This window comes from Pseudophryne corroboree, chromosome 5 (genome assembly GCF_028390025.1).
Source record: "Pseudophryne corroboree isolate aPseCor3 chromosome 5, aPseCor3.hap2, whole genome shotgun sequence".
In the NCBI taxonomy this organism is placed as follows: Eukaryota; Metazoa; Chordata; class Amphibia; order Anura; family Myobatrachidae; genus Pseudophryne; species Pseudophryne corroboree.
The window spans coordinates 104,668,256-105,244,971 of NC_086448.1; the positions used below are offsets into that span (position 1 = coordinate 104,668,256).

Here is a 576,716-nt window from a genome sequence, read left to right on the forward strand (position 1 = left end):
TGGAGACATTCACCAGCAGCAATTGCCTCCACAAAGTACCTGAGATGGTGGATTCCAGTGGGGACGAATTAATAATCTGTGAGGAGGGGGATGTACACAGTGAAAGGGGTGAGGAATCGGAGGATGATGATGAGGTGGACATCTTGCCTCTGTAGAGCCAGTTTGTGCAAGGAGAGATTGATTGCTTCTTTTTTTGGTGGGGGCCCAAACCAACCAGTCATTTCAGTCACAGTCATGTGGCAGACCCTGTCGCTGAAATGATGGGTTCGTTAAAGTGTGCATGTCCTGTTTATACAACATAAGGGTGGGTGGGAGGGCCCAAGGACAATTCCATCTTACACCTCTTTTTTCTTTCATTTTTCTTTGCATCATGTGCTGTTTGGGGACTATTTTTTTGAAGTGCCATCCTGCCTGACACTGCAGTGCCACTCCTAGATGGGCCAGGTGTTTGTGTTGGCCACTTGTGTCGCTTAGCTTAGTCACACAGCGACCTTGGTTTGCCTCTTTTTTTCTTTGCATCATGTGCTGTTTGGGGACTATTTTTTTGAAGTGCCATCCTGCCTGACACTGCAGTGCCACTCCTAGATGGGCCAGGTGTTTGTGTCGGCCACTTGTGTCGCTTAGCTTAGCCATCCAGCGACCTCGGTGCAAAATTTAGGACTAAAAATAATATTGTGAGGTGTGAGGTGTTCAGAATAGACTGGAAATGAGTGGAAATTATGGTTATTGAGGTTAATAAAACTATGGGATCAAAATGACCCCCAAATTCTATGATTTAAGCTGTTTTTTAGGATTTTTTGTAAAAAACACCCGAATCCAAAACACACCCGAATCCGACAAAAAATTTTCGGTGAGGTTTTGCCAAAACGCGTCCGAATCCAAAACACGGCCGCGGAACCGAATCCAAAACCAAAACACAAAACCCGAAAAATGTCCGGTGCACATCACTAATCACAACCTGCTTTTCTATATCCATGCTAGGTATGTTCATGCAGACCCTGTCATGCTATGGGCGGTATCCTATTAGTCCAAATGGGATTTGGCCAATCAAAATGGCCAGATATTGCAATTAATGACCGATGGTCATTATTGCAGTATCCAATTAAAGGCTATTTTGATCGTTCGAAATTGGACCCGCGATCGCATGAAAATACATGCGATTGGGGATAAATCCCTGATTTCATGTGATATCACGGCTCCAGCAGCCCCTTATCATGGATTATTCTAATTTATAATTATTATATATATTATATATAGATGATATATTTCAGAACCTCTGGTGTAGAGGAAACACCAAAATAGCTATCGGGAGTAGTGACTTCTTACAGGATGACTGGCACTTGATTTATTCCTTATTTTTGCTGTTTATTATCATACTGCCTGTTGGCTTGTTCAGTCTCCTGTTTAAGCTGTTTGGTTTTTATGGAATATGCACAATTTGCACAATATATAAAGCAGAGGGTCTCAAACGGTCCAGGAATTAAGTTTGTCCATGCTTGGTCACAGGTGACTTAGGGGTCTATTTACTAAGCCTTGGATGGAGATAAAGTCTCTGGAGATAAAATACCAGCCAATCGGCTCCTAACTGTCATTTTTAAAACACAGCCTGTGGCATGTCAGTTAGGAGCCGATTGGCTGGTACTTTATCTCCAAAGACTTTATCTCCATCCAAGTCTTAGTAAATAGACCCCTTAATTAGTACCTCAGTCAATTTGATTTAACCATCTGTGCTGAGCCATGGATATACCTAAAACCTGGACCATTGGGGTGCCTTGAGGACAACGTTTGAGAACCTCTGATATAAAGAATATTTTTCATTTTTGCATTTGATTTTGGTGGCTGTTTATTTTCTCTTTCACTGTCTGTCTGTCTGTCTCTCATATATATATATATATATATATATATATATATATATATATATATAGAAGTGTTAAGAGTTTATATTTATCAATTAACAAAATGCAAAATGAATAAGCAGAAAGGAACTTGGCAGGGAGGTTGTTCCAAACATCTTGGAGAACTAACCACAGATCTTTGGGGATGTAGGCTTGCTCAAAATACCAGAAAGACTCGATGATGTTGAGATAAATGATGATGTGGGGGCCATAGAATCACTTACAAGACTCCTTGTTCTTCTTTATGCTGAAGATAGTTTTAATGACATTGGCTGTATGTTTGGGGTCATTCTCCTGCTGCAGAATAAATTTGGAGCATGCAGTGTGAGCAGTAGGGCCAGTGGCACCAAGAGGAGGACAGGGGGCAGGGGAGCGGGTACTCTTTACCTCGGCCTGTTGGAGGGGCCTGGGTCCCACTGCTCCCCCTTCCCCCTTGTAGACAGCGCCTACACTGCACTTATGTATGGGGAGAGAGAGAAGTGTTTGCCTCTGCAGTCTTAATCAGTGTGTGTGCTGGGGAGGGAGGCAATCACTCTTCTCTCTCCCTGCGTGATATGCTGAGGGGTTGAACGATTGTGACCATCGCCAGAAGCTTCACGGCTGCACAAATACAATTTTTACCAAATTTACTAAGGAGGGAGGCTGGCCACACTTCCCTGCATTGGCCATGCCCCCTTCCATTACATGGGCCCTGCACAGCTGTCAGCGCCCCTGAGTAGGGGCGCAGTGAGCTGTAAAGGGAGTAATGTGAGGAGTAGGAGGGAAGTGAGGGGTGGGGAGCAGCTATGTTGTCAATGAGGTGTTATGATATAGTGAGCTGGGAGGACCAGCGAGGAGAGTAGTGTGAGCTATGGCAGGGGGATGAGAACAGGAGAGAGCTATAAAAGGGCTAAGATATGGAGGCGGTAACAGTAAGAGACATTTTTTTTTAATGGGGGGTGGACGATAATGTTGTGCCTAGGGGTGGTCTGAGCCCTAAATCTGCCTCTGGATACAATACATTGAACTCCATGTTGGCATAGCTGCCAGAGATCAGAGTTGGCAACTCTGCAATTGAAAAAAAACTGTGAATACCTAGTTTATCAGGAACTGGGCGCACTTTGGGCAAATATGGGTGCAGGTAGATCAGACAGGGCAGATGCTTTTTTGTACCAAAACTTTGAACAGGTGATGTTCCTGTCAGCCCAACATAAAGAAAACATGTGTGCGGGTGGGGTTGGTGTGGGGGGGAGTTTGTAACAAGCACACATCTTGAGGAAAATATAGTATAGTATAGTAATAGTAACTATTTATTATTTAGATTCCCTCTCACAGACACACATCATGGCCAATTTTTAAATAAGCCAATGACACAACATGTATGTGTAAAACCCCCTTGGTACTAGGTAAGGCAAAATATGCCTGCATTGTCACAGTTAATATACAGTATTTCACACTTACTCTGCTCCGGCTGGTCATGGGTGAGGCATAGGTACCAGTGGGTCCCCTGAATACTGAGTTTAATTACATGCCCGTTGTGGTAGTGGACTACAATGTCAGTGCAGCACAGAAAGAATTGGGCGCCAGGCCATCTCATCAAAAACAGTATAGACAGTTTATTTAAAATACAAACAGGGTAATAACAGGGATAACATTTGAATACTTGCTCCTCTCCTGCAGCACAACAGTCATATTGGTTACATCAGACTGTATTAGTACAGCACTACCTTGCAGCAGCATAAATGACAAACAGCGGTACATACCAGTATATCCTGGTATCAGTAGTGCTACAGCAGCAAACTGGGACTCTCTTCTGTGTGTTTCCACCCTGTTCGCTGGGGATTCTCACAGCCTATATAAATGGTGATATAACTAGAGATGAGCGGGTTCGGTTTCTCTGAATCCGAACCCGCCCGAACTTCATGTTTTTTTTCACGGGTCCGAGCGACTCGGATCTTCCCGCCTTGCTCGGTTAACCCGAGCGCGCCCGAACGTCATCATGACGCTGTCGGATTCTCGCGAGGCTCGGATTCTATCGCGAGACTCGGATTCTATATAAGGAGCCGCGCGTCGCCGCCATTTTCACACGTGCATTGAGATTGATAGGGAGAGGACGTGGCTGGCGTCCTCTCCATTTAGATTAGGGTTGAGAGAGAGAGAGAGAGATTGACCTGAGGCTGTGATACTGTAGAAGAGAGTGCAGAGTTTAGTGACTGACGACCACAGTGACCACCAGACAGTGCAGTTGTTTGTTTTATTTAATATATCCGTTCTCTGCCTGAAAAAAACGATACACACAGTGACTCAGTCACATACCATATCTGTGTGCACTGCTCAGCCCAGTGTGCTGCATCAATGTATATATATATCTGACTGTGCTCAGCTCACACAGCTTATAATTGTGGGGGAGACTGGGGAGCACTGCAGTGCCAGTTATAGGTTATAGCAGGAGCCAGGAGTACATAATATTATATTAAAATTAAACAGTGCACACTTTTGCTGCAGGAGTGCCACTGCCAGTGTGACTAGTGACCAGTGACCTGACCACCAGTATATATAATATTAGTAGTATACTATCTCTTTATCAACCAGTCTATATTAGCAGCAGACACAGTACAGTGCGGTAGTTCACGGCTGTGGCTACCTCTGTGTCGGCACTCGGCAGCCCGTCCATAATTGTATATACCACCTAACCGTGGTTTTTTTTTCTTTCTTTATAGTCATACTAGTTACGAGTATACTATCTCTTTATCAACCAGTCTATATTAGCAGCAGACACAGTACAGTGCGGTAGTTCACGGCTGTGGCTACCTCTGTGTCGGCACTCGGCAGCCCGTCCATAATTGTATATACCACCTAACCGTGGTTTTTTTTTCTTTCTTTATACATACATACTAGTTACGAGTATACTATCTCTTTATCAACCAGTCTATATATTAGCAGCAGACACAGTACAGTGCGGTAGTTCACGGCTGTGGCTACCTCTGTGTCGGCACTCGGCAGCCCGTCCATAATTGTATATACCACCTAACCGTGGTTTTTTTTTCTTTCTTTATACATACATACTAGTTACGAGTATACTATCTCTTTATCAACCAGTCTATATATTAGCAGCAGACACAGTACAGTGCGGTAGTTCACGGCTGTGGCTACCTCTGTGTCGGCACTCGGCAGCCCGTCCATAATTGTATATACCACCTAACCGTGGTTTTTTTTTCTTTCTTTATACATACATACTAGTTACGAGTATACTATCTCTTTATCAACCAGTCTATATATTAGCAGCAGACACAGTACAGTGCGGTAGTTCACGGCTGTGGCTACCTCTGTGTCGGCACTCGGCAGCCCGTCCATAATTGTATATACCACCTAACCGTGGTTTTTTTTTCTTTCTTTATACATACATACTAGTTACGAGTATACTATCTCTTTATCAACCAGTCTATATATTAGCAGCAGACACAGTACAGTGCGGTAGTTCACGGCTGTGGCTACCTCTGTGTCGGCACTCGGCAGCCCGTCCATAATTGTATATACCACCTAACCGTGGTTTTTTTTTCTTTCTTTATACATACATACTAGTTACGAGTATACTATCTCTTTATCAACCAGTCTATATATTAGCAGCAGACACAGTACAGTGCGGTAGTTCACGGCTGTGGCTACCTCTGTGTCGGCACTCGGCAGCCCGTCCATAATTGTATATACCACCTAACCGTGGTTTTTTTTTCTTTCTTTATACATACATACTAGTTACGAGTATACTATCTCTTTATCAACCAGTCTATATATTAGCAGCAGACACAGTACAGTGCGGTAGTTCACGGCTGTGGCTACCTCTGTGTCGGCACTCGGCAGCCCGTCCATAATTGTATATACCACCTAACCGTGGTTTTTTTTTCTTTCTTTATACATACATACTAGTTACGAGTATACTATCTCTTTATCAACCAGTCTATATTAGCAGCAGACACAGTACAGTGCGGTAGTTCACGGCTGTGGCTACCTCTGTGTCGGCACTCGGCAGCCCGTCCATAATTGTATACCACCTAACCTTTTTCTTTGCATCATGTGCTGATTGGGGAGGGTTTTTTGGAAGGGACATCCTGCGTGACACTGCAGTGCCACTCCTAAATGGGCCCGGTGTTTGTGTCGGCCACTAGGGTCGCTAATCTTACTCACACAGTCAGCTACCTCATTGCGCCTCTTTTTTTCTTTGCGTCATGTGCTGTTTGGGGAGGGTTTTTTGGAAGGGACATCCTGCGTGACACTGCAGTGCCACTCCTAGATGGGCCCGGTGTTTGTGTCGGCCACTAGGGTCGCTAATCTTACTCACACAGCTACCTCATTGCGCCTCTTTTTTTCTTTGCGTCATGTGCTGTTTGGGGAGGGTTTTTTGGAAGGGACATCCTGCGTGACACTGCAGTGCCACTCCTAGATGGGCCCGGTGTTTGTGACGGCCACTAGGGTCGCTAATCTTACTCACACAGCTACCTCATTGCGCCTCTTTTTTTCTTTGCGTCATGTGCTGTTTGGGGAGGGTTTTTTGGAAGGGACATCCTGCGTGACACTGCAGTGCCACTCCTAGATGGGCCCGGTGTTTGTGTCGGCCACTAGGGTCGCTAATCTTACTCACACAGCTACCTCATTGCGCCTCTTTTTTTCTTTGCGTCATGTGCTGTTTGGGGAGGGTTTTTTGGAAGGGCCATCCTGCGTGACACTGCAGTGCCACTCCTAGATGGGCCCGGTGTTTGTGTCGGCCACTAGGGTCGCTAATCTTACTCACACAGCTACCTCATTGCGCCTCTTTTTTTCTTTGCGTCATGTGCTGTTTGGGGAGGGTTTTTTGGAAGGGACATCCTGCGTGACACTGCAGTGCCACTCCTAGATGGGCCCGGTGTTTGTGTCGGCCACTAGGGTCGCTTATCTTACTCACACAGCGACCTCGGTGCAAATTTTAGGACTAAAAATAATATTGTGAGGTGTGAGGTATTCAGAATAGACTGAAAATGAGTGTAAATTATGGTTTTTGAGGTTAATAATACTTTGGGATCAAAATGACCCCCAAATTCTATGATTTAAGCTGTTTTTTAGTGTTTTTTGAAAAAAACACCCGAATCCAAAACACACCCGAATCCGACAAAAAAAATTCGGTGAGGTTTTGCCAAAACGCGTTCGAACCCAAAACACGGCCGCAGAACCGAACCCAAAACCAAAACACAAAACCCGAAAAATTTCAGGCGCTCATCTCTAGATATAACAAGGACTCTAGTCAATGCGGGGCCTTTAAATGTGCCGCGTGGCTTACAATCACTCACCCAGATACATCCTCTCCCGAGACTCACACCTGACATCATTCTTCTAGGGTACCCCTAAAGGTCAGGGTACCCCTTGTTCCTTCCACTGGACTCTGCATACTTCTGCTCTCACACTGCGGTCTCTCTCTCTCACTGAAGTAGGGATGGCCATCAGTGTGTTCGCCACTGATGGTTGCCATCAATGGCAAAACTGTGAGTTGCCATTGATGGTCACTAGTTATGCTATGGGAGACCATCGATGGTTTCACTCATCGATGGCCATCCCTGTTATTTCTGTGAATGACCCGTGGGACAATCACAGCCCAGAAGCGGGGCTTCATGGGTGTCAGGGCGGAGCTATGCTCCGTGTCCTGGCATCTTGTAAAACAAATGGGTTAGGCTAAGCCATCGATGGAGGGAAGCCATCTTGTTCTCTCCCATCGATGGCAAAATGATCAGGAATCATTGATGGTTGATGGCCATCCCTACACTGAAACTGCATGCTCCCATATTACACTGCAGATATGGGCTCTCCCTCTCCTCATAGCAACACCCACATGCTGCTCTTCTCTCTCCTCCATAATACCAGGGACCATGCAATCCATTTTCGCCTGTCGAGGTTCCCTGCACTGCATTTCTCCTAGACACTAGCCTGTGCCCTCCAGCTCAATCAAGCACACTGCTCATCTGCCCTGTCCTTTGTTTATCTTACTTCCTACCCTCCCCCTACATGTGGAAAGAAAACTGTCTGAGACCAGAAACTCCCCCACTCAGTGATAAGACCAGGAATGTTTCTAGACAATTTTGCTCTCAGTGCAAGATTTTAAAATGTGCCCCCCAATTGACATAAAAAAACGTGCCCCCATAGATATTAAAAAATACAAATTTAATTTACGCTCAAGCACCCAGGGTTGGGGGCGTGGCCTCACTAACATGGGCGTGGTCTCACTAAAATGGGTGTGACCTGCAGGAAAATACTACCTTACACTCCAGTTTTTGACACTGCACCAACAGACCTTGGCCACCACAGGGAAAAATATAAATTCCACTATATTAAGCCCCACACAGTAATGCCCCTTGCACCATATTATGCCACACACCGCAATGCCCGTGATACATTATGCCCTACAGTAAATCTAGTTACTTTTAAATTACCTGCTTATGCCAAGGGTTTCATGTGCCGGATGTCATGCTCATTGCCAGGGGTTTCATGCACTGAGTGTTATGCTCATTGCCAGGGGTTTCATGGCTGGGTGTCTTGCTCGTTGGCAGGAGTATCATGCTCTGGGATCGGTGTCATGCTCATTGCCAGGGGTAATACTCGTAGCCAGGGGTGTGTAGTACTAGTTGTCAGCGGTAATGCTCATTGCCAGGAATGTGTAATGCTAGTTGCCAGGGGTGTGTAATGCTAGTTGCCAGGGGTAATGCTAGTTGCTATGTGTGTGTAATGCTAGTGGAAAGGGGTAATGCTCATTGTCAGGTGTGTGTACAGCCAGTCACAGGGGTTGTACAGCACTGAGAAGGGCAGGTATGGAGCCAGGAGACAGGTGTACACTCCTGGCAACTAGCCAGCTCCCACCTGCCCAACCGCCCTGCCCACTCGCTCCTCCTCCTTCCTGTCATAGTACTCTGCTCAGGGGCTGGAGTTTCGCAAAATGATGTATTGCGTCATGATGTCACAAAGTAAACACAAAACTCTGCCACCCGAGCCGAGTACAATGACAGGGAGGAGGGGAAGCTGTCGGGACAAGGGAAAAGTGCTGCGGCGGGTGCCCCGTGCAGTCGCACGGCTCGCCTGCTGCTAGAAACATTGCGTTGCGACAAGGGCTAAGACTCTGGCGTGGTGTCTAGGGCAAAGAATCTGGGGGGTGGAGGCTAGGGCTAAGACTTGGGAGGTGGCAGCTACGGCTAATCCCTCCCTCTAGTGCCAAACCCTAACCCCCCCAGGCCCTAACCCTAACAGTGACCCCTATACTTACCTTCAGAATTCCAAGTGGTGTTAGAATTCCGGCGTCGGTCACATGACTGCTGGCATCCCAACTGCCAAACAATCCCAACTGCCAATTCATCCCAACTTTGAATACTTCGGTAGAAATTCATTAGCATTGGTAGGATCAAAGCTCTGACAACGTGAAACCCAGTTGTATACTGTATCTGTGTTTCTGCAGCCTATGCTGGATTCTGTATTTGGCGCCCCTGACACTCACAAAAATGCTTCACTATATAGACAACAAATGACAGGTGTTCCAATGAATCATATTTTTGTTTCCAGAAAAAGGAAGGATGTAACGACTGCGTTTCAGAACATGTTTACAAGTGGTCTTTTTTTCTCCACCCAGGATATCCTGTTTTTTAATTTCATTCTTTTATAGAAATATTTGGAAAATCAGCCTAAACCAACTTCTCCATTGCAACATAAAATGGCAATAAACAGATTCAACAGAAATTGTGCAATAGATTCCAAAAAATCATTCAACGTACTGGTCATGAGGAAAATGCCGTATCAGCAGAAATGCAGGCTCGTCTATTGAGCCAGTAAGAGAGGACAACAGAATTTAGCTTATGAAAGCATGTGACAGGATACTTCTTTATCATTTAGAGGCCACAACTTTCCCTGGATGTTGCACTCTGTGAAAAGCCAAGGATCAGTATGGGGCTTCATCAGTTTTAACTGAAGACTCCTAGGACTGAAGCCTTTACATCTGCACCATTTCTTAGACACTTGGCAGAGTATATAATGAGATTACAATGACTGCCTCCATCATTCTCATACTTCTGTACTTTATCCGCCCATCGCTTCAGCTGGGTGAGTTACCTCCTACCTACCTTTACTGCTGTGATGTGTTGTAGTTTTTGTTGTGTTTACAGGTAGGAATGTGCACAATGGCAGAGTCTTATATAACCACTGCTAGGAACAACACAAAGCACATAAATGAACACAAGGTGGATACTATTATAAATGTGCACTATACAGGGGTGTTTTAACAGAGGAGGGGGCTTGTGTGCAGACTACATGCAGGCCCTCCCCTATCCACAGTGCAAAAAGCTCCCGCATTGTGCTGGAGTCTACCGTGCATGGGCAGGTCTCCAGAAACATGATGCCTGCCATATTCTGCAGTATAATTTCACTACTGCGCATGCGCAGAGGCCATTTTGGCTGTGAGTTTTGCCCTGGTTGCAGTGCCCGAAGCGGGACTCTGGAAAGTAAGTATTAAAACATTGGCACGGTGTGGGCCCCCCTGGACCAAGGGGCCCATGTGCACCACACACATTGCACCCATTATAACGCCAGTAGCACTATAGAAGTAATCTTGCATTCTGCTTACTGTATTATTCTGCAGTATTTTTCTAGTAGTCAGGTACAGAGCAATTGTACAGAGTAAAATTAAGGGACTAATTATACTGTACAACAACAAAGGACACATATGCATCAACTGCTACATATACAACAATGGAGATTTATATACTGTATATGATGAAAACCAGAGTCGGTTGAAACAGCTGTCGGGCTATGGGCCTAATTCTGAGTTGATCGCAGCAGGAAAATTGTTAGCAGTTTGTCAAAACCATGTGCACTGCAGGGGAGGAAGATATAACATGTGCAGAGAGAGTAAGATTTGGGTGTGGTGTTTTCAAACTGAAATCTAAATTGCAGTGTAAAAATAAAGCAGCCAGTATTTACCCTGCACAGAATCAAAATAACCCACCCACATCTAACTCTCTCTGCAAATGTTATATCTGCCCCCCCTGCAGTGCACATGGTTTTGCCCAATTGCTAACAAACTTGCTGCTGCGATCAACTCAGAATTACCCCCAATGACTGGGAGGCTGTGGTTATCATGCATTTTGCCCTTCTTCGTTCATCCAATTGTGCGTGCTGGTATTTTTGCTTTTTCTTTAGTACTGAGAAAAGTGAGTGTGACCATTACCATTGTTTACCTTGTACCACCTTCTTTGTCATTTTTTTAAGTCTGCTTTGAGTGCTGTCTTTACCCACATTTTTGCATTTACCCAAATTTATAATATATAATCAGTGTTGGACTGGGGCATGTAGGGCCCACCGGGGGAATGCAGTCCATAGTTCTGTGCACTGTAAGGTAACATATGTATAATAAACAGAGATGAGCGGGTTCGGATCCTTGAGATCCGAACTCTACCGATCCTCCCTACCCGAGTCCGGATCCGAGTCAGGCTCGGGTTTTCCCGCTTGACTCGGAAACCAGAACGAGGCAAACCGTCATCATCCTGCTGTCGGATTCTCGCGGGGTTAGGATTCCATATAAGGAACCGCGCGTTGCCGCCATTTACACTCCAGTCTCGGAGAGTATAGTGCGAGAACGTGTCTTTGTCCTAAGTGTCTGTGTGGGCGGGAAAGTGGGGTGGCGATTCCAGTGCTGTCTTGTGCTGCTGAGTCCAGTGTAGTGTCTTATGCTGCATTAGTCCAGCCAGTCACAGTGGTGGTGTCCTCTGCTGCTATATGTACCCAGTGCTGCTGTATAAGTCCCTTTCAGTGGTGCTGTGTTGTCCTGCATTAGACCAGGGGAAGTGTCTTGTGCAGCATCAGTCCAGTGACCAGTCACAGTGGTTGTGTCCTCTGTTGCCATATATCCAGTGTAGCTGTATAAGTCCCTTTCAGTGGTGCTGTGTTGTCCTGCATTAGACCAGGGGAAGTGTCTTGTGTAGCATCAGTCCAGTGACCAGTCACAGTGGTGGTGTCCTCTGCTGCCATATATCCAGTGTTACTGCCGTATAATTCCTGTGATACTGACGTATAATTCCTGTGATACTGGCATATAATACCTGTGATACTGCCGTATAATTCCAGTGATATTGCCGTATAATTCCTGTGATACTGGCGTATAATTCCCTTGATACTGCCGTATAATTCCCGTGATACTGGCGTATAATTCCTGTGATACTGGCGTATAATTCCCGTGATACTGCCGTATAATTCCAGTGATACTGACGTATAATTCCCGTGATACTGCTGTATATTTCCAGTGATACTGCCGTATAATTCCTGTGATACTGCCGTATAATTCCTGTGATACTGCCGTATAATTCCCGTGATACTTACCGTACAATTCCTGTGATACTGCCATATAATTCCTGTGATACTGCCGTATAATTCCCGTGATACTGCTATATAATTCCAGTGATATTACCATATAATTCCTGTGATACTGCCGCATAATTCCCGTGATACTGCCGTATAATTCCCGTGATCCTGCTGTATAATTCCAGTGATCCTGCCATATAATTCAAGTGATCCTGCCGTATAATTCCTGTGATACTGACGTATAATTCCCGTGATACTGCCGTATAATTCCCGTGATACTGCCATATAATTCCTGTGATACTGGTGTATAATTCCCATGATACTGCTGTATAATTTCAGTTATACTGCCGTATAATTCCTGTGGTACCGTCATATAATTCCCGTGATAATGCCGTATAATTCCTGTGATACTGCTGTTTAATTCCCGTGATACTGCCATATAATTCCAGTGGTACTGGCGTATAAGTACAGTCCAGTGATACTGCCGTATATGTCCAGTGATTCTGCCGTATATGTCCATTGATACTGCTGTATATGTCCAGTGATACTGCCGCATATGTCCATTGATGCTTCCGTATATGTCCAACGGTAATGCCGTATAAATCCAGTGATCCTGCCGTATAAATCCAGTGATTTTACCGTATAATTCCAGTGGTACTGGCGTATAAATGCAGTCCAGTGATACTGCTGTATATGTCCAGTGATACTGCTGTATATTTCCATTGATACTTCCGTATATATCCAGTGGTACTGACAAATAATTCCAGTGATCCTGCCGTATAATTCCAGGGGTACTGGCGTATAAGTCCAGTGATCCTGCCTTACAATTCCAGGGGTACTGGCATATAAATCCAGTCCAGTGATACTGCCGTATATGTCCAGGGATACTGCCACATATGCCCATTGATACTGCCGTATATGTCCAGTGAGACTGCCGTATATGTCCAGCGGTACTGCCGTATAAATCCAGTGATCCTGCCGTATAAGTCCAGTGATCCTGCCATATAATTACAGTGGTACTGGCGTATATGTCCAGTCCATGGATACTGCTGCATATGTCTATTGATACTGCCATATATATCCAGCAGTACTGCCGTATAATTCTAATGATCCTGCCGTATAATTCCAAGGGTACTGGCATATAAATCCAGTCCAGTGATCCTGCCGTATATGTCCCGTGATCCTGCGTATAATTACAGTTGATCCTGCTGTATATGTCCAGTAGTACTGCCATATAATTCCAGTGATACTGCCGTATATGTATGTATATATATATATATATATATATACCCTGTTGCAAAGCGGATTACTGAGGCCATAACAACTATGCTGACGTTAGACGTGTGTCCGGTATCCGCCATTAGTGCAGTGGGACTGCAGTGCCAACTCTAGATGGGCCACATGTTTGTGCCGCACACTTGTGTCGCTTAGCTTAGTCATACTGCTACCTCATTGCCCTGTTTTACCTCTTGGCATGGTGTGCTGTTTGGGTACTATTTTTTTTTAAGTGCCATCCTGTCTGACACTGCAATGCCACTCCTAGGTGGGCCAATTGTTTGTGTCGCTTAGCTTAGTCATACAGCTACCTCATTGCACCTCTTTTTCATCTTTGCATGATGTGCTGTTTGGGGCCTTTTTTTGTATCTGCCCTCCTGCCTGACATTGCAGTGCCACTCCTAGATGGGCCAATTGTTTGTGTCACTTAGCTTAGTCATACAGCTACCTCATTGCACCTCTTTTATATCTTTGCATGAGTTGCTGTTTGGGGCCTTTTTTATATATGGCCTCCTGTCTCACACTGCAGTGCCACTCCTAGATGGGCCAGGTGTTTGTGTTGCACACTTGTGTCGCATACAGCAACCTTGGTGCACCTCTTTTTCATCTTTACATCATGTGCTGTTTGAGGCATGGTTTTTTAACGTGCCATCCTGTCTGACACTGCCGTATACGTCCAGGGGTACTGCTGTATTAGTCCAGGGATACTGACGTATAAGTCCACCAATTGCAGAATTTTTGAAAATGACAGGGGCGTGCAGGAGATGCTTTCAGTGGACTGAAAAATTGCGGCCCACTTTTCGACATTCAGCCACTGCATGCCACTACTAGATGGGCCAGGTGGTTGTGTCGCTTAGCTTAGTCATACAGCAACCTCGGTGCACTTATTTCTCTTCTTTGCATCATGTGCTGTTTGGGCCTATTTTTTAAATTTGCAATCCTGTCTGACACTGCAGTGCCACTCCTAGATGGGCCAGGTGTTTGTGCCGCACACTTGTGTCGTTTAGCTTAGTCATACAGCCACCTCGCAACCTTTTGGCCTAAAAACAATATTGTGAGGTGTGAGGTGTTCAGAATAGACTGGAAATGAGTGGAAATGAATGTTATTGAGGTTAATAATAATACAGTAGGGTCAAAATTACCCCCAGATTCTGTGATTTTAGCTGTTTTTATGTAATTTAAAAATAATCATCCAGATCCAAAACCAAAACCAAAACCTGAAAGGGTGGTTTTGGCAAAACTAACCCAAAACCAAAACACGAGCGGGGAATCTGGGAATTAGAACCAAAACAAAAACACAAAACACGAAAAGTGCCCGCCGCACATTTCAATATACTGTTTACTGTAATTCAATTGCACAGTTTGGAACCTGATCTGTAGAGGAGGAGGAGGAGGAGGAGGAGGAGGTGGGTCCCCCCCCTCCCCTCCTCCTCCCCAGGCAATGGGGCCCTCCGGGGGTTTCTCCTGTACCGCTGTGGGCCAGTCCAACCCTGTATACAGTTGATAAATACATATATTTTACTACATATACTATACTACAACTGTTATACAGTATATACAATTGCTACGTATATACAAGAGATGAGCAGCCACAGCTTAATATACATACACGTATTGTGACGTGGCATGCCGTACCCCAATTCATACCAGTATTGTGACTCTGCAGGGCGCACCACAAATTCATACAAGTATTGTGACGCTGCAGGTCGTACCACAGCTTTTATATTCATACAAGCATTGTGACGCTGCAGGCCGTAACCTAATTTCATACAAATAATGTGATGCTGCAGGTCATACCACAGCTTAATATTCATCCAATACATGTATTGTGAGGCTGTAGGCCAGACCGCAGTGTAATATTCATACAATTATTGCAACACTGCAGACCGTACCCAAATTCATACAAGTATTGTGAAGCTTCAGAACGTACCATAGCTTAATATTCATAAATGTATTGTGACGCTGTAGGCCAGACCACAGTGTCATATTGATACAAGTATTGTTACGCTGCAGACCATACCCCAATTTCATACAAGTACTGTGACACTGCCAGTCATACAGCAGCTTATGGAGGTCATTCCGAGTCGTTCGCTCTGTAAATTTCTTCGCATCGCAGCGATTTTCCGCTTAGTGCGCATGCGCAATGTCCGCACTGCGACTGCGCCAAGTAAATTTGCTAAGAAGTTAGTTATTTTACTCACGGCTTTTTCATCGCTCAGGCGATCGTAGTGTGATTGACAGGAAGTAAGTGTTTCTGGGCGGAAACAGGCCGTTTTAAGGGCGTGTGGGAAAAAACGCTACCGTTTCTGGGAAAAACGCGGGAGTGGCCGGAGAAACGGAGGAGTGTCTGGGCGAACGCTGGGTGTGTTTGTGACGTCAAACCAGGAACGACAAGCACTGAACTGATCGCAGATGCCGAGTAAGTCTGGAGCTACTCTGAAACTGCTAAGAGGTGTGTAATCGCAATTTTGAGAATCCTTCGTTCGCAATTTTAAGAAGCTAAGATTCACTCCCAGTAGGCGGCGGCTTAGCGTGTGCAATGCTGCTAAAATCGCCTTGCGAGCGAACAACTCGGAATGAGGGCCAATATTCATACACATATTGTGACGCTGTAGGTCATACCCCAGTGCATTTACATAAGTGGTGTGACTCCGCAGTGTCATTTGTGAAAAACTATTTTTGTACAAATTGTAGTGTGTACTGTGGGCCTAATTCATATCTGATTGCAGCAGCAAATTTGTTGGCAAGGACAAAACCATGTGCACTGCATGTGGGGCAGATATAACATGTGCAGAGAGAGTTAGATTTGGGTGGGGTGTGTTCAAACGGAAATCTAAATTGCAGTGTAAAATAAAGCAGCCATTATTTACCCTGCACAGAAACAATATAACACACCCAAATATAACTCTCTCTGCAAATGTTATCCCAGGAGTGCGCATGGTTTTGCCAATTAGCTAACAAATTTGCTGCTGCGATCAGATCTGAATTACACCCTATATCCCACTTCATTTGTGTTTGTTGATATGGAGTATAATCAATTGATAGGAGAGCAGGAAACAAATACTAGTGCTGCAGCTGCTGCCACCAGTCATGACGATACAAGTCCGTCAACGTCATCTACTAAGGCTAATGCCCAAGGGCATGGAGGACTTTAGTCTGGGCATGCAAAATCAAAGAAGCAATAGAATTTTACAGTGGTAAAGAATTAAATATCAAAAGGAAAGGTACAGAAACATAAAATTGACAACATGCCATTCACCACACAAAGTGGCAAGGAAAGACTCAGGCCTTGACTTTTATTTATAAATGGTGGTTCAGCAACTGTCATCTTCTTCTGCCTCTCATGACGATGCAAAAACTTTTCACTCACAGTCTAGAAGAGGTGTCAAAAATAATGAAAACCATTAAGGCAGTAGAACAAATTGTGTGTTCACGACCATCACATTTTCCCGAGGAACATTTAGGGCTGTCCACATTAGCTGTGTGTGAGTCTAACATTTCTCCCACTGGGGCATTTCCACAATGTTTGAGGACTGCGGACTCCTGCGATCTCTTCTCAAAAATATGAATGCCTCTGCCTGCATTTGCAGGCAGGGGTGGCTGGCATTCAGGAAAACGGGGGCATGTCACTCCTGTTCTCCGGGAGTGGCGAGGTCAAGGACTGGGGCCAGATGGGATACATCCAAGGATACTAAAAGAACTTAAAGAGGTGCTGGTAGCACCATTGACAGAATTATTCAACCAGTCATTAGCTACAGGAGTAATTCCAGGGGACTGGAAAAGAGCAAAGGTAGTCCCACTGCACAAAAGTGGAAGCAAGGAAGAGGCAAACAACTACAGACCAGTGAGTCTTACATCAGTAGTAGGGAAATTGATGGAAACACTCTTAAAAGAAAGAGTTGTAGATTATCTCAAATCCGGCAATTTACTGGATACCAAACAGCATGGATTCACTGGGGGGAGATCATGTCAAACAAATCTTATAGACTTTTTTTATTGTGTGACTAAAGTGATGGATAAAGGTGGAGCCATGGATATAGCTTATCTAGACTTTAGTAAGGCTTTTGACACAGTTCCACATCGCAGACTGCTAAATAAACTTGAAAGTTTGGGATTGGATATTAGGATTATTGAATGGATAAGATCTTGGTTGAAGGATAGAAAACAGAGAGTTGTGGTAAATGGAGTGCATTCACAGGAGGGAAATGTTACCAGTGGAGTACCCCAGGGATCTGTACTTGGACCAGTGCTTTTTAATATCTTTATTGGTGACATTGCAAATGGCATTAAAGGGAAAGTATGCCTTTTTGCAGATGACACAAAGGCATGCAACAGGGTAGACACACCAGGTGGGGTAAAACAAATGATTGAGGATCTAGGTAGACTAGAGGAATGGTCAAGAGTCTGGCAATTACAGTTTAATGCCAAAAAATGCAAAATCATGCACTTGGGTCTCAAAAATCCTAAAGCTAAATACAGTATTAATGGCACTATACTGGAAACTACTGAGGAGGAAAGGGATCTAGGAGTCACTATTTCAGATGACTTAAAGGCAGGTAAGCAATGTAACAAGGCAATGAGGAAGGCTAGTCAGATGCTTGGCTGCATTGAGAGAGGAATCAGCAGCAGAAAGAAAGAAGTAATAATGCCACTGTATAGGTCATTGGTACGGCCTCATCTAGAATACTGTATTCAGTTCTGGAGGCCATATCTTCAAAAGGATATTAATACATTATAAACTGTACATAGGAGGGCAACTAAAATGGTGCATGGCCTACATCACAAAACATACCCAGAAAGACTAAGAAATCTCAATATGTATAGTTTGGAGCAGAGAAGGGAAAGGGGGGACATGATAGAAACTTTCAAATATATCAAGGGTTTTAACAAAGTCCAGGAGGGAAACATTCTCCAAATGAAGAGAAGCAATAGGACACGAGGACATGCACTGAGACTGGAGGGGGTGAGGTTCAGGGAAAATTTGCGGAAAAATTATTTCACAGAAAGGGTAGTGGACAAGTGGAATAGCCTCCCATCAGAGGTGGTAGAGGCTAAGACAGTAGAGCAATTTAAACATGCATTGGATAGACATAAGGATATCCTTACAAATAAATAAGGATCAAATAAGGTTAGAGATAAAAAATAATATGTAAAAAAAAAAGGGGCAGACTAGATGGGCCAAGTGGTTCTTATCTGCCGACAAATTCTATGTTTCTATGTATCACTAGACACAGTTTCCTTGGCCCCACAAGCCGCACTGTGAAGACAAGGCTGAGTAAACTGAAGCCCACTCAGCCTACCGGCACAGATGAACATCGCAGGTGATGGTTGAAGACTCTGAGTGCTCTGTATGTGCATACCCTTTAACATGACCTATTACATTAGGTACTGTACAATGAAAGGGACCCCCCTGTCCATTAGGTTCCTGGACTTCCTTGCCAGTAGCAGTTGCAGAGGTGGGGCTGCAGCACCGTCCCATATTCAGATAGGGGAGCCACACCAACTGGCAGTGAGTCCCGGCTGGCAATGATTGGCAGTATTTGGGGTGGCAGTTGGTGTGGCTCCCCCTTTTGAATTTTGGATTGCTCTGCAAATCCACCTCTACAACTGCCACTGGCAAGGAAGTCCAGGAACCGAGCATTCTGTACCTAATGGAAAAGGTCATGCTGAAGGGTATACGTTACCTCGCAGTTCTGTCATTGAAAAGGATTGCTGCTGCGTCACTATTGCAAATCTGAACCAGGCCCTACATGTATAAGGTGTATATGAAACATTAATTAATTTTGTGTGTGGACTTGGGTACCATCTTTAAGATCAGGGCTACCATCGGGGGGGGGGGGGGGGGGCTGTTGGTACAGCAGTTCCAGGCCCAGACACTATGACAGAGAAGGGGGCCCAGCCCTCTCCTACCAGTGGCGGATTTAGCGGGGGGCGATTGGGCCAACGCCCCCCCTACACATACCGGCACCGGGATGGATGGCCGGGTCCCGCCAAGGTGCCGGACTGGAGAGCGGTGCAGCGCGACGGGAAAAGGGGAGACAAAGAGAGACAGTGTAGGCGTGCGCACGGGGGTTGCCTGGTGCACACAGGCATCCCCCCCCTGCACACACGCCTGCTGCTGCCGCTGATTCCCGTCTCCTTGACGCTGAAGCGCCTCTCCTGCCTACTGTGTCCCCGTCTCCGGCGTCCATTTTAATTGTCTGTGGCTGTCATCCAATCAGAGCTCACGGACCGGCTCTTGATTGGCTTTGACTGGCTCATAAGCCGGCGCTATATTTCAAATGGCCGCCGGAGACATGGACTCAGTGAGGGGAAGCGCAGAAGAGAAATGCGGTGCGCTCGCTCCCCCTCAGCATCAGAGATGGGAATCGGCGGCAGTGGCACTGGCAGCAGGAGGGTAAGCACCACTGGGGGCATTTGCATTCTGGCACCACTGGGGGCATTTGTATTCCGGCACCACGTGGGGCATTTATATTCTGGCACCACTGGGGGCATTTGTGTATCTGGCTCCACTGGGGGCATTTGTGTATCTGGCACCGCTGGGGTCATGTGTATCTGGCTATTTCATGAACCCCCATGTGCTAAGGACATCCAGCGTGCGCGTAGAGTAGTGGCGCCTTTACAGGATGGAATATGCTTAATCAATAACTACAATGTGAGCCCAGTGGAACCGCTCTTTGGTGGTTACAAGAGGTCTGGATTTGGACGTGAAAACGGACAAATGGCCATGGAGTATTATTCGCAACTCAAGACCGTTTGTGTCGAGATGGGAAATGTTGAGTCTGTATTTTAAATGTCCGTTAAATTTCCATCTATCTTGTATTTCTTACTGCATTCTGCTATGAAGGAAAACAGAAGTGTTGTAGTATTGCACTTCTATATGCTATATCAGTGTTTTTCAACCACTGTGCCGTGGCACACTAGTGTGCCGTTAGCAGTCTCCAGGTGTGCCGCCATAGTAGCAGAGCCAGGCCCGTCAGTGTTTTGCTGCTACTGAGGCCCTGGAACGATCAATACTGGTGGGTTTAGTGGTTGCAGAGCCAGTTCTAATTTTGGGCCCTGGCAGTGTTGGGCTCTTCTGGCTTTCTCAGATGTGGCTCAGGCGTTATCTATGGAGAAGCTGCGACATGACATCCTAGGACACGCAACTGCACCATGCATCGCCATTATATTTGAGTGTGCCATGCAGTGGCGTAAGTTCGTCCCAGTCGCCCCCGGAGGCATGATAAATGTTGGTGCCCCCCTACATATACACCATATATACCATATGTAGCTATCCGGCACTAAGGGTGAACAGTAGCAGTGTGCTCAGGTACCTTTCCCAATAGTAATATAGAAACATATAGAAAGTGGACGCACACCAAGTCAGTCATTACAATAAAACAGATATCAGAATACCTTTCTAGTACACCTACAGTGCTCCCTCACCCGCCAGCGGGTCTCGATGGAGATGCTTTGGCGCAGCGGTGTGCCGATATAACTAGTGTTCACTCTAGGATTTTTTTAGGGCAGGGTGCTGATCACGGGAAGGGCACATTTTTTCCATTCGGGAGGGCACATTTTTAAGTTCGATGGGCAAACTTAGGTACATACTATAATGCTTGGTGCTCCCATTCCTACAGGCCAAAACACGGACAGTGCGCGCCAAAGCGCACAGCAAAAATCTAGGGGCGTTGTTTTGTGGGGAAGGGGCGTGGCCACATAATAGTGGCAATTCACATTACACCACACGGTAGTGCACCTAATACACATTGCACCAGGTAGAACCTCCTATACACACTGCACCAGGTAGAGCACGTTATACATATTGCGCCAGATAGAGCACATTATACACACTGCACCAGGTAGAGCACATTATACACACTGCACCAGGTAGAGCACATTATACACACTGCACCAGGTAGAGAGCACTGAGGCACACTGCACCAGGTAGAGAGCACTGAGGCACACTGCACCAGGTAGAGAGCACTGAGGCACACTTCACCAGGTAGAGAGCACTGAGATTGAAGTTTACAGCTGCAAAATACTTACAAGGTTAATTTAGCCCAGGAGGACTCTCATGTGCTTACCGGGTCCGGCGGCGCACGGCTGGGTCCAGCAGCGTGGCGGGGACCGGCAGGCAGCAAACGGCAGGGCGCACAAAAACGGGCAGGGCGGGATTCAGCTGTCTAAGGGGCAGGGCGCAGCGCCCTGTGAAAGACACCTAGGGGTATATTTACTAACATTCGTAATTTTCGGAAAAAGGTCAAAGTTCAATCACGAATGACATCGACAGTGTAAAATTGCAACTTTTTGAATTTATTACGACTAATTTACTAAGCTGCCGTATTTTGCCTTTTCGGGTTCTCCGATGTCGATGTGATTCGTTTTTTTTTTCTGTTTTTTACGGCAGTGATTAGCAAAACACTGCCGACTTTTTAAAAATGAATCTCGGCCGGATCTGTGTGATCCGTGCTGGGGTTCATTTTTTTTTTTTTTTTTTTAAATAAACATTGTAAAACTTTTAAAAAAATTGCGTGGGGTCCCCCCTCCTAAGCATAACCAGCCTCGGGCTCTTTGAGCCGATCCTGGTTGCAGAAATATGGGTAAAAAATTGACAGGGGTTCCCCCATATTTAAGCAACCAGCATCGGGCTCTGCGCCTGGTCCTGGTTCCAAAAATACGGGGGACAAAAAGAGTAGCGGTCCCCCGTATTTCTAAAACCAGCACCGGGCTCCACTAGCTGGACAGATAATGCCACAGCCAGGGGTCACTTTTATATAGTGCCCTGCGGCCGTGGCATCAAAAATCCAACTAGTCACCCCTGGCCGGGGTACCCTGGGGGAGTGGGGACCCCTTCAATCAAGGGGTCCCCCCCCCAGCCACCCAAGGGCCAGGGGTGAAGCCCGAGGCTGTCCCGCCCATCCAATTGGCTGCGGATGGGGGGCTGATAGCCTTTTGTGAAAATGAAAAGATATTGTTTTTAGTAGCAGTACTACAAGGCCCAGCAAGCCTCCCCCGCATGCTGGTACTTGGAGAACCACAAGTACCAGCATGCGGCGGAAAAACGGGCCCGCTGGTACCTGTAGTACTACTACTAAAAAAATATCCAAAAAAAGACAAGACACACACACCTTGAAAGTAAAGATTTATTACATACATCCACACAAACATATACACATACTTACCTTATGTTCACACGCAGGTCGGTCCTCTTGTCCAGTAGAATCCATGGGTACCTGTTGAAAAAATTATACTCACAAAATCCAGTGTAAATCGGTCCTCTTCAAATCCATTTGTAATCCACGTACTTGAGAAAATAAAAAAACGGAGTCCCGACCACGAACTGAAAGGGGCCCCATGTTTTCACATGGGACCCCTTTCCCCGAATGCCAGAAACCCACTCTGACTTCTGTCTAAGTGGGTTTCTTCAGCCAATCAGGGAGCGCCACGTTGTGGCACCCTCCTGATCGGCTGTGTGCTCCTGTACTGTATGACAGGCAGCACGCGGCAGTGTTACAATGTAGTGCCTATGCGCTCCATTGTAACCAATGGTGGGAACTTTCTGCCCTGCGGTTGACCGAAAGTGACCTCACCGCTGAGCAGAAAGTTCCCACCATTGGTTACAATGGAGCGCATAGGCGCTACATTGTAACACTGCCGTGTGCCGCCTGTCAGTCAGTACAGGAGCACACAGCTGATCAGGAGGGTGCTACAACGTGGCGCTCCCTGATTGGCTGAAGAAACCCACTTAGACAGAAGTCAGAGTGGGTTTCTGGCATTCGGGGAAAGGGGTCCCATGTGAAAACATGGGGCCCCTTTCAGTTCGTGGTCGGGACTCCGTTTTTTTATTTTCTCAAGTACGTGGATTACAAATGGATTTGAAGAGGACCGATCTACACTGGATTTTGTGAGTATAATTTTTTCAACAGGTACCCCATGGATTCTACTGGACAAGAGGACCGACCTGCGTGTGAACATAAGGTAAGTATGTGTATATGTTTGTGTGGATGTATGTAATAAATCTTTACTTTCAAGGTGTGTGTGTCTTGTCTTTTTTTGGGTATTTTTTTAGTAGTAGTACTACAGGTACCAGCGGGCCCGTTTTTCCGCCGCATGCTGGTACTTGTGGTTCTCCAAGTACCAGCATGCGGGGGAGGCTTGCTGGGCCTTGTAGTACTGCTACTAAAAACAATATCTTTTCATTTTCACAAAAGGCTATCAGCCCTCCATCCGCAGCCAATTGGATGGGGGGGACAGTCTCGGGCTTCACCCCTGGCCCTTGGGTGGCTGGGGGGGGGGACCCCTTGATTGAAGGGGTCCCCACTCCCCCAGGGTACCCCGGCCAGGGGTGACTAGTTGGATTTTTGATGCCACGGCCGCAGGGCACTATATAAAAGTGACCCCCGGCTGTGGCATTATCTGTCCAGCTAGTGGAGCCCGGTGCTGGTTTTAGAAATACGGGGGACCCCTACTCTTTTTGTCCCCCGTATTTTTGGAACCAGGACCAGGCGCAGAGCCCGATGCTGGTTGCTTAAATATGGGGGAACCCCTGTCAATTTTTTCCCCATATTTCTGCAACCAGGATCGGCTCAAAGAGCCCGAGGCTGGTTATGCTTAGGAGGGGGGACCCCACGCAATTTTTTTAAAGAAAATAACCACTTTCCCACCCCTTCCCACTGATATACATGCACGGATCTCATGGATCCCTGCATGCCTATACAATCACGGATTAAAAAAGCAGGTCTGTTTTTTTTTAGCACTTTTTTACGAGTTGTAATTTTTCACGGCAGTGTTTGATTTTTTTTAGCTTTGCACTTCTTAGTAAATGACCGAGATTCATACTTAAACAGCCGCGTTTTGACCGATGGTGTATTCATTCGTGATTTTTTCCTAGGACTTCCAAAATATTACGAATGCCCTCATCACTGCCGTGATTATTGCTTAGTAAATTACCGAGATGACACTTTGATGAAAAAACGGCATCTCGGTCAAAATCGGGACCTTAGTAAATATACCCCCTAGCGTGAACACTAGATATATATAAAAAAACACACAAACGCCTCATTCACTTAAACACACACACGTCTCTTTCACTTAAACACACACGCCGCTTTCACACACCTCCTTTACTTAAAAAAACACACGCCGCTTTCACTTAAACACCCACACATGCCTTTCACTTACACACACACACACACACACACACACACCTCACGCACGTGCCTCTCACTTACACACACATGCCTCTCACACACACATGCCTCTCACTTACACATGTCTCTCACTTACATACACACATGCCTCTCACTTACACACACATGCCTCTCACTTACACACACATGCCTCTCACTTACACATGTCTCTCACTTACATACACACATGCCTCTCACTTACATACACACATGCCTCTCGCTTACACACACACATGCCTCTCACTTACACACACATGCCTCCCACTTACACACACATACATGCCTGTCACTTACACACACACACACATGCCTCTCACTTACACACACATGCCTCCCACTTACACACACATACATGCCTGTCACTTACACACACATACATGCCTCTCACTTACACACACATACATGCCTCTCACACACATGCCACTCACATCACTCACTCACACACATTCCTTTTTTACTTGAATGCACAACTTTCCTTAAAAACACACACACACACCTCACTTAAAAACAAGCACACACAAAACACAGTGCTTCCCCCCAAATCCACCTCTCCCCCACCCCCCACACAGTGCCTACCTTTGTCTATCATCAGGCTCACGGAGCACGGAGGAGTAGAGAGCTTCCCTCGGCTGGCTTACTTAACTAGAAGGGCCCGAGAGGAGCTGTGCTCTGGAGCTCCCCCTAGCTGCAGCCAGTGCCATCTCTCTGTAAATACAGGAGGCAGCTTCCGTGTCACTGACACAGCAGCTCCTCCGTAGGCAATAGCAGCACGGTCCTAAGGCAGCGGGAGACAGTGGAGGAGATGTGCCCCCTTGCGGTCAGGAGCACGGCGGCAGCCGACTACACTGCCTCCCACAGTTCCGCAACTGGTGCCATGGCAAAATGTAAATCTTGTTCAGTGTGCCGCGAGTTGTAAAAGGTTGGAAAATCTCTGTGCTATATTGTTGGAAGAACATTAACTGCAAGGCTGTAGCCCCCTATAACCTATGCACTTACCAGGAGAAGCATTTCTATGCGAACATTAGTACAGTAAAGTAATCCCTTCTGAATTTGCAACACTTTTGAAAATAAACACTACTGCTATGAACCAAAAAAAAAAAAAAAAGAGCTACAGTAGATCAGTTAAACACTAAACTAAAGAGTCCAAAGTTGACAAAAAAAGAAAGGGAGTCGATGTGGGTCGATTTTGATTTGGGCTGTTTAGTTGATTTTTGATCGATTTTGTGTTTTAGAGTCTAAGGGGTATATTCAATTAGGGTTGGATCCATTCCGACATGCATTTGTCGGAATGGATTCGACAACCCCTATTCAATCCTATCTCAATTCGACTTTAAAAAACGTTGAATTGAGATGAGACCTGTGAGCGGAGGAGAGGGGGGAGACCAGCGGGGAGAGCCACGGGCAGACGGAGGAGAGCAGCACTACAGCAGCGCTGCAGAAGGATGTCTCACAGCCGCCAGACCTCACGGCAGTGTTCACCCGGATCCAGTAAGCGTGACCTCACTTGCTGGAGCCGGGTGGACGCTGCCGTGAGCGGCGCGGCTGTGACACATCCTCCTGCACCGCTGTGCTGTTGCCCTGCTCTCCCCTGTCTGCCCGCGGCTCTCCCCCCTCTCCTCCTCTCAGGTCCCACATCTCAGTCCGACATTTTATTATGTCGAACTGAGATGGTCGGAAACGGGGCCAAATCCTGTCGAATTTGGCCCCGTTTCACTTTAAAAGTACGTGAATCGGCAGCTATACCGCGACTTGTCGAATAAAAACAGCTGGGATTGAATAGGTTGAATCCCAATTCGACCTTAAAAAAGTCGGAAACTGCCGGCTTTTCGACAGACGGCAGCTTTCGACCCTAATTGAATATACCCCTAAATCACACATTTACTAACAGATGACTTTTGACAGTGATTAAAAAAATATGTCAAAATCATATTTTAGTAAATGTGTGATTTAGGGGTATATTCAATTCAAAATCGATCAAAAATCAACTAAGCAGAGACCAAAAATTTTGTTCCTGAAACACAATATTGGTAAAAAAATTGATGAAACATCGACCAAAAATTATCAAAATTTACCCAAATCGACTTTTAGTAAATATACCCCCTGGCTTCTAATCCTCATATAGTGATTAAGAATGTAGATAAAGGAAGGGGGGGGGTGGGTCTAGTGGTAATGGACAGCACATACTATGAGCAAAATCAGAGCCATTTTTGGCGGGGCGCCTGCCGCGACACCTGCTGGCTAATATTAGCAGCTTCCCCTCCTCCTATCTGCAGTACTCTGCTCAGGTGCGGAGTTTCATTAAATGACGCAGTTGCATCGTGACATCATGACGCAACCGCGTCATATAGCAAAACTCTGTTTAGCAAGCAGAGTGCTATGGGCGGGAGGAGGAGAAGCTGCTAATAGCAGTAGGGATGCAGGCCATCGTTATGTACCTATATGTTCCTATATATCCTATATTGTGTATTTATATGTACACTTGAAAGCATGAGGCCCCGCTTAGGGTCCCACACCAAAGACTTGAACCCTATGGGTGTGTACACACCGTGAGATCCCTGCTATATTCGATTTTGACTATGCAATTTCCCTTGAACTCCCGAAGAGCCCAGATAGCACAGATTGTACAGATTTTGACTATCTGTGCTTGAGATTTTGTCTATGTACGATTTTGACTAAGTGCCAATTTTGACTATACTTTGTACTAGATTGTACAGTTGATAGTCAAGATTGACTTGCCTGCACAGTCTATCTAGCCTTACGATACCGACCTGCCTAGCACCATGAGATATGCACTAACTTTTCATAAGATTTGGACTATTTAGTCAAAATCTCACAGATTCATCTCACCGTGTGTACACACCCTTTTAGAATGTTAGGGACTTACTAGATAATGAGGTTACCTGGATGTGGTGGGGAAGCCCACACTTTGGGCCAAAATGATGCAAAGCAACTCTATTTAAGTGCAAAATGTATTACAATTCTAATAAGTAATGTGTTTGAATAGTACACCTGCATATTTTTTCTTTGTGTATGACACTATAGGTCTCAGTAAGGTATTATTATTATTACTAGGAGCTTCATCGCGCCCTACGGGCGCTCTTCACACCGTCGCAAGGGGCCACAATGTACAGAATGTAGCGGGTGCGGGGGGTACTGCGGATGGTGTCTGTAGATGCTGCGGATGGAGGGGGGGGCGGAAGTGGGGGTGGGGCCCGGACGGGGAAGGGTTGGGAGGTGCTGCGGGTGGGGGAGGGGCAGAGGAGTGGGGGAGGCAGAAGGGGGAGGGGTCCGGAGGCACTGCAGGTGGGGGAGGGGCAGGGTTGCCATGGGTGGGGGAGGGGCACGTGTAGGGATGTTGCAGATAGGTGAAGAGTTCCGGAGGTGCTGTGGGATGGGAAGGGGCATTAGTGCCGCTGGTGGGGTAGGGGTCCGCAGGCGCCATGGGTAGGGGAGGGGCAGGTACGGGTGTTGCGGCGGATGGGGAAGGAAGTCCGGAGGTGCTGCAGGTGGTGGAGGGGCAGGTGCGGGGGTGCCATTGGTGGGGGAGGGGTGGGTGAGGGGGGGATCGCGGATGGAGGAGGGTGTCTGCAGATGTTGCAGGTTGAGGGGGCAGGTGTGGGGGAGACATATAAGGGGGGTGAATGGTGGAGGGGGCCTGGAGATTGCTGGGGGTGGTGAAGGGGCAGAGGAGTGGGAGCCGCGGTTGGTGTAGGGGGTCTGGAGGCACAGCATGTGGGGGAGGGTTGGAGTGCCGCATGTGGTGGAGGGGAAGGTGCGGAGGTGTGGTGCATTGGGGAGAGGTCTGGAGGTGCTGCGGGTACTGTACCTGCCAAAAAGGTAGTTGGAGGGTATGCAGTAACAGGGCCAGGACAGGGGTGACAGGGTCAGAACAGGGTTGACTGGGCCAGGACAGGGGTGACAGGGTCAGAACAGGGGTGACGGGGCCAGGACAGGGGTGACGGGGCCAGGACAGGGGTGACAGGGCCAGGACACGGGCGACGGGGCCAGGACAGAAATGACAGGGACAGGATAGGGGTGACAGGGTCAGTGTAGGGGCGGCAGGACCAGGACAGGGGTGACAGGGCCAGTATAGGGTTGACAGGGCAAGCACAGGGGTGACGGGGCCAGGATAGGAGTAGCAGGGCCAGCATAAGGGTGACAGGGCCAGGATAAGGGTGGCAGGTCAAGGCCAGGGGTGACAGGGACATGACAGAACACAGGGCACGGGAGAGATTGGTATTAGGGACAGAACAGTGGTGACAGACAGATGTGTCTTACCGGAGTCACTGCTGCTGGCTGCTGCTGTTCCACTCCAACCTGTTGGGATCTGCTGCTGGTGGAGACTTGGCATGGCTGACTCTCTTAGGCTGTAGTCCTGCTTCCTCTGCCCGTCCGCATCACTCCCCCCCCTCCTCAGTCACACACCGCAGACCTCGCGCAGCTGCCGGGCACTGTGGTAAGGTGAGACTGGGAGTGACTGGTTAGCCCCCAGGAGATGCTGCGGCTGGAGGGAGGAGGGGGTCATAGCATGCACGTGGCGCGGACCTCACGGCTGCTGGGCACTGTGGTAAGGGGAGACTGGGAGTGACTGGTTAGCTCCCAGGAGACGCTGCTGCTGGAGGGAGGAGGGGGTCAGAGCCTGCAAGCAGCGCGGACTTCTGCAGCGCTACCCGCCGGCTAAAGTGTGTGAAGGAGCTGGGCGCACCTCACTGCGGGTGGCAGCGCTGCAGCTAGCGGTGTGGTTGCCGGGGCTGGAGATAACAGAGGCAGTACGGAAAGTGCACAGCGGCTGGTGACCCACAAAACTGCAGCTAAGAAGCGCGGAGTGTGCTAGAAAGTGACGCTCCTCCGCGCCAGAGAGACCCTGCTGAGTATGCTGATGTGGGGGTCAAGTATGGCATACCCCCTCACACACCCCCATACCTTACAAATGTCCCAATTTTCGCGGGACAGTCCCATTTTTTGGGGTCTGTCCCGCTGTCCCACCCGCGGGTCGCAGTGTCCTGCGGTGGGGGGACGGGGGGGGGCAGTTGGAAAGCTCCTGTACTCGCTGTTCTGCTTAGCAGAGCAGCGGTGAATAGTGGAGACAGAGGGAGAGGGGGCATCAGGGGGTACGGATTAAGGGGGGGTTCCAGCAGCAGAGCCGGATTAAGGGGGGGGGGGGGGCGGCAGGCGGTACGTACCGTTGGCCCCACACTTTTAGGGGTCCCCACAGCTCGAGTAGCTCTGTCCCAGCTCAGAAGCTCCCCCAGCAACAACGGCAGCATTGTGCTACAGTCAGCACACGCTGCTGCATATTGGCAGGTCTGTGGTGTTGCAGGGAGGCAGCAGTCTCCCTGCTTTCTTCTGCCTGTGCGGGTGTGTAGGGGGAGCGACCACCTCCTCTGGATGTAGCCCTAGCTGAGGGGCCAAAATTCCATTTAAAACAAAAAATATTTTTTAAAAATTCCCGGAATTTGCATACGGGGGCGTGGCCTCGCGGGCGCTATTAGGCCACGCCCCCAACCCCACAGCAGGCACAGCAATGAGATAGGGCTTCCCTGTCTCAAGTACCCTGTGCCCCCCCGGACTCATAATCAGACCCTGGGGGCATGCCAGCAGCTCACAGAGCGCTGGGCATGCCCCCTCAGTGACGAAAACGGGGACCCTCCCATGAAGCCACGCCCCCTTTTCGCCATATGTGTGTGTGTGTGTGTGTGTGTGTGTGTGTGTGTGTGTGTGTGTGTGTGTGTGTCCCTCCTTCTGCCTGAAGAAAGCTTATGAAGAAAGCTGGGAGGTATGCACCCCTGCCTGTGCCATGTCCATACTATCTGCTTCTGCAGCTGCTCCTAGTGTCCTATAGATTTGGCCAGATCTGTGACTCATTTGACTAACTCCGCCCACTGTTGTGACTCCGCCCAGCGTTAGCAAATGAATCACAAAATCACAGATCTGGGCTATTATATAGGAGATTATTATTATTATTATTATTAACAGTTTCTTATATAGCGCAGTAAATTCCGTTGCGCTTTACAACTGGACACAATGATAGGACAAAACTGGGTAATAACACACAGTCATAGAGGTAGTTGCTTGCAAGCTTACAATCTATGGGAATCTAGGTAGCACCTCTCATTGCTTGCAAAAGAGTGTGCAGTGGGGGTCATTCCGAGTTGTTCGCTCGCTAGCAGATTTTAGCAGCATTGCACACGCTAGGCCGCCGCCCTCTGGGAGTGTATCTTAGCAGAATTGTGAACGAAAGATTAGCAGAATTGCGAATAGAAAATTCTTAGCAGTTTCTGAGTAGCTCGAGACTTACTCCTACACTGCGATCAGCTCAGCCCGTTTCGTTCCTTCCTGGTTTGACGTCACAAACACGCTCCAGACACTCCCGCGTTTTATCCTGGCAGTGTGGCACGCCTGTGTTTTTCCCGCACACTCCCAGATAACGGCCAGTTTCCGCCCAGAAACACCCCCTTCCTGTCAATCACACTCCGATCACTTCAACGATGGAAATTCTTCGGTCGGACATAAGTAAATCTACTAAGTTTTGAGCTAAAATACTTAGCGCATGCGCACTGCGTACCATACGCATGCGCATTTTTGCCTTAATTGCTCTGTTGCAAAAATCATCAACGAGCGAACAACTCGGAATGACCCCCAGTATAGGGTATATTCCTATCCATTCCAGGTCCACTAAATAGGTTGAGACCAGGGTTAATTCTGTGTCTGACCTGGGTAGGCTTTAGTGTGAACAGTGCAACACGTGATGTACGTCCCGGTACGCACTGAAAGGCTTCTGATTAGTAGACACGGGTGTGCTAAACAGGCACACCCAGGTAATTTAGAGCAACATAATTTATTTGCACTCATGTGCCTAGATCAGTCGACCAGTGTACACCAGGGTATACGCATACATCTAGCCAAAAATATCTGGTGCAAAACTGTGTATCTCAAAAATACATTCACTTACCACCTCTTTACATTACACTTTTACATGTTTAACTCTATACTATTGCTCAGTGGTATCCGGTCTCTAGGTCGACCACACTTAGGTCAACAGTCATTAGGTTGACCACGATTGGTCGACATGCATTAGGTTGACATGGTCACTAGGTCGACATGTACTAGGTTGACATGACAAAAGGTCGACATGAGTTTTTCACAATTGTTTTAATTTTTTAAACTTTTTCATACTTTACAATCCACGTGGACTACGATTGCGAATGGTAACCTGTGCCGAGCGCAGCGAGCAACCACGGTGCACTAATTGGGGTTCCCGGTCACTCTACGAAGAAAATGACACAAATAACCCCCTCATGTCGACCTTTTGTCAACAACCTTGCTCATGTCGACCTAATGCTTGTGTCGACCTATTTTGGGTGTCGACTTAGTCACTATAGACCAATAGTGGTCGACCTAGACACTGTCGACCTAAGTGTGGTCGACCCCATGAACCACACTCTGCTCGATATAGCTTCATTTATGGCTTCAATTAATCAGCAGAATGATAGGAATATCGTGTGTCTGAAGCTTTGTTTGGTAATGAGCAAATTGTGTTAATTGGTGTGATAATTGTTCAAGTGCAATGACAACAGCAAGACAATGCGGCAACTACAGTAGTTACAGAGAGGATAGGGGAAATATATACAAAACAGACACTATAATCCTAAATTAGAGTTGCACATGAATATGAACCAGTGCCTGCTCCCCCCCTCCCCCCTCCACCGATAGTCACAAACAGCGGCACCTGCATACCATCCCCCATCACCATGTTCACAGCAACAGCCTCTGCACCCTGGTGGTCACAAAGCAGCAGCATCCGCACCGATACATCCCCCCCTAGTTACGGCACCAGTGCGTGTCCCCAATAGTCAGAGAACACAGGCACCCTTCCTCAGCCCCCAATGGTCAGAGCCCACTGGTGCCTGCTCACACCTCCACCCCCGATGATAACAGCACTGGCACCAAACCCCGAACCCATTTACCGGCTGCTGCAGTGCAGAAGCTGCTTCTCCCACGAGGACACTAGCGAAGGTCATTTGGATAACCTGGCCCATCCTGGTGATGAGATGGACAGCTGACCTTCGTATGATCAGCGGGTCGGCCATACACACAGCATGCATGATGCACTAATATATCTAAAGAAATATACAGATATAGATATATATCTACAGATATATTGGTCATTGGCTGTGCAGCATGTTAGAATATGGTGCACTCTGTGTCTGTCTCCTTCTGTGTACCAGTCTATGGGAGCATCACCTAGTGTTAGACCTCTAGTGCCAGGAATCACTCGGAGACAGAGTTATATGATGTAGTTCCTGTTCCTCCATCTCAGAGAGAGTGAGGAGAGTGTGACCCACAGAGAAACTGAGAGACAGAGTCATGGGGGTATATTTACTAAGGTCCCGATTTTGACCGAGATGCCGTTTTTTCTTCAAAGTGTCATCTCGGTCATTTACTAAACTCAAATCACGGCAGTAATGAGGGCATTAGTATTTTTTTGGAAGTCCAGAAAAAAAAATACGAATGAATACACCATCGGTCAAATACGCCAGCAAATTAGTAGAACTCGGTCATTTACTAAAAAGTGCAAATCTCAAAATAGGCAAACACTGCCGTGAAAAATTACAAATCGTAAAAAAGTGCAAAAAAACCCCAGACCTGCTTTTTTGAGCCGTGATTGGATAGGCATGCACGAATCCATGAGATCCGTGCATGTATATCAGTGGGAAGGGGTGGGAAAGTGTTAATTTTCCCCAAAAAAATTGCGTGGGGTGACTAGTTGGATATTTGATGCCACGGCCGCAGGGCACTGTATAAAAGTGACCCCCGGCTGTGGCATTATCTGTCCAGCTAGTGGAGCCCGGTGCTGGTTTCAAAAATACGGGGGACCCCTACGCTTTTTGTCCCCCGTATTTTTGGAACCAGGACCAGGCGCAGAGCCCGATGCTGGTTGCTTAAATATGGGGGAACCCCTGTCCATTTTTTCCCCATATTTCTGCAACCAGGATCGTCTCAAAGAGCCCGAGGCTGGTTTGCCTTAGGAGGGGGGGACCCCACGCAATTTTTTTATAACATTTAAACTATTTTTATTTTTTTTACAAGGTGCACAATGAAGCCCAGCACGGATCTCTCAGATCCGGCCGAGATTCATTGTATTAAAGTCGGCAGTGTTTTACAATTCACTCACGTAAAACACTGCCAAAAAAAACGAATGACATTGACATCGGAAAACCCGAAAATGCAGAATACGGCAGCTTAGTAAATTAGTCGTAATCAATTCAAAAAGTTGCAATTTTACACTTTCGATGTCATTCGAGATTGAACTTTGACCTCTTTCGGAAAATTATGAATGTTAGTAAATATACCCCATGGTGTGCAAGTGTGCAGAGCTGAGATTGAGAGCAGATCTCCGCTACAGAGACTCACAGTGTTCCAGTGCATGCATCATCTTCTCTACAGTGGGAGTCAGACTGCATGGCTATTCAGTCCTCCTTGCTTCACCACCACAGACATCTCCTGATAAGTACCACTACCTAATGCTGTTACCTTGTGTGATATATGGGCTCCTGCTTACCACTATCAGTGTTACATCTGAGTCACCTGTGTTCACTAAATAAACCTGCATTACCGTTTAAGTTACTAAGTGTGTGGACTGACGTCACTGCACCAGATAGCCCAGAGCACTCTGCCAACAGGTTATGGGCCCGGTCCCATGCCCAGACCAGTATGCACTTGAAGATTAACCCCCTAAGTGCTGTTGAATAATCACAGTGACACAGTTTAAAGTGACATTTTATACAAGTACAGAAAGGATGTATAATACAGGACACAGCATGAACTTTGCCAAGCGGAAAGGGTCAGAGAACTGTTCTACATGGAAGTTTGCCATGGAGATGCAGCTTAAGCGGGAAAAGTTGTGGAAGGTTACTATAGACATGGGAGCAGGACCAAACCCAGATGATGTAGACAGAGCCATCGGGACGCTAGGTTTAGCTGTGGAGCAGCATGTCTATTTAGTAGTCAATGGGAAAGTGTCAGCTAAGGAAGGACATGTGGACAGCCCTGCAAAATGCATACGAAGATAAAGGTCTTATGAGAAGGATAAGTTTAAGATGCATGCTATATGGAATGAAACAGTGCCTGCAAGGACATGAATGATTACATTGATAAGTTATTGTCAATAGCACAGCAGTTGGTATCTGTGGGGGCACAGGTGGATGAGGAAGAAGTCGCAATGGCTATGTTATAGAACAGCGGTGGCCAACCTGTGGCTCTTGAGCCTCATGTGGCTCTTTCTTTATTCAAATGTGGCTCCTGACACTCGAAGTCATGTGACCACAACAGATCCAGAAACTGCTGCACTCCAGCCAGACAGACAGGCAGCAGCAGCACTACGGAGACTGAGAACTGAGAGAGCCAGATACTAGAGATGAGACACCCACTGGCAAACAGAGGACACATAAGGGGCTGCTCAATGGCACGAGGTGTATTTTCGGAGGGGCTGTAGTGACACATGAGGGTCCTGCAGGAGTGACACAGGAGAGTGCTGGCAGGAGTGACTCATGGGGGAGCTGGCTGTAGTGACATACTGTAGTAATGTTCTAGCAGGAGTGACACATAAGGTAGCTGGCTGAAGTGACACAGTAGGGTATGTGGAAGTGGCTTTTTAAATGTATTTTATGTGGATCTGGCTTTTTAAATGTATTTTATACCAGAGGCGTGGCCTAGCAGGCACAAGGCCACACCCCATTTGTGCATGTGCGCCTGTGGCTTGATGTCGGCTCTTTGACGTGCCTAACAAGATTTTTTGGCTCTTTGTTTCTGACTGGTTGGCCACCCCTGTTATAGAATCTCACGCCAACATTTGATTTTTTTTGGTGGTTTGCGTTAGAGTCAAATGACACTAAACTTGCAACGGAGATTGTAAGAGTCAAGTTGATGCAGTTCAAAGAACGTATTCCTGTCGAGACCATAGCTGAGGGTTCTGCCTTGATCACAAAGGGCACAAAGTTCAAAAAGCACAAATTCAAGTGTTTTTTATGTCACAAGATAGGACATAAAGCTCCAGATTGCAAGATGAGAAATTCCAGTGGTGCACAGAAGCAGCGTGACAAGCCAAATGAGTCAGAATTGAATGTAGCAGACAGTCACAGGAAGGATTGCTGGTACATGGACTCGGGGACCACTAGACATTTCTGTTGCAATAAGCATTGGTTCAATTCTTTAACACTGTGTGTTCCCACTATAGTTACAGGGATTGAAAATAAGGCCCTCACTGCATTACAAGCTGGGACAATCACAGTACGTTTAAGAATTGGAGGTGAGACTGTTGTTACAGATTTAAGATGTGTTGTACGTGCCTGATTTAGGAAGTAATCTTATTGCTATCAGCATCCTAGAAAAAAAGGCTGCAAAGTCCAATTTCAGAAGGACAAGTGTTTGGTGCAGAATAAAAGAGGGACTGTTATTGCTTCAGCAGCCCGGTGCAACCAACTACTATATATGTCCTGGACACTGGGGAGTGTACTGCATTGATGGCTACTGAGGAAAAACAGTCAATGGAGCTGTGGCACAAATGCTTGGGTCATCTGGGTTATGAAGTCCAGAAACTGCTAGATGGAATGGGAACAGGGATCACCATGATCAACGCTTAAAGACACATGTGTGAGAGTTGCATAAAAGGCAAGCAAACTTGTAACTCATTTCCACAGTCAGTTAATAGAGCAGAGACACCGTTAGCTAGTGCACACAGACGTGTGTGGTCCAATGGAGGAAGAATCAATCAGTGGCTACAGGTATTTCATGACTCTCATTGATGACGCCACAAGAAAGACACTTGTACTTTCTTAAGGAGAAGAGTGAAATTGTCAACAAAATTGTGGAGCACAAAAATCTGGTGGAGAATCAGACAGGCCTGAAACTAAAGATTCTGAGATCAGACAACAGTGGAGAGTATGATAACAAAGTTTTAGCCGCATTCCTTAGAAAATATAGCATAAAGCATCAGCTAACAATTGCCTTCACACCGGAACAGAATGGCGTGAGTAAGCGGGCAAACCGCACAATTGTTGAGGGAGCACGGACTATGCTAAGTTTTGCTGGCCTGGAAAAGAAGTTCTGGGCAGAAGCAGTATCTACTGCAGTATACCTAAAGAATCAAGCACCCACAGTGGCCGTCTAAGGTAAAACGCCACTGGAGGCGTGGACCAGGAAAAAGACAAGTATCAGTCATCTTCATGTCTTCGGGAGCAAAGCTTTTGCACATATACCAAAGGAGAAAAGGAGAAAGCTAGATTCAAAATCCATAGAATGAATAATGCTTGGATACTGCGATGAAAGCAAAGAATACAGACTTTGGGATGTTACAAGTAAACGTCTTCTTAAATCCAAAGATGTGGTGTTCTACGAGACAGCACCACTAACTGGAGCAGTGGAGCAACAACAATGTATTATTGGATGTACAGGCTGCAGAAACCGTGTCTGAATCTGAGAGTGTCAAAGCAGACAACAAGTCAGGGAAAATAAGTTCCATGAGGAGCAACAAAGGTATTCCAGCCAAGAAATACAGTGGGGAGTATGCTGTGAACCTCAAAACATACAGGAAGCAAAGTCAAGCAGTGATTGGACAAAGTGGAAGTCAGCAATTGATACAGAACTGTCAGCACTAAATTATAACAGTACATGGACTATGGTTCATAGACCATGCGACCGTAAAATGATTAAGAACAAGTGGGTTTTCTGCAAGAAGTTGAACGCAGATGGGACAGTAGCCCGCCTTGTTGCCAAGGGATATACCCAGAAATATGGAATCGATTACGGAGAGATCTACTTACCAGTCGCAGGGTATAGCACCTTAAGGTTAGTGATTGTTGTTGCTACACTACATGATCTACTGTTATATCAACTAGACTTTGAGTTTGCATTCCTAAATGGAGAAATGGTTGAGGAAATTTATATGGAACCACCTGAACATTATGATATGGACATATTCCAGACTGGGAAAATTTGTCTCTTAAAGAAGTCGCTATATGGCCTCAAGCAAAGTAGTCTTTGCTGGTATGTAAAGTTGGATGCAGTGTTACTAGAAATTAACTTTGTTAGGTCAGAGACTGATCACTGCCTACACCACAAAACCATCAAAGAAAAAGTTGTTCATCATAGCTGTCTAGGTGGATTATTTACTTTTGGCAGGTCAAGAAGATCACATCATTAATGTCAAGCAGCAGCTTAAACAAAGATTCAAGTTGAAAGATGTAGGCCCTGCAAATCATCTATTAGGTATGAAAATTGTACAAAACCTGCAAGAGGTAACTGACCAACAATTGACAATTGACCAACAAAGTACGAAATGACAGATGCAAAACCAGTAAGTACTTCCATTGATAAAAGTACAAAGATGGTCAAGGCCATGTCACCAAGCCAGTTTGCAAATAATCCTGGGAGACAACACTGGATTGCAGTAAAGATACTAAGGTACCTCAAAGGTACATGTTCACTAAAGCTGAAATTTACAAGCTCATCAGACACCATCTTAAAAGTATTCTGTGATGCCGACTGGGGATCAGATGAGGATTATAGACGTTCTTATACTGGATACCTGTTTACACTAGCAGGCGCAGCTGTAAACTGGGCAAGTAGGAAACAACCCACAATTGCTCTTTCTACAAGAGAGACAGAGTACATGGCGCTCACAGAAACTTCAAAAGAAGCACTTTGGAGAAGAGAGACTTTATGCAAATTAGGTCTTCTTTACCACAGTGAGATCATCAACATAAAGTGTGATAACAAGGGAGCAACTGATCTTTCTTGTAGCACAAAGCATCATGGACGGTCTAAGCACATTGCTATAAGACATCATTTTGTTCGTGAGTTGGTGGAAAACAAGTCAGTCAAAGTGGAATATGTTGCAAGTGAAGAAAATTTTGCCGACATGATGACAAAAGGACTGTCATCACACTTGCTACTTGCATTCCTGATGGGATGTGGACTAGAATATGGTTAATGTTGATTTTCTTCCTACTGTTTTTTGCTTCACGTTATGTTTTTGGTTACAGGAGTGACTATTGATTTGTTTGATAAAATGTTATGTTCTTTAAACTTGTGACTGGAGACAGTCTTGAGCGAGGGGGAGTGTTAGAATATGGTGCACTCTGTGTCTGTCTCCTGTGTACCAGTCTATGGGTGCATCCCCTAGTGTTAGACCTCTAGTGCCAGGAGTCACTCGGAGACGGAGTTATATGATGTAGTTCCTGTTCCTCCATCTCAGAGTGAGGAGAGTTTGACACACAGAAAGACTGAGAGACAGAGTCCTGGTGTGCAAGTGTGCAGAGCTGAGACTGGGAGTAGATCTCAGCTACAGAGACTCACAGTGTTTCAGTGCACGCATCATCTTCTGTACAGTGGGAGTCAGACTGCACGGCTATTCAGTCCTCCTTGCTTTACCACCACAGACATCTCCTGATAAGTAACACTACCTAATGCTGTTACCTTGTGTGATATACAGAAAGAGCCAGCGTTATCTCCCCCTGCCTAGTTGCAGGCGTGCACTCCTGGCGTGACTAGGCGATCCATCCTCCTAGGCGATCCATCCTCCTTCCCATTCAGAGTGTCTCTGTCTGGGCGCGCGGATGGAAACGCTCTCCATTAAAGTCCAGACGGAGATGCTCACAGTGACTAGGTGTGCCCAGGCGGGCGCGCCTAGTCACAGAAGAAGGAAAGATAATGTATGGGCTCCTGATTACAGATATTAGTGTTACATCTGAGTCACCTGTATCCACTAAATAAACCTGCCTTACTGTTTGTCACTAAGTGTGTGGACTGACGTCACTGCACCGGATAGCCCAGAACACTCTGCCAACACAGCACAGCCAAAGTGATATGTGTAAAAATTATGCAGTTCACAGACATATTCTTGGTATCACCTACTGATCATTAACTGATATATTGTCTGTTCAATTGAATGGCTGATATATCGTCCAGCATGTACCCAGCTTTACTTATTAATATCCTCTTTGTAGCCTTTACTGACCCATCTGTTGTTATATTAAAAATCAGTTACCAATGGTGACTGTTCTTCCCTGAGGCCCTTGCAGCAGAGACTATGAACTGGAGTTCTATTACATCAACTATTGCTCTGTTTTATTATAATACAGTATTTTGGCAGCATCCAAACAATTTACAGTTTTAATTTTTCTGCCGTGGTTTATGACATGAACGCTAATATCTCAATGGTTGCTGTAGGTTAGATATCATTTGGGCACATTGTATTATTATTATTATTAAATAAGCTCCTATACGGTATGTAATGGATCCAATCACTTTCATTAACCCCACTGCCAATAGCAAACCGTTTATTAATTAGAAAATGTTCTTTTTTTAGACTCGGACACATTTTTAATCTACAATGAAGAGCACCAGAAGTGTATAGAAGGCGAGAATTCCATCCTATCAGTTGCTACATGTGAAGAGAAGAACAATGCCCAAAAATTCAGATGGATTTCCGAAAACCAGCTTATAAATGTAGGATCTACCCTATGTCTGGCCGCTACAGCGAAGAAAGACATGGCATTAGTGACCTTATACCAATGTGATGGTGCTAGTGAGCTCCAGAAATGGGAATGTCAGAATGATACAATGTTTGGAATCCAGGGAGAAAATCTCCATTTGGACTATGGTAACAAAAAAGTTATTCTGTATAATGGGTCAGGATATTGGAGCCGATGGAAAATCTTTGGAACTCCAGATGACCTATGTGTTAAGACCTATGAAGGTAAGGAGCATATATCTTATATAAGGTATATGGTCACTCTCTTTTGTTGGCTGTAGACTAGGTGTAGTATCAGGAATGTGCATATAACCTGATAGAATGACGGATAGGAATCTATAAAGCAAATAGATAGATTTTAAAATGTTTACAGATGTATTTTAAACAACTTTTGTCAATACTTACAGGGTGAGATGTATTACAGCGAAACAGAAAGCAGTAGCGGTGAGATGTACTAACATCCTGGCTACCGGAGTGGGAGAGTGAAAACCTCCCCCTTCAATGATCCCTGAAAGAGTTCACAGTGCATCAGCCTAGTACTGCTGCGCTGTGTCTCCACCTCCTGGACGGCTCCAGTGGGCATGCACGAGATACTGCAAGCATTGCGAGAACTCCCGTGCAGCCCAGAGCCAGCAGATGCAGCAGCCAGATGCGATGGTTATGAATGGGGTAATGACAACTGTAGCTGTCGACGTCGATAGTTACAGCTGTCAGAAATGTAAGTGCTACTGACCGTTCATATCATACATTGACAGGCACAAGCGCGGTATCTTAAAGATAGCAGCGCCGATAATGACAGAGGCATTTACCAGACCAGGACTGCATTCTACAGAAAACATAGTAAACATCATTTTGATTGGACGATGAGTTGCGAAATCACCCTTTTATAGTTAATTAGTAGTGGACTTATACCTCTTTCACACAGACAGTAAAATTACTGGGTGAAGAAGTTCCACCCAGTAATTTGACTATAAACACGGGGTACTTTTTCTGTGTGAAAGGGTCAACCCGGGTTGACCTTTTCACACTGACGAAATACCCGTGTTGATCCGCAAATTACCGGGAAGAAAGGGGGGTCAGGCATAGACAGGCAAAATGACCTGACATTTTAATGCCTGGTAAAAGCCGGGTAATTCAGACATTTCTGTCTGAAAGTGGTACTAGAGAGGCAAAAGTACAGATTTTTATGGTACTGTAAAAAAAGGAATTCTAGAATAAGTATCCATAATTCTATACTTATGGCTACAACTTTTTAGATGACAAAGGGGCATACTTATCCCAATCCGCATCTCAGATGTGGATGTGATGTGATAAAATCACTCAAATTCAAAATGCTATTTGTGAATACATCACAATGATGTATAAAACATTGCATGCAGGGACAGATCTTGCAAGAAAGCTCTGTCCCTATTAGTGATGTGCACCGGAAATTTTTCGGGTTTTGTGTTTTGGTTTTGTGTTTGGTTCCGCGGCCGTGTTTTGGGTTCGGACGCGTTTTGGCAAAACCTCACCGAAATTTTTTTGTCGGATTCGGGTGTGTTTTGGATTCGGGTGTTTTTTTCAAAAAACCCTAAAAAACATCTTAAATCATAGAATTTGGGGGTCATTTTGATCCCATAGTATTATTAACCTCAATAACCATAATTTCCACTCATTTTCAGTCTATTCTGAACACCTCACATCTCACAATATTATTTTTAGTCCTAAAATTTGCACCGAGGTCGCTGGATGGCTAAGCTAAGCGACCCAAGTGGCCGACACAAACACCTGGCCCATCTAGGATTGGCACTGCAGTGTCAGACAGGATGGCACTTCAAAAAAATACTCCCCAAACAGCACATGACGCAAAGAAAAAAAGAGGCGCAATGAGGTAGCTGTGTGACTAAGCTAAGCGACCCTAGTGGCCGACACAAACACCTGGCCCATCTAGGAGTGGCACTGCAGTGTCACGCAGGATGGCCCTTCAAAAAAATACTCCCCAAACAGCACATGATGCAAAGAAAAAAAGAGGCGCAATGAGGTAGCTGTGTGACTAAGCTAAGCGACCCAAGTGGCCGACACAAACACCTGGCACATCTAGGAGTGGCACTGCAGTGTCAGACAGGATGGCCCTTCAAAAAAATACTCCCCAAACAGCACATGATGCAAAGAAAAAAAGAGGCGCAATGAGGTAGCTGTGTGACTAAGATAAGCGACCCAAGTGGCCGACACAAACATCTGGCCCATCTAGGAGTGTCACTGCAGTGTCACGCAGGATGGCCCTTCAAAAAAATACTCCACAAACAGCACATGATGCAAAGAAAAAAAGAGGCGCAATGAGGTAGCTGTGTGACTAAGCTAAGCGACCCTAGTGGCCGACACAAACACCTGGCCCATCTAGGAGTGGCACTGCAGTGTCACGCAGGATGGCCCTTCAAAAAAAATACTCCCCAAACAGCACATGATGCAAAGAAAAAAAGAGGCGCAATGAGGTAGCTGTGTGACTAAGCTAAGCGACCCAAGTGGCCGACACAAACACCTGGCACATCTAGGAGTGGCACTGCAGTGTCAGACAGGATGGCCCTTCAAAAAAATACTCCCCAAACAGCACATGATGCAAAGAAAAAAAGAGGCGCAATGAGGTAGCTGTGTGACTAAGATAAGCGACCCAAGTGGCCGACACAAACATCTGGCCCATCTAGGAGTGTCACTGCAGTGTCAGGCAGGATGGCCCTTCAAAAAAATACTCCACAAACAGCACATGATGCAAAGAAAAAAAGAGGCGCAATGAGGTAGCTGTGTGACTAAGATAAGCGACCCAAGTGGCCGACACAAACATCTGGCCCATCTAGGAGTGGCACTGCAGTGTCACGCAGGATGGCCCTTCAAAAAAATACTCCCCAAACAGCACATGATGCAAAGAAAAATGAAAGAAAAAAGAGGTGCAAGATGGAATTGTCCTTGGGCCCTCCCACCCACCCTTATGTTGTATAAACAGGACATGCACACTTTAACGAACCCATCATTTCAGTGACAGGGTCTGCCACATGACTGTGACTGAAATGACTGGTTGGTTTGGGCCCCCACCAAAAAAGAAGCAATCAATCTCTCCTTGCACAAACTGGCTCTACAGAGGCAAGATGTCCACCTCCTCCTCATCGTCCAATTCATCACCCCTTTCACTGTGTACATCCCCCTCCTCACAGATTATTAATTCGTCCCCACTGGAATCCACCATCTCAGGTCCCCGTGTACTTTCTGGAGGCAATTGCTGCTGGTGAATGTCTCCACGGAGGAATTGATTATAATTCATTTTAATGAACATCATCTTCTCCACATTTTCTGGAAGTAACCTTGTACGCCGATTGCTGACAAGGTGAGCGGCTGCACTAAACACTCTTTCGGAGTACACACTGGAGGGAGGGCAACTTAGGTAGAATAAAGCCAGTTTCTGCAAGGGCCTCCAAATTGCCTCTTTTTCCTGCCAGTATACGTACGGACTGTCTGACGTGCCTACTTGGATGCTGTCACTCATATAATCCTCCACCATTCTTTCAATGGTGAGAGAATCATATGCAGTGACAGTAGACGACATGTCAGTAATCGTTGGCAGGTCCTTCAGTCCGGACCAGATGTCAGCACTCGCTCCAGACTGCCCTGCATCACCGCCAGCGGGTGGGCTCGGAATTCTTAGCCTTTTCCGCGCACCCCCAGTTGCGGGAGAATGTGAAGGAGGAGCTGTTGACGGGTCACGTTCCGCTTGACTTGACAATTTTCTAACCAGCAGGTCTTTGAACCCCTGCAGACTTGTGTCTGCCGGAAAGAGAGATACAACGTAGGTTTTAAATCTAGGATCGAGCACGGTGGCCAAAATGTAGTGCTCTGATTTCAACAGATTGACCACCCGTGAATCCTGGTTAAGCGAATGAAGGGCTCCATCCACAAATCCCACATGCCTAGCGGAATCGCTCTGTTTTAGCTCCTCCTTCAATGTCTCCAGCTTCTTCTGCAAAAGCCTGATGAGGGGAATGACCTGACTCAGGCTGGCAGTGTCTGAACTGACTTCACGTGTGGCAAGTTCAAAGGGTTGCAGAACCTTGCACAACGTTGAAATCATTCTCCACTGCGCTTGAGACAGGTGCATTCCACCTCCTTTGCCTATATCGTGGCCAGATGTATAGGCTTGAATGGCCTTTTGCTGCTCCTCTATCCTCTGAAGCATATAGAGGGTTGAATTCCACCTCGTTACCACCTCCTGCTTCAGATGATGGCAGGGCAGGTTCAGGTGTGTTTGGTGGTGCTCCAGTCTTCTGTACGCGGTGCCTGAATGCCAAAGGTGGCCCGCAATTCTTCGGGCCACCGAAAGCATCTCTTGCACGCCCCTGTCGTTTTTTTAATAATTCTGCACCACCAAATTCAAGGTATGTGCAAAACATGGGACGTACTGGAATTTGCCCAGATGTAATGCACGCACAATATTGCTGGCGTTGTCCGATGTCACAAATCCCCAGGAGAGTCCAATTGGGGTAAGCCATTCTGCGATGATCTTCCTCAGTTGCCGTAAGAGGTTTTCAGCTGTGTGCGTATTCTGGAAAGCGGTGATAAAAAGCGTAGCCTGCCTAGGAAACGAGTTGGCGTTTGCGAGATGCTGCTACTGGTGCCGCCGCTGCTGTTCTTGCAGCGGGAGGCAATACATCTACCCAGTGGGCTGTCACAGTCATATAGTCCTGAGTCTGCCCTGCTCCACTTGTCCACATGTCCGTGGTTAAGTGGACATTGGGTACAACTGCATTTTTTAGGACACTGGTGACTCTTTTTCTGAGGTCTGTGTACATTTTCGGTATCGCCTGCCTAGAGAAATGGAACCTAGATGGTATTTGGTACCGGGGACACAGTACCTCAATCAAGTCTATAGTTGGCTCTGAATTAACGATGGATACCGGAACCACGTTTCTCACCGCCCAGGCTGCCAAGGCCTCAGTTATCCGCTTTGCAGCAGGATGACTGCTGTGATATTTCATCTTCCTCGCAAAGGACTGTTGAACAGTCAATTGCTTACTGGAAGTAGTACAAGTGGTCTTCCGACTTCCCCTCAGGGATGATGATCGACTCCCAGCAGCAACAACAGCAGCGCCAGCAGCAGTAGGCGTTACACTCAAGGATGCATCGGAGGAATCCCAGGCAGGAGAGGACTCGTCAGACTTGCCAGTGACATGGCCTGCAGGACTATTGGCTTTCCTGGGTAAGGAGGAAATTGACACTGAGGGAGTTGGTGGTGTGGTTTGCAGGAGCTTGGTTACAAGAGGAAGGGATTTACTGGTCAGTGGACTGCTTCCGCTGTCGCCCAAAGTTTTTGAACTTGTCACTGACTTATGATGAATGCGCTGCAGGTGACGTATAAGGGAGGATGTTCCGAGGTGGTTAACGTCCTTACCCCTACTTATTACAGCTTGACAAAGGCAACACACGGCTTGACACCTGTTGTCCGCATTTGTGTTGAAATAATTCCACACCGAAGAGCTGATTTTTTTTGTATTTTGACCAGGCATGTCAATGGCCATATTCCTCCCACGGACAACAGGCGTCTCCCCGGGTGCCTGACTTAAACAAACCACCTCACCATCAGAATTTCCTCCCCAGCGCCAGCAACACCCATATCCTCATCCTGGTGTACTTCAACACTGACATCTTCAATTTGACTATCAGGAACTGGACTGCGGGTGCTCCTTCCAGCACTTGCAGGGGGCGTGCAAATGGTGGAAGGCGCAAGCTCTTCCCGTCCAGTGTTGGGAAGGTCAGGCATCGCAACCGACACAATTGGACTCTCCTTGGGGATTTGTGATTTCGAAGAACGCACAGTTCTTTGCTGTGCTTTTGCCAGCTTAAGTCTTTTCTTTTTTCTAGCGAGAGGATGAGTGCTTCCATCCTCATGTGAAACTGAACCACTAGCCATGAACATAGGCCAGGGCCTCAGCCGTTCCTTGCCACTCCGTGTCGTAAATGGCATATTGGCAAGTTTACGCTTCTCCTCAGACGCTTTTAATTTTGATTTTTGGGTCATTTTACTGATCTTTTGTGTTTTGGATTTTACATGCTCTGTACTATGACATTGGGCATCGGCCTTGGCAGACGACGTTGATGGCATTTCATCGTCTCGGCCATGACTAGTGGCAGCAGCTTCAGCATGAGGTGGAAGTGGATCTTGATCTTTCCCTATTTTTTTAACCTCCACATTTTTGTTCTCCATATTTTAATGCGCACAACTAAAAGGCACCACAGGTATACAATGTAGATGGATGGATACTAGTATACTTATGGACGACGAGTGACGACACAGAGGTAGGTACAGCAGTGGCCTACCGTACTGCTATATACAGTATAATGAACCTGGTGGACACTGTCAGCAGACTGCATTTATACTTAGTATAAAGAAAAAAAGACACCACAGGTATACAATGTAGATGGATGGATACTTAGTATACTTATGGACGACGAGTGACGACACAGAGGTAGGTACAGCAGTGGCCTACCGTACTGCTATATACAGTATAATGGACCTGGTGGACACTGTCAGCAGACTGCGTTTATAGTATAAAGAAAAAAGACACCACAGGTATACAATGTAGATGGATGGATACTTAGTAATATACTTATGGACGACGAGTGACGACACAGAGGTAGGTACAGCAGTGGCCTACCGTACTGCTATATACAGTATAATGGACCTGGTGGACACTGTCAGCAGACTGCGTTTATAGTATAAAGAAAAAAAGACACCACAGGTATACAATGTAGATGGATGGATACTTAGTATACTTATGGACGATGAGTGACGACACAGAGGTAGGTACAGCAGTGGCCTACCGTACTGCTATATACAGTATAATGGACCTGGTGGACACTGTCAGCAGACTGTGTTAATACTTAGTATAAAGAAAAAAAGACACCACAGATATACAATGTAGATGGATGGATACTTATTAATATACTTATGGACGACGAGCGACGACACAGAGGTAGGTACAGCAGTGGCCTACCGTACTGCTATATACAGTATAATGGACCTGGTGGACACTGTCAGCAGACTGCGTTTATACTTAGTATAAAGAAAAAAAGACACCACAGGTATACAATGTAGATGGATGGATACTTAGTAATATACTTATGGACGACGAGTGACGACACAGAGGTAGGTACAGCAGTGGCCTACCGTACTGCTATATACAGTATAATGGACCTGGTGGACACTGTCAGCAGACTGCGTTTATACTTAGTATAAAGAAAAAAAGACACCACAGGTATACAATGTAGATGGATGGATACTTAGTATACTTATGGACGACGAGTGATGACACAGAGGTAGGTACAGCAGTGGCCTACCGTACTGCTATATACAGTATAATGGACCTGGTGGACACTGTCAGCAGACTGCGTTTATACTTAGTATAAAGAAAAAAAGACACCACAGGTATACAATGTAGATGGATGGATACTTAGTATAAAATGGACGACGAGTGACGACACAGAGGTAGGTACAGCAGTGGCCTACCGTACTGCTATATACAGTATAATGGACCTGGTGGACACTGTCAGCAGACTGCGTTTATAGTATAAAGAAAAAAAGACACCACAGGTATACAATGTAGATGGATGGATACTTAGTAATATACTTATGGACGACGAGTGACGACACAGAGGTAGGTACAGCAGTGGCCTACCGTACTGCTATATACAGTATAATGGACCTGGTGGACACTGTCAGCAGACTGCGTTTATAGTATAAAGAAAAAAAGACACCACAGGTATACAATGTAGATGGATGGATACTTAGTATACTTATGGACGACGAGTGATGACACAGAGGTAGGTACAGCAGTGGCCTACCGTACTGCTATATACAGTATAATGGACCCGGTGGACACTGTCAGCAGACTGCGTTTATACTTAGTATAAAGAAAAAAAGACACCACAGGTATACAATGTAGATGGATGGATACTTAGTATACTTATGGATGACGAGTGACGACACAGAGGTAGGTACAGCAGTGGCCTACCGTACTGCTATATACAGTATAATGGACCTGGTGGATACTGTCAGCAGACTGCGTTTATAGTATAAAGAAAAAAAGACACCACAGGTATACAATGTAGATGGATGGATACTTAGTAATATACTTATGGACGATGAGTGATGACACAGAGGTAGGTACAGCAGTGGCCTACCGTACTGCTATATACAGTATAATGGACCTGGTGGACACTGTCAGCAGACTACGTTTATACTTAGTATAAAGAAAAAAAGACACCACAGGTATACAATGTAGATGGATGGATACTTAGTATACTTATGGACGACGAGTGATGACACAGAGGTAGGTACAGCAGTGGCCTACCGTACTGCTATATACAGTATAATGGACCTGGTGGACACTGTCAGCAGACTGCATTTATAGTATAAAGAAAAAAAGACACCACAGGTATACAATGTAGATGGATGGATACTTAGTTAGTATACTTATGGACGACGAGTGACGACACAGAGGTAGGTACAGCAGTGGCCTACCGTACTGCTATATACAGTATAATGGACCTGGTGGACACTGTCAGCAGACTGCGTTTATAGTATAAAGAAAAAAAGACACCACAGGTATACAATGTAGATGGATGGATACTTAGTATACTTATGGACGACGAGTGACGACACAGAGGTAGGTACAGCAGTGGCCTACCGTACTGCTATATACAGTATAATGGACCTGGTGGACACTGTCAGCAGACTGCGTTTATACTTAGTATAAAGAAAAAAAGACACCACAGGTATACAATGTAGATGGATGGATACTTAGTATACTTATGGACGACGAGTGACGACACAGAGGTAGGTACAGCAGTGGCCTACCGTACTGCTATATACAGTATAATGGACCTGGTGGACACTGTCAGCAGACTGCGTTTATACTTAGTATAAAGAAAAAAAGACACCACAGGTATACAATGTAGATGGATGGATACTTAGTATACTTATGGACGACGAGTGACGACACAGAGGTAGGTACAGCAGTGGCCTACCGTACTGCTATATACAGTATAATGGACCTGGTGGACACTGTCAGCAGACTGCGTTTATACTTAGTATAAAGAAAAAAAGACACCACAGGTATACAATGTAGATGGATGGATACTTAGTATACTTATGGACGACGAGTGACGACACAGAGGTAGGTACAGCAGTGGCCTACCATACTGCTATATACAGTATAATGGACCTGGTGGACACTGTCAGCAGACTGCGTTTATACTTAGTATAAAGAAAAAAAGACACCACAGGTATACAATGTAGATGGATGGATACTTAGTATACTTATGGACGACGAGTGACGACACAGAGGTAGGTACAGCAGTGGCCTACCGTACTGCTATATACAGTATAATGGACCTGGTGGACACTGTCAGCAGACTGCGTTTATAGTATAAAGAAAAAAAGACACCACAGGTATACAATGTAGATGGATGGATACTTAGTTAGTATACTTATGGACGACGAGTGACGACACAGAGGTAGGTACAGCAGTGGCCTACCGTACTGCTATATACAGTATAATGGACCTGGTGGACACTGTCAGCAGACTGCGTTTATACTATAGTATAAAAAAAAAAGACACCACACGTATACAATGTAGATTGATGGATACTAGTATACTTATGGACGACGAGTGACGACACAGAGGTATATAAAAAAAAAAAGACACCACAGGAGTGTTTTTCAGGCAGACAAACGTATACTGGTGGTCACTGTCAGCAAAACTGTGCACTGTACTCCTGCTATAGCTGCTCCCCAGTCCCCACGATTAAGCAGTGTGAGCAGTGAGCACTCAGCACAGATATATCATGCAGCACTGCACACTGGCCCTCATTCCGAGTCGTTCGCTCGGTATTTTGCATCGCATCGCAATGAAAATCCGCTTAGTACGCATGCGCAATATTCGCACTGCGACTGCGCCAAGTAATTTAACAATGAAGATAGTATTTTTACTCACGGCTTTTTCATCGCTCCGGCGATCGTAATGTGATTGACAGGAAATGGGTGTTACTGGGCGGAAACACAGCGTTTTATGGGCGTGTGGCTGAAAACGCTACCGTTTCCGGAAAAAACGCAGGAGTGGCCGGAGAAACGGGGGAGTGGTTGGGCGAACGCTGGGTGTGTTTGTGACGTCAAACCAGGAACGACAAGCACTGAACTGATCGCACAGGCAGAGTAAGTGTGGAGCTACTCTAAAACTGCTAAGTAGTTTGTGATCGCAATATTGCGAATACATCGGTCGCAATTTTAAGATGCTAAGATACACTCCCAGTAGGCGGCGGCTTAGCGTGTGTAACTCTGCTAAATTCGCCTTGCGACCGATCAACTCGGAATGAGGGCCACTGAGCACAGATATGGTATGGAGCGTTTTTTTCAGGCAGAGAACGGATAAAAAACTGGTGGTCACTATTAGCAAAACTCTGCACTGTACTCCTCCTAACAGCTGCTCCCCAATCCTCCCCACAATAAGCTAAGCAATCAGATCAACTGTGTACTGTGTAGTATATAACTAGTATATAAAAACGGAGAGGACGCCAGCCACGTCCTCTCCCTATCAATCTCAATGCACGTGTGGAAAATGGCAGCGACGCGCGGCTGCTTATATAGAATCCGAATCTCGCGAGAATCCGACAGCGGGATGATGACGTTCGGGCGCGCTCAGGTTAGCCGAGCAAGGTGGGAGGATCCGAGTCTGCTCGGACCCGTGTAAAAAAGGTAAAGCTCGGGTGGGTTCGGTTTCTCGGAAACCGAACCCGCTCATCACTAGTCCCTATGAATCCTCTCCTCGCACATCTCAGGGTATTTTTTGGAATAAAATACTCTGAGAGTGTGACCGCGCATGCAACGCCAATGGCTACACCTACCCCTGTGACTTGCCCAATCTGCTATTCTTACACTTTACTACTCCTGGTGAAGGCAGCAGTCATCTGATCCTGTGCTCCTGCTGTGACCTCTGGTGCAGTAAAGTGAGATGCCAGCTGAGACTTCTCAGCATCTGAGTTCACTTTACTGCCCAGATGCCTAGGGTTACAGAGCACAGCGATCAGATGACCGGCTGACCTCACCAGATTACTATCACCAGTCCCTGGATGCAGGTAAGTGTTTTTATTCTGACCTTTGTTTTTTTTGTTTTTACAGTGTGATCAGCCCTTGGTCTATCAGACACACATGACTGTTCACAGGTGGCGTCACAGTGTTCTGCTTTCCCTGCCATCCTGGAATGTGATCCCAACTTATTCTGCATTGAATTTGTTAAGTTTCAATGTCCATGTCTACATTTTTTAAATCCTTTGCATGAACTTCCCAGCCAAACGCCTACATACTTTGGGAACCTGTAAGTTAGAAATTGACTCTTTGAGCAGAATGATACAGTAGCTTCATAGTGTGTGTGCAGTGATTTGTGCCAATCACGTATGGGAAAACTTTCTATAATTTATTAGTGTTTGAACCATATTCTTGAACTTCTTCAGCTGTTCTTGTGAGTCCACGTATAAGCAATAAGTATGTTACCAAAACATCTACTTTTTTTATTATCCAATGATATCATGTACGTTTTTGTTGTGGCACCACTGGAATAGTTTGTTTGGTCTTTTCACAATAGACACCAGTAGAATATCTGCAGAAGGCAATGGTGACATGCATCTCTGAAGCAGATTAATACTGTAAGGGGACTGTTCATAAGGTCTGGGCCAGTGAGGAAGGTGCCAGTTACCAGCGCACCTGTAAAATGATGCTTGTTCTTCCTCCTGACTTTCCTATTTAGCTTTTATACAAGATTCATCCACTCCATCTGCATTTCATCAGCAAACTTACTGTTACCTGTAGTTAGCTCCTGATGCAGTGATTTCATGTTCATATCAAGAGCATCTGAGACTTTTTGATGGCCACACCATGACTGCCTTCATCTGGGTTCCACCACACCCCTCAGACAAGCCTGGGCTTAGGCAATTAGTACCACACCCTCTCTGCATCCCTGCCACTATCTACAAAAACTTTGACTCTAACATTCATGATAAGCCCAGATAAGAAAATTAGCTGCGGTGGCTGTGTGACGTCTCACGTAGCCGCTGCGGCCAGCGGCAGCGACGAACAACTCCCGTCCAGTCGCAGGAGCTGCGCTGGCCAGGAGTTACTCCAGAAATACAAAAGCATCGCCGCTGTGCGATGCTTTTGTATTTGTGCAGGGGGAAGGGGGGGGGGACTGACATGCGGGGCGGCCTAGCCATGTGCTGGGCGTCCCCCCGCATGTCAGGGAAGATGATCATAGCTGTGCTAAATTTAGCACAGCTACGATCAACTCGGAATGACCCCCTATATCCACTGTGCTAGTTTCTGACTCCAGGTCAGGCATTCCAAACCTCGGTCCTCAAGTCACACTAACAGTGCAGGGTTTAGTGATATCCAGGCTTCAGATGATTAAATCAAAATAACTGAGGTACTAATTAAGTCACTTGCGCTCAAGCATGGATATCACTAAAACCTGGACTGTTAGTGTGCCTTGAGGACCGAGGTTGAGAATGCCTGCTCCAGGTGATTGGTGAGTGCAGGCACTGTTCTAGCTCCACGTGATTGGGGAGTGCAGGCACTGTTCTAATTCTAAATGATTGGTGAGTGCAGGCACTGTTCTAGTTCCACGTGCTTGGTGAGTGCAGGCACTGTTCTAATTCTACGTGATTGGTGGGTGCAGGCACTGTTTTAGTTCCACGTGCTTGGTGAGTGCAGGCACTGTTCTAGTTCTACATGATTGGTGAGTGCAGGCACTGTTCTAGTTCCACGTGCTTGGTGAGTGCAGGCACTGTTCTAATTCTACGTGATTGGTGAGTGCAGGCACTGTTCTAGTTCCATGTGATTGGTGAGTGCAGGCACTGTTCTAATTCTACGTGATTGGTGAGTGCAGGCACTGTTTTCGTTCCACGTGCTTGGTGAGTGCAGGCACTGTTCTAATTCTACGTGATCGGTGAGTGCAGGCACTGTTCTAGTTCCACGTGACTGGTGAGTGCAGGCACTGTTCTAGTTCTACGTGATTAGTGAGTGCAGGCACTGTTCTAGTTCCACGTGACTGGTGAGTGCAGGCACTGTTCTAGTTCCACGTGACTGGTGAGTGCAGGCACTGTTCTAGTTCCACGTGACTGGTGAGTGCAGGCACTGTTCTAATTTTATGTGATTGGTGAGTGCAGGCACTGTTCTAGTTCTACGTGATTGGTGAGTGCAGGCACTGTTCTAATTCTACGTGATTGGTGAGTGCAGGCACTGTTCTAGTTCCACGTGATTGGTGAGTGCAGGCACTGTTCTAATTCTACGTGATTGATGAGTGCAGGCGCTGTTCTAGTTCCACGTGATTGGTGAGTGCAGGCATTGTTCTAATTCTAAGTGATTGGTGAGTGCAGGCACTATTCTAATTCTATGTGATTGGTGAGTGCAGGCATTGTTCTAGTTCCACGTGATTGGTGAGTGCAGGCACTGTTCTAATTTTACGTGATTGGTGAGTGCAGGCACTGTTCTAGTTCCACGTGATTGGTGAGTGCAGGCACTGTTCTAGTTCCACGTGATTGGTTAGTGCAGGCACTGTTCTAATTTTACGTGATTGGTGAGTGCAGGCACTGTTCTAGTTCCACGTGATTGGTGAGTGCAGGCACTGTTCTAATTTTACGTGATTGGTGAGTGCAGGCACTGTTCTAGTTCCACGTGATTGGTGAGTGCAGGCACTGTTCTAATTCTACGTGATTGGTGAGTGCAGGCACTGTTCTAGTTCCAAGTGATTGGTTAGTGCAAGCACTGTTCTAATTCTACATGATTGGTGAGTGCAGGCACTGTTCTAGTTCCACGTAATTGGTGAGTGCAGGCACTGTTCTAATTCTACGTGATTGGTGAGTGCAGGCACTGTTCTAGTTCCACGTGATTGGTGAGTGCAGGCACTGTTCTAATTCTACGTGATTGGTGAGTGCAGGCACTGTTCTAATTCTACATGATTGATGAGTGCAAGCACTGTTCTAATTCTACATGATTTGTGAGTGCAGGCACTGTTCTAGTTCCACGTGATTGGTGAGTGCAGGCACTGTTCTAATTCTACGTGATTGGTGAGTGCAGGCACTGTTCTAATTTTACGTGATTGGTGAGTGCAGGCACTGTTCTAGTTCCACGTGATTGGTGAGTGCAGGCACTGTTCTAGTTCCACGTGATTGGTGAGTGCAGGCACTGTTCTAATTCTACGTGATTGATGAGTGCAGGCGCTGTTCTAGTTCCACGTGATTGGTGAGTGCAGGCATTGTTCTAATTCTAAGTGATTGGTGAGTGCAGGCACTATTCTAATTCTGTGTGATTGGTGAGTGCAGGCATTGTTCTAGTTCCACGTGATTGGTGAGTGCAGGCACTGTTCTAATTTTACGTGATTGGTGAGTGCAGGCACTGTTCTAGTTCCACGTGATTGGTGAGTGCAGGCACTGTTCTAATTTTACGTGATTGGTGAGTGCAGGCACTGTTCTAGTTCCACGTGATTGGTGAGTGCAGGCACTGTTCTAATTCTACGTGATTGGTGAGTGCAGGCACTGTTCTAGTTCCACGTGATTGGTTAGTGCAGGCACTGTTCTAATTTTACGTGATTGGTGAGTGCAGGCACTGTTCTAGTTCCACGTGATTGGTGAGTGCAGGCACTGTTCTAATTTTACGTGATTGGTGAGTGCAGGCACTGTTCTAGTTCCACGTGATTGGTGAGTGCAGGCACTGTTCTAATTCTACGTGATTGGTGAGTGCAGGCACTGTTCTAGTTCCACGTGATTGGTTAGTGCAAGCACTGTTCTAATTCTACATGATTAGTGAGTGCAGGCACTGTTCTAGTTCCACGTAATTGGTGAGTGCAGGCACTGTTCTAATTCTACGTGATTGGTGAGTGCAGGCACTGTTCTAGTTCCACGTGATTGGTGAGTGCAGGCACTGTTCTAATTCTACGTGATTGGTGAGTGCAGGCACTGTTCTAATTCTACATGATTGATGAGTGCAAGCACTGTTCTAATTCTACATGATTGGTGAGTGCAGGCACTGTTCTAGTTCCACGTGATTGGTGAGTGCAGGCACTGTTCTAATTCTACGTGATTGGTGAGTGCAGGCACTGTTCTAATTCTACGTGATTGGTGAATGCAGGCACTGTTCTAGTTACACGTGATTAGTGAGTGTAGGCACTGTTCTAGTTCCTTACTCCAGGTGATTGATTGATTGACACTGTGCTACGTCCAGGTTGTTTGTCATGGTAAACACTGTGCTAGCTCCTTATAGCCACTGTGCTAGTCCTTGGCTTACACTGATAATTGCAGGTACTATACGTATGATCTGGCAGTTGGTGATTAAAGACACCGGGACAGATGATTATAGGCACTGGCTTAGTTTCAGGCGATTGGTGAGTGCAGGCACTGTGCTAATTCCTTACTGCAGGTGCTTTGTATTTATAGCACTGTGTTAGTTCCGGACTCCACGTGATTGATGATTACAGGCACTGTTCTAGTTCCACGTTATGGTGAGTGAAGGCACTGTTCTAGTTCCACATGATTGATGATAACAGGCACTGTGCTAATTCCTAACTCCAGGTGATTGATGATTGGCACTGAGCTACTTCCAGGTTATTGGAGATTGCAGACACTGTCTTCTAGCCACTGTGCTAGTACTTGGCTTACTCTGATAATTGCAGTGATTAAAGACACTGAGGCAGATGTATTAATCTTACTATAAAGATTGTTATTTGTGGTCTAGCACTACACCGCATTATCGTGGTGATATGTAGTCACAGATCACCAGAGTGTAAGAACCCCCTCCTGCCGCTATAGCGATTCGCTATAACACAGCTCAGGTGATGAAGTCCTCATATCTCCCAATGCACACAGCAGCAATGCCGATAATGATGTATGTGCTAAGCGCATTCCTTAACTTGCTGCTAAGAGCAGGTTCATACATTGTGAAGAGGCGGAAACTGCGGCACATAGCGCCGCTTCATACATTCACCCCACTCTTCTAGTTTCTTTTCTCCAGTATGTTGGTAACTAATACAGTAGCACCAGTTCTTGACTCTGGGCAATTGGAGATTATAAGTCTGGTGCTGCTGTGGTTCCTGATTCAGATCCAGATTGTAGAGCAGAGCCGGCCCTAACCAATATGATGCCCTAGACAAGATTTTGTCTGGTGCCCCCTAGCACCGCCGCTAGTTCTGCAGGAGATGCCTGGCATGAGTCAGATGGCAGCTCTGCTAACGTCGGGCGCCTTTTGGTTATGAAAATGAATCTTATTTGCATTACTATGTGGCTAGGATGCTTAGGGGCACCAGCAGCTTCTGCTGATTAAAATTATATGCAGCATGCCTATATTCTTTGTGAGACTGCGGCTGTATCTGCATACAAAATGCTACATTAGAATGATTTCCAGGAATACACTGCAAAGTAGAATTTCGTATGCAGATACAGCCGCAGTCACACACAGAATATAGGCATGCCGCATATCATTTTAATCAGCAGAAGCTGCTGGTGCCCCTAAGCATACCAAATACCCTAGGCATTTGCCTAGTTTGCCTATGCCTAAGGCCAGCTCTGTTGTAGAGTATACATTATTTTTGTCCAGATACATAATTTCTTTATGGGCACTGCTTGCAGGAATTCCAGATCAAGGTCAATTTTGATCTCCATTTTATATCCCACTCTGCCCAATGATATACCCAAGTGATGCAAACAAATGGCATTAGGTCGTCTTACATAGTTGGTTAAAGTATGGACAGTAAGTCAGATATACACTTAATAGCATTTATCTTATAAAACAGTATAACCATATGTACAGCTCGCTTTAGTCTTTTGAAGATCCAATACAGACAATAATGACTGAAGTATAGAACTAAAATCATCTTTGAGCAGTGAGTAAACTATGCAAAACTGGTCACTGTGAGTGTATATGTCTAAAATAACTTCCATCTATTTAGGAGTTAAATTGTATGGACTGTAAAATTGAAAATTCAAACTTAACCTTTATCTGATCTAACCTCTATTGGCCATATAGAGTATTCTGCATGGTGAGAAAGTAACTGTCAGTTCTTGAGTGGGAATACAGTATATACAGGAGGCTGGCAGTCAGGATGCAGGCAGTCTGACAGAGGCATCCTGATGCTTAGAACCCCAACGGGGTGCGGTAAGTATACTATCCATCTCCCTATCCCCCCCCCCAACCCTAACCCTTCCCTACCCAGTGCCTAAACCTACCCCCCCCCCCCCCCCCCCTCCTCCCTTGCAGCCTAAATCTGACCCGTCCCAAGATACTTATGATCGGGTTGCTGGCAGTCTGGGTTCCGGCGTCTACACTGAGAGCGTCGTTGGTATTCCAGCTCCGGTGCCGTAGCTGCCAGTTGGGATTCTGTCGCAGGGATTTCAAACTGCATCCCCTTGAGTGGGGGAGTCAGCTCTGCATGAACAATACATATCACATAGGTTTTCTCATTGAGGTCACAGAAAACCTTTTTGTTTCCGGTTTCCTCTCCAGGCTGTGTCTCTGTGAGGCAGGTCAGTCGATGACCTGCTTCTTTTGTCAGGAAGGTCTAGATGAGTAGAATGCGGGTTGTGTCACCAAACTGCTCCATTTGTCTTTAAAGATTTCTTTATAAATACTTTTAAGAAATAATGTATCTTCCATTGAAGTGCAAGTACAACATAATCTTTCATTGGGGGTAATTCAGACCTGATCGCTAGGCTGCGTTTTCGTACAGCCTGCGATCAGATCTGAACTGCGCATGCGTATGCACTGCAATGCGCAGGTGTGTTGGTCCGCAGCGCCGGGGAGCGACGGGATGGTGCGAGAAAAGCAATCGCACGGGCGATCGCAAGGTGACTGACCGGAAGAGGCCGTTTGTGGGTGGCAACTGACCGTTTTCAGGGAGTGTCCGGAAAAACGCAGGAGGGACCAGGCGTTTGAAGGGAGGGTTTCTGACATCAGCTTCGGCCCCGATCATCGCACTGGAAGAGTAAGTCCAGGGCTGTGCAGAGACTGCACAAACTTCTGTTTGTGCAGCTCTCTGCACATGCGATCGCACCCCTGCACAGCGAATCCCCCCTCCCCCTGTAGGCAGCGACTACCTGATTGCAGGGATGCATAAAACGCACCCTAGTGATCAGGTCTGAATTAGGCCCATTGTCCTGCGACATTTGTATTTAACCGTGGTACCCTTATCATTGGTGGAACTCTCCTGGCTGGTGTGGGTCATATAACTTTGTTGTACTCTACTGCTAGCTCTCTCAGAAAAAAAGGAATTATCATGGCTGAAAAAAGGATGCATAACCATAGTATAACACAATTCATTTACATTCATTGACATTGCCTGGTGTATACTGTACATGATGCCTACTATCAACAAACCCAAGATGAGTCTTCTTGTGTAGGGCTCCTTGTGAGTGCAAAGCTTGTGTATACAAGCATTTCTCTGTATTCCAATATATGCTGTAGGGAATCCAGATTTTAAATGATATTGATGGGAACATGACCAGACTTTATATACCAATTACTTTCTGTATTTTTTAATGAATGAAAATGCCCAGCTCCTCAAATCCAAACCATGTTGTAATATTATATTCCGCAGAATTATACACTCTAAAGGGAAATGCTAATGGTCAGCCCTGCGTGTTCCCCTTCAAGTTTCAGTCCAAGTGGTATGCGGATTGCACGCTTGCAGGAAGGTCTGATGGAAGGCTTTGGTGCTCTACGACTGCAGAGTATGACAAAGACAAGTTATATGGATTCTGTCCATCTAAAGGTAAGTGTAACCTTCATTCACAGATTCATACCAAGATGATGGGGGATTTTCATGGACATCTTGTGGCAGATGACTGTAGCATTGTATACATGTAGGATGAGACAGATGTGTCCTGCTTGGGACATGTGTAGAAGCCACTTACTGGGCACAGCCACTTCCCATGTCTTTTTTTTCCTTTTAATTACCTGGTGCCAAAGAGTACCCATAATGAAAGCCCAGAGCCAGCTGTCTATGAGATCAAGCTTTGGGTCAGGTGGCAGGAAAATTAAGAGCATTCCTTATAAAAAATGCCAATTATTCTGATGTAAGAGCCTAAATTAATGATACCAAACCCTGATGGTAGATCTAATAATGCTTAAAGGTAACATTTGTTTAAAAGTGAACACCTGTCATTTGCATATGTTCATTATTGTGTCCATAAGGGATGAGAAGAGTGTCAATTCAGGTGCCGCCTTAAGCAGCAGACCGGCTCAGCACACCCTGGCTGAGAAGTACTATTAATGTAAAGAAGCTGAGAGGCAGATGTATTAAGCCTGGAGAAGTGATAAAGCAGTGATAAGTGGATGGTGATCATGCACTAGCCAATCAGCTCCTAACTTACTTTTTTTAAACCCGTAACGATTGGCTGGTGTGTTATCACTTTCCACTTATCACTGCTTTATCACTTCTCCAGGCTTAATACATCTGCCCCTTGGGGTTTCAAGAGGGGCTATGTGGCGCAACTGAAGCAACAGTAAGGAAGGACATATCTGTACAGCTCCGGATTGAGCTGCCAAGATGGCGGGTGATTCCCCACTGGGCCGGTCCCGCATCCCTCTGCCAGACCGGTTTATAGTGCCTGCTGTATGGTAGTTGTTTTTTTTAAAGGGGTGTATATGGGTCCATGATTATGCCACCCCCCATCCCGACTTTCCTGGGCCCGGGTGGTCTGTCTGCGGCCCTCCCTGCTCCTGCATCTGGCTGGCTCCTGAGGTCACTCAGCCTAGAGGTGTAGTGTGTTTGTGTGTGGTTGCTGGAGGGGACAGGGTGTGTGTGTGTGTGTGTGTGTGTGTGTGTGTGTGTGTGTGTGTGTGTGTGTGTGTGTGTGTGTGTGTAGTGACTGGAGGGGGACAGGCTGTGTGTGTGTGTGATGACTGAAGGGAACAAGCTGTGAGTGTGTGTCTTGCACATGGGCCCCTGAGAACTAAGGTGTGTGTGTGTGTGTGTGTGTGTGTGTGTGTGTGTGTGTGTGTGTGTGTGTGTGTGTGGTCCATGTACTCAACTTCAGTATCGTGTGCAGTGTTCTGTGTGCGTGTGATCCATGTGCTGACATTGTATGTAGTGTGATATGTGTGTGTGTGTGTGTGTGTGTGTGTGTGTGTGTGTGTGTGTGTGTGTGCATGTGTCTGTGTGTCCACTCACATTAGTTCCAGCGCTGTGTTTTTCTGAGGATTTGGTGCTTGATCTGCATGTGCAGGGTTGGTGCAGTGTTTTTCGGTGTCGCTGTGCACTTGCACTGCTCCTGGCATGTATGTTTTTGTTTGCGTCCTCAGTGTGGGATCATTGCTGATTGTACCCAGGCTTGTTGGATGTCTGGATGCCTGTGAGAGGTGTAGAGATGGCACTTTTCATTTTTGATGAGGTGGTGAGAAAGTCCCCCTGGAATTGTTGTTGTTGCAACCAGGAATGCGGATATTTCAGTTGCTGTGTCAGTGCATTCACGTTGAGTTTGCCCTGAGGCAGGTGTTAGTTCCCGGGTGGACCCTATGGAGGGTGTGGTGGACCTGTGCTGGTTAGGGGCCTGTGAGTGGTGTTGTGGCTTGTGGGAATAGTGGGATGCCATCCCTTGCAGACGCTGATGGTGATCCCAGGTGGTGCTGCTTTTTGGGCCATGTTTTCCGGATGTGTTCCAGCGGGTTGTGCTGCTCGGTGCAATTTTTGGTGGGTGAGGTGATTTTGGATTTGCTTTGATGAAATCGGATGCAGCTTTTGGGGGCCGCAGGGCTTCAGCTGCCATGAGCTTGGGTGATGTGAGGGGAGTAGGATCCCTGCTGTGTGTGCCATGGATGTGACTGTGTCATGTGGAGCTAATTTCACTTTGCCCAGGGTTTTTTCTTTGCACACTGGCGAATCACGCAGGCCGTTTTTAGATTGGGCGGGTGACACCTGTGGTCTCATCTGCATGTGTGCCTTATGGTGGTGTTGAATCCGGGTCTCTGCAGCCTGTGCAGATTTGCTAGTGTTGTGCAGAGAGTGATTGCAGTTGGGCTAGGATGCCCATGCCTGCAATTGGTTGGTGAATTGAGGAAGGTTGGTGCAGTAATTGGTTGGTGAATTGAGGAAGGTTGGTGCAGTAATTGGTTGGTGAATTGAGGAAGGTTGGTGCAGTAACTCCTAAAATAGCATAATATTAAGAGAAAGTTAGGGGTGGGTGATGGTATTGGGGTAGGGGCATGTGCTGGCACTTTTTTTATGTTATTTTAGGGGATTTCCTCTCTGGGAGATTCCTTGAGAGGAGAAGCAGGTGGGCAAATGGAAGATGCTGCAATTGGAGCATATTTGCAGAAGGGTGGGTCGAACATTATATGATTAGCATAGAATCACTCCATTAGGCCCTGCCCCCTTCGCAGGGACTGCGCATTTACTGTATTTATCTCCCCATTCTGCCCACTTCGCAAGGAAGTTTGCGGAATGTGGGTGGTGGGATGCCCACTCTTCCAGGGGTGCGAGGGACTACCCAGAAAATCAGGTGTCTCCTGCAGGAATCAGCACTGAAACTGAAATGAACTGTAAGGAATTACTGATTACAATTGGTACAGATCTGTTAATTTGCATTATTTGTGTAACTATCAGAGTAAAACATTTTAGGGCGATTCTCCATGATACACAGGACAGCTACACAAATTCAGACTAGATACTTCTCCAAAATACCAAGATTTCAGTGGGTCTTAATTTATAGGGTAAGGCATTGCTACGAAGCAATTAAGGGGTAAATTTACAAAGATGGGAGTTCCATTTAAGATGGGATGTTGCCATAGCAACCAATCAGATTTTACTTCTCATTTATCTAGCACCTTCTAGAATACCTGGAATCTGATTGGTTGCTATGGGCAACTTCCCATCTTAAATAGAACTCCCATTTTAGTAAATATACCCCTAAGTTTTTATATTACAGCAATTTCTAAACAGACCAATTTAAAAGGAAAAACAATTTAAAAGCGTGTGATGCACGGAACTTTATGTTCACTTTCTGGAGAATCACCCTATATAGGCTATAAGAAGGTGTACTGAACTCATATTTACTTGGGTAATATTATTGGTATTATCCTTTATGGCACCACGAGGAGCTTGTAGCGCCTTACAGAGTACATAACAGATACAGTATTAAAAAAACAATAAAAAAGTGACTCAGTACAAAACATAGCAGGTCACGGACAAGGTTTAGAAACATCTCTGCAGCAGTCATAATAAGGTTTGCTGCAGTTTTTGGCAGTAGAGAGGAATTTACAGTATACAGTAGTGAGAGAAGGAAGAGGGCCCTGCTTGTGAGACCCTACAGTCTAAATCACCTGCGAGATACACACAAAGGCACCATTCTGGTGAGTCTGCCTGTATTTTTAAAGCAGCAACATTACTTCAGTCACTTTCATACTTACATTTCATTAGCCATTAGTAACCCCTTTGCTGTGGATTACCAGTGGCAGTGGGGCATATATTTTGTGTGACCTTATGCTCCTACATACCTTCCAACAGAGCAAGGTCTTTGGCGTGTCCAAAATGAGTTGGCATAGCATAGTAGGTAGGAGGTTTGGCCCTGCAGGAAATGCTGCCGCCACGGTGTCACACCATTTTCATTACTGTTGGAGCTTGCCCAGTGCTCGGGTGGTGCAGCTTACCATGGCCCCAGTCCAGAGGCGGTTTAAGAGAGGATGGGGCCTCGGTGCAGGGTCTTATCAGGCCCCCTCCGCTCCGGCGGTGTAGTAGACCCGGGGACATCTGCAAACCACTGGCAAAAGATGGCAGCCACAGCCATTTTCTCAGTGATTTCCACAGTTCTGCAGCCAGCAACGGGCAGAAGGAGCAGTAAGCATAGTTATATGTGGGCAGGGAATGCTGTGTGTGGACCTCCCCGGACCCAGTTGCTCGGGTGCATTGCCACCTTGCACTCATTGTAGATACGTCAGTGCCCCAGTCATTCTCTCCTATAATTAGATGCCATGCACATGCATGGGTAGGACAACAGGACAGTTCCCAAAAAACGGGATGATCGTGCCAAAATCCGGACAGTATGAGGTATGGTCCTATGATTTTCCCAGTGCATGCTGTTATTAGGATATTTGGAATCCTTAGTCTAGCATCCATCAAAGTACTAGTAGTAAAACCAATTTTTTTTCCAGCTATCGCTAACAATTGGTGGACAACAGATTCTGTTACCAGTGTCAATTATCAGATTATGGTGGATTCGGCCATTACTTGGTACCAGGCGCGGAGAAGCTGCCAGCAACAGGATGCCGAGTTACTAAGTATAACTGAGCTACACGAGCAGGCTTACATATCAGGTGAAACTTGGGTGGAAACAGATTTGGTGGGGTCACATCTCATCTTCACAAACAGTTCCCTATCAATTTGCCTTAAAGAAGTGGCATCACTGAGGCATGTGGCTCCAAATGACTCTCATTCTATTGGTTCAGCTCCCAAAATGGCAGATACCATTGTATACACGCAGTCCACAATCTCTCTTCTCTCCCAGCACCTGCAATCTCCACTGCCAATAACACCTTCATCCTCAATATCAGTAATGATTGGAGGCAGTCCTGCCTCCAATTCCCCTATCCAGGATTCCTCAGAAGAATCCTTCAGTGCTAAGCCTGCTGCTGCTGCTGCTGCTGTGGGTGTAGCTTCATCCCAGAAGGGGACCAAGAAGACTAGTATTTAAAAAAAAAATTAAATTAAACATCCTTTGCGAGGAGAGGCAAGTTTTACAGCTGTCACCCAGTTGCACAACGGGTTCCTGACTCCATGATGGCTATGCTAGTATTAGATCTGCGGCCAATATCCAACATTAATACAGTGGGTTGTAGACAGTTAATTGAGGTCCTGTGTCCCTGCTACCAAATTCCATCTCCGTTCCATTTTACTAGACAAGCAATACCTCGCCTGTACCAGGATGTTAAAAATACAACTAATTATTGGCCTACAAAACCATTGTACGCACTGTCCACTTAACCACAGATATGTGGACAAGTGGTAGTGGGCAAACTAAAGATTACATGACTGAGACAGCCCACTGGGTGGGTGAATCGCCTTCAGTAGCAGCAGTATTTAACAAACAATGCAGGCTCATTCAAAGTAGAGATGAGCGGGTTCGGTTTCTCTGAATCCGAACCCGCCCGAACTTCATGTTTTTTTTCACGGGTCCGAGCGACTCGGATCTTCCCGCCTTGCTCGGTTAACCCGAGCGCGCCCGAACGTCATCATGACGCTGTCGGATTCTCGCGAGGCTCGGATTCTATCGCGAGACTCGGATTCTATATAAGGAGCCGCGCGTCGCCGCCATTTTCACACGTGCATTGAGATTGATAGGGAGAGGACGTGGCTGGCGTCCTCTCCATTTAGATTATAAGAGAGAGAGATTTACTGGAGCTTAGGACTAGGAGGAGTACTGTAGAAGTGTAGAGAGTGCAGAGAGTTTACTAGTGAGTGACCACCAGACAGTGCAGTTTATTTAATATATCCGTTCTCTGCCTGAAAAAAGCGATACACACAGTGACTCAGTCACATACCATATCTGTGTGCACTGCTCAGGCTCAGCCCAGTGTGCTGCATCATCTATATATATTATATATCTGTCTGACTGCTCAGCTCACACAGCTTATAATTGTGGGGGAGACTGGGGAGCACTGCAGTGCCAGTTATAGGTTATAGCAGGAGCCAGGAGTACATAATTTCTCTATCGTCCTAGTGGATGCTGGGATTCCTGAAAGGACCATGGGGAATAGCGGCTCCGCAGGAGACAGGGCACAAAAAAGTAAAGCTTTTACCAGATCAGGTGGTGTGCACTGGCTCCTCCCCCTATGACCCTCCTCCAGACTCCAGTTAGATTTTGTGCCCGAACGAGAAGGGTGCAATCTAGGTGGCTCTCCTAAAGAGCTGCTTAGAGAAAGTTTAGCTTAGGTTTTTTACTTTACAGTGAGTCCTGCTGGCAACAGGATCACTGCAACGAGGGACTTAGGGGAGAAGTAGTGAACTCACCTGCGTGCAGAGTGGATTTGCTGCTTGGCTACTGGACACTAGCTCCAGAGGGACGATCACAGGTACAGCCTGGATGGTCACCGGAGCCGCGCCGCCGGCCCCCTTGCAGACGCTGAAGAGAGAAGAGGTCCAAAATCGGCGGCTGAAGACTCCTGAGTCTTCATAAAGGTAGCGCACAGCACTGCAGCTGTGCGCCATTTTCCTCTCAGCACACTTCACACAACAGTCACTGAGGGTGCAGAGCGCTGGGGGGGGCGCTCTGAGAGGCAAATAAAAACCTTATTAGAGGCAAAAAATACCTCACATATAGCCCACAGAGGCTATATGGAGATATTTAACCCCTGCCTAACTTCAAAAATAGCGGGAGACGAGCCCGCCGAAAAAGGGGCGGGGCCTATCTCCTCAGCACACAGCGCCATTTTCTCTCACAGAAAAGCTGGAGAGAAGGCTCCCAGGCTCTCCCCTGCACTGCACTACAGAAACAGGGTTAAAACAGAGAGGGGGGGCACTGATTTTGGCGATATTGTATATATATAAAAGATGCTATAAGGGAGAAACACTTATATAAGGTTGTCCCTATAAAATTATAGCGTTTTTGGTGTGTGCTGGCAGACTCTCCCTCTGTCTCCCCAAAGGGCTAGTGGGTCCTGTCCTCTGTCAGAGCATTCCCGGTGTGTGTGCTGTGTGTCGGTACGTGTGTGTCGACATGTATGAGGACGATGTTGGTGAGGAGGCGGAGAAATTGCCTGTAATGGTGATGTCACTCTCTAGGGAGTCGACACCGGAATGGATGGCTTATTTAGAGAATTACGTGAGAATGTCAACACGCTGCAAGGTCGGTTGACGACATGAGACGGCCGACAATCTATTAGGACCGGTCCAGGCGTCTCAGAAACACCGTCAGGGGTTTTTAAAAACGCCCATTTACCTCAGTCGGTCGACACAGACACAGACACGGACACTGAATACAGTGTCGACGGTGAATAAACAAACGTATTTCTCATTAGGGCCACACGTTAAGGGCAATGAAGGAGGTGTTACGTGTTTCTGATACTACAAGTACCACAAGAAAGGGTATTATGTGGGAGTGAAAAAACTACCTGTAGTTTTTCCTGAATCAGATAAAATAAAATGAAGTGTGTGATGATGCGTAGGGTTACCCCGATAGCAAATATTGGCGTTATACCCTTTCCCGCCAGAAATTAGGGTACGTTGGGAAACACCCCTTAGGGTGATAAGGCGCTCACACGCTTATCAAGTGGCGTTACCGTCTCCAGATACGGCCGCCCTCAAGGAGCCAGCTGATAGGAAGCTGGAAAAATATCCTAAAAAGTATATACACACATACGGTGGTTATACTGCGACCAGCGATCGCCATCAGCCTGGAGATGCAGTGCTGGGTTGGCTTGGTCGGATTCCCTGACTGAAAATATTTTATTCATGTAGAGCATTTAATAGGATGCATTCTATATATATGTATGTGAGATGCACAGAGGGATATTTGCTCTCTGGCATCAAGATAAGTGCGTTGTCCATATCTCCCAGAAGATGTCAGGGACACGACAGTGGTCAGGTGATACAGATCCCATACGGCAGATGGAAGTATTGCTGTATAAAGGGAAGGAGTTATTTGGGGGTCGGTCCATCGGACCTGGGGACCACAGCAACAGCTGGGAAATCCAACCTTTTTTACCCCAAATTACATCTCAGCTAAAAAAGACACCGTCTTTTCAGCCTCAATCTTTCCTTTCCCATGAGGGCATGCAGGCAAAAGGCCAGTCATATCTGCCCAGACATAGAGGTAAGGGAAGTAGACTGCAGCAGGCAGCCCTTTCCCAGGAAAAGAAGCCCTCCACCGCGTCTGCCAAGTCCTCAGCATGACGCTGGGGCCGTGCAAGCGGACTCAAGGTGGGGGGGTAGTCTCAAGAGTCTCAGGGCGCAGTGGGATCACTCGCAAGTTGACCCCTAGATCGTACGAGTATTATCCCAGGGGTAAAGATTGGAGAGTCGAGACATCTTCTCCTCGCAGGTTCCTGAAGTCTGCTTTACCAACGGCTCCCTCCGACAGGGAGGCAGCATTGGAAACAATTCACAAGCTGTATATCCAGCAGGTGATAATCAAAGTACCCCTCCTACGACAAGGAAAAGGGTATTATTTTTCCACACTATATTGTGGTACTGAAGCCAGACGGCTTGGTGACACATAGTCTAAATCTAAAATGTTTTGAACACTTACATAAAAGGTTCAAATCGAGATAAAGTCACTCAGAGCAGTGATAGCGAACCGGAAAAAAGGGGACTATATGGTGTCCCTGGACATCAAGGATTACCTCCATGTCCAAATTTTGTCCTTCTCATCAAGGGTACCTCTGGTTCGTGGTACAGAACTGTCAATATCAGTTTCAGACGATGCCGTTTGAATTATCCACGGCACCCCGGGCCTTTTTACCAAGGTAATGGCCGAAAAGATGTTTCTTCAAAGAAAAAAGGCATCTAAATTATCCCTTACTTGCACGACCTAAAAAGGGCAAGTTCCAGAGAACAGTTGGAGGTCGGAAGAGCACTATCTAAAGTAGTTCTTCGACGGCACGACTGGATTCTAAATATTCCAAGAATCGCAGCTGTTTTCCGACGATACGTCTGCTGTTCCTAGGGATGATTCTGGACACGGTTCAGAAAAAGGTTTTTCTTCCCGAGGAAAAAGCCAAGGAGTTATCCGACCTGTCAGGAACCTCCTAAAACCAGGAAAGGTGTCTGTACATCAATGCACAAGAGTCCTGGGAAAAATGGTGGCTTTTTACGAAGCAATTCCATTCGGCAGATTCCATGCAAGAATTTTCCAAAGGGATCTGTTGGACAAATGGTCAGGGTCGCATCCTCAGATGCACCTGCGAATAACCCTGTCGCCAAGGACAAGGGTATATCTTCTGTGGTGGTTGCAAAAGGCTCATCTATTGGAGGGCCGCAGATTCGGCATACAGGATTTGATCCTGGTGACCACGGACGCCAGCCTGAGAGGTTGGGGAGCAGTCACACAAGGAAGAAACTTCCAGGGGGTATGGACGAACCTGGAAAAGTCTCTTCACATAAACATTCTGGTACTAAGAGCAATCTAAAATGCTCTAAGCCAGGCGGAACCACTCCTGCAAGGAAAACCGGTGTTGATTCAGTCGGACAACATCACGGCGGTCGCCCATGTAAACAGACAGGGCGGCACAAGAAGCAGGAGTGCAATGGCAGAAGCTGCCAAGATTCTTCGCTGGGCGGAGACTCACGTAATAGCACTGTCAGCAGTGTTCTTCCCGGGCGTGGACAACTGGGAAGCAGACTTCCTCAGCAGACACGATATTCACCCGGGAGAGGGGGGTCTTCATCCAGAAGTCTTCCACATGCTAATAAACTGTTGGGAAAGACCAATGGTAGACATGATGGCGTCTCGCCTCAACAAGAAACTGGACAAATATTGCGCCAGGTCAAGAGATCCACAGGCAATAGCTGTGGACGCACTGGTAACACCTTGGGTGTACAAATCAGTATATGTGTTTCCTCCTCTGCCTCTCATACCAAAGGTATTGAAGATTATACGGTGAAGAGGAGTAAGAACAATACTAGTGGCTCCGGATTGGCCAAGAAGGACTTGGTACCCGGAACTTCAAGAGTTGGTCACGGACGACCCGTGCCCTCTACTTCTGAGAAGGGACCTGCTACAACAGGGTCCCTGTCTCTTTCAAGACTTACCGCGGCTGCGTTTGACGGCATGGCGGTTGAACGCCAGATCCTAAAAGGGAAAGGCATTCCAGAAGAAGTCATTCCTACCTTGATTAAGGCAAGGAAGGAAGTCACCGCGAAACATTATCACCGCATTTGGCGAAAATATGTCGCGTGGTGCGAGGATCGGAGTGTTCCGACGGAGGAATTTCAACTGGGTCGTTTCCTACAATTCCTACAATCAGGATTGTCTATGGGTCTCAAATTGAGATCTATTAAGGTTCAAATTTCGGCCCTGTCAATATTCTTCCAAAAAGAATTGGCCTCAGTTCCTGAGGTACAGACTTTTGTTAAAGGAGTACTGCATATACAGCCTCCTGTGGTGCCTCCGGTGGCACCGTGGGATCTAAATGTAGTTTTAGATTTCCTCAAATCCCATTGGTTTGAACCATTGAAAAAGGTGGATTTTAAATATCTCACATGGAAAGTGACTATGTTACTGGCCCTGGCTTCCGCCAGGAAAGTATCTGAATTGGCGGCTTTATCTTATAAAAGCCCTTATCTAATCTTCCATTCGGATAGGGCAGAACTGAGGACTCGTCCGCATTTTCTCCCTAAGGTGGTATCAGCGTTTCACCTGAACCAACCTATTGTGGTGCCTGCGGCCACTGGCGACTTGGAGGACTCCAAGTTGTTGGACGTTGTCAGAGCCTTAAAAATATACATTTTCAAGGACGGCTGAAGTCAGAAAATCTGACTCGCTGTTGATACTATATGCACCCAACAAGTTGGGTGCCCCTGCTTCTAAGCAGACGATTGCTCGTTGGATTTGTAACACAATTCAACTTGCTCATTCTGTGGCAGGCCTGCCACAGCCTAAATCTGTTAAGGCCCATTCCACAAGGAAGGTGGGCTCATCTTGGGCGGCTGCCCGAGGGGTCTCAGCATTACAATTCTGCCGAGCAGCTACGTGGTCGGGGGAAAACACGTTTGTAAAATTCTACAAATTTGATACCCTGGCAAAAGAGGACTTGGAATTCTCTCATTCGGTGCTGCAGAGTCATCCGCACTCTCCCGCCCGTTTGGGAGCTTTGGTATAATCCCCATGGTCCTTTCAGGAACCCCAGCATCCACTAGGACGATAGAGAAAATAAGAATTTACTTACCGATAATTCTATTTCTCGGAGTCCGTAGTGGATGCTGGGCGCCCATCCCAAGTGCGGATTATCTGCAATACTGTACATAGTTATTGTTAACAAATTCGGGTTATATTGTTAAGGAGCCATCTTTAAGAGGCTCTTTCTGTTATCATACTGTTAACTGGGTTTAGATCACAAGTTGTACGGTGTGATTGGTGTGGCTGGTATGAGTCTTACCCGGGATTCAAAATCCTCCCTTATTGTGTACGCTCGTCCGGGCACAGTACCTAACTGGAGTCTGGAGGAGGGTCATAGGGGGAGGAGCCAGTGCACACCACCTGATCTGGTAAAAGCTTTACTTTTTTGTGCCCTGTCTCCTGCGGAGCCGCTATTCCCCATGGTCCTTTCAGGAACCCCAGCATCCACTACGGACTCCGAGAAATAGAATTATCGGTAAGTAAATTCTTATTATTATATAGTGAGTGACCACCAGACAGTGCAGTTTATTTAATATATCCGTTCTCTGCCTGAAAAAAGCGATACACACAGTGACTCAGTCACATACCATATCTGTGTGCACTGCTCAGGCTCAGCCCAGTGTGCTGCATCATCTATATATATTATATATCTGTCTGACTGCTCAGCTCACACAGCTTATAATTGTGGGGGAGACTGGGGAGCACTGCAGTGCCAGTTATAGGTTATAGCAGGAGCCAGGAGTACATAATATTATATTAAAATTAAACAGTGCACACTTTTGCTGCAGGAGTGCCACTGCCAGTGTGACTGACCAGTGACCTGACCACACTGACCACCAGTATAGTTAGTAGTATACTTATATTGTGATTGCCTGAAAAAGTTAAACACTCGTCGTGTGACTTCACTTGTGTGTTGTTGTTTTTTTTATTCTATAAAAATAAAACTCATTCTGCTGACAGACAGTGTCCAGCAGGTCCGTCATTATATAATATATAATATATACCTGTCCGGCTGCAGTAGTGATATATATATATATTTTTTATATCATTTATCATCCAGTCGCAGCAGACACAGTACGGTAGTTCACGGCTGTGGCTACCTCTGTGTCTGCACTCGGCAGGCAGTCCGTCCATAATTGTATACCACCTAACCGTGGTTTTTTTTTCTTCTTTATACATACATACTACTACGACATCTCTTTATCAACCAGTCTATATTAGCAGCAGACACAGTACAGTACGGTAGTTCACGGCTGTGGCTACCTCTGTGTCTGCACTCGGCAGGCAGTCCGTCCATAATTGTATACCACCTAACCGTGGTTTTTTTTTTTTTCTTCTTTATACATACATAGTTACATAGACATCTCTTTATCAACCAGTCTATATTAGCAGCAGACACAGTACAGTACGGTAGTTCACGGCTGTGGCTACCTCTGTGTCTGCACTCGGCAGGCAGTCCGTCCATAATTGTATACCACCTAACCGTGGTTTTTTTTTCTTTCTTCTTTATACATACATAGTTACATAGACATCTCTTTATCAACCAGTCTATATTAGCAGCAGACACAGTACAGTACGGTAGTTCACGGCTGTGGCTACCTCTGTGTCTGCACTCGGCAGGCAGTCCGTCCATAATTGTATACCACCTAACCGTGGTTTTTTTTTCTTTCTTCTTTATACATACATAGTTACATAGACATCTCTTTATCAACCAGTCTATATTAGCAGCAGACACAGTACAGTACGGTAGTTCACGGCTGTGGCTACCTCTGTGTCTGCACTCGGCAGGCAGTCCGTCCATAATTGTATACCACCTAACCGTGGTTTTTTTTTCTTTCTTCTTTATACATACATAGTTACATAGACATCTCTTTATCAACCAGTCTATATTAGCAGCAGACACAGTACAGTACGGTAGTTCACGGCTGTGGCTACCTCTGTGTCTGCACTCGGCAGGCAGTCCGTCCATAATTGTATACCACCTAACCGTGGTTTTTTTTTCTTTCTTCTTTATACATACATACTACTACGACATCTCTTTATCAACCAGTCTATATTATTAGCAGCAGACACAGTACAGTACGGTAGTTCACGGCTGTGGCTACCTCTGTGTCTGCACTCGGCAGGCAGTCCGTCCATAATTGTATACCACCTAACCGTGGTTTTTTTTTTTCTTTCTTCTTTATACATACATAGTTACATAGACATCTCTTTATCAACCAGTCTATATTAGCAGCAGACACAGTACAGTACGGTAGTTCACGGCTGTGGCTACCTCTGTGTCTGCACTCGGCAGGCAGTCCATAATTGTATACTAGTATCCATCTCCATTGTTTACCTGAGGTGCCTTTTAGTTGTGCCTATTAAAATATGGAGAACAAAAATGTTGAGGTTCCAAAATTAGGGAAAGATCAAGATCCACTTCCACCTCGTGCTGAAGCTGCTGCCACTAGTCATGGCCGAGACGATGAAATGCCAGCAACGTCGTCTGCCAAGGCCGATGCCCAATGTCATAGTACAGAGCATGTCAAATCCAAAACACCAAATATCAGTAAAAAAAGGACTCCAAAACCTAAAATAAAATTGTCGGAGGAGAAGCGTAAACTTGCCAATATGCCATTTACCACACGGAGTGGCAAGGAACGGCTGAGGCCCTGGCCTATGTTCATGGCTAGTGGTTCAGCTTCACATGAGGATGGAAGCACTCAGCCTCTCGCTAGAAAACTGAAAAGACTCAAGCTGGCAAAAGCACCGTAAAGAACTGTGCGTTCTTCGAAATCCCAAATCCACAAGGAGAGTCCAATTGTGTCGGTTGCGATGCCTGACCTTCCCAACACTGGACGTGAAGAGCATGCGCCTTCCACCATTTGCACGCCCCCTGCAAGTGCTGGAAGGAGCACCCGCAGTCCAGTTCCTGATAGTCAGATTGAAGATGAAGATGTTGAAGTACACCAGGATGAGGAGGATATGGGTGTTGCTGGCGCTGGGGAGGAAATTGACCAGGAGGATTCTGATGGTGAGGTGGTTTGTTTAAGTCAGGCACCCGGGGAGACACCTGTTGTCCGTGGGAGGAATATGGCCGTTGACATTCCTGGTGAAAATACCAAAAAAATCAGCTCTTCAGTGTGGAGGTATTTCAACAGAAAAGCGGACAACAGGTGTCAAGCCGTGTGTTGCCTTTGTCAAGCTGTAATAAGTAGGGGTAAGGACGTTAACCACCTCAGAACATCCTCCCTTATACGTCACCTGCAGCGCATTCATAATAAGTCAGTGACAAGTTCAAAAACTTTGGGCGACAGCGGAAGCAGTCCACTGACCAGTAAATCCCTTCCTCTTGTAACCAAGCTCACGCAAACCACCCCACCAACTCCCTCAGTGTCAATTTCCTCCTTCCCCAGGAATGCCAATAGTCCTGCAGGCCATGTCACTGGCAATTCTGACGAGTCCTCTCCTGCCTGGGATTCCTCCGATGCATCCTTGCGTGTAACGCCTACTGCTGCTGGCGCTGCTGTTGTTGCTGCTGGGAGTCGATGGTCATCCCAGAGGGGAAGTCGTAAGCCCACTTGTACTACTTCCAGTAAGCAATTGACTGTCCAACAGTCCTTTGCGAGGAAGATGAAATATCACAGCAGTCATCCTGCTGCAAAGCGGATAACTGAGGCCTTGACAACTATGTTGGTGTTAGACGTGCGTCCGGTATCCGCCGTTAGTTCACAGGGAACTAGACAATTTATTGAGGCAGTGTGCCCCCGTTACCAAATACCATCTAGGTTCCACTTCTCTAGGCAGGCGATACCGAGAATGTACACGGACGTCAGAAAAAGACTCACCAGTGTCCTAAAAAATGCAGTTGTACCCAATGTCCACTTAACCACGGACATGTGGACAAGTGGAGCAGGGCAGGGTCAGGACTATATGACTGTGACAGCCCACTGGGTAGATGTATAGACTCCCGCCGCAAGAACAGCAGCGGCGGCACCAGTAGCAGCATCTCGCAAACGCCAACTCTTTCCTAGGCAGGCTACGCTTTGTATCACCGCTTTCCAGAATACGCACACAGCTGAAAACCTCTTACGGCAACTGAGGAAGATCATCGCGGAATGGCTTACCCCAATTGGACTCTCCTGTGGATTTGTGGCATCGGACAACGCCAGCAATATTGTGTGTGCATTAAATATGGGCAAATTCCAGCACGTCCCATGTTTTGCACATACCTTGAATTTGGTGGTGCAGAATTTTTTAAAAAACGACAGGGGCGTGCAAGAGATGCTGTCGGTGGCCAGAAGAATTGCGGGACACTTTCGGCGTACAGGCACCACGTACAGAAGACTGGAGCACCACCAAAAACTACTGAACCTGCCCTGCCATCATCTGAAGCAAGAAGTGGTAACGAGATGGAATTCAACCCTCTATATGCTTCAGAGGTTGGAGGAGCAGCAAAAGGCCATTCAAGCCTATACAATTGAGCACGATATAGTAGGTGGAATGCACCTGTCTCAAGCGCAGTGGAGAATGATTTCAACGTTGTGCAAGGTTCTGATGCCCTTTGAACTTGCCACACGTGAAGTCAGTTCAGACACTGCCAGCCTGAGTCAGGTCATTCCCCTCATCAGGCTTTTGCAGAAGAAGCTGGAGACATTGAAGGAGGAGCTAACACGGAGCGATTCCGCTAGGCATGTGGGACTTGTGGATGGAGCCCTTAATTCGCTTAACAAGGATTCACGGGTGGTCAATCTGTTGAAATCAGAGCACTACATTTTGGCCACCGTGCTCGATCCTAGATTTAAAGCCTACCTTGGATCTCTCTTTCCGGCAGACACAAGTCTGCTGGGGTTGAAAGACCTGCTGGTGACAAAATTGTCAAGTCAAGCGGAACGCGACCTGTCAACATCTCCTCCTTCACATTCTCCCGCAACTGGGGGTGCGAGGAAAAGGCTCAGAATTCCGAGCCCACCCGCTGGCGGTGATGCAGGGCAGTCTGGAGCGACTGCTGATGCTGACATCTGGTCCGGACTGAAGGACCTGACAACGATTACGGACATGTCGTCTACTGTCACTGCATATGATTCTCTCAACATTGATAGAATGGTGGAGGATTATATGAGTGACCGCATCCAAGTAGGCACGTCACACAGTCCGTACTTATACTGGCAGGAAAAAGAGGCAATTTGGAGGCCCTTGCACAAACTGGCTTTATTCTACCTAAGTTGCCCTCCCACAAGTGTGTACTCCGAAAGAGTGTTTAGTGCCGCCGCTCACCTTGTCAGCAATCGGCGTACGAGGTTACATCCAGAAAATGTGGAGAAGATGATGTTCATTAAAATGAATTATAATCAATTCCTCCGCGGAGACACTGACCAGCAGCAATTGCCTCCACAAAGTACACAGGGAGCTGAGATGGTGGATTCCAGTGGGGACGAATTGATAATCTGTGAGGAGGGGGATGTACACGGTGATATATCGGAGGGTGATGATGAGGTGGACATCTTGCCTCTGTAGAGCCAGTTTGTGCAAGGAGAGATTAATTGCTTCTTTTTTGGGGGGGTCCAAACCAACCCGTCATATCAGTCACAGTCGTGTGGCAGACCCTGTCACTGAAATGATGGGTTGGTTAAAGTGTGCATGTCCTGTTTTGTTTATACAACATAAGGGTGGGTGGGAGGGCCCAAGGACAATTCCATCTTGCACCTCTTTTTTCTTTTCTTTTTCTTTGCATCATGTGCTGATTGGGGAGGGTTTTTTGGAAGGGACATCCTGCGTGACACTGCAGTGCCACTCCTAAATGGGCCCGGTGTTTGTGTCGGCCACTAGGGTCGCTAATCTTACTCACACAGCTACCTCATTGCGCCTCTTTTTTTCTTTGCGTCATGTGCTGTTTGGGGAGGGTTTTTTGGAAGGGCCATCCTGCGTGACACTGCAGTGCCACTCCTAGATGGGCCCGGTGTTTGTGTCGGCCACTAGGGTCGCTAATCTTACTCACACAGCTACCTCATTGCGCCTCTTTTTTTCTTTGCGTCATGTGCTGTTTGGGGAGGGTTTTTTGGAAGGGACATCCTGCGTGACACTACAGTGCCACTCCTAGATGGGCCCGGTGTTTGTGTCGGCCACTAGGGTCGCTTATCTTACTCACACAGCGACCTCGGTGCAAATTTTAGGACTAAAAATAATATTGTGAGGTGTGAGGTAGTCAGAATAGACTGAAAATGAGTGTAAATTATGGTTTTTGAGGTTAATAATACTTTGGGATCAAAATGACCCCCAAATTCTATGATTTAAGCTGTTTTTTAGTGTTTTTTGAAAAAAACACCCGAATCCAAAACACACCCGAATCCGACAAAAAAAATTCGGTGAGGTTTTGCCAAAACGCGTTCGAACCCAAAACACGGCCGCGGAACCGAACCCAAAACCAAAACACAAAACCCGAAAAATTTCAGGCGCTCATCTCTAATTCAAAGGCAGGCTACTCTGTGTAGCACCGGCTTCACTAAGAGGCATACCACTGACAACCTACAAGAAAAACTAAGGGATGCCATAGAAAAATGGCTTACCCCGCTTGGACTCTCCTCAGGATTTGTGATTTCTTATAATGCCACAAACACTGTGAAAGCATTACAGAAGGGTGAATTCCAACACGTCCCATGTTTTGTTCACACAATAAACTTGGTGGTACAGGGCTTTTTAAAAAAATGACAGGGGCGTGTAGGATATGCTGTCTGTGTCCTGAAAATTTTTTGCCTCATTTTCGGCACTCAGCAACAGCATGTAGGAGATTGCAGCAGCTCCAAGAACAGTTCAGTTTGTACTGCCATCAACTGAAGCAAGAGGTGGTAACAAGGTGGAATTCCACCCTATATATGCTTCAGCAGATGGAGGAACAGCAAAAAGCCATCCAAACCTACACAACAACCCATGACATTGGGAGAGGAAGGGGAATGTGCCTTTCTGCAGTGCAGTGGAGAAAAAATGGCGTTTTGTGCAAGGGCCTGTCAAAGTCGAAAAATATTCCAGTACATACACCACGTACTAACCACACACACATGCCCGCTGCGCGTGCACTTGTTCCGCCGTGCGTGCACATATCCGCAATTTGCGTATGGTCGCTCCCGCGGTCCTGCGCGTGGTATGGGTATTTACGGCGGTGTTTGTGAGCGCATAGAGGGTTATCAAAACATTACATATTTAACCCAAATAGTGCACATTGTACACATAGCCCCCCCGCACCACATCAGCAAGTATAAACAGTTTAAATGATTCCAGGACTAAGGGATTCGCCTTTGCATGATAGGAAGGGACAGACTAAGGTAATAAGGTGATGTCTAGTATCCAGCTGTAGGGTATTTTAAGGGTAACATTCCGGTGTTGGTTAGAGGAAGATCGCATGTTCCTGCATATAGTTATGTGCAGAAGTAGAATATAGATATAAACTGTATTTACTGTATATTATGTATGCGGCGGGAATCCAGAGGAGACCACCCACAAGAGCAGTTGAGAAAGACATCGCCCACCTTTTCAAATCAACCTATGACCTCTCCTGTAATGTAAAGATGCATCTCTGTGTCCAATGGACAAAGGGATTACAGTATCCATTGTATTGTTTATGGAAGTAGTGTATAAAAAGCCTGTTGCTGCCTGACCGGTCAGAAGACTCTGAACGCTATCTACCTGATGAGCGGAGGACTGGTCCAGGTTGCGCAAGCGAATATTCTCACGTATGTACATTGACTGTAGCCATTTTACTCTGTTGTATTTTGTAGGGTATAAATTGTATTGTTATCCCCTTCCAGATATATACGCTGAGGTTTCGGAGCCCAGTGTTTAACTACAAATCGGTGTTGTGTCCTCTTTTCCCTGCTAGGGTTTAAAGCGTATTACATACCCTAACTGTATAAGGTTTAAAAGTGTATTGATAAGGTGTGTACGCACTGTGGGTACTTTATACCGTCAGCGCTGCTTAAGGTTTAAGGTGTAACATCATTGCAGTGCTTTGCTGCATAAGGTTTAGAGTGTAATAATATCATTGCATTGCATTACGAATAAGGTTTAAAGTTTATCAAGAGTGTGAGCGCGCTGTGTGTTCTTTGTACCCCAGCGCGGTGTTTGTACGCTAAGTCCGTACACGGTATGGGACTCTGTACGCAAATAGCGTACAGAGTGCGTAGCGTGTGTATTAAGTCTAGCGGTCGCAGCGGCTCCATTATAAAAGTGTGTTTAAAGGTATAGCTTTATGGTTTAAGATAATATCGACATCAATTGGGGGCATCGTCCGGTTTTTCCACATACCCGCAACCTAGCAGGTTAAAGCAGACTTTATCTATCAGCAAAGGGCGGACAGGTATCCCACGTAAGCCTTCTCCTGGTTGGTGGATACACTGGTAGACCCTATCTCATTGCTAATAAGATGGCGTCTGCTCTGCATGGTTTGTAGGGATGCTGGTGGGATCCGTAAGGTAAATACGCAAAGCTATTTTAAAAGTCTTTGAATTTCTGTTTGGCGCCAAATGCGCACACAACACAAGCATACACCTGTACTTTGTATACCTGCTCACATTGTTGCCATAAGTATTGATTATTAGATTCATTTCGACCTCTTCTGAGAAATTTGTTGCTATTTAGTTAAAACATAGACTAAATATTAAGGAAGTAAACGTAAAACACAAATACAGTCTGGCCTAGTTAAACAGGTTTATACAGAAAGATACTGTGTTGTGTTAAGTAAACGATTATAGGTAATATCGCTGACATTTATAGAAGTGTGGGATTTGTACTACTGCGGACGTACGGTCTTCGTACACATGTCTCGGACAAAGTAAGGGACTGCGCACGCAACGTAAAGACATACGCACGGTCGCGTGTTTACGCAACGTGCGTAAGGGTACGGCTGCTAAGTACAAATTACACAATAGCATTGTTTAGTTTAGGCGCGGGACGGTAGCCACGCGACAATAGCACAAATTGCTCAGTTTCCAAGATTTAGTTTAAATAAAACCTTTTCTACTGTATTACCTCTGGTACTAAGGCTGTTTATCTGAATGAAAGTTAATTTTTTGTACAGAAAAACCAAAGTGTATTTGAGTGAACGAACGTGAGTGTGCAAACATAATAAAGGTTTTGTGGATCCAGTGAATTCGGGATCCCGTAGAAGTGGTACACCAGGTGAGCGGAGACCTGGTGGCGTGAGAATTAGCTGGCGCACGTTAAATAAATTGAAGTACAAAGGAGCAAGGTAGCAGATACCGCAGGCCAGAAGGTCAGCGAAGGTTTAGAGTACTGCAGACCAAAGGTCAGCGAGGTTTTTGTTTAGAGTACCGCAGCCCAGGGGGTTAGCGAAGATACCCATTTAGTTTTTGATTGATACGCTCCGGCTGAGGTTTCGCAGCCTGAAAAATCGATTCCATTGGTCGTACGGCGGATAAGTAACAGTTACCTATACGCTGTGCGATTGGACCGCGCGTTCGTGGGTGCAATACTTAACGCAACGTGATACCCTTTTTACGAGCTTTGCGTAAAATCGCGGGATCATTAGCGCTGGATATAGCATAAGCAAGCGTGATTTGTGTATAATAAAGGTTAAGGGAGTTTCGCTGGTCACTCAGGAAATCTCCAACAACCAATATTTACTGGAAAGGGTAAGTCACTCCCAGATACTTCCAGTAAATAGAGGTTACATAGGGGCCCTAGGTTGGGTACGTACCTCCGTTAACGACAGTGTTTGGTAGTATTGGCCAACGTGGGGCGGTAAGTGGGTGAAAGCACTCGGAGAACTTTCACCGTTGCCTTATATTGAGTATTTTGTTTTTTTGTAGGATTAGCCGGGACGGCAATACCTGCAAAATATGGGGGCCAGTTGCTCAAGTAAGGGACGTTCAACCAGGGTTCAGGTTGACATTCCGCGGCCCAGGGGGTCGGCGAGGTACATAATGTGTGAGAAGCATGGACCACACGCAGAAATTTTGTGCAATGAATGGGAACGTATGACTGCGGAAGATAGGGAACCATTCCCTAAGGTAGGCAGTTTTGAACCAGAGGTATTGCAGAATTTAAGGGTTAGGTTATGTCTGATAAAATCCCGAAAGCAAAGGATCAGACACACAAACTGTTTAAATTTATGGCAGCAAGAGGGCGATATGCAGAGGGAACTAGCTCACGCAGCAGGTTCCAAACCTAGCAGGAAAATTATGGCAACCGCACCACCACCACCGTATATTGTAGGGGAGAAAGTGGCTACAGACAATGGCATACTGGTATCTGATAAGAGTATAGTTGACAAATGTACTAATGCTAACCCATGCAAGTTGTATCCCATTTTAAACTTTCCTCAGGACTGCGAACAAGAAGATGAGCCCAGCACGATATCGGCACTCTCTCTAGCAGCCACCATACAGAACACTCAGGTGGGCACGGCCCAACCTGTAAGATCAGTTGTAAGGCCCCCTAGCAGAGGGATAAGTGAGGTCGTGTCCACAGGTAAGTACGGTACCATACATTATGCAGAGACAATAGCACCTTAGATTGTGGAGTCAACTCAGAATGATGTAATTGAATTAAATCCTGTCAGGGTGATCGCAGTCCCCAATGGGAAGACTGACGCTCAGGGAGTCACTCCCATCAGGAACATTGCTATGCATTGTCCTTGGTCCCGGACCGAATTAAGGACAATTATGTCTGAATTTCCCGATCCCAGAAAGGATCTAGCCGCATGCCAGAGGTTTATTAAAGAATTAGGTAATGCCACCGAACCCACAAACAAAGATTGGCGAACAGTGCTACGGGCATGTTTACCCTCCAATATTGACCCCGTGAAATTCATTACTGATTGTAAATTAGACGCAGAAGTACCTCGCACTGATGAGTACACTCAGGAGAACGTACGACAGATCAATCTGCAATTAGGAGTATATTTCCCTATTGTTGTCAAATGGAATAAAATCTTTTCCATAAGACAAAAAGAAGGTGAAACGGCATCTGAATATTTCCATCGAGCACTGCAGGAAATGGCTAGATACACTGGGGTCGAGGACATTAAGGAAAATGTACATCACAGGGAGTTAGCTGTGTCAGTATTAATGGACGGGTTAAAAGAGACATTAAGAACAAGGGTACAAACCTCTCTACCTAACTGGAGAGGTATCTCGGTGGCTGCATTAAGAGAGTCCGCTATCGAGCACGATCGGAACATCATTAAGCACAGGGAGTCACAGGGGGATAAGCTGATGACAGTAAGTATAAATGCCCTTACAACGAAGCCGCATCAGTTAAAACCTCAGACCCCTGATGGTAAGTTACATGTAGTGGTATGCTATAACTGTAAGAAGGAAGGACATTATGCACGGAATTGTAGGTATAAGGACACACATAAGGTATACCGACCCCCTAGACCAGGATATGAACCACATTATGATACACGTAATTGGGATCAGGGATCACATAGGAAAAATTATGAGCCACACGCAGGGGAAACAAGGAGGTATCCACCTAGGAGGGACTGGCAGGTCTCCGAAAATTCTCAGTTACCCCCCTCACATATTGTAGCTGCCAGCGCGCTGCGGGAGGATCACAATATACAATAGGGGTTGGGCCACACCTGTAGTCTGCAGCCAGTGAAGTTGATTGCTAGCCTTGGTAGTGAACCCGAGGTCACAGTTGACGTAGCTGGTAGATCATTACCTTTTCTTGTAGATACAGGGGCGGCCAGGTCAGTGTTAAATTCGACGGTAGGTATGAAAACCACGGGTAAAACAATTTCAGCAATGGGAGTAACAGGAATAGTGCAACACTATCCTTTAAGTAGACCAGCGGAGATTACGATAGGGCCTTTGCAGACCAAGCATTCCTTTTTGCTGGCTGCATCGGCTCTGACTAATCTACTTGGGAGAGATTTATTGTGTAAAATGAGGTGTGTCATATATTGTACTCCTGAGGGTGTCTTCTTGGATATACCCGAGAATCACGTTCAGGAAGTGCAGGATATGTTAGACACCCCACAAAGGTTAATGTCACACTCTGCTGTTATAGACAAGTGTCCATCCAGGGTAGAGGCAATGATCTCCCAGATACCGGAATCCCTCTGGACCAAAGATGGACAAGACACTGGATTGATGGCGAATGTAGCTCCTGTAGTAATGCAAGTAAAAGATGGTAGGATAGCTCCAAAAATCCCTCAGTATCCTCTGAAGCCAGAGGTGGAATTAGGAGTGTACCCAGTCATAGAGCGCTTGCTACAACAGGGCATCCTAGTTAGGACGTCCAGCACTGCCAATAGTCCCATCTTCCCTGTGAAAAAGAGTGGGGGGAGGGGTTACAGACTAGTGCAGGATCTAAGGGGGATAAACAAGATAGTTGAGAGCCAATTCCCTATAGTGCCAAATCCAGCTGTCATTCTCATGCAAATTCCCCCTACTGCAAAATTTTTCACTGACATTGACCTCTGTTCTGCTTTCTTTTCTGTCCCTCTGCACCCTGACAGCCAATACCTGTTTGCATTTACATACAGGGGAGTACAGTACACCTGGACTCGTCTACCCCAAGGTTTCATTGACAGCCCAAGTATTTTCTCCCAGGCTTTGCATGACTGTTTACAATCCTTTCAACCTGAGAGCGGATCAGTTTTAATACAGTACGTAGATGACTTACTGCTGTGTTCTGATTCACTCGAATTGTCCTTGAAAGACACGAAACAGCTTCTGTTTCACCTTTCTAATACGGGACACAAGGTTTCAAAGGATAAGTTGCAGTTGTGCCAGACCAAGGTAAAATATTTGGGACATTGCTTGACGCAAGGCCTTAGACACCTTACCGCTGATAGAATACAGGCGATTTGCGACATGACTCTGCCACAAACCCAGCAACAGATCCGCACTTTTCTTTGAATGTGTGGGTACTGCCGAAACTGGATCCCAGGGTTCTCCATACTAGCTTTACCTTTGCAAGAAATGGTCTCTTCAAACAAACCAGATCGGATCTCTCACACAGATGAGTCCGAACTGGCATTTGAGAGACTTAAACAGTGCCTATCACAGGCACCTGCATTAGGTATGCCAGATTATGGGAAACCCTTTGAATTGTACGGTACGGAAAGTGCTGGGTGTGCGGCAGGTGTCCTAACCTAGAGACATGGTAATGCCAGCAGGCCGGTAGCTTACTACAGTGCACAGTTGGACACCGTAGCGCGGTCTTTCCCCACATGCTTGCGAAGTGTTGCAGCAATAGCCTTGCTAGTAAGTAAAAGCAAAGACGTAGTGTTAGGACACAACCTGACAATCCATACACCTCATGCAGTGTCAGCGTTACTGAACTCTGCCCAAACCAGACATGTGTCATCTGCACGGTTTACAAGGTGGGAATTAGCACTAATGGCCCCTGTAAACATCACCATAAAGAGATGCAGCGCACTAAATCCTGCAATTTATCTGCCAGGTGTGCCTGGACAGGCACAAAGGGTGGAGGATGAGAATGATGTTGAAGGAGGATTTAGTACAGACACTGACACACATAGGCCCTCATTCCAAGTTGTTCGCTCGCAAGCTGCTTTTAGCAGCTTTACACACGCTAAGCCGCCGCCTACTGGGAGTGAATCTTAGCATAGTAAAATTGCGAACGAAAGATTCTCAAAATTGCGATTACACACCTCTTAGCAGTTTCTGAGTAACTTCAACCTTACTCGGCATCTGCGATCAGTTCAGTGCTTGTCGTTCCTGGTTTGACGTCATAAACACACCCAGCGTTCGCCCAGACACTCCTCTGTTTCTCCAGCCACTCCCGCGTTTTTCCCAGAAACGGTAGCGTTTTTTCCCACACGCCCATAAAACGGCCTGTTTCCGCCCAGAAACACCCACTTCCTGTCAATCACACTCCGATCGCCTGAACGAAGAAAAAGCCGTGAGTAAAATACCTAACTGTATAGCAAATTTACTTGGCGCAGTCGCAGTGCGAACATTGCGCATGCGCACTAAGCGGAAAATCGCTGCGATGCGACAAAAATTACCGAGCGAACAACTCGGAATGACCCCCATAATTGTATGGAATATCTGAACCAGACTTTCACTGCAAGACCCGACATTAGTGACAACCCACTGGAAGGCGTAGATTTTACTTTTTACATTGACGGTAGTTGCCACAGACAGACGGACTCGGGAGACCTGTATACTGGATACGCAGTCGTAGATGACAAAGGTATCATAGAAGCTGAGCCCCTGGGCCCACCGCACTCAGCACAAGTCGCTGAGCTGGTTGCCCTAACCAGAGCATGTGAATTGGCCAAGGGAAAGTCAGCCAATATATATACAGATTCTAGGTATGCCTTTGGAGTAGTGCATGATTTCGGGGCCCTATGGCGCCTCAGAAATTTCATGACGGCAGCCGGCACACCTGTAGCGCATGCATCCCACATAAAAAGGCTTCTAACAGCGATACAAGAACCAGACAGAGTGGCTGTTATCAAGTGCAAAGCCCACACTTACAGTCAAGACCCAGTGTCACTTGGTAACAGCCGGGCAGACGAAGCTGCTAAATCAGCAGCCAGCACCCCCAAACAGATTTCACATCACTGATGATATTCAACGCAATCAACACACAAAAATTAAGTGAAATGCAAAATTTGTGTTCTCCACAGGAAAAGGCAGTCTGGAGGTCAACGGGGTATGGCCAAGAGTGCTCAGGACTCTGGACAGATGGACAGGGTAAGCCAGTGGCCCCCAGAGCATATCTTCCAAGCTTAGCTGAGGCGGCACACGGTCTGACACATCTGGGTAAAGCGGGTATGTGTAAGCTGGTGAGAGCCTACTGGTGTGCGCCAGGATTCTCTTCTCATGCGGGTAAGAGAGCAATGACATGTCTTATTTGCTTGAGAAAGAATATTGGAAAGTCAATACCAACAGAACCATCCCATATCCCGCCGACAGACGGCCCTTTTCAGGTAATACAGATTGATTTCATACAGTTTCCACCCTGCAGAAATTTTAAATATGTGTTAGTCTGTATTGATGTGTTTTCCAATTGGGTAGAAGCGTTCCCTGCTGCCACAAATACTGCTACATTCACTGCAAAGAAAATTGTGCAGGAATTTGTGTGTAGATATGGTATCCCTAGAATAATTGAAAGCGATAGGGGTACCCATTTTACAGGTGAAGTATCAGGTTATGTGCAAACTGATGGGAATTAATAGCAAGCTGCACACTCCGTATCGCCCACAGGCGAGTGCGAAGGTGGAGAGAGTAAACAGCACTATTGAGAACAAGTTGAGCAAAGTGATGGCTGAAACTGGATTGTTGTGGCCAGAAGCTTTGCCACTAGTACTGTGCAGCATCAGAACCACTCCCAGGTCCCCCCTTAACCTATCACCCTTTGAGATTCTTGTTGGTCGACAGCCCCATGTAATGATAGACCCCCAGGATGATTTGAAATGCAATAACAAAGTGACTGTAAAATATTTGGTTAAGATGAGCCAGCAGCTGAGGAATCAAAACAGAAATCTAAAGCTGGTGATTCCTGACCTACCGAACAGTAATTGTCATGACATTGAACCTGGGGATTATGTAATGATTCAAAATTTTCTATGCTCAGGTTGCCTCATTGACAGGTGGGAAGGACCGTACCAAGTCTTACTAACCAGCACGACAGCATTAAAGGTTGCCGAAAGAGAGACTTGGGTCCACTAGTCCCACTGTAAGAAGGTCGCTGACCCAGAGAAAACCCGTGACAAAGAGCAGAGTGTAGAAAACATCGTATCACTGGGGTGTCTGTTCCGGGAAGGTTGAGAGGCAGGACTGTTGTCACGGCACCTGAGCGCGGAGAACAACAAGACCAAGAGGTGGTTGTCGCACCAGTTTTTCTTTTTTATCATTTTCTCCATCTCCCACTACCCTCCTTCTCTCCTTCCCTTTTCCTCCCCCTTCTTGTTTCCTTTCTCTTCCCTTAACAAGATGGACTTACCCCAAGAGACTGCGTTCCGGGTTTTCCTGTTAACCCTGTTGTTGACCAGAACAGTCTGTTTCGGTGAGAGTACCAGAGAGGTCGAGAAAAGATCTGGAATGGGTTCTGATGGCGAGGACGGATTTGTAGAATTCCAAGAGCAACACATCACTCGAGCAAAGGCGAGTATCAGAAAACGATCTGGTAGTCAGGGAACTAGGAGGCTCTGTGAAGGGTTATTGGCTGAGGAAAATTGCATTTGTAAAAATTGTGAGAACATAGTTGAGGATGGGTGCATCCAGAGATGTCAGTCCAGCCTTAATATCAACATGGACCGTCATCCATTGAGTGACTACCACTCACTAGTGGGTAAGGTCTTAAACCAGACAGAATGCCGGGTGTGTTCACAAGTACCTCAAGGTCAGAGCAAGTCAGGATTAGTACCGTACCCTTTAGCAATAGATGAGGTACTTGAATTATGGGGTGGGAGACCGGTGGACAAGAAATTTAATATTTCTAGGCCCCCTAGTTTGAAGCTCCACCAGTACCATGTAGATAGATCCTTGGTATGCTTCAACATTTCCAATCTCCGAAAACCAGGAAATTGGGAGGTGACATGGAATAATCAAACCATGGCATTTTCGCATAGAGCTGATAGGATACCCATAGACTCTGAACTTGTACGCCAAATAGCCAACAGTGGAAGGTATTTTCGTTATAGGTATACTCAAGGAAGCAAGACCATGCGGGTTGGAGAAGTATCACCAGGATACTGTGCTCATATCATACAGCCTGATACTTGTACTGAACAGATGAGAGAACTAGGGATTGGGTTTTTCACTTGGAAATTTTGTAATATGGTAATGTCATATTCTGTCCCATATGTTCTCCCCGATGATGCCTATTTCATATGTGGGAGGAAGGTGTATAAGTGGCTTGCCCCAAACTCAGAGGGATTGTGTTATGTTGGAAGAGTGTTGCCAGAGGTCATGACCATAACCCATGATAAGATGAAAGACGTTCACCGCAGTGCTCAGGCTCCTTATACTCATACTCACTATGAACACATCGTCAAAAGACACCTCATAGATAGGACAGAGCACGTAGCCTCTGATTTGATCCACTAATCCACCGGGATTCAATTCCTTCTCGCATTAGACATCACCCGTACTGCCAGAGGAATTATAAATTATAGGTATATCCATGCGCTAGCAAACTTGATAGATAATATCACTGAGATGTATGACGACACCTTCAGGTATACGGGTAGGGAGTTGCAAGCTTACAAAACAGAACTGATCCAGCACAGGATGGTCCTTAATTATATCACAGCTGTGACGGGTGGGTACTGTGTCACTTTGGCAACTCAATATGGTGTGAAGTGCTGCACGTATATTACAAATAGCACTGATGACCCAACCGAGATCATCGATCAGAAGATGGACGATATCTTGCAGTTGAAGTGGGAGTTCCGAAGGAGACACAACCTTACCCTGACTGCTGTGAGTAATGAACTGACCGGCTGGGTCTCATGGTTGAACCCACGCAATTGGTTCTCAGGTTTAGGAGAATGGGCTCAAAATGTTATTATGAGTGTAGGAAAGTTTCTCCTTTGTATCCTGGGAGTCGTCATAATTATTGGCTTGATATTTAGGTGTGTTCGAATTTTAACGCGGCGCAAGCACGGCACACAATTGATGAGTTTAAGGAGCGGGGGCATTGTTACAGCAGCAGATTTAATTTACGACCCATCCATAGAGACAATGTTATGATAAGGATTGCAAATGAATTCCATAGCCCGTTTCTTTCACCCGTTTTTCCTTTGTCTCCCCCTTTGCCCAGATACACCGATCCGGGAAAAGACACCAACTACACCCAAGAATGATTACGAAAATGTTATGTGAATGTATTTTAGATATGTGTCTTATCTTCATCTCTACAACCTTCAGTTAGTGACACACATAGTCGACAGGTGATATCCACACATATTAGCACTCACATATGTTCCCCCCTCCATGTATCATCAACTAAATGTGCACCCCATTTGTTGGAACAAGAAGCCGAAAAGAGCTCGGTAGTGTTTGTTGGCCCACTTACAGACCCTTAATACGGGATGAGAAGGATTTAATGTATACTTCGCAATACCTCGAAGCTTATCTAGAACATATACGGCACGATGATACATGCCCCTCAGACATGGATTCATACATACATGCTTTTACTATCTCACTAGGTCATACATTTCCCACCTACACCTCTCCTCCTACCGTCCAATCATCTGTAGATATTGTATTGTATATTTTTGGGTTTAATGTTTAGATAGTGGCAGTTATTGTTGACTGCCAAAGGGTGGACTGTCAAAGTCGAAAAATATTCCAGTACATACACCACGTACTAACCACACACACATGCCCACCGTGCGTGCACATATCCGCAATTTGCGTATGATCGCTCCCGCGGTCCTGCGCGTGGTATGGGTATTTACGGCGGAGTTTGTGAGCGCATATAGGGTTATCAAAACATTACATATTTAACCCAAATAGTGCACATTGTACACATAGCCCCCCCGCACCTCATCAGCAAGTATCAACAGTTTAAATGATTCCAGGACTAAGGGATTCGCCTTTGCATGATAGGAAGGGACAGACTAAGGTTTTAAGGTTATGTCTAGTATCCAGCTGTAGGGTATTTTAAGGGTAACATTCCGGTGTTGGTTAGAGGAAGATCGCATGTTCCTGCGTATAGTTATGTGCAGAAGTAGAATATAGATATAAACTGTATTTACTATATATTATGTATGCGGCGGGAATCCAGAGGAGACCACCCACAAGAGCAGTTGAGAAAGACATCGCCCACCTTTTCAAATCAACCTATGACCTCTCCTGTAATGTAAAGATGCATCTCTGTGTCCAATGGACAAAGGGATTACAGTATCCATTGTATTGTTTATGGAAGTAGTGTATAAAAAGCCTGTTGCTGCCTGACCGGTCAGAAGACTCTGAACGCTATCTACCTGATGAGCAGAGGACTGGTCCAGGTTGCGCAAACGAATATTCTCACGTATGTACATTGACTGTAGCCATGTTGTATTTTGTAGTGTATAAATTGTATTGTTATCCCCTTCCAGATATATACGCTGAGGTTTCGGAGCCCAGTGTTTTACTACAAATCGGTGTTGTGTCCTCTTTTCCCTGCTAGGGTTTAAAGCGTATTACATACCCTAACTGTATAAGGTTTAAGAGTGTATTGATAAGGTGTGTACGCACTGCGGGTACTTTATACCGTCAGCGCTGCTTAAGGTTTAAGGTGTAACATCATTGCAGTGCTTTGCTGCATAAGGTTTAGAGTGTAATAATATCATTGCATTGCATTACGAATAAGGTTTAAAGTTTATCAAGAGTGTGTGCGCGCGCTGTGTGTACTTTGTACCCCCAGCGCGGCGTTTGTACGCTAAGTCCGTACACGGTATGGGACTCTGTATGCAAATAGCGTACAGAGTGCGTAGCGTGTGTATTAAGTCTAGCGGCCGCAGCGGCTCCATTATAAAAGTGTGTTTAAAGGTATAGCTTTATGGTTTAAGATAATATCGACATTATCAGGCCCGAAAGTCTTCGAAGTAGCCATCTGTGAAGTGAATTCAGACACTGCCATCTTGACTCAAGTGATTCACCAAATTAGGCCATTTGAAAAAGCAGCTTGAGAAATTGCAGATTAAATGAATCAATTCCGCTAAGCATGTCAGCCTTGTAGATCAAGTCCTTTATTCTCTCCGTCAGAATCCTAGGATTGTCAAGATCTTGAAATTAAATCCCTACATTTTGGTGGCCATGTTTGATCCTATGTTATACGTAATGTCTTTGTTTCCAACTGACCCAGGGCCTAATTCAGCTTTAGTCGCAGAAGTGTGGAAATTGCTATTTGGCGATTTCTGCACTTCTGCGCATGCGCAAGGACTTAGATTGCGATCACACGTGATCGCAACCTAAGTCCTGGCAGGGGGCATCATCGCAGCATTGGGGGGGGTGCAATCAAGACAACAGAGTCATGTCCGGAGCATTTGCAGGGCGGGACGTGGCAGCTGTGTGATGTCACATGCAGCCGCTGAGACCCAAAACATGGTGGCCCGGCGACTGGGAACTACCCTTAAGATGCGAGCGCATCGCTGTTTAACGTTATGCTCTTATTTCAGTGGGGGAGGAGGGGGCAGGCTTGCCCTGTGCTGGGTGGCCCCCTGCATGCTAGAGAAAGGAGTTGTAATTTTGCGATTACTCGCAAAACTACAACTCATGCTGAATTAGGCCCCCAGATCTTAAGAGATGCAAAGAGCTCCTGGTGAGCAAGTTGTCGGCTCAAGTGGTACATGACATGACAACGTCTCCTCCTTCAGTTTCTCCATCATCAAAATGAACAACAAATTCCAGGAGGAAATTTTTTCTATGTGGAGAGGGGTCTATTAACTAAGCCCTTGACATAGCTAAAGTGGACAGAGATAAAGTACCAGCCAATCAGCTCCTTACTGCCATGTCACAGGCTGTGTTTGAAAAATGACAGTTAGGAGATGAGTGGCTGGTACTTTATCTCCATCCAAGGGGTCAAAGCAATTGGCTACTCCAGAACACTAACTCTCCCCTCCCGTAGCCTAAACGAAACATTCCATGCCGGACCGTGCAGAATGTTGACATTTGCACAATGTAATATAACTATAGACATTGTGATGTTAACATTATGAATATTGGTGGTCATTCCGAGTTGATCGCTCGTTATTTTTTTTTCGCAACGGAGCGATTAGTCGCTAATGCGCATGCGCAATGTCCGCACTGCGCCAAGTAAATTTGCTATGCAGTTAGGTATTTTACTCACGGCATTACAAGGTTTTTTCTTCGTTCTGGTGATCGTAATGTGATTGAGAGGAAGTGGGTGTTTCTGGGCGGAAACTGGCCGTTTTATGGGAGTGTGTGAAAAAACGCTACAGTTTCTGGGAAAAACGCGGGAGTGTCTGAAGAAACGGGGGAGTGTCTGGGCGAACGCTGGGTGTGTTTGTGACGTCAAACCAGGAACGAAACTGACTGAACTGATTGCAATGGCAGAGTAAGTCTCGAGCTACTCAGAAACTGCACAGAGAAGTCTTTTCGCAATTTTGAGAATCTTTCGTTCGCAATTTTGATAAGCTAAGATTCACTCCCAGTAGGCGGCGGCTTAGCGTGTGCAATGCTGCTAAAAGCAGCTTGCGAGCGAACAACTCGGAATGAGGGCCATTGTAAGCATTGCCATCCCCTAATACAGTAATCGGCTTGCACCTGCAGGGAGCTTTCAAATCCTTCCATGAAAAACTAACATCTACTCACCAAAATAAAATGTCAGCTAGGAAAAATATCCAGCGTGTCCTCATCTCAGCAATGTACCGATCCCTTCTACTATATGTACTGTATTTTGTAATGCTTGCATTACTAAACATGAATTGTGCTGTAATGAACACTTCCAATAATGGGGTATTAACACATTGAATTGAATTTGGGAGAGGGGACAGTGTCAAACATGTAATTCCCAGTATTCATAGATTGTAGTATAATGAAATGAAACACATACAAAGATAAGTTCTCTGGGTTCACACTATGGGGCCGATTCAGACCTGACCGCTGCTGTGAGTTTTCGCACAGCGGGTGATCAGACACAAACTGCGCATGCGTATGCACCGCAATGCACAGGCGCGTCACACAGGTACAAAGCGGATTGCCGCTCAGCGATGGGTTTGTGCCATGGACCCATTCGCATGGGCATACGTAAGGAGATTGACAGGAAGAGGGCATTTGTGGGTGTCAACTGACCATTTTCAGGGGGTGGTTGGAAAAACACAGGCGTGTCCATGCGTTTGCAGGGAGGGTGTTTGACGTCAATTCCGGTCCCGGACAGGCTGATGTGATCACAGCGGCTGAGTAAGTTCTGGGCTGCGCACAGACTGCACAAAATTAGTTTGTACAGCTCTGCTACACATGCGTTTGCACACTTGCACAGCTAAAATACACTCCCTCTGTAGGCGGCGACTATCTGATCACAGCAGTGCAAAAATCGCCTGCTAGCGATCGGGTCTGAATTACCTCCTATATATGACCCATCATATAATATTTGCTTTTCTTCCATAGGATTAACCAATGACCTCACAACAGCCTTATGGGTTGGACTCAATAGTCTGGACTATAATGCAGGCTGGCGATGGGACAATGGAAGTCCTTTTCGATATCTGAGGTGGGCTCCAGGTGAATATTAATGTTTATTTTTTTAAGTGTTTCCTAACTTTTTGTTATGTAAAAAAAAGAACCAATTATTATTACAGTTATCTAGTCTTCCTGTTAGTAAATAGGTCAACTCTAAGAGCGCCAATAGTGGGAGCATGTCAAAGACTAACAGCCACGCTCCCAAATTGATGAGACCATGCATACCTCCCAACATGACCCTCTCCAAGAGCCAGGAGGGACAGAATGCTCTGCTCCTGAACGTCCCTCTTAATTCATGATTGCCATCACCTGTGCTGAAACACCTTTCTTATCTACTAACCCAGGCCTGGCCAACCTGTGGCTCTCCAGCTGTTGTAAAACTACAAGTCCCATCATGCCTTGCCACAGTTTTGCTATTAAGGAATGCTAAAACTGTGGCAGGGCATGCTGGGATGTGTAGTTTCACAACATCTGGAGAGCCACAGGTTGGCCAGGCCTGTACTAACCTGTTCAACACAGGTGTTGGCAATAATAAATTAAGAGGAAAGTCTAGGAGCAGAGCATTGTGTCCCTCCCGGAGAGGGTCATGTTGGGAGGTATGGTCACCATGCCCATTTCAGTGGCATGCCTCCACGGCAACATCTACTTATGGGGCCATAGCCAGTGATTCACAATACGCGTTACTATGCATGACCCCACCCCCACACATTCACTTATCATGGCCACACCCACCTTAGCAAACATAAACATACTGAATCAGAGAGCATCAGAAATGTGTAAATATTAGAGAGGATTGGCTGTTCACATGAATTAAAATGTTCCTTTCAAGTTGTCTCCAAGTTGCTCTGTGGTGCAGTTGCAGGCTAAACAAGCTTTGGGGATATTTGCTGCCACCCGATCTGTAACCACAAGTCGCCGCTAGTGCTGAGGAATCAGAAATTAATTAATATGGCACGCTGTAATAAAAATTACATTAAATAATAATGAATTATTTAAATGTAACATATAAAACATTTCAAAGCCCCCAATGTGTATCACCTCTTCTTTAATCTATGGGGTAGATTTACTAAAGCTTCTAAAAAAGGGCAAGTGGTGCTGTTGCCCATAGTAACCAATCAGATTCTAGATATAATTTCCCTTTTGCATTCTAGGAACTAATAGACAGAATCTGATTGGTTGCTGCAGGAAACAGTGCCACTTGTCTGTTTAAGAAGCTTTAGTAAATCCCCTAAGAGCACTATATTATTTTAAAAGTGCTGCATCGCAAAATACCTGTAGCCACTGGCATATCTATAATGGGTGCAAAGTGTGTGGTGCACACGGGCCCCTGGTTCCAGGGAGGGCCCATACACCGCACACCCTGCACCCATTTTCTTATACTCACCTCTCCATCGGCTCAGTGCTAGCTGCACGGCAGCAGAAATTACTCGGGAAATGGCCGCTGCAGCTATTTTCCGGTAACTTGTGCATGCAAAATTGAGCTGTCCCCGGGAACGCAGTGTGGGCGCCATGTTCCCAGAGACCTGCGCATGCGCAGTAGACTCCAGCACAATGCCAGAGACTACTGCGCCACTGGAGAGGAGGGGGACCAGTCGGAGCTTGCACACAGGCCGCTTTCTCTCTTGAAGCACCTCTGTCTGCAGCAACAAAACCCACTAAGACATGAGGATCACGTCGTACAGACCGATATTTAATCATCTATTTCTAAATAAAGTAATTTTATAATTTTCTGTAGGAAATCCATCAAGTGAACCTGGGACAAACTGTGTGGCGCTAAACCCTGGGAAAGACGCCAAGTGGGAAAGCAGGAAGTGCGGTCAGAAGTTGGGATACATTTGTAAGAAAGGCAACAGCACCTCGTCTTACATCCCTCCATCAGGTAGAAGACAAGTGACTTATGACTGTATGCAGAAACATTGCATGATATTATCACTAACCTTTATATAGTGCTAACACTATATGGGGTATATTCAATTGATGTCAGATCCTTTCCGACGGAAAGGATCCGACATTTCAGTGTTCAATTCGCTTATTAAATTTTTTTTAAAGTCAGATTGATATTGTCGGAAACGGGGCTAAAATCTGTAGGATCTGGTCGCGAATCTGACAAAACACCTGGATCCGCGACTAATCCGCCGATCCACGTGCTTTTCCGACGATTCAGATTTTCTGACTAGTCGGATAAACCGGAGTTTGATTGAATATTAAACTCCCGTTTTTCCGACAAGTCGGGAAATCCGACTTGAATTGAATACACCCTATGTAGCACTCTACAGAGTTTTTTTTTATTTTTTTATTTACACATGATTGGCTGTTTGTCCTGTGGGGATACAGTATGAGAGAATGCAGGGGAAAGAAGGGGGAAGGGGGGGAGAACCCAGAGGACACTGGGGAGAGGATGACGGGGGACCTCATGAGAGGATGTGGGGGGAGGATCCAGAGGACACTGGGGAGAGGATGCCAGGGTACGGGACACAGTATGAGAGGATGTGGGTGGAGGACCCAGAGGTCACTGAGGAGAGGATGCCGGGGTACGGGACAAAGCATGAGAGGATACTGGGGGAGGACCCAGAGGACATTGGGGAGAGGATGCCGGGGTACGGGACACAGCATGAGAGGATACTGGGGGAGGACCCAGAGGACACTAGGGAGAGGATGCCGGGGTACGGAACACAGCATGAGAGGATACTGGGGGAGGACCCAGAGGACACTGGGGGAGAGGATGCTGGGGTACGGGACACGGCATGAGAGGATGTGGGTGGAGGACCCAGAGGACACTGAGGAGAGGATGCCGGGGTACGGGACAAAGCATGAGAGGATACTGGGGGAGGACCCAGAGGACATTGGGGAGAGGATGCCGGGGTACGGGACACAGCATGAGAGGATGTGGGTGGAGGACCCAGAGGACACTGAGGAGAGGATGCCGGGGTACAGGACAAAGCATGAGAGGATACTGGGGGAGGACCCAGAGGACACTGGGGAGAGGATGCCGGGGTACGGGACACAGCATGAGAGGATACTGGGGGAGGACCCAGAGGACACTGAGGAGAGGATGCCGGGGTACGGGACAAAGCATGAGAGGATGTGGGGGGAGGATCCAGAGGACACTGGGGAGAGGATGCCAGGGTACGGGACACAGTATGAGAGGATGTGGGTGGAGGACCCAGAGGACACTGGGGAGAGGATGCCGGGGTACGGGACAAAGCATGAGAGGATACTGGGGGAGGACCCAGAGGACATTGGGGAGAGGATGCCGGGGTACGGGACACAGCATGAGAGGATACTGGGGGAGGACCCAGAGGACACTGGGGAGAGGATGCTGGGGTACGGGACACGGCATGAGAGGATGTGGGTGGAGGACCCTGAGGACACTGGGGAGAGGATGCCAGGGTACGGGACACAGTATGAGAGGATGTGGGTGGAGGACCCAGAGGACACTGAGGAGAGGATGCCGGGGTACGGGACAAAGCATGAGAGGATGTGGGGGGAGGATCCAGAGGACACTGGGGAGAGGATGCCAGGGTACGGGACACAGTATGAGAGGATGTGGGTGGAGGACCCAGAGGACACTGGGGAGAGGATGCCGGGGTACGGGACAAAGCATGAGAGGATACTGGGGGAGGACCCAGAGGACATTGGGGAGAGGATGCCGGGGTACGGGACACAGCATGAGAGGATACTGGGGGAGGACCCAGAGGACACTGGGGAGAGGATGCTGGGGTACGGGACACGGCATGAGAGGATGTGGGTGGAGGACCCTGAGGACACTGGGGAGAGGATGCCCTGTACGGGACACAGCATGAGAGGACACTGGGGCGAGGATGCCAGGGGATGGGACACAGCATGAGAGGATGAGGGGGTAAGATCCAGAGGACACTGGGGAGAGGATGTGGGGTATGGGACACAACATGAAAGGATGTGGGGGTAGGACCCAGAGGACACTGGGGAGAGGATGCCGGGGTACGGGACACAGCATGAGAGGATATTCGGGGAGCACCCAGAGGACACTGGGGAGAGGATGCCGGGGTACGGGTCACAGCATGAGAGGATGCTGGGGGAGGACCCAGAGGACACTGGGGAGAGGATGCCGGGTACGGGACACAGCATGAGAGGATGTGGGTGGTGGACCCAGAGGACACTGGGGAGAGGATGCCGGGTACGGGACACAGCATGAGAGGATGCTGGGGGAGGACCCAGAGGACACTGGGGAGAGGATGCCAGGGGATGGGACACAGCATGAGAGGATGAGGGGGTAGGATCCAGAGGACACTGGGGAGAGGATGTCGTGGTACGGGACAAAGCATGAGAGGATGTGGGGTAGGACCCAGAGGACACTGGGTAGAGGATGGCGGGGTACGGGACACAGCATGAGAGAATGTCGATGGTGGGGTGGTTGGAGGGGGGGGGGGGAGACCCAGAGGACACCGGGGGACAGGACACAGCAGCACCGTTGAGAGGATGCAGGGGGAGAGTGCACACAGAAGATATCAGGGAGAGGATGTGGGACACACACACACACACACACACACACACACACCATGGATGAGATGATGCTTGTGGGGGGGTTTACAAACAGCGGCAGGGTAGCAGAGGGGGGCACAAAACTCCATTGACGGCAGGGAAATCCTTAGGGACACCGCAGCTGTACGGGTAAAAGTATCACAATTCCGAAAAGCTGTTATTCTGAAGTGATACTAAGCATGATGAATGCCTCTGAAAGGTTTTTTTTAAATTCGCAGCAAGTTTAAAACATAATTATCATTTGTGATTGATAATTGTGTAAATGATGAATAAGCCCTTAAGTGAGTTGAAACATTGCTTTTCAGATTTTCATAATCAGACAATCCAGATGTAGCCGCTGGTATCACAGGCTGTATGTTACTAATTGTGTTTTAATTCACATCTAATGTATGTGTATGAAGGGAAGTGTGAGGGGGGAACTTGGTGAATACTTTTTTCTAATATTTTGAATGACTCAGTGAAATGTAACTGTAAGTGACGGCTTTAACTCTTGACTGCAAACCACAGGAGAGGATGCATGTATCTAATAAACATAAGGGCCGGGATGTAATGGGTGCCGATAATGCCGCCTGGGAAATTATCGCACCACATCGGTCATTACAAATGTGCGTATATTTCCCTGAACTTAGGCCCTCATTCCGAGTTGTTCGCTCGTTGCCGAATTTCGCTATATTGCGATTAGTCGCTTACTGCGCATGCGCAATGTTCGCAGAGCGCATGCGCTTAGTTATTTTACTCAAAAGTTCGGTATTTTACTCACGGCATTACAAGGATTTTTCTTCGTTCTGGTGATCGGAGTGTGATTGACAGGAAGTGGATGTTTCTGGGCGGAAACTGGCCGTTTTATGGGTGTGTGTGAAAAAACGCTGCTGTTTCTGGGAAAAACGCGGGAGTGGCTGGAGAAACGGGGGAGTGTCTGGGCGAACGCTGGGTGTGTTTGTGACATCATACCAGGAACGAAACTGACTGAACTGATCGCAGATGCCGAGTAAGTCTAGAGCTACTCAGAAACTGCTAAGAAATTTCTATTCACAATTTTGCGAATCTTTCGTTCAAAATTCTGCTAAGCTAAGATTCACTCCCAGAGGGCGGCGGCTTAGTGTGTGCAATGCTGCTAAAAGCAGCTAGCGAGCGAACAACTCGGAATGAGGGCCTTAGCCAGTGTAATGGCATGCGTCTGTTTCCCGGCTTCTTGGTATCGGTAGTTCCGATTTGCATTATTTTGCATCTAAAACGAAACAATGTGAATAGGACACACGAGCATATGCGGCATGCTTATATTCTGTGTGTAATAGTAACTGTATCTGCATACAATATGTTATGTTACAGTGTATTCCAGCCAAACACTGTAACATAATTTGGTATGCTGATACAGTCGCAATTACACACAGGCTATAGCCATGCCACATACTGTATCATTTAAATCAGCATAAGCTGCCTGTACATCCAAGTACATCCCTTTGTGTATCAGATGCATTTTTCTGTGCAAAATGTACCAAAATGACATGTACACTACATGTGGGGTTCACTACGGCTGGCCGGCGGTCGGGCTCCCGGCGACCAGCATCCCGGCGCCGGGAGCCCGACCGCCGGCTTACCGACAGCTTGGCGAGCGCAAATGAGCCCCTTGCGGGCTCGCTGCGCTCGCCACGCTACGGGCACGGTGGCGCGCTACGCGCGCCACACTATTTTATTCTCCCTCTATGGGGGTCGTGGACCCCCACGAGGGAAAATAATTGTCGGTATTCCGGCTGTCGGGCTCCCGGCGCCGGTATACTGAGCGCCGGGAGCCCGACCGCCGGCAAACAGAAGACCACCCTACATGTGTTTAGTGATCAGTTTTTTTTTTGTGTGTGACAAAGTGTATTGAAAAGCTATAGCTGCAAACTTCGGACATTTTGCCGTTATTGGCTCCCATTACATCCCGGCCACTATTTCAATGCAATATTCAAACGTTGTTATATTTTGTCCCAGGGAGTAATGATCCCATCTCCTGCCCACCCCTCTGGATACCCTATTCTGGGTACTGTTATTCTCTGCATAAAGAGGCCAGGATTTGGAAGGACGCAATGTTAGCATGCCGGAAGGAAGAAGGGGATCTCGCAAGTTTGCACAATATTGGGGAAGCAAGCTTTGTTACCTCACAGTTTGAGTATGGTAAGTAGCGTTAAATGAGTGACTAGATGTTAATTAACATTAATGCATTAAAAATTCTTCATTGTACTTCTTACCTACCATAGAGAGTAGCTAGGAAATTATTAGGCAGTGTTTTATAAGAGAAAAGAATTAAGCCTGCGCTAAATTGCATCCCACAGCAACAGCTCATAACAGCTGACCTATGTGCTGCCCCATCCATGAGTGGACAACTTGGTTGGCACTGAGGGGGGCATGGGTGGCATAAATTTGCAGAGCAGGGATGTGGTGATCCCTCTCTACACAGTGCGAATCACATCAATGGCCGCCAGTACCATCCTCTTCACTCGGAAGTGGGAGATCACGGCCAAGTGGTGGTGGCTTCAGGAGACTTGCTCACTCTTCCTGGAGGCCGGGAGTGCCAACCAAGTTTTGGGAGACACTTTACGTTTCTAATCCGGCCTAGTATGCACCAGCTGCATAAATGCATTATATGGGGGAATTCAATTGTTTTATAGTGGCCAACGTTCCCTTCTAAAGTGACAGGAGCTATTCAATTACAGTAGAATAAAGTGACAATAAGAGATTCTAGATACAAGCAGCCTGTGGTTAACTAGGTTCCACACCCAGAACCAGAAAAGTAAAACAAATGCAAAAGTTGTAAGCCACCGTGATGCTAATATCTGGTAAAAAGTAAATACAGGGAAAGAAGAGATAATCTGAACATCATCAGTCTTTCATCTAGATTACAGACCAAGAAACTCTATTCCAAGTAAGGGCTTAACCCACCCCACCTTCCCCCCAGCAAAACAGTCTTCTTTTTTCTTCTTTACCTGTAATGATACCTTTTGACTCTTGGGAGCAAAACCAACTGGGTAATGGTAGGGGCTAAGTCCCAGCAATAAGGAATCCACATGTTGCTTAAATACTGTATATCAATTAATACATAGCTCACTTTAGAAACTAGGGGCGGGATGTATTAAAATACATTGCCTCCCTCCGCAGCAATGCTAATCGCATATGTACTAACACATGCGATTAACATTGCAATGCGATGACAGAGGCCCCCCGCGATACCTGTGAGAAGGTGTGCGGGGGTCTCCGTCACCTCTCAGGGGTCTCTGTCACCTCCCGGCCCCAGGAGGTGACGTCAGCAGTCAGTCCCAGGCTCCTCCTCCTCGTTCCTGCAGCTGGAAGGACCTCCAGTTGGGGGAAGAGGAGTTTGGGTTCCGGGACCACGGGCTACCTTTACACAGGTATGCCGGGCGCGGGGCGGTGAAGGTGGCGGGATGTGGCGGCGGGATGCGGTAAGAAGCCCATAGACTTCTACAGGGTGTCGCCATAAAAAGATGGCGATACCCTCCACATCGTTAAGTGGGTGGATGGGCGTTAGTACATTTGAAAATGTGGTAAAAACCCCCAAAATGGGTGTTTTACCGCATTTTCACTTTAGTACATCCCACCATCAGTCTGTGCAGAATCTCACCTACTCGGCAAGAAAAAAGTAAACACACACAGATAAATTAATATGTACAAAATATGAGTACTCCCCTTAAATGGTAGGGGTCAATGCTTCCATGGTCTGTAATGTACAGGCAGATGAGCACGCCCTGTATACTATGTAGGTGGGGGGTATACCCTTCTTTCATCTCATGCCAATAGTGACATACAGTAAAAGAAGAGAAAATAATCAATGTGTAGTAAATCAGGACACAAGTGTGATAGACACCCTGGATGTGTGTACTATTATTCAAAATATTTATCAAGGCACTTAACTATACCTTGAGTAAAGAGCTTATAGGTTTGAAAAACCTTGGCTTTCAGGAGGGACTTCTTGCATAGACATTAGCTGACTGGGACCATCACCTATTAATGAATACCTTGATATTCTGGCTAGAGATCCAAACTCTTTACCATATTTCCAGGTTTTTACATAAATTACCTTGGGAGGCACACTTAAGTGGTGTATTGCTCTTGGTCCCATTGCTCTGGACATATATTGTGTTTATTTAACTGCTATTTAGTTTAACTACTTATTTTTTATTAATTATTTTAAATTGACTTTTGTCAGTAAATAATTTGCTGTACATGGAAATTTTTATGTTGCTTACAAAGTTTGTGGTGGATACATGAAGTATAAAGAAACCTTTATATATATAATGGCCGCAACTGGGGGGGGGGGGTTTGGGGACATGTGACCCGGGCGCAGGATTTAGAGGGTGCTGAGAGAGACAGTCCTCAGTGAAGGAGACCACGGAGCTGTGCAGCTGTAAGAGGCGGACCCAGGGTGGAGCTGTGACACAGATGCCGGGCTCTCCTTGGAGCACTGGTTGAAGCCGCACCTCCCGAGTCTGCCACTCACCCTTGATGCTCTGCCTGCCAAAGCCGCCTGTCCACGCTGCTCTCTCCCTGCACGCTGTCCCAGCTCTAGGGCAGCGAGCCTGCAGTCACTAGCAGGCAGTCCGGCTGGAGGGGGTGTAGTGTAGTGATATACTGTAGCATGTAGTGCAGTAATGTAGTGCAGCATATAGGGGATATAGTGTAGTAATGTAGTGCAGTGTATAGGAGCATGTAATGTAGTAATGTAGTGCAGCATATAGGGGATATAGTGTAGTAATGTAGTGCAGTGTATAGGAGCATGTAGTGAGTGATGTAGTGCAGTGTATAGGGGGATATAGTGTAGTAATGTAGTGCAGTGTATAGGAGCATGTAATGTAGTAATGTAGTGCAGCATATAGGGGATATAGTGTAGTAATGTAGTGCAGTGTATAGGAGCATGTAGTGAGTGATGTAGTGCAGTATATAGGGGGATATAGTGTAGTAATGTAGTGCAACATATAGGTGCATGTATGTAGTGTAGTGCAGCATATATGGGTATGTTGTTTAGTGGTGTAGTGCAGCGTAAAAGGGCACTTAGTGTAGTGATGTAGTATATTGTGCAGTGATGTGGTGCAATGTGTGGGGACACACATGGGCCATGTGGAGAATACGCTGCTGTGGGTCCATGTTACAGATACTGTGGAGCACACGGGGCGCAATATTGTCCAATGGTATCCCCTTTTTTCTATATTTGATAATATGATAATATTTGGTGTAACGGGGGGTGAGGGTGTGTGTGCGTGTGTGTGTGTACTGTATGTGTGTGTGCGCTCGCGAAATTGCTTCCTTGCCCCGGGTGATGAAAATTGTAGTTTCGGCCCAGTATATATCTCACTGAATTTGTTGCAGAGTGAGTGGTACGCTTATCCACCATATCCTATTGATAATGCTTTGAAGATACCTCTATGTGCATATATCCCTATTATTTGTAAGTTTTGGTATGTTTCTGAAGTCAAGGTCACCTTAACAGAAAGATAAAGGGACCTTTATACACACGATCCATCCACATATATTGTGAGTATGGTACGTCCTTGACTCATTCCTACATAGAGGTGAAGGGAATGCTATACCCAAACACCACTTTCAAGTACTGCACACATCCAGGATGTTAATTGCGTTTGTGTCCTGATTTACTACTCATTGATGTCACCATTTGCTGAGAAGAAAGAAAGGAATACCCCCCACCTACATTGTATACAGGGTGTGCTCATCCATATCTACCTGTTCATCACGGACCGTGGAAGCATTGACCCTTACCATTTAAGGGAAGTATTTTGTACATATTGATTTATCTCTGTGTGTATAACTTTATCCAGATACTAGCGCCACGGTGGCTTACAGCTTTTGCATGTAAAGAGCTTTTCAATAGTTTGTGCCACTGGGTGCGAATGCAGCAGGCTTCTATTACTTATCGTGGAATTATTGGCCAAAGTAGGGCTTTTGGGCATCTTAACCACTTTGGGCACCTTAACTGTGACTGGGCAGGAGAAGCCGCTTTATGGCCTTCATTTTGGGCGAGACTTCTACGATAAGTAGTGGGCAGCAGGGGGCTCAACCCGGCAGCGGCGATAGCACAGATGTCCGCATTCGCAGCACACACTCAATACCCGATACTGTGGGATGAGGCACCCTGCATGCAATTATTGATACATCCATATAATGTAATCACGTTGAGAGTTTGGTCGATTTTATCACCTCTCATCTGCATCTGAGGATACGGACGGTGAAAAATCGGCTCCCAAATGTTTAAGCAGTCATGAAAACAGCTTTGCTTTGTATCTTCACTTTGCTCTAGGTTTATCAACGATAATTTTACTGTTTCAATTCTGTTTTCTAGAAAAAATAGAGTATGCTTGGCTGGGATTAAATGACCTGAAGGTGCAGCTATATTTTGAATGGAGTGACGGGTCTCCAGTAACATATACTGTCTGGCAGAGAGGAGAACCATCTCACCTCAATAACAAAGAAGAGGATTGTGTTGCATTATACACTAAGGTGGGGCACTGTCTCTTTATAAGTCATTACATAATCATATATTACTTTTTTTTTTCTTTTAAACATCTGATTGTTATTAGCTATCCTACTACAGATCATTATCTCCTTTTCAAAATCAGTCTGGAGGGGAACCATAAATATAGCTGCTACATGGTCACAATTATAAACATGTCAGAGGAGAGGAGATAGGATGTCACAGTGAAAACAGCTCAGAATGGTGCTTCAAAGCCTCTCAGCTTACTACATCTTGTGACTGTGGTTTCCATGGTTTGGTACATAATTCTGCAGATTCTACACAGCTATCAAACAATAACAGCAGTTAGAACAAACAAACCTATGGAAAAGGAAATTACCAAAATGCTTCTTATAACCTATTTTTTTATTGAATTGATGCTTTAAAGTGCTCTATAGTCCAAAGCAAATATGTTCATGTATTTTTGTTGTCATTTATTATGTCTACGGAGCTAGATTCACATTTTTGGTTGTTATTCCTTATAACTCCACCAGTATCTGTGATTTTTGATGTGGGATTACAAGTACATGCAAAATGACTCCACCCCAAGCTAAGAACAAATATTGCATGGGAAGCTGGGGGGAAAATTCTGAAATACCAATTTTAGCAGGATAATCCCTGGAAACAGCCTTTTTTGAGGGGTAACTGGAAATATTAAGTATCCCCCAGGTACTATGGGGGGATTGCAGTAGATATCGCCAATATCAGCAAAAGCAGCCCCTTAGTGCATACTTGCCTACTCTCCTAGAACGGAAGAGTGGGCAAGTCTCCCAGCTGGATGCCACCAGTCTGCACCCCTCAACATCTGCCAACAACCCCACTGTCCGACGTTGCGAATCACGCTGATTTGGGTCATCGTGCCCCAACCCCTGCATCACAATGCTGGTAATCTCAGCATTATGTAGCAGGGACAGGCCACGATGAGGTGGTCGCACAGTCACGTCTCTTTTACTGCTCCCTTCTCTTCATCACTTTCCCCCACCACGTCCCCCATGTTGCACCAGGCTCCCCGCTCTACTGACCTGGCTATGATAGCAAATACGCCTTAGGTGTCTTTGCATTCTGAAGCTTGGCCCTGATAGGACGCCATCTCCAGATGGTGTTACCCTATAATAGCCTATGGGCTACTAATTTGCACATTTTTGAGGACAGGTACTGTAGTCTCTCCATTGCTCCCCTGGTGATGTGAGTTTGGACCCTATAGGATAACGCCATCGCCAAATACCATTACCCGTCAGTAACCTAAGGGGTACTAATTAGCAAATTTTTATGAATGAGGAGCCTCTTCATAACCCTCCTGATGCATGCACAGTGTGTGCTAGGGACTCAAACTAGTGACGCCATACATGCGCAGAGTGCGCTAGGGACTCAAACCAATAAGCCGTGTGATCGCTCTTCCCCAATGCAGGCTCTTATCAGAGCCCGTCTTCTGCCAAGAAAACATTGGTAAATTCACATGAAAATATTAGTTGCGAATTTGGGTGAAAACTACTAATCACATCCGCATTAAGAGCCTGATTCTGATTTGTATGCAAAAGCCTACACAGCTGCCCTGGAATGGCTAGACATGCCCACTGGAGCCATTACAACATCTCAACACATTCACAGCATTGGTGCAAATCCGTGAAACATTGACCCCCACTCCCTCTTAGTGAGTGTGTGGTCAAGCAGAATGGGCACGAGAGCTGCATTGCTGGTGCCACGTTTTCTGTGTGCGAGATCGCAGATGTAAGCAGAGACACTCTCCGAAAGTGGTTTTATGACACCTGCGTTTTTGGTCCCACACCCCGTTACCTCACCAAAATGTTCTCTGACTGTCAATGACTCGGAGAATAAATCCTCACTGCTAGTGGCATTGCAAATGTACCTTGGTGCGTGCGCCGCGTGGCCGCAACACATGCACAGTCATCTGAAAATCGCCCAGCTGCCATTGCATAGAAATCAGAATCAGACACTAAAAATACAGAGTGGAATAAAAATGCCCCCAAATGTGGCCAGTGTTAGCCAAACCATTTTACCAGTTGTTTCTGGTAAGATGACTGTAGAGAAGAAACTGCAGCACCACAACTTATAGAGCAAATGGTGGCAAAGCAAATGACATTAAAGCATGGTAATTATATGTTTTCATATAGGCATGCGTATTAACTCAGAGAATCACAGTACGGTATACTACTATACTTCACTAACGATTGCAAATGCAAAGCTGCTTGCGCAATTTAAATAAAAAGACACAACGCTGCACCGCTCGGCATGACACCTTGCACTGTTGGGCATATTGAGGCTTGGTGTATGAGGATGCATTGGTAGCATTGTTATATTTCTCTGACGTCCTAGTGGATGCTGGGAACTCCGTAAGGACCATGGGGAATAGCGGGCTCCGCAGGAGACTGGGCACTCTAAAAGAAAGATTAGGTACTATCTGGTGTGCACTGGCTCCTCCCTCTATGCCCCTCCTCCAGACCTCAGTTAGAATCTGTGCCCGGCCCGAGCTGGTTGCACACTAAGGGCTCTCCTGAGCTCCTAGTAAAGAAAGTATTTGTTAGGTTTTTTATTTTCAGTGAGATCTGCTGGCAACAGACTCACTGCTACGAGGGACTAAGGGGAGAAGAAGCGAACCTACCTGCTTGCAGCTAGCTTGGGCTTCTTAGGCTACTGGACACCATTAGCTCCAGAGGGATCGAACACAGGCCCAGCCTCGGTCGTCTGGTCCCGGAGCCGCGCCGCCGTCCCCCTTACAGAGCCAGAAGCAAGAAGAACGTCCTGGAAATCGGCGGCTGAAGACTTCGGTCTTCATTAAGGTAGCGCACAGCACTGCAGCTGTGCGCCATTGTTCCCTATGCACACCACATACTCCGGTCACTGATGGGTGCAGGGCGCTGGGGGGGGTGGGGGGGGGGCGCCCTGGGCTGCAATTAGAGTACCTTAACTTTGGCAAACAACACATAATATAGCCTAATAAGCTATATATGTGTAAAAATCCCCTGCCATAATACAATTATAAGAGCGGGAGAAGTCTGCCGAAAAAGGGGCGGGGCTATCTCCCTCAGCACACTGGCGCCATTTTCTCTTCACAGTGCAGCTGGAAGACAGCTCCCCAGGCTCTCCCCTGCAGTTTCCAGGCTCAAAGGGTTAAAAAGAGAGGGTGGGGCACTAAATTTAGGCGCAAAACTGTATATAAAAAAGCAGCTATAGGGATAAATCACTTTCTATTAGTGTAAATCCCTGATTAAATAGCGCTGTGGTGTGTGCTGGCATACTCTCTCTTTCTGTCTCCCCAAAGGACTTTGTGGGGTCCTGTCCTCAGTCAGAGCATTCCCTGTGTGTGTGCGGTGTGTCGGTACGGCTGTGTCGATTTGTTTGATGAGGAGGCTTATGTGGAGGCGGAGCAGGTGCCGATAAATGTGATGTCACCCCCTGCGGGGCTGTCAAAGTCGAAAAATATCGTTATTCTCATGCCTTGTACTAACCCCATGCGCTTGCCCGCTGCACGTGCACATTCTGTCCCGTGCGTGCGCATATTCGCAGCTGCGTGATGGCGCCTCCACGGTCGTGCGCTCAGGCGCGTGGTATGTGCATTTACGGTAGAGTTTGTTATATAATTAATCCAAATAGTGTATTTTATAGGTTATGGTCCTCTTAATAATATCAGTGAGTTTGTTTAGTGTAACTGGTTCATGGACAGAGAGATCCCTCTTTACATGATACGAAGGGTCAGACAGGTTTTGAGCAGTTGTGTTTAGTATGCAACGGTAGAGTATATTATTAGAAACATTCCGGTATTGGTTTGAAAGAGATTAATCGCTCCTGCGAATAATTATGTTTATAAGAAGTTTATGGACATTTACTGTATTTGCAGTTCATTATCCATGCGGCGGGAATCCTGAGATTCCCTCCCACCTGAGCAGTATGAAATAGTCACAGCCCACCTGTTCGAATCAACCTATGACCTTTTGTTATAATGTGAAGACAGATTCCTGTGTCCAATGAACAATGAGATTGTAGGCCCCTTTGTAGTGTACTGTATGTAGTGTATATAAGGCAGCCAGTCTGGGCCAGCTCAGTCTACTCTCCACAACGGTTTTCATCATTGACTAACTAGAGAGCTGGTAGCAGGACTGCGCAGCGATCATTCCCCAGTGTGTAAGTTTTTCTCTGTAACCAACTTATTTTCTGTTTGTATTTGCCATACTCTCTCTCTCTCTCTCTCTCTGTTATTGTTACGCTGTTGTATACTGTATATTTTCAGTTATTCTATGTACTGTAGGTGTTTTATGTTAGTGCTGTAGTGTATAAGCTGTAACTGTTTTCCCCTTTTACATACTAAAATCATCTAGATAAAGGTTTTGGAACCTTACAAGGTATTGTGTGTTTTATCATTACATTGCTAAGGGTAATCGGAGTGTCTCAATCGCTCAAGCAACTTTTACATAACGGAGGTTAATCAGCGTTACATTGTGTTGCATACAAGGTTTACTGTGTGTCATCCTGTGAGCGTCTGCGCCGCTCGTGTTCCTCTTGTGGGCACAGCGTCCGCTACGCTAGTAGCGTAGCATTACGGTACTCGGACCGCCTATAGCGTGCTTGATACCCAGCGTAAGCCGTGAGCGAACGTGCTGCTCGTGCGTCTCGACCACGGCCTAGCGTCTGCTACGCTAAGTGCATACCCTTACGGTACCCCGTACGCCCATTGCGTACTGAGTCTCTTACCAGTATATAGTGAATGTTATAAGATAAATATTTAGCTTTGTCAATTGGCGGCTCGTCCATCCTCCACATATCCGCTCTAGCGAATACAAGCAGACTTTATCTGTCAGCAAAGAGCGGGAAGGCGTATCCCTTTGTATCCGTGTTGGTGGTGGGGGATACAGTAGTGCTGACTAGATAAGCGTCTGCATCGCTACGCTGTAGGAGTGCTGGTGGAATCCGGAACCGGAAGGTAAGAACAGTACGCTATTGTCTTTTAAAACTGTTTTATTTCTGTTTTATACACATTGCGTACGCAACACACGCACACACCTGCATTTTCCATTTGTGTAATTTTCACATCTCGCCTTCCTGTTTGCCATTTATCATTGATAACGTGCTGAGAAAGATTTGTTGCTATTGGTAGTTAAAAGTAAAATTAATACGTAAGGAAGTAATTTGTAAAACACACACACGGCTTTGCCTAAGATACAAGGGAAATCTGTGTGGTGTTCAGTAAATGATTACAGTTAAAGATCATTTACATTGCTATAAACGTGTTAGTTGTGTTTCTGTGGACATATCTGGCCTGCGTACACGTGTCTCTAACAAAGGGCGGGACTAGCGTATGCAAGGGCCGACGCACGTAGCGTATATTACGCAATGGAGCGTATGGATACACCCACGTAATACAAATCACACGATAGTATTGTTTTAGTAGGCGATACGGAGGCAACGCGATAATAGCGCAAGTCACTCTCAGTGTCCTAAATTTTAGCGTAAATATTCCTTCTCTAGTTGTAACTCCTTTGGGACTAGACTGTGATACTGAATGAAAGGGATTTCTGCGCAGAAACGAAAGTAAAGAGTATATGAGGTGAAAGAGTGTGTGCATATATATATATATATATATATATATATAAGTTTCTCATTTTTGGGTGGAACCACAGGAAATCGAGTTCTCGTGAGGTACATACGTGAAAGTGACAGCGCGGTGGCTTGGGAGGCATCCCTTGTTAACATATTAAAATAAGAGCATTAGAGTATAACAGACCAGGAGGTCTAGGTACAGCGGACTAGGAAGTCCGCTATAGATAGAGTCAAGAAGCACAACACCAGGAGGGTTGGTGCAATACCCATATAGGCCATTAAGCTCTGGCTGAAGGAATTCGCAGCCACAATTTTCGATTCCACTGGTCGTTCCGCACATAAGATTAGTTGCTTATGTGCAGTACGATTGTACCGCATGTAATTGTGTGCATTCGTTTGTAACTTGACCCAGTACCATTTGCGTACGCTAGAGGGGTCATAAACGCTATTTGTACATTCTAACGTGATTTGTGTAATTTTTTCAGGGGCCCTAGGTTGAGTACGCCAGCGCTAAGGCAGTGTGTGGGCATATTGGTCGACGTGGGCGAGTGAGTGGAGGTACTCGGTAAACTTTCACCGTCAGCCTACCCCGGACATCTTGGTTTTTGTAAGGGTTCGCTGAAGACCCTGATTTGAAGGCCAGAGGTAGTGAAAGCAACACCTGCAAAGATGGGGGCCAGTTGTTCAGGTAGGGGGCGATCAACCCTGGTTCAGGTTGATTTAGTAAACCGACCAATAGGGTCGGCAAGGTATATCATGTGTGAGAAATACGGTTCACACACAGAGGTTTTGTGCGATGAATGGGAAAGAATGACTGTGCATGACGGGGAAAAGTTCCCACGGGTAGGCAGTTTTAGCCCCGAGGTGTTACAAAATCTAAGGAGAAGGATATGTCTCATTAAATCTGCAAAGAGACGGATCAAACATTATGATTATTTACAATTATGGCAACAGGAAGGTGAAATACAAAGAGGATTGGCTCAAGCGGCTGGATCTAACCCTATCAGGAAACTGATAGCCACCGCACCACCACCACCATACATAACAGGAGAGAAAGTGGTTACAGAGAATGGCACACTGGTGTATGATAAACATGCACTTAGTAACTGTATAGATGTTAAGAATAATGTAACTAAGATTGTTGATGCTAATACTAACTCGTGCAAGCTGTACCCTGTTTTAAACTTTCCCCAGGATTGTGACCAAGAGGATGAGCCCACAACAATATCGGCACTCTCTCTAGCAGCCACCATAGCAGAAACAACAGTGGGCACGGCCCAACCAGTAAGAGCAGTATCAAAGGCCCCTAGTGGAGGGACAGGTGAGGTCGTATCAACTGGTAAGTACGGCACTGTACACTATGCTGAAACCATTACACCACATGTTGTAGAATCTACTCAGAATGATGTTATTGAACTTAATCCTGTTAGGGTAATTGCAGTACCAAATGGGAAAACTGACACTTCAGGAGTCACTCCTGTCAGAAACATCGCCATGCACTGCCCCTTTTCCCGAACGGAATTAAGATCAATGGTGTCTGAATTCCCTGATCCTAGGAAAGATCTAGTTGCAAGCCATAAGTACATTAGAGAGCTAGGAAATACTGTGGAGCCCAATAACAAAGATTGGCGGATATTGCTGAGGGCATGTTTACCCTCCAATGTCAACTCAGCGAGATTTATAGCTGACTGTAGACTAGATGAAGAGGTACCCCTTACTGAGGAGTACAATCAAGATAATGTGAAAAGAATTAATTTGCAGCTGGGAGTATATTTCCCAGCTGTTGCTAAATGGAACAAAATTTTCTCCATCAAGCAAAAAGAGGGAGAAATAGCTGCTGATTATTTTCATCGGGCACTGCAGGAAATGGCTAAGTATACAGGGATAGAAGACATTAAGACAAATGTGAATCATAGAGAAGTAGCAGTATCTGTGTTAATGGATGGTTTAAAGGAAGTATTGAGGACGAGGGTACAGACCACCCAACCATGTTGGCGAGGTTTGTCGGTGGCTACTTTGAGAGAGGCCGCTATTGATCATGATCGGAACATCACCAGACAGAGGGAGTCGCAGAGTGATAAGCTGATGGCCGTAAGTATACAGGCCCTTACCACAAGGCCAACTCAGCATAAGTCTCAGACCCCTGTGAGTAAGTCAAATGAGGTAACTTGTTATTACTGTCATAAAGAGGGACATTTTGCACGAGACTGTAGATTGAAAAATGCACAAAAATCATATATCAACCCCCTAGACAACGACATGACACACGAAATTGGGATCAAGGACCGCAGAGACGGAGTTATGAGCCACACGCAGGGGAAACAAAAAGGTATCCCCCAAGAAGAGACTGGCAAGTCTCTGATAGTTCCCAATTACCCCCTTCACAGGTAATAGCTGCCAGCGCAATGCAGGGAGGTCACCACATACAATAGGGGTGGGGCCACACCTGTAGTCTGCAGCCAGTGAAATTAATTGCGAGCCTTGGAAGTGAACCCGAGGTCACAATTGATGTAGCTGGTAAATCTCTAAATTTCCTTGTAGATACGGGGGCGGCCAAGTCAGTGATAAATTCGACCGTGGGCATGAGAACCACTGGTAAAACAATTCCAGCCATGGGAGTAACAGGAGTAGTACAACACTACCCTTTAAGCAAACCTGCAGAGATTACGATAGGGCCTTTGCATACCAAGCATTCTTTTCTGCTGGCTGCATCGGCTCCGACTAATCTCCTAGGGAGAGATTTACTGTGCAAAATGGGATGTGTCATATATTGTACTCCTGAAGGTGTGTTCTTGGACATACCTGAAAACCACGCTCAGGAAGTGCAGGATATGCTAGACTCCCCAACAAGATTAATGTCACACACAGTTATTGTAAATAGGTGTCCGTCCAAGGTAGAGGAAATGATTTCCCAGATACCGGAATCACTTTGGACCAAGGATGGACAAGACACTGGATTAATGGCAAACGTAGCCCCAGTAGTTGTACAAGTAAAAGATGGTAGGATAGCTCCAAAAATCCCACAATACCCTCTGAAGCCAGAGGTGGAGTTAGGAGTTTACCCTGTAATAGAGCGCTTGCTACAACAGGGCATTCTGGTAAGGACGTCCAGCACTGCCAATAGTCCCATCTTCCCTGTTAAAAAGAGTGGGGGGAGGGGTTACAGATTAGTGCAGGATCTAAGAGGGATCAACAAAATAGTTGAGAGTCAATTCCCCGTAGTGCCAAATCCAGCTGTCATCCTTATGCAAATCCCTCCCACTGCCAAATTTTTCACTGTGATTGACCTCTGCTCCGCCTTCTTCTCGGTACCTCTGCACCCTGACAGTCAATACTTATTCGCATTTACATACAGAGGAGTTCAGTACACCTGGACTCGATTACCACAAGGTTTCATTGACAGTCCAAGTATTTTCTCGCAAGCCTTGCATGATTGTTTACAGTCTTTTCAACCTGAGAGTGGATCAATATTAATACAGTACGTAGATTACTTACTGCTGTGTTCAGATTCACTTGAATCGTCCCTGAGAGATACGAAACAACTCCTGTTTCATCTTTCAGACACCGGACACAAGGTTTCCAAAGATAAGTTACAATTATGCCAGACCAAGGTAAAATATTTGGGACACTGTCTGACACAAGGACTGAGACACCTCACCGCTGATAGAATTCAAGCAATTCGTGACATGACCCTGCCACAAACCCAGCAACAGATTAGAACGTTTTTAGGAATGTGTGGGTATTGCCGTAACTGGATCCCAGGTTTTTCCATACTGGCCTTGCCTTTACAGGAGATGGTCTCATCAAACAAACCTGATCGGATTTCGCACACAGACGAGTCTGAGATGGCATTTGAAAGACTTAAACAGTGCCTAACGCAGGCACCAGCATTAGGCATGCCAGATTATGGAAAACCCTTTGAGCTGTACGGAACAGAGAGTGCTGGGTGCGCGGCAGGTGTCTTAACCCAGAAGCATGGTGATGCCAGCAGGCCGGTAGCCTACTATAGCGCTCAGCTAGACACGGTAGCGCGATCCCTCCCCACATGCTTGCGAAGTGTTGCAGCAATCGCATTGCTAGTAAGTAAAAGCGAAGATGTAGTGCTAGGACACAACCTCACAATTCATACACCACATGCAGTGTCAGCTTTACTGAATTCTGCCCAAACCAGACACATCTCATCAGCGCGGTTTACAAGATGGGAATTGGCATTGATGGCCCCCGTAAACATCACCATAAGGAGATGCAGCGCACTAAATCCTGCAACATATCTCCCAGGTGTGCCTGGACAGGCACAAAGGGTGGAGAATGAGAGTGATGGTGAAGGAGGAGTTAGTAAGGAAAATGACACACATGATTGTATGGAATATTTGACCCAAAATTTCACGGCAAGGCCTGACATCAGTGACAACCCACTGGAAGATGTAGATTTTACTTTCTACACTGACGGCAGTTGCCACAGACAGACGTACTCGGGAGACTTGTGTACTGGATACGCAGTCGTAGATGACCAAGGTACCATAGAAGCAGAACCCCTAGGCCCACCACACTCAGCACAAGTTGCTGAACTGGTTGCCCTAACCAGAGCATGCGAATTGGCTAAAGGCAAGTCAGCCAATATCTACACAGATTCTAGGTACGCCTTCGGAGTAGTCCATGATTTCGGGGCCCTATGGCGCCTCAGAAATTTCATGACGGCAGCTGGCACACCCATAGCGCATGCAGCCCACATCAAAAGACTTCTAACAGCGATACAGGAACCCGACAGAGTGGCTGTTATCAAGTGTAAAGCCCACACGTATAGCCAAGACCCGGTATCACTTGGTAACAGCCGAGCAGACGAAGCTGCTAAATCAGCAGCCAGTACCCCCATACAGACAGACAGCACACAACTGATGGTATTTAATACTGTAAACACACAGAAATTGTATGAAATGCAAAATTTGTGTACACCACAAGAAAAGGCAGTTTGGAGGTCAAAAGGATATGGCCAGGAGTCCTCAGGACTCTGGACAGATGGACAGGGTAAGCCAGTGGCACCCAGAACATACCTTCCAAGTCTAGCGGAAGCGGCACATGGGCTGACTCATCTGGGCAAAGAAGGAATGTGTAAGTTGGTAAGAGCTTATTGGTGCGCCCCAGGATTTTCTTCCCATGCGGGTAAAAGAGCGATGACATGTCTCACCTGCTTGAGGAAGAATATCGGAAAAGCAATACCAACAGAGCCATCCCATATCCCTCCTACAGATGGTCCTTTCCAGGTAATACAAATTGATTTCATACAATTGCCACCTTGTAGAAATTTAAAATATGTATTGGTTTGTATTGACGTGTTCTCAAATTGGGTTGAAGCATTTCCCGCGGCCACAAATACCGCTGTGTTTACTGCAAAGAAAATTGTGCAGGAATTTGTGTGTAGGTATGGTATCCCTAGAATCATTGAGAGTGATAGGGGTACCCATTTTACAGGTGAAGTTTTTCAAGCAATGTGTAAGTTGATGGGAATTAATAGTAAGCTGCACACTCCGTACTGCCCCCAGGCGAGTGCGAAAGTGGAAAGAGTAAACAGCACTATTAAAAACAAATGAAGCAAGGTAATGGCTGAAACAGGATTGTTGTGGCCCGAAGCTTTGCCAATCGTATTATACAGCATCAGAACCACTCCCAGGTCCCCTCTTAATCTGTCTCCTTTTGAAATTCTGTTTGGTCGACAACCCCATGTTATGATTAACCCCCAGGATGATTTTAAATGTAACAATGAAGTAACTGTAAAGTATTTGGTCAAGATGAGTAAGCAATTGAGGAATCAGAATGATAATCTAAAGTTGGTGATTCCTGATTTGCCAGACAGTAATTGTCATGACATTGAACCTGGGGATTATGTAATGATACGGAATTTTCTACGCTCAGGTTGCCTTATTGACAGATGGGAAGGACCATATCAAGTCTTATTGACCAGCACGACAGCATTGAAGGTTGCCGAGAGAGAGACTTGGGTCCATTCGTCTCATTGTAAAAAGGTTGCTGACCCAGAGAGGTCCCGTGATAAAGAACAGACGGTAGAGGTTGTATCACTAGAGTGTCTGTTCCGGGAAGGTTAAGACGACACCTGAGCACTGAGAATAATAAGATCGGAGGCGTTTGTCGAGCCAGATTTCTTTTTTCCCTTTTGTTATTTTCTCCAGTTCCCACCTCCCTCCTATTCTCCTCCCCCCTTCTTATTTTTCCCCTTTTCCTCCTATAAGATGGACTGGCCCCAAGAGACTGTGATCCGGATTTTCCTGTTGACCCTGTTGTTGACCAGAGCAGTCTGTTTCGGTGAGAGTAACATGGAGGTCGAGAAAGGATCTGGAATGGGTTCTGATGACCAGGATGGAGGCGTAGTTTTCCAAGAGCAACATAATCACCGAGTAAAGGCGAGTATCAGAAAACGATCTGGTAGCATTGACAATAGAAGGAATTGTGAAGGATTGTTAGCTGAAGAGAACTGCATCTGTAGGCATTGTGACAATATAGTTGAGGATGGGTGCATCAAGAAATGTCAGTCCAGTTTTAATGTCCACATGGACCGGCATCCATTGAGTGACTATCACTCCTTAGTGGGTAGAGTGTTAAACCAGACAGACTGTTGGGTATGCTCTCAAGTACCTCAAGGTCATAGCAAATCAGGACTAGTACCATTCCCTTTAACTGTAGGAGAGGTACTTGAGTTAAGTGGTGGGAAGCCGGTGGACAAGAGGTTTAATATCTCTAGTCCTCCTAGTTTGAAGCTCCACCAATATCATGTAGATAAGTCCTTAGTATGCTTTAACATTTCCAATCCCCGAAAGCCGGGAAATTGGGAAGTGTCATGGAGTAATCAAACCATGACATTTTCATATAGAGCCGATAGAATGCCCATAGACACAGAGCTTATACGCCAGATAGCCAACAGTGGAAGATAATTCCGGTATAGGTACACTCTAGGAAGTAGGACCATGCGAGTTGGAGAAGTATCACCAGGATACTGTGCACATATCGTACAACCGGATACGTGTACTAGACAGATGGGAGAGTTAGGGTTAGGAGATTTCACATGGAAAATTTGTAACATAGTAATGTCATACTCTGTCCCATATGTTCTCCCCGATGATGCATATTTCATATGCGGGAGAAAGGCGTATAAGTGGCTTGCCCCAAACTCAGTGGGGTTGTGTTACATTGGAAAAGTACTGCCTGAAGTAATTACTGTATCCCATTTAAAAATGAAAGACATTCACCGCGGTGCCCAAGCTCCTTATACTCACACTCATTACGAGCACGTCGTTAAAAGGCACCTGATAGAGAGGACAGAGCATCCGGCCTCTGATCTGATCCATGAATCCACCGGGATTCAATTCCTACTCGCGTTAGATATCACTCGTACCGCCAGAGGAGTGATAAATTATAGATATATATCTGCGCTAGCGAACTTGTTAGACAATATCACCGAAATGTATGACGACACATTCAGGTACACTGGGAAAGAGTTACAAGCCTACAAAACAGAGCTGGTTCAGCATAGGATGATTCTCAATTATCTCACAGCAGTGACAGGCGGGTATTGTTTTACCCTAGCAACTCAGTATGGTGTAAAGTGCTGCACGTATATTACAAACAGCACAGAGGACCCGGCCGAGGTCATAGACCAAAAGATGGATGACATTTTGCAATTGAAGTGGGAGTTTCGAAGGAGGCATAACCTCACTCTCGCTGCTGTGAATAATGAGCTGACCAGTTGGGTGTCATGGTTGAACCCACGAAATTGGTTCTCTGGTTTAGGAGAATGGGCCCAAGGCATTATAATGGATGTAGGGAAATTTCTCTTGTGTATCCTGGGAGTCGTCATATTGGTTGGACTGATATTTAGATGCGTTCGGGCTTTAACGAAGTGTAAAGGTAGTACTAGAGTGATGAGTCTGAGGAGCGAGGACACTGTAATAATAACAACAACTAATTTGATTTATGACCCAACGATAGAGACAATGTTATGATGAAAATGTGATTCCACGGTCCGTTTCTTTCACCCGTTTCTCCTTTGTTTTCCTCCAAGGTACAAAGACATCCGCTTGGAAGAAGAATTTGACAACCTCTTTTATACAGACCATCGATGAACTATGCCACAAGCCCCCAATATCCCTAGTGACTTTAACTTTTTACGAAAGCCCAATACTTTAGAGACTGTAATTTTATGGACAATGGAAAAGCTTTTGCTCGCTAATTACAACAAAAGCACCGAGAGACATCAGACAACATGTACATCAAGACAAGACATCAGACAAGACCTCAATCGGCGACTGTTTATTTAAACTCACATAGTTTACAACTGCATTTATAACGAGTGTTTCTTATCTTCATCTCTACAACCTCCAGGTAATATCTCACATAGTCGACAGGTGATTCTCACATATTAGCACTCACATGTTCCCCCCTTCATGTATCATCAACTAAATGTGCTCCCCCATTTGTTGCAACCAAAAGCCGAATAGAGCTCGGTAGAGTTTGACAGCCCATCCACAGACCCTTGATAAGGGATAAGAAGGATTCAAATGTATACTTCGCAATACCTCGAAGCTTGATTTAAAACACGTACGGCACGATGATACATGACCCCTCAAACATGGATTTCATACACACATGCTTTTACTGTCTCACTAGGTCAAATCTTTCTAACCTTCTCCTCTCTTCCCTTACCCAATCATAAAAAGGTGTTTACATGATGACATATATTTTTCTGTTTTGTTTAGGAAGTGGCAGTTATTGGTGACTGCCAAAGGGTGGACTGTCAAATCGAAAAATATTGTTATTCTCATGCCTTGTACTAACCCCATGCGCTTGCCCGCTGCACATGCACATTCTCTCCCGTGCGTGTGCATATTCGCAGTTGCGTGATGGCGCCTCCACGGTCGTGCGCTCAGGCGCGTGGTATTTGCATTTACGGTAGAGTTTGTGTGCGTCTGGCGGGCGACTCGATTCGTTACATAATTAATTCAAATAGTGTATTTTATAGGTTATGGTCCTCTTAATAATATCAGTGAGTTTGTTTGGTGTAACTGGTTCATGGACAGAGAGATCCCTCTTTACATGATACGAAGGGTCAGACAGGTTTTGAGCAGTTGTGTTTAGTATGCAACGGTAGAGTATATTATTAGAAACATTTCGGTATTGGTTTGAAAGAGATTAATCGCTCCTGCGAATAATTATGTTTATAAGAAGTTTATGGACATTTACTGTATTTGCAGTTCATTATCCATGCGGCGGGAATCCTGAGATTCCCTCCCACCTGAGCAGTATGAAATAGTCACAGCCCACCTGTTCGAATCAACCTATGACCTTTTGTTATAATGTGAAGACAGATTCCTGTGTCCAATGAACAATAAGATTGTAGGCCCCTTTGTAGTGTACTGTATGTAGTGTATATAAGGCAGCCAGTCTGGGCCAGCTCAGTCTACTCTCCACAACGGTTTTCATCATTGACTAACTAGAGAGCTGGTAGCAGGACTGCGCAGCGATCATTCCCCAGTGTGTAAGTTTTTCTCTGTAACCAACTTATTCTCTGTTTGTATTTGCCATACTCTCTCTCTCTCTGTTATTGTTACGCTGTTGTATATTGTATATTTTCAGTTATTCTGTGTAGGTGTTTTATGTTAGTGCTGTAGTGTATAAGCTGTAACTGTTTTCCCCTTTTACATACTAAAATCATCTAGATAAAGGTTTTGGAACCTTACAAGGTATTGTGTGTTTTATCATTACATTGCTAAGGGTAATCGGAGTGTCTCAATCGCTCAAGCAACTTTTACATAACGGAGGTTAATCAGCGTTACATTGTGTTGCATACAAGGTTTACTGTGTGTCATCCTGTGAGCGTCTGCGCCGCTCGTGTTCCTCTTGTGGGCACAGCGTCCGCTACGCTAGTAGCGTAGCATTACAGTACTCGGACCGCCTATAGCGTGCTCGATACCCAGCGTAAGCCGTGAGCCAACGTGCTGCTCGTGCGTCTCGACCACGGCCTAGCGTCTGCTACGCTAAGTGCATACCCTTACGGTACCCCGTACGCCCATTGCGTACTGAGTCTCTTACCAGTATATAGTGAATGTTATAAGATAAATATTTAGCTTTGTCAGGGCCGACACCAGAGTGGGTGGATATGTGGAAGGTATTAACCGACAGTGTCAACTCCTTACATAAAAGGCTGGATGACGTAACAGCCATGGGACAGCCGGCTTCTCAGCCCGCGCCTGCCCAGGCGTCTCAAAGGCCATCAGGGGCTCAAAAACGCCCGCTACCTCAGATGGCAGACACAGATGTCGACACGGAGTCTGACTCCAGTGTCGACGAGGTTGAGACATATACAAAATCCATTAGGGGCATCCGTTGTATGATTTCGGCAATAAAAAATGTGTTCCACATTTTTGACATTAACCCAAGTACCACTAAAAAGGGGTTTTATGTTTGGGGAGAAAAAGCAGCCAGTGTTTTGTTCCCCCATCAGATGAATTGAATGAAGTGTGTGAAGAAGCGTGGGTTTCCCCCGATAAGAAACTGGTAATTTCTAAAAAGTTACTGATGGCGTACCCTTTCCCGCCAGCGGATAGGTCACGTTGGGAGATATCCCCTAGGGTGGATAAGGCGCTCACACGTTTGTCAAAAAAGGTGGCACTGCCGTCTCAGGATACGGCCACCTTGAAGGAGCCTGCTGATAGAAAGCAGGAGGAAATCCTGAAGTCTATATATACACACTCAGGTACTATACTGTGACCTGCAATTGCCTCAGCATGGAGGTGTAGTGCTGCTGCAGCGTGGTCTGATACCCTGTCAGATAATAGTGTTACCCTCGACAGGGATACTATTTTGCTAACCATAAAGCATATTAAAGACATCGTCTTATATATGAGGGATGCACAGAGGGATATTTGCCAGCTGGCATCCAGAATTAATGCAATGTCCGTTTCTGCCAGGAGGGTATTATGGACCCGGCAGTGGACAGGTGATGCTGATTCTAAAAGGCACATGGAGATTCTGCCTTATAAGGGTGAGGAATTGTTTGGGGATGGTCTCTCGGACCTCGTATCCACAGCAACAGCTGGGAAGTCAAAATTTTTACCTCAGGTTCCCTCACAGCCTAAGAAAGCACCGTATTATCAGGTACAGTCCTTTCGGCCTCAGAAAAGCAAGCGGGTCAAAGGCGCTTCCTTTCTGCCAGAGGCAAGGGAAGAAGGAAAAAGGCTGCACCAGACAGCCAGTTCCCAGGATCGAAAATCTTCCCCCGCTTCCTCTAAGTCCACCGCATGACGCTGGGGCGCGTCTCCGGACCTTCAGTGACCAGTGGGCTCGCTCACAGATGGATCCCTGGGTTCTGCAAGTAGTATCACAGGGACACAAGCTGGAGTTCGAGGCGACTCCCCCTCGCCGTTACCTCAAATCAGCCTTGCCTGCTGACCTCAGAGAAAGGGAGGTAGTACTGGCGGCAATTCACAAGCTGTATCTTCAGCAGGTGATAATCAAGGTACCCCTCCTTCAACAGGGACGGGGTTACTATTCCACAATGTTGTGGTACAGAAACCAGACGGTTCGGTGAGACCCATTCTAAATTTAGAATCCTTGAACATTTATATAAAAAAGTTCAAGTTCAAAGTACCTCAAGGTTGTGGTACAGGACTGTCATTACCAATTCCAGACGTTGCCGTCTGATCTGTCCACGGCACCGTGGGTATTTACCAAGGTAATGGCCGAAATGATGATGCTCCTCCGAAAGAAGGGAGTCATGATTATTCCGTACTTGGACGATCTCCTTATAAAGGCGAGGTCCAAGGAGCAGTTGCTAGTCGGCGTGGCACTATCTCAGGAAGTGCTGCATCAGCACGGCTGGATTCTGAATATCCCAAAGTCGCAGCTGATTCCTGCGACGCGTCTGCTGTTCTTGGGCATGATTCTGGACACAGAACAGAAGAATTTCTCCCGGAGGAGAAGGCCCAGGAATTATCATCTCTGGTCAGGGACCTCCTGAAACCAAAGCAGGTGTTGGTGCATCACTGCACGCGAGTCCTGGGAAAGATGGTAGCTTCTTACGAAGCAAGTCCCTTCGGCAGATTCCATGCAGGAATCTTCCAGTGGGATCTGTTGGACAAGTGGTTCGGATCGCATCTCCAGATGCATCGTTTAATTACCCTGTCCCCGAGGGCCAGGGTGTCTCTGCTGTGGTGGCTGCAGAGTGCTCATCTGCTCGAAGGCCGCAGATTCGGCATACAGGACTGGGTCCTGGTGACCACGGATGCAAGCCTCCGAAGTTGGGGGGCAGTCACCCAGGGAAGAAACTTCCAAGGACAATGGTCAAGTCAGGAAACTTCCCTACACATAAATATTCTGGAACTAAGGGACATTTACAACGCCCTGAGTCAAGCAGAACCCCTGCTTCAAAAACAACCGGTTCTGATTCAGTCAGACAACATCACAGCGGTTGCCCATGTAAACTGCCAGGGTGGCACAAGAAGCAGGGTAGCAATGGCAGAAGCCACAAGGATTCTTTGATGGCGGGGAATCACGTGATAGCACTGTCAGCAGTGTTCATTCCGGGAGTGGACAACGGGGAAGCAGACTTCCTCAGCAGGCACGACCTCCACCCGGGAGAGTGGGGACTTCATCCAGAAGTCTTCCAGCTGATTGTGAACCGTTGGGAACGGCCACAGGTGGACATGATGGCGTCCCGCCTCACCAAAAAGCTAAAAAGATATTGCGCCAGGTCAAGGGACCCTCAGGCGATAGCTGTGGACGCTCTAGTGACACCGTGGGTGTACCAGTCGGTTTATATGTTTCCCTCCTCTTCCTCTCGTACCCAAGGTACTGAGAATAATAAGAAGGAGAGGAGTAAGAACTATACTCATTGTTCCGGATTGGCCAAGAAGAGCTTGGTACCCAGAACTTCAAGAAATGATCTCAGAGGACCCTTGGCCTCTGCCGCTTAGACAGGACCTGCTACTGCAGGGGCCCTGTCTGTTCCAAGACTTACCGCGGCTGCGTTTGACGGTTGAACACCGGATCCTAAAGGAAAAGGGCATTCCGGAGGAAGTCATTCCTACGCTGATTAAAGCTAGGTAGGATGTGACCGCAAAACATTATCACCGCATATGGCGGAAATATGTTGCTTGGTGTGTGGCCTCGAAGGCCCCAACGGAGGAATTTTAGCTGGGTCGATTTCTGCACTTCCTACAGTCAGGGGTGACTATGGGCCTAAAATTGGGTTCCATTAAGGTCCAGATTTTGGCTCTGTCGATTTTCTTCCAAAAAGAACTGGCTTCACTGCCTGAAGTTCGGACTTTTGTTAAAAGGAGTGCTGCATATTCAGCCCCCTTTTGTGCCTCCAGTGGCACCTTGGTATCTCTCAACGTGGTGTTGGATCTCCTAAAGTCGCATTGGTTGAGCCACTTAAAACCGTGGAGCAAAAATATCTCACGCAGAAAGTGGTCATGCTGTTGGCCTTGGCTTCGGCCAGGCGTGTATCAGAATTGGCGGCTTTCTCATGTAAAAGCCCTTATCTGATTTTTCATATGGATAGGGCGGAATTGAGGACTCGTTCCCAATTTCTTCCTAGGTGGTATCAGCGTTTCATTTGAACCACCCTATTGTGGTGCCTGCGGCTACTCGGGACTTGGAGGATTCCAAGTTGCTGGACGTAGTCAGGGCCCTGAAAATCTATGTTTCCAGGATGGCTAGAGTCAGGAAAACTGACTCGCTATTTATCCTGTATGCACCCAACAAGCTGGGTGCTCCTGCTTCAAAGCAGACTATTGCTCGCTGGATCTATAGCACGATTCAACTTGCACATTCTACGGCTGGACTGCCGCATCCTAAATCAGTAAAAGCCCATTCCACGAGGAAGGTGGGCTCTTCTTGGGCGGCTGCCCGAGGGGTCTCGGCTTTACAGCTTTGCCGAGCTGCTACTTGGTCGGGTTCAAACACATTTGCAAAATTCTACAAGTTTGATACCCTGGCTGAGGAGGACCTTGAGTTTGCTCATTCGGTGCTGCAGAGTCATCCGCACTCTCCCGCCCGTTTGGGAGCTTTGGTATAATCCCCATGGTCCTTACGGAGTTCCCAGCATCCACTAGGACGTCAGAGAAAATAAGAATTTACTCACCGGTAATTCTATTTCTCGTAGTCCGTAGTGGTTGCTGGGCGCCCGTCCCAAGTGCGGATTGTCTGCAATACTTGTATATAGTTATTGCCTAACTAAAGGGTTATTGTTATGAGCCATCTTTTCGTGAGGCTCAGTTGTTATTCATACTGTTAACTGGGTATAGTATCCCGAGTTGTACGGTGTGATTGGTGTGGCTGGTATGAGTCTTACCCGGGATTCCAAATCCTTTCCTTATTGTGTCAGCTCTTCCGGGCACAGTTTCCCTAACTGAGGTCTGGAGGAGGGGCATAGAGGGAGGAGCCAGTGCACACCAGATAGTACCTAATCTTTCTTTTAGAGTGCCCAGTCTCCTGCGGAGCCGGCTATTCCCCATGGTCCTTACGGAGTTCCCAGCATCCACTACGGACTACGAGAAATAGAATTACCGGTGAGTAAATTCTTATTTTAGAAATGTGCGCTGACATCCGTCTTTTGGTTTTGGTTCTAATTAGTCACTGGATTTGGTTTTGGCTCTCTACTGTTTTCAAAAAATGTATAAAAACAGCTAATATCACACACTGTAATTTGGGCCTTTTTTGTTCCTATAGGATTATTAACCTTAATTACTGTACATTAATTACCAGTCATTTCCACTTAATTTTGACCAACTCACAGATCAAAATAATTTTCAGTAATACTGGCCAAAGGCTGACTGGCTAAACTAAGCAAAAAAGCAGCGACACAAACACACGGCAACACATGTTTAAAAATGTTTTGCAAATGAGTAATGCAAAGGGGTGGTCTTCAGTATGCCGACTGTCGGGATCCCGGCCCACAGTATACCGGCGTTGGAATCCCGACAGCCGGCATACCGACACTTTTTCTCCCTCGACCCCCCTGGAGGGAGAATAAAATAGCGTGCACCGTGCCCACAGCGTGGCGAGCGAAGCGTGGCGAGCGCAGCGAGCCCGCAAGGGGCTAAGTTGCGCTCGCCACGCTGTCGGTATGCCGGCGGTCGGACTCCCGGCACCGGTATGCTGGTCGCCGGGAGCCCGGCCGCCAGCATACCATACTACACCCATGCAAAGACCATCCCAAATGCCCCCAAAATCCATTATAACAAAAAAGTGGTGCAAGATGGAGCTGTCCTTCGGCCTTACACCCATTGTTGAATATTAAAAAGGACATGCACAGTTTAACAAACCAAGTACTTCAGTGACAGGGACTGACACTTTTGTGGCTTAAGTGTTGGTTTGTTTGGACCCCCACAAATCAATTTTTATGGAAGAACTACCTCTGAACACTAATGAGGAGGTTGATGAGGGTGTTAATTGCATTATAATTTTGTCAAATGATGTAACATGGAGGAGGTTCCTAGATGGCTAACGTCCCTACGTCTACTAGCTTTGACATCACAAATGGAACGGATGCCTTCACAAACATTGTCAGGATTTTGCTGAAAATAATCCTACACCCAAAAGGTGGCTTTTTGGTCTTTTGCCCAGGTATCACAATGGCTTTCTTTTTATCACGGACGAGAACTGCTGCCATTTGTGGCTGACTTACACAAACAACATAATCAGCATCCTCATTAGCATAAATATCTCCTTCATCCTGTTCCACTTCCATACTAGCATCCTCATTTTCTATTATGTCCTCATCACCATCTTTACTTGTACTGCTCAGCCCAACATGTGCAGATGGTGCAGAAATGGTGAAAGGAGGTGATTTCTGATTATTTCTAATAAATATTTAAAATGCCAGTGTTAATATATGTTGCGGACGCATGGCGCATCTTATTACCATATACGATAAAAGTGCGCTGTAAGTCACAAACACTACATCCCTTAAGAGAAAACAAGCAGTCGCACACATTGTAGGCTGAGGTCCAATGCTCAGAGATATATATATATATACATATATGATATTAAAAGGGTATGCATACAAAATTACATATGTACAATATATCATTCAGTTATAACATATATATATATATATATATATATGGATACAGATAGTTACATAAGGATCAGTTACAGCCAGCATACTTCACCCTGTCCCTCAATGCACAGTCCTCTCCATCTTTGAATCTGCACCAACAGCAACTAACAGCTTCCTGGGTGAGGGGAAATACCTATATACTGTGTATTGGGGGAGGTACATGTCTGGGACTGAGTCTTCTGTTATTGGTCCAGGGGAGGGAGTTCTCTCATTCATGTGTTATTGGTCAGTTCATATGCAAGCAACGTCTAGTTTGATGATGCAATTATAGGGGTTAGCCACTGGTTTCTTTCTGCACACATGCTGTCTTTCGGGAAATCCTTTGTTCACTTTAGAATGTGGCTTCATATTCATATATTTACTCATAACTAATCGTTGCAATGTGCCACAATCTACCCATAGCTATCAAATTAACACACACATTCTCCTGATAATTTTGCCACTAATCATGATATGTTTATCTTGTTTCATTCCAATAATACATATATATCTGATGTTAAACTCTATTATATAATTTAATACAAAATGATGCTAAACATGTTTTGTCTATCTGTTGTATGAATATGTTGTATATGTCTTTGTGGCTTCTCTGTGCGAATGCGTATGCTACCGTATATGCGCAAAACGCACGGACAGAGACCCATCTGTTTGGAGTTTGTATGTGGTGTGTATGTAATATTTTGACTTTGACAGAGGCAAAAGAGGCTTCTCCATAAGGACAGTGTGAAAAATGTCAGACTCACACATAGCAAGCGTGGACACCCCTAGACCCTCCTCAGGCATTTGTGAACACACAGGGGTATATTCAATTGAAGTCGGCGGAATAGGTGCCGGTTTTGGCCCCCTTTTCGACCACTTCAGTCTGACATCAAAATGATGTCGGACTGAGATGCGGACCCAGAGGAGGAGAGGGGGGTGGAAGCTGCCGTGAGGTCGGGCGGCTGAGTGACATCGGGCGGCTGAGTGACATCCAGCTTCAGCGCTACTGTAGCGCTGATCTCCCTGTATGCCCGCCGGCTGTCCCCACGCTGGTCTCCCCGCGGCTCGCCCCCCTTCTCCTCCTCTGCGTCCCATCTAAATTCGACCTGAAAAAGTCGAATTAAGATGGGATTGAATAGGGGTTGTCGGATCCATTCCGACAAATACATGTCGGAATGGATCCGACTTTAATTGAATATACCCCACAGTTTGTTCTTCTGCCTTAGGGGTAAATTTACATTGGTATTTTATTTTTAAATCTGGTAATTTACTAAGCTTCCGTATTGGCTGGAATTGTGTTTTCCAATGGTGTGTGCATTCATGTTTGTCTGCCGGGTTTGCCAGCAGCCAAACATACCCGAACATGAAGCCTGCATGTATCAGTGAGACCCGTGCAGTGCTTCTCTGTGTAAAAGTTAAGAATAAGTTAATCAGCCCTGTCTGTCCCTGGGGGAGTGTGGACCCTCAATAAAGGGGTCCCCCACACTGGGGGCACCCAAGGGCCATGGCTGAAGCCCGGGGCTATGCCCGCCACCCGTGGACTGTGGGTGGTGAGTTCATAGTAAATGAGTGTAAAATTAAGAATATTGAGTTTTACTGGTGGAACTACATGTCCCAGCAAGCCTTCCCCACATGTTGGTACTTGGAAAACCACAAGAACCAGCATGCAGGGCATTAAAGGCAATAAAGACAATATATGGACACTGTACAAAGTAAAACTTTAATAAAACACCATTGCACACTCACACTTGCATACATACACTCACACATACTTACCTGCCATAGCGCTTCGGTCCCATTTTCGGTCCTATGTAGACCAACAGTTTGCAGTAGACCACAAGGTAAATTGAGGTCATTCCTCAATCCTCCTCAATCAGGAGAGTGCTACTACATGGCGCTTCCTGATTGGCTGGTGTGTCTCCAGGTGAGAGAGATCACATGGAGGCCCAACATTTGGGAAAGGGGATCTATGTATATGTACACTTAGGGCGTGTACACACGGTGAGATCCCTGCTATGTTCGATTTTGACTATGCGATTTCCCTTGAACTCCCCCAGAGCCCAGATAGCACAGATAGGACAGATTTTGACTATCTGTGCTTGAGATTTTGTCTATGTACGATTTTGACTAAGTGCCAATTTTGACTATACTTTGTACTAGATAGTACACTAGATAGTCAAGATTGACTTGCCTGCACAGTCTATCTAGCCTTACGATAACGACCCCAAGGGAGCGCGCATCGGGCTCGAATATGTATCGCAAGCTGCCTAGCACCATGAGATATGCACTAACTTTTCATAAGATTTTGACTATATAGTCAAAATGTTACAGATTAATCTCACCGAATTTTTTTTGTCGGATTCGGGTGTTTTTTTTCAAAAAACACTAAAAAACAGCTTAAATCATAGAATTTGGGGGTCATTTTGATCCCAAAGTATTATTAACCTCAAAAACCATAATTTCCACTCATTTTCAGTCTATTCTGAACACCTCACACCTCACAATATTATTTTTAGTCCTAAAATTTGCACCGAGGTCGCTGGATGACTAAGCTAAGCGACCCTAGTGGCCGACACAAACACCTGGCCCATCTAGGAGTGGCACTGCAGTGTCACGCAGGATGGCCCTTCCAAAAAACACTCCCCAAACAGCACATGACGCAAAGAAAAAAAGAGGCGCAATGAGGTAGCTGTGTGAGTAAGCTAAGCGACCCTAGTGGCCGACACAAACACCTGGCCCATCTAGGAGTGGCACTGCAGTGTCACGCAGGATGGCCCTTCCAAAAAACACTCCCCAAACAGCACATGACGCAAAGAAAAAAAGAGGCGCAATGAGGTAGCTGTGTGAGTAAGCTAAGCGACCCTAGTGGCCGACACAAACACCTGGCCCATCTAGGAGTGGCACTGCAGTGTCACGCAGGATGGCCCTTCCAAAAAACACTCCCCAAACAGCACATGACGCAAAGAAAAAAAGAGGCGCAATGAGGTAGCTGTGTGAGTAAGCTAAGCGACCCTAGTGGCCGACACAAACACCTGGCCCATCTAGGAGTGGCACTGCAGTGTCACGCAGGATGGCCCTTCCAAAAAACACTCCCCAAACAGCACATGACGCAAAGAAAAAAAGAGGCGCAATGAGGTAGCTGTGTGAGTAAGCTAAGCGACCCTAGTGGCCGACACAAACACCTGGCCCATCTAGGAGTGGCACTGCAGTGTCACGCAGGATGGCCCTTCCAAAAAACACTCCCCAAACAGCACATGATGCAAAGAAAAAAAGAGGCGCAATGAGGTAGCTGTGTGAGTAAGCTAAGCGACCCTAGTGGCCGACACAAACACCTGGCCCATCTAGGAGTGGCACTGCAGTGTCACGCAGGATGGCCCTTCCAAAAAACACTCCCCAAACAGCACATGACGCAAAGAAAAAAAGAGGCGCAATGAGGTAGCTGTGTGAGTAAGCTAAGCGACCCTAGTGGCCGACACAAACACCTGGCCCATCTAGGAGTGGCACTGCAGTGTCACGCAGGATGGCCCTTCCAAAAAACACTCCCCAAACAGCACATGACGCAAAGAAAAAAAGAGGCGCAATGAGGTAGCTGTGTGAGTAAGCTAAGCGACCCTAGTGGCCGACACAAACACCTGGCCCATCTAGGAGTGGCACTGCAGTGTCACGCAGGATGGCCCTTCCAAAAAACACTCCCCAAACAGCACATGACGCAAAGAAAAAAAGAGGCGCAATGAGGTAGCTGTGTGAGTAAGCTAAGCGACCCTAGTGGCCGACACAAACACCTGGCCCATCTAGGAGTGGCACTGCAGTGTCACGCAGGATGGCCCTTCAAAAAAATACTCCCCAAACAGCACATGACGCAAAGAAAAATGAAAGAAAAAAGAGGTGCAAGGTGGAATTGTCCTTGGGCCCTCCCACCCACCCTTATGTTGTATAAACAGGACATGCACACTTTAACCAACCCATCATTTCAGTGACAGGGTCTGCCACACGACTGTGACTGAAATGACGGGTTGGTTTGGACCCCCACCAAAAAAGAAGCAATTAATCTCTCCTTGCACAAACTGGCTCTACAGAGGCAAGATGTCCACCTCATCATCATCCTCCGATATATCACTGTGTACATCCCCCTCCTCACAGATTATCAATTCGTCTCCACTGGAATCCACCATCTCAGCTCCCTGTGTACTTTGTGGAGGCAATTGCTGCTGGTCAATGTCTCCACGGAGGAATTGATTATAATTCATTTTAATGAACATCATCTTCTCCACATTTTCTGGAAGTAACCTCGTACGCCGATTGCTGACAAGGTGAGCGGCGGCACTAAACACTCTTTCGGAGTACACACTTGTGGGAGGGCAACTTAGGTAGAATAAAGCCAGTTTGTGTAAGGGCCTCCAAATTGCCTCTTTTTCCTGCCAGTATAAGTACGGACTGTCTGACGTGCCTACTTGGATGCGGTCACTCATATAATCCTCCACCATTCTTTCAATGGGGAGAGAATCATATGCAGTGCCAGTAGACGACATGTCCGTATCCGTAATCGTTGGCAGGTCCTTCAGTCCGGACCAGATGTCAACATCAGCAGTCGCTCCAGACTGCCCTGCATCACCGCCAGCGGGTGGGCTCGGAATTCTGAGCCTTTTCCTCGCACCCCCAGTTGCGGGAGAATGTGAAGGAGGAGATGTTGACAGGTCGCGTTCCGCTTGACTTGACAATTTTCTCACCAGCAGGTCTTTGAACCCCAGCAGACTTGTGTCTGCCGGAAAGAGAGATCCAAGGTAGGTTTTAAATCTAGGATCGAGCACGGTGGCCAAAATGTAGTGCTCTGATTTCAACAGATTGACCACCCGTGAATCCTTGTTAAGCGAATTAAGGGCTCCATCCACAAGTCCCACATGCCTAGCGGAATCGCTCTGTGTTAGCTCCTCCTTCAATGTCTCCAGCTTCTTCTGCAAAAGCCTGATGAGGGGAATGACCTGACTCAGGCTGGCAGTGTCTGAACTGACTTCACGTGTGGCAAGTTCAAAGGGCAGCAGAACCTTGCACAACATTGAAATCATTCTCCACTGCGCTTGAGACAGGTGCATTCCACCTCCTATATCGTGCTCAATTGTATAGGCTTGAATGGCCTTTTGCTGCTCCTCCAACCTCTGAAGCATATATAGGGTTGAATTCCACCTCGCTACCACTTCTTGCTTCAGATGATGGCAGGGCAGGTTCAGGCGTTTTTGGTGGTGCTCCAGTCTTCTGTACGTGGTGCCTGTACGCCGAAAGTGTCCCACAATTCTTCTGGCCACCGACAGCATCTCTTGCACGCCCCTCTCGTTTTTCAAATAATTCTGCACCACCAAATTCAAGGTATGTGCAAAACATGGGATGTGCTGGAATTTGCCCATATTTAATGCACACACAATATTGCTGGCGTTGTCCGATGCCACAAATCCACAGGAGAGTCCAATTGGGGTAAGCCATTCCGCGATGATCTTCCTCAGTTGCCGTAAGAGGTTTTCAGCTGTGTGCGTATTCTGGAAACCGGTGATACAAAGCGTAGCCTGCCTAGGAAAGAGTTGGCGTTTTGAGATGCTGCTACTGGTGCCGCCGCTGCTGTTCTTGCGGCGGGAGTCCATACATCTACCCAGTGGGCTGTCACAGTCATATAGTCCTGACCCTGCCCTGCTCCACTTGTCCACATGTCCGTGGTTAAGTGGACATTGGGTACAACTGCATTTTTTAGGACACTGGTGAGTCTTTTTCTGACGTCCGTGTACATTCTCGGTATCGCCTGCCTAGAGAAGTGGAACCTAGATGGTATTTGGTAACGGGGGCACACTACCTCAAGAAATTGTCTAGTTCCCTGTGAATTAACGGCGGATACCGGACGCACGTCTAACACCAACATAGTTGTCAAGGCCTCAGTTATCCGCTTTGCAACAGGATGACTGCTGTGATATTTCATCTTCCTCGCAAAGGACTGTTGGACAGTCAATTGCTTACTGGAAGTAGTACAAGTGGTCTTCCGACTTCCCCTCTGGGATGACCATCGACTCCCAGCAGCAACAACAGCAGCGCCAGCAGCAGTAGGCGTTACACGCAAGGATGCATCGGAGGAATCCCAGGCAGGAGAGGACTCGTCAGAATTGCCAGTGACATGGCCTGCAGGACTATTGGCATTCCTGGGGAAGGAGGAAATTGACACTGAGGGAGTTGGTGGGGTGGTTTGCGTGAGCTTGGTTACAAGAGGAAGGGATTTACTGGTCAGTGGACTGCTTCCGCTGTCGCCCAAAGTTTTTGAACTTGTCACTGACTTATTATGAATGCGCTGCAGGTGACGTATAAGGGAGGATGTTCCGAGGTGGTTAACGTCCTTACCCCTACTTATTACAGCTTGACAAAGGCAACACACGGCTTGACAAATGTTGTCCGCATTTCTGTTGAAATACTTCCACACCAAAGAGCTGATTTTTTTGGTATTTTCACCAGGCATGTCAATGGCCATATTCCTCCCACGGACAACAGGTGTCTCCCCGGGTGCCTGACTTAAACAAACCACCTCACCATCAGAATCCTCCTTGTCAATTTCCTCCCCAGCGCCAGCAACACCCATATCCTCCTCATCCTGGTGTACTTCAACACTGACATCTTCAATCTGACTATCAGGAACTGGACTGCGGGTGCTCCTTCCAGCACTTGCAGGGGGCGTGCAAATGGTGGAAGGCGCATGCTCTTCACGTCCAGTGTTGGGAAGGTCAGGCATCGCAACCGACACAATTGGACTCTCCTTGTGGATTTGGGATTTCGAAGAACGCACAGTTCTTTGCTGTGCTTTTGCCAGCTTGAGTCTTTTCATTTTTCTAGCGAGAGGCTGAGTGCTTCCATCCTCATGTGAAGCTGAACCACTAGCCATGAACATAGGCCAGGGCCTCAGCCGTTCCTTGCCACTCCGTGTGGTAAATGGCATATTGGCAAGTTTACGCTTCTCCTCCGACAATTTTATTTTAGATTTTTGAGTCCTTTTTTTACTGATATTTGGTGTTTTGGATTTTACATGCTCTGTACTATGACATTGGGCATCGGCCTTGGCAGACGACGTTGCTGGCATTTCATCGTCTCGGCCATGACTAGTGGCAGCAGCTTCAGCACGAGGTGGAAGTCGATCTTGATCTTTCCCTATTTTTGGAACCTCAACATTTTTGTTCTCCATATTTTAATAGGCACAACTAAAAGGCGCCTCAGGTAAACAATGGAGATGGATGGATACTAGTATACTTATGGATGACGAGCGACTGCCGACACAGAGGTAGCTACAGCCGTGGACTACCGTACTGTGTCTGCTGCTAATATAGACTGGATGATAATGAGATAAAATTAAAATATATATATATCACACTAGTACTGCAGCCGGACAGGTATATATTATGTAATGACGGACCTGCTGGACACTGTCAGCACTGCAGACTCCTAAAGTAAGCTACTAGTATCAAGAAGATAGAAAAAAAAAAAACCACGGGTAGGTGGTATACAATTATGGATGGACGAGCGACTGCCGACACAGAGGTAGCTACAGCCGTGGACTACCGTACTGTGTCTGCTGCTAATATAGACTGGATGATAATGAGATAAAATTAAAATATATATATATATCACACTAGTACTGCAGCCGGACAGGTATATATTATGTAATGACGGACCTGCTGGACACTGTCTGTCAGCACTGCAGACTCCTAAAGTAAGCTACTAGTATCAAGAAGATAGGAAAAAAAAACCACGGGTAGGTGGTATACAATTATGGATGGACGAGCGACTGCCGACACAGAGGTAGCTACAGCCGTGGACTACCGTACTGTGTCTGCTGCTAATATAGACTGGATGATAATGAGATAAAATTAAAATATATATATATATCACACTAGTACTGCAGCCGGACAGGTATATATTATGTAATGACGGACCTGCTGGACACTGTCTGTCAGCACTGCAGACTCCTAAAGTAAGCTACTAGTATCAAGAAGATAGAAAAAAAAAAAAAACCACGGGTAGGTGGTATACAATTATGGATGGACGAGCGACTGCCGACACAGAGGTAGCTACAGCCGTGGACTACCGTACTGTGTCTGCTGCTAATATAGACTGGATGATAATGAGATAAAATTAAAATATATATATATATCACACTAGTACTGCAGCCGGACAGGTATATATTATGTAATGACGGACCTGCTGGACACTGTCTGTCAGCACTGCAGACTCCTAAAGTAAGCTACTAGTATCAAGAAGATAGAAAAAAAAAAAACACGGGTAGGTGGTATACAATTATGGATGGACGAGCGACTGCCGACACAGAGGTAGCTACAGCCGTGGACTACCGTACTGTGTCTGCTGCTAATATAGACTGGATGATAATGAGATAAAATTAAAATATATATATATCACACTAGTACTGCAGCCGGACAGGTATATATTATGTAATGACGGACCTGCTGGACACTGTCTGCAGAATGCGTTTATAAAAACACCACACGACGAGTGTTTAACTTTTTCAGGCAGACAATCACAATTATACTGGTGGTCAGCAGACAATCACAATACTGGTGGTCAGTGGTCACTGGTCAGTCACACTGGCAGTGGCACTCTGGCAGCAAAAGTGTGCACTGTACTTAAAATATGTACTCCTGCTATAACTGCTCCCCAGTCTCCCCCACAATTAAGCTGTGTGAGCAGTGAGCACTCAGCACAGTCAGATAATGATATACAGTATTACATATGATGCAGCACACTGGGCTGAGCACAGATATGGTATGTGACTGTGTCACACTGTGTATCGTTTTTTATCAGGCAGAGAACGGATTAATTAAACTGGTGGTCACTGGTCACACTATCAGCAGCAAGTAGTACTCCTCCTAATAATATGCTCCCCAAAATTTGTGTCTCTCTCTAGTACTCTAGTCTAAACAGAGAGGACGCCAGCCACGTCCTCTCCCTATCAATCTCAATGCACGTGTGAAAATGGCGGCGACGCGCGGCTCCTTATATAGAATCCGAGTCTCGCGATAGAATCCGAGCCTCGCGAGAATCCGACAGCGGGATGATGACGTTCGGGCGCGCTCGGGTTAGCCGAGCAAGGCGGGAAGATCCGAGTCTGCCTCGGATCCGTGTAAAAAGGCTGATGTTCGGGGGGGTTCGGATTCCGAGGAACCGAACCCGCTCATCACTAGTACACACCCTTAGATCTCCTAAGTCTGCTGGATCTGGTTTTTCATTTATTTATTTTTTAACCCCTGGGATGCCTACATGGACCGAAGAGGACTGATCTACACAGGAAATAAGTGAGTATGTTTTTTTTTTACAGGTTACATGCTGATTACTACTGGAGAAGGGGACGAAGCGCTATCGGGGATGGTAGGTAAGTATGTGGGAGTGTATGTATGTAAGTGTGTGTGTGCAAGGGTGTTTTATTAAAGTTCTACTTAGTATGATCTCCATGTATTGTCTTTATTGTAATATTTAGTTACAGATGGGGCTATAGATACCAGCGGGCCCTTTAATGCCCCACACGCTGGTACTTTTGTTCTACAAGTACCAGTATGCAGGGGAGGCATTCTGGGACCTATAGTTCCAACAGTAAAACAAAACACAATATTCATTTTTCACTCAATTTATGGACCATCCACATCCCGGGGATGCCAGGGATAGCCACGGGGTTCAGCTCTGGCCCTTGGGTGCCTTGGGGGGGGGAAAGCACCTTTATTAGGGGATCTCCACTCCCCCAGTGAACCCCGGCCAGGGCTGACTATTTGGGGGGTAATGCTATGGCTGCAGGGACCAGTATAAACTAGAGATGAGCGGGTTCGGTTTCTCTGAATCCGAACCCGCCAGAACTTCATGTTTTTTTTCACGGGTCCGAGCGACTCGGATCTTCCCGCCTTGCTCGGTTAACCCGAGCGCGCCCGAACGTCATCATGACGCTGTCGGATTCTCGCGAGACTCGGATTCTATATAAGGAGCCGCGCGTCGCCGCCATTTTCACACGTGCATTGAGATTGATAGGGAGAGGACGTGGCTGGCGTCCTCTCCGTTTAGAATTAGAATAGATTAGAGAGACACTTGATTTACTAATTTTGGGGAGCATTAGGAGTACTCAGTAGTGTACAGTGCAGAGTTTTGCTGATAGTGACCAGTGACCACCACTTTTATTTATAATCCGTTCTCTGCCTGAAAAAAGCGATACACAGCACACAGTGACTCAGTCACATACCATATCTGTGTGCACTGCTCAGGCTCAGGCCAGTGTGCTGCATCATCTATATATATTATATATCTGTCTGACTGCTCAGCTCACACAGCTTATAATTGTGGGGGAGACTGGGGAGCACTACTGCAGTGCCAGTTATAGGTTATAGCAGGAGCCAGGAGTACATAATATTATATTAAAATTAAACAGTGCACACTTTTGCTGCAGGAGTGCCACTGCCAGTGTGACTAGTGACCAGTGACCTGACCACCAGTATATAATATTAGTAGTATACTATCTCTTTATCAACCAGTCTATATTAGCAGCAGACACAGTACAGTGCGGTAGTTCACGGCTGTGGCTACCTCTGTGTCGGCACTCGGCAGCCCGTCCATAATTGTATATACCAGTGACCTAACCGTGGTTTTTTTTTCTTTCTTTATACATACATACTAGTTACGAGTATACTATCTCTTTATCAACCAGTCTATATATTAGCAGCAGACACAGTACAGTGCGGTAGTTCACGGCTGTGGCTACCTCTGTGTCAGCACTCGGCAGCCCGTCCATAATTGTATATACCACCTAACCGTGGTTTTTTTTTCTTTCTTTATACATACATACTAGTTACGAGTATACTATCTCTTTATCAACCAGTCTATATATTAGCAGCAGACACAGTACAGTGCGGTAGTTCACGGCTGTGGCTACCTCTGTGTCGGCACTCGGCAGCCCGTCCATAATTGTATATACCACCTAACCGTGGTTTTTCTTTCTTTCTTTATACATACATACTAGTTACGAGTATACTATCTCTTTATCAACCAGTCTATATATTAGCAGCAGACACAGTACAGTGCGGTAGTTCACGGCTGTGGCTACCTCTGTGTCGGCACTCGGCAGCCCGTCCATAATTGTATATACCACCTAACCGTGGTTTTTTTTTCTTTCTTTATACATACATACTAGTTACGAGTATACTATCTCTTTATCAACCAGTCTATATATTAGCAGCAGACACAGTACAGTGCGGTAGTTCACGGCTGTGGCTACCTCTGTGTCGGCACTCGGCAGCCCGTCCATAATTGTATATACCACCTAACCGTGGTTTTTTTTTCTTTCTTTATACATACATACTAGTTACGAGTATACTATCTCTTTATCAACCAGTCTATATATTAGCAGCAGACACAGTACAGTGCGGTAGTTCACGGCTGTGGCTACCTCTGTGTCGGCACTCGGCAGCCCGTCCATAATTGTATATACCACCTAACCGTGGTTTTTTTTTCTTTCTTTATACATACATACTAGTTACGAGTATACTATCTCTTTATCAACCAGTCTATATATTAGCAGCAGACACAGTACAGTGCGGTAGTTCACGGCTGTGGCTACCTCTGTGTCGGCACTCGGCAGCCCGTCCATAATTGTATATACCACCTAACCGTGGTTTTTTTTCTTTCTTTATACATACATACTAGTTACGAGTATACTATCTCTTTATCAACCAGTCTATATATTAGCAGCAGACACAGTACAGTGCGGTAGTTCACGGCTGTGGCTACCTCTGTGTCGGCACTCGGCAACCCGTCCATAATTGTATACTAGTATCCAATCCATCCATCTCCATTGTTTACCTGAGGTGCCTTTTAGTTGTGCCTATTAAAATATGGAGAACAAAAATGTTGAGGTTCCAAAATTAGGGAAAGATCAAGATCCACTTCCACCTCGTGCTGAAGCTGCTGCCACTAGTCATGGCCGAGACGATGAAATGCCAGCAACGTCGTCTGCCAAGGCCGATGCCCAATGGCATAGTACAGAGCATGTCAAAACCAAAACACCAAATATCAGTAAAAAAAGGACTCCAAAACCTAAAATAAAATTGTCGGAGGAGAAGCGTAAACTTGCCAATATGCCATTTACCACACGGAGTGGCAAGGAACGGCTGAGGCCCTGGCCTATGTTCATGGCTAGTGGTTCAGCTTCACATGAGGATGGAAGCACTCAGCCTCTCGCTAGAAAACTGAAAAGACTCAAGCTGGCAAAAGCACCGCAAAGAACTGTGCGTTCTTTGAAATCCCAAATCCACAAGGAGAGTCCAATTGTGTCGGTTGCGATGCCTGACCTTCCCAACACTGGACGTGAAGAGCATGCGCCTTCCACCATTTGCACGCCCCCTGCAAGTGCTGGAAGGAGCACCCGCAGTCCAGTTCCTGATAGTCAGATTGAAGATGTCAGTGTTGAAGTACACCAGGATGAGGAGGATATGGGTGTTGCTGGCGCTGGGGAGGAAATTGACCAGGAGGATTCTGATGGTGAGGTGGTTTGTTTAAGTCAGGCACCCGGGGAGACACCTGTTGTCCGTGGGAGGAATATGGCCGTTGACATGCCAGGTGAAAATACCAAAAAAATCAGCTCTTCGGTGTGGAGGTATTTCACCAGAAATGCGGACAACAGGTGTCAAGCCGTGTGTTCCCTTTGTCAAGCTGTAATAAGTAGGGGTAAGGACGTTAACCACCTCGGAACATCCTCCCTTATACGTCACCTGCAGCGCATTCATAATAAGTCAGTGACAAGTTCAAAAACTTTGGGTGACAGCGGAAGCAGTCCACTGACCAGTAAATCCCTTCCTCTTGTAACCAAGCTCACGCAAACCACCCCACCAACTCCCTCAGTGTCAATTTCCTCCTTCCCCAGGAATGCCAATAGTCCTGCAGGCCATGTCACTGGCAATTCTGACGAGTCCTCTCCTGCCTGGGATTCCTCCGATGCATCCTTGCGTGTAACGCCTACTGCTGCTGGCGCTGCTGTTGTTGCCGCTGGGAGTCGATGGTCATCCCAGAGGGGAAGTCGTAAGCCCACTTGTACTACTTCCAGTAAGCAATTGACTGTTCAACAGTCCTTTGCGAGGAAGATGAAATATCACAGCAGTCATCCTACTGCAAAGCGGATAACTGAGGCCTTGGCATCCTGGGTGGTGAGAAACGTGGTTCCGGTATCCATCATTACTGCAGAGCCAACTAGAGACTTGTTGGAGGTACTGTGTCCCCGGTACCAAATACCATCTAGGTTCCATTTCTCTAGGCAGGCGATACCGAAAATGTACACAGACCTCAGAAAAAGAGTCACCAGTGTCCTAAAAAATGCAGCTGTACCCAATGTCCACTTAACCACGGACATGTGGACAAGTGGAGCAGGGCAGGGTCAGGACTATATGACTGTGACAGCCCACTGGGTAGATGTATGGACTCCCGCCGCAAGAACAGCAGCGGCGGCACCAGTAGCAGCATCTCGCAAACGCCAACTCTTTCCTAGGCAGGCTACGCTTTGTATCACCGCTTTCCAGAATACGCACACAGCTGAAAACCTCTTACGGCAACTGAGGAAGATCATCGCGGAATGGCTTACCCCAATTGGACTCTCCTGTGGATTTGTGGCATCGGACAACGCCAGCAATATTGTGTGTGCATTAAATCTGGGCCAATTCCAGCACGTCCCATGTTTTGCACATACCTTGAATTTGGTGGTGCAGAATTTTTTAAAAAACGACAGGGGCGTGCAAGAGATGCTGTCGGTGGCCAGAAGAATTGCGGGACACTTTCGGCGTACAGGCACCACGTACAGAAAACTGGAGCACCACCAAAAACTACTGAACCTGCCCTGCCATCATCTGAAGCAAGAAGTGGTAACGAGGTGGAATTCAACCCTCTATATGCTTCAGAGGTTGGAGGAGCAGCAAAAGGCCATTCAAGCCTATACAATTGAGCACGATATAGTAGGTGGAATGCACCTGTCTCAAGTGCAGTGGAGAATGATTTCAACGTTGTGCAAGGTTCTGATGCCCTTTGAACTTGCCACACGTGAAGTCAGTTCAGACACTGCCAGCCTGAGTCAGGTCATTCCCCTCATCAGGCTTTTGCAGAAGAAGCTGGAGGCATTGAAGGAGGAGCTAACACGGAGCGATTCCGCTAGGCATGTGGGACTTGTGGATGCAGCCCTTAATTCGCTTAACAAGGATTCACGGGTGGTCAATCTGTTGAAATCAGAGCACTACATTTTGGCCACCGTGCTCGATCCTAGATTTAAAGCCTACCTTGGATCTCTCTTTCCGGCAGACACAGGTCTGCTGGGGTTGAAAGACCTGCTGGTGACAAAATTGTCAAGTCAAGCGGAACGCGACCTGTCAACATCTCCTCCTTCACATTCTCCCGCAACTGGGGGTGCGAGGAAAAGGCTCAGAATTCCGAGCCCACCCGCTGGCGGTGATGCAGGGCAGTCTGGAGCGACTGCTGATGCTGACATCTGGTCCGGACTGAAGGACCTGACAACGATTACGGACATGTCGTCTACTGTCACTGCATATGATTCTCTCAACATTGATAGAATGGTGGAGGATTATATGAGTGACCGCATCCAAGTAGGCACGTCACACAGTCCGTACTTATACTGGCAGGAAAAAGAGGCAATTTGGAGGCCCTTGCACAAACTGGCTTTATTCTACCTAAGTTGCCCTCCCACAAGTGTGTACTCCGAAAGAGTGTTTAGTGCCGCCGCTCACCTTGTCAGCAATCGGCGTACGAGGTTACATCCAGAAAATGTGGAGAAGATGATGTTCATTAAAATGAATTATAATCAATTCCTCCGCGGAGACATTGACCAGCAGCAATTGCCTCCACAAAGTACACAGGGAGCTGAGATGGTGGATTCCAGTGGGGACGAATTGATAATCTGTGAGGAGGGGGATGTACACGGTGATATATCGGAGGGTGAAGATGAGGTGGACATCTTGCCTCTGTAGAGCCAGTTTGTGCAAGGAGAGATTAATTGCTTCTTTTTTGGGGGGGGTCCAAACCAACCCGTCATATCAGTCACAGTCGTGTGGCAGACCCTGTCACTGAAATGATGGGTTGGTTAAAGTGTGCATGTCCTGTTTTGTTTATACAACATAAGGGTGGGTGGGAGGGCCCAAGGACAATTCCATCTTGCACCTCTTTTTTCTTTTCTTTTTCTTTGCATCATGTGCTGATTGGGGAGGGTTTTTTGGAAGGGACATCCTGCGTGACACTGCAGTGCCACTCCTAGATGGGCCCGGTGTTTGTGTCGGCCACTAGGGTCGCTAATCTTACTCACACAGTCAGCTACCTCATTGCGCCTCTTTTTTTCTTTGCGTCATGTGCTGTTTGGGGAGGGTTTTTTGGAAGGGACATCCTGCGTGACACTGCAGTGCCACTCCTAGATGGGCCCGGTGTTTGTGTCGGCCACTAGGGTCGCTAATCTTACTCACACAGCTACCTCATTGCGCCTCTTTTTTTCTTTGCGTCATGTGCTGTTTGGGGAGGGTTTTTTGGAAGGGACATCCTGCGTGACACTGCAGTGCCACTCCTAGATGGGCCCGGTGTTTGTGTCGGCCACTAGGGTCGCTAATCTTACTCACACAGTCAGCTACCTCATTGCGCCTCTTTTTTTCTTTGCGTCATGTGCTGTTTGGGGAGGGTTTTTTGGAAGGGCCATCCTGCGTGACACTGCAGTGCCACTCCTAGATGGGCCCGGTGTTTGTGTCGGCCACTAGGGTCGCTAATCTTACTCACACAGCTACCTCATTGCGCCTCTTTTTTTCTTTGCGTCATGTGCTGTTTGGGGAGGGTTTTTTGGAAGGGCCATCCTGCGTGACACTGCAGTGCCACTCCTAGATGGGCCCGGTGTTTGTGTCGGCCACTAGGGTCGCTAATCTTACTCACACAGCTACCTCATTGCGCCTCTTTTTTTCTTTGCGTCATGTGCTGTTTGGGGAGGGTTTTTTGGAAGGGACATCCTGCGTGACACTGCAGTGCCACTCCTAGATGGGCCCGGTGTTTGTGTCGGCCACTAGGGTCGCTTATCTTACTCACACAGCGACCTCGGTGCAAATTTTAGGACTAAAAATAATATTGTGAGGTGTGAGGTATTCAGAATAGACTGAAAATGAGTGTAAATTATGGTTTTTTGAGGTTAATAATACTTTGGGATCAAAATGACCCCCAAATTCTATGATTTAAGCTGTTTTTTAGTGTTTTTGGAAAAAAACACCCGAATCCAAAACACACCCGAATCCGACAAAAAAAATTCGGTGAGGTTTTGCCAAAACGCGTTCGAACCCAAAACACGGCCGCGGAACCGAACCCAAAACCAAAACACAAAACCCGAAAAATTTCAGGCGCTCATCTCTAGTATAAACGTGTCCCCTGGCTGTGGCATTACCTCTTTGGCTAGTGGAGCCTGGTGCTGGTTTAAAAAATATGGGGGACCAATACATCCTTTCCCACCCTTATTTTTGGACCCAGGACCAGTCCAAGAGCCCAGTGCTGGTTCTTTAAATACAGGGAGACCTCAGTCAATTCTTTACCTTCATTTTTAGAATCCAGGACTTCGCTCATTGAGCCAGGGACTGGTTATGCTTAGGAGGGGGGACCCAACACAGTTTTCTTTTAACATTTTAATTCTTTCTTTAACTTTTACACAGAGAAGCACTGCACAGATCTCACTGATCCATGTGGGCTTCTCTAAACATGCTGCTCAGGGGGACGGCCATTTGAAAAGTACATTTTTATCTGAATTTGCACTATTCATGGGTGTGTTTGCGAAATGATTCTTGGTAAATGTCTGAGTTTCATTGATGTCTATGTGAAATCCACCCGAGTTTGTCTGATGGTGCATTTGAACGTACATGTCTGATCAACCGTATTTTGCAGTTCTATTTGAGCAAACACTCCAGTGTTTTGTGTTTAGTAAATTTTTGAGATGGAGCATACAACCGTGTTTGCAAACTTGAACAAACACGGTGCTTAATAAATTTACCGCTTAGTGTTCTTTTTTTAGGCACTAATTAGTCAGTTTTTAAGGTGACACCTCTACAAATATTTTTTAAATTGTGAAAGATTTGATTTCAGGTGTCCTTTCCAAAGCTTTCTGCCCCCTGGACCACTTTTAGTAGATGTTGTAGTACTATTATGACTGACAGCAGCCATAGTACTACTGTAGTTCTTAGTTGTTGCTCCTGCTTGTCAATTGTGATCCATATAGACTCAGTGCTTATATTTTTGAATGCAGTGGGGCAAGGCATCTATTGAGCTTTATTGAACACACAAGTTGTACAAAAAAATAAAAACACTTTTTTTTTTTTACTTTTTTCACAAATTATTACTCACAATGTGGAGTCACAGTGCTTGTATTTATGTGACTGCAGTGGGGTACAGCACCTACAGCATGCACAAGTTGTACAAATTTTTTTTTTTAACTTTTTTATTGCTTTTTACTAAAACTTTTGTGGGCACCAGTGTGCATTGTGCACCAAAAAAGGATTAATGATGCTGCCCTATATTAGGAGATCTGGGCTACAATGTATACTAGGTGGTGACAAAAAAACAGCAGTGTGCACCAAGGGTTAATGGTCAGCACCAATGTGACACTTAGGGTTACACAGCACCAATGTGACACACTTAGGCAATAGATATAACTTCCAAGTTCCTGCACTTTAAAAAAAGAAAAAAAGATTTTCTGATTACTGATTACTGTATCTAGCCCAGCCAATATTAACACTAAGGAGCCTGAGGGGACTGGAGTGGACAGATATGTCAGTTCAGCAGTCATCAGTCCACCAGCACAGACCATCAGCAGACAGCTTTCCGGCGGTCCTGTGTGAAATGGTGCCCAAATCACCATGGGAGGGACTTGCAGGGCCGGAGCTTCCACTAGGCAGCTTTAGGCAGTTGCCTAGGGGCACCGGGACCTGAGGGGGCGGCCTGCTACAGCTACCTGAAAAAAGTACCATGGTCCTACCTCTTACACCGCCGCAATCCCCCCAGCACTCATCTTACAGTAGCCGCGACTGCCAAGCTCCGCCTTCACCCGCCACAGGCAGTAGCTTTGACATCTCCTTGAGTCCTGGCCAGGGGTTCACTACGATCTGCCGGCGGCCGGCCTCCCGGCGACCAGCATACCGGCGCCGGGAGGCCAGCCGCTGGCTTACCGACAGTGTGGCGAGCGCAAATGAGCCACTTGCGGGCTCGCTGCGCTTGCCACGCTACGGGCACGGTGGTGCGCTTTGCGCGCCACACTATTTTATTCTCCCTCCAGGGGGGTCGTGGACCCCCACGAGGGAGAATAAGTGTCGGTATGCCGGCTGTCGGGCTCCCGGCGCCGGTATGCTGGTCGCCGGGAGCCCGACCGCCGGCATACTGAAGACCACCCCTGGCCAGGGGTGACATACGGTGCTACTCTTCATTCCAGGCTCTTTCACAGACTACTCTGCAATGCAGCCTGCAGGTAAAGGTGGCTGCACTGTGCACTCTCTGAATTTGATAAGGAAAGAGGGGGAGAGCAGCAGTCTGGATGTGTGTGTATGTGTGTGTGTGTGTGTGTGTGTGGGGGGGGGGGGTTAGTTGGGAAGTGAGCAGCAGGCATGCACACAGTCTTAAGGGGATAAGCAGCAGCATGCACACAGATGGTGGGGGATAGAGCAGCAGACATTTAATGGGGGGAGGGGGGGGAGAGCAGCAGGCACCCACAGAGTCTGGGGAGATGGGGAGAAGAGAGCAGCCATGCAACAGACTGGGGGTGGGGGAGAGCAGCAGCATGCCTTTCACCTGAAGGGTGGGTATGGGGAAGAGGCGGTAGGCAAAAGTTTTGCCTAGGGTGCCAAGAAACCTTGCACCGGCCCTGGGGACTTGTAGCGAATCCAAAACATGCAAGATCCGACACAAGATCCCTGGTGGGAAAACCCGAGCCATGGCTCGGAGACCCTTGGATCTTGGAAGTTCGGGTGGGCTTGGTTTTCAGATCTAAGGCTGGGTACAACACACGTTATACCGACTGATGTACTGATATAGCGGTTGATTTGAGCATACTCACTTCCCAAACAGCTGGGTGATGTGTCTGTTCTGAGGTCAGAACTGGGTGGTCATTTGAAGTTGCCCACGCCGCTGGGATGTCATTCATTGCAGCCACTGAATGAGTTGTTCAGCAGGTCGCCCATACACATAGCCAGGCATGCCTAAATACCTGACCTCAAAGTAAAAACATGAAGAACTTTCAGAACCGATTGTCTTAGGAGTGGAATCACTCCTTCACATGTATTTATGTCTCAGTGATGTCACTAGATCCTTCTGAATTGATAGGGTGCACACTCATAAATGTTAGGTCAGGCCAGAAAATGGCTGCCGCCAGGGACGGATTGGGATGGAAACCCAGCCCGGGAAATTTATGGAAGCAGCACTAATGGAGGTGTGGTCTGATGAGGGGGTGGAGCGGGATCCCTCCATATAGGGCCTGATTGTATTCAAATATGGCTTTCTTTGAGTCTTTGCTGTCACTGTATCTGAGGACCAGGGGCGGAATGGGAACTAAATGTGGCCCTGTACTATCGTGTATAATTGGTGCGACATGGGCAGCACAAGAGGTACAGTATAACATACCGTGTAGCCATGGCAGCATCACTGGATGGCAGAGTTGCTGTACTGCAGAGATGGAATAACAGAATGAATGGGGACATTGCAGTGTACTGAGTGTGGTGGGCTGCCTGTCATGTGTGGCTGGGGCCACATGACAAAACACAAAACAGGCCCCACAGACACATCGGCCTACCAGGATTCTTCATGGTGAGCCCTATGGCCAATCCAATCTGGCTGCCCCCACTTTGTGTAGACAAAGGTGCATTTCTGGCTTACACCTGTTTCTAACATAACAATGTATTCTCCCCACCGCAGGATGGACTTTGGGCAGATCAGATGTGTGAGCAGAAATTCCCCTATATGTGTAAGCGAAAGCCATTGCCAGTTGCTCATGATGAAGTTCCTGTAGACGAGGGGTGTGATAAGGTACCGTACATTATTTAAAGGTCATTTTTAGAGTGGTGCTTTAATATTCATGTCCTGTATATCCACATCTGTCATTTAGATCCTCTGCTGACAAATAATGCAGTGGATTAGGTGTTACAGAAGGAATCTCTGTAAGTAGGAAGTGCAGAGAATTTAACATTCTGCACAATATAATAGCACTTTATACTGACACCACATATTATTCATATGCTGTCATCACTATATTTTACCTCCCCATTTAAATAACTGCTCATTTAGCACAACATCATATGTGTACACAAGTCTACTTAAAATATATATACCTAGTGCGGGGTCAACAGCAGCAGCGTAACTACTGCAATTTTCCTGTACCGTAGTAGAAATTTCAGTATGTATTGAGAATGGGACCTCATACAGGTTATCCAACCAATGGCATTTCTGTTGCTGGAAATACACTGATGGTGTATTGGATCAATGGCGGCTGATGCCGATTAGGTGATGGGTGACAGTTGGACAACTAACAGCTGAGTGCACCAGTAGTACTGAAAGGGATATGGGATGTGACAAGGAGGTGCTGTTACAGTGATCTATGGTGGTCATTCCGAGTTGATCGCTCGGTAGCAGTTTTTAGCAGCCGTGCAAACGCTAAGCCGCCGCCCTCTGGGAGTGTATTTTAGCTTAGCAGAAGTGTGAACGATTGCATCGCAGAGTGGCTACAAAAAAAAACTTGTGCAGTTTCTGAGTAGCTTCAGACCTACTCAACGCTTGTGATCACTTCAGCCCATTCAGTTCCGGATTTGACGTTACAAACACGCCCTGCGTTTGGCCAGCTATGCCTGCGTTTTTCCTGGCACGCCTGCGTTTTTTCGAACACTCCCTGAAAACGGTCAGTTGCCACCCAGAAACGTCCACTTCATGTCAATCACTCTGCGGGAACCAGTGCGACTGAAAAGCTTCGCTAGACATTGTGTAAAAGTACATTGGCCGTTGTGAAAGTACGTTGCGCGTGTGCACTGCGCCGCATACGCATGCGCAGAAGTGCCGTTTTTTTTCCTTAATCGCACCACAGCGAACATTTTCAGCTAGCGATCAACTCGGAATGACCCCCTATAGGTAGTTCTGTTGTAGTGACCTAAGGAAAGTTCTGTGGTAGTGTCCTGAGGAGGGTTTTGTTGTAGTAATCAAAAAAAGGGGCGGTTATAGTAATTTAATGTAGATGGCTTTGTTGTTTACTAAGAAAGTTATATATGTAATGATATTATATTTGCCAGCATCATAGTGTTGAACTTAGTATATCCCATTAAGTTTATGACTGAATGAGTTTGTGGTGTTCTCTGGTCACGTAGGAAAGCAGTTCACTATTAAGTAGTGGTATTTATTAAATTTGCCAAAACTTGTTTAAATCAGTGGCATGTACTGTACAGACAGATGTTACTGTACTGTGATTATGCTTTATCATATCATCTTATATGTTGACAGGGCTGGAGAAGGCATGGCTACTACTGCTACTCTATCAGTGAGTCATCTACAACATTTTCAGAAGCGAACAGCACGTGTAATAATAAGGCGGCCTTTCTGACGACTGTTGACGACAGGTACAGTAAAATAAAAACAAAAGCCTGGATTATCCACCAGGCAATATTACTAGGCTAGTAATATGTGGTTAGGAGGACACTCAGGGTCTGGCTGCAGTACTGGGAGGCACTGCTGCCCATGTCTGACACCAGTGATCAGGTCTGGCAATGAAGGGCAACACATTCAAGGATGGAGTTAATGTGCATTAGCATTATATTTATGTTCTACCCATTCTTCGCACAGGAATTTCTGATCTTCACAGTTGTACATACACATGAGTGTTAATAATTAGGTAAAACTATAGAGACGCAACTTTGAGATGTAAGCAAATATTAACCCATGGTTCTTGGCGTTACCCAAGGAGCACCCGTAGCAGATACGGTAAAAGGTGACAGGACCATTTTTATAGTTTACTAAATTCTACACACTGTAGGTACAATCCAAATTTGATCCGATTGTCCATTTGGGCGTTATCGTTCACGCAACGGAAGACACGCATCCGTAATGACATCATTATGTCAACCCCCTGTTCATCCCCTTAGAGGAGGTTTATTAAAAAGGAGATTTATGGTAGACTTACCATTGTTAAATCTGTTTCTGCGAGGTAAACTGGATTCCACAGGGAATAACATCCGGGTGTAGAGTTGGATCTTGATCCGAGGCACCAACAGGCTAAAGCTTTGATTGTTCCCAGGATGCACTACACCGCCTCCTCTATAGCCCCGCCTCCAAGCACTGGAGCTCAGTTTTGTTAACCAGTCTAATGCAGTAGCAGGTAAGAGAGACGGTATATGTTAGTCACATAGAACCACATTCTCACGACAGAAGAAGGGACTAGCGGCTAATGCCATACAAACCCAAAGAAGCTAAGTGCGTCAGGGTGGGCTCCCTGTAGAATCCAGTGTACCTCGCAGAAAGAGATTTAACAATGATAAGTCTACCATAAATCTCCTTTTCTGCAGCGGGGTACAATGGTATTCCACAGGGAATAACATTGGGGATGTCCTAAAGCAGGTCCTCATGGGAGGGGATGCACTGTAGTGGGCACAAGAACCCGGCATCCAAATGAAGCATCCTGGGAGGCGGAAGTATCAAAGGCATAGAACCTGATGAACGTGTTCACTGAGGACCACGTAGCAACCTTGCACAATTGTTCTGCGGACGCGCCCCGGCGGGACGCCCCAGAAGGCCCAACAGACCGGGTAGAATGGGCTTTGATAGCAGCAGGAGCTGGGAGCCCAGCCTGTGCATAAGCTTGTACAGTCACCATTCTAATCCATCTGGCCAAGGTTTGCTTATTCGTAGGTCAGCCACATTTCTGAAAACCAAACTGTACAAAAAGGGAATCTGACCTCCTGATAGAGGCAGTCCTTTCCACATAAATACGGAGAGCCCGTACCACATCCAAAGATCTTTCTTTGGAGGACAAACCAGAAGAGATGAAGGCTGGAACCACAATCTCCTGGTTAAGGTGAAAAGATGATACCACCTTAGGCAAATAACCTGGTCGAGTTCGAAGAACTGCCCGGTCACTGTGAAAAATCAGAAAGGGCGACAGGACAAAGCGCCTAAGTCCGACACCCTCCTAGCAGAGGCAATAGCCAACAGAAATACGACCTTAAGCATAAAGCATTTAAGGTCCACAGACTCAAGAGGTTAAAATGGAGACTCTTGTAGGGCATTCAGAATGACAGACAGATCCCACGGAGCCACAGGAGGGACATAGGGAGGCTGAATCCGTAGAACACCCTGAGTCAAAGTGTGAATGTCAGGAAGAGACACAATTTTTCTCTGAAACCACACCGACAAGGCAGATATATGAACCTTGAGGGAGGCCAGACGAAGGCCCAAGTCTAGGCCTTGTTGTAGAAAAGACAAAAGTCTGGAAGTTTTAAAAGTATATGCATCATAACTCTTAGCAGCATACCATGTGAAGTAAGAATTCCAGACCCTGTAATAAATCCGAGCCGAAGCTGGTTTACGGGCTTCCAACATAGTTTGAATGACCACCTCAGAGAATCCTTTTGCTCTCAGGAGTGATGCGTCAAGAGCCACGCCATCAAAGTCAGTCTGGCCAGGTCTGGGTAGACACAAGGGCCCTGAACGAGGAGACCTGGGCATTGAGGAAGTAGAAGAGAATGCTCTATCGAGAGACCCTGCAGGTCTGAGAACCATTGCCATCTGGGCCACGCTGGAGCGACTAGAAGTAGTATTCCTCCTTCTTGCTTGAACTTCTGTATTACCCTGGGCAGGAGTGACACTGGAGGGAACACTTATGGCAGCCGAAAGTTCCATGGAATTGCCAGTGCGTCCACAAAGGCTGCTTGAGGATCCCTTGTCCTTGCTCCGAAGACCGGAACCTTGTGATTGTGTTAAGATGCCATCAGGTCTACATCTGGTAGGCCCCACTTGTCCACTAGGAGTTGAAATACTTCTGGATGAAGACTCCACTCTCCAGCGTGCACGTCCTGATGACTGAGGAAGGCCACTTCCCAGTTGAGGACTCCCGGAATGAACACTGCCGATATGGCTGGCAGATGACGTTCCGCCCTTTGGAGGATTTTTTACACTTCCATCATTGCCATGCGGCTTCGAGTGCCGCTTTGATGATTTATGTACGCCACCATGGTGGCGTTGTCTGATTGTACTTGAACAGGCCTGTTCTGTACCAGAGGTAGGGCCAGTGTCAACGCATTGAACACTGCCCGCAATTCCAGAATAATAATCGGGAGGAGAGATTCCTCCCTGGTCCACCAACCCTGGAGAGAGTGTTGCTCCAACACCGTATCCCAACCTCGCAGACTGGCATTCATTGTCAGGAGGACCCAGTTGGAAATCCAGAAGGGCTGGCCCCTGCTCAACTGTTGATCCTGTAGCCACTAGCTCAGTGACAAACGAACCTCTGGAGTCATGGAGATCATTTGAGACCTGATCCGATGAGGTAGGCCGTCCCATTTGGAAATGATTAACCTCTGCAGAGGGCGGGAATGAAATTGAGCGTACTCTACCATGTCGAAGCCGACACCATAAGGCCTAGTACTTGCATTGCCGAGTGTATCAACACTCTCTGGCGAGAGAGGAAGTACCTGATCTTGTCCTGAAGTTTCAGGACCTTCTCCGGAGAAAGAAACAGTCTTTGCTGTGTGTGTCCAGCAGCGCCCCCAGGTGCACCATGCTCCGAAATGACCAGCGAGGACTTTTTCCAAATGATGAGCCACTCGTGGGCTTGTAGGAATTGGACCAACATCTCCAGTTGACTGAGGAGGACATCTTGGGAGATGTCTAGAATCAGCAAGTCGTCCAGATATGGCAGGATCCGGATTCCCTGACGACGGAAGAAAGCTGTCTTCATGGCCATGACTTTGGTGAAAATCTGAGGTGCCATGGCCAGTACAAATGGCAGAGCCTGGAATTGAAAATGAAGGTTGCCAATAGCAAACCGCAGATATTGCTGATGCGAAATGGCAACAGGTATGTGTAGGTAAGCATCCTGTATGTCCAGGGATACCATATAGTCCTCGGGTTCCATGTCCAGCACAATAGAGTGCAGGGTATCCATATATAATTTGGACACTCAATGATTTGAGGTTGAGGATAGACCGGAAAGACCCATTTGGTTTCGGAACTAAAAACAGGGTCGAATAGTATCCCCTGCCTCTCTGGGACAGAGGTACTGGCACTACCATTCCTGTTTCCAGAAGGGATTGTACAACCAGGTGTAGAGCTTGCGCTTTCAATGGATCCGAGGGGATAACCGTTGAACAGAACTGGCGAGGGGGACGTCTCTTGAAAGAGATTGTGTACCCGTGAGAGACAACGTCCCACACCCAGGCATCTGAACTGTTCTTTAACCAGGCCTGGGTGAACTGCAGAAGTCGGCCTCCCACCTTGGGGTCCCCCAGGGGGAGGCCCGCCCCATCATGCAGCAGGCTTGTCTTGTTTGGAAGCAGGCTGACAGGCGGCCCAGGATTGTTTAGATTTGGGCTTAGTGGTTTTGGAAGTACGAGCCTGTCTCGGGTACGCCTCACCTTTTGCTTTACCTGGAGGTTGAAAGGAACGAAAAGTTGTACTCTTAGCCTTTGGAGCAGAAGGATTAGTACTTGGGAGAAACGCAGTCTTGGCCATCACCAAGTCAGTCACAATCTTGTTCAGATCCTCCCCAAATAGTATGTCTCCCTTGAAAGGAAGCACCTCCAAGGTCTTTTTAGACTCCAGGTCCACTTCCCAGGACCTCAACAACAGAATCCAGCGAGCCAGGATAGACAAAGTAGATGCCTTGGCCGCCATGACCCCTGCATCAGAGGTCGCCTCCGGAATATAGTGAGAGGCTGTGGTAATATACGACAGATATTGTCTGGCAGTGTCAGAAAAATCCTGAGGCAGCTCATCCTCAATTGCCTGAACCCATGCTTCAATTCCTTTTGCCGCCCAAGAGGCAGCCATAGTGGGTCTATGTACAGCACCAGTAAGAGTGTAAATAGACTTCAGGCATCCCTCCACATGCTTATCTGTCAGTTCCTTCAGTGAGGTGACAGTGGTGACAGGCAGAGTAGATGACACCACAAGACGGGCGACATGAGAATCCACCGGCGGTGGAGTTTCCCACTTGAACCTCAACTCTGCAGGGACAGGATAATGAGCTAGCATCTATTTAGACAGGGAAAACTTCTTTCCTTGAGATGACCAGGATTCCTGATGTATGTCAATAAAAAGGTGGTAAAACTACTTTAGCAACCTTCTGACGTTTGAACTTATCAGGTTTCTTAGACGTAGCAGGGGGCTCAATGTCATCATCAATATGGAGAATCCACTTGATAGCCTCCACAAGGTCAGGAACATCGATCTGGGTTGTAGATTCCTCATCAGAAGCAACTGTATCAGTGTCTGATGGGTCAGTATATTCCCCATCCTCATTGGAAGAATTGTCTGAAATATCAGTGGATTGTGAGGAAGAAATGGCCCGCTTAGATGAGCCCTTGGCCCCAGAGGGGCGCGGGGTGGACTTTTGTCTAACCAAAGACTGATTTAATTGCTGTAACTGGGTAGACAGAGTATCCGCCCATGGTGGATTAACTACAAGGACAATATGTGGCTGTAATGGCACAGGAGGTCCCACAGGGGGCGTAAGACATGTTACAAGCATAGTCAGCATATTTGAAAATGCTGCCCAAGGTGGGTTCTGATTGGCCACAGGTGCCACAAGGAGATGTATGAGACCCAGAGCCTGAACCAGCAGCTAACACTTCCCCCACTGGTGAATCCGTGGCAACAGCACTGCATGATGCAGGAGCATCCGCGGATGTCCCGCCCTGTGTAGCAGACATTGTATGGGATGTAGCCTTAGGGCGTAACAGTACACTATAGCCAGACATACAGAATACCAGCAAATAATCCCCTGTATTATGTGACAGTAAACACGAAGCGCAAACAGAGGATTTAAGCGGTGTGGGGTGACTGAAAAACACAGTGAGAAATACAAAACAGTATACCCTGTGTAATACTATATATTATATGAGACCCTGATGCACCTAGCCCCCAGGGTACAGAATATAGTGATAGCAAAACGTGTGATACACAAGAATGGAATCCACACAGCAGCTATAGGCACACTCAGTCACAGGTACAATTCAGGAATTATTACATATAAACAATAAAACTGCACTGGACTAGTAAATTACATATAGATAATGTATGTATACAGATATAACAATGCACAGTAAACACTGGATGTATATCACAGAATACTTGTACTAAATATTCAGATAGCAGTACACTTGTTCTTAAGTAACACTGTCTAAAATGACATGTAGAATACTTAAGTGTCTGTAAACGCAAAGCGCTGATGATACAGGCGGATTTACAGAGGAGACAGTGCCCGGCAGTCCCGGAGATCAGCCCAGCTATGTAATGGCGCCAAAATCTCTGTCAGGAAGTGAGGGAGAACTGCAGCTCCAGGGTGGGAACACCAGCAGTAGATGGTGCCCGAAGCTGGGGGAGGGGCTACAGGTCAGAGCCTTATCCCCTTTGCTGGACTTTACCACCGGGTACTGTGAAGCCTTTTATAAACGGATTTTAGTAAATCCGACCTGTGCTCATTGCCCTGGTGGATATAGTTGGGTCACCTGTGCGACACAGTGTCCACGCCAGCGGCGCGGTCCATCTCCTGGGACCACGACCGGATCGCGATTTACTGCCGGGTCCCACCTGGCACCCTCTTACCTCCTCCCTGATGTGCAGCCACGGGATCCTGGAGAGCGGCAGCGGTGGTGTGCCTGAAAACCGGTGCGTCTCCGCTGCAAGTACCCAGGAACCAGGCTGCGGGAGTATACTGCGCTACTGAGGGAGGTGATGGAGTTGCAGCACAGCATGTCATAAAGACATAGAAAGTGCTACGGCCCTTGAAGTCTTCTAAAAAGCTCTATTCTGGGCTGCCTAGCGCAGCCCCACCTGTTAGTGACCTTCACTGCAGGCACCAACTTACAAACTGAGCTACAGTGCCTGTAGGCGGGGCTATAGAGGCGGTGCAGTGCATCCTGGGAACAGTCAAAGCTTTAGCCTGTTGGTACCTCGGATCAAGATCCAACTCTACACCCCAATGTTATTCCCTGTAGAATACCAGTGTACCCCGCTGCAGAAATTCTAATTACGTAGTTTTCCTATTTCCCACCTGAAGAATACCTATGTTACATTTCAGTTTCCGAACTTATCAGGAAGTAAAAGAATTAGTGATGAGTCAGTGAGTGAGGGCTTTCGCATTATGGGGGTCATTCCGAGTTGTTCGCTCACAGGCTGCTTTTAGCAGCTTTACACACGCTAAGCCGCCGCCTACTGGGAGTGAATCTTAGCTTCTTAAAATTGCGAGCGAAAGATTCGCAATATAGCGAAAAGACATCTCTGTGCAGTTTCTGAGTAACTCGAGACTTACTCGGCATCTGCGATCAGTTCAGTGCTTGTCGTTCCTGGTTTGACGTCATAAACACACCCAGCGTTCGCCCAGACACTCCTCCGTTTCTCCAGCCACTCCCGCGTTTTTCCCAGAAACGGTAGCGTTTTTTCGCACACACCCATAAAACGGCCAGTTTCCGCCCAGAAACACCCACTTCCTGTCAATCACATTACGATCACCAGAACGAAGAAAAAACCGTGAGTAAAAAACCTAACTGCATAGCAAATTTACTTGGCGCAGTCGCACTGCGGACATTGCGCATGCGCACTAAGCGGAAAATCGCTGCAATGCGAAAAAATTTACCGAGGGAACATCTCGGAATGACCCCCTATATATAGATCTGTTAAATCACTGCAACTGCAGCAGGCTTGCCTACCCTCCCGCATTCAGCGGGAGGCTCCCGATTTTTAAAAGAGCCTCCCGCTGCCCCGCAAACCTTATCAGCCCTCCCGGATATTAAGCCATCCTTGCGCAGGTCCAGAGAGGCCGGGGCCTTCACGGGAGACTTCAGGACAGCCACTGGAGCATTGTGTGCAGCAGCAGCTGTCCTGCTGTGCACACTGAGATGCCGTCTGTAGCAGGGCTTTGCTTCCTGTGGCTGGCCCCTCCCACCACACTCAGCAGCCTGTATCAGCCCAGCAGCAGCAGCAGCAGCTCCTCTGCTCTCTCTGGGTGTTCCCACCCACACTGTCCTCAGGTCAGCTCTATAGCAGGTCAGTACAGATGTAATGGTGGGGGATGTACTGTGGCACTGGGTGTAATATGGGGGGGAGGCTGTGTATAATAATATGTTAGCTGATACAGAGTGTAATATAGGGGAGGGCGGTATGTGTGCTGTGTATAGTGTCATGTGCAGGGTGTAATATGGGGGGGGGTCTGTGTATAATGCATACTTGCCTACCTGACCAGCTGGCAAGTATGGTATAATGTCATGTGCTGGGTGTAATATGGGGGAGTGACTGTGTATAATTTCATGTGCTGGGTGTAATATGGGGGGGTGACTGTGTATAATGTCATGTGCTGGGTGTAATATGGGGGGAGGGGGCTGTGTATAATGTCATGTGCTGGGTGTAATGTGGGGGGGGCTGTGTATAATGTCATGTGCTGGGTGTAATATGGGGGGCTGTGTATAATGTCATGTGCTGGGTGTAATATGGGGGGCTGTGTATAATGTCATGTGCTGGGTGTAATATGGGGGGGACTGTGTATAATGTCGTGCTGGGTGTAATATGGGGGGGCTGTGTATAATGTCATGTGCTGGGTGTAATATGGGGGGGCTGGGTGTAATGTCGTGTGCTGGGTGTAATATCGTGTGTATAATGTCATGTGCTGGGTGTAAAGTCATGTGGGTGTAATATGGGGGGGCTGTGTATAATGTCATGTGCTGGGTATAATATGGGGGGCTGTGTGTAATGTCATGTGCTGGGTGTAATATGGGGGTCGCTGTGTATAATGTCATGTGCTGGGTGTAATGTCGTGTGCTGGGTGTAATATGGGGGTGCTGTGTATAATGTCATGTGCTGGGTGTAATATGGGGGGGGCTGTGTATAATGTCATGTGCTTGGTGTAATATGGGGGGGCTGGGTGTAATGTCGTGTGCTGGGTGTAATATCGTGTGTATAATGTCATGTGCTGTGTATAATGTCATGTGGGTGTAATATGGGGGGGGCTGTGTATAATGTCATGTGCTGGGTGTAATATGGGGGTCGCTGTGTATAATGTCATGTTCTGTGTATAATGTCATGTACTGGGTGTAATGTCGTGTGCTGGGTGTAATATGGGGGGGCTGTGTATAATGTCATGTGTTGGGTGTAATATGGGGGGGGCTGTGTATAATGTCATGTGCTGGGTGTAATATGGGGGGGCTGGGTATAATGTCGTGTGCTGGGTGTAATATCGTGTGTATAATGTCATGTGCTGGGTGTAATATGGGGGGGCTGTGTGTAATGTCATGTGCTGGGTGTAATATGGGGGTCGCTGTGTATAATGTCATGTGCTGTGTATAATGTAATGTACTGGGTGTAATGTCGTGTGCTGGGTGTAATATGGGGGGGCTGTGTATGATGTCATGTGCTGGGTGTAATATGGGGGGCTGTGTGTAATGTCGTGTGCTGGGTGTAATATGGGGGTCGCTGTGTATAATGTCATGTGCTGTGTATAATATGTACTAGGTGTAATATGGGGGGGGCTGTGTATAATGTCATGTGCTGGGTGTAATATGGGGGAAGGGGGGGGCGGCTGTGTATAATGTCATGTGCTGGGTGTAATATGGGGGGTGACTGTGTATAATGTCATGTGCTGGGTGTAATATGGGGGGGGCTGTGTATAATGTCATGTGCTGGGTGTAATGTGGGGGCTGTGTATAATGTCATGTGCTGGGTGTAATATGGGGGTCGCTGTGTATAATGTCATGTGCTGGGTGTAATGTCGTGTGCTGGGTGTAATATGGGGGTGCTGTGTATAATGTCATGTGCTGGGTGTAATATGGGGGGGGGCTGTGTATAATGTCATGTGCTTGGTGTAATATGGGGGGGCTGGGTGTAATGTCGTGTGCTGGGTGTAATATCGTGTGTATAATGTCATGTGCTGTGTATAATGTCATGTGGGTGTAATATGGGGGGGGCTGTGTATAATGTCATGTGCTGGGTGTAATATGGGGGTCGCTGTGTATAATGTCATGTTCTGTGTATAATGTCATGTACTGGGTGTAATGTCGTGTGCTGGGTGTAATATGGGGGGGCTGTGTATAATGTCATGTGTTGGGTGTAATATGGGGGGGGCTGTGTATAATGTCATGTGCTGGGTGTAATATGGGGGGGCTGGGTATAATGTCGTGTGCTGGGTGTAATATCGTGTGTATAATGTCATGTGCTGGGTGTAATATGGGGGGGCTGTGTGTAATGTCATGTGCTGGGTGTAATATGGGGGTCGCTGTGTATAATGTCATGTGCTGTGTATAATGTAATGTACTGGGTGTAATGTCGTGTGCTGGGTGTAATATGGGGGGGCTGTGTATGATGTCATGTGCTGGGTGTAATATGGGGGGCTGTGTGTAATGTCGTGTGCTGGGTGTAATATGGGGGTCGCTGTGTATAATGTCATGTGCTGTGTATAATATGTACTAGGTGTAATATGGGGGGGGCTGTGTATAATGTCATGTGCTGGGTGTAATATGGGGGAAGGGGGGGGGCTGTGTATAATGTCATGTGCTGGGTGTAATATGGGGGAAGGGGGGGGCGGCTGTGTATAATGTCATGTGCTGGGTGTAATATGGGGGGTGACTGTGTATAATGTCATGTGCTGGGTGTAATATGGGGGGGCTGTGTATAATGTCATGTGCTGGGTGTAATGTGGGGGCTGTGTATAATGTCATGTGCTGGGTGTAATATGGGGGGGGGCTGTGTATAATGTCATGTGCTGGGTGTAATATGGGGGCTGTGTATAATGTCATGTGCTGGGTGTAATATGGGGGGGGGCTGTGTATAATGTCATGTGCTGGGTGTAAAGTCATGTGGGTGTAATATGGGGGGGCTGTGTATAATGTCATGTGCTGGGTGTAATATGGGGGGCTGTGTGTAATGTCATGTGCTGGGTGTAATATGGGGGGGGCTGTGTATAATGTCATGTGCTGGGTGTAATATGGGGGGCTGTGTGTAATGTCATGTGCTGGGTGTAATATGGGGGGGGGGGGCTGTGTATAATGTCGTGTGCTGGGTGTAATATGGGGGGGGGCTGTGTATAATGTCATGTGCTGGGTGTAATATGGGGGCTGTGTATAATGTCGTGCTGGGTGTAATATGGGGGGGTGCTGTGTATAATGTCATGTGCTGGGTGTAAAGTCATGTGGGTGTAATATGGGGGGGCTGTGTATAATGTCATGTGCTGGGTGTAATATGGGGGGCTGTGTGTAATGTCATGTGCTGGGTGTAATATGGGGGGGCTGTGTATAATGTCATGTGCTGGGTGTAATATGGGGGGCTGTGTGTAATGTCATGTGCTGGGTGTAATATGGGGGTCGCTGTGTATAATGTCATGTGCTGTGTATAATGTAATGTACTGGGTGTAATGTCGTGTGCTGGGTGTAATATGGGGGGGCTGTGTATAATGTCATGTGCTGGGTGTAATATGGGGGGCTGTGTGTAATGTCGTGTGCTGGGTGTAATATGGGGGTCGCTGTGTATAATGTCATGTGCTGTGTATAATATGTACTAGGTGTAATATGGGGGGGGCTGTGTATAATGTCATGTGCTGGGTGTAATATGGGGGAAGGGGGGGGCGGCTGTGTATAATGTCATGTGCTGGGTGTAATATGGGGGGTGACTGTGTATAATGTCATGTGCTGGGTGTAATATGGGGGGTGGGGCTGTGTATAATGTCATGTGCTGGGTTTAATGTGGGGGCTGTGTATAATGTCATGTGCTGGGTGTAATATGGGGGGGGGGGCTGTGTATAATGTCATGTGCTGGGTGTAATATGGGGGCTGTGTATAATGTCATGTGCTGGGTGTAATATGGGGGGGACTGTGTATAATGTCGTGCTGGGTGTAATATGGGGGGGGGGCTGTGTATAATGTCATGTGCTGGGTGTAAAGTCATGTGGGTTTAATATGGGGGGCTGTGTGTAATGTCATGTGCTGGGTGTAATATGGGGGTCGCTGTGTATAATGTCGTGTGCTGGGTGTAATGTCATGTGCTGGGTGTAATATGGGGGGGCTGTGTATAATGTCATGTGCTGGGTGTAATATGGGTGGCGCAGTGTATAATGTAATGTCGTGTGCTGGGTGTAATATGGGGGGGTTGGGATCGGATGACCGGCGGTTGGGATAACATTGGTCAGCATAATGATGCTGGGATCCCAGACACCAAATTGCCGGCGGCGGGGAGGAGTGCAACAAAGCCCCAGGTAGGCGAGCATGTTATGTCATGTGCTGGGTGTAATATTGGGGGGGGGGGGGGGGGCTGTGTATAATGTCATGTGCTGGGTGTAATATGGGGGGCTGTGTATAATGTCATGTGCTGGGTGTAATATGGGGGGGACTGTGTATAATGTCGTGCTGGGTGTAATATGGGGGGGGGGCTGTGTATAATATCATGTGCTGGGTGTAATATCGTGTGTATAATGTCATGTGCTGGGTGTAAAGTCATGTGGGTGTAATATGGGGGGGCTGTGTGTAATGTCATGTGCTGGGTGTAATATGGGGGGTCGCTGTGTATAATGTCATGTGCTGTGTATAATGTCATGTACTGGGTGTAATGTCGTGTGCTGGGTGTAATATGGGGGGGCTGTGTATAATGTCATGTGCTGGGTGTAATATGGGGGGGCTGTGTGTAATGTCAGGTGCTGGATGTAATATGGGGGTCGCTGTGTATAATGTCATGTGCTGGGTGTAATATGGGGGGGCTGTGTGTAATGTCATGTGCTGGGTGTAATATGGGGGGGCTGTGTGTAATGTCATGTGCTGAGTGTAATATGGGGGGGCTGTGTGTAATGTCATGTGCTGGGTGTAATATGGGGGGGCTGTGTGTAATGTCAGGTGCTGGGTGTAATATGGGGTCGCTGTGTGTAATGTCATGTGCTGGGTGTAATATGGGGGGGCTGTGTGTAATGTCATGTGCTGGGTGTAATATGGGGGGGCTGTGTGTAATGTCAGGTGCTGGGTGTAATATGGGGGGGCTGTGTGTAATGTCAGGTGCTGGATGTAATATGGGGGTCGCTGTGTATAATGTCATCTGCTGGGTGTAATATGGGGGGCTGTGTGTAATGTCATGTGCTGGGTGTAATATGGGGGGGCTGTGTGTAATGTCGTGTGCTGGATGTAATATGGGGGTCGCTGTGTATAATGTCATGTGCTGGGTGTAATATGGGGTCGCTGTGTATAATGTCATCTGCTGGGTGTAATATGGGTGGCGCTGTGTATAATGTCATGTGCTGGGTGTAATATGGGTGGCGCTGTGTATAATGTCGTGCTGGGTGTAATATGGGGTCGCTGTGTATAATGTCATGTGCTGGGTGTAATATGGGGGGGCTGTGTATAATGTCATGTGCTGGGTGTAATATGGGGGGGGCTGTGTATAATGTCGTGCTGTGTATAATGTCGTGTGCTGGGTGTAATATGGGGGGGCTGTGTATAATGTCGTGTGCTGGGTGTAATATGGGGGGGCTGTGTATAATGTCGTGCTGTGTATAATGTCATGTGCTGGGTGTAATATGGGGGGGGTGACTGTGTATAATGTCATGTGCTGGGTGTAATATGGGGTCGCTGTGTGTAATGTCATGTGCTGGGTGTAATATGGGGGGGCTGTGTGTAATGTCATGTGCTGGGTGTAATATGGGGGGGCTGTGTGTAATGTCAGGTGCTGGATGTAATATGGGGGTCGCTGTGTATAATGTCATGTGCTGGGTGTAATATGGGGTCGCTGTGTATAATGTCATCTGGGTGTAATATGGGGGGGCTGTGTGTAATGTCATGTGCTGGGTGTAATATGGGGGGGCTGTGTGTAATGTCATGTGCTGGGTGTATTATGGGGGGGCTGTGTGTAATGTCATGTGCTGGGTGTAATATGGGGGGGCTGTGTGTAATGTCAGGTGCTGGGTGTAATATGGGGTCGCTGTGTGTAATGTCATGTGCTGGGTGTAATATGGGGGGGCTGTGTGTAATGTCATGTGCTGGGTGTAATATGGGGGGGCTGTGTGTAATGTCAGGTGCTGGATGTAATATGGGGGTCGCTGTGTATAATGTCATGTGCTGGGTGTAATATGGGGTCGCTGTGTATAATGTCATCTGCTGGGTGTAATATGGGGGGGCTGTGTGTAATGTCATGTGCTGGGTGTAATATGGGGGGGCTGTGTGTAATGTCATGTGCTGGGTGTAATATGGGGGGGCTGTGTATAATGTCATGTGCTGGGTGTAATATGGGGTCGCTGTGTATAATGTCATCTGCTGGGTGTAATATGGGGGGGCTGTGTGTAATGTCAGGTGCTGGGTGTAATATGGGGGGCTGTGTATAATGTCATGTGCTGGGTGTAATATGGGGGGGGCTGTGTATAATGTCATGTGCTGGGTGTAATATGGGGGGGCTGTGTGTAATGTCAGGTGCTGGTTGTAATATGGGGGGCGCTGTGTACAATGTCATGTGGTGGGTGTAATATGGGGTCGCTGTGTATAATGTCATGTGCTGGGTGTAATATGGGTGGCGCTGTGTATAATGTCATGTGCTGGGTGTAATATTGGGTCGCTGTGTATAATGTCATGTGCTGGGTGTAATATGGGGGGGCTGTGTGTAATACCATGTGCTGGGTGTAATATGGGTGGTGCTGTGTATAATGTCATCTGCTGGGTGTAATATGGGGGGGCTGTGTGTAATGTCAGGTGCTGGGTGTAATATGGGGGGGGGCTGTGTATAATGTAATCTCGTGTGCTGGGTGTAATATGGGGGGGTTGGGATCGGATGACCGGCGGTCGGGATCCCATTGGTCAGCATAATGATGCTGGGATCCCAGACGCCAGATTGTCGGTGGCGGGGAGGAGTGCAAAAAGCCCCTTACAGGCTCACTGCGCTCACCACAGGTTCTATTCCCACTCTATGGGTGTCATGGACACCCATGAGTGGGAATAGTCCCTGTTAGTCAGAATGCCAACTGATGGGATTTCTAGCGGTCGTGATCCTGACCGCCGGTAACATGATTACATCCCATATGGAGGGGCTGTGTATTCTGTGTGTAATGTGGTACTGGGTGTAGGGTGGAGATCCGAACGCAGGCGTGCCCAGGCGTTTGGGGGGTGGATGTATGACGTCAATTCTGGGGCCTTCATCGCTGGATCCATCGCACAGGGTAAGTAACTGCAGGGATTGTCTCTTGTCTTACACAAAACTTTTTTAGCATAGCAGGGCTGCACAAGAGATTGCAGCCCTGCTATGCTAAAATACACTCCCCCATAGGCGGCGTCTAGTTGATCGCACGAGCAGCAAAAAGTTGCTACGTGCGATCAACTCGGAATGACCCCTTACATTCCCTATTCTGTCTATCTTGTCTTGCCTTTCAGCTGATTATACTGCACTCTGTCTTCCTTACCCCCCTCCATCATACCCTGCTATGTAGGACTCACCTTCTCGTACGTGTCTTCCTGCATGGTAACTGGAAACTTCAGCAGCTGTAGATAGAATGTTACAAGATGAAGCATTGTGATGTCACAGGCTAGTGATGTCACAGGCTAGGTGTGTGATGTCACAGTAACCAGCAGCAAAGCTACCAAGTTACAGCTATCTTACATATACATTTTGTACATCAATTATAACTGGATGTACATGAATTTCTAGTTTAAAAAAGAAATGAGATTAGTGTAGAAAATGAAGTTTAAAGGCAATGTTGTACAGAGTGCCTCAATATATAGGTAATGGGAAAATATAAGTGAAAGGAATATCTAGACTAAATCACCACTCATAATTTATAAGGAAATAAAGCTTAGATAATAACAGGCTGAATGAATCATATGTGTATACGTGTGTGTACATATATACCTCCCAACTGTCCCGATTTTTGTGGGGCAGCCCTGTGTTTTTCGGGACTGTCCCACCCGCCGGCCATGGGGGGGCAGTTGGGAGGCTCCTCAATTACTGCTCTGCTGTAGAGCTGTGTGCTCGGCCCACGAAGCATTGGCATTGGCCCTATTTTAGGTATTGATATGGGGGGGGGGGGGGGGGGGGTGCACCAATAATCTTTCTGGCACAGGGCACCAAAATGTCTAGTTACGGCTCTGAGTGCATCACAGATGATGTATGACCCTCACTCTAGGTTTCACAGCAGGGAAATACACATACCAATTGATACTCTACAGAACAAAACTTTGCTTCCATCAGCATCCAAAAAGTGGGTAGTAGTGTTTAGGGAAGGGGAGCCAGTTCATTCTTTGCTTGCATTTTACAGGCCTGGCTCATTAGGCATTTCTTTAATACTACTTTAAAAAAATCACACATAAATTGCATTGATTGACTATGTGTCCATGTTAGTAATTGGAAGGACTACATGTTAGTAGCAGAGGCCAGACTCCAACAAAATGGAATCTCATTCATGAGAAAATATTGCTGGTATTAGAAAAAGAAATAGAAAAACCCTGGAGAGTGCCAATCCTTTTTTTTTTTTTTCCTAAAAGCATTTCCACGTTTCCCTAAATCAGTGGTCAGGAAACACGAGTAAATTACCCCAAATGGGGAAAAAATGAAATTCCGGGGGGTAATGGACGGTTGCGCTGCCGAGACACAGCCCTGTCCAGCACTGGCTGGCTCGCTATGTGACGTGCTGATGTCACACTGCGCTCCCTCCTGCCCGCCCTGCACTGTGCTGTGTTCCTGGCCGCGGTGTGACGTGCTGACGTCACACCGCGCTCCCTCACGCCCGTCCGTCTTGTGCTGTCCTGACCTCCGGCCCGCCAACCCACACACAGAACTTGAAGTGTTCTGTGGCTGACCGCTGACGGAGTTCCGCAGGATCAGACAGTGGCCACATAACAGTTGGAAATTCCCACTGACATTACTGAGGTGAGGATGTGACCATCTGTCTCCTAAAAGTCGTGTGTCCGCCCCCCTTCCCTCATCCATCTTTCTTACAATCATTCTGGTGTTTTGGGGAGAAAGTGTTAAAAAAGAAAATACGATCGCCTCTGCCTGTCAATCAGGCAGAGGCGGTCGCGGGGCGGCAACGCTCCGTTTTCTAGGCGGAAACGGAGCGCTGCGGGGGAGTGCCAGCCCAAACGGTGGGCTGGTAAGCGCGAACGGGGGCGTGTTGGGTGTGCGGCCGCAGCGGCTGCGTGACGTTATACGCAGCCGCTGTGACAGCAGAAATGGCACCGGTACTCCTGCGGCCGCAGCTAAGCTGCGTCAGCAGGAGTCATCCTTAATTTCTGCTAACAAGCAGAAATTGGTTGCTGTTCGCAAGTTCTGCTTGAAGCAGGGGGGGGAAGGGGGGCGCCGGTCAGCATGCTGGGCGGCCCCCAGCATGCGTGCTAATGGTTAGCAAATTCTGCTGATTAGCAGAATTTGCTAACCTTACTGAATTGACCCCTATATGGAGTATTACATGCGTTCCTAGTGTTGTTAGTGGTTAAATATTGCATGACGAAAGGGTGTCCGACGGCGTAGTCCCTTGCAACGGAGGGGGTCGGAAGGTGCTGCGGGTGGGGGAGGGGCAGGAGAGTGGGGGCCATGGTTGGGGGAGGGGGTCCAGAGGCACTGCGGGTGGTGAAGGGGGTGCCGCGGGTAGGGGAGGGGTCGGTGCGGGGCTGTTGTGGATCCGGAGGCGCTGCGGGTGGGGAAGGGGCAGGTTGTGTGGGTGGGGTAGGGGGTCCGGAGGTGCCGGAGGTGCCGTGGGTGCGGGAAGGGCAGGTGCGATGATGGGGAAGGGGCTTCGGAAATGCTCCTGGTTTGACGTCACAAACACACCCAGCGTTCGCCCAGACACTCCCCCGTTTCTCCAGCCACTCCCGCGTTTTTCCCAGAAACGGCAGCGTTTTTTCACACACTCCCATAAAACGGTCAGTTTCCGCCCAGAAACACCCACTTCCTGTCAAACACTCCGATCACCAGAACGAAGAAAAAACCTCGTTATGCCGTAAGTAAAATACCAAACTTCTTAGCATATTTACTTGGCGCAGTCGCAGTGCGCACATTGCGCATGCGCAATTAGCGGAAAATCGCTGCGATGCGAAGAAAATTACCGAGCAAACAACTCGGAATGAGGGCCATGGTTTTGCCCAACTGCTAAAACATTTCCTGCTGCGATCAACTCAGAATTACCCCCCATGTGCACTGCAGGAGGGGCAGATATAACATGTGCAGAGAGAGTTAGATTGGGTGGGGTGTATTCAAACTGAAATATAAATTGCAGTGTAAGAATAAAGCAACCAGTATTTACCCTGCACAGAAACAAAATAACCCACCCAAATCTAACTCTCTCTGCAAATGTTATATCTGCCCCCCCCTGCAGTGCACATGGTTTTGCCCAATTGCTAAGACACCTAGTTATTGGTCTACAAAGTGCCATTTTACCCACTATCCACCGAGCCACAGATATGTGGACAAACGAAACTGGGCAAACTAAAGATTACGTGACTGACAGCCCATTGGGTGGGTGAATCGCCTTCAGCTCCAGCAGCATCTAACAAATCACGCCAGCACATTCAGAGACAGGCTACTCATTATATCAAGAGGCAAACTGCTGACATCCTCTTAGAAAAATAAGGAATGGCTTACCCCACTTGGATTCTCCTCAGGACTTGTGTGGTAGCATTGTATATGCTGGCCCCAATGGCGGATCCAGAGGTGGGCCTGCAGCACAGTTCAAAATTCAAATAGGGGAACAACACCAACTGCCACCCTACACACTGGCATTTGGTGTGACTCCTCTGTTTGAATTTTGGACTGCACTACAGCCCCACCTCTGGAGCCGTCACTAGGTCCAGCCTATACAATGCCACTGGCTGACCCATGGCAAGATGGTTGGTATTCTTTAGCAAATCTTTTGCCACTGTGCCCTGAACTGGCCAATAACGCTTTTTTCACCTGTGTATAAATATAGATACAAAAACTTGACATTATACAGTTTCTTTTTATTACAGGCTTGAACAGGCTTATTTAACAAGCATGATTGGACTTAGACCAGAGAAATATTTCTGGACAGGACTCTCCAATATGGAGGAAAAGGAAACTTTTAAATGGACTAACAGGGAAAGGGTTTTGTACACACACTGGAACGCTGATATGCCGGGTAAGTCACAGACTCTTTTGTGAAAAGGGTGGCAAGGTGGGCAGCAGACCAGGTGCCATGTTCCATGCTCTACACAGAGACTGTTGTCCATGGAAGCAGATTTTGGTGGCAATAAAATATATGGGAATGTGATTGCATTAAAAATATACAAGTTGGGATGGTGTGAATATTTAGAGTAGGCCTCAGGCAGCTGTTATGACAAATATTCACTACCTGCTTTTAAAGAGAACACACAGCAAATAAATAAAACATTTAAACATTAACAACGACCTCTAACCCAAAGTAGTACTACTCGGGTGTAGTATATTTTGTCAACATAGTTATAATGTCAACATGATTGGCATTAACCATGTGGACATGATTAAAATATTAACAAAATTTTACTGGTGGTCCAGTGGTGACTTGGTTCAGCGGTCTGGCGGTTCCAGTGGGGTCTTTCGGGTCCGGTGGTCAACTGATGGTGATTTACAGAGTTCCTGCAGTGGTTTCAGCAGTGATTTAGCGAAACCCTATCCCCTAACGCACCCTAACCTCCCAAACCTTAGAGTAATCCTAACCAACTCCCTACTGCCTAAATCTAAGCTCCCCTCTTGCAGCATAACCATAGCCTTCTCCATAGTGCCTACCCTGACCTGACCTTCCGCTGCATAACCCTAATCCTCCTCTTCTAGTGCTTAATGCTAACCTCCCCTCTCACTGTGTAACCCTAACTACCCCCTAGTGCCTAACGCTAACCTCACCTCCTGCAGCGTATCCCTAACCCTTGCCCAAGCACCTAACTGTAACCTACCCTCCCACAGTATAACACTAACCCCTCCATACTAACTCCTCCAGTGCTAACCCTAACCTCCCCTCCCACAGAGGGACCCTTACCATCCCACTAGTGCCATAACACTAACCTCCCCTGCTGCAGTATAACCCTAACCCTTCCTTGTGCAATGTTATCATATTGAATCAATCAACACACACAAGTCATGCAGTATTTACCCTAGAAAACACTGCAGGATGGCGTGTCTTCAAGTGTCTCTTCACATTTGTAGTGTTTTTTCCAGCCATTTTAGGAGGTAATTCAGACCTGATCACACACAAACTACGCATGCGTATGCACCGCAATATCCGATCGCAGGGCTGCAAAAATCGCTGCCCAGCGATCAGGTCAGAATTACCCCTTTAAATCCACATAGCACTCCATCCTCATTGGATGATACACTGGGGTAAATTTACTAACATTCGTATTTTCCCGTTTCAGGTCAAAGTTCAATCACGAATGACATCGAAAGTGTAAAACTGCAACTTTTTGAATTTGTTACGACGGATTTACTAAGCTGCCGTATTCTGGTTTTTCTTTTGTTCCGATGTCGATGTCATTCGTGTTTTATTTTTTATTTTTACGGCAGTGATTAGCAAAACACTGCCGACTTTTTTACAATGAATCTCGGCCGGATCTGTGTGATCCGTGCTGGGGTTCATTTTTTTTTTTTTTTTTTAAATTAAACACTGTAAATTAAAATCCTTAAAAAAAATTGCGTGGGGTCCCCCCTCCTAAGCATAACCAGCCTCGGGCTCTTTGAGCCGATCCTGGTTGCAGAAATATGGGTAAAAAAATGACAGGGGTTCCCCCATATTTAAGCAACCAGCATCGGGCTCTGCGCCTGGTCCTGGTTCCAAAAATACGGGGGACAAAAAGAGTAGGGGTCCCCCGTATTTTTAAAACCAGCACCGGGCTCCACTAGCTGGACAGATAATGCCACAGCCGGGGGTCACTTTGATATAGTGCCCTGCGGCCGTGGCATCAAAAATCCAACTAGTCACCCCAGGCCGGGGTACCCTGGGGGAGTGGGGACCCCTTCAATCAAGGGGTCCCCCCCCCCCAGCCACCCAAGGGCCAGGGGTGAAGCCCGAGGCTGTCCCCCCCATCCAATGGGCTGCGGATGGGGAGGCTGATTGCCTTTTGTGATAATGAAAAGATATTGTTTGGCTGAAGAAACCCACTTAGACAGAAGTCAGAGTGGGTTTCTGGCATTCGGGGAAAGGAGTCCCATGTGAAAACATGGGGCCCCTTTCAGTTCGTGGCTCGGCTTTCCGTTTTCTTATTTTATGCAAGTACGTGGATTACAAATGGATGCCCCGAGGAGCCTGGGACCCGCGATCTGGTGAGTAGAATTTATTCAACAGGTACCCCTTGGATTCTACTGGAGAAGAGGACCGACCTGCGTGTGAACATAAGGTAAGTATGTATGTATGCATGTATGTAATAAATCTTTACTTTCACGGTGTGTGTGTCTTGTCTTTTTTTGGGTATTTTTTTAGTAGTAGTACTACAGGTACCAGCGGGCCCGTTTTTCCGTCGCATGCTGGTACTTGTGGTTCTCCAAGTACCAGCATGCGGGGGAGGCTTGCTGGGCCTTGTAGTACTGCTACTAAAAACAATATCTTTTCATTATCACAAAAGGCTATCAGCCTCCCCATCCGCAGCCCATTGGATGGGGGGGGACAGCCTCGGGCTTCACCCCTGGCCCTTGGGTGGCTGGGGGGGGGACCCCTTGATTGAAGGGGTCCCCACTCCCCCAGGGTACCCCGGCCAGGGGTGACTAGTTGGATTTTTGATGCCACGGCCGCAGGGCACTATATCAAAGTGACCCCCGGCTGTGGCATTATCTGTCCAGCTAGTGGAGCCCGGTGCTGGTTTTAAAAATACGGGGGACCCCTACTCTTTTTGTCCCCCGTATTTTTGGAACCAGGACCAGGCGCAGAGCCCGATGCTGGTTGCTTAAATATGGGGGAACCCCTGTCAATTTTTCCCCCATATTTCTGCAACCAGGATCGGATCAAAGAGCCCGAGGCTGGTTATGCTTAGGAGGGGGGACCCCACGCAATTTTTTTTAATAAAATAACAACTTTGCCACCCCTTCCCACTGATATACATGCACGGATCTCATGGATCCGTGCATGCCTATCCAATCACGGAAAAAAAAAGCAGGTCTGTTTTTTTTTAGCACTTTTTTACGAGTTGTAATTTTTCACGGCAGTGTTTTTTTTTTTTTTGCTTTGCACTTCTTAGTAAATTACCGAGATTCATACTTAAACAGCCGCGTTTTGACCGATGGTGTATTCATTCGTAATTTTTTTCTTGGACTTGCAAAAAATTACGAATGCCCTCATCACTGCCGTGATTATTGCTTAGTAAATTACCGAGATGACACTTTGATGAAAAAACGGCATCTCGGTCAAAATCGGGAGCTTAGTAAATTTACCCCACTGTGTCTTTCTTTCTGTTTTACAATAACTAAAGTGTGTCCATAAATCATCTCTCAGTGTCCTTTCCACTGAAAGTGCCGCAGCCGCAGGCAAAATTGCAGAACTTGCATCATCATTCAACATTATTTTGTATGTTAAGCTACCACTGATGGTGACCGGGTTGTTCACGTCAGCTAGTCCCAACTTGGCCAACACTCTAAAAAAAAATAAAAAAAATAACATAATAAACATTGCTAAAGGAAATGGTGGGTGATATATGACAAACAAAAGTGTACGTATGTTACTGTCACAATGTACTCAATAACACGAACACATGACAGTAGACACAGAGGATAAGTCCGGGAAGCCGCACTGACGCTCTCCGATGAATTTTACAGGTGTCCGGTCAAAAAACATTAGTATAGCATCTCATATACATCCCGCAACATAGTCAACAGCATAGACAGAACCAGCACACTGCAGATTTGCTGAGCCTTGTATTAACTTTTGATTATGCATATGGAGTAAAAAAATAAATAAAAAAAAGCTCTTTGGAAAATCTGCAGTGTGCTGGCTCTGTCTATGCTGTTGACTATGGGGGTAATTCTGAGTTGATCGCAGCTTCAAGTTTGTTAGCAATTGGGCAAAACCATGGGGGTAATTCCAAGTTGATCGCAGCAGGATTTTTGATAGCAATTGGGCAAAACCATGTGCACTGCAGGGGAGGCAGATATAACATGTGCAGAGAGAGTTAGATTTGGGTGGGGTGTGTTCAATCTGCAATCTAATTTGCAGTGTAAAAATAAAGCAGCCAGTATTTATCCTGCACAGAAATAAAATAACCCACCCAAATCTAACTCTTTCTGCACATGTTATATTTGCCTCCCCTGCACTGCACATGGTTTTGCCCAATTGCTATCAAAAATCCTGCTGCGATCAACTTGGAATTACCCCCCATGTGCACAGCAGGGGAGGCAGATATAACATGTGCAGAGAGAGATTTGGGTGGGGTGTGTTCAATCTGCAATCTAAATTGCAGTGTAAAAATAAAGCAGCCAGTATTTACCCTGCATAGAAACAAAATAACCCACCCAAATCTAACTCTCTCTGCAAATGTTATATCTGCCCCTCCTGCAGTGCACATGGTTTTGCCAAACTGCTAAAAAATTTCCTGCTGCGATCAACTTGGAATTACCCCCTATGTTGCAGGATGGATATGAAATGCTATATATATATATATATATATATATATATATATATATATACATATATATATACATATACAGAGACACACATTTTAAAGTTAATGGGGTTTATTGAAATTGTTTTGTATCCGTATTCTTAGTGCTTAGAGTGTGACGATGACTGCACCTGCATTTCATTCGTTTGTGGCACTACAAGTCTCAGGCTCAGTAAGCTATCCCCTCCACCCAATATAAATGCACGATTTGGAAATACATTAATATAAGCTGGACACACCCAATTCACATTACATGCTACTCTATATAAGCCACACTGTTTGTGCATGCCCCAGTTCACATTATATGCCGCATTGGAATATATGCCTCAGACTATACATGCCCTCAGTTCATATTATATGCCACACTGTATACATACTGTATATATGTATATATACTGTTTATATATGCCACACTGTTCCCCAGTTCACATAATGTGCCACACTGACTGTATATGCCACACTGCCTGTGCATGCCCCACATTATATACCACACGGTATATGCCACAAAGACTGTGCATGCCCTAATTCACTGCACTGCTCACTCAGTATTGCTAAGCTGAGAGTTGTCATCTCCGGTCCACTGACTACTAGTCTCCGCAACCACAAGTCCACACCACGATCCGTATGCCTCTTCATGGCGTCCTGTGTGTGTCACTGTTACAACAGCATGGGTGAGGTGAAAGGTCCTACAGTGCCTCATGGGTATGTTACCCAACGAGATCCTGTGCGCACGATAATCTCACCAGGTGGGGGTAGGCTGAGGGAAACTTGGGAAGAAAAAAGTACAATTTATAAAACAAAAATATTAATAATGAATTTGATTTTGTGGTGACCAAACTAACTAATTATAGGGCAAAGGAGTTTTTTGTAGAAATTATTATCAGTGCAGGACAACTTTAAATCCATTAACCAGACATTGTGAACATGGCAACATTGTGGAGTCAAAATTATGATTCTCGGCATTGTAAATGCCAACATAATGACTGTATCCACTACTCAGCAATGTTGAGTTGTCATAGACAGGTTGGAGTTCTGTCAGTGACGTATCTATGATGGGCCAAGCGGGGCCTGCGACCAGCTGAAGTCTGAACGAGCGACCATTGGCAACATATGGCAAAAGAATATAGTAGATTCCAAAAATGTACAAAAAGAAGTATTGGAATTGTTCCATATACAAGTCACATATTCCATATGGTAAACCGCTTAATATGCACCAGAGGCCTGAGTATCCATCAACCATAGTGGTCTGGGGAGGGATAAATAAGTGAAGGTGGCAGAAGTCACCTAGTGGCACTGGAAGATGCTGCAGTTGTGAGCTTTGTTTTGCTCTTTTCCCTTCCACCACTGTAGTACTCTCCAGTCCTCCGCTTCATGGCCAGGACGGGATAGCGGCGCCTCTCTGCTGACGGGGCTTCTTCTGTGGCTGCCTCCTCCTCCTTCTGTTTTTCAGGAGGTCTTCTTTCCTTTCTCTCTGCTCCTCTCGCATCATAGCACTGCACCCCTCATAGCACTCAGCTAAGCACAGGATCTCTCTCGCTCTTCACAGCACCCCTCACCCATTACAGCACATAACCCATCACATTACCCCTCTCAGCTCCCCTCACAGCACAGCACCCCTCACCTGTTACAGTACACCCTATCTCTTTCATCACAGCACCCCTCACCCATCACAGCACCCCCTCCCATCACATAAGAGCACCCTTCACACATGACAGCACTACACCCCTCTCAACACAGTACCCCTCACCCATTACAGCAAAGCACTCATCACAGCACCCCTCTCAGCTCCCCTCACAACACTGCACCCATTACAACATAACAACCATCTGCCATCACAGCACATCTCACTCATTAAGTCACAGCACTTCTCACCCATTACAGCACAGCACATCTCTCAGCACAGAACCAATCTCCATTCACAGCTCCCATCACAGCACGGCACATAACATAGCATCCCTTTCCACCCCCACAGCACAGCACCCCTCAACCATCAAAGCACTGCTCTTAGCTCCCCTCACAGCACAGCATCCCTCACCCATCACAGCACCATTCTCCCCCCAAAACACAGCACTCTTCACCCATTACAGCACAGCAACCCTCACAACACACATCCCGTCACAGCACAGCACCCCTCTTAACATAGCACACCTTCTCTCACAGCACACCTCACAGCATAGCACCCATCACAGCAAAGCACCCTTCTTAGCATAGCACACCTTTGCTCACAGATAAACTCACCGCACAGCTCCCCTCCCCTCAAAGCACACCTCCCTCCACAGCATAGTGCACCTCCCCTCACAACACAGTGCACCTCCCCTCAGATCACAGCGCATCTCCCCTCACTCATCAAAGCACCCTCTCAGCTACCTTTACAGCACCCCTCATCCATCACAGCACAGCGCTCCTTTTCCTTCACAGCACAGCGCACCTCCCCTCACTGCAAAGCAGCCCTCTTAGCATAGCACACCTTCCCTCACAGCACAGCTCACCTCTCCTCAAAGCACTTCTCCCCTCACAGCATAGCGCACCTCCCCTCACAGCACAGCGCACCTCCCCTCAGATCACAGCGCACCTCCCCTCACTCATCACAGCACCCTCTCAACTCCCTTCACAGCATCCATCGCCCATCACAGCACTCCTCTTCCCTCACAGCACAGTGCACCTTCCGTCACAGCACAGCGCACCTCCCTTCATATCACTGCGCATCTCCCCTCACTCATCACAGCACCCTCTCAGCTCCCTTCACAGCACCCCTCACCCATCACAGCACTCCTCTTCCCTCACAGCACAGTGCACCTCCCGTCACAGCACAGCGCGCCTCCCCTCAGATCACTGCGCATCTCCCCTTACTCATCACAGCACCCTCTCAGCTCCCTTCACAGCACCCGTCACCCATCACAGCACTCCTCTTCCCTCTCAGCACAGCTGGTGTGGGCTCATTTGCGGTGAGACTGTTACTGTATATACAGTTTTTATGTCTTTGTATAGATTGGCAGAGTCACATGTTTTTTTTTATATATATATATATATAGAATTGGAGACCACGGCGCTCGGGTGCAATTTATGTGGTAATTATGCACAGGTTATACAGTGAAAGTATTGTTTAAAAATATGATAAAACGTAGTGGATATAGTAAAGGAAATATGTGAGGTAAGAATCCCTATTTCATATAAAAGCACTTCTCAATAAATTATCAGAGCGGCAGCTTGTAATACATAAAAATATGCTTGGCGTGCATATAAAATTTGTTGCAAGAATTGGGAAAACAAGCGCCCAAGAGTGTGATTATTAGGGTCAGGGAAAATGAAGGTATAGAAAAACGGATGATAAGGATCGATTTAAAACACTTATCTGGTAGGTAGAGACTTGACTCAAGTGGTAGTCTTTTTGTGGATTAATAACATGCGGATAAAACAGAAGAAAACTAACATAGTGTGTACCGTTTATGTTACGTATTATGTTACTGTTTAGTTTTACAGGCCTTATTAGGGAACTAGCTTATTCCCATAGAATATGAATTTATAGCCTGAGCAGTATATATATTAAAAGTACAAAAGATTTAATAACATAATCACATAAAAACACACATAAAAATAGCTGTATAGCATGCGTACAGAATAAAAATTATATCAGGCTTATCTGTCCATAAAAATGACTGAAATGCATGCGTACAGGATTTAAAATAGTTTTAGGCTTATCTGTCCATCAAGAGGAGGTGTCTGCAGGTACTCCCAACGCGTTTCGTCCGTCAGCAACAGGACTCCCCTTGATGAAGTCCCGTTGCTGACGGACGAAACACGTTGGGAGTACCTGCAGACACCTCCTCTTGATGGACAGATAAGCCTAAAACTATTTTAAATCCTGTACGCATGCATTTCAGTCATTTTTATGGACAGATAAGCCTGATATAATTTTTATTCTGTACGCATGCTATACAGCTATTTTTATGTGTGTTTTTATGTGATTATGTTATTAAATCTTTTGTACTTTTAATATATATACTGCTCAGGCTATAAATTCATATTCTATGGGAATAAGCTAGTTCCCTAATAAGGCCTGTAAAACTAAACAGTAACATAATACGTAACATAAACGGTACACACTATGTTAGTTTTCTTCTGTTTTATCCGCATGTTATTAATCCACAAAAAGACTACCACTTGAGTCAAGTCTCTACCTACCAGATAAGTGTTTTAAATCGATCCTTATCATCCGTTTTTCTATACCTTCATTTTCCCTGACCCTAATAATCACACTCTTGGGCGCTTGTTTTCCCAATTCTTGCAATATATATATATATATATATATATATATATATATATTAGTGATGTGCACCGGAAATTTTTCGGGTTTTGGATTCGGTTTCGCGGCCGTGTTTTGGATTCGGACGCGTTTTGGCAAAACCTCCCTGAAAATTTTTTGTCGGATTCGGGTGTGTTTTGGATTCGTTTTTTTTTACAAAAAACCCTCAAAAACAGCTTAAATCATAGAATTTGGGGGTCATTTTGATTCCATAGTATTATTAACCTCAATAACCATAATTTCCACTCATTTCCAGTCTATTCTGAACACCTCACACCTCACAATATTATTTTTAGTCCTAAAATTTGCACCAAGGTCGCTGGATGGCTAAGCTAAGCGACCCAAGTGGCCGACACAAACACCTGGCCCATCTAGGAGTGGCACTGCAGTGTCAGACAGGATGGCCGATTTAAAAAATAGTCCCCAAACAGCACATGATGCAAAGAAAAAAAAGAGGTGCACCAAGGTCGCTGGATGGCTAAGCTAAGCGACCCAAGTGGCCGACACAAACACCTGACCCATCTAGGAGTGGCACTGTAGTGTTAGACAGGATGGCCGATTTAAAAAATAGTCCCCAAACAGCACATGATGCAAATAAAAAAAGAGGCGCACCAAGGTCGCTGGATGGCTAAGCTAAGCGACCCAAGTGGCCGACACAAACACCTGGCCCATCTAGGAGTGGCACTGCAGTGTTAGACAGGATGGCCGATTTAAAAAATAGTCCCCAAACAGCACATGATGCAAAGAAAAAAAGAGGTGCACCAAGGTCGCTGGATGGCTAAGCTAAGCACCCAAGTGGCCGACACAAACACCTGACCCACCTAGGAGTGGCACTGCAGTTTTCTAGCGAGAGTATGAGTGCTTCCATCCTCATGTGAATCTGAACCACTAGCCATGAACATAGGCCAGGGCCTCAGCCGTTCCTTGCCACTCCGTGTCGTAAATGGCATATTGGCAAGTTTACGCTTCTCATCAGATGCTTTTAATTTTGATTTTTGGGTAATTTTACTGAACTTTTGTAGTATACTTGACGACACAGAGGTAGAGCAATGGACTACTGTACCGTACTGCTATATATATACTGGTGGTCAGCAAAATTCTGCACTGTCGTCCTACTATATAATACTGCGCACAACTAAAATGCACCACAGGTATGGATGGATAGTATACTTGACGACACAGAGGTAGGTAGAGCAGTGGCCTACTGTACCGTACTGCTATATATTATATACTGGTGGTCAGCAAAATTCTGCACTGTCCTCCTACTATATATACTGCGCACAACTAAAATGCACCACAGGTATGGATGGATAGTATACATGACGACACAGAGGTAGGTAGAGCAGTGGACTACTGTACCGTACTACTATATAATACTGGTGGTCACTGGTCAGCAAAATTCTGCACTGTCCTCCTATACTACAATGCAGCACAGATATGGAGCGTTTTTCAGGCAGAGAACGTAGATATTTTCAGCACACTGAGCACAGATATTTGCAGCACACTGAGCACAGATATTTGCAGCACACTGAACACAGAAACTGAGAGAACGCTGCACGTCCTCTCCCTATCATCTCCAATGTACGAGTGAAAATGTCGTCGACGCGCGGCTCCTTATATAGAATACGAATCTCGCGAGAATCCGACAGCGGGATGATGACGTTCGGGCGCGCTCGGGTTAACCGAGCAAGGCGGGAGGATCCGAGTCTGCCTCGGAACCGTGTAAAATGGGTGAAGTTCGGTGGGGTTCGGATTCCGAGAAACCGAACCCGCTCATCACTAATATATATTTCTCTGACGTCCTAGTGGATGCTGGGAACTCTGTAAGGACCATGGGGAATAGACGGGCTCCGCAGGAGACTGGGCACTCTAAAAGAAAGATTAGGTACTATCTGGTGTGCACTGGCTCCTCCCTCTATGCCCCTCCTCCAGACCTCAGTTAGATTTCTGTGCCCGGCCGAGCTGGATGCACACTAGGGGCTCTCCTGAGCTCCTAGAAAGAAAGTATATTTTAGTTTTTTTATTTTACAGTGAGACCTGCTGGCAACAGGCTCACTGCAGCGAGGGACTAAGGGGAGAAGAAGCGAACCTACCTAACTGGTGGTAGTTTGGGCTTCTTAGGCTACTGGACACCATTAGCTCCAGAGGGATCGACCGCAGCACCCGACCTTGGTGTTCGTTCCCGGAGCCGCGCCGCCGGCCCCCTTACAGAGCCAGAAGCAAGAAGTGTTCCGGAAAATCGGCGGCAGAAGACTTCTGTCTTCAACAAGGTAGCGCACAGCACTGCAGCTGTGCGCCATTGCTCCTCATGCACACCTCACACTCCGGTCACTGATGGGTGCAGGGCGCTGGGGGGGGGGGGGGGGGGCGCCCTGAGGGCAATATAAACACCTTGGCTGGCAAAATAATCACAATATATAGCCCCAGAGGCTATATATGTGATAAATACCCCTGCCAGAATCCATAAAAAAGCGGGAGAAAAGTCCGCGAAAAAGGGGCGGAGCTATCTCCCTTAGCACACTGGCGCCATTTTATCTTCACAGTGCAGCTGGAAGACAGCTCCCCAGGCTCTCCCCTGTAGTTTTCAGGCTCAAAGGGTTAAAAAGAGAGGGGGGGCACTAAATTTAGGCGCAATATTGTATATACAAGCAGCTATTGTGGAAAATTCACTCAGTTATAGTGTTAATCCCCACATTATATAGCGCTCTGGTGTGTGCTGGCATACTCTCTCTCTGTCTCCCCAAAGGGCTTTGTGGGGTCCTGTCCTCAGTCAGAGCATTCCCTGTGTGTGTGCGGTGTGTCGGTACGGCTGTGTCGACATGTTTTGATGAGGAAGCTTAAGTGGTGACGGAGCAGATGCCGATAAATGTGATGTCGCCCCCTGTGGGGCCGACACCAGAGTGGATGGATAGGTGGAAGGTATTAACCGACAGTGTCAACTCCTTACATAAAAGGCTGGATGACGTAACAGCTATGGGACAGCCGGCTTTTCAGCCCGCGCCTGCCCAGGCGTCTCAAAGGCCATCAGGGGCTCAAAAACGCCCGCTCCCTCAGATGGCAGACACAGATGTCGACACAGAGTCTGACTCCAGTGTCGACGAGGTTGAGACATATACACAATCCACTAGGAACATCCGTGACTTGATCCCGGCAATAAAAAATGTGTTACACATTTCTGACATTAACCCAAGTACCACTAAAAAAGGGTTTTATGTTTGGGGAGAAAAAGCAGCCAGTGTTTTGTTCCCCCATCAAATGAGTGAATGAAGTGTGAAAAAGCGTGGGTTCCCCCGATAAGAAACTGGTAATTTCTAAAAAGTTACTGTTGGCGTACCCTTTCCCGCCAGAGGATAAGTTACGCTGGGAGATATCCCCTAGGGTGGATAAGGCGCTCACACGTTTGTCAAAAAAGGTGGCACTGCCGTCTTAGGATACGGCCACTTTGAAGGTACCTGTTGATAATAAGCAGGAGGCTATCCTGAAGTCTGTATTTACACACTCAGGTACTAGACTGAGACCTGCAGATATTGCTGCTGCAGCGTGGTCTGTGACCCTGTAAAACAGGGATACTAGTTTGCTAACATAAGAGCATATTAAAGACGTCGTCTTATATATGAAGGATGCACAGAGGGATATTTTACCGGCTGGCATCCAGAATTAATGTAATGTCCATTCTGTCAGGAGGGTATTAGAGACCCGACACTGGACAGGTGATGCTGACTTTAAAAGGCACATAGATCTGCCTTATAAGGGTGAGGAATTGTTTGGGGATGGTCTCTGGGACCTCGTATCCACAGCAACAGCTGGGAAGAAAATTTTTTACCTCAGGTTTCCTCACAGCCTAAGAAAGCACTGTATTATCAGGTACAGTCCTTTCGGCTTCAGAAAAGCAAGCGGGTCAAAGGCGCTTCCTTTCTGCACAGAGACAAGGGAAGAGGGAAAAAGCTGCTCCAGTCAGCCAGTTCCCAGAATCAAAATTCTTCCCCCGCTTCCTCTGAGCCCACCGCATGACGCGGGGGCTCCACAGGCGTAGCCAAGTACGGTGGGGGGCCGCCTCAAAAATTTCAGCGATCAGTGGGCTCGCTCACAGGATCCCTGGATCCTTCAAGTAGTATCTCTGGGGTAGAAGCTGGAATTCGAGATGTCTCCCCCCCGCCGTTTTCCTCAAATCTGCCTTGCCGACAACTCCCTCGGGCAGGGAGGCTGTGCTAGAGGCAATTCACAAGCTGTATTCCAAGCAGGTAATAGTCAAGGTGCCCCTACTTCAACAAGGAGGGGGTTACTATTCCACACTGTTTGTGGTACCGAAACCGGACGGTTCGGTGAGACCCATTTTAAATTTGAAATCCTTGAACACATACATAAAAAAATTCAAGTTCAAGATGGAATCGCTCAGGGCGGTTATTGCAAGCCTGGACGAGGGGGATTACATGGTATCCCTGGACATACATGTCCCCATTTACCATCCTCACCAGGAGTACCTCAGATTTGTGGTACAGGATTGCCATTACCAATTCCAGACACTGCCGTTTGGACTGTCCACGGCACCGAGGGTGTTTACCAAGGTAATGGCAGAAATGATGATACTCCTTCGAAAAAAGGGAGTTTTAATTATCCCGTACTTGGACATTCTCCTTATAAGGGCGAGGTCCAAGGAGCAGTTGTTGGTCGGAATAGCACTATCTCGGGAAGTGCTACAACAGCACGGATGGATTCTAAACATTCCACAGCTGGTTCCTTCCGCACGCCTACTGTTCCTGGGGATGGTTCTGGACACAGAACAGAAAAAAGTGTTTCTCCCGCAGGAGAAAGCCAAGGAGCTGTCATCTCTAGTCAGAGACCTCCTGAAACCAAAACAGGTATCGGTTCATCACTGCACACGAATCCTCGGAAAAATGGTAGCTTCATACGAAGCAATTCCATTCGGCAGGTTCCATGCAAGAACCTTTCAGTGGGACCTCTTGGACAAGTGGTCGGGATCGCATCTTCAGATGCATCGGCTGATAACCCTGTCTCCAAGGACCAGGGTGTCTCTGCTGTGGTGGCTGCAGAGTGCTCTTCTTCTAGAGGGCCGCAGATTCGGCATACAGGACTGGGTCCTGGTGACCACGGATGCCAGCCTTCGAGGCTGGGGGGCAGTCACACAGGGAAGAAATTTCCAAGGACTTTGGTCAAGTCAGGAGTCGTCCCTACACATAAATATTCTGGAACTGAGGGCCATTTACAATGCCCTAAGTCAGGCAAGGCCCCTGCTTCAAAACCAGCCGGTACTGATCCAATCAGACAACATCACGGCAGTCGCCCATGTAAACCGACAGGGCGGCACAAGAAGCAGGATGGCGATGGCAGAAGCCACAAGGATTCTCCGATGGGCGGAAAATCACGTCTTAGCACTGTCAGCAGTGTACATTCCGGGAGTGGACAACTGGGAAGCAGACTTCCTCAGCAGACGCGACCTACGCCCGGGAGAGTGGGGACTTCATCCAGAAGTCTTCCAACTGTTGGTAAACCGTTGGGAAAGGCCAAAGGTGCACATGATGGCGTCCCGCCTCAACAAAAAGCTAAAGAGATATTGCGCCAGGTCAAGGGACCCTCAGGCGATAGCTGTGGACGCTCTAGTGACACCGTGGGTGTACCAGTCGGTTTATGTGTTCCCTCCTCTGCCTCTCATACCAAAGGTACTGAGAATAATAAGAAGGCGAGGAGTTCCGGATTGGCCAAGAAGAGCTTGGTACCCAGAACTTCAAGAAATGATATCAGAGGACCCATGGCCTCTACCGCTCAGACAGGATCTGCTACAGCAGGGGCCCTGTCTGTTCCAAGACTTACCGCGGCTGCGTTTGACGGCATGGAGGTTGAATTCCGGATCCTAAAGGAAAAGGGCATTCCGGAGGAAGTCATTCCTACGCTGATAAAAGCCAGGAAAGAAGTAACCGCAAACCATTATCACCGTATTTGGCGAAAATATGTTGCGTGGTGTGAGGCCAGGAAGGCCCCTACAGAGGAATTTCAGCTGGGTCGTTTTTCTGCACTTCCTACAGTCGGGAGTGACTATGGGCCTAAAATTGGGTTCCATTAAGGTCCAGATTTCGGCTCTGTCGATTTTCTTCCAGTAAGAACTGGCTTCAATACCTGAAGTTCAGACATTTGTAAAGGGAGTGCTACATATTCAGCCCCCTTTTGTGCCTCCTGTGGCACCTTGGGATCTCAACGTGGTGTTGAGTTTCCTGAAATCACATTGGGGGTAATTCCAAGTTGATCGCAGCAGGAAATTTTTTAGCAGTTGGGCAAAACCATGTGCACTGCAGGGGGGGCAGATATAACATTTGCAGAGAGACTTAGATTTGGGTGGGTTTTTTTGCTTCTGTGCAGGGTAAATACTGGCTGTTTTATTTTTACACTGCAATTTAGATTGCAGATTGAACACACCACACCCAAATCTATCTCTCTCTGCACATGTTATATCTGCCTCCCCTGCAGTGCACATGGTTTTGCCCAACTGCTAAAAAATGTCCTGCTGCGATCAACTTGGAATTACCCCCCATTGGTTTGAGCCACTTAAAACTGTGGATCTGAATTATCTCACGTGGAAAGTGGTCATGTTATTGGCCTTTGCTTCGGCCAGGAGTGTGTCAGAATTCGCGGCTTTGTCATGTAAAAGCCCTTATCTGATTTTCCATATGGATAAGGCAGAATTGAGGACTCGTCCCCAGTTTCTCCCTAAGGTGGTATCAGCTTTTCACTTGAACCAACCTATTGTAGTGCCTGGGGCTACTAGGGACTTGGAAGATTCCAAGTTACTGGACGTAGTCAGGGCCTTGAAAATTTATGTTTCCAGGACGGCTGGAGTCAGGAAAACTGACTCGCTTTTTATCCTGTATGCACCCAAAAAACTAGGTGCTCCTGCTTCTAAGCAGACTATTGCTCACTGGATTTGTAGCACAATTCAGCTGGCGCATTCTGCGGCTGGATTGCCGCATCCTAAATCAGTAAAAGCCCATTCCACGAGGAAAGTGGGCTCTTCTTGGGCGGCTGCCCGAGGGGTCTCGGCTTTACAACTTTGCCGAGCTGCAACTTGGTCAGGGGCAAACACGTTTGCTAAATTCTACAAATTTGATACCCTGGCTGAGGAGGACCTTGAGTTCTCTCAATCGGTGCTGCAGAGTCATCCGCACTCTCCCGCCCGTTTGGGAGCTTTGGTATAATCCCCATGGTCCTTACGGAGTTCCTAGCATCCACTAGGACGTCAGAGAAAATAAGATTTTACTCACCGGTAAATATATTTCTCGTAGTCCGTAGTGGATGCTGGGCGCCCATCCCAAGTGCGGATTGTCTGCAATACTTGTATATAGTTATTGCCTAACTAAAGGGTTATTGTGAGCCATCTGTTGAGAGGCTCAGTTATATTTCATACTGTTAACTGGGTATAGTATCACGAGTTATACGGTGTGATTGGTGTGGCTGGTATGAGTCTTACCCGGGATTCAAAATCCTTCCTTATTGTGTCAGCTCTTCCGGGCACAGTATCCTAACTGAGGTCTGGAGGAGGGGCATAGAGGGAGGAGCCAGTGCACACCAGATAGTACCTAATCTTTCTTTTAGAGTGCCCAGTCTCCTGCGGAGCCCGTCTATTCCCCATGGTCCTTACGGAGTTCCCAGCATCCACTACGGACTACGAGAAATAGATTTACCGGTGAGTAAAATCTTATTATATATATATATCACCAAACAGTGAATCAGGAGGCGCTAATTTCACTTTCCAGTTATTACCAGCAATTGCATTGACCACATATGATCATAAATAACAATTTATTAAAAGCACATTTACACAAACAGAGATAACCCTTTCATATACACAGTTAAAATTTGTGCCATAAATGAAATGAAGGCACACATAGGACTTCTTCAGAGGGATGGTCAAAGAAGCTGGTAAAAAACACATATTTAAATGAATGTATGAATAAACATACATGATTTTCTCAATCAACATTAAATAAGCAAAATTAATCATACAGATAAGGAGAGATGAGGACATTGAGTAACAATACAATATATCAGGAGATGGACATTCACGAATACTAGCAAAAAAGTGTCTTTGAAGTTCCATATTGATGGTATATACAGTGGTACAATGATGATACAAAACCAGAAATATAAGGCAATACATACCTATACAATCAATTCAGATATTGACAATCTGTGAAATGGTCAGGCTCACCACACCATTTAGAATTCAAATTATTCGCACAGTTCTAAAATACAATTTGATGTGATTATTTTACACAAAAAAAATATAATGGAAAAAATACCAGTATGAACTATCCATATAACTTACTTATAGATCCACTGGACCTCTATTCCCAATATCTATGGGTCTGTGAAAGATGTAAATCCTATTTGAATACCCTAAATGGAGATAGTATCCATTAATTTATTTTTAGGCAAAAAATTAGTATATCAATAAATAAAAAATAAATAATAAAAAATAAAATAAAAATAAAAATGTAAACAAAAATAAAATTAAAATTAAAATAAAAATAAAAACAAAAATAAAAAGTGAAAATTAAAAATAAAATAAAAAATAAATAAAAAAAAGAAGAATATATGTATATAAATATATACATACCTACTATAATAATATTAAATATCCAACCAACGGGAGAATCCACCAAAGAAAGTGGCCTATGATAAATTAAATCAAACTTAACATCAATATCTGATACCCATATCATATTATTAATGTTACAACTCCTACCTAAAGTGAACCTATACTTACACAATCCTGTGTGTTCATTAGTGATCTCCCAATGTGATAGTGACTAGTGAGTGAAAATGTGGGACTATAAATACCCTGGACTATCATTACCTCACTTCCTGTTTTAATTAACCAATGAAGATTGTAATATGAAATTAGCCTTAATTAACCCCTTAAAAATGATTCAAAACAACCCTTGGTTTATATAATGTTTAGAAACTAGTACAAGTGCTATTTTAATAGAAGTAAGTGTGTTTTTAAACAAAAACGGACCTAATTAAGGACCTATATAATACCGGATATGACATCATCTCCGAACTAAACAGGGCCTAAATGTGTTATAGATCACTAAAAAACTATATAATGGGGCCGATGAAATTTATATTGTGTCACACCACTAACTAGGGCGCCCAGCTTATGCTCCATTTAACTGTCTAAACCGCGGCAACCAACTACTGTTGGAATCGCGGAGATCGCCCGTGCGTTCCAGCCACGGCAGCGGTGGAACGCACTTCCTGGTAACCAAACAGGAAGTGACGCGTGCGTTCCATCCGCGACCGCGGCGGAACCTTATGCGTTCCACCCACACTCGCGATGGAGCGCAAATTTACCCTCGCCCTACGGAAAGCCACTACATTAAGGCAGCCATCCTAAAACTTAGAAAGTGACCCAAACGCAGTCCCCCACAACTGATTGTTAACATATATCATGTGCCCTTACTTCATTATTCCCTTAAGTGACCTCATTAATTAATGAGATGTAATGATGACGTATATCCCTATAAATAATAAAAAAGAAAAAAAGAGATAATAGAAAAAAATAAATAAATTAATAAACAAATAAATATATAAATAAATAAAATAAATAAAAATAAAACATTAATGAAACTTCATAGATTGTTTAGTAATTTAACAGTTCATACCGGTATCTTTCCCTTACAGAATCTCATTAACATTTTAAATAAATTCAGTATATTCCAATATATATGCATAGATACCAATTACAAGTTATAAGAAAGAGACAATATCTAATCCTTCATTAAGTCCCTTAGGTGATAACGTATTTAGGGTATATATCCAAAATGTTTCTCTCCGTGATAATGCCAAATCCCTATCACCACCTCTGACATGCGGTTTAATGAGCTCCACTATAGTAAATTTCAAGCTCTTTATGTCTGAATTATGTTTCTCAGAGAAATGTCTAGGAAGATTGAGAGTGGTTACTTTGTTCTTAATACTTCTTAAATGTTCCTGTATTCTTAATTTAGCCTGTCTTTTCGTTTTTCCTATATAAGACAGGCCACACCCACAGTCTATCTTATAGATCACATACTCAGTAGTGCAGGTGACCCTGTCTTTAAGTTTATACAGGTACCCATTGTCCATTTTGACTTGAAACTGGGATCTAACCATATGTTTACAGCATATACAATGCTGACATGGGTAGCATCCCCCCCGACTTGATGATTTTGTACAAGTATCACTAATCGGCTTCAGCCGACTAGGTGCCAATATATTTTTTAAATTATTGGCTTTCCTATAGACCATGTTCGGTTTCTTTGGTAAACTTGACCCCAAAATAGGGTCTTTGAGAAGTAAGCCCCAATGTCTTTCCATAATTCTTCTAATTGTTCCTACATCACGACAATATTGCGTGATGAAAGGTCTAGTGAATTGTTGGGGACGATCTTCAACTTTCACTTTCTCTATAATAAGTTCATCCCTATTGCGACATGCGGCCCGTTCTCTAGCATCATCTATCAAGCCCGGACTGTAACCCCGTTCAATAAATCTTTTCCTTAAGACATTTGTTTGCTTCCAATAATCAACTGTTCTACTACAATTTCTCCTTATCCTTAGAAATTGAGACCAAAAGGTTACAGAACGTTAGACAGATTTTTATTGATGATGAACAGGAAATTATATTTGAGGAGAATGATGAGGATTATTTCGGATATCTAAATTCTATGGAAAGATTGGCTACAAAAGAGCTAAAAGGATGGTATGATATCACCACCCTAGAGAAATATTTGGAGATGGGGAGGGTCCCTAGAGGACTTAGAATTATTAAAAAGCCCACATTCGGAAATAATGTGGATACCTTTATGTCCAATTGGAATACTATTTTAGATGAATGTTCTGCAAAACTTATGGGTTTAATCATTACTGAGAGAAAAAAGGAACTAATTAAGATTGACGAAGAAATTTCTAGATTAGAGTCAGTCATGGAGAAGTTTGTTGTTAGTGAGGAATTTAAAAGGGATGCTAATGATTTGCAACACAAACTTGATACATTAGAACATGATATCATCAATAGCAAACATAAAAAAATCCTTAGGGACAAGAGTGATTATGTTAATGGTAAGGTAAGAGACTGGTCGAACTTTGAGAGGAAAGTAGATATGACCTATAGGGGCAATGATCCTAAGAGATCTGAGTGGCAAGTAGTGAGAAGTAGACAGTGGAACAGATATAAGGGGGATTCTCCCTATGAAGGAAGGTGGGCGAATCGTCCCATTGGCAATCAGAGGAAGGGCTTTGTTTCTGAGAGAAGGGAAAGATTTCCCTCATATGGAGAGGGACGTGATGAAAGGACATATAGATATAATCGATATGCACCATTGAGATCACCCTCCCCATTTAGGAAACAGGGTCATTTTTTAGGGGAACGAAGGGAGCTACACCAGTTTGGAAGGCCTCACATGGAGGAACAGTATGTGAGGATGAACACCCCCCCAAGGTATCAAAAGAGGGTTTCAAGAGGGAGAAGAGGAAGGGGAGGCAGAAGATCAAACCCCAAGAAAAAGGAAAGTACCCCCAGGTCAGGACAAAATACAACAGGGATCATTAACCTTTCAAAGAAGGAACTTTCTACAGCCGAGGTCTCGGTTTTAGAAAAAGGCCTAAAATTCGCCCCAGAAGAAACTGTGAACAAATTTAATTTGTTCATAGATTTGAATAAATTTGTTAGAAAATTAACTGTCCAAAGACATTTTCTAAAGAATTCAGTTCCTAAATTGTCCTATATACCTAAGGAAAAACCTATTGTTTCCCTTCCCTCAAAATTCTACCCTGTCGAATCCAAAGGTAATTACCTGGAAATATTTTACGAATCAGTAAGAGATGACTTTAGAGCTATGAAAGTTTATGACAAAAGGTACAATCATAACCTCAGCTCTCATGAAATTAAGGCTATTAAGGATATTAAAAAGAATCAGAACATAATCATCAAGGCAGCAGATAAGGGGGGCTCGGTCATTCTGCAAGATCGCCAAGCCTATACCGATGAAGCCTATAGGATATTGAATGATACAGATACGTATGTAAAGTTAGATCACAGTCCTTTGGTAGAATTTCAGGAGTCTTTACAGACGCTATTATTTAAGGCTAATAGCTCGAATTTGATCTGTAAGCAAGAACTTGAATATTTAAATAATAAACAGCCTGTAGTTCCTGTTTTTTACCAACTCCCTAAAGTTCATAAGAATAAGGATCACCCACCAGGGCGCCCTATCATTGGAGGGGTTGATTCCTTAACGGCTAATGTCTCTCATTATATAGACATCAAACTACAACCTTATGTGAAAAATTCTAAGTCATATTTGAAAGATTCTGCTAGTGTTCTTAGAACACTTAATAATTATGTATGGACAGAAGGTGATTGTTGGATCACAGTAGATGTATAGGCATTGTATTCTTCTATCCCCCACAAAAAGGGTATGGAAGCTGTTCTTAATGTGCTAAGTAAAGATCCCCTTAAGTCTCCTGAAGAAGTCTCCTTTATCATTGAATGTATTAAATTTATCTTGGAGCATAATTTTTTTGAATTTGAAGGCTCCTGTTATTTACAACAACAAGGTACGGCTATGGGTACCAAATTTGCACCCTCTTACGCTAATATTTTCATGAGTGAATGGGAGGGCAATTTCATCTATGGAACGGCATTTGAGAAAGCACATATAAAATATTACCGGAGATATATTGATGATCTTTTATTTATTTGGCAGGGGGATGATTCAAGTATAATGGATTTCATCTCGCATATAAATACCAATGATGTTAATTTAAAATTTACACATAAGTTCAGTAGGTCCTCTATAGAATATTTGGACCTTGAGTTGAAAGGTTCTGAATCCGGCAAGGTCATCAGCAGTACTTTTTTTAAGGAAGTAGACGCTAATAGTTTTATTCCTATGTCTAGTTGCCATCATCCCGCATGGAAAGAGGGAGTACCGTTCTCTCAATTTCTAAGGATAAGGAGAAATTGTAGTAGAACAGTTGATTATTGGAAGCAAACAAATGTCTTAAGGAAAAGATTTATTGAACGGGGTTACAGTCCGGGCTTGATAGATGATGCTAGAGAACGGGCCGCATGTCGCAATAGGGATGAACTTATTATAGAGAAAGTGAAAGTTGAAGATCGTCCCCAACAATTCACTAGACCTTTCATCACGCAATATTGTCGTGATGTAGGAACAATTAGAAGAATTATGGAAAGACATTGGGGCTTACTTCTCAAAGACCCTATTTTGGGGTCAAGTTTACCAAAGAAACCGAACATGGTCTATAGGAAAGCCAATAATTTTAAAAATATATTGGCACCTAGTCGGCTGAAGCCGATTAGTGATACTTGTACAAAATCATCAAGTCGGGGGGGATGCTACCCATGTCAGCATTGTATATGCTGTAAACATATGGTTAGATCCCAGTTTCAAGTCAAAATGGACAATGGGTACCTGTATAAACTTAAAGACAGGGTCACCTGCACTACTGAGTATGTGATCTATAAGATAGACTGTGGGTGTGGCCTGTCTTATATAGGAAAAACGAAAAGACAGGCTAAATTAAGAATACAGGAACATTTTAAGAAGTATTAAGAACAAAGTAACCACTCACAATCTTCCTAGACATTTCTCTGAGAAACATAATTCAGACATAAAGAGCTTGAAATTTACTATAGTGGAGCTCATTAAACCGCATGTCAGAGGTGGTGATAGGGATTTGGCATTATCACGGAGAGAAACATTTTGGATATATACCCTAAATACGTTATCACCTAAGGGACTTAATGAAGGATTAGATATTGTCTCTTTCTTATAACTTGTAATTGGTATCTATGCATATATATTGGAATATACTGAATTTATTTAAAATGTTAATGAGATTCTGTAAGGGAAAGATACCGGTATGAACTGTTAAATTACTAAACAATCTATGGAGTTTCATTAATGTTTTATTTTTATTTATTTTATTTATTTATATATTTATTTGTTTATTTATTAATATTTTTTTTTCTATTATCACTTTTTTTCTTTTTTATTATTTATAGGGATATACGTCATCATTACATCTCATTAATTAATGAGGTCACTTAAGGGAATAATAAAGTAAGGGCACATGATATATGTTAACAATCAGTTGTGGGGGACTGCGTTTGGGTCACTTTCTAAGTTTTAGGATGGCTGCCTTAATGTAGTGGCTTTCCGTAGGGCGAGGGTAAATTTGCGCTCCATCGCGAGTGTGGGTGGAACGCATAAGGTTCCGCCACGGTTGCGGATGGAACGCACGCGTCACTTCCTGTTTGGTTACCAGGAAGTGCGTTCCACCGCTGCCGTGGCTGGAACGCACGGGCGATCTCCGCAATTCCAACAGTAGTTGGTTGCCGCGGTTTAGACAGTAAAATGGAGCATAAGCTGGGCGCCCTAGTTAGTGGTGTGACACAATATAAATTTCATCGGCCCCATTATATAGTTTTTTAGTGATCTATAACACATTTAGGCCCTGTTTAGTTCGGAGATGATGTCATATCCGGTATTATATAGGTCCTTAATTAGGTCCGTTTTTGTTTAAAAACACACTTACTTCTATTAAAATAGCACTTGTACTAGTTTCTAAACATTATATAAACCAAGGGTTGTTTTGAATCATTTTTAAGGGGTTAATTAAGGCTAATTTCATATTACAATCTTCATTGGTTAATTAAAACAGGAAGTGAGGTAATGATAGTCCAGGGTATTTATAGTCCCACATTTTCACTCACTAGTCACTATCACATTGGGAGATCACTAATGAACACACAGGATTGTGTAAGTATAGGTTCACTTTAGGTAGGAGTTATAACATTAATAATATGATATGGGTATCAGATATTGATGTTAAGTTTGATTTAATTTATCATAGGCCACTTTCTTTGGTGGATTCTCCCGTTGGTTGGATATTTAATATTATTATAGTAGGTATGTATATATTTATATACATATATTCTTCTTTTTTTATTTATTTTTTATTTTATTTTTAATTTTCACTTTTTATTTTTATTTTTGTTTTTATTTTTATTTTTATTTTATTTTTGTTTACATTTTTATTTTTATTTTTATTTTTATTTTTTATTATTTATTTTTTATTTATTGATATACTAATTTTTTGCCTAAAAATAAATTAATGGATACTATCTCCATTTAGGGTATTCAAATAGGATTTACATCTTTCACAGACCCATAGATATTGGGAATAGAGGTCCAGTGGATCTATAAGTAAGTTATATGGATAGTTCATACTGGTATTTTTTCCATTATATTTTTTTGTGTAAAATAATCACATCAAATTGTATTCTAGAACTGTGCGAATAATTTGAATTCTAAATGGTGTGGTGAGCCTGACCATTTCACAGATTGTCAATATCTGAATTGATTGTATAGGTATGTATTGCCTTATATTTCTGGTTTTGTATCATCATTGTACCACTGTATATACCATCAATATGGAACTTCAAAGACACTTTTTTGCTAGTATTTATGAATGTCCATCTCCTGATATATTGTATTGTTACTCAATGTCCTCATCTCTCCTTATCTGTATGATTAATTTTGCTTATTTAATGTTGATTGAGAAAATCATGTATGTTTATTCATACATTCATTTAAATATGTGTTTTTTACCAGCTTCTTTGACCATCCCTCTGAAGAAGTTCTATGTGGACGAAACGCGTCAGGGTTGAAGGGCCTTATACTACCCTTCATTTCATTTATGGCACAAATTTTAACTGTGTATATGAAAGGGTTATCTCTGTTTGTGTAAATGTGCTTTTAATAAATTGTTATTTATGATCATATGTGGTCAATGCAATTGCTGGTAATAACTGGAAAGTGAAACTAGCGCCTCCTGATTCACTGTTTGGTGGTGTGTAGTTTTGGTCCTGACTAACAGAAGGATCGAATTAGGAAAGGCAGCAATTTATCAGCGCAGGATAAGGGTATAACTGTTGTATTATATATATATATATATATATATATATATATATATATATATAAAACTCTTTTGTGTTTAGGCACTTTATTATATAAAAGCATTGTTGTTCCAATGTTAAGCCATATCCTATATATATTTAAGATTTGGGGGAAATGTATCAAGCCTGGGAAATAGAAAAAGTGGCGGTTGTCCAAAGCAACTAATCAGCTTCTGTCACTTATTTAGTACAGTCTATGAAATGACAGAGCTGGATGTTCACTTTGGGCAACTTCTCCATGGCTTGATACATCTCCCTGTTTTACTGTTACTTCTAGTTACATTTTTTCAAATAAAAATACATAACCATCCAAAAAAGTTCAAGAGAGCATTAAACAGCTCTGTATAGACGGTATCCGGTCTCTCGGTCGACCACACTTAGGTCGACAGTGTCTAGGTCGACCACTATTGGTCGACATGCATTAGGTCGACATAAGTTTTTAACTTTTTTCAATTTTTTAACTTTTTCATACTTTACGATCTATAGACACGTGCAGTTTAACAACTCCACATCCACTGCACTTTCTCCCAGTTATGCTATATAATATTTATTTATATGCTATCACAAGGGATATGATAGCTGTATATATGTGAATAGGGCGGGGAAAGCAGAGATTTGTATGGGAGGTGGGAGGCTTGAGTGAAGAGATGAGTCTTAAGGGCATATGAAGGCATTTCAGAGTTTGTTGGTGAAATCCTGCAGCCAAGAGTGGGAGGAAGTGCTTAAATAAGAGGAGAAGATGCAGACATTGGGCGAGTGAAGAGGTGGGCAGGGCCGTAACTAGAGGTGTGCGAGTGGTGCAGTCACACATGGCAACTGTATGTGACTTGCAGGGTGCCTGGAATGGCATCCTGCAGCCAGTGGTGCTATTGTAGTGCCACCCAGAGTGTCCTTAGAATGCAGTGCCCTACAGCGCTGCAGAATATGTGTGCGCTATATAAATAACTGGTAATAATAATAATTAGTGCCGGAGGCCCCACTCCCAAGGCGTGACAGCATGGGTTTAGGGGGGCCAGCACAGGGTGCCCTGCCTTGCTGTTGCGCCACTGGCAGTGGGGGAGGTACAGTAATGTGAGTCAAGATGAGCCCGGAGATGTATGGAGGAGAAAGGTGATTAAGGGCTTTGCAGGTGAGTGAGAGGAGTTTGAATTTGATTCTTTGAGGGATGGGGAGCTAGTGGCAAAAGGTCACTATATATATATATATATATATATATATATATACATACACACAGACAGTTTCTCACCAGGTAGATCAGAGTGACACAGCTGAAGATTTTGCACAAGTAGATTGGTTTGTGAATTTTGGACATGATTGTTGTTGCCACTAGTAACAGTTACAGTACATCCTATTAATATCATAACATTAATATCAACTTTGAAGGAAGAAAACAAGGCTGTGTAGTTATGAGAACTGGAAACAAGGGTGGATTGTGGGACGTTGTCAGCTGTGATGAGAAAGCTAAGTACGTCTGCAAGAAATATGCTTTGGGTGTGACACCACCTCCTGCCCCGACGACAACAGCAGAACCATCATGCGCGGAAGGATGGACAACATCCAACAATTTAAGTGGATGTTACAAGGTAAGTAGACTGCTAGACGTACAACTGATATTACAGGAAGCTGTCACAACTAGCAGCGCACTTAGGATTGCAAGCAGGTGTAATAATCATATAATGTGCAGTGTGCAAAAGTCTGACCTCCTAGAAAACACCAGTTTCACTGAATTAAGCTTGTGCACATACGCAAAACAGGACCTGTGATCGCATTTCAGTAATGCGTTCGCCTCAGGCAGAGGCGTTGGGGGGCGGGGGGGGGGGGGGGGGGGTTGCCAGCATTGCTGAATGGGGGGGGGGGCTGTTGCCCCATTTTCTGGGAGTGGTGAGGCCAAGGACTGCGTCGCGCAGGGCCGGCGCCACCACTAGGCAGCTTTAGGCAGCTGCCTATGGGCGGCGGCACTTGAGGGGCGGCGACGCTGAGTGGAACGAAAAAATGAAGGGTATGACAGCCAGGCCTGTGTTGCGCTCGCCAGAAGGGTATGAAAGCTAGGACTGTGTTGCGCTCGCTGGTAGGGTATGACAGCCAGGACTGTATTGCGCTCGCCGGGTGGGTATGACCGCTAGGACTGTGTTGCGCTCGCCGCTCCATGCTCATCCGATGTCGGATCTGCCGGGTCGGGTGCTGGAGTGGAGCCGCATGTCTGAGTCCTGTCCCCGCCTCCCCCTCCTGCATTGGCGCTCGCTCCGCCCCTTCCCTCCCCGACCCGATGATCCGCCTATGTCTGGACCGCAAGCCACGCAAGTTGTTGCCGAAGAGGAGGTCATGACCTGGAGGTAGCACCTTTAGCTGGGCGGCAAGGGCTTCCCCAACCACAAGCTGCTCTGCCCCCTCTCCCAGCTAGCAGTGACCGGCCGCTTTAGTCACTACATCATGCAGGATTGCATCTTCATTGGTAGCATCCGCTGTCCTCCTTCATACAGACCAACAGCCAGGACAACCAAGGTCAGTGCCTCGCACCTCAGCTGATCGTCATTCATTTGACTGCCATGCCTAAACCGTAATGTGTGAATATATATATATCTACTATATAAAAGCGAAAATCCGTCCTTCTGTCTTTCTATACAAATCCACAGTTTACAAGCGAGGATCGTGAAATTTCACATACAAGCATATTAAAACACTGCTGCAGACACTAAAACACTTTGAAATCCCTAGCATCCCTAGGGGGGGAGACAGCAGCACAGAGTATATCAGGAGACAGCATAAGTCCGGAATTGCTGGAGCAATGTACTCCAAAATGTGTACACATATACCTTACAATCTGGGAACAAACACTGTGGGGGGAAGACACCCCTAGGTGTGGGACAGCAGCACAGAGTATGTCAGCAGAGAGCAAAACTGTGGAAGGCCTGGAGCAATTTACACCAAACTTGGTACACATCTGACTTACAATCTAGGCACAAACTCTGTGGAGGTTAGACACCCCTATCACCCCTAGGGGTGGGACAGCAGCACAGAGTATTTCAGGAGACATCATAACTCCGGAATTGCTGGAGCAATGTACTGAAAAATTGGTACACACATGCCTTACAATCTGGGAACAAACACTGTGAGGGGAAGACACCCCTAGCACCCCTAGGGGTGAGGCAGTAGCACTGAGTATTTCAGCAGACAGCATAACTCTGGAATGCCTGCAGCAATTTACAACAAACTGGGTACACATATGATTTACACTCTGCAAACAAACACTGCGGGGGTCAGACACCCATAGCAACCCTAGGGGTGGGACAGCAGCACAGAGTATGTCAGCAGACAGCAAAACTGTGAAAGGCCTGGAGCAATTTACACCAAACTTGGTACACATCTGACTTACAATCTGAAAACAAACTCTGTGGGGGTTAGACACCCCTAGCACTCCTAGGGGTGGGACAGCAGCCCAGAGTATTTCAGGAGACAGCTTAACTCCCGAATGTCTGGACAAATTTACAACAAACTTAGTACACATATGACTTACAAGCTGGGAACAAACACTGTGGGGGTAAGACACCCCTAGCACCCCTAGGGGTGAGGCAGCAGCACAGAGTTTTTCAGCACACAGCATAACTCTGGAAAGCCTGGAGCAATTTACACCAACCTTGCTACACATATTACTTACACTCTGGGAACAAACACTGTGGGGGGTAACACACCACTAGCACCGCTAGGGGTGGGCCAGCAGCACACACTATATCAGGACATGCATGATATATCAGTGATGACAGGGCTGCATGTGACAGGGCCAGTGACATGATGTGAGGAGGGGAATGCAGGTAGCACGAACCCACACACTGAGAGTTATATAGTGGAAGTAGCACGGTCCCCCAGCAGCACAAAGTATATCAGGAGATACATGATGTGCTGCGCTATATAAGAAACTGTAAAAAAATCGATAATTTCACAGGGGCACTGACATGATGTGAGGAGGGGAATGTAGGCAGCAGGAAGCCACAGACTGAGAGTTGTATAGTGGGAAGAGCAGGGTCCCTTGGGGGACCAAAAAGGGGTTCGGCCACTACACAAAGTGCGTCAGGGAAGCAAGATATGCCTATATACTAGATCTCCAACCAACGTAAATTAACGAACAACTATCATTCTAATTTACCATCCTCATCCCGTAGCAAGCACGGGTATTCAGCTACCTACAATGTTATTTATACTGTGTGTTTAATATTTAAATTTATTTTTGTAAACAGACATTCTTAAAATCCCGGGCAACGCCGGCTACTCCAGCTAGTATATATAGGTTGTGCCGAGTGAAGCGAGCCATGTGAGGGAACACGGTGCACTAAGTGGGGTTCCCCCATCACTTTACGCAGAAAACGACACACAAAAAAACAAAAAAAAATTAATGTCGACCTTTTCCTCTGTCGACCTAGTACATGTCGACCTAACGCCCATGTCGACCTGGTGCCTGTCGACCTAATGCAACTGTCGACCTTCAATGGTCAACCTAATGACTGTTAATAATAGCAATGGTATATAATACGATTACTAGAGCATGAATGCAGCTTAAGGGACAGATCAGAGCTGTTACACGTGCCCAGTGGTAGTAACTTCTTCTACAAAATGTGTTGTGTGTGTGTGGATCTCAATCAGTGCACTGGACCAGACAGTGGCTGTCAGGAAGAAGAGACAGGAGCCTTACCATGAGGTGGGAGAATATGTGCTTAGAAAATGCAGTTCTGTCTTCTACTGGTTCTATTATGTGTGCGTATTTAATTATTATGGTATGTTTAACCTTTTCCTGACCACTTATTTTTATTATTTAAATTTGTTTGATACAGCCTATACTATAGACAATCTATAGCGTTAAATATTAATACTGTATTCAATTTAGTATCCAGTATATAAATAGGTTAATGTTTACATTAATGCCCAGAGTCATTACTAGGTTCTTCTGCCACTCCCCCAGACTCCCACACTTGCTCCAATGTTCCTCAGAGTGTACTGCATTTGGAAACCCCCATCTAGAAATCCTGCGTTTGCCACTGCATGCCCCCATTTTCCTTCACTGTGGGGGCATGTACAGTGCTCTATGAGCTGCTGGTATGGGATCGTTATGTGATCCCCCCCGCACAGGATGCTTAATGTCAGTACACTGACACCGGCATACCATGCGGCAGAATGCCGGCAGGGGGGCAAGTGCAATGAAGCCCCTTGCGGGCTCGCTGTGCTTGCCATGCTGCGGGCTCGGTGGCACAGGTTCTGTTCTCCCTCTATGGGTGTCGTGGACACCCGTAGGGGGGGATCACCTACCTCGCCGGTATTGCGGTGGTCGGTATTAAGACAGCCGGGATCCCGACGAGATGCCCCAGTCCCTCTGTCTCCCATGAATAGCGTCTTTTGCGTGACAGGAGCCTCCCAACTGCTCCAACCCTACCACGGGACACTGAAGCCCGAGGGTGGGACAGCGGGACAGTCCCGAAAAACAGGACTGGCCTGTGAAAATTGGGACAGTTGGGAGGTATGCAGTACACATCTTGACAGAATACAGTATCCCAACAGTGCCATACTTTCCTGCACACCACTATGGGATGCAAGAGAAAAATAAGAATTTACTTACCGATAATTCTATTTCTCGTAGTCCGTAGTGGATGCTGGGGACTCCGTAAGGACCATGGGAATAGCGGCTCCGCAGGAGACTGGGCACATCTAAAGAAAGCTTTAGGACTATCTGGTGTGCACTGGCTCCTCTCCCCATGACCCTCCTCCAAGCCTCAGTTAGGATACTGTGCCCGGACGAGCGTACACAATAAGGAAGGATTTTGAATCCCGGGTAAGACTCATACCAGCCACACCAATCACACTGTACAACTTGTGATCTGAACCCAGTTAACAGCATGATAACAGAGGAGCCTCTAGAAAAGATGGCTCACTACAGCAATAACCCGATTTTTTGGTAACAATAACTATGTACCAGTATTGCAGACAATCCGCACTTGGGATGGGCGCCCAGCATCCACTACAGACTACGAGAAATAGAATTATCGGTAAGTAAATTCTTATTTTCTCTAACGTCCTAAGTGGATGCTGGGGACTCCGTAAGGACCGTGGGGATTATACCAAAGCTCCCAAACGGGCGGGAGAGTGCGGATGACTCTGCAGCACCAATGAGAGAACTCCAGGTCCTCCTCAGCCAGGGTATCAATTTTGTAGAATTTTACAAACGTATTTGCTCCTGACCAAGTAGCTGCTCGGCAAAGTTGTAAAGCCGAGACCCCTCGGGCAGCCGCCCAAGATGAGCCCCCTTCCTTGTGGAGTGGGCATTTACAGATTTTTGGCTGTGGCAGGCCTGCCACAGAATGTGCAAGCTGAATTGTACTACAAATCCAACGAGCAATAGTCTGCTTAGAAGCAGGAGCACCCAGCTTGTTGGGTGCATACAGGATAAACAGCGAGTCAGATTTCCTGACTCCAGCCGTCCTGGAAACATATATTTTCAGGGCCCTGACAACGTCTAGCAACTTGGAGTCCTCCAAGTCCCTAGTAGCCGCAGGCACCACAATAGGTTGGTTCAGGTGAAACGCTGAAACCACCTTAGGGAGAAACTGAGGACGAGTCCTCAATTCCGCCCTTGCGAATGGAAAATCAGATAAGGGCTTTTACAGGATAAAGCCGCCAATTCTGACACGCGCCTGGCCCAGGCCAGGGCCAACAGCATGACCACTTTCCATGTGAGATATTTTAACTCCACAGATTTAAGTGGTTCAACCAATGTGACTTTTGGAACCCAAAAACTACATTGAGATCCCAAAGTGCCACTGGAGGCACAAAAGGAGGCTGTATATGCAGTACCCCTTTTACAAACGTCTGAACTTCAGGAACTGAAGCTAGTTCTTTTTGGAAGAAAATTGACAGGGCCGAAATTTGAACCTTAATGGACCCCAATTTCAGGCCCATAGACACTCCTGTGTCACGATCTGGGTATCTGGACGCCATTACTTACCCTTCAGATGCCTCCTGAGGCTGGCTCAGCGTTCCAGGACCGGATCCCATCCGTTACACTGATGTCCACATTCCTGCCTCCTCTCCTGTCACTCTGAGACGCGGTCACCGCGGCGCCATGTTACATCTGGAATGGCGTTCCCCGCGGCCTCCACCGCTGTCCCTGAGTTCCTGCATGCAGAGTGTCAGAGTGGCGATTACGTCAGCCGCGGCCTCTGCTGTGCCCGCGTGGTTTAGATGTGCAATCATCAGTCTGGCGTCTCCTGTCTCCTGTGGCCGGCGCCGCCATTGCTGTTTCAATTCTCACATGGATTACAAACCAAACTTCCCTCCAAGTGTCTGCATGGGCGCAGCCATCTTGGATTTTGTCATCTGATCATTTCCACCAATCTGCTGTCTGTATTGTTAATCTGCATAATTGCCTAGCCAACCCCTTCCTTGCTGCAGGTATAAATATGCTGTGCCTGAGCAAGGAAGGCGTCAGTGCTTTGGTTGTCAAACCTAGTTCCAGTTTGTCTCTCTCCTGTGGTTGTTTTCCAGGTTCCAGTTCCTATCTCCAAACCTCCACTAAAGAGACCCGCACCAGCATTCCACCTGCGGTGTAGCCTGACTCTCCTATCCTCATTGGATTCATCTGCTTCCAGCTACAGAACCACCTACTTTCTGCATCCAGCTTCCAGCAGAGGTCAGCTCTTCTTAAAGTGCCGGTACCCTTTTCTGCATATTATCATTTATCACCGGCATTATAATTTCACCACTCTCAATCTCCAAACATCACTTCATATTTCATCGCTCTCAAGCTACATTTATTATTTGACTGGTTCCAGCCAGTACCCACTCCGTGCCAACATCAGTCTGGTTCCAGCCAGTACCCACAGCAGCCGTTTTATCCACAGCAGCCCAGCTTTTCCTGGAACACCAGCTGGTACGATCCTGGGCTATCTCCATTGCTACAGTCGGGCCTGGTAAGGACTTTCCAACTAGAAGATTATAAGAACTATCTCACACTACCAGAGCCCTGTGGCCCTTGCCACCCTGTAGTACCCAGGAACTGTATTTATTCTCTGCTGATTTTTATGTTTTCTTTTACTACTGCTGTGTTACGGAGTTTTGTCATAAATAAACATCATTGACTTTTATCCTGGTTGTCGTGGTCACGCCTTCGGGCAATTCTGTTACATGTTACTTACATGTCTAGGGGTCTGATACAACCACCCAGGTTCCACTATACCTCAGCCCCTACAACTGAGGCTGCCTCCCGTCAGCTCAGGCCCTCAGTTGTGACAGTAAGCACTGACCATATGAATCCAGCCGGAGACCAGGATCAAGCGGCTAGGCCGATGCAAGAACTGGCAGCCCGACTTGAACATCAGGAGGCTGCACAGGGCCACATCATCCGCTGTCTCCAGGATCTCTCTACTCGGCTGGATGGGATTCAGACAACCCTCCGTGGATCAGACGCGTCCGGTGCGTCAACCACAGTGACTCCAGCTATAACCCCACCCACCTTACCCATTTCTGCTCCACGTCTTCATCTTCCAACGCCAGCAAAATTTGACGGATCTCCAAGATTCTGCAGGGGATTTCTCAACCAGTGTGAGATTCAGTTTGAGCTACAACCTGGCAATTTTCCCAGTGACCGTACAAAAATTGCCTACATTATCTCTCTTCTCAGTGGCTCAGCCCTTGATTGGGCATCACCGTTATGGGAGAGGTCCGACACCCTGCTATCCTCCTATACTGCATTCGTGTCAACATTCAGGCGTATCTTCGACGAGCCAGGCCGGGTAACTTCAGCTTCATCTGAGATTCTCCGTTTACGCCAGGGATCATGTACTGTAGGACAATATCTTATACAGTTCCAGATCCTGGCATCCGAACTGGCATGGAACGACGAGGCCCTGTATGCTGCATTCTGGCATGGCTTATCTGAGCGTATTAAAGATGAGTTAGCTACCAGAGACTTACCTTCCAAGTTAGATGAGCTAATCTCACTCTGCACGAAAGTTGATTTACGTTTCAGAGAGAGAGCAACTGAGCGTGGAAGATCATCTGCTCCAAAATCTTCTGCTCCTCCTCCTCGCCAACTGTCACCATCTAAAGATGAGCCCATGCAAATTGGCCGTTCCCGTTTAACTCCTGCTGAGCGCCGAAGACGTCTCTCCGAGTCTCTCTGTCTTTACTGTGCAGCTCCGTCTCACACCATCAATGCCTGTCCCGAACGTTCGGGAAAACTCCAAACCCTAGCTCGCCCAGGAGAGGGCCGGCTAGGAGTAATGATCTCCTCTCCATCTCCTCATGATTGTAATCTCCCAGTGTCGCTCTAAATTGCTCAACGTTATCGGAACGTCATTGCCCTCCTTGATTCCGGAGCAGCTGGGAACTTTATCACCGAAGCTTATGTTAAACGGTGGTCCCTACCCACCGAAAGACTTCCTTCATCCATTTCCTTAACTGCCGTGGATGGCAGCAAGATTTTTGATACAGTTATTTCTCTAAGGACTCTACCAGTTCGTCTGAGAGTGGGAGTTCTTCATTCCGAACTTATTTCTTTTTTAGTGATTCCAAGAGCCACACATCCTGTGGTCCTGGGCCTTCCATGGCTCCGTCTTCACAATCCTACAATTGATTGGACGACTACGCAAATTCTGGCATGGGGTTCCTCCTGTGCTGAGACATGTTTGTTTAAAGTATTGCCTGTCTGTTCTTCCTCCCCCAGGTCGTCTGATGTTCCACCTCCTCCATATCAAGATTTCACGGATGTGTTCAGTAAAGCTTCTGCTGATATCCTTCCTCCTCATAGAGAATGGGACTGCCCGATTGATCTCGTTCCAGGGAAGGTTCCACCTCGAGGCCGAACTTATCCGTTGTCTCTGCCTGAGACGCATTCTATGGAGGAATACATTAAAGAGAACCTAGCAAAGGGGTTCATTCGACCTTCTTCTTCTCCACCCGGCGCAGGCTTCTTTTTTGTAAAGAAGAAAGATGGTGGTCTGCGGCCGTGCATCGACTACAGAGGTTTGAACGACATTACCATCAAGAACCGCTATCCTTTACCCCTGATTACTGAGCTCTTTGATAGAGTTAGCGGAGCTACCATCTTCACAAAGCTGGACTTGAGAGGTGCATACAATCTCATCCGGATCCGTGAGGGTGACGAGTGGAAGACCGCCTTAACACCCGTGACGGACATTATGAGTACCTCGTCATGCCCTTCGGATTGAGCAATGCTCCAGCTGTCTTCCAGCATTTTGTCAATGAGATCTTCAGAGACATTTTATACCGTCATGTCGTGGTCTATCTAGATGATGGCCCTCATTCCGAGTCGTTCGCTCATTATTTTTCATCGCATCGCAGTGAAATTCCGCTTAGTGCGCATGCGCAATATTCGCACTGCGACTGCGCCAAGTATCTTTGCTATGAAGAAAGTATTTTTACTCACGGCTTTCTCATCGCTCCGGCGAACGTAATGTGATTGACAGGAAATGGGTGTTACTGGGCGGAAACACGGCGTTTTATGGGCGTGTGGATGAAAACGCTACCGTTTCCGGAAAAAACGCAGGAGTGGCCGGAGAAACGGGGGAGTGGTTGGGCGAACGCTGGGTGTGTTTGTGACGTCAAACCAGGAACGACAAGCACTGAACTGATCGCACAGGCAGAGTAAGTCTGGAGCTACTCTAAAACTGCTAAGTAGTTTGTGCTCGCAATATTGCGAATACATCGGTCGCAATTTTAAGATGCTAAGATACACTCCCAGTAGGCGGCGGCTTAGCGTGTGTAACTCTGCTAAAATCGCCTTGCAAGCGAACAACTCGGAATGAGGGCCGATATCCTCATTTTTGCTAACAATTTAGAGGAACATCGTTTTTGGGTAAAAGAGGTTCTGTCCCGTCTCCGTGTCAATCATCTCTATTGCAAATTAGAGAAATGCGTCTTTGAAGTCAAGTCCATTCCGTTTCTAGGTTACATTGTGTCCGGTTCCGGACTAGAGATGGATCCTGAGAAACTACAAGCAATCCAGAATTGGCCGATACCCTTAACCCTCAAAGGGGTCCAGAGGTTCTTAGGGTTCGCCAATTATTACAGAAAGTTTATACGAGACTTTTCCACCATTGTGGCGCCTATTACTGCTTTAACTAAGAAGGGTGCTAACCCGTCCAAGTGGTCTGAAGAAGCTACGCAAGCTTTTCATCTTTTAAAACAGCGGTTCATCTCAGCACCAGTTCTGAAACAGCCCGACATCGACTCCCCTTTCATCTTAGAGGTGGATGCCTCCTCCGTTGGAGTAGGAGCAGTGTTATCTCAGAGGGCTAAAGATGGTCATTTACACCCTTGCAGTTTCTTCTCCCGGAAGTTCTCCCCAGCTGAGCGCAACTATGCCATTGGCGACCAGGAGTTGCTAGCCATCAAGCTCGCTCTAGAAGAGTGGAGGTATCTGTTGGAGGGAGCTTCTCATTCAATCACCATACTTACAGACCACAAGAATCTTTTATATCTGAAAGGCGCACAATGTCTCAATCCTCGTCAGGCCAGATGGGCACTTTTCTTTTCCAGGTTCGACTTTAAGCTCCAGTTCTGTCCGGGCTCTCAGAATCGCAAGGCCGATGCCCTTTCCCGCTCATGGGAGCAAGAAAATGAGTCAGAGTCTTCAGACAAGCATCCTATTATAAATCCGTTGGCATTCTCCACGGTAGGGATGGACTCTACGCCCCCACCAGGGAAAAGTTTTGTGAAGCCGATGCTAAGGAAGAAGCTCATGCATTGGGCCCATGCTTCCCGTTTTGCCGGACATACAGGTATCCAAAAAACCCTGGAGTTTATCTCTAGGTCCTATTGGTGGCCAACTCTGAAAAAGGACGTCATGGAGTTTATTGCATCTTGCCCAAAGTGTGCCCAACATAAGGTATCCCGCCAGTCGCCTGCGGGGCAACTGGTTCCACTATCCGTTCCCCGTCGACCATGGACCCATTTGTCGATGGATTTCATTACAGACTTACCCATGTGCAACAAGTTCAATACCATCTGGGTGGTAGTTGACCGGTTCACCAAGATGGCGCACTTCATTCCTCTCACCGGTCTTCCGTCAGCTTCCAAGTTGGCTCAAGTATTCATACAAGAGATCTTCCGACTCCACGGTCTTCCTGAAGAAATTATCTCAGATCGAGGAGTTCAATTCACAGCCAAATTCTGGCGAAGTTTATGTCAAGTCCTCCAAGTCAAGCTAAAGTTTTCCACGGCTTACCATCCTCAGACCAATGGTCAAACTGAGAGGGTGAATCAGGACTTGGAGGCCTTCCTCCGCATCTATGTGTCTTCCTCTCAAGATGACTGGGTTCAATTACTTCCCTGGGCCGAGTTCTGTCATAACAACCAGTATCATTCCTCATCTTCTTCAACACCATTCTTCACTAACTTTGGATTCCACCCTAAAGTCCCTGAGTTCCAACCGCTTCCAGCAACTTCTGTTCCAGCAGTGGATATCACCTTGCATCAGTTTGCAAATAACTGGAAGAGTGTACGATCAGCTCTGCTCAAGGCATCGTTCAGGTACAAGAAGTTTGCGGATAAGAAGCGTCGAGCAGTTCCTGCTCTCAAGGTGGGTGATCGGGTATGGTTATCCACGAAGAATTTGAGGTTAAGAGTTCCCAGTATGAAGTTTGCACCTCGCTACATCGGTCCTTTTAAAATTGAACAAGTCATCAATCCTGTTGCTTACAGACTTCAGTTACCTCCCTTCTTAAAAATACCCAGGACATTCCATGTTTCCCTGTTGAAACCGCTGATCCTGAATCGGTTTCATTCCTCACTTCCTCCAACTCCGAAAGTCCAAACTCAACGAGGCGTTGAGTATGAAGTGGCCAAGATCCTGGACTCACGTCACCGTTACGGTCAACTACAGTATCTTATTGACTGGAAGGGTTACGGCCCTGAGGAACGCTCATGGACCAATGCTTCTGATGTCCATGCTCCTGCCTTGGTCCGGAGATTCCATTCCAAGTTTCCTCAAAAGCCAAAGAAGTGTCCTGGGGCCACTCCTAAAGGGGGGGGTGCTGTCACGATCCGGGTATCTGGACGCCATTACTTACCCTTCAGATGCCTCCTGAGGCTGGCTCAGCGTTCCAGGACCGGATCCCATCCGTTACACTGATGTCCACATTCCTGCCTCCTCTCCTGTCACTCTGAGACGCGGTCACCGCGGCGCCATGTTACATCTGGAATGGCGTTCCCCGCGGCCTCCACCGCTGTCCCTGAGTTCCTGCATGCAGAGTGTCAGAGTGGCGATTACGTCAGCCGCGGCCTCCGCTGTGCCCGCGTGGTTTAGATGTGCAATCATCAGTCTGGCGTCTCCTGTCTCCTGTGGCCGGCGCCGCCATTGCTGTTTCAATTCTCACATGGATTACAAACCAAACTTCCCTCCAAGTGTCTGCATGGGCGCAGCCATCTTGGATTTTGTCATCTGATCATTTCCACCAATCTGCTGTCTGTATTGTTAATCTGCATAATTGCCTAGCCAACCCCTTCCTTGCTGCAGGTATAAATATGCTGTGCCTGAGCAAGGAAGGCGTCAGTGCTTTGGTTGTCAAACCTAGTTCCAGTTTGTCTCTCTCCTGTGGTTGTTTTCCAGGTTCCAGTTCCTATCTCCAAACCTCCACTAAAGAGACCCGCACCAGCATTCCACCTGCGGTGTAGCCTGACTGTCCTATCCTCATTGGATTCATCTGCTTCCAGCTACAGAACCACCTGCTTTCTGCATCCAGCTTCCAGCAGAGGTCAGCTCTTCTTAAAGTGCCGGTACCCTTTTCTGCATATTATCATTTATCACCGGCATTATAATTTCACCGCTCTCAATCTCCAAACATCACTTCATATTTCATCGCTCTCAAGCTACATTTATTATTTGACTGGTTCCAGCCAGTACCCACTCCGTGCCAACATCAGTCTGGTTCCAGCCAGTACCCACAGCAGCCGTTTTATCCACAGCAGCCCAGCTTTTCCTGGAACACCAGCTGGTACGATCCTGGGCTATCTCCATTGCTACAGTCGGGCCAGGTAAGGACTTTCCAACTAGAAGATTATAAGAACTATCTCACACTACCAGAGCCCTGTGGCCCTTGCCACCCTGTAGTACCCAGGAACTGTATTTATTCTCTGCTGATTTTTATGTTTTCTTTTACTACTGCTGTGTTACGGAGTTTTGTCATAAATAAACATCATTGACTTTTATCCTGGTTGTCGTGGTCACGCCTTCGGGCAATTCTGTTACATGTTACTTACATGTCTAGGGGTCTGATACAACCACCCAGGTTCCACTATACCTCAGCCCCTACAACTGAGGCTGCCTCCCGTCAGCTCAGGCCCTCAGTTGTGACATCCTGTTTGCAGGAAATGTAGGAATCGACCCAGTTGAATTTCCTCCGTCGGGCCTTACTGGCCTCGCACCACGCAACATATTTTCGCCAAATGCGGTGATAATGTTTTGCGGTTACATCCTTCCTGGCTTTGATCAGGATAGGGATGACTTCATCCGGAATGCCTTTTTTCCTTCAGGATCCGGCGTTCAACCGCCATGCCGTCAAACGCAGCCGCGGTAAGTCTTGGAACAGACAGGGTCCTTGCTGGAGCAGGTCCCTTCTTAGAGGTAGAGGCCACGGATCCTCCGTGAGCATCTCTTGAAGTTCCGGTTACCAAGTCCTTCTTGACCAATCCGGAGCCACGAATATAGTGCTTACTCCTCTCCTTCTTATCAATCTCAGTACCTTGGGTATGAGAGGCAGAGGAGGGAACACATACACTGACTGGTACACCCACGGTGTTACCAGAGCGTCTACAGCTATTGCCTGAGGGTCCCTTGACCTGGCGCAATACCTGTCGAGTTTTTCCCAACGGTTTATAATCATGTGGAAGACTTCTGGGTGAAGTCCCCACTCTCCCGGGTGGAGGTCGTGCTGAGGAAGTCTGCTTCCCAGTTGTCCACTCCCGGAATGAATACTGCTGACAGTGCTATCACATGATTTTCCGCCCAGCGAAGAATCCTTGCAGCTTCTGCCATTGCCCTCCTGCTTCTTGTGCCACCCTGTCTGTTTACGTGGGTGACTGCCATGATGTTGTCCGACTGGATCAACACCGGCTGACCTTGAAGCAGAGGTCTTGCTAAGCTTAGAGCATTGTAAATGGCCCTTAGCTTCAGGATATTTATGTGAAGTGATGTCTCCAGGCTTGACCATAAGCCCTGGATATTCCTTCCCTGTGTGACTGCTCCCCAGCCTCGCAGGCTGGCATCCGTGGTCACCAGGACCCAGTCCTGAATGCCGAATCTGCGGCCCTCTAGAAGATGAGCACTCTGCAACCACCACAGGAGGGACACCCTTGTCCTTGGTGACAGGGTTATCCGCTGATGCATCTGAAGATGCGACCCGGACCATTTGTCCAGCAGGTCCCACTGGAAAGTTCTTGCGTGGAATCTGCCGAATGGGATTGCTTCGTAGGAAGCCACCATTTTACCCAGAACCCTTGTGCATTGATGCACTGAGACTTGGCTCGGTTTTAGGAGGTTCCTGACTAGCTCGGATAACTCCCTGGCTTTCTCCTCCGGGAGAAACACCTTTTTCTGGACTGTGTCCAGGATCATCCCTAGGAACAGAAGACAAGTCGTCGGAACCAGCTGCGATTTTGGAATATTGAGAATCCAATCGTGCTGCCGCAACACTACCTGAGATAGTGCTACACCGACCTCCAACTGTTCCCTGGATCTTACCCTTATCAGGGAATCGTCCAAGTAAGGGATAACTAAACTTCCCTTCCTTCGAAGGAATATCATCATTTCGGCCATTACCTTGGTAAAGACCCGGGGTGCCGTGGACCATCCATACGGCAGCGTCTGAACTGATAGTGACAGTTCTGTACCATAAACCTGCGGTACCCTTGGTGAGAAGGGTAAATTTTGACATGAAGGTAAGCATCCTTGATGTCCCGAGACATCATGTTAGTCCCCTTCTTCCAGGTTCGCAATCACTGCTCTGAGTGACTCAATCTTGAATTTGAACCTCTGTATGTAAGTGTTCAAAGATTTTAGATTTAGAATCGGTCTCACCGAGCCGTCTGGCTTCGGTACCACAACAGTGTGGAATAATACCCCGTTCCCTGTTGCAGGAGGGGTACCTTGATTATCACCTGCTGGGAATACAGCTTGTGAATGGCTTCCAAAACTGTCTCCGTGTCAGAAGGAGACATCGGTAAAGCCGACTTTAGGAAACGGCGAGGGGGAGACGTCTCGAATTCTAATTTGTACCCCTGAGATATCACCTGAAGGATCCAGGGGTCTACTTGCGAGTGAGCCCACTGCGCGCTGAAATTCATTGAGACGGGCCCCCCACCGTGCCTGATTCTGCTTGTAAAGCCCCAGCGTCATACTGAGGGCTTGGCAGAGGCGGGAGAGGGTTTCTGTTCCTGGGAACTGGCTGATTTCTGCAGCCTTTTTCCTCTCCCTCTGTCACGGGGCAGAAATGAGGAACCTTTTGCCCGCTTGTCCACGAAAAGACTGCGCCTGATAATACGGCGTCTTCTCATGTTGAGAGGCGACCTGGGGTACAAACGTGGATTTCCCAGCTGTTGCCGTGGCCACCAGGTCTGAAAGACCGACCCCAAATAACTCCTCCCCTTAATAAGGCAATACTTCCAAATGCCGTTTGGAATACGCATCACCTGACCACTGACGTGTCCATAACCCTCTACTGGTAGAAATGGACAACGCACTTAGACTTGATGCCAGTCGGCAAATATTCCGCTGTGCATCACGCATATATAGAAATGCATCTTTTAAATGCTCTATAGGCAAAATTATACTGTCCCTATCTAGGGTATCAATATTTTCAGTCAGGGAATCCGACCATGCCAACCCAGCACTGCACATCCAGGCTGAGGCGATTGCTGGTCGCAGTATAACACCAGTATGTGTGTAAATACATTTTAGGATACCCTCCTGCTTTCTATCAGCAGGATCCTTAAGGGCGGCCATCTCAGGAGAGGGTAGAGCCCTTACAAGCGTGTGAGCGCTTTATCCCCCCTAGGGGGTTATTTAATTTCTCAGATTCAGGAAAACTACAGGTAGTTTTTCCTCACCGAACATAATACCCCTTTTTGGTGGTACTCGTATTTTTCATTGCCTCAATCATGTAACGTGTGGCCCTACTGGAAGTCACATTTGTCTCTTCACCGTCGACACTGGAGTCAGTATCCGTGTCGGCGTCTATATCTGCCATCTGAGGTAATGGGCGCTTTAGAGCCCCTGACGGCCTATGAGACGTCTCGACAGGCACAAGCTGAGTAGCCGGCTGTCTCATGTCAACCACTGTCTTTTATACAGAGCTGACACTGTCACGTAATTCCTTCCAACAGTTCATCCACTCAGGTGTCGACCCCCTAGGGGGTGACATCACTATTACAGGCAATCTGCTCCGTCTCCACATCATTTTTCTCCTCATACATGTCGACACAAACGTACCGACATACAGCACACACACAGGGAATGCTCTGATAGAGGACAGGACCCCACTAGCCCTTTGGGGAGACAGAGGGAGAGTTTGCCAGCACACACCAGAGCGCTATATATATACAGGGATAACCTTATATAAGTGTTTTTCCCCTTATAGCTGCTGTATATTTAATACTGCGCGTAATTAGTGCCCCCCCTCTCTTTTTTAACCCTTTCTGTAGTGTAGTGACTGCAGGGGAGAGACAGGGAGCTTCCCTCCAACGGAGCTGTGAGGGAAAATGGCGCCCGTGTGCTGAGGAGATAGGCTCCGCCCCATTATCGGCGGCCTTATCTCCCGTTTTTCTATGTATTTTGGCAGGGGTTAAATGCATCCATATAGCCCAGGAGCTATATGTGATGCATTTTTTTTTTTTTTTTGCCATCCAAGGTGTTTATTATTGCGTCTCAGGGCGCTCCCCCCCAGCGCCCTGCACCCTCAGTGACCGGAGTGTGAAGTGTGCTGAGAGCAATGGCGCACAGCTGCAGTGCTGTGCGCTACCTTGTTGAAGACAGGACGTCTTCTGCCGCAGATTTTCCGGACCTCTTCTGCCTTCTGGCTCTGTAAGGGGGCCGGCGGCGCGGCTCTGGGACCCATCCAGGCTGGGCCTGTGATCGTCCCTCTGGAGCTAATGTCCAGTAGCCTAAGAAGCCCAATCCACTCTGCACGCAGGTGAGTTCGCTTCTTCTCCCCTTAGTCCCTCGATGCAGTGAGCCTGTTGCCAGCAGGTCTCACTGAAAATAAAAAACCTAAACTAAAACTTTCACTAAGAAGCTCAGGAGAGCCCCTAGTGTGCACCCTTCTCGTTCGGGCACAGAGATCTAACTGAGGCTTGGAGGAGGGTCATGGGGGGAGGAGCCAGTGCACACCAGATAGTCCTAAAGCTTTCTTTAGATGTGCCCAGTCTCCTGCGGAGCCGCTATTCCCATGGTCCTTACGGAGTCCCCAGCATCCACTTAGGACGTTAGAGAAATTATGGTTGCAAAGTGCTGGAGTCTGTCCAGATATGACTTTGCAGCCATTGGAGGCAATTGAAGTTCCTGCTTACTGTATGTACTGTGAACTAAAAATGGCCCACGTATATTTTCGTGAATGCTTTTAGAAAATGAAAGTTAAAATATGAACAGTAATATTCCCCCTTAAGTTACGGGGTTTTTTTATAACCCCCCCCCCCCCCCCCCTAAGATTTATTTTATAGTGTGGATAATATTTTGTTACACTGCGGGTGCTCTTAACACTTGTGAGACACACACAGAGCCACAGTTACAATTGAGATGCATGTGATCAGAAATGTAGTGGAATTTATATGCTCATGTGCAGGTTACTGCAAGCCAAAGGGCCTAGCGGGTCATTCAGAGTTGATCGCTCGCTAGCAGTTTTTAGCAGCCGTGCAAACGCATTGTCGTTGCCCACTGGGGAGTGTATTTTCGCTTTGCAGAAGTGCGAACGCTTGTGCAGCAGAGCGGCTGCAAAATCATTTTGTGCAAAACAAGACCAGCCCTGTAGTTACTCTTCGTGTGTGTTGATTCTAACGACGGAGCGATGGCTTTTGACGTCACACACCCGCCCAGCGTTCGCCCAGCCACGCCTGCGTTTTTCCCAACACGGCTGCGTTTTTCTAAGCACTCCCTAAAAATGGTCGGCTACCACCCAGAAACGCCCACTTCATGTCAATCTTCCTGCGTTCTGCCGTGCGACTGAAAGCTTCGCTAGAACCTGTGCAAAACCACAAAGGACTTTGTACCCGTACGTTGCGCGTGCGCATTGCGGTGCATGCGCATGTGCAGAAACGACGATTTTTAGCCTGATCGCTGCGCTGCGAACTCCGGCAGCTAGCGATCAACTCGGAATGACCCTTTAATTCAGATCTGAGAGCAGCAGCAAATTTGTTATGACCCCTTAATTCAGATCTGAGAGCAGCAGCAAATTTGTTAGCTAATGGGCAAAACCATGTGCACTGCAGGGGGGGCAGATATAACATGTGCAGAGAGAGTTAGATTTGGGTGTGGTGTGTTCAAACTGAAATCTAAATTGCAGTGTAAAAATAAAGCAGCCAGTATTTACCCTGCACAGAAACAATATAACCCACCCAAATCTACTGTAACTCTCTCTGCAAATGTTATATCTGCCCCACCTGCAGTGCACATGGTTTTGGGGGTCATTCTGACCCGTTCGCTCGCTGCTGTTTTTCACAATTGACTATAAGGAGTTTTAGAAAAGATATACAGGTTACTAGCAGTCTCAAATAAACAAAAAGGGAATAAAGAAAATCAGAACCTAATTTAGAAGTGGTGGTATGGTAAGTGTACGTGAATGGAATGTGATCGTTTTTCAATAAAAGCATTAGGAGAAGTAGCAGTATGGTATACCATCATATAACAGTCCACTTCCACCGCTGCACATATTACATAATATTTTTTTATTTTTCCAGCATTACTATAAAGAAGAAGCAGATGAGAAAAAGTCATGGTATGAAGCCAGGGATTTTTGCAGAGCAATAGGAGGTGACTTACTCAGTATTAGCAGTGAGGAGGAACAGCAAGTAGTATTGAAAATGCTGCAGTAAGTATCATTACAGTGTATTTATACTGAGGCGGCATACTCAGCAGCACTTTACAGATGGAGACAAACATAGTAATAAAGCAAGAACGGAGATAAAAGAGCCTTGCTCACAATCTTAAAATCTGCTGGAAGATACAGGATTTCCATAAATGAGGTTAAGGGATAGATTTATTAAAGCTTTATAAAGATATACAATCTTAAAAGCTTCTAAAACAGAGTGGAGTCTATAGCATCTGATCCGATTCTATCATTTTCTAGAACGTAATAATGGTAGCTGAAATCTGATTGGTTGCTGTAGGCAAGACCTCCAATATTCATTTTTAGATGCTTTAGTAAATCTATCCCAACTGTATATGGCACATACTGCATATTGATCTAGACAGCTTGCCATGGCAAAAGTGCTTAATGGAGATACATGAACCAGGATTAGAAATATTCATGGAATAGCTGGGTGACTTCTAGGTTATAAAGTGTCATCTTGTACTGTCCCATGCCACGGTGTGTATGCAAGGGCGTAGCTACCATAAGTGCAGGCAGTGCAGCTGCTATGGGACCCAGAGCTGTCACATTACATGTTACACGTTACATGTGTTATAAACATTTCTGCAGTGGGGTACACTGGTATTCCACAGGGAATAACATTGGGGTGTAGAGTAGGATCTTGATCCGAGGCATCAACAGGCTAAAAGCTTTGACTGTTCCCAAGATGCTCAGCGCCGCCTCCTCTATAACTCCGCCTCCGTGCACAGGCAGCTAAAAGGCAGGGCTGCTCCAGCATCACTAAGAAGAGCTATTTTAAAGTTTGTGAGGGTCTCCAAGTTTCGTATGGAGACCTTTCGCTCTATTGTCCAGGAGACTATATGGTATCCCTGGTTATACAGGATGCTTACCTGTATATCCATATTGCCATGTCACATCAGCAACACCTGCGGTTTGCTATTGGCAATCTCCATTACCAATTCCGGGCCTTACCGTTTGGTCTGACCACGGCTCAGCAAATTTTCACCAAGCTCATGGCAGCTATGACGGCTTCACTCCGCTGTCAGGGCATCAGGATCCTGCCGTATCTGGATGAATTGCTGATCCTGGCCAATTCCCCAGAAGTTCTCCTCCGTCATTTGGATCTGACGGTCCAGTTTCTGCAAGCCTACGGGTGGCTCATCAACTGGAAGAAATCATCCCTGGTCCCTGCCCAGAGCATGGTGCATCTGGGAGCGTTGTTGGACAAACAACCAGAGGTTGTTTTTGTCACAGGAGAAAGTCCTGAAGCTTCAGGACAAGATACATTGCTTCCTCTCTCGTCTGCGTGTGTCGATACACTCGGTGATGCAAGTACTAGGCCTCATGGTGTCGGCTTTCGACATGGTGGAGTATGCTCAATTTCATTCCCGCCCTCTGCAGAAACTGATTCTTAACAAATGGGATGGCCTGCCTCACCGGATCAGGTCTCAAATGATCTCCTTGTCTCCGGAGGTCCGTCTGTCACTGACCTGGTGGCTGCAGGACCACCGATTGAGCAGGGGTCGTCCCTTCTGGTTCTCCAACTAGGTCCTTGTGACGACGGATGCCAGTCTGTGGGGTTTGGGCGCGGTGTTGGAGCAACACTCTCTTCAAGGTCGGTGGACCAGGGAGGAGTCTCTCCTCCCGATAAACATTCTGGAAATGCGGGCAGTGTTCTATGCTCTGAAACTGGCCCAGCATCTGGTACAGAACAGGCCTGTTCAAGTACAGTCAGACAACGCCACCATGGTGGCGTACATAAATCATCAAGGCGGCACTCGAAGCCGCATGGCAATGATGGAAGTGTCAAAGATTCTTCAATGGGCGAACGCCATCTGCGAGCCATATCGGCAGTGTTCCTTCCAGGGGTCCTCAACTGGGAAGCGGACTTCCTCAGTCATCGGGACGTACACACCGGAGAGTGGAGCCTTCATCCAGAAGTATTTCAACTCCTAGTGGACAAGTGGGGCCTACCAGATGTAGACCTGATGGCGTCTCGACACAATCACAAGGTTCCGGTCTTCGGAGCAAGAACAAGGGATCCTCAAGCGGCGTTCGTGGACCCACTGGCAATTCCATGGGACTTTCGGCTGCTGTACGTGTTCCCTCTGGTGTCACTCCTGCCCAGAGTAGTGAGAAAGTTCAAGCAAGAAGGAGGAATCCTTCTTTTAAAGCTTCAGCGTTGCCCAGACGGCATTGGTTCTCAGACCTGCAGGGTCTCTCGCTAGAGCGTCCTCTTCTGCTTCTGCAACGACCAGACCTCCTCGTTCAGGGCCCTTGTGTTTACCAGGATTTGGCCCGACTGGCTTTGACAGCGTGGCTCTTGAAGTTTCCGTACTGAGGGCCAAAGGATTTTCTGAGGCGGTCATTCAAACTATGTTGAAGGCCCGTAAGCCGGCTTCTGCTCGGATTTACCATAGGGTCTGGAATTCTTACTTTGCTTGGTGCGCATCTAACAATCATGACGATTACAAGTTTAGTACGGCCAAACTTTTGGCCTTCCTTCAACAGGGCTTGGACTTGGGCCTTCGGCTGGCCTCCCTTAAGGTTCGTATTTCTGCCTTGTTGGTATGGTTTCAGAGAAAAATTGTGACTCTGCCTGATGTTCATACATTCACTCAGGGTGTTTTATGGATTCAACCTCCCTGTGTCCCACCTGTGGCTCCTTGGGATTTGTTGGTGGTTCTGGAGGCTTTGCAGGAGTCTCCGTTTGAACCTCTTGAATCTGCGGACCTTAAGTGGCTTTCCCTCAAGGTCTTGTTTCTGCTGGCTATTGCCTCTGCTAGACGGGTATCAGATTTGGGTGCCTTGTCTTGCAGGGTCCCCCTTTTTCACCGTGACCGGGCGGTTATTCGGACGCGCCCTGGTTATCCACTTAAGGTGGTGTTTTCTTTCCACCTTAACCAGGAGATTGTGGTTCCGGCCTTGTCTCTCCGGATTTATCCTCCAAAGAGCGGTCTTTGGATGTGGTACGGGCTCTCCGTATCTATGTGAAGAGGACAGCCTCTGTTAGGAAGTCTGATTCTTTCTTTGTACTGTTTGGTTTTCACAAATGTGGCTGGCCTGCTAACAAGCAGACCTTGGCCAGATGGATTAGAATGGTGATTGCACATGCTTATGTACAGGCTGGCCTTCCAGCTCCTGCTACCATCAAAGCCCATTGTGACTCTGCCTGATGTTCATACATTCACTCAGGGTGTTTTATGGATTCAACCTCCCTGTGTCCCACCTGTGGCTCCTTGGGATTTGTTGGTGGTTCTGGAGGCTTTGCAGGAGTCTCCGTTTGAACCTCTTGAATCTGCGGACCTTAAGTGGCTTTCCCTCAAGGTCTTGTTTCTGCTGGCTATTGCCTCTGCTAGACGGGTATCAGATTTGGGTGCCTTGTCTTGCAGGGTCCCCCTTTTTCACCGTGACCGGGCGGTTATTCGGACGCGCCCTGGTTATCCACTTAAGGTGGTGTTTTCTTTCCACCTTAACCAGGAGATTGTGGTTCCGGCCTTGTCTCTCCGGATTTATCCTCCAAAGAGCGGTCTTTGGATGTGGTACGGGCTCTCCGTATCTATGTGAAGAGGACAGCCTCTGTTAGGAAGTCTGATTCTTTCTTTGTACTGTTTGGTTTTCACAAATGTGGCTGGCCTGCTAACAAGCAGACCTTGGCCAGATGGATTAGAATGGTGATTGCACATGCTTATGTACAGGCTGGCCTTCCAGCTCCTGCTACCATCAAAGCCCATTCTACTCGGTCTGTTGGACCTTCTTGGGCGGCTTGCCGTGGTGCGACCCTTGAACAATTGTGCAAGGCGGCTACGTGGTGTCAGGTCCGGGTGTTTTTGTGAATCCGTTAACCCGGGACCAACCACAGGTGTAGGTGCTGGGGTATGAAGAAAGCAGGGAGGACGAAGAAAGTTCCATTCCATATATTTATTGAAAATAACAATTCAGTAAAGTGGTAAATGGCAAGTTATTAATCACCATAGTATACTGACGTATTGCATGAATAATAGAAATAATATGCAGGATATATCTTAAGGAAAAAATAAAAGAAATGTTCATGGAATTGCGTTTAAAACAGGCTGGAGAATAAATGTTAAATTGTCCAAATATAAACAAGCTTTGATGCTGAACTGTAGAATGTGTTTAACTGGATAATGCAGACATGAAGAAATAACTGAGGATTTGCAATGAAGTTTTGAGAGGTAACTGAGAGACTGTGAAGAATTATCCTTGTAATGGCAACATAGAAAGTAAAAGTACTAAATTGGGTTACTTGCGAGTTCCGGAGATCACTGTGAGACTGTAGCAGATGATATAAGTGATGAACGGGTTAAATGCTGAGCAGAACAAACGAACAGCTGAAGTTAGTGGAATCCTCCAAACTCTGTATGGTTGAAAGCAGGCAGACAGGGTTTCCTCATGCAAGACTCTGGGAATCCAATTGTTACCAGTAGGTGCGTGATTAACTGACAGCACAGCGGGGAGCCGGTGGATCTTTTAGCAGTGAAGGCTGCAGACGGACCTCTGGGAACGGAGGCGATATCTGGACCACGGGAATCACACGGAATGCACGGAGAGAGCTCAGAGCTAGAGCACAGCGTTGATACAACAAAGCACTGGCCCAGAGTAACATAATCCCAGCCTACTTAAAGGCAGCACAAGCACGGGATTGGCTTACACCTGCCCACAGGTGCTTTCACAAGTGCTCTGTATTACCTATTTGGTCTCCAACATGGCCACCTCCTATACAGCAGACACACCGCAGTGCCTTAGGCCATTTGGTCCCCGCACTCACAGTTCCCAGATTCTGCATTACCTGTGCCACCGATCACGCCGCGTCCCCACACGGGCGCACAGCACCGCGAGCAACCGCACTGGCAACGGATGAACCCCAGAACCTGCAAAGGTAAGAGACCGGTTTGTGACAGTACCCCCTCTTCTACGGGTGGTCTCCGAACACCTTTGAACCCTGTCAGGATTTTTGGAGAAGTATTTCTGTACCAGTCTTGGAGCATGAACATCTTCAGAGAAAACCCAGGATCTCTCCTCCGGACCGTAACCCTTCCAGTCGACCAAAAACTGTAAACGTCCATATCGGGAACGTGAGTCCACAATCTCCTTAACTTCAAATTCCTCATTCTGCAAAGAGTGAACTTTAGGAGATTTGGACTGGGTAGTACGGAACTTATAGAGAATCAAAGGCTTCAGTAAAGATGTATGAAAGGCGTTAGGAATTCTCAAAGACGGTGGCAACTTGACTTTGTATGACACAGGGTTGAGTACCTTTACAATGGGAAATGGACCAATAAACTTGGGAGCAAATTTCTTAGAAGGAACTTTGAACCTGAGATTGCGCGTAGAAATCCAAACTTGGTCTCCCACTTTGTAATTCGGTACAGCTTTACGTTTTCTATCTGCAAAAGATTTATAACGAGCGGAAGTTTTGACCAACGACTTACGCACACAACTCCAGATTCTAGATAGACGTTGAAGTTCTTGATCTGCTGCTGGAACCTCTAGGGCTGGCAATGGATGGAACTCTGGCACACGAGGATGAAAGCCGAAGTTAATATAAAAGGGCGTAGATTCTGAAGATGAATGGAAGAGATTATTATGAGCAAATTCTGCCAATGGAAGGTAGTCAACCCAGTCATCCTGTGAGGACTATATATATAGCCGGAGAAATGTTTCAAGGTCTTGGTTGACTCTCTCAGTTTGTCCATCTGTCTGAGGATGATATGCAGAAGAAAAATTCAACTTGACATTTAAAGATAAACAAAGCGACCTCCAAAACTTGGCCACAAACTGTGTTCCCCGATCAGAGATGATCTCTCGAGGAAGGCCATGCAACTTGAAGATTTCAGAGATGAACAATCTGGCTAGTAAAGGGGCTGATGGTAACCCAGTTAATGGAATGAAATGTGCCATTTTCGAAAATCGATCCACTATCACCCAAATGGTATTTCGCCCTTTTGATGGAGGTAGATCGGTCACGAAATCCATTGAGATATGAGTCCATGGTTGTTTGGGTATGGATAGTGGATGTAATAAACCTGGTGGAGAACTTCTTGGACTCTTATGTTGGGCACATTTAGGACATGCTGCTATAAACTCTTGGACATCGGCTTTGAGACGTGGCCACCAATAAGACTGTTGAATAAATTTGAGAGTCTTTAGAACCCCAGGATGACCCATGAAGGAAGAGGAATGAGCCCAGGTAAGCAGCCGTTTACGAAGATTTGTGGCGACAAAGGTCTTGCCAGGCGGAGGAACTGGAGAGGTTCGAGTCATTAAAAAGGACGTATGATTCACAATGGCTTGATTCGTGGTAGCATCATTTGATTCAGAAGAAGCAAAGGACCGAGAAAGGGCATCTGCCTTTTTGTTCTGAGACCCTGGTCGATAGGTGAGCTTGAAATTGAATCGTGTGAAGAAAAGCGCCCATCGAGCTTGTCGTGGATTCAAACACTGAGCTGACTGCAGATACAGAAGATTCTTATGATCAGTATAAACTGTAATGCGATGTTGTGCTCCTTCTAGAAGGTATCTCCACTCCTCAAATGCCAACTTGATGGCAAGTAACTCTTGCTCACCGATTGCATAATTACGTTCTGCCGGGAGGAACTTACGGGAGAAATATCCGCAGGGATGGACCTTTTTATCTTCAAAGACTTGTGATAACACAGCTCCTACTGCTTCTGTAGATGCATCCACCTCTAGTAGAAAGGGACGATTCAAATCAGGCTGTCGAAGAATGGGGGCTGACCCAAAGGCTTGCTTTAAATCAGAGAAGGCTTTGATTGCTTCAGAAGACCAGTTCGTAGGATTTGCTCCCTTGCGAGTTAGGGCTGTGATGGGAGCAGCTAACGAAGAATAATTCTTAATGAATCTCCTATAGAAATTAGCAAAGCCAAGAAATCGCTGAATCCCCTTGAGAGTTGTAGGAGTGGACCAATCTCGGATAGCTTGTACCTTACCGGGATCCATACATAGCTCTGATCCAGAAATGATGTAACCAAGGAACGGTATGGAAGATACTTCAAAAGTGCACTTCTCTAACTTACAATAGAGTTGATTTTTCCTCAGTCGTGTCAGTACCTCTTTAACTTGGTGACGGTGAGACTTTAGATCCGTAGAGAAAATTAGGATATCATCCAAGTACACTACTAGACACTTGTAGAGAAGATCACGAAAAAGTTCATTCACATAGCTTTGAAAAACTGCAGGTGCATTACAAAGACCAAAAGGCATTACAAGGTATTCGTAATGCCCAGCCCGGGTATTAAAAGCAGTCTTCCACTCGTCCCCTGCCCGGATGCGGATTAAATTGTAGGCCCCTCGGAGATCCAATTTTGTAAACACAGTAGCTCCCTTTACCCGGTCAAATAATTCTGGAATTAAGGGTAATGGGTACTTGTTTTTCACAGTGATCTCATTGAGTCCACGGTAATCTATGCATGGTCGTAACCCACCGTCCTTCTTCTTAACGAAGAAGAATCCGGCTCCTGCAGGTGAAGAAGATGGTCTGATAAATCCTTTGGTTAGATTTTCCTGTTTATAATCAGACATAGCTTGCGTCTCTGGGATGGATAGCGGATAAATTCGTCCCCTAGGAGGTGTTTTACCCGGAACCAGGACGATTGGGCAGTCCCATTCGCGATGAGGAGGTAGAGAGTCTGCTGCTTGTTTACTGAAAACATCCGCAAAGGATTGATACACCGGAGGTAGGTCGGGAAGGCTAATTGACCGGAGAGGTACAATTGAGGCTAAACAGTCCTTGGTACAAGATTTACCCCACGAAAGGACTTCCATGGTTTGCCAATTAAGTTGAGGATTATGTTTCTGCAGCCAAGGTAAACCAAGTATCACATCTTGAGAGGCTTTGGGAATCACGTAGAAGGAGAGGTATTCGGAATGGAGCACACCAACTTTTATCTTGAGACATACGGTTCGATGAGTAATTATACCATCTGGAATTCGACTTCCATCCACTGCTGTAACAGCAACTGCTGCTTCCAGAGGCATGGTTTGAACTTTAGACCGTATGACAAAGGCTGAGGAGATGAAGTTCTCGGCTGCCCCGGAATCTAGGAGGGCTGAAACTTTCACTGTAGAACTTGGAACTTTTAATTGAATAGACAAGGTCGGCTCTTTCCCAGAACGTGATTCTAAAGTAACTCTAGCTTAACCTCCCTTGGATAAGCTAGGAGCGAGAGTCTCCCAGGCCGGAGTTTGCAGGATTTAACTAAATGTTCGGAGGACCCGCAGTACATGCAGAGGTTACCCTGTCGACAACAAAGTCGTTCTTCCTCTGTGAGGCGAGAGCGTCCAATCTGCATAGGTTCTTCTGTTGTTACCGGCGACTGTGATGAAGAATCTTGTCGAGGCCTAGGATGATAACGTGGACTGGATCGCTCTGTCCTGGATTTCTCTAAACATCGCTCTCTGTAGCGTAGGTCAAGTTTGTTACAGAGAGAAATCAATTCATCCAGTTTAGTAGGCACATCCCGGATGGTTAAATCATCCTTGATTTTCTCTGAAAGTCCATTCCAAAACGCGGCGATCAAGGCCTCCTCATTCCAATTTAACTCTGAAGACAACGTGCGAAACTGAATAATATATTGACTGACAGGACGTAAACCTTGACGTAGACGGAGAATCTCCAAAGATGCTGAGGTGGTTCTGCCTGGTTCGTCAAAGATTCTCCGGAAGGATGATACGAACTCCTTGTAATTAGAGAGGATAGGATCACCTCTTTCCCATAATGGTGATGCCCACTCCAGAGCCTGACCGGAGAGGAGGGCAATAATATATGCAACCTTAGAACGAGCTGATGGGAAACTGGCGGACAACAGTTCGAACTGGATCTCGCATTGATTCAGGAATCCTCTGCAAAGATTTGGAGTTCCGTCAAACTTACTCGGAGAGGGTAACTGCAAGCGGGACGTAGGCAGCGTCACAGGAGAAGCTGTAGTGGTAACTGGGACAACCGGAGTTGGAATCTGGATTTGAGACGTTTTAATAGCCGTATGAAGAGTCTCTAAACGGTCTGCCATAGTTTGCATAAACTGCACTATTTGTGTCTGTATAGACTCCTGGTTTTCCAGACGGGAAAGGATATCTGACGTAGCACCGCCTCCTGCGAATTGGTCACTTGACGGATCCATGTGGCCAGTGCTTACTGTCAGGTCCGGGTGTTTTTGTGAATCCGTTAACCCGGGACCAACCACAGGTGTAGGTGCTGGGGTATGAAGAAAGCAGGGAGGACGAAGAAAGTTCCATTCCATATATTTATTGAAAATAACAATTCAGTAAAGTGGTAAATGGCAAGTTATTAATCACCATAGTATACTGACGTATTGCATGAATAATAGAAATAATATGCAGGATATATCTTAAAGAAAAAATAAAAGAAATGTTCATGGAATTGCGTTTAAAACAGGCTGGAGAATAAATGTTAAATTGTCCAAATATAAACAAGCTTTGATGCTGAACTGTAGAATGTGTTTAACTGGATAATGCAGACATGAAGAAATAACTGTGAGGATTTGCAATGAAGTTTTGAGAGGTAACTGAGAGACTGTGAAGAATTATCCTTGTAATGGCAACATAGAAAGTAAAAGTACTAAATTGGGTTACTTGCGAGTTCCGGAGATCACTGTGAGACTGTAGCAGATGATATAAGTGATGAACGGGTTAAATGCTGAGCAGAACAAACGAACAGCTGAAGTTAGTGGAATCCTCCAAACTCTGTATGGTTGAAAGCAGGCAGACAGGGTTTCCTCATGCAAGACTCTGGGAATCCAATTGTTACCAGTAGGTGCGTGATTAACTGACAGCACAGCGGGGAGCCGGTGGATCTTTTAGCAGTGAAGGCTGCAGACGGACCTCTGGGAACGGAGGCGATATCTGGACCACGGGAATCACACGGAATGCACGGAGAGAGCTCAGAGCTAGAGCACAGCGTTGATACAACAAAGCACTGGCCCAGAGTAACATAATCCCAGCCTACTTAAAGGCAGCACAAGCACGGGATTGGCTTACACCTGCCCACAGGTGCTTTCACAAGTGCTCTGTATTACCTATTTGGTCTCCAACATGGCCACCTCCTATACAGCAGACACACCGCAGTGCCTTAGGCCATTTGGTCCCCGCACTCACAGTTCCCAGATTCTGCATTACCTGTGCCACCGATCACGCCGCGTCCCCACACGGGCGCACAGCACCGCGAGCAACCGCACTGGCAATGGATGAACCCCAGAACCTGCAAAGGTAAGAGACCGGTTCGTGACATGTGGTCCTCAGTGAACTCGTTCATAAGGTTCTATGCCTTCGATACTTCCGCCTCCCAGGATGCCTCCTTTGGACGCCGGGTTCTTGTACCCGCTACAGTGCGTCCCCTCCCATAAGGAACTGCTTTAGGACATCCCTGATGTTATTCCCTGTGGAATACCAGTGTGCCCCGCTGCAGAAAAGGAGATTTATGGTTAGAACTTACCTTTGTTAAATCTCTTTCTGCGAGGTACACTGGATTCCACAGTGCGCCCAACCTGACGCACTTAGTTTCTTTGGGTTGGTATGGCATTAGCCGCTGATACCTTCTCCTGTCATGAGAATGTAGTGTCTGTGGCTACTAACTGTTGTCGTCTTTTACCTGCTACTGCATTGGACTGGTTAACAAAACTGAGCTCCTGTGCACGGAGGCGGGGTTATAGAGGAGGCGGTGCTGAGCATCTTGGGAACAGTCAAAGCTTTTAGCCTGTTGGTGCCTCGGATCAAGATCCTACTCTACACCCCAATGTTATACCCTGTGGAATCCAGTGTACCTCGCAGAAAGAGATTTAACAAAGGTAAGTTCTTACCATAAATCTCCTTTTTTCACCATTGTGTGATACATTGGGGTCTTTTCAATCTTTTTCCTTGTGGCCTTCAATATATCTAGGTATGCCCCTGGACTTGCTCATTGTAGTGTGGTACAAAACTGGAGGGCATTTTTTTAACATTATATAATGTGAACTGAGGCACTGTAATGAGGCACAATATGAAAGGAGAGCACTGTATATCATAATGTGATTGGGGGTACTGTGTGGCATAATGTGTACTGACAGCTCTGAAATGTGACATAGGGTAAACTTAAGCACTACTGCGATTCATAAAAGAAACTAGGGCACTACTATGGGGCATAACATTAAATAAGGCTCTACTATGGGTCAGAAAATAAACTAGGGCACTATTATAGGGTATAAAATTAACAACTGCTGCAGAGAAGTGTCTCTCTAGAAGCATTGGGACGGGGTGCCCTTCAAAATATTGCTATAGGGCCCACAAAGTTCTCGCTACGCCCCTGTGTGTATGTTACTACGCCCCCCCCTTCTCCTCGGCTCCAGTGTCTCACTATGTAACCACCCCACAGTATGTGTGTCTTCATATCCCTCCCCAGGTCCCAGTATGCATGTCTCCATGACCTCCCAGGCCTCAGTGTGTATGTTACCATACCTTCCCTAATATCCCCCTAGGCCCCTGTGTGTGTGTCATATGCACCCTCCAGGCCAAAGTGCTATATCACCATTCCCCCACTGGCACCAGTATGTGTGTCACTATATTGCCCCCATCCCTCTGTGTGTATATCACCATGCCTTCCATGGAGCCAGGGTGTATGTCAACATTTTCCCTCAGGCCCCAGTGTGTCATGCCCCCCCCCCCCCCCCCCCCCATCCCACTATGTATGGCACCATATCCCCCCAGGCCCTGTGTGTATGTAGCCATGCCTCGCATGCCACAGGGTATGTGTCGCCATGTCTCCCCCATGCCCCAGTCTGTATATCACCATATCCCCCCCAGGCTCCTGTGTGTATGTCACCATTCCCCCTCTTGATGGCCACAGGGTGTCCCACCCAGGCCACGTATAAACACTAAGGTTGGTGGTGGGATTATCTGCTAGGAAGCACCAGCCATAATCTTGCCTAGAGTACCATATTGGTTAGTGAGGGCTCTGGTTATAAGGCAGAATGTATAAAACTCAATCCTGCCCCATCCCTATCATGGAGAAGTGGACAAGTGAGAGCAGTTTCCCATAGCAATCAGCCTCTAGCTACCTTTTATCAAATACATGCCATACAATAATAGCTAGAAGCTGATTAGTTGCTATGGATGCCTTCTAAATCTGTCCACTTCTCCACTCATTAGAAGGTTTGATATATCTCCCCCACGGTTAGATTAATTTACCTTAGCTGGCCATGTGAGTAAATTAGTCAGCTGATCATTAGTAAATGTGTTGAGATGGAGTTGATAACAATCAGGGTAGATTAGTATAATAATATTTGCATCGCTGATCAAGAACTAAAAGGGACATGTACTTAGCAGTGATGAAAGTGGAGAAGTTGCCCAAGGCAACCAATCAGCTGCTCGGTTTTCTTTGATAGTATGCAAATTATAAATGTTATGTCAATGATTGGTTGCCATCCACTGGTTTACTTCTCCACTTTTATCACTGCTTAGTACGTCATCTCCCCCTTACAGAGGTGTGAGGATATTGGGGTACGACCAACTGGTCTTGTACCGTTTGTCACTATGCTGAAACTTTTGGAATATGGTGCACTGTACTTGTGATTAATTTGGGTAATTAAAATATAACTTTTATTCAATCCATGAAAATATTGCTACAAAAATGTGATGTACACAGAGTAATGTAGGTCAAGTGAAAAGAAAGAAAACAATGTAATATGTACATTGTATATGTGTTACAGTACGTGTTGTATTAGATGAAATGTATCATCTACAATTGAGCACTGCTCAGTACTATGTCATTGTTATTTTCTTTTAAGGCACATTGATGTTTACCGTCAGACCTTCTGGGTTGGCCTAGTGAGCAGTGATCCTGATGAAGGCTTTACGTGGTCAGATGGTACACCTGTAAGTAATTCATTGTATGTTGTGATTGAATTATAATATATTGTTCTTACTTTTTCAAATTATTGCTGTTTTCATATAATGTTGAGGCAGATGCCATAGTCTGTTTCATTGTTATGTTCTAAATCAGTAATCGGCAACCAGATATATTTCAGGGTTTACATGGGCGGCACATTAACCTTACATAGGACACCTATCTGTGATATTGGGGTGTAGTCACTTTGCTGACAGTGACTATGCCAAAATCAGAATGCCGACGGCATTTCAACTGTGCGGGCATTATAACTATAAACATGCCAGTAAAGCAGCAATTCTTCCAGGTGTCTCTCCAGCCTCATGCCCTCTTGTGTCCCTGTGTCTCTCCAGCCTTATACCACCTGTGTGTCTCCAGTATTAATGGCCCCCTTCCCCCATGTGCTCCCTAGTGTCTATATCATCTTTGGCCTTCCTCTGGCTCTCTCTCTGTCATCTCTGTCACTCCCTTCACTCTGATCTCTGATTTGCCACCAATCTCCCTGTCTATAAACTCTGTCCCCCCTGTTGGGTGGGGGTGTTTGTAGGTTACATAGTAAATGAGGTGGCAAAAAGACAAGTTCAACCTGTATTTAGTGGTGACTCAAGGGGTGTTGCAGATCAGTGTGGGGCAATGGAGGATCTTGCAGGGGGGCCAGATCCAAGTGCTCTCGTCCGATGCTGTATCCCCCTCCTCTTGTGGCTGCATACATAACAGTCTCAGCTGGTAATCCTTCTATTTGGCTATGATCTACCTTAGAAGATTATTATATAGATATATTTATATAATACTGATAGATAGATAGATAGATAGATAGATAGATAGATAGATAGATAGATAGATAGACTGTAGCTCCTAGATGACATTACAAAGTGTGAGAGTGGAGAAGTGGACAAATGGAGAAGTTGTCCATAGCAACCAGCTACTAACTGTCGTTTATTAAGTATATGCTATAAAAGGATAGATAGAAGCTTACTGCCTGCTATGGGCAACTTCCCAACTTCTCCACTCTTTTTAGAAGGCTTGATACACCTCCCCATAATACACTATATGTTCTGTGCTGGAGTGCCACATGGCCTTCTCTATCATTAGCTGATTAATAATATCCTTTTTCTGTGTTCTACCTTAGATGGGCTATGAGAGATGGGGATTTGGAGAGCCAAACAACCATGAGGGGGTAGAGCTCTGTGGGGAGGTGCGGACTGATTTCCGCGTGTCCTGGAATGATAGAAACTGTGACGTTCCTGCAGACTGGATCTGTGAGCTGAGAAAAGGTACAGTATGTACCGCAGAGCATATATCACTCTTTTACATGTAAACAAGGTTATTTCTGCATTAAGTGGTAAAAACAATGTATAATTGTTACATCTCTGCCATTTATTGTGTCTGGTCTGCAGTACCTCTGTGCTGCCAGAGATGCTGCTGTTCTGTGTCTGGCCTGAGGTACCTCCATGCTAGCAGAGGTGCTGTTGCCATGTGTAAGGCCTGCAGTACCTCTGTGCTGCCAGAGATGCTGCTGTTCTGTGTCTGGCCTGAGGTACCTCCATGCTAGCAGAGGTGCTGTTGCCATGTGTAAGGCCTGCAGTACCTCTGTGCTGCCAGAGATGTATTACCAGAGAGCAGTATTGTTCTATTTTTATCCCAGCTGCAGTTTATTATTGCCTTGGGTCCTGTGTATGTGTGCAGCATGCCAGCTGCAATGTATTCTGTAGTCAAGGGGTCTGGGTTGCCATTGGTCTTGCTCCTGATAATAGGCAACTTGCCCTACACAGACCTTCCGGTTATATTACTGAGATTCCTTGTGTTACCTTTTCCTGAGAACATTAGTGGTACTTCCTGTGTTACCTGAGCTCCAAACTGTGTTGCTGAGACCTAGGGGGTAATTCAGACTGCATTGCTGCAGCGGCGGCGTTCGTAGTCTGAATTACTTTGCGCAGTGCGCATGCACGGCGGGCGCACTACCCATGTGCAGCCAGCGAGATGCGAAAGCATCTCACTGGTGCAATCACTTCTGCCTGATTAACAGACAGAGGCAGTCGTGGGGTGGGAGGGGTGTGCCAACGGCGTTAGAATGCCGTTGGCGGGGCGTGGTCCGGACAACATAGGCATGTCCGGACCGTTGGGGGGAGGGCCGCGGCAGCTGCGTGATGTCACACACAGCCGCTGCGACCCAGGATGCGGCGTGTAGCCCCCTGCCAGCGCACCGGAGGTACTTGTCAGGTACCGCTTTTGGCATGCGGGGCGGAATAGCCCTGTGCTTGGTGTCCCCCCACATGTCAGAGAAACTGATCATAGATGTGTAGCACATCTACGATAAGGTCTGAATTCCTCCAATAGTCAGTGGTGCAAGTAGAAAAAATGTCTTACGGGTACTGTAATGGGTGTGGCCAAATGCCCCATGGGGCGTGGTCAATGAAAATGGGAGCATGATACACATACGGGGGGAGGGGCAGATACACATATGACCCCAATAGTGCCAGATATATATTGCCCCACAGTGCCAGATATACATTGCCCCAAAGTGCCAGATATACATTTGTCCACAGTGCCAGATATACATTGCCCCACAGTGCCAGATACACATTGCCTCACTGTGCTAGATACACAAATGCCCCCAGAGTGCCAGATATACATTGCCTCACAGTGCCAGATACACATTGCCCCACAGTGCCAGATACACAAATGCCCCCACTGTGTCAGATATACATTGCCCCCCAGTGCCAGATACAGAAATGCACCCACAGTGCCAGATACACATGTTCCCCCAGTGCCAGATATGCCCTCAGTGCCAGATACACATGTGCCCGCAGTGCCAGATATGCCCCCAGTGCCAGATACACATGTCCCCGCAGTGCCAGATATGCCCCTAGTGCCAGATACACATGTCCCCGCAGTGCCAGATATGCCCCCAGTGCCAGATACACATGTCCCCCCATTGCCAGATATGCCCCCAGTGCCAGATATGCCCCCAGTGCCAGGTATACACGAAGCTCCCCACCCCCCTGCTGCTCACCGCTGCTGCTGCTGTGCTGTCCTGTGTGAGTGTGAGGGGAGGAGAGTGCAGCCTGCGCCTCTCCTTCCCTTCAGTGTCCGGCGGGTGCGGGTGGCTCAGTTCAATTCAGCGCCGATCCGTGAGCCAATCAAAGCTCGCGTCCGCGAGCTCTGATTGGCTCACGGGCGCCACTGAATTAAACAAAGACACTGAGGGGCAGGAGAGACGCAGGCTGCACTCTCCTCCCTTCACATCAGCGGCGGTGCGGCGGTGAACAGCGGTGCGGTGGTGAGCGGCGGTGAGCAGCAGAGGGAGGGAGGGACGGGGAGCGGCGGCCAGTCGGTGTGGCGTACCCACGGCTAAATTCTTAAGGGTACGCCGTACCCGCACACTTGCACCGCTACCAATAGTCTGGGAGTTTGCTCAGCTGGTTCCAGTTCCAACCTTGCCTAGTTCTGCCTTGTCTTGCCTTGTCCGGAAACCAGGTGGCTCTCTCTAGCTAAGTAACCTTGTTTCCATGCCTTGCTGTGTTCTACCAGATTCCTAAAAGACTTTGGGAGTTATTCGGAGTTGTTAGCAAACCAAAAAAGTTATCAATTTGAACCCACCCCACCCAAATCTAACTCTCTGTGCGCGTTACATCTGCCCCACCTGCAGTGCAACATGGTTTTTCACTCATCTGCTGGTTCTCACCTGTGTTTAAAGAATTCGATGGCCAAATAGGACTGAGAATAAAAAAGCGTCCTGGTTTTTTAAAAGAAGGAAGCCTGGGGCAGGGAATGGGAGAAAGGGGGAGGGGAGGGGGAAGGGGAGGATAGAGCAGGTAGCATAGCAGCATCCTGTAGGAAAAAGGGGAGGAGAGTTACCTGGGAGGTACAAAAGACCAGGAATGCCAGGCAGGCTCCCTCTTTCATGCTGGACAAGGATCCAAGAAGGCACTCCAGGATTCAAGGAAGGATTAAGTATTTTACCTATAATCTCCCTCTCCGGCACCATTGGGATTAGCCACCCTGCGGCCCTGTTCCCCCCCATCTCAAGTTCAGCGCCCTCCACCACAGGCCGGCCCAGCATCCCCATAACTGCAGCTTCAGTACTGGCTGCGGCTCATCCCCACCATGCCCAGGCCCAAGAGGCTTGCTCCCCCCCCCAGCGGCTCATTCAAGCGAACTGCGAGCCGTCCAAGCCAGCGCGCGGCTCGGCTCCCCCGCACGGGCTCCGGTCGGCGGGACCAGTGCCTGGTTCCCCCCTCCACACTGGGCTAGCGTGCGTTGGGCCTGAGCCAGGCTCCGGTGCACTAGCCCACAGCACGCCGCACCACCTCCCCTCCCGGCGCCGAGCGATCGCGTCACGCTCAGCGCCGGCCAGCGGCAGCAGCATCCCTCGCCCCCCCGGCGCCGGGCGATCGCGTCACGCCTGGCGCCGGCCAGCGGCAGCCGCAGACCCCAGCTCCGGCGGGACTGGTTCCCCCGCCGGAGCCCGCACATACGTTCCCCACGCCACCTAGCACGGCGCAACGTAGGCAGGAGTTTCCCCCGCAGCTTACCCGCAGCGTCCACCCCCCTCACACACAGGCATCTCAGGCTGCAGTTGCGCAGCCAGCGGACGCAGAAGCACCGCAATTGGGTTAGGGGCTACAGCTGGCAGCGCTTCCCCCCCCTGGTGGCAGGCAGGGCAGCACTTCCCCCCAACCGATTACTCGCTATGGGTGAACTACTGGCCCACCGCTGCCCACCCCACCCATCAGCAACAGCAGCCCCCCGCAGAGCAGCCCCAGGCGCAAGCGCTGGATACTTTACATGTTCCCTCTGCAAGATTGCAGGTCCCAGTCAGCGAAGGACGCAACCAACCGGCCGAGGGGGCATCGTCGGATCAAGTAGCGGACGGAGCGCCGCTCGACGAGGGACAGACGGGGACTGCGAAGAAGGTCAGTCAGGCACCCTCGTCTTCAGGACCAGGTGAGCAAAAAGCTTCATCCAGCAGCAGCGCTTCGTATACAGACTCTAGCGATTCATCTAGCTCAAACAGCTTTTATAGTATCAAGGTCTATAAGCATTATATCATTACAGTATTACAGTACTAAGGTTTACGGTATAAGCATATCCTTTCAGTGTGTTGCAAACAAGGTTTACTGTGTGTCATTCTGTGAGCGTCTGCGCCACTCGTGTTCTTCTCGTGGGCACAGCGTCCGCTACGCTAATAACGTAGCATTACGGTAGTCGGCCGCCTATAGCGTGCTCGATACCAAACGTAAACCCGCGAGCGTACGCGTCGCTTGTGCGTTGCGCTCACGGTCTAGCGGCTGCCTACGCTAAGTGCGTACTATTACGGTACCCCGTACGCCAATTGCGTACTGAGTCTCTTGCAAATATATAGTGAATGTTATAAGGAAAAGAATAGGCTTTATCAATTTTAGCAATTCAGAAACAGCCAGTTCCGGCTTCCCACATTAACTCAGACCCAGTCGTACCTTCTCGCCAGCCCATTACCCGCAAGGGGCGAACCCTTTCTAATAATTTATTCATTTAATTTCTTTTATTGTATTGCTTCTGCGCTGTGGCTTAGTTGGTTAAAGCGCCTGTCGGGTAAGCAGGCCTCAATGCTTTCTTATAATGAGCATAATGAGTGAAACACCTGCGAAGAAAATATATGTGGAAGCTTAAGATAATCACTCCAGCCTGGGAGTTTGTTTTTAATGACAAACACATGGCACATCTACACAGTGAGGGGGTCACGGCGGCGTATAGTGGGTAATAGGGTCATAAGGGGCAATGTAGTATGGGTCAGGGGTTACATTGCTGAGTCAGGATACACTGCAGCGTATAAGGTATGATAGGGTATATATGTGACGACATGTGATGACCCAGCCAGCGCGTCGTGTCGCACAGTGGTAAAAGACACGTGGTTACTTTCCTAGCCCTGGTCCTACACATGGACTACACTAATTGCTGATCTGTATTTGGCTATATACTAGGCAATATTGTATTATATTGTATGATGTTATTGTTACAAGGGTACAGTTATGTTTTATCTGTTATATTAGGAATATGCAGTTTATTTGGTTATAATATATGCAATTGTGTTAGGTTATCTGTTACCCTTTAGATAATGTATTTATGTTAGACCTAGTTTCCTATTGTTTTCATACCCCACAGAGGACCTCAGAGGGTGAGTCATATAAGGTACCATTGTCTATGTTTGTTCACTCCCTATTGTCCAAAAGTGAGCTGACCAGACAGGGTGGCTCTCTGAATGATGTAATCACCTTGATTAGAATATGTATTGTATTCCAATGCTGTAAGATCCTAAAACAGAGAGAGAGAGAGGCAGGAGACTGACTAAGGAGTAATGTTCTGTCAGGAGTTCCAGGAGGTAAAACACAATATAGTACAAATCAGTAGTATCACCGATGGCGGTGCCGCGGGAGGGTATTACACACGGGCTAACAGGTATGAGGCAAGGATAGCGAGATACGAGATAACGCCATAAACGTATATGGCGGTGTATAGGGCAAATTGGTGATATCCAGCGGGTATAGAAGTGATGTACCAATACAGTAATGTCATTGCCACGTGTGTATAATGCAGTATATGGAACGTACTGGTGATATAATATACAGCATAATGATTAGTGGCGGCATTGCTGCGGGAGCATATTTTAGCATGCTAGGTACACTAGCGGGTTAATAAAAGTACAATACCAGAACGATAGGCCGGGGGTATATAGCAGACTATAGAGGGGAATAGCGATAAATGATACAATATAAGGCAGAACAGTCATCACATTGCCGTGACCATGTCTTATTGTATTGTAGGAGGTATATAGCGGGCAGTATAATGCAGATCAGCTTCGCAGGCTGGCCGAATTTAGGTGGCAGTCTAGGAGGTATAATATCAATATGTATAAATAAGGGAGCAGGGGGGCAGTGACACACCATAACTTTCATATTAGCCGTTTTTTCTGTATTACCCGTGGCTTTAGCATGATTATTATTAGTATTACATTTATTGGGAAGGCGCCACAGGCGATTGGCAAGGCCTTGCATAGGGCATACATTAGAGCAATGCTGGATACACAGAACATTGCGATGTGGTAACAAAAGCCAAAAAAAAAAAAAAAAACAGGTCAGGGTAAGGGAGGTCCCCCGGAATGTTTAACAATAAGCACCACAGCTCTCATAGCGCAGTACAGCCCAGCACTACACAGGGCAACTACCGCTGTCCTAAACGCATGGTTTAATCCCCTGGTATTACATGGTTCGTTATATAAGGATAACCGCTTAGGGCAAATAAGTCGTTCTATAACCAGACTGTAACACAAAATGCAAGGCAAAGCAAGTAGCGGTAGCGATCACAGTAAATAACCATCAAAGCTACTTTAGTGAACGTGCAATATGACGGTCACTTATGGTATCATAATAAGGTAGACAGGACAGAAGGAGAAGGAAAGCAAAGGGGAAAAGGCGCAAAGCAGAGTATTTAAGGGCTGAATAGAACCTTGTCGCTGCACAAAGTAGGGGTCAATGATGCATGTGCCTTAGCGGTATACGGGATAACCACGTAGGATAACTATAGTCTGGCGCAAGGCGTGAATAACAATTCAGCGTAAACGCACCAGTTATGGGGCAAGGGTTAGCATTACGGCCTCACAGCACTGACGTCATGGGTTCAATTCCAGTAAGAGCATTCTTTGTGGAGTTTGTATGCTCTTTCGGGTGTCTTAATTCATACGACAGTCGCTAGGTATAGATCATAGTGCGCTATATGATGAGTATACCTAACCGGATTGAACCATACCATAAATACATAGTGTAACATCTCTTTACCAATATGCCGTGAGTACCGATTTCGGATAAGGGGGGATCAACCCATTGGGGAATAGGGAAGGATACTTCAGTTGGAGGCTCAGCAAGGTATTAGCAAGCCAACCTTATATACATTTAGCATGAGTTTTACATGAAGACAGCTTCTCGGGTTCGCAAGGTCGCAGGTAACGCAAAGTTGCAGTGGTCGACAGCAGGCCAAAAATATGCCAGGAATGCCCGCGGTTGTCCAGGCAATCGACAGGCGCCTGGGAATTAACAGTTTTATGAGTTTGGTAAAAAGTCCAAGCATGTTCTGGTAGGCGCTGAGCAATATATATATATGGGCAAGGGCAAGAAAATTAATCTTCACGAATGAAAACCAGTCAGAGCAGAAGCCCAGTCCCTGGATGAGAGGGTAAGGATGCGGAGAGGGCTCGCAGTAAAGGTATGTCCATGGCCACAGGGCATGGTAGGTAGCTGCGGCCAGGCAAGGATCCTGGGGATAATTAAAAAGCGTTCGTATAAGCACCTATACAGTACAAACTAACATTGACTTCTACTTCACAGGGTAATCTCTATCAGCAGATTTCCACTAGACAGCCACAAGATCCTTATAGAGCTAAAGAGTTTGTCAGGATTGCCCAAGGAGGAGCCAGGAAAGCCTTTCGGCAACAGGCTGGGAGTTTTTAAGTCCCAGGGATAAAAGTCATTTAAACAGTCCCACTGGGGCGGAATTACAAGAGAGATTAGGTGCAGGGAGCCTACATTCACCCGAGTCCGATTGCGACACCTTTACTGGTGAAGTAAGCTCCCTGAGTGTCTTTTGGGAAACCCAAGGCATTATGCTGCCCGCCGCGTTGGGGGAATGAAGGACTTTCCAATTTTGCCCTCAAAGAGGTTTTGTGGTTTTCACCTTCATATGGGTCACCCAAAAGCACTGTTCATGCTAGGCCATGCGGGTACGGTTGGCAGGTCACTCCGATAGCTAGCGGGCAGCAGGCATAGGGCAGCTGGTAAACATCTGGGCAGGCATGGGAGACAGAAGCAGTGGCCCCTAGGGGCCCTCAGTTTATCAAGCAGGGCTCCTCAGTGCAATAGGAATTGTTTTTATTTTCGGTGGTGGCACCGGCAGGCCATTTTTGAGTTTAATTTGGCAAGAAACTTAGTGGGCAAAAGGCTCTATTTGTCTTAGTCTGATGGAGACGGACAGCAGTGTGCATAGATGGTCGCAGCGGGTGGCGGGCCTTGGTTCTAGGAACCAGGCTATGGCGGCAAGCAGTGCTCCTCGGCAGTCTGTAGTAGCGCAACGTCGGTTGGCCGGCACTTCCCCCAGATACTCGGCGAGTTTGTCGTGGCCTCAAGGGCCGACATGGTCGTCATCTTAAGGGTGGACCGGTGCTATGCCAATGGTGGGAAGTGGTACCGCTCAGCTAACTTGCGCAAGGGCGGGAATTAGGTTCCGCCCCGTTGTTTAATTTAAGAGAAATTTAATATGTAGGCTGTAGCCGGGGGTACGCACTGCTTTCTCGCCACCCACTTCTAGAGTACCAATTCTAATTCGATCAATAAATTTGGCTGTGACCTTTTAAATCGCAATTCAGTTGTCCGAGTGATTATTGGGGTGAAAAGGTGGTAGGGGGTGAGGGGCGAGAGCATTTAATAAAATCAATGGACGGCTTAAAGAATTCGATGGCCAAATAGGACTGAGAATAAATAAGCGTCCTGGTTTTTAAAAGAAGGAAGCCTGGGGCAGGGAATGGGAGAAAGGGGGAGGGGAGGGGGAAGGGGAGGATAGAGCACGTAGCATAGCAGCATCCTGTAGGAAAAAGGGGAGGAGAGTTACCTGGGAGGTACAAAAGACCAGGAATGCCAGGCAGGCTCCCTCTTTCATGCTGGACAAGGATCCAAGAAGGCACCCACCCTCCCGCCCATGTGGTAGGGCAATTGGCCCTGGTATTTAGGAATTAATCTGTTTTTATTTTCGGTGGTGGCACCGGTAGGCCAGTCCAGATTTTTAATTATCACCAGGGCAAAGGTGAGGTAACTGGAATTTTGAAATTAAGTTTTATGTCCGGTGGAGGCACCGTCAGGCCATTTCGGGCTTTAATTATGGTCTGGCAAAAGAGGTCCAGCAGGCGCGGCAAGCAGTGCTCCTCGGCAGTCTGTAGTAGCGCAACGTCGGTTGGCCGGCACTTCCCCCAGATACTCGGCGAGTTTGTCGTGGCCTCAAGGGCCGACACGGTCGTCATCTTAAGGGTGGACCGGTGCTATGCCAATGGTGGGAAGTGGTACCGCTCAGCTAACTTGCGCAAGGGCGGGACTTAGGTTCCGCCCCGTTGTTTAATTTAAGAGAAATTTAATATGTAGGCTGTAGCCGGGGGTACGCACTGCTTTCTCGCCACCCACTTCTAGAGTACCAATTCTAATTCGATCAATAAATTTGGCTGTGACCTTTTAAATCGCAATTCAGTTGTCCGAGTGATTATTGGGGTGAAAAGGTGGTAGGGGGTGAGGGGCGAGAGCATTTAATAAAATCAATGGACGGCTTAAGTATAGTGCCACACTTCAGTCTCCATAGTCTGCTATCAGTACACTGAAAATATTTATTTGGTAAAACCATGCTGCACTGCAGGTGGGGAAGATGTAATATGTGCACAGAGATCTAGATTAGGGTAGAGTGTGTTAAAACTGACTTCTAAATTGCAGAGTAAAAATAAAGCAGCCAGTATTTACCCTGCTCAGAAACAATATAACCCACCCAAATATAAATCTCTCTGCACATGTTACATCTGCCCCACTTAGAGTGCAACATGGTTGTGCCCATTAGTGTGCTTTTTTTGGTTTGCTAACAAACCTGAATAAAGCCTTTAGTCACTCCTGACACCACAATATTCCACAGTCAAGTCTGGTATACTATTTCCATGCCACCCTGCATCTGCCTGCACCTACAACTCCAGTACACAGTGTTTCATGCCAGACATAATAGGCAGGTGAATCGTAATAATTATATGGTATGTTGCTTAAGTGACTTATACTATAACATGTCATGAACATAAGAAAAAAGAAAATCCTTGTCCCAATGATAGAAAATAACACATATTTCATGCGACAGGTCACTAACACAATGCAGACATTGCTGCTAGTGGTGCATTTGCAGCAGATTTGCATCACTGTCTTTAGTATATATACAGTATGTTACAGCAGCCTCTAAGTTAATACAAAGAGAGGAAGCTCCTGGCTGCATGGCAATATTTTTAGGGCCATCAGAGCCTGTCCTAGGCATAGGCAACCTAGGTAAATTCTTTGTCGCGTTTGGAGGACTAGAATAACTGCAGGGGCTGATGCATGGCAGCTGCATTTTTATATTGTACTTTTAGTTTTTGACTAATTCAGCTCAGCATGTATGAGTGAGGGGTACTGTGTGCTGGCCGGGTGAGGGGTGATGGGTGCTGCTGGGTGAGGGGTGCTGTGCTGGGAGAGGGGTCCTTTATGAGTGGTGCTGGATGAGGATTGATGTGGGTGAGGGGTGATGGGTGTTGCTGGCTGCTGCTGTGATCTGTACTGCTGGGTGATGGGTGTTGTGCTGGAAGAGGGGTGGGTTAGAGGCAGATTTAGCGGTGGTGCTAGGGGACATCAGCAAAACTCTTATATAGGTCATGAAATTAGTTAAGGCCAACTTTGAAGGCCATAACTAGGGATGTGAGAGTGGTGCTGTTGCCCTGGGCACAGGGTTCTAGAGACCGAACCATCGCTACCCCACAGATCCTGTATTTGTCCTGCACCCTGCAACCAGTAGCACTGCTGCAAAGATGGCCACTCCTGGCATGCAGCCTGTAAAGCCGTCCAGTGCGTTCTTAGGATGCTCTGTGCAGTTCTCTACTTCCTGGTGTCAGCAGCTCCGCCCCCTTGAAGTTAAATCACATGTTTTGGGGGCCAGGATAGGGCAGCATAGAGCCATGCATCCGACACTTATATTGATGGTGATTTCTGGGGTTCTGCGCAAGCCAAGGCAGTGGTGTAAAAAGGGTGCGGCAAGCAGGGCACCTGGGTGTAGATGAGAGGGGGGTGCCTGTGTGGGTGGTCATTCCGAGCTGTTCGCTCGCTAGCTACTTTTAGCAGAAATGCAAACACAAAGCCGCCGCCCTCTGGGAGTGTATCTTAGCATAGCAGAATTGCTAGCGAAAGATTAGCAATTCTGCTATTAAGTATTTCCTTGCAGTTTCTGAGTAGCTCCAGACCTACTCCTAGATTGCGATCACCACAGTCCGTTTAGTTCCTGGTTTGACGTTACAAACACGCCCTGCGTTCGGCCAGCCACTCCCGCGTTTTCTGCTGGCACGCCTGCGTTTTTTAGCACACTCCCGGAAAACGCTCAGTTACCACCCAGAAACACCCACTTCCTGTCAATCATTCCCCGATCAACAGAGCGACTGAAAAGCTTTGTTCGCCCGTGAGTAAAATAGCATAGTTTTGTGTAAAATTGCTTAGCGCGTGCGCCCTGCTGTGCATGCGCAGAACTGCCGGATTTTAGCCTATTAGCAATACTGCTAGAAATAACAGCGAGCGAACAACTCAGAATGACCACCATGGTTGGACTCCTATAGAAGGAGACGCAGTTAGGACTTTAGCATATAAAATCAGGGAGATCTGTGAGTGACCAGATCCCGACTCCACCATTTTACAGCCGGACTTCACTGGAAAGGACGCCACCAGTGCTGCTAGTGGTCTTCATTTGCCTGAAAATCCCTGTAGTCTCCATGCCAAAATCCTCACTGAAGATGGCCTGAGTCTTGTCCGTGAATGGCTCCCGGGTTTGGCAACCAGAGAAGGCGGAGGTTTGCTTGATGCTGTGTTCCGAGCGGAAGGTAGACAGTGATTGCAGGTTAATGAAAACAGGTGCTGGTTGCGGTGACTGCATGGAGTGATGAGTAAGGTGAGGCCTTGTTGGTACTTTGATGTGGCTGCTGGTGATGCTCCCTCTTCCCCGGGCTTATATAAGGATTCCCTCCCAGCAACATCTCCTGCCCCAACTTTACTTAGCCGCCTGCAGCATCTCTCTGTGGAAAGCTTCTGTTTTGAAAAGTGGCTCCTAGACCCCTGTGTCCCTGGGGGGATTTCCAGCTCTGATACACTGAGGACAGGACATGTACCAATCACTGACATCCTCTGTTATTGCTCTATCTCTATCTAGCCCCCCCACCCCCACCCTTAGCGTGTCCCAGGGCCAGCCGGAGCTTAATTTTTTTTGGTAAGCAAATATAGAATTTTGCGTCCCTTGAAGGGATAAGCTTTCTAAAAGGACAGCAGCGTGCAGTGCAAAAATGGGTGTAGTCTCACAAGATGGGGGGGGGGGGGGGGGGGGGGGATTGTGGTCACACAATTGTCCTCCCAAGAGTACAGTGAGATAGTGGGTGACTGGGTAGGCAGGGCTGACAGAGAGATAATAGGTGATTGGGGAGGCATGGGTGGCAGGAAATCGTGGGTGACCCCCACCCCCAAGCAGTCCCTACTGCTCACATTCAGCCTCATGTTCCTAATACCAGTATATGAACATTAAACGGAACAGAAATAAGCAACACATTCACATACTTAAAAATAAAACATGCCCAGTCGGACTGGTAGTATTTCTGTCACTGGTGTGCTTACAAGAGTTAAAATCAAGGTACTCAGTTAATTTATGTATGGGTTAAACCAAGGTACTGTCAGAGGAGGTGTAGCAAGATGTCATGGTGCCTGGAGCAAGGTATGTTCTGGCGCCCCCTCCCCTGTACTGAATTGGGGGCGTGACCACCAGGGCCGGTTCTAGACCTTGTAGCAACTTGGGTGAAAGTTTCCTTTGGCGTCCCCCCACCTCCACACACACACAATACTAGGCTAAACATAGTGCGCGCCAAAGGCGCGGGCCAAAAAATAGGAGCATGGCTTCATAGGGAAGGACACAGTTATGCCCCACGTAGTTATGGACCCAGTAGTTGTGCCCCATGTATATGTGCCCAGAGTTGTTGTCCCACCTGTAGCTGTGCCCCCTGTAGATTTGCCCCCTGTAGCTGTGCCCCCTGTAGATTTGCACCCAGTAGTTGTACCCACTGTAGATTTGCCCCCAGTAGTTGTGCCCCCTGTAGCTGTGCCCAGAGTATTTGTGCCCCTAGTAGTTGTGCCCACTGTAGCTGTTCTCCCTGTAGATTTGCACCCAGTAGCTGTGCCCCCTGTAGATTTGCCCCTAGTAGTTGTGTCCCCTGTAGCTGTGCCCAGAGTAATTGTGCCCCCAGTAGCTGTGCCCAGAGTGATTGTGCCCCCTGTAGTTGTGCCCCCTGGTAGCGCCGCTTACAAAGAAAAAAACAAATAAAAACAATACTCAACCCTGTCCCGCTCCTGCGTCCCGACTGCTGCTGCTCCGTCTCCGCAGTCCCTCTGCGTCTGGCCGCGTCTCCGCCCATCTGACGTCATGACGTCAGACGCCCGTGCATGTGAGGTCACGACGTCACAGGCAAGGGAGCGCGGAGGGAGGGAGAGAGCTGACGCAGCTCAGGCTCTCAGCTGTCAGTGACTGACAGCTGCGGCTGGGAGCTGCATGCGGGCAGGCGGCGCCCTGTACTGGCGCCGGGCGCCTGGAGCTCGAGCTCCACCGGAACCACCCTCCCTACGCCCCTGGGTACTGTACTCAATTTTTGTAAGCAAGGAGTGGTATCCCTTAACTGGTTACTAAAGATGGTCCTGGGGGCAAAATGTTTAGGAGAGGGCACCTGAAATCAAAATCTTTCACAATGTTAAAAAAGGGATAGAGGTGTCACCTTAAAAAGCAACATATCAGTGTCCAAAAAAATAGGATTTTAATTACCTATCGGTAAATCCTTTTCTTGTAGTCCGTAGAGGATACTGGGGTCCACATTAGTACCAAGGGGTATAGACGGGTCCACTAGGAGCCATGGGCGTTTTAAGAACTTGATAGTGTGAGCTGGCTCCTCCCTCTATGCCCCTCCTACCAGACTCAGTCTAGTAAACTGTGCCCGAGGAGACGGACATACTTTGAGAGAAGGATATGAAAGGACAGTGGTGAGATTCCAAACCAGCACACACAAACTAGAGGAAAACCAAGTTAACCAAACTTTAAACCAGGAACAGCAACCGCTGAACCAACAATACTTAACCAAGTAACAGTGCCCAGTATCCTCTACGGACTACGAGAAAAGGATTTACCGGTAGGTAATTAAAATCCTATTTTCTCTTACGTCCTAGAGAATACTGGGGTCCACATTAGTACCATGGGGATGTACCAAAGCTCCCAAACCGGGTGGGAGAGTGCTGAGGTTCCTGCAGAACTGATTTACCAAACAGAAGGTCCTCAGAGGCCAAAGAATCGAACTTGTAGAATTTAGCAAACGTGTTCGAACCTGACCAAGTAGCTGCTCGGCAGAGCTGTAAAGCCGAGACACCCCGGGACAGCCGCCCAGGAAAAACCCACCGACCTAGGAGAGTGGGCCTGTACAGATTTTGGACACGGCATATCTGCCGTGGAATAAGCTGCTGGATAGTAAGCCTGATCCAGCGTGCAATTGTCTGCTTTGAAGCAGGACACCCAATTTTATTGGGATCATAGAGAACAAACAGCGAGTCCGACTTTCTGTGACAAGCTATCCGCTTCACATAGATCTTCAAAGCCCTCACAACATCCAAGTAGCAGAGGTGTTGGTAACCACCGGAACCACAATAGGTTGGTTGATATGAAACGCAGACACCACCTTTGGAAGAAATTGCTGACGAGTTCTGAGTTCAGCTCTATCTTCATGAAAAATCAAATAGGGGCTTTTGTGAGACAACGCCCGCAGCTCCAACACACGCCTCGCAGAAGCCAAGGCCAACAGCATGATGGCCTTCCACGTAAGAAACTTGGCGTCAACGTCCTGTAAAGGCTCAAACCAATCCGATTGCAGGAACTGCAACATCACGTTGAGATCCCAAGGTTCCGTAGGAGGCACAAAGGGCGGTTGAATGTGCAGAACCCCCTTCAAAAATGTCTGAACCTCTGGGAGAGAAGCCAGTTGTTTCTGGAAGAAAATGGATAAGGCCGAAATCTGGACTTTTATGAAGCACAAACGTAAGCCCACGTCCACACCTGACTGCGGAAAAAAGAGAAAACTTCCCAGTTGAAACTTCACCGCAGGAAATTTCCTGTTCTCACACCAAGAGACTTATTGTTTCCAAATACGGTGGTAATGTTTAGACGTTACCCCCTTTCTGGCTTGAATCTGGGTTGGAATAACCCTATCCGGGATCAATTTCCGGGCTAGAATTTGATGCTCAACCTCCATGCCGTCAAACGTAGCAGCGGTAAGTCTTGATAAACAAACGGCCCCTGTTGGAGAAGGTCCTCGCGAAGAGGTAGAGGCCATGGGCCCTCTAGGAGCATCTCCAGTAGATCCACATACCAGGCCCTTCTTGGCCAGTCCGGAGCAATGAGAATTGCTTGAACCTTTTCCCTTTTTATTCTTTTGAGAATCTTTGGGATCAATTGGAGTGGTGGAAACACGTACACCATCTGGTAGACCCATGGAGTCACCAGAGCGTTCACCGCCACTGCTTGTGGGTCCCTCGACCTGGAACAATACCACTTGAGCTACTTGTTGAGATGAGAGGCCATCATGTCGATTTGTGGAATTCCCCACCGATGTGTCAAGCACCTGAACACTGGTCATGTCTGCTGAGGAAGTCTGCTTCCCAGTTGTCTGCTCCCGGAATGAAGATCTCAGACAATGCCACAGCGTGTCTTTCTGCCCAGAGGAGAATCCTTGTTACCTCTGACATTGCTTCTCTGCTCTTCGTTCCACGCTGTCGGTTTATGTACGTTACTGCTGTCACATTGTCTGACTGAACCTGAATGGCTTGATCTTGAAGAAGATATGATGCCTGTAGAAGGGCGTTGTATATGGCAATTAGTTCCAGAATGTTGATTGGAAGAATGGCTTCCTGACTTGACCATCTTCCTTAGAACTGTTCCTCCTGGGTGACTGCTCCACAACCTCTGAGGCTTGCGTCTGTGGTTAGCAGAATCCAATTTTGAATCCTTCGGTCAGGTGAGAAGTCTGAAGCCACCACAGAAGAGAAATCCTGGCTTTTGGCGACAGACGGATCCTCTGGTGCATGTGAAGATGCGATCCGGACCATTTGTCCAACAGATCCAGCTGGAAGGGACTTGCGTGAAACCTTCCGTACTGCATCGCCTCGTAAGCTGCCACCATCTTCCCCAGAAGGCGAATGTATAGATGCACCGATATCCGGGTTTGTCTTAGAACATTCCGCACTATAGACTGGATCACCAATGCCTTTTCAAATGGCAGGAACACCTTCTGTGCCTCCGTATCCAGTGTCATCCCCAGGAACGGAAGCCTCCGTGTTGTTTCCAGATGAGATTTTGGTAGGTTCAGAATCCACCCGTGATTCTGGAGCAATCGGGTTGAGAGGGCAATGTTGTCCAACAACCTCTCCCTGGATGGTGCTTTATTAGCAGATCGTCCAGGTATGGTATTATGTTCACTCCCTGTTTGCAGAGGAGAAACATCATCTCTGCCATTACCTTGGTGAACACCCTCAGTGCCGTAGAGAGGCCAAATGGCAGGGCCTGGAACTGGTAGTGACAGTCCTGTAAGGCAAACCTTAGATAAGCTTGATGAGGCGACCAAATCGGAATATGAAGGTACGTATCCTTGATATCCAGAGACACCAAGAATTCCCCTTCCTCTAGACCTGAGATCACCGCTCTCAGAGACTCCATCTTGACCTTGAACACCCGTAAGTACGGGTTCAGCGACATGAGATTTAAAATGGTCCTTACCAAACCGTCCGGTTTTGGAACTACATACAGGTTGGAATAATAACCCTGACCTTGTAGCTGAAGTGGAACTGGAACAATGACCTGAGTCTGTACCAGTTTCAGAATTGCTTCCTGTAAAGTCATACTTGCTTCTTGAGAAGCTGGTAAGCCTGATTTGAAGAATCTGTGAGATGGGAGTTCCTGAAACTCCAGTCTTTAGCCCTGGGCTATAAGATCTTTGATCCAGGGATCCTGGCATGACGTTGCCCATATGTGACTGAAGATTCTCAAACGGGCTCCCATCTGCCTGTCTTCCAGGCAGTGTGATCCACCATCATGCTGAAGGATTAAGGGAAGCAGAACCGGGGTTCTGTTCCTGCGAACCTGCAGTTGCTGGTTTTCTGGGTTTACCTCTATTGCTTTTAAAGGCCATTGAAGAACCTTTGGTTTTGTTTTTAAACTTCGCTGCAGAGTCGGAGCAGTGTAGAATTTCCTAGCCAGGGGAGCTGCGGAAGGAAGGTATGTAGACTTACCCGCCGTAGCCTTGGATATTCATGTATCCAGCTCATCTCCAAAAAGGGCTTCACCTGTGAAAGGTAGGCTTTCCACGCCTTTCCTGGAATCCGCATCCACAGTCCACTGGCGTAGCCACAAGCCCCTGCGTGCTGACACTGCCATGGCAGTGGTGCGTGTATTGAGTAAACCAATTTCCTTTATGGCCTCCACCATAAAGTTAGCAGAATCCTGTATGTGTTGTAGGAGTAAAATTATCTCCCCCCTGGACAAGGAATTTAAACCATCAGTTAGATTACCTGACCATTTTGCAATTGCCCTAGAGATCCATGCACAAGCTATAGTGGGTATCGGGGCCACCCCCGGAGCTGTGTACAGAGATTTGAGAGTGGTCTCAATCTTGCGGTCTGCAGCAACCTTCAAGGAAGCTGCCCCAGGAACATGTAAAACTATCTTACGAGACAGCCTAGAAATTGATGTGTCAACTATCGGTGGGTTTTCCCATTTTTTCTTATCATCCTGAGGAAACGGGAAGGATGTGAGTAACCGTTTTGGGACCTGAAACCTCTTGTCAGGATTTACCCAAATTGCTCCAAATAGGGAATTTAATTCCTTAGATGTAGGGAAAGTAGCTGAGGAATTCTTTTTCACATTAAAATAAGATTCCTCCTCTGATATCTTAGCAGGGATGTGCAGGACGTCTCTAATAGCTTCTATCAGGGCTTGTATTCCCTGTGACAAATCTGCATCCCCCCCTCCCGAGTCCACCTCACCCTCCTCTGGGTCTGATACATCATTATCATCTGTATCAGCCTACATGATTTGGGCCAGGGTACGCTTCTGTGGACAAATAGCAGGGATCTGAGATGCTGGAATGACCACTGAATCTCTATTCATCAGGTCATCAACAGATTGCCTTAAGTATTGCGTCTCCTTCTAATTTTGGGATTAATTTATTTGAAATATTTGAAATCATCCCTTTTAATGAATCTAACCATACTGATTCAGATCCACTAGCCAGAGAATGTGTACTATCCTGAGTACACGGCAATGAGCCCCCAGATTGAGAGACACACTCTGCTGTGCATGAAACACACTCCTTTAACATAGTAAATGTAAAAGAACACACACACATACAGTCATGAATAGGTTAAAAGCACAGTTAACCCACCCAGATGAGCAGTAAAAGTAAAGATGGTGATGATGACACAATAAAAATTGAGGATGCTTGGGTGGAAGTGGAATAAGATGAGGTGGGTATTTGTGTACTATCTGACACTTATGAGGCTGTTGATTTATGTTGTTTGTGTAAGTCAGCCACCAGTGGCAGCAGTTCTTGCCCTTGATAAAAAAAAGACAGCCATTGTGATGCCTGGGCATAAAACCAAAAAAGCCACCTTTGTGTGGGATTATTTTTACCCAAATCCTGGCAATGTTTGTGAAGGCACCTGCTCCATTTGTGAGGCCAAAGTCAGTAGAGGTAGTAACGTTAACCATCTAGACACCTCCTCCATGTTATGTAATTTGCGGTGAGTTCATGATTATTATTTTTTTACAAAAATATTATGTAATTAACACCTTCATCATGAACCTCTTCATTAGTGATCAGAGGTAGTCCTTCCAAAAAGGTTTAAGGGGGCCCAAACAAACCAAGCACTTCAGCCACAAAAGTGGCAGTTTCTGTCGCTGACTTGCCTGGTTTGTTAAACTGCATGTGCTCTTTCATATCCAACATTCAAGTGGGTGGGAGGGCCCAAGTACAATGCCATCTTGCACCACTTTTCATTATGGGCTGTATTTTTGGAAGGCATTAGGCCTGGTCTTTGCATTACTAATTTGCAACATATTTTTAACAGATATATATGCTGTGTGTTTGTGCAGCTGCTTTGTTGCTTTGTTTAGCCAGCCAGCCTTTGGCCAATATCGGTGAAGAATAATGTGAGGTGGTTAAAATTGAGTGGAACTGAGTGGAAATTAATGTTATTGAGATTAATAATACTGTAGAAGGAAAAAAAGACCCACATTATCTGATTTTAGCAGTTTTTGAATAAAAATACAGATCAAATACCAAGACATCGGGTTCGACACACATCTCTACTTCCTCCTGATCTGTCTGGTTACCTCCACAGAAACATAGAATTTAGAGACAGAGCGTTACCTGCTGCCTCCATATGTCTGATTGACCCTTCATATGCTCATTACCCCTTCTATAGCTGTCTAATTGCTAGTTCCCTCCATATCTCTCCATATCAGGGCAGTACAGATGGTGTAATGGTTAGCATTACTGCTTCACAGCACTGAGGTCATAGATTCGATTCCCACCATGGCCCTAACTGTGTGGAGTTTGTATATTCTCCCCGTGCTTGCGTGGGTTTCCACCGGGTACTCCAGTTTCCTCCCACAATCCAAAAATATACTGATAGGGAATATAGATTGTAAGCTCCACTAGGGCAGGGACTGATGTGAATGGCTGAATATTCTCTGTAAAACACTGCGGAATATGTGGGCGCTATATAAATAACTGGTAATAAATAATAATAATAATAATGATCTCATTACCTCCCCACAGCTCACACTGCTCTCATCATACCTCACTGCTTCTACTGCAGCCCACTGCTTTTTACTGCTCACACTGCCCTCATCACAGCCCTCCTCATGCCCCATAAAGTTCCTCATGCCTCACACTGCTCCCTTCATACTCACACCTCAAACTGCTCTCCATACATTTCAAACTGATCCTCATGCCTCGCACTCATGACTCACTGCTCCAGTTACACTGCACACCTCACACTGCTCTCCACGCACTGCTCCCATCTAGCCTCACATTGCTTCTCTCATGCCTCTCACTGCTCCTCTCACACTGCTCACTTTGTGTCACACACTGCTTCTCTTATGCCTCTCACTCCTCCCATTATATTGCTCCCCTCATGTCTTACACTCCTCCCCTCACACTGCTCCCCTCATGTCTCACACTCCTTCCCTCATGCCTCTCACTGCTCACCTCAGACTGCTCCACTCATGCCTTTCACTCCTCCCTTCATATTGCTCCCCTCATGTCTTACACTCCTCCCCTCACACTGCTCCCCCCATTTCTCACACTGCTCCCCCCATTTCTCACACTGCTCCCCTCATGCCTCTCAATGCTCCCCTCATGCCTCTCACTGCTCACCTCATGCCTCTCACCTCATGTCTCACACTGCTGTCCACACACTGCTATCCTCATGCCTCACACTGCTCTACTCACACCTCACCCTTATGTCTCATGCTGCTCCCCTCATACTGCTTCTTTTAAGCCTCACACTTCTCCCCCCATGCATCTCACTGCTCTCCTCACATTGCTCCCTTCATGCCTCACACTGCTCCCCTCATGTCTCACACTGCGTCTCAGTGCTCCCTTCATGTCTGAATAGTACAAGGCAGATACAGGTGCAAGTTTATCCCCCTTGGGCTATGTTTGCACAAACATTATCCAGTATAGCTGAGCGGATAATTCCAACTTCTGTACCAGGAATAGTTTACACAATTAACCCTTACATGCAGCTTCCCACCTGCGGGTTATCACTTCCAGCCGCAGCCTCTCAAAAGAAACAGGCTGAAAAGCCAGTGGTAAGTAAATTTACATCTTCACAGTCTACACGTTTCCTATGAGGATTCATCGGAGGATAAAGGCTCATTAAGCTCTGGTTCTGCATACGAAGAGGAGGAGGTAGGCCTCAGCTCAGTGGACATAGCTGAGTTAATTAAGGCAATCAAATCCATTCTGTCCTTAGAAGAATCAGCAGAGCCTGTGTTAAAATACAAGGCACCTGTGTTTAAATGTCCCAAAACAGTTAAGACTGAGTTTCCTGGGTCAGATCAGCTGACGGAAATCATGGAAGAGGCTTGGGCTACGCCCAGTAAGAAGTTTAGAATTCCTAGGAAATGGAATTCCAATTATCCTCCTCCAGCTGGGGATTGTTTAAAGAGGGAGGTGGCCCCCAATGTAGATACACGTTATTCGATTAGTGCAAAAATCTACATTACCTCTGCCTTCAACATCATTAAATGAGTTCACGATAGGAGAGTGGATGATTTTTAACAAAAAACATTTTTTCCCTGTCTGGGGCAGTCATAAGACCAGCCATGGCTTCAGCTTGGATGGCAAAAGCAGTGGCTTCCTGGGCTGATGCATTGGAAGGAGATCTTTCAATGGCACCTAGAGAGCAAAAATCCCATATGGCACATATAAAACAGGCTGCAATGTTCTTGAAAGAAGCAGCTTTGGATATGGGTACAATTGCCTCCAGGGCATCAGCTTCAACAGTAGCCGCTCACAGAGCAGTTTGGCTACGTACATGGAATGCTGATTCAGAATCTAAAAAGGTTTTGGAGTCTTTACCTTTATCTGGAGGTATTCTTTTTGGTGAAGAATTTACATATTTTTTGGAGCCAGAAGCAGACTCCCAAGAAAGTAAAGTTTTCTTCCACATACAAATTCAAACCTAAAGTTCCAGCTTTTCGTCCCTTTCGGTCTCAAGGAAAAGCTAAAGGTAATAGTGATGGCAAACAGCCACAATACAAGAAGTCTGGTAAAACTAAAAAGCATTGGGCTACCAGAGGACCGGTTGGTAAAACAGAAAATAAGCCATCAGCCTGATGGTGCGGGCCTCCATCTGGGGGATTCCAGGGTGGGGGGCCGACTTCTTCAGTTTGCTCAGATCTAGCAGCAGTCTAGAACAGATGCCTGGGTGCATGGAGCGGGTGCAGGTATCTCTCGGCTATGCATTTGCCTTCAAGAAACACCCTCCTCGAAGGTTTTTTTGTAGCAGCCCGCCTCGGGTAGAGACAAAGGATAGGGCTTTGCAAGAGGCAGTTCAGAAATTGCATCAGTCAGGGGTAATCATTCCAGTTCCTCATGCACAACGAGGACAGGGTTTTTACTCCAACCTGTTTCTAGTTCAGAAGCCAAATGGGTCATTCCGGCCCATACGCAATCTCAAAGTGCTGAACAAGAACATTTGGGTACCTCGGTTTCATATGGAGACTTTACATTCCATCATTTTGGCCGTGGAGCCAGGGGATTATATGGTATCCCTGGATATCCAGAATGCTTACCTACATGTTTCTATAGCACTGTCCCATCAGTGCTATATGCAAAAGAAAAAGGAGTTGTTCCGCACTGGTAAATGTTATCAGACAGAAACCTTCTTTAACCGGTATAGTGTCTGAGACCGACTTTGGAAAATATAACACAATGTGTAAATATACCATCGGTGGTGCTCCCTGAGTCAGTGGGTTTACATGCAAAAATAAAAAAGAGAAAAAGAAAGACTCTGTGCTGGGGCACTCTTATATGAAAAAATTCATAGACAATAAAATGTAACCTTTATTATGAATCATCTAAAATATAGTGTGACAATCAAGATATAGTATTCAAAATGAAAATATGACAGTGATAATTAATAAACAGTAGATACTGCCTGGGTGAAGAATTATTTGGTATAATAACAGGAGTAGCCTCACATATGTCTACTAACCATAAGTATATGGCTAAATTCTCCCAAAGTGGTATCCCGTGTATTGATCTTAGCACCAGTAGGATCAGTGGTTTGTTGCCTAGTTTGGTGCTAATCCACCTTCTGTATAGATATCTACCAGTGGTGCCACCATAGGCATGTTGATGCAGCAGGTTAGACAAGAGTGTATAGCCTGCTGTTAGGGTCTCCTGCCCTGTGCTGCCACGTCGTCATGGCAACCGGGAGACAAGTGCTAGTGGAGTAACCTGAGCGCAGCTGATACTCCGGTTCGGGTCTTTTGCTGTGCAGTGGTTATAGGCTCTGTGCACGGCAGGGGATCCGGTGCTGGTTTTTGTGCTCACAGTCTGTGAGGTCTGAGTGGGGCGTGGACAGCACCTGCTTTATAAGGCCTCTTTGCAGGGTAAGCAGATGCTGCTGAATCTTTGTTGGTTAGTCAGTTCATGAAAGTTAGCCAGTACTGTGTAGCTTTGTATTTGTTTGTTGCTTACTGCAAATAGGCCTGGGGATTTGGTATTACACTCTGCCAATCCAGACCTAGCAGTAAGACTGGAGTCAGTCGTTTAGCTTGCTGGGGTTCTGTTACTACTCTGTGAACCTAGCAAGTTTGCGGCTGTATTCTAAGACTTGCCTGTCTAATCCTGTCTCACTGTGCTAGGTGTCAGGGGTCAGTTTAGTGGCAGTAAGCTAAAACCTGTGCACTGCAAGTGAGAAATAGGATTGTGGAGACTCTCCTTGTGTCTATCATTCCATCTCTGACCAAGGAGTTTACTGCCACACCCGTTGGTAACCCTTTAGGGTTTTGCTGTTGCCCTTAGCAACAGCATTTCAGGTTCTCTACGTATTAAAACACAACATCTTGCTTTTTACATCTGAGCAGTTCTAATACAAGGGAGATACCCAGTTCCTTAGCCTCTGGGCTTCTCTGTTCACTTTGTGTGTATTTTGTTACCCTATCACCTTCTGTGTACGTTATGTCATATTCCCCAGTTTGTCTGTGAGTCCATTTGTTTTGCATAACAGTTCAAACACCAGTGCATTCCTGCAGACACTGGAGTGCATAACAGTTCTGACACCAGTACCGAAGAGGTCTTTCTAACCAGATAAAGGACCAACTGGTACAATATCCCTTGCCTGATAGCTTGTATCAGCTCATGCAGTTATCCATCCGGGTGGATAGACGGCTGAGAGAGCGTAGGCTTGAAAGGGAGACTGAGATTTCCTTCCTTCCCAAGGGAACCTCAGACTCTGAGGAATTTTCTGAGGAGCCTATGCAGATTGGGGCTACCCGCCTCTCCTCGCGTGAGAAGACGCGGAGGAGACAGCAGGGGTTGTGTTTGTACTGTGGGAATAAAGGTCATGTGGTAGTATCATGCCCAGAAAAGCCGGAAAACTTCAGGGCCTGAGGGTGATGGGAAATATCCTGTCAGGCCAGAAGTCAGAATTTCCCAAGAAGACTTTTATCATTCCGGTGACCTTGAAGATCCTCGGTCAAACTGTCAAGACTGAGGCCTTTGTGGACAGTGGGGCCGACGGGGTTTTTATGGACCGCCAATTCGCCCTGAAACACTCTGTTCCCTTAGTACCCTTGGCATCGGAAATTGAGATTTGTGGGTTAAACGGGGAACCATTATCCCAAGGTAAAATTACCTCTTGCACTAGCCAGATTTCTTTGTTTATTGGAGCCACACACTCTGAAAAATTGTCCTTTTATGTGACTGTCTGTACTTTTGCCCCATTGGTGTTGGGGTTACCCTGGTTAAGGGCCCACAATCCTCAATTTGACTGGGTCTCTGGGGAGATTCTTAGTTGGGGTACTGATTGTTTCAGGAGTTGCTTGAGCCTTCCAGTCAGGCTCTCGCAGCTAAGTTTGCCAGGATTGCCAGGGTGTTATGCAGATTTTGCGGACGTGTTCTCCAAAAAAGTTGCAGAGGTACTACCTCCCCATCGCCCCTATGACTGTGCCATTGATTTGTTGCCAAATGCTAAGCTTCCCAAGAGCAGGTTGTACTCCCTGTCACGTCCTGAGACTCAGGCTATGGCAGAGTACATTCAGGAGAACTTGGCTAAGGGATTTATCAGACCTTCACAGTCTCCAGTTGGGTCGGGGTTCTTCTTCGTGGGTAAAAAGGACGGTTCGTTGCGACCCTGCATCGACTTCAGGGAATTGAACCGTATCACGATTAAAAACTCATACCCACTGCCTCTCATTTCGGTCTTGTTTGACCAGCTTCGTACTGCCACCATTTTTTCTAAGATTGACCTACGCGGTGCGTACAATCTAATCCGAATAAGAGAGGGGGATGAATGGAAGACTGCCTTTAATACCCACTCAGGGCATTATGAATATTTGGTGATGCCTTTTGGGCTCTGTAATGCCCCGGCAGTCTTCCAGGATTTCATGAATGATGTGCTCAGGGAATATTTGGATAGATTCTTAGTTGTATACTTAGATGACATCCTAATCTTCTCCCATTCCCTGGAGGAACATCGGAAGCATGTACGCTTAGTCCTCCAGAAACTCAGAGACCACCGGCTTGGGGCGAAGCTGGAGAAGTGCGAATTTGAAGTTCAGCAAATCGCATTTCTAGGATATATTATCTCCCCAGAAGGTTTCCAAATGGAGGGTTCCAAGGTACAGGCAGTCCTGGATTGGGTGCAGCCCACTAGTTTGAAGGCGCTTCAGCGTTTCCTGGGCTTTGCGAATTTTTATAGACGATTTATCGCTGGATTTTCGTCTATAGTGGCGCCCTTGGTGGCACTCACTAAGAAAGGGGCGGATGTTGCTCACTGGTCTTGTGAGGCTAAAGCGGCTTTTGCCCGTCTCAAAAGGGCATTTGTTTCGGCCAAGGTGCTGCGACACCCAGATCCAGAGCGTCCTTTTGTGGTGGAGGTGGATGCCTCTGAGATGGGTATTGGGGCAGTGCTTTCTCAGATGGGAGTGTCTGATAATCGCCTTCATCCCTGTGCTTACTTTTCCCGTAAATTTTCGCCTGCCGAGATGAATTATGATGTGGGTAACCGGGAATTGTTGGCTATTAAGGATGCACTGGAGGAGTGGAGACACTGGCTTGAGGGGGCTAAGTTTGTGGTCTCAATTCTCACTGACCATAAGAATCTGGCATATTTAGAGTCAGCGAAGCGTCTCAATGCCATGCAGGCACGATGGGCTTTGTTTTTTGCTCGCTTTAATTTTTTGATAACATATCGCCCTGGGTCAAAAAACATCAAGGCTGATGCGCTCTCGCGGAGTTTTGCTCCAATCCAGGAGACCACCGAGGAGCCGTTGCCCATTGCTTCCCCATCATGTATTAAAGTGGGCATTACCCAGGACCTCTTATCATTAGTCCTTAGAGCACAGGAGCAGGCTCCTCCAGACCTTCCGGTAGGTCTTTTGTTTGTGCCTCCTAGGTTAAGACAGCGAGTGTTCCTGGAATTCCATGCCAAGAAGTCGGCAGGTCACCCGGGTATTGCCAGAACTCGGGAGTTGCTATCTAGGGCGGTGTGGTGGCCCTCGGTGGCTAAGGATGTGGATCAGTGGGTTCGGGCATGTGACATCTGTGCCCGAAATAAGACTCCTAGAGGGGTTCCTGTTGGCCCATTACATCCACTCTCTATCCCATCTAAGCCATGGACCCACATTTCAATGGATTTTGTGGTGGACTTGCCCAAATCCTCGGGGATGACAGCCATCTGGGTTGTCGTTGACAGGTTTTCGAAGATGGCGCACTTCGTTCCACTGGTTGGGCTGCCATCAGCCAGACGCCTGTCTGAATTATTTATGCTGCATGTTGTGCGTCTCCACGGGTTGCCACTTGATGTGGTCTCTGACCGCGGATCCCAGTTTGTGGCCAAATTCTGGAGGGCATTTTGTTCCGATCTCCAGATTTCTGTCAGCTTGTCGTCAGGCTACCATCCACAGTCTAATGGGCAGACTGAAAGGGTGAACCAGTCCTTGGAGCAGTTCCTCAGGTGTTATGTCTCCAAGTGTCAGACTGACTGGGTTGCTCATCTGTCCATGGCGGAGTTTGCCTATAACAACGCGGCTCACTCTGCTACAGGGATCTCTCCCTTCCTTTGTGTGTATGGGCATCATCCTAAGGCCAATTCTTTTGACCCCCTGGACTCCACGCCTGGTGGTTCCTCTGTGGTTTCGGTCCTTAGAGGTATTTGGCGGAAAGTGAAGAAAGCCCTTGTGTCTGTGTCATTAGTGACCAAAAGGGTTTTTGATAAGCGGAAAAGACCCTGCAGCTTCAAATTAGGAGACTTCGTCTGGTTGTCTACCAAGAATTTGAAGTTGAGACAGCCATCTCATAAGTTAGGGCCCCGGTTCATCGGCCCTTATAAGATCACCAGGGTTATCAATCCGGTGGCATTTCAGTTAGATCTGCCCCGTTCTTTGGGTATCAATAAAACATTTCATTGTTCCCTTTAAAAACGGGCGATTAGTAATCCTTCTTCCAGTGGAAGACCTTCCCCTCTTCTGATACGTGGCCAGAGGGAGTTTGTTGTTGAAAGGATTCTTGACTCCAAGGTGGTTCGGGGTCGGCTGTCATTTTTGGTGCACTGGAAGGGGTATGGCCCGGAGGAGCGGTCGTGGGTGCGCAGTTGTGATCTTCATGCCCCCAGACTGATACGCTCTTTCTTCTCGCAGTTCCCCGATAAACCCGGTCGTAGGGGTTCTTTGACCCCTCGTCAGAGGGGGGGTACTGTTAGGGTCTCCTGCCCTGTGCTGCCACGTCGTCATGGCAACCGGGAGACAAGTGCTAGTGGAGTAACCTGAGCGCAGCTGATACTCCGGTTCGGGTCTTTTGCTGTGCAGTGGTTATAGGCTCTGTGCACGGCAGGGGATCCGGTGCTGGTTTTTGTGCTCACAGTCTGTGAGGTCTGAGTGGGGCGTGGACAGCACCTGCTTTATAAGGCCTCTTTGCAGGGTAAGCAGATGCTGCTGAATCTTTGTTGGTTAGTCAGTTCATGAAAGTTAGCCAGTACTGTGTAGCTTTGTATTTGTTTGTTGCTTACTGCAAATAGGCCTGGGGATTTGGTATTACACTCTGCCAATCCAGACCTAGCAGTAAGACTGGAGTCAGTCGTTTAGCTTGCTGGGGTTCTGTTACTACTCTGTGAACCTAGCAAGTTTGCGGCTGTATTCTAAGACTTGCCTGTCTAATCCTGTCTCACTGTGCTAGGTGTCAGGGGTCAGTTTAGTGGCAGTAAGCTAAAACCTGTGCACTGCAAGTGAGAAATAGGATTGTGGAGACTCTCCTTGTGTCTATCATTCCATCTCTGACCAAGGAGTTTACTGCCACACCCGTTGGTAACCCTTTAGGGTTTTGCTGTTGCCCTTAGCAACAGCATTTCAGGTTCTCTACGTATTAAAACACAACATCTTGCTTTTTACATCTGAGCAGTTCTAATACAAGGGAGATACCCAGTTCCTTAGCCTCTGGGCTTCTCTGTTCACTTTGTGTGTATTTTGTTACCCTATCACCTTCTGTGTACGTTATGTCATATTCCCCAGTTTGTCTGTGAGTCCATTTGTTTTGCATAACAGTTCAAACACCAGTGCATTCCTGCAGACACTGGAGTGCATAACAGTTCTGACACCAGTACTTTCCTGCAGGCACTGGTGTGCATAACACCTGCTAGGTAAATGGTGAAATTTAATAATAGGCTATTGAATAAACAGTGAGAATGTGGTACTTGAGCCGAAAGAAGATGTTAAGTTTGAGGAGAGGACTTGTATGTTCTCAAATGGAACCTTTTACCGGTATTATTCTTTATATCGAAAGAAGAGAAGAGAAAGGGAATGTTCCTTCTGCTTTTTTTGTTGCCTAATTTGGTGTTAATCTACCTTCTGTATAGATATCTAACAGTGGTGCCACCATAGGCATGTTGATGCAGCAGGTTAGACAAGAGTGTATAGCCTGCTAGGTAAATGGTGAAATTTAGTAATAGGCTATTGAATAAACAGTGAGAAAGTGGTACTTGAGTCGAAAGAAGATGTTAAGTTTGAGGAGAGGACTTGTATGTTCTCAAATGGAACCTTTTACCGGTATTATTCTCTATATCGAAAGAAGAGAAGAGTAAGGGAATGTTCCAGGCAGTATCTACTGTTTATTAATTATCACTCTCATATTTTCATTTTGAATACTATATCTTGATTGTCACACTATATTTTAGATGATTCATAATAAAGGTTACATTTTATTGTCTATTAATTTTTTCATATAAGAGTGCCCCAGCACAGAGTCTTTCTATTTCTCTTTTTTATTTTCCCATTAGTGCTATCTCAGGTTCGCTATCCTCCAAGAGCATTTTCAGTTCCAGGCCCTACCTTTTGGGTTAGTCACAGCCCCCAGAGTATTTACCAAAATTATGGTGGTAATGGCAGCTTATCTCTGCCAGCAGGGGATAATAATTTTTCCATTCCTCGATGATTTTTTAATCCTGGCACAGTCTCAGGAATTTGTCATCTGCAACAGTCAATAACATGTCTGCAGAAGCACGGGTGGCTCATAAATTGGCCGAAATTGTCTCTGGTTCCGTCACAGTGGATGATTCACTTGGGGGCTGTACTGGATTTAAGCCTTCAAAGAGTATTTTTACCTCTGAACAAAATATCCAAAGTTCAGTCAAAGATTCAGGAGCTGCTACACAGTCAAAGGGTATCCATTCACGCAGCAATGCTTCTGATGGGTTTGATGGTGTCAACATTCGACATGGTGGAGTATGCTCAAGATAGAATGGCCTGCTGATAAACAGACACTGCCGAGGTGGCTTCGGATGACTATTTCAGAAGCATGGGGGTAATTCCAAGTTGATCGCAGCAGGATTTTTTTTAGCAGTTGGGCAAAACCATGTGCACTGCAGGGGAGGCAAATATAACATGTGCAGATTTGGGTGTGGTGTGTTCAATCTGCAATCTAATTTGCAGTGTAAAAATAAAGCAGCCAGTATTTACCCTGCACAGAAACAAAATAACCCACTCAAATCTAACTCTCTCTGCAAATGTTATATCTGTCACACCTGCAGTGCACATGGTTTTGCCCAATTGCTAACAAACTTGCTGCTGCGATCAACTCAGAATTACCCCCCATATTCTCACGCTGATCTCCTTGTTCCGGCTAATGTCTCTGCTCACTCTACTCGTAAGGTAGGTCCATCATGGGCAGCACAACATGGTGCATCAGCTGAACAAATATGTAAGGCAGCCACATGGTCTTCCATTAACACATTCATTAGACATTATACCGTGGATACCTTTGTCTCTCAGGACGTTGAATTCAGGCGAAGGATTCTCCTGTTCAATCAGGAGCGTTCCCACCACTAAATTGCTTTGGGAACCCCAATGTTATCCTGTGGATAACCTGTGGACCCTGCCGGAGAAAGATACGTGACGGTAAGAACTTACCGTTGTTATCGGTATTTCTACTAAGTCCACAGGGATCCCAGCCTGACGCACCTGATTTGAGGATCCTTTTACTCACTAACCTCTTCCTTCTTGTACGGATGGGTGTGCATGTGTGTTCTTCTCGCCTGATTAGGGCTATCTATGATGCTCCTGCCTTAAGCTTTGGGAAAACAACTGATTTGTCTGAACCAGGAAGCGGGGATATATGGACGGGCCCGTTGCATGCTGGCAGGCCGAAAAGCTTTGACAGATTGGTGCAAATCTGCTGTCACTTCATCATATCCCAATGTTATCCTGTGGGCTTAGGAGAAATACCGTTATCAACAGTAAGTTCTTACCATAACGTATGTTTTCCATCAATGGTTGCCATCAATGGAAAACATAAGAGCAACCATCAATGGTATGAAATTATGTAATGTTATACCATCGAAGGTTCCTGCCATCGAAATGTTGTGCATTCGCGCTGCAGATTCCTGACTCCCATGTATTTTGCCAACTGGGAGACTGAGAATAAGACAAAGCAAGACGTGAGTAGCCATCATGCCCGCCTTTGAACAAGAGAGCTGAGGCTGTCAAGTCAGCACACACAGCTAGAAGAGTGAGGTGGCAGACTTGGAGCTGGTGCCATACTGCAGGGCTACTACTTACTGACAGTCTAGTTAGCTCTGCACTGCAGTGCCAGTGTAAAATGAAAACCATTGCCTAGCGGGCCAGAGGCTACCATCAATGGTGGGAAACTAGTTTGCACTCTGCCATCGATGGTAAAAAAACATCTACCATTGAGTGATGAGCATTGATGGTTTCTAATCATTGATGATCAATAGCCATCCCTTCTCCTGACACGTCTCCTGCTCAATCAGCAGTCATAAGAGCTTTTAATGGGAGTAGTCTGGGGAGCAGAGGTCTGCTGCCCCTGGACAGAATGGGCGGGCCTATTTCAAGTGGAGTTCTGGAGCTGGAGCTCCAACCGCCCTATAGTTAATCCAGCCCTAGCAGCCTTATTGTGGCCTATAGCAATATTCATGAGAACGTAGCCTCACCAATTTTTCCACCGTGATTTTAAGACATTTGTGTCCCTGGTATCTGGATTTATACTGCAATATAAAAGCCAACAGTCATTTCTCTTAGTGGAACATGCAGGGCTGGTTATAGAGTTCTAGTAGAGCTAGAGGACACTACAACTCTAATACACTCTATACCAGGCATGTCCAAACTGCGGCCCTCCAGCTGTTGTGAAACTACATATCCCAGCATGCCCTGACACAGTTTTGCTGTCAGAGAATGCTAAAGCTGTGTCAGGGTATGCTGGGATGTGTGGTTTCTCAACAGCTGGAGGGCCGCAGTTTGGACATGCCTGCTCTATACAGACATAGGACACTACACATCAGTACATCAATACAGGCTGACCATTGTGGGTGGTATTGGGATCCTGACTTTGGGATGCCAGTGGTCATGATCCCCACACCTTTAAGGTACATATGCTAATCCTTTGTTGTCATCCCCGCAGCCTAGCCCTAACCATACACCCTTAGTGCCTAGCCCTCCCCTCGCAGCCTATTCCTAACTCCTCCACCCCACGCAGCCTAACCCTCCCTCTAGTGGCTAACCCTACTTGGTATTTTGTTGTTGGTATGCGGACTCCCAGCATCCTGACCACTGGTATGCTATCCGGATCCCGACCATTGGACATAGTGGTCATGATATAATTGTATCATAGTAGCATCACCAGGGTCAGTGACACCTAGTACGCCAATAACCCCCACCAAAAAGGAGGAGTGGCCTCATGGAAGGGGGCATAGCCTCACTGCATGCCCCATTTTCATTACTCTGGGGGCATGCCCAGCATTCCTGGAAATCCGGGGTGAAAGGATCGCAGAGCGGCGGCAAACTTTTTTAGTGCAGTTTTAGAGTAGCTCAATACCTACTCAGCGCTTGTGATCACTTCAGACTGTTCAGTTCCTGTTTTGACGTCATGAACATGCCCTGCGTTCGCCCAGCCACGCCTGCGTTTTTCCTGGCACGCCTGCGTTTTTATGAACACTCCCTGAAAACGGTCAGTTGACACCCAGAAACGCCCTCTTCCTGTCAATCACTCTGCGGCCAGCAGTGCGACTGAAAAGCTTCGTTAGACCTTGTGTGAAACGACATCGTTCGGTGCAATTGTACGACGCTGAAGTGCCGATATTTTGCCTCATCACTGCACAGCGAACGAATGCAGCTAGCGATCAACTCGGAATGACCCCCTATATTCAGACATAGGGCACTACACCCCCAACATTACCTGACCACCGGACCTAATCATAATATAATTCTATTACACTCTAGAGAGACATTGGGGTAAATTTACTAAGATGGGAGTTCTGTTTAAGATGGGATGTTGCCCATAGCAACCAATCAGATTATACATCTCATTTATCTAGCACCTTCTAGTAGGTAATACCTGGAATCTGATTGGTTGCTATAGGCAACATCCCATCTTAAATAGAACTCCCATTTTGGTAAATTTACCCCATTAAATTCTACACATTCCAGAGTTTTTGTAACCTTCTGAGAGTCTGACATATTTGCAGGGAGAAGATGTCCTGAACCTTTCAACACGGACCCTCTCATCTTAAAATGCCATTATACATTACTGTATACAGATATCGGACACTAAATTCCCCCAACATAACCTGACCACCAGACATGATGAACATAAATTCTCTTTCACACTATACAATCATAACGGCCACTACATGAATTTGAATCAATGTTCTGATTGATGGATTATTCTGATCAATGAAAATGCAGGTGCATCACTGAGTAACTATAATAAATGTATTATTTCGCTGGTAGAAATACACATTTTGCATAATTACATTTCAATTATATTTTATCACAATTAATCAAGACCAAACATTTCATTGTGGAAGGAAAGGGATTCTGATAATTTTGTCTTTGATCCAAAATACTTTGTCTCATCCTCAGGTTCTCCTGTGATTGGGCTAACTCTATTATTTTATTCTCAGGTGCCGAATTAAAAGCAGAGCCTACAAAACCAGCAACGCCTGGTAAGCAGATCTCACTGTAGTCTGTATTATTGCATGACCTGACTATATGGAGAGTCATACAGCGGCCAAGTAAACAAATATACTGCAGCAGAGACAAATTTAAATGCCACAATCAGCTGCTCAAATATGCATCCAAGAATGAAGTTCTAAAATGTCGAGTTGGACGGTGTCTGATGATGTGTCCAGCCGGCAGCATGAAAAGCCCACTCCACTCCCCTCCCCCCCCCCCCCCCCCCCCAGTCACCTGTGACAGCAGGCTGTGTGCAGTGTGGGTCCTGAAAAGGGGTCGGAGCTACGGGGCATGAGCGGGCGGGTCTACACGTGGTAGAGGGGCAGAGCTACACGAGACCAGGCAGCTGAACAGTGGGAGAGTAAAGGTGTGCACACACGGTGAGATAAATCTGTGAGATTTTGACTATATAGTCAAAATCTTATGAAAAGTCAGTGCATATCTCATGGTGCTAGGCAGCTTACGATACAGATTCGATCCCGATGCACGCTCCCATGGGGTCGGTATCGTAAGGCTAGATAGACCGTGCAGGCAAGTCAATCTTGACTATCTAGTGTACAATCTAGTACAAAGTATAGTCAAAATTGGCACTTAGTCAAAATCGTACATAGACAAAATCTCAAGCACAGATAGTCAAAATCTGTACAATCTGAGCTATCTGGGCTCTGGGGGAGTTCAAGGGAAATCGCATAGTCAAAATCGAACATAGTAGGGATCTCACCGTGTGTACATACCCTAAGGGTGTGTACATATACATATAAGGATGCTACTACTACTGGGGGGGGGGAGGCTAATGTATAAGGACGCTACTACTACAGGGGCGGCATTACATATAACGATGCTACTACTACTGGGGGTGCACTACGTATAAGGATGCTACTACTACTGGGGGGCATTATGTATAAGGATGCTACTACTACTGGGGGTGCACTACGTATAAGGATGCTACTACTACTGGGGGGCATTATGTATAAGGGCGGTACTACTACTGGGGGCACATTACGTATAAGGAAGCTACTACTGGGGGGCATTATGTACAAGGATGGTACTACTACTAGGGGGGAATTACATATAAGAACGCTACTACTACTGGTGGGGGACATTATGTATAAGGGCGGTACTACTACTGGGGGTGCACTACGTATAAGGATGCTACTACTACTGTGGGGCATTATGTATAAGGGCGGTACTACTACTGGGGGCACATTACGTATAAGGAAGCTACTACTGGGGGGCATTATGTACAAGGATGGTACTACTACTAGGGGGGAATTACATATAAGAACGCTACTACTACTGGGGGGGGACATTATGTATAAGGGCGGTACTACTACTGGGGGCACATTACGTATAAGGAAGCTACTACTGGGGGGCATTACGTACAAGGACGGTACTACTACTGGGGGGGCATTATGTATAAGGACGGTACTACTACTGGGGGCACATTACGTATAAGAAAGCTACTACTGGGGGGCATTATGTACAAGGACGGTACTACTACTAGGGGGGAATTACGTATAAACACGCTTCTACTACTGGGGGGTGCACTACGTATAAGGACGCTATTACTACTAGGGGGGAATTATGAATAAGGACGCTTCTACTACTGGGGGGGGCATTACGTATAAGGATGCTACTACTACTGTGGGTGTATTATGTATAAGGAAGCTACTACTACAGGGGTGCATTACATATAAGGACGCTACTACTACGGGTGGGGCATTACATATAAGATGAATAAGATTGTGCTATATTGTGGCATAATTTATAATGGGGGTACTATTGTGTGGTCAGGACCCTTACTTGTGAGACCACACCCCTTTTCCCGTCGCACACCAAAGGAATATGGGAGGGCGCAAAATTTATAATTTGCAGGGGGGCGCCGAACACCCTAGCACCGGCCCTGTGTACAGCTCTGTGCTGACGAAATTGCATTCAGCTGTGTGTTGAGGGGATAACCCTCCCCTAGTGCCTAACCCCAAACCTAGTACTTACCGTCGGGATCCGTCAGGATTCTGACCGTCAGGATCTTGACCCCTGGGATATTAACTACATGCCGGCTGGTACTTTATCTCTCTCCACTTAATCACTCTCCAACATCTGCCCCACCATCTTCCTTCCCACAAAAGAATGAATGTAGCATAAAGAAACTTCAAATTCATACTTCTCGGCCTTTTGGCTAAGATGAAGTGTAGTACCTGCTCGAGGGAAACATGTGGTGGAGTACCTGTTCTTACACTAGGAGCGTGAGAGGTTCCTAGTGTGGAATGGAGAAACACCTTGTGGAGTACCATACCGGGGTGTGGCAATGCCTCTGGTCGAGAGTGGAGAAAAACTGGGCTTAGTATCCGCTACCTTCTTGGGGGTTGAAATAGGACCCCCTACGTGGAGCGGGAACGGCCTGGTCTAGTATCTACTCTCGTACTGGGGGTTGACCCTGGCACAGAGTGGGTATGAAGCTTGGTCTGGCTGAGAGGTCGGGAGCAGCTAGAAGCTCGAGGTGTTTTGTGCCCCTGGAACTGGAAGGGACCACCAATGCACGAAGGCACTTTAGCACTTAACACTTCAACCCTTCCTGTCTGCACCCACTTTCCCATGCCCTAGCCTTCTGGCTAGGGCAAGGATAATTTTTTTATACTACCCTTCCCCCCCCAGCCTTCTGGCTGGGGCTTATTTATTTATTTATACACGCACGTGTTTTGCACTTATGCACAACGCAAGCACTTATTTATGTTTTGTAGTGTGTCACGTCACGGTTATCTCATACGTCCTAGAGGATGCTGGGGACAACATCAAGACCATGGGGTATAGACGGGATCTGCAGGAGACATGGGCACTCTAAAGACTTTTCATTGGGTGGCTCCTCCCTCTATGCCCCTCCTCCAGACCTCAGTTTTAGAAATGTGCCCAGGTCGACTGGATGCACTCTAAGGAGCTCTACTGAGTTTCTCTGAAAAGACTTATGTTAGGTTTTTTTATTTTCAGGGAGATCTGCTGGCATCAGACTCCCTGCTTCGTTGGACTGAGGGGGCAGAAGCAGAACAAACTTCCTCAGAGTTTCATGGCTCTGCTTCTGGCTGACAGGACACCATTAGCTCCTGAAGGGAACTGAACACTAGCCGTGTCTAGATGCTCACTCCCACAGCACGCCGTCACCCTCCTCACAGAGCCAGAAGTCAGAAGACAGGTGAGTATGAGAAGAATGATCTTCTATCAAGTAAGTGACGGCTGAGGTGCGGCGCGGCTGGCGGGAGCGCAGCGCGCCATTGCAGCCCACACACACAGGCACTGCAGGGTGCAGGGCGTGGGGGGGGGGGGGCGCCCTGGGAAGCAACAAAAATACCTCAAACTGGCTAAAAGGGGGCATAAGATGCCGCTGGCACAGCCCTACCCCTGCCAGTATAAATAATAAGTCAATATAATGAGTGTAAGGACGCGCCATTGTGGGGGCGGAGCTTCTGCCTCAGGCAGCCAGCACACTACTCAGCGCCATTTTCTCTCCTCAGACTTCAGAGAACACGCTGGTCCTCTCCTCCACTTCTGACAAGTACAGGGTGCTATAAAGGGGGGGGCACAAAGCGATTGTGGTGCATTTGATAGTGTATATTACTATTTAAAAGCGCTTTTGGGCTGTGGACATACTGTGTTCACAGGCAATACTGGCGCTGGGTTTGTGAACTGGCTGCTCCTATCCTTTGTCCATCTGACATATTTTACTGTGGGTCTGTCCCCAAAATAAGTCCCAGTGTGTCTGTGAGTGTGGTATACACGTGTGAGGCATGTCTGAGGCAGGGAGTTCCTCCACGGAGGAAGCCATTTTAGGGACACAGAGTTGTAATGTGGTGGCGCTACTGGCACACCAAGAGCATGCATGTGTGAAAGAGCTACGTGACAGTATGCATCTGATTAACCGTAGATTGGATAAGTCTGAATCTAAGGCTGCATGCTGGAGAAAATCTGTGGAAGATGTGATTTTTTAGGATGCTGTTATTCCTTATGCGGGCGGCCCCTCTGGGTCACATAAGAGACCATTTGCAAATGTTGTAAACACTGATACCGCCACGGATTCTGATTCTTGTGTCGACGATAGTGAATCCAGAGAGATAGATCATAAATTGGCAAAAAGTATACAATATATGATTGTGGCTATAAGGGACGTGTTGGAGGTTACAGAAAGCACTCCTGTACCTCAGGAGAAAGCTTTTTTATGTAAGGAAAAGAAATCCAAAGTCACGTTCCCTCCTTCACACGAACTAAATGCTCTGTTTGAAGGGATGTGGGTGAATCCTGATAAAAAATTTCGTATTCCCAAAAGGATTCACATAGCTTATCCTTTCCCGGTTGAAGACAGGAAAAAATGGGAGTCAGCCCCTGTGTTAGACAGTGCACTTTCCAGGTTGACAAAGAAGGTAATTCTCCCTGCTCCTGGCACGGCTTCTCTTAAAGAGCCGGCAGACGGCAAAATGGAAACGACATTGAAATCCATTTATGTTACCAATGGTACACTACTCAGGCCCACTATTGCCTGCGCATGAGTGAGTCGCGCTATTGAAAAATGGTCAGAAAGTGTGTCATCAGAAATTGACACGAATGATAAAGATGAGATACTCCTTAAGTTAGGGAATATCAAGGACGCTGCCGCCTACATGCTGGAAGCAATGAAGGATATTGGACTCTTGAGTTCACAAGCCGCTACCATGGCAGTATCGGCTAGGCGGGCGTTGTGGATTCGCCAGTGGAACGCGGATGCAGATTCCAAAAGAAACATGGAGGCTCTCCCATATAAAGGTGAGGCCTTATTTGGCGATGGCCTGGATGCGTTAGTCTCGGCGGCTACCGCAGGTAAGTCAACATTTTTGTCCTCTGCGCCTGCACCGGCAAAAAAGACCTATCACCCGCAAATGCAGTCCTTTCGGCCCAATAAATACAAAAAGGCGAGAGGTTCTCCCTTCTTTGCAGGTAGGGGAAGGGGAAAGAAGCCCACACCGGCTCCAGGTTCCCAAGAGCAGAAGTCTACCCCTAATTCTGCCAAATCCCCAGCATGATGCTGGAACTCCCTTGCGGGAGGCCGCTCGGGTGGGGTCACATCTAAAACTCTTCAGTCAGGATTGGATTCTGTCTGGCCTGGATCCCTGGGTGTTGCAAATAGTATCCCAGGGATACAAACTAGAGTTTCAAGATGTTCCCCCATGCCGATTTTTCAAATCGACCTTGCCAGCTTCTCCGCCAGAGAGAGAAGCAGTAACAGCGGCAATCCAAAAATTATATCAAGACCAGGTTATAGTCCTGGTACCGTTGTCACAACAAGGGCGGGGTTTTTATTCAAGCCTCTTTGTTGTTCCGAAGCCGGACGGCTCGGTCAGACCGATCCTAAATCTAAAAGATCTGAATTTCTTCCTGAAAAGGTACAAGTTCAAGATGGAATCACTTCGGGCGGTGATTGCCAGTCTGGAGGAGGGGGACTACTTAGTGTCGGTGGACATAAAGGATGCTTACCTGCATGTTCCCATTTATCCTCCTCACCAGGCTTATCTGAGATTCGCGATTCAGGATTGCCATTACCAATTCCAGACGTTACCTTTCGGTCTCTCCACGGCGTCGAGGGTATTCACCAAGGTGATGGCGGAGATGATGGTCCTCCTTCGTCAGAAAGGAGTCAATATAATTCCTTATCTGGACGACCTCCTGATAAAGGCGAGATCCAGGGAGCAATTATTACAAAACATATCCCTCTCCCTGTCAATACTCCAACAACACGGGTGGATCATAAATTACCCAAAGTCACAGTTGGAACCGACGACACGGTTGTCTTTCCTCGGGATGATTCTGGACACAGAAGTTCAGAGAGTATTTCTTCCGGTGGAAAAGACTCTGGAAATCCAGAAAATGGTAAAACAGATATTGAAACCATCAAGTGTGTCGATCCATCAGTGCATTCGGTTGTTGGGGAAGATGGTGGCGGCCTACGAGGCCATACAGTTTGCAGGTTCCATGCCAGAGTATTCCAGTGGGACCTGTTGGACAAGTGGTCGGGGTCACACCTACAAATGCACAGACAGATAATCCTGTCATCAAAAACCAGGATTTCGCTCCTGTGGTGGTTGCACATCTCTCACCTGCTAGAGGGACGCAGGTTCGGGATTCAGGACTGGGTCCTAGTAACCACGGGTGCAAGTCTCCGAGGCTGGGGAGCAGTCTATCAGGGAGAAAACTTCCAGGGACGTTGGTCACAACAGGAAGCCTGCCTTCACATAAATGTTCTGGAGCTAAGAGCCATTTACAAAGGCCTTCAACAAGCGGTGCATCTTCTTCAAGACCGTCCCGTGCAGATCCAGGCGGACAATGTAACAGCAGTCGCATACATAAACAGGCAGGGCAGAACGAAAAGCAGAGCGGCATTGGCAGAGGCGACAAAAATCCTCCGCTGGGCAGAAAAACATCTACAAGCTCTGTCGGCAATATTCATTCCGGGAGTAGACAACTGGGAAGCAGACTTCCTCAGCAGACACGATCTCCATCCAGGAGAGTGGGGCCTCCACCAAGAACTTTTCGCAGAGGTGACACGTCTTTGGGGAGTTCCTCAAATAGACATGATGGCGTCACGTCTCAACAAGAAGCTTCATAGATACTGTACCAGGTCGAGAGACCCTCAAGCAGTAGCAGTGGATGCACTGGTGACCCAGTGGGTGTTTCCGTCAGTGTATGTTTTCCCTCCACTTCCGCTGATCCCAAAAGTACTCAGGATCATAAAAAAGACAAGAGTTTGAGCAATCTTCATTGCCCCAGACTGGCCAAGAAGGGCTTGGTACCCAGATCTTCAGCGTAGCCAGGAAGGGCATTCCTAAGGAGGTCATCCCCACCCTTATTCAGGCCAGAAAGGGAGTAACGTCAAAACATTACCACCATATTTGGAGAAAATGTGTCTTGGTGTGAATCCAAGAAAGCTCCTACGGAAGAGTTTCACTTAGGACGTTTTCTCCATTTTTTTTGCAGGATGGTGTGGAGACGAGCCTACGATTCGGATCAATCAAGGTCCAGATTTCGGCCTTGTCAGTGTTCTTCCAAAAACAATTGGCCTCTCTTCCAGAGGTTCAGACCTTCGTGAAAGGGGTTCTGCACATCCAGCCTCCATTCGTGCCTCCAGTGGCACCATGGGACCTTAATGTGGTATTACAGTTCCTTCAATCGGATTGGTTTGAGCCTCTATAAAAGATAGAGTTGAAGTTTCTCACTTGGAAAGTGGTGATGCTTTTGGCATTGGCATCCGCAAGGCGGGTGTCTGAATTGGGGGCCTTGTCTCACAAGAGCCCTTACCTGATTTTCCATGAAGATAGGGCAGAGTTGCGAACTCGCCAACGTTTTCTTCCAAAGGTGGTTTCTGCTTTTCACATAAACCAACCTATTGTAGTGCCAGTAGTTACTGACACATTCACTGATTCAAAGTCTCTAGATGTGGTTAAAGCTTTGAAACTCTATGTTGCTAGAACAGCTCGTATACGGAAAACAGAGGCTCTGTTTGTCCTGTATGATCTCAACAAGATTGGCTGTCCTGCTTCCAAGCAGACTATTGCACGTTGGTTTAGAAATACGATTCAGCAAGCTCATACTACGGCTGGATTGCCGTTACTGACATCGGTAAAGGCCCACTCCACTAGGAAGGTGGGCTCGTCCTAGGCGGCTACCCGGGGGGCCTCGGCATTACAACTTTGCCGAGCAGCTACTTGGTCAGGGTCAAACACATTTGCTAAGTTCTACAAGTTTGACACCTTGGCCGATGAGGACCTAAAGTTTGGTCAATCGGTGCTGCAGGGTCATCCGCACTATCCAGGTCGTACTGGAGCTTTGGTATAGACCCCATGGTCTTGATGTCATCCCCAGCATCCTCTAGGACGTATGAGAAAATAGGATTTTGATAACCTACCGGTAAATCCTTTTCTCCTAGTCCGTAGAGGATGCTGGGCGCCCGTCCCAGTGCCTACTTTACCTGCAGTTTAGTTATTACAGTTACACAAGTTGTGTTATCTTGGTTTCAGCATGTTGCTGCAATTAGTTCATGCCTGTTAGCGTGTGTTATGTTGAATGCCGTGTGTGCGGCATGGTTGAGGGTGTGAGTTGGTAGATATATCACCACTAGTTAAGTAATTCCTTTCCTTGAAATGTCAGTCTCCCTGGGCACAGTTCCTACAACTGAGGTCTGGAGGAGGGGCATAGAGGGAGGAGCCAGTTCACACCCAATGAAAAGTCTTTAGAGTGCCCATGTCTCCTGCGGATCCCTTCTATACCCCATGGTTTTGATGTCATCCCCAGCATCCTCTACGGACTAGGAGAAAAGGATTTACCGGTAGGTTATCAAAATCCTATTTTTTGTTTGGGGTTTAGGTGAGACCCTTATGGGTCACCCTCTCCCCTAGTTGCCGAGGCCCTCTCCTTTTGGGGAGGACCAGAGGCTGTTTTTGATCCCCAGGGGGAAGCTTTGGCCAACCTTGGGGATACACGAGGGTCCCTCCGTGCTTTGGCAAGGGGGGACCCACAGTCCCTTTTTCCCCTCAGTAGGCCTTTTGGCTCTGAGGGGTAGGGGAGTAACGGGGCCCTTCTCCTTTCGGAGAGGGTCCAAGAACCTATGCCCCCCGCGCGTTTGGTCAGAGACACTGGGTGAAGAAGCACCACACCTCAGGCTTCAACGAAAAAAAAAGAAAAAGAAAAAAAAAGCTGTGTGTAACCCTTCATATAGCGAGAATGTGTGCAGGCAGCAGAGGACAGCTGTGTCAGGGCAGCTTCAGTCGGGGGCCCCCCGAATTAAGGTGGCCCGGGGGTACTTACCCCCTGTGCCTCCCCCCCCTTAATCCGGCTCTTCATTACCATCTATTTGCACAAGCCTTCAGGCACCCTCAATTGATATGGTTGCTTACAGATGTGTATATATTGTATACAGTATCTGTGCTGGGTTTTTTTGTTTTCAGAATTATGTGAACATGCCCTTACTGTGCTCAGCTGGCATTTACGGGCATGTGCAATACAAATTCTGCAAATTCAGCATCTGTACCCAAAATTGTATCTGAAAAAGTTTCTGCTGCGCAAATCGCTGTCATTTCCTTCTATGCATAAAACTTTGTAATTTGAAGGACCCATTTGTTCTACTAAAGAACAGTGATCAAGTTGAATGCACTATGATGTGTATCCTGAATATGTGACTTTATAATCTGCCATGTTTCTATTATAGATTATTCCTAAATCTATATACCTTTTAGTGTTCAAGAGAGTAAAGGTTCCAAATTTTGTTATCAAATCAGTGTCATTTCCTGTAAATAGTAACGACATTATAAGAAAATGAAATATACACAAATAAGCAATTATAAAACTCATTCGGTTCTAATTTTTTTCATCTTAATATGAGAACTATGGCCCTCATTCCGAGTTGTTCGCTCGTTATTTTTCTTCGCATCGGCGAGATAAGTCGCAAACTGCGCATGCGCAATGTTCGCAGTGCGTCTGCGCCAAGTAAATTAGCTCAAAAGTTTGGTATTTTACTCACAGCGTAACGAAGATTTTTCATCGTTCTGGTGATCGTAGTGTGATTGACAGGAAGTGGGTGTTTCTGGGCGAAAACTGACCGTTTTATGGGTGTGTGTGAAAAAACGCTGGCGTTTCTGGAAAAAACACGGGAGTGGCTGGAGAAACGGGTGAGTGTCTGAGCGAACGCTGGGCGTGTGTGTGACGTCAAACTAGGAACGAAACTGACTGAACAGATCGCAGTGGCAGAGTAAGTCTCGAGCTACTCGGAAACTGCTAAGAAATTTCTAATCGCTATTCTATTCGCAATTATGCGAACCTTTCGTTCGCAATTCTGCACAGCTAATATTCACTCCCAGTAGGCGGCGGCTTAGCGTGTGCAAATCTGCTAAAAGCAGCTAGCGAGCGAACAACTCGGAATGAGGGCCTATGTCGCTCCTTTTCACATGGATTTGTTACAATTTATTTATTATTTTGTCCCTGGTCATAATAGAATATCAGCACACAAGTGATGGTTGGATAATTTTGGATGATACCCAGTACTATGTCAGCAAGGAGGAGATGACCATGGATAAAGCCCAAGAATTTTGTAAGAGGAATTTCGGAGGCCTTACCACCATCAGCAGTCTGACTGAAAGGAAATTTCTCTGGAAATATGTATGTTCTGTATATTAATATTATTCAAGGATATGTAATCATAATGTCAACAATGAAAATCATAATACAAGATGGGGAAAGTCTGGTGCTTCAAAGCGTAGTGCAGCTACTGTATACCTTAAAGCCCACCTATAGGGCAAAAGCGTATGAAAAATAAAGGGAATGTAGATACAGCGCAACCTCCTATCGGGGTGAAATGAAATGTCTGATTTCAATGTGATGGAGGTACTCTTCACAATTCAAATGTAAGTAGTTTTAGAGTAACCTCATAAAAGTCAAATGTCCATGACGAATATTCTTTGTCTCAAAATAAGCCCAAGAATTCCTTCATATCCTCAAATAACAGGCTGTAGAACGTCTCCCTCTGTTCCACTTGTCTCTGGGAATAGGTATCTCAGATAGGAAAAACAGAGAGGGACCAAATAGTGTAATACAGTTTTATTGAGGATAATATAAAAAGAACCACAACTCTAGCAGCGTACCTCAGGCGAAGGTGTATAATGCACACCAATTCTCATGTATAATTTAGGATTCTTTTCTGGTACCTCCCGGGAACAGGAATCCACCCTCGGAGTCCCTTATTTATATCACGTTTAAAACTGCTGTGTTTTCCTGCAACAAACAAAACCCGGCATTCTGCAACGCGGAAAACTCTTCCCCATTACACTATTTGGTCCCTCTCTGTTTTTCCTATCTGAGATACCTATTCCCAGAGACAAGTGGAACAGAGGGAGGAGAAGTTCTACAGCCTGTTATTTGAGGATATGAAGGAATTCTTGGGCTTATTTTGAGACAAAGAATATTCGTCATGGACATTTGACTTTTATGAGGTTACTCTAAAACTACTTACATTTGAATTGTGAAGAGTACCTCCATCACATTAAATTCAGACATTTCATTTCACCCCGATAGGAGGTTGCGCTGTATCTACATTCACTTTATTTTTCAATGAAAATCATAAGGTTGACACCAACACGTGGAATGTCATAATGTCAAAAATTACAATACAGACATGTCTAAATATTGTACCCAATTACCTCCCCTCTACAAAATTCACACAAAACTTACTGTACATTTGTTCTCTTACTGTATATCTGTGTATTATTTGGCAATGGTAAGCAGACTAAAATAGTATACACCAGCAGATTCACAAGATGCACTAGACAGATCAAGGCTTAACCAGGAGCTTGGTTTATTTGTGTAGAGGTATGTTTGTACAGCTGTACTCACAGTTACTTAAACTCAGTATCTGAATGGAGCAGAGCACCAACAGTGCACCAACCAGTGATGTATGTGGACAGCGGTGCATATACAAGTCCGCGCAGTATGCCTTGGTAGCAGGTATCTCTGATGGTATCAACCAGGGTCTCTATGAACCTACTGTATGTGGAACACGTTTGAATTGCACTAAGAGTCTCTTACACTTTGAAAAGTTGCCGAAAAGACCAAGATGGTGGCCATCTTTGTAAAGGTCAGATGCTTTCTTAAAGGAGCTTCATGGAGGTAGTACACCACATATTTAAACAATTCTAGACTCACACAACCCTCTGAACCCTGGCTAACAGTGCTGTGCGAGTGGATCATATGCTCACCAAGCAATTGGTGAGGGAGCCCACTTTCAAAAATGCTATATGTGTGTGAGAACTTAGGATCCAGTGACCATCAAGCAGTGTGGTTTAATATAAAGACAGGGTCCTACTCATGCCACACAAAAACAAAGGTACTAGATTTTAGGAAGTCTGACTTTGCAAAAGTGGGGAGATATGTTAGTGATACATTGGCAGATTGTAGGAACTTGGAAGAAGTGCAGGAGAGGTGGGAAAAATGTAAAAGTGCAATACTAAAAGCAACAGACCTTTATATATATATATATATATATATATATATAGGGTTAGGAAAAACACAAGGAAAAGGAAGCCAGTGTGGGTTACAAATGATGTATCTACTAGTGTGAAACAAAAAAGATGGTCTTTAGGAAATATAAGCAGACTCACAATAATAATGAAAAATAGGTGTATCTTATCAGACAGAAGGACGCAAAGTAGGTGATCAGGCGTGCAAAGGCAGAAGCTGAGGAGAAAATGTCCCAGTCAGTAGGTAAAAGGGGGCAAAATGGTTTTAAGTATATAAGTGAAAGGAGAAAATCAAATGGAGGCTAATAAGAATTTAGACAGAGAGTGAGAGTTTGGTTGAGGGAGACAATGCAATAGCAGATCATCTAAATTATTTTTGCTCAGTATTTACTACAGAAGGAGAGGCTACAGTTAAGTTGCAAGAACATTCATAAAATAAGGTAAATGAAAGTACATTTACAAAGAAAGTCCTAACAGCTCTCAAAACTGAAAGTAAATAAATCAATGGGGCCACATGAGATACTTCCAATGATACTAAAAGAGCTTAAAGGGGTGCTGGTAACACCGTTAGCATAACTATTCAACCAGTCACTAGCTGCAGGATCATTTCCAGAGGACCAGAAAAGAGCAAATGTAGTACCAGTGCGCAAAAGTGGATACAAAGAAAAAGCTGGTCTAGTAACTGCAGATCAGTAAGCATTACATCAGTAGTAGTGAAAGTAATGGAAACAGATCAAGGGGGGTACTAGATATAGCATATCTAGAATTTAGTAAGGCATTTGACACAGTCCCACATCAGACTGCTAAATAATCTCAAAAGAGTATTGTAGGATTGGAATATAAAGCAGTTGAATGGATACAAACCTGGTTGAAAAGATAGGAAACAGACAGTTGAAGTAAATGGAGTGCATTCTGTGGAGGGAAATGCTACCAGTGGAGTATCCAAGGATCTGTACTTATACCAGTGCTCTTTAATATCTTTGTTGATGACACTGCAAAGGTTATTAAAGTTTAAGTTTGCTTATTTGCAGATGACACAAAGATATGCAACAGGGTAGACACACCGGGAGGGGTAAAACATATGATTGGTTATCTACTGTAGGTAGACTTGAGAAATGGTCAAAAATATGACTACTGTTTAACATTAAAAGATTCAAAGTCATGCACTTTGGTCTCAAAGCCCAAAGGTTAAATATAGCATCAAGGGTGCTCTAAGGGAAACTACTGAGGAGAAAATGGTTTTAGGAGTCACTATTTAAAGTTACTTAAAGGCAAGCAACAATGTAACAAAGCAATGAAGATGGCAAGTCAGATGCTTGGTTGCATAGGGAATGGAGCAGGTAATAAAAAAGGAATAATGCACTGTATAGGTCAGTCATACAGCCTCATCTGGAACACTGTGTCCAGTTCTGGAGACCATAACTCTAGAAGGATATAAATACATTAGAGCAGGGGTGTCAAACACAAGGCCCGCGGGCCAAATCCGGCCCGCCAGACCTCGTCTGATGGCCCGCGGTGCCGCCGCCAGCCTTGCAGCCTCCCCTTTTTTTTTTTCAATGAATTTACTCCGTGCCTGCACGGAGTAAATTCATTTTAAAAATGGCTCAAGTTAAAAAAAAAAAAAAAAAATTTACTTACCTTCCGGGACCTGGCCCGACTTCTTCCTGCCCCGCACTGCTCCCTGGGTGTCGGACGTGACGTCATCACGTGACGTCCGCCCGACATCTCCAGGGATCAGAGGAGCGCGCGGACGCCGCGGAGAGGAGCAAGAAGAAAGAAGTAAAAGAAAGAAAGAAGTAAAAGGTAAGTAAAGTAAATGGAGGGGGCAGATGGCTGGGCACTATAAAAGGGGGCAGATGGCTGGGCACTATAAAAGGGGGCAGATGGCTGGGCACTATAAAAGGGGGCACATGGCTGGGCACTATAAAAGGGGGCAGATGGCTGGGCACTATAAAAGGGGGCAGATGGCTGGGCACTATAAAAGGGGGCACATGGCTGGGCACTATAAAAGGGGGCACATGGCTGGGCACTATAAAAGGGGGCAGATGGCTGGGCACTATAAAAGGGGGCAGATGGCTGGGCACTATAAAAGGGGGCACATGGCTGGGCACTATAAAAGGGGGCACATGGCTGGGCACTATAAAAGGGGGCACATGGCTGGGCACTATGAAAGGGGGCACATGGCTGGGCACTTTAAAAGGGGGCACATGGCTGGGCACTATAAAAGGGGGCACATGGCTGGGCACTTTAAAAGGGGGCAGATGGCTGGGCACATATTACAAAAAACAGTAATAATTGAATGCAGTGACATTAATTTATGATAATAAAGAGTGGACACATAGACCTACAGATACAACCGGCCCTTTGATGGGGACCAAACTGCTGATGCGGCCCCCGATGAATTTGAGTTTGACACCCCTGCATTAGAGAGTGTACAAAGAAGGGCAACTAAGATGGTGCATGGCCTACATCACAAAACTTACCCGGAAAGACTAAAATATCTTAACATGTATAGTTTGAAGCAGAGAAGGGAAAGGAGGGACATGATAGAAACTTTAAACTATATCAAGGGTTTAAACAAAGTACAGGAGGGAAACATTCTTCAAAGGAAGAGAAGTAATAAAACACGAGGACATGCACCGAAACCGGAGGGAGGTAGGTTCAGGGGAAATTCAAGGAAAAGTTACTTCACAGAAATGGTAGTGGATAAGTGGAATAGCCTCCTATCAGAGGTGGTAGAGGCTAAGACAGTGGAGCAATTTAAACATGTTTGGGATAGGCATATGAATATGCTTACAAAGTATTGTACTAAGGATCAAATAGGGTTTAGGTTACATAAATGTTCAAAAAAAGGAGCAGACTAGATGGGCCAAGTTGTTTTTATCTGCCATGAGATTCTTATTCTATGTTTAAGAACCTCTGCAATCTGGCTGGACCAATATGTACTGTAATATATACCACTTATCCTCATTTATCAAACCTTACCTCGTCTGTTATTACAGAGTCTTGTTTTATTCACAAAGTAAAGCAAAACAAAATATGCGGGCGATATATAAGAACATGTTGTTGTTAAATCTCAGTAACTGTACTGTAATGTTTTAATGTAAACTCTGATTTCAGTAAGTACTTGTACTGTGCTATACAATGTCTTTCGAATAGCTATTAACCTGGATTTTCTCGTTATCTCCTTTAGGCTTTGAAGTATAGGAAGAGTGATGCATTTTTCATTGGTTTAAAATTAGCACTGGATAAAGAATTTAAGTAAGTGCAGCTTGTGTTTTGTTGTGTCTTTATTTTGTGTCTATATTTTCACGTTATCACATGTATTACTGGCAGACACGCTTAGGGGGCTTAGGTCACGAGTTATGTGGTCAGAGATGCATTTTACAGTGAGTTGCTCAAATCTGGGCCCCTTATTTATGATAGCTAACAAGTAACAAGAGGATTTTGGTACTTACCGATAAATCCATTTCTCTGAATCCTCTAGGGGACACTGGATTCCTATACAGTAGGGGTGCGAAGCCTTGAACCGAAGGTGTGGCACAATCTTAAATTAGCATTGTCTGCACAGCCGGCTCCTCCCCCTTCACATCCCTCCTCCCTCAGTTTGAAAAATTTGACTGAGAGAATAGGACATGACACTATAGCCCATGGCGAGGAACCAAACCGTACAACATATCAAACAGCGTCCAAGAACTCTTAACCGAATAACTAACGCTGTTTGTACGAACTGATTAAAACAAGAACTTTGAACACAGCAGGTTGACAGCACCGAGGCGGGCGTCCAGTGTCCCCTAGAGGATTCAGAGAAATGGATTTATCGGTAAGTACCAAAATCCTCTTTTCTCTTTCATCCACTAGGGGACACTGGAGTCCTATACAGTAGGGGACGTCCCAAAGTTTTCCCCCAGGGAGGGAGTGCTGTCGGTGGCCTGCAAAACTAAACGTCCGAACTTAGATTCTCCGGACGCAAAAATATCAAACTTATAAAATTTTCCGAACGTGTGGGCTGAAGACCACGTCGCCGCTCTGCAAAGTTGAGTAGTGGAAGCACCCCTTGCAGCCGCCCATGAGGCACCCACTGATCGGATAGTATGAGCACCCATCTGAACCGGAACCTGTTTGCCACAGGAAATTTAAGCTTGCCGAATGGCAAGTCTAATCCATCTGGACAAAGTCTGCTTAGATGCCGGCCAACCCTTCTTTGGCCCATCATAAAGAACAAACAAATGGTCCGACTTTCTGAAAGACGACGTAACCTGTATGTATACCCGTAAAGCTCGGACAACATCCAATGACACGTCCTCATCTGTGAGACCCTGGAAAGATGGGACCACTATTGGCTGGTTTACGTGAAAACCCGAAACCACCTTCGGAAGGAAGTCTGCTCTTGTACGGAGTTCCGCCCTATCCTCATGAAAAACGAAGAAAGGACTCTTACAGGATAAGGCTCCCAACTCAGAAACCCTCCTAGCCGAAGCCAAGGCAAGTAATAACGTGACCTTCCAAGAGAGATACTTCAGGTCTGTTCTTGTCAACGGCTCAAAAGTAGGTGACGTCAAATATTCTAACACCAAACTTAAGTCCCATGGTGCCGTGGGAGGACGAAAAGGGGGTTGAATCCTCAGAACCCCCTGTAAAAAAGTTTGAATCTCTGGCAAGGATGCTAGCCGCTGTTGAAAAAGGATGGAGAGAGCCGAAATCTGAACCTTCAGAGAGCCCAGCCTGAGCCCTCCCTCTAGACCGGCCTGAAGGAAAAGTAGAAGTCTAGATAAATGGAAGTTCGTTGAATTCCATCCCCGTTCCTGACACCAAGCCATGTACCGTCTCCAAATCCTGTAGTAGTGACTGGCTGTGACCGGCTTCCTAGCGGCAATCATTGTAGGGATGGCCGTACGTGGGATCCCCCTGTTTCTTAAGATATGGGTTTCAATAGCCACGCCGTCAAACGCAGCCTGTTCAGGTCGGGGTGTAGGAACGGTCCCTGAGATAGCAGGTCCTCTATCTGAGGTAACCTCCAAGGATCTTCCGCAAGTAACCCCCGCAGGTCGGAGTACCAACTCCTGCGGGGCCAATCTGGTGCGATTAGAATGGCCCACACTCGTTCCCGCTTTACCCTTTTCAGCACCCTGGGTATGAGTGGGAATGGTGGAAATATGTAAACCCTCCTGTAACACCAAGGAAGTGTTAATGCGTCCACTCCTTCTGCTGCTGGATCTCGAGTTCTTGACACATATCTGGGCAGCTGATGGTTTTGTCGAGACATTATTAGGTCCACCTGACGCAGAACCCATCTTCTCACAATCATGTTAAAAATCCGTGGATGAAGGCACCACTCTCCCGGATGCATGTCCTGGCGACTGAGGTAATCTGCTTCCCAGTTCTCCACACCTGGAATGAACACTGCCGAGAGAATGATGTCTCTTCTTTCTGCCCACAACAAGATCTTTGTGGCTTCCTTTAACGCCATCCTGCTCTTTGTTCCTCCTTGACGGTTTATGTAAGCCGTCGTCGTGACATTGTCTGACTGAATCCTGATGTGTTGATTCATGACTAGGTCTTCTGCTAAGAGAAGTGCATTGTAAACTGCTCTTAGTTCGAGGATATTTATGGGTAGTTTGCTTTCCTGTAGCGTCCACCGTCCTTGAAACTGATGGTTCTCTAGGACGGCTCCCCAACCTCTGAGACTGGCGTCCGTCATCAGGATCCTCCAATCCCAAATGCCGCATTTCTTGCCGGCTGTAAGGTTCTTGTGTAACGACCACCATATCAAGGAGACCCGTACTTGTGGTTGAAGTCGGATTCTCTGATGGAGAAGCCAGTGCGAGCCTGCTCCCTGAGCAATGAGGTTTATTTGGAATGGTCGGGAATGAAGTCTGCCGTACTGGAGAGCTTCGAACGATGCCACCATCTTCCCGAGAAGTTGCACACAGAGGTGCAGAGAAACGGATTGCGTCCTCAGTACCTGAGCCACTAATCTCTGTAGGTCCTGGACCTTGTTCTCTGGTAGGAACACACGTAATAGGAACGTGTCCAAGATGAGACAGAGGAATTGAATCCATTGAGTTGGTATGAGGTTGGACTTTTGGAAATTGACAATCCATCCATGTTGAATTAGAAATTGATGGGATGTCTGAACATCCTTGAGCAGTCGATTCTGAGATGGAGCCTTGATCAGTAAATCGTCCAGATAAGGTATAATCGTGACCCCCAACAGTCTCAGTCCTGCCACCATGATCGCCATGATCTTTGTGAAAATTCTTGGGGCTGATGCTAGACCGAACGGCAAGGCCCGGAATTGGTAGTGATCCGCCACCAGTGTGAACCTTAAGTAAGCCTGGTGAGGAGTCCAGATTGGAATATGCAGATATGCATCTTTTATGTCCATGGATACCATGAACTCGCCCTGTTCTAAGCCTGCAATGACTGATTGGATTGATTCCATCTTGAATTTGTAGACTCTTAAAAACTGGTTGAAAACTTTTAAATTGAGTATTGGTCTGACCGTCCCGTCTGGCTTTGGCACGACAAAAAGATTGGAATAGAACCCCGTTCCTCTCTGAGAAGCGGGAACCGGAATAATGACCTCTGCTTGTAGCAATGTGAGAATTGCTGCCCGTAGTGCCCTTGCTTTTTGAGGGCACTGAGGCAATCCTGTTGTAAAAAACTGACTGTGAGGCCTCTGTTGAAATTCCAGTCTGTATCCCTGAGAGATTAAGTTGTTCACCCAAAGTTCTGGTGAGGTTTTGTCCCAGATGTCCTGAAAACCTTCCAGTCGGCCGCCCACCAAGGGCCTCGATGAGCTGGGAGGCCGTCATGCCACGGTCTTGTCAGCAGGTTTATCCTGCTTTCTGGTTGCTGCCTGCGAGCGGCCTCTACCTCTGCCCCCGCGTGCTTGTGTACCGAAACCCCTACCTCGGGCTCGAAAGGACTGTGATCTAAATGAAGTAAACGCTGGTCCAGAATAACCTCTCCTAGTTTGTGGAGCAGTTCTCGTATAAGGAGTAGGCAGAAAAGTGGACTTCCCCGCTGTAGCCTGCGAAATCCACTTGTCCAACTCTGGTCCGAACAGCATTTCACCCCCAAAGGGGATGGATTCTACCGCCTTCTTGGTGTCAGAGTCTCCTTGCCATTCTCTGAGCCATAAAATCCTTCTAGCCGATATGGCCGATGCAGATATGCGCGATGCTATTCTGTTAATATCCTTAGAAGGTTGACACAAGTATGAAGCAGATTCTCGAATGTGTTCCGCCAGCTGTGTAATCTCTTCTAAGCTATTTTCCTCCTCAATAGCTTGTACAATACGGCCGGACCATGCACCCATGGCCTTGTTGACCCAAGCACAGACGATCGCAGGTCTCTGCGCTGCACCTGCTGCTACAAACATTGATTTTAACACAGTGTCAACTTTACGGTCGGACGCATCCTTTAAAGTAGTTACGTTAGGAATTGGCAAGATTGTCTTCTTTGACAACATTCCTAGGGAAGCATTCACTGCCGGCGGAGACTCCCACTTGTCCATTACACCCTTAGGTAAGGGGTAAGTTACCTGAAACCGTTCGGAAATTGAAAACGTTTGTCAGGTTGTTTCCAAGCCTCCTCCATTTGAGATTGGAGGGATTTAGGAATGGGGAACGCTGCTGAACGCAGCTTCTGGGATTCGAACAAATCGAAATCTTCCGGCTCCTGGATTTCCTCTTCCTTAAAGCTTAGGATGTCCTTTACGCGTCAATTAAGGAGTCCAGACCCGAGTCTTCTTCAGGAAAATCGGGGTCTAGGTTAGGTTCAATTAACTCACATTCTTCCGTATCCAGAAGAAAACCCTCTTCCTTCTCAGATTCTGGTATAATAGGAAGAGTTCTTTTAACAGCCCTGCGCACACTCGTTTCTGCGTGTGCGGGCGGCGTTAACTTGATGAGAAATTCCTCCATCGTCTTTGAGAATCCCGCAGTCCATTCCGATTGCTGCTTGCGGGATTCTGCCATCTCCTTGGAGATTCTATTCGCAAGGTTGTCTTCCTATGCCTTAGCCAGAGCACTGTTCCCGGGTGGAGCGTCCTTGTCTAAGCAGGAGTCGCACACCCCGGAGCTGCCTACCCGCATGCTCTTCTTGTTACATTTCGTACAAACATAACAGGTCTTTGAGGTCTTGGTAGCCTTAGACATGTTGTTTTTCTAAAAACCCCTTACCAGGGTACTACGCAGCTCTTTCACCCTTTAAACTAGGAAGAGAAAGACTGGGAGATGACGGAAGCGAAGGTATTGGCTCCGGCTGGAATTACCTGTCCCTTTTTCTCTATAAAAGGAACAGGGCAAAAAAAGAATAATAATAATAATTTTTTTTCACAAAAATTAAAAAAATAAAAATAAAACACCAGCCGACTCGCAACCCTCACACCCCAACTGTAAATCAGCTACGATGTTAGACTTGGCTTGCTTCCGTGTATTTTTTCCGGGATCTTTGAAACAGACGTCCCTTGAAAATATAATTTGTAAAGTGATTACTTTTCAGGAGATCCTCCTATATTGTATATATACATTACACCAGCAGAGGGAGCTGTTACCTAACGATCTCTCTACTATCTTAATGCATGCACTATCCAGGCAGTGCAGCAGGGGGAGTTAATTCCTTTATAAAAAAAACCTTCCCCTATGTACACTACTAGGGGGGAGGGGGAGGACCCATCCCTTACCTCAGCCTGGCGCCAAAACGAAGAAACATGGCCCCCACTAAATGTAAGTTACATAGAAAAAAGGCCTGCAGCACTGTTATTAACATTTTAGCTCTGGGCATACCTTCATTGTCATATGTGCTTCTGCTTTAACTGACTCCTCACGCTGGCCGCTTGTGAGCGCTGAGTCTCTATGCAGTGTGCTCCGAACCCGTCGGCTGGCGCGCGACGGGACCGTCTCCCGTAGCGGCGCCTGTGCTCTGCTCCGCCCGTGGTCTCTTCACCGTGCAACGTGCCGCTCTGCCGTCCCTCCCTGCTCACAGGGAAGACAGGCTGAGTCCCGCGCCGCACTAAGGCTCCCACGCGCCGGCCACCGTCGCTCTGCCCTTCCTCCCTGATTAGCTATATAAAAGGGAGTTTTAAACAGTATTCACAGTAAAGCTATAAGAGAGAGAGAAAGAAAAAACAAAAAACTTTTACTAACTGAAAGACCCTAGCCTAAGCTTGTACGACCAGTACTCACTATTAGTTGATTATGGAGGATCTCCTGTGGAGAGATGCATGTCCCTTCAATAGGGATCTTTGTCTCTCTGATCTTAGGCAGCCTTGTCCCACTTTTATTAGGTTGACGCAGCCCTTTTAGATTTTTAGTCAGGAGCTCAAGTGCTTCACGTGCTGTGCCTCCAGCACAATTTTTCAAACTGAGGTAAGAGGGATGTGAAAAGGGTGGAGCCGGCTCGGCTGTGTAGACAATGCTAATTTAAGATTGTGCCACACCTCCGGTTCAAGGCTTCACACCCCTACTGTATAGGACTCCAGTGTCCACTAGTGGATGAAAGAGAAAGTAGCGATACCATACTTGCTGACATTCCAGACAAGCTGCTGGCATTCTGATTGTCTTAAAGGTGTTCCGACGGGACTTTGCAAATGTTGCCAATAATTTAATTCCCCCCTTCATCTACATTCATGATGTACATCTACTTATTCAGACTTACCATGTATCCTCCCACTGTAAACTCAAATAGGTTTATATGTACAGAATTCCTAACATTCCTAGAGGCACATACAGTTTATAGCATGAAACATATACTAATTGCAGTTTCCCTAATCTAGTGATTCCCAATCCATTACATTCCAACAGGTGTTCAAATGTGTAAGGACTGGGACACCCACTGTCAGCGTCTGTAGGCACTTAAATACTGACTGGTGCATAGTTAGAAGCAGGGGCACAAGTTCATACTAAGCGCCTGTAGGTGAAATAGACTGCGGTGCCCAGACTTCCCCCCTGCTCCGTTGTCGGCTCCGACTTTTGAATGTGCTGATGTCTATTGGTGCAGAGCAGTAGGACGCTGAGGGGACAAAGGAGCAAGTAATGTGATCAGAATGCAATCACATTACATCTCATTTATCGCTGGGACGACCTCCCATCGGAGCCCCTTTCCCGGCAACGCACCAATAAGTACATCTGGACCAATAAAGATACTGTAACTTATTGCACTGATAAGTAATCTTTTTTTTTCAGGGACTGGCCACAAATGATAATAAGAATAGAACCTAAAAATGTATTTAAACAATTAGTGCTGTACCTTAAAACAGCTACTGTTATTTTCTTTCATTAAATAAGACACAGCTTCAGACCCTGTAACAGCTAACTGTATACAATCACACAGAAGAGATAATATACTGTGATGTGCCCTGCTCTACTTGTTACACATTCTAGGACTCTTCATCTAAAGGTTTTGCTGTGGGGACACTAAAGGCCCCCATCCACTAGTCCGATTTAGGCAGTTTTCTTCAGATTTCAACACATCTGGCTGTCAAATCTGAAGAAAAGTGTCACATTGGATGGCTCCTCCGATCCGATGCGCACTCCCGTGTCAGATATGTCTGAACTACAGATCTCTGAGGCTGCCCCAACTATTTATCTGAATCTGAATAAATCAGGTGCACATCGGATTGTTTCTTTTACTTCAGATGTATCTGATTAGATTAATCTGAAGCGTCACTTGACTGGCATCTCCCTCACCACTCCCACCCACCACGAGGACTCGGCAGCAGCAGCAGCATCATCAGATCAATCGCATGTAGCAAGTGTGCATCAGATATATCTGAAGTGAATGTAGTGAAAATTAAAGCCAGGGTCCGGTTTGATTCCCGGGACGCTCCTGGGAGAGGTCAAGAGAAATCTGATGCTATCTGCAGTTCAGACAAGTCTGAGTAGTGGATGGCCACCTTAAGGGGTACTGCTGAGAAAAAACATCAGTGACTGAAGCAAATTATTTATGAAATGTGTGGAGAGAGATTTGTTATTGCTCAGCAGACTATTTGCTCATTCCTAACCTCCTGGTGCCCTCCTAACAGCTGGTCCCCTGGAGACCAATTCTTCCACTGCCTCTGGGAATTATACCACTCTTTGAAAGCATCATCACTCGTACCATGCAAGTTTTCACCAGCCCTATGGCAGGTACAGTTTCTTTGTCCGTGTTTGGCCTGTTATGTGAGCTGTTGTGTGCTAGTGTAGTGTATACAACCACCTATATGCCCGCACACTCCCATAACACTCCTGAAGACGAACCATCTCCATGCATCTGCTTAGCCACCTCCTAGTCATTGCCCGGGAACGTGCATCACTTTTTCACGATTCCGTGCAGCTCGATTGCAGCAACTAAACCTCCTAGTGATACTCTGTGGACCCCTTCATTCAAAGTAAAGCATTCATTACCTCTAATACCAAGAAATAAAGACACGGAGACTTGAATTTGGCAGAAAATTGCTAGCTATTTGTTGTACCCTAAACATTAGCAAACCTGTAAATTGAAAATTTTGTTCACATGCCGATTCAGCCGGCATATGGTGGCAGAAAAAAGAACGGCTCTATTGAACTGACGCTAACCTTAAAAACGTTAAACTTCAAAACTATCCTAATTTAAATACAAACTATAAAATCGGTAATAGGTGCCCAACTCAACCCCTACGGTGACTACCCACCCTGATGGGTGATGCCGCTGCCCCCGGACGGGTGGTCGAGCGGCCTTAAAAGTCGATGGAGGTGAGTGCACCTAAACCACACCAAACTGTAAATCACTACAGCTAACAAGACAAACTACAACCTGCCGTTCTTTTCCGCCAACAAAAATAGCCAACGATAAAAACAGCCAACAATTCAACGCCAAGGTACTCCGTGCCAGAACCTCTACCAACAGGGCGGGAGGGCGGGAAGGCAATTCAGCAGCAAGAGAGACCAAGCTGGCCTAGCATTTCCTATATATATTAACCCTCCCCCTTTTCCAAAGGCTGTACTTTCCTCACAGCTAGGTCCACCCCTCACAGGATGTTTAACTCTTTCCATTCCTATGCAGTCATTTCTCTCTCCATCTTTGTGCATATACTCTGTGTAACGCATGCGCTGCAGGAGCTTTGTTAGGGAATTTGGTGTATGTGCAGTGAAAAAAAAATCATTCAACTTTGTGAACATCAGCATTGCATGTGGCTCTCTATCAGGTCCATAGCAACCTGCTAAGGCGGTGGAACATCAGGATAATAAGTCAGTAGTACATTATGGCCCTCATGCCGAGTTGATCGCTCGTTAGCTGCTTTTAGCAGCATTGCAAACGCTAGGCCGCCGCCCTCTGGGAGTGTGTCTTAGCTTAGCAGAAGTGCAAATAAAAGATTAGCAGAATTGCCACTAAAAAATTTCATGCAGTTTCTGAGTAGCTCCAGACCTACTCTTAGATTGCGATCACCTCAGTCCGTTTAGTTCCTGGTTTGATGTCACAAACACGCCCTGCGTTTGGCCAGCCACTCCCCCGTTTCTCCAGCCACTCCTGCGTTTTTGCCTGACACGCCTGCGTTTTTTAGCACACTCCCGGAAAACGGTCAGTTTCCGCCCAGAAACACTCACTTCCTGTCAATCACTAACCGATCAGCAGAGCGACTGAAAAGCGTTGCTCGCCCCTGTGTAAAATTGCATAGTTTCATGTGAAATTACTTGGGGCGTGCGTCCTGCGGCCCATACGCATGCGCTGAATCGCCCTTTCTTAGCCTGATCGCTAATCTGCTAAAAACTGCAGCGAGCGATCAACTCGAAATGACAACCTATGGGCCTTATTCAGATTTGCATGCAAACAAGATGGTTTATGTACAAATCCAAAGTTTGGGGGTCTGCACAGCCCCCCCACCCTTAGCAGCAGCATGATTGACATGCTGTGGCATTTTGGAGGGAGGAGCTGGGTTGGTAACCAGGTCCATTTTACAAAATGGCTTGTTCCCTCTCTTTTGTAGGCAGGGGTGTAGCGAGGGTGGCTCTGGTGGAGCACAAGCTCCGGGTGCTGGAAAAGTTAGAGGGCGTGCTGCCGTATGACTCTCCCCTCTCTTCACCCGCTAAACCACATGCCACTTTACAGACAGCCACAGGGCAGTAGCAAAAGAAGCAGACTGGCGCACACTGACTCAGACTCAGAGACTAGGTGGGGAACAGGGCAGGTCAGAGGTGACAACAGGAGACACTGACAGCTAGCACATGCTGGATCTCTGCCGCACTCTTTACATGTCTCATAGTCTGCTTGTAACTGTGAAGCAGGGTTAAGTCTGTCCTGCTACACCACTCTCTGCAGCACCTCTTTCTGCCCCGGCTGCTGCAGCGCCTCTCTCTGTCCAAGCTGTTGCATCACCTCTTTATGCCCCAGCTGCTGCAGCACCTCTCTCTATGTCCCGGCTGCTGCAGCATCAATCCCTGCCATGGCTGTTGCAGCACCGCTCTCTGCTCCGGCTGCTACAGCACCTCTCCGTGTTGTGTAACAAGTATAAGGGGCTCTACTGTGTTGTGCAACATATAAAAGGGGCTCTACGGTGTGGCATAAAGTGTATAAGAGGGGTACTACTGTGCGGTGTAATGTGAATATCAGACAGAACTGTGCTGTGTAATCTCAATTGGTACTATTCTGTGGCCATGCCCCTTCCGCATGAAGCCACACTCTTATATTTTTAGGAGTCCCTATGTTAATCATAGGGGCGCCAAAGGAAACGTTCACCCTGAGCTCCACAAAGTCTAGAACCGGCCCTGCCACCAATTTACGATTTTTTAATATTTCTTCTTTTCAAATGTAACATTCACCCAATTTAGTAAAGGGGAGGGGGTGCCGAAACATACCCTTGCTCCGGGCACCATGGCACTTAGCTACACCTCTGTTTGTAGGCATGCCACGCCCAGGGTCTGTGCTGTTGTATTAAGACTTGCTGGTCCTGGCTGACCGGTTCTGATGACCAATCTGAGTAATATTCAGCGCAGACTGGCTGAGTGTGTTGGCAGAGTGTTGCGGTGTCGGATAGGGATTTTAGTCCACACAGCGGCACTTAACCAGGATGATTGGTTTATTCAGATAACAGAGATAACAGCTTGTAGTATATAGAAGATGTACTGCAGCAGCAGGCCAGTGGCGCACCCAGGGGGGGTTTCCGAGTACCCAGAAACCCCCCTCCACTAAAAAAAAAAAAAAAAAATTTTTTTTTTTTTTTTTTTAGCTGCATGAGTATTATTAATGACTGTCTAGCGTCCTCTGCAGCCTGCTGTTTTCCTGGTGGCACTTGCAAGTGCAATAAAAGTTTACTTTATTTTAATTATAGTACATATATATCCATGTGCCTACATATATACATACATACATACATACATACATATAAACACACACACACACACATATGATATATATATATGCATGTGTATATATATGTGTACTGTATGTGTGTGTAAATATATATATATATATATATGTATGCATGTTTAATATGCTATGTATATGTGTATATGGGTTCACTACGATCTCCCGGCGGCTGGCCTCCCGGCGACCAGCATACCGGCGCCGGGAGGCCGGCCGCCGGCTTACCAACAGTGTGGCGAGCGCAAATGAGCCCCTTGCGGGCTCGCTGCGCTCGCCATGCTACGCGCACCACACTATTCTATTCTCCCTCCAGGGGGGTCGTGGACCCCCACGAGGGAGAATAAGTGTCGGTATGCCGGCGGTCAGGCTCCCGGCGCCGGTATGCTGGTCGCCGGGAGCCCGACCGCCGGCATACTGAAGACTACCCGTGTATATGTATGTGTGTGTGTATGTATGTATATATATATATATATATATATATATGTGTGTGTAGATATATGTATATATATATATATATGTGTAGATATATATATATATATATATATACACACAAACACACTAGTTTTACGGACCCAGCAGATACTGGGTCACCTCAGTCCCCACCCCCGTGATTGGCTCCGCCCAGTTCTGGAAACCCCCCCATGCAAATCCTGCGTTTGCCACTGGCAGGAACTCACAGTATACATGTGAAGCAGTACAGCTGTGACACAGCGACTTAACACACATAGGATGCGCCTGCAGGGTAGATAAGGTCACACACTGAGGAGAGCAGAATGTCTCTCCCAGGAAGAACTCTCTCAGACTGTGCACTAAGCACCTCCTCCTGCACTGAGCTAACACTAGGAGGGAAAACACTAGAGCAGGGAAGCTGCCTCTAGTGCTGGGAACGGAGACAGACCACAGAGTGATCCACTGTCTAACACTGCAACCAGCGCAGGAATAGATGGATGGTCACGATGGTGATCCATCTTCGGATGCAGCACTCGGATTGCAGATACTGGCAGGAGGCATTTATTTCCTACAAATGCCTTCTGCTGCATTTGTTTCCCTGCAGCTGTGCAATACTGTGCAAATCAGAATCAGGCTGTATGTTAGGTAAGGAGAGCCTGTGACACATGTTGGTTCATCTGCAGTAGAGATGGACAATGCCAGGATGGCATTGTATTAATACATTTTCCCTCCATTGTTAACAGTCTTACCATAGCATTCAACCATTATTTGGAAGCCATTTGATGGTTGAGCCATCAATGGTACACAGGTTTGCATTCGTAGATAAGAAAATCAGTTTACGCATTTATTCAATAACAGAAGGGAAAGATCAGAATAAACCACAGGTAAAGGATGAAAGCTACAGTATATCAACTATTACTTACAAATAATCAAATAGAGAAACACTCAGCATCAATGGCTATGAAACATCGTATTCTGATGGCCACAGAGCCGGATTAAGGGGGGAGCCCAGGGGACACATTACCCTGGGCCCCCCAGATTTAAGGGCCCCCCGTGCCTTCCATCAAGCACTGGTAGTTTTTATTTTAGGAAGTTCATTCATTGGTGGCAGTGGTGCAAACTTTCCCCTCTCTGCAGACAAATTTTGTGTTTCAGAGACGGAGACAGCCTTGTCTCCGTCTCTGCACCCAGCGGGGCCACCCACAGGCACTTACGAACTGCCGTGAATGAATTGGCTGCTCCTCACTGAGAGCTCTGCCTCTGATCAGCTGAGCTCTCTGCCTCTCGAACACACAGTGGAGGGAGCTGCTGAGCATGTGCAGCAGCAGCAGCTCCTCCTATGTGTAACTCACATGGACTCCGGCAGAATCTCCTCCTCTTCTCCTCTGTTCAGTTGGTTAGTGGTGTGTGTGTATATATATGTTGTAGGTGTGTAGTGTGTGTATATGTTGGTGTGTGTATGTATGCATGCATGCTGTGTGTGTGTGTGTGTGTGTGTGTGTGTGTGTATATGTGTATGTATGTATGTATGCATGCTGTGTGTGTGTGTGTGTGTGTGTGTGTGTGTGTGTGTGTGTGTGTGTATATATATATATATGTTGGTGTATAGTGTGTGTGTGTATATATTGTTGGTGTGTAGTGTGTATGTTGTTGGTGTGTAGTGTGTGTATGTATAGTGTGTGTGTGTATATATTGTTGGTGTGTAGTGTGTATGTTGTTGGTGTGTAGTGTGTGTATGCATAGTGTGTGTATGTATGCATTGTGTGTGTGTGTGTGTGTGTGTGTGTGTGTGTGTGTGTGTGTGTGTATGCTGTGTGGTATGTATGTATGTATGCTGCTTGTGAGTGTTTATGAATGCTATGTGTGTGTTGTGTGTGTGTATGTATGCTAATTTTCTATTTAATAAAATGTGCTATCCTTCGTTTCTGCCTCCAACAGCTTTCTGCTCACTTTTATCAATTATCAACCTCCCCTTCCTACAGTATATACACTATATTTAGCCCTCAGGGGCCCCCCTTGTCTAAAGTACCCCGGGCCCCCTGGAGCCTTGATCCGGCCCTGGATGGCCATATCTACTATGCAGTCACCACTATACTATATGCCCCCAAACTTGGCAACTCTGAGTGATTCTGAGCCCTGGTTCAGGTTTTCCCACCAGGCTCATATCTGAAAATGAGGAAAAATGTAATCTTCCCGGCACCGGATCTTGTAACTTTTGAATTCAATAACAGTCCCTCCCTCGTGGTTCAGACGAGATTTCTTACAGGACGCCGGAGGGTCAGGGTGTGGGCTGTGGACTGCAGTGACTGTGATTACGAAAACGCACAGCAGCGATCGGGTCTGAATGACCCCCAATATTGGTGAACAATATTGTGAACTGTGAGGTGGTCAAAATTGACTGGAAATTAATGTTATTGAGGTTAATAATACTCTAGGAACAAAAACAGGCCCAAATTTTATGATTTTAGCTGTGTTCATAAATTGTTTTGGGGAAAAAAACAGAAACAGAATCAAAACCAAAACACATGAGGACTGAGGGCGGTTTTGGCAAAACCAAAACATTGGGGTCAGCGCACAACTCTAATTGAGATACAAATTTCCACTCTCCTACTTTAATGGACTTCACTGGGTCGCAACTGTGCCTTCTTCTGCATTACCATGTTGCTCTGCGTCACAAACTTTACCTTTGTATATATGGTTGTAAAATGGGAAACACATACAGTACATGAAACCTATAGATTGTATAAGAACCATACTATTTATTTCTCATTAGGTGGATGGACAATTCTCCTATGGACTTTGTTGGATGGGCGAGAAATGAACCCAACTTTGCCAATAATGATGAGAACTGTGTTGTGATGTATAGAGACTTGGGTATGTGTTATACATATATATAGCACCTTCCCAGGAATGTAGATGTATTGATGCCATTTAATATTAACTTATTTTTGTGGGTTCGTCCAAGCCAGCTATCTCTCTGATGTCCATGGGTGTAATATAGGCAAAATAGGCAAATTAATGACTTGATATGCTGCAATATTTCTATGTGGTTTTCTATGGAGGAATTCAGTTTCACTGCAGCTCAATAAGCTATTTGTGTGGATTTGCCCTTTTCATCCTTAACTCTAGTACAGAGGTTCTCCGTTCGTTCTCAAGTACCACTAGCAGGACATGTTTTGTAGATTTCTTTAATTGTGCACAAGTGGGTTGCTAAAAGGGGGTACCCACATAAAGATTTTTGCTTAATTTCTTAGCATTCTGACTAGATTGTTTAGAAATTAAGCACACATTTCTTCGTGTGTATCCCCCAAAGCGATAGCCACGCATCGCTATTGCCGGCTCTAGATTGGCCTGCATGCATGCAAAAACTAGTCAGATTGCTTAGCACAAAACTTGAAATTGCTCATGTGTACAGGAATCAGCGATGGCGATTGACATCACCCACCACTCCCCTGCCTCTGCCTGATGGCTTTTTTTTTTTGCTTAGCACAAATCGCTCAGCACAGATCACTCAGCACACATCGCTACGTGTGTATGAGTGATCTTGACAAGAGATACCGCCTATGCTAAATCGCTCAGCACACATCTCTTGCAGAAATCTGTCCGTGTGTACCCCCCTTAAATCAGTAATTATCCTACCTGCTTCCATAAACACAAATATTATAAACATGACCTATTGGGAAAACGTGAGGGTTGAGGTTGAGAATTATTTCTCTAGGAACTTCCTTAAAAGGTGATGAAGCCTCAATAAATGTAGCGTTTATTTACACATTTGTGCTATGAATGATCAGGGAAACATTGGGATGTTATTCTGCCAAATGACCCTTTTTCTCTGTATTAAATTAGTCCTGTGGTGAGAAAAAGAAAGCAGAGTGCCATATAACAGTGCCACCTAGTGGGTTATTATCACAAAGATCTGTGGCTTACAGTATGTTTAACTGAAGATTTTGAAAAGATTACTCCAGTGTTAGTCCCAAAGTAACGTACTAATGCATTTTGTTGTGGCGAAACGCAGAACTCAGAATACGTTGTGGATTATTTCACAGCAAAAAGCGCTAGTTACGCTACATTGGGACTATACTGGGATGATCTTTCCAAAGTCCTCAGCTTACTTAAGATATCAAATATTTGTTCAGCTTTAACTGATTCTAGTACAATGCAATTTTTATTTGACTCCAATAAGATTGTGTAATTCATCTTTACTAATAATCTATTTCCATATTTTCCATTAAAGGATATTGGTATGATACAAACTGTGGAGATCCAAATGCAATTATCTGTGAAAGAAAAACCAGTTCCATTAATGTAACATTTGCGCCAACTCTACCTGCACCGGAAGGCGGATGCCCAGCAGACTGGCTTTCATTTGGAAAACAGGTAATTTTCTTCATCACTACAATTACTATTTTGTGTAATGTAGCTAATAGGATATAGTCATTTGGGGTTGTATATACTAAGGAGTTTAATAGTGCGTGTAGCTGTAAAATGTGGGTATTTGCTCCTTACCATTTATTGCATACTTACTGAATGCATCTAATCCGTCACTTACTGTACCCCACGTCGAACCTCATTTTTCCATTTTACAGTATGACTTTGTAGTAGAAGTTTATTTGGTTACCAGCCTTTGTACAGACATGTATAATAATGGCCATTTTCAGCTACTGGAGAACAGTACACATTGATGTAATTTGTAATGACCACTTACTATCCGAAAGCTGAATTTACTGATCTGAATTTATTATGGTTACTGTAAATAATGTCTGTCAGGTGTCCTGCTCCTACTTGTTCTCTTTCACTGATTACTTCATAATTCCTAAGACTTTTGTCTTATAATATTAATAACACAACATTCCCAGGTTTAAACCCTTCCCACCTATAGCTCTGCCATAACTTTTAACCACTCTCTCACCATCTCCCGCCTGGATTACTGCCAAACGGCGTTTTCTCTCGCTCATCTTTCCCCACTTCCGTCCATTCTATGGGGTATATGCAATTGTGGTCGAATTCCCGAAATTGTCGAATTTCGGGTCATTTTCGACCAAAAAAAAAAATTCCCCTATGCAATCCAGTGCTTTCCGACCAAAAAACGGACTTTCAAAATTCGACTTTTTGAAATTCGAATTTTTGCAAATTCGACTTTTCTGCAATGATACAAGTGCTGCAATTCGACCAAAGCATATTCAATTCAAGTTTTGAAATTCGACAGCAGTGCTTTTAGACAGCAAATTCATCATTTTCAATCCGCCACACTTTGGAGGGTGAAAACAAATAAAAAAATTTTAAACATGTTTTTTTTGGTGTGTTTTTTTTTTGGGAATAGCAGATCTATTTATATTAGAAGGGATTAGGTACTTTTTTTTTTTTTTTGGGAGGCACAAATATTATTTATATATTTTTTAAAATATTATTATTATTATTATTATTATTTTTTTTATGCTGGAAGGGTAAAATCATAAAAAAAAATGGCGTGGGGTCCCCCCTCCAAAGCATAACCAGCCTCGGGCTCATTGAGCTGGTCCTGGTTCTAAAAATGCGGGGAAAAAATTGACAGGGGATCCCCCGTATTTTTAAAACCAGCACCGGGCTCTGCGCCTGGTGCTGGTGCCAAAAATACGGGGGACAAAAAGAGTAGGGGTCCCCCGTATTTTTAACACCAGCATCGGGCTCCACTAGCTGGATAGATAATGCCACAGCCGGGGGTCACTTTTATGCCGTGCCCTGCGGCCGTGGCATTAAATATCCAACTAGTCACCCCTGGCCGGGGTACCCTGGGGGAGTGGGGACCCCTTCAATCAAGGGGTCCCCCCCCCCCAGCCACCCAAGGGCCAGGGGTGAAGCCCGAGGCTGTCCCCCCCCATCCAATGGGCTGCGGATGGGGGGGCTGATAGCCTTTGTGATAATAAAAAGATATTGTTTTTTCCATTAGTACTACAAGTCCCAGCAAGCCTCCCCCGCAAGCTGGTACTTGGAGAACCACAAGTACCAGCATGCGGGAGAAAAACGGGCCCGCTGGTACCTGTAGTACTACTGGGAAAAAAATACCCAAATAAAAACAGGACACACACACCGTCGACAGTAAAACTTTATTTCATACGTCGACACACACATACTTACCTATGTTCACACGCCGACATCGGTCCTCTTCTCCATGTAGAATCCACGGATACCTGTAAAGAAAAGTTCAAAATACTCACCTCAACCATGGTCCAGAGATAAATCCACGGACTTGGCAAAATAAGAAAACGCAAATACCCGCACCAAAAACGGACTGAAAGGGGTCCCATGCTGACACATGGGACACCTTTCCACGAATGAGACCTGTCAGTGACAGCTGTCACTGACAGGTCTCTAAGCCAATCAGGAAGCGCAACTTCGTTGCGCTCACCTGATTGGCTGAGCGCTGTCTGCACTGTGACAGCGCATCGCACAGCTCCCTCCATTATATTCAATGGTGGGAACTTAGCGGCTAGCGGTGAGGTCACCCGCCGGTCAGCGGCTGACCGGCGGGTGACCCCACCGCTACCCGCAAAGTTCCCACCATTGAAAGTAATGGAGCGGCTTTGCGATGCGCTGTCACAGTACAGACAGCGGACAGCCAATCAGGTGAGCGCCACGGAAGTAGCGCTTCCTGATTGGCTGAAGGGACGTCAGTGACAGGAGTCACGTGATGTCCCGGCATTCGGGAGAAAGGGGTCTTATGTGAAAACATTGGACCCCTTTCTAGTCCGGTATGGATCGGTGTTCGGTTTGTTTTTTTGCCAAGAACGTGGATTTACCTCTGGACGTGGATGTACCTCTGGACGCTGGAAGGTGAGTATAATTTTTTCACAGGTACCCTCGGATCGTCGGCGACCGTGGCAGTCGGCGTGTCAACATAGGTAAGTATGTGTGTGTCGGCAGTATGTAATAAAGTTGTACAAGTCACGGTGTCTGTGTCCTGTTTTTATTTGGGTATTTTTTTTCCAGTAGTACTACAGGTACCAGCGGGCCCGTTTTTCTCCCGCATGCTGGTACTTGTGGTTCTCCAAGTACCAGCTTGCGGGGGAGGCTTGCTGGGACTTGTAGTACTAATGGAAAAAACAATATCTTTTTATTATCACAAAGGCTATCAGCCCCCCCATCCGCAGCCCATTGGATGGGGGGGGACAGCCTCGGGCTTCACCCCTGGCCCTTGGGTGGCTAGTTGGATATTTAATGCCACGGCCGCAGGGCACGGCATAAAAGTGACCCCCGGCTGTGGCATTATCTGTCCAGCTAGTGGAGCCCGATGCTGGTGTTAAAAATACGGGGGACCCCTACTCTTTTTGTCCCCCGTATTTTTGGCACCAGCATCAGGCGCAGAGCCCGGTGCTGGTTTTAAAAATACGGGGGATCCCTGGCCAATTTTTCCCCTGCATTTTTAGAACCAGGACCAGCTCAAAGAGCCCGAGGCTGGTTATGCTTTGGAGGGGGGACCCCACGCCATTTTTTTTTCGGGTTTTTCACGTTTTTTCCCGTTTTTTAAAATCGCGGCAAAATCCGCCAAATCGGCCGATTTTCGCCCGCGATTCTGGCGAATCCGTTTTTCATTGAATATGGTGAATCCCGGCAGGCACCTGCCGGGATTCACCTGGCGAATTTGGTCGAATTAAAAAACGGCGATAATTGCCGCGAATTCGACCGCAATTGCATATACCCCTATATGTCAGGGTAATATTTTTATTTGCCACCACTCTGTTACTGTTTCCCAGCTCTGCCAGTCTTTGCAACGACTCCTTATTCTCTACAGAGAAATTCACACTCATCCTACTCACCTGTAATATCTCAGCCCCTCCTCCATCCAAGACAACTCATCTAGTGTAGCTGTATACTCTCCCTTCCACCATCTCCTTACTTCCAATATCAGGCACTTCAACTCCATGCTGATAACCACATCACACTACTGAATCCAAGGGCTATATTTACTGAGCGATGAGTTGGGGTTCTCCATTGGATTTCCACCAATTTCGCAATCCATTGATTTACTAAAGGCAAACAGAAGACAATCCAATGGAACGTCCGACTCCTTATTGATGAATGTTTTTAACAGTACAATTCTAGAAATCCCAGAGTTACTATGTAAGGTTAGAAAAATCTTCTTAAATCAGCCCCAAGACTCTGAGACTGGTATTGAATATTAGAAGGGACAAATGGCGTGGGGGTTCCTTCTGTCTTCTTGTCTCCTCCCACCTCGTCCAGTTGTGCGTCCTTATGTATTGCCACCTGCATGTGCCTTATGACACTGGTTATATACTTTACCTATTACGCTGTGTGCATATTATAATGCTTCTTTTGTTTTCAGTACTCTACCTGTTGGGTCATACACTTTTGTTACAATACAGTGCTACAGATTTTTATGGCACTTTATAAACAATGGATATACATAACATGTGTCACAATATGTACAAATGTTTTTTCCACAATTATTTCCTTTCCTGTCTTCAAAATAAACGAAGCAGTAATTCAGAGGAAGTCATTTATAGGAGCACAGTTAAAAATATACATTAATACAACTTGCATGAATTTACAAATGTGTAAACACACACGCCTATCTTAAAATGACGCCAAATAAACTGATTGGCATGCTACAGTGTGCGATACACCGCTCCAAGCGTCCTGCTACAGACTTTATCACATTATACAGTATGTGCCTTATTCTCATCACTAATGCAACAAAAGTACAATGCACGGGTACACTGACTACTGACCTTGGGTACATAGACAAGATACTGTGTACCGATATGAGTGACTCGCGACAATGCCTAGGTTCATTACGCTTAAGATGTGACTTTATACCAATTCCTGTGGGGCAAAAGTACTAATCTAGAGTCCCTGGAACAATTGTTAGCAGCTTTGTGTGCAGCTACAATGTGAATTAGAGGCAAAATTCTGGAAAAATTACACTCCCTACCCATGATGGAGTGTCTAAACTGCACCAATCATATCAATCCATATGGCGCAAGAATGCTTGGTGCATGACGGCACATATGCACCTGAGGCCTGCACATGGTCTGAGATAGTACTGTAACCCAATCATTCACAAACACAACTGCTTACTCTAAGTGCCAGGGTGTGAATTTAATAAGTGATGAATTGAGCCTTTATGTTAAACAATATCTGTATAAATAAACAGACATGTGTGTATTACATTAAATAGCACAACACTAACTGGAATGATTACTAATATAAGAAGTCACCCTGGATTTCTCATACGTCCTAGAGGATGCTGGGGTCACATCAAGAACCATGGGGTATAGACGGGATCCGCAGGAGACATGGGCACTTTAAGACTTTCAAAGGGTGTGAACTGGTTCCTCCCTCTATGCCCCTCCTACAGACTCCAGTTTAGAATCTCTGCCCAGTGAGACTGGATGCACTCTGAGGAGCTCTACTGAGTTTCTCTGAAAAAGACTTATGTTAGGTTTTTTATTTTCAGGGAGTACTGCTGGCAACAGTCTCCCTGCTTCGTGGGACTTAGGGGAGAGAAGTCAGACCTACTTCTGTGAGTTTAAAGGCTCTGCTTCTTTGGCTACAGGACACCATTAGCTCCTGAGGGTCTGATCGCTAGGTACGCCTAGATGCTCGTTCCCAGAACCCGCCGTCACCCCCCTTGCAGAGCCAGAAGTCAGAAGACAGGTGAGTAGAAGAAGAAAAGAAGACTTCAGTGACGGCTCCTGAGGTACCGCAGCGCTCGCATGCTGCGCGTCATGCTCCTACACACAACGGCACTACAGGGCGCGGGGGAGGGGGGGGCACCCTGGGCAGCATATATGACCTCTATAAGTAACTGGCAAGAGCGAACATAGTGCCAGGGCAATGTCCGGACCCCCGCCAGTATAAAAATGTATTTGAAAAGAGCGGGTCTGAAGTGCGCCATTACGGGGGCGGAGTTTAGCCCTCACAGCACACAGCCCGACGCCATTTTCTCTACACAAGGCTGCAGAGATGCTGGTCCTTCCTCACACTGCTGCATAAGTATCAGGATGAAAAACGGGGGTGGGGGGGGCACTGTTATTTTGGTGCATTATATGTTAATTATAAAAGCGCTGCAGGTCTGGGGCATTTTCAGTAGTGATGAGCGCCGGAAATTTTTCGGGTTTTGTGTTTTGGTTTTGGGTTCGGTTCCGCGGCCGTGTTTTGGGTTCGAACGCGTTTTGGCAAAACCTCACCGAATTTTTTTTGTCGGATTCGGGTGTGTTTTGGATTCGGGTGTTTTTTTTTCAAAAAACCCTCAAAAACAGCTTAAATCATAGAATTTGGGGGTCATTTTGATCCCAAAGTATTATTAACCTCAATAACCATAATTTCCACTCATTTTCAGTCTATTCTGAACACCTCACACCTCACAATATTATTTTTAGTCCTAAAATTTGCACCGAGGTCGCTGGATGGCTAAGCTAAGCGACCCAAGTGGCCGACACAAACACCTGGCCCATCTAGGAGTGGCACTGCAGTGTCACGCAGGATGGCCCTTCCAAAAAACACTCCCCAAACAGCACATGACGCAAAGAAAAAAAGAGGCGCAATGAGGTAGCTGTGTGAGTAAGCTAAGCGACCCTAGTGGCCGACACAAACACCTGGCCCATCTAGGAGTGGCACTGCAGTGTCACGCAGGATGGCCCTTCCAAAAAACACCCCCCAAACAGCACATGACGCAAAGAAAAATGAAAGAAAAAAGAGGTGCAAGATGGAATTGTCCTTGGGCCCTCCCACCCACCCTTATGTTGTATAAACAGGACATGCACACTTTAACCAACCCATCATTTCAGTGACAGGGTCTGCCACACGACTGTGACTGAAGTGACGGGTTGGTTTGGACCCCCACCAAAAAAGAAGCAATTAATCTCTCCTTGCACAAACTGGCTCTACAGAGGCAAGATGTCCACCTCATCATCATCCTCCGATATATCACCGTGTACATCCTCCTCCTCACAGATTATCAATTCGTCCCCACTGGAATCCACCATCTCAGCTACCTGTGTACTACTTTGTGGAGGCAATTGCTGCTGGTCAATGTCTCCACGGAGGAATTGATTATAATTAATTTTAATGAACATCATCTTCTCCACATTTTCTGGATGTAACCTCGTACGCCGATTGCTGACAAGGTGAGCGGCGGCACTAAACACTCTTTCGGAGTACACACTTGTGGGAGGGCAACTTAGGTAGAATAAAGCCAGTTTGTGCAAGGGCCTCCAAATTGCCTCTTTTTCCTGCCAGTATAAGTACGGACTGTCTGACGTGCCTACTTGGATGCGGTCACTCATATAATCCTCCACCATTCTTTCAATGGGGAGAGAATCATATGCAGTGACAGTAGACGACATGTCCGTAATCGTTGTCAGGTCCTTCAGTCCGGACCAGATGTCAGCATCAGCAGTCGCTCCAGACTGCCCTGCATCACCGCCAGCGGGTGGGCTCGGAATTCTGAGCCTTTTCCTCGCACCCCCAGTTGCGGGAGAATGTGAAGGAGGAGATGTTGACAGGTCGCGTTCCGCTTGACTTGACAATTTTGTCACCAGCAGTTCTTTGAACCCCAGCAGACTTGTGTCTGCCGGAAAGAGAGATCCAAGGTAGGTTTTAAATCTAGGATCGAGCACGGTGGCCAAAATGTAGTGCTCTGATTTCAACAGATTGACCACCCGTGAATCCTTGTTAAGCGAATTAAGGGCTCCATCCACAAGTCCCACATGCCTAGCGGAATCGCTCTGTGTTAGCTCCTCCTTCAATGTCTCCAGCTTCTTCTGCAAAAGCCTGATGAGGGGAATGACCTGACTCAGGCTGGCAGTGTCTGAACTGACTTCACGTGTGGCAAGTTCAAAAGGTTGCAGAACCTTGCACAACGTTGAAATCATTCTCCACTGCGCTTGAGACAGGTGCATTCCACCTCCTATATCGTGCTCAGTTGTATAGGCTTGAATGGCCTTTTGCTGCTCCTCCAACCTCTGAAGCATATAGAGGGTTGAATTCCACCTCGTTACCACTTCTTGCTTCAGATGATGGCAGGGCAGGTTCAGGCGTTTTTGGTGGTGCTCCAGTCTTCTGTACGTGGTGCCTGTACGCCGAAAGTGTCCCGCAATTCTTCTGGCCACCGACAGCATCTCTTGCACGCCCCTCTCGTTTTTTAAATAATTCTGCACCACCAAATTCAAGGTATGTGCAAAACATGGGACGTGCTGGAATTTGCCCATATTTAATGCACACACAATATTGCTGGCGTTGTCCGATGCCACAAATCCACAGGAGAGTCCAATTGGGGTAAGCCATTCCGCGATGATCTTCCTCAGTTGCCGTAAGAGGTTTTTAGCTGTGTGCGTATTCTGGAAAGCGGTGATACAAAGCGTAGCCTGCCTAGGAAAGAGTTGGCGTTTGCGAGATGCTGCTACTGGTGCCGCCGCTGCTGTTCTTGCGGCGGGAGTCCATACATCTACCCAGTGGGCTGTCACAGTCATATAGTCCTGAGCCTTCCCTGCTCCACTTGTCCACATGTCCGTGGTTAAGTGGACATTGGGTACAACTGCATTTTTTAGGACACTGGTGAGTCTTTTTCTGAGGTCTGTGTACATTTTCGGTATCGCCTGCCTAGAGAAATGGAACCTAGATGGTATTTGGTACCGGGGACACAGTACCTCCAACAAGTCTCTAGTTGCCTCTGCAGTAATGATGGATACCGGAACCACGTTTCTCACCGCCCAGGATGCCAAGGCCTCAGTTATCTGCTTTGCAGCAGGATGACTGCTGTGATATTTCATCTTCCTCGCAAAGGACTGTTGGACAGTCAATTGCTTGGTGGAAGTAGTAAAAGTGGGCTTACGAGTACGACTTCCCCTCTGGGATGACCATCGACTCCCAGCAGCAACAACAGCAGCGCCAGCAGCAGTAGGCGTTACACGCAAGGATGCATCGGAGGAATCCCAGGCAGGAGAGGACTCGTCATAATTGCCAGTGACATGGCCTGCAGGACTATTGGCATTCCTGGGGAAGGAGGAAATTGACACTGAGGGAGTTGGTGGGGTGGTTTGCGTGAGCTTGGTTACAAGAGGAAGGGATTTACTGGTCAGTGGACTGCTTCCACTGTCGCCCAAAGTTTTTGAACTTGTCACTGACTTATGATGAATGCGCTGCAGGTGACGTATAAGGGAGGATGTTCCGAGGTGGTTAACGTCCTTACCCCTACTTATTACAGCTTGACAAAGGCAACACACGGCTTGACAAATGTTGTCCGCATTTCTGTTGAAATACTTCCACACCGAAGAGCTGATTTTTTTTGGTATTTTCACCAGGCATGTCAATGGCCCTATTCCTCCCACGGACAACAGGTGTCTCCCCGGGTGCCTGACTTAAACAAACCACCTCACCATCAGAATCCTCCTGGTCAATTTCCTCCCCAGCGCCAGCAACACCCATATCCTCCTCATCCTGGTGTACTTCAACACTGACATCTTCAATCTGACTATCAGGAACTGGACTGCGGGTGCTCCTTCCAGCACTTGCAGGGGGCGTGCAAATGGTGGAAGGCGCATGCTCTTCACGTCCAGTGTTGGGAAGGTCAGGCATCGCAAACGACACAATTGGAGTCCTTTTTTTACTGATATTTGGTGTTTTGTATTTTACATGCTCTGTACTATGACATTGGGCATCGGCCTTGGCAGACGACGTTGCTGGCATTTCATCGTCTCGGCCATGACTAGTGGCAGCAGCTTCAGCACGAGGTGGAAGTCGATCTTGATCTTTCCCTATTTTTGGAACCTCAACATTTTTGTTCTCCATATTTTAATAGGCACAACTAAAAGGCACCTCAGGTAAACAATGGAGATGGATGGATACTAGTATACTTATGGATGACGAGCGACTGCCGACACAGAGGTAGCTACAGCCGTGGACTACCGTACTGTGTCTGCTGCTAATATAGACTGGATGATAATGAGATAAAATTAAAATATATATATATATCACACTAGTACTGCAGCCGGACAGGTATATATTATGTAATGACGGACCTGCTGGACACTGTCTGTCAGCACTGCAGACTCCTAAAGTAAGCTACTAGTATCAAGAAGATAGAAAAAAAAAAAACCACGGGTAGGTGGTATACAATTATGGATGGACGAGCGACTGCCGACACAGAGGTAGCTACAGCCGTGGACTACCGTACTGTGTCTGCTGCTAATATAGACTGGATGATAATGAAATAAAATTAAAATATATATATATCACACTAGTACTGCAGCCGGACAGGTATATATTATGTAATGACGGATCTGCTGGACACTGTCTGCAGAATGCGTTTATAAAAACACCACACGACGAGTGTTTAACTTTTTCAGGCAGACAATCACAATATACTGGTGGTCAGTGGTCACTGGTCAGTCACACTGGCAGTGGCACTCTGGCAGCAAAAGTGTGCACTGTACTTAAAATATGTACTCCTGCTATAACTGCTCCCCAGTCTCCCCCACAATTAAGCTGTGTGAGCAGTGAGCACTCAGCACAGTCAGATAATGATATACAGTATTACATATGATGCAGCACACTGGGCTGAGCACAGATATGGTATGTGACTGTGTCACACTGTGTATCGTTTTTTTTCAGGCAGAGAACGGATTAATTAAACTGGTGGTGGTCACTGGTCACACTATCAGCAAGTAGTACTCCGTCCTAAGCAGACAATCACAATATACTGGTGGTCAGTGTGGTCACTGGTCAGTCACACTGGTAGTGTGGCACTCTGGCAGCAAAAGTGTGCACTGTACTTAAAATATATTATTTATGTACTCCTGCTATAACTGCTCCCCAGTCTCCCCCACAATTAAGCTGTGTGAGCAGTGAGCACTCAGCACAGTCAGATATACAGTATTACATATGATGCAGCACACTGGGCTGAGCACAGATATGGTATGTGACTGTGTCACACTGTGTATCGTTTTTTTTCAGGCAGAGAACGGATTAATTAAACTGGTGGTCAATGGTCACTGGTCACACTATCAGCAAGTAGTAGTACTCCAGTCCTAATATGCTCCCCAAAATTAGTAAATAGTGTCTCTAACTCTCTACTCTCTTCTCTATAAACGGAGAGGACGCCAGCCACGTCCTCTCCCTATCAATCTCAATGCACGTGTGAAAATGGCGGCGACGCGCGGCTCCTTATATAGAATCCGAGTCTCGCGATAGAATACAAGCCTCGCGAGAATCCGACAGCGGGATGATGACGTTCGGGCGCGCTCGGGTTAGCCAAGCAAGGCGGGAAGATCCGAGTCTGCCTCGGATCCGTGTAAAAAGGCTGAAGTTCGGGGGGGTTCGGATTCCGAGGAACCGAACCCGCTCATCACTAATTTTCAGTGGTTCTAGAAGTTCCGATATTGGTCAAGCACAAAGCTCCCACCAAATCAGGAGAGTAACCCGCACCGAGATATCTTAATTGTAGTTTATGTCACAAAGTTGGGGTACCTTACCATACTTCTCTGTTTCAACCCTGGTTTTGGGATTTCACATATGTATATATGAAACAGAAGGATTAAGGCTCACAAGGTGCTACCACCTGGTTTGGACAAGGATACAAAATCAAATCCCCATAGAGAGGGGAAAGGACAGAGAAACCAGGTACGATTTGAGGTGCACTCAACCCAACTAAAGTTTTAATGTATTTATTTTCAAAACTGTGTATCCTCCCTATAATACCAAATAAAGGCTTAAATACTCGTTAATACTTGAAATTATTATTGCGTATGGGACTTAAATATGTCCTTTATTAATAATAGAGCAAAATATTAAAATCCAAAGAGAAGGAAAGAAAATATTAAATGTGAAAGAAATAGAACAAAATGTGAATAAAGATTTAAAAAAGGCTAATGTGTTATTCCCTTCATGTATTCCTTTAGAATTATTTCAAATGTACAGAAATATGCATATATTCATGCAGCACTGTACCAGTGCTAAAAGAAAGAAAAACCTATGTTTTCCGTATAATTTGGAGCTTAGATTATATACAGTACCTCAGGGAGAGATATGTTGTCTCTTGCCTTCGAGTTACAAGCTATTATGTAAGGTTGTAACTGATGTTCAAATATTGCAACAATGAATCTCTATAACACGCACTGTGAATGTGATGACTCATTCCTTGGTCTTATGGTTTAAAGTAGATGAAACAATGTTGCTAAGTACATGACTCATACACTAAATCCAAAACATCACATGGTACAAATACCCTTGCGGTGTTACATATGTTGCCTAATCACAGAGAGAACTGTTAGAAGATACGTCTAGCAATAACAGCATTTGTTAGGTCACATGCAGCTATATAAATTGATATCTTATATGCAATGATGGCTCTGGATACTAGGCTGCCCTTTTACACTGTATTAAATTAAATATACTGAATGAGTCATGGCAGTAATTAGTACCTGTGGATCATATTATTGGTACATATAGATAGAATACATTAGTATTTCCTATATAGTAGAAATGCACAATAATTCGTAATTAAGCTGCACTGTAATAAATTATATCAGATCAGTGTCACACAGCAGCACATTATACCCACTGCTCATGCTTATTGTGTATCGTTTTTTTATATAGCTCACAATTATCTGGTATATATACAGGGTAGATAACACTGCTTATTATTGCATTATCTATGTATATATTAGTAGTACCTACATAAAAATAATTAATTGATATTTCCTGTATAGGATAAATGCACAATGATTAATTATTAAGCTATACTATGTTGAATTGTATTAGATCAATGTTACTTAGCAGCACTTTATACCTACTCCCCGTGCTTATTATGTATCATTTTTTTAATGCTCAGAATTAGCAGGTAGGTATGCAGGGTAGATAAAACTGCTTATTATTGCATAATCTGTGTATATAGATATTTAATATACAATATAAATTAGCAGTAATTAATTATCGTACCACACAGAATTAAATTGTGCTTGTGCTGGACATGTAAATAGCCCTTAGAAATCACTGATCATATTTAAATATATGCAGCCTTGTTGCACTTCATACAGATATCAAGAGACACTGCCCCTGTATATAGATTGACAGGAGGGGAAAGTTTGTGTGTGTGTATGTAGCGCTGTGTGTTATTAATATGCAATCGTAGATTATTAGAATGTTTGCACTAAACGATTACTAAGCACAGAAATCACATAACATCCACGAAGTGTCTGAGGAGGAAATCACGTAGTTCTCTTAGTATCTAATGTAATTCCCTGGCTGTCTCTCATGTACTGTAAATCCCTAAGAGATCATGATCCACTGTGCCTATATGTATTGTTAATAAATGTAAGAAGGCTGCGTTGAACAGTTCCTCTGTGACTTAAGCATATTGAGCTCCTAACGGCATATGTTGATTACCAAATGCATATAATGTATCATTAGCATATTTGAATATTTTTTGTGATTTGGGAACACATAGCAAAAAGCCTATGCGCATTTCACTCCATAATTGAGCTTCCTCAGGGCACTATAGTAAAAAAAATTTCAGTGGTGTTTCAGACCGGGATTGAGCGCTGGGGTGTGAGCTGGCAATAACTCCCTCTGTGTCCCTCTGACAGGCTTTACTGTGGGTCTGTCCCCTATAGGCCCAGTGTATCTGTGTGTGTTGGGTGCACGTGTGTCGGCATGTCTGAGGCGGAGTGCTCTTGCCAGGAGGAGACTATGTTAGGGACACAAACGGCTGTGGGTGTGACCCTGTCGGCACCGCCGACACCTGATTGGGTGAATGTTTTGGGTGCTTTGAATGCTAATGTGGCTCTGATAAATAAGAGATTGGATAAATCTGAGTCTCAGAACCAGGCATGGAAGAAATCCGTAGAGGATGTGTTGTTACAAGTCCAGACCCCCTCGGGGTCACAAAAACGTTCATTTACCCAGCTGGCAGACACGGATACCGTCACGGACACTGACTCAAGTGTCGACTATAGTGATGCCAGATTAGATCCAAAGCTGGCAAAGAGCATTCAGTACATGATTGTGGCAATAAAAGACGTATTACATATCACTGAGGACCCTACTGTTCCTGATACTAGGGTCTGTATGTATAAGGGAAAGAAACTTGAGGTAACGTTTCCTCCCTCTCATGAACTGAACACGCTTTGTGAAAAGGTTTGGGAAAATCCTGACAAAAAGTTTCAGATTCCCAAAAGGATTCCAGTGGCGTATCCGTTTCCCTCTGGGGATAGGGAAAAATGGGAGTCACCCCCCATTGTGGACAAAGCTCTATCATGGCTGTCCAAAAAGGTGGCTCTTCCGTCCCCTGACACGGCAGCCCTAAAGGATCTTGCGGATCGTAGGCAGGAAAATACATTGAAATCCATTTATGTCACCACGGGTACGCTACTCAGACCAGCCATTGCATCTGCGTGGGTGAGTAGTGCTATTGAAAAATGGGCAGATAACTTGTCATCTGAAATAGATACCCTGGATAGGGATAGCATTCTTTTGACACTAGGTTATATCAGGGACGCTGCAGTCTACCTAAAGGAAGCTGCAAGGGATATTGGCCTCTTGGGATCAAGGGCCAATGCCATGGCAGTCTCAGCTAGGAGAGCATTGTGGATTCATCAATGGAATGCTGATGCTGACTCTAAGAAAGTTATGGAGTCTCTACCGTATAAAGGTGGTGTATTGTTTGGTGACGGCCTTGCTGATTTGGTATCTACGGCTACCGCGGGTAAGTCATAATTTTTACCTTATGTGCCTGCACCACAAAATAAGGCACACTACTATCAGATGCAGTCCTTTCGGACCAATAAAATACAGAAAAGGCCGAGGGTCTTCCTTCCTTGCTACTAGAGGAAAGGGAAAAGGTAAACGATCACCGGCCGTGGCCGGTTCCCAGGAGCAGAAGTCCTCCCCGGCTTCTGCCAAATCCACCGCATGACGCTGGGGCTGCTCTGCGGGAGTCCGCACCGGTGGGGGCACGTCTAAAGCTCTTCAGTCAGTTCTGGGCTCGTTCGGCCCTGGACCCATGGGTTTTAGAAATAGTGTCCCAGGGGTACAAACTGGAGTTTCAAGACGTTCCCTCTCACCGATTTTTAAAATCGGCCTTACCAGCTTCTCTTCCGGACAGGGAGGTGGTATGCGCCGCAATACAAAAATTGTGTCACAATCAAGTCATTGTCAGGGTTCCCCCGTCGCAACAGGGAGAAGGCTTTTATTCGAGCCTGTTCGTGGTCCCGAAGCCAGACGGCTCAGTCAGACCAATCCTGAACCTCAAATCCCTCAATTTCTACCTAAGAAAATTCAAATTCAAGATGGAATCTCTCCGGGCAGTGATCTCCAGTCTGGAGGAGGGGGATTTTATGGTGTCGGTAGACAGAAAGGATGCCTACTTACAGTACATGTTCCCATTTATCCTCCACATCAGGCTTACCTGAGGTTTGCAGTTCAGGATTGTCATTACCAATTTCAGACGTTGCCGTTTGGTCTGTCCACGGCTCCGAGGATTTTCACCAAAGTAATGGCCGAAATGATGGTTCTCCTGTTCAAACAAGGAGTCACAATTATCTCGTACTTGGACGATCTCCTGATAAAGGCGAGATCCAGGGACCAATTACTGCAGAACATTACGCTCTCCCTGACAATTCTGCAGCAACTTGGTTGGCTCCTAAACTTGCCAAATCACAGTTGGTTCCGACGAGACAGCTGTAGTTTTTGGGAATGATTCTGGACACAGAATTACAGAGAGTTTTTCTTCCAGTGGAAAAGGCTCTGGAAATTCAGAAACTGGTCAAACAAATTCTGAAACCAGCAAAAGTATTGATCCATCAATGCACTCGGTTGCTGGGGAAGATGGTGGCGGCCTACAAGGCCATTCAGTTTGGCAGATTCCATGCCAGAGTGTTTCAGTGGGACCTGTTGGACAAGTGGTCCGGGTCCCATCTGCACATGCACTGAAGGATAATCCTGTCTTCCAAGACCAGAATCTCACTCCTGTGGTGGCTGCACACCTCTCACCTCCTAGAGGGATGCAGGTTCGGGATCCAGGACTGGTTCTTAGTGACCATGGATGCGAGTCTCCGAGGATGGGGGGCAGTCACACAGGTGGAAACTTCCAGGGAAGATGGTCAAGCCAGGAAATTTGTCTACACATAAACGTTCTGGAGTTAAGGGCCATTTACAACGCCCTTTTGCAAGCGAAACATCTTCGCAATCGGCCCGTCTTGATTCAGTCGGACAACATAACAGCAGTAGCGTACATAAACCGCCAGGGCGGAACAAAGAGCAGAGCGGCAATGGCAGAGGCCACAAAGGTTCTCTGCTGGGCGGAAAGGCATACAAGCGCTCTGTCAGTGATCTTCATTCCAGGAGTGGACAACTAGGAAGCAGACTTCCTCAGCAGACACGATCTCCATCCAGGAGAGTGGGGTCTTCTTCAAGAGGTCTTTGCAGAAGTGACAAGTCTTTGGGGAATTCCTCAAATAGACATGATGGCGTCTCGCCTCAACAAGAAACTTCAGAGATATTGTTCCAGATCGAGAGACCCTCAAGCAATAGCAGTGGACGCCCTAGTGACACCGTGGGTGTTTCAGTAGGTATATGTGTTTCCTCCGCTTCCACTCGTTCCAAAAGTAATAAAGATCATAAGAAGAACAAAGGTTCAAGCGATCCTCATTGTTCCAGACTGGCCAAGGAGGGCTTGGTATTCAGGTCTTTAGGAATTACTTATAGGAGATCCCTGGCCTCTTCCTGTGAGGGAGGATCTCTTACAGCAGGGGCCGTGCGTGTTCCAAGACTTACCGCGACTTCGTTTGACGGCTTGGCGGTTGAACGCCGGATCCTAGCCCGAAAGGGTTTTCCCAAGGAAGTCATCCCCACTCTTATGCAGGCCAGGAAAGGAGTAACGTCTAAACATTACCACCGTATTTGGAAAAAATACGTGTCTTGGTGTGAATCCAGGAAGGCTCCTACGGCAGAATTTCAGTTAGGACATTTTCTCCATTTTCTACAAGCTGGTGTGGATGCAGGCCTAAAGTTGGGCTCAGTTAAAGTACAAATTTCGGCCTTATCGGTTTTCTTCCAAAAACAATTGGCCTCCCTTCCAGAAGTTCAGACTTTTGTGAAAGGTGTGTTGCACATCCAACCTCCCTTTGTGCCCCCAGTGGTGTTGCAATTCCTTCAATCTCATTGGTTTGAACCTTTACAGAAGGTAGAGTTGAAATTCCTCACTTGGAAAGTGGTCATGCTGTTGGCCTTGGCATCCACAAGGCGGGTGTCTGAATTAGCGGCCTTGTCTCACAAGAGCCCTTATTTGATCTTCCATGAAGATAGAGCAGAGTTGAGGACTTGTCAGCAATTTCTGCCGAAAGTGGTCTCGTCGTTCCACTTGAACCAACCTATTGTGGTGCCAGTGGCTACTGACGCCTTGCTGGAATCGAAGTCTCTCGATGTAGTCAGAGCTTTGAAAATTTATGTCGCCAGAACGGCTCAGTTTAGGAAAACGGAGGCTCTGTTTGTCCTGTATGCTCACAAAAAGATTGGGGCTCCTGCTTCCAAGCAGACTATTGCGCGCTGGATCTGTCATACGATTGAGCATGCTCATTCTACGGCTGGATTGCCGTCACCGAAATCGGTGAAGGCCCATCCTACCAAAAAGGTGGGCTCGTCCTGGGCGGCTGCCCGGGGGGTCTCGGCATTACAACTTTGCCGAGCAGCTACTTGGTCGGGTTCAAACACCTTTACGAAGTTCTACAAGTTTCATACCCTGGCTGATGAGGACCTCATGTTTGGTCAATCGGTGATGCAAAGTCATCCGCACTCTCCCGCCCGTTCTAGTGCTTTGGCATAACCCCATGGTTCTTGATGTGACCCCAGCATCCTCTAGGACGTATGAGAAAATAGGATTTTAATACCTACCGGTAAATCCTTTTCTCTTAGTCCATAGAGGATGCTGGGCGCCCGTCCCAGTGCGTACTGTATCTGCAGTTTTTTGTTACATTTCAACACATGTTGTGTTACGTTTTTAGTCAGCCTGTTGCTGACTTTGTTCATGCCGTTGACTTGCTTTATGTTGAATGCCATGTTGTACGGCGTGCTTGAGGTGTGAGCTGGTATGTATCTCACCTTAGTTTAACAATCAATCCTTTTCCTCAAAATGTCCGTCTCCCTGGGCACAGTTCTATAACTGGAGTCTGGAGGAGGGGCATAGAGGGAGGAGCCAGTTCACACCCTTTGAAAGTCTTAAAGTGCCCATGTCTCCTGCGGATCCCGTCTATACCCCATGGTTCTTGATGTGACCCCAGCATCCTCTACGGACTAAGATAAAAGTTTTTACCGGTAGGTATTAAAATCCTATTTTCTATGACGTGGCATCTAATATCCATATCACTTACATTAGGGAGTGTATGACCTTATACTGTATATTAACATTACTTTTGTACAATAAATAATAATATTAAGCACCATAAGGGTCTATGTGATAACTGAAGCATGCAGAATATAGGTGCTGTGACCTGTATCAAGCAATAAGATATGCATTAGTCTGAAAGGGGGTGCACACATAGAGATGTGTGCTTAAATTCTAAGCAATCTGACTAGATTGCTTAGAAAAGTAGCACACATCTCTCTGTGTGTATGCCCCATAGCGATAGCGATGCGCGGCCCCTGCGTGACGCTAACGCTGACTCTAGATTGGCCTGCATGCAGGCACAATCTAGTTAGATCGCTCACTTCAACGCTGGGTGAAATGAGCGCCCCCCCCTCTCCGCTCAGCACACATCATGCTGAGTGCTGAGCGGGGGGAGGGATGTGTGCTGACCGTTCTGTGCTAGATCGCTCAGCACACCTCTCTCCGTGTGCACCCCCCTTGACTGTACTGGACTACAATAATACGTTACCATATTGAACTTGCACAATGATATTAAATGAGCCCCAATATTGTTCTTTGACACCTCTTGAAATAAATTACAAATTTTAACTGTATTTCATTTTACACGAGCAGTATTTCAGTTGTATCCTGTTCATGTGATATCTAAACAGACAGTGACCATTCAGATATCATAGGACAGAGAACTGTAATTGAATAGTGTATTATCTATCTCAAGTGTTATAGAATATTTGGAAAAGAAGAAGATGAAGTGGTTGGATGGACACAAGCAAGAGCTGCGTGTCAGTCATTAAAAGGAAATTTGGCCAGCATACACGACAACCTGGTACAAGGTAAGTAATTTAATATTACTTTATTCTGGTTATTAGCACCCAGTGGCGTCACAAGGGGGGGTGCGGCCTGCTCCCGGGTGTCACCCGCCGAGGGGTGACACCAAAATGCCAGCTCCTGCTCAGTGACAGGAGCCGAGTGCTGCACTGTTACATTATGTGCAGCACTCGGCTTCTGTCACTATGTAGGAGCCGCCACTAGAGAAACACAGCACTTTGCGGGAGGCAGACCGCACCTCCCGAACCCCCCAAGTGACGGAAAACGGGGTTGGAACATGAAGCCCTGCCCCTCCCGCGACGCCACGCCCACTTTTGGGAAGCCCCACCCCTTTTCTGCCGGTGTGGCACCGGGTGTTAACAATGTAAGTGACACCCCTGTTAGCACCTAAATTAATTTTTGGTGTAAGACAGCAATGAGTCAGCTATTCATTGGCAAATGTGAGAGGTAGACCAGTTGCCCAGAAACCCTTCTTCTTCACAGCCTCGCCAGCTGCCACTACATGCAGTATAAAGGGCGGAATGAAGCTGCTGCACATGCCCTGTGGCAGCAGATTTTCCTGCCAAGTTTGCAGTGTGTGTGTGTGTGTGTGTAATCATTGCACCAGACATGGAATCTGGTAAGTGGCTTACCAAGATCATTGGGCCTGCACAGGGGCGGATCCAGAAAAGAATGACAGGGGGGGCACCATAAGTGGTTGTGCTATCAAGGAGGGGTGGAGTTAGAAGTAGAGTGGGCGTGGCGAAGTTTCAGTGCGTGTGACCAATTGTGTGAGGGGGTGTGGTCAAGTGCTCAATGTGAGTATCGAGTGTGTCTATGATCGAAATGCACTGCTGGAGGGGGTACAGGTCCACAGTTAGTTCTTATACCTTATGGGGATCATTCCGAAACGTTCGCACGCTGCTGGTTTTCGCAGCCGTGCGAACGGGTCGGAACTGCACATACGTAGCAGACGCAATGCGCAGGCGCATTATTGTTCAGCGACGGCCGTTGCTGGGCAACGACAAGAACACAGAAGAAAGCGATCGCAGGGGCGATCGCATGAAGATTGACAGCAGGAAGGTCACCCCCACTCCCTCCCCCCCCAGCAAAAGACCGCTCACAGCAGCACCATTCTCTCTCCCCAGTTTACCCCCACTCCCCCCCCTGAGGGGGAGATACAGGGAGGGGGAGGGTGCTTAGTGATAGTCACAGGAAGAGTGAGGGTAAGGGTACTGAGGGTGAGATACAAGGAGGGTGAGGGTGCTGAGGGAGAGTTACAAGGAGGGTGAGGGTAAGGGCATTGAGGGGGAAATATGGGGAGGGTAAGGGCGCTGAGGATAGTTACAGAGAGGGTGAGTGCTCTGAGGGGGAGTTACAGGGAGGGTGAGGATAAAGGCGCTGAGGGGGAGATACAGGGAGGGTGAGGGGGAGAGTAAGGGCGCTGAGGGGGATTTACAGGATGAGGACAGGGACACTGAGGGTGAGCTACTGGGAGGGTGAGGGGGCTGAGGGGGAGATACAGGGAGGGTGAGGGGGCTGAGGTAGAGATACAGGGACAAAACATTTGTTTCAGGAAAGAAAAATATATTATATACACATGATGTGACTGTACATACTATTCTCAAAAAACCATACTTTCCTATTCAAAATAATCTAAATAATGAAGCATTCCCTGACAATATCGCACGCCCATGCCTCCCTCCCGGCATCACATTTACTATAATACTACAAGTGCATGGACTGTAATATAATGCTACTAGTGCCTGTAATATAATGCTACAATGCATGGGATATAATATAATTCTACAAGTGCATTGTAGCATTATATTACAGGCACTTGTAGCATTATATTACAGTCCACGCACTTGTAGTATTATATTATAGTCAAGGCAGTGGGCATTGTTTTGGAGCAAATACCTTACAGCAGGTTTGCCCCACTGGCTGGTACCTGAGGACTGGAAGGAGCCGACAGCGCATGGCGGGTACAGGTCCTAAGGGTACAGGAGAAGACAGCTGCTGCGGATGGCGTGATGTCTTCACATTACGTTGCGGGCACCAGGTTCCCTTTGGTTATTAGGCAGGGGAGGATCAGCGCCGGCGGCTAAGAGTGAGAGTGTGAGTAGTACACTTTCACTGCACAGCGTACACGGCGTGGTGTCAGTGGGGAGCACAGCACCACGCCGGAGATCGGTAGCAGAGATCCCCAGCGGCGGCGGGCTGCATCTGTAAAGTTCCTCCTCCTGCTCGGCTCCTCCGTGTGAGCAGAACAGCAGCAGCAGGTGACAGGAGAGGAGAGCAGGGGCAGGGGCAAACGCAGGATTTAGTGAGGGGGGTTTCCATGTGTGGGTGTGTGTATGTATGTGTGTATGTATGTATGTATGTATGTGTGCACGTACATGTGTGTGTGTGTGTGTGTGTGTGTGTGTGTGTGTGTGTGTGTGTATGTATGTATATATATATATATATATATATATAATGACAAAAAATAGGCACTCACTGAAGATGTTGCTTAATACCAAGGTGCCCTCCATATATGTAATAGGTGGCATGCCCCCCCCCCCCATCCCCCCCATGCAGTAGAACCAGGCGGTACTCAGCAGTCTCTGTGAGTAAATCAATGTATTACAGTACAAAAGGCATAGTGTACCGACGTTTCAACGCCACATAAAGCGTTTTTTTTTCCTTCAAGCCTACAGTAAAGCACCTTGAAAAAAACGCCCATTGAAACATCGGTACACTATGCCTTTTGTAATACATTGATTTACTCACAAAGGCTACTAAGTGCCACCTGGTTTCCACTGCATGGAGGGGTGCATGCCAGTCTCCACCCAGGGAACTACTGCACCAGGGACATGCAGTATTGCACCATATAATACACACAGAGTAACACACAAACACATATACACAAACACACACCCAAACATACATACACAATCACATACATACACACATACATAAATTACTACAAATACAAACATACATACAGTTACAGTATGTAATTACCCTTCCACCAGGCGCTAGCAGCACTGTAAGGACGGAGGGAACTTGAGCAGCCAGCAGCTCCCCCTTCACCCCTCCGGACTGTTTATAGTAGAGAGCTATGGTAGCCCTCTGCTGCCGCTGCAGTGCAGCGGCTCCGCGGTCGCGATCGCGAACGCGATCGCGGCTTTTACCTGAGATGGAGACAGCTGTGTCTCCATCTCAAGAACAGGAGATTCAACTCATCAGGGGGGCGTGCGCCACTGAGGGGGACATGTCGGGTGCCGGAGGCGGATGCGCACAGCGGCGGGGGACATGTCGGGGGCGGGTGCGCACAGCAGCATGGACAATACAAAACATCTATTAAAAATGACAGGGGGGGCACGTGCCTTGGTGCCCCCCCCCTAAATCCGCCACTGGGCCTGCATATGTCTGACATGCTGTATTACATAAACTGCACTTGGTTGAAGTAGACTATAGTTTGTTACATGCTAATTATGCATCCTTTTGTGGGCTGGCGACAATCACTCTAAAACATACTTCCCTATTCTCCCAGATCTTGTGAATCTGTGGTCCCGGCGGAGGGGGCACGGCCTAATGATGCGATTTTATGCTAATATCATAATTTTAGCCCCGCCCCAATGCAAATACGCTCAATCACTTCACTAACCCATGAGGGATGGGGCCTAATTATGCAATTAGCCTGACCTCACCCCCGTTGCCGGCCCACCTGCTTCTCTTTTCCAGGCATCTCCTGGAGAGGCAATAATGAATGTAGGCAAGTACAGATGTGTCCACTTGCATCTTTGCTCATAGAGCAGTATTTTAGCCTCCAAGTCGCGGCATGTCATGGTGTGGTGTATGTACGGTATGTCACAAGAGAATACACACCATGCAATACACAGTTTAACCGCTGGCTGGTGAATGCTCCACAGACAAAAACTACAGTACTGAAAACAATATTGTGTCAGTGGACAGGGATCCCTGATAAGCCAGCCAATCACATTCAGGCAGTGCAAACAGTCACTGGGCTTGGCACCTCCTCCTAAGCTTCATTACTATGCAACTGTATGCCACCAAGCTTCATTGGACTCCAAACACTTTTAACTTTGTAGTGTACCCTACTGTAGCAATGACGCAAACTGACACACATACTGTACCGTAACTTTGGTTATAAGACGCACGCTCAGCATTCACAACGTGAGTCCAATTCATGTTCAATAATGCTCGGGTACTCTATTGAACCATCTCTCCCCACCATCATTCACTTCGATTCAATACCACCGCATGCTGAGCCCGCTATTGACATTGTATTGTACACCTTACGTGGCGTAAAGTGCACACTTATCATCACATACTCAACAGGTGTGACTGCTTTGGATGGTTTGCGTGGCCAAGTGGGTAAGGTGAGTGCCTTACAAAGCTGGCGCCTCGGGTTCGAGACCCGGAAAGGGATGATGTCATTGTGGAAATATTTATTTATGTATTTATTTACTCTTTAACACAGGATTAAATAACAGAGAGGCTGGCCTGTCACATTCAGGCAGTGTACAGTAAACAGCAGAGCCGGATTAAGACCATGGGGGGCCCGGGGTACTTAAGACAGTGGGGCCCCTATTCAAGAGGGGTATGTGTGTGTGTGTGTGTGTGTGTGTGTGTGTGTGTGTGTGTGTGTGTGTGTGTGTGTCACTGTGTCCCCCTCTCCTCCTACTCTATACATTGTCCCGTTCTGTGGCTCCACCTACCCCTGACACATTATTATGACCCTGTATGTGAGCACATAGTGAAAGCAGCAGCAGCGAGTACCCCAGGCACGGCTCCCTCCTCTGTGCTGTCCCTGAGCGGCCTCTGTCACTGGGCTGCCTGGCTCTTCCTCCTCTACCTGCTGTACAAAGCCTCTACGCTGTACCTGAGGTGGCAGGAGCTGTGCCGGGTGTTCTCTGCTTTCCCGGGTCCAGAGCGCCACTGGCTGTACGGCAACGCTCAGGACAGGAGCAAATGCAGGATTTGTGAAGGGGGGTTTTTGTCCTCCCTGAGTTTGCCTATGTGGAGTGGAGACAAGCATAGATGGGGGAAGGGAGGTGCAGCGGAGGTGTATTGTTACTTTGCCGGCTGTAGGGATCCTGACGGTTAGAATAGCGACACCTGAATCCCGACAGCTGGCAATGCTGCCAGCCGGAATACCGGTACTACAGGACTTTTCCCACTCGTGGGTGTCCACGACACTCATAGAGTGGTAATAGAACCTGTGGTGAGCGCAGCTAGCACTGAGCCTGCAAGGGTACTCTTTGTGATCGCCGCCCTGCCGGCATACTGGCGGCCAGGATGCCGCTGTCGGTATATTAGCGGTTGGCATCCCAGCCATCGGTAATCATACTGAATCCGCAGCAGAGACTGAGGTCTCACACATATATATATAGTCCCAGCACCTAATCCTGCCTAAGAACTACAAGTAGCCTCTTTAAATCTCAAACAGCCAAGGTATCAAAAAAATGTACACAATACAGCTTCCCTCCCCACCTGCGCATAATACAACTCTCTCCCCTGTGCATACACATGGTACAGCTCCCCCCATTGCAAACACACAGTCCAACTCCCCTTCCCCCCAGCATACACACAGTCCAACTCCCCTTCCCCCGAGCATACACACAGTCCAGCTCTCCCCTGCGTACATACACACAGTCCAGCTCCCCTACATGCGCATACACACAGTCCAGCCTCCCCCCCCCCCCCCCCATCCGCCCTGCCCCGCCCCGCATACACATAGTACAGCTCTCCTTACCCCCGCATCTTGATGCTGGGTGCATTACCGGAGGCTATCGTGACGGAGAAAGAGTATCAGCCAGACAGCTCTGAAAACCCTGTAGTTACTGTCTGGGAAGATCTATGCGCTGCCGCTGCAGCTCCCCCTAGAGTTAACAGGTTGTCATCCCAGCCATCTGTGTGTATATGGGGAGGCAGTTGCAGTGGCACTCACTTACATAACTCCTCCGTCCCCGTCCCCCCCAAAAAATAAATCGGTCAACTTCGGAAATGAATCGGCGGCAGGGGGGGTTTCTAGGTACTCAGAACCCCCCCTCCTGCGTGCGCTAGTGTCAGGAGGTAACTCCGCTCCCGTCCCCGGCAACCGCGCACACAGCTGAGTGGCGGCTCAGCTCTCCAATCATGTATGAGTGAAGCAGCCTGCCGCTCAGCCATTGGGGCAGCCTACTTCACTCATACATTATTGGACAGCTGAGTCGTCGCTCAGCTGTCCTGTCTGTACGGCTGCAGTGCGGACGAGAGCGCAGCACCACAGATCGGATCGGAAGAGAGATCCGATCTGTGGTGTGGCAGGGGGCCCTTTTGGAAAGGGGGGCACGGGGGTACGTATCCCCGAGACCCCCCCCCCCCCCTCCCCCCCTTAATCCGGCTCTGGTAAACAGTACTGTACTCATTTTGTAATCAATATTATTGTACCTTCAATACAGTACAGTAATTGTATTATTTTAATAGTTTTTCATTTCTGAGCACAAAATGTAAAGCTGTCAATCAAAGCATATCAAATTATGTTCACTATTGTTCATGTGGAGTGTGGAACTCCCTGCATGCTTCAGCACCTCCCCCCACCATCATTCATTACTGTTCCATCCCACTGAGCTCACTGTATTAGCTCAGCACCTCCCCCCCACCATCACTCATTACTATTCCGTCCCACTGAGCTCACTGTATTAGCTCACCACCTACCCCCCACCATCACTCATTACTATTCCATCCCACTGAGCTCACTGTATTAGCTCACCACCTACCCCCCAACATCACTCATTACTATTCCATCCCACTGAGCGCACTGTATTAGCTCATCACCTACCCCCCACCATCACTCATTACTATCTATTCAATCCCACTGAGCTCACTGTATTGGCTCACCACCTACCCCCCACCAGCACTCGTTACTATTCAGTCCCACTGAACTCACTGTATTGGCTCACCACCTACCCCCCACCATCACTCATTACTATCTATTCAATCCCACTAAGCTCACTGTATTGGCTCACCACCTACCCCCCACCATCACTCATTACTATCTATTCAATCCCACTGAGCTCACTGTATTGTCGCACCACCTACCCCCCACGATCACTCATTACTATCTATTCAATCCCACTGAGCTCACTTTATTGGCTCACCACCTACCCCCCACCATCACTCATTACTATCTATTCAATCCCACTGAGCTCACTGTATTGTCTCACCACCTACCCCCCAACATCACTCATTACTATTCAGTCCCACTGAGCTCACTGTATTGGCTCACCACCTACCCCCCACCATCACTCATTACTGTCTATTCAATCCCACTGAGCTCACTGTATTGTCGCACCACCTACCCCCCACGATCACTCATTACTATCTATTCAATCCCACTGAGCTCACTGTATTAGCTCAGCACCTCCCCCCACCATCATTCATTACTGTTCCGTCCCACTGAGCTCACTGTATTAGCTCAGCACCTACCCCCCACCATCACTCATTACTATTCCGTCCCACTGAGCTCACTGTATTAGCTCACCACCTACCCCCCACCATCACTCATTACTATTCCATCCCACTGAGCTCACTGTATTAGCTCACCACCTACCCCCCAACATCACTCATTACTATTCCATCCCACTGAGCGCACTGTATTAGCTCATCACCTACCCCCCACCATCACTCATTACTATCTATTCAATCCCACTGAGCTCACTGTATTGGCTCACCACCTACCCCCCACCAGCACTCGTTACTATTCAGTCCCACTGAGCTCACTGTATTGGCTCACCACCTACCCCCCACCATCACTCATTACTATCTATTCAATCCCACTAAGCTCACTGTATTGGCTCACCACCTACCCCCCACCATCACTCATTACTATCTATTCAATCCCACTGAGCTCACTGTATTGTCGCACCACCTACCCCCCACGATCACTCATTACTATCTATTCAATCCCACTGAGCTCACTGTATTGGCTCACCACCTACCCCCCACCATCACTCATTACTATCTATTCAATCCCACTGAGCTCACTGTATTGTCGCACCACCTACCCCCCACCATCACTCATTACTATCTATTCAATCCCACTGAGCTCACTGTATTGTCTCACCACCTACCCCCCAACATCACTCATTACTATTCAGTCCCACTGAGCTCACTGTATTGGTTCACCACCTACCCCCCACCATCACTCATTACTATCTATTCAATCCCACTGAGCTCACTGTATTGTCGCACCACCTACCCCCCACGATCACTCATTACTATCTATTCAATCCCACTGAGCTCACTGTATTGTCTCACCCCCTACCCCCAACATCACTCATTACTATTCAGTCCCACTGAGCTCACTGTATTGGCTCACCACCTACCCCCCACCATCACTAATTACTATCTATTCCATCCCACTGAGCTCACTGTATTGTCGCACCACCTACCCCCCAACATCACTCATTACTATCTATTCAATCCCACTGAGCGCACTGTATTGGCTCACCACCTACCCCCCAACATCACTCATTACTATCTATTCAATCCCACTGAGCTCACTGTATTAGTTCACCACCTACCCCCCAACATCACTCATTACTATTCAGTCCCACTGAGCTCACTGTATTGGCTCACCACCTACCCCCCACCATCACTCATTACTATCTATTCAATCCCACTGAGCTCACTGTATTGTCGCACCACCTACCCCCCACCATCACTCATTACTATCTATTCAATCCCACTGAGCTCACTGTATTGGCTCACCACCTACCCCCCACCATCACTCATTACTATTCAGTCCCACTGAGCGCACTGTATTGGCTCACCACCTACCCCCCACCATCACTCATTACTTTCTATTCAATCCCACTGAGCTCACTGTATTGTCGCACCACCTACCCCCCAACATCACTCATTACTATCTATTCAATCCCACTAAGCTCACTGTATTGGCTCACCACCTACCCCCCACCATCACTCATTACTATTCAGTCCCGCTGAGCTCACTGTATTGGCTCACCACCTACCCCCTACCATCACTCATTACTATCTATTCAATCCCACTAAGCTCACTGTATTGGCTCACCACCTACCCCCCACCATCACTCATTACTATTCAGTCCCGCTGAGGTCACTGTGTTGGCTCACCACCTAACCCCCATCACTAATTACTATTCCCCACACCATCATTCACTTCTATTCAATGCCACTGCATGCTGAGCCTGCTATAGACATTGTATTGTACCCGTTACAGGCCGTGGTACATGTTGTATCGACGCACAGGCAGTTTTTACATAAGCAGAGATCATTTCATGATTAACACTCTTAAAGAACCCTGCTCCACTTTATGCTTTGCTCCGCACTATCCCCTTCCCTGGGGCACAACCCACCAGTGGCAAACACAGAATTTCTAGAGGGGGATTTCCAAATGCAATCTACAATCTCCCACTCTGAGGAACATTGGATCAAGTGCGGGAGTCTAGCTGAGAGGTAGAAAAACCTAGTAACGACCCTGAACATTGATCATTTTATACACTGGATACTGTATGGAATACAGAATTAATATTTAATACTATAGGCTGTATCAAGCATAAGGAATATACATAAGATAAGTGGTAAGAAAAAGGCTAAACATACATAATAAATACACATACATAAGAGAACCAGTACTGCACTTTCTAAGCACACATTCTTGCACCTCATGGTAAGGCTCCTGTCTCTTCTTCCTGATAGTTACTCTCTGGACCAGTGCACTGATTGAAGACTCAGATCCACACACACAGCAAACTTGGTAGAAGAAGCTGCTACCACTGGGCATGTGCAGCAGATCTGCTCTGTCCCTTACACTGCATAATGGGGGTAATTTCAAGTTGATCGCAGCAGGAAATTTTTTAGCAGTTGGGCAAAACCATGTGCACTGCAGGGGAGGCAGATATAACATGTGCAGAGAGAGTTAGATTTGGGTGGGGTGTGTTCAATCTGCAATCTAATTTGCAGTGTAAAAATAAAGCAGACAGTATTTACCCTGCACAGAAATAAAATAACCCACCCAAATCTAACTCTTTCTGCACATGTTATATCTGCCTCTCCTGCAGTGCACATGGTTTTGCCCAACTGCTAAAAAATGTCCTGCTGCGATCAACTTGGAATTACCCCCAATGTGCAGCAGCTGTAGTAATCGTATTATACACCATTGGAACCAACCAATACACATGCTTTGTTGCTTAGAGACTACCCAACTACGCACAATATAGGGGGTCATTCCGACCCGATCGCTCGCTGCAGTTTGTTGCAGCGCAGCGATCGGGTCGGAACTGCGCATGCGGGCGCATGGCAGTCGTCGGTGCCCAGCGATCGCCTCTGAGACAGAGGCGGTCGTTGGGCGGGAGGGGGCTGAACGGCGGCGCTAAGCCGCCGTTTAGGGGGTGCGGTCCGGCCAACGCAGGCGTGGCCGGACCGTTGGGGGGCGGGCCGCGGTGGGTCACGCAGCCGCTGCGGCCAGCGGGAGAGACGAGTAACTCCCGGCCAGCTGCAGGAGCTGCGCTGGCCAGGAGTTACTCCTCAAATACAAAGGCATCGCCGCTGTGCGATGCTTTTGTATTTGTGCTGGGGGGGCCGACACAGACATGCGAGGCGGACTAGCCCTGTGCTGGGCGTCCCCCCGCATGTCTGAGTTTACGATCGTAGCTGTGCTAAATTTAGCACAGCTACGATCAACTCGGAATGACCACCACAGTGTACCAATTTTTGATTGTTGATTTCCGCTACTTACTTGTATAGCTGCTACATATATACTGTATAGTTTTAATCATTTGTTAAGTTAAATTTCTTGTCAAATTGATCTACTGTTCGGACTCATTGTTCATTCACAGGGGACATATAGAGTGAGCTTTGTACTGTTCTCGCAATTTACATTGTGATCATTTTTGTTTTGTCTTACCACTGACCATTTCATGCTGCAATAACATACAAGAAGCTGAGCGCAGCATATTTCTATTTATGGATGTCAGAGTGAAGGTATGAAAAGAAGAAATGAGTAGGGTTTATGAGGCCATTTATATCATCAGGCCTGTACTGTCTCCTCAATCCGTGCGCAGTGTAAGTCTGTGCGCGCATCCCAATAGCTCCTTCCATGAGGGAGATGGGACCAGCTACGGAGAAGAGGACCGCCACTGGGGTAAGTATGGGAGATCGTGGAGGGGCTGTCACGACAGAGCTGCAGGGTCGGAGATGTGCCAGAACAGGAAGAGGGCCAGGGGTTGGCAGGCAACAGCAGACAGTGGGGTGTGCCCAGGCGGAGAGAAGGGGGGGAGGGGTGGTGATAATTGCATAATACTAGTATATATACTTACATGTTTTTATTCTTCTAGCTTTCCTGGTTAGTCATTTAAAAGATTATAATGTTGATGTCTGGATTGGAATGAATGATATTAATTCAGAGCACAAGTTTCTGTGGACGGATCAAAGTGGAGTGCTTTTTACAAAATGGGCCAAAGGTCATCCATCTGGAAATAATGTATATGTCTATGATGATGCTGTAAGTACTTCTCTAAAGCACTTGAATATAATTTATAGAAAGTCTCTTTGGGATGTCATTACATACTTTGAGCTTCATATACAAAGCATAACACATCAGGGGAATATGACGCTATCTTAATGTATAGGCACACTAGGCAACTGTATAGGGCCCCATGTTTCTAGGGACCTTCAAGCTGGGCTGGGCTGAGCCAGGTGGCATCCACCAATCAGACTGCAGCATTCTCTACCTGCCTACTAGACAGTGAATGTCTGTCAGCATACTGATTGTTGGGTATTTGGAGTTATCCACCAGAGTGCTGAAAGCCATTCCCTGTATTGAAGCATGTGGAGTGCTGGCGAAGACCGCAGGAACCGTAAGATATGATTTTCTATTTTAATTTACAACCTTGATTGGGTGGGTAGGGGTCCCAGTGCATTGCGCTACCCAGGACTGTACAATGCTGTACAAGACTGCCCTGATTGCACCCCCCATTTTGTGCCAAATTGTGCAGACTACTAGATTTCTATCCAAGTGCAATGGCTTGCAGTTCAACATGGCTGAAATTTGGGTGGATTGAGTTTATTTCTTGCTTAACACCTAGTCATGAAGAGCAATGCAAATACTAAAATCCATTTGCACAGTAGTGAATAGAGCTCATTTTGTTGTGGTTGGGGTAGGACTGGGATTGGCGAACACTTGAGGCCAAAGTCCTCTGGTAAAATGTGTAAGGTTTTGTAGCTGAATGTGGAAGGTGTCGGATATTCTTCAGAAAAACCTTAGAAATTTCCATCATCAATCTCCCAGAGCTGGTACTACACTTTGGGTGCACAACGCAAGTTACTAGACACAGATATTGTAGCATGCAAGTGGTTTCCCAACGTGTGTTTCATGTGCCACAAATGGTCCCAAATCCATGGATTTTTCAGACTATTTAACTCACATTTACTGTATTGGTAGAAGGGACTAAAAAGTAATAGTGATATGTAGAAATAAACCATGCTACATAGCAGAACAATGTTAATTGTAATAAAGTTTAACTTGGATAAGGCATCCATAACTTTATTACTATTAACCAACAATATCTGCAACTTATTCAACTATCTTATCACGGACACAGACTGCTTTGGTTAAATGTCATAACTTTATTAAAAGGTATGACCCTGAGCTTTTACTTCATTTTTGGGAAGCAAAGCACACTACAAACACACAGCTTCAGCCATATGATTCTGGACTAAAGGAGTTGATCGCAGCAGCAAATTTGTTAGCAATTGGGCAAAACCATGTTCACTGCAGGGGGGGGGGGCAGATATAACATGTGCAGAGAGAGTTAGATTTGGGTGGGGTGTGTTCACACTGAAATCTAAATTGCAGCGTAAAAATAAAGCAGACAGTATTTACCCTGCACAGAAACAAAATAACCCACACAAATCTAACTCTCTCTGCAAATGTTATATCTGCCCCACCTGCAGTGCACATGGTTTTGCCCAACTGCTAACAAATTTGCTGCTGCGATCAACTCTGAATTACCCCCTAAACTAGGAGGCGACTGACAGCGTCTCCCCTGTGTCAAATTTAAGCTGAGTTGTAACGGCCCACAACCCCTTCTAACAGATAGTATGAGCGTGTCTGCAGAGACAGACGCCCAAAGTCCTTCAGCAGAGGTAGGCCATACTAACTGCCCTTCACAGGGTATATGCTCCACAACGGCTTCTTACACCTTACGTGGCCGCTGGGTCCCACCCAACAGCATGTAATAAACAAAGAGTTAGTAAAAAACAGAATGAAGAAGAGAAAAACGAAGAGGGAGCGAGAGAGGGACAAACAACATCCACAAGATGGATGCTAAGCTCATAACCAGCCTTATAAAGCACACATAGCCACTCCTAGATGTCCCCTGATAGGCCAACCCTGACCAATCACAAAAAGTCCCCAAGCCTAATCTACCCAGCGGCAGTTAACGAATTCTAAACCAATTACAAAAAACTAAGGAACCCTCTATAACCTTAAGCTTATTCAGCTCTTGTCTTATTTTAAAAGCTTTAGTTACTTAGTTTAATAAACTCTTGCAAAATGCTCAAAATTTCAAATGTTTTCTAACAAGAATCTTGCTGATGATTTTCATGTAGACCGATTGTGTGGCTATTAAACGTGGTCCTATTTTAGATGTTGGTTCATGGGCCGAAGAAGATTGTAAACTGAATAAAGGATACATATGCCAGAAACCTAACGGTATGTATTATATTTGACTGCAGCCCAAGTACAGAGCCATATTTCTGTCCTAAGTGTGTGACCACTTACCGAATGCCATTACAAAATGGAGGTCATGCAACAGAATCTATTAATCTGGGTTAGATGTCTTGGGAGGGCTGCATTTATCTTGCTGGCTGTCATTTAGACAACTCTGTTATAGCTAATAACCAGTAGCGGATCTTGCTACGAGCACACAAGATTTTTGCCCGGGGCGCCGCCTTTCCGGAGGGCGCTGGCACCATCCGGAGGGCACCGCGCCATGGCAAGATCCACTACTGTTGGTCAGTGCCCCCCGGTGCTGTGCTGCGCTGTGAAGGATACTAGACGCTACCCGTCTAGTTTCCCTTCGTGGAGAGGACCTTTGCTGTGCAGTGCGCAATGACATCATCGCGCACCGCACAGCATTGTGGGACTGGCACATAGACGCTAGGGGTCATAATTGACCTCTAGTCTCTATGCTGTGCTATGGGAGAGACGTCATGACGTCTCCCCCTTAGATCTGAGGAGCGGCACCGGTGGAGGTCAGCAGCGGTCGGGAATCAGGAGCGGAAATAGTAAGTATTATTATTATTATTTTTTTTTGTATTTTATTTTGCGGTGCTACTCTACAGGGGGCACAAATGGGGGCACAACTCTACAGGGGGCACAACTCTACAGGGAGCGTAACTGACCACGCCCCTGTATGAAGCCACACCCCTATTTTCGCCCGGGGCGCCACAAGGGCTAGAACCGGCCCTGCTAATAACACATGAGAAACGTGTGTGGCGGGCTTACAGACTTTCTGTCTGCCCCATGTGGGAGGGGTGCAGCCAGGTCAGTATTACACGGGCCGTGGCCTCATAGCAAGTGGGTGGTATGGAGACAGGGATGCGCAATTGCGTCATCATGGCCTAGCCTCCTGCTATTCAATGCCCATATCACCGACATTGAATAGCAAGGGGGGGGGGGGGGGGAATAAAATTACGCGATCCGGGAGGTGTGTGGATTCGTATCTAAAGTCATTTGGCTAAAGTCATATGAAAACTGGTACAATAGTTGATATGCACTTTTCAACCTGTGCTGCAAAAGTGACAGTTTAAATCTGAATGGTTGCTATGGCTAGCTGGCAACTTTCAGTCTGGGAGCATAGACAAGCAAGTGGCCCCGCTTTTTCTACCAGCACATGCAATGCAAAAAATAAATAAATCGCAGGGCCACGTCTAATTTAATTTTCAGCATCAATCTACTGATCAATCAATCCTTTACCTGCCTTCCACTACATACTCCACCTCCATTTCTCTGTACTGCCCTCGGGCTTCTTCTTGATTAATGAAAGCATTCTTTTTATGGGGTTGTATAGTTTATTAAACTGTCATCCTGCATACCACTGCTTTGTTGCAATGTTTCATAGATGCTGTATTCTTTTAAACTGCCCTGTGTTTGTGCCTCTGCTCTGTTGCTTAGTACATTGGCGAACAATATTGTAAGCTTTGATGTCAAAATTGACTGGACTCACCCCAGATTGTAATCTTACTAAGCAGACTCTACCTTTGCCACCAGTTTAGAACCTCTCAGACATCCTACTTTGTACTGGCAATCTGGTTCCCCTTCCTCCGCAGTGCCATCTTCCCAGTGGTATTCATGAAGACGAGGCATGCGCAAATGGTCTGGCACAGTGTCAGAGTCTTTGCTTTCATTGCACAATGCCATTTTTCTGAAGATGTCACTAGGGAGATGCCATGGAGGATCGGAGACCCAATTGCCAACACAAGGTAGGTTGCAGGGTTTGCGTTGCAGGGTCCATATGTACTGCACACCCTGCACCAGGGCCGGAGTGGAACTAAAAACAAGCCCTGGCATTTAAAGCACAGTCCCACCTCGGCGCCAGTATCTGGCTCCTGGCATAGACTCCTGCCTTTACTATTCCTACTTCTCAGTCTGTGCTTTTACAAATACAATTAATATTAGAATAACATACAAGTGTACATCATTCTGTGTATTAAAGTACACAAAACAAAGCTCATCCTTCAGGGTATTCAAACATGTGCCATTAGTCAGATATGCCCTGTGTGCATAAAGAGCATTGACGCTGCCCTCCACACTTTGAATAGAAAGAATGCGTGATTAAAAAAAGGATGTGGTCTCACTGAGAAGGGGCCTGTCCACACAATAGTACCCCCAATTCAAATGATGGCACACATTATTTCCCATTAATTCATGTTATGCCAACCACTAGGTTAAGGAATAGTTTCTTCCCTTCTGTGATTGTTAGCTTGAATTCTCAACGTTGCTAAATTTTATGTATTATCTGGTGTACATGATATGAGAACTGCATGTAATTTCACTATACATGTTTATGTTACAGTGACAATAAATTATTCTTATCTTATCTATCTTATCTAGCAGTGCCCCTTATTCTTGTTATGCCAAACAGTAGAGCCCACTCACTTGATGTCACACAGTAGAACCCTTATACACATTATGCCACATAGCAAGTGCCTTTAAACACATTATGTCACACTGTAATGCCCAATATATCACATTATTCCACACAGTAATGCCCCTTATAGCACATTATGTCACACAGTAATGCCCCTTATAGCACATTATGTCACACAATAATGCCCTTATAATAAATTATGCCACACAAAGTAATGCCCTTATAATAAATTATGCCACACACAGTAATGCCCTTTATAACACATTATGCCACATACAGAAATGCCCCTTATAAAACATTATGCCACACACAGTAATGGCCCTTACACATTATGCCACACGCAATAATGTCCATTTTAACACAAACCGCACACAGAATTGACCCTCAAACTGACAAAGGAAGCAGAGTTGACAGAGTTTTTGAGGCATGAAGGAGAAATGGAACAAAGAAACACACTACAATTATGTCAGACACCGCAAGGGTGTCGCTCACTGGGGAAGGAGGCTCCATCATCTTTGCTGGAGGTTCTTCAAATGCTGCTGGCGCCAGGAGCACCTGATGTCGCCCGCCCTGCACAAGTGTTTCACCAAATATACAGCTGCGCTACATGACTTCATGAACTACATCTTTCAGTAACCCTGCCTGCCGAGCTGAGTACAGGGAGGCATATCTGCTCAGCTTGGTCTGTCTGTGACCAGACTGGCCCATCTGGCATCGGCCCTTCTGGCATCTGCCAGATGACCAGTCCAGCCCTGCCCTGCACCCGTTGTAAATATGCCTATGGATTCTATTGAACCCTTTTGAGTCCAGTGCAAGACTTGAAAATGGCAGTTAGATCTTCCAATCTGACAATCGTCCTCAGGCCTTTAGTGTTTAGTCTAAACAGTTGTTACATCTATTTTTAACCACAGAGATAATAAGGGAAATTAAGAAAAATAGTAGGGGCAATTTCAATATTTGTTTTAACAGAATAAGGGGGAATTCAATCAGACCCATTAATTTAACAGGCGTGAAAAAGGGTGGTATTCAATTAGAGCCCATTTTTCTCATCCGGTAAATTAACTGTTTTCGAGCATTAACACATAGAATCCATGATAAGTTCCTGGACCTATATGTCAACGGGTTCGTGGCACCTGAAAATAGGCAATTTATTGAGGAATTATTTTCGAGTCTACTCAGACCCCCTAAAAATCCCTGTTAACTGCAGCCTGCGCGGCTAACTGAATAGTCCCAGGGGATCAATTAGCCATTGGTAAATTACTGTGGCTAATTTAATTCCCCCCTAAGTTAATTTTATTATTTCTATACTATCACTCCATGGGGTAAATTTACTAAAGCTTCTAAAACAGAATTGGTGATGTTGCTCAAGCAACCAATCAGATGCTGTTAATCATTTTTCTATTTATTTTTTAGAAAATGGTAGACAGCATCTGATTGGTTGCTCCAGGCAACATCACCAATTTTGTGTTTTAGAAAGTTTAGTAAATGTACCCCATGTTCAGTAATATTCTGTTATCACATGTACACATTTTTGTTTCCAGTAAAAGAAAAAAAAAAACAGGTATTTGTACAGTAATAGGGCTATCCGCCAATCCATGCAAGTCTGCAAAAGAAGCAAATCATTAGTCTAGTAACACATCCAACATGTTCCCAGGATCTGTGTTATATCTTTCCTTCATGAGACATTGCTTCTCAATATAATGGGCTGAATGGAATATTTATAGACACCTAGGGGTATATTTACTAAAGGTCAATTTTATTTGACTACTGTTCGATTTTTAGATTGCTCTTAATTAGAGATGTGCACCGGAAATTTTTCGGGTTTTGTGTTTTGGTTTTGGATTCGCTTCCGCGGTCGTGTTTTGGATTCGGACGCGTTTTGGCAAAACCTCCCTGAAATTTTTTTGTCGGATTCGGGTGTGTTTTGTATTCGGGTGTTTTTTTTCAAAAACCCCTCAAAAACAGCTTAAATCATAGAATTTGGGGGTAATTTTGATCCTATAGTATTATTAACCTCAATAACCACAATTTCCACTCATTTCCAGTCTATTCTGAACACCTCACACCTCACAATACTATCTTTAGTCCTAACATTTGCACCGAGGTCGCTGGATGACTAAGCAAAGCGACCCAAGAGGGCGGCACAAACACCTGGCCCATCTAGGAGTGGCACTGCAGTGTCAAGACAGGATGGCACTTAAAAAAATTGGCCCCAAACAGCACATGATGTAAAGAAAAGAGAAAAAGAGGTGCACTGTGGTCGCTGGACGGCTAAGCTAAGCGACACAAACACCTCAATATCACAGGAATTATTTGTTCTAATCAATGGTATTATTGGTCCAAATCACTGGAAGAAAATGCGATAAAAAATTAAACACCATGCGCTGCCAATATTGTGTGTGCAGCCAACCACTAACACTGGAACCTTTCACAAAAATTCCACAAACAATAGATACACAGGAAAATGGAAAGTGATAGGCGCAAAAACACATATAAGAGGGTCCTTACATCTGATATAGATGAATGTGAGAAAGTCCCCTTGTATTCCCTTTGATGAGGTCTGATGAGGTGATCTGCAGACCATTTTGCAGATCACCTCATCAGACCACAGGAGGACTCCAACCTCTGGGGAAGCAGTCTACTCTCTCAGAAGGCCTGTAGAGCTCGCTGGAACTCTGGAGTCTCCCACCATGGACAGATAAGAGACTACTTTTTGGAGGATGTCACAGAGGACACCTACAAGCACTCCATAAAGGGAATACAAGGGGACTTTCTCACATTCATCTATATCAGATGTAAGGACCCTCTTATATGTGTTTTTGCGCCTATCACTTTCCACTGGAAGAAAATGACAAAATCACTGGAATTATTCATTCTAATCAATGGTATTATTGGTCCAAATCACTGGAAGAAAATGACCAAATCACTGGAATTATTCGTTCTAATCAGTGGTATTATTGGTCCAAATCACTGGAAGAAAATGACAAAATCACTGAAATTATTTGTTCCAATCAATGGTATTATTGGTCCAAATCACTGGAAGAAAATGACAAAATCACTGGAATTATTCGTTCTAATCAATGGTATTATTGTTCTAAATCACTGGAAGAAAATGGAATGGATGGATACTTGCAGTGACACAGACCTGCAAGATACAGCAATGGCCTACTGTACTGTACTACTTTAAGTATAATTAATTATATACTGGTGGTCCCCAGTCCCCACAATAAAGCACACTGAGCACAGATATTTGCAGCACACTGAGCACAGATATGGAGCGTTTTTAGGCAGAGAACGTAGATATTTTAAGCACACTGAGCACAGATATTTGCAGCACACTGAGCACAGATTACGGAGCTTTTCAGGGAGAGAATGCAGCCACGTCCTCTCCGTTCAATCTCCAATGCACGAGTGAAATTGGCGGCGACGCGCGGCTCTTTATATAGAATACGAATCTCATGAGAATCCGACAGCGGGATGATGACGTTCGGCCTCATTTGGGTTAACCAAGCAAGGCGGGAAGATCCGAGGCTGCCTCGGAACCGTGTAAAATGGGTGAAGTTCGAGGAACCGAACCCGCTCATCTCTACTCTTAATCGATGTTGTGCTTTCACGGTTAAAACACACATTTACTAAGATTTAAGAATTTATATTAAAAAAATGATCTGCTAGTAAATGTGTGTTTTAACCCAGGAAGTCCAACATCAATTAAGATCGAACAAAAAGGATGTCAGTCCCCTTTAAAAGCGCTTCTTTCAGCTTGCAGCTGTGTTGCTTTATATATAGCAGATCAGCCTCAGAACTGCTTGGGCACAATTTTTAAAAAACACAAATCAATAAAGACTTTCACAGCGCTGCTCTTATAATCAGTCTCTAAGGGATACCACAGCTCAAAAACAAAACAAAAAGCAGAAAATAAATCGTTCATATGTCCCATCCACTGTCAATGGACAAAAGACTCTGATAAACTTCACAGTATTGTCTTTATACTGCCACTCCAGTATATACCACGATATTTCTGCAAAGGACAGTCTATTATGTATTTCACTCCAAAAAATTAATTTTTCAATGCAGATGTCAGAAAAGTTAAAAAAACACACTTTATTTTAAAAAAAACGCTTTTAAAACAGGATCCGTACTTTGCAAAATCCACTGCACAAAAAATATATATATCTTCCTTCTTATATACAGCAGTATTCAGTGAACATTCGGTCTAGCAGTAGGGTTCTGGGATAGATGGATATTCCCAGGTGGGAGCTCACCAGGTCCGAGGGGGGCAGCAGGTGGTGAATAGGATGGGTACAACCGGAAATTGCTGTATGAGAGCTTTGTGCAATTTATTAGTAATTCCTTGGTCCTCTTTAGCTTTATCCAGGATGTCATCCAATTCCCGTTTATAATGGGCGGTGGGATCCATTGTTAATGTGGAATAGGTATTAGGGTCTGCCAGTTGTCTATCTATTTCACTGATGTAATCAGATAGGTTCTGGATCACGATTCCCCCTCCTTTGTCCGCTGGTCTGAATACCACATCGGTGTAGCCACTGAGGTCTTTGAGGGCTGCTTTTTCTGCCCGTGACATATTGAAGTGGGTTGTATTGGATGCTTTAGAATATTTATCAACTGAGGTGTCCAGAAGTCGTGAAAAGGTCTTGATGAAGGCGTTTGTTGAGGGGGGGTCGAAAGCAGAACGAGTTCTTTTGTTGAGGAACTCAGAGAATATATTAGGTGTGGAGTCTGGAGGTTGGTCTTGATAAAATTCTTGCAAACGTAATTTCCTTGAGAAACGGTGAGATTCCAGGTTCCATTTGAAGTTGTCATGCTGGTTCGTTGGCACAAAAGAGAGTCCTTTATTCAGGACCGCCATCTCGATGTCATTAAAGGTCCTGGTGGATAAATTGAAAACTAGGGTTTCTTCTTTGCAGCCAGATTTCTGGTTCCTTTGGTTCTGGCCACCCCTGCGGGTGGGAGATCTTTTGGGAGGCTTGATTTGGTTGCCCCTTGTGATTTCTCTAAAGGGGTGTCGGTGGTCTGTGTAGGGTCTTCGGAGTCCCCCGCCGCGAATTCACTGTCGCTGGTAGTAGACGTTTTTCTCATTGACTGACCTTCTCTCCTCCTCCTCCAACCTGGGTTGAATCTAGGTTGTCTCTGGCCGGATGCAGACCTCTCACTTCCCATGACCCATTTATAAACTCTGTTCTCTTCGTAGTCGGTTTTGACTATATCCAGTTTGTTATGTTTAAAGCGAATTAATTCTCGCTTGTAGCTATCGCATTGGTTTTGTAGTTTGGGGCCACGGACCCCGAAACGTCGGTTTTGCTTTGTATTTTGTGATGTTTTAATACACAGCTTTGTTTGATCAAATCCCGGAGTGCCGCCTATTCCTTCTATGACTACCAATACCACGGCAACAGGCTGTTCACTGCTACCGATCTCTAATGCATTCCGAATGGCTGAGCGGTGTGCGGACATTCGCTCTTTTAATTTCCTCTCAGTTTTACCAATATAACTGAGGCTGCACGGGCATATTATTTGGTAAACTACATAGCTAGAATTGCAATTTAACTGATGTCTTATATACATTTTTTTCTTCCGTCTGTGGGTGGTTAAACACTTCTCCAGATAACATAAACTGGAATGTCACACAAGCACACCTAATGCAACCTCATTTTTTTACCACCTGCTAGAAATGTATTCTTTGTTTGTACTTCCTTTTTCAACTTCGAGACATCTGTTTTAACTAATAAATCGTGTAGATTTTTCCAAACCCACTGATAAGAATCAGTTGTTACATGATACAAGTTGTCATCCAAAATCCATCACTAGAAGCCTACCCTATTCACAGATGGTGCGAATGAGACGCATCAATAGTGATATGAATAAATAGATCAGTTGATAGAAAACACTTCTCAACAGAGGGTACCAACCAAAAATATTAGCAGAGTCTAAAGCAAAGGTAATGTCCTTGAATAGGAATAATTTGCAAGAGAATCAAATTAGAACAGAGTCAGAAGCAATCAAGCTCCCGTGGGTTAATAAATATAATGTTAAATCAGCACAAATTAATATGGCAGCAAAAAAATACTGGCCCATTATTACATCAAATCAAAATTTGAATCTTAGTAATGCTTCCCTTATGCCCTGCTATTCGAGAGGAAAAAAATCTACGCAATTTATGAGTTAAAACAGATTGAACATTTTTATATGTTATACTGAATGATATACTGTACATACAGATGTGTCCACATACATCTTTGCTATATCCTGCCATGTATGGCATGGTTTTGCATGCCATACACTCAGAGATTTAGCCATGCCTTGTGATTTGTCTTAATTTGCTTCTTTAATATATTACTTTATACATATTCTATTATGGCACGCAAACATTTTAAAATCCATCCACTCGCTACTCGTGAATAACAGCGGAGCCGTGTTTTGCATGTTGTGACAAATTTAGCAAAATAGCAAAGATGTAAGTGGACACATCTGTATGTTATACTGAATGATATACTGTACATATGTTATTCTGTATGCATACCTTTTAATATCAACTACATATATATATATATATATCTGAGCGTTGGACCTCAGTAAACTATGTGTGCGACTACTTGCTTTCTCTTAAAGGAAATAGTGCTGCGACATTCAGCGCACTATTATTGTATATGGTAATAAGACGCAACTTGCGTCTTCAGTATATAATAACACTGGTATGTAAATGTTTATTTAAAATAATGGAATTTCACAAGCCTGACGACAGTCGCAAGACGACTGAAATGTTGCAAACAGAAACCAGAGTATGGTTGATTTATTATAAGCTATGAGTGCCGCATCTTGGATATCTCTCTCTCTCTCTCTCTCTATATATATATATATATATATATATATATATATATGCAGGTTGAGTATCCCTTATCCAAAATGCTTGGGACCAGACGTATTTTGGATATCGGATTTTTCCGTATTTTGGAATAATTGCATACCATAATGAGATATCATGGTGATGGGACCTAAATCTAAGCACAGAATGTATTTACGTTACATATACACCTTATACACATAGCCTGAAGGCAATTTTAGAGAATATTTTTTATAACTTTGTGCATTAAACAAAGTGTGTCTACATTCACACAGTTCATTTATGTTTCATATACAACTTATACACACAGCCTGAAGGTCATTTAATACAATATTTTTAATAACTTTGTGTATTAAACAAAGTTTGTGTACATTGAGTCATCAAAAAACAAAGGTTTCACTATCTCACTCTCGTTCAAAAAAGTCCGTATTTCGGAATATTCCGTATTTTGGAATATTTGGATATGGGATACTCAACGTATATATATATATATATATAACATTTTTATATACATATATATATATATATATATTACATTTTTTTTTTTTATGAACCCATTAAAATGTATTTTTTATTAAGTTGGTGGCACAGTGGAAATCGGTGGGGCAGTAAGTAAAAAAAACTTCATAGGTGGGGCGTGGGAGAAATTATGGACGAAGACACTGAATGGTGACTGAGCGGCATGTGGCTCCCGTCAGCGGCTCAGCTAGAATGGAGCCGCTGCCGGGGAGGAGAAACAATGTCACATCGTGAACATCGCTCATCGCGTCTCAAGTGACATTGCTCACATTGAGCATGCTGTATGGCCAACCACTGACCTCCAATCAACGAGCGTGGGTGCGCGCATCGTTGTTTGGTAGGGCTATACACAGTAGACGATGTGAACGATATATCGTCGTTATCTGCCACATCGGCCAGAATAGTTGTCTAGTGTGTATGGCCCTTAACTCTCTCTCTGCAAATGTTATATCTGCCCCCCCCTGCAGTGCATATGGTTTTACCCATTAGCTAACATATTTGCTGCTGCGATCAGGTCTGAATTAGGCCCTTTGTGCGGGAATGCCCATATTTTGAAAACGATAATCATTTACAAGGCAAGACCAGATTGGTTTTGCATTGCAAATGATTGCCACTTTAAAAATACAAGCATTCTCACATAACCTCCGGCATCTCTTACTTCTCGCACCCTATTACATTTACCCCAATATGTTGATATTATTTAGCTTAGATAAAAAAAATCCTTTGAAATCTGCTTTACAATGTGACTGTTTTATGGGCCTAATTCTGAGTTGATCGCAGCAGCAAGTTTGTTAGCAATTGGGCAAAACCATGTGCACTGCAGGGGGGACAAATATAAAACGTGCAGAGAGAGTTAGATTTGGGTGGGGTGTATTCAAACTGAAATCTAAATTGCAGTGTAAAAATAAAGCAGCCAGTATTTACCCTGCACAGAAACAAAATAACGCACCCAAATCTAACTCTCACTGCAAATGTTATATCTACCCCCCCTGCAGTGCACATGGTTTTGCCCAATTGCTAACAAACTTAATGCTGCGATCAACTCAGAATTAGGCCCTATTTGTGATGTAAATCATTTAACTGCACAATTTTCCACTGCATGGTAAACCGGAAGATCATTCATGGTGATGAGAACAATTAACGATGAAATATTCTGATTAGTTTAGAAAAGGTTATAAAGTGTGAGCGCATATCTAGGGCTGAATACAATCGCTTTTCTCATGTTTGAAAGCAGAAAAAATATATGAATAGTTACAGTATATAAAGTAATTTTGCATAACTCTATAAACAACAACCTACATACATCAATAATTAATATTATTCTTAAGGCAAGTTTTATCTGGTTGCTGCTTTTTGTGAACTAATTTGCTTGTTTGCGTTTTGTGTTTTAGACCCCACGCTACCACCTATCCGTACTACTATTTCCCCATCAAACATTTATCGATACGGTGACTCCAGCTACACCATTGTTAAAAACAAGATGAAGTGGGATGAAGCACGGCAGTGGTGCAAGGCCTCAGGCTCTGAGCTAATCAGTGTCTTAGACGAGTACACTGCGTCATTTCTGACGGTCCATTTAAATAAATATAAGGGGCCTTTTTGGATCGGCCTCAACAGTAACATGGTTTGTATAGTATATAGATTTTTTTGTACAGAGAATAATAGCAATAATCGTACATAGAAATTAATGTTTGTTTACCAAAGAATATATATATAGATATATACAAAACAGTAGTAGAAAAGCACCAAAAGGGTGTGAATTTACCCCAAATTACTGATCAACCCACACTTTTAACTGAAAATAACTTTTTTAAAATACGTCAAGAGAAATGTACAATCGGGGTAATTCCAAGTTGATCGCAGCAGCAAATTTGTTAGCAGTTGGGCAAAACCATGTGCACTGCAGGGGGGGCAGATATAACATTTGCAGAGAGAGTTATATTTGGGTGGGTTATTTTGTTTCTGTGCAGGGTAAATACTGGCTGCTTTATTTTTACACTACAATTTAGATTTCAGTTTGAACACACTCCACCCAAATCTAACTCTCTCTGCACATGTTATATCTGCCACACCTGCAGTGCAAACGGTTTTGCCCAACTGCTAAAAAATTTGTTGCTGCGATCAACTCGGAATTACCCCCAATGTTCCAATTAGACAGATTTATTAAAAAGTCCTTTTCATAAAAGATCATTTAATTGATCAACAAAATTAAACAGCGTCCATGTTATGACAGAATCTCCTTCATCCGACTTCTTGCTAGGAAGATCTAGGAGGCACAATAGTTAGAGAAAACCCAACGCATTTCATCTCTCAACGAGACTTCATCTGGGGTATAACTGCAAATGCAGAATAAACAATTCAGACTTTACTACAATGTAAATAATACCATTATCATAGCTATAAGGATACATCAAGTATAAGTGAACATCAATGACATTGGAAGAGATACATCATAAACAGCCAATAGAAAAATAGACAAATAACCATGATTATACATACTGTAGTTACTATGTATAATCATGGTCATTTGTCTATTTTTCTCTTTTGTCTTATTCTCCCCCTTTCTTTGTTTTTGTTTTGTAGTCTTCTTTCTTCATTACTCCAGTCATTACGATAATTGGCTGTTTATGATGTATCTGTTCCAATGTCATTGATGTCCATTTGTAATCTGGAACCAGGTGTCTCATTTTTTTTGCATGCATCTAGCCCCTGTGCCCGAATCCTCTAATATACATGGCTCCGAAGATGGAAATGAACAGCACTCCAGAGGCATAAAATCATGAATATAGCTGGTATATTTTTTCTATGTTTCGGAGCATCCGCTCCTTTATCAAGAAACATCAGAACACAGACAACAAACACATAACACTTACCCCATGAAATACCCCAGCACGGGACTCCACGCCGCCCTCCATTCCCAGCCATTACGGAAACCAGATCTGCTTCATGTGACGCATCGGGGGACCAGCCGCCGGCCGTTGCCGCAGCAACACATCCGCTAACGTTCCAAACCCGGGGCTCACAATAGCAACCGGATACCAGTGACGCTCTTTGTACAAAACAGAGCATGAAGCCCCGACACCCAAAATAATGACATACAATACATAACTGAATACATAATGACTATACTTTACAAATACTCCATACTGTCAAATAGACATCAAATCACGTTGGTATAGAACACACATACAATTACCAAAGGTCGTCTAAGAAAAAGCATGATACAATAATACAGATGCCAGCCGGCATCAATACAGTGCACCACACTGCAAATATTTAGGAATATTTGCGACATGTAAGAGCTTCAAACATCCATGTAAAAGTATACAAACAAGGACCTGTTTGTATACTGTCATTAAAATGATCCTCCACCATTCTAATTGTGGGCAATTCTTTTTGACCTGACCAGATGTCAGTATGTTTTGTTGACTCCTCTGCATCCCCACTGGGTCTTTTGGGAAAGTTCAATTTTTTCCTGGCAGCAGCAGTTGCCGGAGAAACTGAAAGAGGAGACAACGTAGTGCCACGTGTCTCTTCAGCTGCCAACTTGCTCACCAGAAGCTCTTTGCATCTCTTAAGATCTGAATCCATTCGAAAGTAAGACATGATGTATGACTTAAACCTAGGATCAAGTATGGATGGCAAAATGTAGAGATCCGATTTCAAGATATTGACAACCCTTGGATCCATGCCAAGTTAATAAATGACTTGATCTTCAAGACCAACATACTTAGCGGAATCGCTTCTTTTATCTCCTTCAATTTTTCAAGCTGATTTTCCAGAAGTTTAATTAGGGGAGTCATCTGACTCAAGCTATTAGTGTCTTTAATCACTACACAGGTGGCTACTTCAAAGGGTTTCAGCACCTTGCACAAGATGTATTCTCATCAAGTATTCTCCACTGAGCTGGAGTAAGGCACATTCCTCCTCTTTTGGGAAAGTTAAATTTTTTCCTGGCAGCAGCAGTTGCTGGAGAAACTGAAGTTGGAGATAACGTAGTGCCACGTGTCTCTTCAGCTGCCAACTTGCTCACCAGAAGCTCTTTGCATCTCTCAAGATCTGAATCCATTGGAAAGTAAGACATGATGTATGACTTAAACCTAGGATCAAGTATGGATGGCAAAATGTAGTGATCCGATTTCAAGATATTGACAACCCTTGGATCCATGCCAAGTTAATTAAGGACTTGATCTTCAAGACCAACATACTTAGCGGAATCACTTCTTACATCTCCTTCAATTTCTCAAGCTGATTTTCCAGAAGTTTAATTAGGGGAGTCATCTGACTCAAGCTATCAGTGTCTTTAATCACTACACAGCCCCTTGCACAAGGTGTGTTCTCCTCAAGTATTCTCCACTGAGCTGGAGTAAGGTACATTCCTCCTCTCCCAATGTCATGGCTTGTTGTGTAGCTAGCTATGGATGGCTTTTTGCTGTTCCTCTAGCTGCTGAAGCATGTAAAGTATGAAATTCCACCTTGTTACCACCTCTAGCTTCAGGTGGTGGCAGGGCAAATGACACTGTTCTTGGAGCTGCTGCAATCTCCTGCATGCAGCTGCTGAATGCATAAAATGTACCAACAATTTTCAGGCCACAGACAGCTTATCCTGCACATCCCTCTCATTTAAAAATTCACCCAGCAGTAATGCTTTCACAATATTTGTGGCGTTATCATAAACCACAAATCCTGAGGAGAGTCCAAGTTGGGTAAGCCATTTTGCTCTGACATCCCTTAGTTTTTCTAATAGATGGTCAGCCATATGCCTCTTATTGAAGTCAGTGATACACAGATTAGCCTACCACTGATTGAGCTGTTGAATGAGAGTTTGTTAGATATTGCTGCTGCTGCTGCTGCTGAAGGCGATCTTTCCACCCAGTGGGCTGTCACAGTCATGTAATCATGACTTGTCCACATATCTGTGCTTAAGTGGACAGTGGGTCCAATGTCATCTTGATTGACAATAATTAGGCTTTTTTTTTTTTAAAGTCCTGGTACAGGCGAGGTATTGCTTGTCTGGTAAAATGGAACCGAGATGCAGTTTGGTACTAGGAACACAGGACCTCGATTAACTGTCTAAAAGCCACAGCATCAATGGCAGATATTTGCCACAGATATAATACTAGCAAAGCCATCATGGCATCAGTAATTCACTGTATGACTGGGTGACAGCTGTCATACTTGATTCCCTTTGAAAGGATTGTTTAACAGTCAATTGTTTTTATAAAATAGTAGTCTTCTTAGTCCCCTTCTCGGATGAAGATCCAGCAGCTAGCGCTGAATGATTCTTCTGAGGAATCCCAGATGGGGGAGGAGTCACCTAGCCTTATCACATTTAATGCAGGACCACCTCCGATTAATACTAAAGATATTGAAGATGAAGGTGTTTGCAGTAAAGATTGCAGGTGCTTGGATCTAGTTGACAGAAGGGAGCTAGCTGATGCTGGACTGCTTGTTGGTATTTTTTTTAGAATATTCTGATGACCAAAACTTTTCATGAGCTTGCTGCAAATTACGTAACAGGGAGGAGGTTTCTAGATGGTTAGCGTCCCTACCCTTATTTACTGTGGTTTTACAAATGCTACAGATGGCTTGACAATTGTTGTCAGGACTTGAGTAAAAATTATTTCACACATAAGAGGTGGATTTTTTATCCTATGCCCAGGCATGACATTGTCCTTCTTATAATGGGCAAGAACTGCTTCCACTGGAGCCTGACTTACACAACCAACATGCTCATCCTCAACTTCTTCATTAGCACCAGTGTTAGCTACAAAAATATCCCCCTCATCCTCTTGCACTTTCACAGTGGCATCCTCAATTTCTATGTCTTCAACTATACTTCTGCTGCTCATCCCCACATTTGCAGAGGGAGCAAAAATGGTGGAAGGCAACTTCTCTGTGAGTACAGTATCAGAAAGGTCATGCTCACACATAGCACTCAGACACACTTAGGGGTATATGCAATTGCGGTCGAATTCCCGAAAATGTCGAAAAACGGGGCATTTTCGACACAAAAAAAAAATCGACAATGCAATACAGTACTTTTCGACAAAAAAACGGACGTTTCAGATTCGACTTTTTGCAATTCGACATTTTGAAAATTCGACATGTCTGAAGTGGTAAAAATGCGGCAATTCGACAAAAGTATATTCAATTGAAGAATGTCGATTCGACTTTAGTGCTTTTCGACAGTAATATCGTCAATTTCCTTCCGCCTCACTTTGCTGGCGGAATCTAATAATAAAAAATGAAAACATTTTTTTTGTTTTTTTTTATTGCTAATAGCATATCTATTTTATATTAGAAGGGATTATGTACTTGGTTTGTTTATTAGAGGGACACAAGTATTATTTATATATTTTTTAAAAGAATATTTTTTTTTTAACTGACTAAAATAGAGAGAGCATTGGTTTTTAGTGGGAAGGGGTGGGAATGGGTTAAAATCAAGAAAAAAAATGCGTGGGGTCCCCCCTCCTAAGCATAACCAGCCTCGGCCTCTTCGAGCCAGTCCTGGTTGTAAAAATACGGGGGGAAACGGACAGGAGATCCCCCGTATTTTTAGAACCAGCACCGGGCTCTGCGTCCAGTCCTGGTGCAAAAAATACGGGGGACAAAAAGCGTAGGGGTCCCCCGTATTTTTTACACCAGCACCGGGCTCCACTAGCTGGGGAGATAATGCCACAGCCGGGGGACACTTTTATACCGGTCCCTGCGGCCGTGGCATTAAAACCCCAACTAGTCACCCCTGGCCGGTGTACCCTGGAGGAGTGGGGACCCCTTAAATCAAGGGGTCCCCCCTCCAGCCACCCAAGGGCCAGGGGTGAAGCCCGAGGCTGTCCCCCCCTCCAAGGGCTGCGGATGGGGGGCTGATGGCCTTGAGTAAAATGAAAGAATATTGTTTTTTTGCAGAATAACTACAAGTCCCAGCAAGCCTCCCCCGCAAGCTGGTACTTGGAGAACCACAAGTACCAGCATGCGGGGGGGGGGGAACGGGCCCGCTGGTACCTGTAGTTCTACTGCAAAAAAATACCCAAATAAAAACAGGACACACACACCGTGAAAGTACAACTTTATTACACACGTGTCGACACACACATACTTACCTATGTTCACACGCCGACCTCTGTCCACTTGTCCAAGTAGAATCCGGGGTACCTGAAAATAAAATTATACCCACCAAAATCCAGTGTCCTGTTATTATTTGTAATCCTCGTACTTGGCAACAACAAAAAAACGCATACCCGATCCACACGGACTGAAAGGGGTTCCATGTTTACACATGGGACCCCTTTCCCCGAATGCTGAGACCCCCCGTGACTCCTGTCACTGAGGGTCCCTTCAGGCAATCAGGGAGCGCCACGTCGTGGCACTCTACTGATTGCCTATGCGCGTCTGAGCTGGCAGACAGCGCATCGCACAGCCCCTCCATTATATTCAATGGTGGGAACTTTGTGGTCAGCGGTGAGGTTACTCGCGGTCAGTTTTTCGACAGCGGGACCGTCGAATCCGTTTTTTATTGAATATGTCGAATTCCGGCACCCGCCGGACGAAATTCGACGATCGAATTGTGTCGAATTAAAAAACGGGCGAAAAAATGCCGCAATTCGCCCGGAATTGCATATACCCCTTAGTCTCTCTTCACGTATTTGTGACATTTCTGTTTCTGAAGTCACAGTTTATTCTACTGCCTCAGTAGTTTTCTTTTTTTTACAACTCTTCTAAACTCTGAGTTAAAAAATCTTGCATCATCATGAGAGGCAGAAGATGCCTCATTGACAGTTGCAGAACCACCATTCATAAATAAAGGCCAAGGCCTGAGTCTTTTTTTGCCACTGTGTGTGGTGAATGGCATGTTTACAATTTTTCTGTTTTTCTGCAGCAACCTTTTCCTTTGTTAGAGGTGTTTTTTTCTTTACCACTGTATATTGTTTTTTTATTTTTTTATTTTAGATGTCCTTACTTAAACCCTCTATGCCCTTGAGCATCGATTTTGGTAGATGACTAAGATGAAGGACTAGTATCGTCATCATGATTGGTGGCAGCAGCTGCAGCTTTAGTATTTGGTTGCTCTTCTCTAAAGTGATCCTTATCCATTTTTCAATTTGCAGATCACTCTGGTGATTCAAAAGGGATTTTACCTTTTATGTGTATGTGAAAAATAAATACACGGGGTACAGTGCATGGAGTCACAGGGCTTTGAACAAAGCACACTACAGTACAGCGCACCAAACAATAGAACAATATATTTTTCACTTTGCAGCTCAACTCCCACTGCGGCAATTCAAAGATAAGTAATAATAATAAGCGCACAGGGGTACAGTGCACCAGACCAGTACAAACAATAGAAGAAAATATTATTTTTCACTTAGCAGCTTGGCTCACACTGCGTGGAGCCACAGGGCAAGTATATGCACATGAACAAAGTGCACTGGGGTACAGTGCACAAAGGTTGCACAAACTTAAAAAAAAATGTTTTTTTTACTTTATTTGACTTTTTAACTTGTGCATGGACACAGTGTTTATGGCTGGACACAGCGCTTGTGGATGGAAAAAGCACTTGCGAATGGACACATGTGTGGATGGATATCAGCTTGTGGAAGGACACAGGCTTTGGATAGTGGATACACACAGCAAAACTGAATGGACATCTCACATATTGAATAAGAACCTTGGTGGCCATATTAGAAGAATTTTCCAATAATACTATCTACTAGCTGAAAGTTTCCAGTGGTAAATCCATTGTGGACACTTTATTGACATTATTGATGTTGATACATATTGGTAATACATTGTATTGAATTCCACAAAACATTCCACTTGTTAGCGCCCTCTAAGTATTGTGTTTAGATATTCTCATTGTTGTATACTACTATCAGGAGACTCTTAGAGTTGCTGCTGAATTGAATAGGCCCCCCTTACCTTTTATGTATATATGTATGTATATATATATATATATATATATATATATATATAAATATACACACACGCACACATGCACACATGCACAGTGCTGTGCAAAAGTTTTAAGAACGAGTGGAAAAATTGCTGCAAAGAAAAAATGCTCTCAAAAATATTTTTTTCAATTAACAAAATGCAAAGTGAATAAACAGAAGAGAAATGTAAATTAAATCAATATTTTGTGTGACACCCCCCCCCCCCCCCCTTCAATGCAGCATCAATTCTTCTAGGAACACATGCACACAGTTTTTGAAGGAACTCAACAGGGAGGTTGTTCCAGACATCTTGGAGAACTAACCACAGATCTTCTGTGGACGTAGGCTTGATCAAATCCTTGTGTAATCCCAGACAGACTCTATGATGTTGAAATTGGGGCCCTGGGGGGGCGGGATGTCATCACTTCCTTGTCCTTCTTAACGCTGAAGATAGTTCTTAATGACATTAGATGTATACATACCTCCCAACATGACCCTCTCCAGGAGGGACAGAATGCTCTGCTCCTGGACTTCCCTCTTAATTAATTGTTGCCATCACCTGTGGTGAAACACCTTTCTTATCAAACAACTAGTTCAACACAGGTGATGGCAATCATACATGAAGAGGGAAGTCCAGGAACAGAGCATTCTGTCCCTCCTGGAGAGGGTCATGTTGGGAGGTATGTGTATATTTGAGGTTGTTGTCCAGCTGCAGAATAAATCGGGAGCCGATCAGATGCCTCCCTGATGGTACTGCATGATGGATAAATAAATTTGGTTCATATCCCATGACCACTGGTTTATTTCTCTGTCTTCAAGATTCCAGGGAGGGCTCTCAGGGCCGGCTGGTATTTGAGTTTTCTACACAAATGAAAGTATTCAGACCCCTGCTGAAAAAATGTTGCCTGACCTCCTTAAGGAAGTTAATCAACCCTATTTGGCTTTCACACAGGGCTGATAATAAGAATTACAACAACAGATCTGGTCATACTTGCCTACCTGACCTTCTCCATGAGGGAGAAAATGCTCTGTTCCTGGACTTTCCTGGTAATGTATGATTGCCATCACCTGTGGTGAGCTAGTTAATTTATAAGAAAGGCGTTCCACCACAGGTGATGGCAATCATACATGTGAAGTTCAGATAATTCACAAGGAAAAGCAGTACCTTATTACACTAGGGTTCTGGCCACTGCGGCCGCTAAGCATAAGCAATAAACCGCTAAGAGATATATGCATGTTGCGTAAACACGCCGACACGTATAGCGCAATGCAGCGACACATGTGGCTCAATACACCTTATATCCCAAACAAGAATGGAATGCGACACCAGTAGTTGAATGTTATGTTGTGGTCCAACGCATCAACAATATTTACTCAAAAGATACAGTTAAAAGATACAACAACATTACAGAGAAGAGCTACAACCAATAATACATACGTTTGTTCGCGAGCGCTCCTGGACACAGGACTCAGTCAGTCTTAGTAGATTTACTCACGTCCGAACGAACAATTTTCATCGTTGAAGTGATCGGAGTGTGATTGACAGGAAGTGGGTGTTTCTGGGCGGAAACTGACCGTTTTCTGGGAGTGTGCGGAAAAATGCAGGCGTGCCAGCATAAAATGCGGGAGTGTCTGGAGAAACGGGGGAGTGGCTGGCCGAACGCAGGGCGTGTTTGTGACGTCAAACCAGGAACGAAACGGGCTGAGCTGATAGCAGTGTAGGAGTAAGTCTCGAGCTACTCAGAAACTGACAAGAATTTTCTAATCGCAATTCTGCTAATCTTTCGTTCGCAATTCTGCTAAACTAAGATACACTCCCAGAGGGCGGCGGCCTAGCGTGTGCAATGCTGCTAGCGAGCGAACAACTCGGAATGAGGACCAATGGGAAATGTAAACTCTTCGTCCATAGGTCAAGGGGCAGATCATTTACAGTATAGAAGGGGTCATAGGTTGGTTTGAATGAATGGGCGATGCTTGGTTCAGGTGTGCTTGCAGGTGTTCGCCACTGGGTTCCCGCCGAATATCCTGAGTACAGTATCATAACAGTTTGCTAATATTATATCTCTGCGTATATCTACACGCAGAAACATGCGATCAACTGCAAATAGCAACCGTAATGTAGATCACAAAACACTGCACATCTGTATACCAAACACTAAGTCCGAACCTTGCTCTGTCCCCTCCCATCCTGTAAAGCTGAATAACTCTATTGTTCTACCTTTTAAGTGTATGTAAGTTGCTGGCAATGTGTATGGAGACTATGTGTAAATTTTGCACTATATAAATAGAATATTGAATATTGTGTTTGTGGCTTTTCTGTGCGAATGCATGTGCTACCATATACAGTATACTCTAACCACGAGCCAATACACAAGGCTCGTGAACCAGTGTACGTAGCGCGCGGGTATGCGTACGCACGGCAATTACACGCACGCACAGAGGCCACTCTGTTTGGTGTTTGCATATGGTGTGTATGTAATATTTTCGAGTTCGACATACATTACCAGGAAAGTCCAGGAACAGAGCATTTTCTCCCTCATGGAGAGGGTCAGGTAGGCAAGTATGGATCTGGTCCTACTACTGAATTGAGCTACATTACCTGTAAAATTGTTCTTTAACTGGAGCTGACACTGCTGTGGGAGCATGACCAGCTGCCATAGCAAATGATGAAACTGCCCATCTAGTTGGCTGCAATGGCCAGCGATGTGAATCTGTGCTGCTAGTTAGTAGACACATTTTCTCTCTTTTGTTTTATAAATCAGTAGTTACTAGTCTACAATTTAGTATCATCTCTAGCTATTGTTTAACAAGCAGAAGAGCAAATGGAATTAACACTTTCATGTATCCTATCCTATGCTGTTACAGACTGACAGCCAGTTCAAGTGGATTGATAATTGGAAGCTTCGGTACACAAAATGGGCTGCTGGCGAACCTAAGAATCAAAGTGCCTGTGTCTATATGGATGAGGACAGTGAGTGGAAGACATCAGCTTGTGATGAGAATTATGCTTCAATTTGTAAGCAATCCAAAGGTAAGATGTTCATAATCCATTGAAGACTTTATGTACATTCAAATATTTGCATGGATTTAAATAAAATAGCACCCCCATTCAGGTTTATGTGTAGTCTAGATCACAGGCTTACATTCTTACTGTCTGCCAAAGCATTTTAAATTCAACTAAAACTAAATTAATTATGTGTGTTTAGTACATACTATAAGAAAGAAGCTGTTACTGTATGTAAAATTTAATCGAAGAAATGGCATTCAATGCTTTCCTTAGCCAATCAAATACATGAAACTGTCAAAGGGCTAGATCATCTTGTAGCCAATCAGAGAACTGGAACCGTAACAGAGCAATAGAATCCTGTATCCAATCAGAGCACTGTCACAGGGCTAGAGCATCCTGTAGCACAGTGTTTCTCAAACTGTGTGTCTAGGCACCCTGGGGTGTCTCGGGGCACTTGCAGGGGTGCCTTGGGTTGGTTGCTTGTGGCTTCCAATCATAAAATATGTGGACTAACAGAAGTGAATCCTGTCCTTCACCACATAACTGAGCCTAAGGATGACATATAAACACAATTTAGTTAATTTGACATTTTTTTCTGAATTTCTCAATAAGAAACTTTTGGTCTAGGGGTGTCGTGAAAAAAATTCTGATACTCTAGGGCGCCGTGATTCAAAAACGTTTGGGAACCACTGCTGTAGCAAATCAAAGCCCCAAAATGTCACAGGGCTAGAGCATCCTGCAGCCAATCAGAGCACTGGAGCTGTCACAGGACTAGAACATTGTGTGGCCAATTAGAGCATTAGACGGTTCATGCTAGGGCCTTATACTGCAATTCTCAAACAAGTCAACTTTAACAGAAAAAGTAATTAAAATGTATGCATTAAATATGTGTCTTTAGAGAACAAAGTTCATACTGTACTTTCCATTTTAAGTCACAGTAAAAGTACATTGGCAATCTATGACTAATTCTTTGTACTTATTTGATGCGTATAGCGGTTGCTCCCACGGAACCACCACAAAAACCCGGAAAATGCCCAGAATCAACATCAAAGACCTGGATACCCTTCCGTGGCCATTGCTATCTTTTTGAATCATCTTCCTCCAGAAACTGGGCTCAAGCTTCCTTGGAATGTCTTCGCCATGGTAAGCAGTTGCGTTATCTATTAGGCCCCTTTTGCCATTTTTCACATTTTATTTTCTTCAGTCATGTATTCCAATCAAAATTGATTTATTTGTAAATTATGAACAGCACAAAATACTATGTTGTCACATTAAATAAAAAACCCAGATAAGAACTCTAAAGTGAATTGATTTTTTTTTTTATTAACAGTTTCTTATATAGCGCAGCAAATTCCGTTGCGCTTTACTACTGATCACCTACTAGAACATAAGAATAGATCATATTAGAACATCATACTTTCTGTTTCAGCACCTGGGGCACACATATTATCTTGCAACATTTACCGACTACATTGCTGTATCATAAAATCCTGAGTGTCCACACTCAATAATATATCCACAACAGTGGGGTGCTCCATCAAAGACCAAACAATTCCATAATCCAAATATGCAGAGATTAGGCACTCACCAATTTAGTTGCACAAATGATTTTACTAGGTAATTCCCAGGTTTACATAAATTAGTCAACGTTTTGGTCCTTAGTGGACCTTCTTCAAGACATAGCAGCAGAGAGATGTGCACACAGCAACCACAAAACAGCAAGTGAATGCCACCCATACGACCATCAATTGAACCAAATCCCGGCAGGAAATGCATCAGTGTGCCAATCCCGGAATTACTGTAGATGTGAATAGTAAACCTCCATATGTACAAGCAAAAGGTATTAAAACCTTAACTTCAGATAGAACCAGTGGCGTAACAAGGGGGGTGCATATGGGGCACTTTGCCATGGGCGTCATGACTGAGGGAGGTGCCGCCAGTCCTACCCGGGTTCAGTGTGTGCGGTGCCCACGGGCCCACACCGCACCAAATTTTTTTACTTACCTCCCAAAGTCCTGAGTTGGCTGCAGCAATGCTGCAGAAACCAGTTACTTGTATACGCTAGTTGGCTCTTGAGTGCGGAGGATGACAGTGACGTGATACAGGGGTCTTGAACGGTCATTTACTGACCGAGGTCGACGGACCGATAAGTGACCATTTACCTTCTCAATGCATGTATATTGAATTGACTACTGAGGCACTACGAGTGCTATATCGCAGTGGCGTCACAAGGCGGATGCGGGGGGTGCGGCCCGCACCTGGGTGTGATGCCTGGAAGGGGAGACACCAAAATGTGAGCTCCTCCGCAGTGACAGGAGCCAGGTGCTGCAGTGTGACAGTCTGCTACAAAACCCGGCTCCTGTCATAGAAAAGGTGCTGACAGTGCTGGGAGACAGTCTCCGGGGGCAGCCCAATACAGCCCTGCATCTCTGGAGATTCTAGGCACGCCTCCGAAGTGACGATCCCGTGAGGCCACGCCCCCGGTGCGCTGGGATTTCAACCGTGCGCACCTGCTATATCGGCTGCATATATGATATTTGGATGTTTATGCTGAGCCACCACCATTTGAGACTTTTTAGAGTGCACACTCTGAGTGAAAATAATACTTACAGGTTGAGTATCCCTTATCCAAAATGCTTGGGACCAGAAGTATTTTGGATATCGGATTTTTCCGTATTTTGGAATAATTGCATACCATAATGAGATATCATGGTGATGGGACCTAAATCTAAGCACAGAATGTATTTATGTTACATATACACCTTACACACACAGCCTGAAGGTAATTTTATACAATATTTGTAATAACTTTCTGTATTAAACAAAGTGGGTGTACATTTACATAATTCATTTATGTTCCATATATACTGTACCTTATACACACAGTGTGGAGGTAATTTTAGCCAATATTTTTAATAACTGTGCATTAAACAAAGTGTGTGTACATTCACACAATTCATTTATGTTTCATATACACCTTATACACAGCCTGAAGGTCACTTAATTCAATATTTTTAATAACTTTTTGTATTAAACAAAGTTTGTGTACATTGAGCCATCAGAAAACAAAGGTTTCACTATCTCACTCAAAAAAGTCTGTATTTTGGAATATTCCGTATTTCGGAATATTTGGATATGGGATACTCAGCCTGTATTGTGTTTTTCTATACAGTTTTGAGTGCCCTTTTCTACAATGACATGATCGATAAGCATGCATCTCAAACTAGCCACAGAGTGACCAAAGGTCAGGAAATGCTTTGCAACTGGCTTGCCGGGCGCCGGAATGCCTTGCGGGCTCAGTGCTCTCGCCGCGGTGCGGGCCACGCTAATTATTCTCTCTCCAGTGGTGGCGTGGACACCCCAAGAAGTGGAAAATAAATATATATATATATACAAACAGAAAATTCAGCACTCACCAAAGCAAGCTCACTTATTTTCACAACATCAATAAATAAATGATGGGGGTTTAGTTAGTGAATTGGCCAATGCACGGAAGCCTGCAAACCGCTTGCCAAGGTACCCCATCTTCATGCAGGTCCTACACTACCACAGAGTCTCAAAAATTAAAACCTAGCAACTGTATCACACATAATATAACTGCAAATATGCCTACTTGGTTTACTGTGTATCTGCCAAATACTCCATGGCTTTTAAAGGTACACTAGTCACCTGACACTGGCTGATAAATTACTAAAGAACAGTTGACTCTGGTTTAAGATAATTGCGTTTGCATAGGGGTGCATGAACAAAGCTTGTGGCCACAGTTAATGAGTTAACCAAAGATTAACCCTACAATATACTAACAAATATAAAACCACAGCACTCACCACCCCAGAAGCGGGGTGCAGTGTCTGCACTCACTACTCATAGGGTGGGGTGCATGTAGCCCATGACCACCTACTTAAAAATATACAAACAGAAAGTTCAGCACTCACCAAAGCAAGCTCTTTCTGTTTGTATATTTTTAAATAGGTGACCATGGGCTACATGCACCCCACCCTATGAGTGGTGAGTGCAGACACTGCACCCCGCTTCTGGGGTGGTGAGAGCTGTGGTTTTATATTTGTTAGTATATATATATATATATATATAAGAAATACGGAAAATCCCGGCACTCCTCTTATATTCTGTTAATAATGCTGCGGTGCCCTCCCAGAGGCGAAGTCCTCAATACATATAGTGGCGAATAAGGGTGGCACTCAAGCAGACTGTTGCAAGTGTAGATGATCAGTTTTTATTGAACCGACATGTTTCGGGGACTAGCCCCGTCCTCAGGGCCTTAACAACCCAAACTGAGCAGAAACCAAACATTTAAACCCAACCCCAGACATACAATCATGTGAAAATGTCACTCACCTGCTCCACGCAGCCGTGCGGACTTCCAGACGCCGAACAGCTCATTCACGTCGCTCAACCCTGACGACATCCAGCGGCGCCGCGTCTCCATCTCCTAGGCAACCAGACGCTACGCACGCTGGGCGCCTGGGTATACTCTGCTACTCTGTGCTGACGACCCGTGATGTCATCTTACGGCGTCCGTGGTGCGGTTACTGTGACAACCAGAATAATTCTAAAAAACATACAAACATTAATGCATAATAATAAAAAATGACACTGGTGGTATACAATGCATTACTCACCTACCTACTAGCTGATAATAGGTTAAAGACACAAAACGCCATGTTATGGAAGCTATAGATAGCTTAAAGTACATTGCATTATAGTGCATTACAGATTTTAGGATTTTAGGATGCTGCCCCACAGAGCGGGACTGATAAGACTAAGCCACTATCTTACAAGTTTAGTGCTAAAAAACAGGTGATTTATAACTCAAAATAAAGTGGTTATATAAAACCCTCATGCTAGGTGATGATAGATACAGGTTTAAAGACCTCATAGAAAACTCTGGAGGCCAAGGTTCTCATTCAAGCCCCTAGGTGATAGGGTACCCAATTTATAGATCCATCTAGATTCATGCTGTAATAGGGCTCGATCCCTATCACCCCCTCTAAGTGTCTTGGGAACATGGTCTATTAAAATAGCCCTAATGCTAGCCACTCCATGTTTAAATTCTAAGCAGTGTCGAGCGAAGGGTTGATCACTCTGACCCTTCTCTAGTGCTTTTTTAATTCCACTCCTATGTAAAGCCATGCGCTCTCGAAACTGGCGTATGGTCTTACCCACATAGGCTAAACCACAGGGGCAGATCAAAAGGTACACCACATGAGTGGATGTACACGTGAGACGGTGTTTGATGGAAATTTTATTACCTGTTAAGGGGTGATTAAAACTGTTACCCGTCATAAGGGTGTTACAGGTGGCGCAACCCAAGCATCTAAAGCACCCTAATTTGGTTCTCAAAAAATGGGTTTCTTGTGCACTGGTGAGTTTAGTGACATCAAGTTTAACTATATGGTCAGCAATGTTGCGACCTCTGGTATAACTGGGTAACAGTGCGGTATGGGCCAATGATGACAAGGCACCATCCGTCTGGATAATCGGCCATAGTGATTTGGCCTTTTTGATTTTTCTGTTTGTCGCCGTGGTAAATTTAGTGACCCAAGGGAGTTTGCATGTCTTCTTAATAGTAGATTTAATAACAGGACATAATGCTTGTTCCCGAGAGACACTGAGGGCTTTGGTTTTAGCTTTTTCTAATTCTCCTAGGGGGTAGCCACGTTGTGCAAACTTAAGTAACATGTTATCCATGGCTATCACAGTATCACCTGGGTCTGACGTAATACGTCTTACCCTCATGAATTGAGAAAAGGGTAAACCCCTTTTCAATGAACCAGGGTGAAAGCTACGGAAATCTAGTAACATGTTCCTATCAGTGGTCTTAACAAATAGAGAAGTCGACAACTTGTTCTGATTAATAGTAATGGTCACATCTAAATAATTGACCATGGTATCGTCAATGTTAAATGTGTATTGTACAGGATGCAGAGTTGCATTGTGGGTCTCCCACAGATTATTCAACTCCTCTCTAGACCCCTGCCAAATTACTATCAAGTCATCAATATACCTCCTAAAATATATACACTTAGACTCAATGATAGGGTCCAGGTAAAACATCTTAGTTTCAACCTGATGCATGAATGCGTTTGCGTACGAAGGGGCCACTGCGGACCCCATCGCACACCCAGCAAGTTGCAAGAAAAAACGACCATTGAAGACAAAGTAATTCCTTCTTAAAACCTTGTCTAACAATGTTAAGAAAAAAGACACATCTGGACCTTGATAGATTGCATTATCTTGGATGAGGAGCCTCACAGCTTCTATACCGGCCTCATGCGGTATGCATGTATAGAGGCTTGTAACATCCGAGCTGCAGAGCAACGCCCCCTCAGGTAAATCACCAAGGGCTTGTAGCTGTAGCAGGAGGGATGTAGTATCTTTCAAATAAGAGCGGAGTGATTGGATACATGGGTTCAGAAAGGCATCTAAGTATACTGAAATGGGGTGATATAATGACCCTCTGGCAGACACTATAGGCCTACCCGGTGGGTCCACCAGCGTTTTGTGAACCTTAGGGACCGTATAGAACAATGGGGCCTTAGGGTGATCAATAGTAAGAGCCTTGCATGTGTCTGCTGAAATAAGGCCCTGGTCCTTAGATATTAACAAAAGAGCATCCAATTCCCCTTTATAATCTTTGGTAGGGTCCATCGTGAGTCTCTTGTATATCCTAATATCTTGCAGTTGACGCTCACATTCCTTGATATAGGTATCTAAGTTTAGAATCACGATCGACCCTCCCTTATCGGCCTTCCGAACCACTATGTCCGTCCGAAGGGACAAATCTCGCAGGGTAGACATTTCAGATCTGGTAAGGTTAGGATAAGCCAAATCCAACTCTGGACTAGTGTCCTCAGTCTCCATCATCCGCAAGAATGTCCTAATTGAAGGGTTCAAGCTGGGGGGGTCAAAGTTGGATCGCGGGGCTATCCGACGTAGCTGTATAGGAATTTCGGTCTCTGAGTGCTGACCTGGACGGGCATTAAAGAATTCCTGCCGCCTCAAAGTTCTTCCAAGTCTGTGTAATTCCACTTTTTGTTCCAAGGGATCCGGAAAAACGGTTGGCACAAAGGATAGTCCTTTTGCTAGTAAATGATATTCTTGGTCTGTTAGTGGTACTGTAGATAAGTTAAAGACCAGTTCTTTTAGGCTCTCGGCGGTTTTTGAACGAATGATCCTTTGATTTTGTTTCGCCCTCCGCGTCCTCTCCCTCTTCCTGGTTGGGGGGTGAGGTTGGATCGGGTGCGAATTCCCTGTGCTCCATGGCCTAAAGGGAGAACTCCTTCAGATTGAGACGTATTACCAGAGGGTCCTTCAGAGTCGCTTGCAGAGGTACTAGCCCCCGTACGTTGTTCCCTTCGCCAACGTGAATTAGATCGCCAGTTGGATTGTTTGTGATCGTATGATTGTCGGGTACCTCCCAGCCAGGGATAAACTTGCCTTTGTTGGTAATCCCTCTGTACTGTAACAAGCTTGTCCTTTTTAAAACGTTTGGGTTGTTAAGGCCCTGAGGACGGGGCTAGTCCCCGAAACATGTCGGTTCAATAAAAACTGATCATCTACACTTGCAACAGTCTGCTTGAGTGCCACCCTTATTCGCCACTATATATATATATATATATATATATATACATACAGTCAGGTACATAAATATTGGGACATCAACACAATTCTCATATTTTGGGCTCTATACACCACCACAATGGCTCTGAAATGAAACAAACAAGATTTCCTTTAACTGCAGACTTTCCGCTTACATTTTTTAAGGTATTTACATCCAAATCAGGTGAACGGTGTAGGAATTACAACGGTTTCTATATGTACTTGCCACTTTTTTTAAGGGGCCAAAAGTAATGGGACAAACTAAACAATCCTAAATCAAACTTTCACTTTTTAATACCCCGCTTCTGGGGTGGTGAGTGCTGTGGTTTTATATTTGTTAATATATATATATATATATATATATATACATACAGTCAGGTACATAAATATTGGGACATCAACACAATTCTCATATTTTGGGCTCTATACACCACCACAATGGCTCTGAAATGAAACAAACAAGATTTCCTTTAACTGCAGACTTTCCGCTTACATTTTTTAAGGTATTTACATCCAAATCAGGTGAACGGTGTAGGAATTACAACGGTTTCTATATGTACTTGCCACTTTTTTTTAAGGGGCCAAAAGTAATGGGACAAACTAAACAATCCTAAATCAAACTTTCACTTTTTAATACTTTGTTGCAACTCCTTTGCAGCCAATTACAGCCTGAAGTCTGGAACGCAGAGACATCACCAGATGCTGGGTTTTATCCCTGGTGATGCTCTGCCAGGCCTCTACTGCAAATGTCTTCAGTTCCTGCTTGTTCTTGAGGCATTTTCCCTTCAGTTTTGGCTTCATCAAGTGAAATGCACGCTCAATCGGATTCAGGTCAGGTGATTGACTTGGCCATTGCATAACATTCCACTTATTTGCCTTAAAAAACTCTTTGGTTGCTTTTGCAGTATGCTTCGGGGCATTGTCCATCTGCACTGTGAAGCGCCATCCAATGAGTTCTGAAGCATTTGACTAAATCTAAACAGATAATATTGCCCGAAACACTTCAGAATTCATCCTGCTGCTTTTGTCAGCAGTCACATTATCAATAAATACAAGGGATCCAGTTCCATTGGCAGCCATACATGCCCACACCATGACACTACCACCACCATGCTTCACTGATGAGGTGGTATGTTTTGGATCATGAGCAGTTCCTTTCCTTCACCATACCCTTCTCTTCCCATCACTCTGGTACAAATTGATCTTTGTCTCATCTGTCCATAGGATGTTGTTCCAGAACTGTGAAGTCTTCTTTAGATGTTGTTTGGCAAACTCTAATCTGGTCTTCCTGTTTTTGTGGCTCACCAATGGTTTACATCTTGTGGTGAATCCTCTATATTCACTCTTGTGAAGTCTACTCTTGATTGTTGACTTTGACACATACATACCTACCGCCTGGATAGTGTTCTTGATCTGGGCAACTGTTGTGAACGGGTTTTTCTTCACCAAGGAAATAATTATTCTATCATCCACCACAGTGGTCTTCTGGGTCTTTTGGTGTTGCTGAGCTCTCCGGTGCTTTCTTTCTTTTTAAGAATGTTCCAAACAGTTGATTTGCTAACACCTAATGTTTTTGCTATCTCTGATGGGTTTGTTTTGATTTTTCAGCCTAATGATGGTTTGCTTCACTGATAGTGGCAGCTATTTGTATCTCATATTGAGAGTCGACAGCAACAGATTCCAAATGCAAATGTCACACCTTGAATCTACTCCAGACCTTTTACCTGCTTAATTGATGATGACATAACGAGGGAATAGCCCACTCCTATCCATGAAATAGCTTTTGAGATGATTGTCCCATTACTTTTGGTCCCTTAAGAAGTGGGAGGCACATATAGAAACCTTTGTAATTCCTACACCGTTCACCTGATTTAGATGTAAATATCCTCAAATTAAAGCGGAAAGTCTGCAGTTAAAGCACAAAGGACCTGACTATGTATATATATATATATATATATATATATATATATACATATACATACATACATACATACATACACACTGTAGACACACACACACACACACACACTGACAAATCAGGATAAGGAGGGTTCCCTGTATACTTAATATGATCCTTTTAGTATAAGAGGACTCCTTATAAAGCATATATACAGTAGTATAATAGTATATACGGAATCTTTATCTTCTTATATTAAGATTTGAAGCTTAATATGGAAAAAAAAGATAGATTACTGTGAGTAGCAGCTGCAGGAGTACAGCTTTAAAAACAAAAGTTTATGCCCGGTGTGTGTATGTTATAAAAATGTGTATGGACTCAGGTTAAGTTTCAGTAATAAATGGACACTTTAATTATAAAACTAGCAATATATATATACAGATGCATTGGTGTATTTATAATGGGTGCTGTGTATGCAGTGCACACGGGCCCCCGGGGTACAGGGGGGCCCACACCGCACACCCTGCACCCATTATTTGTAATACTTACCCTCCGGAGTCCCGCAGCGAAGCAGCAGCGCTGTAGGAATCACTGGGAAAATGGCGCGGTGCCATTTTCCCGGTATTTTGTACATGCGCAGTAGGAAATTCACTGGGAAAATGGCCGCCGCACCATTTTCCCAGAGATCTGCGCATGCGCTCTAGACTCTGGGTCAGCGCTACGGACCCTAGTGCCCAGAGTCGGCGCTGCCGCCAGCTAGAGAGTAGGGGGCCCTGACGGAGCCTGCACACAGGCCTCCTCCTCTCTAGATATGCCTCTGTGCAGATGATTAAAATTATATGCAAAATGATGGTAATATGCAATAAATATTAGTTATTAAGCACTGAGGTCATGGGTTTGATTCCCACCATGGCCCTGTGTGGAGTCTGTATATTCTCCCCTTACTTGCGTGGGTTTCCTCCAGGTGCTCGTTTCCTCCCACAATACAAAAATATACTGGTAGGTTAATTGGGTCGAACAAAATTAATCCTAGCTTCAATGTGTGTGTGTACATGTGGTAGGGAAGGGATACGTTTATGTGACCGGCGGTCAGGAGAGACCATAGAATTTGACGGCAGATAAGAACCACTTGGCCCATCTAGTCTGCCCCGTTTTTGTTTTTTTTTACCATATTTTTATCTCAAACCTTATTTGATCCTTATTTCTTTGTAAGAATATCCCTACGTCTATCCCATGCATGTTTAAATTGCTCTACTGTCTTAGCCTCTACCACCTCTGATGGGAGGTTATTCCACTTGTCCACTACCCTTTCTGTGAAGTAATTTATCCTCAAATTTCCCCTGAACCCCCCCCTCCAGTCTCAGTGCATGACCTCGTGTCCTGTTGCTTCTCTTCATTTGGAGAATGTTTCCCTCCTGGACTTTGTTAAAACCCTTGATACAGTATATTTGAAAGTTTCTATCATGTTCTCCCTTTCCCTTCTCTGCTCCAAATTATACATATTGAGATTTCTTAGTCTTTCGTATTCTATATGAGTCCGTACCAATGACCTATACTATGGCATTATTACTTCTTTCTTTCTGCTGCTGATTCCTCTCCCAATGCAACCAAGCATCTGACTAGCATTCCTCATTTCTTTGTTACATTGCTTACAATTGCTTTAAGTCACCTGAAATAGTGACTCCTAGATCCCTTTCCTCCTCAGTAGTTTCCAGTATAGTACCATTAATACTATATTTAGCCTTTGGATTTTTGAGACCCAAGTGCTTGATTTAGCATTTTTTGTCATTAAACTGTAATTGCCACACTCTTGACCATTCCTCTAGTTTACCTAGATCCTCAATCATTTGTTTTACCCCACCTGGTGTGTCTACCCTGTTGCATACCTTTGTGTCATCTGCAAAAAGGCATACTTTCCCTTTAATGCCATTTGCAATGTCACCAATAAAGATATTAAAAAGCACTGGTCCAAGTACAGATCCATGGGGTACTCCACTGGTAACATTTCCCTCCTGTGAATGCACTCTATTTACCACAACTCTCTGTTTTCTATCCTGCAACCAAGATCTTATCCATTCGATAATCCTAGTATCAAATCCCAAGCGTTCAAGTCTATTTAGCAGTCTGCGATGTGGAACAGTGTCAAAAGCTTTACTAAAGTCTAGATAAGCTATATCCACGGCTCCACCTTTATCCATCACTTTAGTCACACAGTCAAAAAAGACAATAAGATTTGTTTGACATGATCTGCCCCCCAGTGAATCCATGCTGTTTGGGATCCTGAAAATTGCTGTATTTGAGATAGGGTTGTAGAATATCTTTTAAAAGTGTTTCCATCAATTTCCCTAATGCTGATGTAAGAATCACTGCTCTGTAGTTGTTTGCCTTTTCCTTCCTTCCACTTTTGTGCAGTGTGACTACATTCGCTCTTTTCCAGTCCTCTGGAATTACTCCTGTAGCTAATGACTGGTTAATTATTATGTCAATGGTGCTACCACTTTAAGTTCTTTTAGTATCCGTGGATGTATCCCAACTGGCCCCATAGATTTGTCCACTTTCAGCTTTGAGAGTTCTGTTAGGACCTTCTCTTCTGTAAATGTACTTGTTTCATTTTCCTAAATACCTTTAAATTTTTTTGCCTCCTTTACCCACTGACTGGCCCATTTTCTCCTCAGCTTGTGCCTTTGCACATCTGATTACCTTCTTAGTCTCCTTCTGTCTAACAAGATATATCTCTTTGTCTTCATTATTTTGTGTCTGCTTATATTTCCTAAAAGCCATCTTTTTTGCTACTTCTTTCACAAATCACACTGGCTTCCTTTTCCTTGGGTTTTTCCTAACACTTTTGATTCAAAGGTCTGTTGCCTTTAATATTGCACTTTTTAATGTTTCCCACCTCTCCTGCACTGCTTCCAAGTTCCTCCACTCTGCCAAAGAATCGCTTACACATTTTCCCATCCCTACAAAATCAGCCTTCCTAAAATCCAACACCTTTGTTTTTGTATGGGATGAGTCAGTTTCTGTCTTTATGCTGAACCATACTGCTTGATGATCACTGGATCACAGGTTTTCACCCACTTTTACGTCCGATATTCTGTCTCTATTTGTAAGTCTATGGTCTAATATTGCATCTTTTCGAGTGGGCTCCCTCACCAATTGGTGGTGGGATGCTCCCTGAAGGGAATTTAAAATGTCTCTACTTCTAGTGGAACTAGCAACAGACCCCTCCCAGTTTACATCAGGAAGATTAAAGTCTCCCATGATTATTACCTCTCATTTTAATGCCATTTTACTTATGTCCTGCAATAGGTTCTTGTCCAGTTCCTCTTCCTGACCTGGTGGCCTGTATATCACGCCAATAAGAATAATCGACTTCTCCCCTGTTTCTGTGGTCACCAAAGGGCCTCAGATTTTTCTTTAATACTGTATTAAGGTAGTATTTATGCTTATTTTTAACATACATTGCTACCCCTCCTCCGATTCTTCCCATTCTGTCCTTCCTTAACACAGTATATCCCGGTATAGCTATGTCCCAGTCATGATTTTCATTGCACCATGACTCCGTAATTGCCAAAATATCTAGATCATCCCTTGTCATTATTGCAATTCGTTCTGGGATTTTATTTCCTAAGCTCCTAGTATTTGCACACATAGCTTTTAGAGTCTCGTTTGTGCTTTTTCTGTTCCTAGCTATGTTCTTTTCTCTGCCTATGTTTATTTGGTTTTGATCTGAATTTTCTTCTGTTGCTGTGGATATGCTTCCTATTCCCTTTGCCTGCAGAAACAATACCTCTGTGTTGGGGGAGCAGATTGCTTGTGTTGTGCATACACACTGCCCGATCCGTTGGGGACTGACGTCATGAACTGGGCGGGCGTGTACACACGCCCGCTCAGTTCAGCTGTCATTCACCACCGGCTGCCGCAGCATGTGTATGGACAGTCAGCTGATCGCCAGTACATATACAGTGATGCACCAATATATCGGTAGATATATTGTACGTCGGCTGTGCTGCAGGGCTGACGCGATAGTTCACAGACATATCACCCGTACACATTGGCTGACGGACCCGCGATGTATCGGACGTTTAATACAACGGCCAACATATCAGCCAGTGTGTACGGGCCATTACACTGTGACACCTAACTGCTGTCCTCTATCTAACACTCAGCAGCTTCTTTCACTTGCCTAACACTGATTTCTCACTTCTATCCCTTATTTGTGTGATACCCTGGGGTGGTATGGCTGGGGTACTTTGGAGGTGCTCTGCACCCCAGAGGCGAACCCCTACAATGTTATGGACCTGTCCAATGAGGTCACTGTGAAGTAGGTGGGCTGGCTCATATATTGCCAATATATGCCAAGAACCTCAGATACGATAGTTGTTATAATTTTAATGGTGTATGGTGCACCTGCACTCTTGTTCGTATATTGTAGTACTTACTTATCTGCCCCACCTGCACTGCACATGGTTTTTTCCCATTAGAGAAAATTTTTGTTGCTGCGGTCAGGTCTGAATTAGGCCCTAAGTCCCAGGAAGGTAGCACATCCCATTATAAGAAGCTAGGGTGTGAAGTCCAGACCCTCTCTCCACAATATGTCCAGTGTAACCTGCTGGTGTTTCCTTTCCTCCTTTTTTCCCCCAGCTATGTGGGTCCTGGTGAATTGACAGGAGTGTGCAGTGTTACTGTAAGACTGTGTGACCACGACATTGCCATGTGGCCACTTCCTGGTAATGGGGTAAAGCATTGGGGTCAAACATGGTTTTATACCTATGCAACTAAAACAATAGGGAGTTGTTGTTACACATTCCCCTCTGGCAGAATGCACCTAGAAAACAAGTTACACATAAGGAGAAGCACACCTTTTGCTCTTTAAATCAGCAGGAGTGCAGCTGCATGCACTCCTGTCCTTGCAACTGAAAGCCCCCCCCCCCCCTTTTTTTTTTCCAGGGCACCACCTGCAGCAGCATTGCTCCTCATTGTCTGGTGGTGGCGAAGCTTATCTATGCATGAGTCATGTGAGTGGACAGTGGAAGTTAAGGGGAGGGGGAAGTGAGCTGCATGAAGGCTGCTGCCTGTACCGAACAGCCAGCCAGTGATCAAAACATGCAAGACAGCGCAACCCACTCCAACCCCCCCATCCCCCAGGTCACAGTCCGATAAGCCCCGCCCCCTCACGAATAAGTTCTCAATCATGCTAGCTGCCTGCCAAGCAGCCGGACACAGCAGCCTCAGCCTGACAGTGATAGCCAGGAGGCAGGCAAAGAATCCTTCCCGGCTGTATATACAGACACAGCTCTACAGTGGCCCTAGTGGTGGAAGATCGTACTGGCCTGGGGGAGCATAAGGCACTCTGCCCCCCTGCCCAGCCCACCACTGGCTGTGACCGAAGTTACCTCAGTTTGTTCTCCCAGATCCCCACCCCAGGAACAGGCCACAATTCTGCTCTTATTAAATGACAGACACAGAGGGTGGGAGTGTCTGTCACTCAATCAGGTACATGGTCTTTGCAGAGAGCAATCCTCCCTGTGACTGGAGCAGGACCATGGCGCTGTCATAATGGTTGCTATGTTGGAACACCAGTGACCTGCTGTGAGGAAAAATGGCTGAGGAGGCACTGGCTAGTATCAGAGCCAGATTTACACACACTTACTGTATATGAACCTGATGGTTCTGTGGGCATTATACAAAGGTGCAGCTGTATACTGTATACTGCTGGAAAATTGGTGAGTTTTGATCAATGATGTCATACTCTCCAACATTTTACACATAAAGATCGGTACAAATTAGGAAAGGGGCATGGCCACGGGTAAAGGGGGCGTGGCCATGCCCTTTTCCTATACTTTCAATGGAAGTTTGTAGAGCTAAAAATCGGTACAGACCATAAAAAAAGGTAAAAAGGTACAATTGGAGGGTATGTGGTGTGCGGACATGGCACTGCCTCACCGGTCATACTCCACGATACTCCAGAGTTTTGACTATAAAAATTATTAGACTACTACAAAGGAAATATTTATAATATCTTCTTTGTATTTTTATATACATTTTATAGTCAAAACTTTGGAGTATACTGGAGTATGACAGGAGAGGCAGTGCCTCACCTCACCACATATCACTGGTGGAGACAGAGAGGGAGAGACATGGAAGATCGAGAGACAGGTGGGGACGAGTGAGCAAGAGACAGGCAGGGGTGACCAGATAGGAAAATAAACTCTGCAATAGCCAAAATTCTAATATAATAATAAATCCGCATACCCTCCAACTGTACCTTTTTAATAGGTACAGTACCTTTTTTTTATGGTCTGTACTGATATTTGGCTCTGCAAACGTCCATTGAAAGTATAGGAAAAGGAGTGTGGTCACGCCCCCTTTACCCTTGGCCATGCCCCCTTTTCGGATTTGTACAGATTTTTATGTGTAAAATGTTGGAGGGTATGAATCCCACATATCAGTGTGTGATGGGAGCTGTGTTATTCTCAACATTTATCACTGACTGTACAGACCCCTCTTCTCTATATAATAATAATACTACCATATATCAGTATGTGTCGGGAGATACTTTATTCCCCCTCAGATATTGCTGTACAGTCGCCTCTCCTCTAAATAATAATGATACCACATATTAGTGTGAGCTGGAAACTGTTATTCCCCCTCATATATCACTGTACAGTCCCCTCTCCTCTAAATAATAACAATACCACATTTCTCTGACGTCCTAGTGGATGCTGGGAACTCCGTAAGGACCATGGGGAATAGCGGCTCCGCAGGAGACTGGGCACAACTAAAAGAAAGCTTTTAGACTACCTGGTGTGCACTGGCTCCTCCCACTATGACCCTCCTCCGAGCCTCAGTTAGATTTTTGTGCCCGGCCGAGCTGGATGCACACTAGGGGCTCTCCTGAGCTCCTAGAGAGAAAGTATATTTTAGGCTTTTTATTTTACAGTGAGACCTGCTGGCAACAGGCTCACTGCACCGAGGGACTAAGGGGAGAAGAAGCGAACCTACCTGCTTGCAGCTAGCTTGGGCTTCTTAGGCTACTGGACACCATTAGCTCCAGAGGGATCGACCGCAGGACCCGTCCTTGGTGTTCGGTCCCGGAGCCGCGCCGCCGTCCCCCTTACAGAGCCAGAAGCAAGAAGAGGTCCGGAAAATCGGCGGCATGAAGACTTCTTTCTTCACCAAGGTAGCGCACAGCACTGCAGCTGTGCGCCATTGCTCCTCGTACACACTTCACACTCCGGTCACTGAGGGTGCAGGGCGCTGGGGGGGGGGCGCCCTGAGCAGCAATAAAAACACCTTGGCTGGCTAAACAATCACAATATATAGCCCCAGAGGCTATATATGTGATAATTACCCCTGCCAGAATCCATAAAAAAGCGGGAGAAAAGTCCTCGAAAAAGGGGCGGAGCTATCTCCCTCAGCACACTGGCGCCATTTTTCCCTCACAGCTCCGCTGGAAGGAAGCTCCCTGGCTCTCCCCTGCAGTCTACACTACAGAAAGGGTAAAAAAGAGAGGGGGGGGCACTAAATTTAGGCGCAGTTTAATACAATAAGCAGCTATAAGGGGTCATAATTCAGTTAGTCCCTGCATTATATAGCGCTCTGGTGTGTGCTGGCATACTCTCTCTCTGGCTCCCCAAAGAGCTTTTTGTGGGGTCCTGTCCTCAATCAGAGCATTCCCTGTGTGTGTGCGGTGTGTCGGTACGGCTGTGTCGACATGTTTGATGAGGAGAGTTATGTGGAGGCAGAGCAAATGCCTGTAAATGTGATGTCACCCCCTGCGGGGCAGACACCTGAGTGGATGGATTTATGGAAGGAATTATGAGCTAGTGTCGACTCCTTACATAAGAAATTTGATGACATGCCAAATGCGGGACAGCCGGCTTCTCAGCTCGTGCCTGCCCAGACGCCTCAAAAGCCATCAGGGGCTCTAAAACGCCCGCTACCTCAGATGGCAGACACGGATGTCGACATGGATTCAGATACCAGTGTCGACGACGATGAGACTACTTTAATGTCCAGTAGGGCCATTCGTTACATGATTGAGGCTATGAAAGAGGTATTACACATTTCTGATATTACCCCAGGTACCACAAAAAAGGGTATTATGTTTGGAGAGAAAAAACTTCCAGTAGTTTTTCCCCCATCTGAAGAATTAAATGAAGTGTGTGACGAAGCGTGGGCTTTTCCCGATAAGAAATTGGTAATCTCTAAAAAGTTACTAATGGCATACCCTTTCCCACCAGAGGATAGGTCACGTTGGGAAACACCACCTAGGGTGGATAAAGTGCTCACACGCTTATCAAAAAAGGTGGCACTACCGTCCCCGGATACGGCCGCCCTCAAGGAGCCTGCTGATAGGAAGCAGGAGGCCATCCTGAAGTCTGTATATACACACTCAGGCATTATATTGAGACCAGCTATTGCGTCAGCATGGATGTGCAGTGCTGCTGCTGCGTGGTCAGACTCCCTGTCGGAAAATATTGACACCCTAGACAGGGACACTATTCTGCTAACCATAGAGCATATAAAAGACTCTGTCTTATACATGAGAGATGCACAGAGGGAGATCTGCCGGCTGGCATCTAAGATAAGTGCAATGTTCATTTCTGCTAGGAGAGGCTTATGGACTCGGCAGTGGACAGGGGATGCAGATTCTAAAAGGCACATGGAAGTTTTGCCTTATAAGGGTGAGGAGTTGTTCGGGGATGGTCTCTCTGACCTAGTTTCCACAGCAACAGCTGGGAAGTCAGCTTTTTTGCCCCATGTTCCCTCACAACCTAAGAAAGCGCCGTATTATCAGGTACAGTCCTTTCGACCCCAGAAAAGCAGGCGGGGGAAAGGCGGGTCCTTTCTGCCCAAGGGCAGAGGTAGAGGCAAAAGACTGCCGCAAGCAGCAGGTTCTCAGGAACAAAAGTCCTCCCCCGCTTCTTCCAAGTCCACCGCATGACGGTGGGGCTCCACAGGCGGAGCCAGGTACAGTGGGGGGCCGCCTCAAAAATTTCAGCGATCAGTGGGCTCGCTCACAGGTGGATCCCTGGATCCTTCAAATAGTATCTCAGGGGTACAGGCTGGAATTCGAGACGTCTCCCCCACGCCGTTTCCTCAAATCTGCCTTACCGACAACTCCCTCAGACAGGGAGGCTGTGCTAGAGGCAATTCACAAGCTGTATTCTCAGCAGGTGATAGTCAAGGTGCCTCTACTTCAACAAGGACGGGGTTACTATTCCACTCTGTTTGTGGTGCCGAAACCGGACGGTTTGGTCAGACCCATTTTAAATTTGAAATCCTTGAACACATACATAACGAAATTCAAGTTCAAGATGGAATCGCTCAGGGCGGTTATTGCAAGCCTGGACGAGGGGGATTACATGGTATCCCTGGACATCAAGGATGCTTACCTGCATGTTCCCATTTACCATCCTCACCAGGAGTACCTCAGATTTGTGGTACAGGATTGCCATTACCAATTCCAGACATTGCCGTTTGGACTGTCCACCGCACCAAGGGTGTTTACGAAGGTAATGGCAGAAATGATGATACTCCTTCGAAAAAAGGGAGTTTTAATTATCCCGTACTTGGACAATCTCCTTATAAAGGCGAGGTCCAAGGAGCAGTTGTCAGTCGGGGTAGCATTATCTCGGGAAGTGCTACAACAGCACGGATGGATTCTAAACATTCCAAAGTCACAGCTGGTTCCTACCACATGTCTGCTGTTCCTGGGGATGGTTCTGGACACAGACCAGAAAAAAGTGTTTCTCCCGGAGGAGAAAGCCAAGGAGCTGTCATCTCTACTCAGAGACCTCCTGAAGCCAAAACGGGTATCGGTGCATCACTGCACGCGAGTCCTGGGAAAAATGGTGGCTTCCTACGAAGCAATCCCATTCGGCAGGTTCCATGCAAGAACTTTTCAGTGGGACCTGTTGGACAAGTGGTCCGGCTCGCATCTTCAGATGCATCGGCTGATAACCCTGTCTCCAAGGACCAGGGTATCTTTGCTGTGGTGGCTGCAGAGTGCTCATCTTCAAGAGGGCCGCAGGTTCGGCATACAGGACTGGGTCCTGGTGACCACGGATGCCAGCCTTCGAGGCTGGGGGGCAGTCACATAGGGAAGAAACTTCCAAGGAATTTGGTCAAGTCAAGAGACTTCTCTACACATAAATATTCTGGAACTGAGGGCCATTTACAATGTCCTAAGTCAGGCAAGGCCCCTGCTTCAAAACCGGCCGGTACTGATCCAATCAGACAACATCACGGCAGTCGCCCATGTAAACAGACAGGGCGGCACAAGAAGCAGGATGGCGATGGCAGAAGCCACAAGGATTCTCCGATGGGCGGAAAATCACGTGTTAGCACTGTCAGCAGTGTTCATTCCGGGAGTGGACAACTGGGAAGCAGACTTCCTCAGCAGACACGACCTACACCCGGGAGAGTGGGGACTTCATCCAGAAGTCTTCCAACTGCTGGTAAACCGTTGGGAAAGGCCACAGGTGGACATGATGGCGTCCCGCTTAAACAAGAAGCTAGAGAGATATTGCGCCAGGTCAAGGGACCCTCAAGCAATAGCTGTGGATGCTCTAGTGACACCGTGGGTGTACCAGTCGGTTTATGTGTTCCCTCCTCTGCCTCTCATACCAAAGGTACTGAGAATAATAAGAAGACGAGGAGTAAGGATGATACTCGTGGTTCCGGATTGGCCAAGAAGAGCTTGGTACCCAGAACTTCAAGAAATGGTATCAGAGGACCCATGGCCTCTACCGCTCAGACAGGATCTGCTGCAGCAGGGGCCCTGTCTGTTCCAAGACTTACCGCGGCTGCGTTTGACGGCATGGCGGTTGAACACCGGATCCTAAAGGAAAAGGGCATTCCGGAGGAAGTCATTCCTACGCTGATTAAAGCTAGGAAGGATGTTACAGCAAAACACTATCACCGCATATGGCGGAAGTATGTTGCTTGGTGTGAGGCCAGGAAGGCCCCAACGGAGGAATTTCAGCTGGGTCGTTTCCTGCACTTCCTACAGTCAGGGGTGACTATGGGCCTAAAATTAGGTTCCATTAAGGTCCAAATTTCGGCTCTGTCGATTTTCTTCCAGAAAGAACTGGCTTCGCTGCCTGAAGTTCAGACTTTTGTTAAGGGAGTGCTGCATATTCAGCCCCCTTTTGTGCCCCCAGTGGCACCTTGGGATCTCAACGTGGTGTTGAGTTTCCTAAAGTCACATTGGTTTGAGCCACTTAAAACCGTGGATTTGAAATATCTCACGTGGAAAGTGGTCATGCTGTTGGCCTTGGCTTCGGCCAGGCGTGTGTCAGAGTTGGCGACTTTGTCATGTAAAAGCCCTTATCTTATTTTCCATATGGATAGGGCAGAGTTGAGGACTCATCCTCAGTTTCTCCCGAAGGTGGTAATCAGCTTTTCACTTGAACCAACCTATTGTGGTGCCTGCGGCTACTAGGGACTTGGAGGATTCCAAGTTACTGGACGTAGTCAGGGCCCTGAAAATTTATGTTTCCAGGATGGCTAGAGTCAGGAAAACTGACTCGCTATTTATCCTGTACGCACCCAACAAGCTGGGTGCTCCTGCTTCTAAGCAGACTATTGCTCGCTGGATTTGTAGCACAATTCAGTTTGCGCATTCTGCGGCGGGACTGTCGCATCCTAAATCTGTAAAAGCCCATTCCACGAGGAAGGTGGGCTCGTCTTGGGCGGCTGCCCGAGGGGTCTCGGCTCTACAACTTTGCCGAGCTGCTACTTGGTCAGGGTCAAACACGTTTGCAAAATTCTACAAATTTGATACCCTGGCTGAGGAGGACCTTGAGTTCTCTCATTCGGTGCTGCAGAGTCATCCGCACTCTCCCGCCCGTTTGGGAGCTTTGGTATAATCCCCATGGTCCTTACGGAGTTCCCAGCATCCACTAGGACGTCAGAGAAAATACGATTTTACTTACCGGTAAATCTATTTCTCGTAGTCCGTAGTGGATGCTAGGCGCCCATCCCAAGTGCGGATTGTCTGCAATACTTGTAAATAGTTATTGTTAACAAATCGGGTTATTGTTGAGAGCCATCTGTTCAGAGGCTCCGTTGTTATCATACTGTTAACTGGGTTTCTTATCACGAGTTGTACGGTGTGATTGGTGTGGCTGGTATGAGTCTTACCCGGGATTCAAAATCCTTCCTTATTGTGTCAGCTCTTCCGGGCACAGTATCCTAACTGAGGCTTGGAGGAGGGTCATAGTGGGAGGAGCCAGTGCACACCAGGTAGTCTAAAAGCTTTCTTTTAGTTGTGCCCAGTCTCCTGCGGAGCCGCTATTCCCCATGGTCCTTACGGAGTTCCCAGCATCCACTACGGACTACGAGAAATAGATTTACCGGTGAGTAAAATCTTATTATTTGTGTGAGCTGGGAACTGTTATTCCCCCTCATATATCACCACTGACTCCTCAGGCCTCTAGATAATAATACCACATGTGCTGGGAGCTGTGTAATTCCCTCTCATATATATCTGTACAGACCTCTCTCCTCTATTTAATAATACCACATAGTGTGTTCTGGGAGCTGTGTAATTTCACTGTTTGGCCCTTCTACTGTAAACAATAAAAATACCACATACTGTATCAGAGTGTGTTGGAAGTTGATAATTAAAATACTGCTTCCTTTTACCATCCCTACCAGTGTCACTTGTCTTACCTACATGGTGGATTCTGTTTAACTTGGAACCTCTGCAGAAATTGCTCCTCCCTGGACAGACAATGTCTTCAGTCAGTATTCATTATTCATGTAGGAGATCACATGGTCCAGAAGATGCCTGGAATAACACCAATGTCAATAACGTATAACAGAGGTTCATCCAGACCTAATGCCCCATGTCTCTACAGCCTCCGGCCCCCTGTGTCTCGCCAGCAGAGGCGTAACTAGGGTTTTTGGAGCCCGGGGCAAGATCAATAATGGCGCCCCTCCCCCCCCCCAAAAAAAAACTACAAAAGGAAAGTATGTGCACATGCCACCGGTGTCACTGTATATAAAGATGTCAGGGTGTGTATGTATAGATGTAGGTGCAGTGGTCGAAGTGGAATTTTTGAAGGGGGAATGAAAAAGTGTAGATAGCAATTATGCGCGCCTCCAGAAAAGGGCGTGGTCACTCAAAAGGGGCGTGTCCTTCAGTGTAGTAGGACCACTTATACTATCTAGTACTGGTGCCCCTTTCACATTATAACACATGGTAAGAGCCGATATTCACATTACCCCACACGGTATGAGCCAAAATTCACATTATAGCACACGGTATGAGCCGAAATTCACATTACCCCACATGGTATGAGCCGAAATTCACATCACCCCACACGGTATGAGCCGAAATTCACATTATAGCACACGGTATGAGCCGAAATTCACATTATAGCACATAGTATGAGCCGAAATTCACATAATAGCACACAGTATGAGCCAAAATTCACATTATAGCACACGGTGTGAGCCGAAATTCACATTACCCCACACGGTATGAGCCGAAATTCATATTTTAGCACATGGTATGAGCCAAAATTCACATTATAGAGTGAGGGGATCCTACCCCCTTAATTAACAAGGCCTGTGGGGCACTGTGGTGAGGGGAGCCTACCCCCTTAATTAACTAATCCTGCGGAGCACTGTGGTGAGGGGAGCCTACCCCCTTAATTGAGTAATTGCAGCGTTTAGCAGCGGAAGGGTTGCAGCGGTTTCTCACACCAATCTGCGGCACTTCTGCCACTCCACATCTTCGGCACCACCTGGGATGCAGAGCACCGCATCGGGGATGCACCCTTTTCAGTGTGGTCTGCTACACTCCGAAGGAGTTCGTCTCTCCTGCTGCAGGATCCCGATGTGCGCCGGCCTCCCCGCTCTTACTGCCACGGTAAGCATTAGTATCGTTTACCGCAGTGGCCATTTACTATGGCATATGTATTGAACCTCGGGAACTGAGATGCCCTTCTCACCGTACAGCTGTGTGGCCGAGACGGGCGGGGGACAGCCAGCAGCAGCAGCAGCATGCCGGATATCAGCAGCCGAGGGTGCGGGCTGTACATACTTGAGGCAGCTGGATATTCAACAGTGCTGAGAGCCTCCGGAACCACCCCCCCCCCCCCCCGGAGCTGCAGTACACCAGCAGAGGACACCCATCCCACGAACCCTGCGTAGCCCAAAGCCAGAGATCGGCAGCATGTTGAATGCAGAAGCAGAAGCCGCTTGTTGCCGGTCTACATGCTGCCGATCTCCGGCTTTGGGCTCTGCACCGCTCCGCACGTGCCTTACAACCCGCACCCTCGGCTACTGATATCCGGCACGCTGCCCCTGCTGCTGGCTTTCCACCTGCCCAGCTCAGCCACCCAGCTGGATGGTGACTGAGAAGGGCATCTCAGTGCCCGTGGTTTAATATATATACCTCTTCAGTAAATGGCCTCAGTGGTAAATGGTACTAATGCTTACCGTAGCGGTAAGCATTACTACATCCCACCTACACACACAGACTGCCCCACCCCCTTACTTAAACACACACACACTGTCGATTACACACACACAGACTGACCACCCCCAAACCCCACACACACCCACTCAGACTACACACACACATTCTCATACTTTCCCCTCCCCCACACACACTGGAGTGCAAAAATTGACACACACTCACACTGTCCCACACATACGCACTCACACTGTCCAGCACCTATGTTACTCCAACCCCATGCTGCCTGTGTCCCCTCCAGTCCCATGTTACTCCAGCCACATGCCCATTGTGTCCCCTCCAGCTACATTGCAAACTGTGTCCCCTCCAGCCCCATGCCCCCGTGTTCCCTCGAGCCACATGCGTCAGGTGTGTGTGTGGGGGGCGGGGGCGGGGCAGAGGTTGAGATCTATGTAATGGATGGTCCAGTGCATAGACTGACCACACCTAGTTGCCAGTGGCTGGCAGAGGGTGGGTGGAGTCTGAACCACAAGGGCCGATGGAAGGAGCTGTTTCAACCGGGCATGTGCAATAACTTCCTCTTCAGGCCGAACAGTGAATGCTATCTGATTGAAGCTGAGCTCCATTCACGGCAGTCGGCCTCGCAGCAGTTGTGAGTGAGCCGGCCAAGAAGAAACTCAAAATTCCCGGGCAGCCATGCTTGTTCTAACGTTATCTATCACTAAAATATATTATGCATTATCATCTGTGGCCAGTAGAATGCCCTTTAATCCTGTGGTTAATATTTGAGGAGTGTGGAGGAGTTTGTCTAGGTAAGCAAAATTATCCACCGTGAAATTTATTATGTATGAATATGTTGTGTTTTTTTTAGGCGGCAGCTTACTGTCAATTGAAGATTTCGTTGAGTCAGATTTCATATTCCACCATCTGGAGACACTCCAGGACAGAGAGAGGACGTTTTGGTTGGGACTTTATAGGAATGTGGAAGGTACAGTAGCCTTTCTCAAAACATTGCTATTTTAATTTTACAAATAAGTGGTTTTAACAATGCACATTTTGAAATGACACAAGCTGGCAATGTGTTACATGAGTCACAATGGGATCAGTGTCCAATTCAGCCACACAGGTAGGTGGCCAAATTGGACTGATATAGGCTATGTTGACCACATGCGCAGCATTATGCTCTTTACTAGGACCTTTTAGTGAGGTTGGACGCTAACCACATGCACAAGTTGATAGTAGATATCTTCCAACCTATGATCCCGATAGTGATTTCAACTGAATATTATCAAGCATTGGGATAATTTTGGCGCATACATCACTTCAGCATATGTAGCCAGCTTAGCCCACAGACACCTCAAGAAGGAATAACTAAAGGGCTCTTGGATATCGTTGAAGGACAGGCACTCTAAACAGCCTCTGTCCTTGCACTATTGCCCTCACTTATTTTTGCTCGCACAGTGGACCTCAATACTAAAGAGTGCTAGATGTGTACCTCGAGTTTATTTGGTTTGGCTCCACAGGACCTTGAGGGTCATCCATCACAATCTTCCTGCATCCACACAATGCAAATGTAATTACTTCTGATTTAAGTGGCATTTAAAGCATTAGTTAAGTTTGCAGCCATATGAACAGTCAGTTGCATCTTATGATTAAAACCGCTTGTGGCCCCGTATTGTTGAAGATGTGAATCGGGGAGGAGGAGCTGATAATTACTACCAGGCTTGGCTTGGGTAACAGGAGAGAATGGGATGTTGTCAACTGTGAAGGAGTCTAGGCAGTGGCGTAACTAGAAATTTTTCTCCCCCAAGCCAAAAAATCCTTCGGCGCCCCCCCCCCCCCCATACACCCCGTAATTGCCTGCGGCGCGCGCTGGCAAAAAGGGTGTGTGGCTTTGTCGAAATGGGCGTGGCTTTGCGTGGAGGGCGTGGCATTGCAGGAAAAGACTACCTTATACCCCAGTTTTGCAACCTGCACGCCCAGACGTTGGCCACCACAGGAAAGAAAAATAATCCTGATTCATGCCCCTTACATTATTTGTCATTTTTCCTCCTTATAGTAATGCCCAGTATACATTATTCCACATACTGCAATGGCCCTTAGACATTATTCCACACACAATCAGTGATCGCGCTGAGCCAAAAAAAAAAGTGGGTCCCAGGGACCCTTCACTTTTAAAAATTGGGGTCCTACCGGTCTTTTTCTGGGTCCCATCGGAATGAAGGTTCTTATTAATTTTAATCTTGTTTGGACACTACAAAAGTGTTGCAAGATGGGGGGGATGGGGTGACAATGCTGCTGGGCTGTGTAGCATGCAGGACACCCTGCACCAGAGCTGTAACTAGACATTTTGGTGCCCTTAGGCAGAAAGTGAATTGGTGTTAGACCACTTAGACCACAAAGAACAGGTAGTGCGCGCCGTAGGCGCGCCGCAAAATTTTAGGGGCGTGGCTTCATAGGGAAGGGGCGTGGCCACATAATAGTGTCAATTCACATTACACCACACAGTAGTGGCGCTTATACACATTGCACCAGGTAGAACCTCCTATGCACACTGATCCAGGTAGATCACGTCATACACTTTGCTCCAGGTACAGCACGTCATACACTTTGCACCAGGTACAGCACGTCATACACTTTGCACCAGGTACAGCACGTCATACACTTTGCACCAGGTAGAGCACGTTATCATACACATTGCCGCTAGGTAGAGCACGTTATCATACACAGTGCGCCAGGTAGAACACGTTATACACACTGCGCCAGGTAGAGCACGTTATCATACACATTGCGCCAGGTAGAGCATGTTATCATACACATTGCCGCTAGGTAGAGCAAGTTATCATACACATTGCCGCTAGGTAGAGCAAGTTATCATACACATTGCGTCAGGTAGAACACGTTATTATACACATTGCGCCAGGTAGAACACGTTATTATACACATTGCGCCAGGTAGAACACGTTATTATACACAATGCGCCTGGTAGAGCACTGAGGCACATTGCAGTAATCACTCACTTATCACCTCCAGTTGCACGAAGGGGCCGTTTGACACAAGTGGTTCCGCCCCCAGCAGCAACTCACTGACACTCACCATTTTTTCTGACAGCACAGTGCAGTGAGTGCACTGGCACAAGTAGCCAGCCTGCGCCTGTAGTAGCCGCAGCCTGGAGGAGCTCTATGTGAAATCGCAAGCAGAGGCTGTTCTCTGGCAAGAAGGAGCTCGTCCAATCGCTTCCCCTGACGGGCTGGCCACTGCTAAATATACCGATAATCAGTTCCAACTGTGTCAAAGTAGTGGAGCCCCAGGTGCAATGGGAAAGTCAGTGTCACTGCACAGTTGTACTGATATACTGGTATATTTAGCAGTGGCCAGCCCGTCAGGGGAAGCGATCGGAGGAGCTCCTTCTTGCCAGCCTCTGCTTGCGATTTCACAGATAGCTCCTTCATGCTGCGGCGCCGGCTGGCTACTTGTGCCAGTGCACTCACTGCACTGTGCTGTCAGAAAAATGGTGTCAGTGAGGCCCTGACACTCTGAGCGGCCTCACATTGCACACACGGAGCTTGCAGCCCCCGGACATCCCGCATCTGCACCAGCTACTCCAGGTGAAGCGGGGCGATGCAGCACTGTCTACTGCTTACCTACAGCGGGAGCTGCGCAGCCCGGACGGCTCCTGCTGGAAGGTAGTTGTCGGGTCTCGGTGGGGCGTTGAGCGGGTCCCGGGTAGGGGGGTGGCGGCGGGCAGATCCGGAGCTGTACTCCCAGTCGCAGAGGAGGGTGCTGGCGGCAGAGCGGCAGTGGAGCCGGATGAGCGGGGCCAGTCTGTCAGCCCTGCAGCACAGATTCATGTGCTGGCGGGGAGCAGGATTCAAAGCGGGAGATGCTGCAGGCTGTGATTGGATGGAGACTACAGGAGGTGATTGGCCGAGGAAACAGCCAGTCACCTCCTGCATTCCGCTGACAGGCTTAACACATGCAAACACATATTCAGATGAGCGCGTCCTGTGGGACCCGCTCATCTTCTAAATGTGAGTCCCGGGCGGCTGTTTCTGGGTAAAATACGCGCCATGGCGCGTTTTTGCGATCACTGACAATAATGCACATGACACAATATGCACACACCGTAATGCCCCCTACACATTATGCCACACACCGTAATGCCTGCGACACATTATGACAGGAATCGCAATGCCAGTTATACATTATGCTACACACTGCAATGCCCCTGATACATTATAGCACACACAATGTCTGTGACACAGTATGACACACACCACAATGATCCTGAGACATTATACCACATACCACAATGCCCGTGATATAGTATACAACACACCGTAATGCCTGATACATTATGACACACACCGCAATGTCCGTGATACATTATGCCACACACCGTAATGCCCATTACACATTAAGTTCTACAGTAAGGTTTCCAATTACTTTTAAATTACCTCCTCGTTGCCAGGGGTTTCATGCTCTTGGTTCCATGCACGGTGCCAGGGGTTTTCATGCTCAGGGTGTCATGCTCGTTGCCAGGGGTTTCATGCACTGGGTGTCCTGCTCGTTGCTAGGGGGTAGTGCTTGTTGCTAGGGCCGTGCTCCCAGTGCCACATATGCACCCAGTGCCAGATATTCCCCCACAGTGCCAGGTATATGCACCCAGTGCCAGATATTCCCCCACAGTGCCAGGTATATGCCCCCCCCCCAGTGCCAGATATTCCCCCACAGTGCCTGCTTCCCCCCCAGTGCCAGATATTCCCCCCCAGTGCCAGGTATATGCCCCCAGTGCCAGATATCCCCCCCCTCCAGTGCCAGGTATATGCCCCCAGTGCCAGGTATATGACCCCCCAGTGCCAGATATTCCCCCCCCCCAGTGCCAGGTATATGCCCCCAGTGCCAGATATTCCCCCACAGTGCCAGGCATATGCCCCCAGTGCCAGATATTCCCTCCCAGTGCCTGCTTCCCCCCCCAGTGCCAGGTATATGCCCCCCCAGTCACGGGTATATGCCCCCAGTGCCGGGTATATGCCCCCCCAGTGCCAGGTATATTCCCCCAGTGCCAGGTATATGCCCCCCCAGTGCCAGGTATATGCCCCCAGTGCCAGGTATATGCCCCCAGTGCCAGGTATATGCCCCCCCAGTGCCAGATATTCTCCCAGTGCCAGATATTCCCCCCCAGTGCCAGGTATATGCCCCCAGTGCCAGGTACATGCCCCCCCAGTGCCAGTTATATGCCCCCAGTGCCAGGTATATGCCCCCAGTGCCAGATATTCCCCCCCAGTGCCTGCTTCCCCCCCAGTGCCAGGTATATGCCCCCAGTGCCGGGTATATGCCCCCCCAGTGCCGGGTATATGCCCCCCCAGTGCCGGGTATATGCCCCCAGTGCCAGGTACATGCCCCCAGTGCCAGATATTCCCCCCTAGTGCCTGCTTCCCCCCCAGTGCCAGGTATATGCCTCCAGTGCCGGGTATATGCCCCCCCCCCAGTGCCAGGTATATGCCCCCCAGTGCCGGGTATATGCCCCCAGTGCCAGGTGCATGCCCCCAGTGCCGGGTATATGCCCCCCCAGTGTCGGGTATATGCCCCCCCAGTGCCAGGTATATGCCCCCAGTGCCAGGTACATGCCCCCAGTGCCAGGTACATGCCCTCAGTGCCAGGTATATGCCCCCCCAGTGCCAGGTATATGTCCCCAGTGCCGGGTATATGCCCCAGTGCCTGCTCCTCCGGCCCCCCCCCTCCCTATGTGTTGGAGGGACACGAGCGCATCGCGCGTCTCTCCTGTGTCCCTCCTGGCTCTCCCCCAGCTGTCTAATAAAGGAAGTGCCGTTCGTGAGCCAATCAGAGCTCACGAACGGCACTTGCTTCCTTAGACCGGCCGGGGGAGAGCCAGGAGGGACACAGGAGAGACGCGCGATGCGCTCGTGTCCCTCCAACACATGGGGGGGGGAGAGCCGGGGGAGCAGGGGGAGCAGGCACCGCAGCAAGGAGGGAGAGGAGATCGCAGATTGACATGCGGACGCTCGTCCGCATGTCAATCTGTTCTAAATCAGTGGCGCCCCCGCAGCCCCTCGCCCCCAAGCCACCGCGAGGACTGCGGGGGCAGTAGTTACGCCACTGAGTCTAGGGGAGTTGTAGTGGCTCCTGGGGGTATGATAATATTGTCCATGTTAAGTTAGAGGTATTGCTGGGACATCCAGGTGGAGATTACAGAGTGGTACAGAATACCAGCACATACTGCAAATCACCAAATATCTAGGGCATAGTTACAAGGTGATATCACCAAGTTCCAGAATCAGTAATAAGTAAAGAAACCTTGAATACCTTCTGAAATTTAATATATTTTCTCATACGTCCTAGAGGATGCTGGGGTCCACTTCAGTACCATGGGGTATAGACGGTTCCGCAGGAGCCATGGGCACTTTAAGACTTTTCAAGGGTGTAAACTGGCTCCTCTCTCTATGCCCCTCCTCCAGACCTCAGTTTTAGAAATGTGCTCAGGCAGACTGGATGCACTCCAGAGGAGCTCTACTGAGTTTCTCTGAAAAGACTTATGTTAGGTTTTTTATTTTCAGGGAGAACTGCTGGCAACAGTCTCCCTGCTTCGTGGGACTGAGGGGGCAGAAGTAGGAACCAACTTCCTAAAGCGTTTCATGGCTCTGCTTCTGGCTGACAGGACACCATTAGCTCCTGAAGGGAACTGAACGCTAGCCGTGCCTAGATGCTCACTCCCACAGCACGCCGTCACCCTCTTCACAGAGCCAGAAGTCAGAAGACAGGTGAGTGTTAGCAGACAGATCTTCAATCAAGAATGTGATGGCTAAAGGTACTGCGCAAACTGGCATAAGTAAGGGGCATAAGTTGCTGAGGCACGGTCCTACCCCCGCCAGTATAAAAAATTACCTCATAAAAGCTGAGGAGAAACACGCCACTGAAGAGTGGAGCTTCCTCCTCAGTCAGCCAGCACACTGCTCAGACCATTTTCTCTCTCTCCTCAGGCTGCAGAGACAACGCTGGTCCTCCTCCACTACTAAACAAATATCAGGGTGCAAAACAGGGGGGCCACAGTGAATTTGGTGCTATATAATTGTGTGATTAGCATTATAAAAGCGCTGCATGTCAGTGGGAATTTTGTGTTCAGAGACATTGTGTTACTGGTGCTGGTTTGTGAACTGGCAAATCCTATCTGTGTCCTTCTGACAGATTTTACTGTGGGTCTGTCCCCTATAAGTCCCGGAGTGTCTGTGGTGTGGTTGTGCACGTGTGTGACATGTCTTTGGCAGGGAACTCTTCCTCTGTGGGAGACATGTTAGTGACACAGAGGTGTAATATGACACCAAGAGCCTGACTGGGTGAAAGGTTACATGATAGTGTGAATCATGGTGGTCATTCCGAGTTGTTCGCTCGGTAAATTTCATCGCATCGCAGCGATTTTCCGCTTAGTGCGCATGCGCAATGTCCGCACTGCGACTGCGCCAAGTAAATTTGCTATGAAGTTAGTATTTTTACTCACGGCTTTTTCATCGCTCAGGAAATGGGTGTTTCTGGGCGGAAACAGGCCGTTTTATGGGCGTGTGGGAAAAAACGCTACCGTTTCCGGAAAAAACGCGGGAGTGACTGGAGAAACGGGGGAGTGTCTGGGCCAACGCTGGGAGTGTTTGTGACGTCAAACCAGGAACGACAAGCACTGAACTGATCGCAGATGCAGAGTAAGTCTGAAGCTACTCTGAAACTGCTAAGAAGTTTGTAATCGCAATATTGCGAATCTTTCATTCGCAATTTTAAGATGCTAAGATTCACTCCCAGTAGGCGGTGGCTTAGCGTGAGCAACTCTGCTAAAATCGCCTTGCGAGCGAACAACTCGGAATGACCACCCATATCAGTAAGAGGTTGAACTGAATCTCATACAGAAAACTGAATATAATCTGTTGAAGATGTGATTTTTAATAGTTCTGCCTTTCATCCACAGGGACCCCTCTGGGTCACATACAAATCTGCACAAGTAGTACAAACTGATACCGACACGGACTCTGATTCCTGTGTCGACACTAGTGATTCCTAAGTTAGCAATAAGCATTCAAAACATGTTTTAGCTATAAAGGAGGTGTTAGAAGTTACGAAGCCCCCTCTTTTACCACAAGGAGAGGGTTTACTTTAGTAAAGAAGTAAGGTAATTTTCCCCCCACCTCAGGAGTTGAACAGTCTCTTAAAGGGAGTCTGATTTAACCTGAAAAGAAATTTCAGATTCCCAAAAGGAATTCAGGCAGCTTACCTTTTTCCAAAAGGTGGGAGTCACTCTGCATTTTAGACAAAGCCCTGTCATAAAAGAGGAAAGGTGTTTCTCCTTGCGCCTGAATGGCTTCACTTAAGGAGCCGACAGACCGCAAGTGAGTGAGGTGATCTATTGATGTGGCCAATGGGACACTACTCAGGCCTACCATTGTCTGTGCGTGGGTGAGTAGTGCTATTGAAAAGTGGTCAGAAAACTTGTCATTAGATATTGCCACAATAGATGGAGACGAGATACTCCTAATGTTAGGTCATATCAAAGACGCGGCTGCGTACGTACTAGAAACCATGAAATATATTGGTCTCTTGGGATCAAGAACCGCTACCATGGCAGTATCGGCTCGAAGGGCGTTGTGGATTCGCCAGTGGAATGCTAATGCAGATTCCAAAAGAAATATGGAGGCTCTCCCGTATAAAGGTGAGGCCTCGTTTGGTGATGGGCTGGATGCGCTAGTCTCGCCGGCTACCGCAGGTAAGTTGACATTCTTGCCTTATGCTCCTACACCGGCGAAAAAGACACATCACTCTCACATGCAGTCCTTTCAGCCCAACAAATACAAAAAGGCCAAAGGTTCCCTCTTCTTTGCAGGTAGGGGAAGGGGAAAAGGAAAGAAATCCGCAGCGTCTCCCGGATCGCAGGAGCAGAAGTCCACCCCTGCTTCTGTCAAATCTGCAGCATGACGCTGGGGCTCAACTTGGGGAGTCCGCTCGGATGGGAGCATGTCTGAAACTTTTCAGTCAAATCTGGATTCGATCTGGCCTGGACCCATTGGTCTTACAAATAGTGTCCCATGGGTACAAACTAGACTTTCAAGACGTCCCTCCATGCCGATTTTTTAAATCAACCTTGTCAGCTTCTCTTCCAGAAAAAGAGGCAGTAACAACAGCAATTCAAAAATTATGTCAGGATCAGGTCTTTGTCCTGGCACCCTTGTGACAGCAAGGAGAAGGTTTTTATTCAAGCCTCTTCGTAGTTCCGAAGCCGGACCGCTCGGTCAGACCCGATTTTAAACCTGAAAAATCTGAATCTCTACCTGAAAAGGTTCAAGTTCAAGATGGAATCCCTGAGGGCAGGGATTTCCAGTCTTGAGGAGGCGGACTTTATGGTGTCAGTAGACATAAAGGATGCTTACTTGCATGTTCCCATTTATCCTCCTCACCAAACTTACTGTATCTGAGATTCGCAGTACAAGTTTGCTATTACCAGTTCCATACGTTGCCATTCGGACTCTCCACGGCATCGAGGGTATTCACCAAGGTGATGGCGGAGATGATGGTCCTCCTTCATCAAAAAGGAGTCAATATAATTCCTTATTTGGACTATCTTCTGATAAAAGCGAGATCCAGGGAACAGTTGGTGCAGAACATCGCACTGTCCCTGTCAATACTCCAACAACACGGTTGGATCATGAATTTTCCAAAGTCGCAGTTGGAACCGACGACAAGTTTGTCCTTTTTAGGGATGATTCTGTACACAGAAGTACGGAGAGTATTTCTTCCAGTGGAAAAGGCTCTGGAAATCCAGGAAATGGTCAAACAAATATTGAAATCAACAAGCGTGTTGATCCATCAATGCATTCGGTTGTTGGGGATAGTGGTAGCGGCCTACAAGGCCATACAGTTTGGCTGATTTCAAGCCAGAGTATTCCAGTGGGACCTGTTGGACAAGTGGTACGGATCCCATCTACACATGCACCGGAAAATAATCCTGTCACCCAAAGCCAGGATTTCGCTCCTGTGGTGGCTACACAGTTCTCATCTACTAGAGGGACGCAGATTTGGGATTCACAACTGGGTCCTAATAACCACGGATGCATGTCTCCGAGGCTGGGGACCTGTCACACAGGGGGAAAGCTTCCAAGGAAGATGGTCAAGTCAGGAAGCCTGCCTTCACATAAACGTTCTGGAATTGAGAGCCATTTACAACAGCCTTCTACAAGCGGTACATCTTCTTCAAGATCATCCCGTGCAGATCCAGTCGGACAATGTAACAGCAGTCGCATACATAACAGGCAAGGCGGAACCAAAAGCAGAGTGGCAATGGCAGAGGTGACAAGGATTCTCCTCTGGGCAGAAAGACATGCAAGAGCTCTGTCAGCAATTTTCATTCCGGGAGTGGACAACTGGGAAACAGACTTCCTCAGCAGACACGATCTCCATCCAGGAGAGTGGGGCCTCCACCAAGAAGTCTTCGCAGAGGTGACAAGTCTTTGGGGAGTTCCTCAAGTAGACATGACGGCATCTCATCTAAATAAGAAGCTTCAGAGATATTGTTCCAGGTCGAGAGACCCTCAAGCAATAGCAGTGGGTTCACTGGTGACCCAGTGGGTGTTTTGGTCGGTATATGTTTTTCCTCCACTTCCACTGATTCCAAAAGTTCTCAAAATAAGAAGAAGAACAAGAGTTCGAGCAATCTTCATTGTCCCAGACTGGCCAAGGAGGGCTTGGTACCCAGATCTTCAGGAGTTGCTCATAGAAGATCCTCTGCCTCTTCCTCCTCGAGAGGACCTACAACAGCAGGGGCCATGTGTGTATCAAGACTTACCGCGGCTATGTTTGACGGAATGGCTGTTGAGCGTCGGATCCTAGCCCGAAAGGGTATTCCCAAGGAAGTCATCCCCACTCTTATTCAGGCCAGGAAAGGAGTAACGTCTAAACATTACCACCGTATTTGGAGAAAATATGTGTCTTGGTGTTAATCCAAGAAGACTCCTACGGAAGAGTTTGAGTTGGGACGTTTTCTCCATTCTCTGCAGGCTGGTGTGGATGCGGGCCTTAGATTGGGGTCAATCAAGGTCCAGATTTCGGCCTTATCAATTTTCTTTCAAAAACAATTGGCCTCCTTTCCAGAAGTTCACACGTTCGTGAAAGGGGTTCTGCATATCCAGCCTCCATTTGTGCCTCTAGTGGCACCATGGGACCTTAATGTGGTGTTGCAGTTCCTTCAATCAGATTGGTTTCAACCTCTGCAGGAGATAGAATTGAAGTTTCTCACTTGGAAAGTGGTGATGTTTTTGGCCTTGGCATCTGCAAGGCGGGTGTCTGAGTTGGGGGCTTTGTATCACAAAAAGCCCTTACCTGATCTTCCCTGAAGATAGGGCAGAGTTAAGAACAATTTCTTCCAAAGGTGGTTTCGTCCTTCCACATAAACCAACCTATTGTGGTGCCAGTAGCTACTGACACTTTCACTGAGTCACAGTCTCTAGATGTGGTTAGAGCTTTGAAGATATATGGCGCAAGAACAGCTCGGTTACGGAAAACAGAGGCTCTGTTTGTCCTGTATGCTCCCAGCAAGATTGGGTGTCCTGCTTCTAAGCAGACTATTGTGCGCTGGATCAGAGGGACAATTCAGCACGCTCATTCTACGGCAGGCTTGCCGGTACCAAAGTCGGTGAAGGCCCATTCTACCAGGAAAGTGGGCTCATCCTGGGCGGCTGCCCGGGGCGTGTCGCCTTTACAACTTTGCCGAGCAGCTACTTGGTCAGGGTCAAACACATTTGCTAAATTTTATAAGTTTGACACTTTGGCCGATGACGACCTCAAGTTTGGTCAATCGGTGCTGCAGGGTCATCCGCACTCTCTCGCCCGTAATGGAGCTTTGGTATAACCCCATGGTACTGAAGTGGACCCCAGCATCCTTTAGGACTTATGAGAAAATAAGATTTTAATACCTACCGGTAAATCCTTTGCTCCTAGTCCGTAGAGGATGCTGGGCACCCGACCCAGTGCGTACTTTACCTGCAGTTTGTTCTTTATAGTTACACAAGTTGTGTTTCATTTGTTTTCAGCGTGTTGCTGTAAATGGTTTATGCCTGTTGGCATGTGTCATATTGAATGCCATGTTGTGCGGATATTTGAGGTGTGAGCTGGTATGAATCTCACCATTAGTATAAAACTAAATCCTTTCCTCGAAATGTCCGTCTCCCTGGGCACAGTTCCTCTAACTGAGGTCTGGAGGAGGGGCATAGAGGGAGGAGCCAGTTCACACCCTTGAAAAGTCTTAAAGTGCCCATGGCTCCTGCGGAACCGTCTATACCCCATGGTACTGAAGTGGACCCCAGCATCCTCTACGGACTAGGAGAAAAGGATTTACCGGTAGGTATTAAAATCCTCTTATAATTCTTTTCTCAGGGCTCATTGGTATTTAATGTGTTTTATAGACTACAGGTTATTAGTTTACTGTTTTTACCCCCCTTTGTAGATAGTTGTGCATCTGAATACAGTATGCAAGGTCCAAGACATCTGTAGAGGCTGAAATACCACTTTAGATGCATCCATAAGTCAAACCTTGCACCAGCCCCATGCTAGGTGCAGATTCTCCATCAGAGTATGGCCTCCAATGTGAGAGGTTGTGTGTCTGAGTTCACAATCACTACATCTACATACCCTCGTAATTCTCATAACATGCCCATAAGACAGACCATGAAGATGTTATATGGCATGCTGCTCCTCTACACACAAATGGGAGAGCACTACCTATTGGTGGGATGTCCTAAAATCGCTATTAAATTAGCAGATATCTGTGTTTACTTCTAGAAAAGTGGCTCTGGTTGGACAATACGCCATTGGACTTTGTAAATTGGGATACCGTTGAACCATCCGAGCAAGCAGATGAACAGTGTGTGGAAATATATTCCACAAAAGGGACGTGGAACAACATGTATTGCACCGCTTACAGGGGATACGTATGTAAGAAATTAAAAAGTAAGTAACTGTGGGCTCAGCTCATCCCTACCCATAACATGCTTTGTCTCAGCATCCACCAATGGGGACCACCAAGGAAGCTGCACATGTGCATATACTTTAAACCTATAATATACAGTGCTGATGACAAGTGTAAACCTCTTACTGCAATACATAATGATAGATTTCTCAAGGGCTTGATAAATGGACCCCCTACCCTGTATTAACCAATCAGTCAAACTAGACACGGGTCTTGGACAGTGGGGAACCGTGGACATTTTACTATGTTTTCTGCATCCACTTTTTTATTATTTTCTTTTCTTTTTTCTATTCTACTGGTTTTAATCAGTATCTGGATGATAGATCTGCAATGTCTAAGCAACATGCATTATGTGGAAATGTACAAAAGGTCGATGGTACAAAGGTCCGTAAAAAGGGAAGGGCGAGATTACGCACATACCTACAGTAATCTCAAAATACACATAATATGTCAGCCCAACATAGAAGGCAATATCATATGAAAATGACTATTTGAAAAATCACTGAGTTAGTGCTCCCAAGAGTCACACAATATTACAGGTATATGGAGACAGAGAACACTCATTTTGCTGGGGCACTCTTCTTAAATCATAATTTCTCTGACGTCCTAGTGGATGCTGGGAACTCCGTAAGGACCATGGGGAATAGCGGGCTCCGAAGGAGGCTGGGCACTCTAGAAAGATTTATGACTACCTGGTGTGCACTGGCTCCTCCCACTATGACCCTCCTCCAAGCCTCAGTTAGATTTTGTGCCCGGCCGAGCCTTTAGAAAGAAAGTATAGAAATTAGGTTTTTTATTTTCAGTGAGACCTGCTGGCAACAGGCTCACTGCAGCGAGGGACTAAGGGGAGAAGAAGCGAACCTGCCTGCTTGTAGCCAGCTTGGGCTTCTTAGGCTACTGGACACCATTAGCTCCAGAGGGATCGACCGCAGGCCCAGTCCTTGGTGTTCGGTCCCGGAGCCGCGCCGCCGTCCCCCTTACAGAGCCAGAAGCAAGAAGAGGTCCGGAAAATCGTCGGCAGAAGACATCAGTCTTCACCAAGGTAGCGCACAGCACTGCAGCTGTGCGCCATTGCTCCTCACACACACTTCACACTCCGGTCACTGAGGGTGCAGGGCGCTGGGGGGGGGCGCCCTGAGAAGCAATAATAACACCTTGGCTGGCAAAAATACCACAATATATAGCCCCAGAGGCTATATATGTGGAAAATACCCCTGCCAGAGTATAGGAAAAAGCGGGAGAATAGTCTGCGGAAAAGGGGCGGAGCTATCTCCTTCTGCACACTGGCGCCATTTTCCCTCACAGCTCCGCTGGTAGGAAGCTCCCTGGCTCTCCCCGCAGTCTACACTACAGAAAAGGGTAAAAAAGAGAGGGGGGGCACTAAATTTAGGCGCAGTATACATTTATATAGAAAAAGCAGCTATAGGGGACATAACTCAGTTAGTCCCTGCATTATATAGCGCTCTGGTGTGTGCTGGCATACTCTCACTCTGTCCCCCCAAAGGGCTTTTGTGGGTCCTGTCCTCTGTTAGAGCATTCCCTGTGTGTGTGCGGTGTGTCGGTACGGCTGTGTCGACATGTTTGATGAGGATAATGATGTGGAGACGGAGCAGATGCCTTTAGAAGGGATGTCACCCCCTGCGGGGCAGACACCTGAGTGGATGAGCTTATGGAAAGAAATGAGTGCACGTATAGACTCCTTGCATAAGAAATTTGACGACATGCCAAATGTGGGACAGCCGACTTCTCAGCTCGTGCCTGTCCAGGCGTCTCAAAGGTCATCAGGGGCTCTGAAACGCCCGCTACCTCAGATCGCAGACGCAGATGTCGACACTGATACTGACACCAGTGTCGACGACGATGAGTCTAACCTGATGCCCACTAAGGCCATTCACTGCATGATTGAGGCAATGAAAGAGGTGTTACACATTTCTGATATAAATACAGGTACCACTAAAAAGGGTATTATGTTTGGGGAGAAAAAACTACCCGTAGTTTTTCCCCCATCAGATGAATTAAATGAAGTGTGTGAAGAAGCGTGGGCTTTCCCTGATAAAAAATTGGTAATTCCTAAGAAGGTACTAATGGCGTTCCCTTTCCCGCCAGAGGATAGGTCACGTTGGGAAACACCTCCTAGGGTGGATAAAGCGCTCACACGTTTGTCTAAAAAGATGGCACTACCGTCTCCGGATACGGCCGCCCTCAAGGAACCTGCTGATAGAAAGCAGGAGGCGATCCTGAAGTCTGTATACACACACTCAGGCATTATACTTAGGCCAGCTATTGCGTCAGCATGGATGTGCAGTGCTGCCGCTGCGTGGTCAGATAAACTGTCAGAAAATATTGACACACTAGACAGAGACACGATTCTGCTAACCATAGACCATATCAAAGACTCAGTCTTATATATGAGAGATGCACAGAGGGAAATCTGCCGGCTGGCATCTAAAGTAAGGGCATTGTCCATTTCTGCTAGGAGAGGCTTATGGACTCGCCAGTGGACAGGAGATGCAGATTCTAAAAGGCACATGGAAGTTTTGCCTTATAAGGGTGAGGAATTATTTGGGGAGGGTCTCTCGGACCTAGTTTCCACAGCAACGTCTGGGAAGTCAGCATTTTTACCCCATGTCCCCTCACAGCCTAAGAAGGCGCCGTTTTATCAGGTTCAGTCCTTTCGGACCCAGAAAAACAAGCGTGGAAAAGGCGGGTCTTTTCTGTCCAGAGGCAGAGGTAGGGGAAAAAGGCTGCAACAAACAGCAGGTTCCCAGGAGCAAAAGTCCTCCCCTGCTTCTTCTTCCAAGTCCGCCGCATGACGGTGGGGCTCCACAGGCGGAGCCAGGTACGGTGGGGGGCCGCCTCAAGAATTTCAGCGATCAGTGGGCTCGCTCACAGGTAGATCCCTGGATCCTTCAAATAGTATCTCAGGGGTACAAACTGGAATTTGAGGCGTCTCCACCCCACCGGTTCCTAAAATCTGCCTTGCCGATTGCTCCCTCAGACAGGGAGGCGGTGCTAGCGGCAATTCACAAGCTGTATCCCCAGCAGGTGATAATCAAGGTACCCCTACTTCAACAAGGCCGGGGTTACTATTCCACACTATTTGTGGTGCCGAAACCGGACGGTTCGGTGAGACCCATTTGAAACTTGAAATCCTTGAACACATACATAAAAAAATTCAAGTTCAAGATGGAATCGCTCAGGGCGGTTATTGCAAGCCTGGACGAGGGGGATTACATGGTATCCCTGGACATCAAGGATGCTTACTTGCATGTCCCCATTTACCATCCTCACCAGGAGTACCTCAGATTTGTGGTACAGGATTGCCATTACCAATTCCAGACGCTGCCGTTTGGACTGTCCACGGCACCGAGGGTATTTACCAAGGTTATGGCGGAAATGATGATACTCCTTCGAAAAAAGGGAGTTTTAATTATCCCGTACTTGGACGATCTCCTAATAAAGGCGAGGTCCAAGGAACAGTTGTTGGTGGGAGTAGCACTATCTCAGGAAGTGCTGCACCAGCACGGCTGGATTCTGAATATCCCAAAGTCACAGCTGGTTCCGACGACACGTCTACTGTTCCTGGGTATGATTCTGGATACAGTCCAGAAAAAAGTGTTTCTCCCGGAGGAGAAAGCCAGGGAGTTGTCATCTCTAGTCAGAGACCTCCTGAAACCAAAACAGGTATCGGTGCATCACTGCACGCGGGTCCTGGGAAAGATGGTAGCTTCTTACGAAGCAATTCCCTTCGGCAGGTTCCATGCCAGAATCTTTCAGTGGGACCTGTTGGACAAATGGTCCGGATCGCATCTTCAGATGCATCGCTTAATAACCCTGTCTCCAAGAACCAGGGTGTCTCTACTGTGGTGGCTGCAGAGTGCCCATCTTCTAGAGGGCCGCAGGTTCGGCATACAGGACTGGGTCCTGGTGACCACGGATGCCAGCCTTCGAGGCTGGGGGGCAGTCACAAGGGGAAGAAACTTCCAAGGACTATGGTCGAGTCAGGAGACTTCCCTTCACATAAATATTCTGGAACTAAGGGCCATTTACAATGCCCTAAGTCAAGCAAAATCCCTGCTCCTACACCAGCCGGTGCTGATCCAGTCAGACAACATCACGGCAGTCGCCCATGTAAATCGACAGGGCGGCACAAGAAGCAGGATGGCAATGGCAGAAGCCACAAGAATTCTCCGATGGGCGGAGAATCATGTACTAGCACTGTCAGCAGTGTTCATTCCGGGAGTGGACAACTGGGAAGCAGACACGACCTCCACCCGGGAGAGTGGGGACTTCATCCAGAAGTCTTCCAGATGCTGGTAAACCGTTGGGAAAAACCACAGGTGGACATGATGGCGTCCCGCCTCAACAAAAAGTTAAAAAGATATTGCGCCAGGTCAAGGGACCCTCAGGCGATAGCTGTGGACGCTCTAGTGACACCGTGGGTGTACCAGTCGGTTTATGTGTTCCCTCCTCTGCCTCTCATACCAAAGGTATTGAGAATAATAAGAAAGCGAGGAGTAAACACAATTCTTGTGGTTCCGGATTGGCCAAGACGAGCGTGGTACCCGGAACTTCAAGAGATGATCTCAGAGGACCCGTGGCCTCTGCCGCTCAGACAAGACCTGCTACAGCAGGGGCCCTGTCTGTTCCAAGACTTACCGCGGCTGCGTTTGACGGCATGGCGGTTGAACGCCGGATCCTGAAGGAAAAGGGCATTCCGGAGGAAGTCATTCCTACGCTTATTAAAGCCAGGAAAGATGTTACGGCAAATCATTATCACCGCATATGGCGGAAATATGTTGCATGGTGCGAGGCCGAAAAGGCCCCAACAGAGGAATTTCAACTAGGTCGATTTCTGCATTTCCTGCAAGCAGGAGTGAATATGGGCCTAAAACTAGGCTCCATTAAAGTACAGATCTCGGCTCTGTCGATTTTCTTTAAAAAAGAACTAGCTTCAGTACCTGAAGTTCAGACATTTGTGAAAGGAGTGCTGCATATTCAGCCCCCGTTTGTGCCTCCTGTGGCACCTTGGGATCTCAACGTGGTGTTGAGTTTCTTAAAATCACATTGGTTTGAGCCACTAAAAACCGTGGATCTGAAATATCTCACGTGGAAAGTGGTCATGTTATTGGCCTTGGCTTCAGCCAGGCGAGTGTCAGAATTGGCGGCTTTTTCATGTAAAAGCCCTTATCTGATTTTCCATATGGATAGGGCAGAATTGAGGACTCGTCCCCAGTTTCTCCCTAAGGTGGTGTCAGCGTTTCACCTGAACCAGCCTATTGTGGTGCCTGCGGCTACTAGGGACTTGGAGGACTCCAAGTTGCTAGACATTGTCAGGGCCCTGAAAATATATGTTTCCAGGACGGCTGGAGTCAGAAAATCTGACTCGCTGTTTATCCTGTATGCACCCAACAAGCTGGGTGCTCCTGCTTCTAAGCAGACTATTGCTCGCTGGATTTGTAGTACAATTCAGCTTGCACATTCTGTGGCAGGCCTGCCACAGCCAAAATCTGTAAATGCCCATTCCACAAGGAAGGTGGGCTCATCTTGGGCGGCTGCCCGAGGGGTCTCGGCTTTACAACTTTGCCGAGCAGCTACTTGGTCAGGGGCAAACACGTTTGCAAAATTCTACAAATTTGATACCCTGGCTGAGGAGGACCTGGAGTTCTCTCATTCGGTGCTGCAGAGTCATCCGCACTCTCCCGCCCGTTTGGGAGCTTTGGTATAATCCCCATGGTCCTTACGGAGTTCCCAGCATCCACTAGGACGTCAGAGAAAATAAGAATTTACTCACCGGTAATTCTATTTCTCGTAGTCCGTAGTGGATGCTGGGCGCCCATCCCAAGTGCGGATTGTCTGCAATACTTGTAAATAGTTATTGCTAACTAAAGGGTTATTGTTGAGCCATCTGTTGAGAGGCTCAGTTGTTTTCATACTGTCAAACTGGATATAGTATCACGAGTTGTACGGTGTGATTGGTGTGGCTGGTATGAGTCTTACCCGGGATTCAAAATCCTTCCTTATTATGGCAGCTCGTTCGGGCACAGTGTCCTAACTGAGGCTTGGAGGAGGGTCATAGTGGGAGGAGCCAGCGCACACCAGGTAGTCATAAATCTTTCTAGAGTGCCCAGCCTCCTTCGGAGCCCGCTATTCCCCATGGTCCTTACAGAGTTCCCAGCATCCACTACGGACTACGAGAAATAGAATTACCGGTGAGTAAATTCTTATTTTAAAATCTTATGTTTTTATTGGTATACATTCAAAACGGTAATTCTCCCTGCTTACCGAAAGACAACACTGCTAATTAGTAGCAAATATCAGAACAGATACACACATAGAGAAAATGTACAAAATATGGAATGCAAAATACAATACAGAAATATAAGAGGCCGGATTCAAATCTTCTGCCCGTCCCCTGTCGCACCCGCCGGCGGTTTTCTAATGTTACTGCAACTACATTTCAGATTGCTACCTCCGGCAGTTACGAGATTAAATGCATGTTCTGGGCGCTGCGGAACCCTTGTGGCGCCATATAAATAAAGGATAATAATAATGTAAAGAGAACAGTTTGGGCACCCATTCGGGTCTCTTCACGATCGCGCCCAATATTTTAGTCAGGTTTTAGGCACGTCAAATGAGTGCGATCATCGCGATAGCGTTGGACATTTAAATATCGCCCCTCTATCTCCCGTCACAATTATCATTTGAATCTGGCCCAAAGTGTGTGTCAGCCAGTGCTGTAGGCAATTTGCAATAGTGGATAGGGGTCTATCCTGATAATCAGTTTATCATGGCTGCATTATTGAATTCACAAATACATTATATACTGCAGGGACGTGCAGTGAGGTAAATGGCTCAGGAGGCGCTGGCTAACACCAGAGCCAGGTTTACACACAATACAGTATATGAGCCAAAGGGTGCAGGTGCAACAGTATATACAGCTGGAAATTTGGTGAGATTTGATCAGAGATGAGCGGAAAAGATAGGTAAGGGAGGCAGTGCCTCACCTGCCATAGACTTTTTGCTCCAGAGATTTGACTATAAAAATGATTAGAATAATAATACAAAGAAGATACTTCAAACATATTCTTTGTTTCTGCTGCGGGGTACACTGGGCTCCACAAGGATAGACATTGGGGTGTAGAGTAGGATCTTGATCCGAAGCACCAACAGGCTCAAAAGCTTTGACCTTCTTCGCAAGATGCATAGCGCTGCCTCCTATATCACCCCGCCTCCGTGCACAGGAGCTCAGTTTGTAGTTGGTGCTTGCAGTGCAAGCATGTAACAGGAAGAGCTGCTCACAGCAACTCTATAAAAGCTTTTTCTGAGGAAAATAGAAGACTACAAGGGCTGCAGCAGAGGCACAGATTGTGCTGGATGTCAGTAGACATTGCCTGCTGCAGCTCCATCTCTCCCCAATCGGCGCTGTACACTCCCGTGCCCTGGTTGCCGGGTACCTACATCAGGAGGCTCCGGTTTTCTTCCAAGTTAGTCACACATGGCTGGGGCTCTCCGGGATCGCGTGGCCGCACTTCGGGAGGAGGTAAGTGGGTCCCGCTTGCGAAACCCGCACTTTATCGCGATCTGGCGCGGCCGGTCGGAGGCGGGCCGCGCACGCTGGCGGTGGACACTGTGGCAGTACAGGCTATCCCACTAGATCACCAGTGCATGGGTGCAGGTCAGGTTTTCTCTCTAAACCTTTTTTACAAGTAGCCCGCAGTACCTGGTGGTTTTGCAAGCAGAGGGGATAAGGCTTAGACCTGGAGCCCCTCCCCCAGCCCCAGGGCGCCATTTTCTGCAAATGTTCCCGCCCTGGAGCTGCATATCTGTCTCTCCCTCACTCCCTGTCAGTGTCTGCGGCGCCATTATCCCCCAGCTCACTGTTCCTGGGAATGCTTGGGCAAATCCTCCTATGTAAAGCCGCCTGGTTGTCAGTTCTGTGACTTTACAAGACACTTAAGTATTCTACCTGCCTTTTTTAGTCAGTGTTAGTTAAGAAAGAGTGCACTTAGTCAGGGTTTCCTAGTACAATTACCCTGTGATATACATCCAGTTCTTACTGTGTACTGTTATATCTATTGTTATATAGCTGTGTAAGCTGGTCCAGTGCAGTATTATTGTTAGTAATAACCTCTGCATTGTACAGACTGTGACTATTTGTGTGTGCATTTGATAGCTGAGTGGTGTCCATTTCGTGTCTTTCACTCAACCTGCTATCCCTATAGTCTATAACCTGAGGGGACTTGGTGCATCAGGTTTTATCTAATATAGGATTTTCACAAAGATATACTGTATTACGTATTTTTCTCTGTAATTTAGTCACCATATCTCTCCTTTATCTCTGCTGGTGCTGACTACACTGCGCAGAAGTTTGGGCTAGAGGTATTGTGCTGCTGACAAATTGTACTGTGTTACCTGATACTGCAAGTTATATCATGTCTGCTTCTGAGGGTAACGGTTCTGAGGCTGAACACACTGCCGGTGTTGCTGAAGCCGCAGATACCTATGAGGAGAATATAGCTGCTTTGGGCTCTGGTCCCAGTGGGACGGTGGCAACAGGGGCAAATAATGACCCGCCATGGGCCGCTTTTTGCACGCTTCTGCATACGCTAGTTTATAAACTAACACACCCTATGGGATCCCCAATGCCGGTGCAACAGTTTGTGGTACCTGCAGCTAACCCGCCGTGGGCGGACGATTTATCTGCTCAAATAAAGAAGTTGAACCAGTCCCTGACTACTAAAAAGTCTGACCGTCACTCGCCAATGTCCAAGGGGTCCTCTAAGTGAGCGCTTGTCTCCTCACAATCCACTGCTGTCACTGACACCTCGTCGGATGAAGACGGCACTTACACTGACCCCACAGGTTCTGACTCAGATACGGCTGATGGGTAGGGTGGTTCACATGTGAATGTTTCTGATCTTTTGGAGGCTATTAAGTTAATTTTACAGATTACGGATACCAAGCCATCCGTTCCTCCTAAGAAACCAGATAGGTTCAAGAGTCAGAAGGTGATTAAACAAGTTTTACCTCACTCTGACCACCTAATTTATATACGTCAGGAGCTCTGGGAAAACCCGGGTACGAAGTTTGTGCCTCAAAGGAAGATGCTGGCTCGCTATCCCCTCGCGCCGGAGCTGTCTAAGCATTGGGAAACGCCTCCTCCAGTGGACTCACATGTGGCTGTGATGGTGGTTTCTTCAGCTCTACCGGTCACCACCGTCACGTCTCTAAAAGAGCCTACGGATAAACGTGTGGAGGGTTGTCTGAAAGCGATTTACACCCTCACGGGTGCTGCACAAAGGCCCACTATTGCAGCAACATGGGCTGCAGAGGCCATTGAAGCATGGGCCTTGGAGTTAGATGCTGAAATCTCCTCTGACCATGCTAGACAATGTCTTATATTGTCACAGCTTCTCGTTATATTAAAGAGGCGGCTTCTGATGCCGGTATCCTGGCAGCCAAGGCCTCTACTACGTCAGTCCTCGCTCGCCGGATATTGTGGCTGAGATCCTGGTCTGTGGATCTGGACTCTAGAAAAACTGTGGAGGTACTCCCTTTTAAGGGAGATATTCTGTTTGGGGAGGACTTAAATAAGATTGTGGCTGACATGGCTACTGCCAAAACTGTCTGTCTGCAAAGTACTGCTCCTTCTGTGTCGAAGGCTAAAGGTACTTCCTTTCGCCTCTTTCGTCCTTCAGGAAAAGCAAAAGGTCAGGCGTACAACAAGCAGGCCCGCACTTCCAAACCTGGTAAGCCTAAGCCCAAAAGAGCCTGGGCGGCCCGTCAGCCAGCTTCCAAGACAGATATGCCTGGGGATCCCAGGGTGGGGGGCCGGCTTCTAGGGTATACCCAGGAATGGTTGAAGACCACTTCAGATGCCTGGGTATGGGAAGTCGTCACGCCATAGCCTTTAAAAACCGACCCCCTCATCGATTTTGCCAGCCAGATGTCCCGTTGGACAAGACAAAGGCAAACACTCTACATTTCGTGGTACAGACCCTCCTGGATACAGGAGTTGTAGTACAGGTGCCTCTTGCGCAGAGGGACCGGGGATACTATTCTCCGCTGTTTCTAGTCCCGAAACCGAATGGGTCCTCCCGGCCCATTCTCAACCTCAAGGCATTGAACAGGTTTGTGAAGGTTTCCAGGTTCCGGATGGAAACCCTTCGCTTTATAGTTCTGGCCTTGGAACCTGGGGACTTCATGGTCTCCCTGCATATACAGGATGCTTACCTGCATATTCCTATAGCAGTGTCTCATCAGCAATACCTCAGATTTGCGATTGGCAACTGCCATTACCAGTTTCGGGCATTACCTTTTGGTTTAACAACGGCTCCACGAGTCTTTACAGAAGTCATGGTGGTGATGACGGTGGTACTCCGCTGTCAAGGGGTTAGGATACTGCCGTATTTGGACGACTTGTTGATCCTGGTAAATTCCCCAGAACTTCTCCTGCGTCATCTAGATGTGACGGTCCGGTTTCTGCAAGCCCACGGGTGGCTCATCAACTGGAAGAAGTCATCCCTGATCCCTGCTCAGAGCATGGTGCATCTGGGAGCACTATTGGACACTCACAACCAGCGGTTGTTCCTGTCTCAGGAGAAAGTCCTGAAACGTCAGGACAGAATTCGTTGCTTCCTATCTCGTCCGCAAGTGTCGATACATTCGGCGATGCAGGTGCTGGGCCTCATGGTGTCAGCATTCGACATGGTGGAGTACGCTCAATTTCACTCTCGCCCTCTCCAGAGGCTGATTCTAGCCAAATGGGACGGCCTGCCTCACCGGATCAGGTCTCAAATGATCTCATTGACTCCGGAGGTCCGTCTGTCACTGCTCTGGTGGCTCCGGGACCAACAACTGTGCAGGGGCAGTCTGTTCTGGATATCCGACTGGGTCCTGTTGACGACAGATGCCAGTCTAAGAGGTTGTGGCACGGTGCTGGAGCAACACTCCCTTCAGGGGCGGTGGACCAAGGTGGAGTCCCTCCTCTCGATCAATATTCTGGAGTTGCGGGCGGTCTTCAATGCCTTGAACCTAGCCCAGCATTTAATTCAGAACCGTCCTGTTCAAGTACAGTTGGACAACGCCACCACAGTGGTATACATAAATCATCAAGGCGGCACTCGAAGCCGCCTAGCAATGAAGGAAGTCTCACAGATTCTACAGTGGGCGGAACGCCATCTACCGGCCATATCGGCAGTATTCATTCCAGTAATCCTGAATTGGGAAGCGGACTTTCTCAGTCGTCAGGACGTGCATGCCGGCGAGTGGGGCCTCCATCCAGAAGTGTTTCAACTCCTAGTGGAAAAGTGGAGTCTTCCAGACGTAGATCTGATGGCGTCTCGACACAATCACAAGGTTCTGGTCTTCGGAGCAAGTACGAGGGGTCCTCAAGCAGCATTCGTGGATGCGCTGGCGGTACCGTGGAGGTTTCGGCTGCCGTACGTGTTCCCTCCGGTGTCACTCCTGCCCAGGGTAATTCGGAAGTTCAAGCAAGAAAAAGGAATTCTGCTTCTCATAGCTCCAGTGTGGCCCAGACGGCACTGGTTCTCAGACCTGCAAGGCCTATCGTCAGAGCATCCAATTCTACTTCCACAATGCCCAGACAGCCTCGTTCAGGGCCCCTGTGTCTACCAGGACCTAGCCTGGCTGTCTTTGACGGCGTGGCTCTTGAAGCTTCCGTCTTAAGGGCTAAAGGGTTTTCTGAGGTGGTCATTCAAACTATGTCGCGGGCCCGGAAACCGGTTTCTGCTCGGGTTTACTATAGGGTCTGACATTCTTACTTTGTTTGGTGCGCATCTAACGATTATGACGCTACCAAGTTTAGTATAGCCAAGTTGTTGGCTTTTCTACAGCAGGGCCTGGACTTAGGCCTGCGTCTGGCCTCCCTCAAGGTTCAAATATCTGCCTTGTCCGTGTGGTTTCAGAGAAAAATTGCGACCTTACCTGATGTGCATACCTTTACTCAGGGTGTGTTGTGCATCCAACCTCCCTATGTCCCGCCTATGGCTCCTTGGGACTTGTAGGTGGTTTTGGAGCCGTTACAAGAGTCTCCGTTTGAAACTCTTGGTTCAGCTGATCTTAAGTGGCTTTCCCTTAAGGTGGTGTTTCTGCTGGCTATTGCTTCAGCTAGAAGAGTGTCGGATTTGGGTGCCTTGTCTTGTAGTTCCCCATATCTGATATTTCACCATGACTGTCCCGTTTATTTGCCTAAGGTGGTTTCTTCGTTCCACCTCACCCAGGAGATTGTGGTTCCGGCACTTGTTTCTCCTGATCTGTCTCCCAAAGAGCGGTCTTTGGATGTGGTACGGGCTCTCCGTATCTATGTGAAGAGAACTGCTTCTGTTAGGAAATCTGATTCTCTCTTTATTCTGTTTGAATTTCACAAACGGGGCTGGCCTGCTCAGAAGCAGACTTTGGCCAGATGAATTAGAATGGTGATTGCACATGCTTATGTGAGGGCTGGTCTGTCCGCTCCTGCTCACATCACGGCCCATTCTACTCTGTCTCTTGGACCTTCTTGGGCGGCCCGCCGTGGTGCGACCCTTGAACAATTGTGCAAGGTGGCTACGTGGTCCTCAGTGAACACATTCATTAGGTTCTATGCCTTCGATACCGCTGCTTTCCAGGATGCTTCCTTTGGACGCCGGGTTCTTGTGCCCGCTACACAAGGAACTGCTTTAGGACATCCCCAATGTCTATCCTTGTGGAGCCCAGTGTACCCCGCAGCAGAAAATGAGTTTTATGGTAAAAACTTACCTTTGTTAAAACTCTTTCTGCGAGGTACACTGGGCTCCACAAAGCGCCCACCCTGACGCACTTAGCTTCTTTGGGTTGGTATGGCATTAGCCGCTGACACTTCTCCTGTCGAGAGAGTGTGGTGTTTGTGGCAACTGACAGTTGTCGTCTCTTTTACTTGCTACTGCATTGGGCTGGTTAACAAAACTGAGCTCCTGTGCACGGAGGCGGAGTGATATAGGAGGTGGCGCTATGCATCTTGGGAAGAAGGTCAAAGCTTTTGAGCCTGTTGGTGCTTCGGATCAAGATCCTACTCTACACCCCAATGTCTATCCTTGTGGAGCCCAGTGTACCTTGCAGAAAGAGTTTTAACAAAGTTAAGTTCTTACCATAAAACTCGTTATTTTTCAGATACTTTATACAGTCAAACGTTAGTATGACAGGAAAAGCTCTGCCTCACCCCACCGACATCACTGATATACTGTTAAAAGTAACAAGGCATCACTTGTGCCTTGAGATTACGAACCCACACAATGATAGCCCTGTTGAGAGTATATATTGATGCAGCGCTGAAATCTGCAACCTAAGGTTACATGAAATACATAACCTGCAGGTTCACGAGAGGCATCCACCAGGTAATTATATATGTTGAGTACAGAAAAAATATTATTTGGGGATAATCACAAGTGACGTATACACAAACCTGTCATGTTTAAATACAACAGACCCCAAGTTTCTGTATACATATCACTTGGTAGAAGTGTGGTGAGGGAAGCGAGCCCGCGTGGGTCTACATTTGTGGTCACAGAACATGAAATATACAATATTTGCCCAACCCCCCCTCCTCAAAAAAGTGGTCAACCATTGTCATGTCGACCTTTTGACTGTGTCGACGTTTTGTAACTGTTGACCTAACGCACGTCGACCATTTGGCGTCGACCTATTGACTGTCGAACTTAACAATGTCAACCTTCTATACCACACCCACACCCATTTTAAGCTTCTACCAATCATTTTAGAAAATGTACTTGATAAATGCTACCTTGAAGCTGATTGGTTGATTGGACACCTTCTCCATTTGTCCACTTCCCCACTGTTTTCACTACTTGATACATCTCCCTTTTGATTTCTATACAAACATTAAAATACAAACCATAAGTTTGTCAAAACAGTAGTCCAGATTTATCAAGCTTTGGAGAGTGATAAATATCACGGTGATAAAGTACCGGCCAACCAGCTCCTAATTGTCATTTTTCAAACACAAAAAACAAAAGGTACCACCAAACGAAAGTGCACACAATACTTAGTATAATAAATCACAGTCCTTCAATTCAGAAGATTTTCATTGTTTTCTATGATGTTCTTTTTCTTTTTCGATACCTCGACATCATAGTTAAATCCTTATTCAGGGTTTTATATGTAAAATTACTAACTCATGCCAGAATATGTGGTCTACCGAAATATTGTCAGACAGACGGAGCTCAAGGAGCAGATATCGATCATGCTATACTGATGGCTCACTGTAACTCCACACCTTTATCCTTCAATACTCCAGCAATATGTACAGTAAATAAAAAAAAAACTTGCCATAGTTTAAAAACGTACAAACAATTTGTTAAAACATATCTAAAACATGCGTACCAGTAGATATTGTCTACTAATGCAGGTAGACACAAAAGCATGAACAAGTTGTTAAAAATACATATGGATGAGACTCCTACCAGATGTTATTGTCCACTCAAACAAGCAGACAAAATAAGCACAGATTATGGAAGATTACAGGCGTCCCTGGATACCGTCCATCCGATCCTTAGGTAAGTGTTCCACCTTCTGTAACCCCTTTTTCACCAATGCGTTTTGATACCACCGTATCTTTCTCAAGGCATGAGGAAAGTTCTACAGATGGGGAATTTATACCCCTTCATATTAAGCCCTAACAAGCACTAATATCAGCATGGAAAATGCTGGCCTGGATTCCTACATCCGGAAAGTATTCACAGCGCTTTATTTTTTCCACATTTTGTTATGTTACAGCCTTATTCCAAACTAGAAGAAATTTATTTTTTCCCCTCAAAATTCTACACACAATACCCACTAATGACAAAGTAATTTTTTTTTTGAGATTTCTGCAAATTTATTCAAAATAAAAAACTAAGAAGTCACATGTACATAAATATTCACAGCCATTGCTCAATACTTTGTTGATGCACCTTTGGCAGCAATTACAACCTCAAGTCTTTTTAAATATGATGCCACAAGCTTGGCACACCTATCTTTTGGCAGTTTCGCCCATTCTCAAGCTCTATCAGGTTGGATGGGAAGCGTCGGTGCATAGTCATTTTCAGATCTCTCCAGAGATATTCAATCAGATTCAAGTCTGGGTTCTGGCTGGGTCACTCAAGGACATTTACAGAGTTGTCCTGAAGCCACTCCTTTGATATCTTGGCTATGTGCTTATGGTCGTTTTCCTGCTGAAAGATGAACCATCGCCCTAGTCTAAGGTCAAGAGCACTCTGGAGCAGGTTTTCATCCAGGATGTCTCTGTACATTGCTGCATTCATCGTTCCCTCGATCCTGACAAGCCTCCCAGTTCCTGCAGCTGAAAAACATCCCCACAGAATGATGCTGCCACCACTGTGGGGATGGTATTGGCTTGGTGATGAGCGGTTCTTGGTTTCATCCAAACATGACGCCTGGCATTCACGCCAAAGAGTCCAATCTTTGTCTCATCAGACCAGGGAATTATTTCTCATGGTCTGAGAGTCCTTCAGGTGCATTTTTGGCAAATTCCAGGCAAGCTGCCATGTGCTTTTTACTAAGGAGTTGCTTCCATCTGGCCACTCTGCCATACAGGCCTGTTTGGTGGATTGCTGGAGAGATGGTTGTCCTACTGGAAGTTTCTCCTCTCTCCATAGAGGAATGCTGTAGCTCTGACCATCAGGTTCTTGGTCGCCTCCCTGACTAGGGCCCTTTTCCCCCGATCACTCAGTTTAGACAACCAGCCAGCTCTTGGAAGAATCCTGGTGGTTTCCGAACTTCTTCCATTCACGCATGATGGAGGCCACTGTGCTCATTGTGACATTCAAAGCAGCATATATTTCTCTTACATCCTAGAGGATGCTGGGGACTCCGTAAGGACCATGGGGTATAGACTGGCTCCGCAGGAGACATGGGCACTATAAAGAACTTTTAGTATGGGTGTGCACTGGCTCCTCCCTCTATGCCCCTCCCCAAGACCTCAGTTAGATCTTGTGCCCAGATGAGATAGGGTGCATTACTGGGAGCTCTCCTGAGTTTCTCTGTTTAAAGAATTTTGTTAGGTTTTTTATTTTCAGGGAGAACTGCTGGCAACAGGCTCCCTGCATCGTGGGACTGAGGAGAGAGAAGCAGACCTACTTAAATGATAGGCTCTGCTTCTTAGGCTACTGGACACCATTAGCTCCAGAGGGAGTCGGAACGCAGTTCTCACCCTGCAGTTCGTCCCGGAGACGCGCCGCCGTCCTCCTCGCAGAGCCGGAAGATAGAAGCCAGGTGAGTATGACAAGAAAAGAAGACTTCAAGGCGGCAGAAGACTTCAGATCTTCACTGAGGTAAGCTCCCACAACACACACAGAAGCAGGCACAGATGGGTGCAGGGCGCAGGGAGGGGGCGCCCTGGGCAGCAATAAACCTCATGGATGGCATTATAGAGTGTATTGGGCTGCGGAGGCAGTGAATAGATTAACCCCCGCCATATTTTGAAAATCAGAGTGGGACCAAAACCCGCTGCTGGAGGGGGCGGAGCTTGATCCCTCAGCACTAACCAGCGCCATTTTCTCCACAGAAGCTGCAGAAACGCTGGCTCCCCGGACTCTCCCCTGCTGAACAAGGCTCAGAGGGCTGAAAAAGAGGAGGGGGGGGGGACACAATTATCAGGCGCAGTGAGTGGGAAAATTATTGTTATATATATATATAAAAGCGCTATCTGGGTTCATTCCAGTGTCAGTTTTGGCGCTGGGTGTGTGCTGGCATACTCTCTCTCTGTCTTTCCAAAGGGCCTGGTTGTGGAATTGTCCCCTTATAGATATATCCCGTTTTGTGTGGGGTGTCGGTACGTGCGTGTCGGCATGTTTGAAGTGGAAGGCTCGTCCAAGGAGGAGGTGGAGCAAATAAGTGCTGAGTCCCCGTCGGTAGTGCCGACTCAGGAATGGATGGATATGTGGCATATGTTAAATGCAAGTGTAGCATCATTACATAAGAGACTGGACAAAGCACAGTCCAGGGAGACAACAGGGGGTCAATCCACGGATTGGACCGACTCACAGGGCCCTTCAAGGTCTCAGAAACGTCCATTGTCACAAATAGTAGACACAGATACCGACACGGACTCTGACTCCAGTCTCGACTACGAGGAAGCAAGATTGCACCCTAGGGTGACAAAAAGTATTCAGTGTATGATTATTGCAATAAAGGATATTTTGCATATCACTGATGAACCCTCGATTCCCGACAAGAGGGTACACATGTTTAAGGGAAAGAAGCAGGTAGTGAACTTTCCCCCATCTCATGAACTTAACGAGTTATTTGAAAAAGCTTGGGAATCTCCAGATAAGAAACTGCATATTCCCAAAAGGGTTCTTATGGCATACCCTTTCCCTACGCAGGACAGGGTACGTTGGGAATCCTCTCCCAGCGTGGACAAGGCTTTAATGCGCCTGTCCAAGAAGGTGGCGCTGCCGTCTCCTGACACGGCGGCCCTCAAGGATCCTGCGGACTGTAGGCAGGAGACTACGTTAAAGTCTATTTATACACATACTGGTACTTTGCTCAGACCAGCAATTGCGTCGGCATGGGTATGTAGCGCAGTTGCAGCTTGGACAGATACCCTGTCAGCTGACCGTGATACCCTAGATAAGGATACCATTTTGTTAACTTTAGCCCATATTAAGGACGCAGTCTTACATATGAGAGACGCTCAAAGAGACATTGGATTGCTGGGTTCCAAAGCCAATGCCATGGCTATTTCTGCGAGAAGATCCTTATGGACCCGCCAATGGACGGGGGATGCGGACTCAAAAAAGCATATGGAGGTTTTACCTTACAAGGGTGACGTGTTGTTTGGGGACGGTCTCGCGGACCTGGTTTCCACAGCTACAGCGGGTAAATCTACCTTTTTACCTTTTGTTCCCCAACAGCAAAAGAAAACTCCACAATAGCAGATGCAGTCTTTTCGGTCGCATAAGTCCAGAAGAGGTCGGGGCTCCTCCTTCCTTGCCAGAGGTAAGGGTAGAGGGAAAAGAACACCTGCTTCGGCTGGTTCCCAGGAGCAGAAGTCCTCCACGGCTTCTACTAAGTCCACTGCATGACGCTGGGGCTCCCCTACGGGAGTCCGCACCGGTGGGGGCACGCCTTCGACTCTTCAGCCAAGTATGGGTTCGGTCAGACGTGGATCCTTGGGCGATAGAAATTGTATCCCAGGGCTACAAGCTGGAATTCGAGGAGGTGCCCCCGCGCTGGTTTTTTAAGTCGGCCTTACCAGCTTCTTCCCCAGAGAGGGAAGCAGTGTTATCTGCAATTCAAACGCTATGTCAACAGCAAGTGATTGTCAGGGTTCCCCTGCTCCAACAGGGAAAAGGATATTATTCGACCCTGTTTGTGGTCCCGAAACCGGATGGTCCGGTCAAACCCATTTTAAATCTAAAATCCCTAAACCTGTACTTGAAAAGATTCAAATTCAAGATGGGATCGCTCCGAGCTGTGATATCCAGCCTGGAAGGGGGGGATTTTATGGTGTCGCTAGACATAAAGGATGCTTACCTTCATGTCCCCATATATCCCTCTCATCAGGAGTACCTGAGATTCGCTGTACAGGATTGTCATTACCAGTTTCAGACATTGCCGTTTGGGCTTTCCACAGCCCCGAGGATTTTCACCAAGGTAATGACGGAAATGATGGTGATCCTGCGCAAACAAGGAATCACAATTATCCCATACTTGGACGATCTCCTGATAAAGGCGAGATCAAGGGATCGATTGCTGCAGAACGTGTCGCTCTCCCTGAGAGTGCTCCAACAGCGCGGTTGGATTCTCAGTCTGCCAAAGTCGCAATTGGTGCCGACAACTCGACTATCGTTTCTAGGCAAGATACTGGACACGGAACAAAAGAAGGTTTTTCTTCCGTTGGAAAAAGCCCAGGACCTCCATAACATGGTCAGAGACCTGCTAAAGCCAAAAAGGGTGTCAGTTCATCAATGCACTCGAGTTCTGGGAAAAATGGTGGCCTCTTACGAGGCCATTCCATTCGGCAGGTTTCATACGAGGACGTTTCAGTGGGACCTTCTGGACAAGTGGTCCGGGTCCCACCTACAAATACATCAGAAAATAACACTGTCCCCCAGGGCCAGGGTGTCTCTTCTATGGTGGCTGCAAAGTGCTCACCTAGAGGGTCACAGGTTCGGCATTCAGGACTGGGTTCTAGTGACCACGGACTCGAGCCTCCGAGGATGGGGAGCAGTCACCCAAGGAAGAAATTTTCAGGGACTATGGTCAAGCCGGGAGTCTTGTCTGCACATCAACGTGCTAGAATTAAGGGCCATATACAACGGCCTTCGACAAGCGGAGAGTCTTCTTCTTAACTTACCGGTTCTGATTCAATCAGACAATGTCACAGCCATGGCTCATGTGAACCGCCAAAGCGGGACAAGGAGCAGAGTCGCGATGGCGGAAGCCACCAGGATTCTTCGCTGGGCGGGAAATCACGTAAGCGCTCTGTCAGCTGTCTTCATTCCGGGAGTGGACAACTGGGAGACGGACTTCCTCAGCAGGCACGATCTCCATCCAGGAGAGTGGGGACTTCATCAAGAAGTCTTTGCAGAGATAACGGATCTCTGGGGAATTCCTCAAATAGACATGATGGCATCACGCCTCAACAAGAAGCTTCAGAGGTATTGTGCCAGGTCCCAGGACCCTCAGGCAATAGCAGTAGACGCCCTGGTAACACCATGGGTGTTTCAGTCGGTCTATGTGTTTCCTCCTCTTCCTCTCATCGCAAAAATTTTGAGGATCATAAGACGAAAAAGAGTACAGACAATACTCATTGTTCCAGATTGGCCTCGAAGGGCCTGGTCCTCAGATCTTCGGGAAATGCTCACAGAAGATCCTTGGCCTCTTCATCTCAGGGAGGACCTATTGCAGCAGGGGCCCTGCGTGTTCCAAGACTTACCGCGGTTACGTTTGACGGTATGGCGGTTGAACACCGCCTCCTAGCTGGGAAAGGTATTCTGGAGGAGGTCATACCTACTCTAATAAAGGCTAGGAAGGAGGTGACGGCGAAACATTATCACCGTATCTGGCGGAAATATGTCTTTTGGTGTGAAACTAAGAATGCTTCTACGGAAGATTTCCATCTGGGCTGTTTTCTCCACTTCCTACAGACAGGAGTGGATATGGGCCTGAAGTTAGGCTCCATTAAGGTACAGATTTCGGCCCTGTCTATATTCTTTCAGAAGGAATTGGCTTCTCTCCCAGAAGACGAAACTTTTGTGAAGGGAGTGCTGCACATCCAGCCTCCTTTTGTGCCCCCAGTGGCACCATGGGACCTGAACGTGGTGTTACAGTTCCTTAAATCACACTGGTTTGAACCCCTTCAAACGGTTGAATTGAAATTTCTCACCTGGAAGGTGGTCATGTTATTGGCCTTGGCTTCGGCAAGGCGGGTGTCGGAATTGGAGGCCTTGTCACACAAGAGCCCCTTCTTGATTTTTCATGTGGATAGAACAGAATTGAAGACTTGTCCTCAGTTTTTACCTAAGGTGGTGTCTTCATTTCATATGAACCAACCTATCGTGGTGCCTGTAGCTACGAGTGACTTGGAGGACTCCAAGTCCCTGGATGTAGTCAGGGCTTTAAAGATTTATGTAGCCAGGACGGCTAGGGTTAGGAAAACAGAGGCTCTGTTTGTCCTGTATGCAGCCAACAAGATTGGCGCGCCTGCGTCAAAACAGACTATTGCTCGCTGGATCTGTAACACTATTCAGCAAGCTTATTCTACGGCTGGATTGCCGTTACCAAATTCGGTAAAGGTCCATTCCACTAGGAAGGTGGGTTCTTCTTGGGCACCTGCCCGAGGCGTCTCGGCTTTGCAGTTATGCCGAGCGGCTACTTGGTCGGGTTAAAACACTTTTGCAAAATTCTACAAGTTTGATACTCTGGCTAATGAGGACCTCGCGTTTGCTCAATCAATGCTACAGAGTCATCCGCACTCTCCCGCCCGGTTTGGAGCTTTGGTATAAACCCCATGGTCCTTACGGAGTCCCCAGCATCCTCTAGGACGTAAGAGAATATAAGATTTTAAACCTACCGGTAAATATTTTTCTCCTAGTCCGTAGAGGTTGCTGGGCGCCCGTCCCAGTGTGGACTTACTCTGCAAGACTTGTTTATAGTTGTTGCTTATATAAGGGTTATTTTACAGTGGGACTCGGTCTTTGACTGATGCTGTTGTTTGTTCATACTGTTAACTGGTTGCATGTTTCCAGGTTATATGGTATGATTGGTGTGGGCTGGTATGAATCTTGCCCTTAGATTAACAAAATCCTTTCCTCGTATTGTCCATCTCCTCTGGGCACAGTTCTCTAACTGAGGTCTGGAGGAGGGGCATAGAGGGAGGAGCCAGTGCACACCCATACTAAAAATTCTTTATAGTGCCCATGTCTCCTGCGGAGCCCGTCTATACCCCATGATCCTTACGGAGTCCCCAGAATCCTCTACAGACTAGGAGAAAATGATTTGAGAACCGAGTAAACCGAATCCGCTCATCACTACTTTTTACACATTACGGCAGACAGCTTCCCCATTTTTACACATTACGGCAGACAGCGTCCCCTTTTTTGCACATTGCGGCAGACAGCGTCCCCCTTTTAACACATTACGGCAGCCAGTCCCCCTTTTTACACATTGCGGCAGACAGAATAGATAGAGAAATAGATAGAAAGAGAGAGAGAGATACTTACCATATCTTCAGGCTTCTCGTGCTGGCAGATCCCGGGCAGAGGAGGAGGAGGGAGGGGGACTGGAGCCGCAGCAGCGCTATGTAATTGGTAGAGGCGCCGCTGCAGCAGTCCCCTCTCCTTCTGCATTGGCTGCCTGCCGTCGCTGTGAATACTAGGATGAAGGAACCGCGCCGGGTAGCCAATACGGAGAGGGGACTGCTGCAGCGGCGCCTCTACCAATTACATGGCGCTGCTGCGGCTTCAGTCCCCCTCCCTCCTACTCCTTCTCCGCTGCCTCCGGCGCTGCTGCTCTCCTCCCCTGCCTCCGGACCAGCTTCTACAGCGCGGCGCACACAGCAGAGGCGGCTTGTAATGAGTCAATTTGACTCATTACAAGCCGCTGGCCGTAGCGCCCTCAGGGCAACTGCGCTGTATGCCAGGCACACCTGGCACACACGTAGTTACTGCGCTGCATGCTGGTGTCACCCAACAATGCCTGTAAAAAAACATACAGAAAATAAATTGTAGAAGAACTCTTCAGGAGCTTCCCTAAGCGTGACGGCTCCTCCGGGCACATTTTCTAAACTGAGTCTGGTAGGAGGGGCATAGAGGGGGGAGCCAGTGCACACTATTGATTTCTTAAAGTGCCCAAGGCTCCTAGTGGACCCGTCTATACTCCATGGTACTAATGTGGACCCCAGTATCCTCTTGGACGTATGCGAAAACAATGAAAATCTTCTAAATTGAAGGACTGTGAATTATTATACGAAGTATTGTGTGCGTTTTCGTGTGGTGGTTCCTTTTGTTTTTTGTCTTGTCATTTGAGTGTGGGTGACACTTTTTTCTGCCTAACACGTTAGCACAACTGTGGTATTATGTCTTTTGGGTATAATGTTTCAAACAAAGCTGTGACATGGAAGTTAGGAGCTGATTGGTTGGTACTTTATCACCATGCTACAGTATTTATCACTCTCCAAGGCTTGATAAATGGGGGCCAGTGTTTCTACACACAGGATTGGCAGAAACATCCATGGCTTCCTATAAGCTCTGCCCCTACACCACCCAATCACTACATCCAGTACAGTGCAAATGTTTTATAGAGTACATATGCAGCCACGCTCATCTATGCCACCATGTGTGTGCCTGGCGGCATGGATGTGGCAGTCGCAGCCCGGCGAGTGTGCGCTATGCTGCAATGTGTTATGTCCATGCATACGCATCTCGGCATATACTGTAGGAGCGTGGCTTCATCTGTAACTTGCAATACGCTAGGGTGACAAGTATATTACTCATTCAGGTACAGAAGCAGAGCATCCTGCATTTTTGTGTCGGGTTCTGATTTAAGGCCTGGTTCAGGTCCAGATGCTGTGGCTATTCCGTCAAAATTGACCAATGGTTTTAGATGTGCTCCTTAATAATCGGAAGCAGTGCGGCAGGGGATGCCACTTGATTGACAGTCTGCTGCCATTTGTGAGCCGGGGGGGGGGGGGTTTGTTTATGAAACCGGGGGCACGCTGGCCCCATTTTTGAGGTGTGCCGAATCCGCTGGCTGCGTCTTTGGACCAATACTGGGCTCGGTAGCTTAGTTGTGGCGGGAATTCTGAGCACCTTTTAGGGCTGGCCGATATTGTCAGACCAGATGCTGCGTCTTTGGACGCACGCAGCGGATTTGAGTAGATGGCAATGGGCGTCCTGCTGCATTAGAATAAGTTCTCAGATCTGGTGCTACCGAATACGCAGCACTGACACCACTTCCGACCACCTCTGAATCAGACCCTTAAACATCCGCTGTGCACTTCAGCAGCAGACGGGGAGAACAGTAAGAAAGCCCTGGTTCCCATTTATGTCATGTGCTGTTAGCAGTTGTCAAATACAAGCTCAGATTAAAATATTTTTTTTTCTTTCAATATTGAATTTACAATGATTTTACCCAATTGTCTTTTAATCTGTTGCATATTGTATTTATAGCTCCCATGCCTACAGAGAAGCCAGTCACGAAGCCAGGTACAGTACATCACTTTTTTCCTATGACATTTGATCCACTTAGTGTAAATTTTAAAAGGACAATGTAGTGTTTGAATTACCCCACAATAACAGTACAACATACTGGTGCACAGGTACTGTAACTATAGCATCAAATTCTAACATGTATATTTCCAAAGCTGCTGCCTGCCAGTTATTTCTTCCAGTGCCAGATTATACTTTATAGCCGACCATGGGGTCAATTGGGCAGCAGGTCATCTTGCTGTCATGGTGATAGGCCTATTTTTAGACGGCGGGCTGGGCCCATTTGTTAATCTTGCCCTGGCTCTTTCCACGGAAATAAATAGGGAAATAATAGTAAATGAAAAACACTGCTGGTTTTGCATTTAAAATGAACAGGCAACTACTCTGACTGATATTGAACCTGACCAATATTGAACCTGACTAATATTGAATTTATAGATAAAACATTGCACTTTGTGAATTGGAATCACAATGCATATGAATAAAGAAGTACACGAGAGACATAGGGCCATATGCAATTGTGGTCGAATTGCCACAAATGTCGAAAAACGGGGCATTTTCGATACAAAAAAATGATTCGACAATGCAATACAGTACTTTTCGACAAAAAGTCGTCCGTTTCAGATTCGACTTTTTGCAATTCGACAGTTGTCAAATTCGACATGTCTGCAATGGTAAAAATGCGGCTTTTCGACAAAAGTATATTCAATTGAAGAATGTCGATTCGACAACAGTGTTTTTCGACAGTCATTTCGTCAATTTCAGTCCGCCTCATTTTGCTGGTGGGATCTAATAAAAAATGTTAAATACATGTTTTTTTTTTGTTGCTAAAAGCATATCTATTTATATTAGAAGGGTTTATCTACTTGGTTTGTCTATTAGGAGCCACAAGTATTATTTAATATATTTTTTAAAAGAATATATATTTTTTTGTTACTGACTAAAATAATATGGAGAGATCAGAGCATGTTTTTCAGTGGAATGGAGTGGGAATGGGTTAAAAACCCAGAAAAAAAATGCGTGGCGTGCCCCCGCCTAAGCATAACCAGCCTCGGGCTCTTTGAGCCGGTCCTGGTTGTTAAAATACGGGGGAAAAATTGACAGGGGATCTCCTGTATTTTAACAACCAGCACCGGACTCTGCATCCGGTCCTGGTGCAAAAAATACGGGGGACAAAAGACGTAGGGGTCCCCCGTATTTTTCACACCAGCACCAGGCTCCACTAGCTGGAGAGATAATGCCACAGCAGGGGGACACTTTTATACCGGTCCCTGCGGCCATGGCATTAAATCCCCAACTAGTCACCCCGGGGTACCCTGGAGTAGTGGGGACCCCTTAAATCAAGGGGTCACCCCCTCAGCCACCCAAGGGCCAGGGGTGAAGCCCGAGGCTGTCTTGCCTATCCAAGGGCGGCGGATGGGAGGCTGATAGCCAAGTGACAAAATAAAGAATATTGTTTTTTGTAGCAGAACTACAAGTCCCAGCAAGCCTCCCCCGCAAGCTGGTACTTGGAGAACCACAAGTACCAGCATGCGGGGGGAAACGGGCCCGCTGGTACCTGTACTTTTACTGCAAAAAAAAATACCCAAATAAAAACAGTACACACACACCGTGATAGTAAAACTTTATTACATACATGCACACCGACATACACACATACTTACCTATGTTGACACGAGGCTCGGTCCCATCCTCCACGTAGAATCCACGGGGTACCTGTAAATAAAATTATACTCACAAAAATACTGTGTAGATCTGTCCTCTTCTTAGTTTGTAATATACGTACTTGTGGCACTCTCCTGATTGGCTGTGCGCGTCTGAGCTGTCAGGCGGCGCATAGCACTATGCCGCTCAATTATATTCAATGGTGGGAACTTTGCGGTCAGCCGTTGACTACGAGTAACCTCAACCGCTGATGCAAAGTTCTCACCATTGGATACAATGCAGCGCCTATGTGCTACATTGTATCTCGAGTGCGCACAGCCAATCAGGAGAGTATATATATGGGTTATAGATCCTATATCCCAGGGATACAGACTGGATTTCCAGGGGCTCCCACCTCACAGATTCTTCAAATCAGGCTTACCAGTTTCACAAGAGGCAAGTATAACCTTACAGGACGCCATTCAAAAATTGGTACAGACCCAGGTCATTGTTCCAGTTCCACCTCATCTACAAAACAAGGGTTACTATTCTAGCTTGTTTGTAGTACCGAAACCGGATGGTTCGGTAAGACCGATTCTGAATCTCAAGTCATTGAACCCTAACTTACGAGGGTTCAAATTCAAAATGGAGTCACCAAGAGCGATGATCTCAGGTCTAAGAAGAGGGGGAATTGCTAGTATCTCTGGATATCAAGGATGCGTTCCTTCATATTCCGATCTGGCCGCCTCATCAGGCTTATCTACGGTTTGCTCAGCAGAACTGTCACTACCAGTTCCAGGCCCTGCCATTTGGTCTCTCCACAGCACTGAGGGTGTTCACCAGTGTTTTCAGAAACTATGTTACTTCTCCGCAAACGAGTAGTGAACATAATTTCCGTACCTAGATGATCTGCTTATAAAGGCCCTTCCAGGGAGCAGTTGTTGGAGAACATTGGTCTATCAACCAGACTATTCCTGGATCACTGGTGTATTCTGAGCCTACCAAAATCTCACCTAGAACCAATGCAGAAGCTTCATTTCCTGGAAATGATTCTGGACACAGAGTCTCAGAAAGTATTCTTTCCCTTGGAAAAGGCAATAATAATCCAGTCCATGGTTTGGGCTGTCCTGAAGCCAACCCGGATCTCAGTGCATCTCTGCATATGCCTTCTGGGGAAAATGGTGGCCTTGTACGAGGCAATTCAATACGGATGGTTTCATGCGAGTCCCTTCCAGCTGGATCTGTTGGACAAATGGTCCGGATTGCATCTTCACATGCACCAGAGGATTCGTCTGTTGCCAAAAACAAGCAGAGCCGCAATATCAGAGGTGTCAAGAATTCTCCTCTGGGCGGAAAAGCACGCTGTGGTGTTGTCGGCGGTCTTCATTCCGGGAATAGACAACTGGGAAGCGGTCTTCCTCAGCAGACACGGCCTGCACCTGGGGAAATGGGGCTTCCACCCGGAGGTGTTCCAGTGGCTAATGCATCGGTGGGGTTATCCACAGATTGACATAATGGCCTCTCGACTCAACAAGAAGCTCAAGCAGTATTGTTCCAGGTCGAGAGACCCACAGGCAGTGGCGGTGGACGCGAGAAAAGGATTTACCGATAGGTAATTAAAATCCTATTATCGCATCCTCATCCTCAGCTGCGGATTGTGATAAATTGGCCGAGATCTTTTAGTCTGCAAAGAAAACATTAACTAGACACCAACAGTGACGTTGGTGATCTGCAGATTACAAAAGTTAGCACCATGTGATATTAATTGAGAAAAAGACCCTGATTATCCACCCATGCCACTGGCTCAGGTACCTTCTTGCAGCCCCGCTGTGGGCGCATTCTGTATGGGGCGCTACCATTACTATGTGGGTGTAATGTTTAAGGGGCACTTCTATTGTGTGGGTGTAATATGTACGGGGCGCTACATCTGTGTAGGCATAATGTGTACGGGGTGCTACCATTAATGTGTGGGGGCGTAATATCTAAGAGGCGCTGCTACTGTGTGGGCGTAATGTGTATGGGGCACTACTTCTGTGTAGATGTAATATGTACGGGGTGCTACCATTAATGTGTGGGGGCGTAATATCTTAGAGGCGCTGCTACTGTGTGGGCGTAATGTGTATGGGGCACTACTTCTGTGTAGATGTAATATGTACGGGGTGCTACCATTACTGTGTGGGCGTAATGTGTAAGAGGCGCTGCTGCCATTACTGTATGGGCGTAATGTGTAAGAGGCGCTGCTACTGTGTGGGCGTAATGTGTATGGAGAGCTACTTCTGTGTGGGTGATTTCTATCCATCTATTGTGTGGAGCGGTCGGGGGGGCCCAATGCATTCTGTTGCACCTGTGTCCGCAACTCGCTAGTTCTGCCACTGATCTAAAGACATTGACTAAGTTGATTGCCACCAAATCACTACTTAGGGCCCCATTTAACAACGAGGCACTTGCTAAAAGGGTTATGTCCTCCATTTAGTATTACTAATTACAGGGGCGCCAGAATGTGTAGTGGTTGGGGAGACATAGAAAAATATAAATTTTGTCTCTCCTCCGATTATCCCTCCACCCCTCCGCACGGGAACGCTTACCATGGGATCCCCATGGAGACTCCTACTTTAAAAAGTGTGCTCTGTGTGATGTCCCTGTCCTGTCCTAGTCGGCTCTTCACTGATGTATTACTGGGAGGAGGTCTGGCCGTGCCGAGCCTACTGGGACATCCCCGCCTCCTCACAGTAATGCATCAGTGAATAACCAGCTAGGACAGGACAGGGGGCAGTACAGAGCGCACTTTTTAAAGTAGAAGTCTGCGCGGGGATCCCGTGGTAAGCACCCCCCAGCACCTGTGCCTCTGACATGTTTGGGGGGGGTCATGTCAGAGGCGCATGCCCGCCCCCCCCCCTCCCCCCGTTCCAACGCCATTGAGTATTAAACATCTGTATCACTGTCTGTCACTATATTACTATAATAATGACACTTAGTTTTTCTCTTAAGTCCTAGAGGATGCTGGGGTTCCATTTTGTACCATGGGGCATAGACGGGTTCACTAGGAGCCACTGGCACTTTAAGAGTTTAATAGTGTGGGCTGGCCCCTCCTATAAGACTCAGTTTAAAAAATGTGCCCGGAGGAGCCAGTCACAGCTAGTGGAGCTCCTAGGAGTTCTCTTAGTTTTTTATTTCCAGAGTTTGTTATTTTACAGGAAGGCTGCTGGCAACAGTCTCCCTGCTTCGTGGGGCTTAGGGGGGGAGTAGGAACCAACTTAATAAAGAGTTAATAGTTCTCTACTCCGCTGAGAGGACACTGAGCTTCTGAGGCAACTGCCCACTCCCGCAGCACGGCCGCCACACCCTAACAGAGCCAGAAGATAGAAGAGTGGTGAGTACAGCACCGCCGTCCCGGTTAGCGGTACGCCGGCGGGTATGGCGGCACAAGGGTTGGAGCGCAGCTTTGAGAGCCTGCGCTCCTGGAACATGCACATGTCGACGCTTGAGGGGCGTCCTGAGCCAGCGCATTAACCCTGCACTGGTCACATTAGTTAACAGGGGCTAATCCCGCTGTTAACACATAAAAAACCTCAGGCCAGTATAAAGAATAAGTGCGAGAAGCTGTGCGCCATTACAGGGGGCGGGGCTTCCTCTCAGAGCGGATCCAGCACTCACCAGTGCCATTTTCTCCCTGCAGATCATAAGACAGGACGCTGACAAGGAGCGCTGCCCTCCGCATAACTCCAGCAATACCTCTGCGGTACCAGGGTATTATAGACAGGGGGGGGGGAGTGTGCTAACAGTACTAACTACCCTATAAAGGTTAGCTAGGCTTTATAATAATAACAGCCTACAAGAGCGCCGTGTGGCTGGCTCCTTATACTCTGTGACTCTCTGAAGGTACTCTGGGGGAAACTGTGTCCGACATTTTCGTGTGTGTGTGTGTGTGTGTGTGTGTATATCCCACATTACCATGTCTATGGGTTCTGTGTCCTGTGCTGCAGAATGATTATCTTCTCCTGAGGAGTCTATTCCATGTACTCAAGAGTAGACTGCAATATAGTTTCTCAGCCTTCTGGATCCGAACCCACATGGGTGGATTCTTTAAAGGGAATGATTTCAGATTTCAACAAGGATGTCACATACTGAAAAAGAGACACAGTTTTTGAGAAAATCTGTGGAGATTATGATGTATTCAGCCCCCACTACTTTGTCTAAAAACCCACCTACATACCCACAAAAATTTACACTTGCCCAGATAATGGAAGCTGACACTGATACCGGTGATGGGGATATGCAGGGAGGGATGCAACCCTTGCTAAAGGGGTGCAACTAATGATTGAACCCATTAGTGATGTTTTGCATATTACTGAGAAGGTACCTGAGCAGACAGAGGAGTCTTATTTTACCTTAAATAAGAAATTCTTGCTTACCTTCCCTGCTTCTACGGAGTTAAACTCCTTGTTTGAAAAGTCCTGAGAAAACCCAGAGAAAAAATTCCAGATCCCTAAACGAATTCTCATTGCTTTCCCTTTCCCTAAAAAGGATAGAAAGCAGTGGGAAAACCCACCTATAGTGGACGCTTCTGTATCTAGGTTGTCAAAAAAGGTTGTTTTACCTGTCCCAGGCTCAACCTTCTTAAAGGAGCCGGCTGACCGCAAGATTGAGACTACGCTCAAATCACTATACACTGTTACGGGAGTGGCTCGGAGACTCACTATTGCTTGTGCGTGGATTTCTAGAGCCATAGTAAAGTGGTCAGGCACCTTACTAGAGGATTTAGATACTATGGATAGGGGTGACATTGACTTGTTTTTACGTCACATACAGGATTCTGTAGGTTTCATGGTAGAGGCCATGAAGGACATTGGCCAGCTTAATGCAAGGGCTACTTCCATGGCAGTCTCAGCACGCAGAGGACTCTGGCTATGTCAATCATCTGCGGATGCAGAATCCAAGAAAAGTGTGGAGAACCTACCCTTCACAGGTCAGGCCATTTTTGGGGATGCACTGGATGCGTGGATATCCACGGCAACTGTGGGTAATTTGACTTTTCTTCCTTCCGCAGCTGCACCGGCTAAGAAATCATATCCTACTCCTACACTGCAGTCTTTTCGGACCGCAAAATTGAAAAGATCCAAAGGGCCCCCCACCTTCTTTAGAGGAGGGCGGGGAAAATCCAGAAAACCTGCACCAACAGGTTCCCAGGAACAGAAACCAGGTTCTGCTTCCTCAAAATAAACAGCATGACGGTGGACTACCCAGCCTAGAGATCAGTCTGGTGGGTGCGAGACTAAAAGATTTCAGTCACATCTGGGCGTCATACTGCCTAGATCCTTGTGTAAAAGATATTGTTGCCCAGGGGTACAGACTGGAGTTTCAGGAACTCCCACCTCACAGAGTCTTCAAATCAGGCTTGCCAGCTTCGCTGAAAGTACAATCCAGCAGGAAGCCATTCAAAAATTGGTACAAACAAATGTCATTGTTCCAGTTCCACCTCACCTAAAAAACAGGGGTTATTACTCAAACCCGTTTGTGGTACCGAAACCGGACGGTTCGGTAAGGCCAATATTGAACCTAAAGTCATTGAACCCCTACTTGCGGGTGTTCAAATTCAAGATGGAGTTTCTGTTAGCAGTGATCTCAGGTCTGGAGGAGGGGGAATTCCTTATATCAAGGATGCGTACCTTCACATTCCAATCTGGCGGCATAAGGAGGCCTATCTAAGGTTTGCACTACAGGACTGTCACTATCAGTTCCAGACAGTGCCATTTGGCCTCTCCACAGCACCGAGGGTGTTCACCAAGGTCATGGCAGAGATGATGCTCCTCCTCCGCAAGCACGGAGTGAACATAATTCTATATCTGGATGATCTACTGATAAAGGCATCTTCCAGGGAGAGGCTGTTGCAGAGTATTGCTCTCTCAATTCAAATACTCTGGGATCATGGGGGAATCCTGAACCTTCCAAAGTCACATTTGGAGCTGACAAAGAGACTGCCCTTCCTGGGGAAGATACTCGGCACGGAAGTGCAGAGGGTACTTCTACCAGTGGAGAAAGCGTGGGTGATCCAATCAATGGTCCGGGATGTCTTAAAGCCAGCCTGGTTATCAGTTCATCAGTGCATTCACGTTCTGGGAAAGATGGTAGCCTCCTACGAGGCTCTGCAGTACGGAAGATTCCATGCAAGTTTCTTCTAGCTGGATCTCCCGGGCAAGTGGTCACCGAAAGCCAGAATTTCACTCCTTTGGTGGCTGCAAACTTCTCACCTACTCAAGGGCCGCAGGTTCGGGATTAAGAATTGGATTCTTCTAACCACGGATGCAAGTCTCAGAGGTTGGGGAGCAGTCACCCAGGGGGAAAACTTCCAAGGAAAGTGGTCAAGTCAGGAATCTATCCTTCCAATAAACATTCTGGAACTAAGGGCCATATACAATGGCCTTCTATAAGCGTCACATCTTCTGCAGGATCAAGCCATTCAGGTTCAGTCGGACAACATCACAGCGGTATCCTACATAAACAGGCAGGGCGGAATGAAGAGCAGAGCTGCAATGTCAGAGGTAACAAGAATCCTCCTCTGTGCAGAAAGGCATGCAGTGGCGCTGTCGGCGATCTTAATTCCGGGAGTAGACAACTGGGAAGTGGACTTCCTCAGCAGACACGATCTCCATCCAGGAGAATGGGGCATCCACCCGGAGGTATTCGCAGAGGTAACACGCTGATGGGGTGTACCTCAGATAGACATGATGGCCTCTTGCCTCAACAAGAAGCTTCAGAAGTACTGTTCCAGGTCACGAGACCCGCAAGCAGTGGCGGTGGACGCCCTGGTGACTCTGTGGGTGTTCCAGTCAGTGTATGTGTTCCCTCCACTTCCACTCATCCCAAGGATTCTCAAACTACTAAAAGAACAAGAGTTCCGGCGATCCTCATTGCTCCGGACTGGCCAAGCAGGGCTTGGTATGCGGATCTTCTGGAATTACTGCTGGAGGATCCGAGGCCTCTTCCTCTTTGCGAGGACCTTCTACAACAGGAGCCGTTCGCCTATCAAGACTTACCACGGCTACGTTTGACGGCATGGAGGTTTAATGCCAGATCTTAGCTCGGAAGGGCATTCCGAACAAGGTCATTCCTACTCTGATCCAAGCTAGGAAGGGAGTAGCGTCTAAGCATTACCATCAGATTTGGAAAAAGTATGTGTCTTGGTGTGAATCCAAAAAGTTTCCAAAAGTGGAGTTTCAACCAGGACGTTTTCTCCTCTTTCTGCAAGCAGGTGTGGATGTGGGCCTACGCTTCGGCTCCATAAAGGTCCAGATTTCGGCCTTGTCCATTTTCTTCCAGAAACAATTGGCTGCTCTCCCTGAGGGTCAGACATTATTGAAGGGAGCTCTGCACATCCAACCACCCTTTGTGCCTCCTACGGCACTTTGGGATCTTAATGTGGTGCTGCAGTTCCTGCAATCGGATTTGTTCGAACCTTTACAGGAGGTGGACGTCAAGTTTCTTACTTGGAAGGCAGTCACACTGTTGGCATTGGCATCTGCAAAACGTGTGTCAGAATTGGGGGCATTGTCGCACAAGAGCCCCTACTTGATTTTCCATGAGGATAGAGCTGAGCTCAGAACGCGTCAGCAATTTCTTCCAAAGGTTGTGTCAGCTTTTCATATCAACCAACCTATTGTGGTGCCAGTGGCTACTGTCACCTCAATTACCTCAAAGTCCTTGGATGTTGTGCGGGCTTTGAAAATATACTGTATGTGAAGAGAACTACTCGTCACAGGAAGTCGGACGCACTATTTGTCCTTTATCAGGGCCGAAACTAGGGGGGGCTAGGGGGGCACGTGCCCCAGGCGCTGGACTGTAGGGGGCGCTAGGAAGTCCGTTTCTGGTGCTATAATGCGCACTGCTACAGCCGCCTCCCGCTGCCTGGAAACAGGGTACTTGGTAGCGTCTAGTCTGGAGCCGGCTCAAGACGCTCACAGCGCTTCCTGGTTTCAGATGCCGCAGCGTGCGTGTGACGTCATGTCCACAGAGGGAGAGAGCCGAGGTTGGAGGCAGGAGGCAGGCCGCCAGGAGTGAAGTTTGAATGCGCACCAAAAACAATAAAAGAAGGTGCGTGCTGCAGCAGATCAGCTGCGATAGCTAAGCCTGCAACTACACTGAAAGAAGAGGAGGTGGGGAGGTAGGGAGGGGTAGTGAATCAGAGTAGCAGCCAGTGCCAGGAAGAAAGCAGCGGCACTCTCAGTTGTCTTTGTAAACTTCTTTAGTAATTATTCAAGAATGAAATACAAGTTCAAGCGTATATTACATCTTATGCTGCATAGGGTGGCTATGCAGCATAAGATGTAATATACGCTTGAATTTGTACTTCATGCTTGAATAATTACAATTTTTTTTTTTTTTACAAAGACAACTGGGAGTGCCAATGCTTTCTTTCTTATATAACTCACCATTGCAGAGGGCACCCTGGCATCTACATTTGCATCAGGGGAGTGCTGGTTCATTGCTTTGTTTATATATATAGCGAGAGAGAGAGAGAGAGAGAAGAGGTAATGAAGCGGCACTCACCACACTTGCGATCAACTTGAATTAAAGTACTTTATTTGAATCCTACATTTCGGGGCACAACCCCCGTCGTCGGGGACACCACTATGCTGTCTATGACGATGGAGGTCGTGCCCCGAAACGTAGGCACATAGAAATTTAGAAATAAAGGACCTTTATTCAAGTTGATCGCAAGTGTGGTGAGTGCCGCTTCATTACCTCCTCTACAATTAGCTTGCATAAGCTTAAGAGGGCACCCCAGCAAGTAATCCTGTTATCCGTAGGAGTGCCGGGCAAATGGAAACAAAAAAAAAATATATATATATATATACACTATAGCAGTTGGCGCACTCACGGCTCCATTAAAAGGATGACACAGACGCAGTCTTACTAGTCAACGTTTCAATGTTAAAAGAGTAAAATTTTCATCAGGACTTTTTTAACATTGAAACGTTGACTACTAAAACTGCGTCTGTGTCATCCTTTTAATGGAGCCGTGAGTGCCGCCAGCTGCTATAGTACATGTCTGGTCACTGTTTGGTTACCCGTGGAGGGCACCGGTCATCTAATGCTTTTGTTTTCTATCAGTTTTCGAGTGCTGCTTTCACTGCTCTGTTTATATATATATATATATATATAATGTGTATACATAATCATTTTATGGGGGGGTGGGGGGGCGCCAAATTCATGCCTTGCCCCGGGTGACAGGAACCCTAGTTTCGGCCCTGCCTTTATGATTTCAACAAGATTAGGTGTCCTGCTTCTAAGCAGACAATTTCTCGCTGGATCAGGCTTACTATCCAGCATGCTTATTCTGCGGCAGGATTGCTGGTTCCAAAATCTGTTCAGGCCCACTCTAACCGTAAAGTGGGTTCTTCCTGGGAGGCTGCCTGGGGTGTCTTGGCTATTCAGCTTTGCCGAGCGGCTACTTGGTCAGGGTCGAACACATTTGCTAAGTTTTACAAGTTCGATACTTTGGCCAAACTTTAAGTCCTCAGAGACCAATCTGTTCTGCAGGAACCTCAGCACTCTCCCTCCCGTACGGGGAGCTTTGGCACATCCCCATGGTACTAAATGGAACCCCAGCATTCTCTAGGGCATAAGAGAAAATAGGATTTTATGTACCTACCGGTAAATCCTTTTCTCGTAGTCCGTAGAGGATGCTGGGCGCCCGCCCAGTGCTTCGAATTCCTGCATTGTTACTTGGTCAAGTATTATTGGTTCAGTCGTTGCTGAACCGTTTCAAGTTGGTTAGCTTGGCTTTCCTTTTGTTATGTGTGAGCTGGTGTGAATCTCACCACTATCTGTGTATTTCCTTCTCTCGAAGTATGTCCGTCTCCTCGGGCATAGGTGGTCAATCTGAGTTGTTTGCTAGCTGCCGTTGTTCGCAGCGCAGCGATCAGGCTAAAATTCGGCATTTGTGCGCATGCGTATGGGCCGCAGTGCGCACGCGTGGCGTACTTTCACAGAAAACTATGCAGTTTCACACAAGGTCTGATGACGCTTTTCAGTCGCTGTGCTGATTGCTTAGTGATTGACAGGAAAGGGGTGTTTCGGGGAGGTAACTGCCCATTTTCTGGGAGTGTGCTTAAAAACGCAGGTGTGTCAGATGAAAACGCAGGCATGCCTGGGGAAACGGGGGAGTGGCTGGCCGAACGCAGGGTGTGTTTGTGACGTCAAAGCAGGAACTAACTAGACTGAAGTGATCGCAATGCAGGAGTAGGTCTGCAGCTACTTAGAAACTGCTTGAAAATATTTTTGCATTAGCGCTGCGATCCTTTCGATCGCACTTCTGCTAAGCTAAGATACACTCCCAGAGGGCTGCGGCTTAGCGTTTGCACTTCTGATAAAAGCAGCTAGCGAGCGATCAACTCGGAATGAGGGCCATAGTTACTAGACTGTGTCTGATAGGAGGGCCATAGAGGGAGGGGCCAGCCCACACTATTAAACTCTTAAAGTGCCAGTGGCTCCTAGTGGATCCATCTATACCAGCGACGTGCGGTGAGGTAACTTTCTCAGGAGGCACTGGTTAGTACCAGAGCCAGATTTACACACAATATATGAGCCAAATGGTTCATGTGTGCATTATACACAGGTGCAGTAGTATAAACTCCTGGAAATGTGGTGAGTTTTAATCAGAGATGGGTGGAAAAGATAAGTAGGTGAGGCACTGCTTCACATGCCATAGACGATTTACTCCAGAGATTTGACTTTAAAATTGATCAGAATAGAAAGAAGATATTTTTAACATATTATTTGTATTTTTCATATACTTTATCCAGTCAAAACTCTGGCACAAACGTTATTATGACAGGAAGGGCTATGCCTCACCTGCTTCACCTGCCTCACCCCACCGCACCGCACGTCACTGGTCTATACCCCATGGTACTAAATGGAACCGCAGCATCCTCTGCGGACTACGAGAAAAGGATTTACCGGTAGCTATATAAAATCCTATAATTTTTTTTCTGTCTGGTTTAAATAATTATTTTTCTTTACAGAAGAAAAAAAGGCAGATGCACCTTCACATGGCACGACAGCTGGCGTGGTTATTCTTGTAATACTTGTTGTTGCTGGAACCACCATTGCTTTGTATGTATACAGGAGAAAACTGAACAAGCCTCCTCGGAACAGAAGTTCAAACAACACGTTATTCTTTAATGGCAGCCGTGTACCCCCGACACAGGATACAGATGTTCTAGTGGAAGACATTGAGCAAAATTAACGTACTATTTTTTTTAGTGTCAGTAAAAACTTTTCATGAAGGTAAAATAATTCCTAGGTTATTGTTTCAGACTCTAAGGGGTATATTTACTAGAGTGGGGCTTTATAGAAGTGGAGATGTTGCCAATAGCAACCAGCCAGATTCTACATATCATTATCTAGCACCTTCTACAAGATTTTAGCTCAAATCTGTTTGGTTGCTATGGGCAACATATCCACTTCTATAAACTTTACATTAATTATCCTGAATAAAAGTGGCAAGCGCAACTTGGCATTAGAAATGAATCTGATGCCTCCCAACAACATTTTTAAAAATTGTACTAAAAAATTGCTGAGATACAGTATAACGTTTTGTACATGAGAGAGCCCACCTTGTGAATGCAGGTAAATAACTGTAATGCTTGAAAATAAAACTTAAGTCTCTCACTCCCAGAGGTGGCCATTTTGTAGGAAGAACCAATATGTATGTGGGTGTGGGCTATCAATTCCTTAAGAACTTGTGCCGGCTCTGAGGTTAGAGGTCTCATCTGTGGTGATGTCACTAGTTTCTTTAGAATTATACAGTACTCTGCTTCAGCCCAGAAAATGTCTGTTCCATTTTGTACACCTTAAAAACATAGAACATAATAGGATGAGCCATCACTTCATTGTATCATTCCTAATTAGAAAATATTGCCTGTATGGGGTCTTCTCTGCTTCCTCACATCTTGCTTCCTCAAATGAAATACCTTGAGGTCTAAGGCTCGGGCAGTATTACTGCACCAAAACCTCATATGCTATGGACTGACACTAGATCCAGGCTTGACTGGTCCACAGGGGTACAGGGGAAACCACCGGTGGGCCCTATTGCCTGGGGGTCCACCTCCTGCTCTAAGGGTCAGGTTCCAGACTGTGCACTTGAATTATACATCATACAGATGTTACCTTATACTGTACTATGGTGTATTTTCTACAGTGCATTGCTGTTATTAATCTGTTATTAATCTGGTACATTATCATGCATGCAGCAGCTGAATGTACTGTATATATTTATGAAGGGTTCGAGACATTGCACTCTCTAATGGTTAGTCAAAGCAATGAGGTGGAAGGCCACATACCCTCTGCAAACTGGCAACACCGCTAACATAGGCCGGCCCCCTATCATTGCATTCCCACGGTGGGCCCTACATGCCCCAGTCCGACACTGACTAGATCTGTCATTGTTACATAAAATGTTAGGTGCTTTTTGTGTACCACTACTTCAGATCATGCCGCTGACTACTGTACTCCACACTGCAACAGTATACAGTAAATACTTCAATGTGCCTTTTATATAACCTCAGGAAGCACAGGTTGTGTCTCCCGCCAGTAATCACTAATCATACACAGAGAGAGATTCCAGTTGTGTGTGTTGTTCATAATCATTGTTACAGATGATGTGTAAATTAAAATGTTTCTTTATTTCTGTCTGTGCATCATTTATTTTGTCCTTTAAGTAAACAGTGAAATATTGTTACTATTAAACACAGCATTAAGTAAGTAATACTGTATAGGCATTGTAATGGCTTGCTCTGTTAATATAGACCATCACTTGAATACAGTACACGCAGAGGTTCCCAAACACGGTCCTCAAGGCACCCCAACGGTCCTTGTCTAAAATGTATCCATTTTGGCCACAGGTGACTTAATTAGCACCTTAGTCAATTTGATTTAACCATGTTTAATGTGCTGAGCCATGGATATGGATGTGGCTGAGCCATGGATCTGTGCTGAGCTATGGATATACCTAAAACCTGGACTGTTGGGGTGCCTCTAGGACCGCGTTTGGGAACCTCTGCAGTACAGTCAGGCAGACATTTGAGGCTCAACCAATATTGAGAATACAACATATCAATTTTTGTCTTGTAACATCAGTAATTACTTGGCAAGGCGAGGAGAAGAATGACTGTGTTGGGGCACACTTGATATGATAGAAAATATTAAAACTTAACTTTTAATGCTGTCAAGTAAAATATTAAATACACATACAAAACACAAAATTAAAACTTGTCACCTCCAGTGAGAAAATTCTTCATTATATTTGAAATCTATCTCATAGATATTGGTGAACCTGAGGTGAAAGATATTGAGTTGGGATAATAATTGGTATCCAAAAAAGAGAACAGAAGCAGAGTTATATAATAGGGGACTATGGTCTGTCCAAATTATAGGTGCTTCTTGTTCACTTGGATATCAGTGAGTATCCAATAAATAAGAACAGAAGCTGAGTGTTATAAAAAAGAACTATAACATCTCTGAAGCACAGAACAGGAAGTAAGATAATTGCATGGGTATTGCGCAGAACAGGACATACAGATGATGGAGGTGTAGCACAGAACAAGACATACAGATGATGGGGGTAGCACAGAACAGGAAGATAATTGCGGGGGTGTAGCACAGAACAGGACATACAGATGGCGGGGGTAGCACAGAACAGGAAGATAATTGCGGGGGTGTAGCACAGAACAGGACATACAGATGATGGGGGTAGCACAGAACAGGAAGATAATTGCGGGGGTGTAGCACAGAACAGGACATACAGATGATGGGGGTAGCACAGAACAGGAAGATAATTGCGGGGGTGTAGCACAGAACAGGACATACAGATGGCGGGGGTAGCACAGAACAGGACATACAGATGATGGGGGTAGCACAGAACAAGACATACAGATGATGGGGGTGTAGCACAGGACATACAGACGATGGGGGTGTAGCACAGAACAGGACATACAGATGATGGGGTTGTAGCACAGGACATACAGACGATGGCGGTGTAGCACAGAACAGGACATACAGACGATGCACAGAACAGGACATACAGATGATGGGGTTGTAGCACAGAACAAGACATACAGATGGCGAGGGTAGCACAGAACAGGACATACAGATAGGGTGGATCACAGAATAGCACATACAGGGCATAAAGATGATGGAGAGATAGCATAGAGCATGGAATAAAAGAGATGGGGATAGCACAGAACAGGACATACAGATGATGGGGGTGTAGCACAGAACAGGACATACAGATGATGTGGGGTAGCACAGAACAGGGCATACAGTTGATGGGGAGTAGCACAGGACATACAGAAGATAGGGGTATCACAGAACAGGGCATACAGATGATGGAAGTGTAACATAGAATAGCACATACAGATGATGGAGGTAGCACAGAACAGGCCATAGCGATGATGGGGTTAGCACAGAACAGGACATACAGAGGATGAGGTGATAGAAAATAACATACAGATGTTGGGGTAGCAGCACAGTACAAAACATACAGTAGGGAGTGGGGGCACAATATGGAGATGTGCGCTGACCCCTGTGTTTGAATGTCAGATCTGTATATCCCTCGTGTTTGGGATCTGTATTTGGTTTTGCCAAAACCGCCTTGTGTGTTTTGGTTTTGGATCTGTATTTTTTTTTTTTACAAAAATCATAAACACAGCTAAAATCACATAAATTGGCCTGTTTTTGTTCCTACAATATTATTAACCTCAGTAACATTAATTCCCAGCCATTTCCAGTCAATTTTGACCACCTCACAGCTCACAATATTGTTTTGATCCATTTTAGGCCAAAGGCTGCAGCGAGCTGGCTGGTTACTAACCGACAGAGCAGCGGCACAAACACACGGCAGCTTATAGCACATCTATGAAACATTGCCACACAGCAGTAGCAGAAAAGCAAAGTGGTGCAAGATCTCCCTACCCCCCCCAGGACAAAACCAAGCACTTCTGTGACAGGACTTACACTTTTGTGGCTGAAGTGCTTGCTTTGTTTGGGCCCCCACAAAAATATTTTTTGGAAGAACTACCTCTGATCCCTATTGAGAAGGTTAATGAGGAGGGTGTTAATTACATTATAAAATTTCATGAACTCGCTGCAAATGACATAACTTGGAGGAGTTGCCTAGATGGCTAATTTCCCTACCTCTACTAACTTTGGCCTCCTCACAAATGGAGCAGATGCCTTCACAAACATTGTCAGGATTTGGGTAAAAATAATCCCACACCCAGGAGGTGGCTTTTTTAGTCTTATGCCCAGACATCACTATGGCTTTTTATCACGATCAACAACTGCAGCCACTGGTAGCTGACTTACACAAACAACATTATCATCAATATCCTCAGTGTCAGTAGTACACACTTATCCCCTCATCCTGTTCCACTTCCACACATTAATCCTCAATTTCTATTGTGCTTTCATCATCACCATATTAGAAATGGTGGAACGAGGCTTCTTTATGAGGACAATGTGAGAAATGCCAGACTCACCCATAAACATTCCTCAGGAATGTGTGACGGTTCTGAATGCACAGTTTGGTCTACTGTCTTAGTGGTTTTTATTATTTTGACACCTCTTCTAGAGTCTGGGAGCAAAAATGTTTGCATCATCATGAGATGCAGAAGACAATGACTCACTGACAGTTGCAGAACCACCACTTAAAGGAAAAGATCTGAGTCTTTCCTTGCCACTTTCATGTTTCTTTGCATCTAACATTCCTTTTTTATGCTTTTTTCTTTACCAATGTAAAATGAAATTGCTTCTTTGATTTTAGATGCCCTACTGTAGTGCCATTCTGTTTCCTATGTGTACCATGTTGAAAGTTTAAGTGCCACATGTTTGCTCCTGATTCAAATTACACCACATACAATAGCAGTGTCCCTTATTCACGTTACAACACACAGTAGTGACCCTAAGTCAGGTTATACTACACAGTAGTACCTCTTATACACATTACAGCACACAGCAGTTCCCCTTTTACACAATGTCCACAGCAGAAGTGTCCCTAACACACATAATGCCCAGTAGTAGTTCAGCCTCTACACATAGTTGCCACAGTAGTGGTGCCCCTTATACACATAATTCCTACAGTAGTAGCACCACCTATACACATAATGCCCTCAGTAGTAGCACTGTTTATTCATATAATGCCTCTAGTAGCAGCGCTGTTTATTCATATAATGCCCCAGTAGTAGCACTGCTTATACACATAATGCCCACAGTAGTAGTGCCCCTTATACACATAATGACCACAGTAGTAGCACTGCTTACACACATAATGCCCCCAGTAGTAGCACCGCTTCCACACATAATGGCCACAGTAGTAGCGCAACTTTTGCACATAATGCCCCCAGTAGTAGTGCTCCTTATACACATAATGCCCACAGTAGTAGTGTTCCTAATACACATAATTCTGACAGTAGTAGTGCCCCTTATCCCAAGCACAAGTGGCACTGGATGACAATGTTTTTCTTTTATGATATTGATCATTACATGTATGCCACTATTTAATAGTGGGAAATATATACTGTGATATCTATACAGTGCAGGTACACTATACGTGAAGCCCATGTGGCACTTTAGTCTGAATGTACAGTATATATTGTTTCAATAACATTGTGGAATCTATGGATATACCGTTGAGAGCTGTTTATAATAGGTCTTTTCGGAGATAAAAATATTAATATAAAGATATCGACAATTAACTTATTAAGACCTATAAACTTTCATTAAAATTTCACTTTTCCTGAATATTGATGAATCATACAACAGATTCCGTGGGAATAATTCCCCCTTTTTTGTAAATTGTTGCATTTGATTGAATAGGGTGGACATAAAAAGTTCCCCCCTTTTTCTTAAGAATTCTCATACTGTCACTTACTTACCTTGTGCATACTCCTGAAGCCTTGATGCCTCCCCCATAAGATAATGTAAGAATACCCCTGTATAGCATAGCCTGGTTAGTCAGCTATTCATACTTCATGCTGTTGCCTGTGTCTGACCTACCCGGCCTCACTCACTGTTGCCCTATATGGCTGAGACCTCTAATGCCGAGCGCTGGTGTTTTTCGTCCATGCTGCTTCTGTCCCAATGCTTTCTTCCCATCACTAACCTATCCACCTTGCTTCTCATCTGCCCCAGTCTACCTCACCTCCCCTGCTCCACTCCTCTCACCCGTGCATCTCCTCCTAAATGCTCCTCCATCCTCCTCACCTGTCTGTCACTGCTCCTCCTTACACACATTCTCCTCTCAGCATCCTGTCCTTGCTTCACTCCTCACGTAAACGCTGGATCGTTCTCCGTGCTAAACAAGGAGAGCAGACTGCTCCATGTATGACTGGGTGCAAGGGGAGTGGCGGGCTCTTGAGGCAGTCTCGGCCACATAGCAACCGCATCACCTGCATCCATGGTAATTACACCACTGCAACCAGTGTAAACTACAGGTCTGGGAGCTGTATTTTATTTTGAATGTAAACACTGTACTTTGGTCCAGCAGCGGTAACAGTGCCCCATTCACAGATTGAGGGCCTAATTCACTAAGGCCCGCAGAAGTGCAGAAACCGCTATTTGCCGATTTCCAAACTTCTGCACATGCGTGTACTACGGTGTGCACATGTGCAAGGTCTTAAACTGCAATTGCACGTGATCGCAGTCTAAGACTTGAAGGGGGACTGGAACGGGGTGTTGATGTTGCGTTTTGAGGGCATTGATGTTCTGTTTAAGAGGAGTGGTCCGGACAAAGCAGGTGTGAACATACCATTGCTGGAGCGGACCGCTGCGGCTGCGTGACATTACACGCAGCCGCTGAGACACAAAAGATGGCGGCCCTCAGACTGCCTATGTAGCTAAGTGGTATTGTATCTGCACACACACAATTACTCATTTGATGGAAACTTGGAACTAAGGTTCCATGAAAACCCCAATTGAATTATTAGTATTTACTATTAGTTATGGGGCTGCTATCAACTACAGCTGTGGTAGGTACAAAGGAAAAAGAAGAAGAGAAAAGGAAGCACTGCAGTCATTATATTATTGGTGACTAGATTAGTGCAGACTATATCAATAACCAACAGCACCATTATAGGTGTGTTGGGACTACGGCACCCAGTATACTATTAGTGGCTAAAAGACCGTTATTAGATACCAGATAAGTGTGGATTATATCAATAGCCCGCAGTATCATCATAAGAGTATTGGGATCACGGCACCCAATATACTATTAGTGGCTAGTAGACACATATTAGAGAGGAATTTCTGACAATTAGACAAATAATGACACTGGTTTAAACTAAGAACAACATATATTTATTGGGGCATTAGAATAAAGACACAGACACACATTTTTAATCTTTAACCACATGTATTATTTTCATTGCACTGTTGAATGTTTTGTATGTGTCAGAATTGTAACCTCTATGTTTCACTTATACTCGTAGTTTGTGTTTTTGTTATTTTCACACCATTTTAAAGAGATAGTAATAAAAGTAATATTTTATGAATATACTGGTGGACGTAACAATTAGGTCACGTTCCCTTGTGTGCATTGACAATACAGCCTTTTCTCTGCTTCTTTTTCCTTTGTGCCTATGTAGCTAGGCTGTGTAGGCAGGGGGCTTCTTTAATCATGCGAGCACAATGTTGTATAGCAATGTGCTCACATGTTAGCAGGGGAAGGACCAGGCATGCGGGGCGACCTTGCCCTGTACTGGGCGGCCCACCGCATGTCAGAGAAATGAGTTGTAGTTTTGCGATTTTTCGCAAAACTACATCTCAAGCTGAATTAGTCCCTAAGCCCTGTTGGTGGGCCCCTGGGACCTGCCGAACCCTAAGTGACCGCATTGGTCGCATACCGGTTAATCTACTACTGAAAATGGGAGATTATGCTAATGCTTCAACCTTAAGGCCCATACACACTTGACGATGCACACGTCGTTAACGACTTCCCTTGAACTTCCCTTGAACAGCTGAGCAAACGACATGAGCATACACACTACCAACGACCAAAGACGAAAGACCAAAGACCATAGACCATTCATCGTTGAAGCATCCAAGCTGAACAGTTTATTAAACTAATGAGCTGGGAACAGGGCTGGTGAACAGTGGCTTGGTCGTTGGTCGTTGGTCTTTCACACCATACACATTCAACGACGTCTCTGGTCGGTAACGACCATAGTGGAAATTGAGCATACATGCTCCACAGATAAGCGAGGGTCGTTAACGTCCCGAGGGGCCGCGCATCGGTGGTCGTCGGATGCATACACACTTGACGATATAATGAGCGACGTCGTTGATGAGGGCTGAAATGAACGGCGTCGCTCATTTTATCGTCAATTGTGTATGGGCCTTTAGATTCTGTATGACCATGCAGCACAGCCAGTCAATCTGATGACAGCCAATTTATCATATTTCTGATCCAGCTCAGCAAGAGAACGGGGCTCCCGGATCCCATGACAACTTGAACTTACCGTTTGGAGCCACCTATCTATAGCTAAGTATATTTAACATTTATTGCTTAAAACTGTGTAAATAAAGCAAGCTTTTAATTGCTATACTTTGTGTCTTTCCTTTTACTCATTATAATCTTAAAGGACCCATTCCACCGGGAACAATATGCTTAAAACTAAAGTCACAGCCCAGAGTCTATAGTACATTGTGAATGGTGTTTAGCTGTGTCTGCAATGTGAATAAGATGCAAAACGCAAAGCAAATTACGATACGTTACTCCCAGATCATCTTAGTCACACTAGGCATCTTGCGTCATATGGCGTATAGACAGCAAGGGCCGGATGAAATATGGTGTGAGTTTTTAGGCAAATTCCAACTCTCACCTGACAAAAATACAGCAGACCACAACGTTAATTGAGGTGACCATTGTGGCTGACCTCAACCTTGCGGTCTGCAGTAGACAGCAGGATCCCACCCATAGGCTTCAATGGGGATCCCCCCCCCCCCAATTATAGTCTATGGGCTCCGCTTTAGTGACATGCCAGTATCACACAAAGCCAATCTGGAGAGCGCTATAATGTGGCTCACCCTGATTGGCTGCCGAGTCTCCAAGTGACAGAAGTCAAGAGGAGGCCCAGCATTTTGGAAAAGGGGATCCCCTTATGTGCGGTGGATCGTTTTTTTACGGTTTGTTAATTTTTAACCCCTGGATGCCCATATGGACCCAAGACGACCAATCTACACTGGATATTAGGTGAGTATTTTTTTTCTAGTAAAACCTATAGATTTCTACTGGACAAGGGGACATGAATGGTTACATGAGATGCAGGTAAGTATATGTACATGTGAGTGTGTAAATATGCTTTAGTAAAGTTATACTTTTATGGTGTGTGTGCTGGTACTAGTGGTTCTCCAAGTGCCAGCATGCGTGGGAGTCTTGCTGGGACCTGTAGTTTCATAGGTAAAGACAATGTTAATTCTTCATATTACACAATGGCTATTAGCCCAGCACCCACCGCCCATCGGTGCTGGGGACAGCCTTGGTCTTCAGCCATGGCCCTTGGGTGCCTGGAGGGAAGGAGCCCTTTATTGAGGGGGTCTTCACTCTCCCAGGTAACCCTGGCTAGGGCTGACTAGTTGAGGAGTAATGCCATGGTCACAGGGACCTGTATAAATGTATCCCCCATCTGTGGCATTATTTCCTTGACTAGTGGAGCCCGGTGGAGCCCGGTGCTGGTTCCAAAATACCGGGGACCCTTACATCTTTTTTCACATGTATCTTTGGAACCAGGACCAGTCCAAGAGCCTGGTGATGGTTGTTAAAGTACTGGCTACCCCTAGTAATATTTTCCCTGTATTATAGTAACCAGGACTGGCTCAAAGAGCTTGGGGCTGGCTATGCTTTGGGAGTGGGGACTGCAGATCTTTTTTTTTTTTTACGTTTAAACTCTTTTGCAGACAGACGCATGCACGGATTTCACTGATCTGTGCATGCTTCTGTCAAACTCACCAGCCAGAAGCTGGTCTATTTTAAGGATAGATTTTCATAATGTTTTAGGTGCGAGCTGTAAACTCGCATCCAATTACATTGCCCGAGTTGTATGTTTGCAATAGCAAAACATCTGGATGCGAGTTTTGCCATTGTTATTTTTGAGCGCTAAACTTGTATTTATGACCAATTTGCATCCCATTACATTTGGCCCCACATGTATGAAGACACATCTGTAAGTAGGGAAATATATTTGCAACCTTGCCAAAATATTGGCTGGTTCAGTACTGTAGAAAGTCTTAAAAGTGGAAACCAGAATGTTCTTTTTGATCTACAGTTGTGCGTGGACCCCCGTGTTTTTGTTTTGATTCTAAATCTTCATCATATTTTGGTTTTTGTAAAACCACCCTCAAATGTTTTGGTTTTGGATATCTTTAAAAATGTATAAAAACAGCTAAAATCATTTCATTTGGACCTGTTTTTTTTTCCCTTCAAACATCAATAACATTAATTTACAGTCAATACAGTCAATTTTGACCACCCTACTGCAAAACCATGTGGACTGCAGATGGGGCAGATATAACATGCGCAGAGAGAGTTAGATTTGGGTGGGTTATATTGTTTCTGTGCAGGGTAAATACTGTCTGCTTTATTTTTACACTGCAATTTAGATTTCAGATTGAACACACCCCTCCCAAATCTAACTCTCTCTGCACATGTTATATCTGCCTTCCCCCCCTGCAGTGCACATGGTTTTGCCCAACTGCTAACAAATTTGCTGCTGCGATTAACTCTGAATTAGGCCCTATGTACTGATCAGTATCTGTTGTGAATAAGGGCCCTCATTCCGAGTTGTTCGCTCGCAAGGCGAATGTAGCAGAGTTACACACGCTAAGCCGCCGCCTACTGGGAGTGAATCTTAGCTTCTTAAAATTGCGACCGACGTACGCGCAATATTGCGATTACAAACGAGTTAGCAGTTTCTGAGTAGCTTCAGACTTACTCTGCCTGTGCGATCAGTTCAGTGCTTTTCGTTCCTGGCTGACGTCATAAACACACCCAGCGTTCGCCCAGGCACTCCCACCGTTTCTCCGGCCACTCCTGCGTTTTTTCCGGAAACGGTAGCGTTTCCAGCCACACGCCCCTAAAACGCCGTGCATCCGCCCAGTAACACCCATTTCCTGTCAATCACAATGTGAACGTCGGAGCGATGAAAATGCCGTGAGTAAACTTACTTTCATCATAGTAAAGTTACTTGGCGCAGTCGCAGTGCGAACATTGCGCATGCGCACTAAGAGAATTCTCACTGCGATGCGATGAAAATCTCCGAGCGAACAACTCGGAATGAGGGCCAATGATCATCACATTTGCAAAATGTCAGCAATACCCTCAACATCACCCTCCTCACTGTTGTTGTTATTAGCATCATTACAAAATATTAGCTCACCACTGGAATCCACCATTACTGAAGAAGTATCTGTTTCTTGTAATTGGCAGCACAGGTATTCTTCATAGAATTGGTAGTTAATTTTGATGAACAACAGTTTTTCCATATTTTTTGAGAGTAGCCTCCTATGCTGATCTCTCACAAGGGGGGTCATTCCGAGTTGTTCGCTCGCAAGCTGCTTTTAGCAGCTTTGCACACGCTAAGCCGCCGCCTACTGGGAGTGAATCTTAGCTTATCAAAATTGCGAACGAAAGATTAGCAGAATTGCGAATAGACACTTCTTAGCAGTTTCTGAGTAGCTCCAGACTTACTCGGCATCTGCGATCAGTTCAGTCAGTTTCGTTCCTGGTTTGACGTCACAAACACACCCAGCGTTCGCCCAGACACTCCTCCGTTTCTCCAGCCACTCCCGCGTTTTTCCCAAAAATGGTAGCGTTTTTTCGCACACACCCATAAAACGGCCAGTTTCCGCCCAGAAACACCCACTTCCTGTCAATCACATTACGATCACCAGAACGAAGAAAAAACCTCGTAATGCCGTGAGTAAAATACCTAACTGCATAGCAAATTTACTTGGTGCAGTCGCACTGCGGACATTGCGCATGCGCATTAGCGACTAATCGCTCCGTTGCGAGAAAAAAATAACGAGCGAACAACTCGGAATGACCCCCAAGGTTCCCAGCGGGTGTGGTATGTTAGATAGAATAGACTTAGGTCGACAGTGTCTAGGTCGACCACTATTGGTTGACAGTAAGTAGGTCGACAGGGAATCTAGGTCGACATGAAAAAAAGGTCGACATGAGTCTTTTTAAAAAAATTGGTTTTGTTTTCTTCGTAGATTGATGGGGAACCCCAATCAGTGCACCGTGTCCCCTCACATGGCTCGCTTCACGCGCCAGGCTTCGGGCACGGTGCCTCGCTCTGCTACTGCTGCACTCGGAACAGGTTACTGTCCCTAATTGTAGCCCACGTGGATCGTAAAGTATGAAAAAGTTTAATAAAATGAAAAAAAAAGTGAAAAACTCATGACGACCTTTTGTCATGTTGACCTAGTACATATCGACCTAGAGTTGCTGTCGACCTAGAAACCATGTCGACCTTCTTACTGTCAACCAATAGTGGTCAACCTAGACACTGTCAACCTAAGTCTTGTCGACCTAGAGACCGGATCCCGTTCCCAGCTGTGCTAAACACTTATTCCGAGTATACACTGGAGGGTGGGCAGCTTAAGTACTGTGCACCAAAATGAGTTTGTAGAATTGGCTCCAAATTGCCCTTTTTTCTCCAGATATTCAAATGGACTGTGTAAAATGCTAATTTGTATATTACCATTAAAATAATCCTCCAACATTCTATTGATATTTCCTGTATCAGATTGAGTCACAGTAGAAGTGTCACTCATTTTGGGCAATTCTTCTAAGCATGGCCAGGTGTCACATTGTTTTACTCTGGTGCGCTCATTGATTCACTATCATGACCCATGGTCCATGCCTTCAGCCAGTCTGCATAAGCTAAAGCTTACTCAGACTGACCATCGGCTCCAAACTCTCAGGTCCAGGGAATCTGTGTCTGCATACACAGATTGACCATCGGCTCATCTTCATCAGTGGGTCTCTTGAAAAAGGTCAGCTATTTCCTGGCTGCAGCATTTGCAGGAGAAATTGAAGGAGACATTGTCGTATCATGTGCCACTTAAGCTTGTTTCTATTGTCGTATCATGTGTCACAACTTGTTTCTAGGAGCTCTTTGCATCTCTTAAAATCTGTGTCAATTGGAAAGACAAATGTTACATACTGTAGGACATAAACCTAGGATCAAGATGGCTGCCAAAATGTACTGATCCAATTGTAAGATGTTGCAAACCCTTGGGTACTGGCAAAGTGAAAACATAACTTGATCTACAAGTCCAGCATACTTAGCAGAATCGCTTAGTTTAATCTCCTCCTTCAGCTTCTCCAGCTGTTTTTCCAGTAGTTTAATTAAGGGTATGACCTGACTCAGACTGGCAGTGTCTGAACTCACTTCATTGGTTACAATTTAAAATAGTTTCAGCAGCTTGCATAAAACCAAGAGTATTCTCAGTGTGATAGACTAAAGCAGGCATCTCCAAACTGCGTCCCTCCAGCTGTTGAGAAACTACACATCCCAGTATGCCCTGACACAGTTTTAGCATTCTCTGACAGCAAAACTGTCAGGGAATGCTGAGATATGTAGTTTCACAACAGCTGGAGGGCTGCAGGTTGCACATGCCTGGACTAAATGCCACCTCCCTCCCTCCCTATTTTATTGCTTGATGTTTGGATGGCTTGTTGCTTTTCCTCCAATCACTGAAGCATTTAAAGGGTGGAATTCCAACTGGATACTATTTTTTTATTTTAGTTGGTGGCATAGCTGATTTAATATTGTACATGTGGTTGATGAATATAGAAAATGCCCCGAAATTTTACAGACCCCCACCAGCATCTTCTGCATGGACCAGTCTGTTTTTAAAGAAATTCTGAACCACCAAGTTTATTGTGTGTGCAAAACATGGTATATGTTGAAATTCCCCCATCATAATGCTTGTACTTGTTACTTGTGCTATCGGAAATTACAAATCCTAAGGAGAGTCTTTGCAGGGTAACGCATTTTGCTATCACATCCCTGAGGGTTTCCAATGAGTTAACACCGGCATTTCTTTTAGTGAAGTCAGTAATACAAAGAGTTGACTGCCAGTGAATGAGCTGGCAATTTGTGTTAGATACTGCTGAGGCTGAAGGCAATACACCTTCCCAGTAGGCTGTCATAGTCATGTAATCTTTAGTTTGATCAGTACCACTTGTTCACATATCTGTAGTTACGTGGATAGTCAGTACAATAGAATTTTTTAGGCAAATAATTATTTTTGTTTAACGTCCCAGCACAGGCGGGGCATTGATTTTCTGGGAAGCGTTATCCACTGTGCAACAGGATGGCAACTGTCATATGTGTTTGTTTCCTTTTGAAAATTATTGTTTCACAGACAATTGTGTGAATAAATTGCTACTTTTCTACTTGATCATTTTCTTTCATGTATATTCTAGAGATGAGCGCCGGAAATTTTTCGGGTTTTGTGTTTTGGTTTTGGGTTCGGTTCCGCGGCCGTGTTTTGGGTTCGACCGCGTTTTGGCAAAACCTCACCGAATTTTTTTGTCGGATTCGGGTGTGTTTTGGATTCGGGTGTTTTTTTCAAAAAACCCTAAAAAACAGCTTAAATCATAGAATTTGGGGGTCATTTTGATCCCAAAGTATTATTAACCTCAAAAACCATAATTTCCACTCATTTTCAGTCTATTCTGAATACCTCACACCTCACAATATTATTTTTAGTCCTAAAATTTGCACCGAGGTCGCTGTGTGAGTAAGATAAGCGACCCTAGTGGCCGATACAAACACCGGGCCCATCTAGGAGTGGCACTGCAGTGTCACGCAGGATGTCCCTTCCAAAAAACCCTCCCCAAACAGCACATGACGCAAAGAAAAAAAGAGGCGCAATGAGGTAGCTGTGTGAGTAAGATAAGCGACCCTAGTGGCCGACACAAACACCGGGCCCATCTAGGAGTGGCACTGCAGTGTCACGCAGGATGTCCCTTCCAAAAAACCCTCCCCAAACAGCACATGACGCAAAGAAAAAAAGAGGCGCAATGAGGTAGCTGACTGTGTGAGTAAGATAAGCGACCCTAGTGGCCGACACAAACACCGGGCCCATCTAGGAGTGGCACTGCAGTGTCACGCAGGATGGCCCTTCCAAAAAACCCTCCCCAAACAGCACATGACGCAAAGAAAAAAAGAGGCGCAATGAGGTAGCTGACTGTGTGAGTAAGATAAGCGACCCTAGTGGCCGACACAAACACCGGGCCCATCTAGGAGTGGCACTGCAGTGTCACGCAGGATGGCCCTTCCAAAAAACCCTCCCCAAACAGCACATGACGCAAAGAAAAAAAGAGGCGCAATGAGGTAGCTGACTGTGTGAGTAAGATAAGCGACCCTAGTGGCCGACACAAACACCGGGCCCATCTAGGAGTGGCACTGCAGTGTCACGCAGGATGGCCCTTCCAAAAAACCCTCCCCAAACAGCACATGACGCAAAGAAAAATAAAAGAAAAAAGAGGTGCAAGATGGAATTGTCCTTGGGCCCTCCCACCCACCCTTATGTTGTATAAACAGGACATGCACACTTTAACCAACCCATCATTTCAGTGACAGGGTCTGCCACACGACTGTGACTGATATGACGGGTTGGTTTGGACCCCCCCCAAAAAAGAAGCAATTAATCTCTCCTTGCACAAACTGGCTCTACAGAGGCAAGATGTCCACCTCATCATCATCCTCCGATATATCACCGTGTACATCCCCCTCCTCACAGATTATCAATTCGTCCCCACTGGAATCCACCATCTCAGCTCCCTGTGTACTTTGTGGAGGCAATTGCTGCTGGTCAATGTCTCCGCGGAGGAATTGATTATAATTCATTTTAATGAACATCATCTTCTCCACATTTTCTGGATGTAACCTCGTACGCCGATTGCTGACAAGGTGAGCGGCGGCACTAAACACTCTTTCAGAGTACACACTTGTGGGAGGGCAACTTAGGTAGAATAAAGCCAGTTTGTGCAAGGGCCTCCAAATTGCCTCTTTTTCCTGCCAGTATAAGTACGGACTGTGTGACGTGCCTACTTGGATGCGGTCACTCATATAATCCTCCACCATTCTTTCAATGTTGAGAGAATCATATGCAGTGACAGTAGACGACATGTCCGTAATCGTTGTCAGGTCCTTCAGTCCGGACCAGATGTCAGCATCAGCAGTCGCTCCAGACTGCCCTGCATCACCGCCAGCGGGTGGGCTCGGAATTCTGAGCCTTTTCCTCGCACCCCCAGTTGCGGGAGAATGTGAAGGAGGAGATGTTGACAGGTCGCGTTCCGCTTGACTTGACAATTTTGTCACCAGCAGGTCTTTGCACCCCAGCAGACTTGTGTCTGCCGGAAAGAGAGATCCAAGGTAGGTTTTAAATCTAGGATCGAGCACGGTGGCCAAAATGTAGTGCTCTGATTTCAACAGATTGACCACCCGTGAATCCTTGTTAAGCGAATTAAGGGCTGCATCCACAAGTCCCACATGCCTAGCGGAATCGCTCCCTTTTAGCTCCTTCTTCAATGCCTCCAGCTTCTTCTGCAAAAGCCTGATGAGGGGAATGACCTGACTCCCGCTGGCAGTGTCTGAACTGACTTCACGTGTGGCAAGTTCAAAGGGCATCAGAACCTTGCACAACGTTGAAATCATTCTCCACTGCACTTGAGACAGGTGCATTCCACCTCCTATATCGTGCTCAATTGTATAGGCTTGAATGGCCTTTTGCTGCTCCTCCAACCTCTGAAGCATATAGAGGGTTGAATTCCACCTCGTTACCACTTCTTGCTTCAGATGATGGCAGGGCAGGTTCAGTAGTTTTTGGTGGTGCTCCAGTCTTCTGTACGTGGTGCCTGTACGCCGAAAGTGTCCCGCAATTCTTCTGGCCACCGACAGCATCTCTTGCACGCCCCTGTCGTTTTTTAAAAAATTCTGCACCACCAAATTCAAGGTATGTGCAAAACATGGGACGTGCTGGAATTTGCCCATATTTAATGCACACACAATATTGCTGGCGTTGTCCGATGCCACAAATCCACAGGAGAGTCCAATTGGGGTAAGCCATTCTGCGATGATCTTCCTCAGTTGCCGTAAGAGGTTTTTAGCTGTGTGCGTATTCTGGAAAGCGGTGATACAAAGCGTAGCCTGCCTAGGAAAGAGTTGGCGTTTGCGAGATGCTGCTACTGGTGCCGCCGCTGCTGTTCTTGCGGCGGGAGTCCATACATCTACCCAGTGGGCTGTCACAGTCATATAGTCCTGACCCTGCCCTGCTCCACTTGTCCACATGTCCGTGGTTAAGTGGACATTGGGTACAACTGCATTTTTTAGGACACTGGTGAGTCTTTTTCTGACGTCCGTGTACATTCTCGGTATCGCCTGCCTACAGAAGTGGAACCTAGATGGTATTTGGTAACGGGGGCACACTGCCTCAATAAATTGTCTAGTTCCCTGTGAACTAACGGCGGATACCGGACGCACGTCTAACACCAACATAGTTGTCAAGGCCTCAGTTATCCGCTTTGCAGCAGGATGACTGCTGTGATATTTCATCTTCCTCGCAAAGGACTGTTGGACAGTCAATTGCTTACTGGAAGTAGTACAAGTGGGCTTACGACTTCCCCTCTGGGATGACCATCGACTCCCAGCAGCAACAACAGCAGCGCCAGCAGCAGTAGGCGTTACACGCAAGGATGCATCGGAGGAATCCCAGGCAGGAGAGGACTCGTCAGAATTGCCAGTGACATGGCCTGCAGGACTGTTGGCATTCCTGGGGAAGGAGGAAATTGACACTGAGGGAGTTGGTGGGGTGGTTTGCGTGAGCTTGGTTACAAGAGGAAGGGATTTACTGGTCAGTGGACTGCTTCCGCTGTCGCCCAAAGTTTTTGAACTTGTCACTGACTTATTATGAATGCGCTGCAGGTGACGTATAAGGGAGGATGTTCCGAGGTGGTTAACGTCCTTACCCCTACTTATTACAGCTTGACAAAGGGAACACACGGCTTGACAAATGTTGTCCGCATTTCTGGTGAAATACTTCCACACCGAAGAGCCGATTTTTTGGGTATTTTCACCAGGCATGTCAACGGCCATATTCCTCCCACGGACAACAGGTGTCTCCCCGGGTGCCTGACTTAAACAAACCACCTCACCATCAGAATCCTCCTGGTCAATTTCCTCCCCAGCGCCAGCAACACCCATATCCTCCTCATCCTGGTGTACTTCAACACTGACATCTTCAATCTGACTATCAGGAACTGGACTGCGGGTGCTCCTTCCAGCACTTGCAGGGGGCGTGCAAATGGTGGAAGGCGCATGCTCTTCACGTCCAGTGTTGGGAAGGTCAGGCATCGCAACCGACACAATTGGACTCTCCTTGTGGATTTGGGATTTCGAAGAACGCACAGTTCTTTGCGGTGCTTTTGCCAGCTTGAGTCTTTTCAGTTTTCTAGCGAGAGGCTGAGTGCTTCCATCCTCATGTGAAGCTGAACCACTAGCCATGAACATAGGCCAGGGCCTCAGCCGTTCCTTGCCACTCCGTGTGGTAAATGGCATATTGGCAAGTTTACGCTTCTCCTCCGACAATTTTATTTTAGGTTTTGGAGTCCTTTTTTTACTGATATTTGGTGTTTTGGATTTGACATGCTCTGTACTATGACATTGGGCATCGGCCTTGGCAGACGACGTTGCTGGCATTTCATCGTCTCGGCCATGACTAGTGGCAGCAGCTTCAGCACGAGGTGGAAGTGGATCTTGATCTTTCCCTAATTTTGGAACCTCAACATTTTTGTTCTCCATATTTTAATAGGCACAACTAAAAGGCACCTCAGGTAAACAATGGAGATGGATGGATACTAGTATACAATTATGGATGGACTGCCGAGTGCCGACACAGAGGTAGCTACAGCCGTGGACTATTGTACTGTACTGTGTCTGCTGCTAATATAGACTGGATGATAATGAGATGTAGTATGTATGTATAAAGAAGAAAGAAAAAAAAACCACGGGTAGGTGGTATACAATTATGGATGGACTGCCGAGTGCCGACACAGAGGTAGCTACAGCCGTGGACTACCGTACTGTACTGTGTCTGCTGCTAATATAGACTGGATGATAATGAGATGTAGTATGTATAAAGAAGAAAGAAAAAAAAACCACGGGTAGGTGGTATACAATTATGGACGGACTGCCGAGTGCCGACACAGAGGTAGCTACAGCCGTGGACTACCGTACTGTACTGTGTCTGCTGCTAATATAGACTGGATGATAATGAGATGTAGTATGTATAAAGAAGAAAGAAAAAAAAACCACGGGTAGGTGGTATACAATTATGGATGGACTGCCGAGTGCCGACACAGAGGTAGCTACAGCCGTGGACTACCGTACTGTACTGTGTCTGCTGCTAATATAGACTGGATGATAATGAGATGTAGTATGTATAAAGAAGAAAGAAAAAAAAACCACGGGTAGGTGGTATACAATTATGGATGGACTGCCGAGTGCCGACACAGAGGTAGCTACAGCCGTGGACTACCGTACTGTACTGTGTCTGCTGCTAATATAGACTGGATGATAATGAGATGTAGTATGTATAAAGAAGAAAGAAAAAACAACGGGTAGGTGGTATACAATTATGGATGGACTGCCGAGTGCCGACACAGAGGTAGCTACAGCCGTGGACTACCGTACTGTGTCTGCTGCTAATATAGACTGGATGATAATGAGATGTAGTATGTATAAAGAAGAAAGAAAAAAAAAACCACGGGTAGGTGGTATACAATTATGGACGGACTGCCGAGTGCCGACACAGAGGTAGCTACAGCCGTGGACTACCGTACTGTACTGTGTCTGCTGCTAATATAGACTGGATGATAATGAGATGTAGTATGTATAAAGAAGAAAGAAAAAAAAACCACGGGTAGGTGGTATACAATTATGGATGGACTGCCGAGTGCCGACACAGAGGTAGCTACAGCCGTGGACTACCGTACTGTACTGTGTCTGCTGCTAATATAGACTGGATGATAATGAGATGTAGTATGTATAAAGAAGAAAGAAAAAAAAACCACGGGTAGGTGGTATACAATTATGGATGGACTGCCGAGTGCCGACACAGAGGTAGCTACAGCCGTGGACTACCGTACTGTGTCTGCTGCTAATATAGACTGGTTGATAATGAGATGTAGTATGTATAAAGAAGAAAAAAAAAACCCGGGTAGGTGGTATACAATTATGGACGGACTGCCGAGTGCCGACACAGAGGTAGCTACAGCCGTGGACTACCGTACTGTACTGTGTCTGCTGCTAATATAGACTGGATGATAATGAGATGTAGTATGTATAAAGAAGAAAGAAAAAAAAAACCACGGGTAGGTGGTATACAATTATGGATGGACTGCCGAGTGCCGACACAGAGGTAGCTACAGCCGTGAACTACCGTACTGTGTCTGCTGCGACTGGATGATAAATAATGATATAAAAAATATATATATATCACTACTGCAGCCGGACAGGTATATATTATATAATGACGGACCTGCTGGACACTGTCTGTCAGCAGAATGAGTTTTTTATTTTATAGAATAAAAAAACACCACACAAGTCACACGACGTGTGTTTAACTTTTACAGGCAGACATTCACAATACAATATAGTATACTATATACTGGTGGTCAGGTCACTGGTCAGTCACACTGGCAGTGGCACTCCTGCAGAAAAAAAGTGTGCACTGTTTAATTTTAATATGTACTCCTGGCTCCTGCTATAACCTAACTGCTCCCCAGTCTCCCCCACAATTAAGCTGTGTGAGCACAGTCAGATATTATACATAGATGATGCAGCAGCTCACTGGGCTGAGCACAGATATGGTATGTGACTGAGTCACTGTGTATCGTTTTTTCAGGCAGAGAACGGATTATATTAAATAATATAAAACTGCACTGGTGGTCACTGGTCAGTCACTAGTATAACTAACTAATACTATCAGCAAAATTCTGCACTCTCTGTCTGAGTACTCCTCCTAAGCTCCAGTAAATGAAGTGTCACTGTCTCACTCTGTCACTAGTATAACTAACTAATACTATCAGCAAAATTCTGCACTCTCTGTCTGAGTACTCCTCCTAAGCTCCAGTAAATGAAGTGTCACTGTCTCACTCTCACTCTCCTATCTATTCTCTAAACGGAGAGGACGCCAGCCACGTCCTCTCCCTATGAATCTCAATGCACGTGTAAAATGGCGGCGACGCGCGGCTCCTTATATAGAATCCGAGTCTCGCGATAGAATCCGAGCCTCGCGAGAATCCGACAGCGTCATGATGACGTTCGGGCGCGCTCGGGTTAACCGAGCAAGGCGGGAAGATCCGAGTCGCTCGGATCCGTGTAAAAAAAGCTGAAGTTCGGGCGGGTTCGGATTCCGAGGAACCGAACCCGCTCATCTCTAGTATATTCACCCCCAGTAGCAGCAGCCCTAGGGCACAAACATTCTTCTTTGGAACCCTGGATAGGAGAGGAGTCAGTTTTACTTAGCAAATTGAATGCAAGACTATCTCCAATCACTAAGGAGGAGTTTGATGATGAAAGTGTTGCCAATGAATTCTAATTAAACAAATAAAACAAACAAAACCAGGCGCTGACTTTTCAGGGGGACCTTCTATATATTTACCAATTCTCAGTATGCTGCAGCTTCATATAAGGAGATCACTGATTCTCCACTGATTCAGATAGAAAAAAAAACACAAACTTATGAAGCGCTGCCATACCAGAATGATTTTATACCAATTTTTATTCCCACAATATCACATGGCGAAACTCGTCCCCATAGCAGTACCTTTCAACTGCAAATAATATTTTGTATCAAACATAAAATAATTATGGTGTAATATGAATTTTATTGAATCTAAAATAAATTCACACAATTCCTCCGACAATAATTGATCTGTTCTTAAATAATGCTTAATAGCATCAATTCCCAAATCTTGGGGGATATTGGAGTAAAGAGACTCCACATCACATGTAACTAAATAATAAACTTTTTTCCATTGGGTATTGTGAATGATATTAAGAAAATAAGTGATATCTTTAATAAAAGATTTCAAATTCCTAGCATGTCCTTGTAAAAATGTATCAACATAATGTGAAAGGTTATTTGTAAGTGAATTACACCCAAAATAATCGGGCGACCGGGAGGGGAGGGGAGGGATTTATGGATCTTTGGCAAATGGTAGTATGTAGGTACCACCGGATGCATTGTGAACAAAAAATTAGAAGTGTCTTTTGATATCACTGCAGAGGCCAAGGCTCACGATAGCATTGATTTTATTTTGTTTGAAAGTGCATTATGGGGTTAGAGGGGTGTTTCCTATATATGGACCAATTATCCAATTGACTATAGGCTTCCATACGATAGTCAGCTCTATCTTGGAGTACTATCCCTCCCCCCTTATCCGCCGACTTAATGACTAATTTGTGATCAGAACTTAAACTCTTAATGGACAATTTCTCTCCCTTAGTGAGATTATCCTTAAAGGAACTGTTCTCAGCTTTACTACATAGTGTCCTAAAACACTCTAAGGTGGATTTGTAAAAACTCTCAACATATGCACCTCTGTATTGTAGAGGATAAAAGTCTGATTTCCTCCGAAGTGGAGTTCTCTGTTTTACATCATAAACTGGTTCCTCTTTGGTCCCAATCATTTCTTAATATTTTAAGGATAATCTCACTAAGGGAGAGAGATTGGCCATTAAGAGTTTAAATTCTGATCACAAATTAGTCATTAAGTCAGCGGATAAGGGGGGGGGGGGGATAGTACTCCAAGATAGAGCTGACTATCTTATGGAAGCCTATAGGCAATTGGATAATGGGTCCATATATAGGAAACTCCCCTTTAACCCCACAATGCACTTTCAAACAAAATTAAAATCAATGCTATCCCAAGCCTTGGCCTCTGGTGTGATATCAAAAGACACTTCTAATTTTTTGTTCACAATGCATCTGGTGGTACCTACATACGACCATTTGCCGAAGATCCATAAATACCTCCCCTCCCAGTCGCCCGATTATTTCAGGCGTAAATTCACGTACAAATAACCTTTCACATTATGTTAATATATTTTTACAAGGACATGCTAGGAATTTGAAATCTTTTATTAAAGATACCACTAATTTTCTTAATATCATTCACAAAACACAATGGAAAAAAGGTTATTATTTAGTTACATGTGATGTGGAGTCTCTTTACTCCAATATCCCCCAAGATTTGGGAATTGATGCTATTAAGCATTATTTAAGAACAGATCAATCATTGTCAGAGGAATTGTGTGAATTAATTTTAGATTCAATAAAATTCATATTACACCATAATTATTTTACATTTGATACAAAATATTATTTGCAGTTGAAAGGTACTGCTATGGGGCCGAGTTTTGCCAACCTATATATGGGCCTCTTTGAGGAGGAACATGTGTGTGGGGGTGGACTCGGTGCGGACCTCATCCTCTATTGTAGAATTATTGATGATCTGCTCCTCATCTGAGGTGGTGAGGAGAGTTCGTTAATCCCTTTTCTTACTAATTTGAACACTAACATATTTGGTTTAAAATTTACTTACACTTATAGTTTAGAAACATTGTCTTTTTTGGATATCACGCTCGAGGCTAAGGGAGATGCTTTAAACACTTATACATTCACAAAAGTAGATCAGAATCGTTATCTGCCACTTACAGAAATGGTGGGGTAATATCCCCAAGGGCCAGTTTATCAGACTTAAAAGGAATAGTTCATTGTTAGATATGTTTATTTCACAAGCAGTAAAATTGAAGGATTCTTTCATAGAACAAAGATATCCTTCCATTATAGTGGATAAGGCCTATCAGAAAGTTTGTGATATTGAGAGGGTAGACTTATTGAAAATGACTAACGATAAGGATAGATATGAAAAAGAGAGAGAAACCGAACAGTCAATAAATTTCATCACTAAATATAATTCCCATGCTCCTGAGATTAGGAATATAATAAAAAGAAATCACTCAATATTGAGGAAGGATGAAATATTGAATATGGATAAAGGCTGTAATGATAAAGTAATTTTTAGAAGATCTAATAATTTGAAATTAAAATTGGCTCCAAACCATCTGAAAAGTGAGGTACCTGAGAAATCTGTATCTATTTGGTTACCGGAGAAACCGGTGGGGTTTCATAGATGTGGAAATATGAACTGTCAGACTTGAGCATTCAGTAATCGGAAAGGCATGGGGTTTTCATCATGCATTACTAAAGAAGCTTTTCTAATACAAGATTCCATCAATTGTCATTCCTCATTTGTAATATATATTTTGATTTGCGGATGTGGTAAACAATATATAGGCCGGACGACTAGAACGGTCCATACCAGACATATTGAACATAAGAGGAATATAATTAATAGAACAAGAAAACACAGTCTATATATGCATATCAGTGACTGCGAAATGGGAAGTATCCAGAATATCCAGATGTTTGGGATTGAACAAATTAAGAAAACCAACAGGAGGAGGAGACAGGTTTGGCCTTTTCTGTAAAAGAGAGGCCAACTGGATCTTCCGCTTAGGGACCTTAATACCTCAAGGTCTTAATGATACAGTGGAGCTTAACAATATTTATTGATTCCACTTATTAAAGATCAAATGTAATCATTAACTAAGATGGTTTTAATATTGGTGCATCTGATATGTGATATATGATGTTTCTTGGTCTATGTTTTGGAATGAGTAGAATGGGTTGTTTGGATATCAGGGGGTTTTAGGGTATAGATGTACCTATTTGGGACCTCCCATTCATTCATTTGGTCCACTAGATTTTTGATCAGGGGCCAGAGATATGAGCTAGGATGGCATTAATTATATAGGAAGATGATAATATATGGTTGGTTAAATTAAATAAAATAAAATCAAAACTAAATATTGAGTAGTACTAATTGTGATTAAGTGGTATGTAAGAAAGTATATGTGCATTCCCCATTTATATATATTTATGTATATTCTCTCTATATTTATATATATATTAGGTGATTCATCGCGCCCTACGGGCGCTCTTCACACCGTCGTTAGGGGCTATGCCCCGTTAACCTCTGCACGCCTTTGAACATACGCAGGGCGGTATGAATCAGAATCAGAAACGCAGGGCAGTATAGAGGGCATACAGAAATGGTGTCCAGTTGAGATAAGATAGAGATGCGTAGGGGGGGAGAAAGGGAATGTGCAGAAACGCTGTGCGATGGGTAAAGGATAGGGAGAGTCAGGGTGGTAGGGAGAGGATAAAAGAGAGGGAAGGGGTTAGAGAGAAAATACCGTTGCAAGAGGCTGCGACCCGTTATCCCCTGCACGGGCTTCAGCTGTGCTATAATTGTTTTTAGATGGAGTATTACCTGATTTTTTTTTTATGGCAGTGGGTAAATATTGTAAGGGGGCGTAGGCCTTTGTGAGGGCGTGCAGAGTGGCCGCAGGGCACAATGAATAACATAGTGTAGAGTGTAGTATATATTGCTAGTGTCTGCATTATGAAGTACCAGATGAGTAACAGCAATGCACTGTAGATAAGATACCAAGGTGCTGTGGCCACAGGTAGCAGAGCCGCTTATACACACAATGGCCACAGGTAGCAGAACCGCTTATACACACAATACCCACAGGTAGCAGCGCAGCTTATACACACAGCGCCCACAGATAGCAGCGCAGCTTATACACACAGTGGCCACAGGTATCAGAGCCACGTATCCACACAGTGGCCAGAGGTAGCAGGGCAGCTTATACACACAATACCCAATGATAGCAGAGCCGCTTATACACACAGCGCCCACAGGTAGCAGAACCGCTTATACACACAATGGCCACAGGTAGCAGAGCCGCTTATACACACAGTGCCCACAGGGGGCAGAGGCGCTTATACACACAGTGCCCACAGATAGCAGAGCCGCTTATACACACAATACCCACAGGTAGCAGAACCGCTTATACACACAATACCCACAGGTAGCAGAACCACTTATACACACAATACCCACAGGGGGCAGAGGCGCTTATACAAACAGTGCCCACAGGTAGCAGAGCCGCTTATACACACAATACCCACAGGGGGCAGAGGCGCTTATACACACAGTGCCCACAGGTAGCAGAGGGGCTTATACACACAGTGCCCACAGGTAGCAGAGGCGCTTATACACACAATGGCCACAGGTAGCAGAGCCGCTTATACACACAATGGCCACAGGTAGCAGAGCCGCTTATACACACAATACCCACAGGTAGCAGAGGCGCTTATACACACAGTGGCCACAGGTAGCAGAGCCGCTTATACACACAATGCCCACAGGTAGCAGAGCCGCTTATACACACAATACCCACAGGTAGCAGAACCGCTTATACACACAATACCCACAGGTAGCAGAGCCGCTTATACACACATTACCCACAGGTAGCAGAACCGCTTATACACACAATACCCACAGGAGGCAGAGGCGCTTATACACACAGTGCCCACATGTAGCAGAGAGGCCTATACACACAATGGGCACAGGTAGCAGAGCCACATGTACACACATTACCCACAGGTAGCAGAACCGCTTATACACACAATACCAACAGGGGGCAAAGACGCTTATACCCACAGTGCCCACAGCTAGCAGAGCCGCTTATACACACAATACCCCCAGGTAGCAGAGGCGCTTATACAGTGCCCACAGGTAGCAGAGGTGCTTATACACACAATGGGCACAGGTAGCAGAGCCACGTGTACACACAATACCCACAGGTAGCAGAGCGGCGTATACACACAATACCCACAGGTAGCAAAGCCGCTTATACACACAGTGCCCACAGGTAGCAGAGCCGCTTATACACACAGTGTGCACAGGTAGCAGCGCCACTTATACACAATGGGCACAGGTAGCAGTGTTGCTTATACACATAATGGCCACAGTCTTAGTGTTTCTAATTAATCCAATGTCCATTGGTGGCAACTATACTCACAAAAGTTTGGGGGGTTTGAAAAGGGGGTGGGTTCAGTGAGGTTCCTATCCGTGCGGCTGATCAGCCCGATTCAGGGAATCACTTGTAGCGGCTGTGGATGGTGTCCGAGGTGCTACGTGTGGTGGAGGGGTGGGTGTGGGAGGGGGTCCAGAGGTGTTGTGGGTGGCGGAGGGGTGGGTGCAGGGGCACGGATGGCGTAAAGGGTGCAGAGGTGCTGTGGGTGGGGGAGGGGGAGGTGTAGAGGGGGCGCGGATGGGGAGTGTAGTTGCTGTTGGTGGGGGAGGGGTGGGTGCGGGGGACTGTGGATGAAGGAGGGGGTATGGAGGTGATGTGTGTGTGGGAGGGGCGATGTAGGGGTGTGCGTTTGGAGGTGCAGGGGGCGTGAGCTTAGGTGATGGGTTTCAGAAGTGCTGTGGGTGGGGGAGGTGTGGGATGGCACGGATGGGGGATGTAGATGTTGTGGATGGGGAGGGGTGGATGCGGGGGAGCTGTGGATGGGGGAGGGAGTCCGGAGGTGGTTCGGGTGGTGGTCCAGAGGTGTTGCGGGTGGGGGAGGGGCAGGTGTGGGAGGTCCACAGATGTGGAGGGTGTCTGTAGATAATGCGGGCGGGTAGGTGCTGTGGTTGAGGGAGTGGCGGGGGTGTTGCGGGTGGGGTACGTGATCTGGATGGGGTATGTGATGTGGTTGTGCGGTAGCCAGGGGATGGGCGGGTGCGGGGATGGCACGGATGGGGGAGGGGGTCCGTGGGCGCTGTGGATGAGTGAGGGGTGGGTGCGGGGTTACGGCTGTTGTGGTGGGCCAGGTGTGCTGCTGCGGTGGATGGGGGAGGGTGCTGGTGCAGGGATACCGCAGTTGGGGTAGGGCGGTTGGTGCAGCTGCGGCGGGTAGGGGAGGGGCAGGGGAGGGGGTGCGGCGGTCGGGAAGGGGCGGGTGTGAGGATGCTGCGGGTGGGGTGCCAGGGGTGGGGGGGGGGGTGAGGGGGTGTGGATGGGGTCTGTAGATGCTGCTGGTGGTGGAGGAGCAGGTGCAGGAGGCTGTGGATGAAGGAGGGGGTCTGGAGGTGCTGTGTGTGGGAAGGGGCGATGTAGGGGGAGGTGGGGTTGCATAGGGGGAGGTTGGGTGATGGTTTGTAGAAGTGCTGGGGGTGGGGGAGGTGTCTGTAGATGATGGGGGTGGGGGAGGGGCCGGAGGTGCTGTGGTTGGGGGAGTGGTGGCTGTGGGGGTGTGGTGGTGGTCCGGATGTGCCGCGGGCAGGGGAGAGGCGGGTGCGGGGATGGGGCGGATGGGGGAGGGGATCAGAGGGCGCTGTGGGTGGGTGAGGGGCTGGTGCAGAGTTAACGCAGTTGGGGAGGGCCGGCTGTGGTGTTGGAGGGGGCCATTTGGCGGGGTGGTGCGGTTGGGTGGGAGGTGGGTGTGAGGGTGCCACGGTTGCGGGGGCGGGTGGTGCTGCAGGAAGGGGAGGGGTGGGGGTGCGGGAGCAGGGGTCCTGTGCGTAGGGGAGGGGCGGGGTGCCATGGGTGGAGGGTTGGGAGCAGGGGTGATATGGGTGTGGGAGGGGTTGTGGGAGAAGCTGGTGTGGGAGTGCCGTGGGTGGGGGAGGGGGGGCTGCGGGTGGGAGTGTGGTGCCATGGGTGTGGGGACAGGTGCGGGGGGCAGGGACGGATGCAGTAGTGCTGCGGTTGGGGTGTGGAAAGCGGCTGCGGGGGTTTCCGAGGGTTGGCGCGGGTGGGGGAGGGGGTGCAGGAGCAGGGGTGTTGCGGATGGGGGAGGGGCAGATGCGGTGGTGGTGCGGGTGGGGTGGAGGGGTTTAGCGGGGGAGAGGTGGGTATGGGGGTGGAGTGGGGGAGGGGTGGGGGTGCCGCGGGTGGGGGAGGGGGCAGTTCGCCGGGGTGGTGCGGTTGGGGGTGGGTGGGTGTGAGGGTGCTATGGTTGCAGGGGCGGGTGGGTAGTGCTGCAGGTAGGGGAGGGGTGGGGGTGCGGGAGCAGGGGTGCTGTGCGTAGTGGAGGGTCGGGGCGCCATGGGTGGGGAGTTGGGAGCAGGGGTGATGTGGGTTTGGGAGGGTTGGGGGGGCTGTGGGAGAAGCTGGTGTGGGAGTGCCGTGGGTAGGGGAGGGGGTGGATTCTGGGCGTGGGGGCATTGTGCCATGGGTGGGGGACAGGTGTGGGGGGGCAGTGGCGGGTGCAGTGGTGGTGCGGATGGGGGGTGGAAAGCGGCTGCGGGGGTTCCGAGGGTTGGGGGTGAGGCGTGGGTGGGGGGAGGGGGTGCAGGAGCAGGGGTGTTGCGGATGGGGGAGGGGTGGGTGCAGGAGGGGCAGATGCAGTGGTGGTGCGGGTGGAGTGGAGGATGCAGGGGTGTAGCGGGGGGAGAGGTGGGTATGGTGGTGGAGTGGGGGGTGCCACGGGTGGGGGAGGGGGCGGTTTGCCGGTGTGGTGCATTTGGGGGGGTGGTGGGTTTGAGGGTGCCACGGTTGCAGGGGCGGGTACTACAGGTAGGGGAGGGGTGGGGGTGCGGGAGCAGGGGTGCTGTGCGTAGGAGAGGGGCGGGGGTGCCATCGGTGGGGGGTCGGGAGCAGGGGTGATGTGGGTGTGGGAGGGCTGTGGGAGAAGCTGGTGTGGGAGTGCCGTGGATGGGGGAGGGGGGGTGCTGGGGGTGGGGGCGTGGTGCCATGGGTGGGGAGACAGGTGCGGAGGGGGGGCAGGGGCTGGAGCAGTGGTGGTGCAGTTGGGTGGTGGGAGGCAGCTGCTGGGGTTCCGAGGGTTGGGGCGGTGGTGCGGGTGGGGGAGGGGTGGGTGCAGGAGGGGCAGATGCGGTGGTGGTGCGGGTTGGGTGAAGAGTGCAGCGGGGGGGGAGAGGTGGGTATGGGGGAGGGGCAGGGTTGCAGTGGGTGGGGGAGGGGCGGGGGGTGCTGCAGGTGTGGGAGCTACGGGTGGGGGAGTGAGTGCCGCGGGTGGGAGCGGATGTGGGGGATGCGTTGGGTGCCGCAGGGGGGGCAGCGGGTGTTGGTGCTGTGGGTGGGGGAGGGGGCAGAGTGCCACGGGTGGTGCGAGTGTTGGTGCTGCGGGTGGGGGAGGGGGTGGAGTGCCACGGTTACAAGACTGGTTCCAGTCAGTGACCTAAGTATCTCCTGCATTGGTGGACCTCCCAGCATTCTGTCTACTCACTACTCCTCACGTGACTCTCTATAGGTGACAATCCAGCTACCCATTGCACTGGTGGCTCTCACCACCAGTGTTCCAGTACCCATAGCTGGTCACCATTCATCATAGTACATACTGCCTGACTGCCATGTCTGGATGAACAGATCAATTCAAGCCGGCCCAGTTCTGTCCACAGCACTCAAGACCAGACCCAGTGTCCAGTACTAGTCCAGGTGCACAAACAAACTTAGCCGTGACATGCATGTACTTATTAATATCGATCATGGGAGGGGTCCCAAGGACAATTCCATCTTTCACCACTTTTCTTTTCTGCCACTGCTGTGTGGCAATGTTTCATAGTGTTTGTGCAACTGCTCTGTCAGTTAGTAACAAGCCAACTCGCTGCAGCCTTTGGCCTAACACGGATAAAACCAATATTGTGAGATGTGAGGTAGTCAAAATTGACTGGAAATTAATGTTATTGAGGATAATAATCCTGTAGGAACAAAAACAGGCCAAAATTCCATATAAGGAGCCGTGCGTCGCCGCCATTTTCACTCCGGCATTGGAGAGTGTAGAGAGAGGACATGTCTCCGTCCTCAGTGTCCTGTATCAGTCCAGTGGTAGTGTCTTGTGCTGCATCACTCCAGTCACAGTGGTGGTGTCCTCTGCTGCCATATGTTCAGTGCTGCTGTATAAGTCCAGTCCAGTGGTGCTGTATTGTGCTGCATCAGTTCAGTGGAGGTGTATTGTGCTGCATCAGCCCAGTCAAAGTGGTGGTTTCCCCTGCTGCCATATGTCCAGTGCTGCTGTATAAGTCCAGTCTATTGCAGTGGTGCTGTGTTGTCCTGCATCAGTCCAGTGGTGGTGTCCCTGTGCTGCTGTATATGTCCAGTGGTACAGTCGTATATGTCCAGTGATACTGCCGTATTTGTCCAGTGGTACTGCAGTATATGCCCAGTGATATTGCCGTATATGTCCAGCGGTACTGCCATATAAATCCAGTGATACTGCCGTATATGTCCATCGGTACTGCCGTATAATTCCAGTGATACTGGAGTATAAATCCAGTCCAGTGATACTGCCGCATATGTCCATTAGTACTGCCATACAATTCCAGTGATACTGCCATATATGTCCAGCGGTACTGCTGTATAAATACATTCCAGTGGTACTGCCATATAAATCCAATCCAGTGGTGCTGCCGTATAAGTACAGTAGTACTGCCGTATATGTCCAGTGGTACTGCCGTATAAATCCAGTGATACTGCCGTATATGTCCAGTGGTATTGCCATATAAATCCAGTGGTACTGGCGTATAAATCCAGTCCAGTGATACTGCCGTATATGTCCAGTGGTAGTGCCATATAATTCCACTAATACTGCTGTATATGTCCAGTGGTATTGCCGTTTAAATCCAGTGGTACTGGCGTATAAATCCAGTCCAGTGATACTGCCGTATATGTCCAGTGGTACTGCCATATAATTCCAGTGATACTGCCGTATATGTCCAGTGGTACTGCCATATAAATCCAGTGGTACTGGCATATAAATTCAGTCCAGTGATACTGCCGTATATGTCCAGTGGTACTGCCATATAATTCCAGTGATACTGCCGTATATGTCCAGTGGTACTGCCGTATAAATCCAGTTGTACTGGCATATAAGTCCAGTCCAGTGATAGTGCCATATATGTCCAGTGGTACTGCCATATAATTACAGTGATACTGCTGTATATGTCCAGTGGTACTGCCGTATAAATCCCATGGTACTGGCGTATAAATCCAGTCCAGTGATACTGCCGTATATGTCCAGTGGTACTGACATATAATTCCAGTAGTACTGCTGTATAAATCCAGTGGTGCTGGCGTATATGTTCAGTGGTACTGCCGTATAAATCCAGTGAAAATACCGTATAAATTCAGTCCAGTGGTACTGCCGTATAAGTCCAGTGGTACTGCCGTTTAAGTCCAGTAGTACTGCCGTTTAAGTCCAGTGGTACTGCCATTTAAGTCCAGTGGTACTTCTGTATAATTCCAGTGATACTGCCGTATATGTCCAGTGGTACTGCCGTATAAGTCCAGTGGTACTGCCGTATAAGTCCAGTGGTACTGCCGTATAAATCCAGTCTAATGGTACTGCCGTATAAGTCCAGTGGTACTGCCGCATAAATCCAGTCCAGTGTTACTGTCGTATAAATCCACTGGTACTGCCATATAATTCCAGTCCAGTGGTACTGCCGTATAAATCCAGTAGTACTGCTGTATAATTCCAATGATACTGCCGTATATGTCCAGTGGTACTGCCGTATAAATCCAGTCCAGTGGAACTGCCATATTAATCCAGTCCAGTGGTACTGCCGTATAAATCCAGTCCAGTGGTACTGCTGTATAAGTCCAGTGGTAGTGCCGTTTAAGTCCAGTGGTACTGTCGTATATCTCCAGTGGTACTGCCCTATAATTCCAGCGATACTGCCATATAAGTCCAGTGGTGCTGCCGTATAAGTCCAGTGGTACTGCCGTATAAGTCCAGTGGCACTGCCGTATAATTCCAGTGGTACTGCCTTATAAATCCAGTGGTACTGACCTGTATATTATTTACTCCATTTAAAGGGGTTATTAATAATCCAAATAATTTTTACAGGGTTTGCCCTTTGTGGTGTAGGGATATGCTCTCCTGTGCCGCACATTGTGTTATATAACTCCAGAAAAATAATGGAGAACAAAAATTTGGAGGATAAAATAGGAAAGATCAAGAACCACTTCCTCCTAGTGCTGAAGCTGCTGTCATTAGTCATGACATACAGTAGACGATGAAATGCCATCAACGTCGTCTGCCAAGGCCGATGCCCAATGTGATAGTAGAGGGCACGTAAAATCCAAAAAGCAAAAGTTCAGTAAAAACACCCAACAAAAATGTTTTTAAATGGTCTGAGGAGAAACATAAACTTGCCAATATGCCATTTACGACAGAGTGGCAAGGAACGGCTAAGGACCGGGCCTATGTTCATGACTAGTGGTTCAGCTTCACATGACAATTGAAGCCCTCATCCTCCCGTTAGAAAAATTAGAAGAGTTAAGCTGGCAAAAGCACAGCAAAGAACTGTGCGTTCTAAGATGGTATCACAAATCCCCAAGGAGAGTCCAAGTGTGTCGGCGGTTGTGATGGCTGACCTCCCCAACACTGGAAGGGAAGAGGTGGCTCCTTCCACCATTTGCACGCCCCCTGCAAGTGCTGGAAGGAGCACCTACAGTCCAGTTTCTGATATTTAAGTTGAAGATGTCACTGTTGAAGTACACCAGGATGAGGATATGGGTGTTGCTGGCGCTGAGGAAGAAGTTGATAATGAGGATTCTGATGGTGATGTGGTTTGTTTAGATCAGGCACCGGGGAAGACACCTGTTGTCCGTGGGATGAATATGCCCATTGTGATGCCTGGGCAAAATACCAAAAAAGCCACCTCTTCGGTGTGGAATTATTTCTCCACAAATCCGGACAACAGGTGTCAAGCCATGTGTTGCCTCTGTCAATCCATAATAAGTAGGGGTAAGAATGTTTACCACCTAGGAACATCCTCCCTTATACGTCACCTGCTGCGCTTTCATCAGCAGTCAGTGTCAAGTTGTGAAACTTTGGGTAAAAGCGTAAGCAGCCCACTGACACCTAAATCCCTTCTTCCTCTTGTACCCAAGCTCCTGCAAGCGACACCCCCAACTCCCTCAATGTCAACTTCCTCCTCAGTCAGGAACGTCAGTAGTCCTGCAGGCCATGTCACTGGCAAGACTGAGGAGTCCTCTCCTAACCGGGATTCCTCCGAGGATCCTTGAGTGGTACGCCTACTGTTGCTGCCGCTGCTGTTGTTGCTGCTGGGAGTCGATCATCATCCCAGAGGGGAAGTCGGAAGACCACTTGTACTACTTCAACTAAGCAATTGACTGTCCAACAGTCCTTTGTGAGGAAGATGAAATATGACAGCAGTCATCCTGTTGCAAAGCGGATAACTGAGGCCTTGACAGCTATGTTGGTGTTAGACGTGCGTCCGGTATCTGCCATTAGTTCAGTGGGACTTAGAGAATTAATGGAGGTAGTGTGTCCCCGGTACCAAATCCCATCTAGGTTCCACTTCACTAGGCAGGCGATACCGAGAATGTACAGAGACATCAGAAAAAGTGTCCTCAGTGTCCAAAAAAATTCAGTTGTACGCACTGTCCACTTAACCATGGACATGTGGACAAGTGGAACAGGGCAGACTAAGGACTATATGACTGTGACAGCCCACTGGGTAGATGTATTGCCTCCCGCAGCAACAACAACAGCAGCGACACCAGTAGAAGCATCTCGCAAACGCCAAGTCGTTCCTAGACATGCTACTCTATGTATCACTGCTTTCCGTAAGAGGCACACCGCTGACAACCTCTTACGGAAACTGAGGGACATCATCTCGCAATGGCTTACCCCACTTAGACTCTCCTAAGGATTTGTGATATCGGACAATGCCACCAATATTGTGCGGCATTACATCTGGGCAAATTCAAGCACGTCCCATGTTTTGCAGATACAATTAATTTGGTGGTGCATAATTCTTAGAAAAATGACAGGGGCATGCAGGAGATGCTGTTGGTGGGCCAAAAAATTGCAGGCCACTTTTGACATTCAGCCACCGCGTGCCGAAGACTGGAGCACCAGCAAACACTCCTGAACCTGCCCTGCAATCACTTGAAGCAAGAGGTGGTAACGAGGTGGAATTCAACACTCTATATGCTTCAGAGGATGGAGGAGCAGCAAAAGGCCATTCAAGCCTATACATCCACCTACGATATAGGCAAAGGAGGGGGAATGCTCCCGACTCAAGAGCAGTGGAGAATGATTTCTGTGTTGTGCAAGGTTCTCCAACCCTTTGAACTTGCCACACGTGAAGTCAGTTCAGACACTGCCAGCTTGAGTCAGGTCATTCCCCTCATCGGACTTTTGCAGAAGCAGCTGGAGAAATTGAAGGAGGAGCTAAGACGGAGCGATTCCGCTAAGTATGTGGGACTTGTGGATGGATCCCTTCACTTGCTTTTCCAGGATTCAAGGGTGGTCAATCTGTTGAAATCAGAGCTCTACATTTTGCCCATCGTGCTCGATCCTAGGTTTAAAGCCTACGTTGTATCACTCTTTCCGGCAGACACAAGTCTGCAGAAGTTCAAAGACCTGCTGGTGAGAAAATTGTCAACTCAAGCGGAACATGACCCATCAACAGCTCCTCCTTCATTTTCTCCCGCAACTGGGGCTGCGAGGATAAATAAGAATTTACTCACCGGTAATTCTATTTCTCGTAGTCCGTAGTGGATGCTGGGACTTCGTAAGGACCATGGGGAATAGCGGCTCCGCAGGAGACTGGGCACAACTAAAAGAAAGCTTTTGGTCTATCTGGTGTGCACTGGCTCCTCCCCCTATGACCCTCCTCCAGACGTCAGTTAGAATCTTGTGCCCGGCTGAGCTGGATGCACACTAGGGGCTCTCCTGATCTCCTAGAAAAGAAAGTATATTTTAGGTTTATTATTTTCAGTGAGATCTGCTGGCAACAGACTCACTGCTACGAGGGACTAAGGGGAGAAGAAGCGAACCTACCTGCTTGCAGCTAGCTTGGGCTTCTTAGGCTACTGGACACCATTAGCTCCAGAGGGATCGAACACAGGGCCCGACCTCGATCGTCCGGTCCCGGAGCCGCGCCGCCGTCCCCCTTACAGAGCCAGAAGCATGAAGATGGTCCGGAAAATCGGCGGCAGAAGACTTCGGTCTTTAACAAGGTAGCGCACAGCACTGCAGCTGTGCGCCATTGCTCCTCATGCACACCTCACACTCCGGTCACTGATGGGTGCAGGGCGCTGGGGGGGGCGCCCTGAGCAGCAATATTTAATACCTTGGCTGGCAAAAATTCACAATATATAGTCCCAGAGGCTATATATGTGGAAAATACCCCTGCCAGAATCCATAAAAAAGCGGGAGAAAGTCCGCCGAAAAAGGGGCGAGGCTATCTCCCTCAGCACACTGGCGCCATTTTTCCCTCATAGCTCCGCTGGAAGGATCGCTCCCTGGCTCTCCCCTGCAGTTTCAAGCTACAAAAGGGTAAAAAAGAGAGGGGGGGCACTAAATTTAGGCGCAGCAGTATATATATAAGCAGCTATAAGGGAAAATCACTCAGTTATAGTGTTAATCCCTGTGTTATATAGCGCTCTGGTGTGTGCTGGCATACTCTCTCTCTGTCTCCCCAAAGGGCTTTGTGGGGTCCTGTCCTCTGTCAGAGCATTCCCTGTGTGTGTGCGGTGTGTCGGTATGTTTGATGAGAAGGCTTATGTGGAGGCGGAGCAGATGCCTATAAATGTGATGTCACCCCCTGCGGGGCCGACACCTGAGTGGATGGTTATGTGGAAGGAATTACGTGACAGTGTCGACTCCTTACATAAAAGGTTTGACGACATACCAAATATGGGACAGCCGGCTTCTCAGCCTGTGCCTGCCCAGGCGTCTCAAAAGCCATCAGGGGCTCTAAAACCTCAGATGGCAGACACAGATGTCGACACGGATACTGACTCCAGTGTCGACGACGATGAGACAAATGTAACTTCCAATAGGGCCACACGTTACATGATTGAGGCTATGAAAAATGTGTTGCACATTTCTGATGTTACCCCAGGTACCACAAAAAGGGTATTATGTTTGGAGAGAAAAAACTACCAGTAGTTTTTCCTCCATCTGAGGAATTAAATGAAGTGTGTGAAGAAGCGTGGGCTTCCCCCGATAAGAAACTAGTAATTTCTAAAAGGTTACTAATGACGTACCCTTTCCCGCCAGAGGATAGGTCACGTTGGGAATTATCCCCTAGGGTGGATAAAGCGCTCACACGCTTGTCAAAGAAGGTGGCACTACCGTCTCCGGATACGGCCGCCCTAAAGGAACCTGCTGATAGAAAGCAGGAGGCTATCCTGAAGTCTGTATATACACACACAGGTATTATACTGAGACCAGCTATTGCTTCAGCATGGATGTGCAGTGCTGCAGCTGCGTGGTCAGATTCCCTGTCGGAAAATATTGATACCCTAGACAGGGACACTATATTGCTAACCGTAGAGCATATTAAAGACGCAGTCTTATACATGAGAGATGCACAGAGGGATATTTGCCGGCTGGCATCTAAAATTAGTGCAATGTCCATTTCTGCCAGGAGAGGGTTATGGACTCGGCAGTGGACAGGTGATGCAGATTCTAAAAGGCACATGGAAGTTTTGCCTTATAAGGGTGAGGAATTGTTCGGGGATGGTCTCTCGGACCTCGTTTCCACAGCAACAGCTGGGAAGTCAGCATTTTTACCCCATGTTCCCTCACAGCCAAAGAAAGCACCGTATTATTAGGTACAGTCCTTTCGGCCCCATAAGGGCAAGCGGGTTAAAGGCGCGTCCTTTCTGCCCAGAGGCAGAGGTAGAGGGAAAAAGCTGCAGCATAGAGCCAGTTCCCAGAAGCAAAAGTCCTCCCCCGCTTCCTCCAAGTCCACCGCATGACGCTGGGGCTCCACAGGTGGAGCCAGGTACGGTGGGGGCCCGTCTCAAAAACTTCAGCAATCAGTGGGCTCGCTCACGGGTGGATCCCTGGATCCTTCAAGTAGTATCTCAGGGGTACAAGCTGGAATTCGAGACGTCCCCCCCCCCCCCGCCGTTTCCTCAAATCTGCCTTGCCAACAACTCCCTCAGGCAGGGAGGCAGTGCTAGAGGCAATTCACAAGCTGTATTCCCAGCAGGTGATAGTCAAGGTGCCCCTACTTCAACATGGACGGGGTTACTATTCCACAATGTTTGTGGTACCGAAACCGGACGGTTCGGTGAGACCCATTTTAAATTTGAAATCCTTGAACACATATATAAAAAAATTCAAGTTCAAGATGGAATCGCTCAGGGCGGTTATTGCAAGCCTGGACGAGGGGGATTACATGGTATCACTGGACATCAAGGATGCTTACCTGCATGTCCCCATTTACCATCCTCACCAGGAGTACCTCAGATTTGTGGTACAGGATTGTCATTACCAATTCCAGACGTTGCCGTTCGGTCTATCCACGGCTCCGAGGGTATTTACCAAGGTAATGGCCGAAATGATGATACTCCTGCGAAAAAAGGGAGTTTTAATTATCCCGTACTTGGACGATCTCCTGATAAAGGCGAGGTCCAGGGAGCAGTTGTTGGTCGGGGTAGCACTATCTCGGGGGGTGCTACAACAGCACGGCTGGATTCTAAATATTCCAAAGTCACAGCTGGTCCCTACGACACGTCTACTGTTCCTGGGGATGGTTCTGGACACAGAACAGAAAAAAGTGTTTCTCCCGGAGGAAAAGGCCAAGGAGCTGTCATCTCTAGTCAGAGGCCTCCTAAAACCAAAACGGGTGTCGATGCATCACTGCACGCGAGTCCTGGGAAAAATGGTAGCTTCCTACGAAGCAATTCCATTCGGCAGGTTCTATGCAAGAACCTTTCAGTGGGACCTGTTGGACAAGTGGTCCGGATCGCATCTTCAGATGCATCGGCTGATAACCCTGTCTCCAAGGACCAGGGTGTCTCTGCTGTGGTGGCTGCAAAGTGCTCATCTTCAAGAGGGCCGCAGATTCGGCATACAGGACTGGGTCCTGGTGACTACGGATGCCAGCCTTCGAGGCTGGGGGGCAGTCACACTGGGAAGAAACTTCCAAGGACTATGGTCAAGTCAGGAGACTTCCCTACACATAAATATTCTGGAACTGAGGGCCATTTTCAATGCCCTAAGTCAGGCAAAACCCCTGCTTCAAAACCAGCCGGTACTGATCCAGTCAGACAACATCACGGCAGTCGCCCATGTAAACCGACAGGGCGGCACAAGAAGCAGGACGGCGATGGCAGAAGCCACAAGGATTCTCCGATGGGCGGAAAATCACGTGTTAGCACTGTCAGCAGTGTTCATTCCGGGAGTGGACAACTGGGAAGCAGACTTCCTCAGCAGGCACGACCTCCACCCGGGAGAGTGGGGACTTCATCCAGAAGTCTTCCAACTGATTGTAAACCGTTGGGAAAGGCCACAGGTGGACATGATGGCGTCCCGCCTAAACAAAAAGCTAGAAAGATATTGCGCCAGATCAAGAGACCCTCAGGCGATAGCTGTGGACGCTCTAGTGACACCGTGGGTGTACCGGTCGGTTTATGTGTTCCCTCTTCTTCCTCTCATACCAAAGGTACTGAGGATAATAAGGAGAAGAGGAGTAAGTACTATACTCATTGTTCCGGATTGGCCAAGAAGAGCTTGGTACCCGGAACTTCAAGAAATGATCTCAGAGGACCCATGGCCTCTGCCGCTCAGACAGGACCTGCTGCAGCAGGGGCCCTGTCTGTTCCAAGACTTACCGCGGCTGCGTTTGACGGCATGGCGGTTGAACACCGGATCCTGAAGGAAAAGGGCATTCCGGAGGAAGTCATTCCTACGCTTATTAAAGCTAGGAAAGAAGTGACCGCGAACCATTATCACCGCATTTGGCGAAAATATGTTGCGTGGTGTGAGGCCAGGAAGGCCTGAACGGAGGAATTTCAGCTGGGCCGTTTCCTGCACTTCCTACAGTCAGGGGTGACTATGGGCCTAAAATTGGGTTCCATTAAGGTCCAGATTTCGGCTCTATCGATTTTCTTCCAGAGAGAACTGGCTTCACTGCCTGAAGTTCAGACTTTTGTTAAGGAAGTGCTGCATATTCAGCCCCCTTTTGTGCCTCCAGTGGTACCTTGGGATCTCAACGTGGTGTTGGATTTCCTAAAGTCACATTGGTTTGAGCCACTTAAAACCGTGGAATTGAAATATCTAACGTGGAAAGTGGTCATGTTGTTGGCCTTGGCTTCGGCCAGGCGTGTATCAGAATTGGCGGCTTTGTCATGTAAAAGCCCTTATCTGATTTTCCATATGGATAGGGCAGAATTGAGGACTCGTCCCCAATTTCTCCCTAAGGTGGTATCAGCCTTTCATCTGAACCAACCTATCGTGGTGCCTGCGGCTACTAAAGACTTGGAGGCTTCCAAGTTGTTGGACGTAGTCAGGGCCCTGAAAATTTATGTTTCCAGGACAGCTGGAGTCAGAAAGACTGTGTCAGGAATTGACTCACCAGAGCCACATCTGTCCGTCGGTGCGGACTCCGTCCGGGGTCTCTACGTTCTGCTGTCGTCCGCTCCTCTGCCGCCAGATGTCATCCTGGGCCTAGGAACGCTCCTGTAACAGCGGGCGTGTGAGCAAGCCGCGTTCCCGCCGGGCCGCGGCATGGGCGCCGCCATGACAGTCTCCATCGGTCAGAGTACGGCGGCCAATCCGGAGCTTGGCCGCACCTCCTTTTCCCACTCCAACCAATGTCTGCACACCAGGGGGTATATCAGGAGCTGCAGGGTGAGCCTGTGGTTGTCCTGAACTTTGTGTCACCCCTGCGACCCATGTGCCTGGATCCTCCGTGTTCCTGGTTACCTTCCTGTTTCTCCGTGTTCCTGGTTACCTTGCTACAGCTCCGTGGAACTAGAAGCATCAGCAACCCCTGCATCTGTATTTGGCTCCACACCTAACTACAACCGCAGTGTGCTTCAGCCTCAGCAGTAGAGACTCTCTCCAGGTGCATTCCATCACCTCACCTGTGAAGCAGCTTGCTAGCTGCCTGTGCCTAACGAACTACACTGTGGACTTCCACCTGAGTCTCCTGCATCTGCTACCAGGTTTGCTACACATTTATTACCATCTCTGCTGGCTCCACGTTTTAAACCATTCTGGTTCTTCTCACACCAGTGAACTTATCCATCATTACCATTTCCTCCATAGACTCTCAGCTTCCAAGCTGCACCATACATTTCCATTGCATACTTTTTATTGTTTATTCCTGCACGTTATTCTGCTGCCTTATTGTGTGAACTTTTATGTTATTAAAACACCATTGCGCTGATGCGCAGAAACCCAATCCAGCCTCCTCACTTCTTCCATCCTACCTCCACTGACCCACTAGCGCCCCCTCCGGGGACACAAGTAAAACCGAACCTGACAGTAAGTTCAAGACCGATGGACTCGGACGGTGGTCAGAGTGTGGGGTCAGGGGCCTTACAAAATCTGGTCTCCCGCTTGGATGGTCAAGAGGCTGTGCAGCAGCAGATGTTCCAGTTTCTGCAAGGGATGTCCTCCCGGATTGATACACTACAGCAAACCCTGCCTAGTGTACTTGCTACTCCAGTTCCAGTTACCCCAGCACCTGCAAGTGCTGTGAGTTCTTCTACGCCGGCTGCATCAGCTCCAGTGTCACGCTTGCACCTGCCCGTGCCTAGCAAATATGATGGCAGTCCGAAGTTATGTCGCGGGTTCCTTAACCAATGTGAAATCCAGTTTGAATTATTATCACACAATTTCCCCACGTCAAGATCCAAGGTTGCCTACATTATCTCACTGCTCTCTGGTTCTGCCTTGAGTTGGGTGTCTCCTCTGTGGGAACGTGCTGACCCTCTAATGAACAACTACGCTGAATTCGTGTCAACCTTCAGACGTATCTTTGACGAGCCAGGTCGTGCAACATCAGCCTCTGCAGACCTTATTCAGCTTCGTCAAGGTACCCGGAGTATGGGACAATATGTCATCCAGTTCCAGACGTTAGCCGCAGAGATTCAGTGGAATAATCAAGCCCTGGTAGCAGCCTTCTGGCATGGACTTTCAGATCGGATCAAGGATGAACTGGCAACCTGCGATGTCCCTGAGCAATTGCCTGAACTGATTTCTCTATGCATCAAGTTGGACTCTCGCATCCGCGAACGCAACAGTGAGCGTGCTCGTAGTGAGCCGCGCAAGTCAAGAATGGTACCTTCAGTACAATTTCAGTCTCCACCTTCTGATGAGCCTATGCAAATCAATAGGTCCCGTCTAACTCCTGAGGAGCGGTCAAGAAGACTCCGTGAGAGATTGTGTCTTTATTGTGCGGCTGCAGGTCACCAGATCAATTCTTGTACAGTGCGTTCGGAAAACGCCAGATCCTGACTTGTAAAGGAGGAGTCAAGTTGGGATCTTCTAGACAAGCTCCTTCAAACCAAGACCTCATTCTTCCTGTGACTTTAGAGACTACAGATGGTCTTCAGTCTGCATCTGCGTTAGTGGACTGTGGAGCTGCAGGAAACTTCATCACTCAAGCTGTGGTAGATAAGTTTCGTTTGCCTATCTGCGAACTCTCATATCCAGTCTACATCACTGCAGTAGATGGTAGCCGAATCTCCAAGGGGAATATCTCTCACCAAACCAGACCAGTGGTTCTGGGAGTCGGGTTCCTGCATTCTGAATTAATAAAGTTTTTAGTTATTCCTCAGGCAACCCAGGAGATCGTGTTGGGAATGCCCTGGCTCCAACTACATAATCCGCAGATTGATTGGTCTACGTTACAACTCACTTCCTGGGGTTCGCATTGTCGCCAGTCCTGCTTAGCCCAAGTTTGTCCTATCAAGTCTACTGAAGTCAAAACCCAGTCAAATCTTCCTGCGGCTTACCAAGATTTCTCTGACGTCTTCAGTGAAAAGGCCGCTGATGTTCTGCCGCCCCATAGAGTGGGATTGCCCCATTGACCTCATTCCCGGCAAGAAACCACCAAGGGGGCGTACCTATCCGTTATCCGTTCCTGAAACTGAGGCGATGAGAGACTACATCAGGGAGAACTTACAGAAAGGATTTATCCGTCCCTCATCTTCACCCGCTGGTGCGGGCTTCTTCTTTGTTAAAAAAAAGGATGGAGGATTACGTCCATGCATTGACTACCGGGGTCTCAATGACATTACCATCAAAAACAGTTATCATTACCACTCATCACTGAATTGTTTGATGGAGTTAAGGGAGCCCGCATCTTCACCAAGTTAGATCTCCGCGGTGCCTACAACCTCATCAGAATCCGTAGTGGTGACGAATGGAAGACAGCTTTTAATACTCGAGATGGTCATTACGAGTACCTGGTAATGCCATTCGGGTTGAGCAATGCCCCAGCAGTGTTCCAGCACTTTGTTAATGAAATCTTCCGTGACGTTCTGTACAAATACCTCGTAGTTTACCTGGATGATATCCTCATCTTCTCCCAAGATCTCTCTTCTCATCGTCTGCAAGTCCGTGAGGTCCTCCGACGTCTTCGTGAGAACCGTCTCTACGGCAAATTATCCAAGTGTACCTTCGAAGTTCCCTCCATACCCTTCCTGGGGTATATAATTTCCGGATCGGATCTCCAGATGGACCCGACAAAGTTGGAAGCCATTGCCAATTAGTCCATTCCAAGTAGTCTCAAGTCTATTCAGCGATTCCTGGGATTCACCAATTATTATAGGAAGTTTATCCGAGGATTTTCAACTCTCATCGCTCCTATTACCAACTTAACTCGGAAAGGGGCAGATCAGTCCAACTGGTCAGAAGAAGCTTTAGCGGCATTTCAAAAGATCAAGCTGGCCTTTATGTCTGCTCCAGTTCTGTCTCAACCGGATGTAAACAAGCCATTCGAGTTGGAGGTGGATGCCTCCACAGTAGGAGTTGGAGCTGTTCTCTCCCAGAAGGGAACTGATGGGAAGATTCACCCTTGTGGATTTTATTCTCGTAAATTCCTCCCTGCAGAAGCTAACTATTCCATTGGAGATCAAGAACTACTAGCGATCAAGCTGGCCCTTGAGGAATGGAGGTATCTCCTGAAAGGGGCCAAATTTCCGTTCAACATCTATACGGATCATAAAAATCTGCTTTATTTGAAGGCAGCCCAGTGCCTCAATCCTTGCCAGTCCCGGTGGGCTATGTTCTTCTCTCGTTTTAACTTTAAGCTTCATTTCCGCCCAGGTTCTCAGAATATCAAGGCAGACGCCTTATCCCGATCTATGGAGTCCGAAGAGGAGACGTCCGACTCGGTTCCGCATTCCATCCTGAGTTCAGTGGTATTTGCTTCGTCTCAAGTTTCTCCTGCTCCACCTCCTGGTAAGACTTTTGTTTCCCCAGAACTCCGTTCCAAGTTGCTGTCTTGGGCTCATCAGTCCAAATTCACTGGGCATCCTGGTGTCCTGAAAACTTTCAAGCTCCTCTCTGAGACATACTGGTGGCCGAAGATGAAAGTTGACATCAAAGATTTCGTGGCATCCTGCCCGAAGTGTGCGCAGCACAAGACTCCTCGACAATCTCCAGCAGGTCAGTTACAACCATTATCTGTTCCCAGCCGTCCCTGGTCACACTTGTCCATGGATTTCATCTCTGACCTTCCCTCTTCTCAAGGATTCAATACCATCTGGGTTGTGGTTGACAGGTTTACCAAAATGGCCCATTTTGTACCACTCCAGGGTCTTCCTTCCGCACCAAAACTTGCCCAAATCTTCCTACAGGAGATTTTCCGCTTACATGGACTACCCACTGAAATTATATCTGACCGTGGAGTTCAGTTTGTGGCAAGATTTTGGAGAGCCCTTTGTTCTGCCATGCAAGTCAACCTCAAGTTTTCGTCAGCCTACCACCCTCAGACGAATGGGCAGACGGAGAGGGTAAACCAAGAGTTAGAAACCTTTTTAAGACTTTATGTTTCGTCTTCTCAAGATGACTGGTTGGACCTGCTCCCATGGGCTGAATTTGCCCACAATTTCCGCTACCATACTGCTACAGAAACAACTCCGTTCTTTGCTGTATATGGACAACATCCCCGTGTTCCAGATTTTCAAGAACTTCCTCACATTGATGTTCCTGCTGCCACTGCTGTCTTGAGTCAGTTCTCTTCAACCTGGAGGAAGATTCATGCTTCTCTCAAGAAGGCTTCTAGCCGGTATAAGTTCTTTGCTGACCGCAAAAGACGTGCAGTTCCTAGCCTGAAACCTGGTGACAAGGTTTGGCTTTCCACCCGGAACCTCCGTCTTAGAGTCCCGTCGATGAAATTTGCACCACGTTTCATCGGTCCCTTTTCCATCGAAAGAGTCATCAGTCCTGTGGCCTACAAGCTCAAGTTACCACCTTCTCTACGAATACCTAATGCCTTTCATGTCTCTCTCCTCAGACTGTTAGTCCTGAATCGCTTCCAAAGAACTCTTCCAGTCGGCCCCAAAGTGCGAACTCAGCGGGGCGTGGAGTTCGAGATAGAGAAGATTCTGGATTCCCGTTGCCGGTACGGTCGTCTACAATACCTTATCGACTGGACCGGTTATGGTCCTGAGGAGAGAAGTTGGGTGAATTCGTCAGATGTCCATGCTCCAAGGTTGGTCCGTGTCTTCCACAGAACTCATCCTTCCAAGCCACGTGGGTGTTCAGTGCCCACCCATAAAGGAGGGGGTACTGTCAGTAATCGACTCACCACAGCCACATCTGTCCGTCGGTGCGAACTCCGTCCGGGGTCTCTACGTTCTGCTGTCGTCCGCTCCTCTGCCGCCAGACGTCATCCTGGGCCTAGGAACGCTCCTGTAACAGCGGGCGTGTGAGCAAGCCGCGTTCCCGCCGGGCCGCGGCATGGGCGCCGCCATGACAGTCTCCATCGGTCAGAGTACGGCGGCCAATCCGGAGCATGGCCGCACCTCCTTTTCCCACTCCAACCAATGTCTGCACACCAGGGGGTATATCAGGAGCTGCAGGGTGAGCCTGTGGTTGTCCTGAACTTTGTGTCACTCCTGCGACCCATGTGCCTGGATCCTCCGTGTTCCTGGTTACCTTCCTGTTTCTCCGTGTTCCTGGTTACCTTGCTACATCTCCGTGGAACTACAAGCATCAGCAACCCCTGCATCTGTATTTGGCTCCACACCTAACTACAACCGCAGTGTGCTTCAGCCTCAGCAGTAGAGACTCTCTCCAGGTGCATTCCATCACCTCACCTGTGAAGCAGCTTGCTAGCTGCCTGTGCCTAACGAACTACACTGTGGACTTCCACCTGAGTCTCCTGCATCTGCTACCAGGTTTGCTACACATTTATTACCATCTCTGCTGGCTCCACGTTTTAAACCATTCTGGTTCTCACACCAGTGAACTTATCCATCATTACCATTTCCTCCATAGACTCTCAGCTTCCAAGCTGCACCATTTCCATTGCATACTTTTTATTGTTTATTCCTGCACGTTATTCTGCTGCCTTATTGTGTGAACTTTTATGTTATTAAAACACCATTGCGCTGATGCGCAGAAACCCAATCCAGCCTCCTCACTTCTTCCATCCTACCTCCACTGACCCACTAGCGCCCCCTCCGGGGACACAAGTAAAACCGAACCTGACAGACTGACTCGCTATTTATCCTGTATGCGCCCAACAAGTTGGGTGCACCTGCTTCAAAGCAGACTATTGCTCTCTGGATCTGTAGTACGATTCAGCTTGCACATTCTGCGGCTGGACTGCAGCATCCTAAATCAGTGAAAGCCCATTCCACGAGGAAGGTGGGCTCTTCTTGGTCGGGGTCAAACACATTTGCTAAATTCTACAAGTTTGACACCCTGGCTGAGGAGGACCTTGAGTTTGCCCATTCGGTGCTGCAGAGTCATCCGCACTCTCCCGCCCGTTTGGGAGCTTTGGTATAATCCCCATGGTCCTTACGGAGTCCCAGCATCCACTTAGGACGTCAGAGAAAATAAGAATTTACTCACCGGTAATTCTATTTCTCGTAGTCCGTAGTGGATGCTGGGCGCCCATCCCAAGTGCGGATTGTCTGCAATACTTGTTTATAGTTATTGCTTAACTAAAGGGTTATTGTTGAGCCATCTGTTGAGAGGCTCAGTTGTTGTCATACTGTTAACTGGGTATTGTATCACGAGTTATACGGTGTGATTGGTGTGGCTGGTATGAGTCTTACCCGGGATTCAAAAATCCTTCCTTATTGTGTCAGCTCTTCCGGGCACAGTATCCTAACTGAGGTCTGGAGGAGGGTCATAGGGGGAGGAGCCAGTGCACACCAGTTAGACCAAAAGCTTTCTTTTAGTTGTGCCCAGTCTCCTGCGGAGCCGCTATTCCCCATGGTCCTTACGGAGTTCCCAGCATCCACTTAGGACGTCAGAGAAAGGATAAGATTTCCTAGCCAACCTGCTGGCGGTGATGCAGGGCAGTCAGGAGCGAGTGCTGACATCTGGTCTGGACTGAAGGACCTGCCAACGATTACTGACATGTCTACTGTCATTGTATATGATTCTGTCACCATTGAAAGAATGGTGGATGATTATATGAGTGACAGCATCCAAGTAGGCATGTCAGACAGTCCGTACGTATACCGGCAGGAAAAAGAGGCAATTTTGATTCCCTTGCACAAACTGGCTTTATTTTATCTAAGTTGCCCCCCCCTCCAGTGTGTACTCCGAAAGAGTGTTTAGTGCAGCCGGTAACCTTGTCAGCGATCGGCGTAGGAGGTTACTTCCGTAAAATGTGGAGAAGATGATGTTCATCAAAATGAATTATAAATTCCTCCGGGAAGACCTTTACCAACAATTGACTACAGAAAGTACACAGGAACCTGTGATGGTGGATTCAAGTGGGGACGAATTAATACTCTGTGAGGAGGAAGATGTACACACTGAAAGGGATGAGGAATTGGAGGATGAGGTCGACATCTTGCCTCTGTAGAGCCAGTTTGTGCAAGGAGAGATTGATTGCTTCTTTTTTGGTGGGGGCCCAAACAAACCAGTCATTTCAGCCACAGTCGTGTGGCAGACCCTGACGCTGAAATGATTGGTTTGTTAAAGTGTTCATGTCCTGTTTATACAACATAAGGGTGGGTGGGAGGGCCCAAGGACAATTCCATCTTGCACCTCTTTTTCTTCTTTGCATCATGTGCTGTTTGGGGACTAGTCTTTTAAAGTGCCATCCTGTCTGACCCTTCCGTATAAGTCCAGGGGTACTGCCGTATAAGTCCAGGGGTACTGCAGTATAAGTCACGTCCAGTGGTGCTGTTTTGTGCTGCATCAGTCCAGTGGTGGTGTCTAGTGCTGCCATAAGTCCAGTGGTGGTGTCCTGTTCTGTGTATTATTTACTCCAAATAAAAGGGTTATAAACACTGCTCAAATAAATAAAGGGAACACTTAAACAACACAATGTAACTCCAAGTCAATCACACTTCTGTGAAATCAAACTGTCCACTTAGGAAGCAACACTGATTGACAATCAATTTCACATGCTGTTGTGCAAATGGAATAGACAACAGGTGGAAATTATAGGCAATTAGCAAGACACCCCCAATAAAGGAGTTGTTCTGCAGGTGGTGACCACAGACCACTTCTCAGCTCCTATGATTTCTGGCTGATGTTTTGGTCACTTTTGAAAGCTGGCGGTGCTTTCACTTTAGTGGTAGCATGAGACAGAGTCTACAACCCACACAAGTTGGTCAGGTAGTGCAGGTCATCCAGGATGGCACATCAATGCGAGCTGTGGCAAGAAGGTTTGCTGTGTCTGTCAGCGTAGTGTCCAGAGCATGGATGCGCTACCAGGAGACAGGCCAGTACATCAGGAGACGTGGAGGAGGCCGTAGGAGGGCAACAACCCAGCAGCAGGACCGCTACCTCCACCTTTGTGCAAGGAGGAACAGGAGGAGCACTGCCAGAGCCCTGCAAAATGACCTCCAGCAAGCCACAAATGTGCATGTGTCTACTCAAACGATCAGAAACAGACTCCATGAGGGTGGTATGAGGGCCCAACGTCCACAGGTGGGGGTTGTGCTTACAGCCCAACACCGTGCAGGACGTTTGGCATTTGCCAGAGAACACCAAGATTGGCAAATTTGCCACTGGCGCCCTGTGCTCTTCAAAGATGAAAGCATGTTTTCACTGAGCACATGTGACAGACATGACAGAGTCTGGAGACACCAAGGAGAACGTTCTGCTGCCTGCAACATCCTCCAGCATGACCGGTTTGGCAGTGGGTCAGTAATGGTGTGGGGTGGCATTTCTTTGGGGGGCCGCACAGCCCTCCATGTGCTCGCCAGAGGTAGCCTGACTGCCATTAGGCACCGAGATGAGATCCTCAGACCCCTTGTGAGACCATATGCTGGTGCGGTTGGCCCTGGGTTCCTCCTAATGCAAGACAATGCAAGACCTCATGTGGCTGGAGTGTGTCAGCAGTTCCTTCAAGTCGAAGGCATTGATGCTATGGACTGGCCCGCCCGTTCCCCAGACCTGAATCCAATTGAGCACATCTGGGACATCATGTCTCGCTCCATCCACCAATGCCACGTTGCACCACAGACTGTCCAGGAGTTGGCGGATGCTTTAGTCCAGGTCTGGGAGGAGATCCCTCAGGAGACCATCCGCCACCTCATCAGGAGCATGCCCAGGCGTTGTAGGGAGGTCACACAGGCACGTGGAGGCCACACACACTACTGAGCCTCATTTTGACTTGTTTTAAGGACATTACATCAAAGTTGGATCAGCCTGTAGTGTGTTTTTCTACTTTACTTTTGAGTGTGACTCCAAATCCAGACCTCCATGGGTTAATAAATTTGATTTCCATTGATCATTTCTGTGTGATTTTTCAGCACATTCAACTATGTAAAGAACAAAGTATTTAATAAGAATATTTCATTCATTCAGATATAGGATGTGTTATCTTAGTGTTCCCTTTATTTTTTTGAGCAGTGTACATTACTTATATTTCTCTGACGTCCTAAGTGGATGCTGGGACTCCGTAAGGACCATGGGGAATAGCGGCTCCGCAGGAGACTGGGCACAACTAAAGAAAGCTTTAGGACTACCTGGTGTGCCCTGGCTCCTCCCACTATGACCCTCCTCCAGACCTCAGTTAGAATCTTGTGCCCGGCTGAGCTGGATGCACACTAGGGGCTCTCCTGAGCTCCTAGAAAGAAAGTATATTTTAGGTTTTTTATTTTACAGTGAGATCTGCTGGCAACAGACTCACTGCAGCGAGGGACTAAGGGGAGAAGAAGCGAACCTACCTAACTAGTGGTAGCTTGGGATTCTTAGGCTACTGGACACCATTAGCTCCAGAGGGATCGACCACAGGACCCGACCTCGATGTTCGGTCCCGGAGCCGCGCCGCCGGCCCCCTTACAGAGCCAGAAGCAAGAAGTGTTCCGGAAAATCGGTGGCAGAAGACTTCTGTCTTCAACAAGGTAGCGCACAGCACTGCAGCTGTGCGCCATTGCTCCTCATGCACACCTCACACTCCGGTCACTGATGGGTGCAGGGCGCTGGGGGGGGGGGGCGCCCTGAGGGCAATATAATACACCTTGGCTGGCAAATCATCACAATATATAGTCCCAGGGCTATATATGTGATAAATTACCCCTGCCAGAATCCATGAAAAAAGCGGGAGAAAAGTCAGCCGAAAAAGGGGCGGGGCTATCTCCCTCAGCACACTGGCGCCATTTTTCTTCACAGTGCAGCTGGAAGACAGCTCCCCAGGCTCTCCCCTGTAGTTTTCAGGCTCAAAGGGTTAAAAAGAGAGGGGGGGCACTAAATTTAGGCGCAATATGTGTATACAAGCAGCTATTGGGGGAAAAATCACTCAGTTATAGTGTTAATCCCTGCATTATATAGCGCTCTGGTGTGTGCTGGCATACTCTCTCTCTGTCTCCCCAAAGGACTTTGTGGGGTCCTGTCCTCAGTCAGAGCATTCCCTGTGTGTGTGCGGTGTGTCGGTACGGCTGTGTCGACATGTTGGATGAGGAAGGTTACGTGGAGGCGGAGCAGAGGCCGATAAATGGGATGTCGCCCCCTGTGGGGCCGACACCAGAGTGGATGGATAGGTGGAAGGTATTAACCGACAATGTCAACTCCTTACATAAAAGGCTGGATGACGTAACAGCTGTGGGACAGCCGGCTTCTCAGCCCGCGCCTGCCCAGGCGTCTCAAAGGCCATCAGGGGCTCAAAAAACGCCCGTTACCTCAGATGGCAGACACAGATGTCGGCACGGAGTCTGACTCCAGTGTCGACGAGGTTGAGACATATACACAATCCACTAGGAACATCCGTTGCATGATCTCGGCAATGAAAAATGTGTTACACATTTCTGACATGAACCCAAGTACCACATAAAAGGGGTTTTATGTTTGGGGAGAAAAAGCAGCCAGTGTTTTGTTCCCCCATCAGATGAGTGAATGAAGTGTGTAAAGAGCGTGGGTTCCCCCGATAAGAAAATGGTAATTTCTGAAAAGTTACTGCTGGCGTACCCTTTCCCGCCAGAGGATAGGTCACGTTGGGAGATATCCCCTAGGGTGGATAAGGCGCTCACACGTTTGTCAAAAAAGGTGGCACTGCCGTCTTGGGATACGGCCACTTGAAGGAGCCTGCTGATAAAAAGCAGGAGACTATCCTGAAGTCTGTATATACACACTCAGGTACTATACTGAGACCTGCATTTGCCTCAGCATAAATAGTGCTGCTGCAGCGTGGTCTGATACCCTGTCAGATAATATTAATACCCTAGACAGGGATAATATTTTGCTAACATAGAGCATATTAAAGACGTCGTCTTATATATAAAGGATGCACAGAGGGATATTTGCCGGCTGGCATCCAGAATTAATGCAATGTCCATTCTGCCAGGAGGGTATTAGAGACCCGGCAGTGGACAGGTGATGCTGCCTTTAAAAGGCACATGGAGATTCTGCCTTATAAGGGTGAGGAATTGTTTGGGGATGGTCTCTGGGACCTCTTATCCACAGCAACAGCTGGGAAGAAAATTTTTTACCTCAGGTTTCCTCACAGCCTAAGAAAGCACCGTATTTTCAGGTACAGTCCTTTCGGCTTCAGAAAAGCAAGCGGGTCAAAGGCGCTTCCTTTCTGCACAGAGACAAGGGAAGAAGGAAAAAGCTGCACCAGACAGCCAGTTCCCAGGATCAAAAATCTTCCCCCGCTTCCTCTGAGTCCACCGCATGATGCTGGGGCTCCACAGGTGGAGACAGGTGCGGTGGGGGCGCGTCTCGGGAACTTCAGGGACCAGTGGGCTTGCCCACAGGTGGATCCCTAGGTTCTGCAAGTAGTATCACAGGGATACAGGCTGGAGTTCGAGGCGACTCCCCCTCGCCGTTACCTCACATCAGCCTTGCCTGCTGCCCTCGGAGAAAGGGAGGTAGTACTGGCAGCAATTCACAAGCTGTACTTCCAGCAGGTGAAATCAAGGTACCCCTCCTTCAACAAGGCCGGGGTTACTATTCCAAAATGTTGTGGTACCGAAACCAGACGGTTCGGTGAGACCCATTCTAAAATTGAAATCCTTGAACACTTATATACGAAGGTTCAAGTTCAAAATGGAATCGCTCAGGGCGATTATTGCAAGCCTGGAGAATTTCATGGTTTCACTGGACATCAAGGATGCTTACCTGCATGTCCCTATTTACCCTCTTCACCAGGAGTACCTCAAAATTGTGGTACAGGATGGTCATTACCAATTCCAGACGTTGCCGTTGGTCTGTCCCCGGCACCGAGGGTATTTACCAAGGTAATGACCGAAATAATTATCCCGTGCTTTGACGATCTCCTTATAAACGCGAGGTCCAGGGAGCAGTTGTTCGTCGGAGTAGCATTATCTCGGGAAGTGCTACAACAGCACGGCTGGATTCTGAATATTCCAAAGTCGCAGCTGGTTCCTACGACGCGTCTACTGTTCCTGGGTATGGTTCTGGACACAGAACAGGATAAAAAGGGTTTCTCCCGGAGGAGAAGTCCTAGGAGTTGTCGTCTCTAGACAGAGACCTCCTAATACAAATACAGGTGTCGGTGCATCAATGCACGCGAGCCCTGGGAAAGATGGTAGCTTCTTACGAAGAAATTCCATTCGCCAGGTCCCATGCAAGGATCTTCCAGTGGGATCTGTTGGACAAGTGGTCCGGGTCGCATCTTCAGATGCATCGGTGGATAACCATGTCTCCAAGGGCCAGGGTGTCGCTGTTGTGGTGGCTGCAGAGTGCTCATCTTCTAGGGGGTCGCAGATTCGGCATACAGGACTGGGTCCTGGTGACCACGGATGCCAGCCTTCGAGGCTGGGGGGCAGTCACACGGGGAAGAAACTTCCAAGGACTATGGTCGAGTCAGGAGACTTCCCTTCACATAAATATTCTGGAACTAAGGGCCATTTACAATGCCCTAAGTCAAGCAAAATCCCTGCTCCTACACCAGCCGGTGCTGATCTAGTCAGACAACATCACGGCGGTCGCTCATGTAAACCGACAGGGCGGCACAAGAAGCAGGATGGCGATGGCAGAAGCCACAAGGATTCTCCGATGGGCGGAAAATCATGTGTTAGCACTGTCAGCAGTGTTCATTCCCGGAGTAGACAACTGGGAAGCAGACTTTCTCAGCAGACACGACCTCCACCCGGGAGAGTGGGGACTTCATCCAGAAGTCTTCCGAATGATTGTACACCGTTGGGAAAGGCCACAGGTGGACATGATGGCGTCCCGCCTCAACAAAAAGCTACAAAGATATTGCGCCAGGTCAAGGGACCCTCAGGCAATAACTGTGGACGCTCTGGTAACACCGTGGGTGTACCAGTCGGTGTATGTGTTCCCTTCTCTGCCTCTCTTACCCAGGGTAATGAGAATAATAAGAAGGAGAGGAGTAAGAACTATACTCATTGTTCCGGATTGGCCAAGAAGAGCTTGGTACCCAGAACTCCAAGAAATGATCTCAGAGGACCCATGGCCTCTGCCGCTCAGACAGGACCTGCTGCAGCAGGGGGCCTGTCTGTTCCAAGACGTACCGCGGCTGCGTTTGACGGCATGGCGGTTGAACGCCGGATCCTGAAGGAAAAGGGCATTCCGGAGGAAGTTATCCCTACGCTAATTAAAGCTAGGAAAGAAGTGAACGCAAACCATTATCACCGCATATGGCGGAAATATGTTGCGTGCTGTGAGGCCAGGAAGGCCCCAAAGGAGGAATTTCAGCTAGGTCGATTTCTGCACTTCCTACAGTCAGGGTGACTATGGGCCTAAAATTGGGTTCCATTAAGGTCCAGATTTCGGCTCTATCGATTTTCTTCCAAAATAGAACTGGCTTCACTGCCTGAAGTTCAGACTTTTGTTAAGGGAGTGCTGCATAGTCAGCCCCCGTTTGTGCCTCCAGTGGCACCGTGGGATCTCAACGTGGTGTTGGATTTCCTGAAGTCGCATTGGGTTGAGCCACTTAAATCTGTGGAGCTACAATACCTCACGTGGAAAGTGGTCATGCTGTTGGCCTTGGCGTCGGCCAGGCGTGTATCAGAATTGGCGGCTTTGTCATGCAAAAGCCCTTATCTGATTTTTTATATGGATAAGGCGGAATTGAGGACTCGTTCCCAATTCTTTCCTAAGGTGGTATCAGTTTTTCATGTGAACCAACCTATTGTGGTGCCTGCGGCTACTTGGGACTTGGAGGATTCCAAGTTACTGGACGTAGTCAGGGCCCTGAAAAGTATATGTTTCCAGGACGGCTGGAGTCAGGAAAACTGACTCGCTATTTATCCTGTATGCACCCAACAAGCTGGGTGCTCCTGCTTCTAAGCAGACTATTGCTCGCTAGATCTGTAGCACGATTCAACTTGCACATTCTGCGGCTGGACTGCCGCACCCTATATCTGTACAAGCCCATTCCACGAGGAAAGTGGGCTCTTCTTGGGCGGCTGCCCGAGGGGTCTCGGCTTTACAAATTTGCCGAGCTGTTACTTGGTCGGGTTCAAAATTTTTGCAAGAGTCTACAAGTTTGATACCCTGGCTGAGGAGGACCTAGAGTTTGCTCATTCGGTGCTGCAGAGTCATCCGCACTCTCCCGCCCGTTTGGGAGCTTTGGTATAATCCCCATGGTCCTTACGGAGTCCCAGCATCCACTTAGGACGTCAGAGAAAATAAGATTTTACTCACCGGTAAATCTATTTCTCGTAGTCCGTAGTGGATGCTGGGCGCCCATCCCAAGTGTGGATTGTCTGCAATACTTGTTTATAGTTATTGCCTAACTAAAGGGTTATTGTTGAGCCATCTGTTGAGAGGCTCAGTTATATTTCATACTGTTAAATGGGTATAGTATCACGAGTTATACGGTGTGATTGGTGTGGCTGGTATGAGTCTTACCCGGGATTCAAAATCCTTCCTTATTGTGTCAGCTCTTCCGGGCACAGTATCCTAACTGAGGTCTGGAGGAGGGTCATAGTGGGAGGAGCTAGTGCACACCAGGTAGTCCTAAAGCTTTCTTTAGTTGTGCCCAGTCTCCTGCGGAGCCGCTATTCCCCATGGTCCTTACGGAGTCCCAGCATCCACTACGGACTACGAGAAATAGATTTACCGGTGAGTAAAATCTTATTTATTACCCAAATCATTTTTACAGGGTTTACCCTATGTGGTGTAGGGGTACGCTCGCCTGTGCTGCATATTATTATAATATCTCCAAATAAAAGGGTTATTATTATCCAAATTAATTTTACAGGCTTTGCCGCGTGTGTGTGTGGTTTAGGGGTATGCTCTCTCACCAAAACCAAAACATAAAACACGAAAAGTGTCCAGCCGCACATCTCTAGTTTTAATCCACCACCTTTTTTAACTAAAAGAAATGATTGAGAAGGAGCCACTGGTTATAATTAATAGAGGATGAGCTGGAGGAGATCTAGAAACATCAATGTTCAAAGTCATTTTGAAAGAATCCCCCCAAAACAAAGGGCTCCTTTGCAAATGCGGGGGCTGCAAGGCCTGTACACAGTTCTGGTTTTACACTGGGTACGCAGCTGAGTAAGGCACAGAATAGAGAAGGTTGGCCTGGCTCAGCTGCGCCAGCGACATGCGTTAAAGCTAGCCCTATTATGCCCCCCTGTGCAGCGCCTGCCCGGAGACTCACAGAGCAGGCTGTCATGTTGGTGCCCTGGCGCCGTGTACGGCAGTGCACTCCTCCACTACAGTACATGGAAAAAACGTAAAACAAGGGCTGCTGAGAGCGGTAGTTTATTTTCACAGTACTGTAAGCACAAAATAAACTACCACTCCCAGAAGCCCTTGCTGCTGGACAGAAAGGGCTGCTGGGAGTGGTACTGTAGTTTATTTTGAGGTTTTTCATGCCAGACACTGCGATGCTGCGCCAATACCACTGCCCAGTGCCACCTGATAGATCAATTTATTTATTTTTAAACTCAGCCACGTCCCACTGCCTGCGATCCGAGCGCCGCCATGTTGTGGCTGAATGCCGCAATTTGTGGGTCTGTGTAGAGGCGGCTTAAGATGTATTCCGACAGACACATTTGGTTGCATTGTCGGCACACACGAGAGGACGCTGCAGAAGGAGCACCTAATTAAAGCTCACTGTTATGATCGGAGCTCTCTCTGGCTGGGGGTCCACTACAGTGTAAACAGCACTGCTACTATTCATCTCTGGTCTGAACAGCTACTACGGGCAGTTTACTAAACTAACAATGTAAAATTTTATCCAGCCAATGCACAGAGGCTGATGATTTTTGGGGGGGTGACTTGATTTGTTTCACATAGGCTATATGGACATTTGATCTTTAATATATTGATTTTGGTCTGAAATAGGCAGCAGTATTAAAATCATAACATTATGTATGGTACAGGTTGAGTCTCCCTTATCCAAAATGCTTGGGACCAGAGGTATTTTGGATATGGGATTTTTCCGTATTTCGGAATAATTGCATACCATAATCAGATATCATGGTGATGGGACCTAAATCTAAGCACAGAATGCATTTATGTTACATATACACCTTATACACACAGCCTGAAGGTCATTTTAACCAATATTTTTTTTAACTTTGTGCATTAAACAAAGTGTGTCTACATTCACACAATTCATTTATGTTTCATATACACCTTATACACACAGCCTGCAGGTCATTTAATACAATATTTTTAATAACTCTGTGTATTAAACAAAGTTTGTGTACATTGAGCCATCAAAAAACAAAGGTTTCACTATCTCACTCTCATTCAAAAAAGTCCGTATTTCAGAATATTCCGTATTTCGGAATATTTGGATATGGGATACTCAACCTGTATTTTCTTTTTATTCTTTTAATAAAGTGTTACTTAAATTAACTGATTTTTTTAATCAAGAAATAGAGTCCTAACTTCATAGATACATATATATATATATATATATATATATATATATATATGTTGCATGCGAACAGTCACCATCTGCCAGCTCTCAAGTAAAACTTACCTGTTTCACAATATCTAAGGGCAATGAGGATCAATTCCAATGAGATCCGTAGAGAAGAACAGATACTGTACTGATGTCGCAAACAGGTTCCTCGAGCGAGGGTACAACATGTGCATATTGAAGAAGTGTTTAAAGAAGACTAGAAAGATATACCGTATAGTGGACAGACTTCATCCAGAAAACAATTGGCCATCACATGATTTTTTCCATGAAATATGACAATTGTTCTGGGCATATTCGTAAAACTCTAAACAAACATTGGCCAGTGGTGTCCTCTGACCCTACATTACCTTTTACTAAAATGAAACCACCCATGGTAGCATATATAGGAGGAGACCTAATTTAAAGCAATTATTAATGAGGCCCACCCTGTATCCTAATGATAGAAGGGACACAATACAGTTAATGAAATCTAAACCGGGTAGCTGCTCGTGTGGTAGTTGTACCATGTGTCGCTCCATGTTAACGGGTCCGATTTTTACTCACCCGCACTCTGGGAAGAAATTTAAAATATTGTATCATCTACTCTGAAAACTTGATTATGTTGTGTATTTATTTGGGTGTCCCTGTAGCCTGTATTATGTAGGCCTCACAACCAGACCTTTTAGGGACAGGATGGCAAATCACAGATCCTTAATACACTCTGCATTAACAACGGGTTCAACTGACAAACTTTTTACAACAAAAACACCAGGTAGCAAGCCTGAAATGTAAGTTGATCGATTGGTTACCCCCCCTGCCCTTAGGTGGAGATAGGGTAACTAAACTTAAGCAGCGAGAAAGTTTTTGAATAAATAAGTTGGATACCGTTGCCCCAAGGGGGCTTAATGAATCCAACAGTTTCAGTGTCTTTTTATGATTGGATTGTGAGTTTTTTGTATTTGTATATTAATATTCATGTGCAGTTTTTCATATATACCTGTATATTGGCATGTGCATAATCTTATATACATACATCTATAAGCATGTGTAGGGGTATATCCCTTTATATATGTAATGTTCTTCTTTGTATATTTTTTGTATTATTCAATGTATGCCAGCTGAGAGCTGTAAAAATAAGATATGGTATGATATGTCTGTTTGAGATTCAACAACTCTGGTTACAACCTTTATGTTACTATATATAATTTTTCTTGTAATAATATTAAACTTCATTTTCTCATCCATTTCTGTATTCTACCATCAGTCTCAGAGACAGTATTCTCTGTGTACCTTTCTCTTACGTCCTAGAGGATGCTGGGGTCCACATTAGTACCATGGGGTATAGACGGGTCCACTACGAGCCACTGGCACTTTAAGAGTTTGAGAGTGTGGGCTGGCTCCTTCCTCTATGCCCCTCCTACCAGACTCAGTTTAGAAAATATACGTTATGGTAAGAAATTACCGTTGATAACGGTATTTCTCCTAAGTCCACAGGTTCCACAGGATAACAATGGGATATGATGGAGTGACAGAGGATTGGCACCAAACGATCAAAAGCTTTCCGGCCTCCCAGGATGCAATGGGCCTGTCCATATATCCCGCCCACTGGCTCAGGCAAATCAGTTGTATTCCAAAGCACAAGGCAGGAGCATCATGTAGAGCCCTAATCAGGCGAGAAGAACACACATGCACACCCTTCCATACAAGAAGGAAGAGGTTAGTGAGTAGAAGGATCCTCAAATCAGGTGCGTCAGGGTGGGATCCCTCTGGAACCTGTGGACTTAGGAGAAATACCGTTATCAACGGTAAGTTCTTACCATAACGTATATTTCTCCGGCAGGGTCCACAGGTTATCCACAGAATAACAATGGGATTTCCCAAAGCAATTTAATGGTGACACTCCTGATTGGACGCCCGAATTCAGTCATGAGAGGCAAAAGTATCCAAGGCATAATGTCTAATGAATGTGTTAATGGAAGACCATGTGGCTGCCTTACATATCTGTTCTGCTGAAGCACCATGTTGTGCTGCCCATGAAGGACCTACCTTACGAGTAGAGTGAGAAGATACATAAGCCGGATTAGGGAGATCAGCTTGAGAATATGCTTCTGGAATCGATATTCGAAGCCGACATGCCAGCGCCTGTTTAGTAGCAGGCCATCCTCTCTTGTGAAAGCCGTAGAGAATGAAGAGAGAATCTGTTTTTCTGATGGCACTGGTACGATCCACGTAGATTCTTAATGCTCGGACTACGTCCAGCGACTCATCTCCCGCAGAAAGTCCCGATACCTGAAAAGACGGGACTACAATGTCTTCATTAAGGTGGAATTTAGACACCGCCTTCCGAAGATACCCAGACCTAGCTCTGAGAACTGCTTTATCTGGATAAAAAAATCAGAAATGGGGAACAACATGACAGCGCTCCTAAATCTGATACTCTTCTAGCTGATGCCATAGCCAGTAGAAAGAGTACTTTAGCTGTCAACCATTTAAGAGCCACCTTGTTAAGTGGTTCATATGGGGCAACTTGAAGTGCTTTCAGGACTAAACCTAAGTCCCACGGTGCTCTAGGCGAAACAAAGGGAGGTTGAATGCGCAGCATGCCCTGGAAAAAAGTACGCACATCCTGTAAATTGGCAATTTTCTTTTGGAACCACACAGTCACTGCCGATACCTGCACTCTCAAGGAAGCCACCTTCAAACCTTTATCCATTCCTGCCTGAAGGAATGCTACGATCCTGGAAACGCTAAAAGATTTCGGGTCCATACCTCCTTCACTGCACCAATGAGTATAGGTCTGCCATATTCGGTGATAAATACGAGCTGAGGAAGGTTTCCTTGCTCTGAGCATTGTTTGAATTACCTGTTTAGAGAATCCTTTTGACTTTAGGATAGAGGTTTCAAGAGCCACGCTGTCAAAGACAGTCGATCCAGATGTCTGTGATAACAGGAACCCTGTATCAGTAGATCTGGACGTTGAGGGAGCAGAAATGGAGCATCCATCGACATTCTCTGCAGATCTGTGTACCAATGAATTCTATGCCAAGACGGAGCTATTAGAATCATGGCACCCTTTGCTTGCTTTATTTTCCTCACCACCCTGGGTAACAGAGTGATCGGAGGAAACAGAAAAGCCAGATGAAAGTCCCATTTCACCGACAAGGGGGTACATTTACTAAAATGAGAGTTCTATTTAAGATGGGATGTTGCCCATAGCAACCAATCAGATTCTACTTCTCATTTATCTAGCACCTTCTAGAAGATAATACTTGGAATCTGATTGGTTGCTATGGGCAACATCCCATCTTAAATAGTACTCCCATCTTAGTAAATTTACCCCCAGGTGTCCACAAAGATCGCTCCGGGATCCTTTGTTCTTGACCCGTATGCGGGCGCTTTGTTGTTCAGACGGGATGCCATGAGATCTATCTCTGGCAACCCCCATTCATCTACTAGAGTCTAAAAGACCTCCGAGTGGAAAGCCCATTCACTTGCTTGAATGGTATGTCGACTGAGAAAGTCCGCTTCCCAGTTTAGGACTCTCGGAACGAACACTGCAGACAAGGCTGGAAGATGTAGTTCTGCGCACTTTAGTATGTGACTTACCTCCTTCATTGCTTTTTGGCTGCGAGTTCCTCCCTGATGGTTGAGGTACGCTACTGCCATCGCATTGTCCGAGTGGATGTGGACTGGTTTTCCCTGAAGAATGTCCTTTGCCTGAATCAGTGCCATGTATATGGCCCGAAGTTCTAATAGGTTTATTGGCAGGCAACTTTCTTCTCTTGTCCATTGTCCCTGGAACCATAATTTTCCGGACAATGCTCCCCAGCTCTGAAGACTGGCATCTGTTGTCAGGATCTCCCAATCTGATATCCAAAAGGGTCTCCCTTTGAATAGATGGGATGTCTGTAGCCACCAGGCTAATGACTTTCTGACCTTTACTGAAACTGTTTCTTTATTGTCTGATGTACTCCATTCCATCTGGCCGGAATCAGACACTGCAGAGGTCTCGAGTGGAATTGTGCATACTCCACCATCTTGAATGTTGACACCATCAACCCCATCACTCGCATGGCTGCGTGAATGGATACCATCTGACTGTGTAACAAGTCCTGAATTCTTGACTGTACCTTGGATATCTTGTTCCGAGGTAAAAATACTTTCTGCAGACCTGAATCCAGTACAGCCCCCAAGTGAGTCATCCATTGTGACGGCACCAAAGATGATTTTGCCCAATTTATGAGCCACCCGTACCTCTGCAGACATGTTATTGTCTGTTGGAGATGGCACAGGAGGAATTCCTGTGATTGTGCCAGGATTAAAAGGTCGTCGAGGTATGGAAAAATTATTATCCCCTGCTTGCGGAGATAAGATGCCATAACCACCATAATCTTGGTAAATACTCTGGGGGCTGTGGCTAACCCAAAGGGTAGGGCCTGGAACTGGAAATGCTGCTGGAGGATAGCGAACCTGAGATACAGTAACACTGATGGGACAGTGTTATAGGAATATGTAGGTAAGCATCCTGAATATCCAGGGATACTATATAATCCCCTGGTTCCATGGCCAAAACTATGGAGCGTAACGTCTCCATGTGGAACCTCGGTACCCAAATATATTTGTTTAGCATTTTGAGATTGAGAATGGGCCGAAATTACCCATTTGGCTTCTGAACCAAAAATAGGTTGGAGTAAAAACACTGTCCCGTTGTGCCGGGGGTACTGGAATGACTACTCCTAACTGAAGCAATTTCTGAACTGCTTCTTGCAAAGCCCTGGCCTTTGTCTCTACCCAAGACGGGCTGGTGCAGAAGAACCTTCGAGGAGGATGCATCTTGAAGGGAAAAACATAACCTAGAGATACCTCTTCTTGCACCCAGGCATCTGTTGTAGATATGTGCAAACTGAAGAAGTCAGCCCCCCACCCTGGGATCCCCCAGGTGGAGGCCCGCACCATCAGGCGGATGGCTTATCCTCTGGTTTCGAAGCTGGCCCTCTGGTAGCCCAATGCTTTTTTGATTTACGAAACTTATTGTATTGGGGCTGCTTATGATCACTTTTTCCCTTTGGTTTTCCTTGAGATCGAAAGGGCCAGAAAACCGGACCCCTAGATTTGGGGTTATTTGTGGAAGGAAACTTGACCTTCTTGGAGTCTGCTTCTGACTCCAGAATATCTGTCAATTCTTTACTTAACAAAATATTTCCAGAAAAAGGCAAAGATTCCAAAACCTTCTTGGATTCTGAATCAGCTTTCCACGCACGTAACCAAACTGCGCTGCGAGTAGCTATTGTTGAGGCTGAAGCCCTAGAAGCAATAGTACCCATATCTAATGCAGCTTCTTCCAAGAATACTGCTGCTTGTTTAATATGGGCTATATAAGATTTTTGCTCTCTAGAAGCTGATGAAAAATCACTTTCCAATGCATCAGCCCAGGTAGCCACTGCCTTTGCTATCCAAGCTGAAGCCATGGCTGGCCTTATGACTGCTCCAGACAGGGAAAATATGGTTTTTAGAAAACCATCCACTCTCCTATCCATGACATCATTTAAGGTTGTTGATGGCAAAGGCAATATAGATTTTCACACTAATCGAATCACATGAGTATTTACTTTAGGACCTACCTCCCTTTTTAAACAGTCCCCGGCTGGAAAAGGATAATTGGAGTCCCATTTTTTGGGAATTCTATATTTTTTGTTGGGTGTTCCCAAGCTTCTTCTATGAGTTCCGTCAACTGGTCTGACCCTGGAAACTCAGTCTTAACTGTCTTGGGACGTTTAAACACAGGTGCCTTGGTTTTTAACACAGGCTCTGCTGAATCTTCTATGGATAGAATGACCTTCATTGCTCTAATTAATTCAGCTATATCCACTGAGCTGAGACCTTCTTCCTCCTCTTCGTATACCAAAGTAGAGTAAATAGAGCTTTCATCATCCGATGAATCGTCATGTGTAAACTGTGAAGGTGAAGATTTACTTACCATTGGTTTATCAGCTTGTTTCATTTGAGAAGCTGCTGGGTGAAATGGTATACCGTAGGTAGGGAGCTGCATGTATGGATACCCCATTCCTGGTACAGAAGTTGTCGGTATTATCCGTTCAGCTATACTGGACAAGGTCTGTGCAAACATAGCCCAAGGTGGATCTATCTGTACCTGATGGTGTACAGGGATCTGCCTTGTGTTCTGCTGAAAAGCAAAACAATTTGCACATAAACTATCCTGAACCAGATCCTGAGTGGATAATACAGTTTTACAAGACAAACATGATATGAGTGTTGCTGTAAGTGTACCTTCGTCACCTTTGCAGCTCTTAGACATGATAAATAATCAGCACTTTCACAGTGTTCTACAAAATTTGTGACTGTAATCATTTTAACCTTCTAAAGTGATATCAATCTGACCCTAGCTATGCACCAGCTTTGAGGATCAACTGGCAAATATATATTAAAGTCAGCAATCACACTAGCAGTCAGTCACATGTTATATATTAGTCATATGAGCACATCATCAACTACAAACACTTTTTTTAAGTATGTAGGCGAACATTTACTGAATCCTGTATAAACAGATCTAATGTTTTCAGACGCAATGCAAAGAAAACCACAGTAAATGTACACAGACTTATATGCAATAGGCACTTAACTTAACTATTCATACTGACAAGGTAGATAGAAATTTAGTGCTGTATATCCCGTACTCAGTAGAGTGGGATACAGGGAGACTCGCCCCACTTCCAGTGATCGATCAATACGTTAACGAACACTGAGTGGATCCAGATGCTACTAGTGTACACTGCCGTTCCAGGAACCTATAGTGAACAAAGACGCTCAGTGAACACAGACGCACCGGTTACACAGCTGCCTATGCTGCGACCGAGTCTCCTCACGGTAACGTTCAGTGAGCACAGACGCAGTGGTCACACAGTCACCTATGTTGCAACCGGATCTCTCGTGGTAGTGCCTATGCTCCGACCGAGTCCCCTCTGGTAGCATCTGAGACAGAAGCGAGGAAACAGTTCATGGTGGGAGACTCAGCAGAAACTGGTCATGAACCGGGGGGAGAGGCGACCAGGAGAGCGTCTGACTTCCCACTGCTGACATCAACCTTAGGGATCGCGGCCTCATGCTATTCCTGGTGCCTATGATCCCTAAGGCCTAGCGATGGAGCACCCGTGCTACTGTTTGGTAGTCTCCTCCCAAAACAGTGCGGCTGTGTCCGTATTCCATGCATGCTACGCGGAACGGATGCCTTTCCTTCTCCCCATGCTCTGGCCACAGCCTGGTAATGTCTGATGGATCTGTTAGTATATCCGACACAGCCTGCCGAAACAGCACTGTACTCATGGGTAAGCGTTGTCGTGACCCAGCGGAGAGTTGTTGGAGCGACTCTTTCCAATATGTGTATAAGACGCGGTTTAGAAAGATCACTCAAAAAAATAGTAAGACTATAAAATAAAATAAGAAAGCTTAGGGCTGCTAAAAAAACAGCAGCCCTCTGACCATGGTCCGGCTCCTGCCGCACCAAACAAAAAAAATGATTTGCCTGAGCCAGTGGACGGGATATATGGATGGGCCCATTGCATCCTGGGAGGCCGGAAAACTTTTGATCGTTTGGTGCCAATCCGCTGTCGCTCCATCATATCCCATTGTTATACTGTGGATAACCCGTGGACCCTGCCGGAAAAATGTGCCCGGAGGAGCCAGTCACAGCTAGGGGAGCTTCTAGAGCTTATTTAGTTTTATTATTTTTCTAGAGTTAAGTTAGGCACAGGGAGGCTGCTGGCAACAGCCTCCCTGGTTCGTGGGTGGGACTTAGGGGGGGGGAGTAGTGTCCGCCCTGAGGGGTTTTGAGCCACTATCTTCACTGACAGGACATTAGCTCCTGAGGGTGATGATCGTTAGCCGCCCCAGGTGACCGCTCACTCCCGCAGCATGCCGCTACCCCCTAACAGAGCCAGAAGATTCCAGTGGCGAGTGAGTCACCGGCCCCCTCAGCAAGTGGGGAGCCGGTGTGTAGATGGAGGCAACAGGGTGGAAGCGCAGTATTAACTGCGCTCCGGAGGCTCAGCGGTACATATTGCGGCGCTGTGAGGGGCCCCCTGAGCCAGCCTATACCCTACACTGGTCAGCAAGCCTGTCAGGGACCTCGGATACAGTGCCAGCAGAAATCCTCAGGCCAGTAAAAGGAATTGAAGAGCAGAAAGCAGCGCCATGTTCAGGGGGAGGAGCTTCTCCTCAGAGCGGACCCAGCAGCGTTCAGCGTAATTTTCCTGCCTGCAGATCCTATACAAAGATGCTGACAGGGAGAGCTGTCCCTCCAAGCAACTCCAGCTATCCTGTGCGGTACCAGGGGGTTGTAGAAGGGGGGGTGGAGGCTGTGTAAATACTGTGTAGTCTATTAAGGTACACAGTAAGCACTAGGTAGTTGTATTATATCTACCTCAGTAAGCGCTGTGTGTGGGTTGGCTCCAATCTCTGTGTCTCTCTGTGGCACACTTGGGGGAAACTGTGCTGACATTTCCCTATGTGTGTGTGGGTGTTTTTTGTCTCACACAGCCATGTCATATGCTTCAGAGGATGTTTCCTCTTAGGAGGAATCCATTCCATGTACACAGGAATGTAATGTCTTGTCTCAGATCCCAATTAATGAGCCTGAGTGGTTGTCCTCTATTAAGGGGATGATCTCTCAGATCTCTACCACGGTAGCTCATACTGAGACTGAAACTCAGGTGTTAAAGAAGTCTATGGCAGTTTGGTCAGGTTCTTTTCCTATTCCTGCAAAATCCCCTAGCATGTTCCCACAAAAACGTGCACTTGCCAAGATTATGCAAGATGACACGGATACCGACTCTGATACAGTAGACAGTGATGGAGATGTGCTGTGGGGGGGGGGGCATCCCTTGCTCATGATTGAGGCCATTAGAGATGTGTTAAACATTAATGACACCCCACCTGAGCAGGTTGAGGAGGCTTACTTCACTGACAATAAGAAAGCCTCGCTAACCTTCCCTGCGTCAAAAAAATTAAACGCTATATTTGAAAAATCCTGGGAAACCCGGAGAAAAGATTCCAGATCCCAAAAAGGGTTCTGGTTGCTTTTCCCTTCCCTGAGGAGGATAGGAAAAAATAAGAATTTACTTACCGATAATTCTATTTCTCGTAGTCCGTAGTGGATGCTGGGGACTCCGTAAGGACCATGGGGAATAGCGGCTCCGCAGGAGACAGGGCACAAAAGTAAAAGCTTTAGGATCAGGTGGTGTGCACTGGCTCCTCCCCCTATGACCCTCCTCCAAGCCTCAGTTAGGATACTGTGCCCGGACGAGCGTACACAATAAGGAAGGATTTTGAATCCCGGGTAAGACTCATACCAGCCACACCAATCACACTGTACAACCTGTGATCTGAACCCAGTTAACAGCATGATAACAGTGGAGCCTCTGAAAAGATGGCTCACAACAATAATAACCCGATTTTTGTAACAATAACTATGTACAAGTATTGCAGATAATCCGCACTTGGGATGGGCGCCCAGCATCCACTACGGACTACGAGAAATAGAATTATCGGTAAGTAAATTCTTATTTTCTCTGACGTCCTAAGTGGATGCTGGGGACTCCATAAGGACCATGGGGATTATACCAAAGCTCCCAAACGGGCGGGAGAGTGCGGATGACTCTGCAGCACCGAATGAGAGAACTCCAGGTCCTCCTCAGCCAGGGTATCAAATTTGTAGAATTTTGCAAACGTGTTTGCCCCTGACCAAGTAGCAGCTCGGCAAAGTTGTAAAGCCGAGACCCCTCGGGCAGCCGCCCAAGATGAGCCCACCCTCCTTGTGGAATGGGCATTTACATATTTTGGCTGTGGCAGGCCTGCCACAGAATGTGCAAGCTGAATTGTACTACACATCCAACTAGCAATCGTCTGCTTAGAAGCAAGAGCACCCAGTTTGTTGGGTGCATACAGGATAACAGCAAGTCAGTTTTCCTGACTCCAGCCGTCCTGGAAACCTATATTTTCAGGGCCCTGACAACATCTAGCAACTTGGAGTCCTCCAAGTCCCTAGTAGCCGCAGGTACCACAATAAGCTGGTTCAGGTGAAACGCTGACACCACCTTAGGGAGAAACTGGGGACAAGTCCGCAGCTCTGCCCTGTCCGAATGGACAATCAGATATGGGCTTTTGTGAGACAAAGCTGCCAATTCTGACACTCGCCTGGCCGAGGCCAGGGCCAACAGCATGGTCACTTTCCATGTGAGATATTTCAAATCCACAGATTTGAGCGGTTTAAACCAATGTGATTTGAGGAATCCCAGAACTACGTTGAGATCCCACAGTGCCACTGGAGGCACAAAAGGGGGTTGTATATGCAGTACTCCCTTGACAAACTTCTGGACTTCAGGAACTGAAGCCAATTCTTTCTGGAAGAAAATCGACAGGGCCGAAATTTGAACCTTAATGGACCCCAATTTGAGGCCCATAGACACTCCTGTTTGCAGGAAATGCAGGAATCGACCGAGTTGAAATTCCTCCGTGGGGGCCTTCTCCCTTAGGATCCGGCGTTCAACCGCCATGCCGTCCAACGCAGCCGCGGTAAGTCTTGGAACAGACATGATCCTTGCTGAAGCAAGTCCCTTCTTAGTATCTCTTGAAGTTCCGGGTACCAAGTCCTTCTTGGCCAATCCGGAGCCACGAGTATAGTTCTTACTCCTCTCCGTCTTATAATTCTCAGTACCTTGGGTATGAGAGGCAGAGGAGGGAACACATACACCGACTGGTACACCCACGGTGTTACCAGAGCGTCCCAGCTATTGCCTGAGGGTCTCTTGACCTGGCGCAATACCTGTCCAGTTTTTTGTTCAGACGGGACGCCATCATGTCCACCTTTGGTCTTTCCCAACGGTTCACAATCATGTGGAAGACTTCCAGATGAAGTCCCCACTCTCCCGGGTGGAGGTCGTGCCTGCTGAGGAAGTCTGCTTCCCAGTTGTCCACTCCCGGAATGAACACCGCTGACAGTGTTATCACATGATTTTTCGCCCAGCGAAGAATCCTTGCTGCCATTGCCCTCCTGCTTCTTGTGCCGCCCTGTCTGTTTACGTGGGCGACTGCCGTGATGTTGTCCGACTGGATCAACACCGGTTGACTTTGAAGCAGAGGTCTTCCTAGGCTCAGAGCATTGTAAATTGCCCTTAGCTCCAGTATATTTATGTGGAGAGAAGTCTCCAGACTTGACCACACTCCTTGGAAATTTCTTCCCTGTGTGACTGCTCCCCAGCCTCTCAGGCTGGCATCCGTGGTCACCAGGACCCAGTCCTGCATGCCGAATCTGCTGCCCTCTAGTAGATGAGCACTCTGCAGCCACCACAGAAGAGACACCCTTGTCCTTGGAGACAGGATTATCCGCTGATGCATCTGAAGATGCGATCCGGACCATTCGTCCAGCAGATCCCACTGAAAAATTCTTGCGTGAAATCTGCCGAATGGAATCGCTTCGTAAGAAGCCACCATTTTTTCCAGGACTCTTGTGCATTGATGCAATGACACTTGGCCTGGTTTTAGGAGGTTTCTGACTAGCTCGGATAACTCCCTGGCTTTCTCCTCCGGGAGAAACACCTTTTTCTGGACTGTGTCCAGAATCATCCCTAGGAACAGCAGACGTGTCGTCGGAATCAGCTGCGATTTTGGAATATTTAGAATCCACCCGTGCTGTCGTAGAACTACTTGAGATAGTGCTACTCCGACCTCCAACTGTTCTCTGGACCTTGCCCTTATCAGGAGATCGTCCAAGTAAGGGATAATTAAGACGCCTTTTCTTTGAAGAAGAATCATCATTTCGGCCATTACCTTGGTAAAGACCCGGGGTGCCGTGGACAATCCAAACGGCAGCGTCTGAAACTGATAGTGACAGTTCTGTACCACGAACCTGAGGTACCCTTGGTGAGAAGGGCAAATTGGGACATGGAGGTAAGCATCCTTGATGTCCAGGGACACCATATCGTCCCCTTCTTCCTGGTTCGCTATCACTGCTCTGAGTGACTCCATCTTGATTTGAACCTTTGTATGTAAGTGTTCAAAGATTTCAGATTTAGAATAGGTCTCACCGAGCCGTCTGGCTTCAGTACCACAATATAGTGTGGAATAATACCCCTTTCCTTGTTGTAGGAGGGGTACTTTGATTATCACCTGCTGGGTGAATTGTTTCCAATACTGCCTCACTGTCGGAGGGAGACGTTGGTAAAGCAGACTTCAGGAACCTGCGAGGGGGAGACGTCTCGAATTTCCAATCTGTACCCCTGGGATACTACTTGTAGGATCCAGGGGTCCACTTGCGAGTGAGCCCACTGCGCGCTGAAACTCTTGAGACGACCCCCCACCGCACCTGAGTCCGCTTGTACGGCCCCAGCGTCATGCTGAGGACTTGGCAGAAGCGGTGGAGGGCTTCTGTTCCTGGGAAGGGGCTGCCTGCTGCAGTCTTCTTCCCTTTCCTCTACCCCTGGGCAGATATGACTGGCCTTTTGCCCACTTGCCCTTATGGGGACGAAAGGACTGAGGCTGAAAAGACGGTGTCTTTTTCTGCTGAGATGTGACTTGGGGTAAAAAAGGTGGATTTTCCAGCTGTTGCCGTGGCCACCAGGTCCGATGGACCGACCCCAAATAACTCCTCCCCTTTATACGGCAATACTTCCATGTGCCGTTTGGAATCTGCATCACCTGACCACTGTCGTGTCCATAAACATATTCTGGCAGACATGGACATCGCACTTACTCTTGATGCCAGAGTGCAAATATCCCTCTGTGCATCTCGCATATATAGAAATGCATCCTTTAAATGCTCTATAGTCAATAAAATACTGTCCCTGTCAAGGGTATCAATATTTTCAGTCAGGGAATCCGACCAAGCCACCCCAGCGCTGCACATCCAGGCTGAGGCGATCGCTGGTCGCAGTATAACACCAGTATGTGTGTATATACTTTTTAGGATATTTTCCAGCCTCCTATCAGCTGGCTCCTTGAGGGCGGCCGTATCTGGAGACGGTAACGCCACTTGTTTTGATAAGTGTGTGAGCGCCTTATCCACCCTAGGGGGTGTTTCCCAACGCGCCCTAACTTCTGGCGGGAAAGGGTATAACGCCAATAATTTTCTATCGGGGGAAACCCACGCATCATCACACACTTCATTTAATTTATCTGATTCAGGAAAAACTACAGGTAGTTTTTTCACACCCCACATAATACCCTTTTTTGTGGTACTTGTAGTATCAGAAATATGTAACACCTCCTTCATTGCCCTTAACATGTAACGTGTGGCCCTAATGGAAAATACGTTTGTTTCTTCACCGTCGACACTGGAGTCAGTGTCCGTGTCTGTGTCTGTGTTGACCGACTGAGGTAATGGGCGTTTTAAAGCCCCTGACGGTGTTTGAGACGCCTGGACAGGTACTAATTGGTTTGCCGGCCGTCTCATGTCGTCAACCGACCTTGCAGCGTGTTGACATTATCACGTAATTCCCTAAATAAGCCATCCATTCCGGTGTCGACTCCCTAGAGAGTGACATCACCATTACAGGCAATTTCTCCGCCTCCTCACCAACATCGTCCTCATACATGTCGACACACACGTACCGACACACAGCACACACACAGGGAATGCTCTGATAGAGGACAGGACCCCACTAGCCCTTTGGGGAGACAGAGGGAGAGTTTGCCAGCACACACCAAAACGCTATAATTATACAGGGACAACCTTATATAAGTGTTTTCCCTTATAGCATCTTAATATATTATAATATCGCCACATAAAATGCCCCCCCTCTCTGTTTTAACCCTGTTTCTGTAGTGCAGTGCAGGGGAGAGCCTGGGAGCCTTCCTAGCAGCGGAGCTGTGTAGGAAAATGGCGCTGTGTGCTGAGGAGAATAGGCCCCGCCCCCTTTTCGGCGGGCTTCTTCTCCCGTTTTTCTGACAACCTGGCAGGGGTTAAATACATTCATATAGCCCCAGAGGCTATATGTGATGTATTTTTAGCCAGCATAGGTACTTTCATTGCTGCCCAGGGCGCCCCCCCCAGCGCCCTGCACCCTCAGTGACCGTTGGTGTGAAGTGTGCTGAGAGCAATGGCGCACAGCTGCCGTGCTGTGCGCTACCTTAAGAAGACTGGGAAGTCTTCAGCCGCCGATTTCTGGACCTCTTCTCTCTTCAGCATCTGCAAGGGGGTTGGCGGCGCGGCTCCGGTGACCCATCCAGGCTGTACCTGTGATCGTCCCTCTGGAGCTAGTGTCCAGTAGCCTAAGAAGCCAATCCATCCTGCACGCAGGTGAGTTCACTTCTTCTCCCCTAAGTCCCTCGTTGCAGTGAGCCTGTTGCCAGCAGGACTCACTGAAAATAAAAAACCTAACAAAACTTTTACTCTAAGCAGCTCTTTAGGAGAGCCACCTAGATTGCACCCTTCTCGGCCGGGCACAAAAACCTAACTGAGGCTTGGAGGAGGGTCATAGGGGGAGGAGCCAGTGCACACCACCTGATCCTAAAGCTTTTACTTTTGTGCCCTGTCTCCTGCGGAGCCGCTATTCCCCATGGTCCTTACGGAGTCCCCAGCATCCACTTAGGACGTCAGAGAAAATGGGAAAACCCACCCATAGTTGACTCATCTGTCTCCAGACTGTCTAAAAAGGTGGTTTTACCTGCCCCTGGATCTACCGCGTTAAAAGAAGCAGCTGATAGTAAGATTGACACTACGCTCAAATCCATTTACACTGCTTCAGGAGTGGCGTTAAGGCCCACTATTGCCTGTGCATGGATTTCTAAAGCCATAGTAAAGTGGTCAGGCACATTACTAGAGGATTTGGATACAATGGATAGAAGTGACATTGAATTGTTTTTACGTAACATACAGGTTTCTGCGGGGGTTCATGGTGGAATCCATGAAGGACCTGGGTACGCTGACTGCAAGGTTGTCTTTCATGTCTGTTTCAGCTCGCAGGGGACTCTGACTACGCCAATGGTATGCAGACGCGGAATCCAGGTCAGGCTCTTTTTGGGGAAGCGTTGGATGCGTGGATTTCCACGGCAACCGGGGGTAAGTCACCTTTACTTCCCTCTGCTACACCTTCTACAAAGAAACCATTTTCTTTAGCTGTGTCGCAGTCCTTTCGGACTGCTAAGGCAAAAAGGTCCAAGTCTCCAACCACTTTCTTTAGAGGTGGTCGTGCAAAATTCAAAACGCCTGCACTCGCAGGCTCCCAGGGCCAGAAACCTGCTTCTGGATCCTCAAAATCCTCAGCATGATGGTGGACCGCACAGCCTGGATGGGTGCGAGACTCAGATGTTTCAGACACGTCTGGGTGTCATCCGGCCTGGATCCCTGGGTACAGGATATTGTGCCCCAGGGGTACAGACTGGAATTTCAAAAACTCCCACCTCAGTGATTCTTCAAATCAGGCTTTCCAGCTTTGCTGACAGACAGGGCTATCCTACGGGAAGCCATCCTAAAATTGGAAAGGTCACAGGTCATTGTCCCAGTTCCACCTCATATGCAAAACAAGGGTTATTATTTAAACCTTTTCGTGGTACCGAAACCTGATGGTTCGGTCAGACCAATTTTGAACTGGAAATCGTTCAACCCTTACCTGATGGTGTTCAAATTTAAAAAGGAGTCTCTCAGAGCAGTGATTTCAGGTCTAGAGGAGGGAGAGTTCCTGGTATCCCTGGATATCAAGGATGTGTACCTCCACATTCCGATTTGGCCGCCATACCAGGCTTATATCAGATTTGCACTGTTAGACAGTCACTATCAATTTCAGGCACTGCCATTCGGACACTCCACAGCCCCGAGGGTGTTCACCAAGGTGATGGCCGAGATAATAGTTCTCCTCCGCAGACAGGGGGTGAACATAATCCCATATCTGGACGATCTGCTGATAAAGGCATCATCCCGGGAGACGTTGTTGCAATCTATTGTTTACATGACTCATCTGCTCAGGGAACATGGTTGGATCCTGAACCTTCCAAAGTCACATTTGGAGCCGACAAGGAGATTGTCTTTTCTGGGGATGATCCTCGACACGGAAGTGCAGAGGGTGTTTCTGCCAGAGGAGAAAGTGTTGGTGATTCAAACAATGGTCCGGGATGTCCTGTAGCCAACCCGGGTATCGGTTCATCAGTGCATTCGCCTTCTGGGGAAGATGGTTGCCTCCTACGAGGCTCTACAGTACGGAAGGTTTCATGCTCGGTCCTTCCAACTGGATCTCCTAGACAAATGGTCGGGTTCTCACCTACACATGCACCAGAGGATACATCTGATGCCGAAAGCCAGGATTTCACTCCTCTGGTGGCTGCAAATGCCTCTCTCTGGAGGGCTGCAGGTTCGGGATTCAGGACTGGGTCCTTCTTACCACGGATGCAAGTCTCCGGGGCTGGGGCGCAGTTACTCAGGGGAAAACCTTCCAAGGAAGGTGCTCAAGTCTGGAATCCAGTCTTCAAATAAACATTCTGGAACTATGAGCCATCTACAATGGTCTTCTCCAAGCGTCTCATCTTCTGCGAGATAGAGCCATTCAAGTGCAGTTGGACAATGTAATGACGGTGGCCTACATAAACCGACAGGGCGGAACAAAGAGCAGAGCTGCAATGTCAGAGGTAACAAGAATCATCCTCTGGGCAGAGAAGCATGCGGTGGCGCAGTCAGCAATCTTCATTCCGGGAGTAGACAACTGGGAAGCGGACTTCCTCAGCAGATACGAACCCCATCCAGGAGAGTGGGGACTCCATCCGGAGGTGTTCACGGAGGTAACAGATCTTTGGGGTGTACCTCAAATAGACATGATGGACTCTCATCTCAACAAGAAGCTTTGGCGGAGGACGCCCTAGTGACTCTGTGGGTGTTCCAGTCGGTGTATGTGTTTCCTCCACTTCCACTCATTCCAAGAGTTCTACAACTCATAAGGAGTACTAGAGTTCAGGCGTTCCCCATTGCTCCGGACTGGCAAAGAAGGGCTTGGTACGCGGATCTTCTGGATCTACTGCTAGAAGAGCCGAGGCCTCTTCGGGAGGACCTGTTGCAGCAGGGGCTGTTCGCTTATCAAGACTTACCGTGGCTACATTTGACGGCATGGAGGTTAAACGCCAGATATTAGCTCGGAAGGGCATTCCGAACAAGATTATTCCTACCCTGATACAGGCTAGGAAAGGAGTAACGTCTAAACATTATCATCGTATTTGGAAAAAATATGTATCTTGGTGTGAGCCCAAGAAGTTTCCTGTGGTGAAGTTGCAACTGGGATGTTTTCTCCTCTTCCTGCAAGCAGGTGTGGATATGGACCTGAGGTTAGGATCCATAAAGGTCCAAATTTCGTCCCTATCCATTTTCTTCCAGAAACAGTTGGCTGCCCTCCCTGAGGTTCAGACTTTTTTGAAGGGAGTTCTGTACATCCAACCTCCCTTTGTACCACCTTGGGATCTTAACTTGGTGTTGCAGTTCCTCCAGTCAGACTGGTTTGAACCTCTACAGGAGGTTGAGGTCAAGTTACTCACGTGGTAGGCTGTCACTTTGTTGGCCTTAGCTTCTGCTAGACGTGTCTGAGTTGGGGGCTTTGTCATGTAAAAGCCCATACTTGATTTTCCATGAAGACAGAGCTGAGCCTCGGACACATCAGCAGTTTCTTCCGAAGGTTGTGTCAGCATTTCATATCAACCAACCTATTGTGGTGCCAGTTGCGATTGACTCCTCAATTTCATCAAAGTCCTTAGATGTTGTAAGGGCTCTAAAAATCTATGGGAGGAGGACTGCTCGTGACAGAAAATCGGACTTTCTGTTTGTATGATCCCAAGAAAATTGGGTGTCCTGCTTCTAAGCAGACAATCTCTCGCTGGATCAGGTTCACTATCCAGCATGCGTATTCTACGGCAGGCTTGCCGTGTCCTACGTCTGTTAAGGCCCACTCTACTCGTAAGGTGGGTTCTTCTTGGGCGGCTGCCCGGGTTGTCTCGGCTTTACAGCTTTGCCGACCGGCTACTTGGTCAGGGTCGAACATGTTTGCTAAGTTCTACAAGTTTGATACTTTGGCCTCTGAGGACCTTAAGTTTGGTCAATTGGTTCTGAAGGAGCTTCCACGCTCTCCCTCCCGTTCTGGGAGCTTTGGTACATCCCCATGGTACTAATGTGGACCACAGCATCCTCTAGGACGTAAGAGAAAATAGGATTTTAATTACCTACCGGTAAGTCCTTTTCTCGTAGTCCATAGAGGATGCTGGGCGCCCGCCCAGCGATTCGTTATCCTGCAGTGGTTATTTAGTTCAGTACTGCTTAGTTCTGGGTAAAGTACTGTTTTGTTACTTGGTAAGTAATCTTGTTCAGCTATTGCCGATGTTTCAAGCTAGTTAGTTTGGTTTGCCTTTTGTGTATGCTGGTGTGAATCTCGCCACTATCTGTGTACAATCCTTCTCTCGAAGATGTCTGTCTCTTCGGGCACAGTTTCTAGACTGGGTCTGGTAAGAGGGGCATAGAGGGAAGAGCCAGCCCACACTCTCAAACTCTTAAAGTGCCATTGGCTCCTAGTGAACCCGTCTATACCCCATGGTACTAATGTGGATCCCAGCATCCTCTACGGACGAGAAAAGGATTTACCGGTAGGCAATTAAAATCCTATTATTAGGCCAGATCTGTGACTTGACTCCCCCCAGCATTGTGACTCTGCCAGCATTAGCAAAAGAGTCACAAAGTCACAGATCTGGGCTAATATATAGGAGATATATGTGTAAAGAAATATGTTGCACAGGGTCCACTCAGGGCTTTATTATAGCTTCCAAAACAAGTTATTTATCCTTAATATAGATCTTTAGTGCTGCCTCCTCTGGTTTGAACCTTACCACAGGTTCATCGGACACATGTAAAAGACAGAAAGTGAAGGGCGCACCAGGTGAGAATAAAAGTATCAATGATTTAATGCTGTGATACCTCCGGATGGCTCACAGTGTAAACGCTGTACAGCTGGTGGCAGCGGCATCTCCGGCTCCAGGTCTCTCGCTAGCAGAACACTTGTCTGCAGGGGCAAACGCAGGATTTACTGAGGGGGGTTTCCATATTAGTATATATACGGATACCCATTAATCTAAATATTCAAAAAAACTGAATATTTCAGCCCTGTAGCAACGTCATGACGTGTGCCGGCGTCATGACATCACTGGTGTCTGTGGCCAATCACAGACATGTGTGGGATTGGCTTTACAGCCATTCCCTCACCGTCACTACTGGCAGGACCCGCCGTGGACCCCTGGGATCCCCCTGCCGACGTGCTGCTGACCCCCAGGACCCCCCACCAATGCGACAGACCCACCGCGGACCTCCGGGACCCGTCCAGATAACAGGTATTCTGTTGTCCGGAAAGACTACCATATCTGGAATGCTCCTGGTCCCAAGCATTCCGGATAAGGGATACTCGACCTGTAGATATATCTCTATAGATATAGAGTACATATAGATAGATAGATAGATAGATAGATAGATAGATAGATGGATGGATAGAAAGATAGAGAGTAGAATATATACTGTATATATATATAGTATGTGGCATGATTTGACCCCACCATATAGATGTAGTGATCAGGGACGTGTAGTCAGGGGAGGCAGGGGAGGCAGTGCCTTCCCTGTCATTACTGATTAAGATAATACAAAGAAGATGCATATGACACATATTCTGTGTCATATGTATCCTCTTAATATTATTCTTATCATTGCTCCCCTCCTTATGTGTTTGGAAAACACCGATCGTGGTGCCTCCCGTTGTCTCTGGGGAAAGGTATGGGAGCGGGGGGCGGGCACGGGCAGGGACTAGCCATGGGCAGTAAAAGCCCATTGAAAATATATGGGAAAGCGTCACCATTGGAGGTGCCGCTTTCATACAGGGACGTGCTTTCAACCTATGAAAGCACGTCCCTGTCAGTGAGGCCACAGTAATTGGCCAGCGGATCCGTCACTGGATCCGCTGTCAAGCACTGTGTGGGCGACGCTGGCGGAGGAGGTGCGGGTGGCTGGATGCGGCGGTGGAGCTGGCGGCGGTGAAGCGGGCGGCGGGTTGCGGCGGCGGTGCGGGCGGCGGAGGTTTACCTTTAGCCTGCAGAGTTTGGCAGCGGAGCGGTACCAGTTTCAAAAATGGCACCTCAGCGTCATTTTTGAAATTCAAGATGGCCGCCGCGAGCCAATCACGGCTCGCCGCGTCATCGCCCCGCCCCCTCCAGCTGACTTATATAAGTCAGCGCGAGGCAGAGGAGCGTCAGTCCGACGGCGGAGGAGGAGCTGTGAAGAGCTCCTGAAGAAAGAAGACGCCGGAAGTCCTGGATGGGCGGCGGCTATGCAAAAGAGCTTAGCAGCCGCCGCCCACCAGGTGAAGACGCTGGAAGCCCTGGGGAGGTGGCGCCCCCCCAGGTGAAGACGCAGGAAGCCCTGGGAAGGCGGCAGCGACGCAAAAGAGCTTATAGGCCGCCGCCCCGCAGGTGAAGATCCAGTTTAATAAAACTTATTTTTAAGACCGTGTGGTGTTTTATTTTAATATTTTCTTTACAGGTGGACTACAGGTGCCAGCGGGCCCTTTATGTCCGGGCATGCTGGCACTTGTGGTTCTCCAAGTGCCAGCATGCTGGGGCAGGCTTGCTGGGACCTGTAGGCCACCTGTAAAGAACAATATTACTATTCTTTGCAGGTGGACTACAGGTGCCAGCGGGCCCTTTATGTCCGGGCATGCTGGCACTTATGGTTCTCCAAGTGCCAGCATGCTGGGGCAGGCTTGCTGGGATCTGTAGGCCACCTGTAAAGAACAATATCAACACACAATGAACCCCGCACCCACCGCCACCAGGGGTGCGGGGCATAGCACTGGGCTATCAGCCCAGTGCTGGTTATTGCTCGGGAGGGGGGACCCCATTTTTATTTTTTGGGGTTTCCACTTTCCGAGGAACTCCAACCCTGGGCTGACTGGCTGGGGGGATGATTAATGTTACGGCAGGGGGACCCCACACTGAGTGTCTCCCCTGCTATGGCATTACTCCCCCTGGCTGGTTCTGCCTAGTGCTGGTTTTATTGATGTATCGGGGGACCACACTTTTTTTTTTTTCTGGGGGGGGGGGGGGGGGAAGCTTGTTAGCTGCCAGTGCCTCCCCAACCAGTGACCTCACCGCACGTCACTGCTAGTGTTGTAGAGTATACGTATATATAAAAATATATATTTGTACATATGTATATATAACAATATATATTTACATGTGACACACATACATGCAAAGTGCAAACATACACACACACACATACCCGTGGCAGAATGTGAGGAGGTGAGGGAGCAGCACTTACTATGCTCTTCTGTCCTTCTGTGGACGAAAGAGCTCCGTGCAGCAGCAGGCCAGCAGCAGCTTCTGTCATCGCGGTAGCGGTCGCGATCGCGGTTAGTACTGAGATGGAGACACAGCTGTCTCCGTCTCAGAATAAAAGAATTCGGATGGTCAGGGGGGGTTTCTGGGTACTCAGAAACCCCCCCTGCGTGCGCTACTGGTCTGCAGTGTATTAAAACGTTTCCCGGCCTCAGATCTCCGCTCTCCACAGATATAGAGATCTGAGGCCGGGAAACGCTTTAATATACTGCAGACAAGTGTTCTGCTAGCGAGAGACCTGGAGCTACCAGCTGTGCAGCGTTTACACTGTGAGCCATCCAGAGGTATCGCAGGAGGAGCGTGAGACTGATGATTTCTTAGATGTATGTGAACCTTTTACTTTCTCATTAAATCATTGATACTTTTATACTCACCTGGTGCACCCCTCACTTTCTGTCTTTTGTGTGTGTGTGTGTATATATATATATATATATATATATATATATACATATACATACATATACATAGTACTGTGCAAGAAATTTAGGGGGTGATTCAGACCCAATCATAGATGTGCTAAATTTAGCACATCTACGATTAGATTATCTGACATGTGGGGGGACGCCCGGGAAACAGGGCTAGTCCGCCCAGAATGTCAGGCCCAACCACCCTCCCCTGCACAGGTGCGAAAACATCACACGGCAGTGATGCTTTCGCACCAGTCAAGTAGCTCCCTGCCTGCACAGCCACATTCTGGATCACAGCGGCAGCGGCCTGTGTTGTCCAGTATCCCCCCCCACCCGAAACACACACGGCTTTCTAACGCTGTTGGGACGCCCCCTTCCGTCCCACAACCACCTCTTCCTGTCAATCAGGCTTTCGCATCTCACTGGGTGAACGTGCGCACTGCAGAAAGGGCTTCAGGCTGAGATCGTTGTTGTAGCAGCGATAGAGTCTGAATTAGGCCCTTAGGCAGGTGTGGAAAAAATGCTGCAAAGTAAGATTGCTTTAAAAATAGAAATGTTAATAGTTTATTTTAATAAATTAACAAAATGCAAAGTGAAGGAACAGAAGAGAAAATAAGAATTTACTCACCGGTAATTCTATTTCTCGTAGTCCGTAGTGGATGCTGGGAACTCCGTAAGGACCATGGGGAATAGACAGTCTCCTGCGGAGCCCGTCTATTCCCCATGGTCCTTACGGAGTTCCCAGCATCCACTAGGACGTCAGAGAAATCTAAATCAAATCAATATTTTGGTGTGATCACCCTTTGCCTTCAAATCTTCATCAATTCTTCTATGTACACTTGGACGGTTTTTGAAGAAACTCTGCAGGGAGGTTGTTCCAAACATCTTGGAGAAAGAACCAGAGATCTTCTGTGGATGCAATCTTGCTTAAAACCTTTTGGGTGGGATGTACTAATGCTTACCGCCACAGTTTTTCCCATTTACCGCAGCAGAGGCTATTTAACGCAGAGAGATATGTACTAAACCTCGGGCACTGATATGCCCTTCTCACCGTAATGCTGGGTGGCCAAGCCGGGCGGAAGGAACAGCATGCTGGGGAACAGCAGTGGATGGTGCGGGCTGTACATACCTGAGGCAGCTGGATATACAGCACAACAGTGCTCAGAGCTTCCGGAGCCCACACCTTCGGAGCTGCAGTACTTCGGCAGAGGAGGACACTCATCCCCAGAACCCTGCCTGTGTCGCGGAAGCTGCAGCCACGCCCACTTGTTGCCGGTCAGCTGCTCCTGCTGGCTGTCCCCCCGTTCAGCTCGGCCACCCAGCATTATGGTGAGAAGGGCATATCAGTGCCCGAGGTTTACTACATATCTTTCTGCGTTAAATAGCCTCTGCTGCGGTAAATGGGAAAAACCGTGGCGGTAAGCATTAGTACATCCCTATGTCTTGTCAAAGTCAGAAAAATATCTCTATGCACGTTGCCATATTTGCACCGCACACTGGTCCGCGCTGCGCATGCGTACGCTCTCCCGTGAAGGCGCATACCCGCAATAGCGTGCACTCGCAGGCGCGGTATGCGTATTTACGGTAGAGTTTATGTAGTCGTAGCGTGCGACTCATTCGTTACATATTTTCACAATTAATGTAGTTTATAGATCATGATCCCTTTGATAGATTCTGAAAGTTTGGTTAATATAGAATGTCCCTGAGCTGAGGAATCCCTCTTTGTATTGTACGAAGGGTCTGACAGGAATCATACAGCAGTGTTTGGTACCCATCGGAAGAGTATTTAATTAGTAATATTCCGGTGTTGGTTTGGAGCGTATTAATCGCTCGTGCGAATAGTTATGGACATAAGAAGTTTATGTCCATTTCTATTATTTACTCATACTCAGGTATGCGGCGGGAAACCTAGTTTCCCGCCCACCTGAGCTGTTTGAAATCGTCACAGCCCACCTGTATGAATCACCCTATGACCTTTTGTTATGATACAGGGCCGAATTCCGACGTCCAATGGACAATGGGATTGTAGGGACTATGAGATTGCATTGTGTGTGGGGCATAAATAGGCAGGCCGACCATATCCAACGTCACTCTCTCATCAACGGTTGTCTGCTGATAATCGGGAGCTGGATATCGAGGCGCATGCGATCATACCCTTTGTGCGTAAGTTTTCTCTCCGTAATCATTGTCTTACTGTGAGCCAATCTCTCTCTCCGTCTCTCTCTCTCTCTCTCTCTCTCTCTCTCTTCCTTCTCTTTCCCTCACATCTCCCCTAGACTAGTATTGAATTGTATTAGATAGTATTGTATTTTGGTTAGGAAGTCTCTGTTATATTGTAGTGTATCATTTGTACTGTTATCCCCTTTTACAAGTATATTAGATATAATACAGTTAATAGGCTTTGGACCCTAAACCAGTATCTGTGTATTTTCTATAGTGTTAAGTGTTCACTTGAGCGTCGGTGACGCTCAAGCAGCTTTGTAGTTAGTCAGGTTACACAAGGTTGCACTTACACCCTGTATCCACATTAAGTTATTCTGTGTATTTCATTGGTATAAGGTTTAAACATAAAGGTATAGCGTTGTGAGCGTCTGCGCCGCTGGTGACCTCCTCGTGGTCTCGAGCGTATGCTACGCCATAGCGAATCATTACTCTAGTCATAACCAATAACGTGTCCTGTGATCACTGGGCCGTGAGCGAACGTGACGCTTGAGCGTCTCGCCTACGGCGGAGCGATCGTTACGCAAATAGCGTACCCTTACGGTACTTCTTAAGCAAACAGCGTACAGTGTTCTTAGACTTCATAAAGGGTTGTTTATACGACAAAGGAATTTAGCATTGTCAATTGGGGACTCGTCCGATCCTTCTCATATCTGCACTGGGTAGATCAGCAGACATTATCCCTCCAGCAAAGGGTGGGAGGTTGTCTCGCAGTGCTGACGGGATAAGCGTCTGCTTCGCTTAGATAAAGAGTGCTGAAGGAATCCGGGAACCGGAAGTAAGAACAAAACGCTTGTGTCTTTTAAAACTGTTTTATTTCTCTTCTATCTTGCGTATACACGCACGCATACATATATATCTGCATTTCTTTTTCAATTTCGTATATCACTATTCCTGTTTGCCAATTTTTATAGTTGATAGAAAGTGCTAAAAGAGATTTGCTGTTATTTCATAGTAGAGGTAATAGTTAAAATATAGACCAACACACGGCTTGTCTGGGAGATAAGGCAGTCAGTATGGTGTGCGGTAGATGATCAGGGATCATCTACATTGATAAAAATAGAAATTGTGTTACGGTGGATCTTTGTTTTGCGTACACGTGTCACTAACAAAGACTTGCGTACGCAATCCAAAAGGCAGACGCACGCAGCGTACATTACGCAACGTAGCGTCTGGTTACGCCCACGTAGCTCGTCACGAAAAGTTGAATTAGCGCAAAGCGATAATTAGCGCAAAGGCGATAGATAACGCGACGCGGTAAATAACGCAAATCTATTTTTGGAAAAAATCTGAAATTTAGTTTAACAGATCCTGCTCCTAATTGGTAACACAGTTGGACTGAAGAAAAATTTCTGCGCAGAAATAGATATAGACACAAAGTGTACATGTGTTAAGTGAGTGTGTTTTTATCACATAAGTTTATATAACTTAGAGGTTGAACCAAAAGGAAAGTCGGGTACTCGTCAAGGGACATACGTGTAAGTGACATATACGGTGGCTAGGGAGGCATCCCTGGTTAAATAATATTTGAGCATTAGAGTATAGCGGACCATAAGGTAACAAGACCAGGAGGTCATAAGGTAACAAGACCAGGAGGTCATAAGGTAACAAGACCAGGAGGTCACAAGGTACTAAAAGGTCCGCTATAAAGGTACAAGAGGCACAACGCCTGGGGTGTTGGTGCAGAACCCATATAGGCCATAAGCTCATGCTGAAGGAATCGCGGCCGGAAACATCGATTCCATTAAATCTCTCAGTACATAACAGGTAGTGCTTATGTACTGAACGATTGGACCGCACGTAATTGTGTGCAGTAGTTAGTAATCTGACCTAATACCATTAGAGTAAAGTGGTCACAAACGCTATTTGTACATTCTGACGTGATTTGTGTAATTTTTTATTTTTAAAGGGAAGTTCGCTGGTCACTCAGGAACTATCTAACAACCCCACCTTTACTGGAAAGAGTAAGTGTCCTGCGGGTAACCCTCATATGTTCCAGTAAACCGAAGGTTCTTTTGGTAGGGCCCTGTATCGAGTACGCCAGCACCACGTCGGTGTGATCAGGTCGTATTGGTCGAGGTGGGCGAGTGAGTGGGGTACTCGGTAAACCGCCACCGCCGGCCTATTTTTGAATAATTTGGTTTGCTGTAAGGGTTCGCTGAAGACCGTGATTTAAAGATCAAAGGAGTAGTAAGCAACACCTGCAGACTATGGGGGCCAGTTGTTCAGGTAGGGGGCGATCAACCTCGGTTCGGGTTGATTCAGAGAACCGACCAGTCGGGTCGGCAAGATACATCATGTGTGAAAAATACGGTAGTCACACAGAGGTTTTATGTGATGAATGGGAGAGAATGACTGTACAAGACAGGGACAAATTCCCAAGAATAGGTAGCTTCAGTCCAGAAGTGTTACAAAATTTAAGGAGGAGGATATGTCTCATAAAATCAACAAAGAGACGAATTCAGCATCATGATTATTTACAGTTATGGCACCAGGAAGGTGAGATACAGAGAGGTTTGGCTCTGGCGGCGGGATCTGGGGCAGTAAGGAAACTGATAGCCACAGCACCGCCACCACCATATATAGCAGGAGAGAAGTTGATTGCGGAGAGAAACGCACTGGGTTGTAAAACACAAACACTTAGTAACCCTGTAAATGTAAATGATGTTAACCAAGTAACTCATGCAATTATTAACCCGTGCAAGTTGTACCCTGTTTTGAACCCTCCTCAGGAGTGTGATCAAGAAGACGATTCGGCAACAATTTCAGCTCTCTCTCTTGCGGCCACCATAGCAGAGACCACAGTAGGCACAGCAACACCCACGAGATTAGCGAAAGCCCCTAGCGGAGGGATAGGTGAGGTCGTGTCAACGGGTAAGTACGGCACCATGCACTACACTGAAACAATTGTACCACAACAAGCAGTAGAATCTACACAGGAAGAGGCTGTTAGAATTGCTCCTGTAAGGGTAATAGCAGTTCCCAATGGAAAAACAGATGTGTCTGGAGCCACTCCCATAAGGAACATTGCCATGTACACTCCATTTTCCAGAATGGAATTAAGAACAATAGTGTCCGAATTTCCTGACCCCAGGAAGGACTTAGTTGCTAGCCAAAAATACATCAGGGATCTAGGTAACACTGTAGAACCCAACAACAAGGATTGGCAGATACTGCTAAGAGCTTGTTTACCTTCCAATGTTGACGCAACTCAATTTTTAGCTGACTGTGCATTGGATAAAGATGTACCGCTTACAGACGTGTACAACAAGGATAATGTAAAAAGGATAAATTTACAGCTAAAGGAGTATTTCCCAGCCGTTGTTAAATGGAACAAGATATTCTCCATTAAGCAAAAGGAATCCGAAACGGCAACAGAATATTTCCACCGGGCACTATTAGAAATGGCAAAGTACACTGGTATAGAAGACATTAAGACCAACCCAAACCATCGAGAAGTAGCAGTATCTGTACTGATGGATGGTTTGAAAGAAACATTAAAAGCTAGGGTACAGACCACGCAACCATGCTGGCGAGGTCTGTCGGTGTCCACATTGAGAGAGGCTGCTATTGATCACGACAGAAACATCACTAGGCACAGGGAGTCGCAAAGTGATAAGTTGATGTCAGTAAGTATACAGGCGCTGACCACAAGGCAGCCTGCGTATGTACCACCGAATCCTGTGGGTAAGGCAAGTGTAATAACATGTTTTTCTTGTAACAGACCGGGACACTATGCACGAGAATGTAGAACAAAGAGTGTACAAAGATCTTTTCAACCCCCTAGACAACGACACGACACACGACATTGGGAGCAGGGTCCACAGAGGCGGAGTTTCAAGCCACATACAGGGGAAACAAAAAGATATCCCCCGAACAGAGATTGGCATGCCTCTGGTAGTTCCCAGCTAACTCCCTCACAAGTTGTTGCTGCCAGCGGGATTCAGGGAGGTCAACATACCCACTAGGGGTGTGGCCATACCTGTAATCTGCAGCCAGTTAAATTGATTGCCAGTCTTGGAAGTGAACCAGAGATTGCAATCAATGTAGCTGGAAAAACTTTAAACTTTCTTGTAGACACAGGGGCGGCCAAGTCAGTGATAAATTCGACAGTGGGCATGAGAACCACTGGTAGGACAATTCCAGCCATGGGAGTAACAGGAGTAGTCCAGCACTACCCTGTTAGCAAACCAGCCGAGATTACAATAGGGCCTTTGCATACCAAGCATTCCTTTTTGCTGGCTGCATCGGCACCAACTAATCTCCTGGGAAGAGACTTACTATGTAAAATGGGTTGCGTCATTTATTGTACTCCTGAAGGTGTATTCTTGGACATCCCTGAGAATCACGCTCAGGAAGTACGAGACATGTTAGACTCCCCATCAAAATTAATGTCACACACCATTATGACAAATAGGAATCCATCCCAAGTAGAAGAGATGACATCGCAGATACCAGAGTCACTTTGGACAAAAGATGGACAGGACACTGGATTAATGGCAAACGTAGCTCCAGTAGTTGTACAAGTAAAAGATGGTAGGATAGCTCCAAAAATCCCACAGTATCCTCTGAAGCCAGAGGTGGAGTTAGGAGTTTTCCCAGTAATAGAGCGCTTGCTACAACAGGGCATTCTAGTAAGAACGTCCAGCACAGCAAATAGTCCCATCTTCCCTGTTAAAAAGAGTGGGGGGAGGGGTTACAGGCTAGTGCAGGATCTAAGGGGGATTAACAAAATAGTTGAGAGTCAGTTCCCCGTAGTGCCTAATCCAGCTGTCATCCTAATGCAAATTCCTCCCACTGCAAAATTTTTCACTGTTATTGACCTCTGCTCCGCATTCTTTTCGGTACCTCTGCACCCTGACAGCCAATATTTGTTTGCATTCACATACAGAGGAGTCCAATACACGTGGACTCGGTTACCCCAAGGTTTCATAGATAGTCCAAGTATATTTTCTCAGGCTTTGCATGATTGTTTACAGTCTTTCCAACCAGAGAGTGGATCAGTATTGATACAGTATGTGGATGATTTACTGCTGTGTTCAGATTCACTGGAGGCTTCCCTGAAGGATACGAAACAGCTCCTGTTTCATCTTTCAGACACAGGTCACAAGGTTTCCAAAGACAAGTTACAATTATGCCAGACTAAGGTAAAATATTTGGGACACTGTCTAACACAAGGACTGAGACACCTGACCGCTGATAGAATCCAAGCCATTAGAGACATGACACTGCCACAAACCCAGCAACAGATCAGGACGTTTTTAGGAATGTGTGGGTATTGCCGTAATTGGATCCCAGGGTTTTCCATATTGGCGTTACCTCTGCAGGAAATGGTCTCTTCAAACAAACCTGATCGGATTTCGCATACAGACGAATCCGAAACAGCATTTGAGAGACTCAAACAGTGCCTAACGCAGGCACCAGCACTAGGTATGCCAGACTATGGGAAACCCTTTGAACTATACGGAACAGAAAGTGCTGGGTGCGCAGCAGGTGTACTAACCCAAAAACACGGTGACGCCAGCAGGCCAGTCGCATACTACAGCGCTCAGCTAGACACAGTAGCGCGATCCCTCCCCACATGCTTGCGTAGCGTTGCGGCGATAGCATTGCTAGTGACAAAAAGCGAAGATGTCGTGCTAGGCCACAACCTCACAATCCATACACCGCATGCGGTATCTGCCTTATTGAATTCTGCCCAAACCAGACACGTCTCATCTGCAAGGTTTACAAGATGGGAATTGGCATTAATGGCCCCAGTAAACATCACCATAAGGAGATGCAGTGCATTAAACCCTGCAACATTTCTCCCAGGTGTGCCTGGTCAGACACAAAGGGTGGAAGGTGAGAGTGATGGGGAAGGAGGATTTAATGCAAAGGAAGATACACATGATTGTATGGAATATTTGACCCAAAATTTTACCGCAAGGCCTGACATCAGTGACAATCCACTGGAAGATGCAGAACTCACGTTCTACACTGACGGTAGTTGTCATAGACAGTCAGACTCGGGAGACTTGTGTACTGGATACGCAGTCGTAGATGACCAAGACACCATAGAAGCGGAACCGCTAGGCCCACCTCACTCAGCCCAGGTTGCTGAACTGGTCGCCCTAACCAGAGCATGTGGATTGGCTAAGGGTAAGTCAGCCAATATCTACACCGATTCTAGATACGCCTTCGGGGTAGTACATGATTTCGGAGCCCTATGGCGCCTCAGAAATTTCATGACGGCAGCTGGTACACCGATAGCGCAAGCAGCTTATATAAAAAGGCTTCTAACAGCGATACAGGAACCCGACAGAGTGGCTGTTATCAAATGTAAAGCACATACATATAGCCAAGACCCAGTATCCCTTGGTAACAGCCGAGCAGACGAAGCCGCAAAGCTTGCAGCTGCTACCCCCATACAGACAGACACCACACAACTGATGGTATTCAATACCATCAACACACAAAAGTTGTGTGAGATGCAGAATTTGTGTTCCACACAGGAAAGAGCAGTCTGGAGGGCAAAGGGATATGGCCAGGAGTCCTCAGGGCTCTGGACGGATGGACATGGTAAACCAGTGGCCCCCAGGGCATATCTTCCATGTCTGGCTGAAGCAGCTCACGGGCTGACTCATCTAGGTGTCAAAGTCAGAAAAATGTCTTAGTGCACACTGCCATATTTGCACCGCACACTGGTCCGTGCTGCGCATGCGTACGCTCTCCCGTGGAAGCGCATACCCGCAATAGCGTGCACTCGCACGCGCAGTATGCGCATTTACGGTAGAGTTTATGTGATCGTAGCGTGCGACTCATTCGTTACAAATATTCATAATTAATGTATTTCATAGATCATGTTCCCCTCAATAGTTTCTGTAAGTTTGGTTTAGATAGGATGTCCCTGAGCGGAGGAATCCCTCTTTGTATTGCACGAAGGGTCTAACAGGAGTCATACAGCAGTGTTTGATACCCATCGGAAGAGTATTTAATTAGCAATATTCCGGTGTTGGTTTGGAGCGTATTAATCGCTCGTGCGAATAGTTATGGACATAAGAAGTTTATGTCCATTTCTATGATTTGCACATACTCAGGTATGCGGCGGGAAACCCAGTTCCCCACCCACCTGAGCTGTTGGAAATCAGCACAGCCCACCTGTATGAATCAACCTATGACCTTTGGTTACAGTACAGGGCCGAATTCCTGTGTCCAATAAACTGTAGGATTGTAGGGACTAGGAGATTGCATTGTGTGTGGGGCATAAATAGGCAGACCGACCACATCCAGCTCTCACTCTCTCATCAACGGTTATCTGCTGATAATCGGGAGCTGGATATCGAGGCGCTGGCGATCATACCCTTTGTGCGTAAGTTCTCTCCGTAATCATTGTCTTTCTGTGAGCCAATATCTCTCTTTCTCTCTCTATCTCTCCTCTCCTCTTTTTCTCTTAAATACTTCGTAGTATTATTGTATTGTATTGTGTTAGACCAGGATAGCATTGTAGTTTATCCCTTAGTTAGGTGTTTGGTTAGGAAGTCTTTGTTATATTGTAGTGTATCATTTGTACTGTGTTACTCTTTTACAAGTATACTAGATATAATACAGATTATAGGCTTTGGAACCCTAAACCAGTATCAGTGTATTTACTATAGTGTTAAGTGTTCACTTGAGCGTCGGTGACGCTCAAACAGCTTTGTAGATAGTCAGGTTACACAAGGTTGCATTTACACCCTGTACTCACATTAAGGTATTCTGTGTGTTTCATCGGTATAAGGTTTAATATCAAGGTATAGTGTTGTGAGCGTCTGCACCGCTAGTGACCTCCTCGTGGTCTCTAGCGTATGCTACGTTACAGCGAATCTTTCCCCTAGACATAACCAATAACGTGTCCTGTGATCACTGGGCCGTGAGCGAACGTGACGCTTGAGCGTCTCGCCTACGGCTGAGCGATCGTTACGCAAATAGCGTATCATTACGGTATTTCTTAAGTAAGCAGCGTACAGTGTTCTTAGCTTCATAAGGGTTATTTATACGACAAAGGAATTTAGCATTGTCAATTGCGGGCTCGCCCGGTCCTTTTCACATCTGCACTAGGTAGATCAGCAGACTTTATCCCCCAGCAAAAGGGTGGGAGGTTGTCTCGCAGTTGCTGACGGGATAAGCGTCTGCTTCGCTTAGGTAAAGAGTGCTGAAGGAACCCGGTAACCGGAAGTAAGAACAAAACGCTTGTGTCTTTTTAAAACTGTTTATTTTTTTCTTTTGTCTTGCATACGCACGCATATATACCTGCATTTCTTTTCACTTGTGTATTTCATTTTTCGTATATCACTATTCCTGTTTGCCACATTTTTATAGTTGATAGAAAGGGCTAAAAGGAGATTTGCTGTTATTTAATAATAGAGGTAATAGTTAAAGTATAGAACAACACACGGCTTGTCCGAGAGACGAGGCAGCCAGTGTGCAGTGTGGATTGCGGTAGATGATCAGGGATCATCTACATTGATAAATAAATATATTGTGTTACGGTGGATCCTTTGCATTGCGTACACGTGTCGCTAACAAAGACTAGCGTACGCAATCCAAAAGGCAGACGCACGCAGCGTACACTACGCAACGTAGCGTCTGGTTACGCCCACGTAGCCCAAGTCACGAAAAGTTGAATTAGCGCAAAGCGATAATTAGCGCAAAGCGATAAGTAACGCACAGCGGTAGATAACGCGACGCGGTAAATAACGCAAATCTATTTTTGGAAAATCTGAAATTTAGTTTAACAGATCCTGCTCCTAATTGGTAACACTCTTGGCCTGAAGACAATTTCTGCGCAGAAATAGATATAGAAACAAAAGTGTACATGTGTTGAGTGAGTGTGTTTTGTATACAAAAGTTTATACAATTTTAAAGGTGGAACCAAAAGGAAAGTCGGGTACTCGTTAAGGAACATACGTGTAAGTGACATATACGGTGGCCAGGGAGGCATCCCTGGTTAAAATAATATTTGAGCATTAGAGTATAGCGGACCATAAGGTATCAAGACCAGGAGGTCATAAGGTAAACAGACCAGGAGGTCGTAAGGTAACAGGTAAATAGACAAAAAGGTCCGCTATAAAAGTCCAGTGGCACAACGCCTGGGGTGTTGGTGCAGAACCCATATAGGCCATACAAGCTCTGGTTGAAGGAATCGCAGCCGAAAACATCGATTCCATTGATCTTTCAGTACATGACAAGTAGTGCTCGTATACTGAACGATTGGACCGCACGTTATTGTGTGCAGTAGTTAGTAATCTGACCTAATACCATTAGAGTAAAGTGGTCACAAACGCTATCTGTACATTCTGACGTGATTTGTGTAATTTTTTATTTTTGGAAGGGAAGTTCGCTGGTCACTCAGGAACTATCTAACAACCCCAACTTTACTGGAAAGAGTAAGTGTCCTGCGGGTAACCCTCATATGTTCCAGTAAACTAAAGGTTTACAGGGGCCCTGGGTTGGGTACCACAGCTCTGGTTACAGTGATTGCGGCACAGGCCAACGTGGGCGAGAAGTAAGTGGGGTACTTGATAAACCACCACCGCCGGCCTGCCCAAGGACATCTTGGTTTGTTTGTAAGGGTTCGCTGAAAACCTTGAGATAAAAGATCCAAGGAGGAATAAGCAACGCCTACAGATTATGGGGGCCATTTGTTCCGGTAGGGGGCGATCAACCCAGGTTCAGGTTGATTCGGAGGACCGACCAGTTGGGTCGGCAAGATACATTATGTGTGAAAAATACGGTAGTCACACAGAAGTTTTTTGTGATGAATGGGAGAGAATGACTGTACAAGACAGGGACAAGTTCCCAAGAATAGGTAGCTTCAGTCCAGAGGTGTTACAAAATTTAAGGAGGAGGATAAGTCTCGTTGAACTAACGAAGAGACAAAATAAACATTATGAATATTTACAGTTATGGCAACAGGAAAGTGAATTACAAAGAGAGTCTATTGACTTTTCTGACTCTTATCTTGAGAGGAGAGACATGGCATCGGGAGAGGAGTTGATTGCGGAGAGAAAAGCACAAGGGTGGAACAATAAAAATGCACTTAGTAACTGTATTAAGAATGAAAGTGTTAAATGTAATAATGTTTATGAAAATGAAAGTGTAAAAATTACAAATGTTAACCTGTGCAAGTCGCACCCCATGTTAAACTTCCCTCAGGATTACCAACAAGAAAGTGAGCCCAGAACGATGTCGGCACCTCTTCCAGAAGCCATCCTACAAGACATCCAGGTGGACACGACCAAATTGGTAAAGGCAATAATCAAACCCCCTAACGGAGGGTCAGGTGAGGTCGTGTCCACAGGTACGTACAATGTTTTATATCACGCACAAACAAATGTACCCCATATTGTAAGACCAAAACAAGGTGATGTAATTGAGTTTAGTCCTGTCAGGGTGATCACAGTCCCCAATGGGAAGACTGATGATCAGGGAACCATTCCCGTCAAGGACAGTGCAATGCGCTGTCTCTTGTCCCGGACCGAATTGAGATCAATTGTGTCTGAATTTCCTGATCCTAGGAAAAATCTAGCCAAATGTCAAAGGTTTATAAAAGAACTAGGAAACGCCACAGAACCCACCAACAAAGAGTGGCGGACAGTGCTGAGGGCATGTTTGCCCTCCAGGGTTGACCCTGAAAAGTTCATTGCTGATTGTAAATTAAACACAGAGGTACCTAGTACGGAGGAACACAATCAGGAATGTATTAGGCAGATTAACCGACAGTTAGGAATATATTTCCCAGCTGCTGTCAAGTGGAATGAAATTTTCTCCATAAGACAAAACGAAAGGGAAAATGTTTCTAATTATTTCAATCGAGCACTGCAAATAATGGCTGGAAACACTGGGATCACGGACATCAAGACAAATGCACAACATAGAAGAATAGCGGTTAAGGTATTAATGAATGGTTTAAAAGATGAATTAAAAACAAGGGTACAGACCACCAACCCAAACTGGAGAGATATCTCGGTGACTGCACTAAGAGAGGCCGTCATCAATCAGGATCAGAATATCACCAGATACAGAGGGTCACAAAGAGATAAGTTAATGGCAGCAAAAATACAGGCCCAAACCACAAGACCACCCCAACAAAAGCCCCACACCCCTGCGAGAAATCCAGATATGGTAGTCTGTTACCATTGTCATAGAAAGGGACACATTGCAAGAGATTGTAGATCACGAGAAAGACAACACCATAATCATAAAAACCAAGGAACCAGGGAAGCACAGGGGAAACGATTGATGATGATGAGCATCCGAGCGTTTGAGGAGGCATCAAATCAGCCAAGACCCCATTTCACTGACACTTGGAGGAAGCCCAGGATTTGTTATCATTGTAGAAGAGAAGGGCATTATGCCAGTAACTGTAATAACCCACATAAAGTTAGACCCCCTAGACATGAAAATGAGCATGAATATGACACACCAAATTATAATCAAGAATCACATAGGCAGGAAAGGTGATTGTTAGGAATGGAGGCAAGCCTGAGGTAACGGTTAATGAAGTGGGAGGTCATTCCCTGAAGACACAGGAATGACCGGGTGAAAAGTTGTAAATGTATTTGTGAAAAATGTTTTTCCCTTTTCTCACTCTCTATCCCCATCTCTGATGATTATTGGTAAGAATTCAAACATTGCATATTCGCCTGGTCCTTGCAGAAGTCTACCAAACCCCAGCATGACCTATCCGCCACTATGTATTCTGGCCAGATACAGACAGTGGAATAATGCAAGTGCTGGTGGGGAGGGACTGCTCAAGGAAACCATTAGACACGTAGATACGACAGCCTAATAAGTCTGACAATGTTTTTCTAATGCTAACAATGTTTTCTTAATGTTGACAATGTTTAAAAATGCTTTGTTTCTCTTTTCTTATTGATGGTTATTGTCGAGTTATGTAATGTATATATGCACATGAATTGTTCTCTATCTCTTTTGTTTTTTTATTTTCTCTCTCTTCTCACTCATGTTTCCATGGTTTAAAGATGGTATGTCACCCCTCAGTTGGACCAATGGTAATGCCAGATTTTTTTTTCTCCTTACAGAAAGATCGCCGGTTAGGAAGGAATATTGCATCACCAGAATGATCGTTTTTGAAGACTGAGAGACAACACCTTTGAGAGGACAGCAGAACAAGAAGAACAACAAGACGAGAGAACTTATTCGATAGGGAATACAGGCACAGATATCAGCAACCACATACCTCCCCCATTCATGTATCATCAACTAAAATGTGCATCCCCATTTTGTTGCAACCACAGCCGAAATGAGCTCGGTAAAGTTTGACAGCCCATCCACAGACCTGTACCACAGGATAAGAAGGAATTCAAATGTATACTTCGCAATACCTCGAAGCTTGATCTACCACACGTACGGCACGATGATACATGACCCTCCAAACATGGACTCATACACACATGCTTCCACTTTCTCACTAGGTCATACCCTCTTCACACCTACTCCATTCTTCTTCCTTTCCCCACCATGGAAATCAATTAACCCCTGACTTACATTTTTCTCCTTAAATATTTTGTGGCAGTTATTATTGACTGCCAAAGGGTGGACTGTCAAAGTCAGAAAAATGTCTTAGTGCACACTGCCATATTTGCACCGCACACTGGTCCGTGCTGCGCATGCGTACGCTCTCCCGTGGAAGCGCATACCCGCAATAGCGTGCACTCGCACGCGCAGTATGCGCATTTACGGTAGAGTTTATGTGATCGTAGCGTGCGACTCATTCGTTACAAATATTCACAATTAATGTATTTCATAGATCATGTTCCCCTCAATAGTTTCTGTAAGTTTGGTTTAGATAGGATGTCCCTGAGCGGAGGAATCCCTCTTTGTATTGCACGAAGGGTCTAACAGGAGTCATACAGCAGTGTTTGATACCCATCGGAAGAGTATTTAATTAGCAATATTCCGGTGTTGGTTTGGAGCGTATTAATCGCTCGTGCGAATAGTTATGGACATAAGAAGTTTATGTCCATTTCTATGATTTGCACATACTCAGGTATGCGGCGGGAAACCCAGTTCCCCACCCACCTGAGCTGTTGGAAATCAGCACAGCCCACCTGTATGAATCAACCTATGACCTTTGGTTACAGTACAGGGCCGAATTCCTGTGTCCAATAAACTGTAGGATTGTAGGGACTAGGAGATTGCATTGTGTGTGGGGCATAAATAGGCAGACCGACCACATCCAGCTCTCACTCTCTCATCAACGGTTATCTGCTGATAATCGGGAGCTGGATATCGAGGCGCTGGCGATCATACCCTTTGTGCGTAAGTTCTCTCCGTAATCATTGTCTTTCTGTGAGCCAATATCTCTCTTTCTCTCTCTATCTCTCCTCTCCTCTTTTTCTCTTAAATACTTCGTAGTATTATTGTATTGTATTGTGTTAGACCAGGATAGCATTGTAGTTTATCCCTTAGTTAGGTGTTTGGTTAGGAAGTCTTTGTTATATTGTAGTGTATCATTTGTACTGTGTTACTCTTTTACAAGTATACTAGATATAATACAGATTATAGGCTTTGGAACCCTAAACCAGTATCAGTGTATTTACTATAGTGTTAAGTGTTCACTTGAGCGTCGGTGACGCTCAAACAGCTTTGTAGATAGTCAGGTTACACAAGGTTGCATTTACACCCTGTACTCACATTAAGGTATTCTGTGTGTTTCATCGGTATAAGGTTTAATATCAAGGTATAGTGTTGTGAGCGTCTGCACCGCTAGTGACCTCCTCGTGGTCTCTAGCGTATGCTACGTTACAGCGAATCTTTCCCCTAGACATAACCAATAACGTGTCCTGTGATCACTGGGCCGTGAGCGAACGTGACGCTTGAGCGTCTCGCCTACGGCTGAGCGATCGTTACGCAAATAGCGTATCATTACGGTATTTCTTAAGTAAGCAGCGTACAGTGTTCTTAGCTTCATAAGGGTTATTTATACGACAAAGGAATTTAGCATTGTCATAGGCAAGGAGGGGATGTGCAAATTGGTAAGAGCATACTGGTGCGCCCCAGGATTCTCCTCTCATGCGAGTAAAAGAGCAATGTCATGCCTTACCTGTCTGAGAAAGAATATTGGAAAGGCAATACCTACAGAACCATCCCATATCCCACCTGCCGGCGGCCCTTTCCAGGTAATACAAATTGACTTCATTCAATTACCCCCATGTCGAAATTTGAAATATGTACTTGTCTGTATAGATGTTTTCTCGAATTGGGTCGAAGCTTTTCCAGCAGCTACAAATACCGCTATGTTTACAGCTAAGAAAATTGTGCAGGAGTTTGTATGTAGATATGGTATCCCTAGAATCATTGAAAGTGATAGGGGTACCCATTTTACAGGTGATGTCTTTCAAGGAATGTGTAAGTTGATGGGAATTGATAGCAAGCTGCACACTCCGTACCGTCCACAGGCGAGTGCGAAGGTCGAAAGAGTGAACAGCACTATTAAAAATAAATTGAGTAAAGTAATGGCAGAGACAGGATTGACGTGGCCAGAAGCTTTACCCATTGTTTTGTATAGCATCAGAACCACTCCCAGGTCCCCTCTTAATCTGTCTCCTTTTGAAATCTTGTTTGGTCGACAACCGCATGTCATGATTAACCCTCAGGATGATTTGAAATGTAACAATGAAGTAACTGTAAAATACTTAATTAACATGAGTAAGCAGTTGAGGAATCAAAATGATAATCTGAAGTTGGTGATTCCTGATTTACCAGATAGTAATTGTCATGACATTGAACCTGGGGATTATGTAATGATACAAAATTTTCTACGCTCAGGTTGTCTTATTGATAGATGGGAAGGACCATACCAGGTCTTATTGACTAGCACCACAGCATTGAAGGTTGCTGAGAGAGAGACTTGGGTCCATTCATCCCACTGCAAGAAGGTTGCTGACCCAGAGAAGTTCCGTGATAAGGAACAGACGGTAGAGGTTGTATCACTGGAGTGTCTGTTCCAGGAGGACTGAGGCGGCACCTGAGCCTTGAAGACCGAAAGCAGTTGTCGACTCCCTTCTCCCTTTTATTGTTTTTCTCCACTTCCCATCCCCTCTCCCTTGAAATTTCTTTTTCCCCCTCCTCATTCTTCTCCATTTCCTCCTCAAAGATGGACTTGCCCCAAGAGACTGTGATCCGGATTTTGATGTTAACCATGATGTTGACCAGAGCAGTCTGTTCCGGCGAGAGTACCATAGAGGTCGAGAGAGGATCTGGAATGGGTTCCGATTATGATGATGAAGGCGTAGTTTTCCAAGATCAACCAAACCAACAAGCAAAGGCGAGTATCAGAAAACGATCCGATAGAAGAAATTGTGATGGATTGTTAGCTGAAGAAAACTGTATCTGTAGGCTCTGTGATAATCTGGTTGAAGATGGATGCATAAAGAAATGCCAATCCAGTTTTAATATCCATATGGACCGGCATCCATTGAGTGACTATCACTCCTTAGTGGGTAACGTATTAAACCAAACAGATTGTTGGGTATGCTCTCAAGTACCTCAGGGTCACAGCAAATCAGGGCTAGTACCATTTCCTTTAACGTTAGGGGAGGTACTTGAGCTAAGTGGTGGGAGACCGGTGGACCGGAGGTTTAACATCTCCAGCCCTCCTAGTTTGAAGCTCCACCAATACCATGTGGATAGGTCCCTCTTATGTTTTAATATCTCCAATCCCCGTAAGCCGGGAAATTGGGAAGTGTCATGGAGCAACCTTACCATGACCTTTTCACACAGAGCAGATAGAATGCCTACAGATACAGAGCTGGTACGCCACATAGCCAGTAGAGGAAAATCTTTCCGGTATCGATATACCTTAGGAAATAGGATTACTAGAGTTGGAGAGGTATCACCAGGATACTGTGCACATATCGTACAAACTGATACGTGCATTAAGCAGATGGAAGAATTAGGGTCAGGAGATTTCACCTGGAAGGTTTGTAACATGGTCATGTCCTTCTCCGTCCCTTATGTTCTCCCCGATGATGCATATTTCATATGCGGGAGAAAGGCGTACAAGTGGCTTGCCCCAAACTCTGAAGGATTGTGTTATATTGGAAAAGTATTGCCTGAAGTGATGACTGTTACACATGACAAAATGAAGGACATACACCGTGGTGCCCAAGCTCCTTATACTCACACTCATTACGAGCACCGAGTTAAAAGACAACTGTCAGAAAGGTTAGAGCATCCGGCCTCTGATCTTATCCATGAATCCACCGGGATTCAGGTTCTGGTAGCGTTAGATTTCACTCGTACCGCTCGAGGAGTGATGAATTATAGATACATTTCCGCACTCGCCAATTTGTTAGATAATATCACTGAAATGTATGATGACACGTTTAGATACACTGGAAGAGAACTTCAAGCCTACAAAACAGAACTAGTTCAGCATAGGATGGTTCTTAATTATCTTACAGCAGTAACAGGCGGATATTGTGTTACATTGGCAACACAGTACGGCATAAAGTGTTGCACGTATATCACAAATAGCACCGAGGATCCGGTAGAGGTCATAGACCAAAAGATGGACGATATTCTGCAATTAAAGTGGGAATTTCGTCGAAAACACAATCTCACCCTTGCTGCTGTAGGTAATGAGCTGACTGGTTGGGTGTCATGGTTGAACCCGCGAAATTGGTTCTCCGGTTTAGGAGACTGGGCTCAAGGAGTCATAATGGATGTTGGAAAGTTTCTACTATGTATCTTGGGTGTCGTTATATCGATTGGATTGATATTTAGATGCGGGCAGGCTTTAATGAGGTGCAAACAAAGTACAAAAGTGATGAGCTTGAGGAGTGAGGAAACCGTAATTAACCTGGATTTGATTTATGACCCAATGATAGAAACCAGAATGTGATGAAAATGCGATTATACAGTCCGTTTCTTTCACCTGTTTTTCTGTTTTTCTCCAAGATACAAAGACCCCCTTGGACGAGGAAGCTGACGAGACGAGATGTATACAGACAACAGACAAGCACCAAAGATGAAGTTTTGACAACCTATGATATGGACACTTGATGAACTTTGCCATGGATCCCCAGTTTCCCTAGTATTTTTAAACTCACGCTAGCCCAACATTTTTGTAAATCTGATGGCACTGACAAAGCTATTTGCTCATGCCCAAGGAGCAATACAGCGCAAAGAAGACGACTCTCAACAGATACCGAACAAAACTTCAACAACAGATGTACATTTCCCTGACATAGAATACCATTGCATTTTCCATAAGTGTTCTTTATCTTCATCTCTACAACCCTCAGGTAATGACACACATAGGCGATAGGGAATACAGGCACAGATATCAGCAACCACATACCTCCCCCATTCATGTATCATCAACTAAAATGTGCATCCCCATTTTGTTACAACCACAGCCGAAATGAGCTCGGTAGAGTTTGACAGCCCATCCACAGACCTGTACTACAGGATAAGAAGGAATTCAAATGTATACTTCGCAATACCTCGAAGCTTGATTTACCACACGTACGGCACGATGATACATGACCCTCCAAACATGGACTCATACACACATGCTTCTGCTTTCTCACTAGGTCATACCCTCTTCACACCTACTCCACTCTTCTCCCCTACCCAACCATGGAAATGAATTAACCCCTGACATATATTTTTCTCCTTTTGAAATGTTTTAGAAGGTGGCAGTTATTATTGACTGCCAAAGGGTGGACTGTCAAAGTCAGAAAAATATCTCTATGCACGTTGCCATATTTGCACCGCACACTGGTCCGCGCTGCGCATGCGTACGCTCTCCCGTGAAGGCGCATACCCGCAATAGCGTGCACTCGCAGGCGCGGTATGCGTATTTACGGTAGAGTTTATGTAGTCGTAGCGTGCGACTCATTCGTTACATATTTTCACAATTAATGTAGTTTATAGATCATGATCCCTTTGATAGATTCTGAAAGTTTGGTTAATATAGAATGTCCCTGAGCTGAGGAATCCCTCTTTGTATTGTACGAAGGGTCTGACAGGAATCATACAGCAGTGTTTGGTACCCATCGGAAGAGTATTTAATTAGTAATATTCCGGTGTTGGTTTGGAGCGTATTAATCGCTCGTGCGAATAGTTATGGACATAAGAAGTTTATGTCCATTTCTATTATTTACTCATACTCAGGTATGCGGCGGGAAACCTAGTTTCCCGCCCACCTGAGCTGTTTGAAATCGTCACAGCCCACCTGTATGAATCACCCTATGACCTTTTGTTATGATACAGGGCCGAATTCCGACGTCCAATGGACAATGGGATTGTAGGGACTATGAGATTGCATTGTGTGTGGGGCATAAATAGGCAGGCCGACCATATCCAACGTCACTCTCTCATCAACGGCTGTCTGCTGATAATCGGGAGCTGGATATCGAGGCGCATGCGATCATACCCTTTGTGCGTAAGTTTTCTCTCCGTAATCATTGTCTTACTGTGAGCCAATCTCTCTCTCCGTCTCTCTCTCTCTCTCTCTCTCTCTCTCTCTTCCTTCTCTTTCCCTCACATCTCCCCTAGACTAGTATTGAATTGTATTAGATAGTATTGTATTTTGGTTAGGAAGTCTCTGTTATATTGTAGTGTATCATTTGTACTGTTATCCCCTTTTACAAGTATATTAGATATAATACAGTTAATAGGCTTTGGACCCTAAACCAGTATCTGTGTATTTTCTATAGTGTTAAGTGTTCACTTGAGCGTCGGTGACGCTCAAGCAGCTTTGTAGTTAGTCAGGTTACACAAGGTTGCACTTACACCCTGTATCCACATTAAGTTATTCTGTGTATTTCATTGGTATAAGGTTTAAACATAAAGGTATAGCGTTGTGAGCGTCTGCGCCGCTGGTGACCTCCTCGTGGTCTCGAGCGTATGCTACGCCATAGCGAATCATTACTCTAGTCATAACCAATAACGTGTCCTGTGATCACTGGGCCGTGAGCGAACGTGACGCTTGAGCGTCTCGCCTACGGCGGAGCGATCGTTACGCAAATAGCGTACCCTTACGGTACTTCTTAAGCAAACAGCGTACAGTGTTCTTAGACTTCATAAAGGGTTGTTTATACGACAAAGGAATTTAGCATTGTCAGTCTCTTCATATAATTCCAGACAGACTAAATGACATTGAGATCAGAGCCCGGTAGGAGCCATATCATCACTTTCAGGACTCTTTGTTCTTCTTTACACTGAAGATAGTTCTTAATGACATTGCCATACCCTCCAACATTTTACACATATAAATCGGTACAAATTAGAAAAAGGGGGCGTGGCCACGGGTAAAGGTCATGACCACGCCCCTTTTCCTAGACTTTCAATGGAAGTTTGGAGAGCCAAAAATCGATACAGACCATAAAAAAAGGTACTGTACCTATTAAAAAGGTACAGTTGGAGGGTATGCATTGCCTGTATGTTTGGGGCCGTTGTCCTGCTGCAGAATAAATTTGGAGCCAATCAGATGCCTCCCTGATGCATGATGGAAAAGTGTCTGCCTGTATTTCTCAGCATTGAGGACACCATTAATGCTGACCAAATCCTCAACTCCATTTGCTGAAATGAATCCCCATAATTGCAAGGAACCTCCACCATGCTTCCGCTTTGCCTGCATTGACTAATGCTAAAGGGGAGGGGGGGGGGGGGGGAGTTTGGCTGGGCTTAACTCACAGGCCACTGAATGCAGCATAAAAAAAAATTGGTCTCTCAGGGGGAATTTCTGGGTACTCAGAAACCCCCCTGCGTGCGCTATTGATATTTACCACTCACTGATTTAATACGCTCTTACTGAATATTGCTCTTGTGATGAGAAAGCTTATTTTGTATATTTTGTATGTTTGTTTCATGATACAAATAATGAAAGATAAGTTTTCATGAATATATGTTGATAAGAGTGCCCCTAAAGAAAAGAGTCTACTTTTTTCTTTCTCTCTGTGGGCCTATTTCAGACCTGTTCGCAGCAACAAAATTGTTCTCCAAGGGCATAACCATGTGCACTGCAGGTGGGGCAGATATAACATGTGCAGAGAGAGTTAGATTTGGGTGGGGTGTGTTCAAACTTAAATCTAAATTGCAGTGTAAAAATAAAGCAGCCAGTATTTACCCTGCACACAAACAATATAACCCTCCCAAATCTAACTCTCTCTGCACATGTTATATCTGCCCCACCTGCAGTATAACATGGTTTTGCCCATTAGAGAACAATTTTGCTGCTGCGATCAGGCCTGAATTAGGCCCTGTATACTCCCAGATGTGAGCATTCTCTACCTGCCTCCCAGCCTGCAGCCAGGCAGTGAATGACTATCAGCATGCTGGAGCTATCCACCAATCATTTACACAGCCATTCACTGTATGGAAGCATGTGCAGAGATGGAGTGGGACCGCTGGAGGGACATGTTATGATTTTTTTAAATAGTTTCTTAGGAATGGGTGTGTAGGGTCCCCGGTGCATTTAATTGCCCATGGCCTACAGCCCTACATGCCTTTAAGATGGCCCTGGATGAGATCTTCCTACCCTGGATGAGATCTTCCTACCCTGGATGAGAGCTTACTCCTTGGATGAGAGCAACCCCCTTGGAAGTGAGCTTACCCCCTGCCCCCTGGATGATAACTTCCACCCACTGGCGTATTTATAATGGGTGCAGTGAGTGCGGTGCACACAGGCCCCTTGTTCCAGGGGGACCACACAGCACATGCTGCACCCATTCCTTGAATACTTACCCCTCCGGAGTCCCACACTGATGGAAGCAGCACTGCTGAAATCTCAGGGTAAATGGAGAATTTCCTGGAGTTTTGCACATGCGCAGTAGAGAAATCACTGGGAAAATGGCTGCCGCAGCATTTCCCCACAGATCTGTTCATGTACATTACAGTCTGTGCCCTCTAGTGCTCAGAGTCTACAGTGCTGCTGGTAGAGAGGAGAGGGCCCGGACATAAGAGGCTGCACATGGGCCTCCTCCTCTCTTAAAACGCCTCTGCTTCCATGCCTGGATGAAAGCTTCCTCCCTGGATGAGAGTTTACCCCCTGGATGAGAGCCTCATTTGGGGACAAGGCTGTATTTGCAAAGCCAGCTTAGCTGTCGGCACCCCTGAACAGAGCAGTTTCAAGTTAGGTAAATTGGGGAAGGGGGGGGGGATATTCCCTAGAGGTGGTGTCTTTGTGGAAGGTGTATAAAGCAGTGTAAAGAGCTGCGACGTGAAAAAGTGGAGAAGTTGCCCATAGCAACCCATCAGCTTCTACATATCACTTAAGATACCGGGGGTATGCTGGCCCTGTTTTTGAGGTGTGCCGAAGCCAGTGGCTGCATCTTTGGATAAGCCCTAGCCTCGGCAGCTTAGTTGTGGCAGGTAGTCTGAGCACCTTTAGGGTTGCACAGATGCCTGATTGCCCGCCCGATATTGGGGGTAATTCCAAGTTGATCGCAGCAGGAATTCTGTTAGCAATTGGGCAAAACCATGTGCACTGCAGGGGAGGCAGATATAACATGTGCAGAGAGAGTTAGATTTGGGTGTGGTGTGTTCAATCTGCAATCTAATTTGCAGTGTAAAAATAAAGCAGACAGTATTTACCCTGCACAGAAACAAAATAACCCACCCAAATCTAACTCTTTCTGCACGTTATATCTGCCCTCCCCTGCAGTGCACATGGTTTTGCCCAACTGCTAAAAAATTTCCTGCTGCGATCAACTTGGAATTACCCCCATTGTCAGATCAGATGCTGCATCTTCGGACGCATGTAGCGGATCTGAGTAGATGGCAATGGGTTTCCTGCTGCATTAGCATAAGTCCTCAGATCTGCTGCTACCGAATACGCAGCACTGACACCACTTGTGACCTCTGAATCCAGCCCTTAGACATCCGCTGTGCACTGGGGAGAGCATTAAGAAAAGCCCTTTTTACCCTTTAAATTGTCACATACAAGTTCAGATTAAAATAAATTTTTATTGATCTGACCTAATTTTCTTTAATCTGTTGTATTTTGTACTTATAGCTCCCATACCCACAGAGAAGCCAATCAAGAAGCCAGGTACAGTACATCATTTTTTTTCTAAGACATTTGATCCACTTAATGTAAAAGTACAATCAGGGCCGGTGCTAGGGTTTTCAGCGTCCCCTGCAAACTCATGCTTAATAAAGTGACAACCCCAGAAAAGAGGTGCGATCATACAATAGTACCCCTAATTAAATTACGCCACACAGTAGCACAATCTTATTGACATTACACCACATAGTAGTATCCCTGATTCATATTACACCACAGTAATGCCCCTTACACATAATGCCCACAGTAGTAAAGCTATTTATACACATAGGCCCTCATTCCGAGTTGTACGCTCGCTAGCTGCTTTTAGCAGCATTGCACACGCTAGGCCGCCACCCTCTGGGAGTGTATCTTAGCATAGCAGAATTGCGAATGAAAGATTAGCAGAACTGCTACTAAATCATTCTTAGCAGTTTTTGAGTAGCTCCAGACCTACTCACAGATTGCGATCAGCTCATTCCGTTTAGTTCCTGGTTTGACCTCACAAACACGCCCTGCGTTCGGCCAGCCACTCCCCCGTTTCCCCAGCCACTCCTGCGTTTTTCCCTGACACGCCTGCATTTTTTGCAAACGCCGGGGAAACGCTGAGTTGCCGCCCAGAAACGCCCCTTTCCTGTCAATCATTTACCGAACAGCAGTGCGTCTGAAAAGCGCCGCAGAATCCACAGCAAATCTGCTAAGCTTTTAGTTAAATAACTAAGTGCATGCGCAGTTTGCACCAAATCGCAGCATAGCGAAAAACGGCAACAAGCGAATAACTCGGAATGACCCCCATAATGCCCACAGGAGGGGAGAGAGGGGAATGGTGTTTAAGACTAAATTGCCTTCAGTGGCGATGACTAGCCTGCCGCTGCTGCTTGTCTGTCATACAGGTTGACAGGTGCAGTGGGAAAGAGAGGAGGGAGAGACTTGACACAGGAGATCACATCAGTAGTGCATGTGTAGTGGAAACAATTTGACAGGCACAGCAGTAGCAACAGCAGACATTAACATAGAATGTGACGGCAGATAAGAACCACTTGAGCCACCTAGTCTGCCCATGTACATGTAGTTACACTTACACACTGAGATTAATTTGTGTTGGGAGCCAATTAATTTACCAGTATTTTTTGGGATTGTGGAAGCAAACTGTAGTACCTGGAGGAAAACCAGCGCGGGTAGAATATACCGTACAAACACAATTAGGGCCATGTTGGGAATCGAACCGACAACCTCAGTGCTGTGAGGTAGTAATGCTAACCATTACACCATCAGTACTACCGCAAACTTGATTCCAGTGTAATCTAACTTCTAATCACAGACTGACAGCTGTAAAGGAAAAGGGTCCTCATGCACAGGTGAGTTGTGCAGAACTATTTAGCAACACAAATTCTAACCACCAAATGGCATTCTTCAACTAAAACCAATATTCAACAATACACAAATATCCGGTCGCAGCCAGAGAAACCACTGAAATCACTGGTAGAACCAGCTAGTACCTGTGTGCAGCAGCTCGGCGGCCGCAGGCTGGGTAACCCTGTCACAGGTCCTGCATTAGCAGTGCAGCAGATACAGTATTTCCCCTCCTATTCCATAAAAGTAAAGAGATATATAAAAGGGAATTACAAATGCTCTGGACATAGGCGTGCACAGCACATTTTATTAGGGGGTGCACCGTAGGAGGGGTGTGTCTAGCACTGCCTTTTGGGCATGTCTAGCACCATCTATTGATGGTCAACGCAATATAAAATATCCACCCTTGTACCAATCCTAATAATGCAGATGCATTGTCAGATGTTGTGGTGTGCACCAAACAAACACCCCTGATGGCACTCACTGCAATTACAGTGCTCCTCCTCAGCAAGGTCTGGCTCCCCCTCTCTTTCCCCTGCAAGCTGCAGCAGCTTACTTACAAGTCAGTCACTCACTGACACTGACAGTCGCAGACTAGTACTGCTGCTGGAAAAACGAGTGACGTGTCAATGTTGCTGCCGACCGCCTGCCAGTATTGAATTTGTCTTTTTAAGAGGAACGCTGGCTAAATGCTGCTCCTCATCAGTGGCTGGCGTTGGCATAGAATAGAAGGAGAGAGGTGAGCGTGTGACGGGTGGGCCTGCGAGCAGCATGACGTCATCATGTCACATCACACAGTTTTTGTACATGGAGATGGAGCCGGGAGTTTGAAAGCCGGTGGCAGTGGCACCCTTGAATAACCCAGGCGTCCGGTCAGTAATGCAGTCCTGACAGGGTGCAACACAGAGGGGACAGTATTCAGCCTGCTCGGCGATCGTTGCATCAGGCATGTGATATCGGGGTGCCGGACATTAGGGGGTGCCTGTGCGCACCAGGCACCCCCCCTGCGCACACCTATGGCTCTGGATACCCTGTGACTGATGTGCAGGGTTACGGCTCATACAAACCCCATACCCCATGGGGCACTACAGCCCTCTCTCCATCCGGGTACTTATATGAGCCAAATTAGCCAAGTAATGTGGGGGTCCCAGGTAGAAATTACAGAGGCGGCTCTTGTCGGTGAGGGTGGGAATTGGCTCCGCGGCTTTGCAGCTAATCCATCAGTGGGGGATAGAGCCTGAGGACTGGGTGATCAGCCTATGTGCGTCGCGTTGTTGGAGTCAGTCTGACAGGATCCAGCAGTAGGGATGCAGAGCAGGGAGAGTGCCTCTCAAGCCTGGCACCTCCCTGCTTTGCATCCCTTTGCTGAGTGGGTTTTCGCAAGCACAGAGTACAATATAAAAATTTTATTTATCACACAAAAACAGTACAGCATACTGGTGCACAGTAACTGCACCAAAAATGTGCTGTAACTATAGCAACTCATCGAATTTTAACGTGTATATTTTCAAAACTGCTACTTGCTGGTTATTTCTTCCAGCGCCAGATTAAGAGGCAAATGGTCCTGGGGCTGAACATGATCAACGGCCTATTGTGAGAAGAGTAGGAGGTGTGGCCAGTGCTGTGTGGGTGTGACCAGTGCTGTGTGGGTGTGGCCAGTGCCATATGGGCGTATACATCCTTACACTATCAGCCCCAAAGTTTCTTTAAATACTTAAAATAAATTTTTATTCTTTCAATATTAAATTTACAGTGATCTTACCTTATTTGCTTTAATCTGTTGTATTTTGTATTTATAGCAACCATACCTACAGAGACGCAATTGCAAAGCCAGGTATAGAACATCTTTTTTTTCTAAGACATTTTATCCATTTAATGTAAAAGGACAGAGTACTGTACAATGTAAAGTTTGAATTTACCCCACAAAAACCTTGCTGTTACTATAGTACTGTAACTCATAAAATTCTAATGTGTATATTTTTAAAGCTGCTGCCTGCCAGTTGTTTCTTCCCCTGCTAGATTAAGTGACACATGGTCCTGGGCAGTGCTATTTTTTTTTTTTTTTTTTGAAAATAGGTTCAAGACCTGTGGGCGGGGCAGAGGTGGACAGTGATGTGGGTGGAACTACCACAGAAGTGGGGCATCAGTTGGTGCCTAAACTTTTTTAAAACACAGTTTAGGCTATGTGGGTGGTGCCCCTTGATAGTGGATAATAGGGAGTTAGTAGGTGACTAGGGAGGCAGGGGTGACAGGGAGATTGTGGGTTACTGGGGTGACAGGGTGATAGTGGGTGACTGGGGAGGTAGTGGTGACAGGGAGATAATAGGTGACTGGAGAGGCAGGGGTGACAGGGAGATAGTGGGTGTCTGGGTAGGCAGGCACCCACAGGGGAGGCATGCACAGGGAGATAGTGGGTGACTGAGGAGGCAGGGGTGAGGGCGATAGTGGGTGACTGGTGAGACAAGGGTTGCCAGGGGGATAGTGGGTGACTGGGGAGGCAGGGGTGACAGGGATATATAGTAGGTGACTAAGGAGGCAAGGGTGACAGGAAGATACAGAAGTAGGTGACCAGGGAGGCAGGGATGACTGGACCCCTAAGTAGGCAGTTACAGCCGTGTGTGAATAGAGCTAGTAATAGATAAGAGCCAGGCAATTAACAGTGTGGATACTCACACTGCCTCTGTGTCCTAGGCTGAAATTTGATACTGCAGGGAGAAGGCAGAGGGGAGTATTTAAATGCATGCTGCTCTTTCATCATGGCAGGGACTCCTGGAGGTTCAGGCTGGCTTCCTGCATGATCGTAAGGAGTAGGACACTAACAAGGACTTTGGGGCTGTTCATCCAACTGCCTGCAGCTGTACTTGCTCTGTAGCACTCATAATCCCTGGGACCCGCAGCGCACAGCGTGGAATCCCTGGGACCCCGCCGCAGTGGGCAGGCCACAGGCAGTTCCAGAACACTATTCCTGATTACATAAATTTACAAAAAAAAACTTCAGAAACGGCATTCTAGAGCGTTCTGGCTCAAAATAGCCATGGTCCTGGGGCTGAACATGATCAAGGTCATATTGTGAGAAGAGTAGGAGGTGGTGCTGTTTGGGTGTCATGTAGGTGGGCATATATACACTCCCTACACTATAAGCCCTATTGCCTCTTGTCGGTGAGGGTGGGAATTGGCTCAGCGGCTTTGCAGCTAATCCATCAGTGGGGGATAGAGCCTGAGGACTGGGTGATCAGCCTATGTGCGCCGCGCTGCTGCCGCCTGCAGGCGTATAATGGAGGAGTCAGTCTGACAGGATCCAGCAGTAGGGATGCAGAGCAGGGAGAGTACCTCCCTGCTTTGCATCCCTTTGCTGAGTGGGTTCCGCCAGCACAGAGTACAATATAAAATTTTTATTTATCACACAAAACCAGTACAGCATACTGGTGCACAGTAACTGCACCAAAAATGTGCTGTAACTATAGCAACTCATCGAATTTAAACGTGTATATTTTCAAAACTGCTGCTTGCTAGTTATTTCTTCCAGCGCCAGATTAAGAGCCAAATGGTCCTGGGGCTGAACATGATCAAGGGCCTATTGTGAGAAGAGTAGGAGGTGTGGCCAGTGCTGTGTGGGTGTGACCAGTGCTGTGTGGGTGTGGCCAGTGCCATATGGGCGTATACATCCTTACACTATCAGCCCCAAAGTTTCTTTAAATACTTAAAAGTAGAAAATTTGCAAGTTCAGTTTAAAATACATTTTTATTCTTTCAATATTAAATTTACAGTGATCTGACCTTATTTGCTTTAATCTGTTGTATTTTGTATTTATAGCAACCATACCTACAGAGACGCCAATTGCAAAGCCAGGTATAGAACATCTTTTTTTTCTAAGACATTTTATCCATTTAATGTAAAAGGACAGAGTACTGTACAATGTAAAGTTTGAATTTACCCCACAAAAACCTTGCTGTTACTATAGTACTGTAACTCATAAAATTCTAATGTGTATATTTTTAAAGCTGCTGCCTGCCAGTTGTTTCTTCCCCTGCTAGATTAAGTGACACATGGTCCTGGGCAGTGCTATTTTTTTTTTTTTTTTTTTGGAAAATAGGTTCGAGACCTGTGGGCGGGGCAGAGGTGGACAGTGATGTGGGTGGAACTACCACAGGAGTGGGGCATCAGTTGGTGCCTAAACTTTTTTAAAACACAGTTTAGGCTATGTGGGTGGTGCCCCTTGATAGTGGATAATAGGGAGTTAGTAGGTGACTAGGGAGGCAGGGGTGACAGGGAGATAGTGGGTTACTGGGGTGACAGGGTGATAGTGGGTGACTGGGGAGGTAGTGGTGACAGGGAGATAATAGGTGACTGGAGAGGCAGGGGTGACAGGGAGATAGTGGGTGTCTGGGTAGGCAGGCACCCACAGGGGAGGCATGCACAGGGAGATAGTGGGTGACTGAGGAGGCAGGGGTGAGGGCGATAGTGGGTGACTGGTGAGACAAGGGTTGCCAGGGGGATAGTGGGTGACTGGGGAGGCAGGGGTGACAGGGATATATAGTAGCTGACTAAGGAGGCAAGGGTGACAGGAAGATACAGAAGTAGGTGACCAGGGAGGCAGGGATGACTGGACCCCTAAGTAGGCAGTTACAGCCGTGTGTGAATAGAGCTAGTAATAGATAAGAGCCAGGCAATTAACAGTGTGGATACTCACACTGCCTCTGTGTCCTAGGCTGAAATTTGATACTGCAGGGAGAAGGCAGAGGGGAGTATTTAAATGCATGCTGCTCTTTCATCATGGCAGGGACTCCTGGAGGTTCAGGCTGGCTTCCTGCATGATCGTAAGGAGTAGGACACTAACAAGGACTTTGGGGCTGTACTTGCTCTGTAGCACTCATAATCCCCAGGACCCGCAGCGCACAGCGTGGAATCCCTGGGACCCCGCCGCAGTGGGCAGGCCACAGGCAGTTCCAGAACACTATTCCTGATTACATAAATTTACAAAAAAAAAACTTCAGAAACGGCATTCTATAGCGTTCTGGCTCAAAATAGCCATGGTCCTGGGGCTGAACATGATCAAGGTCATATTGTGAGAAGAGTAGGAGGTGGTGCTGTTCGGGTGTCATGTAGGTGGGCATATATACACTCCCTACACTATAAGCCCTATTGCCTCTTTAAATACTTAAAAGTAGAAAAACTGCATCATTTTGTGAGGAAAAGAGGAACACAATTTTATACTTATGATTTAAAGCCGACCATGTGGCCAGCTGGGCGGTTGATCATCTTGCTGTCAAGGTGATAGGTCTATTTTTAGGTGGACGCCTCAGCCCCATTGTTAATCTTGCCCTGGCTCTTTCTAATGAAATAACTTGGGCAATAATATTAAATGAATTTAAAATGCACAGGCAAATGCAGGGGAAATTCCAGTTGCCTGAAAATCCCCTCCCCGGTCCATACCATGACCACAATAGCAATAATACTGTATATAACACAATTTTAATAGAGCTGCCTGTTTTACCGATTTGCTCAGTATCACAAATAAAATTATTAGCACCACCTGTGGATATTTTAAAACATATCAGCCAATAAAGGATACAGTCCTGTGAACCAACTAGGCACTATTAGGGATGTACTGCTATAGATCATCTACAGTACAAGGTTAAGGAAGGAGACCATTGTGTACCTACAGATGTAGCCGTGCTTATCTTTGCTGCAATGCAGCATGCTGCAACACGGCTTGCACCATGGCATGCCAGGCTGCTACTATTAATTCCTAAAGTGATCGCTGGCTGTGAATAGTCACAGCCTGGCACGCAAAGCAGCATACCGTGTGCATCACGGTATGCTGCTTTGCGTGCCAGGCTGCGACTATTCACAGCCGGCGATGACGCATCGCAGTAAGATGAGCATGGCTACATCTGTATATGTCCATGGTAGTGCTAGGTTCTTCTGCCACTTCCCCAGGCTCCTACACTTGCTTCCATGCTCTGGAATGGTGCCCACATCTCAAATTAAAACATTCAGCTCAGGAAGGATGGCCCTACTGTTGCATCTAATGGCTTACTGTGATCGCTGGCCTTGTATATGTTGGAATTATGACATATACTGCAGTCTGCATGACGCACAGTATAGCTGGTTACAGTAAGTGCTAATTATGCCTCTTCATGGACTGGCCACACTCGCCCTAATATCAACCATTTGGAAACTCCCCACCTTCAAGAAATCCTGCATTTGTTCCTGAAATTATTGCCCTTTTAAATCCCAGAACCACAGACAAGCCATACCTACCAACTGTCCCGATTTTGGCAGGACAGTCCCATTTTTCACGGTCTGTCCCGCTGTCCCACACACGGGGCACAGGGTCCTGCGAGTGTGTGTGTGTGGGGGGGCAGTTGGGAGATCCCCCCTGTCACTTGCTGCTCTGATCAGAGCAGCGGTGAATAGATGTTGGGCGCACGCACACCGCGCCTATTCCTCAACAGAGAGGGATAGGGGGCATGGCCAGCATCTCACTGAGCGCTGTTCATGCCCCCATAATGACAAATTTGCCACGTGAGGGTGGCGCACATTACTGTCCCTGTCAGTGGAGCCAAAGTTGGGAGATATGGACAAGCAGCAGCTTTAATAAGTTGGCGCTAAGTAAATATACATCTGGATGTCATTTATATCATTTTTATAGAACCTTATTTTGTACAGTTACTTGTGTACGAGTTCCATTATATGTCAGGGAGTGTATCCCAACACAGGCACACAGATCAGTATAAGAATCAAGAAGACAATAATGTGATGGTGGTAATACTAGAACATGCAGCTTAATACCCCAGATGGACAAGTCCCCTTTTACCTTCAGTTACACATATACAGTATATTATTATGCTCAACTCCTGAATATACTGTAGTGCCAATGTACGCCACAGTACTGTACAATTATAGTGGGGAATTTAGTTGTCAGTGACGTGCGGTTGCTATGTTCAGTTGCATACATCTCTGAGAGTTACCTCAATGGCCTGTGAGAGAAAATGTGCAATGTTGGTATCTATAATGTGCCGGGGTTCCAACCGTTCCCACGGCATTCCGCTAATACGAACGGAATCGCTGAATTCCCCAATATTACTTACAGTATACAGATGCATCAGTCCCGGCCCCTGTGGATCTTACTGGCAGAGAGAGGCACGCATTTAATGCATCATTTTTGGAAAGTTATATGAGATAGTAATTGGTACATGTAGGAAACAGAGGGCCTAATTCACATGTGATCGCAGCAGCAAATTTCTTAGCAAATGGGCAAAACCATGTGCACTGCGGGGGGGGAGGGGGGGGATATAACATGTGCAGAGAGAGTACATTTGGGTGGGTTATATTGTTTCTGTGTAGGGAATTAGGCCCCAAATTAGATTGCTTCTGTCTGATTTTAATCATCGTTTCCTTTACAGAAGACACAAAGGCAGATGCACCTTCACACGGCATGATGGGTGGCGTGGTTATTCTTGTAATACTTGTTATTGCCGGAACCACCGTTGCGGTCTACTATGTATACAGGAGACAGAGGCGGAACTACCGGCAGGGCAAGCAGTGCGTTGCACTGGGGCCCGCCTCTGTCCAGGGGCCCAAGCATGTAATGAGTCAAACTGACTCATTACATGCCGCTGTGCGCTGCGGGCAACCGCTGCCCGCAGCGCACAGCCGCCCACAGAGGAGAAGAGCAGCGGCACGGACGGGGGAAGGAGGAGGAAGGAGGTGAAGGAGGGAGCCGCAGCAGCGCTTTCTTACTGGTGGAGGCGCTGCTGCTGCTGCCCCTCTGCTTCACTATAGGCTGTCTTCCGAGAACAGCCTATAGTGAAGCAGGGGGGCAGCAGCAGCAGCGCCTCCACCAATAACACAGCGCTGCTGCGGCTCCCTCCTCCACCTCGTCTACTGCCCGGGAATCGTCAAGCTGCACGAGGAGCCTGAGCCAGCGGAGAGGGTAAGTATGATTCTACTTTCTTTCTTTCTCTTTCTTTCTTTCTTTCTTTCTTTCTTTCTTTCTTTCTTTCTTTCTTTCTTTCTTTCTTTCTTTCTTTCTTTCTTTCATTCTCTTTCTTTCTTTATTTCTTTCTGTCTCTTTCTTTCTTTATTTGTTGGGACTGCCTGCCGCTATGTGTAAAAATGGGGGACTGCCTACCGCAATGTGTAAAAAGGGTGGACTGCCTGCCGCTATGTGTAAAAATGGGGGACTGCCTGCCGCAATGTGTAAAAAGGGGGGACTGCCTGCCGCAATGTGTAAAAATGGGGAATCTGCCTGCCGCAATGTGTAAAAATGGGGAATCTGCCTGCCGCTATGTGTAAAAAGGGAGAATCTGCCTGCCGTAATGTGTAAAAATGGGGAATCTGCCTGCCACAATGTGTAAAAACGGGGGACTGCCTGCCGCAACGTGTAAAAAGGGGGAATCTGCCTGCCGTAATGTGTAACAAGGGCACGCTGTCTGCCGTAATGTGTAACAAGGGCACGCTGTCTGCCGTAATGTGTAACAAGGGCACGCTGTCTGCCATAATGTGTAACAAGGGCACGCTGTCTGCCGCTATGTGTAAAAAGTGTACGTTGTCTGCCGTTATGTGTAAAAAGTGTACGCTGTCTGCCGTAATGTGTAAAAAGGGGACGCTGTCTGCCGTAATGTGTAAAAAGGGGGACGCTGTCTGCCGTTATGTGTAAAAAGTGTACGCTGTCTGCCGCTATGTTTAACAAGGGCACTCTGTCTGCCGTTATGTGTAAAAAGTGTACGCTGTCTGCCGTAATGTGTAAAAAGTGCACGCTGTCTGCCGCTATGTGTAACAAGGGCACCCTGTCTGCCGTTATGTGTAAAAAGGGGACGCTGTCTGCCGTAATGTATAAAAAGGGGGACGCTGTCTGTCGTAATGTGTAAAAAGGGGACGCTGTCTGCCGTAATGTGTAAAAAGAGGAATCTGTTCGCTGTAAGGTGTAAAAGGGTCTCTACCTGGTGTAGTGGTGCTACTGTGCGGCGTAAATTTGAAGAATGGAGACTACTGTGCACCGTTTTAGGAATTGGTATTATTTTGTGGCCACACCCCTTCCCCGCGAAGCCACGCCACTATGTATTTTTGCGCGCGCCTACGGCGCGCACTGCCCCTGTTTTGCATGCAGGGGTGGGGCTCCGATGCCTTTTCTTGCACACAGTGCTTAAATGTCTAGTTACGGCACTGTTGCTAGGTATCCATTTCTCTGGCCCTGAGCAGGTCCCCCTCACCAGATCCTCTCAAGGGGTGAGGGGGTGGACTTGGATGGGATGGGGGGGGGGGGCCCAAAGCATTTTGTCGCACCTGGGCCCACCGCTTGCTAGTTCCGCCACTGACAGGAGAAAACTTAACAAGCCTCCTCCGGACAGCAGTTTCGGCAACACGGTATACTTTAATGGCAGCTGTGTACTACCCCAAAATGAACGCGCTATTTCTTAGTGTCAGTAAAAACTTTCCATGAAGGTAAAATAATTCCTAGCTTGTTATAGTCTCTAAGGGGTATATTCACTAAAATGCAGGTTTATAGAAGTGGAGATGTTGCCCATAGCAACCAATCAGATACTACATATCGTTTATCTAGCACCTTCTACATGATAATAGCTAAAATCTGATTGGTTGTTATGGGCAATTTCCAACTTCTACAAACCCGCACTTTAGTAAACACAGATGTAGCCATGCTCATTGTGTCTACATCTAGGCGTGAATGCACCTCATTTGCTGTGAATGCGTGCACATCAAAAGACGCCAAAAGTGCTGTGGCTGCATAGAAATTCTGAAGCAATGGTAACATTTGTTTCCTATTATCTCTTAGACATGGTGTTGCAGACAGGAAGTTTTATAGATGTTTAAACAAGAATTGTCATACCACCTAGGCCTTTACTTGGTCACAGGATTTTTTATATTAAAATCCAGCTTAGGTACACATTTATATACAGGTTGAGTATCCCATATCCAAATATTCCGAAATACGGAATATTCCGAAATACGGACTTTTTTGAGTGAGAGTGAGATAGTGAAACCTTTGTTTTTTGATGGCTCAATGTACACAAACTTTGTTTAATACACAAAGTTATTAAAAATATTGTATTAAATGACCTTCAGGCTGTGTGTATAAGGTGTATATGAAACATAAATGAATTGTGTGAATGTAGACACACTTTGTGAAATACACAAAGTTATAAAAAATATTGGCTAAAATGACCTCCAGGCTGTGTGTATAAGGTGTATATGTAACATAAATGCATTCTGTGCTTAGATTTAGGTCCCATCACCATGATATCTCATTATGTTATGCAATTATTCCAAAATACGGAAAAATCCCATATCCAAAATACCTCTGGTCCCAAGCATTTTGGATAAGGGAGACTCAACCTGTAGTACCTAGAGGCCCACCAGCAATTAGATACAATTGCTTTTTAATGTATGTTATATGTATGTATGTATGTTTAATGTCAGTTTTACTGGTTTAATAAAAGTTACGTTTTAATATCAAGTCAAGAGTGACCCCAAAAAGCGTTGTCTTTTTCTTCTATCCCTTATGTATAGATTAGCATCCACAGTTTTTTCTAATTTTGCCAAAACAAGTTTTGTCATACTTTGTATACAGTCTCAGACATGCACACAGATATTCAGTCAAAATTAGACAAAAAAGTATGTGCTACTTACTTATTACACAAATATACAAGTGTGACTTTTCAAATTACGAGAGTCTTATCTTTATGAGACAGAGGGGCAGATTTATTAAGCTCGGTGAAGTGATAAAGTGGAAGGTGATAAAGTACCAGCCAATTAGATCCTTACTGCCATGTCACAGGCTGGGTTTGAAAAATGACAGTTAGGACGGATTGGCTGGTCCTTTATCACCTTCCAATTTATCACTTCACCGAGCTTAATAATGCTGCATTCACACCGCAAATGCCGGGTCCTACCCGGTAAGACAAACGTGTACTTACCGGGTGGGATCCGGCATTTGCGCTCCGTTGCAGGCTTCCCGACCCGGCAATATACCGGGTCGGTTGCCATGACAACGGAGGCCGCAGCAGCAGCAGGGGCGGGGGTGGAGGCGGCGTCGGGAGATGAGCTCATCTCCAGCGCCGCCTCTCCCTATCTTGTGAATGGGAACCGTGTCGCATCGACACGGCTCCCATTCACACCGCACCTGACCCGGTAATCAACCCGGGTAAAACCCTTCTTTTTTACCGGGTTGATTTACCGGGTCAGGCGACCCACTAAATCGCCCAGTGAGCTTTCACATCGCACACTGACCCGGTTCGACACGGCAATATGCCGTGTCGGTACCGGGTTATTTGTGCGATGTGAAAGGGGTAATCTGCCCCTGAGCTTACTGTACTTCTACCTGGGCCTCCCCATTGTTTTACTAGGCAGCCCATGAAGCCCAGCATTCATTATGGTATCAATGTGTGTGTGTGACACCCGCACATCACTGCCGAAATGAGGATGATGTTCCTGTGAATCTTATTGCAACTTCTCCATTCAATTCACACTGTAGGCAGGCTACCCACTCCGCTGGTTAACCCCCGTCTCCTCCTTCCCCCTCCCCTGGGGGGCTGCTCATTTCACATACAGGGAGGCCAGCTTACAGTCAATTAATTGACAAAACAGTATGTAAATGAAGGTTCATACTACAGTAGCTTTGGTGGGGGAAGGGACTAGAGAAGTCCCGAGCAACGTAATTTTTTATTTGATTTGTAACTTGGCTTGCTAAGACCCAGACCCACATACCTCATACAGGATACTGTATGTACATTAAACAGTAAGTAAGTGCTTGTAGTACTGTACTACAGATTTTGTGTAGCAGACGCTCGGCCAGTTCGTAATGAAAACTGATCTTTTCCTATGTTCATATTCTATTGAATGTAAAGTTCCTAAATGTATGAATGTTAAAAAAATTTTTATAAAGTGTAAAGAAAAAAGAAATAAATGAGCATTTGCTCTTTCAAGGAATCGAACCCAGTACATAGGGCCCGGTACACCTCACTGCTAGGCCACAACGCCTTTTGTCTAGCAGAATTTGCAATCCTTATGATCGCATACTGGGGGCCGTCCATCGCAGAAAGTAGGGTAACTTGCCGGTGGCGCAGCCTTGTTGCGACGGAAAGAGTGCCGCCACCATCTTTCTGAATGGAGTGGCTGCTTGTGATGTCATGCAGGAGCCCTGACCACACCCATGACACGCCCCCATTTGACTACCGCCGCCCCCTTTTCCATGTTGCCGCCCCTGCAATGCTCCGCCTAGGAAATGGAGGGTTGTCGTCTCGACCCATACCTACTCTGCTCAGGATGGCACACAGTCATACTTTAATAAATATTATACATACACAAACTCTTAACCTCCTCAAGGATAGGGACTCTTATTTCTCAAATGCAAACATTTATGCGTACATTATATGACCAAAAACTTTGTAATATTCTATTTCAACCCAAAAAAATAAGATTTTACTCACCAGTAAATCTATTTCTCGTAGTCCGTAGTGGATGCTGGGAACTCCGTAAGGACCATGGGGAATAGACGGGCTCCGCAGGAGACTGGGCACTCTAAAAGAAAGATTAGGTACTATCTGGTGTGCACTGGCTCCTCCCACTATGACCCTCCTCCAGACCTCAGTTACGATACTGTGCCCGGAAGAGCTGACACAATAAGGAAGGATTTTGAATCCCGGGTAAGACTCATACCAGCCACACCAATCACACCGTATAACTCGTGATACTATACCCAGTTAACAGTATGAAATATAACTGAGCCTCTCAACAGATGGCTCAACAATAACCCTTAGTTAGGCAATAACTACATACAAGTATTGCAGACAATGGGCGCCCAGCATCCACTACGGACTACGAGAAATAGATTTACCGGTGAGTAAAATCTTATTTTCTCTGACGTCCTAGTGGATGCTGGGAACTCCGTAAGGACCATGGGGATTATACCAAAGCTCCCAAACGGGCGGGAGAGTGCGGATGACTCTGCAGCACCGAATGAGAGAACTCAAGGTCCTCCTCAGCCAGGGTATCAAATTTGTAGAATTTAGCAAACGTGTTTGCCCCTGACCAAGTTGCAGCTCGGCAAAGTTGTAAAGCCGAGACCCCTCGGGCAGCCGCCCAAGATGAGCCCACTTTCCTTGTGGAATGGGCTTTTACTGATTTAGGATGCGGCAATCCAGCCGCAGAATGCTCCAGCTGAATTGTGCTACAAATTCAGCGAGCAATAGTCTGCTTAGAAGCAGGAGCACCTATTTTGTTGGGTGCCTACAGGATAAAAAGCGAGTCAGTTTTCCTGACTCCAGCCGTCCTGGAAATATACATTTTTAAGGCCCTGACTACGTCCAGTAACTTGGAATCTTCCAAGTCCCTAGTAGCCGCAGGCACCACTATAGGTTGGTTCAAGTGAAAAGCTGATACCACCTTAGGGAGAAACTGGGGACGAGTCCTCAATTCTGCCCTATCCATATGGAAAATCAGATAAGGGCTTTTACATGACAAAGCCGCCAATTCTGACACACGCCTGGCCGAAGCCAAGGCCAATAACATGATCACTTTCCACGTGAGATATTTCAAATCCACAGTTTTAAGTGGCTCAACCCAATGTGATTTTAAGAAACTCAACACCACGTTGAGATCCCAAGGTTCCACAGGAGGCACAAAAGGGGGCTGAATATGTAGCACTCCCTTTACAAATGTCTGAACTCCAGGCAGTGAAGCCAGTTCTTTCTGGAAGAAAATCGACAGAGCCGAAATCTGGACCTTAATGGAACCCAAGTTTAGGCCCATAGTTACTCCTGACTGTAGGAAGTGCAGAAAACGACCCAGCTGAAATTCCTCTGTTGGGGCCTTCCTGGCCTCACACCACGCAACATATTTTCGCCAAATACGGTGATAATGGTTTGCGGTTACTTCTTTCCTGGCTTTTATCAGCGTAGGAATGACTTCCTCCGGAATGCCCTTTTCCTTTAGGATCCGGAATTCAACCGCCATGCCGTCAAACGCAGCCGCGGTAAGTCTTGGAACAGACCGGGCCCCTGCTGTAGCAGATCCTGTCTGAGCGGTAGAGGCCATGGGTCCTCTGATATCATTTCTTGAAGTTCTGGGTACCAAGCTCTTCTTGGCCCATCCGGAACCACGAGTATCGTTCTTACTCCTCGTTTTCTTATTATTCTCAGTACCTTTGGTATGAGAGGCAGAGGAGGGAATACATAAACCGACTGGTACACCCACGGTGTCACTAGAGCGTCCACAGCTATTGCCTGAGGGTCCCTTGACCTGGCGCAATATCTAGTTTTTTGTTTAGGCGGGACGCCATCATGTCCACCTGTGGCCTTTCCCAACGGTTTACCAACAGTTGGAAGACTTCTGGATGAAGTCCCCACTCTCCCGGGTGTAGGTCGTGTCTGCTGAGGAAGTCTGATTCCCAGTTGTCCACTCCCGGAATGAACACTGCTGACAGTGCTAAGACGTGATTTTCCGCCCATCGGAGAATCCTTGTGGCTTCTGCCATCGCCATCCTGCTTCTTGTGCCGCCCTGTCGGTTTACATGGGCGACTGCCGTGATGTTGTCTGATTGGATCAGTACCGGCTGGTTTTGAAGCAGAGGCCTTGCCAGACTTAGGGCATTGTAAATGGCCCTCAGTTCCAGAATATTTATGTGTAGGGACGACTCCTGACTTGACCAAAGTCCTTGGAAATTTCTTCCCTGTGTGACTGCCCCCCAGCCTCGAAGGCTGGCATCCGTGGTTACCAGGACCCAGTCCTGTATGCCGAATCTGCGGCCCTCTTGAAGATGAGCACTCTGCAGCCACCACAGTAGAGATACCCTGGTCCTTGGAGACAGGGTTATCAGCCGATGCATCTGAAGATGCGATCCCAACCACTTGTCCAAGAGGTCCCACTGAAAGGTTCTTGCATGGAACCTGCCGAATGCAATTTTGCTTCGTAAGAAGCTACCATTTTTCCCAGGACTTGTGTGCAGTGATGCACCGATACCTGTTTTGGTTTCAGGAGGTCTCTGACTAGAGATGACAGCTCCTTGGCTTTCTCCTGCGGGAGAAACACTTTTTTCTGTTCTGTGTCCAGAACCATCCCCAGAAACAGTAGGCGTGTGGTAGGAACCAGCTGTGACTTTGGAATGTATAGAATCCATCCGTGCTGTTGTAGCACTTCCCGAGATAGTGCTACTCCGACCAACAACTGCTCCTTGGACCTCGCCTTTATAAGGAGATCGTCCAAGTACGGGATAATTAAAACTCCCTTTTTTCGAAGGAGTATTATCATTTCTGCCATTACCTTGGTAAAGACCCTCGGTGCCGTGGACAGTCCAAACGGCAGTGTTTGGAATTGGTAATGGCAATCCTGTACCACAAATCTGAGGTACTCCTGGTGAGGATGGTAAATGGGGACATGTAGGTAAGCATCCTTGTAATCCCCCTCCTCCAGGCTTGCAATAACCGCCCTGAGTGATTCCATCTTGAACTTGATTTTTATATGTATGTGTTCAAGGATTTCAAATTTAAAATGGGTCTCACCGAACCGTCCGGTTTCGGTACCACAAACAGTGTGGAATAGTAACCCCGTCCTTGTTGAAGTAGGGGCACTTTGACTATCACCTGCTGGGAATACAGCTTGTGAATTGCCTCTAGCACAGCCTCCCTGCCTGAGGGAGTTATCGGCAAGGCAGATTTGAGGAAACGGCGGGGGGGAGACGCCTCGAATTCCAGCTTGTACCCCTGAGATACTACTTGAAGGATCCAGGGATCCACCTGTGAGCGAGCCCACTGATCGCTGAAATTTTTGAGGCGGCCCCCCACCGTACCTGGCTACGCCTGTGGAGCCCCCGCGTCATGCGGTGGACTCAGTTGAAGCGGGGGAAGAATTTTGATTCTGGGAACTGGCTGACTGGTGCAGCTTTTTCCCTCTTCCCTCGTCTCTGTGCAGAAAGGAAGCGCCTTTGACCCGCTTGCTTTTCTGAAGCCGAAAGGACTGTACCTGATAATACAGTGCTTTCTTAGGCTGTGAGGAAACCTGAGGTAAAAAAAATTTCTTCCCAGCTGTTGCTGTGGATACGAGGTCCCAGAGACCATCCCCAAACAATTCCTCACCCTTATAAGGCTCTATGTGCCTTTTAAAGTCAGCATCACCTGTCCAGTGTCGGGTCTCTAATACCCTCCTGACAGAATGGACATTGCATTAATTCTGGATGCCAGCCGGCAAAATATCCCTCTGTGCATCCCTCATATATAAGACAACATCTTTAATATGCTCTTATGTTCGCAAAATAGTATCCCTGTTTGACAGGGTCACAGACCACGCTGCAGCAGCACTATCTGCAGGTCTCAGTCTAGTACCTGAGTGTGTAAATACAGACTTCAGGATAGCCTCCTGCTTTTTATCAGCAGGTACCTTCAAAGTGGCCGTATCCTAAGACGGCAGTGCCACCTTTTTTGACAAACGTGTGAGCGCCTTATCCACCCTAGGGGATATCTCCCAGCGTAACTTATCCTCAGGCGGGAAAGGGTACGCCATCAGTAACTTTTTAGAAATTACCAGTTTCTTATCGGGGGAACCCACGCTTTTTCACACTTCATTCACTCATTTGATGGGGGAACAAAACACTGCCTGCTTTTTCTCCCCAAACATAAAACCCTTTTTTAGTGGTACTTGGGTTAATGTCAGAAATGTGTAACACATTTTTTATTGCCGGGATCATGTAACGGATGTTCCTAGTGGATTGTGTATATGTCTCAACCTCGTCGACACTGTAGTCAGACTCCGTGTCGACATCTGTGTCTGCCATCTGAGGGATTGGGCGTTTTTGAGCCCCTGATGGCCTTTGAGACGCCTGGGCAGGCGCGGGCTGAGAAGCCGGCTGTCCCACAGCTGTTACGTCATCCAGCCTTTTTGTAAGGAGTTGACACTGTCGGTTTATACCTTCCACCTATCCATCCACTCTGGTGTCGGCCCCACAGGGGGCGACATCACATTTATCGGCATCTGCTCTGCCACCACATAAGCCTCCTCATCAAACGTGTCGACACAGCCATACCGACACACCGCACACACACAGGGAATGCTCTGACTGAGGACAGGACCCCACACAGCCCTTTGGGGAGACAGAGAGAGAGTATGCCAGCACACACCAGAGCGCTATATAATTTAGGGATTAACACTATATTGAGTGAATTTTTCCCAATAGCTGCTTGTATATACAATACTGCGCCTAAATTTAGTGCCCCCCCTCTCTTTTTAACCCTTTGAGCCTGCAAACTACAGGGGAGAGCCTGGGGAGCTGTCTTCCAGCTGCACTGTGAAGAGAAAATGGCGCCAGTGTGCTGAGGGAGATAGCTCCGCCCCTTTTTCGCGGACTTTTCTCCCGCTTTTTTATGGATTCTGGCAGGGGTATTTATCACATATATAGCCTCTGGGGCTATATATTGTGATATATTTGCCAGCCAAGGTGTTTATTGCTGCTCAGGGCGCCCCCCCCCCCAGCGCCCTGCACCCTCAGTGGGTGTGAAGTGTGTATGAGGAGCAATGGCGCACAGCTGCAGTGCTGTGCGCTACCTTGGTGAAGACTGATGTCTTCTGCCGCCGATTTTCCGGACCTCTTCTTGCTTCTGGCTCTGTAAGGGGGACGGCGGCGCGGCTCCAGGAACGAACACCAAGGCCAGTTCCATGCGGTCGATCCCTCTGGAGCTAATGGTGTCCAGTAGCCTAAGAAGCCCAAGCTAGCTGCAAGCAGGTAGGTTCGCTTCTTCTCCCCTTAGTCCCTCGATGCAGTGAGCCTGTTGCCAGCAGGTCTCACTGTAAAATAAAAAACCTAAAATAAACTTTCTTTCTAGGAGCTCAGGAGAGCCCCTAGTGTGCATCCAGCTCGGCCGGGCACAGAAATCTAACTGAGGTCTGGAGGAGGGTCATAGTGGGAGGAGCCAGTGCACACCAGATAGTACCTAATCTTTCTTTTAGAGTGCCCAGTCTCCTGCGGAGCCCGTCTATTCCCCATGGTCCTTACGGAGTTCCCAGCATCCACTAGGACGTCAGAGAAATTATGTGAAAATCACACTTGCCACTAATTTAGGTTGTTACAGTTGAAAGGGACCATTTTTTCATTTACTCCTCAGGATGAGGTGGAGATGCTGGTCGGTTCGTGTCCACTACATGCATTCCTGGGAGCACTTCCAGAGGAATTATCTGCTTTAACTCGACCTTGAACTCTGTGTAGTGGACCGATGCAGCTCGTCCTCCTTCTGTCCTGCAAACCTCTCAGCGCTCCTCAGCCATCTTTGCCTACAGGACTCATTTGATGTCACTGTACCTATTCTTAACATTCCTAAAGTCTCAAAGGCAGGAGCTGATCGTGTTTACTGCGTCTAGGAGCAACCTCCATGTGGATATCTTTCAGGACGCAGGGCACCCAGGCATGGGAAATCCTGCAGTATGGCATGGACCAGGGTGCAGTTATCTTCATAAGAAAACCTCACATTGCACCCTGACCTGGTCTTACCAGGTACAGATGCAGCAGCCTCCTCATCACTGTCCTCCACACAGTGGTGCTTTAGGAGAGGAGGGAGCCTGGGTGCAGGCTCCGATTGGGCCCCCTCCTCTCTGGCAGCGCAGTAGACTCTGGCATTGTGCCAGAGTCTACTGCGCAAGCGCAGATGTCTGAAACATAGCGCCCACTCCACGTTCCTGCGACAGCTCTATTGCACATGCACAAGTCACTGGAAAATAGCGGCAGCAACCATTTTCGGAGTGATTTTTGACGCAGCTAGAGCCAGGCCAACGGGAGAGGTGATTATAAGAAAATGGGTGCAGGCTGTGTGGTGTGTGGCCCCCCTTGACCAGTGGCGTGCTGTGAGGTCAGTGGCTGGTGAGGCACTGCAGCCATAATGTCAGCCGAGTCCCGCTGATGCCCGCTACCATCACTATCCCTGCATGCGCCGAAGGCACACGTGCTCCCAGAAAACTGGTTGTGCTTTTGCAGTGAGGGTGTGGCCTCAAAACAAGAGGGGAGATACAGTGGATGACAGGGAGAGGGTGATGCCAGGGAGAGTATGACAGCAGTGGGTGACAGGGACAGGGTAACAGCAGTGGGTGATGCCAGGGAGCTGGTGACACGAAGAGGGTGACCGCAGTGAGTAACAGTGAGAGGGTGCCAGCTGTGGGTGACAGGGAGAGGGTGATGCCAGCAAGCTGGTGACAGGAAGAGGGTGCCAGCAGTCTGTACCAGCTGTGGGTGACAGGGAGAGGGTGACAGTGAGAGGGTGACAACAGTGGGTGACAGGGAAAGGGTGCCACAGTCGGTAACAGCTGTGGGTGACAGGGAGAGGGTGACAACAGAGGGTGATGCTAGGGAGAACACTTTACTGTCCCACTCTGTCAGCAGTATGCATACAGCATACGAATGTAGTATGGTATGCCGGCGGCCAGGCTCACGGCGACCAGCATACCGGCGCCGGGAGCCCGACCGTCGGCATACCGACAGCGTGGCGGGCTCACTGCGCTCTCCACGCTGCGGGCACGGTGGCGTGCTACGCGTGCCATGATATTTTATTCTCCCTCCAGGGGGGTCGTGGACCCCATGAGGGAGAAAAAGTGTCAGTATGCCGCCGGTCGGGATTCCGGCGCCGGGTATACTGTGCGCCGGGATCCCGACAGTCAGCATACTGAAGACCACCCCAGCATACAACATATACGCAGTACAGCCTTGGGTCCCCAGAACAGCATGGGTGAGCTTAGACACATGTCAAAATAAAGTTCCCGCCAATCTCCCCCATAAATCACAGCCAGCCGCGGCCCACGCCGATAATAGAGAGTAATTAACAGACCTGCTCCCTATGGCGGGGCTGATCGCCCTCCAGCAGTTCCACTTCTACAGTGCTGCGCGGCCTGCGCTGGCCGGTGAGTGCACCGCAGGGTGCTGGAGCCGTAGCAAGAGAGGAGAGGAGATCGCTGCCCCAGGGCTGGATTAAGCCTTCAGGGGCCCGAGGCACTTCAGACAGTGGGTCCTGTACCTCATTTCAGTACTGTGTCTCTGGATGTGCCCATCATGCCTCCGCCCCCTGTGCAAGTCCTATATATATATAAAAACAAAGTGTGATCTGCCGGCACTCGCGGTCAGTGTATAAATATTGATAAGGCGGTTACACCTCTAAACTTCTCAATGTTTTGATTTTATAACATAAATTTTCATCAAGAGTAAAATAAGATAACTGTGGCTTACCTTAAATACTCTTCATCAAGCCCCATGTGCAGCTATGCTTCCTGCTGTCACAGACTCCCACTGACGTTAGAATGGCGCCCATTTGCAGTGAGTATGACCTCAGCTGAAAATGTTTTCATAACATTTAAATGTTGAGAAGTATACAGATGTAACTGCCTTATCATTATTTATACTGTGACCCGCCCTGCCAGATCATTCTTTCTTTGACCCCTGCATTGGAGGGCACCCAGGACGCTGTACTGTTAGATATGAGTGGTGAGTCCTTGTTATATATACCCTCACGAAGTGCCGTAACTAGACATTTTGGCGCTGTGTGCAAGAAACGGCATAGGCGCCCCCCCTTTATGTAAAACAGGGGCAGTGTACGCCGCTGGCGCACGTGAAAAAAAAAGAGGCATGGCTTCATGGAGAAGGGGTGTGGCCACAAAATAATACCAATTCATATTACGATGCACAGTAGTCTCCATTATTCAAATTACGCCGCACAGTAGCGCCACTACACCAGGTAGGGCCCCTTTTACACATTACGGCAGACAGCATCCCCTTTTACACATTACGGCCGACAGCGTCCCCCTTTTTACACATTACGGCAGACAGCGTCCCGCTTACTACACATTACGGCAGACAGCGTCCCCCTTTTTACACATTACGGCAGACAGTCCCCCTTTTTACACATTACGGCAGGCAGCGTCCCCTTTTTTTACACATTACGGCAGACAGCGTCCCCCTTTTACATATTACGGCAGACAGCGTGCCCCTTTTACACATTACGGCAGACAGCGTCCTCTTTTTACACATTACGGCAGACAGCGTCCCCTTTTACACATTACGGCAGACAGCGTCCCCCTTTTTACACATTACGGCAGACAGCGTCCCCCTTTTTACACATTACGGCAGACAGCGTCCCCTTTTTACACATTACGGCAGACAGCGTCCCCTTTTTACACATTACGGCAGACAGCGCCCCCCTTTTTACACATTACGGCAGACAGCGTCCCCTTTTTACACATTACAGCAGACAGGGTTCCCTTTTTACACATTACGGCAGACAGCGTCCCCGGATTCACCTGTGCTCAAGCATGGAAATCCTGAAAACCTGACCTGACAGAGCCCTCTTAGTATACACACTTGTACCTCTGCTGTAACCTCACATACAGTATACATGCATGGTGCCCCTATCTACGCACAGAGACGCTGACTTGCCTGGTCTGGTGTCTCTGGGAGAGGCCTTCAAGCCTTCCATCCCCTCCAGCTGGACCATGTCAGCCGGCACGGCGGCGCTGTGATCACAGGCGTGCACAGCTAATTTTATTAGGGGGTGCACGGCAGGAGGGGCGTGTCTAGCACCGCCTTTTGAGCATATCTAGCAATACCTTTTGGGCGTATCTAGCACCGCCCAGGGACATGTCTAGCACAATTTCACATTTCCTCAGTAAAATCACATGGCTTAATCTAATTTCTCCCTAGTTCCTAATAAAGTTAATATAATACACCCCAGAGAAATAAAATAAAACATTATGGTGCAACCACCGGCTGGTACTGACTGTCTGCTACGGCATAACCCTAAGTTCTAGCTGCCGCCGCACCTTATCGTTGCTTACACTTCTCCAACCTATCCCTGATCCAGTGGCAGAAATAGAGAGTGGTGGGCCTAGGTGCATATGCATTCCCCTCCCCCACTACACCCCAACCCTTGCACCCGCCAGCACTAACACCCTGATTTTGAGTGGGCCACTCTGAAAATTATGGGAGATTTAGGGGGCTGAACATTTGAGCTTTAATACAACACAAGTAAAGTTTAATATTTACACATGTGCAATCACAGCCACATCTGCCTCTTTCTATGCCACCAGACTCCTCCTCCGAAGTACGTGTGACATTTGTCGAAATTTATATTACGCCACACAGTATGAGCTGAAATTCACATTACGGCACACGGGGGTGGTATTCAGTATGCCGGCTGTTGGGATCTTGGCGCTCAGTATACCGGTGCCGGAATCCCGACACCCGGCATACCAACAACTATTTTCCTTCTAGGGGGTCCACAACCCCCCTGGAGGGAGAATAAATAGCGTGGCGAGCGCAGCAAGCCCGCAAGGGACTCACTTGCGCTTGCCCAGCTGCCTGCATACCATACTACACCCCCACACGGTATGAGCTGAAATTCACATTAAAGCACACAATATGAGTGGAAATTCACATTATGCCACACGATATGAGCGGAAATTCACATTACGCCACATGGTATAAGCGGAAATTCATATTATGCCACACAGTATGAGCGGCTATTCACAATACGCCACACATTATGAGTGGAAATCACATTACGCCACACGGTAACAGCAGAAATTCACATTAAGCTACACGGTATGATCCAAATTCACATTACGCCACATGGTATGAGCTGAATTCACATTACGCCACATGGTATGAGTGGAAATTCACATTACGCCACACGGTATGAGCTGAAATTCACATTACGCCACATGGTATGAGTGGAAATTCACATTACGCCACACAGTATGAGTGGAAATTCACATTCCGCCACACAGTATGAGCCAAATACACATTATGCCACAAGGTATGAGCAGTAATTCACAATACGCCACACAGTCTGAGCCAAATTCATATTACGCCACACGGTATGAGTGGAAATTCACATTACACCACACGGTATGAGCCAAATTCAAATTACGCCACACAGTATGAGCCAAACACACATTACGCCACAAGGTATGAGTGGAAATTCACATTACACCACACGATATGAGCCAAATTCACATTACATCACTCGGTATGAGCCAAATTCATATTACGCCGCACAGTAAGCCCCCAGCAGTGCCAGATACCATTAAAACCCCACTCAGGAAAATACTGAGTGCTTGGCTTAGCTAATATATATATATATATATATATATATATATATACACACATATACACACACATACAGTACATACTGTAGACACAGACACATAAAACAGAAATGTAAAATTATCGATGGAAAATTGTGTTTACCTGCTATCAGATGAATTATGTGGCCCTGGATATCGTCTTTGGCACAGATGGCAGCCACCTGCCACAGAGAGGTGGGGGTGGCAGAAGCACACGTCAGGAGGTAGCAGAGGTACTGATAGGGAAAGGGGCAGAGGCACACGAGGAGGGGAGGGGGGGCAAATGGAGAGAGCAGCTGGAGAAGTACAGAAGGAAAAGAAAGGGGACAGAGGCACATAAGGGGGAGGAGCAAACACAAAGGGAAGTGGTGGATAGGAGCAGAGACGCAGATGGGGAATGTCTACTGAGTGACTCTGTCCAGCCTACCCAGGGGAAGCATGGGGGCAAGGGAGGGATGTACTAAAAGAATTATCACAGAAAGGGATGATCGGGATGATTACATGCAGTTCACCTCCAAGACACTAGATGTCAGAATTTTTTACTTAATTTAAAGATTAACAAACAAAAAAAACATCATATAACATCAAATTTTGGCCCTCATTCCGAGTTGATCGGTCGCAAGGCGAATTTAGCAGAGTTACACACGCTAAGCCTACGCCTACTGGGAGTGTATCTTAGCTTCTTAAAATTGCGACCGATGTAATCGCAATATTGCGATTACAAACTACTGAGCAGTTTCTGAGTAACTTCAACCTTACTCTGCCTGTGCGATCAGTTCAGTGCTTGTCGTTCCTGGTTTGACGTCACAAACACACCCAGCGTTCGCCCAGACACTCCCCCGTTTCTCCAGCCACTCCTGCGTTTTTTCCGGAAACGGTAGCGTTTTCAACCACACGCCCATAAAACGCCGTGTTTCCGCCCAGTAACACCCATTTCCTGTCAATCACATTACGATCGCCGGAGCGATGAAAAAGCCGTGAGTAAAAATACTATCTTCATTGTTAAATTACTTGGCGCAGTCGCAGTGCGAATATTGCGCATGCGTACTAAGCGGATTTTCATTGCGATGCGATGAAAAATACCGAGCGAACGACTCGGAATGAGGGCCTTTATGTAAGTCAGGCCCAAAAAGTGACTTATAATATATTTATAATTTGCAGTAAAAAGTACATTATCCCACATTTATTATATAGTATAATATATGTACACATACACATACCATTGCATAAGGTGTTAAAGTACACCTAATTTCTGTTTTATAAACTGTATAAAAATCGATTAAAATTTACATTGGATGACCGCGTTATAATCACATTTCCGTATACCTGGGACTGTTTTCTATGCGTTTCCAGTAGGATAATAGCTATATCTTTTTGATTTACGTGGGATGATCACGTTATAAGCGCAGATATACATACCTGGGACAGTTTTCTATGCGTTTCCAGTGGGATGATGGCTATATCTCTTTGATTTTCAAGGGATGATCACGTTTTTAGCGCAGATATACATACCTGGGACTGCATTTTATGCGTTTCCAGTAGGATAATGGCTATATCGCTTTGATTTACGTGGGATTATCACGTTTTTAGCGCAGATATACATACCTGGGACTGTTTTCTATGCGTTTCCAGTAGGATAATGGCTATATCTTTTTTATTTATGTGGGATGATCACGTTTTTAGCACAGATATACATACCTGGGACTGTTTCCTATGCGTTTCCAGTGGGATGAACGCTATATCTTTTTGATTTACGTGGGATGATCACGTTTTTAGCGCAGATATACATACCTGTGACTGTTTTCTATGCGTTTCCTGTGGGTTGATGGCTATATCTTTTTTATTTACGTGGGATGATCACGTTTTTAGCGCAGATATACATACCTGGGACTGCTTTTTATGCGTTTCCAGTAGGATAATGGCTATATCGCTTTGATTTTCATGGGATGATCACGTTTTTAGCGCAGATATACATACCTGGGACAGTTTTCTATGCGTTTCCAGTGGGATGATGGCTATATCTTTTTGATTTACGTGGGATGATCATGTTTTTAGCGCAGATATACATACCTTTGACTGTTTTCTATGCGTTTCCAATGGGATGAACGCTATATCTTTTTGATTTATGTGGGATGATCACGTTTTTAGCGCAGATATACATACAGTACCTGGGACTGCTTTTTATGCGTTTCCAGTAGGATAATAGCTATATCGCTTTGATTTTCATGGGATGAACACGTTTTTAGAGCAGATATACATACCTGGGACAGTTTTCTATGCGTTTCCAGTGGGATTATGGCTATATCTTTTTGATTTATGTGGTATGATCACGTTATAAGCGCAGATATACATACCTGGGACTGCTTTTTATGCGTTTCCAGTAGGATAATGGCTATATCGCTTTGATTTTCATAGGATGATCACGTTTTTAGAGCAGATATACATACCTGGGACAGTTTTCTATGCGTTTCCAGTGGGATGATGGCTATATCTTTTTGATTTATGTGGGATGATCACGTTTTTAGCGCAGATATACTGACCTGGGACTGTTTTCTATACGTTTCCAGTGGGAAGATGGCTATATCTTTTTTATTTACGTGGGATGATCACGTTTTTAGCGCAGATATACATAAGTGGGACTGTTTTCAATGCGTTTCCAGTGGGATGATGGCTATATCTTTTTTATTTACGTGGGATGACAGTGGCAAATGCAGGATTTGCATGGGGGGGTTTCCAGAACTGGGCAGAGCCAATCACGGGGGTGCGGACTGAGGTGACCCAGTATATGCTGGGTCCGTAAAATTAGTGTGTGTGTGTATATATATATATATATATATATACATATATATATATATATATATACATATATCTACACATATATATATATATACATACACACACATACATATACATAGCACATTAAACATGCATACATATATATATATATATGTACTATACACATGTATATATATATCATGTGTGTGTGTGTGTGTGTGTGTGTGTGTGTGTGTGTGTTTATATGTATGTATGTATGTATATACATGTGTGTATATGTATGCAGATGGATATATATGTACTATAATTAAAATAAAGTAAACTTTTATTGCACTTACAAGTGCCACCAGGAAGACAGCAGGCTGCAGAGGACGCTAGACAGCCATTAATAATACTCATGCAGCAAAAAAAAAAAAAAAAAATTTTTTTTTTTTTTTTTTTTTGTGGAGGGGGGTTTCTGGGTGCTCGGAAACCCCCCTGGGTGCGCCACTGGATGATCATGTTTTTAGCGCAGATATACATACCTGGGACTGTTTTCTATGCGTTTCCAGTGGGGTAATGGCTATATCTTTTTGATTTGCGTGGGATGATCACGTTTTAAGCGCAGATACAGTATACTTACATGGGACTGTTTTCTATGCGTTTCCAGTGGGAAGATGGCTATATATTTTTTATTTACGTGGGATGATCACGTTTTTAGCGCAGATATACTTACCTGGGACAGTTTTCTATGCGTTTCCAGTGGGATGAACGCTATATGTTTTTGATTTACGTGGGATGATCACGTTTTTAGCGCAGATATACATACCTGGGACTGCTTTTTATGCGTTTCCAGTAGGATAATAGCTATATCGCTTTGATTTTCATGGGATGAACACGTTTTTAGAGCAGATATACATACCTGGGACAGTTTTCTATGCGTTTCCAGTGGGATGATGGCTATATCTTTTTGATTTATGTGGTATGATCACGTTATAAGCGCAGATATACATACCTGGGACTGCTTTTTATGCGTTTCCAGTAGGATAATGGCTATATCGCTTTGATTTTCATAGGATGATCACGTTTTCAGAGCAGATATACATACCTGGGACAGTTTTCTATGCGTTTCCAGTGGGATGATGGCTATATCTTTTTGATTTATGTGGGATGATCACGTTTTTAGCGCAGATATACATACCTGGGACTGTTTTCTATGCGTTTCCAGTGGGAAGATGGCTACATCTTTTTGATTTACGTGGGATGATCATGTTTTTAGCGCAGATATACATACAGTACCTGGGACTGTTTTCTATGCATTTCCAGTAGGATAATGGCTATATCTTTTTTATTTACGTGGGATGATCACATTTTTAGCACAGATATACATACCTGGGACAGTTTTCTATGCGTTTCCAGTGGGATGAACGCTATATGTTTTTGATTTACGTGGGATGATCACGTTTTTAGCGCAGATATACATACCTGTGACTGTTTTCTATGCGTTTCCTGTGGGTTGATGGCTATATCTTTTTTATTTACGTGGGATGATCACGTTATAAGCACAGATATACATACCTGGGACTGCTTTTTATGCGTTTCCAGTAGGATAATGGCTATATCGCTTTGATTTTCATGGGATGATCACGTTTTTAGAGCAGATATACATACCTGGGACAGTTTTCTATGCGTTTCCAGTGGGATGATGGCTATATCTTTTTGATTTATGTGGGATGATCACGTTTTTAGCGCAGATATACTGACCTGGGACTGTTTTCTATGCGTTTCCAGTGGGAAGATGGCTATATCTTTTTTATTTACGTGGGATGATCACGTTTTTAGCGCAGATATACATAAGTGGGACTGTTTTCAATGCGTTTCCAGTGGGATGATGGCTATATCTTTTTTATTTACGTGGGATGACAGTGGCAAATGCAGGATTTGCATGGGGGGGTTTCCAGAACTGGGCGGAGCCAATCACGGGGGTGCGGACTGAGGTGACCCAGTATATGCTGGGTCCGTAAAATTAGTGTGTGTGTGTGTGTGTGTTTATATATATATATATATATATATACATATATCTACACATATATATATATATATACATATATCTACACATATATATACATACATACACACACACATACATATACACATATACATAGCACATTAAACATGCATACATATATATATATATATATGTACTATACACATGTATATATATATCATATGTGTGTGTGTGTGTGTGTGTGTGTGTGTGTGTGTGTGTGTGTGTGTGTGTGTTTATATGTATGCATGTATGTATTAGTGATGAGCGCCTGAAATTTTTCGGGTTTTGTGTTTTGGTTTTGGGTTCGGTTCCGCGGCCGTGTTTTGGGTTCGACCGCGTTTTGGCAAAACCTCACCGAATTTTTTTTGTCGGATTCGGGTGTGTTTTGGATTCGGGTGTTTTTTTCAAAAAACCCTAAAAAACAGCTTAAATCATAGAATTTGGGGGTCATTTTGATCCCATATTATTATTAACCTCAAAAACCATAATTTCCACTCATTTTCAGTCTATTCTGAATACCTCACACCTCACAATATTATTTTTAGTCCTAAAATTTGCACCGAGGTCGCTGGATGACTAAGCTAAGCAACCCTAGTGGCCGACACAAGCACCTGGCCCATCTAGGAGTGGCACTGCAGTGTCACGCAGGATGTCCCTTCCAAAAAACCCTCCCCAAACAGCACATGACGCAAAGAAAAAAAGAGGCGCAATGAGGTAGCTGTGTGAGTAAGATTAGCGACCCTAGTGGCCGACACAAACACCGGGCCCATTTAGGAGTGGCACTGCAGTGTCACGCAGGATGTCCCTTCCAAAAAACCCTCCCCAAACAGCACATGACGCAAAGAAAAAAAGAGGCGCAATGAGGTAGCTGTGTGAGTAAGATTAGCGACCCTAGTGGCCGACACAAACACCGGGCCCATCTAGGAGTGGCACTGCAGTGTCACGCAGGATGGCCCTTCCAAAAAACACTCCCCAAACAGCACATGACGCAAAGAAAAAAAGAGGCGCAATGAGGTAGCTGACTGTGTGAGTAAGATAAGCGACCCTAGTGGCCGACACAAACACCGGGCCCATTTAGGAGTGGCACTGCAGTGTCACGCAGGATGTCCCTTCCAAAAAACCCTCCCCAAACAGCACATGACGCAAAGAAAAAAAGAGGCGCAATGAGGTAGCTGTGTGAGTAAGATTAGCGACCGTAGTGGCCGACACAAACACCGGGCCCATTTAGGAGTGGCACTGCAGTGTCACGCAGGATGTCCCTTCCAAAAATCCCTCCCCAAACAGCACATGACGCAAAGAAAAAAAGAGGCGCAATGAGGTAGCTGTGTGAGTAAGATTAGCGACCTAGTGGCCGACACAAACACCGGGCCCATCTAGGAGTGGCACTGCAGTGTCACGTAGGATGTCCCTTCCAAAAAACCCTCCCCAAACAGCACATGACGCAAAGAAAAAAAGAGGCGCAATGAGGTAGCTGTGTGAGTAAGATTAGCGACCCTAGTGGCCGACACAAACACCGGGCCCATCTAGGAGTGGCACTGCAGTGTCACGCAGGATGTCCCTTCCAAAAAACCCTCCCCAAACAGCACATGACGCAAAGAAAAAAAGAGGCGCAATGAGGTAGCTGTGTGAGTAAGATTAGCGACCGTAGTGGCCGACACAAACACCGGGCCCATTTAGGAGTGGCACTGCAGTGTCACGCAGGATGTCCCTTCCAAAAAACCCTCCCCAAACAGCACATGACGCAAAGAAAAAAAGAGGCGCAATGAGGTAGCTGTGTGAGTAAGATTAGCGACCCTAGTGGCCGACACAAACACCGGGCCCATCTAGGAGTGGCACTGCAGTGTCACGTAGGATGTCCCTTCCAAAAAACCCTCCCCAAACAGCACATGACGCAAAGAAAAAAAGAGGCGCAATGAGGTAGCTGTGTGAGTAAGATTAGCGACCGTAGTGGCCGACACAAACACCGGGCCCATTTAGGAGTGACACTGCAGTGTCACGCAGGATGTCCCTTCCAAAAAACCCTCCCCAAACAGCACATGACGCAAAGAAAAAAAGAGGCGCAATGAGGTAGCTGTGTGAGTAAGATTAGCGACCCTAGTGGCCGACACAAACACCGGGCCCATCTAGGAGTGTCACGCAGGATGGCCCTTCCAAAAAACCCTCCCCAAACAGCACATGACGCAAAGAAAAAAAGAGGCGCAATGAGGTAGCTGACTGTGTGAGTAAGATAAGCGACCCTAGTGGCCGACACAAACACCGGGCCCATTTAGGAGTGGCACTGCAGTGTCACGCAGGATGTCCCTTCCAAAAAACCCTCCCCAAACAGCACATGACGCAAAGAAAAATAAAAGAAAAAAGAGGTGCAAGATGGAATTGTCCTTGGGCCCTCCCACCCACCCTTATGTTGTATAAACAAAACAGGACATGCACACTTTAACCAACCCATCATTTCAGTGACAGGGTCTGCCACACGACTGTGACTGATATGACGGGTTGGTTTGGACCCCCCCCCAAAAAGAAGCAATTAATCTCTCCTTGCACAAACTGGCTCTACAGAGGCAAGATGTCCACCTCATCATCATCCTCCGATATATCACCGTGTACATCCCCCTCCTCACAGATTATCAATTCGTCCCCACTGGAATCCACCATCTCAGCTCCCTGTGTACTTTGTGGAGGCAATTGCTGCTGGTCAATGTCTCCGCGGAGGAATTGATTATAATTCATTTTAATGAACATCATCTTCTCCACATTTTCTGGATGTAACCTCGTACGCCGATTGCTGACAAGGTGAGCGGCGGCACTAAACACTCTTTCGGAGTACACACTTGTGGGAGGGCAACTTAGGTAGAATAAAGCCAGTTTGTGCAAGGGCCTCCAAATTGCCTCTTTTTCCTGCCAGTATAAGTATGGACTGTGTGACGTGCCTACTTGGATGCGGTCACTCATATAATCCTCCACCATTCTTTCAATGGTGAGAGAATCATATGCAGTGACAGTAGACGACATGTCCGTAATCGTTGTCAGGTCCTTCAGTCCGGACCAGATGTCAGCATCAGCAGTCGCTCCAGACTGCCCTGCATCACCGCCAGCGGGTGGGCTCGGAATTCTGAGCCTTTTCCTCGCACCCCCAGTTGCGGGAGAATGTGAAGGAGGAGATGTTGACAGGTCGCGTTCCGCTTGACTTGACAATTTTCTCACCAGCAGGTCTTTCAACCCCAGCAGACTTGTGTCTGCCGGAAAGAGAGATCCAAGGTAGGCTTTAAATCTAGGATCGAGCATGGTGGCCAAAATGTAGTGCTCTGATTTCAACAGATTGACCACCCGTGAATCCTTGTTAAGCGAATTAAGGGCTCCATCCACAAGTCCCACATGCCTAGCGGAATCGCTCCGTGTTAGCTCCTCCTTCAATGTCTCCAGCTTCTTCTGCAAAAGCCTGATGAGGGGAATGACCTGACTCAGGCTGGCAGTGTCTGAACTGACTTCACGTGTGGCAAGTTCAAAGGGCAGCAGAACCTTGCACAACGTTGAAATCATTCTCCACTGCGCTTGAGACAGGTGCATTCAACCTCCTATATCGTGCTCAATTGTATAGGCTTGAATGGCCTTTTGCTGCTCCTCCAACCTCTGAAGCATATAGAGGGTTGAATTCCACCTCGTTACCACTTCTTGCTTCAGATGATGGCAGGGCAGGTTCAGTAGTTTTTGGTGGTGCTCCAGTCTTCTGTACGTGGTGCCTGTACGCCGAAAGTGTCCCGCAATTCTTCTGGCCACCGACAGCATCTCTTGCACGCCCCTGTCGTTTTTTAAATAATTCTGCACCACCAAATTCAAGGTATGTGCAAAACATGGGACGTGCTGGAATTTGCCCATATTTAATGCACACACAATATTGCTGGCGTTGTCCGATGCCACAAATCCACAGGAGAGTCCAATTGGGGTAAGCCATTCCGCGATGATCTTCCTCAGTTGCCGTAAGAGGTTTTCAGCTGTGTGCGTATTCTGGAAAGCGGTGATACAAAGCGTAGCCTGCCTAGGAAAGAGTTGGCGTTTGCGAGATGCTGCTACTGGTGCCGCCGCTGCTGTTCTTGCGGCGGGAGTCCATACATCTACCCAGTGGGCTGTCACAGTCATATAGTCCTGACCCTGCCCTGCTCCACTTGTCCACATGTCCGTGGTTAAGTGGACATTGGGTACAGCTGCATTTTTTAGGACACTGGTGACTCTTTTTCTGAGGTCTGTGTACATTTTCGGTATCGCCTGCCTAGAGAAATGGAACCTAGATGGTATTTGGTACCGGGGACACAGTACCTCCAACAAGTCTCTAGTTGGCTCTGCAGTAATGATGGATACCGGAACCACGTTTCTCACCACCCAGGATGCCAAGGCCTCAGTTATCCGCTTTGCAGTAGGATGACTGCTGTGATATTTCATCTTCCTCGCAAAGGACTGTTGGACAGTCAATTGCTTGGTGGAAGTAGTAAAAGTGGTCTTACGACTTCCCCTCTGGGATGACCATCGACTCCCAGCAGCAACAACAGCAGCGCCAGCAGCAGTAGGCGTTACACGCAAGGATGCATCGGAGGAATCCCAGGCAGGAGAGGAATCATCAGAATTGCCAGTGACATGGCCTGCAGGACTATTGGCATTCCTGGGGAAGGAGGAAATTGACACTGAGGGAGTTGGTGGGGTGGTTTGCGTGAGCTTGGTTACAAGAGGAAGGGATTTACTGGTCAGTGGACTGCTTCCGCTGTCACCCAAAGTTTTTGAACTTGTCACTGACTTATTATGAATGCGCTGCAGGTGACGTATAAGGGAGGATGTTCCGAGGTGGTTAACGTCCTTACCCCTACTTATTACAGCTTGACAAAGGGAACACACGGCTTGACACCTGTTGTCCGCATTTCTGTTGAAATACCTCCACACCGAAGAGCTGATTTTTTTGGTATTTTCACCAGGCATGTCAACGGCCATATTCCTCCCACGGACAACAGGTGTCTCCCCGGGTGCCTGACTTAAACAAACCACCTCACCATCAGAATCCTCCTGGTCAATTTCCTCCCCAGCGCCAGCAACACCCATATCCTCCTCATCCTGGTGTACTTCAACACTGACATCTTCAATCTGACTATCAGGAACTGGACTGCGGGTGCTCCTTCAAGCACTTGCAGGGGGCGTGCAAATGGTGGAAGGCGCATGCTCTTCACGTCCAGTGTTGGGAAGGTCAGGCATCGCAACCGACACAATTGGACTCTCCTTGTGGATTTGGGATTTCGAAGAACGCACAGTTCTTTGCGGTGCTACTGCTTTTGCCAGCTTGAGTCTTTTCATTTTTCTAGCGAGAGGCTGAGTGCCTCCATCCTCATGTGAAGCTGAACCACTAGCCATGAACATAGGCCAGGGCCTCAGCCGTTCCTTGCCACTCCGTGTGGTAAATGGCATATTGGCAAGTTTACGCTTCTCCTCCGACAATTTTATTTTAGGTTTTGGAGTCCTTTTTTTACTGATATTTGGTGTTTTGGATTTGACATGCTCTGTACTATGACATTGGGCATCGGCCTTGGCAGACGACGTTGCTGGCATTTCATCGTCTCGGCCATGACTAGTGGCAGCAGCTTCAGCACGAGGTGGAAGTGGATCTTGATCTTTCCCTAATTTTGGAACCTCAACATTTTTGTTCTCCATATTTTAATAGGCACAACTAAAAGGCACCTCAGGTAAACAATGGAGATGGATGGATACTAGTATACAATTATGGACGGACTGCCGAGTGCCGACACAGAGGTAGCTACAGCCGTGGACTACCGTACTGTACTGTGTCTGCTGCTAATATAGACTGGTTGATAAAGAGATGTAGTAGTATGTATGTATAAAGAAGAAAGAAAAAAAAACCACGGGTAGGTGGTATACAATTATGGACGGACTGCCGAGTGCCGACACAGAGGTAGCTACAGCCGTGAACTACCGTACTGTACTGTGTCTGCTGCTAATATAGACTGGTTGATAAAGAGATGTAGTAGTATGTATGTATAAAGAAGAAAGAAAAAAAAAACACGGGTAGGTGGTATACAATTATGGACGGACTGCCGAGTGCCGACACAGAGGTAGCTACAGCCGTGGACTACCGTACTGTACTGTGTCTGCTGCTAATATAGACTGGTTGATAAAGAGATGTAGTAGTATGTATGTATAAAGAAGAAAGAAAAAAAAAACTCGGGTAGGTGGTATACAATTATGGACGGACTGCCGAGTGCCGACACAGAGGTAGCTACAGCCGTGAACTACCGTACTGTACTGTGTCTGCTGCTAATATAGACTGGTTGATAAAGAGATGTAGTAGTATGTATGTATAAAGAAGAAAGAAAAAAAAACCACGGGTAGGTGGTATACAATTATGGACGGACTGCCGAGTGCCGACACAGAGGTAGCTACAGCCGTGGACTACCGTACTGTACTGTGTCTGCTGCTAATATAGACTGGTTGATAAAGAGATGTAGTAGTATGTATGTATAAAGAAGAAAGAAAAAAAAACCACGGGTAGGTGGTATACAATTATGGACGGACTGCCGAGTGCCGACACAGAGGTAGCTACAGCCGTGAACTACCGTACTGTACTGTGTCTGCTGCTAATATAGACTGGTTGATAAAGAGATGTAGTAGTATGTATGTATAAAGAAGAAAGAAAAAAAAACCACGGGTAGGTGGTATACAATTATGGACGGACTGCCGAGTGCCGACACAGAGGTAGCTACAGCCGTGGACTACCGTACTGTACTGTGTCTGCTGCTAATATAGACTGGTTGATAAAGAGATGTAGTAGTATGTATGTATAAAGAAGAAAGAAAAAAAAACCACGGGTAGGTGGTATACAATTATGGATGGACTGCCGAGTGCCGACACAGAGGTAGCTACAGCCGTGAACTACCGTACTGTGTCTGCTGCGACTGGATGATAAATAATGATATAAAAAATATATATATATCACTACTGCAGCCGGACAGGTATATATTATATAATGACGGACCTGCTGGACACTGTCTGTCAGCAGAATGAGTTTTTTATAGAATAAAAAAAAAAACACCACACAAGTGAAGTCACACGACGAGTGTTTAACTTTTTCAGGCAATCACAATATAGTATACTACTAACTATACTGGTGGTCAGTGTGGTCAGGTCACTGGTCAGTCACACTGGCAGTGGCACTCCTGCAGCAAAAGTGTGCACTGTTTAATTTTAATATAATATGTACTCCTGGCTCCTGCTATAACCTATAACTGGCACTGCAGTGCTCCCCAGTCTCCCCCACAATTATAAGCTGTGTGAGCTGAGCACAGTCAGATATATATACATAGATGATGCAGCACACTGGGCTGAGCAGTGCACACAGATATGGTATGTGACTGACTCACTGTGTGTATCGTTTTTTTCAGGCAGAGAACGGATATATTAAATAAAACTGCACTGTCTGGTGGTCACTGTGGTCAGTCACTAGTAAACTCTGCACTCTCTACACTTCTACAGTACTCCTAAGCTCCAGTAAATCAGGTCAATCTCTCTCTCTCTCTCTTCTAATCTAAATGGAGAGGACGCCAGCCACGTCCTCTCCCTATCAATCTCAATGCACGTGTGAAAATGGCGGCGACGCGCGGCTCCTTATATAGAATCCGAGTCTCGCGAGAATCCGACAGCGTCATGATGACGTTCGGGCGCGCTCGGGTTAACCGAGCAAGGCGGGAGGATCCGAGTCTGCTCGGACCCGTGAAAAAAACCATGAAGTTCGGGCGGGTTCGGATTCAGAGAAACCGAACCCGCTCATCTCTAGTATGTATTTACATGTGTATATATGTATGCACATGGATATATATGTACTATAATTAAAATAAAGTAAACTTTTATTGCACTTACAAGTGCCACCAGGAAGACAGCAAGCTGCAGAGGACGCTAGACAGCCATTAATAATACTCATGCAGCTAAAAAAAAATAAAAAAAATTTTTTTTGTTTTTTTTTTAGTGGAGGGGGGTTTCTGGGTGCTCGGAAACCCCCCTGGGTGCGCCACTGGATGATCATGTTTTTAGCGCAGATATACATACCTGGGACTGTTTTCTATGCGTTTCCAGTGGGGTAATGGCTATATCTTTTTGATTTGCGTGGGATGATCACGTTTTAAGCGCAGATATACTTACATGGGACTGTTTTCTATGCGTTTCCAGTGGGAAGATGGCTATATATTTTTTATTTACGTGGGATGATCACGTTTTTAGCGCAGATATACTTACCTGGGACAGTTTTCTATGCGTTTCCAGTGGGATGAACGCTATATGTTTTTGATTTACGTGGGATGATCACGTTTTTAGCGCAGATATACATACCTGTGACTGTTTTCTATGCGTTTCCTGTGGGTTGATGGCTATATCTTTTTGATTTACGTGGGATGATCACTTTATAAGCGCAGATATACATACCTGGGACTGCTTTTTATGCGTTTCCAGTAGGATAATGGCTATATCGCTTTGATTTTCATGGGATGATCACGTTTTTAGAGCAGATATACATACCCGGGACAGTTTTCTATGCGTTTCCAGTGGGATGATGGCTATATCTTTTTGATTTATGTGGGATGATCACGTTTTTAGCGCAGATATACTGACCTGGGACTGTTTTCTATGCGTTTCCAGTGGGAAGATGGCTTTTTATTTACGTGGGATGATCACGTTTTTAGCGCAGATATACATACGTGGGACTGTTTTCAATGCGTTTCCAGTGGGATGATTGCATGGGGGGGTTTCCAGAACTGGGCGGAGCCAATCACGGGGGTGCGGACTGAGGTGACCCAGTATATGCTGGGTCCGTAAAATTAGTGTGTGTATATATATATATATATATACATATATCTACACATATATATATATATATATACATATATCTACACATATATATATATACATACACACATACATATACACATATACATAGCACATTAAACATGCATACATATATATATATATATATGTACACACATACAGTACACATATATATATACACATGTATATATATATCATGTGTGTGTGTGTGTGTGTGTGTGTGTGTGTGTGTGTGTGTGTGTGTGTGTGTGTGTTTATATGTATGTATGTATGTATATACATGTGTATATATGTATGCACATGGATATATATGTACTATAATTAAAATAAAGTAAACTTTTATTGCACTTACAAGTGCCACCAGGAAGACAGCAGGCTGCAGAGGACGCTAGACAGCCATTAATAATACTCATGCAGCTAAAAAAAAATAATATTTTTTTTTCTAGTGGAGGGGGGTTTCTGGGTGCTCGGAAACCCCCCTGGGTGCGCCACTGGATGATCATGTTTTTAGCGCAGATATACATACCTGGGACTGTTTTCTATGCGTTTCCAGTGGGGTAATGGCTATATCTTTTTGATTTGCGTGGGATGATCACGTTTTAAGCGCAGATATACTTACATGGGACTGTTTTCTATGCGTTTCCAGTGGGAAGATGGCTATATATTTTTTATTTACGTGGGATGATCACGTTTTTAGCGCAGATATACTTACCTGGGACAGTTTTCTATGCGTTTCCAGTGGGATTAAGGCTATATCTTTTTGATTTATGTGGGATGATCACGTTTTAAGCGCAGATATACTTACCTGGGACTGCTTGCTATGCGTTTCCGCTGGGAAGATGGCTATATCTTTTTTATTTACGTGGGATAATCACGTTATAAGCGCAGATATACTTACCTGGGACTGTTTTCTATGCGTTTTCAGTGGGATAATGGCTATATCTTTTTGATTTACATGGGATGATCACGTTTTAACTTAAACCGTGATCATCCCACGTAAATCAAAAAGATATAGCCATTATCCCACTGAAAACGCATATAAAACAGTCCCAGGTAAGTATATCTGCGCTTATAACGTGATCATCCCACGTAAATCAAAAAGATCTAGCCATAATCCCACTGGAAAAACATAGAAAACAGTCCCAGGTATGTTTATCTGCGCTAAAAACTTGATCATCCCACGTAAATAAAAAGATATAGCCATTATCCCACTGGAAACGCATAGAAAACAGTCCCAGGTATGTATATCTGCGCTAAAAACGTGATCATCCCACGTAAATAAAAAAGATATAGCCATAATCCCACTGGAAACGCATAGAAAACTATCCCAGGTATGAAAATGGTAGAGGGTGCCAGGACTCAATATTGATATTAGGATGCTGGTTTCCTTATTTAATTATATGGCTTTGTTGATATAAACCGATGCAGAAACAATATAAATGCTGTAACTTTTTTTTAACTATGAATATATCATTTAAAAGCTTTATGTGCTTGCTGTAGTTTGTAAATTCTCAGTTGAGGTAAAAAAATATAGTGACATCTAGAGGTGTGAATAGGAACTACTGAGGCGATCATCCCTTTCTGTGATCATCCTTTTAGTACATCCCGGCAAGAGATAAGGAGGGAGCTGAGACTTTGGGGAGTGGCAACATATGGAGATGGAGCAGAACTACTCCAAGTCCGGACTGAAGTTCTCTGGAAAGAGGGGGAGCACAGAACCCCCATGCCACCTTGTTACACCTGGATCTGATGATCAACTGACAGAGTAAGCCACTGGTGCTGATCACACTTGCACAGTCAGACATTTGCCTGTGAGTGAGAACTTAGATGCAGACTGGATCATCAGCACCAGCGGACCTCTCTGTCAGTGGTACTTACTTCCCACCTTGTCTAACTGAGTCTGCACTGCAGGATATAATCCTCGTGCCTCTCAGAATCGGCTCCACCTGCTGCCCATCTCCTCAGTCAGCCCGGCCTCTCATCACTAAAGCACAGCCAGCTGCCTGAGATTACTGTGCCGCTCCTCAGTTCCGCCCGCCACAAGCCTTGTCAGTCAGCCCGGCCCCCTAGCTGAGCTTCGGCGGCTGGCTGATACAGTATAGCTGCCTGTGATCCCTCATCAGCGGCCGCTTGTCACACTGCGGTCCGGCCCCACAGCACATCTGAACGGCTGCCTGGCTGTCCTGCACATCTGAGATGAGCCGGCAGCCGCGGGGACAGCAGCAGACACATGGGTGTCACGTCACAAGTGTCTGTGCACCAGTGTCTAAGGCAGGTGGGGGAGGCCGCGTAAAACTGCTGCAGGGTATGTTGGGCTGCAGTGTACCTTGCGGCCCCGATCATTGTGCTGCAGTCCTGGCGTGCGGGGGGGTGACGGACATTAGGGGGTGCCTGTGCGCACCAGGCACCCCCCGTGCGCACGCCTATGGCTGTGATGAGGGCAGATGTTAGGGTGGCACCGGAAGCCGTGTGGCGGAGACACACTGACACTTCCACACTGCGACCGCCGCCCAATCACCCGGCTGTTTACAGCAATCCGCCGATCAGTCAGCCTCCTCAGGGACGGGCAGTGGAAGCGCAGGGGGAATATGCACTCTAACTAGGTGTGCGCTGTGGGCAATGCCCCTTCTGCACACACCTAGTTATGGCGCTGCCCTCACCCCTTATATATTTAGTGTCCCCCTCATCCTCATCTCTTAAATATTTAATGATCCTCCCACCCACTAAATATTTAGTAACCCCTCTCCCTACCACCCTTTATATATTTAATCTACCTTTCACTCCCACCTTATAAAATATATGCTATAGCTCCCCCAGCTTGATGACCATGGCCCTCTCCTGTCCTCCTCCCTCCCCCCCCCCCGCCCCTGACTGACCTCAGTGCAGCTCCAGAGTCCTGACTCTCCCGCTACCCAGCGTTGTCACTGGCGACATTGGAGGAGAGGAGCTTGAAGCGCCGCGGCCGCCGGTGGATTAGCCTGCAGGAGTTGGGGATGATTCTCTCCAGACTCTGCCTCCAGCAGCAGCACTCTCTCCTCTGTACCGCCGCTGCTGGGAGTGCTGGATCCTGGGGACGACAGAATCATCCCCCCGTATGGAGGACTGCACTCCCTGTCGCTGTGAGTTGCTGGGAGACGGGGATAGGGGGGATGACAGGGGTGGGGGCACCGCCACTGGCCAATCATACAGTATGTAAATCAGGGGCGTGTCAAAGCAGCACTTCCAGTAGGTGCCGCCTATAAGGATTTTTTTATTGGGCTTTTACTGCCCGATCCTCAGCCCCGCCCCCCACTTCCGTCTCCCTAACATTGTTAGCTGGAGGCACTGAGAGCGGTGCCTCTGAAACAAATTCAAAACCATTTTTAATAAAGTAGGAATGATTAAAATAATGTAAAGGCTACAGCAGATACTTATGACACAGAATATGTGTCATAAGTGTCTTCTTTATATTATTTTAATAATTAATGACAGGGGAGGCACTGCCTCCCCTGACTGCACGTCCCTGCCCTTGACCCAGGGGCCATGTGCACTGCACACTTTGCTCCCCTTATAGATACACCAGTGCCTCCTCACCACTGTCCAGCACCTTCTTCTCACTTTCTGAAAGAATCAGATGCTACCTGAAATAAATCCCACAAGAAGTCGAATTCAATTTGCATTCAGAGCGTAAAAGACATATGCCATTACATTGGCCAAGTCCGGGAAAAAGACACACATTATAATGTCTGCATGTGTACTGTACATCTTTTTCCCGAATGCTAAACTTGGCTTCCATTACATCCCGGCCATAGTGTTTTGTTCATGAGAGAGGCCCCCTTTTGTGCATTCAGGTAAATAACTGAAATATTTGAAAAGAAAACTTAAGCGCACCAGTTTCTCACTCCCAGAGGCAGACATTTTTAGGAAAAAACTATACAGGTTGAGTCTCCCTTATCCAAAATGCTTGGGACCAGAGGTGTTTTGGATATGGGATTTTTCCGTATTTTGGAATAATTGCATACCATAATGAGAAATCATGGTGATGGGACCCAAGTCTAAGCACAGAATGCATTTATGTTTCATATACACCTTATACAGACAGCCTGAAGGTAATTTTAGCCAATATTTTTTATAACTTTGTGCATTAAACAAAGTGTGTGTACATTCACACAATTCATTTATGTTTCATATACACCTTGGCCCTCATTCCGAGTTGATCGGTCGCAAGGCGAATTTAGCAGAGTTACACACGCTAAGCCGCCGCCTACTGGGAGTGAATCTTAGCTTCTTAAAATTGCGACCGATGTATTCGCAATAATGCGATTACTAACTACTTAGCAGTTTCAGAGTAGCTCCAGACTTACTCTGCCTGTGCGATCATTTCAGTGCTTGTCGTTCCTGGTTGATGTCACAAACACACCCAGTGTTCGCCCAGGCACTCCCACCGTTTCTCCGGCCACTCCTGCGTTTTTTCCGGAAACGGTAGCGTTTTCAGCCACACGCCCCTGAAACGCCGTGTTTCCGCCCAGTAACACCCATTTCCTGTCAATCACATTACGTTCGCCGGAGCGAAGAAAAAGCCGTGAGTAAAAATACTTTCTTCATAGTAAAGTTACTTGGCGCAGTCGCAGTGCGAACATTGCGCATGCGTACTAAGCGGATTTTCACTGCGATGCGATGAAAAATACCGAGCGAACAACTCGGAATGAGGGCCCTTATACACACAGCCTGAAGGTCATTTAATACAATATTTTTAATAACTTTGTGTATTAAACAAAGTTTGTGTACATTGAGCCATCAGAAAACAAAGGTTTCACTATCTCAGTCTCACTCAAAAAAAGTCCGTATTTCGGAATATTCCGTATTTCGGAATATTTGGATATGAGATACTCAACCTGTATTTATTAGTGATGTGCACCGGAAATTTTTCGCGTTTCGTGTTTTGGTTTCGGTTCCGCGGCCGTGTTTTGGATTCGGACGCGTTTTGGCAAAACCTCACCGGAAAATTTTTGTCGGATTCGGGTGTGTTTTGGATTCAGGTGTTTTTTTAAAAGAAAACCCTAAAAAACAGCTTAAATCATAGAATTTGGGGGTCATTTTGATCCCATAGTATTATTAACCTCAATAACCATACTTTCCACTCATTTCCAGTCTATTCTGAACACCTCACACCTCACAATATTATTTTTAGTCCTAAAATTTGCACCGAGGTCACTGGATGGCTAAGCTAAGCGACACAAGTGGACGACACAAACACCTGGCCCATCTAGGAGTGGCACTGCAGTGTCAGGCAGGATGGCCCTTCAAAAAAATTGTCCCCAAACAGCACATGATGCAAAGAAAAAAAGAGGTGCACCAATGTCGCTGTGTGACTAAGCTAAGCGACACAAGTGGCCGACACAAACACCTGGCCCATCTAGGAGTGGCACTGCAGTGTCATTCGAGACAGGATGGCCCTTCCAAAAAATTGTCCCCAAACAGCACATGATGCAAAGAAAAAAAGAGGCGCACCAAGGTGGCTGTGTGACTAAGCTAAGCGACACAAGTGGCCGACACAAACACCTGGCCCATCTAGGAGTGGCACTGCAGTGTCAGGCAGGATGGCCCTTCAAAAAAATTGTCCCCAAACAGCACATGATGCAAAGAAAAAAAGAGGTGCACCAAGGTCGCTGTGTGACTAAGCTAAGCGACACAAGTGGCCGACACAAACACCTGGCCCATCTAGGAGTGGCACTGCAGTGTCATTCGAGACAGGATGGCCCTTCCAAAAAATTGTCCCCAAACAGCACATGATGCAAAGAAAAAAAGAGGCGCACCAAGGTGGCTGTGTGACTAAGCTAAGCGACACAAGTGGCCGACACAAACACCTGGCCCATCTAGGAGTGGCACTGCAGTGTCAGGCAGGATGGCCCTTCAAAAAAATTGTCCCCAAACAGCACATGATGCAAAGAAAAATGAAAGAAAAAAGAGGTGCAAGATGGAATTGTCCTTGGGCCCTCCCACCCACCCTTATGTTGTATAAACAGGACATGCACACTTTAACGAACCCATCATTTCAGTGACAGGGTCTGCCACACGACTGTGACTGAAATGACTGGTTGGTTTGGGCCCCCACCAAAAAAGAAGCAATCAATTTCTCCTTGCACAAACTGGCTCTACAGAGGCAAGATGTCCACCTCATCATCATCCTCCGATTCCTCACCCCTTTCACTGTGTACATCCCCCTCCTCACAGATTATTAATTCGTCCCCACTGGAATCCACCATCTCAGGTCCCCGTGTACTTTCTGGAGGCAATTGCTGCTGGTGAATATCTCCACGGAGGAATTGATTATAATTCATTTTAATGAACATCATCTTCTCCACATTTTCTGGAAGTAACCTCGTACGCCGATCGCTGACAAGGTGAGCGGCTGCACTAAACACTCTTTCGGAGTACACACTGGAGGGAGGGCAACTTAGGTAGAATAAAGCCAGTTTCTGCAAGGGCCTCCAAATTGCCTCTTTTTCCTGCCAGTATACGTACGGACTGTCTGACGTGCCTACTTGGATGCGGTCACTCATATAATCCTCCACCATTCTTTCAATGGTGAGAGAATCATATGCAGTGACAGTAGACGACATGTCAGTAATCGTTGGCAGGTCCTTCAGTCCGGACCAGATGTCAGCACTCGCTCCAGACTGCCCTGCATCACCGCCAGCGGGTGGGCTCGGAATTCTTAGCCTTTTCCTCGCACCCCCAGTTGCGGGAGAATGTGAAGGAGGAGATGGTGACGGGTCACGTTCCACCTGACTTGACAATTTTCTCACCAGCAGGTCTTTGAACCTCTGCAGACTTGTGTCTGCCGGAAAGAGATACAACGTAGGTTTTAAATCTAGGATCGAGCACGGTGGCCAAAATGTAGTGCTCTGATTTCAACAGATTGACCACCCGTGAATCCTGGTTAAGCGAATTAAGGGCTCCATCCACAAGTCCCACATGCCTAGCGGAATCGCTCTGTTTTAGCTCCTCCTTCAATGTCTCCAGCTTCTTCTGCAAAAGCCTGATGAGGGGAATGACCTGACTCAGGCTGGCAGTGTCTGAACTGACTTCACGTGTGGCAAGTTCAAAGGGTTGCAGAACCTTGCACAACGTTGAAATCATTCTCCACTGCGCTTGAGTCAGGTTCATTCCACCTCCTTTGCCTATATCGTTGCCAGATGTATAGGCTTGAATGGCCTTTTGCTGCTCCTCCATCCTCTGAAGCATATAGAGGGTTGAATTCCACCTCGTTACCACCTCTTGCTTCAGATGATGGCAGGGCAGGTTCAGGAACGTTTGGTGGTGCTCCAGTTTTCTGTAAGCGCAATTCTTCTGGCCACCGACAGCATCTCTTGCACGCCCCTGTCGTTTTTTAAATAATTCTGCACCACCAAATTCAAGGTATGTGCAAAACATGGGACGTGATGGAATTTGCCCAGATGTAATGCACGCAAAATATTGCTGGCGTTGTCCGATGTCACAAATCCCCAGGAGAGTCCAATTGGGGTAAGCCATTCTGCGATGATCTTCCTCAGTTGCCGTAAGAAGTTTTCAGCTGTGTGCCTATTCTGGAAAGCGGTGATACAAAGCGTTGCCTGCCTAGGAACGAGTTGGCGTTTGCGAGATGCTGCTACTGGTGCCGCCGCTGCTGTTCTTGCTGCGGGAGGCAATACATCTACCCAGTGGGCTGTCACAGTCATATAGTCCTGAGTCTGCCCTGCTCCACTTGTCCACATGTCCGTGGTTAAGTGGACATTGGGTACAACTGCATTTTTTAGGACACTGGTGAGTCTTTTTCTGAGGTCTGTGTACATTTTCAGTATCGCCTGTCTAGAGAAATGGAACCTAGATGGTATTTGGTACCGGGGACACAGTACCTCAATCAAGTCTCTAGTTGGCTCTGAATTAACGATGGATACCGGAACCACGTTTCTCACCGCCCAGGCTGCCAAGGCCTCAGTTATCCGCTTTGCAGCAGGATGACTGCTGTGATATTTCATCTTCCTCGCAAAGGACTGTTGGACAGTCAATTGCTTACTGGAAGTAGTACAAGTGGTCTTCCGACTTCCCCTCTGGGATGACGATCGACTCCCAGCAGCAACAACAGCAACGCCAGCAGCAGTAGGCGTTACACTCAAGGATGCATCGGAGGAATCCCAGGCAGGAGAGGACTCGTCAGACTTGACAGTGACATGGCCTGCAGGACTATTGGCTTTCCTGGGTAAGGAGGAAATTGACACTGAGGGAGTTGGTGGTGTGGTTTGCAGGAGCTTGGTTACAAGAGGAAGGGATTTAGTGGTCAGAGGACTGCTTCCGCTGTCACCCAAAGTTTTTGAACTTGTCACTGACTTATGATGAATGCGCTGCAGGTGACGTATAAGGGAGGATGTTCCGAGGTGGTTAACGTCCTTACCCCTACTTATTACAGCTTGACAAAGGCAACACACGGCTTGACACCTGTTGTCCGCATTTGTGTTGAAATAATTCCACACCGAAGAGCTGATTTTTTTTGTATTTTGACCAGGCATGTCAAGGGCTATATTCCTCCCACGGACAACAGGTGTCTCCCCGGGTGCCTGACTTAAACAAACCACCTCACCATCAGAATCCTCCTTGTCAATTTCCTCCCCAGTGCCAGCAACACCCATATCCTCATCCTGGTGTACTTCAATAGTGACATCTTCAATTTGACTATCAGGAACTGGACTGCGGGTGCTCCTTCCAGCAATTGCAGGGGGCATGCAAATGGTGGAAGGTGCAAGCTCTTCCCGTCCAGTGTTGGGAAGGTCAGGCATCGCAACCGACACAATTGGACTCTCCTTGGGGATTTGTGATTTTGAAGAATGCACAGTTCTTTGCTGTGCTTTTGCCAGCTTAAGTCTTTTATTTTTTCTAGCGAGAGGATGAGTGCTTCCATCCTCATTTGAAGCTGGACCACTAGCCATGAACATAGGCCAGGGCCTCAGCCGTTCCTTACCACTCCGTGTCGTAAATGGCATATTGGCAAGTTTACGCTTCTCCTCAGACGCTTTTAATTTTGATTTTTGGGTCATTTTACTGAACTTTTGTGTTTTGGATTTTACATGCTCTCTACTATGACATTGGGCATCAGCCTTGGCAGACGACGTTGATGGCATTTCATCGTCTCGGCCATAACTAGTGGCAGCAGCTTCAGCACGAGGTGGAAGTGGATCTTGATCTTTCCCTTTAACCTCCACATTTTTGTTCTCCATTTTTTAATGTGTGGAATTATATGCCAGTATCAATAGCAATGGCCTACTACTATATTTACTGCGCAAAACTAAAATGCACCACAGGTATAGACTGTAGATGGATAGTAAACTTAATGGATGACGAGTGACGACACAGAGGTAGGTACACAGCAGTGGCCTACCGTACTGCTATATATAGTATACTCGTGGACACTGTCAGCAAACTGCAAAACTGTCTAAAATGCACCACAGGTATACAATGCAGATGGATAGTATACTTAATGGATGACGAGTGACGACACAGAGGTAGGTACACAGCAGTGGCCTACCGTACTGCTATATATAGTATACTGGTGGACACTGTCAGCAAACTGCAAAACTGTCTAAAATGCACCACAGGTATAGAATGTAGATGGATAGTATACTTAATGGATGACGAGTGACGACACAGAGGTAGGTACACAGCAGTGGCCTACCGTACTTCTATATATAGTATACTGGTGGACACTGTCAGCAAACTGCAAAACTGTCTAAAATACACCACAGGTATACAATGCAGATGGATAGTATACTTAATGGATGACGAGTGACGACACAGAGGTAGGTACACAGCAGTGGCCTACCGTACTGCTATATCTCCTATATATTTGCCTTAATCTGTGACTCTGTGCCCGTAACGCTGGGCGGAGTCACAGAGCTGGGCGGAGTCAACTGCATCTGCTGCAGGGAGCTACCCCATACCCAGCGCCAGCAGCAGTCAGGTGCAAGACCCTACCTTACAGTATAGGAGGTGAGGATGGCCACTAGCTGCCGGATGCTGTGCCTGTCCTCCCCCCCCCCCCCCCAATCACCTGTGACAGCGGGCTGTGTGCTGTGCAGTGCGGGTCCCAAAAAGGGGGCGGAGCTACGGCGTCACGAAGGGGAGGAGCTACACGGACTAGAGGGGCGGAGCTACACGGGACCAGACAGCTGAACAGTGGTGGAATCAGCATTGCAGTGACGGCCTGCCAGACTTGGTAAGTGGAGGGTGAGAAATGTGTGTGCGTGTGTGTATATAGTGTGTGTGTGTGTGTATATATATGGTGGGGTGTGTGTGTTTGTATATATGTGTGAATTGTGTGTGTGTGAGGTATGTCTGTGTGTGCGCACTTTATGGATGCCACTGCTGGGGGGGCCATTACATGCAAGGACGCTACTAATATAGGGGGGGCATTACGTATAAGGACGCTACTAATATAGGGGGGGCATTACGTATAAGGACGCTACTACTATAGGGGGGGCATTACGTATAAGGACGCTACTAATATAGGGGGGGCATTACGTATAAGGACGCTACTACTATTGGGGGGGCATTACGTATAAGGACGCTACTAATATAGGGGGGGCATTACGTATAAGGACACTACTACTATAGGGGGGGCATTACGTATAAGGACGCTACTACTATAGGGGGGGCATTACGTATAAGGACGCTACTACTATGGGGGGGCATTACGTATAAGGACGCTACTACTATAGGGGGGCATTACGTATAAGGAGGCTACTAATACTGGGGGGCATTACATATAAGGACGCTACTACTAGGAGGGCATTACATGTAAGGATGCTACTACTACTGGGGGGGCATTATGTATAAGGACGGTACTACTACTGGGGGCACATTATGTATAAGGATGCTACTACTACAGGGGTGGCATTACGTATAAGGACGCTACTATTACTGTTGGGAGGCATTACATATAACTGCTACTACTACTGGGGGGCATTACGTATAAGGACGCTACTACTACGGGTGGGGCATTACGTATAAGGATGCTACTATTACTGTTGTGGGGCATTACATATAACTGCTACTACTACTGGGGGGGCATTATGTATAAGGACACTACTACTATTGGGGGGGCATTATGTATAAGGACGCTACTACTACTGGGGGGCATTACGTATAAGGACGCTACTACTACGGGTGGGGCATTACGTATAAGGATGCTACTATTACTGTTGGGGAGCATTACATATAACTGCTACTACTACTGGGGGGGCATTATGTATAAGGACACTACTACTATTGGGGGGGCATTACGTATATGGACGCTACTACTACGGGTGGGGCATTACGTATAAGGACGCTACTACTACGGGTAGGGCATTACGTATAAGATGAATAAGATTGTGCTACATTGTGGCGTAATTTTAAATGGGGGTACTATTGTGTGGCCATGCCCCTTAGTTGTGAGACCACACCACTTTTCCCGATGCACAACAAAGGAATATGGGAGGGCGCAAAATTCATAGTTTGCAGGGGGGCGCCGAACACCCTAGCACCGGCACAGGCCACCAGTAGCAAAAGTACACCACGGCCACTGACACTATCTGCAGGGAGGGGAACAGCGCTGATATGGAGGGTACTTGCAGGCAGCGAGTCGCCGCCCGCAGCTCCTCTCCCACCTACACACCATACCTGCCGCCTGACACCCACACCCCAGGGAGAGGGCGCTAGCTCAGGCACCGCTAGATCAGCATCTGCAGCATACACACAAGGGCTGCCATGCTCAGCGGCAAGCGGTGCGGAGCATGTGCAGCGGGACAGCGACAGGACGGGACACGCACTAATCAACATTGCTGCTGGGCCGGAGCTCCCTCCGTCTGCAGCCTAAGGACGCGCGCTGCACCTCTCCAGGGAAACACCATGCCTGCCCACCCACAGGGCTCCGGACGCTTACCTATGCTCCGCGATCACAGCAGCTGACGCTGCCATGCAGGATGGAGGAATGACGCCCGTCAGACGGGGCGGACAGTGTGCTGCGGAACGGGGCCAGGAAGGAATGCTGACCACGACCCATTGCTGCTGGGTCGGAGTTCCCTCCCTCTGCAGTCACCATCTCACAGCAGCAGCCTGGACGTTAGTGGCCACCACGACCCGCACATCCTTACCTCACACATACCTCACATATACCTCACATACCTCACACATGACAGCAAAGGTACACACACTGTGACATCACACCTGTAGCCCACCCCTATATCTGCTAAGTACTCCCCGTCACTATGCCCTGTCACCCTCATCCTGCTCTCTAACTGCCTGTCTGTGTACTGGCCTTCACCCCTCTTACACCATCACCAACCCTCACTAACTACCACAGAGACTATGTGCACTGATATCTGCCCCTCCACCACCTGCAGCGCCCCTGGACCCCTCCCCATCCCCCGCAAACCCCCGCACCTGCCCCTCCACCACCCGTGGCACCCCCACCCACTGCGCCTTCGGACCCCCTACCCCACCCGCAGTGTCTTCCAAACCCCTCCCCCATCTGCAGCAGCCCCTCCCCCTTCCGCTGCACCCCCGGACCCATCCCCTGCACCCCCACCCCTCCAGCAACCGCAACACTTTCGGTCCCACTACCCCACCCGCAGCACTCACCCCACCACCAACCACTCCACCTGCGGACCCCCTACACCACCTGCTTCTCCACCACCTACAGCCCCTCCCGATCCACCGCACCCTCACCCCCCTCCCTCCCTCCCCCACCCGCAGCGCCTCCAGGCCCCCTACCTCACCCGCAACACCTGCACCCTTCTCCACCAGCAGCGCCTCCGGAACCCCTCCCCCATCCGCTACAGCCCCTCCCCCGCCTCCCCCACCCACAGCACCCCCACCCCTCCCGCATCCCCTGACCCCCTCCCCATCCGCTGAACCCCCGCACTCACCCCTCCCCCATCCGCTGCACCCACTGACCCATCCCCTACACCCCCACCTCTCCAGCAACCGCAACACCTTCGGACCCACTACCCCACCCTCAGCACCCACCCCTCCACCACCCACTGCACCTCCGGACCTCCTACACCACCCGCTCCTCCACCACCTGCAGCCCCTCCCCATCCACCGCACCCCCACCCGCAGCGCCTCCAGGCCCCCTACCTCACCCGCAACACCTGCACCCTTCCACCCTGCAGCGCCTCCGGAACCCCTCCCTCATCCGCAACAGCCCCTCACCCGCCTCTCCCCCACCCACAGCACCTCACCTCTCCCACACTCCCGGACCACCTCCACCATCCGCTGCACCCCCGCACCCACCCCCTATCCCACCCGCGCACACACCCCTCCACCACCTGCAGCACCTCCAGACCCCCTCCCCCATCCACCGCAAATCCACACACCTGTCCCTCCACCACCCGTGGCACCCCCACCCACAGCGCCTATGGACCCCACACCTCAACACACACGGACCCTCCCTCCTCCGGACCCCTAACCCCATTCACTGCACCCTCTCCCACCCGCAACGCCTCCACACCTCCTACCCACCCGCCACACCCTTTCCCACCCGCAGTACCTCTGGAACCCCTCCCCCATCCAGCCCAGCATCTGCCCCTCCCCCACACACAACGCCCCCCCGGCCCCCTTCCCCGGTACCCACCCGCGGCGCCTCCAGACCCCCTATGCCACCCGCCCCTCCACCACCTACATCACCTCCGGACCCCCTCCCCCATCCGCCACACCCCGCATCTGGCTCTCCCCCGCCCGCTGCACCTTTGGATCCCCTACCCCACCCACGCAGCAGGCCCTTCCCAATCCGCATCGCCTACACCATTCGCAACAGCACCGCACCCGCCACTTCCCCACCCACGTTAACCCCGCATCCACCCCTCCCCCACCCACCGCGCCCCCTGGACACCTCCCCCATCCACTGCACACCCGCACCCACCCCTTCCCCATCTGCAGCGCCTTCGGAACCCCTCCTACATCCGCAACAGCCCTGCAGCTGCCATCCCCCACCTGCGACACCCCTGCTCCTACCCCACCCACAGCGCCTTCATACCCCCTCCCCCATCCGCGGTCCCCACTCCCCAAACCCCTTCCTGTTGCAAGGGACTACGCCCCCTTCACCATCGGAAGGCCTTTCATTGTGCAATATTCAAACACTAACAAAACTAGGAATGCAGGGAATACTCCATATATTGAACCCCAGAAAGGCGTGCAGGGGTTAAAGGGGCGTAGCCCCTTCCGACGGTGTGAAGAGCGCCCGTAGGGCGCGATGAAGCACCTAGTATAGTATACTGGTGGACACTGTCAGCAAACTGCAAAACTGTCTAAAATGCACCACAGGTATACAATGCAGATGGATAGTATACTTAATGGATGACGAGTGACGACACAGAGGTAGGTACACAGCAGTGGCCTACCGTACTGCTATATATAGTATACTGGTGGACACTGTCAGCAAACTGCAAAACTGTCTAAAATGCACCACAGGTATAGAATGTAGATGGATAGTATACTTAATGGATGACGAGTGACGACACAGAGGTAGGTACACAGCAGTGGCCTACCGTACTGCTATATATAGTATACTGGTGGACACTGTCAGCAAACTGCAACACTGTCTAAAATGCACCACAGGTATACAATGCAGATGGATAGTATACTTAATGGATGACAAGTGACGACACAGAGGTAGGTACACAGCAGTGGCCTACCGTACTGCTATATATAGTATACTGGTGGACACTGTCAGCAAACTGCAAAACTGTCTAAAATGCACCACAGGTATAGAATGTAGATGGATAGTATACTTAATGGATGATGAGTGACGACACAGAGGTAGGTACACAGCAGTGGCCTACCGTACTGCTATATATAGTATACTGGTGGACACTGTCAGCAAACTGCAAAACTGTCTAAAATGCACCACAGGTATACAATGCAGATGGATAGTATACTTAATGGATGACGAGTGACGACACAGAGGTAGGTACACAGCAGTGGCCTACCGTACTGCTATATATAGTATACTGGTGGACACTGTCAGCAAACTCCAAAACTGTCTAAAATGCACCACAGGTATACAATGCAGATGGATAGTATACTTAATGGATGACGAGTGACGACACAGAGGTAGGTACACAGCAGTGGTCTACCGTACTGCTATATATAGTATACTGGTGGACACTGTCAGCAAACTGCAAAACTGTCTAAAATGCACCACAGGTATAGAATGTAGATGGATAGTATACTTAATGGATGACGAGTGACGACACAGAGGCAGGTACACAGCAGTGGCCTACCGTACTGCTATATATAGTATACTGGTGGACACTGTCAGCAAACTGCAAAACTGTCTAAAATGCACCACAGGTATACAATGCAGATGGATAGTATACTTAATGGATGACGAGTGACGACACAGAGGTAGGTACAGCAGTGCCCTCTGCACTGTACTACTCCTATATAATATTAATTATACTGGTGGTCCCCAGTCCCCACAATAAAGCAGCACACTGTGAGCACAGATATGGAGTGTTTTTCAGGCAGACAACGTATACTGGTGGTCACTGTCAGCAAAACTCTGCACTGTACTCCTGCTATAGCTGCTCCCCAGTCCCCACAATTAAGCAGTGTGAGCACTCAGCACAGATATATCATGCAGCACACTGAGCACAGATATGGTATGGAGCGTTTTTTTCAGGCAGAGAACGGATAAAAACTGGTGGTCACTTATCAGCAAAACTCTGCACTGTACTCCTCCTAACAGCTGCTCCCCAATCCTCCCCACAAATAAAAAATAAAGTAAACCAATCAACTTCTACAATAAACGGAGAGGACGCCAGCCACGTCCTCTCCCTATCATCTCCAATGCACGAGTGAAAATGGCGGCGACGCGCGGCTGCTTATATAGAATCCGAATCTCGCGAGAATCCGACAGCGGGGTGATGACGTTCGGGAGCGCTCGGGTTAGCCGAACAAGGCGGGCAGGTTCGAACCTGCCTCGGACCCGTGTGGAAAAGGTGAACTCGGGGGGGTTCGGTTTCGGAGAAACCGAACCCGCTCATCACTAATATTTATGAGGGTGCAGTTTATCAATTCTTTAAGAACTTGTGCCATCTCTGAGGTAAGAGGTATGCTGCACCTCATGTCTCAAGCTGTGCGTCAGGATCCATCATGTATCTGACCCAAAAATATGGTCCTCTTCAAATTGTATGTTGTAACCATGTATATTCTGTATGTAGATGTAATTTCTAAAACTGTATGCCAAAATGCCATTCTGTAATTAAGTTCAAGTAATTGAACTGAGTCAGAGGACATTTGGATTGTAAAAGAAATGTTTGTGTACTCTACCCAGCAGGAGGGTCTGTGTAATTGGTACTGTACTGCCAATCCACAGAGGCGACAAATTATTTTGATGGAAAGTTATAGGAATTACTCATGAAAGCTTTTTGGGTCAGAGAATCTCTTTCCTGACTAAAGGCCCTTATTCACGGGCAGGGGCGGATCCAGAAGAAAATGAAAGGGGGGGGGGGGGGGCACCATGATAGGGGAACGATAATAGTTATATTTACATGCACCTAAGGCACGCGTGCTCCCAGATAAGAGGAGTGGTATCACAGGGGGCGTGGCCTCACAGAATATGCCATCAGGTAATGATTGGCTGTAGGAGCGCATCCTGGTTTATTGCCAATGTTTCACCCTGATGAAAAGGCTGATTGGGCCTTGAAATGTTGGTCACCTGTTCCATTAGTTACGGGAGCCTGGAAGGCACCCCAGCACAATATAATTATTATAGTTTTGAGTTGGTGGCGGCAGGTGCAGCAGCAGCATACCTTGTTTTGGGCACTGCAGTGAGACTCAGACTGCAGGACACGAACTGCTCATCTTTGATTAGCAGAAGCAGCCAGCTGGATCTGACACAATCACACGGGCCGCCTTCTCAAAGCTGAAGTGAGTTTGACTGCACCTAGCATGGTGGTAAAGGAAGTGGAGGAGGAAGTGCTGGGAAACTGTGTGGTGCAGTGAGGGCTAACGAAGCCTTCTGCGCCATCATAAGTAACCGTCTTACTCGACGCTGGCATTTGAACCCCGTGCCTGGGCTGGACTCTGACTGGCTGGCAGTGGGGGAGGTAGGTCGCAGTGTGAGCAGGGGGAGGCTGGAGCTGCAGCTCCAGCATCCCCATTGGTTACCACACAGACTTACTATTAGAGCAGCGGTGGGTCCTAGTGCCTGCCGGCTCTTTCATAAAATCTGACTGACGGAAATAGCAGCAGTGCTGTTGCTGTTCTCCTTTTGAAAAATTAAGTCAGAAATGACAGGGGGGGCACGGGCCTGAGTGCCCCCCCCCCCCCCTCGAATACGCCTATGTTTACTGGCAATTTGGGGAGAGATGTGTGCTGAGCGGTGGGTGAAGTGAGCGACCTGCTAGATTGGCCTGCATGCAGGCCAATCTAGCACCAGTGATAGCGATGCGCGGGGCTGCGCATTGCTATCACTGTACGGGGTACAAACGGAGTAATCGCTGTTTAAAATCTAAGCAATCTAGTCAGATTGCTTAGATTTTAAGCAGCGATCGCTTGGTGAGTACCCCCCTTAAAACCATAAATCTGTCCAGTATGGACTAGAGATGAGCGGGTTCGGTTCCTCGAGATCCGAACCCCCCTGAACTTCACCTATTTTACACGGTTCCGAGGCAGCCTTGGATCTTCCCGCCTTGCTCGGTTAGCCCGAGCGCGCCCGAACGTCATCATCCCGCTGTCGTATTCTCGCGAGATTCGTATTCTATATTAGGAGCCGCGCGTCGCCGCCATTTTCACTCGTGCTTTGGAGATGATAGCGAGAGGATGTGGCTGCGTTCTCTCAGTTTCTGTGTTCACTGTTCAGTGTGCTGCAAATATCTGTGCTCTGTGTGCTGCAAATATCTGTGCTCAGTGTGCTGCAAATATCTACGTTCTCTGCCTGAAAATGCTCCATATCTGTGCTGCATTGTAGGAGGACAGTGCAGAATTTTGCTGACCACCAGTATATATATATAGCAGTACGGTACAGTAGGCCATTGCTCTACCTCTGTGTCGTCAAGTATACTATCCATATCTGTGCTGCATTGTAGTTGTGCGCAGTATATAGTAGGAGGACAGTGCAGAATTTTGTTGACCACCAGTATATATATATAGCAGTACGGTACAGTAGTCCATTGCTCTACCTCTGTGTCATCAAGTATACTATCCATATCTGTGCTGCATTGTAGTTGTGCGCAGTATATAGTAGGAGGACAGTGCAGAATTTTGCTGACCACCAGAATATATATATATATATATATAGCAGTACGGTACAGTAGTCCATTGCTCTACCTCTGTGTCGTCAAGTATACTATCCATCCATACCTGTGCTGCATTTTAGTTGTGTGCAGTATATATAGTAGGAGGACAGTGCAGAATTTTGCTGACCACCAGTATATAATATATAGCAGTGCGGCACAGTAGTCCATTGCTCTACCTCTGTGTCATCAAGTATACTATCCATCCATACATGTGCTGCATTTTAGTTGTGCGCAGTATATATAGTAGGAGAACAGTGCAGAATTTTGCTGACCACCAGTATATATATATATATATATATATATAGTAGACAGCGTGGGCCGCACAGCACTAAGAAATCTCCAAGAGGGTGCTCGGTCAAGGACTTTTCAATATGAATATCACCACACCATGAGGCTCCAGTTGGGGCTATGTTGTAGATGAGACCAGCACTCCGGAACAGTCAAACAGTTTATGCCATTTATTGTGCAAATTCAGCAATTTGTACCATCACAAGCGGGTTTATCTGTGCAAATTCAGCAGTTTGTAAACATGATTTGAATATAATCAAGTATCTCACATATCCTGTGTGTGCTGGGGATACGTATCCTACCCAGCCGAGTCTCCCAACAGCTGTTTCGGCTGTTGCCGTCGTCAGGGGAGCTGTTACCGCCAGTCTGCTAACCTTGTCACTTTATAACCCATAAACAATTAAAACACCGTGCTCACCTGTTTCCCCATTCTTCAATATCCCCGCCAGCTGGAGCCGAAAGGCGCGGCCGCCCCGCCGCCCGGACATCGCGGCGCTCAGTACTGACGTCATCTGGCTCAGTCCCCTGTTACCGGGCCACTCCCAGCATTTTCTCCGTCGCCTAGGTAACGGAGGACACCATCTCCCCGTGCCACACCTTCGTGACGTGAGTCCAGTGTTCCCCGCCCTCTCAACGAATGGAGGTAAGCTTATTGGTCCGCCTTTGCAAGGGATCCGCCTCTCGTGACGTCTGTCCCTAGCCTCCTTGTATCCAAGCAGCAGAGCCGCATCGCCTACCA

At 46.6% G+C, this 576,716-nt stretch overlaps 1 protein-coding gene and 1 long non-coding RNA gene across 2 annotated transcripts; both read left to right on the forward strand.

The window, feature by feature from the left end:
* The first annotated feature begins 9,743 nt into the window (after positions 1-9,743).
* On the forward strand, positions 9,744-417,649 carry LOC134927294 (macrophage mannose receptor 1-like). Its single transcript, XM_063921539.1, has 30 exons — positions 9,744-9,977; positions 40,047-40,436; positions 58,865-59,038; positions 63,415-63,576; positions 92,141-92,254; positions 93,948-94,091; positions 98,708-98,890; positions 103,083-103,240; positions 144,889-144,999; positions 146,458-146,573; positions 165,111-165,259; positions 191,462-191,661; positions 210,023-210,153; positions 222,972-223,059; positions 224,199-224,343; positions 257,119-257,160; positions 267,174-267,337; positions 272,384-272,451; positions 286,742-286,842; positions 288,203-288,345; positions 307,041-307,155; positions 318,499-318,665; positions 320,774-320,876; positions 332,086-332,318; positions 342,493-342,658; positions 343,628-343,777; positions 367,460-367,576; positions 379,417-379,584; positions 403,279-403,314; positions 415,983-417,649. The coding sequence occupies exons 1-30, from the start codon at positions 9,920-9,922 to the stop codon at positions 416,204-416,206; spliced, it is 4,320 nt and encodes a 1,439-aa protein (XP_063777609.1). The 5' UTR covers positions 9,744-9,919; the 3' UTR covers positions 416,207-417,649.
* A 101,586-nt stretch (positions 417,650-519,235) lies between these two features.
* On the forward strand, positions 519,236-524,476 carry LOC134928814 (uncharacterized). Its single transcript, XR_010178029.1, has 3 exons — positions 519,236-519,274; positions 522,421-522,455; positions 524,435-524,476. It is a non-coding gene; the product is annotated as an uncharacterized LOC134928814 (long non-coding RNA).
* The last annotated feature ends 52,240 nt before the right edge of the window (positions 524,477-576,716 follow it).

Bases quoted from the DNA above. Each gene is read 5' to 3' on its own strand.
- LOC134927294 (XM_063921539.1), top strand. From the start codon at position 9,920: ATGACTGCCTCCATCATTCTCATACTTCTGTACTTTATCCGCCCATCG. The intron at 224,344-257,118 runs GTACAGTATGTA...TTTTATTCTCAG, and splicing joins GATCTGTGAGCTGAGAAAAG to GTGCCGAATTAAAAGCAGAG. The intron at 272,452-286,741 runs GTAAGTGCAGCT...ATTTCTCATTAG, and splicing joins GCACTGGATAAAGAATTTAA to GTGGATGGACAATTCTCCTA.